The sequence below is a fragment of the Lynx canadensis genome, chromosome B3 (assembly GCF_007474595.2).
Source record: "Lynx canadensis isolate LIC74 chromosome B3, mLynCan4.pri.v2, whole genome shotgun sequence".
Lineage (NCBI taxonomy): Eukaryota > Metazoa > Chordata > Mammalia > Carnivora > Felidae > Lynx > Lynx canadensis.
In genome coordinates, this window is record NC_044308.2 from 40,830,618 (window position 1) to 41,321,822 (window position 491,205).

The window sequence follows — 491,205 nt, forward strand, 5'->3', positions numbered from 1 at the left end:
GAAAGGCAGTCCAGTTTCAGAAAAGCTTCCAGAGAGAAAGGGAGTGGACCTGCCGGCATGTTGAGGAAGTCCTGCAGCTGACCTGTAGTTCCTGGGTGTCCCCAGTTCTCGGGCAGGACCAGCTCTGTGCCTCGCAACAGCCTCTGGAGGATGGCTGCTGCTGGGAGCCACGTTCAAGGCCCCTGGGCCTGTGAGGGGCTCTTGGCTGTGGCTGGGGGGAACAGGGGCTCAGTGGGAGCTCCTGGGAAGTAAAGTGTGGTAGTGGGGGGACTTTGAGGATGCCTCCAGGGGCCAGCAGCCAGAAAAAGCCAGGCGCCCATACCACTCCCATAGAGAGTCTCAGTCCCTGTGACCTCTCTGCTGGCAGATGGCGGGTACCCTCCAGGTGTGAAGATGAGGGGAGCAGCTGGCCCATGGGAACCAGGTATGTTGGGTTAGCTCTGAAGAAGGATGTGTTGGCCAGCTGACACTTCAAGGCCGAAAGAGACCACAGTGTGCTCTGAGGCGGATGGAATTTTCCAGTGACGAAAGCTGTGCTCGGTTAAAAGGCAAGTCTTCAAAGAGATCTGAGGGAGCCCTGCCCCAGAGTGTTTGCCTGTGTGTTTGCAGGATGCCACATTAATATTTCACAAATGCACACATAAATATTTTAGCGCACTGTGTTTTAATGTCAATCTCACCAGCTTTCCTGACTCCAGATCTTAGAGTGCACTTGCCTTTTCCAGTCACATACTTATTTGCTGAAAACCTTACTTTGGAAGCAAATAAAGGCCCTATCATAAGAGGTGAACCACAAAATTTCTATGAAAGAAAAGTCAAGCCCTATGATGTGTGGACATGTAGGTACATGTGAAAAGAGCTGAATTGAGGAATCACAAGGAATTTTATTGGGCAGAGGCTTGTACAACTTTCTTTCCATCTGGTTCCCAGCTTGTTGTCATCCCGACATTGTTCTGTTCACTGTAGCTGGACCCCAAAGAATAATGTCTTCTTTGGTGGTCTGTTGAGAGGATCCCATTCTAAGCAAACCTTAATGGGCTGAGGGATGGGAGCAGTTGAAGAGTCGTGAACAATGGGTAATTGACATTTCAAAAAGCAGAAACACAGTTGGTGACCTTCCACTAATAGTTTCTTCCTGTTTTTCCCTTTCCCCCACCAGTTCTGTCTCCCCCTCCTTCCATTAGCAAGTCATAATATATAGCTGAAGTACATACTTTAGTAATGTCTTCACTTACTGAATAAAATTCATGTTCCCAGTTCTTAATCTAAAAAACAGTTGATTATATTATCTAGGGAGAAGTAATTTTGTAAGGATTCCCCACCCCCTCCCTCCCACCCCCGGACCAGTGATCTCCACCCCTGAGCTAGAAGAAAAATAAGAGGAAAAAAAAAACAGCAGAGCTCACAGTAATTTTTAAAAACCTGTTCCGCAGGAGGAACACTTGACATACAGGCTTTCACTAAACCCTCTGCATAACCTTGTCAGGGGAACAAGAACCCCATTTATACAGATGAGGAAGCTGAGACTCAGCAGAGTTAAGAAATTTGCATGCAATCACACAGCTTGAGTACTTGGGATCTAGATTTCAGCCCAGTTTTGCCTACCCTGCAATCCACATTCTTCTCTACTGTTCCTGGAGAAACAGTGTTGAGTTAAAAAAGCATCCCGGAAAACCACATACAGTATGATACTATTTTTATAAAGCTCAAAAACTATACCATATGTTGTTTAGGGATACATGCAAGTATTATAAAACTGTATTTTAAAAGCAAGACAATGACATCATTCAAAATTCAAGGTGAAGCTTACCTCTGGGCAGCTGAGATGGGGAGGAGCTCAAGGGTGGGTACTAGGCTGTTGGCAGTGTTCTAGCCAACACCAAGTTCACCGAGGCTCTCAGAGTTCATTTCACTATTGGGCTTTCTTACTTACATATTATCAACCCTTGCAAGTATAAAGTATTACCTTAAAATAATGAAGAGAGGAAGTGAGGTGAAAAAAATAGATCCTAATGGTCATCGGGTCATCAGATGCCACAGTGTACAGGACACGAAGCTGTGTGGTGACTACCCTTGCGTGTGCCTTGCCCCTCGAAACTCGATGGCGGGCTGCCCTCCGTCGTTTTACTGGCACCTTGATCAGAGCTCATCCTGCCACCCTATGAGAGTACCTGGCTTGGATTAATATTCCTTGTTTATTTATTTTTGAGAGAGAGGGAGAGAGAGACAGAGTGCAAGTGGGCTAAGGGCAGAGAGAGAGGGAGACACAATCTGAAGCAGCCTCCAGGCTCCGAGCTGTCAGCACAGAGCCTGCTGCGGGACTCAAACTCACAAGCCGTGAGATCATGACCTGAGTCAAAGTCGGATGCTTAACCGAATGAGCCACCCGGGTGACCCCTTAATACTCCCATTTTATTTATTTATTTATTATTATTTTTTTTTAACGTTTATTTATTTTTGAGACAGGGAGAGACAACACGAACGGGGGAGGGTCAGAGCAAGAGGGAGACACAGAATCTGAAACAGGCTCCACGCTCTGAGCTGTCAGCACAGAACCTGACGCAGGGCTCGAACTCACGGACCGTGAGATCATGACCTGAGCCGAAGTCGGATGCTTAACCGACTGAGCCACCCAGGCGCCCCAATACTCCCATTTTATTTTTTATTTTATTTTATTTTTTTATATATATGAAATTTATTGACAAATTGGTTTCCATACAACACCCAGTGCTCATCCCAAAAGGTGCCCTCCTCAATACCCATCACCCACCCTCCCCTCCCTCCCACCCCCCGTCAACCCTCAGTTTGTTCTCAGTTTTTAACAGTCTCTTATGCTTTGGCTCTCTCCCACTCTAACCTCTTTTTTTTTTTTTTTTCCTTCCCCTCCCCCATGGGTTCCTGTTAAGTTTCTCAGGATCCACATAAGAGTGAAACCATATGGTATCTGTCTTTCTCTGTATGGCTTATTTCACTTAGCATCACACTCTCCAGTTCCATCCACGTTGCTACAAAAGGCCATATTTCATTTTTTCTCATTGCCACATAGTATTCCATTGTGTATATATACCACAATTTCTTTATCCATTCATCAGTTGATGGACATTTAGGCTCTTTCCATAATTTGGCTATTGTTGAGAGTGCTGCTATGAACATTGGGGTACAAGTGCCCCTATGCATCAGCACTCCTGTATCCCTTGGATAAATTCCTAGCAGTGCTATTGCTGGGTCATAGGGTAGGTCTATTTTTAATTTTCTGAGGAACCTCCACACTGCTTTCCAGAGCGGCTGCACCAATTTGCATTCCCACCAACAGTGCAAGAGGGTTCCCGTTTCTCCACATCCTCTCCAGCATCTATAGTCTCCTGATTTGTTTATTTTGGCCACTCTGACTGGCGTGAGGTGATACCTGAGTGTGGTTTTGATTTGTATTTCCCTGATAAGGAGCGACGCTGAACATCTTTTCATGTGCCTGTTGGCCATCTGGATGTCTTCTTTAGAGAAGTGTCTATTCATGTTTTCTGCCCATTTCTTCACTGGGTTATTTGTCTTTCGGGTGTGGAGTTTGGTGAGCTCTTTATAGATTTTAGATACTAGCCCTTTGTCCGATATGTCATTTGCAAATATCTTTTCCCATTCCGTTGGTTGCCTTTTAGTTTTGTTGGTTGTTTCCTTTGCTGTGCAGAAGCTTTTTATCTTCATAAGGTCCCAGTAATTCACTTTTGCTTTTAATTCCCTTGCCTTTGGGGATGTGTCGAGTAAGAGATTGCTACGGCTGAGGTCAGAGAGGTCTTTTCCTGCTTTCTCCTCTAAGGTTGTGATGGTTTCCTGTCTCACATACAGGTCCTTTATCCATTTTGAGTTTATTTTTGTGAATGGTGTGAGAAAGTGGTCTAGTTTCAACCTTCTGCATGTTGCTGTCCAGTTCTCCCAGTACCATTTGTTAAAGAGGCTGTCTTTTTTCCATTGGATGTTCTTTCCTGCTTTGTCAAAGATGAGTTGGCCATACGTTTGTGGGTCTAGTTCTGGGGTTTCTATTTTATTCCATTGGTCTGTGTGTCTGTTTTTGTGCCAATACCATGCTGTCTTGATGATTACAGCTTTGTAGTAGAGGCTAAAGTCTGGGATTGTGATGCCTCCCGCTTTGGTCTTCTTCTTCAAAATTCCTTTGGCTATTCGGGGCCTTTTGTGGTTCCATATGAATTTTCGGATTGCTTGTTCTAGTTTTCGAGAAGAATGCTGGTACAATTTTGATTGGGATTGCATTGAATGTGTAGATAGCTTTGGGTAGTATTGACATTTTGACAATATTTATTTTTCCAATCCATGAGCAGGGAATGTCTTTCCATTTCTTTAAATCTTCTTCAATTACCTTCATAAGCTTTCTATAGTTTTCAGCATACAGATCCTTTACATCTTTGGTTAGATTTATTCCTAGGTATTTTATGCTTCTTGGTGCAATTGTGAATGGGATCAGTTTCTTTATTTGTCTTTCTGTTGCTTCATTGTTAGTGTATAAGAATGCAACTGATTTCTGTACATTGATTTTGTATCCTGCAACTTTGCTGAATTCATGTATCAGTTCTAGCAGACTTTTGGTGGAGTCTGTCGGATTTTCTATGTATAATATCATGTCATCTGCAAAAAGCGAAAGCTTGACTTCATCTTTGCCAATTTTGATGCCTTTGATTTCCTTTTGTTGTCTGATTGCTGATGCTAGAACTTCCAGCACTATGTTAAACAACAGCGGTGAGAGTGGGCATCCCTGTCGTGTTCCTGATCTCAGGGAAAAAGCTCTCAGTTTTTCCCCGTTGAGGATGATGTTAGCTGTGGGCTTTTCATAAATGGCTTTTATGATCTTTAAGTATGTTCCTTCTATCCCGACTTTCTCAAGGGTTTTTATTAAGAAAGGGTGCTGGATTTTGTCAAAGGCCTTTTCTGCATCGATTGACAGGATCATATGGTTCTTCTCTTTTTTTTTGTTAATGTGATGTATCACGTTGATTGATTTGCGAATGTTGAACCAGCCCTGCATCCCAGGAATGAATCCCACTTGATCATAGTGAATAATTCTTTTTATATGCTGTTGAATTCGATTTGCTAGTATCTTATTGAGAATTTTTGCATCCATATTCATCAGGGATATTGGCCTGTAGTTCTCTTTTTTTACTGGGTCTCTGTCTGGTTTAGGAATCAAAGTAATACTGGCACATGGAACATTCTCCAAGATAGATCATATACTGGGTCACAAAACAGCCCTTCATAAGTTTACAAGAATTGAAATTATACCATGCATACTTTCAGACCACAATGCTATGAAGCTTGAAATCAACCACAGGAAAAAGTCTGGAAAACCTCCAAAAGCATGGAGGTTAAAGAACACCCTACTAACGAATGAGTGGGTCAACCAGGCAATTAGAGAAGAAATCAAAAAATATATGGAAACAAACGAAAATGAAAATACAACAATCCAAACGCTTTGGGACGCAGCGAAGGCAGTCCTGAGAGGAAAATACATTGCAATCCAGGCCTATCTCAAGAAACAAGAAAAATCCCAAATACAAAATCTAACAGCACACCTAAAGGAAATAGAAGCAGAACAGCAAAGACACCCCAAACCCAGCAGAAGAAGAGAAATAATAAAGATCAGAGCAGAAATAAACAATATAGAATCTAAAAAAACTGTAGAGCAGATCAACGAAACCAAGAGTTGGTTTTTTGAAAAAATAAACAAAATTGACAAACCTCTAGCCAGGCTTCTCAAAAAGAAAAGGGAGATGACCCAAATAGATAAAATCATGAATGAAAATGGAATGATTACAACCAATCCCTCAGAGATACAAACAATTATCAGGGAATACTATGAAAAATTATATGCCAACAAATTGGACAACCTGGAAGAAATGGACAAATTCCTGAACACCCACACTCTTCCAAAACTCAATCAGGAGGAAATAGAAAGCTTGAACAGACCCATAACCAGCGAAGAAATTGAATCGGTTATCAAAAATCTCCCAACAAATAAGAGTCCAGGACCAGATGGCTTCCCAGGGGAGTTCTACCAGACGTTTAAAGCAGAGATAATACCTATCCTTCTCAAGCTATTCCAAGAAATAGAAAGGGAAGGAAAACTTCCAGAATCATTCTATGAAGCCAATACTCCCATTTTAAAGAGAAAGGGCAGAAAATATTCCCTGCCCGTCCCATCTCTGCCTTCCCAGTCATAACCTCCCCATGGAATTTGTGTAAGGACTCTGGTCTGAGGATGTCTTCTGAGGCCAAGCAGATTGAGCTTGCCAACCCTTGCTCTGGGTGTCTCTTTGAGTTTAAACCCAGAAGCTGGGTGGGATTTGAACTGCCATCTGGGCCATTCCCCTGTTCTTGGGTAGGATGGCCCTTGGGTTTCTTCATCTCATTTTGAATTGAGAGAAGGCGATCCTGTGTCTTTTGTCAATTCCCTTTTCTGGTTCTTATTGGTCCTGATTATATCGCACCACTCCGAGCCAAAAAGTTTGGGCTAAATCCTGCCACTTTTCAGCAGTTGCATCTTGATCTTGTAATTCAACTTTTGCAGACCTTGATTTGTTTGCTTGTTTATTTAAGTAATCTTTACACCCATCGTAGGGCTTGAACTCATGACCCCGAGATCAAGAGCTGCATGTTCTACTGACTGAGCCAGCCAGGCGCCCTGGACCTCAATTAAAAAAAAAATTTTTTTTTTAATGTTTATTTATTATTGAGAGACAGAGAGAGACAGAGTATGAGCAGGGGAGGGGCAGAGAGAGAGGGAGACACAGAATCCGGAGCAGGCTCCACGCTCAACGCGGGGCTTGAACTCACAAACCACGAGATCGTGACCTGAGCTGAAGTCAGATGCTTAACCAACTGAGCCACCCAGGTGCCCCTGGACCTTAGTTTTTTAATCTGTGAAATGGTGATAATAATATTGTTACTTGTCATGAGTGCCTTATCGAGACCTACTTTGCAAAGGAGATTTGTTGACTTCGAAGAACTTGGCAAACATAAGGGATTTTTTATTTACATAATGTAACTGCACTCTGGGGCCACAGGCAACTTTGAGAAGTGCTAAAAGAGAATGACCATGGCCAATAGTGACACTCAACACTGGTGGCCTAGATTCCTGGTACAGGGCTCCTGGGGCCTGGATGCACCTCTTGCTCAGCTCTCCTTCTCCTACACGCCTGTGTGATGTCTGATTCTGCCCAGACACTCAGCAAAGATTTATTAAATATAGGAGAGAGCAGGAAGGGCTTTCCCCCCACACTGGTGCCAGAGGCTGTCAGCTGGCCATCTGATTCTCCCCTCTCTGGAGGGGGCCTGCTGGAAGGCCAGAAGCAGAAACAGAGTCAGGTATTGAGCGGCACTTACTGCTTCTTTGTCTTTTCATTCAGGCCCTGTGGTATGATTACTAAAGATCTAAGGAGAGAAGGCACAGTGAAAGGAGTGATGGGAGGAACGAGGGGAGAAAGGAAAGGAGAGAAGTGTTGCAGCCACCAAGTCAGCCACTAGGCTCTCCTTCTGGGGGTGGGGATCCTGCAGTAAGGGGCACTCGTAACAGCTGCCCCAGCCACCAGCACATTCTCCCCAGGCTAGTCTCTCCCCAGGCTGATGACTGAGCCAACGATTGAGCATGGCAGGGTGGGGGCTGGGTGGGAGGAATGGCAGGTTCTAGAACCAGGCCACTCCTGTCCAGTGTGGGATGCCCTAATCCTTGTTCTGGGGCTCCCCAGCCCCCTGGCTGAAACTCTCTCAAAGCTGCACTGTGGTCTGAGCCCCTTCCTATCCAGCCCTCCTTCCTTCCCTCTCTCCTGTGTTCTGTGTCAGACCTCCTTGTGTCTGAAACACCCCCTTGCCCACTCCTGCTCCCTTGCCCTTTATCTTTCCTAGGTAACCGTTCACCCATATCTCCTGCATTTCTGATTCTATTCCATCCTGACATCTGCTTCCCAGGGCACCTGCACTAACAAAGGGGGAGAGGGAGATGGCGGGGAAATTTGAACTTGTGCCTCCTTTCCGTCTCCGCTGATCTCCTTTGGCAGGCGTGAACTGATAGAGCCAACTTGCTCCCTCGATGACTGGGGGCAGAGCAGCCAGTGCTGAGTTCACGTCTTTTGAAAAAGTGATGGTGGTTGTGTCTTTGGCTAAAAAGCATTTTTCTTTCTTTCTTTCTTTCTTTCTTTCTTTCTTTCTTTCTTTCTTTCTTTCGAATTTAATTTTTTTTTAGTAATCTCTCTCTCTCTCTCTCTCTCTCTCTTTTTTAAGTAGGCTTCACACCTAGCACAGAGACCAGTACAGGACTTGAACTCACCACCCTGAGATCAAGACCTGAGCTGAGATCAAGAGTTAGCTGCTTAACCAACTGAGACACCCAGGCACCCCATATTTTTTTAAGTAATTTCTACACCCAGTGTGGGGCTTGAACTCACAACCCCGAGATCAAGGATCACATGCTCCACCGACTGGGCCAGGCAGGTGCCCCCAAAAGCATTTAAGTAAAAGCTAATCCCCTCTTTCTGTTCTTTCTCCTGTCTCTTATCTTGAATCCCCAAATCCTGAACGTGGCCAAAGATGCACCTCATGACCTGGCCCCTGACTGTTGCTCTAGCCCTCGAGCCCTTTGCTCACTGTGCCCCAGCCACAGGTCAAGAGCACCCTGTGTTCCTCTCAGGTGTTCCTTCCTGCTTGCTTCAGGACCAGGCACATGCCCGTGGTCCACAGGGTCCCCTCTCCCACCCCAAACCCCATCTAGTTTCTACCTTTTGGGAGCTAACTCCTAATTCTTTAAGTCTCAACTTAAATGACCTTCCCCCACTTCCAGAAGAAGTTAGGTCCCCCTTCTATAACCTCTCATTGCGCCTTTATGAAACTCCTTAATTTTAATTAAGGCTGGGGGGCTTAGACAACTCAACTTTATTTACTCACAATTCTAGCAGCTGGAAGTCTAAGATCAAGGTGTCAGGAAGGTTGGTTTCTTCTGAGGCCTTTCTCATTGGCCCTCCTTCTGCATGTCTGTGTCCTAATCTCTTAACATTAGTCATACTGGATTAGGACCGCCCCCCCCCCATGACCTTATTTTAAGAGATAATTTACCTCCAAATCAGGCACAGTCTAAGGTATTGGAGGTTAGGACTTCAACATACGAATTTCAGGAGGAAAAGAGGGAGATAATTCAGCACACAACAAATGCTTACTTTAAGAATTACTTAGGGGGCCCCTGGGTGGCTCAGTTGGTTAAGCGTTTGACTCTTGATTTCAGCTCAGATCATGATCTCATGGTTGGTGGGATTGAGCCCCACCTGGGGCTCTATACTGAACACTCAGAGACCACAAGCTCCACGGGAGCAGCACTGGGTCTCCCCATTTGCTGTTTTCTGTACAGTACCTGTGGGTGCTCAGCAAGTATTTATGGAAGGAATTAATGAATGAGTTTTCTTTCCTGGGTAGATCCAAAATGGCAAGGGTAGCTGCAGGATCTCAGAGTTGTAAGAAGCCACAACAGAGCCCTCCGAACCAGACAACGGGCAGCCACACTCTCCTGGCATGCCCATCCCTCATGGATGTACCCAGTTCACACACTGATGTTGAAGGCTTACTGTGCATCAGACTTTTGTCTGACCTTAAAGGACGGATAATCTTCTGATAAGAGAAGGGGAAAAAAAAGATATGGGTTGGTGTTCTGATTTCTTGTCCTTGTGCCTTTTCATGATTGGACTTTGGAAAGTTACCAAATAAATGGAAGAGCAAAACTTCTTTTCTGGGCACTGAATCAGTAGTGTGATGAATTAAAAATTCTATGCTTTTCCCCTCCTCTAGTCATTGTGTCCCTGTTTCTAGGTCTGAGACCCAGAGGGCCCTGCCAAAGAGCTGGGAGCCACTTGTTGGGGTCTGAACAGGGGTTCAAGGTTAAGTAAGCATGGAGGACAGATCTGACTCTGACCAAGTCCTTTAGAAGAGCCTATGTGTGTGTTTCTGGGTGTTCCCAGGTATCCGTGTGTGTGCATGTCTCCGTGTGGGTATATTTGGATGTGTCTATGTGTATATGGATCACTGGATGTGTCTGAGTTTTCTGTGTGTCTGTCTTTGTTTCTGTGTGTGTTCGTCTGTGTGTCTAGGTGTGTCTGGATGTGTGTATCCGTCTCTATGTGGGTATATCAGGATGTCTGGGTCTTGTCCAAAAGGACTCATGGGGAAAGGGCCTCTGGGGCCACACTTTGCAGCACCTGGTTCTAATGCTGTCATACCTCTGAGGCTGCTCTATTTGACATTCCAGGGGACAGGGTTGAGGACAGCCACCTCTGCTGAGTCATAAGGATGTGGGCTATATGTGTTCACAGTTGGACATATCTCCTTTCACACACACGGGGAGGGGAGATTTCAGACCGGTTGGCTGGCCCTGCATTCTTTCAGAAGGTGATGACCTCAGCCAGCCCCAGGAAGGGACAGAAATGAGAATGTTCATGAGACCCGCAGGTTGACAGAAGGTGAACTGAGACCCTGGTGTTCTCCAGCTGGGTTCCCTGGGTCATGGCTTACTCAGGCCATCCCAATAACCAAGCTGCCAGCTTTGAAACTGACTGATGGGCACTCCCTGATGAGGGAGGAAGCCAGGGTGGATTGTCTTGAAAGGTACAAACAGCAGACCTCACCAAACTCTTACAACCAGTGCTGACCCTGGAAGGCCCTGCCAAGCCATGAGTCTAGACCCTGGAAAACCCTTCCTTTCCCTCTTTAAGCCAACCAACCAACCAACCAACCAACCAACAAATAAACAGAAAGCCCCGCAACGGTATGCTTAGCCAAAATGCGATCAAGTGAGTCTTCCAAGCTTGTCTGATTCAAACAGTAAAATTTCCCCCCAGGGAGGGCAGGGGCAGAAAGCCCCAATCACATGCCCCTTGACTGGAATGGGTTTCCTAGGCTCTTTCCCAAGAGCAGATGGGAAAGGGCAAGAGGACATTTGCCCATGGGTGTGTACTTGGTAGGGCATCATGGATGGGAAAGGGTTTGAGCTGGGCAGGGGATGTAAACATACACCTTCTGAGCATTCATGTGTGCCTGGCATGGTGCTAGGCATGGTTCTCAAGGAGCCCAGGTGGGGGCAAACCTGTAGATATTCAGCTTACCTGTAGATAAGCTGCTTCCCCTCGCCCGTGAAGCTGGAGGCACAGGTGTAGATAAGGTGAGGGAAGTGGGTGTGGGTGGGTCAAGGACGGGTTAATCCTTCTAAGGAGGCCATAATCAGAGGAGGGAGATCGCTGGCCTGGTACAGGGGACCCTCACCACGGTCCTGGGTTGTATTTGCACAGTGAAGACCACGGACAAAAACTCATGTTTGTCTACCATCGCTCTCCTCCGGTAAGGTCCAGCCAGCCTGTGGAGCCCTGGGGGTCCGGAATGCAGGGCAGTGGGCTTGGCGGGGGTCAGGTTTGCCTGGGGAGAGAGCGGCCTGGGAAGGAGGTTGGGTGGTCAGTACCTGCCTAAGCAGGGACGTCAGTGACTTTGTAGATGCTCCTCTAACCTCACTGAGGGTGCCCAGAGGTAACAGGGAGCTCATGCTCTCCTGGAAGGACCCTCCAGAGCTGATGTCAAACTGTTCACTTTGTTACAAGTTCTTTCTCTGGTTGAGAACAAATCGGTCTCCCTGAAGATCCATCCATTGCCCTCGTTCTGTCTTCCGGGGTCACATGCATTTAACAAATATATGGAGGTAAAGTTGAAAAAAACATTCTGTGTCCTCAAGTGACAAGCACAGCTGTTATGCAGAGCAGGATGAAATAGAGGCTAAGCTGTGAGCTGAGGGGTGAGACTTGTTTCCTGACTGATGGGAGCCCTGGGGGCATCCAGAGGAAGTGAGGTTACAGACAGGCCTCTTTTTTTTAATATTAAAGATAATTTATTGTCAAATTGGTTTCCATACAACACCCAGCGTTCATCCCAACAGGTGCCCTCCTCAATGCCCATCACCCACTTTCCCCTCTCCCCCACCTACCCTCAGTTTGTTTTCAGTATTTAAGAGTCTCTTATGGTTTGTCTCCCTCCCTCTCTGTAACTTTTTTTTTCCCCCTTTCCCTCCCCCATGGTCTTCTGTTAAGTTTCTCAGGATCCACATATGAATGAAAACATACGGTATCTGTCTTTCTCTGCAGACAGGCTTCTCTAAGAGTATTTGCGTTTATGGAGGGGCTGTGGGGGCCAGGCCAAGCCACAGCTTGAGCCAGGAGAGGGCAGAGAAGCTGCTGGGGCCATAGAGTAGCCTGGCAGGATGAGGGCCTGGTGTGGAGGGCAGCTGTGCTGGCCATGGCGGCTGGATCACAGAGGCCTTGAACCGAGGCCTGAGGAGGTCCAGAAGTTTTGTGAGACTTTATCAGAACTGTGGTTTACATCAGGTATTCTCAAAGTGTGGTCCCTGACCAGCAGCATTAACATCACCTGGGACCCTATTAGAAATGCATATTCTCAGGCTCTACCACAGACCTGCTGCATTACAAACTCTGGGGGTGGGACCTAACTGTCTGCTTTATTAAGACTTCGGGTGATTCTGATGCAGTCTTTTGAAAGCTAAAATAACTGAGGGCTGAGGGAGGACTGAGGTGGGAGGGGTCTGGAGGAGGAAGAACAGCTGGGGCCCCTGGAATCACCCGCATTGGCAGGAAGCAGGCCTGGCCTGGGTAGGGGCCAGGAAGCATTAGACAGATCTGGGTTCTGGTGTCGGCTCCTCACCTGGCTGCATGAACCTGGGCGAGGAAGGTGCCTCTCCTGGGCCTCAATTTCTGCACCTTCAAAAAGGAGTCCCAGCTGGGGGATGGTAGGAGATCTCGCCAACAACTGTCCCAGGTTGCCCAGGACCGAGGGCAGTCAGGGACACAGGACTTTCCCTGCTAAACCCACGAGTGTCCAGGGCAAACCGGGATGGTTGGTCCCCCTACCCCCTGTGCAGTACCCAGAGAGCGACACTACTCAGAAGGTTTATGGAGGGAGGGCATGGGTGGATAGCGGGGTTGCTGAGGTGCCCAAGCCCATTCTCGAGTTGCCAGCCCCTCTTGCCACCTGTTTCTTGGGCCCAGTGGACCTGGCAGGAACCTCTCTCACCTGCCTCTTCACTGGTCTAGCTCTGGACACCAGCAGAAAGGGAGACGGGGCCCAGGCCTGAGGCAAGGACGAAAGGTTGGCTCCCCATGGCCGCGTCGCTGGCCCAGTGCCTAGGTCACATGAAATACAATATGGCTGATGCCTCTCAGACCCTGCTGATGCTGCTGGAGGCTGAAAATACCCAGTGCCCTGGCCTGGGCGCCTGCCTGACTCTTCCAGGCCAGGAGTCAGAAGAGTGGCTGTGGTGTCTGTTTACCATACTGCTTGGGTCTCAACTGGGTCTTCGCCACTTTAGCTGGGGCCCAGGGGCCCGTGTGGTGCTATTGCAGGGCCCCGTGGCCTCCCACCTTTCCTTCGGGTTGAGTTTTTTTTAACAGACACCTGAGGTGTAAACACCAATAGAAAAGTTACCGATGGAAGCTTTCTCAGCAAAGTGGGGCGGCTTCTTTCTGAAGACCCCAAGGAACCTCTCCATGTGTTTTGCTGGGGACTGGGGGTGGATTAGGTAATTTGTTTAGGCCTGAGACCCAGAGCCATGGAACCTGCTTCCTCCCAAACTAACGGGGGGATCTGAGGTCACTGCCAAGAGAAACGGAACAGATGTCAGGAGAGATCTAATGTCTCCCTCATTTTCTTCCCCTTTCCTGCTGGGCAGTGCTGTTCACCACGTTCTCCCTCTGGGATGCCCTCTACTCCTTCAGGGTTTCCTCATGAGCAAACTCTCTAGAGTTCGAATGAGACTTCCCACTCCCAGCACGGCCCCACCCCTGCCCAAGAGTCAGGCCGGCTGCAGCCTCCAAAGCCAGGCCAGGCCTCTGGCACCCAGTTCTGACACCTTCGTGGCCAGGTGACTTTCGGCAAGGAGCTGAGCCTCAGTTCTCCCTTTTAAAACTGGGATGACAATATGTTCATTGCAGGGCCGCGGTGAGGAAGTTAGAATGAACTAACGCGCATAAGCTGAATATCATAGGTGCCTAGCACATTGCACTCAGAGAGTGGTTGCTGCATAACACGGATGCTTCTTAGTTACATCATACAGTAAAAGAACAAGAATAAATACATAAATGAGAAACTGGAGCAGGAGGGAGGGGAGGATAGAGTCTCCGTGTAGTATTTCTGCCCCTGGCCACTGCTTTGGTAACTACAAAGCATGGGGTTGGCAAGTGCCTTAACATGATAAAGGGGTCACAGGCAGACAGAGGGAGACAGAGAATCCCAAGCAGGCTCCATGCTGTCAGTGCAGAGGCTGATGTGGGGCTTGAATCCAAGAACCATGAGATCATGACCTGAGCTGAAATCAAGTGTTGGATGCTTAAACCGACTGAGCCACCGGGCACCCCCGCACCTCTTAATCCTAAGAGGCCACGCCTCCTTGCCTCCTCAGCTTCCCCACACTGTGGGCTGGGGTGTGGCCCCCTGGCCTGCATGCAAGGCAGGGTTAGTTAGGAAGTCTCACTGCCCAGCCAGGAGACACGTCCTGCTTTCCATGCATCTGCTCTCCTCCCCCCACCCCCGCCACCCCTCCCCCCCCGCCACCCCTCCCCCCCCCCCCCCCCCCCCCCCCCCCCGGGCTGGAACTCCGTGCTCCTACCAGGACCACCAGTAAGTGCAAAGCAGTCTTGCTGCCGCAGCCGGCCCTCTTCCTACCTGTCTGTGCCAGGGACAGCCTGGGTAGGAGAAGCGATAGCAACAGTGGTCCCACCTGTGTGCCTGCCATGTGCCAGGTGATTTGCATGTGTCATCTTTAGTCTTTACAACAATCCCAAGAAAGAGCTATCTATTGTCTCTGTTTTAAAGGTGAGGGGTACTGAGGCTTAGAGACATGAATGACCTTCCAAAGACAGCATAGGCAACAAACAAACAGGAGAGTTCAGGTTCAAATCTAGGTCTAGCTGGCTCCAAAGCACGAGTGATTTCCACCACATCATGGGGGAGAAGCCTCAAAGTGCACGTTAAGGTCATCCGCTGGGACTGGGGGGAGCACCTCCCCTCACCGGACCTTAGATTCCTCATCTGTGAATCAGGTGATGCCTAAGGTCAGGGTTCTTTTCTCCTGACATCTGACTTCTCGAAGGTCCTTTGCCACCATGGTACCGAAAACAGCCAGGGCCGAATTGTGACACAAGTGACCTGGGTATTTCCTAATTTCCTCTTGTGAGGTCCTTCCTCTGGCCAGGCTGGTGTCTTCCCACTGCCAGACAGCTTGTAACGGGTGGTCACCCCTCCCAGGCTGCTTTGCCCTATTCTCTGAACACTCTTGCCCACGGCCTCAAATAAACCTTTTTTCAGTCTAGTGTCTCATCTCCTTTGCTTTCTGCCATCTCTGAGAGGACCTAGAAGGGAGGCTAAAATGCTAATCTGAAATAAGGAGTGAGGGGCTACTGGACTTTGTAGTTGGATTTTATCAGGAGCCTCTAGAAACAGTGTCTTAACCCAGAAGAGCAAGTGGCCAACTTAGTAATTTCATCAGTGCTTCTCTGGTGCCCTCACCGTCTTGTGCATTCATTGTGATTTTTGCTTTATTTGGTTCTCTCTCCTCAGATTATATGCTCCCTGAGGGCCAGGATTGGACCTTGCTCTCTGGCCAGAGGAAGTGCTTAATGGAGCACCCAGGCCTCCTGGGGGACTGCCTGTGGGATTTGAAGCCACCTCCTGGGTCCCCCCTCCCCATCATCAGCCAGACCAGAATTTATTCCTTTGGTAGCTAAAGCCAGAAGGTGGAAGGAAGAAGGGAGAGTGTTTAGCAATACCAGAAGCATACAGATTTCTTTTTCCTCAGTCTTTGCAATGCTGAGTCCTCCTGGCACTCTAGCCACAGCAAGCTCCCAGAAGCCACGCTACCCTCTTTTGGGCAGAGGAATAATTTTTTTTTTTAATTTTTAACATTTATTTATTTTTGAGAGACAGGGAGAGATAGAGCACAAGCAGGGGAGGGGCAGAGAGAGAGCAAGGCACAGAATCTGAAGCAGGCTCTGAGCTGTCAGCACAGACCCCGATGCGGGGCTCGAACCCACAGACCGTGAGATCATGACCTGAGCCGAAGTCGGCCACTTAACCAACTGAGCCACCCAGGAACCCCGGGCAGAGGAATAAATTCATCAAGAAGTAACTAAAGGAAAGAGAATTTAACATTTATCAAATTCCTGCTATATGCAGGCATTTTTCTAGGTTTGCCTACAAACTATCTGACGTTTACCTGTACCTATTTGGTGATGAGAAAACTGAGGACATAGGAGACTAAGCTATATGAGATAACAAGGCTAGTAGATGGTGGTGCCAGAGCTTGAACTCAGGTCTTACTTTAAAGCCCATGTGCTGCGTGCTCTTTGTAGGTTGCCTCTGGGTGGCTCCTTGGGACGCAGGGGTTGTGGAACTTCTGGAGCTGTGCTTCATTCCAATCAAGACCCAGACATGCCGCCCTAGAGGCTGTGTGCCCACTGGAGCCATCCACCGAGCCTGTGGGCACAGTGCCATGTTACCCTCTCCTTCATCTGTATCTGCTGAACATCCTCAGATTTTTCACAGGGATGCTTGGAATCTTGTCTAAGACCACCAGGTGGCGCAGCATACGCCACGGGGCCTTAACTCCTGGATCTGAGGCTCTGCAGGTTCTTCGGGATCTTCCACCACAGGCCAAGATTCCTCTAAAAGAATCCCAGTTAGCCAAAAACTACAGGTCCCATCCCTGAGAGTCTGGTTTGATATTATGAATTGGGTTCCGAGAATCTGCCATTATTTTTATGTTGCATTTTTAAATTTCTGAATTGGTGAAGTATCATTCACATGGTTCAAAAATTTTCAAGTATGACAAGAGATACACAGAAAAATCTCCATTCACTCCCTAGCAGGTATTTACTACTACTTGTGAATCCTTCTAGAGATTATATATATGTACGTAATATATAATCATCTTTATATAAACTTTATCAACTTTATATAACTAAATCAATTTTATATAAGTTTTATATTGTTTTATTTATTATATAATAATACAGAAGGATATTCTTTCCCCTTTTTTATACAAATGGCTACATATCTTTTTGCTAACTGATTATTATTTTGTTTTATTCAATTTATTCAATTTCAGGCTGAGAACCTGCGTGGCTCAGTCGGCTAAGCGTCCGACTTTGGTTCAGGTCATGATCTTGAGGTCTGTGGGTTCGAGCCCCACATTGGGCTCTGTGCTGACAGCTTGGAGCCTGGAGCCTGTTTCATTCTGTGTCTGCTTCTTTCTCTGCCCCTCCCCTACTCATGCACACTCTCTCTCAAAAATAAATAAACATTAAAAAAAAATTTTAAATATATATCTAATCACAAGTTTTGTGAAGAAGGAAAAGATATATTACAGTCCTTCATTACATCAGACCAGTTACCACTTAAAGCAATAAAGTGACTGATCCGAGCCATATTGTATGTGATCACATACAAATATGAAATGGTTTTGTTTTTTTGTATCTAACAAAAGAAGCAAAATGAATAGATTTAATTAAACTAACAAAATAATGTATTGTTATGCTCTCTAGCAAAACAGGTTATCCCCAAAAAAAATATTAACAAGCAGCAGCTATCGATGTGGCAGGAATAGGACCATGTCAGCCGTGATCCTTACTATAAACATTCACTTGATTTTTTAGTGGCTAATCTCAAATTGTGGTTTTAGGACCTTTCGGGGTCACCAGGTTTGTGATGCTTACTTACTTTGTCTCTCTTTCGGCGATACTTGATTCCCACTTACACAGGCTGTCCAGAAACTTTTGGTCATCATGCTTCTTCCACTCAACTTTCAAGTGATGCCACTCGTTTCCTTAATGGAAGCCAAAGTAACATGATGCCTCCGGTGGCTATGTCTGGTTCTTTCCAGATGTCAGCCAGCCTCTTAGTTGTGGGGAGTCTTGGTTCTCATGATCACCACTTTGGGAGCTGGATCCTTAACCTCTTGTTGTATGATAATGCCAAACACCTGGCTGTACGTTTTCCAAGCACCCTCACGATAGGGTAGCACTCACTGGGTCCCCAACCACAGTTCCCTGTGGAATCTGCTTCCATTGTATGGAGGTCTGTTTTCCTCTTGGGGTCAGAATGTTGCATATTATGTATACTGTTCCACACTTTTTTTACTTAATATAAATAGAGGGATTTTTTTTCCATATCAGCTCATAAAAAAAAGCTTCCTTCTTCTTTGATGCAATTGTATACTAGTCCTCTGAATGGATGAAGCATATTTTTACCAGTTACCTAATGATGGATATTTAGGTTGTTTCCTTTGCTATTACAAATCAGGCTATAATGAATAACCTTGAACATATGTCATTTCATACATGTGTAATTCTGAGGGTAAATTCCTAGAAGTAGAATTGGTAGATCAAATGGTATGTGCATTTAAAATTTTTACAAGTACAACTGAGAACAAACTGAGGGTTGATGGGGGGGTGGGAGGGAGGCAAGGGTGAGTGATGGGTATTGAAGAGGGCATCTTTTGGGATGAACACTGGGCGTTGTATGGAAACCAATTTGACAATAAATTTCATATATTTAAAAAAATAAATAAAAAATAAAAATATTTAATTTTGTATCTAAAAAAATAAAATAAAATAAAATAAAATTTTTACAAGTACAGCAAAATTGCACCTGATAAAGGTTGTACCAATTTATACGTCTACCAGAAAAGTATGAGCGTGTTTGTATCCTATCAACTTCAATGTGATATGTTACCAACTTTAGGATTTTTGCTAATTTGATAATGTAAAAACTGATACCTTAGCACGTCGTATTTTATTATGAGAGGATTTGTGGGATATTTTTGTATTTTTAAGATCTATTTGTGTTCTCTTTTCTGTGCTTTGGGGAGTCTGTCATTTATAAAATTTTCATCACAGCATTAGGCAGCACACAAAAGCACAAAGATGGATATATTTAACTACATTTAAATCACAAACTTCTTTATATTAACCGAGCATTAAAAAGCTTAAAAACCTAAGAGGGAAAAAAAATGTCCAGCATGTATTCCCAATATAACTTGCAGAAGAACTTTGAAAAAGAACGGAAAAGGCCAGAATTTGGACTTTGTACCACCCCTCACCATTTTTAGAGCTTGCAAGGAAAGTGTGCTCATACCGTATGACTCCTCAAAAAAGCCCATTGAAGTGGGTGTTATCATTTCATAAAGACTGTAAGCTCAGAGAGGTTAATTGACCTGCCCAAGGTCACACAGCTGGGGAGAGGAAATGAGGTGTAGTGGCTCTACCACATACAGTTCCTTGAACTATGTAGAGACCTGGGCTCCTGCTCAAGCTTGGCCACAACCTCTAGGCAACCCTGGAGAGGTCTTTCCTTCCTCCACCTCAGTCTTCTTGCCTACAAAACGGCTGGATTTTTAAGGTCCTTGCTAGCTCTAGACTTCTTTGTGGTGGGGATGGTGGAGGAGGGTAGGAGTAAAGTGGGGGATGGGATTTGTGAGGGTGAACTGTGGGGGTGTGTCCATGATGGGGAGGTGGTGAGTATAAGTGTGTTCATGGTGTGTGTACAGCAAGGGCATTTCTGCAGCCAGAGAGGCCCTTCCAGGGAGTTCCTGGGCTCTTACAAGAAGGAACTTCCATCCAGAGCTTCCTCTGACCCCATTCCTGTCAGCAGGCCAGGCCCCTGAGCCATGGGGGACATTGTTTTGTCTCCAGGGCCCACTTGCTAGCCTTTTCCCATTTTCCAGAACTTACTGTATTCAAGTTCTTCCTCGGGCTCTTCTTTCCTGAGTTTCAAGGAAAAGGAATGCCATAAGCTCACCACTTTGAGACAGGTGCAGTTTAAGAGACCCTATAAGGAAAGGCCTCAACCCTGAAGGAAGACAGCCATTGGCAGCAGCTATGGACGAGGCTGATCTTTTCATAGGTACCCAAGTGGGGACTCCTATCCCATAGATGCTGATCCAAGAAGCCTGCCCTGTTAGGAGTCACCTTTCTACCCAGTCCTGGCCCTGGCCCTGGGGACAATCTGGAAAATTGACCTAAGCACAGAGCGGAGGGCAGTAAACTATGATAGGAGCCATGAGATCCAGCCACACAGCCTGCTGGACAGATGACCCCAGGGCCAGGCTGCAGCAGGAGTGGGGCTAGGGAAAATGCTAACCCTACCCCCACTCTCCCCACATGGCACTATAACAGGGGCCTAGTTTGCCCCGCATGGGTACATAACTTGACTAAATGGTCAACGAATATTCTCTTTAAGAAAGAGAATGGACAGAAGGAAGGAGAGAAGGAAGAGAGGAAAGCACTGGATAAAGAAACTTTGAACGTTAAAATATAAAAACAAAACATGATAAAATAAAGGCGTTATCTATAAATACAACATTCTAGAATTCTAAGCAGGCCTCAAACGTCTCTGTTGTTGGCATTGGTCGTGGGTTCTGTTTGTGTATGTGTGTGCATGGGGCTCCCTGGGGGGGTCTGCATCTCCTGGGGCATCATGTGGACAGGGGGTGGGTCAGAGGAAGTCCAGTAGGGGCCCTTCCCAGGCTCTGTGGCTTTCTGGATGACAAGAGCTGACCCTGAACAGGACCTGGCCCTGCATCTGCCTGGAGATCTTATCCTCCCCCCTCCCGAGCTCACATTGACCTCAAAGCAGAATGCCCCAGGCTTGGCCCAGTGTCACGGAAAAGCAGCTGGGGGCAGCTTTCCCAGGCTTCCCGCCCAGGGCTTGGCCCTCAGAGGAGGTGCTGACAGAAGGTCACTGAGGCCTGGCCCAAGGGGGAGGAAATCCTCCAAAGGAAGGAAGTGGAGCAGGGGTCAAAAAGAGAGAGAGAAAGGGGAATGCATCCTTTGGGAAACCAAGCAGCCAGGGTGGGTGAGCTCCCCTCACCACTGAATAAAGACTTGTTTTTCTCAGCATGGGATCGAGGCTCAGAAAATTGACAAACAATCTTAGGACCCTTTGCCGCCTTGGTCCACTTGAATCCTATGAGGGTCATGAAGAAAATACGGCTCTGCTTCTGCCTTCTGGAAGCCCACAGGACAGGCTGTGTCCAACCGAGGTTTAGTAACAGTGCTAGGGGACTGTGGAGATGGGAGTCACTCCTTAAAAATGAGGGGTAACATAGTATAAGATCCCATTTGCACAAAGGACAGGACAGTCAGCCCTCGTCTGTGGGGTCAGATTAGGAGTCACCTCTGGTCAGAGGTCGGAGAGGTGCTGGTGGTGACTGGCAGCGACACGAGGGGACTTTGGGGGCTTGACTGGGATTGATTACACAAGTGTGTTCTGAAAATTAATTGAGGCTATACCAAAGGATTTCAAAATGTGTGACTCTGGCATGTGAGTTCTTTGAGCCGAAGGTAATCAAGGCCCAAAAGACTCAGGAAGAACTTTTTGCCTTCCCCTTATCTGCCCCTAAGAATTTAGATAGGAGGCCTTGTCCAGGAAGAGCACTCCCACCACCGGGAGCAGGGCCTATTTATTCAAATTCCTGTCTGTGTCCCTTTGCCTCTGTGTAGCATGAAAAACATGTATTTACCATTTCATACATGTGGCTCTAGTTCATTGATTTTTTTAAATGTTTGTTATTTTGGGGGTGCCTGGGTGGCTCAGTCAGTTAAGCGTCCAATTTGACTCAGGTCCTGATCTCATGGCTTATGGGTTTGAGCCCTGCTCTGATGGCTTTGACAGCTCAGAGCCTGGAGCCTGCTTCGGATTCTGTGTCTCCCTCTTTCTCTGTCCCTCCCCCGCTTGCACTCTGTCTCAAAATTAATAAACATTTTTTTTATGTTTGATTTTGGGAGAGTGGGTGCACAAGTTGAGGAGGGGCGCGGGGGATGGGGTGGACAGAGGATCCTCGAACTCACGAACTGTGAGCTCATGATCTGAGCCAAGGTTGGACATTCAACCCATTGAGCCGCTCCCCACCCACTTCATTGATCTTAATTGCTATATAGTATTCCTTTATCTGATCTTAACCACAATTCAGCCCTTCTTCTGTTGGTGAATCTTTTTTTAGTTTTGCAAACATCACCACACTGTGCATTCTGGTTCATGTCTCTCTGTGCCCATCTGTGAAAGTTTCTCTGATATATACACTCAGAACTGGAATCCATAGCTCAGGGGCATGAATATCTACAACTCACTAGATACTGCTAAATTGCTCTCCCAACCAGCTCTATCCATTAAGCTCACATCAAGCAGTGTTGAACACGTCATTAACACCCTCCTGAAAATGAGTGCAATCAGGAAGTGTAAATCACTTTCCTTTGGTCTTCCTGTTGGGAACTGAGCAATTTTATTTGACCCTGAAGTACTTTATTCCTGTAGCATTTCCAGGGACCAAGTTGTGCGTGACACGCAGGAGACCTTACTGCCCATTTTTTCCCTACCCTATCACACGATGAGCCAGTAGCAGCTTAATAGCCCTTCATTCCCATTGTATTTTATTTTTTAATTCTAATTTTAGAGAGCATGAGTGGGGGAGAGGGAGAGAGAGAGAATTTCAAGCAGGATCCATGCTTACCACCAAGCATGATGCAGGGCTCAATCCCATGACCCCTGGATCCTTTTTTTTTGTTTTTTGTTGTTGTTTTTTTTTACTTTGGACTTTTATTCTTTAAACAAATTATACAGAATGGAAGGAAAATAGGTTATTTACAGAAAATATCTAATATGTACAGAGAGGAACAAATTTGGTGACAGAAGAGACTTAAGTACATGCTGGCATCTCAGAAGCATTTCTCAAGAGCTTAATTTTATTTTCTTGGATTTTAAGAATGTCTAAGATCCTTCTTCATCCTTGATCTTGGGAGCCAAATAGTACTTTAAATGTCTCCTATCAGCAATTTTATACTCTACAACAAAGGGTACCTCTGCAGACATACTGAGTGTTACTGTAGGAGAGAGTGGAGTGGCTTTTGGAAAGAAGTTCAAGTATCCCAAGTGCAAAAGTTAGCTGAACTGCCTCATTCATGTCGATGGTAACAGCTTCCTCCTCTTTATTGACATTTTCGACCTGAGTAGAAATCAAGGGTCGGATGTTAAACCATTTGAGCCACCCGGGCACCAGTCATTTTCCATTTTAATTCAACAAACATTTATTAAGCATCTGCTGCGAGCAGGCACCAGGAAAACTCAGTGCAGAACAAGACTCCTTTCTGGCCCTCGAGGGGATTACAGTCTGGTGGGCCAGACAGACCCAAGTATGCAAACCATTATCCAAACCACATGAAATCATCCATGAGTTACAAACAAGACTCTGTGGTGCTTCATAGCAGATGTAAGTCTTCATTTTCGTTTAAGTGAGGATTTTTGTTTGGATTCTGTCATCATAGAGTCCTTTTGGAAAGAGAAAATTGGCCACCCAGAGACAGTACCTTTATTTACTGTTAATGCTTGGGTGACTCATTCTGAATGGGGTTGTGGGCAAGAGGTGGTACATGAAGTGTGAGGAAGAGGAGGGTGCAGGTCCTCGTTACCTGAAGTCTGACACCTTTAGGATAACAGCCCCTCCCTTCCTGGATGGAAATTACGATACACAAGGAGCAGAGACACCTATATTAAAGTCCTGGTTCATCAAGTCGGGCCAGTCCTGTCATGTCTGTGGGCCTCAGTTTCTCCATGTTTAGACAGATGAACTCAAGGTTTTTTCTAGGTTTCACACGTGGGCAGTCTGGCCTGCAGCTGGCGTACTGTATTTGTTAGTTTAAAGTCAGATTATTTTCTTTTCTTTAGTAACAAATGAAGGGAAGCAAAGCTAAACCCCTGTCCCTCTCAGACAACAGCTCCTATTCTCCCTGCGTTCCTGTCCCCACCACCTCTGTTGCAGCCCTGAGCAGTGGGAAGTTCCAGGCCGGAGCCATCTCCCACTATCCTGGTCCTGATGGCTCTGAAGCTGGAGGTCTGTCTGCTTCTGAGGACCCACGGAAAATGCCAGGCAAGTGCTGGGTGGGCCTGGCATACAACCTGTGCTCAGCAGCGGTTATGATTTCCTGGCCTTTGAAGGAAATTCCCCACATGATAGGCTGCCTTCTGGAGGCGTAGGGGCTCTGACCATTACTGCCCTTTCCTCACTCTCAGGGACCCTCCCAAAAGGGGCCTATGTAGTAGCCCCAGAGGGGAGTAATGTATCCAGGGGATAAAATTTGGGCAAGCCCCTGGGATTCCAGATCCCTGGGTGTACCTGGATGGTATGCAAGGCCTGTCCCTTCAGCCCCGCCCTGCCCTGCCCTGCCCTCACCCCACTTGGTCAAGATGATTCTGCCGATGTCAATGTTTGCATCAGATCCAGGTGCTCAGAGAGTGTCCACCCACAGGCCACTCTGCAGCACAGTCAAGGCCAGTCCCAGATAATCCACTTGGAGCTGGCTCCGGTATCAGCTCCAGCTTCAGGATCAGCCAGGTCACTCAGAACCCTGCCTGAGACTCTCCGTGCATTGGGGCTGGGCTCTGGCTTTGTCCTGGAACAGCTATGAAGTAGGCAGCCTTCCCCACTTGAGGCCCTGCAAGGAAGACAGGAAGTCAGGCAGGTAGGCAAAAACAATGACTAAGCACATCTTCACCCAGGTGTCTCTATCCATCGTTTGGACAACCTCGGACTTACTAGTCCCCCATTTTGGGGATGAAGAAACTGAGGCTCAGAGAGAGAGGTTATTAGTCCTAGTTCAGTCAGCTAGCCAGTAGAAGAACCTGGTTTGAACCTACATTCTGTCTGAATCTCCCAGATTGGGACCTACTTACCCTAAGACCTTAGGGCTTAAGCTCTCTGTCTAGCTTCTGGGAAAATGCATAGAACTAATTCATATGAGAATGAAAATGACTGAAGTAGGGTAAGAGTGAGTATCCTCTTTCCCAGGGGGCTCCAAGGTACAGGCCCAGGTGTGACCTCCCTTGTTCCCCTTGCAGCAGTTCATGGGGGTGGTCCTGGGCCACACAAAGTTGATTTAATTGAACTATTTCTTTTGGGAATTTCCCCTAAAGCTAAGGCATTTCCCTCTCGGTGTCACTGGAAAGGTTAGCTAGGGGAGGAACCTACCAGAGCCTACCTCCCTACCCTCTCTGCCTGGTTGGCCCTAGGCCAGACAAGAGGTCGAGACAAGGATGTGGCAGTTGTGGGGCTTGTTCTGTCTTGCCCATTCGCAGCATGTCTATAGCCCCTACATGGGTTCCTGATCCTTCAGGGTAGGGGGAGGGCAGAGGGTGGGGGTGGGGATGGCAGATGGGGAGACTTGCCAGCTTCACTGTACGGAGCATGGCTTAAAGGCACCTCTGATTCAAATGGGTAAGGGGCGTTAAGGAGGACACTTGTTGGAATGAGCACAGGGTGTTATACATAGGGGACGAATCACTGGAATCTGTTCCTGAGGTCATTATAGCACCATATGCTAACTAACTTGGATATGAATTAAAAAAAAAAAAAACAAAAAAAAGGTACCTCTGATTCCCAGGCCCAGGCCCAGCCAGGAGTCCTGCAAAAGCACAGCTCCCAGGGGCTTGCTGCCATGTCCCTCTTGAAGTCTCTGGGCTTGAGGAGAGAGGGGGAATTCGGGCGACAGATTCTGACAGAGTGGATTTGAATCCTGGCTCTGACACTTCCCACTGAATGCTTACAGGGAATTAACTTCATCATTCTGAGCCTTGAATTCCTCATCAGAAGATGGGGACACTACCTTAATAATAGGCTGCTGTGAGGACTGAAGAGGCGATGCATTGACAGTCTAGCAACTCAAGTGGCGACTCAACTTCAGTAAGTGGCAGTGTCTGCCCTGGGGGCTATGTGGACAGTCAAGAGTGCAGGGATTAACCAGTTGTGCCTGCACCAGGTGTGACCTGCTAGCCATCTCCAGCGTGGTACGTGGTGTTGAATGACTAGGAACTCCATTTTCCCCTTCAGGAATTCACCTGTCCCACTTGTCACTCCCTTGCCTGCATGTGCTTGGATGTCACCTGCCCTTTTCCTCCCCTAGCTAACAAACCCACTGAGCCTCTTAGGGTCTGAGGTTAGCATCTCAAAAGAGCCTGGATTCCTAATTGCAGAAATCTCTCTCCCTCCTGTTTTTGCCTCAGGAGGCACATCACTAAGAGCCTCCCTCGGATGACTGACAGAGAATTCACTTCAGATTTGGGAGTGTGTATAAATGTACGATTTTGAAAAAAGCCTATACTTAGCAAATGACTCCAAGTCTACATGCCGAAATATTAACAGTGGCATTATATACATATGCACATTATATATTATACTGAACTTCATTTCCTTCTTATACATGAACATATTTTTCAGTGAACATGCATTATATTTATAATGAGAACAAAGTCATGTTGAACAATACATTTTCCTTTGTGTAATGGTATCTATGTTGCTTTTTCTTCGAAGTACTGAAATCTGTATTGGCAGGTGAATCAAGTTTAGATTGAATCGCTCAAACGTCTTCCAACCTCCTAACCTCTCCTTTCTCATTTCGGTCTTGTGAATTCTGAAGTACCTTTGAAACCCCCAGTTTCTCTCCCCTTGACTCAACATCCATTTGCTGAACACCGTGCATCTGGCTCTGTGCCAGGGGCTGGGGGATTATGCTGAAGATGGGGTGGTCTCCATCCCCACATGGCTGGGCAAATGAAGGAAGGAAATACACATCTTTCCATGACTGGCGTTTAAAGAGGAAAGAATTATATGCAGGAAGGAAAGAGATAGAAGGAGCCTTCCCAGCTGGGCAGAGGGCCTCAAGTACGCTGTGGAGCTCTCTGAGGAAGACCCCTCTTCCATGATAACTCAGAGCAGAGCCATCCAGATCTGGGTTCCTGGGGCATGTGTTCTGGGGAGCAGCCACTAGACCAGGCTCCTGTTGGCATCTCCTGGGGCCTGGAGGGAGTGCTGACTCCAGGGAGCCCACTCCTGCCTTCAGAGAGCTGCCTCCTGGCCCAGAGGAAGAATGAATCCTCTGTCCTCAGGTCTCAGAGAGAGGTGGCCTTGGTGACCTGAATCCTTAGGGAGGGAAGGTGTGCCCAGCAGTTCCCCAGTGGGCTCCACCTGCAGCTGTCCTCACTGCCAGGGGTTAGAGCACCAGCTGCTTCCTGCTACCAGTGAGATCAGAGAAGCGGGGCCAGGGTATGGGGTTCACAGACCTGGGACCTTGTCCTCGCTGTGCCACTAATTCTCTGGGCACATTCGGTGATACTTGTTACCTAGGAGGTGCCAGACACTATGTGAGATACTTTACATTTTTAGCAATGTGTTTTCTCTCTTTTTCAGGTGAGGAAACCAAGTCTTGGGGAGGCTCTGTAAATTGCACAAAGTCACACACACAACTGGAGTTTCAATCCCATTCTCTCTGGCTCCAGAGCTGGTGTTATCTTTCCCCAGCAGGGCCGGTCCCTGGACCTCCCATCTCTTCCTCACCCTATAAAGAGGTTGGACTTACTTGATGAAAGGAGAAGGCAGGAAGGAAGCCCTTCAGCTAAACAAGCCTCCCAAGGGCTTACTGTCATTGCCATCAGAGCCACTGGGCCTTGGGGCGGTCCCCACCATTGCTTGGGGTTGCACCAACTTTTCTGGTTTCTCAGGGGCTGGGTACAGAATGTCCCTATCTGTTGTGTCTCCCATTCACCTGCATTGGCTCAAATCTACCCAATAGGTTGTTTTATTCTCCCTTCCCTTCCCTTCCCTTCCCTTCCCTTCCCTTCCCTTCCTTTCCCTTCCCTTCCCTTCCCTTCCCTTCCCTTCCCTTCCCTTCCCTTCCCTTCCCTTCCCTTCCCTTCCCTTCCCTTCCCTTCCCTTTCACCAGCTAGGGTCAGAAAATCAGCTTAAGAAGGAAAATACAAATAAAAAGGCTTTCTGCAGAGAAAACCCTGATCACAGGAGAAGCTGTGACTGGAGACTACTTTCTGCAAACTTTTGAGGATTCTGTAGGCTGTACCTTTCTCGACCTGAAGGTCCCCAAATCCAGGGTCTTTCTTTCTCTTCCACCCTCAGGAGCTCTATCTCCTCTGCCTCTCAGGGTTCTGGGAGCAAATTTCCAGCTGTGATTCCACAGCCCTCTTGTTACTATACCACCATCACAGCCAGCCCTGCTTTGTTGTGGTAGAAGAAAGGGGCCACTGGGCACAGGGTTCTGTGACCATTTGACAGATGAAGAAACTGAGGCCATACAGCTAGGAGGTAGATCCTCTGAGTCCTGGCCCCTTGCTTGGGTGAGTAACTACAGCTTCTGATCTTGGCATTCTGTGGTCCTTTTTCCACCCTCCATGGAGTTTTCTTGCTGAAGTTGTCCGGAGTCTGGAATGCAGCCTGTCTCCCTAGGTTTCCCAGATTTGTGCCAGCAGCTCCTAGGCTGGCTCTTCTACAGGAATTGGAGCTGCCCTCTGCTCCATTCCTGCTGACTGGAACACCCGAGAGCTTTGTTTCTCCCCAACTCGAAATTGGAAACCTGTTGGTCTGCCAAAGGCTCCATCAAAAAATACTTCCCGACCACTTGCCCTTGTCTCCTTCCACCCCAGGGAGGAAACAACAATCTCCCAGGACACACGCAATGGGAAGCTGGCAGCAGGGTTTTGTCACAGCCTTTGGGGTCATGTGAATCAGGGGAACCAAACACTCATGCTCTCCTTCCAGATAAGATAAAAGTTTCATTTTATTCTTATTGGGGAAGGAGTGACCTTGCCAGGTGCCAAAAATGTTAATGAGGCCCCAAGAGGGAACCTGCCTGGTAGAAAGAGCTCTGAACTGAAAGCCACATGGGGCTCCGATAATTCCCGGAGGTGTGACTTTGGGCAAATCAGGTTGCCTTTCTGAGCCTGCCTTGCAGGGTGTTGGAAAGACAATGAGGCAATACTGCAATGTTTATGGCCTTGGAAAGATGCTCATGATATATGGGTATGAAAAAAGCAGGTTACAAAAAGTTGTGTAGAGTAGGTCCCCATTAATGAGAAATATAGACAAATAGCTGAGAGCGTATACCACCATGTTAAAAGTGTTTATTGTGGACGATGGAACCATAGATTCTGATAGTTTTCCCTTCTTTCTTATCTGTATTTTCTAATTTTTTTCTACAGTGAGTATGCATTATATATTTGTCAGCTATTCCCACAATAATGCTGCATAATAGACTAGCCCAAAAAACAGTGGCTTGTATCACAAGGATTTATTCTCATTCTCATGGTCTGTCGGTCAACTGCAATTTGACTAATGTTGGTCAAGGCTGCTATGTCTCAGGCTGCAGGTCAGCTGGGCCTAGCTCCTTGCTGCTGGTTTGGGTTCAGGTCTGTTCCATGTGTCTTCGTTTTGGGGTTCTGAGTAAAGGGATAGCAGCTATCTAGGACTTGCTTCTCTTTCCAGAGCCCAGGACACAAGCCGAAGTGTACAAGTACATGGAAAGCCTCTGCTAACATCATTTCAATAACATATCATTGGCTAAAGCCAGTCACATGTTGGCTAAACCCAACATCAATGTCACCACAGTAGGAATGGGAGGGAAGTAAGTATATGCTGAATAATAACCCAAATTCATTGGTTATTACTTGCATAAAAAACGAGCATGATATGCTTCATTCGTATTGTCCACTAGAGAGAATCCTATACAACTCTCCAAGAATAAGATGTGGAGCTGCTGTATAGTCTCATTAAAGAATAGAACAAATGTTAAAGGGATAAGCTGACCCTCTCTTCCTTTATCCTATATGGTTGTCCCTTTAAGACAACCAGACACTGCCATTTATGGCATCCACAGTCCCACAAAGGAATGTGGAAAACACAGGTTTATGGGCATTTATAGCCAAAGGCCAGACCTATGCTAATTCCCATCCAAATCTATCTGAATCCACTTGCTGATGATTTCCTCTCTTTTGGCTTCTCTCAGTTGATTCAGCCATTCACTCAAGATATATTTATTGAGAACCTGCTATGTGCTAGAACTCTTCTAGCCATGAATAGGGTTATATTGGTAAATAAGGCAAGTACCAATAAATAAGAAAATCTCCCTAGGGTTTACATTTTAGCAGAGAGATGAGGTGGGTGCTGGGTGTGGTGGGAAATGCTAGTGATATTGGTAATGCCAAGTAGTATGGATGCTAAGAATTAAATAAAATAGGGTAGTGCTCTAAAGATTGATAGGGCAGGGCAGGGCTACTTTGGGTGGGTGACGCAAGGGAAGACATCCCTGAGCAAGTGTTGCTGAAAGTTATTGGAAGTACCTCTTGGGACCTGATATTTGTATCTGGACTCTCCAGACTGGACACTGAGTCGCACTCAAGAACTTGGCTTGGGGGCATCTATGTGGCTCAGTTGGTTAAGCATCTGACTCCAGCTCAGGTCATGATCTCACAGTTCATAAGTTCGAGCCCCATGTCAGGGTTCTGTGCTGACAGCTTTGAGCCTGGAGCCTGCTTTGGATCTGTGTCTCCCTCTCTCTCTGTCCCTCCCCCTCTCACGCTGTCTCTCTCTCTCAAATAAATAAATATTTTTTTAATTAAAAAAAAAAAGAACTTGGCTTGGACTTTTCCCACCAGTTCACTCCCTACTTTGTCCTGCTTTGGGGAGCTTTCCTGTCCTAGCTGCATTTCAGAATCCAACCCAGCTTCCCATCCGCTGGCTGGTGCCCCCATCAGCTTAGCTAGTTTTCATCAAAGATGGGACCCAGGGTGCCTGGCTAGCTCAGTCTGTAGAGCACGTGACTCTCAATCTCAGTGTTGGTGAGTTCAAGCTCCCCATTGAGTATAGAGCTTACTTAGAGACAGAGAGAGAGAGAGAGAAAGAAAATTATTAGGTCAGGCCAATCATTTATTGAACTCCTATTGTATACCAAACGAGCAGGCATTTATTGAGTACCTTCTGTAAACCAAACCAATAGATGTTTATTAAACATCCATTGGATACCAAATCTACATTTATTTATTGTTTACCGTGTATGCAAGTCAGTAAGTGTTTGCAGATGGTCCGCAACTTACAATGGTTCAACTCAGTTTTTCAGCTTTATGATGGTACAAAAGTGATACACATTCAGTATAAAACTATACTTCAAATTATAAATTTTGATCTTTTTCCCACGCTAGCTATATGTGTACAATTCTCTATCGTGATGCTGGGTATTGGTAGCACGCTGCAGCTCCCAGGCAGCCGTGTGATCACGAGGGCAAACAACTGATACATTCTGGTTTTCACTTTCAGCATAGTATTCAACAAGTTCTACGACATATTTAATACCTTGTTATAAAATAAGCTTTGTGTCTGATGACTTTGCCCAACTGTGGGTTAATGGGAGTGTTCTGAACACGTTTCACGTAGGCGCGGCTAAGCTATCATGTTCAGTAGGTTAAGTGTATTAAACTCACTTTCAACTTAAAATATTTTCAACTTATGAAAATGGGTTTGTTGGGATGCAAGCTTATTGTAAGTCAAGGAAAATCTGTACTTTATGCCTGGAATTGAGGAGAACACACAAGTTGTAGCTATTTCTAAAAACTTGCAACTGAGTTGTGGAGCCAAAATATTATACAACTATGGCTATAAAAGGCAGGGCTTACTACAATAAGTGCTATGTTGTACAGAACAGCCTCTAAGCCCCTTGAGAATCTAGAGATCGGCCTAGAGATCTGCATAGAAAGGGGTGGCCATAGAAGGCTTCATGGAGGAGTTGAAACTTGAGCTGGGTTTTAAAGGATAGACAGGACTTAGATAGACAAGGGGAGTAGGGACTGAGGTAGCATGGCTGGCCAGGACTGGATGTATTTTGAACCCTAGGATATAATTCTCAGCATCCATTATTTGAACCTGGTGTCCTTTCCTTTCTAATTTTCCAGAATTCTTGTAACATCCAGATCCTCCATGATCCCTGTTTCTCCTAGGCCACAGCTGATTCCTTGCCAGTCTATAATAATTTGTCCGGTGATCAAGGGCTGATGTCATCTGGCTAACACCAGAATGGGCAGCCTCGGGGAAAGGTGTTTATGATACTTTCAGCAGAAAAGGGCATAGAACCCATAAAAGTTGGTTTAATCACATCTAACTATGGTGGATTTCTAGTTCAGGTGTCCTCCTACCTTCTAACCCAGAAGTCTTTAAAACAATCATGTTTATTTCCTCTGCCTGGAGCCTTGAGACAGCAACAAGGCTGTTGAGAATTTACTAGATTGAGAATTTATTAGATGGTCTCAGTGACCTCTTCCCATATTTCTGAAAGCAGGAAGAATGACATTTTACTATTTTATTACTCTAATGGCCAATAATATAGTCTACTTTCTAGAAATCAGTCATAAGAATCATCTGACCTCTCTGAGTCTCAGTTTCCTCAACTGCAAAGCGAAGGTTATTTAGAGGATTAACTAAAACAACACACTTGCAGTGTTGTGAATGGAGTCAAATGCCCAATACATGTTCAGTGAACACAGATTCCCTTCATTCCCTTGTTATACCCCATCTGGTGGAAAGTTCAACACAGCAACATGACCTCTCCACTCAGTGCATCATCAACCGTCCTTCCTCCTTCTCCCCTCCCAGCCATCCACATGAGAAGGCCAGGCCTGAGGCCTTGTGCTTTGGCATCCAGGCCCTTGAGCCTCTATCACAGACAATATGGGGCTGCAGCCCATGACTTGGCCCTGGGGTGGGGAAGAGGAAGACCCAGGCAGGATCAATGTCATTCTTACTTAGGGGAATTTACAGCATAGTGAGCCATGCCCTCTGTGGGACACCCTCAGGGAAGACTCTCAGGCCAGCTCTGTCACCAAGTACTTTGGGCTGGGGCACAGACCATCTGCTGCCCCTGGACTACTGCATTTCTTCCTTCAGAGGGAGACTTTGGGGACGGCTGTGTAAGACAGTCCTCCACCTCTATTTTCCCACAACTTTGACCTTACCCTTATGCTTGTGCCATGCTCTTCTCTGTCTTTGTCTGTGTCCTCCACTTCTCCTCCCCCCCCCACCCAATAAGTCCAGATCTTTGTGCCTGCTGGTCCATCTTCCTAAAGTGTCCTTCCCCTCCCTGCATCCTCCTAGATGATATTTTCTTCACCAGTCCAGCTCAGATGTTTCCTCTTCTGAGGAGACAGACTCCTCAGACTCCCTGACTCACCCAACTTACTATATCCAGTCCCCTAGGTATGTCTCTGTGCCTTGGTTTCTACATCTGGAAAATGGGGCTGATGATGCCAGTATTACCATAGCTAATCACAGTGTAGTGGTAAAAATGGAATGAGATAATAGTAAAAACACCTTGTAAAGGACTGTATAAGTAAGCACCATTGTTAATGGTAGGTTTGTGTCCAACAGAAACTGGTCTGTGAGTGTGTAATATTGTATAGTGGGGGATGAGATCCCATAGTGTAGCAGCGTGGAAGGAATGCTGGACTCAGAGGCAGAAGACCTGCTTCTCTCTACTGCTGGACTAGGTGTTCCTGAGCCAACCCCCCACCCTCTGTGGGCCTCAGTTTCCTCCTCTGCATGTGAGTGTGGCCTCCAAGGGCCCTCCTAGTTATGCTCCCTTGGCTCAGACACTCTGGGTACTGGGCTGTGCAGGTATTGCCTGAGCTCTGAGACCCTGCCCAGCTCCCAGGCTGGACAGCTCCCTTGGAATTTCAGAAGGAAGCGGAGGCTCCCAACTCTCAGCATCTGGACAGCACCTCAGGTTGGGAGGCTGGAGAGCCCAGGCTGTCAGGCCTGGGGTGGGGTGTGGGAGAGTGGGAAGCTCACTTCCAGAGGAAAAGAGTAAAGATTAGCAGTGGTAACGAGCTCCAAGTCCTCAGAGAGCAGGCGGGAGGGGTCTGGGCCAACTCTAGCGCCTTAATGAAGAAACTAAAAGACGGTAGCCTTTGGGATTTGGCTACAATATTTAGGGCCAAGATCACCAGAATCATTTAGACCCTGATGTCCTGATTGGCCCTAATCCAGATATAAGACATAGGATTCTCACCTGATGCTATGGAGAAGAAAAATTTTCCACTGTGATTGTTCAGCATCTTATTAGCAATCAAGGGCACTATCTCACACACAGCAACTATGGGAATTTTTTTTTTTTTTTGAAGTCCTTTGGTGTGTCTTTGATGCTGGATCCAGTAATTGGCTGTTAGGTTTTAAAGGCTTGGCATTTCCACTGTGAGTCATAACTGTTCATTGACATACCTCATTTATTTCTTAATTCCTTTTAAATCCCCAAAAGATAAAACACATTGCATGAAAAATATTTAAAACTGCACTTCTTTAAACAGATTCTATGTTGTATACTTTTCCTAGGTCTTTCAGCCATTTATTTACCCATCAGGTGATCATCTAGTGTCTCTTGTGTACTGACAACTTCTCTTACTTTCTTACCCTCACACCCATCCTGTCACTTAATAATCACAACCACCCTATGAGCCAGGGATAGTTAGTCTCTTTTCACAAGTAAGGAAAATGCAGCCCAGAGAGGTTAAGTGACTTGCCCAAGGCCACACAGTAAATGACTGAAGCAGGATTTTGACTTAGGACATTGAACTTCTAATTGTGTCATTTTGGCCTCCTCTCACCTTCTTTGCTCTTCACCCCCATAGTCCTCATGCCCTGCCTCCTACTGTTTTGAAGCAGAGAACACTGAGGACAATGATAGTTGGGTAGATAGAACACAAACCAAGTGGAGGAACACTTGGTCTTACCCCAGAGACCTAAAGGTCATGGTCACCCATTACATGCCAGGACCCATGGGGGCTCAATAGCATGTGACTAATACTCTGGATGAGAAGGGGAAATTAAACAGGGGCACAAATAACTAGGCTTCAGACAAGATAGCTGGTCCTGTAGAAGAGCATCTAAGGAAAGAAGGAGAAAATTCTACCAATTAGAAATCAAGTCTGAACTTGATGCAGGCAAGTAGGGAAAAAGTCAGCAATTCAAAAAACCTTCTGTTCTCATTAATCTCATGATGTTAGATTAAGATGTTTTACATAGTGGGGCACTGGGGTGGCTCAGTTAGTTGAGTTTGACTCGTTATTGTGGCTCAGGTCATGATCTCACAGTTTGTGAGTTCGAGCTCTGCATGGGACTCTGAGCTGACAGTGCAGTGCCTGGTTGGGATTCTCTCTCTCTCTCTGTGCCTCCCCCCCCCTCTCAAAATAAATAAACTAAAAAAAAAGATTTTTATGTAGTGGCAGGATAGGATATGAAACTACATCCTTTGGCAGGAGGTGTTGTGAGGTGGGGAAATGGCAGCACTCTGTTGGCACCATCAGATCCTTGGTATTCTCTCAGGCAAGTAGCCTGATCTCTTCTGGTCTTATTTCTTTATCTGGAAAAGGGAGATCTTTCCCATCTCTTGGGATATAACCAGTAGATTAAACAAGATAACATGTGCAAAGCCCTCAGTGCAATTCCTGGCATGTGGCAGCTGCTTGAACATTGTTATTTAAATTCCATGAGTTATGTTGAGTTAGTTGGTCCAGAGTAGAGGTAACTCAAAATTGGGGCCAAAAGAGGGCCCCTGGGACTTAAGGGTTAACATAGCATAGACATGATTCTTTGTAAAAACATACTCTTTTTTCCAATGTGCCGATGAGACTCCTACAGCCCACCATGGAGTTGGTCAAAATGGAAGTGAAGTGAGCTCCAATTTGAGAATCGTAATGGACTGTTGATGTGCCAATGGCAAATGCTAATGATGATTGCAAACAAAGGGTGGTGGCCTGTAGAAATGAAAATCTTCTACGTTCTCTGGAAGAAAAGAAATATTTATTTGAGACCACTGGTTGGGTGCTTTAGGCTGAAAAAGGCAATACGATATGGGAGACAACATGGTAGAGGGAAGCCTGGACTTACAGCAAGAGGATCAAATCCCAGCTTCATCCTCCAACAAGCTTTGCCACTGTGGGAAAGTCGCCAAGTGTCCTGCCTTGTTTATGAGAACCGTTGTCTTAGTACCTGCCTTATCTCTGTCATAGAATTATTGTCAAAACATGGGGCACCTGGGTGATTCAGTCGGTTAAGCATCCGACTTCAGCTCAGGTCATGATCTCCCAGTCCGTGAGTTCGAGCCCCGCGTCGGGCTCTGTGCTGGCAGCTCAGAGCCTGGAGCCTGTTTCAGATTCTGTGTCTCCCTCTCTCTCTGACCCTCCCCCATTCATGCTGTCTCTCCCTGTCTCCAAAATAAATAAACTTTAAAAAAATTAGAATTATTGTCAAAACAAAGAGGTAGCTTCCTCAAAAAATTAAACATAGAATTACCATATATCTAGCAGTTCCACTTCTATGTATATACTTAAAAGAATTGAAAGCAGGGACTCAAACAGATGTTTGTACACCCACATTCATAGCATTATTATTCAGAATAGCTCAAAGATTGAAATTAACCAAATGTCCAACAAAGGTTGAATGAATAAGAAAATGTATACATATACAATGGAATATTATTTAGCCTAAAAAAGATGTCAAATTCTAATGCATGCTGTAACCTTGATGAACCTTGAAAACGTTATGCTCAATGAGATAAGCCAGACACAAAGGTGCAAGTATTGTATGATTCCACCTACATGAGGTACCTACAATAGTCAAATTCATAGAGGAAAAAAAGTAGGATGGTGGTTACCAAGAACTGGGTGGGGAGAGGAATGGGGAGTTATTGTTTAATAGGTACAGAGTTTCAGTATGAAATGATAAGATTTGAAGGTAAATGGTAGGGATTCTTGCACAATATGAATGTACTTAATGCCAACGAACTGTGCTTTCAAAAATGCTTAAAATGATTAAGTTTACATTATGTATATTTTACCACAATTAAAAAATGATAATTTTTTTAAAGAAATGGCATAATGTAGAAGAACGTGCTTTGCTCTCTGTAGAGCTATAGGAACCAATTAGCTGTGGTAAAGAGGTTAGAATGTAGCATTTACATTTCTATTAGAGCAACCACCAAAATTGCCGCCCGGCCTAGAACTTTCACAGCTGTTTTCTCATCTGTACAATATCAGGAAGATGTAGATATGAAAAAGAAATAGCACCCACTAAGAGTTGAAAGTAGGGCTTCCTCTGAAAAATCAAAAACAGGAGTGGAGGACTGCTGTTTTTCCTAATACACTTTGTAGAACAATTGGACTCTAAACTGTGCAGATATAGGGATGCCTGGCAGGTTCAGTCGGTGGAGCATGCACTCTGGATCTCAGGGTTGTGAGTTCGAGCCCCATGTGGGGATGATTACTTAAAAAATAAAATCTTTAAAAGAATAATAAAACAATAAATTGTGCATATACATGTTTCACAAAAATAAACATAACTTAGGCATTATTGGGGGCCAAATCAGAAAAAATACCAAATGTTTCTAATTCATTACTTTTTTAAATGCTTCTCATTTACTATCTGTTCTGTTACTGACTTTCATTACACAATAAAATGAACTAGGCCAATGAAACCTGGGTGTTATTGTCAGAAAGAGGTATCTGACGAACACTGAGCACCCTGAGTTCTTCCACTCTGCTTACTAGGCACCCTGAGAGGGGAGGGCCCTGTCCCAGGACCCTCGGTGTGAGCCCATTGGTAAATGAAACAGTTGGCTTTCCTGTTTATTAATCAGTCTCCCAGGAATTTGGTGCCAAAGCCTGGATTCTTGAGAGCTTGGTTTCCTCACGTGAACTTTGCGGATGGAGTTTGACAACCTCTAAAACCAGGACAAAACCCAGGATCTGTGAGGGACCCGTCAAAGTGTTCTTTGAAGTTCCTCCTTCCTTCAGGTCTTAGCCCCTTTAATTATAAAACTTAGAGCAAAAATCTAATGATAAACTCTGTGCATAAAGGTCAGTATATACCAATAAGTAAATATTAACTTTGGCGGTAGGTTGGCACAATTTCTAAATTGCACTTCACAGGTACTAACCTAATCTGCCCATTAGCAGTTTTTAACATCATTATTGAGATGTCATTCACATACCATACAATAAACCCATTTATAGTGCAAACATTAATGCTTTTTGGTATATTACATTACTAATTTTTTTAAATTCTAGGTAATATATATAACATAACATTTTTTTAAAAGTTTGTTTTGAGAGACAGCATGTGTGCATGCCAGCGGGAGAGGGACAGAGAGAATCCCAAAGAGGCTCTGCACTGATGTCTGCATGGAGCCCAACGCAGAGGGGCTCAATCTCATGAACCATGAGATCATGACTTGAGCCAAAATCAAGTGTTGGACATGCATTGCTGGTTTTACTGCATGAATATATAAGTAGCATTTCAGTAGTCTCCTTTTGCTATGCTTTTCTCCCATTCTTGACTTAGTGTCATCACTCAAGGGTCTGAAACACATGGTCAGTCTTTTGTCACATTTAATCTAATTTTGGTTATTCCCATGATGACACCTATTGCAAATCATCAACCCATAGCAAACATGTTAAAGAAAATAAAGAACTATTAGGATTGAGAACAACCACAAAAAAATCAAGAGTTGGACATGTAACCAACTGAGCTACCCAGGCACTCTTTAACCAATTTTAAGTGTGAAATTCAAGCATTCATTACAGTCTCAAGTGTTTCATTGTTTCATTTCATACCTGTGAAGACACCATTTTATAGATGGGAAAACTGGGTCTGAGTGAAGTTAACAAATTTACCCAGAGTTACTCGGTGAGGAAGTGACAAGGTAGAGCCGCAAGCCCTGCCAACCCTGAAAGCTGAGCTCTTCCCAGTGTGTCGTGTTGCCTTCTACTGAGGCAGAAAGGTTTCTCGGAGGTAAGCAATCCAGAGTGGCCAGAAGGTGGGCTTGTAGGTGCCTAAAGGAGCTAGGCAGGGGCAACTGTGGAGTATGTTCTGCTTCCCTGTGCCTCCTGGCCCACCCTCCCCATTCAACTTTGAACCAATTACTTGTGCTCTCCTTTGTGCCTGTCACGCGTTCTCATCTGAGGACTTGAATAGGCCACCCTTCTGGCCAAGCTTTGCAAAAGAAGGACCCACAACTGTCTCTGCTTCCTCATTCCTTATTATTCCTCAACCTGCCGAGATACAGTCCCATGGCTCCTCTGATGTGACCCTCACCTCATTGGTGTCACTGAGTGGCCTCAGTGACCCAACGCAATGGCTGACTCTCTTGGAAGCTATGCTGGCTTTTCCCATGGCTCCCATGGCATCCTTCCTGCTCTCATGATCCTCCAAGTTCTAACCACTCCTCTACCTCCCTCAGTCTGCCCTTAGATGCTAGGTCGCCTCAGAGTTCAGTCCCCAGTCCTCTGCTCACTGTTCCTGCTTGCCCTGGACAGCCTTCTGTGTGACCACAGACAAACCTACAAGTCCCACCAGACAAACCTACAAGTCCCACCAGACCAGACCTCTCATCTGAGCTCCAGCCTCAATCCATGCCTGGCCGTCCTCGCTGGTCGTCCCACCAGGACCTTACATGAACCATGTCTAACATGGAACTCAGCATCCTCTCCAGCTCCAAACCAGCTCCTCTCCCCTTGTCCCAAACTCAGTAAGTCACAGCCCCATCATCCACCCAGGCACCAAGGGCAGAACCTGGAGTCATTCCCTTGAATGTGAACTCTAGTGACACAGAGACCTTGTTCCCTTACTTTTTTTTTAACCCTATACTTTAAGCACCTGGGACTGTGCCTGGCTATAGGAGGTACCTAATAAGTATTTGTTGAATAAACTTTTTCCCTCTTCCTACATACACAAACTATCCCCAGGACCTGTCTATTCTGCCTCCTAACACATCCTTCCATATACCTCTGCTTCGTCCAGGGGCTCTACTGCTACTCTAGCCTAATCCTCCCTCAACACCTGCCTGGGCAAGTACAACAACCTCTTCACTGTTACTTGTGCTCTCTACTTCTGATCTTCCCACTCAAGACCATTCCCCAGGTCACCAGCCAGCAAATTCTCACAAAAACCCAAATGTGTTCTTGCCCTTACCTGCTAACAAATCCTTTATCCTGCTGTGATCAGGATAAATTACCTGGCATTAAGGGGGTCAGCTATGGTTTTGAATAAGTATTTCTGTCCTCTCTGTAGCAGATTTAAGGCCAGAGAGTCTTTGGCCTTCAGCTCAAAACTCTGTTCCTAGGGGAGTAGTGTTGTAGATCTCTCTAACATCAGAGACCTCTGGTAGCTCCCAGCAAAAGTGCTGGCCTGGGTTAGGGCCATGTCGGGCTCCTGCTCCATATCCTCTCCCTGTTTGTCCTCCCCACTCTCGAGTCCATGCAGGGGTCATGACTTGGAAGTTGTGCCCAGTCATTCTGCAGAGTGGGGGAAAGAAGAGAGAGGGACAGAGGCAGAGCTGCCAGGGTGATTCATCTCTCTCCTTGCCTAGGATCCCCCTTTCCTGCCATCATGCGTCTGCATCCTGATCTGCCTGCAGCCACCCCTGAAGATCTAGTGGGGACCCTAGCCTGCCATCAAGGGGCAGAGGCCTTTGTCAGGGTAAGCAGAAGGGAGACAGACCCAGCTACCTCCATTGAAGGAAAGGATTTCTGGCTTCAGCTGCCTTAATGGGCTTGGGTCTTGGTAACTTAGAGCCTGGAGTAATGGAGATTGGGGGTACAGTGAACTCTGGAATCAGGCCAGGGAGTGGGGTGTTGCTGGGCATAAGAGATAGAGGGATTCAGGCTGTAAGGAACTTCTGGAATGCTTTGGACTCAGGCTGCAGGAACACTTGAGAAATTTTGAGTATCCAGGCTCAGAGGACATCCTATTGAAGTGGCTCAACTGAGGTTGTGGGACCTTTTTGGGAAATGTACTACATCTAGGCTGTAAAGGCCGTCTGGGGACTCACAGATTTAGGCAGGAGGCTTCTTGGAAAATGTGCTGACCCTGGCTGTGAGGATGCCCAGGAAAGGCTACTGGACTCAGGGCCAATAGGTCGCTTTGGGGGACTACATAAAACTCAAGTTATGGGGGCTTCTTGGAGAGATCAATGAACGGAGTTTATGAACGCTTCTTGGGAAGTTTACTGAACTCACACTGCAAGTCTGGAACTTTGCTTACAGATTCAAAGTCCATGCAGCTTCCCTTTGCCACACAAACCCAGAGTTACCCAACCTACAGACAGGCAGGACACAGACTGAAGTCACCCACAGGGTCATTCAGTCTCTCTCTCTCAAGTACACACACACACACACACACACACACACAACACACACACACATTTCACACCACCTTCCCAGACCCTTCTTCTGGTTCTTCCACATTTTCCTGACCTCTAAACACAGGAGTGCTCAGCCCTCAGTCCTCAGACCTCTCCTCATCTTATTAGCTCTTACTCCACAGGGATCCCACCCAGTCTAGTGACATTACACACCATTTATTCTCCGTCGACTCTCCATTTTTCCTCTCCAACCTAGACCTCTCTGTCAGTTCCAGACTCATTCATATCCAACTGTCTGCTTGACACATCCACCTGGTTGGCTGACAGACATCTCAAATTCAACATGTCCCAAAACAGACAGATTTACTTCTGACCTTTCCTCCCATACTCCTTCCTCCCATAGTCTTCCCCATCTTAATAAGTGGCAACTGCATTCTCTCAGTTTTCCGTGTCCAAAAACAGAGTCACCTGGGATCCTGTCTTTCATATTCTGTATCAGCAAATCCTGTTGACACTACCTGTAAAATACATTCAGAATCTAACCTCATATGACCACCTCCACCACATCCACTCTGGCTCAGGCCATCAGCAACTCTCCCTAGCCTCCCAGTTCTCTACATAGTCTCCTTGCCTCAATCCCTGCCCTCCTCTAGTCTACTTGCAATGCTGCAGTCTTTCAAGAATGTAAGCCAGAGGGGTACCTGTGTGGCTCAGTTGGTTAAGCATCTGACTCTCGATTTCAGCTCAGGTCATGATCTCATGGTTTGTGAGATCGAACCCAGCATCAGGATTTGTGCTGACAGCATGGAGCCTGCTTGGGATTCTCTCTCTCTCTCTCTCTCTCTCTCAAAATAAACAAAATAAACAAAAAAAATGTAAGCTAGAGCACACCACTCATTTCTTTACAACCTGCCAGTGGTCTCCATCTCAGAGTAAAAGCCAACATTCTTACCTTGACCTCTATTGTTTTACGGTATTCTTCCTCCCCACTCCTCTCTCTCTTCCTTCATTCCTATCACCCTTTCTTACATTCACTCCATTCCAGTCATCCCTGTTTTGCTGCTGTTATTAGGACATGTCAAGGCTACTCTATCTTGGGATTTTTTTTTTTTTTTAGTTTTAAATTTTTTTTTTTTTTTTTTTTTTTTTTTAGTCTTTATTTTTAAGAGAGAGAGAGAGAGACAGAATGGGAGGGAGGGGAACAGAGAGAGAGGGAGACACAGAATCTGAAGCAGGCTCCAAGCTCCAAGCTGTCAGCACAGAGCCTGATGTGGGGCTCGAACCCACTAACCATGAGATCATGACTGGAGCTGAAGTTGGATGCTGAAACAATTGAGCCACCCAGGCGCCACTGTTTTAAAGGTTTTTATTTAAGTAATCTCTACCCCCAACATAGGCTCAAACTCATGATCCGAGATCAAGAGTCACATACTCTTCTGATTAAGTAAGTCAGCTGCCCCAGGATTTACTTTTGTACTTGCTTTTCCCTCTACCTGTGATACTCCTCTCTCAGATAATCACACAGCCCACCCACCAGTGCTGTCAGGTCTCTCCTCAAATGTCACCTCACCAGAGGGATCCTCTTTTTACCTGTGTAAAAAGGCAATGTTCTCTTAGCCACTCCCCACCCCTTTTCTCAGCTTTTTATTTTCTCTGTAGCTCTTATCAGCATCTGATAGGCTTATTTGTTCATTGTCTCCCTTCACTAGAATATAGACTCCAGGAAAGCGAAGATTTTGTCTTGTTCTCTGCTGTATCCCCAGGTCCTACAACAGTACCTGGAAAATAGTAGGTTCTCAATAACTATTTGATGAATGAATGAATGAATGAATGCTGGGAACCAAGTAAATATTTATTGGAATGAATGAAACTTTGTTGGTCTCACAGACCTCTATCTTCATTTTCAGAGGCTTTAGGAAACAAAAAGGAATTTTCTAAATCAGTTACCAAGTTTGTTACACGGGAAAATCAATACTTAGACTAAAGGGAAGGTGTTTAGGATTTGTAGAACAGTATGGGATTGTCACAGACTATGAATCTGGAGTGCTCTCTTGTCCAGCAAGAGAGCTGATACAGAATTGAATTTGAGAGAGGCTAATGTCCAGAAGGAGACAAGAGCCCAAACAGGGGTTTTGTCTCCGTATTCATTGAGCTCACAAGATATTACCCTCATGGTGAAACATGAAGGAAACAAGATCTTACACATGTGAACATGGAGAAAACAATCATACAGTAATCATTAACTTGTGTGAGTAAGAAGCAAAGAGTCTGGGGGGGCAAGTAGTTTGTCTTCAAGGTACATTGGCGCCAGATGGAAAGTAATTTCATGCAGGTGATATAACAAGTTTCTCATGATCCCGTTACAATATCTCGCTAACTAACCTCGGGGTTTTTGCCCCGTGGTGGCCCCTTTCCGCCCTAAGCTTTTTTCTAAACCATTTATGTAAGTAGAACCTATTTCCCCACATGGGATGCTTGAAGCATAACAGCTAAAAGGGTTACAGAACAGATATTGGTAATGTCTAGTCTGGAAACAATAATCACTTTGAGTATATAAAACAGAGATGTTCATAAAGAGAACTGGCTACAAAAGGGATGGAAGGACGAGAAACCACTGGGGAACATAATGCCACTCAGAGGTTAGCAGCAGCAAGAAGCCAGTTCTACCCTTAGGTTGGAAGGTCCCTGGGAGGAGGTTGCTAGGGCGCAGGATCCAGGGACACCAACAGAAGCTGGAACTACAAAACAAAAGCAGAGATGCAGTCAGAGGTGTGTGTTGGGGAGAAATAGTCTGGCCTCTCCCCAGTATATCTCCCTCCCAGTGCCTCCCATTGGTCAAATATGCCAGAAGCTGGGAAATGCAGCCTGCAGGGGTCGCCTCCTATAATACAGACCAGAGCAGGGAGAAAGGACTGGTGTGGAGGGCAAATGGCCTAGGCCCAGGAGAGGGACAGAGGCACTTCAAAAGGTAGAAGAGGAGAGAGAGAGACACGGGGAGGGAGGCAGAGGCAGCAGCAGAGCCCACGAGTGAGCAGAAAGGAAAAATCAGACCTGAATTATACTTTGAGTTTGGACTAAAGCTGTGGGAGGTGCTGCCCCGCACTACCATATATAATTTTTATCACTTGCTTCTAGTCTCTCACTTCTGGCAGTCGCTTTAAAGAGAGGAATCTGGGGCTCCTGGCTGGGCTTCCAAATCTGCTTCTGCCCTTCTCTTGCAAGGTTGACCTATTGTTGTTATTCAACACCTGTCTAGAGCACTGCCTTTAAGAGTCCTTTATTACATGGCAGGCACCAGACTGGTATTGTCCGTGGGCCCATGGGACTCTGATGGCTCCCAGAGCATCCACTGTTACTGTGGCAGTGGAAGATGGCAGAATGCACCCCAGGTACAACTGGTGCCTTCAATTTAGCAGAAGCACCCTTCAAACTCTTTACTGCTCTTAGAGGCCTCACCTCCAGAAGGGAGAGAGGGTTTGTTCAGTCTCAGTAGAGCCAGGACCAAGGGGGGCACATTTCTGAGGAGGAAGGCTTAAGTTAGGGAAGAAGTTTTAACTTCTGGCTGTCTTGTAAAGGAGTAAGGTTCCTGTTCCAGGAGGCATTCTAGGAAAGGTCTGTCCAAAATGTTGTGGAGGGGAAGCCTGCTCTGGTAAACTGAAGGGAATGCATTCTCCATGTCTCTAACTCTGCCCAGCTCTGAATTCTGTGGGTGACCAGCCCTCTCCTTTCATTCTGATCCTGTTCTCAACACATCCTTCTGCAAACCAAGGCCAAGTTCAAATTCCACGACCCTGGTGAGGGAGCATCTGAGGGAAGGGCTGGTGTGTGCCACTCACTCAATGGGCCTTTCTCTTCCTGCCTGGCTTTGGGTTGTGGAAACGAGCCCTCGGTGGGTGTGGTAGACAGAATAATGGTGCCCTAATCCCTGAACCTGTGAATAGGTTACTTTATGCAGCAAAAGGGACCTTGCAGGTGTGATTAAGTTAAGGATCTTGAAACAGGAAAACAATCCTACATCGCTTATGTGCAGGTGCCTCTGGAATCTGGAAAGGCAAAGGATTCTCCTCAAAGCTTTCAGGAAGAATGCAGCACGGCGGACACCCTCAATGTCAGCTCCATGAGACAAGTTAGGCTTCCGACCTCCAAAACTCTTAAGATGATAAATTCTTGTTTTAGGCCATTCAATTTGTGGTAATTTATCTAAATAGAAAACTAACACAGAGTATTTGTGACCAAGTCCTGCTCTTGGTCACAGCCTGGTAGTCGGTGGAAAACTCCTCTCTCATCAAAAGAGAGTGAACATGGCATTTAAGAGCCTGGGCCTTAGAGGCAGATAGACCTGGATTCGAACACCAGCTCTGCTACATTACATGATATCTCAGAGCTCTACTTCCTCATCCATGAAATGGAAGTACTAATACCTACTTTGCCCAGGGGGGTTGAGAAGATGAAATAAAATAATGCAAGTAAGGTACTCAGCATAGCGCCTGGGACATAGGAAGTCCTGGATACACAACAGCAGAAGTTATTCTTACTACCATTTCCGCCACCAACACTGTTATTATTACTACTACCACGGCTATTATTGCTACTGCCGTTGCTACAACTACCACTGCCAGCAACAACAAGAGCAGTCATTGGCTGAAGAGCAGTGCAGGTGTCACGAAAAGGATGACTAGAGACAGCAGCGGGAAGGGAGGGATCAGGGAGCAGCAGCAGGGAGGGTGGGATTAGGAAGAGTCAAAGGGTGGAAGTCACAACTTCAAACTGCTGTGTGACATTGACTTTGGCCTGAGCGCTCTTGAGGCCGAGGAGCATAACATCTGCACCAGCCTGCCCCAGATGTGTGCTAGATGTTTCCGGGGGTGCGGCCTCCTGGCTCAGAGACCTTGACTCAGAATCACCCGCCAAGGCCTTCCGTGTGTGCTTCTGTCTGGCCCAGTACCCTCCGTCCAGGCCTGGAGCAAGGGGAACACCAGAGAAATGCAGAAACATGAAAGAGCCCGAACTCAAGGCCTGGTCCTCTGCTCTGGAAGACAAACCAGGATCCTGAACCCAAGTACACATTCATTTCCTCCTGGTGTTTTCCAGCTGAGAGAACAGGTCAGATAGAAAAAGAATGCGCGGGCAAGGTACGAAAGCCTCCTCATTATCTCTGTAATTCTTTCCCAAGGCCCTATCGTGGAGCTCTCCCTGCTTTTCTTTGAATGTACACAGAGGCACCAGGGGGCTTTTCCTGAAGACACTGGGTTTGATGAGCAACTCACTAAGATAGTATGTTGTAGATATTTTTGGCATGCTTTACCACCTAACGTAGTGGTTAAGAATCTTCCTCTGGAGTCAGATAAAATCTAGCCTCACACTCTGGCCTTGTCACTTTTTAACTGTTTGGCCTTGGACAAGTTCCATAACTTCCCCAAGCCTCAATTTCCTTATCTTAATAATTGTTGTAATAGCAGATACCTTCTAGAGTTCTTGTAAGGAGAAATTAGATGGTCCATATATGGTACTCAGCATACTGCCTGGACTTTAGCAATTACTGAGGAAATACGATATTGGTGACTGTTGTTGATAGTATCACTGTCATGTTATTATCATTTATGGAAAAAGCTTCAGCTCAGGACCAGAGGCAGCCACACGTCTAGATGCCAACTTGGCTTTATGTCTCCATTTTGTCACAGCAGCCTGAGACCACATGCTTGGCAAGGTCCGGGAGCTCAGGCAGCCTGTGGATCTCCCTGGTGGGTTCAGCTAGGCACAGCTCTAAGAGACCAAGAAGAGATGTTGACATGTTCCAGATATGTTTCACAGCTGTTGTAGTGGGGATTGGTGCTGTCTCTCCTACTAAACCATAAAAAAAAAAAAAAAAATTGTTGCTGAGAAACTGGTTTTTAAGTTCATGTGTCTCTGGACAAAAGGGTTGAATTGGTGGACAGGCTAATTCAGTCATGACTGATGAGAATACACCTGAGAAACCATGACACCTCAGGTTTATCTCCAACGTGGTGACCAGGAGCATATTTCCCCAGGGTACAACCTGGATATAGAGAATGAGTCAAATGACATTTGGCAACAGCTTTGAACTCATACTCCCGGAGTGACAACAATTGATGGGATGCAGTGAGACAAACAATCTCCTTCGTCACTGGTGCTAGTGCAATCACTATGACCTTTGGGAACGTCATTTGGCTATTGGTGTCAAAGTGTTTCCTTAGGCTTGGAAAAGCTATCTCTGAGGATCTATCCTAAACAAATCATCCACAAACTTAAAAAGAGCTGTATGCATGAGTCTGTTCATTGCCTCTTTGCATATAAGAGTCAAGAGATGGAAACATCCTGAATATCAATCTAATGGTCTAACAGGAGAGAGTTGGTTAAATAAACCACAGCATATCCATTCAGTGGAATGTTATACGGCCATTACTAATGAGTATCATAAAGGCCAATGCCACTGTACAGGAAAAAGTTTATGGTATACATCAAGTGAAAAAGTCAGGCACAAAAAGTCACACACAAAACTGTGTGGAGGACTAAATGGAAAAGTAGATGGGAAAGAGTTACAGAAATATTATTGGTGATGGGGTGCCTGGGTGGCTTAGTCAGTTAAGCCTCTGACTTCGGCTCAGGTCATGATCTCGCGGTTTGTGAATTCGAGCCCCGCATGGGGCTCTGTGCTGACAGCTCGGAGCCTTATGCCTGCTTCAGATTCTGTGTCTCCCTCTCTCTCTGCCCCTCCCCTGCTCATGCTCTGTCTCTCAATAATAAATAAACATTTAAAAATTTTTTAAAAAAAGAAATATTATTGGTGATGATATTAAGATGATGGAGGAATTGTGGGTGGCTTTTTGGTACATCCTCCAGGTTTTAAATTTTGTAGTTATATAACTTGTCATGGTAAGTACAATAACCACCCCCTCAAAATCTCCCCCAGAACCTCCAGAAGGAACAGAGCCCTGCCAACACCTTAATTTTAACCCTGTGAGACCTATTTTGGACTTCTGACCCCCAGAATTATGAGATAATGAGTCTCTTGTTTTAGGCCACCATATTTGTGGTAACAGGAAATGAATACAATATATACAATAAAATTGAAATGACTAATATATATAATAAAATTAATTTCCTAAACTGTAAGTTATTATACTTTGTCATCAAATACAGTGGAGTAATTATATATTTTCTTTACACTTATGACATTCCTTTGAATAAGGAAGAGGATTGATTTGGAGCATGCAGACCAGAGTTTGCATCTCAGTCCCTCAGCTGTGTGACTTTGAGTCATAAGTTCCCAGAAAACTCTCATCTCCTAACCTACATATGTGTGGACCCTGAAATATGATCATTTTCAACTGCAGTGGGCCCTGAGAGGGTAGACTGCTTTTCTTTAATCATTTTTTTGAAATTATAAAAATAATATAAGATCACAAACAAAATTGAAAATATAGAGGAAAAACTCCCATAATTCCTTTACCTTAACACCATAATTTTTCCATGCATTTTCTTCATAGATACATCGTGTTAGTCAAGACTCACTTTCAAGTAACCAAAACCCAACTCAAAGTCGCCTAAGTTAAAAAGGAAATTCATTGTTTCGATAACTGGGATAGCTTTTGGGATAGCTAGATTCATGTGCCAAAATGATGTTAAGGTCCTGTGTCTCTCCACGCGCTGGCTCTCCTATTTTCTGTGTACCTTTAATAATTCTGGGGGCTCTCTTTGTGTGATGGGGAAGAATGGTCAATAGCATGAGGAGGCTTCTGTGGTCCTTACAGCTCTTGACCCCAGAGGAAGATAAAGTATCCACATACTAAATATCATGCTGAGACTCTGATTGGCCTGCCATGGGTCTCATGCCCAACTCTTGGACAAACTAGTGTAGGTAATGGAAAGGGGTGTCATGATTGTCTGAGCCTGCGTCACTTGCCCACTCCTGAAGGCAGGGATTGGAAGGAACAAGGTGATTGCCATACAACGAGGGGGAAAGGCAGTTCCAGAAGGTGTTGGGCATGCAAAAACAGGAGCTGTCCTCTATCCACATTTTATAACATGAGTAATTTGTTGTTTCATTCCAAAGTCTTTAGAACTATCATTAAATTTTTTTAATTAAAAAATGTTTTTTAAAAAATGTTTATTTTTGAGAGAGAGAGAGAGAGACAGACAGACAGACAGAATGTGAGCAGGGGAGGGGCAGAGAGAGAGAGAGAGAGACAGAATCTGAAGCAGGCTTCAGGCTCTGAGCTATCAGCGCGGAGACCGACGTGGAGCTGGAAATCAGGAACCCCAAGATCATGACCTGAGCCAAAGTTGAATGCTTAACCAACTGAGACACCCAGGTGCCCCCTTTAAAACTATCATTTTAATGAATTTTGGTTTGCAACCTACATATTTTGCCTAACCCTCATTAAATATTGTTGGCTACTTGGATTGTTATAAAAATTCTTCCACTATAAATAACGCTGCAATGAACATTTTTGTGCAATAGTTTTCTCCGAAGTTTAGATTATTTCTTTTTTTTTTTAATGTTTATTTTTGAGAGAGAGAGAGAGAGAGAGAGGAAAAAGAGAGAGCGCACACACATGGGAGGGAGGAGCCGGGAGAGAAGGAGACAGTGAATCTGAAGCAGGCCCCACCATAACAGGCAAATCCAGACATGGGGCTCAAACTCACAAACCATGAGATCATGACCTGAGCCAAAGTCGGACACTCAGCTGACTGAGCCACTCAGGTGCCGCTAGATTATTTCTGAAGACAGATTCCCAAAAGAGGGTTTACTGGGTTACAGGTGGCAAATTGGTTTCCAGGAAGGTTGCACAAATGTACAGGAAATGGTGCAGCTGCTTTGAGTAAGTTGTAGAGCAGGGCCCTCTCCCAGGTCTTGCAAACTGGGGTGGGTTGAAAGGATACCACAGATTGCTGTGCCCTGAGGCCATGACCAAAGCAACAAACAGGAAGTCTACTTACCCTGCCTAAAACCAAGAAAAAAATGCAAACTCACTTGTGGTTAGGGAAATGCATATTAGAACTATCTCTCATCCATTAGGTTGGTGAAACTTGAAGACACTGATAACATACAGTGCTTCTGAGACTGGGGGAAGAGGCACCCTCAAAATCAGCCGATAGAGATGGCAATTAGGACAGTCTTTTGGGAAAGTAATCTGGCCACGTGGATTAAAACTGATTTGAGAATACCTCCATTGTATCACATAATTACCATTTCTTTTGTGGCGAGAACGTTTAAGATCTACTCTCTCAGCAACTTTCAAGAATATAGTACAATATTATTAACCACAGTCACCACACTGTCCATTATATTTCCAGAATTTATCTATTTTCTAACTGTAAATTTGTACTCTTTGCCCAACATTTCTCCATATTCCCCACCACCACCCCCTGGTAACCATTTCACTTTGTTTCTAAGAGGCTTTTTTAGATTCCACATATAAGTGGTATACAATATTTGTCTTCCTTCCTTCCTTCTTTCCTTACTTTTTTTTTCTTTCTCTTTTTAAGTAAGCTCTACACACAACATGGGGCTTGAACTCACAACCTTGAGATAAAGAATCTCATGCTCTACTGACTGAGCCAACCAAGCGCCCCCAGTATTTGTCTTTCTATGTTTGACTTATTTCACTTAGCATAATGCCATCAAGTGCATCTAATATTGCAAATGGCAGCATTTTCTTGTTTCTCATAGCTGAATAGTATTATAATATTTAAATATATCAAATCAACATATTGTACACCTTAAACTTATACAACATTACATGTCAATTATATTTCAACAAAGCTAAAAAAATTGATTTGAGACTCTCATGTTTGTGAATCTTTAATTAATTAATTGATTGATTTAGAGAGACAGTGCTTGCAAGTAGGGGAGAGGAGCAAAGGGAGAGAGAGAGAGGGAGAATATCTACGCTCAGCATGGAGCCCAACGTGGGACTTGATCCCACGACTCTGGGATCATGACTTGAGCTGAAATCAGGGGTTGGATGCTCAACCAAAGGAGCCACCCAGGCTTCCCTCAGGTTTGTGAACCTATTCAACAAAAACAAAGTACCGGGTCTGTTTCCTGGTGGTGTCACTTCCTTTTTCTTCACAGGTTATGGCTCCCTGCATGAGCTAGATCTATCATGTGCCTCTGGCCTTAGGAGGTGCCATACCCATCTCAGTCTTAAAGAACTAAGCATTTGATGTGGACTGTGGCAGAGGCAGCTAACTACCTCCAGTGGCTATTTCCCCTTCCTCCTTTCAGTAATAGATCCCACAGAACCTATGACCATCCAGTGAGAGACCACATAACCCTGCCTCCCTTACAGCTAGGTGTGGCCCATAAGATCTGGCCAAGAGGAGATGATTGGAAGTGATGTCTGCAAACTCCAAAGGTGGAACAGTTTGTTTGTCTAGAGACTCTGGCCTCTGAGAGATATCAGTGAATATTTGCTGATCTCTTGAACTGAGAAGAAAGAGAATTGGGAGCCACAGGGTGGCTGCTTTCTGCCATGAGAACAGAGAAACAAGGAGAAGCAGTTTGCCAAGAAAGGAGAATGGAGTAAATGCAAAACAGGAGGCAGGATGGGGGTATGGTGAGGTGTGAGGGGGTTCAGAGCCACTGTCCCAGCCCTGGCTCTCATTCCTTACGAATGAGGCCACACCACTCCTTTGCTTGGGTCCTTTTAATAGATCCCCCATTTTCCTTCACCTAATTTGAATAATTTTTCTGTTACTTGCAAAAAAAAGGGGGGGGACTTCACATAGATAGAGCCCTCCAGAATAACCCTTTCTTTGGCATATGATAACCAGTAAGGAAAACTTATTGAGATGATATATTTTGCTTTTGCTGTTGTGGAAAAATTAGAAAGACTAGCAGTCATTTGTTTATTTATTCTTGGGATTTTCCCTTCCTGTTCTGAGAAGGTAGACAGGCTTTGGGTTTCCTGCCTCAGAGGAATTTCAAGCTATAGGGCCGTGAGAAGACGTTACCTAAGACAGCCTGCTGTCCTAGGTTTTGTTTCCAAAAGTTTGAGTTCCCATGGAAGACCATCCTGGAGGAAGGGAGAGAGATTCTAGGTGGGGGAGGTAGAAGCAGTGACAGTGAAGGGAGAATTCTTGAGATAAGAGACGGATAAAAGTCTGTAGATTCGGTGATTTTGGGGAACTTGTAACCTAACCTGGCTAGTCCCAGGGAGATTCCAGGACCCTAGAGGGGACCAGAAGCCTAGTGCATCAAGAGAGATTGGATCCTGGTTTTCTGTGTCTGGCTGTCACTTCCTGACCATAAAACTTTACTTATAAAAACAGAAGTTTGGGCAGACTTAGCCCATAGAACATAGTTTGCTGATCCTTGAATCAGAATATGTTCATTTCACAACCCTCAGTGCATTAAAAGATATGGGCCTCGTGCATCAGTGGATGTCAACATCATTTTTAAAAAGTGAGATGACCAGGCATTGTGTGCCTCCTATGGTCTTGTCAAAGGACACAACCAGAGTCTAATTCAGTCTCTGGATGCATCTACATATACGCAGGAAATATAGGACACAGAGAAATATGTTGAAATGCACCAAGAGTATGCAATCAGCAAAATCTGGACTGTGGGAAACTGCACAAGTCAAAAGGATTCTTGGACAGATTGGATAAAGTAAAAGGATAGAGGGATGAGGAGATACAAGTTGAAAGAGATTTAGGGTTGTATTGTTTTGGAGAAGGATGGGCAGGACTAAACTCCAGTTTAGGGATGTATGTACTATAGGGTGAGCGTTATAAAAATCAGCCCTGGAGAGGTTTGTGATTGGAAAGGGGCCCCTGGATGGTGCTTTTGGGGTGGGTGGCAAGATTCTATTTCTTGATCTGGTGGTATTGACAAGAATGTTCACCCTAAATTGAGCTATGCATTTGCTTTGGGTTTTGTTTGTTGTATTTATGTTTTATTTTGTAATTAAAAAAATATTTCTTATTTATTTATTTAAATTTATTTATTTAAATTTAAGTTAGTTAACATACAGTGTAGTATTGGTTTCAGGAGCAGAACACAGTGATTCATCACTTACATATAATGCCTAGTGCTCATCCCAACAAGTGCCCTCCTTAAAGCCCATCACCCATTTAGCCCATCCCTCCACTCACCTCTCTCCATCTACCCTCAGTTTGTTCACTACAGTTAAAGAATCTCAGGACACCTGGGTGACTCAGGGGGTTAAGTTCTGACTTCGGCTCAGGTCATGATCTCAGGGTTCCTGAGTTCAAGCCCCACATCAGGCTCTATGCTAACAGCTCAGAGCTAGGAGCCTGCTTTGGATTCTCTCCCTCTGCCCCTCCCCAACTAGTGCTCTGTCTCTTTCTCTCTCAAAAATAAATAAACATTAAAAAAAAATTTAAAGAGTCTCTTTGCTTTGTCTCCCCCCGAAAAGAGTTCTAAGGACGACATAAATTTGGAGCTGCTAGGTGTCATCGCTCCTGTATGCAGAAAGCTGCTTTGGGAACGAAGTCCTGCCCAGAGTAACACAGGGTCTAGAGACAGAATGTGAGACATTAAGTTGTTAAAAAACAAATTTCAACTGAACAAATTTGAAGATCTAATTGGCTTTATTCAGATATTATGATTTGGGCAGCATCGCATCTAATAAGTAGAGAGATGCTCCATGGAGTTGTACAAATGGAAGGTTTTCATAGGCAGTAGGGTGGGACAAGAAGGTATTAGTAAAAGAAATGATTGATTCGGGCCTGAACATTTGGTGGGGGGAGGGGATGGCAGGTTTTGTTTATTTATCATGCTGGTCACTTCACTAGTGCTGACCAGGAAATTTCAGATTGGCCTTTAAAGGATCACATTCCTGGGACTGTCATTAAATCTTGGTTTGCTGTAATGGGTGGACAAATGACTCCATTTGGGGCTTAAAAAATTTTTTTTATGCTTTTATTTTATTTTTGAGAGAGAGAGAAAGAGTGTGAGCAGAGGAGGGGCAGAGAGAGAAGGGGGAGACAGAATCTGAAGCAGGTTCTGGGCTCTGAGCTGTCAGTGCAGAGCCTTTTTAAAAAAAAAAAACAAACAAAAAAACAAAAAACAAAGTCCATGATAATCTTGTTTGATTACCTGCATCCAGGCATTTCTGAAGCTTGATGTATCCATGGAATTTTCATTTATATGAACCAAGAAAGTCCCTTTTTATTTATACTGCTTTGGTTTGTAACCAAAGGAGTTAATCCACGTATCTGTAGATCCTCAAAAGGCTGGTAAATGTTCCTCAAGAAACTGCTGGTTTTGTTGGATTTTTGGTGATTACTTTAACTATCTGTGGTAACTCACATTCTCTGCCACACACAGGCAAATCTGTTCTTCATTCTCCTGACAGTCTTGAAAGCTTTATTCCATATTTCAGAATGATGGGGTCCATTGTCATTCACTAAGGTATGGTTCATTCTGACCTTGTTTGAAAGTTGGGAGAGCTCACTGAAGGACAGGATGGGAAGGAATGTTCTATCAAAAGAGAATAGGTGCCTGGGTGCCTCAGTGGGTTAAGCGTCTTACTCTTGATTGTGGCTCAGGTTATGATCTCATGGTCACGGGACTGAGCCCCTTGTCGGGCTCTGCGCTGAAAGTGGAGGCTGTTTGCGATTCTCTCTCTCTCTCAAAATAAATATATAAACATTTTTTTAAAAAAGGGAATAGGGATGCCTGGGTGGCTCAGTTGCATAAGCGTCTGACTTCGGCTCAGGTCATGATCTCATGGTTCGTGGGTTCGAGCCCCACGTCGGTTCTGTGCGGACAGCTCAGAGCCTGGATCCTGCTTCCGATTCTGTGTATCGCTCTCTCTCTCTCTCTCTCTCTCTCTCTCTCTCTCTGCCCCTCTCCCACTCATACTCTGCCTCTCTCTCAAAAATAAATAAACATTAAAAAAAAATTTTTTTTAAAGGGAATAAAAATCCCATCAGCTGGAACGGTTGACACATTGGTGGGATAATCTGAGGCCTCGGGGAAGTAGTGAGAAGTCATGTGTTTCAGGTATCATTCATTCATTCGTTCATCGCATATTTATTTATTTCCAGGCACTAAACATGACAGCCCCAGGCTCAGCTTTCAGGAAACTCATAGCCGGGGTTGGCAGGGTGGGGTGAAGAGCTATGTGGTACAACCTGGGGAACTCTTGAAGGCTTATTTGTCTCTATGTATGATTCGTTTTCTGTTCTAACTTCTGAAATTTCCATCATATGAATTATTTCTTAATGTTGTTGTAATACTCCCAGGAGGTCCCATTTAGAATGCAAAAATGTATTTAAAATGTGTTAACTAAACGAGTGAGCACACTCTAGGACACAATATCACTATGGTGAAGAGTAGGAGAGGACAGATACTTCTTAATTTTTTTTAATAAGGCCCACACCCAACATGGGGTTTAAACTTCCCTCCCCAAGATCAAGAGTTGGATGCTCCACCCAGGACAGATGCATTTTGATGAGAAGACAGTCTCTGGAAAGAATCTACAGCCCTGGGCAGCCAGGTGGTATTGTCTAAGGTAAGGGAGGGGGTAGGGAAAAGGAATGGTTGAGAAATGCCTACTATTTCACCAGCTTTCTTGGGTTTAGGTGATACCCATGCCTTGAATATCTCTCCCTGGTAAGGAAGTGGACTTATTTTGTATTCTAGGCTTTGAGGTCAGACAGATCTGTGTTTGAATCCCAGCCTTGCTACTTACTAGAAAGCACCAAATTACTTCTAAACTCAGCCTCAGTTTCCTTATCTGTATAATACAGAGAAAATCTTCACCTTACTGGATGGTGGGGGGTAGTAAAAGATATTAATGTATATAAAGAGCTCAGCCCACAGCCCAAGCGCATTGGTTTTTCTCAGTGAATGTTAGTTTCCCTTCTTGGTTGAATAATCTTATTCATTTAATGGCATTTAGCTCAAAAAGACAAGAAATTTCAAATGGCTCTTTAGATCAGCTTTACAGATGGGGGGGAAGGGGGAAGAAAGAGATAGAGAAAGAAAAGACTGACCTAGCCCAATCTCATTCAGTTGACATTCCACAATCACATTTCTCAATATTCTAGAATCTTTCTATTTATTTTGTAGTATTTCTCTTCCTGGCCTATGTTAGCCCCTAAGTCAGACCCTAACTAATCCCCTCTATATCAGAGACAAGGGGTCATAGAGTTCTTCCCATTCATTGTTTTTGTGTTCTCAAAGTATCACCTCCGGGTGCCTGAGACAATCAGGAAATGAGAGGAATTTCCTTTTTTTGGCAACAAGTAATTAAAAATAATGATTTATTGAAGGTTGGCTATGAACCAGGCAATTGGGCTCTGCATCTTACATGTTTCTTTAATGTTTCTTTAATGTTTACAACAACCAGGTGAGTGGGGGTTATTATCTCAGACTTACAGAGACCTGTAGGGTTGTTTTGAAGATTAAATGAAATCATGTTGGAAAGGTGCTTAGAACATCTAGATTCAATAGAAGTTAGCTGTCATCATTACTATTACTTTTCAGTGAGGAAATTGAGGGTCCAATTAGTTACAATACCCACCTAAAGTCAACCAGCTAGAAGGTTGAAGAAGGATCCCAGGTCTTGCTGTCCTTAAAGTCAATGTGAGAGTTCCACCATGTTTCATAACATCCTGACTGAAATGACAAAACATTAATCAATTTGAATAATAACAAAAGTTTCAACCCTATCTTAACTCATAGTCTAGAAAATGTTAACCGTGATTTTGGGCCAACACATTCCCGCCACTCTCCCACAACCCCTTGGTTAAAAAACTCGTTTTACAGATGCCAGGTTCAGTCCTTACCAACTTCCAGAGCACAGTCTTACAATTCTCAACTGCCTTTCCAGATCCATCTCTCACTTTTTCTCATATGATTAGTGAGTACTATGGTATACATCTATGGTGTACCCTAAATTTTCTCTTGGCCCTGGGATTGTTCTAGGGATGAGCACTGATCCAAGCCTGGACGATCAGCACTTTTTTCCCCCAGGATTTCTCAAACTTGAATTAAGGGTATTAGTTCTTTTCTAATGGTAGAAATAGCCAGATGCAAAACTTGGGAATGCCGTATTTCCAGATATACAAAGAAAGTCAGTCTTGGGAACTTGGCTGATTTAGTTGGAAGAGCATGTGACTCCTGATCTTGGGGTTGTGAGTTTGAGCACCATGTTGGGTGTAGAGATTATTTAAAAAAATAAATTAAATTAAATTAAAAAAAAAAAAGCCAGTCTAGGGGTGCCTGGGTGGCTCAGTCGGTTGAGCGTCCGACTTCTGCTTAGGTCATGATCTCACAGTCTGTGAGTTCAAGCCCCGCGTTGGGCTCTGTGCTGACAGCTCAGAGCCTGGAGCCTGTTTCAGATTCTGTGTCTCCCTCTCTCTCTGCCCCTTCCCCACTCATGCTCTGTCTCTCTCTGTCTCTCAAAAATGAATAAATGTTAAAAAAAAAATTAAAAATAAAGTCAGTCTTGAGCGAAACTGAAGCCAATGCAGCAAGGGAAGCAAGGAGAGAGCAAGAAAGATCTGGTAATGCTGAAGTTACTGGTTCCAAAATTTCCTGAAGCCTCAGTTCATCTTTCCCCCCATCTCCCACTTTCAGTTTGATTATTCAGCCATTTTTCTTGATTCCTTGAACTAATTCTTCTCCTTTATTTTTGCCCAAGCAAGTTCAGGTTGGGTTTCTGTCACTTGGAACCAACAAATCTGGATAACATAAATATCACATAGTCACAACTAAACTGGACTGCCTGCTGATCCTGAGCACACTTTTGCTTATGCTGTTCTTTGTGCCTAGAATGTTTCCTATTCCCACATGTCTAAACTAACCACTCAGTCTTCAAGGCCTCATCCCTCATGCACTATCTCTGATCCAACTGTAAAAATTAAACTATCCCCCTTCTAAGCTCCCCAGTCCTTTAAAAGGGGAGAAAAGTTCTCTCATTATACTCAGAACTCTCTAACTTGTGTTATAATTATTTATATATACACCCTCTCTACTATTTTCTTTCCAGAACAAAGATTTGCCTTGTTCATCTTGTTCCCACTGTGCTACCACAATGTCTGGCACGGATACCACTGTATAAATGTTAGTTCTTTTCTTCTTCCCCTTCTCGTGGTAGGCACACTGCTTTCCTGTAGCTTCATTATCTTTCCCGGCATCAACATTCCATTGCCTGCTGCTGAGTGAGAAAACGTTCATCTGCGTCTGCCCCAGGCAGTTGTGTTTTGATGAAATAACACTAACAAACTGTTGTGAAAAGAATTTAATTTATCTGAAAATGGTTATTGCATTGTAGGCTTAAGGAACTAGTGAGAGAATTGGTTAGTGCCGCTTAGATGGTGGGTTGCCCTGGTATATGTGATATTTCATCTAGAATGTGGATTTCGAGTGGGAACCCTAGAAGGCTTGTATTCAGCAAGAAGGGACTCCATTTCCCAAAGGACTACCTGTTTTTAGTTTCTCTGCTTCCTTTCAAACCTCTTTGCCAGATCAAGTATTTGTTAGTGTTAGTGAGGAAAGAGGTAATGAAGGTGTTCTCATATGCAGATATGTTTAAAAAAATTCCAGGCAACTTTTGAGGCTTGGAGGTTGGTGTTTTGAGAATACATTATTATCAAAATACGTAACTTTTTATATTTAGCTCTCAGCTTCCCTCTCAGATTCTACCACCTGGATGAAGTTCTCTCTCTTCTGCAATCTATATTCTCTTTTCTGAGTTCTCAGAATATTTATTTCTCTGCACTTTCTTTTAGTTTGCATCACACTGCTTTTTAGTAATGGCTGTGTGTGTGTGTGTGTGTGTGTGTGTGTGTGTGTGTGCAAGTCTTTAAATAAATTTAACTGGTTTTGAGTTTGGCCTATTTCAAATCTTACCTGTACCCAGAGAAAATTATAATGCTTACACACTGGTTAAAGGATGATGTATTCCAGGGGACCTATTAAAATACCTATCACACATTTACAAATATCAAGTTACAATAAACATCTTGTCCTTCCTTTGTATCCTGCCTCTTTGGAGGAGCAACGGGATACACAAGTTTCAGAAGTTGGGCACCTGACTTTACAGTTTTGCTCATTCAACCAATGAAAAATATATAGGAATAGAATCCACATTGTTGGTTATTTAGCTATCTTTTTATGGATATGTATCTCCATCTTTCTTTTTGTTTTATTTTTTAATGTTTATTTTTGAGAGAGAGAGAGCGAGAGCAGGGGAAGGGCAGAGAGAGAGACACACAGAATCTGAAGCAGGCTCCAGGCTCTGAGCTGTCAGCACAGAGCCTGACATGGGGCTTGAACCCACGAACTGTGTGTATCTCCATCTTTCATTTTCAGAACCGTAGAGGGCATGGACCTACTTTGTATAGCCTATAGTTCTAGCGTGATGTATTATACACGGTAGGCACCGATAAATGTGAGAAATGATTGAATGATACATACACTCTCTTACAGTTTCTTTGCAGGATAACATGACAAAGAATAAAGTGCTATTAGTCATCTGAAAGTCTTTTTTGTAAGGAAGTGGAGTATAAATAAGCACATAAATAAGAATAAGGTATTATTATCACATTTTGGAAAAGCCTCTTGGCCTCTGATCTGCAATATTACCAGGATCAGAAAGACTGGCTGAGGGAACAATTGGGGACCAAGAATGTGAGGTAGAATTCATTCTCTTTTTCTGGTATTTAAACACAAGCTGTAAGAACAAAATGTTTCTAATTAAGATACCACTGATTTTTCCCTCCATTAATTCCATTTTTCTTCCAAGCTAATGGGTGTATATAATGACTCCACATCAAAGACTCTTTTCTAATGGTTTAAGAGATGTGAGTTTTATTAGAACAAAGCAGAATTCACAAGCCACAACAGAGCAACTTGTCAAAGTTATTTCGGAGTTGATTTACAAATCATTCTTCATTGTGTGTGCTGTGCTTCTAAACCTCCTTCTCCAAGATTGCTTCAGCTCTTTGCACTTCCTCTTGCTAAGTCCTTCCCCTCCATACTCTTCTCACCTTGCACTCTCCTCACATAATATTATAATGATCTATTTTCTTCCCTATCACCTTCTATTAGACCAGAAACCCCTTGAGGGCAGGTATTAAATCTTGCTCAACTTAGTACATTTGGTGCCTTGCAAAAGTCTCTGATCTCTTAAAAGAATGAATGATAACAGTGCCTCACATTTATATGGCACTTTAGACTTAGAAAGCAGTTTCCTATGTTATTTAACTTCCATGATATTCTGAGGCAGGCAAAAAACCCATTATCATCCATTTTTACAGATCTGAGAAGTTCAGAGAGGCTGTGTAACGTAAGGGAAAATAGGCTGCAATTTCAGGAGACACCAGAACTAATGACTATGGATTCCAGCTCTAGAGTCCTTTTCTGAACATTGGAGCTGCTCGTTTTCTGAGCCATGTGGCAAAGGCAAAGCAGACTTATTCCTTGAATGCTTTTAACTTTCTGCCTCCACACTTTGCTCCTCTCTTGGGCCTCTTTTACTTCTGACTTAGCCTTCCTGATAGGGAAGTTGAAAGATTCCATAAAAATCTACTTTTTGTTCCGTTTCCTACTTCTATTCTTGCTGGGACCTGCACCCCCACTTCATACATGCCTCATAAAGCAAATAGTGTATGTTCTCCTTGTAAGGGATGAGGAGTTAATTTCTTTAGAATATATTACATCTAAGGAAGGACCAGGTGAGAAAGACCAGAGGAAGCCATCATCTGTGTATTCCAGACCACCAGCGCTAGACATCTCGAAGCCAAGAACCCCTAGCTCCAAGAAATAAGATGTAGGCCCTTGTCTTTGTTCCAGTGGGTTCCTGGATGCCTGAGAGGACATGCACACTGGACCATAATCCTTAATAAAAACCCCAGATCCTGAGCAAAGATGAGACTCTCTCTCCTTCCCTTTCTGTACTCTACGCCTTCAATAAACTGCGTTCATCTCCTGCTGACTCCTATTTGATTTCTATCTTGTGAATAGCCAGGGACCATCTTGGCTGCTCCTGTGAAACCCCCTGTGGGTCCTCAGTCCATCACTACTTTTTATTTAGGAGCCACATATTTCCTATGTGCAGTTGAAAAATGAAAAATATATACTCTTCTGTTGATTCTCCAGTTCCTCTGCCTGGGACCTCTTCGTTGAGGTGTAGGATTGTGGAATATGTGGCATGAGATGGGTATGATGTGTATTTGTGGGGAAAAATGTAGCCGACTGGTGTGGCACTGAGCAGTGCACGGCTCAGAGGACTTTCAGGGCAAGGGCCAGCAATGCTGAGGCCTTGGCTTTGAGTTCCCTCTAACAGCCCCTCCCATCTCCAACATTTTTCTCTAGTGGAAATCTGGATAAATTGAACTGGTAGAGTTGGGAGAATGATACAATAAGACTCCAGAAGATGTTGATATAAATATTAAAGAGTGTTTAGGGGCGCCTGGGTGGCGCAGTCGGTTAAGCGTCTGACTTCAGCCAGGTCACGATCTCGCGGTCCGTGAGTTCGAGCCCCGCGTCAGGCTCTGGGCTGATGGCTCAGAGTCTGGAGCCTGTTTCCGATTCTGTGTCTCCCTCTCTCTCTGCCCCTCCCCCGTTCATGCTCTTTCTCTGTCCCAAAAATAAATAAACGTTGAAAAAAAAATTAAAAAAAAATAAATATTAAAGAGTGTTTAGAAAAGAAGTGCAGTGGTCAAGGTGAGGGTGGAAAGCCAGGGTTTACTTGCTGACATTAACTATATTTGATAATTGTCTGCAGTTGAACTCAATTGTCTAATTGTTCAATTCTCCTTTGCACATAGCTCTGAGGGTGGAAGCTAAGAAGGAAGGAGGGACTCTCTTAAATGGCCTTTAAAATAAGCAGAGTCCTTTTCTTTTCTTTTTAAAATTTTAACATTTATTTATTATTGAGAGACAGAGAGAGACAGAGTATGAGCAGGTGAGGGGCAGAGAGGAGGAGACACAGAATCTGAAGCAGGCTCCAGGCTCTGAGCTGTCTGCACAGAGCCCGACGCGGGGCTCAAACTCACAAACCGCAAGATCATGACCTGAGCCAAAGTCAGACACCCAACCAACTGAGCTACCCAGGTGCTTTTTCTTGAAAAAGAATGAGTAAAAGCAATAGTTTTACAATCCAGGAAAAATGAAATGTCATGGGATACTTGAGTGGCACAGATGCCTACATCATCAGCAAGTTAAAATGAGAATGATAAGGGACTTGTTGGCCTTATCTCAGTTTCACATGCAATATCCCCATCATAAAGCACTAGCAATATCACTCCATGTATACCCACTCCCTCACATCTAGTTTACCAGAAATACACAGCATATTTTATATATAGAAACTTAAAAGTTATACACATAATGAGGCCTACCATTTAAAGAGTAATTAATATGTGCCAGGAGCTTTACGTACATTTACATCCTCACAGGAACCCTGTGATAATAAGAACCAACATTATAAGTTGATAGATAAGGAACCGAGGTTTAGGGAGGTCAAACAACTTGCCCAAGGTCATATACCAGGTAAGTAGAACTCCAGAATTCTCACCTACGTCTGATAGTGGACTTGGGCCACACTGCCTCATATATATCCAATTTAACCACTGGCAAGCACTCTGTCTTCTGCCTGTATCATAATTTTTTACATGAGTAACACATACATGGCTTGTATGTTATGAACTCCTCTTATGTCCCCAATTAGATTGTGAGCTTCTGGAGGGAAGAGAAAGGCTTCAGATCCTCACTCAGTTAAGTAGTAACTAAGTAGAATATGTTTAACAAAGGACACCAGGAAGATGGCTAGAAATGTGGAAGTCTAGTAGTAAGAAAAGATAACAGAAGGGAGGAGACAGGAATATATACTTTCAATAATTTAATGAGCACCTGGACTGCTGTTAGGTGCTGGGTGTACGGTGATGACCAAAGCCTGTTAGCGTTCCCACCCTTCACGGGACTTCTTTGTGAAGGTCTGGGTCATGATCAAGGATGTAAGTCACCCAAGGGACAATTTAACTCGGTGTTCCTCAGCAGAAAAGAAAACTAAGGAGTGGCAGGCCCCAGCATCTGCAGGGTTCTAGCAGTCCTGCAGCGCAGACATAAATAAGATAGAAGTATGCCAAGTGAAACACTTTTATATGATTGAACTTGACCGGCCAGAGGTTTAGGGCCATGTGTGAGGGGAGATAAAGAGCTCAGAGAACCAGGCGCGCTTCCGAGATAAAGGGGTGTGGTCGCCCCGCCCCTGCTACCAGCTTCCCCAAGCGTCGCTTCTTTCGCCCAGGACTCTGGGCGGTGAGGTCTTCTCCGCCCACCACGGGGAAAACGGGGACTGCTGGATGGCCCCCAACTCCTCACCCGCCCTTGTGAAACGTCTCCAATTGTGCCTCATAAGCAGAGTCCAGTCCCCGCGGGTGGACGGGGTTGTCTAGACTCCGCGAAGGCTCAAAAGGGAGGTCAGGGCGGTGCCGAAGTCCCCAGAACATAAGCCAAACCCCCGCCCCCGCCATTAAGTCTCCTTCCCTTTTCCCCTCCTCCCGCAATCCCGCGGTGGTGCTCCTCCTCCAACCCCTCTAGCCTCCCGCGCTGGGCCTTGGCGGGGGGAGGGGGGGCGGGACGAGCGGTCAAGACTGCGCGAGAGTACCGCCCAAATCCCGCGAGACTTGCCTGCTGCCGCCGCCGCTGCCGCCGCCGCCGCCGCCGCCGGCGTCGCTGCCTCCGCCTCTTACGTCTTTCCCTTTGACAAGTCGCCGCTGCTGCAGCAAAAATAAAGGACGCGGCCGCCGCAGCCGCTGCCGAGCCGAGCTCGGGTCGCCGGAGCCGCGCCCCACGCCAGCCAGCTCCGGAGCCGCGTACGGTAACGCCTCTTCTTCTGCCCTCCTGGCTGCCTGTGCGTGCGCCCCGCCGGCCCGGCAAGGCCGGCCGGGGCCGTTCCCGGGCCGCGGCCGAGCGGGGCCGCCGGGGTCCTGGGTGGGCGGCAGGCGGAGGTCTGGGGGAACCCTCCCGGCGTTGTGCGCGTCCCCGGCTTCAGAGGCCTCCCGCCGCCTGGGCGCCTACAGAGCCGTCTTAGAAACCCAGCCGCTCGCACAGGGACCCGCCCCTCCAGCGGCTTTTTGTACCTGTCCCTGGGCCCTCGGGGGTCGCGTCTCTGACCTTCTCCTTCACCCCTGTATCCTCTGACGAGGGCCTTCCCCCGGCCGGGGCCGGGGTCGTGGGGGCAGCGGCCCGACCCTGTTTCGGGAAAGCCTCGACCCCAGTGCCCCCAGTCACCGGCCGCCTTTTGAGGTGGAGATTGGGACGACGTGTCTTTCTGCTTTGCTCTGCCTTTGGGTGGGGGCAGCTCATCTGGTACACCTTTCTCCATATCTCCTGCCTCGGTAGAATAACAATTTATAATGCCTGTGCTACCAAAAGAGGAGACGAGATGCATTGTTTAGTCTCTGGGTGAGATGAGGATGATGAGGAAAAGAGTTGTCCCAGGGAACATGTTGAAACCTTTTCTGTGATGAGTGGCAGGTTCTTGGGAGACACGAGGACAGGAACTGGTACCACCTTTCCCAAGAGATTATGTAAAAGACCTGCTCTCCGGCCCAGAGAGCTGTGTGCAGGGACAGAATTTGCCTTAATTTTAAAATAATGTCTATAGTACTGTAGAAAATATGGATAATCAGAGTTATAGGAATACCAAATCTTAACTAACTCGTCCTTGTAATTCCATTTCCAGAGATAGCATTTCATGGTTAGCATTTTGGTGTATTTCCTAACAGACGCTTAATTTTTTCGAATAATACGTGGCTCATCATTGATTGGGACTTCCCCATTCTGTATATGTTTCAAAATGATTTGTTTTATTTGAGTTACTTGGGTCCACTTGATTAAGACTGGTTACTTGTTCATTATCACTGGTTGTACTCTGTCATCACTGTCTCTTTCATTGGACCCTCTTCCAAAATGATTGTTAGTTAAATGGTTTTAAAAATCGAAAGTTAAACAAGTGTTAACTGCTTGGATCTAGTACATATATGTTTTTACAGTTCTTTCTTTGGTGGGTGCTGAAAAGGAGCAGTGTTTGGGGGAAGCAAACTATGATTATTCACGGTGGGGAGAAACCTCTTTTCCTCAAGGTTTTATAACATTGATTTTCATTGGTTATTTTTAGACCCAAATCATTATGTGACATTGTTTGTCATAGTGCCTTTGTGATTGGGATAGGATGGATACCTGCCTTTGATTATGCAGGTTTCTATGGTGTGAGTTTATACAAGCAAAATTGAGTGTCCTAGGTGTCTGTATGCATGTACACACACGTATAATGCATCTACACATGGGTATATCTTGGAAGTGAGTTAAAATGTATTATTTGAGAAAAGAAAGCATTAAGTAGGGAAAATAGTAGTCTTGTAATATTTCTTTCAAATTATATGACAGTATTATATAGCAGAATGAAACATCTAGGGAGGTTGAAAATCTAGTGGTTTTAAAAAACATGATAGATTGTCATTTGTCTGCAGTTGTTATTGGAATGGATTAAATGGCCTATTAAGGCCTTTTGTAATTCTAAACTTATATGAATTTTGTTTTTCCTGAGGTTCTCTTATCACTTTGCTTCTTAAATTTCTAGTCATGCTGTTTTGCATGTGACACTTAGCCATTCATTTGCTGGTCATGTATTCCACTCCCTATGCAGGCGTCCTGGTGGTGCATGGAGGAGAAAGCAAATGTGTCACTTAGTCTGTTTATTAATATAAACATCTTCTGGGGCGCCTGGGTGGCTTGGTTGGTTGAGCGTCTGACTTTGGCTTGGGTCATGATCTCACGGTTTGTGGGTTCCAACCTTGTGTGGGGCTCTGCACTGATAGCTCAGAGGCTGGAGCCTGCTTCAGATTCTGTGTCTCCTCCCCTCTGTCTTTGCCTGTGCTGTCTCTCAAAAATAAATAAACATTTAATATATATATATATATAAACATCGTCTGCAAATCCTATTTGATTAAAGGAATTTCAAAGACTTTGTTGTTGGTTGGTCTGGATTGGTTAGTAGAAGATGTAAATAATAAATAGCAGTAGAATTCTAAGGTTTCAAGCATTTTTTTTCCTAAAAGACATTTTTTCCCCCAAATACTCCTTAGTATTTAAATTAAAAAGAATGACTCGATATATTGAACAGTTGCAGTGTTAAAATTTAGATTTCCAGTAAGATAATAGTAATAAAGACTTTGTGATTTGGGGTGTGGAGAGAAGTTTGTGTTAAGATAAAAGCATATTGACTTGTGAAACATTTTGAATTTTATAGTTGGGCAACTATGTAATAATAAGTAAAAAACTTACTATAACCTATTAACTTTTTTTAATGTAAGTAAAACTTTGGCTTAATAGACAAATGAAATGCGTTGCTACAGGCACATACTGCAGATTATCATGATGTTGAAAACAACCAGTTGGCCACATCATTTAAAAATAAGTTTGCAAAGCCAGTGAAGTCACATCAGCTAGCAATTTTTTTTTTTTTCGACTAAGGTCTAAGGGAACATAAAGTAGATAATTAATTTTTAGATACCAGATCTCATTTTTATGGTTTTAGTTTTTTCTATTGTCACTTACTGGGCCCTCTAAATTAATCAGAATATTAAATTACAGATGAGATCCCTGAGCAAGGAAATATGACAGTTGCATAAGATGATCAATTGATGGATTTTATTTATTTTTAACTGTTTATTTTGAAATAATGTTAGACTTACAGAAATGTTGCAAAGATAGTACAGAGAGTTCCTATATAATACTCTTCATACATCATCTCCTGATGTTGACACTTTATATAACCAAAGTACAATGATCAAAGCCAGGAAATTAGTTTTGGTATAATACTGTTAACTAAACTACGGACTTTATTTGAATTTCACTAGTTTTCCCCCAATGCCTTTTTTTCTGTTGCAGGATCTAATTAATTGCATTTAGTTGTTATATCTTTCTTGTCTCTTCCAGTCCGTGACAGTTCCTCAGTTTTTCCTTGTGTTTCATGATCTTGACACTTTTGATGAGTACTGTTAGTTAATTTGTAGAATTTTTCCCATTTTGGATTTGTCTGATGTTTTCTATGATTCGATTGAAATTACGTATGTTTACAAGAAAACCACAGAAATGATGTGTCCTAGGTGCATCATTTTAGAGGATGCATGTTGACAGATCTTATTGCTAGTGATATTTTCACCTTGATTACTTTGTTAAGGTGGCCTCTGCTGTGTTTCCCTTATAAAGTTACTATTCATCCTTTTGGTACACGTCTTGGGAGGGGGGAGGGGGACTATGCAGATAAACTCTTTTTCCTCAAACTTTCTTCCACTGAGTTTACCATGCCTTGGTAGATCTTGTCCTCAACAGTTATTGTGTTGCCTACCTAATGGTGATTTTGTATTTTCTTCATTTTAAAAATATGTATTATTAGAATTCTTCTAGTAGGAAGTGGTATCTCTTCCTCATTTATTCGGTTATTTATTTATATAAGTATACTGTCATTGGTTATTTGTTTTATTCTACATGTTATAGCCCAATACTATTTTTTTTTGTTACTCAAATTTCCCCAGTTTTGGCCATTAGGAGCCATTTCATGTTGGCCTTCATCCTTATTCAAGAACTTCCTTATATTCTGGCACCATAGGCTATTTCTTGCTCATCTTGTACCTTTCCTTTTATCAGTCCTGGAATCAAGAACTTGTCTAAGGAAATCTGTTTCCTTTGATCAGAGAATAGAATTTAAATTAAGACCTGGATGCTAGGTGTAGTTAACGGGAGTGTCACTAATTCTAGGCCCTCAGAGGGCAGGGTTTGGAAATACAGGTATATATACTAACCCTCCCACACGTACAAATGAGTCAGGCGCACACACACGTGCATGCTTGTTTATTTCTATATTTATCTTTCTATATATATTAAAAACCATGAGTTTGTATTGATAGCTTCTACTCCAACACCACAGGTTCATTTTAACCTTTACTTGTTTCTTTCTTTTTTTTTTAAGTTTATTTTTTTTTTGAGAGACTGAGATAGTGCAAGCAGGGGAGGGGTAGAGAGGGGGAGAGAGAGAATCCCAATCGGGCCCCGCACCTTCAGCGTGGAGCCCGATGCTGGGCTTGAACCCACAAACTGTGAAGTCATGACCTGAGCCAAAACCAGGAGTTGGCCGCTTAATCGACTGACCCACCTCGGCCCCCAATCTTTGATTGTTTCTTATTTGTAACTTTTTTCTGATAGTGAAAAATCTGGCTTTTGTTTTCTACAGAAAATGAGATAATAGATCATATCCAAATTACTTGCTGACTTTTATAATGCATATCAAGTAGTTACTGATTGCTAACAGTACCCTTATGAGATGCCTATTTGCTAATTAGAGTTCAGTGTTTGTGTCCAGTGTTTTTTTTTTTTTTTTTTTTGTCTTGTCTTTAGCCTTACAGTATCTAGTCAAAATATTATTTTTTCCAAAGTTGTTTAGGTTAGTTCTTTATTTCCCCACTCCCTTTAGGGTGGTTCTGTTTTTCATCTGTAATGCAGTTAGATTCTTTTCTTTGTATTCCATTTTGGATTACCCCTCAATCCTGGTTGATTTTGATTATTGATTTATTTATTTTGGTATATGAAACATTGTAGTTACTAAACATTACTACATAAAAAGATACAGAGAAATATCACTTCTTATTCCTACTACCCCATTTCCACCTCCACTTCCACCTCCTTTTGCCCATCTGTTTTCCTTGCCTTGTAGGTAACCAGTCTCTTCAGTTTTTTTTTGTTTATTCTTCTGTTATTTCTTTTACAGAAATGAACAGCCTGTGGGTTTTTTTTTTTTATATTCCTTTCTTCTTTCTTTCTCATACAGTTAAAAAAAATTTTTTTTTTGAACATGTGTTTATTTTTGAGAGGCAGAGCATGAGCATGGGAGGGCAGAGAGAGGAGGAGACACAGAATCTGAAGGAGGCTCCAGGCTCTGAGCTGTCAGCACAGAGTCCGATGCGGGGCTTGAACCCACAAATGACAAGATCATGACCTGAGCTGAAGTCAGATGCTCAACCGACTGAGCCACCCAGGCGCCCCTTTCTCATATAGTTTTAATTGAGATACATTTCACCCAACATAGAACTTACCTTTTTAAAGTATACAATTTAGTGGTGTTTTGTGTATTCAAAGGTTGTGCGGCCGTTACAACTATCTAATTCAAGAATATTTTCACCACTTCAAAAAGAAACCCTGTATCCATTAGCAGTCATTTCCCCTATCATCTTCCTTAGCCCCAGTTAACACTAATTTAGTTTCTGTTTGTATAACTTTGTCTATTCTGGACATTTCATGTAAATGGAATCATATAGTATTTGGACTTTTATGCCTGGCTTCGTTTACTTAGCATAATTTTTTTCAGGGTTCTACCATGTAGCATGTATTAGTACTCCATTCCTTTTTATGGCTGAATAATACTCCATTATATGGATATATCACATCTATGCATCCAGTGATGGACATTGGTTTTCTATTTTTTGGCTATTGTGAATAATACTGCAAATGAGCATTCATATACAAGTTTTTGTGTGGACATATATTTTCAGTTCCTTTGGGTATATACCTAGAAGTGGAATTACTGGGTTGTATGATAACTCTATGTTTAACTTTCTGAGTAACTGCCCAACTGTTTTCTTTTCCCTTCTTTCTTATATGAAGAGTAACATGTTATAGATACTCTTTTGCAGTTTATTTTTTTTACTTATTGGAAATCGCCGGATATCCTGGAAATCACTCCAAATTAGTTCATTCTGTCTCTTTTTTAAATGTCTATTTATTTATTTTTAAGAGAGAGAGGGAGGGAGCAGGGGAAGGGCAAAGAGAGAGGAAGATAGAATCCCAAGCAGGCTCCGTGCTTTTAGCGCAGAGCCTGATGTGGGGCTTGAGTCCACAAACCGTGAGATCGTGACTTGAGCCGAAATCAAGGGTCAGATACTTAACTGACTGAGCCACCCAAGGGCCCCAAATTACTTCATTCGTTTTAATAACTAGTCTTCATTCTTTTTTACAGCTGTATAGCACTCCGGTCAGTAGATTTATCTAATTTATTCAGCCATTCTATGTACATTTGAGTTGTTTCCTATATTTTGCAGTTATAAACAGTATCGCAGTTAACTGACCTGTGCCTTTGCAGTTTTGTACTGTTAGAGGTGTATCTTCAAAGAAGATTTCTATGAGTAGGGTTGCTGGGTCAAAAGTTAAGTACATATGGTAGTCCTCCCCCATGTCTACAGTTTATCTTTCCATGATTTCACTTACTGGTGGTCACCAGTGGTTGAGAAGCAGATGATCCTTCTCCTGATGTATAGTCAGAAAGAAGGTTAGTAGTAGCCTAACACTATATCACAATGCCTGTCATTTACCTCACTTCATCATATGTACCTCACTACATGTAGGCATTTTATCATTTCACATCATCATAAGATTGAGTATGGTACAATAAAATATTTTGGGAGAGACCACATTCACATAACTTTTTTTTTTTTAAGTAAGTTCCACACCCAAAGTGGGGTTTGAACTTATGACCTTGAGATCAAGAGTCGCATGCTCTACCAACTGAGCCACCCAGGCACCCCTCATAACTTTTTTTATAGTATGCAGTTGACCTTTGAACAATTTGGGTTTGAACTACCTGGGTGCACACAGTACTATAAATGTATTTTCTCTTATGATTTACTTAGTAATATTTTCTTTTCTCTAGCTTACTTTATTGTAAGAATACAGTATATAATACATATAATGTCCAAAATATGTGTTAATTGATTGTTATTGGTAATGCTTCCAGTCAGCAATAGGCTATTAGTAGTAAAGTTTTCAGAGAGTCAGTAGTTGTATGCAGATTTTCTTTTTTTTTTTTGAAAAAATTTTTTAACGTTTATTTATTTTTGAGACAGAGAGAGACAGAGCATGAATGGGGGAGGGTCACAGAGAGAGGGAGACACAGAATCTGAAACAGGCTCCAGGCTCTGAGCTGTCAGCACAGAGCCTGACGCGGGGCTCGAACCCACGGACCGTGAGATCATGACCTGAGCCGAAGTCGGACGCTTAACCGACTGAGCCACCCAGGCACCCCTGTACGCGGATTTTCAACTGCATGGGGTGTCGGTGCCCCCAGTCCCTGTGTTGTTCAAGGATTAGCTGTATTGTTATAATTGTTCTATTTTATTATTGTTGTTAATCTCTTACTTTACTTAGTTTATAAATTAAACTTTATCATGGGTATGTATGTGTAGGAAAAAACATACCAGATATAGGGTTTGGTACTATCTGCGATTTCAAGTATCCACTGGGGGGTCTTGAACTGCTGTTTCAGGTATCTGCTGGGGGTTTCCCCCTTTGGGTAAGAGTAGATGACTGTATGTAGTTTTGTTAGATATTACAGAAGTGTTGTACTTGTTTGCATTCCCACCAGTAATGTATGAGAACGCCTATTTTCCTTATAACATTACCAACAGAGAATGTGTTGTGCTATTTTTTTTCCAGAGATGACTGATTTTTAAAAATGCCCTGTAGTAATTTCAGTGACCTGAACCTATTGTGTAGGGGCACTTAATGCCTGTGGTTGGTAGGTTCTTATAGTTTGAAAATGAAATACATTGTCCACTAATATAGTGCTGATACATGTATGTTATTATGTGCAGGTGAAATCAATTTGAATGCAATTTCTGGTCTAGCTGGGTTTGCTCATTGAAACTTTCTGCATTTAATGGAGTTGCTGCATTGATTCATAATACCTGTACTCTGAAATACTTCTGGAGTTTAACAAAAGATAGCTGAGATTGTAAGAAGAGTATTCTTTCTTCCATAGTATGTATGATTTAGTAGTTTTGGTTAACACTGTGTGCTAGTTATTTTGAACACTGTACACAGTACATAGTGAAATCATGGTATGGTAGTTATTTGACCGGTAATGGCCATATCTGGAAGCTATTATATTTCCATAAGAAAGAAGGTTAATCTTAAGGAGGATGCAATCGAGAGTTTACAGTTCTAGATTTGGATAATACCAGATGTTAGTGTGACCAAGGTACTAAGACAACATGAAAAACATCCCCATCTTATAAAGTAACAAGTTCTGCCCAGCTGGAAATTTAGGTTCTTTCCCAGAAAGAACACTTTTCCAAGTGCTTGGGACACATTAATGAAAAAAAAAAAAGAGGATTCTTTTTTAAAAAAAATTTATTAACTCTAATTGGCATACAATGTTACATTAGTTTCGGGTGTACAGCATAGTGATTTGACAAGTCCATACAAAAAACAAAAAATCTCTCACTGGAGGAGCTTACGTTGTAGTAGTTTTCAGATGAACTGGTGTTCTCAGGAAAAGAGATGCTCAGTGCTGATTGTGAATGGAACCAATAGAGGTCTGCGTAGTCTTTTAGTAAAATTACCTTTGGTCCTATAAAAACCCCAAATGACACTTGATTTTACTAATTACAAGGAGAAGGCCATGAAAAGTCATAGTATGGTAACATTATTCACCAATCTCTTTCTCTCTTAATTTAAAGGATTCCAAGTACTAGTGGTGCCAGTAGAGGTAGTAGTAATAGAATGATAATAATTGAATAATAGTATAGGTGAGTTTTTTTCCCTCAGCTGGGATTCCAGGAGATAACTAAACACTAATGTTTTAGGACATTTGGACATGCACTGTATGTAAAGAATTAAGTCTTTCTCGCTGGTGCATCTAGAATGCCACTAGGTATCTACCATTCTTGGGAGAATTGAGAAAATATTTACTCCAGTATTCAGTTCAGGTTCTCTGGTTCAGATGACTAACTTCAGTTGAAAAAGGTCAGGGTCATTGTAGTCCAGATCTGTTTTTTTCTTTTTTTTTTGAACTCTGCCACTTGCTAGCTGAGTGATGTTGGACAAGTCTTAGTCTCTTAGTGTCAGTTTCCTAGTCTATAAAAGTGAGAGTAGTGGTAATTGCTACGTCATAAGGGTGATGTGAGGATTAAACAATGAAGTCTTTCCGGTTACATTTATCCATTTCTATAGCTTTAAAAACTCTCTATGCTGATTGACTTCCACATTTATGTCTTGTAGCGCAGACCCTTTCCCTGAAGTCCAGGTTAGAGTTCATCTGCTCATTTCACCATTTCATTTGACTAAGAGGCATCTCAAATTAAATTTATACAATAAAGAAGGTGTGATTTCTGTCCTCTTCATTTTCTCTGAATCAGCTCTTAGTAAATGGCAGAACTAATCAACTAGTCACTTGGGCCAAAAGCCTAGGTGTCATCTGTGATTTTTCTCTTTTCTTCAAACCCTATAATAAGCCCATCAACAAAACCTCTTGACTCTATTTTTTAAATATATTTCTAATCTGATCACATGTCATCATGTCTGCCTTATTACTTTGGTCTAAACCACCATTAACTCCTGCTTAAATAATTACAGTAGTCTCTTAACCCTGCTTTCTCACTTGATTTCTGACAGTCTATTTCTACTTGTAGCTAGATTGACCTTTTTAATGGTCAGATAGGCCACTCCTCTACTTAATACTTTACAATGACTTCCTTTTACAATTAAAGTAACAGCCCAATTCCTTGTGTTGACTTACAAGGTACCACATGGTATAGTTCATCCCTGCCTGTCTCTCTGTTCATTCCACCTGTGCTATACTGAACTCTTTATATTCTTTGATTGTGACAGGTACATTTCCAGGGCTTAATATTTATTTGTTCTTGCTCTGTTGGGAGTGTTCTTTCTTGAGATCTTTGTTTCCTCCCTCACATCATTCAAGTGTTTGTTTAAAAAGGAGTTCTCAGAGGTTTTTACCTGTTTAGAGAAATTGTTAGCCATCACACTGTAGAAAATAGTAATCATCTTTCCTCCACTCTCCTTTTCTCTTTTGTTTTTTTTTTTATAGCACTTGTGCTTCCTGAAATTTAGTGACTTGTCTACTTGTTTGTCTTCCTCACTAGAATGTAAACTCCATGACACCATAAACCTATATAATTTACTCATTCTGGTGCCTCTAAAGTCCCTGATACATAGAAAGCCAAGAATACAGCTCTAGGAACTTGAGTGTGAAGTAAAATTGTCTCTAAATTGGATTCAATAATTGTACGCCTTTAATGTTTTATGACGAAGGGGAACTATTAAATCAGTTACACAGTGTGAATTTTTTTGCATTGTGTTATCACATGTGAAACGTTAAGATTTAGAATTTATGGGGCACCTGGGTGGCTCAGTCGGTTGACTGTCCAACTCTGGCTCAGGTCATGATCTCCCGGATTGTGAGTTTGAGCCTGGCGTTGGGCTCTGCGCTGGCAGCTCAGAGCCTGGAGCTGGCTTTGGATCCCCTGTCTCCCTCTCTCTCTGCCCTTCCCCTGCTCATGTTCTGTTTCTCTCTCTCAAAAATAAATAAACAGTAAAAGATTTAGAATTTATACCATTATCAAGAGCAAATAATTGTGCATAGGTTATGCTAAGTAATATGCAAAAAAAAATAAGCTTGCCGTTCAGCTCTTTGCTTATTGCAGTGTTTGGTTATTCTCATTATAATGGTAGTGATGTTAATGAAATAGTAGTATTTCCTCTTGCTCTGGCAAGCTATTTGTCCTCATTCTAAACTCTTAATTTAAAGTCTGTTGATTTTCATTTTGGGGGGGGTACATATTGTTGTCCAAGCATTTTTTTTTTTTTTTAACTTAATACAGGTCATGGGCAGTGGGGAGTTTTATGTTATATAATTCAAGTAAGTAGCTTTGCTAACTTGATAGTATTAGAAATATAGGATAATCTATTCTAGAACTAGAAAGATTATATTATCTATGTGTTAATATTTAAAAAAGCAAAAGTTTTTTTTTAGAAGATATCATTGATCTTTCTTATACAACCAAGTATTCATTTACATATAATGAATTTTGTCAGTAATATGGCCAGATTCTGTTTTCTCAAAATTGTTCATTCTTTTAAAAAGAAGGAATGATGGGGTGCCTTTGTGGCTCAGTTGGTTAGGTCTTCGATTCTTGACCTTGGCTCAGGCCATGGTCTCATAGTTTGTGGGTTTGAGCCCTGTGTCGACAGCAGAGCCTGCCTGGGATTCTCTCTCCCTCTCTCTCTGCCCCTTCCTTGCTCACACTTTCTCTCAAAACAGATAAATAAACTTTAAAAAAAATAAAAAGAGAATGATGGAGAGATTTGTGTAATTCACTGAAGGTGGTGTGGTAGAGTAGACAGATGCACATTTAAAGGAATAATGCTGGGTAACACTTACTGAGCATTTACTGTGCACCAGGCATTATTTTAAGTGCTTTTATCTATTGTTTAAACCATGGTTAAATCTGATTGAATACAACATTCAACTTGTTTATTTTGCAGATAAGGAAATTGAAGCACAGAGAGGTTAAGTAACTTGTTCAAGCTAACACAGCTATTAAGTGGTGGGAGTGTGGATTAGAATTCTGTAACAAAGGGGGCTGTTGGCAGAAACTCTTGGGGGCAGAGTTTGGAAATGGCCAACCTCAGTGTGATGGTTTTGGCTGATCTAAGATCCTATCCAACTAATGTTTGAGCAAGACCATTCTACATACATGTTTATGCACTCATAGTGACAGTGAGACAAAATTTTTGGTGCCACATGTTGCTTTGAATTCTTAAAGAATGTTTCTAGTTCTCTTCTTCCAAATGGGGGAATAGATGTGAGAAGAGAACAGCAATTGGTATATGGATTGGATATCACTACAGAACGGTTAAATTTTCATATAGAAAGATGAAATTCTTCTTGGTAGATGTTGAAACCTAATGATAGTAGGGAGCAAGTTTAGCCTGCAAACTGTCTAGAGCACAATCAAGTAGTGAAGTAATAATGACTTACATTTGTGTGTGTGCATTTACATACATATGCACACACATATATATTTGTATAGTGTATATGGCTTCTAGTTTGTAAAGTACTTTGGTAACCATATTCTCAGTTGATCTTCTTAACACCTCTGTGAGATAGACAGGATAGAGACTCTGGTATTTGACAAGCTTCCATAGAGGAGAGAGGTAGCTTTGAGGAATGAGCCCTTGGATAACCTCTAGTTGCTAGACCCTCTTTTTTTTTTTTTTTTTTTAATTTTTTTAATGTTTATTTATTTTTGAAAGTGAGAGACAGAGTGTTAGCAGGGGAGGGGCAGACAGAGAGGGAGACACAGAATCTGAAGCAGGCTTCAGGCTCTGAGCTGTCAGCATAGAGCCTGATGTGGGGCTTGAACCCATGAACCTGAGCCGAAGTTGGACGCTTAACCGACTGAGCCACTCAGGTGCCTCTGGACCCTCTTTTAATAGGTTCTGATCATAAAGGAAGTTGCTCTTTCTTTGTAAAACTGCAAGAGCGTGAGTGGTGGACTTCTGTATTATGTGGTATTATGGGCTTGATTAAGTGATTATAAATTGCTTAATCTGGAAGCAGGAGGTAACTTGGCATGATGAATGGACAAAGATGGCCTGCTGTAATTGGCATGTTCTCAATGTTATACTGAAAGCCTAGCAATTTTTAAGAAATATAATTTAGATTAAAACTATACTTCTAATAGCAACACTGTTGTAATGTTTCTTAAACTAATATTTTAATTAAAACCTTCTACCAGTTAGGCTGCATTAATATTGATGCTTTTTTATTATTATTATTATATTGGAGATTGGGATAGAAGAGGAGGATAGCTTTACTTTTTTGAAGTAAAAAAAAAAAAAATTGGTAGCTTCCGAAAAGGCTGATGTGAATGTAAAGCCATAGTGAAATGCTGATAAAAGCTTAGTAAGTCCCCTGTTCCCCTTGTTCATTTTGGAAATAGTTTGAATTGCTTTGGTTAATTTAAATTGATTTGAGATATATTAAGAGGGACTTCTCAAAAGTCTTAAAGGTACACTGCATAAGAGAGTAAAGTAAGATGTAAATTCATAGAGTCCCTTCACTTTAAAGTAGTTGATGATTGACAAAATGTGACTTTGCTTTGCAAAAATCTACAGAATTGCTGAATATTTTGTATTCTTAAATTCTTACATCTTTCAGTTCTCAGTGTTATTTTCTTTTTCCCTGGTTCTCTCTTGTAACTGGCTCCTTATCACCACCCCCTCCCTCTTGGTCTGCCATCTGTTGGTTTGGCTCTTTATTTCAGAGTAGGAAGGCAGGAAAGGGTTTTCATATACAAGATAAAGCTAATTCTTTTGGAGCTCAGTGCGCTGGAGCACTTATGCAATGAGTCTGCTAATGGTGAATTCCAGAAGTAGGATAGGCCCATAGGACTAGAAAGATAGTGATGACTCTGCAGTATTGTCTGCAAGTTTTTTCTGTGATTGTTGCTTTATTTAATAAATAAAAATTAAAAAATTATACTGAAACACTGTAGTTTTTTCATAGAAAGCCATAAATTGGTTAGATTGTAGTAGGCTTGCAAATAACAGTAATTATGTGAGAGTTTAGCATGTTGGGTGTTAGTGAAATTCATGTCAAATTGTTTCCGATAGTACTTTATAAATATAATTTGATCATGGTAAATTTACATTCTCTTATGCCTGACTGTGCATTAATCTATTGTGGGAATTTGTGTAGAGACTATTTGTAGTCCTAGGGAAGTAATTCAATTCCCAGACAACATTTAAAAAAAAATCTTTTTAGGAGTGTCTGCTTGGCACAGTCAGTTAAGTGCTGGGTCTCTTGATTTTGACTCAGGTCATGATCTCATGGTTGTGAGATCGAACCCCCTGTCTGGCTCTTTGCTGAGTGTGGAGCCTGCTTCAGATTCTCTCTCTCTCTGCCCCTCCCCTGTTCTCTGTCTTTCTCTCAAATAAACGTTAAAAAATTTTTATTATAAAATATTTTAAACATATGTTAATATAAAATAGAATAGTATAAAGAGCTCCCATGTACTCATAATTGAGCTTGAAGAATTATGGGCAGTCTTGTTTTTTCTATAGTTCTATCAACTACCACACCACCAAATCCTTGGACTCTTTTGAACCAAATCCCAGGCATATTTAATTTGTAAATTTCACATATTTCAGTTTAGATTTCTAAAAGAGTCTCTCTTTTTATACAATAAGCAAAACACCATTATCATACCAAAATAAATTTATAGCAAGTTCTTAATATCACCAAGTATATAATCAAGTTTCATATTTTTCTGATTGTTTTACTTACATGTATGTATGTATATATGTGTATATGTATACATATATAATTTTTTTGCATATATATACATATATAATTTTTTGCCTGAAATGGGGTCAAAGTAAGGTCTGTACTTTACAGTTTATTGGCATGTTTATTAAATCAATTTTAATCTTTTAGACTCTCCCTCCATCTCTTTTTTCACTTCCTTAAAAAGAAACTAGGTTGTTTGCTCTGAGAAATTTCACATGGTCTCATTTTGCTGAATGCATTTCTGTGATGTCATTTAACATATTCTGTCTCCTAAATTTCCTATAATTTGATAATTTGTCAGAATTTTGTTGTTGTAAGAGTACTACTTCATGGGAGTGGTTTGTTTACATAGGAGGTACATAAGGTCTTGTTATGGCTTGGGATGTTAGCAGTTATTGACAATCATTGTTTAGATTTATTAATTCATCAAGAATTGCAAAATAGTGCAATTCTGTTGTTCTTCATTTATTTTATTTATTTATTTATTTATTTATTTTTTAACATTTTTATTTATTTTTGGGACAGAGAGAGACAGAGCGTGAATGGGGGAGGGGCAGAGAGAGAGGGAGACACAGAATCGGAAACAGGCTCCAGGCTCTGAGCCATCAGCCCAGAGCCTGACGCGGGGCTCGAACTCACGGACCGCGAGATCGTGACCTGGCTGAAGTCGGACGCTTAACCGACTGCGCCACCCAGGCGCCCCTGTTCTTCATTTATTAAGTGGTGTTCTTTTGGATACCTCTTTAGCAATGTAGATTGTATATTTAGGGCATTGTATTTATGCCCGAACTGGTTCTGGGATGATTGACAAGGTTCTGTGGTGGAATTCCTTTAAGGGAAGAGTACAAGTACTTATTATTTGAACATTCAGAGAATACTTAGAAATATTGAATAATTAGACTTTGTTTAAAGGATGTTTGGCCAATAAATAGGTTAACATGCCATCATGAGATAACAGCTGTGACCTAGCATGTTTAGCTAGCTGGCTATTGGTGGTGGTTCTTTTTTAGAGGTCAGTGTTCATATTCAGAAATTTAAGAAGTGATTTGTGCAGGGCAGCAGTTACTGATTTCTTGAGCAAATTTCTCAGCATGATTTTGAGAACAGGCCTTGTGTTTGAATCAGGTTTTTAAAATGTTGAGTTTACATAACATACAATATTTTGGTTTTGTTGTTTTTTTAGTACCTCATTTCTTTCTTTCTTTCTTTTTTTTTTAATGTTTATTTGTTTTTGAGGGAGAAAGTACTAGTGAACATGAGCAGGGGAGGGGCAGAGAGAGGAGAAAGAGAATCCCAAACAGGCACTGTCAGTGCAGAGCCTCATGCAGGACTCCAGGCCTCGAACTCAGGAACTGTGAGATCATGACCTCAGCTGAAATCAAGAGTGGGACACTTAACAGACTGAAACATCCAGGTGCCCCTAACATAGAATATTTTGTATTAAAGGTTGTAAAGAACTGGAGCAGCAGCATTTTCCTAATGTGGCTCCTTGACTAAAAGGTTTTGGGGTCAAATAAACTTCGTGAATATTGTGCAGTTTATGGTTTCTTGGAATGTAATGGTGCATTTAATATGTAAAAGAAGTCTGTTTAACATTAAAACAGCCTTTTCCAAATTTATTTGATCACTGAACCTTTTTTCCCCCTCTCATAACATCTTGAAGAACTAGTGAAACAAATTTTCTAAAGGAAACAGATTTTGGGAAATGTTGGCTTAGAGGATTTAAACAAAGAATAAAGAAAAACATCTGATGATGAGTGTGTATGACTTCACTACAGTTAGTGGAGAAATTTTGATAGGTAAATGAGAATACATTTTTCAGTGAGAAAAAAAAAACAAGAAAGGTTGTTGCTTGTTTTATCTGAACCTATAAGCATTATACTTTTAGAGAGAAGGAGTTTTAAAAAGGACTTAATCACATATAACATTTACTGTATGTCAGGCACTGTTTTTACAATTGTTTAACAACTTTATGCAGTAGGTGTACTGTTTTTATCTCAGTTTTACAGAGAGATTAAGTAAATTGTTAATGGTTAAATTGCAGAGTTGGTGACATAGCAGAGCCAGGTTCTGAACCTTGGCAGCCTGGCTCCAAAGTCCATCTGCTTATTAGCCCCTATTCCACATTGCGGGGTATAGCAGATGGAGATCATAAAATATAAATCAGATTAAAGGAGATTTTAACGTCTGTTTGGAGGAAGCAGACATATTTTCTTTCACTTTCAGACAGGGCCATAAGAGAAGAATGTAGAGATCTGGCTCTGTCCTAGTGAAGGTAGAAAACATGGAGACCTGGGAACTATTGTAGAAAAGGTATACCTCCTGAAGAGAGAGCTTAGATGCAGGTAGAAGGCTGAGTTAAGAGGACACTGTTAATACCAGAAGGGAATTGGAGCTCACTTAATAGGCACCTTCATTTTATACATGAAGTCTGAGTTTCCATAGTTTGTTCATGTGCTTGTAGTAATAATCATAGCTTATATTAGTGTATTGTATTAAAATGCTTTCACATGGATTCTCCTTTGATGCTTTGAACAACTCTGAAAGGTAGGTAGGTACTATATTTTCCACAGCAAGACTGGTTCTTGAATTTAGATTTCTGCATCTTAAAAGCTAAAGTTTTCTACTCTCTCTGTCTCTTTATGTATCTGTCTCACATTGCCTCAGTTCTTGATGAATAAAATATATTAATGAATAGTGTGTGCTTTTGAAATGAGATGAGGATTTTGGTCAGAAAGAAAGCTACATTTTAACAAATGGAAATAATTCCCTTCAAAGTGTGAAAGATAATACATGCTATTGTAAAAAAATACTTTTTTTAGACAGTATAGGGAAATACAAAGCAAAAGGCAAAAACTGTTCAACTCCGCAGAGTAACCACTATTAAATTCTAATGTGTAGTTCTCCAGATTTTTTTTTCTAGATCATTTATATGAAACTTTTTCAAAATTCTATACATATTGTTTTATAACCTGAAATACTGTATTAAAAGAGAATATCCATCGGTGCTTGGTCTTTTGCCTCTACCATCATAAAAGGGTATATGCAGGACTATTGGCATAAAATGGTAATATCTTGGGCAAACTGGGATGTATAGTCACACCCCACACATACTTTAATAGCTGACCTGTTAGTAAAGGCTGGGTGAATAGGTAAAAAAAAAACCTGTTTGGGATTATGTTAATTTAGGGAGGCAATGCGTAGGACAAAGCTTCATTTTATTATAGAATTTGGGGGAAAAATGTGTTTTCACAATATACTGGATCAAAAGGTAAGTAACTCAGACCTTAATGTTTAGGTAAACATTAAGGATAAAGCATGGCTCTTTTTTTTCTTTTAAGTTTAAATATTTTTATTTATTTTGAGAGAGATAGAGAGCAAACACGGGAGGGACAGAGAAGAAGAGACTGAATCCCAAGCAGGCTCTGTGCCCTCAGTGCAGAGTCTGGTGTGGGTCTTGAACTCATGAACCGTGAGATCATGACCTGTGCCGTAGTCAAGAGTCCGATGGTTAACCAACTGAGCAACCCAGGTGCCCCTGATTATCAGTACTTTTGGAGTGGTGAGGAGAGGAAAGGAGCCTGTTGTGTTGCGGATAGATTTTTGTACTTGAAGTCAGGGCTTTAGCAAATCTTGCTTATTGACTGCATCTAGTAATTTCCCTTGTTAATCAGTCTGTTTGCCCAAGCAGATTTTTGGGATGGTCTTAATTTTAAAAAAATTTTTCTTTGTGAGGATTGGGTTATATTTTATTTATATCTTTCAGTATTTTCTTGTTGGTACTAAGTTGATGGTAAGGCTTACAATTTTAGCTTTCTATGTAAATTTTTTTCTTCCAAGATTTTATTAAAATCTAGTTAACATATAGTATAGTATTGGTTTTAGTAGTAGAATTTAGTGATTTATCACTTACATATATGATACCCAGTGCTCATCACAAGTGCCCTCTTTAAAGCCCATCACCCATTTAGCCCATCCCTCCACCCACCTCCCTTCATCAACCTTCAGTTTGTTCTCTATAGTTAAGAGTCTCTTAGGGTTTGCCTTCTCCTTTCTGTATAAATTTTAAAATAAGCTTGTTTAAGGGTGGCTGGGTGACTCCGTTGGTAGAGCATGTGACTCTTGATCTCTGGGTTCTGAGTTCGAGCCCCACGTTGGGAGTAGAGTTTACATAAAAAAATTAAAAAATAAAATCTTAATAAAATAAACTTGTCTATAGTATTACATTAAATCTATAGATCACTTTGGAGGAGAATTGATATTTTTATATTTAGTCTTCAAATCTAGGAAGATGGCATGTCTCTCCATTTATTTAGATCTCCTTTGGTTTCCTTAATTTGTCTCTTGTAATTTTCAGCATATAGGTCCTTTACATGTTTTTGTAGACTTGAGCCTAGGCATTTCATTAAAAAATGTTTTAAAAACTTTTAATCAAACTATAATATAAATTCATAGAAATATACATATAGTAAGTGTACAACTTGATTAGTTCCACAGGGATGGACTTATTTTCAAATTCTGTTTTCCATCAACCTGAGAGATTTGCAGGAGGGAGGTAGTCAAGGAGGGAACAAGAAAAGCTTCCCATTCCCTTCTGAGTCAGGTCTTCATAGTATGACTTCATTGTTTTATTTATAAGTGAATTCTCAAGACTGAACACATATTCGGATAGCTAAGCTCATTTCCAAATCAGTTTTATTTGGATTTTCCCTGCTGTAATTTGCATCCAATCATGTTATAATAGAGATTTGCCTGGATGTTTTCTGATACAGGAATTCATACTGTTTTAAAACAGTGAAGATGTGAGTTGAAGATTTAAGTGATGGAAAGCTCTGCCTTCTCTTTTTTCTTGAACCCAAGCTATTCTCCGCCTTTTAGCTTCCTTCTATGCAGTTTGTATAAAGCAGACGCTGAAGTAAACTTGCCATCTTGCTGCTTGGTTTTTATCTTCCTTCTAGGAAAAATAGGCAACTTAGTGTTGATATTTATGGGAGCTTTCTGTCTGCTCCTTTTTGAGTAAGACTTATAAATCGAACTCTTGTATTTAAAGAGATAATATCGGGGCGCCTGGGTGGCGCAGTCGGTTAAGCGTCCGACTTCAGCCAGGTCACGATCTCGCGGTCCGTGAGTTCGAGCCCCGCGTCGGGCTCTGGGCTGATGGCTCAGAGCCTGGAGCCTGTTTCCGATTCTGTGTCTCCCTCTCTCTCTGCCCCTCCCCCGTTCATGCTCTGTCTCTCTCTGTCCCAAAAATAAATAAACGTTGAAAAAAAAAATTTAAAGAGATAATATCATTGTAATTACTTAAAGGAAAATGATTATGTAGCAAGGAAACTAAACATGAGATTTGCTTAGAACAGATATTCCTGGGAATAAATGAGTTTATCACATATGCTCCATCAGGAAGGACATGGTTAATTATGGAATATTAATGCTTATTATTTAACTCTTATGTATACTTTTAAAAATATTAAACAGGTTTTTTGTTTTTTGTTTTTTTTGTTTTTTTTGTTTTTTTTTTTTAGAGCACGTGTGAGTGGGGGAGAGGGGCAGAGGAAGAGAGAGAGAGAGAGAGAGAGAGAGAGAGAGAGGGAAAATCTCAAGCAGGCTCCATGCTCAACATGGAGCCTGATGTGGGGCTCACTCCCATGACCCAGTAATCATGACCTGAATGGACTAAATCAGGAGTCAGATGCTCAACTGACTGAGCCACCCAGGCACCCCTCTTATGAACACTTTTATTGTAAAAGATAATCTTTTTTTCTCTCTCTCTTTTTTTTTTTTTCACATTTATTTATTTTTGAGAGACAGAGACAGAGCACAAGTGGGAGAGGGGCAGAGAGAGAAGGAGACACAGAATCTGAAGCAGGCTCCAGACTCTGAGCTGTCAGCACAGAGCCCAACGCGGGGCTTGAACTCACCAATCGTGAGATTGTGACCTGAGCCAAAGTCGGACGCCCAGCCGACTGAGCCACCCAGGCACCCCTCTTTTTCTCTTTATATCACTGTTCCTGTTCAGCTGTTCCTGCCCTCCTCCCCAAACTTTTATTTTGAAAATTTCTTAAATCTGTTGAAAAGTTGAGGAATATTATACGAAAACATCCATATACCACTTTTCACCGAGTTTCAAAAATTGTAATGTTTTGCTGAAGTTGCTTTTTTCCTTTTCTGTAAACACACACACACACACACACACACACACACACACACACACACACTACACACTTTGCTTTAAGTGAAAGTAAGTTGTAGTCACCGAGATACTTCCCCTGCACGCTTTGAGTATATGTCTCCTAAATAGAAGGACATTCTTCAACATAACTGCATACCTTTGTCACACCTAAGGAAAATAACACGAGCTCATTATCATCTAATATGCAGTGTCTGTATTTAAATTTTTCTAGTTTCCCTCATATCTTTTCTATTTTTTTTTTTTTTCCCTGATCTTGGATCCAGTCACATTGACCTATTGCTTTTGAGTTTTACCTCTCTTTAGTCTCTTTTAATTTAGAACAGTCCTCTGCCTTTTCAAAAACGGTGTTAACTTTATTGAAGAATCTAGGCCATTTGTCTTATATAATGTCCTACAATCTGAATTTGCTGATTGTTTCTTTATTATTATATATTCAGGTTAAACATTAATTGCATGAACACTGCATAGGTGCTGTGTACTTCTTACATCACCTCAGGAGGCACTTGATGCCCCCTTTTTCCATTATAAGTGATGCTGAGTTTGATCACTTGTTTAAGATGGTGACTACTACTAGATCACTTATAAATGAACATTTTTTTCCCTTGTGCAACTAGTAAACAATCTAGGGGGTGGTATTTTGATATTGTGTGAAAATCATTTCTCCCACGTTTCCCAATGGATTTAACATCCGTGGGAAGATTATCCTTGCATGGATAATAATTTTTTTAATAAAAAAATTCTTAATATATGCACATAGTAAGAAACTTCATGTGGTACAGAGGAGATCACAGGAAAATGCATGTCTACCATTCATTCTCTATTTACACTTTCCAGTTTTTTCCAGAATTAACTGTTGCCAGTTTCTTTATGTATCTTGTCAGAAATTCTAAACCCCTCCAGTCATGCATTCATATATATCTTCTCATTTTTATTTCTTTTTACAAAAATGACAGGCATTGCAGAGTGTTCTACATCTTTTTTATTGTGGTATATGTAGCATATTTATCATTTAAACCATTTGTGAAGTATACAATTAAGTGGCATTAAATGTGTTTACAATGTTACGTAACCATCACTGCTGTCTATATCGAAAACTTTTTCATCATCCCCAACAAAAACTGTGTACCCATTAAGTAATAATTCCTTCTTTCTCTCCCCCACAGCCTCTGTAACTTCTGTGGTACTTTCTCTGTGAATTTTCCTATTCTTGGTGCCTCATAAAAGGGGAATCATATTTGTCCTTCTATGTCTAGCTTATTTCACTAAACATAATACTTTCAAGGTCCGTTCATGTGGTAACATATATCAGAATTTCCTTTTTTTTTTATGGCTGGGTAATATTCCGTTGCATATATGTAACACATTTTGTTTATCCATTCATCTGTTGATGGACACTGAGATTGTTTTCGCCTTTGGGCTGTTGTGAATAATGCTGCTGTGAACTTGGGTATACAAATATCTGTTTGAGTCCCTGCTTTCAGTTTCTTTGGATAAGTACCTAGGAGTGGAATTGCTTGGTCTACATCTTAATGTATTTTTAAACTTAATATGTCATGGTTTATCATTCCAATTTAATATATTCCAGGTAATTGTAGATCTTCCTCATTCATTTTTATGATTACCTTGAATCCCAGTGTATGTATATAATTCATTTAACTAGATTCTTATTGGTGGACTTTAAATTGTATCCCTTTTCATTTTTTACCGTTTTTTTTTTCTTTTGCTATTTCTTATTTTAAGCAGTGCCTTTTTTAAAATTAAAACTGCAGTGTGAAAATGTTGATTGAACCTAGTCTCATTAAGCATACCTTCTCAATATGCTTAAAATTCATCTTCTCACAAGCCAAATACCTTACTGATCTTTTATTTTAGGCCCTCATATTTCAACTTTTGGGGTGTTTGTTGTGTCCTCACTATTCTGCCCTTCTCTTCATTCCCTTAGTATTCTCCATAGCTCCTGCTGGGTAACGTTGTTATTCAGGGTTAGCATGTTGTATTGTAGTTCTTTACATATACTTATTCTCTTCTGGGTTCTGAGTTCTGCAGGAGCCCTGGGCTGTGTATGTAGTAGACCTTCCTACTGTGTATAAATTTGCACATTCTTTTCAAGTTCTTAGTAGTAATAAATTGGAATGCCTTTGTTAAAATTAACATAGTTACAGAGATTTTTAAAAAAGTGTGCATATAGGACTGACTTTAGTTCATTAGTGAATATGCTAGGAGTACATCCCTCTGTTTGTTTTCTTTTTGGATGAAGAGATAAAGAAGTTACTTTGGGACCCCTAGGTGGCTCACTCTGTTGAGTGTCCGAGTCTTGGTTTCAACTCAGGTCATGGTCCCAGGGTCTTGGGATTGAGCCCTCCATCGGGTTCTGTACTGAGCCTGGAGCCTGTTGGGATTCTCTTTCTTCTCTGCCCCTCTCCCCTGCTGGTGTGCACTCTCTCTCTCTTAAAAAAAAAAAAAAAAAAGTTACTTTGAAGCCAGTTAGCATTTGGTACTATTAAGGCCACCCCCTTCAGTGTCTTTTGATACCAGTAGAACTTTCATATAATCTTCAAAATTTTTTTTCTCCTCAAAATCACATTCACATATTCTGAGATTGTGTTCGGAACTAGCCATAGTACCTTTTTCTTGCATTTTAGCCATGTCTCTATTTTTTATTTTAGGGAACCTCATAAGAATAAGTTCTTGAAGTGTAAATTGGATATGTCATTGGGAATTCAGTCAGGATAAATTTACCAAAAGATATTATGATTGATGTGACTTGGCTTTAGATGCCAGCAAATTGATGGTCCAAAGATGGGGGGAGGAGATTTTTTCTACAAACAGTATATGATGAAGACCACTAGTCTCTTCATGTGTCTTGAAAATCTATTATTGTTGAAGGGTATTGTCTGGTTCACTGGCCAACTACAAATTAAGGTATCCTGCATGTGCATTTCTCTTCGTATTTCTGGACTAATTGTATCTATTTGCATAACAGGTTGTTGAACTTGACAAATTCATAACTTGCTTTACTCTTTTGTTCTCAAAGATTCTTTCATTAGATAGTGTGTTGATCTTCTAAAAACCCCGAGGTTGATAGCAGCCATAGTTTGAAAATAGAATCATTAAAAACATAGTTAATTTGTTTCTGGCTTGGTATCACAAACTTTTTATACTAGAATGTTATGGTGAATGTATTTTTGTAAATTACATTTCGTCAACAAGAGTTACTGTATTTCTAAATTTTTTTTTTTTCAACGTTTATTTATTTTTGGGACAGAGAGAGACAGAGCATGAACGGGGGAGGGGCAGAGAGAGAGGGAGACACAGAATCGGAAACAGGCTCCAGGCTCTGAGCCATCAGCCCAGAGCCCGACGCGGGGCTCGAACTCACGGACCGCGAGATCGTGACCTGGCTGAAGTCGGACGCTTAACCGACTGCGCCACCCAGGCGCCCCGAGTTACTGTATTTCTAATGTTATTCTAATTTCCATGGTGGAATATAAAAGAAGGACTTAAAATAGCTCAAATTATTTCCCTTTGAAGGATATGTGGTTAACAATTAGAGACTATACAGTGCAATATCTAGCATTTGTTTTTAGTTTTCAAAGCTCTTCTATGTAAGAGACATGGAAATTCCAACATGCAAAAGATAATCTTGGGTTAAGGTTGTTAGAACAGGTTTAATTATGGGGCACCTGGGTGGTTCAGTCGGTTTAGCACACGACTCTTGATATTGGCTTAGGTTGTGATCTCTCTGTCATAGGACTAAGCCTCGAGTCAGGCTCTGTGCCGAGCAGAGCCTGCTTGAGATTCTCTCCCTCTCTCTCTGCCCCTTCCCCATGCACTCTCTCTTTCTCTAAAAATAAATAAACTTAAAGAAAAGAATAGGTTTAATTGTGTGTGTGTTGGGGGGGCGGGAGGTGGAGGGGATGGTAGGATCTGAATTACCTGAAGAAGTACAGGATTTGTTAAGTAGAGAGGACAGGTGGCCATCTATCAGGCAACAGCATGACTGAGGGTATGGAGGTAGGGGTCAATACATTCCAGATGGTAAGGATTGGGAGGGATGCCTGCCTGACTAGAACAGGAGACTGCTAAGGAGCATGCGATGGTTAAGATTTGATAGGTTGGAGGGAACACTGGATTGTAAACCTTGAAAGGCAGAGTGAGGAATTTTAAGTCCAGGGAGCTATATCACTCAGGGCCCTGGCAGGAAATAAATAGACTAGTTATAGAGGTTTGGGTGGGTAAGTTTAAGGAAAGCAACAAGGGATTGTGAAGTTCTCAAGGCTCAATAATATCTGAAAGTTGTTGATACTTTTAAGCCAGAGGTCAAGAAGAGGAGGAAGACTGAAGCCCTGATGAGAGTTGAAACAGTGAACGCCAAGCTAGTGGATAGCACCTGTGGCCATAAAGGAACGGGTTCTGAGGTGGGGAGAGAGCCAGGGAAATAAGGACTGCCATTTCTTTTTCTTCTCATTTTCTGATTTCCTTCTAGTGCCTCTCATTGGCTTAACCCACCTGGAAGCCAGGGGAGCTTGGACAGTATAATCCTAGAGGTCAGCCTCAAAAGGTACAAAGCAGATCATGGAAGAATAGAGATTAAGTTTGTTTGGGGAGACTGAGGTCAAACAGAGAATGCCTAGTCCAGGACCCATTTTAAATTACGGTATATGTGTAAGCAGAGGAATGTTACGCAGGAAGATCTGGTTTGGTGGATTTTGAGGGCCTCCTTAAAAAAATCTCTTTCCAGGGGCACCAGGGTAGCGCTCAGTCAGTTGAGTCTCCAACTTTGGGTCAGGTTATGATCTCGAGTTTGGTGGGTTCAAGCCCTGCGTCGGGCTCTGTGCTGACATCTCAGAGCTTTCGGATTCTGTGTCTCCCTCTCTCTCTGTTCCTCCCCTGCTCACGCTCTGTCCGTCTCTCTCTCTCTCTCTCTCTCTCTCTCAAAAATAAACATTAAAAAAAAGATCTCTCTCCAGGCAGAGTTTCCACTTACAACAAAAAAGGCAGAATGCAATCTCTTACTTGATTTCTCTCTGTAGCCCCTCATGGGCTATATACTTTTTAAATTTCTTTGTAGACTCATTAGCTCACAATAAATTCTTCTACTACCGAGAGTTCTGAGCCTCTGCAACAAGAAAGGTAGGATGCCACTGGCTTAAAGGGACAAAGAGGGTGCAGTACAGAGTACCAGTTTTGAAAGGCTTAAGTCTGGTTGGTTCTAGAGTGAATGGGTTAGTGGTAATGAAGACAAATATACAAATAATAATACATCAGGCAGAGTGTGACAAGTGTTATAATATGTGTAAGCAAAGTGTTACAAGAGTCTAGAAGGGGAAGTGATGAGTTCTGTATTGTTAAATAGAGTGAATAAAACATGAAAGTCTTCATGGAGGAGGTGACCTTTGAGATTGGCCTTTGAAAGAGAACTGGATCATGACAGGTAAAGGTTAGATAGATGAGGACAGTCGGTTACAAGAAATAGCATGAACAAAAGCACAGAGGTGGGTAGTGTTTGGCTTTTTCAAGATTAGGATGTGTATAGGGGAGTTGTGGAAGATGAAATTGGAAGGCAGACTTGGCTCCCTCTAGATGGTTTGTATTCAGTTTCATAGGAAATGGTAGAGCCATTGACCTCTTTATGGGCAGTGATTAATTGGTTAGAACTGAGCTTTAATCTAGCAGAAGTAGGTAGATGCAGTGGAATGCAGAGATTCCTTAGGAGCTCATTGCAGTTATAAAGGGCAGGTTATAAAGGTGGTGGTGGGAGGGGTGTGGGGAGAAGGGAAAGTTAGGCTAGAGCATAAAAGACAGAGTGGGGTCAAAGATTACACTACAGTTTTTGACTGTGATACCTGAGTGATGTATCAGAAGGAGCTGGTTCTGTAAAGTTTTATAGGGGAGGGGAAAGGGAGCATGAGGAGATGGGGAAGCGGGAAGAGGTGGTGAAGTTAATTTTGGATATGATGAATTGAGGGTGGGAAGCATTGACGTTTTAATGTGCACCAGACATTTGGAAACAAAAGACTGGAGTTCTGCAGAGATGCTAGCCAGAGGCATGGATTTGGGAGGTATCTGTATAGTGACGATGAGTTAAGCTTTAGTAATGAACAGAAATGGTTGATGTTAAAAAAAAAAAAAGAGGAAAGAAAACGAATATTGCAAAGAAAAAGAGGACTTTAGGGCATTAAGCGGACAAAAGGTGGTAAGAGGCATGTAAATTACTGGTTTTTTCTTTGTTGTTGTTTGTGTGTTTTAGGTCAGCTTTAAAATTAGGCTTAATTAGGGGCGCCTGGGTGGTGCAGTCGGTTAAGCGTCCGACTTCAGCCAGGTCACGATCTCGCGGTCCGTGAGTTCGAGCCCCGCGTCAGGCTCTGGGCTGATGGCTCGGAGCCTGGAGCCTGTTTCCGATTCTGTGTCTCCCTCTCTCTCTGCCCCTCGCCCGTTCATGCTCTGTCTCTCTCTGTCCCAAAAATAAATAAATGTTGAAAAAAAATTAAAAAAAAAATAAAATTAGGCTTAATTAGTATACAATAAAACTCACCATTTTAAGTGAATAATTTGATACATTTTGACAAATGTATGTCATTTTGTTGCTGCCATAATCACAATATAGTCCATTTTCATCATCCCCAGAAAGTCCATTTCCAGTCATCCCCTGTACCTCTTAGCAGTTAATCTGCTCTTATTCCTTTAGTCACTGACAACCACTGATCTGCTTTTTATCATTATACTTTTACTTCTTCTAGATTTTACACATATGGTGGCATAGTTATGTGGTCTTTGGTATCTGGCTTCTTTCATTTAGCATAGTGGTTTTGAGATTCATCCATGTTCTTGCTTGTATCAGTACATTACTTTTTATTTTTGAGTAGTATGCTGTTGTATTGGTAGACTATTAATTTTCTGTCAGTTGATGAACACTTGAATTTCTAGTTTTTGGCAGTTATGAATAAAGCTGCTTTGGACTTTTAGGTGTAGGTTTTTATGTAGTCATGTGTTTTAATTTTTCCGGGCAAATCCTTAAGGAGTAGAATTTCTGCATATATGGTAAGTACAGTATATGTTTAGTTTTATAATAAATTGCCAAACACTTTTCCCTTTGCATACCACCAGCAGTTTATGAGATTTTTAGTTGTTCCACATCCTCACCCATACTTGGTATTATCTGTTTGAATAAATTTAGCCATTTTAGTGGGTTTGTAATAGAATCATCATGTAATTTGCATTTCTCTAATGATAATGTTGAGCATCTTCTTTATGCTTATTTGGCCGTTTATAGATCTTTGGTGAAATGTCTGTTCAAATATTTTGTCTACTTAAAAATTTTCATACTATTGAATTGCAAGGGTTCATTTTATGTATTCTTGCTACAAGTCCTTTGTTAGGTATATGTTTTGCAAATAGTTTCTTTCAGTGTGGGGCCTGCCTTTTGATTTTCTTAACAGTGCTTTTTGAAGAGAAAAACTTTTTAATTTTGATGGAGTCTAATGTATCAATTTTTTGAGTCCTATTTAACAAATATTTGCCTAACCCAGGGTTGCTAAGAATTTTTCCTATGTTTTCCTCTAGAAATTTTTATAGTTTTAGCTCTTACATTTAGGTCTATGAACCAGTTTGAGTTGATTTTCGTAGATGGTATGAAATTAGGGTTGAAGTTCATTTTTTTCCCGTATGTATATCCAGTTGTTCCAGCACCCTTTGTTGAAGATTTTTCTTTCCCGTTAAACTGCCTTGGCACTTTAGTTAAATATTAATTGGCCATGTATGTGTGGGTCTGCTTCTGGACTTGCAGTTCTGTTCTGTTGATCTATCTTGATGCCAATACACATGTCTGGATTACTGTATTATAATAAGCCTTAAAGACACATAATGGAAATTCCTCAATTTTGTTTTCTGTCAAAATTGTCTTGCTATTTTCAGTCCTTTGCATTTTTTTAAAAAATGAAATTTATTGTCAAATTGGTTTCCATACAACACCCATTGCTCATCCCAACAGGTGCTCTCCTCAGTGCCCATCACCCACTTTCCCCTCCCTCCCACCCCCCCATCAACCCTCAGTTTATTCTCAGTTTTTAAGAATCTCTTCTGGTTTGGCTCCCTCCCTCTCTAACCTTTTTTTTTTTTTCTCCCTTCCCTTCCCCCATGGTCTTCTGTTAAGTTTCTCAGGATCCACATAAGAGTGAAAACATATGGTATCTGTCTTTCTCTGTGTGACTTATTTCACTTAGCATAACACTCTCCAGTTCCATCCACGTTGCTACAAAAGGCCATATTTCATTCTTTCTCCTTGCCAAGTAGTATTCCATTGTGTATTCCACAATTTCATTATTCATTCATTAGTTGATGGACATTTAGGCTCTTTCCATAATTTGGCTATTGTTGAAAGTGCTGCTATATACATTGGGGTACAAGTGCCCCTCTGCATCAGCACCTCTTATTCCTTGGGTAAATTCCTAGCAGTGCTGTTGCTGGGTCATAGGATAGATCTATTTTTAATTTTTTGAGGAACCTCCACACTGTTTTCCAGAGTGGCTGCCTCAGTTTGCATTCCCACCAACAGTGAGAGAGGGTTCCCGTTTCTCCACATCCTCTCCAGCATCTAATAGTCTCCTTATTTGTTCATTTTAGCCACACTGACTGGCGTGAGGTGATATCTCAGTGTGGTAGTCCTTTGCATTTCTATCCTGCAAATTTCTGATAAGGACTGAAAATTATTTTGTTGTTGTTGTTACCTGATTGGGATGATTTAATGATCTTGAGAGAGTGCTAGGAAGAACAGGTATTATCATTGCAATAGGACTCTGAGAATGAACTGTTGATTCATTGAAACCTTCTGAAGTTTTTAATTTTTTAAATTTAAAGTGATATAGGACATGTGAAACCACCAGGATAGTGATAAGAAGCAGCATGATTTAGTGGTTTAGTGGTTGAGTGTCAGACCGCTCTGGTTTGCATGTTTACTCTATCATTTCCTGGCACTGTGACGTTGGGCAAACTGTATTTAGCCTCTCTGTGCCTCCATTTCCTTTCTTGGCAAATGGGAATAACAAGAGTATTTTATAGAGTTGTTCTGAGATTAAATAAGATAATACATGTAAAGGGTTTCGCACTGTGCCTGTCACATAGAAAGTGCTCAGTGAATGTTAGCTACTGTTACTGCTCTGTTCACCTAGAGAGTAGAGCATTAGAAAACTTCACAATTTGGGGAGACTGGGTGGCTCATTTGGGTAAGTGTCGGACTCTTGATCTCCGCTCAGGTCATGGTCTAACAGTTCCGTGGGATCTTGCCCTCGTTGGGCTCTGCACCAACGCGGAGGAGGCTGCTTGGGATTCTTTCTCTCTCCCTGCTCCTCCCCGCTTGTGTGTGCATGCATGCTCTCTCTCTCAATAAATAAATAAATAAATAAACAAACAAACAAACTAAAAAAAAAAAAGCTTCACTATTTGATAAATTCACTTATAAGAACTATTTAGTCTACCCGTGTGCTCAAATCCTTCAGCTTGTTTCATTTATTTCAGTTTTACAAAGATAGTAGTAGTGCTATTTGGTTTATTTTCCAGTCCTTTGGTAGTTTTTCCAGCCCCACTTTTCACTGGTGAATTTGGTAATTTATGTACATAATTAAATTTGGATTTGTGCATTGGACCATGAATAGAAAAAAGAACAATTGTCTTTCAGTGGTATAAATCATTACTGTAAATTAAACAAAATAAAACAAGACAACAGCAGTTTTTTTCTTTGCCAGCATTTCGCTGGTTCATCAGGATTGTGAATTGGTGGTTTTTGAATACAAGCGAAAACCCATTAGTTTGATTTGATTTTGCCTATAGTTCTTTACTCGCTGCATAAGCAGGTCTGCTTCCTGGTTTATTTGACTAGTTCTCATTATTGATGTAGCAAAACAATTTGCTAGCGAACTCAGCAAGTCTCTTCCTTTTCTAAGTGTACTCACTTTCTAAATAGGGATAATAACAAAAAAAGAAGTTTTTTCCTTTTTATCAGCTGTTCAATTTTGTGTAGCTAAACACTGAAAATTTGTATGGTTTAATGAGAGCCAAAATAAGTCAGCCTAGTAAAATCCTCTAGAAGGGAACTACTTGGGGCAGGGGTAGGTAGAGCTGGATCACAATGTGCACTTAATTTTCAGTTGCAGAACTTTGCAGATGGGCTGTCCCTTCTGCACTTCCTTGATAATGCCGTTAATAAGTATTCTCATTGATGTTTTTCTTTTATGAATCTCTAAATTCATAAATTTAGAGTTTCATAAATTTATTGATGAGTGTGAGTGTGGCAGGGGGTGGTGGTGAATGACAGGTTCAGTTTTCAACGAATTTAAGATTCGTTTGGGACATTTTAGTGGGTATATTATGTTAGCAGTGGATATTCATAAATTTATTGATGAGTGTGAGTGTGGCAGGGGGTGGTGGTGAATGACAGGTTCAGTTTTCAACGAATTTAAGATTCGTTTGTGACATTTTAGTGGGTATATTATGTTAGCAGTGGATATTCAGGTCTGGAGCTCAGGAGAGAAAAATTTGGACTAGATTTCATTAGCATATGAGAGGCACGTGAAAGCCTTGGGAGTAGCTGGAATTATTCCAAAAATTATGTACAGTGAGAAGAGGAGACAGAAATGGACTGAAGACAGAATTCATGTGGTCTGTGCATGTGGTACCTCCATCCTTGGAATCAGTTTGTTTGTTTGTTTGTTTATTTATAAATTTTTTTTTATTTGAGAGAGAGTGCACTAACGGGAGGGGGCAAAGGGAGAGAGAATCTTAAGTAGACTCCTCGCTCAGTGCAGAGCCCCACTTGGGGCTTGATCCCATGACCCTGGGATCATGATCTGAGCTGAAATTAAGAGTAGGATGCTCAACTGAGTGGGCCACCCAGGAGCCCCTGGAATCCGTTCTTTTAAAGTACTTCTGTTATATATCAGCTCAGAGTAAAATAATATCTGGGTTTAAATTAGATTGTAAATAATGAATTACATAGACACATACTGCTCAGCACAGTTTAGCAAATATTTACTGAGGTCCCTTTATGTGCTTTACCTTTGCTAAGCACTGGAGATATAAGCATGTTTGCCCTCATGACTTTGTAGACTAGTATGAGAGAACAGTAAACACATACTCACACAAATAGTACATAATTGCAAATTGAAAATTCTGAGAAAGTAAGTACTAGGTACTATGTGAGCATTTTAAAAGAAGGACTTGATCTCTTATGGGTGGAGTCAGGGGTAGCTTCCCTGAGGAAGTGACATTTAATTCAACTAGCAATTATGGAGTACCCAGTATGTCCCTGTACTATTTAAACTGATATCTTATGACTAGACAGTAACTGGGTGAAAGAGTGTGGGATGGAGAAGGCAGGCTGTAAGTAGGGAGAACTTCATGTGCAAGTGTCCTGCGGTAGAAAGGGAGGAGCATGACTCCTTCCAGGAATTAAATATCTCAGAGATAACTTGTAGAAGGGAGAGCAGGGGAGAGAGGTCATTTCTTGGCTTTTTTTAACAACTATGGACAGATTTTGTTTTTTAGAGTAAAACTATTGAAAAGCTTCTGAGAAAATTTTAATGTTTTTTTCCCCCCCTTTTAAATTGATTAACTTTTTATTTAAAAAAAACAAACGGGCACCTCGATGGCTCATTCGGTTAAGGTTCCAAATGTTGGTATCAGCTCAGGTCATGATCTCCTGGTTTTGTGGGTTTGAGCCTCAGGTCAGGCTCTGTGCTGACAGTGTTGTGGAGCCAGCTTGAGATTCTCATTCTCTTTCTCTGCATCCGCCTTCCCATGCCCCCTCCATGCTGTTTCTGTCTCTCTCAAAATAAATAAATAAACTAAAAAATAAATAAATAAAACATATACTTTAGTGGAGAGAATATTTCTCAACATCTATTTTTTTCAGCAGTGTTTTATAGTTTTCATTGTATAAGTTTTTCACCTTCTTGGTTAAGTTAGTTCCTCAGTATTCTCTTTGATGCTATTATAATTGGGATTGTTTTCATAATTTTGTTTTTAGATTGTTCATCATTAGTTACAGAAATGCAACTGATTTTGTGTGTGTGTGTTGGCTTTGTGTCCTGCTACTTTGCTGAATTCCTTTATGAGTTCTAACAGTTTGTGTGTGTGTGTGTGTGTGTGTGTGTGTGTGTGTGTGTGTGGACTTAGTAGGGTTTTCTACATGTAAGATATCTGTGAACAGAGCTCATTTTACTTATAGTTTGGATTCCTTTTATTTATTTTTCTTGCCTAATTGCTCTCATTAGAATGTGTACTATGTTGAATGGAAGTGGTGAAAGTAGACATCCTTGCTGTAAGTAAAGCTTTTATCATTGAGTATGATGTTTGCCATGGGTTTTCATATAATGCTTTTATTACGTTGAGGTAGTTTCCTTCTGTTCTTAGTTTGATTGTTTTTCCCATGAAATGTGTTTTCTGAGTCAATTGAGATGAGCCTCTGGTTTGTTTTCCCTTCATTTGGTTTCACAGAATCTTGAGCCAGACTTAGGAATAGCTCCTGAAATTTGCTCACAGAAATTCTCTGATCTTGCTTCTCTGCATTTTTAGTCTTGCTTGCAGCTATCTTTGTTAATTAAATACTGTCATTTTGTAGTATTTTACTGTTTCATTACCTTCCATCTTATCTTTGCTCAAATTCTATTTTCTTTGCTTTCAAAGTCCCCAGTTTCTCATAACTCTGACCTCCACTGCTCCCCGAGGATACGTAATAACTTCCGGGGCTTTCTGATCATTGCCTCCTTTGGATACTTGGGGCAAGGAACGATATTATACTTATAATTCAGACACACTTGAATACTTCTACATTTTTAAAAGTTCTATACTTCTAGACTTGAGTTGTTTTAGACTTTTACACTTGAGGTTAGGGGTTGGGTATAGATAATATATGAATAGTAACTATAACTATGGTTGGGGATGATAATGATAATAGCAACCATTTCTTGAAGACTTGTCATGTATCAGCCCTGAACTGAGGAAAAAGGTAGGTAAAAGAGGTTGTCTCTGTTGAATTACAGTTTGTAATTTAGTTGTACAACTCCCTAAATTGGCCTTTAGTCAATCATTAACTGACTGATTTAAAGTTAACTTGTCTGAAAGTTACTCTTTTGGTAGCTAATATTATTTAAATGTAGACATTAGTTGTAATTAATCTGTTAATTTAACAAACACTGTAGTTTTTTAGGTTGCATGCTAGGGAATTAAAATTGAGTAAGATGGAGTCCCCATCCAAGGGAGTGTATTATCTATTAGGGTTAGAGTGAAAAAACTCTAATTACAGTTCAAAGTGAGAGGTATCCTGTGAGAGAATTAGCCTAGTTTTCAAGTTCTGAAACGTCTTGCATGGGAGAGGGTAGAAGAATATAAACTGAGGAAGTACCTAAATTCCTAATTGTAAGGAGGTAAAGCAGTTGGCCTTTACCTGGTAAACCAATGGCTGTTTGAGGCTTGAAACAAGAGCATAAGAGTTGTAGAAAGATGGAGGATGAACAGAGTGAGGGAGAACCTGTTACCAGGGAGCGGAGTAAGGATGCTACCATAATGGGTCAGCACAGAGAGAATTTTCAGTTAGATGTATAGTTCTGATCCCAGTTACAGTTTTGATGTGTGGGTTTTATCCACAAAACCAAGCAGTTTTTGGACACCAGCTTGTCGTCTTGCCATTCAACTCACTATGACACTATCTACCTGGAGATGGTGTCAGGTCCTACAGGTTAAGGGTTCAGTCCTTCAAGGCTGCCACCACCCCCCTCATGCCAATCACAAGTACATGTTGTCACCTGTATTTCTGGCCAATTGGCTATAGCTTGGAGGTTCCAACGACCCCTCTTTGGGTTTGATTAATTTGCTAGAGTGACTTACTGAACTCAGAAACATTTTACCTACTAGATTACCAGTTTATTCATAAAAGGATATAACTTAGGAACAGCCAGATGGAAGAGATGCATGGGGCAAGGTATGGGGAAGGAGAGTGCAGAGCTTCCATGCCCTCTTGGAGCATGACACTCTCCCTGACTCTCCATGTGTTCACCAACCTGGAAGCTCTCTATACCTCCCCCCGCCCCGCCCCTGCTTTTTAAGATTTTATTTGTAAGTAATCCCTATATACCCAGCATGGGGCTCAAACTCAAAATCCCAAGATCAAGAGTTGCACACTTTACTGACCGAGCCAGCCAAGTGCCTCCCTCTTTTTGAGAGGTTTGATTACAGAGGCATGATTGATTAAATATTTGGCCAGTGATGATTGAAGTCGATCTTTAGTTAACTCTCCCCTCCCCAGAGGTTAGAGTGTGGGACTGAAAGTTCCTACCCTCTAGTCACATGGTTGGCTCCACTGGCAGCTAGCCCCTATCCTCAGGTACTTTCCAAAAGTTACTTCTCTATTTTTAAAAACTTTTTCAGTTTATTTATTTTGAGAGAGAGCGGGAGCATAAGCGAGGGAGGGGCAGAGAGAGAGAGAGAGAAAGAGAATCTCAAGCAGGCTCTGCACAGTCAACACAGAGCTCAGTGAGGGGCTCAAACCCACGAACCATGAGATTATGACCTGAGCGGAAATCAAGAGTGGGATGCTCAACTGACTGAGCCACTCAGGCACCCAAGTCACTTCATTAATGTGACAAAAGACATCACAGCAAATTCCAAGGGTTTTAGGAGCTTTCTGCTAGGATTGGGGACAAAATCAGGACAAAAACCAAGTATAAATGTATTTCTTATTGTAAATCACAATGTCACAGCTATCATCCTTAGGCACTGAGGTCAAAGGTGAAGATGGGGGGGTTGCAGTATCACACTTCTTCAAAAGAAATTCTTTGGTGGGGTAGGTTATGGTTGGGGAGCTGCACATGTGTATTTTGTCAAGCTCTCACTCTTGATTCTTAAAGCTAGCCTGCATTTAGAATTAATTTTTCCAGGGAATGATACTATGGGACTGTGGAAATTGCATTCAGCTTCAGACTCTGGGGACTTGTGTTTAAATCCTTATTCTGACATTTACCTTATATGTGATCTTATCAAATTATGTAAGTCCCTCCCCCCCACCCTGCTTTTCAAGATCCAATTGACATTAACATGTGGATAAGGGCACTGAAATATGACTAAAGCCAGTAGTTTCTAATGTAAATTTTTTTAATTTAAAAAATTTGATTAAAATTTAAAATTAACAAGTCTTTAGAGTTTAAGCATTTATTAGATTTCAGATATTTTAATTATCATAAAAAACCATAAGACAGGAGCAATATGGAATAAATTTTTAAATTTTTAAAAATTAAATGATTTGGGGAGCACCTGGCTGGCTCAGTAGGAAGAGCCTGCGACTCTTGATGTTGTGGTCGTGAGTTCAAGCCCCATATGGGGTGTAGAGATAACTTAAATAAATAAAACTTTTAAAAAATTAAATAATTTGGTGTATACTGTAACCTAGTGCAGTGTTTTTGTATTCTTTCCAGAAGTGGGTAGAATGTAGTAGGATCCAAATTTGAATGTTATTAAACATTTGGGTTTTATTTTATTTTGAGGGGATTATTTTAAATATAAAGGTCCATAGTATTTTAAAACTGGAAGGAACTTTGGAGATTATTTCATTCGATTCTCTTATTTTTTCATATGTGCTCTGGGGAGTAAGCATTTTTGCCCAAGGCCGTTTCTTGGCTAGTAGCATCTTAATTTCCTAATTCCATTCTAATATATATTGAATCATGCGTGTCTTGTTTGTAGCTAAGGTAGGAGGTTGATAAACTGGCTTGTGACTTTCTAAGATTTGAAAATGTTGGTTGATTGAATACAAAGATATAAACTTTGTGAACCTACTATATACTTTCTTGGAGTTTCAGGGAAAATGAAAAAATTAAATCAGTTATCACTTACTGCACCTTGCCCCAATTGGACAGTTTTTTGTAATAAAACTACATCAGAAAGTTGATTAAATAAACAATTTTGCTTTGTTTTTGAACAATTGTAGGACATCAACACTGGAGATTCTATAGCTAAGTAGGTAATATGGTTTCAAAACAGATGATTGGAAACTAGCTTTTATAGTTTTTGAAGTTTTATAGTTTTCAAATACTATAGTTAGTATTTGAAGAAATGCTAACTTTATATTTTGTGTAAGTGAAGGAGAAATTTAATGTATTCTAATTTTTCACGTTTAGAGAGGATCTTTGGGTTGTAGCTGATGTGAATGGCTTGAATAGCTTGAAAAATGGAGACATCCCAGTGGATATTAGTTTATTATTAGTGGTTTAGCACTGAAGGAACCAGAATTTGTAATTTGAACACCCTTGATGAATTGTTTTTTTATCTTTTTATTTGCCTACAACATAATGTATTAAAAAACGAACTAGGTAGAATTTATCCAGTACTTCAAAAGTTTTATTGAAAGTGTTTAGTCTGCTGCAGTATTTTGTTGTTTAAACCTTTCTCCATTGATCAGAATTGTTCATAAGGCATCATCCCCTTGTCTTTGTCAAATCTTGCTCTGATGATTCATTTTTCTGTTTTACAGAATACATCATCAGAATATACCCGGAAGTTATGTTTCTCTTATTTATGTGTAATACATATGCAGAATGACAAATTGTAAGTAAAACTATCACAGTGTCTGAGGTAGCATGCTGATGAATATATCAGCTTTACGGTATTTGTCCTATAACTGCAGATTTCTGTATGCATGAGAAAGGATAAACGCTATTAAACCTATGTTATTTGATTTTTGTTTTCCAAACCTGTGTTACTGTTAGAACAAGATAGATAAAATCAATCCTTAAAAAAAAAAAGAAATTTTTAGGATTTTTTTTGTTAAAATGCTTTTTGTGAAAACAAGCCTATTAAAAATTAAAACAGTAATGGGACAGTGATGATAAATTTTGATTATATTATAATTGAAAACAGTATGATCATACAAGCTTTTTTGTTTTTCCTTTTTTTGAGAAAAATTTAAGACTGAAGAGAAGTACAAGAATAAAAAAGGACTCTTCTTTGTTTTCTGCCATCATTTAACAATGTTAAAATTTTGTCATGTTTATGTGATCAATTTAAAAATAAGAGAATGGAAACATAAATAAAGTTAATGTCCTGTTGGACACCTGCCATCCCCCCTAGGCAATCGCTGTCATGAGTTTGGGGGGGGGGGTCTGTCCTTCTAATCTTTAAAAAAAAAACTTTTATATACATCTCCACATATATCTATAACCAATATTTGGTAGAGATAGCAATAAGGAACAAAATAATAATGATTATAATAGCAGTTTACATTTATTGAGTGTATACTATGTTTCAGGCAGTGATTCTAAGAACTCTGTATGCGTGATAACCATAGAGGGTTCTCTTTATTATCCTATAATTTACAGAAAGCACTTGGAGCTTTGGAGAAATTAAGGAACTTGGCCTTGGTCAATAGCCAGTAAATGATAACAGCCTAGATTCAAACCTAGAACTTGGCGTTGGTTAATAGCCAGTAAGTAATGTAGACTAGATTCAAACTTAGCCAGCCTGGCTGACTTTGATGCTTTTACTTTCCAATTTTTTTTTAACGTTTACTTACTTATTTTGGGAGAGAGCGAGAGCATGTGTGAGTAAGCAGGGAAGGGGCAGAGACAGAGGGAGAGAGAGAATCTCAAGCAGGTTCCATGCTATCAGCACAAGCCCAGTGCAGGGCTCGATTTCACGAACCAAACCATGAGATCATGACCTGAGCCAATATCAAGAGTCAGATGCTTAACCAACTGAGCCACCCAGGTGCCCCCCTTTTTAATTAATTCATTTTATTTTTTAAGTAATCTCTACACCTGACATGGGGCTTGAATTTAACAACCCCGAGTTTAAGAGTCTCACATTCTACATACTGAGCAGCCAGTGCCCCTGATGCTTTACTGTTAACTTATGCAGTACAGCTCCTCTAGTGTTGTTTTTTGTGTTCCTTAAACACTAAGTCTTGTTTTGATAATTAGAAAATTATGTTATTTTTGTTGAATTGCATGTGTTAACTTTTTTATGGTATAAAGTTTATACTTTGGCATCATTTGAATATACAACATTTTAGTTATCTCTTCCCTATTGATGAATGTTTTGGTTTTTCCCTATTATAATGAGAGTGTATTGAAAATCCTTAAACATGGGGCCTTGTACACATTGGGATGTAGTGTATGTGCATTCATTAGGATTAAAACCTTTATCATATGCCAACATTTATCATGTACTAATTTTTTGTATATACTTGGATCTCCTGGACTCTCAGTTCTTTTCTTTTGATATTTTCTAATGTAATATGTCTGTTCATGTGTAAGAACTACATTTGGTTATTCTAGCATTATAATTTTTTAATTTATTTTTAATGTTGGTTTATTTTGAGAGAGAGAACGTGAGCAAGGAGGGGAGCGGGGAGTGACACAGAGAATCCCAAGCAGGCTTCATGCTGTCAGTGCAGAACATGATGCAGGGCTTGAACTCACAAACTGAGGTCGTGACCTGAGCTGAAATCAAGAGTTGAATGCTTAACTGATTGAGCCACTCAGGTGCTCCCGAAATGTCTATTTTCTGAAAATTAATATATAAATTCAGTGTAATTCAAATGAGAACATTAGTAATGTGTTGAGGGAGGTAGCATGTGACTGAATATAATTTTAAAGGTTAGGGACTTGTCTTACCATCCATCAAAACAGTTACAAAGCCACTGTAATAAAGTCGCTGTTGGCCTAAGAATGAACAAGTGGACCAGAGTAGAGAATCCAGAAATAGATTGTATTAATGGGAAAAGAGTGAATTATTTTGTTGTTTAGATCTTCTGTTTCTTTATTTTTGTCCACTTGATCCATCTGTACTGAGAGTGGTATATTAAAGTCTCCCATCATTAGTGTGGTTCTGTTTCATTGCATTTCCTGTTTTTGTTTTTGCTTTACAAAAGCTGTTGCTGTGCTATTTGGTTGGTTTCAAAATATGTGATGTCAGTCTAATTCTTCTGCCTTTTACTGTATTTACTTTTTAAAGTAATCTCTACATCCAACATGGGGCTTACCCTGACATCAAGAGTCACATGCTCTACCGCCTGAGTCAGCCAGACACCCCTAATTCTTTTGCCTTTTAAAGTTATTGAATCTTTTTGCCTGGAGATCTTGAGGATTATTTATCTTTATCTTTGAAATCTAATAGTTTAACTAGGTTAATGTCCTAAAACTGATTGTTCTGGGATAATTTTCCCAGGTAATTGTGAGCCCTTATTGTGTTGATTGAAATTCTTTGTTTCTGGTGAGATTTCTTGGCTTGTAGCTTTAAAACCAGCTTGCACACACTCTCTTTTTTAAACTTCTTCAGGTAGTTAATAGTACAGCTGTCCTCCTTTGCCTGTCTTCTGTTTCTGCTAATTTCTCTCTGACTCTTTATTTTCTTTTATGTCATTTTATTTATTTATTTGTTTATTTTGAGAGAGCACAAGTCGGGGAGGGGCAGAGAGAGAGAGGGAAAGAGAGAATCCCAAGCAGGCTTCAGGCTGTCAGTGCAGAGCCTAATGCAGGGCTTGAACTCACAAACTTGAGATCATGACCTGAGATGAAATCAAGAGTTAGATGCTCAACCAGTTGAGCCACCCAGGTGCCCCTCTTTTATGATTTCCTTTCTTTCCCTTCCTTCCCTTGTGTTCTCTTTTCTTTCCTTTTTTTTAAACCTTTTTTTGTTAGTCTGTTCTTGCTTTGTTTTTAAATTTCCAATTCAGTTTTTTTTGTACCTTCGTATGTTTCAGTGTGTTTAATTTTGTTTAGATTATTAACTTGTATTTTTTTTGTTTGTTTTTTTGTTGTCTGAAAGATTTCTATCAGTTATATGTGAAATTTTCTTTCTTGATTTTCTACAGTAGCTTTGTATGGACTTTTCTCTTGTTCATTTTTATGGTATTGGGTATTTTATAATATTCTTAATTTAATGTCACCCTCTTCTGTTAATATAGCAAAGTCCAAGTACTTTAGAGGGGTTTTTTGGTTGGTTTGTTTGAGTGAAGTTTTGTTATGTTGACAATTTTATGGTTGTCCTCTCTCTCAGAACCGTAAACATTTCCTCCTTTTTTCTTTTACCCTTCACCCAGTTGCCAAAAAGATGATTCTCTTCTTCCTGTTTGTCTTTTTTTCCCTCCCCTCTGCTTTTCCAGGAATGCTCGTTTAAATTACCCGTCTTTTTAAAATTGTACCTGCTCATTTAAATCCCGTCTCTTTAAATTAAATCAGTTCCTGTAGTCTGTGATTTGTCTGGACACATTTGTAGTGTTTTCAGATTTAGTGTGGATATAACTTCTTTGGCGGTCATTCCAAATCACCTGTGGGCCCTTTACTGTACTTCCTTTTTTGTCTTTTGTACAGTTTTTCTTAGTCTGCTTTTGCTTCCACAAAACCTAAAAGTAACAGTGTGTACACTGAGATTGGTGATTTTTCTGTTTTATTCACAGTTACTTTGCAGTTTGCTTCTTCAAATTCTGTATCTTCAAATTATGCTGTGTATGTGGTTTTGTGTAGAATAGAATTTTTCCTTCTTATTGTTATGGAAAGAAATTTGGGGAAATACTCATTCAGCTTGCATTGGCCTCAGCCATCTTGGAAGTCCTGGATTACTTAAATTGTGGTGGTATAACTGGCCATACACCTGGAAACAGTAAACTTGGAACCACTTTAACATGTAGAGCTTGTTACAGTTCCAAATGAATGCAGAGTTTATTTAAATTCCATGTGGATTAAAGACCGGTGTAAAAACAACAAAAATACCTCAAGAAAGTCCAGGTGAATACATAATCCAGAATTCATGTGTAATCTGGGTATGAGTGTGTGTGGGTACTCTTTTAACTGAAGATGGAAAGCAAGAGCTATAAAAGAGATGTATGTGTATGTAAAAAGATTTAGAAGAAATACTTGTATTTTGAGGACATTGATAGAATACAGAAACCTTTTACAAGTTGACAAGATAACCCGATAGAAAAATACGTGACTAGAAGGACACGAACAAACATTTCCCAGAAGAGTGTAGTGAAATGATCAATAAACATAAGCTGTTCAGATTTATTAGTAATCAGGGAAATTGAAGTTAGAGCAACAACATATCCCTTTATAGCTATCAAACTAGCAAAATTAAAAAGAACAGAATTACCTATGGGTTGCAGGGATGAAGGTAAATAAGGTGCTTTTATATCCTCTGCACAATGTTTAATAAATAATTACCAAATGAAGTGGGAGGAGGCTTATGTTCCCCCCCCCCCCCTTCCTAAGTACATACTTTGAGTATATAATGAAGATAATTAAGCATAGTAATCATAAGCTTGAGAAGGGAAGTATCATCAGATTTTATATTTAGAATTTAACAGGGCATACTGAGAAATAAGAAACTCCTTTAGATGGCCTAGGATCTCTATAACATGAGCTTTTTCTTGAAGATTTACCTATATCATGAAAATGAAATGCCCTTCAGTATTTGAGGATGTTCTACCAACTTGCCCTTCAGTATTTGAGGATGTTCTTCTACTACCAACTGTAATGACTTCCTTTTTGCAGACTTAGTCTCCACCTTCCCTGCAGTAATTTATGATGAAAATTGCAAACATAAGTAATCTCTACACGCAATGTGGGATTAGAACCCACAACCCTAAGAATGAGAGTCCTGTGTTCCACCGACTGAGCCAGCCAGTGTCCCTAAAGATTTTTTAAAGTAATCTCTAAACCCAAGGTAGAATGTGAATTTACAACCCTGAGATCAAGAGTCGCATGCTGTACCAACTGAGCCAGCCAGGTGCTCCCCACAGTTGAAAGATTTTGAAATGAACAGACATATACTTGCCACTGAGATTCTGCCATTACTAATTTACTATTTTTGTTTTATCACATACCTATCATATATATATAGATATGTATAAAGATATATATATATAAAGATATACATCAGTGCATCTCAATTTTTGATGCATTTCAAAATAAATTATATCAGTATACTTGCCCCCTAAATATACTTCAGTATGCATATCAACTAGAATTCATTGTTTATTGAGATAAAATTCACATTCAGTGAAATGTAAAAATCTTAAATGTATGTTTACTGAGCTTTGATAAATGGATATGCTTGGGTAATCCAATATTCACCTCAGGAAGCTCCTTCATGCTCCTTCCTAGTTTATTCATGTCTTTACCTTCTAGGGGTAACCATATTTTTATTTAAGTCTGTTTTACGGACATATGTTTTCTTTTAGGTAAATCCCTAGGAAAGAAATTGTTGGGTCATCGAGTAGGGATATTTTTAGTTTTATAAGAAACTATCAGTGGTTGTCTGAAGTGGTTGTTCCATTTTACACTCCTGCAAACGATTTGTGAGAGTTTTGGTTACTCTACATCCATGCTAACGGTTAGTCTTATGAATTTCAGCCATGCTTAAGGATGTGTAATAGTATCTCCTTTGGATGTGTTTTTAACTTGCATTTTTCTGATAATGATTTTGAGCACTTCTCTCGTGCTTATCAGCCATTCATAAATCTTCTATGAAGTTGTGTTCAGTCTTTTGGCCTTTTTAAAAATTAAATTGTCTTTTTATTTTTGAGTTGTAGGAGTTCTTTATGTATCTTGGATGCCCGTCCTTTGTGGGATGTATGTTTTGTGAATACTTTATCTCATAGGACTTAGTTTTTAAGTACTTTTTTTCCCTACAAATACTCACGGAGCACTTACTATGTGTTGGAATATGGTAGTAAACAAAATACACAAAAAACATTTTTACCCTTTTGGAGTCACTGTGGTTCCTCTGTACAGTGAGAGAGACTGGTAAGAAGGCTCCTTCAATGATCCAAGAGATGATAGCTTGGGGCAGGTTTTAGTAAGGGAGTGGCTGTTTGGATTCTTGGAGGTACTCGTAAGTAGTGCTGACTGATTTGTTGTGTAAGAGAGGGAGGAATCAGTGGTGACTCCCAAGATTTTTGGCCAGAGGAGCAGAAGGATAGAGTTGCCATTTATGAGATAAGGAAGTTTATAGGAGGAATGGGTTTGGGTGGGCATGGCGGTAGTGGTGGATTAGGAATTCGGTTTTAAATATGTTGAGATGCCTATAGATATCTATATGGAGTGATGATGTGAGGAATTGTATATATGAATTTGGAGTTCAGGGGAGAGTTCTGGGTTGGAGATAGGAATTTGGGGGTCATGAGCATGTAGAACCCACTGTTATACTGACAGTGGGGCCAGAACTTGAAGAGAAGAGGCACACAAATCACTAATTTTTAATAATAAACTTTATTTTGGGGTAATTTTAGGTTTACACAAAAGTTGCAAAGATTGTGCAGGGTTCTCCTATGCCCTTTACCCATTTTCCCTTAATATCAGCATCTTAGATAACTATAGTACACTTATCAAAGCTAAAATACTAACATTGGTACATTGCTATTAATTCCAGTTCAGACTTTGTCTCACCAGTTTGAAATCACTAATTGTAATGTAAGATGGAAGTTCAGAAACATTTTATGAATCAATTGTGTAAGTTTTTGACTGCTTTTTCATCTCCCTTTATAGAACTAATGGCTGAAGAGTAAACCAACATGGCAACTATGGTTCCACCAGTGAAACTGAAATGGCTTGAACACCTGAACAGCTCCTGGATTACAGAGGATAGTGAATCTATTGCTACAAGAGAGGGAGTTGCTGTTCTGTATTCTAAACTGGTCAGCAATAAAGAAGTAGTACCTTTGCCCCAACAAGTTTTGTGCCTCAAAGGACCACAGTTGCCAGACTTTGAACGTGAGTCTCTTTCAAGTGATGAGCAGGACCACTATTTGGATGCCCTTCTTAGCAGCCAGCTAGCACTAGCGAAGATGGTATGTTCAGATTCCCCATTTGCTGGGGCACTTCGAAAACGACTGCTTGTACTCCAGCGTGTCTTTTATGCACTTTCTAATAAATACCATGACAAAGGCAAAGTGAAACAGCAGCAGCATTCTCCGGAGAGCAGCTCTGGTTCAGCAGATGTCCATTCTGTTAGTGAACGTCCCCGGTCAAGCACTGATGCACTTATAGAAATGGGTGTCCGAACTGGTCTAAGTTTATTATTTGCACTTCTAAGACAAAGTTGGATGATGCCTGTGTCAGGACCTGGTCTTAGTCTTTGCAACGACGTTATTCATACTGCAATTGAAGTTGTCAGCTCTTTGCCACCATTATCTTTAGCAAATGAAAGCAAGATTCCTCCAATGGGTTTGGACTGCTTATCACAAGTGACAACATTTCTTAAAGGAGTAACTATTCCCAATTCTGGGGCAGACACTTTAGGTCGCAGATTAGCTTCTGAGTTGCTACTTGGTTTAGCAGCTCAGCGAGGCTCTTTGCGGTACCTTCTTGAATGGATAGAAATGGCTTTGGGGGCTTCAGCGGTTGTAAATTCCATGGAGAAAAGCAAACTACTATCAAGCCAGGAAGGAATGATCAGCTTTGACTGCTTTATGACTATATTAATGCAGATGAGGCGTTCTTTGGTATGTACTATAAATCTGCCTTCAATTTAATCTGTAATAAACCATCTCATTCCTTTTTTGACTTCTTTTATTTACTGCTCCCCAATACCTGCAATTAAGGAAGAAGAGTTAGCCTTTGTTGAGTACCTGCTAACAACAGGGTGCTTTGGATGCATCCTGTGATTCAATTATCATGATAATCATGAGGTAGATATAATTTATCCTTATTTTAAGGAAGAAGAAACTGTGACAGTTACCTAAATTTACACGTTTGGCAAAAAGAACTAGAAGTGAAACATATACTGATTAAGTACTTACGGGGCAGACACTTCATTATTTCTTACTCTAAGTCTGTCTTTGCAGACCATGTATTGTATTTATGTTAAGTTTATTCATTTTTTTTTTCCTGTGAAGGCCTACCTTAAAGTAGATATAAAATAGAATAAGTTTACATTATTGTTGGATTTCCAGTTTTCTCTTCACTTTACCTCTTTCATTCCTGGATAAAATGTCAAATACACCTAGTCAGAAGGGGCCTCCCTCCATAACTTCCAAGTTTATACCCTATGATATAGCTCCTTATTGTAATGAGGGCACCTTGGAAAACTAGATTGCTTTTGACAGAAATCTGGATCTGTTCTGGGGAAGAATCTTGTATATTTGATTTAGTTTGGCTCTCCTAACATCACCAGAGACCTATATTAGATTGAATTTAATTTAATTTCAGATTGGCTTTAGAGGGAAGGAAGGGTTATTTAGTTGAATTTTATGTTTATTATTCCTTCCTGCACAGTAAGTGATAAGAGTCTGATGCTCTTGGTCTTCAGAACTCACGTTTCTTACACTTTACAGTGTTGTCTGAGAATTTGGAAAATTGGTATATCCACTCCTTGTACACTGGACCCCAACTTGACCTGATCCTCCCTGCCTTAAGTTTCTCTACCCCTGAACAACTGGGACAAAAGTCACCACCCAAGTTAGAAGTGAAAGAGAGAGACACATAACCATTAACTGAGTATCTGATGTAAGGCCTAACAAAAATAAGTTCAATCCATAAATTTTATTTACTTGTGTGATTCTTAACCTTCAGTGATAACACATGTGTAGTAATTGTTTGAATGGGAGTCCACAAGATATTCATGACCTTATATTTAAATAGAGAGTAGGGAAAAAATGTCATTGTATATCTCTGAATTCTAAAAGAATAAACAACAGTTAAAACACCATTGGCCTTTGATGCCACTTCGTGTTTATTTAACACTGTGTGCCAGATGCTGTCAGGCACTGAGTTAAAAAGATAAACGAGCTTTGTAGCGTCCATGCCCTCAGCCAACTCACAGTTTAAGGAAAGAGAGATGCACAAACATTTCAAATTAAAGATAATGAGCTGTAGTAGAAGTCTGCACAGAGAGGAGGTGATGGGACACAGGAAGAGAGCTGGAGGGAAGGGACGGAAAATGCCTTGTGGAGGAAGGATCCCTGAGCTTAGTTGGAAAGTAGAGTTTGCCTGCAAACGTGAAATGTGTAAGTGGAGGTAGCTGGAGAAGTTTTCAGATGAAAGGACCAGAATTCACAAAGTGACCAAGGTGTAGGAGAGCAAGCCCCTGCTTGTACGGGGTGGAATGGGATGAGATAAAGCTGCTAAGTAGGCAGGGCCTTGTATCTCATGCTATGCAGTGAAAATTGGTGCTATAGGCAGTGGGGAGTCATTGCAGCAATTTTAAGTGGAGTCAAACCAGATAGCAAGAATATGTGGAAAGGTACTCTATCCAGTACCTGGATATTATGTTCTTGTCAGAATATCTTAAAAGACAAATGTGGAAAAAAAAGGTATAACATTATTTTTGATAGTAGGTGCTTAAGAGGTAGGTAATTAAATGAAGACCTATGAAATCATGAATTTATGTTATTTTAATTTCCACTTATCTTTATACCATTGAAATTCCTGTGGTATGTTAACAGTGTATAAAGTTACACATTTCATGTGCTATATTTTCCAAAATTTAGTTGTTTAAAAAATACTTAGGGATAGTATTGTTTTCTTATTTACATTAAGAATTCTGTACAGAATGGGTTTTAGAGATGTCTTTAATCCTTACTGACTGACTGGAGCTGGAGTAGTCTCAGTCTTAACTACATTATCCCCCCCTTATCCCTGGGGGCTATGTTCCAAGACCCCCCCAGTAGAAGCCTGAAACTGCAGATAGTGCTGCGAACCTTATGTGTACTGCGGTTTTTCCTGTACATGCATACATATGATATAATTTATAAATTAGGCACAGTAAGAGACTAACAACAATAATAGTGATATTATAACAATACACTGTAATAAAAGTTATGTGAATCTGGTTTCTCTTTCAAAATATCTTAATGTACTGCACTCACCCTTCTTGTGATGATGTGAGATGATACAATGCCGATGAGAGAAAGTGAGGGGAATGAGCAGGCAGTGTGACCTAGCATTAAGCTACTGTTGACCTTCTGACTGTGTCAGAAAGAGGAGCATCTGCTTCTGGACTGCTGTTGACCTTGGGTAACTGAAACTGCAGAAAGTCAAACTGTGGATTGGGGAGAGGGGAGAGTACTGTATTGACTGTATTGGGAAGGACAGAAATCAGTGACAGTGTTTGAAGGATGTTTTGTTGGTTTGGTATTTTCAAATTTAGAAAGAATTTATTAAAGATTTCTTGTATTTTCTTTCTCAGTGTACATGATGCAAATTAATTACTGCTACCAGTTTTGAGTTGTTATTATATACTAGGAGCTGTGCTAAGCATGTTTTATACATAAGTCTATTTAATCTTCCCAACAAACCTAAATAATATCTGCATTATTCTTGTCTAAGGATAGGGAAGCTTATCCTTCACATTAACACGTCCAATAGGTGATGGAGCCTGGATTTAAACCCAGATCTGTTACTGAAAACTTCATGTGGTTTTCAGCATTTTCCTCCATGTTGTAGAAAGGCATAAAAAAGAGGATTATGATGGCTCTGGTACCAGCTCCTAGGAAGGTGCAGCAGTCTACTTCTTCATCTGCTTTTGATTTGATGATCACTTGAGATGGCCTTTAAATAACGGAACCATAGATTACACTTGTGTTTTCCTCAGAAGTTCTGCACAGCTAATGATGGAATTCGTTGAATCTGTGCCCCAAAGTATTTGCTGAGATCGCAACACCTTGTATATCTAGGTGCTAGTTAATTTTGAACACTCACTTTCTGGTATGATTCCAGACCTACAAGTGGCTGGCTCTCTTTAGCTTTACTACTCAAAGAGTAAGCCTCAGGTAGCAGCATTGGCATAACCCGGGAGCTTGTTAGAAATGCAGAACCTTAGACCCTATCTATAGTTACTGAATTGGAATCTGTGCTTTAACACAATCTCCAGATAATTCATGTCCCTATTAAAATTTGAGAAGCACCATCTTAAATAGATAAAAATTGATTTGGTAGCAGCAGGTTAGTACCTAATAAACTAGCCATAACTTAAATAGCCAACATATTCATTTGTTTAATTACTTAGGAATCATGTTGATTAAAATAGCTTGAATTAATAAAATTGATATTGATAAATGGGATCTTATAGGGCCAGCCTCCCTTCCGTAATAAAAGACACACTTTCCTGTCATATATCTGCCAGTTTATCATCTAGAATATAAATATTTTTACAGTACAGAATCCTTTGAAATAAAGCTACTTATGAAAATTTCATGATTAAAGAATTGTTAAACCAGAGAAAGAACTTGACATTTGTAGTCTAAAGATTTAAGTATTTGAGAATTTGAGGGAGCAGTGAGATCAAGTTCACTTTCTGGTTTGTCCTTTTTTAATGATGGAATGATTTCTTGTCACAGCCATTGGGCCCTTCTGTAGAGTCCCAGAGAGGTCTACAATTCCTCAGCTGTGATAGGAGAAAGATGCTTTGTTGCTAGTGTAGTCAGCACTGATTTGTGAGACTGATGAACTGATTTGTGAGACTTTAGTTTTGCTGAAACTAAGAAGGGAGGAACAGACTTTCTGCTGCTCTGGTCAAGGTCATCACTCAAGCTCGCTATGTTCTACTTGCCGTATCCTTGGAGACAGGTGGGCAAGGCAGCCCCAGGAGAGTAGAATATTTCCTGGGGCCTCATCTACTGGATATTGGCCACTCAAAGAATATGTGATTAGTAAAATTCTGCCTCCTTGACTATTTTCTGGGTCAAGCCCTATGATTATTGAATAGGGTAATCATCGAGGAATTGGCACTTAATTTAGTGTTTCACTCTATAGCTCTTTCTTTTATAACACTTCTATATAAAAGTTGGTTTCATGACCTAGTGTTAGGATTTGATCTTAATATGCATAATCATATAAACAATTCCTCAGATATTTTTGTGGAATATTTAAGTGATTTTAATACATATGTCTCCTGAAACTGTAGGGTTCATCTGCTGATCGAAGTCAGTGGAGGGAACCAACCAGAACATCTGATGGCTTGTGCTCACTCTATGAGGCAGCTTTATGTCTCTTTGAAGAGGTATGTAATAATCATATCTTCTACATTAAAACTACTTTGTCTTAAAATGCTGTAGCATTTGTTTATCCCTTAAAAATAATTATTCAATCTTTGGAAAGGATGCAAAAGGAAGTAGCATCAGTAGTTGCCTCTAGAAAGTAGAGCTAGGGTGTCTAGCCTCAGGAGTGGAAAGGAGACATACTTTTCAATTTATATATACCCTTTTATTCGTTTTGAACTTTGTGTCATGTGCAGGTAACTTTAATTTAAAACATTTATTATTAAATAGATACAGAAAGACATATAAACAAATGTCAGGCTTAATAAATTATTATAAAATAAATTTTCTTCTCATCTTACCCAGGTAAAGAAGTAAAACTACCAGCCACTCAGAATGGCCCTTTCATGTTTTGGTCATTACCCCTGTCCTCCTCTCCTATTTAACCACTAAGCTGACTTTCAGAGTAATCACTTCCTTGCATTTCTTTGTTGTTGTGTCACCCAGGTGTGTATCTCTAGACACTGTAGACACTGTCTTGCCTATTTAAAAAAAAACAAAGATGTCTTTGGGGTGCCTGGTGGCTCATTTGGTTAAACGTCTGACTGTTGATTTCGGCTTAGGTCATGATCTCACTGTGTCATGAGATCAGGCTCTGCTCTGTGTGTGGAGGTTGCTTACGATTCTTCTTCTCCTTCCCTTTGTTCCTTCCTCCCTCTCCCTCTCCCCCCCTCTCTAAACACACACACACACACACACACACACACACACACACACGATGTCTTTTAAATCAATCTATGGGTTCCCCTCCATTTATTTCTTTTCCTTCAATGTTTTTGCTCAGGAACCTGGGCTTTTTGCTGATTGATTACTCATAATGTGGTTCACCATGTTCTATTTATTTCCTGCAAATTGTCAGGTGGATCCAGAGGCTTGACCTGAGGATTAATCCTTTTGGCAAGGTTTGATCTTAGGTTTGATCCCTTTGGCAAGACTGTATGGCGTTGTGATCTTCCATCAGCTTCCTTCTAATTGTCTCTCTTTTTGTGGTATTAGCAAATGTTGATGCTACATTTATATGACTACATTTATTAATTCATTGATGGTTGAGTGCAAAACGGTGATATTTTAACTGTATCATTCCTCTTCCATTTATTCTTTGGAATGTTTTTATAAAGGTGATTCCCTTATCAATTATTTGGTTACTCTGCTTCAGTTCATTTAAGAAAGGCAGAAGAAGTGCTTGATTCTGTTTATCCAATTTTTTAAAATTTTGGCACTGATTTTTATTTACTAGTGTTCAGTTTATTGAATTAGTCTGTTATCCTCCAAACTTGACCAGTTGATTTCTTTTGAAAAATATTATTATGAACCCATAGTAGTGGGCCAATAGTCTTTTGGGGTAGTAGTCTCTTCAGGGTGGTTCCTAAATTCTTTTGACATGGACCTAATAATCTTTGATAGCTTTCTTGCTGTCTGACACATTAAATTACTCTAGGTTCATCTTGTACATTTCTTGCCCCAGATCTAGAATCAGATAGCTATTTCTTCAAAAAGCCCTAGTTTCTTTTAGTGGGAAATAGTATTTCAGAACCACAATCAGAGTGTTAAAAATGTTCATCACTACTGAGTATTTTGTTTCTAGGCTTTTATAGTGGCCAGAGCTAGAGTGTGTGTATTTAAAGCTAATATACCTCATGATTTGATGCTGATACTTTCAAATTCAGAGCCAAAGAATTTTTACTTAATCTTTTCTATATTACATTTATATCTCCTTTCTTCTAAACTAAGAATACTCATTCTCAAGGGTATAGGGTTGGTAGAATTAGAATACCCCAAAATTACTTACTTGTTTTAATCACTTATTGCACACAGTCACAAACAGCCACCCTAAAATAAGACAAATACTACCACCATATGACTACTGAAAACATTACATTTTTTTAATTTTAATTTTATTTTTAAAATTTACATCCAAATTAGTTAGCATACAGTGCAACAGTGATTTCAGGAGTAGATTCCTTAGTGCCCCTTACCCATTTAGCCCATCCCCCCTCCCACATCTCCTCCAGTAACCCTCTGTTTGGTCTCCATATTTATGAGTCTCTTATGTTTTATCTCCCTCCCTGTTTTTGTATTATTTTTGTTTCCCTTATGTTCATCTGTTTTGTCTCTTAAAGTTCTCATATGAGTAAAGTCATATGATATTTGTCTTTCTTTGACTAATTTTCGCTTAGCATAATACTTTCTAGTTCCATCCATGTAGTTGCAAATGGCAAGATTTCATTCTTTTTGATTGCTGAGTAGTACTCACCACATCTTCTTTATCCATTCATCCATCGATGGACATTTGGGCTCTTTCCATACTTTGGCTATTGTCGATAGTGCTGCTATAAACATGGGGGTGCATGTGTCTCTTTAAAACAGCACACCTGTATCCCTTGGATAAATGCCTAGTTGTGCAATTGCTGGGTTGTAGGGTATTCTATTTTTAGTTTTTGAGGAACCTCCATACTGTTTTCCAGAGTGGCTGCACCAGCTTGCATTCCCACCAACAATGCAAAAGAGATCCTCTGAAAACATTACATTTTTATATATGTTCTTTTTTTTTTATAGTTAACATTAAATGTACATAGAGCATCATGTTCTCTTCCTTTTAACCCTCATTTAGTTTTAGTTTTAGTTTTATAAGTAACTATATATTTAATGCTCACAGTCAGCTTCTCTGTTAATGTCTTTTTCTTCTTTTGGGTTATCTGAATCTCATTCTCTAGTACATTCCTCAGTAAAGTCCATTAGAACAATATTGTCTTCTGATGTGTTAATAATTGCTGTCCACTTTGTACTTTAAAGTCAGTTTTGAGAATATAAAATCTTTGGCTCACATTTTCTTTTCTTCTGCACCTTAGTTATGTTCATCCGTTTTCTTCTGGCATGAACCTTTGCTGTCAAAGTCTGAAGATAATCTGATTTTCTTTCCCATGAGTTAGGTGATCTTTAAAGATCAGTATTTCACTTGAATACATGTAGATGTCATACATTCTGGATTGATATTATCAGAGATATGAGAATTTCAATATGTTGTTTAAAATCTTTTTTATTTCAGAAAAATTTCCCTAAATTCTGGTTTTTAGTATTTAAAAAATTTTTTAAATTTGGTTTTCTTCTTTAAGGACCACCATTATCTGTATGTTGGATCTTTGCCTAACTTTAGTATTTGTCACTTTTTCTTGAATACTTTTTATATCTTTTTCATTTACTTATTTCTAAACATTTTTTCCTTTTTTATTTTTTGTTGCTCTTAAGGTATTGTCGACTGTATATATTTACACTTGGATTCCTTCTAGTTTAGTCTTCATTTCTGAAATTTTTTTTTCTTTTCTGATTTTTTCTTGAGTTCTGTCATCTCATTTTTGAGTGTTTCTATTTCAGATTTTTGTTTTTCTTTCATGTCTTGTTTCATTTTCTTAATCCCTTTAAGCTTGTTTCGAAATAGGTTACAGTTTGATCTGTTTTGTCAGAAGTTCCCTTCTGGCATGCTTTTATTGTAGGAATGTTCTTCTGCCTCTTTTCCCCTTTTTTTCTAGTAATAACTTCATGTGGAATTTGACCTGGATATTTTTGTTGCTGATTTTTGTGGACAGTTTGGTTTTCTGAACTTTTAAAATGGAGATGAGATTCAAGATAGCTTTTCAAACACCAAAGACTCCTATTATTTTTTTGTAAAAAAAAAAAAACAAAACAAAACAAAAAAACAAGATGGTTTTGCAGCATGGTCCCCTCCACCACTTTTATTTTGACATTCTGTCTTTCCTCTTTATTGTCCCTATCCTGCTCAATTTATATTCCTCTCCCAGTAGTTTCTCTTTAGTGTGGTGACTGTGTCCTGGAAGGGAATTCTTGCTTGTCAACTTGAAGAGTTCACAAGAAGTAGATTACTATAGCTTCTTTCAAACTTCTCATGGACTCTTTGTACTTACCTGCTGTGAGACCAGGCAAAGCCCTTCCTACTTGCAACTGCTGTTCTTAGATTGGCTTACTGTTCTGTCCATTGAGTACCTAATTGGTTGTTTGAGGTTTTTCCTGTTCTGAGGTCTGTCGGATACTTTATTGCTTCCTCTTGCACAGATGTCATTTGTGCTGGGTGGTGGTTCGTCTGCATCTGCTTATATTTTTGAAAGGAGTTACTGGAGGTACCCTTATCACCTAGTTTTATTGTGAATGTTAAGTGTGAACTTGAAGTTTGGCCTTGTAGCTGTTCTGTTCAGGGAGTTTAGAAAACTGTGTTGCTGCTGCTGTCATCTTCCTAGGTTCCTATCCCACCCCTGACTCTGTTTTTTTTTTTTTTTTTTTAGTGTGTATTTTTGAGAGAGAGAGACAGCATGAGTGGGGGAGGGGCTGAGAGAGAGGGAGCACAGAGCCTGATGTGGGGCTCGAACCCACGGACTGTGAGATCATGGCCTGAGCCAAAGTTGGACACTTAAATGACTGAGCCACCCAGCCACCCCTCAGTTGTTTTTAAACACACATTTCTAAGCCCTATAAGTAAATTTTTTTCTATCTCGCTCTTTTTGGGGGTTGTGTGGGGAGGAGAGCTGTGACTTTTTTTATAAAACCTATTAATAGCAATAGATTTTTATATTAAAAATTCTAACACACGGGGTGCCTGGGTGGCTTAGTCAGTTAAGCATCTGACTCTTGATTTCAGCTCAGGTCATGATCTCACAGGTTCACTGACAGTGTAGAGCCTGCTTGGGATTTTCTCTCTCCCTCTATCCCTGCCCCTCCCTCACTTGTGCTTTCTTTCCCTCTCCCCGCCACCCCCCCCCCCCAAAAAAAATTAAATAAATAAACTTAAAAAAAAATTCTAACACTCTTGACCCCACCATTCTCCATTTGTCTCCAGCAAAATTTCAGATTTTTATTAGGGACTGGCAGCCTTCACTTACCCATATTTTGTATGTTCTCAAAACTGTCCTTTTGTTCATTGGAAAATGTTTATTTAACACACATATCATTCTCTTGTTTTGGATACTATTTAATGATTCTGACTAAAATTACTCTATCCCCTTCCATCTAATGGGCTTCTGAAGATTGACTTTTGGAGGTTTCCTTCTTTTGTTAGAGCAAAAAACTACTAGAGAGAACAATTGGAAACAGCTACAGTCAGAATTAATACACCTTTTGAAAGTAATTTCTTTGCCCAGTGTGAGGCAGAGTCGCATGCTCTAAAGACTGAGCTAGCCAGCTGCCCCCAGAGTTAGTATTTTTATTGTATAGAATTCATATAAGCCAATTGAAAGTCCGTTAAGCTCTAAAAAATAAATGGACAGAAGTTAGTGGTAAACAAATAGATGAAAAAAACTTTAGTTCTATTGATAATAATGAAATGTGTAGTTAAAATAAGGCATCCTCCTTTATCCCACTTAAGTTTGCAAAAAAATTAGAATCATACATATTGGTATCAATTCAGTGAGACTGGTACTCTCATAAAGATGTATTCCGTGGTTAGGGCAACTGAAATGGCCACACTGGGTCCAGTCCTTTTGGTGGGTTGTGGGGGGCGGCAGGTGAAGAAGTCTAGATTTTTAAAAAGCATTATGAATGACAGCAGACTTTACCATTGTATTCAACACAGATTGTAAATAAGCGATGATTTTTATTATACATAGAATATATTGCTGGTGATAAAATAATAAAGTAGCACCATTTTGGAAAGCAATTTGTTACCTAGTATATTTCAAGATTTGTAAGGTTGTTATCCTTTTGGGATATAGTAGCCCCATTTCTGAGGTTCTCTATTTAAGAAGTAATAAAAAAAAATGTATTAAAAACTACATTCCCTAAAATGTTCTATATAACAAAAAGAATCTAAATGTCCTGTTTAAAAGAAAGGGTTAAGGGGCACCTGGGTGGCTCAGTCGGTTACGCGTCCGACTTCGGCTCAGGTCATGATCTCACGGTCCGTGAGTTCGAGCCCCGCGTCGGACTCTGTGCTGACTGCTCAGAGCCTGGAGCCTGTTTCGGATTCTGTGTCTCCCTCTCTGTCTGACCCTCCCCCGTTCATGCTCTGTCTCTCTCTGTCTCAAAAATAAATAAACGTTAAAAAAATTTTTTTAAAGAAAGGGTTAAGTAAATTGTGTTTTTATGTTAGGTGGGAAATTATCAGTTCAATCATGAAGATTAGGTAGACATGGAAAATTTTGCATGACTTTTGTATCATTACTTTTATATATGCTCTGTGATAACAATGTTAAAGAACACGTATATGGGGGCGCCTGGGTGGCGCAGTCGGTTAAGCGTCCGACTTCAGCCAGGTCACGATCTCGCGGTCCGTGAGTCCGAGCCCCGCGTCGGGCTCTGGGCTGATGGCTCAGAGCCTGGAGCCTGTTTCCGATTCTGTGTCTCCCTCTCTCTCTGCCCCTCCCCCGTTCATGCTCTGTCTCTCTCTGTCCCAAAAATAAATAAAAGTTGAAAAAAAAAAAAAAAAAAAAAAAGAACACGTATATGCAAAAATCTGGGAAAACATACCTAAAATAGATAGCATTCATTGTTTTAAGGTGATAAGATTATCAATTGTGTTTTCTTTCTTCTTTCTTTCTTTCTTTCTTTCTTTCTTTCTTTCTTTCTTTCTTTCTTTCTTTCTTTCTTTCTTTCTTTCTAAAGTAAGCTCTGTGTTCAACATGGGGTTTGAACTCACAACCCTGAGATCAAGAGTTGCATGCTCTACCAACTGAGCCAGCCACTTCTTTGTTTTTTAAGCTTTGATTTTCTGTAATGTGTGTACAATAATATAATTTTTAGCTAAAAAAGTCTTGATTGTATGTCTCTTCCTCCACTTTTGCCACCGTTATTAGTATCTTTTTCAGGAGTGAGTAGTCTGGCCATCTGTATTTAAAATTGGATGTGTTGTTCTTAAGTTATTTGAACAGTTGAGAGTTTTAGAAGAAAGTAAACAGTAATTTCAGGTGACAGTTATAAAAATGTTTCCATTAAAAATATCTTGCCTATGTATTGCATGTTTTTAATTTTAATAGGTTTGCAGAATGGCTTCTGATTACTCAAGAACGTGTGCTAGCCCAGATAGCATTCAGACTGGTGACACTCCCATTGTCTCAGAAACCTGTGAGGTCTATGTTTGGGGGAGCAATAGCAGCCATCAGTTGGTGGAAGGCACACAGGAGAAAATATTACAGCCCAAACTGGCTCCCAGTTTCTCTGATGCTCAAACTGTGAGTTCTCTGCATACTTTACAGATTGGTAGATGACAGGGTTCTCTTTAAATAGTGTTCAGGGCTTTTTTTAAGTGGATGAAGATTCTTGTTTCTTATCTATATCATTTCTACACTGTATTGCATCACTTTTTTCATTTTACTAGAAAAAAACTTTTAGTCCATTTCCCTAACTTTGTTTCTAAGTTTCAAAAAATTAAATTGGGAGCTGGATTTTTAAAAAGAATTACGAATGACAACAGACTTACCATTATATTCAATGCAAATAATAAATAGGACTAAATAAAAACTGGAATTTTCCCTTTGCCAAATCAGCATTTTATTTTCTTATTATCACTTTTTTTCATTTGTAGCTACCTTTAAGCTAAGTTAGAACCTTCCATTTTATTATTATTTTCATTAAAATTTATGTGTTTTTTTTTGAATGAATGTAAAATACTGTGTATGGTCTTTCACCATAATGGACTCTAAGGGATTTATAGGATAATTTTATTTCTTGCCCTTTACCCAGCCTTTATAAGATGAGGCTAAAACATTTTACTGTGTTGTTTTAGTGAACCATGACTGGGTAGATACCCTGAAAAGATAACATATACATTAATTTGAGCTCAACAATAAAGTCAACATAAAAAGGCCATTAATAGTTTTCTTAATTTTCTGTTTAATCTCTCTGGAGATTCATGTCAAGTTCTGATTTTAAAGACTTCCTTTGAACCTCTTTGATAAAACTAACGTCAAATATTATACTTTGATTCTCACAGAAGCATTTTGTTTTATTATTCTCTTTGTTTGTTTATAGATTGAAGCTGGGCAATACTGCACTTTTGTTATTTCTACGGATGGCTCTGTCAGAGCTTGTGGTAAAGGCAGCTATGGAAGACTAGGCCTTGGAGATTCTAATAATCAGTCCACTTTAAAGAAGTTAACATTTGAACCTCACAGGTCCATTAAAAAGGTTTCATCTTCTAAAGGATCTGATGGTCACACTTTAGCTTTTACAACAGAAGGAGAAGTCTTCAGTTGGGGAGATGGTGATTATGGGAAACTGGGACATGGAAATAGTTCAACACAGAAATATCCCAAGCTTATTCAGGGCCCTCTGCAGGGAAAGGTATGTGCTTTCTTTTTGTATTTAAAAATTATTAGATGCACTGTGCTATAAGGATGGTATCTTTCAGATTTTGATGTATTCTTTCCGAAGTGGCACTCTACCCGCAAATCCTTTGGCTTATCTTTTGTATGTTTGCTTTATGGTTTACAAAACACTTTCACATACAGTATTTAATTTTAATTCTTACAACAACTTTGTTAAGGTAGTTATTATTCTCATTTCACATGAGGAAACTGAGACTCCTCCATTCAGCAAATATTTGTTTAGTACCTTCCAAGAGCCACGCAGTGTTTTAGGTAGTTGACACAACAGCAGTGAACAAAACAGACAAGATCCTTGCTCTCATGGAGCTTTAATCTGTGGATAGAGATAAAAAATAAGTAAGCACATAAAATAATTTCAAATAATAGTAGGGAAAAAAATGAGTAATGTAGTAGATACTAACTTGGGTGGGGTGTGATATTAGATAATGAGGTTGTAAGGTTAGAGGAGGTGGCATTTTAATAGAAACCTAAATGAGGCTTTTAGAGTGGTTAACTAACTTGCCTAAGGTCACACACAAATAATTAGCACCATTACAAACTGAACTTAGATCTCCTCTTCTTTTCTTTTTTTTTTTTTTTTAATGTTTACTTACTTTTGAGATAGCGTGGGAGCAAGCTAGTGGGAGACGGGCAGAGAGAGGGGAGACAAAGAAAATGTGCTATCAGCACAGACTGTGAGGTCATGACCTGAGCCGAGGTCAGACTGAGCCGCCCAGGCACCCCTAGACTTCCTCTTCTTATTTCTGTTTTACCTTTCCTTAAAGGTATTTTCCTTAAAGGTATTCCTTAAAGGTATTTTCCTAAACTTATATGCAATTATATGGATTCCTCCATTTTAAGATTGCATTCTTTCTACAAAAGTTTTTTTTATATAAAATCCTTTTAAAGTTTCAATTTTTATTTTATACCAGAATTACAAGTGGGCACTTTTACTTCATAGGAGATTGTCTGACAAGGTTGGCTATCAAATGAATTTTACTTTATTATAACTTTCAGTATTTTAACTTAGACATCAACCCCAAAGCAATGAGCCTTGGAATGTTCTACTTGACAACATAATGGGATACTTGATAAGATATTGAATGTGGAGCTCTAAGGAGATTTTCAGACAAATACTACTTGAAGTTGCATTTTTCTGGTCTTTCCAGCATCTTCTTTCTTCCTTAATTCTAATGCTCTAAAATTTTTTTTACTTCTATTCCTTTTAATGTCCCATTTTGCAGTGGAAACATTGCCAATTAAATATAACTTAGTATGGACATCATAAAGGAAAAATGTTCCAGAAAGTAAATTACTTTTACAGATAAAAATTTCAAAAGTTTTAGCATATTGTCTAGAATATATTAGGTGCTCAGTATTTTTAATTGAATCTAAACTTTAAATTTTCTAAAGTGAGTTCAAATTTTTGAATATTGAAAAGATGCAAATAATTAGTGTATTTTTTCTGTTAAATTACTATTTGACTAGTGTTAAAAGGTATGATAGTGATCCCCCAATTATGTTGCTTATAATCTTATTCCCCTGATTCTACTCATCAACTATATAGCTAATTGAGGGTAAAGAGATAGTGTTAGGAGTTTAGTTAATGTAAGCTTATATACTGCTTAGATCTTTCTGCATTGGTAATAGTCACTGTGTTTTTGAGTTATCCCTATTATGTAATGAATTTTTCTTGATTAGCCAGGATTGGAGGTTTTATGTTAACATTATATTTAAAATTTTTTCATTGTACATGAGCATTCAGCCCCAGCCAACTCTTTGAGTAAAAACTTGGTTGGTGTGATATCATATCCTTGCAAGTGATTAGATTAATATGTTCAGGGCTCCTGCTAGCCTTTACAGCGCCTTTGCATGAATTAAGGAAAGTTACCTTCTCTGAGTGGAACGCAAGTTTCATGGGCTGGGAAACAGCAGAGGCTGTATTTCACCACTTTCTTGACCCCAGGTACTTTTGTCCTGAGCACAGCCTCTACAGCTGTACATGGCAGCTTCTGGGTAAGTTGTGAATATCAGTATCTCTGAAGTCTCTGTGCGTAAGATCAAGTATGAACTATATATTTTAGCATATTCATGTTCTTCATCTTGGTGTGCTTTGTGTGCTGTGTAGGTAGTTGTTTGTGTGTCTGCTGGATACAGACATAGTGCTGCTGTCACAGAGGATGGTGAATTATACACATGGGGTGAAGGAGACTTTGGAAGATTAGGTAAGATTTTTTAAAATTGCAGTTACTCTCACAGAAAAATAGAAATGATGGTTCCTAAGAAGTAGTGAGACTAGATTTAATAGGCAAAAAAATTGTTATTTATTTTGTTAGTTTTAGCTCAGAGGAAGATAGTTTTTATATAGTGAATACCTGGATTCTAGTGCTGAAATTTAAGCTGTAATTAAATCCACCAGGCATTTACTGCGTACCTATAATGAGCAGACACTGAAGGATTAAGGGGTGAGACACTTTCAGGGGTAAGAAAGATACCATCATGATCCTGAAGTGTGTAATCTAGTTAGTAGTGAAAACTAGTTGACATGAGCATGATCCTAAATAACTTTAGACAAGTGTTGGGAGAGGAGCACATATAGCATATTTTAATTATTCACTGAAGGGACTGGGTCTCTCAGTGTGAGAGCAGCCTAGATGAGATGAGATGAGAAGATACTAGAAATGATTCTTATTTAATTTTACTTTGAAAATACCTCATTTCTGTCATTAACTTAAAATGTTTATTCTACCTGTGAAGTAATGGCCTAAAGAAAAAGAGTTAACAACATTATTTTCTTTGTTGTATATGTTTTATCCAAGGTCACGGTGACAGTAATAGCCGTAACATTCCAACATTAGTGAAAGACATTAGCAACGTAGGAGAGGTTTCTTGTGGCAGTTCACATACTATTGCTTTGTCTAAAGATGGGAGAACTGTATGGTCTTTTGGAGGAGGAGACAATGGTATGTAAAAATTTATTTATTGATAACTTTGGGCTTGTTTTCTTGAGATTTCAAAAAATTTACTTTTCTGTTGTACATGCCTATTGTAGAAAAACTCAATATTAAGATGAGCAGAAATTTAAATGAACTGTTTCAAGAAATGTTGCTATAGCCGTTGTTAAAACTGTCATAGCTGGACCTCTAAATGATATATATTTAAATATGTACATATATTTCCATATGGATGTCTTTTTTGAAAACCAAAGCAGACTCATATATACCTTAGGTATTTTATAACCTGTTGGTTTTTATCTAACAGTATTTTTTAAAAATGTTTATTTATTTTTGAGTGAGAGACAGGGTGTAAGCGGAGGAGGGGCAGAGAGAGGGAGACACAGACGGGGGAGGGGCAGAGAGAGGGAGACACAGAATCTGAAGCTGTCAGCAGAGAGTCTGATGCAGGGCTTGAATTCACAAACCGTGAGATCATGACCTGAGCTGAAGTCAGATGCTTAACCGACTAAGCCACCCAGGTGCCCCAAAATAGCTCAATGTATTCTTTTATGTGATTGTAACACAACTTAAAAAAAAAAAATCAGTTTATTATTGTTGAGTATCTGGGTGGTTTCCAAATATTTTCCTGGATCAAAACTACACAACAATAACTAAATCTTTGTCCACTTTTTCACAACTACCAGCAGTGTGAGATTGCTTATTTCCCCGTATCTTTCAACAACAAACCATGGGGTATTAAGACTATTTAAAAAATAATTTCAATAGTGAAAATGGTATCATTTAATTAGTATTTCCTTGATTCTTAGGTTGAATTTGTTGTTGGCCATTTGTTTTTCTTCTTTAGTGATTTGCCAAGTCTTATATTTCAGTAATTATTGGATCTGTTCAAAATTAATAATAGATACATACACAGTCTTGTGTAGAATGTATTTATTACATCAGCAAATTTGAAGTTAGAAATATGACCATCATAGTGGAGAAAGAAAAACAGTTTTCCATGTCTCTCAAAGTTGTTTTAATTACTTGAAATTAAGATTCAGAAGCCTGTTGGTTGTTGGTTTCTATCTTGTAACAAAAACATTCATTTGTTCACATATTCTGCTGTCAGAAACTTAAGAGTTTTGCACATCTGTCAGGTACATGATGTAAAGATGAGCAATATTTGTCAAAATAAATACTTAGGTAAAGAATAGAGGTTCTTTAAAACAAGTAAATTTTTTAATTTGAATGTGTGTGTGTGTGTGTGTGTTTTTTTTAAATAGGCAAACTTGGCCATGGCGATACTAACAGAGTGTATAAACCTAAAGTTGTTGAAGCTTTACAAGGAATGTTCATTCGCAAAGTTTGTGCTGGGAGCCAGTCTTCACTTGCTTTAACATCAACAGGGCAGGTAGGACTAAGGGATGAGCATAAAAAGCTTAAATTATTTCAGAGGAGTAAGTAACTAAAAAGTAATAATCATAATTAAACTTTAAAGTTAAAAAATACATTTTAAAGGCAGTCTACTGAAATGAAATATTTTCTCCTGTTTGAAGAGGTGGAATATTTGCAAAGGAATCAGATTTTCTCACCTGTCCCGTATGATCCAGATAAACCTGCCCTCAGCCTCCTGTTCTTTGTATAAAACCTTTTTAGCACTCAGCACCCCTTAAACGTTTTCCTAAAAATTATGGTTAATGGGAGAAAGTGTGAATAGATCTTGTTGGAACCAGTGATAGGAACTAAGAAGGCAAGAAGGTGATCAGTAGAGAGGGTAAGGAGAAATTTCCAAGTGGAAAATAATCTGAGGGGATAGGTATTTGTAAGAAAGGGTGTGTCAGGCTTAAGGTGGTCAGAGCTTTAGAATACTTTTATATAAACTTTTGAACTTCTGTATGCATATTTTGATTTCTGTTTTTGTTGGTGTTAGAGAGGGTCCAGGTATGGTGATAGATTGATGATAATTTCCTTCTTACTCCATCAGCAGTGACAGTGAAAAAGTGAGCTGACCACTCATTTTCTCTCATGTCAGAATCCATTATGTGCCAGGTAGTGGTATAAAAATGTTTTGTGACTAATTCACAAGACAGATGAATAGCAAAGTTGAAATTAGCATATAGTTTAATTATTTTTTGAGGGTCTAGAATGCCTGTGTCCTAAAAAATCGAATTACCCTGTATTTCATTACATTAGTCATTTGTTACAATGCTGGATGCTGCCTTAAAATCTGAAATTTCTCTTGCACATCTTTGTCACTACGGGTTTTGTGGTAAGAATCTGTGAATTGAAGACAGCAGATGCTCACTTGTTTGGTGTATAGCCATAGTCAAATCACAGACCTCCCTTGATCATCATGTGGTTCTTTTGTATGAAACGATTAATGATTTCCATTTTGCTTACAAATGATCAGGTAAGGTAATTATGTTTATTGAAAGTTTGTATAAATTATCAAGTACTATTCAGCTATTAGTTGATAATACATTTTATTACCTTGAAATCCAAAGGAACTTGTAAGTTAGTTGTGAGATAGAATAGTTGTATCATGAATACACGAAGTTATGTGAAATCAAATATATATACTTAGGAAAAAATAAAATAAGAGAGAAATACTTTTAAATGGCAAGGATACTTCTGTTTACTGTTACAGTTGCTAAGCCTGAGGTGATATCTGCTTTTCCCTCAGTCCTCTTAGGCCACTTCACTGCTGACTTCCCATCATATTAAGTGTGATTCTTATGTTGAAAAATACAGTATGTATTTTTTAGACAACAGAGTCCCTAAATACAGGCCAAGTGTTTCTTTATCTGGTGTTCAGCCAAAGTAACTTGGCAAGAGCAAACTCTAGCTATATGTGTCTTATTGACAGTACTGTATTGTACTTGAGTGATTTAGGAGATTTAGAATGACTTTGACTACATATTTTTTCATCTTACTTGTGTTTAGTTCTTAACCCCTCCGAAGATATACCTTTAATTGTACTGGAATTTTGTTCTGTCTATCTTTGTCTTAAGTAGTTTTCTAGCAACTGGTACAAGTATTTGCTGCTCATTTTTTGTTTAAGAGGTTTAATCTCTCAGTAGTCTTTACTGAAAGAATTGCAAGACAAAAAAAGTCCCAAACCTGGTAGCATAAGGGTTAAAGTCTCGAAGGGAAAAGAAGGTCATTTAGTTTGCTAATTGTTTTGATTTGGGGTTGCCAAACAGGCAGTCATTCACCCTTTTATCTTCCTTGTCACCTCACCTTTCCCCCAAGCTTCTTAAATCAGTCAGTGGTTGTTGTAGTAATTAGCCAAAAAAAAAAAAAAAAAAAAAATGCAGATGTTCAAAGAGAACTGTGTGGACTCCTGCTTCACATGGCCATCTTTGTAAGTGATCATTAAAATTCTTGTAACAATGAGGTGTGGTGGTTTTTAACTAAATTATAAACATCAGTCTTGTGATTTATATCATTCATTTTATATGTTTATACCTTGGTCTAGTCAACCAAGAAATATTTGTTGAGACCTGCAGAGTGAGAAACATATGAAGAAGTTGTAAGATAGCAACAGTACTTCTAAGCTAAGATTCTTCTAAGATCCTTCCATTTTTTTCTGTGACCAGTTATTTTTCTTTTCAGTTTGGCTGCTTGTCTGTGTATATAGTAAACACTTAAAAACAGCACAATAAGTGACTGAAAATCCTTAACAAGTCAGTAAATATTATTTTTAACAACATAAAGTTATTATTTAGTATCAAACCACACTCTTGTTTAATAGATGATATTTATTTTTAAACAGTGTAAGTCTTTGACCTAGTAACACAGGATGTAACATGTAGTGCTGTTCTGTTTGTTTCAGGTCTATGCTTGGGGCTGTGGAGCTTGTCTGGGTTGTGGTTCTTCAGAAGCTACTGCTTTGAGACCCAAGCTTATTGAAGAACTGGCTGCCACAAGAATAGTTGATATTTCTATTGGAGACAGTCATTGTTTGGCTCTTTCTCATGGTAATGTTACTTGTTTTTAAAAGAAATAGTATTAGGGGTGCCTGGGTGGCGCAGTCGGTTAAGCGTCCGACTTCAGCCAGGTCACGATCTCGCGGTCCATGAGTTCGAGCCCCGCGTCAGGCTCTGGGCTGATGGCTCAGAGCCTGGAGCCTGCTTCCGATTCTGTGTCTCCCTCTCTCTCTGCCCCTCCCCCGTTCATGCTCTGTCTCTCTCTGTCCCAAAAATAAATAAACGTTGAAAAAGAAATAGTATTAACTATTACCTTCTATAAATGTAATACATTTAAATTTGGCTTTTCTTGTGTTCTCCATTTTGTTTTTAGATAATGAAGTTTATGCCTGGGGCAATAATTCGATGGGGCAGTGTGGCCAAGGAAATTCCACAGGTCCTATTACTAAACCAAAGAAAGTGAGTGGCTTAGATGGCATAGCTATTCAGCAGATTTCTGCTGGAACTTCACATAGTCTGGCATGGACTGCTCTTCCTAGGGATAGGTAAGAATGCCCACGTTTAAAAATGCTTGTGTTCTAATAACGACTGAAACACCAATAAAAGCAAAAATAATTATACTCTGTTCATAAAAATGACCTTCTGAACATTTCTAGTATTGGTATTTTTACTATCAAAGCAATGACATCTAGAGTTCTTTTGATTTGAATGTTGAGGTTAGATATGTAAGCAAGAAGTTTATACCCTGTATTTAAGATATTTTCTTAATTTAAGTGTCTTCTAAACATTTTGAATTCCTTCTCTGTCTCTAGATAATGATTTTAAAAATTAAACACGTATTAAGAGGAAGTTCCATTAAAATAATTTAAATTAGAACTAGGCTTTATTCAACAGTTGATTAGCCTCAGTGGCCTTTATGTGGCTGGTTTTTGAAAAGAAACTGGCTGTACTTCTAAATAAAGGAACTTACTTTTGTAGGAATTTAGCTTTTTCCTGAAGTGGTAACAGTATCTTATTAGATAATCAGGTAGGTGAGTTTTAGACAGTATTAGTGTGAATTTTAAGGAATTTTAGGGTTATTTGAGATACATATTTTCTTATGCATGTGGGCTAATTTAAACTTGACATGTATTATATTTTCACTCTAGACCTTTGATTCAGATGGGTTTATTAGGACATTCTAACCAATTAAAAACATTTATAGATAATTACCTTCCAAAACAAAAGCTAAAGATATAATAAATTGATTATAAATAATTTGCTATTAACATTAAATTTGCAACTTTCCACTTCATATGTAGGTAATTGGTTCTCAAGATCCTGACAATCTTCACAAGAGTCATTAGGTGTTGTTCTTTTAATAGATTTCAATTTATCATTATATAGAGTTAGGCTGTTTTTCTTAATATGAAATATACATTGTATAGACCCTTAGAACTGGAAGCCTATAGTAGGTCATGTGACTCAGCCCTCTGCCTTTAAGTGAGTGAATACCCAACCTTCCAAAGCAGGTTGTGGTTATATGTTTTCTTCTTGAAGAACTCTAGGGATGGCAAGTGCTTGGTTTTCCTTGGTTGCTAAAGTGAAGGGTTTTAACTTTCATAATCAAGAAGATCTTCTGTATATCTTATTGAAATCTTTCAGCTTTAGTAATGGTTTAAATTTTGTTTTTGATCATGTGTGAAAATTCCCCTGTCAAGTCTGTTACATGATTTTCTTCTTCCTTCTAGACAAGTTGTTGCGTGGCACCGACCTTATTGTGTAGATCTTGAAGAGAGTACCTTCTCACACCTGCGTTCTTTTCTTGAGAGATACTGTGATAAAATAAACAGTGAGATTCCCCCACTCCCTTTCCCTTCATCAAGGTATGTTATATATATGTATATAAGGTGTGTGTGTGTGTGTGTGTGTGTGTGTATGCGTGCGCCCACACGCGTGCGCATGCCTACACCTATTACTCATTTTGAGTTTTGACTTATTGTTCTTTTTGTCCTATTTTGCCCTCATTTATATTAAACTCCTTTAAAATCTAAAAAAGAGCTAAACTTCGGGTACTTACTGATAATAACCTTTAAGAAAAATTACCCATAATTTCACGAATCATGTTTTAAAAATCACTATTGCTCATAATTTGACAAAATTTTTAAAGAGAAAAAAAATGTTACCCAAACTGGATAGAACATGTTCTTTCGTAGGTCAGAAGTTCATAGTAGTTTATTTGGTTTCAGGGAACACCACAGTTTCCTCAAGCTGTGCCTGAAGCTGCTTTCAAATCACCTTGCTCTTGCGCTTGCGGGAGGGGTAGCTACCAGCATTCTTGGGAGACAGGCAGGTCCACTTCGAAATTTGCTCTTCAGACTGATGGATTCAACTGTCCCAGATGAAATTCAAGAGGTAAGCATATAGGACTTGGAATCTGTATCTCCAGACACATCTTTCCCTGAACTTGTTGCTCATAAATTCAGTCATATATTGGAAAAATTCAATTGGATGTTCTTTCCCTTACTCCTATTTTCTTGGTGGGAGTAAATGTTTTTGGTTAACTCATCCTTTAGACAAAAGTCAGATGTTACCTTTGGGAAACCTTTCATTCCCTGCTCTCCTGCCAGGTTAGGTTTCTCCTGTATATGTTTTTATTGCATCACAATGTTTTGGAATTGTCTGTTCACATACAGCTCCTTTTCTACCAGAGGATGAATTTCTGAGGGCAAGGACCCAGTTTTATTTTTTTATTATGGTAGAATACATACAACTTAAACTTTACTATCTTAACCATTTATTTTTTTATTTGAGAGAGAAGGAGCATGTGAGTGGGGGAAAGGGGCGGAGGTAGGGGAGGGGGAGAAAGGGAGAGTGAGAGAGATTGAATCCTAAGTAGGTTCTCTGCTCAGTTCAGAGTCCAATGTGGAGCTTGATCCCATGACCCTGAGAAACATGACCTGAGCCCAAATCAAGAGTCAGATGCTTAACCTACTGAGCCACCCTAGTGCTCATAAACCATCTTTCAGTATATAGTTCAGTGGTGTTAAATACCTTCATAATATACAACCATCATCACCATTCATTTTCGTAATTTTTTTCATCTTATAAAATTGAAATTCTACACCCACCAAACAATAAATCTTCATTCCACCCTCTCTCCAGCTTCTGGCAACCACCATTCTACTTTCTTTCTCTTTGATTTTTGACACTCTAAATATATAATGTAAGTGGAATCATTTACTCTTTGTCTTTTTGTGACTGCTTATTTCACTTAGTGTAATGTCCTCAGAGTTCATCCATGTTGTAGCCTGTGTCAGAATTTCCTTCCTTTCTAAGGCTTAATAATCTTTTGTACGTAAATATCATATTTTGCTTATCAACTCATCCATCATCTTTATGACCTTGGATTAGCCAATAGTTTCCTAGATATGACACTGAAAGTACAAGCAACCAAAAAAAAAAGAGAGAAGTTGGACTTCATCAAAATGAAAAACATTTATGCCTCAAAGGAATATTATCAAGAAAACAGACATACAACTCATAGAATGGGAGAAATATTTGTAAATCATATGTCTGATAATACTCTAGTTTCCAGAACATATAAAGGATCCTTACAACTCAACAGTAAAAAGGATGAATAACACAACTTTTAAAAAAAATTTTTTTTAGTAACCCAACTTTAAAAATGAGCAAAGAATCTTGAGTAGACACATTTTCAAAGAAAATATGCATATAGCCAATAAGCACATGAAAAAAAAATGCTCACCAGTGTTAGTGATTAGGGGAATGCAAATCAAAATCACAATGAAATACTGCTTCAAACCCACTCAGTGGCTACAATCAGAAAGACTGACAATAGCAAGTAAGTATTGGTGAGGATGTGGAGAAATTGAAACTCTCTAATTGCTGGTGGAAATGTAAATTGGGACAGCTGCTTTCGGAAGATAGTTCCTTAAATAAACCTTAAATTACCATATAATGTAGCATTTCCACATCTAGGTCTATACCCAAAAGAATTTTCACTCAAAAATCTTTTATAGGAATGTTCATAGCAATATTACTCATAATAACCAAAAAGTGGGAATAAACAAATGTCTGTCAACTCATGAATGGATGAGCTAAATGTGGTATGTCCATGGAGGGTAATATTATTCAGCCATAAAAAAGAGGTACTGATACATGCTACAACATGATTGAACTTTGTGAACATTGTGCTAAGCGAAAGAAGCCAGTCACAAAAGGCCACATATTACATGATTCCATAAATATGAAATGTACAGAGTAGGCAAATCCGTAGAGAAAGAAAACAAATCAGTTGGTTGTTAAGGGTTTGGGGGAGGGAGAGATGGGGAGTGACTGCTAACAGACACAGAATTTCTTTTGGGGGTGATGAAAATGTCCTAAAATTAGAAGAGGGGTGATGGTTGTACAACTCTGTGAATATACTAAAAACCACTGAATTTTATACTGAAAAAAAGGTGAATTTTATGACATGTGAATCAGATGTCAATTTAAAAAAAAAACAAAAAAGATAACCGATTTTTCAACTTGAGAGACATATCCCTGGCATGCAGGTAGAAGAAATACTAACCTGGTGGTGAATAGGAACTTTGAGTTTTTAATATTTATCAGAAATGAGGTAGTGTATTTTTAAAAGGTCAGAAATCACTGGAAGAAAATAAGGAAAATAAACGTTAAAAAATTATCTTTAGAATTGTTTATTTATTCCTTGAATGTCCTTGATATCTACTCTGTTAGGAGAGTCCTTAGGAGATGAATTCTCTCAGAATGTGTACAGGCCTGTTTCTGTTCCTTATCTCTGAAACTTCTAGTAACTTAATCCATTTGTAGCAATAATCACTGTTGCTGCTCTTTTTTGTTTCTTTTTAAATGCTTTATTTTGAGCCATTTGTGGACTTCAGGAAAAGTTGCATAAAATATAGTTTTCTCACTTAGCTTCATGCTAATATCATACATAACCACAATACAATTATCAAAACCAAGAAAATAACGTTGGTTTAATACTATTCATTACCCTAAACAGCTTATTAGAAATTTTATCATTTTCCCACCAATGACCTTATTCTTTTGCAGGAATCACATTCAGTATCCCATATTAGAGTTGATGTTTCTCCTTAGTCTTCTGCACTGTTTTTTCCTCATTTTTTCCTTGTCTTTCATGACCTAGACAATTTTTGAATATTGGTCAGTTATTTTATTGAATATCTATCTCTTATGTTTTCTTATGATTGGACTGAGGTTATACATTTTTGACAAGAATGCCACAGAAATGATGATGTGTCCTTAGTACATCGCATCATGGGGTTCATGGTACTGATGTATCTTACTACTGGAGATTTTGACCTTGGTCAGTTGGTTAGGGCGTTGTCTGCTGGGTTTCTATATCCGTCAGTAGCTTCTGAGAGAGGGTAGATAGGAAAAATATTCTTTGAAAATGTCCTCAAAATGAAGTAGTTTGTGAGTTGAATATTTTCACGAATAGTTGAGAGTGTAGTATTCTGATCTAAATCATTTTCCTGTAAGAATTCATTCTCTTGTAGAAGTCATTGTCTTCTAGTTTTTAGTGTTACTGTTCAGAAAACAAATGCATTCAAATTTTTATCCTTTGTATAGAAATCTGTTTTTTCTATGGGTTTTATAGCAAATTCTGTTTGTCCTTTGTGTTCTCACATTTCAGTTGATGTGGATCGGTTTATACTTGGGTGGACCTTTTTAATTTTGAAACTCATCGCCTTCAGTTTTAAGAAATTATCTTGAAGTATATTGTGTATTGATTTCCTCTTCACTGTTTTCTGTCTCTCTGGAACCCCTTGTTATTTAGGTTACTAGACATCCTGGACAAGTCCTCATAATTTTTCTTTGGTTTTCTTTCCTGTTTTCCATTTTTTCCCCCTCTACTTTATGAGAAATTTAATTTTATATTCTAACTCTTCTAGTCAGGTTTTTTAAATTTCTTTTGTATTTTAAATTTATAAGAGCCCTTAATCTTCAAGTGTTTATTTTTTCTTGTCCAACACCCTCATTTTACTGATAAAGAAGCTATAGCCCTGAGAAATTGTGAGGCCTAAGATAATGTAGCTATTCTTTTTTTAAAAAAAAAATTTTTTTTTTAACCTTTATTTTTGAGACAGAGAGAGACAGAGCACGAACGGGGGAGGGTCAGAGAGAGGGAGACACAGAATCTGAAACAGGCTCCAGGCTCTGAGCTGTCAGCACAGAGCCCGACGCGGGGCTCGAACTCATGGACCACGAGATCACGACCTGAGCTGAAGTCGGACGCTTAACCGACTGAACCACCCAGGCGCCCCTGTAGCTATTCTTTATAGCTACCTGAACATTTGTTGGGTTAAGTTCTTCTCATTTTAAAATTCTTAACCTCAGGGTGCCTGGGTGGCTCAGTCAATTAAGCGTCCAACTTTAGCTCAGGTTATGATCTCACAGCTCACGGGTTCGAGCCTTGAGTCAGGCTCTGTGCTGACAGCTCAGAGCCTGGAGCCTACTTTGGATTCTGTCTCCCTCTCTCTGCCTCTCTCCCACTCACATGTGCATGCGTTTTCTCTCTCTCTCTCTCTCTCTCTCTCTCTCTCTCTCTCTCTCTCAAAAATAAATAAACATTAAGAAAAAATTAAAAAAAAAATCTTAACCTAAATGGCTAATCCTCAGGGAGACCTTCCATGAGCCCATCGGCCATGTTAATTACGTGTGTGTGTGATTCAAGTTTGTACTTTCCCTATGTGACTCCTTTCACACTTGTAAAAACTTGCTCAGGATCTCTTTCCCATTAGACTGTATGCTTATGAAAGCAAGGCTTTTGTGTGTCTTGTTCACTTGTGTCTACAGCACTTTGCAAAGAGCCTTACCAGGACCTGAACTAAAAAGTCAATACTAAATATTTGTTGGATGATGATTAGCTCTTAGTGGCAAATTCAAAATATGTATCCTAGTTTACTTAAAGACCTCTAAAGGACTTGCATGCTTTCTTTTTTCATGTCACTTTTTCAGACTTCTGTGATCTACTTTCTTTAGACTTCTGTGATCCTAATAATCAGTACATTTTATTTTTCATGTATTTCTTTTAAAAAGATAAGGACTAGGTCAATAAATACACTTTTCTTTTTTGATACTAGGTGGTAATTGAAACTCTGTCAGTGGGAGCAACCATGCTATTACCGCCATTACGAGAACGTATGGAGTTACTTCATTCTCTTTTGCCCCAAGGACCTGATAGATGGGAAAGCTTATCTAAAGGACAGGTGAGCCTTTACCCTGTATCTGAGTAAACCAGTAATATCACACGCACAAAAATAGAGGGAAATAAAGCTAATCAATTGCCATGTGTTCATGGAATAATTCTTGATGGGTCTAGTAAATCCTAATATTTAATGTTTTGTGCTGGAAGAGTTCCCAGAATTCTAATGAAGGTGAAGCAAATGATAATTTATTAAATGATTTGGGGCTAGTTATTAAAATTTCAAAATTTGTTACTTATATTGTCAAGCCAGAGACATTTTATAATGTGTTGAGTTGAAATCAAGGTCATGTGCTACTGTTGGTTCCATGCCCAGAATGTTATGTGAAATTGCTTATATAAAAAGTAAAAGATGACTGTGAAAATATATTTGAGGATATAAATATGCTTATTCTTTCCATTTTTAATATTACATTATTAATATTATGTACATTAAAATAAGTACATTTTGCTCAACCCAAGTATAACAATCAATTGTAGAGTTGTAGATTTCAGGGAAAAAGTGGTTCTTACTGGCAATATAATCCACCGATGACTCCAGTGAGTATTTTTTACTAGTTTAGATTTCAGTTGATTCATTTGAAATATTAGAATAAATAGTTACATTGATAATTCTGTAGAACAATGTGTAGTATAATTTATCTGGTAACATTTCTTATTCTTAAAGTGCTAACTACAATCATTATGCAGAGAATATCATTTTGCTTAGAGTTTGGGTATTATGTATTATTGTAAAAAGGAATAAAATATTATTAGTTACACTTTAAAAAAATTTTTTTTTTCCAACGTTTATTTATTTTTGGGACAGAGAGAGACAGAGCATGAACGGGGGAGGGGCGGAGAGAGAGGGAGACACAGAATCGGAAACAGGCTCCAGGCTCCGAGCCATCAGCCCAGAGCCCGACGCGGGGCTCGAACTCACGGACCGCGAGATCGTGACCTGGCTGAAGTCGGACGCCCAACCGACTGCGCCACCCAGGCGCCCCTTAGTTACACTTTTTAAATGGTATTAATGGGATAGCTTTTCTTTTTAAAAATTTTTTTAAGTTTTATTTTATTTTTGAATAAGAGAGTATGAGTAGGGAAAGGGCAGGGAGAAAGAGAGGGGATCCCAGATATGCTCCATACTGCCAGAACAGAACCCGAACAGTGGATCATGGCCTGAACTGAAATCAAGAGTCGGACACGTAACTGGCTGAGTCATCTGGACACCGGCATAGCTTTTCTTTTAAATACATGCTTCCTAAAATATCAGGATATTAAGTGGAATTTTTTTTTCTTTTTAAATGCATTTTAAACTATTTGTACCTACTTCATGGATGAAAATATTTTTCTTTAGAGAATGCAACTGGATATCATTCTGACAAGTTTACAAGATCATACCCATGTAGCTTCCTTACTTGGCTATAGCTCACCTTCTGATGCTGCTGACCTCTCTTCTGTTTGTACTGGCTATGGAAACCTGTCAGATCAACCTTATGGCACTCAGAGCTGCCATCCAGACACTCATCTGGCTGAAATTTTGATGAAAACTCTCTTAAGAAATTTAGGATTTTATACAGTAAGTTGCTCTTTTTCTTTGTAGTAAAAAAAGAATAAAGCTTGGGGTTTTTTGGTTGTTTTTTGTTTGTTGTTTTTTTGGAGGCGATAGGGATGGCTTCAGGTTAAGGTATTTTGACATTTAAATATGTATGAAATGAATAAAACTCTGGACTTCACTCCCCCAAAGGGGGAAAACATGTGTCAGATCTTCTGAAGTACTGTAGAAGCCAAATGACTTGTAATTGAGAATTCCAAAAAGATTTATTTTAGAATTTTACCAATTTTTTCTGATGTCAGTGTACAAGAATAAACAGATAAAAATAGTCAAAAGCATTTTGCAAAAGAAAATAGTGAGGAAGGGAATAATATATACTCCTATAGTTACAATGTGGTTGGTACTTACTAAGAATAGCTGGTCAGTAGAAGACAGTAGATGCTATAGTTTTCCCTGTGTTAGGATGTAGTTAATTCTTAAGTATTTCTTAGATCCATCTCCCCCCGCCCCCCGCCATTTCTGTTGGTTCTGACCCACACTATCATGACCTAATGTTAATACCAGTGTTGTAGTTATTGTCACTGTTGCTGGTCTCTGCATCTTACTGCTGGAATAACCTAGTTGTATTAAATAACCTCATTGTTTTAAATTAAAACCCCTTCAGACACTTCATCATTTGGCTTACACACCACTCCTCTGAGCTCATGGACATGACATGTCTGTCTCCAGCTTCCTCTACTAATCTGTGATTTCTTCAAGGAAGCCTTACCAAATAACCCTATTTAACCATGTAATTATAACTGCATATCCTTAGATCTTAGAGTTACGTGTACTGTATGACTTAACTTTGAATAGTTCATATATTGTTTCATATTGTCTCCTATGCCCCTGAAGGGTTGGGTCTATATATTCTTCTGTGCAAGTCTTAGTGTTCTATTCTGTCCACATTAAAAGGTGGCTAAGTCAGAGTGACAATTGAGCTTATATAATTTTCTTTCAGATTTAAGAATGTAAATTTGATCTGATGTTTGGCTGCATGTGGAATGGGAACAGTGTCATGGTATATCCATTTGTTATTGACAGTACATTTTTTCCAAAGTTGTAAGGGATATTTATGCTGCATTAAAGTAGTGCCTTTCTCTTAAAGTCGACTGGCTGTCACTGTCAAGTGTGAAGCCCATGGGATTCTTAACACCAGAAATATAGTTTGGTGTGCTTGTCCTTTGGAAGAAAACACCCTCCAGTTACTGTGGTTTAATAGTTTTGCCTTCAGCTGTAGAAGCTGCTGCCAGGTAATTAGTCATATATCCTTAGGGCAGTTCCTGTATAGCTGTTACATGTACTTTAGGCAAGAATCTACCCTCTTTGACTAGAGATTTCTTAATGCTTTTATTTGTTCTTTTTTTTTATGTTTATTTATTTATGAGAGAGAGCATGTGGGGGAGGGGCAGAGGGGGGGGGAAGAGACAGGAGGAGAGAGAGAGACAGAGTCCTTGGCAGTGCATGGAGCCTACTTGGGTCTGTCTCTCTCTCTCTCTCTCTCTCTCTCTCTCTCTCTCTCTCTCTCTCTCAAAGAACTGTGAGATCATGACCCGAGCTGAAATCAAGAGTTGGATGCTTAACCAACTGAGCCACCCAGGTGTCCCTTATTTGGTCTTTTTACAAAGGAAAATACAATCTTGCATTTATATAATTAAACGTGGCACATGCCACAATGATGTGAACGCATTGGACACTACTGAACTGCACATTCAAAAATGGTTAAGATGATAAATTTGATGTTGTATGTATTTTACTATAATTAAAAATAAAATTAACAAGTGAAAATAAATTAAGTAGTGCCTTTCTAATTTCATTAGGGGTGGGGTTGATATGTATGTTATATGGAAATGGAAATAAAATATTAAGTGATTTTGGGCTACAATCCTAAATTATTTGTCCAAATTTGTCATGTTCCCCAGATTTTAAAATGGTGGTGCTTGTCTCTTTGGGCTGCTGTAACAGAATACCGTAGTCATCCATAGACTGGGTGACTTTTAAACAACATATTTATTTCTCACTGTTACAGAGGTGCTGGCAAATTTGAAGCTTCTTGGTTCATAGATAGCCATCTTCTTGCTGTGTCCTCACACAACGGAGCTCTCTGGGGTCTTTTTCATATGGGCACTAATCCCTTCCCAAAGGCCCCATCTCCAAATACCACCACACTGAGGATTGGGTTTCAATGTATGAATTTTGAGGGGATACAAACATTCAGTCTATAGCAGTGCTTATTTGGCAGCTTATAATGGTGCTTATATAGCAAGGGCCTTAAAATGTTCTGAGACTCTGTCTTGGATATTGTACACATCGACCATACTTCATGCATAAAGATGTTCATCACATGATTATAAGAAATAAAACTTGGAAACAACTTAAATATCTAAAATGGGTGGTAAGTTACGGTATATATGCTCAAGGGAATATTATGACTTTTAAAATTTATATAACCATGGCTTCTGAAAACAAAATATTTGTGAATCTGCTGGAAAAGAGAAGTCTAAACATAGAATATGCAGTATTGTGAAAAAAATGAAATAGTCACAAAAATCAGGAAAGAAATACACTAAAAAATATTAATAGTGAGTTTTCTTTGGGTGTTGGCTAAATGGTAATTATAACTTATTTTTTAAAATACAGTTTTGGTATTTTCTAAATTTTTTACAAGAACAGTTAATTATTTATCTATTTATTTATTTATTTTTTAATATTTATTTTTGAGAGAGAGACGGAGACAGTGTGAGCAGGGGAGGAGCAGAGAGAGGGAGACAGAACCCGAAGCAGGCTCTAGGCTCTGAGCTGTCAGCGCAGAGCCTGATGTGGGGTTTGAACCCATGGACCATGAACCAAAGTCAGACGCTTAACTGACTGAGCCACCCTTGCGCCTCTACAGGAACAATTTTTAAAAAAATATTTTTAGCTTGAACTAATTTAAAACTTATATAAGACTTTCAAGAATCAAAGAATCCCTTCTACCCTTTAGCTAAATTAGCTTCATCTATCTATCTATCTATCTATCTATCTATCTATCTATCTATCTTTCTAAATAGTTTGAGAGTAAGTTATAAATGCCCTCCTGGCTATTCTTAAGCACATAAGCATGTATTTTTTAAGAAGGGTATTCTTTTGCATAACAGCAGAACAATTACTGAATTCAGAAAATTTAACATTGATACAGAACTATTATCTAATATACAATCCATATTCAGATTTGTATAAGTGTCGCAATAATGTGTTTATAGCAACCCCTTCTCCCAATCCAGGATCACACTGTATTTAGTTGTTATGTCTCTTTAGTCCATTTCTTTTTTTTTCTGCCTATTTTTTCAGTATAGTTGAAATCATTTATTTTTTTATAATCATAACCTAATTTAATTTTGAATAGTGTTCAATTGTTCATTTGTGTCATTTCACAGTATGTGGAAACAAAACTTTTACACAAGAGGTATGGAAAGCAACAGCATTAAAATGTTGAAATATGTTTGTGGATCTTATATGGTTTTCTCAATTTTCAAAGTTTCTGTGGTGAAATGCGCATTACTTTTGTTTAAACAGTAAAACAAATTGAAATTGCTTGACAAATCTTGCTATCTAATAGCTAAGAACAATAGCGCAAAGATTTAAAGATTGATAACGGGAGAAAGGAGACAGTGGCTTCTTAAGTCAATCATTTATGGTAGGACATTACTTTTATTTTTAAGTACTTCGGATTTAATCTTCTTTTATGTATCATCTTAGGATCAAGCATTTGGAGAGCTAGAAAAGAATAGTGATAAATTTCTACTTGGAACATCATCTTCGGAAAACAGTCAGCCTGCTCATCTTCATGAACTCCTGTGTTCACTGCAGAAACAACTGCTGGCATTTTGCCATATCAATAACATTAGTGAGGTATGTGATTCTTTGCCTATTATGATGATCTCTCAGGGACCTTGAAACTCAGATATTTGGGTAAACTATGATATTTCTGTACCTTGAATGTTTTACAGTAGTAATATAAGAACTTTTCTCCCCTAGAACTCAAGCAGCGTGGCATTGCTTCATAAACACCTTCAGCTCTTGTTGCCTCATGCCACAGATATTTATTCACGTTCGGCAAATTTGCTCAAGGAAAGTCCTTGGAATGGCAGTGTTGGAGAAAAATTAAGAGGTGTGTTTGGTACTAGATTTGACATTTAATCAGTGATTGTAAAGCAAGAATTCTTAGCCTTTCCAAAGCATTAAGGGAGCCTGAAACCTCTGAATGGAATAGGAATGATCTTGAATCTCCTTCCTATTGAAGATCTTTTGATTTTGGTTTGGAGGTGATGGTAATAGTGATTGATATGACTGATCTTAAAAGATGCTATTTGGCATGAAAGAGCCCTAATTTATTGTTTTTAAATTTTTTAATTTTTTTGAGAAAGAGTGCATGTGAATGAGAGCATGCAAGAGCAAGTGGGGGAGAGGCAGAAGGAAAGGGAGAGAGAAAATCTTAAGCAGGCTCCATGCCCAGCATGGCGGCTGACTTGGGGCTTGATCTCAAAACTATGAGATCATGACCTGAACCAAAATCAAGCGTCAGACACTTAACCCACTGAGCCACCCAGGCACCCCCGGAAGAGCCCTAATTTAAAGGCGTTGGATGATACATGCTCAAAAAGATTAATTTTAAATGGCATAAAGTGAATTTTTATTTGCTGTTTCTTTACCTTTCTTCAGCATATGCCAAGTGTTTCACTTTCCTCCTGGCAATGCTTTCTTTTTTCTTGGTTTCTGTGTAGTCACAATCATCTTTTTACTCTGTCACTCTGTTTGCTTTTTTCCACTTGGTTCCTATAAGTTCCTCTCTCTTGGACATGCCCTTTAATGTTTAAGACTCTCTGAATTTTGCCTTCAACCCTCTTTTCTCCCTAACTGATCTTATCTGGTCCCATTTTCTTTGACTATATGTTGATTCCTGTATCTGCATCTGGCTGAGAATTCCTTTTTCACACTATTAAAGCCTTTTGTAGTTATCTACTGGGTGTCTCTTCTTGGTTGTCTCAAAGGCAACTAAAATTCAGTATGTCTCTTCAAAACCACCTTATTTCTGAATTTCCCCAACTGAAAAAAGAAAGAAAGAAACTGAAACCATTGTTTTCTGGACACCTCCATTTTGTTGTTCCATAGGTATTTAAAATTCGTTCAAACAGAGCTCATCTTTGAAGATCCTCCCTGCCCCCAAATACGATGAAATATTGAAATAAAATTAATTTAAAACCAATACAGATGAAAAGACAGATGCTTTGAAGTGACCTTGATTTTTTTAAGAAAAGTAAATTCGTGGGGAGCCTGGGTGGCGCAGTCGGTTAAGCGTCCGGCTTCAGCCAGGTCACGATCTCGCGGTCCGTGAGTTCGAGCCCCGCGTCGGGCTCTGGGCTGATGGCTCAGAGCCTGGAGCCTGTTTCCGATTCTGTGTCTCCCTCTCTCCCTGACCCTCCCCCGTTCATGCTGTCTCTCTCTGTCCCAAAAATAAATAAACATTGAAAAAAAAAATTAAAAAAAAAGAAAAGTAAATTCGTTTTAAAAAACATAGAGGGGCACCTGGGTGGCTCAGTCGGTTGAGCATCTCCAACTCTTAATTTTGGCTTAGGTCATGATCCCAGGGTTGTGGGATCGAGCCCCGCATTGGGTTCTGCACTGCTTAAGATTCTGTCTCACTCTCTCTTCCCCTCCCCCACTCTTGCACAAGCCCTCTCTCTTTCTCTCTCTCAAAACATAACATAAATAAAATAAAAAACAAAACACATAGAATGTAAGTATCATGAGGGTAGGAGTTTTTAGTTCTTTGTTCACAGCTGTCTCCTTTTCACCTAGAACAGTGCCTTGTGTGTTGTAGTCCATGAATATTTCTTCAGTAAATCTGAAAATGAGGATAAACTTGTGAATGAGAAATTCATAATGCATTTTAAGGGAAGCAGCTTTAATCTTTTGAATGTGTTGGCACAAGGATATGTGTGTTTTCCCACAAAGTTTCTGCTGGTGGTACTTTCTGGAAGTGAGTAAATACTAATACCATATCAGCTGCCACATAGATGTTTGACAAAGAATTACTGAATTAGTGTGCTCTAGTTTTAAGCTAAAATAGTATTTCTTAGGTTTTTTCTTTTTAAAGTTTGTTTGAAACAATTGATCCATGTTGAATTTCTTACCTTTCATAGATGTGATATACGTCTCAGCTGCAGGGAGTATGCTCTGCCAGATTGTTAACTCCCTACTGTTACTCCCTGTGTCGGTGGCACGGCCTCTCTTGAGTTACCTCCTCGACTTGTTGCCACCTCTTGATTGCCTTAACAGACTCCTGCCAGCTGCCGCTCTTTTAGAAGACCAAGAGTTACAGTGGCCTCTTCATGGTAAGTAAGGAGAGTAAAACAATAAATAATGCTTTTGAGAAAAGTTCTTCTTCTTGCACGCATCAGGTAAATCATATCTGTCACTTGGGTGTTTTATGTAATCAAAGGGTAAGGTTGTTATGGTGTAGGAACTTGCAGTCTAAAGGGCAGCTGAAATGGGAAAACTTAAGAAAGGTGGTCATATGTAACAGTGCATAAATAGGGTCTTTACATGGTCATCAGGTTTCAATAGTATATTTCATTGATTCTGAGACACGTTTTTTTCAAATTTTGACATGGTTGAAATTAGGACATATTTTACATCGGATAATAAGCAAGCATTCTTTCATAGTTCAGTCAGCAGCGTGATGACACATTTTAAAATCAATGGATTGATTTGACTAGAAAATTTTATTTCTTAAATGAAGAGAATCTTTAGTTTTAAATCTCTTTGACAGTAAAATATTTTATATTTTGGTTGGATATATAGATAACTGAATGTAAAAAATGAGAATCTATCTTTATTGTGCGTGGGTTTTTTTTTAAGGCGCTTGAGAGAATATATATATACGTATATATACATACGTTCATACATGTACATACATACATATACATATATACATGCATATATATACGTATACATATACGTATATATATTTATACGTGTGTGTATACGTACGTATATATATACATATATAGTGTGTGTGCATGCCTATGTATATATACATATACATACATACAGCATTCTGATTTTAGGCATGGCACGTGAATTCACTCCAATTTATAAAATATTGATGATCTCATTCAGTTGGATATAGCTTAAAGTACCATATCTAGAAAACATTAACGCCATTTTTCCATTAAAGTCTATCATAAGGTCATCAAAGGAGTTTGATTATTGAAGTCTTAAAAACCTTTCAAGTTTAAGTGAGGCCACATGTTTTATTAGAAAGAATCCTGGACTAAGGCATAAAACTAGTGACTTGGTTGTATGATCTTGGGCAAGTTGCTTATAATTTCTTAAACCTTGGTTTCTTCTGGAAGGATTGGGATTGGACAAGATGACACTGAGGGCCTGTCTTACTTTAGCATTGTACGGTTCTGTACCAACTAGAGTTAGGTGAAGTTGAGTATCAAGGTTACAACTGTAGCACAGTGTTGATTAGGCTTTATATGGAACTATTCCAGGTTTACTCTTGTTTTCCTAAAGCATATCAGAACTTGTTAAGATTCATCTGTTTGTATTAGGTGAGTTAGGTATCATTTATTTTAGATTTCTGCATCTGTATTGTCATAACTGATGTTTTTCTATGATTTCCCATTCTTTGTGTCATTTACTACCACAGTTATACTAATCTCATAGCATCTGTTGGGAGTCTTCCCTTTTTTCTCTTTTCTCTGAGATAATTTGTATAAAATAGAATTTTTTTGAATTCTTTTTGAAGCTTTAGAAGACTTTATCTATAAAACTACCTGGCTCTGGCATATGGATAGACTTTGACTATTAATTTTCTTTCCTTAGTGGTTATTGTTGTCATCTAGCTTTTTGTTTCTTCTAAAATTGTGAGTTGATATTTTTCTGGAAAATATAATTTTGTTGTGTTTCAGATTTATTGGCTTAAAATTGTTCATAATACTCATTAATGGCTTCTTTCTTGCTTTCTTTGTTTGTTTCTTTATTATTCCCCACATTTAGATATATTGTGGCTTTGGCAAATAATCTGCTAAATAATGCCAAATAACAAATTTACAGTAGTGGGAATTAATGGTTTCTTTAAAGTATTTTAAATTTATTTTGAGAGAGAGAGAGAGAGAGACCAAGCGGGGGAGGGGTAGAGAGAGGGGAACAGAATCCCAATCAGGCTCCGCACTGTCAGCGCAGAGCCTGATGCAGGGCTCAAACTCAAATTTGTGAGATCATGACCTGAGCCAAAGTCAAGAGTCGGACACTTAACTGACCAAGCCACCCATGTGCCCCACTCATTGATGGTTTTTAAAAAATCTCTATTGTGTCTGTGGTTACATCCTATTTTTTATTTCTAATTTTTAAATTTATGCCATCTTTTATTTCTGGATTATGTTAGAGGTTTGTCCATTTTATCAGTCTTTTCAAATAACAAGCTTTTGGATTTGTTGATCTTCTTTGTTTTTCTTTAAGGATTTCATTGACATCTTTTTTTTTTTTTTTTTTTTTTTTTTTTTTAATTTTTTTTCAACGTTTATTTATTTTGGGGACAGAGAGAGACAGAGCATGAACGGGGGAGGGGCAGAGAGGGAGGGAGACACAGAATCGGAAACAGGCTCCAGGCTCTGAGCCATCAGCCCAGAGCCCGACGCGGGGCTCGAACTCACGGACCGCAAGATCGTGACCTGGCTGAAGTCGGACGCTTAACCGACTGCGCCACCCAGGCGCCCCTGACATCTGTTCTTAATGGCTAAGTGTAGTTTTTCTTTTTTAAGTGAAGAGCTTTTAAAAACAGATGATAGTAAGGAAGCATGGGTGTGGATTTCAGTACCAGACAGTTCTCAATTCGGGCCTTTAAAACTTAGGAGTCTCTCCCTCCTTCTCCCTCTTCCCTTTCCCTGCTTGTGTGCATACACTCACTCTCTCTCTCTCTCTCTCTCTCTCAAAAAAAAAAAAATTTTTAATAAGTCATTTTACTAAAACAACTCTTTTTTTTAATGTGATTTTTTATTTTATTTTATTTTTTTTAATATATGAAATTTATTGTCAAATTGGTTTCCATACAACACCCAGTGCTCATCCCAAAAGGTGCCCTCCTCAATACCCATCACCCACCCTCCCCTCCCTCCCACCCCCCATCAACCCTCAGTTTGTTCTCAGTTTTTAACAGTCTCTTATGCTTTGGCTCTCTCCCACTCTAACCTCTTTTTTTTTTTTTTTTTCTTCCTTCCCCTCCCCCATGGGTTTCTCTTAAGTTTCTCAGGATCCACATAAGAGTGAAACCATATGGTATCTGTCTTTCTCTGTATGGCTTATTTCACTTAGCATTACACTCTCCAGTTCCATCCACGTTGCTACAAAAGGCCATATTTCATTTTTTCTCATTGCCACATAGTATTCCATTGTGTATGTAAACCACAATTTCTTTATCCATTCATCAGTTGATGGACATTTAGGCTCTTTACATAATTTGGCTATTGTTGAGAGTGCTGCTATAAACATTGGGGTACAAGTGCCCCTATGCATCAGTACTCCTGTATCCCTTGGATAAATTCCTAGCAGTGCTATTGCTGGGTCATAGGGTAGGTCTATTTTTAATTTTCTGAGGAACCTCCACACTGCTTTCCAGAGCGGCTGCACCAATTTGCATTCCCGCCAACAGTGCAAGAGGGTTCCCGTTTCTCCACATCCTCTCCAGCATCTATAGTCTCCTGATTTGTTCATTTTGGCCATTCTGACTGGCGTGAGGTGATATCTGAGTGTGGTTTTGATTTGTATTTCCCTGATAAGGAGCGACGTTGAACATCTTTTCATGTGCCTGTTGGCCATCCGGATGTCTTCTTTAGAGAAGTGTCTATTCATGTTTTCTGCCCATTTCTTCACTGGGTTATTTGTTTTTCGGGTGTGGAGTTTGGTGAGCTCTTTATAGATTTTGGATACTAGCCCTTTGTCCGATATGTCATTTGCAAATATCTTTTCCCATTCCGTTGGTTGCCTTTTAGTTTTGTTGGTTGTTTCCTTTGCTGTGCAGAAGCTTTTTATCTTCATAAGGTCCCAGTAATTCACTTTTGCTTTTAATTCCCTTGCCTTTGGGATGTGTCGAGTAAGAGATTGTTACGGCTGAGGTCAGAGAGGTCTTTTCCTGCTTTCTCCTCTAAGGTTGTGATGGTTTCCTGTCTCACATTCAGGTCCTTTATCCATTTTGAGTTTATTTTTGTGAATGGTGTGAGAAAGTGGTCTAGTTTCAACCTTCTGCATGTTGCTGTCCAGTTCTCCCAGCACCATTTGTTAAAGAGACTGTCTTTTTTCCATTGGATGTTCTTTCCTGCTTTGTCAAAGATGAGTTGGCCATACGTTTGTGGGTCTAGTTCTGGGGTTTCTATTCTATTCCATTGGTCTGTGTGTCTGTTTTTGTGCCAATACCATGCTGTCTTGATGATTACAGCTTTGTAGTAGAGGCTAAAGTCTGGGATTGTGATGCCTCCCGCTTTGGTCTTCTTCTTCAAAATTCCTTTGGCTATTCGGGGCCTTTTGTGGTTCCATATGAATTTTCGGATTGCTTGTTCTAGTTTTCGAGAAGAATGCTGGTGCAATTTTGATTGGGATTGCATTGAATGTGTAGATAGCTTTGGGTAGTATTGACATTTTGACAATATTTATTCTTCCAATCCATGAGCAGGGAATGTCTTTCCATTTCTTTAAATCTTCTTCAATTACCTTCATAAGCTTTCTATAGTTTTCAGCATACAGATCTTTTACATCTTTGGTTAGATTTATTCCTAGGTATTTTATGCTTCTTGGTGCAATTGTGAATGGGGTCAGTTTCTTTATTTGTCTTTCTGTTGCTTCATTGTTAGTGTATAAGAATGCAACTGATTTCTGTACATTGATTTTGTATCCTGCAACTTTGCTGAATTCATGTATCAGTTCTAGCAGACTTTTGGTGGAGTCTTATCGGATTTTCCATGTATAATATCATGTCATCTGCAAAAAGCGAAAGCTTGACTTCATCTTTGCCAATTTTGATGCCTTTGATTTCCTTTTGTTGTCTGATTGCTGATGCTAGAACTTCCAGCACTATGTTAAACAACAGCGGTGAGAGTGGGCATCCCTGTCGTGTTCCTGATCTCAGGGAAAAAGCTCTCAGTTTTTCCCCGTTGAGGATGATGTTAGCTGTGGGCTTTTCATAAATGGCTTTGATGATCTTTAAGTATGTTCCTTCTATCCCGACTTTCGCAAGGGTTTTTATTAAGAAAGGGTGCTGGATTTTGTCAAAGGCCTTTTCTGCATCGATTGACAGGATCATATGGTTCTTCTCTTTTTTTTTGTTAATGTGATGTATCACGTTGATTGATTTGCGAATGTTGAACCAGCCCTGCATCCCAGGAATGAATCCCACTTGATCATGGTGAATAATTCTTTTTATATGCTGTTGAATTCGATTTGCTAGTATCTTATTGAGAATTTTTGCATCCATATTCATCAGGGATATTGGCCTGTAGTTCTCTTTTTTTACTGGGTCTCTGTCTGGTTTAGGAATCAAAGTAATACTGGCTTCATAGAATGAGTCTGGAAGTTTTCCTTCCCTTTCTATTTCTTGGAATAGCTTGAGAAAGATAGGTATTATCTCTGCTTTAAACGTCTGGTAGAACTCCCCTGGGAAGCCATCTGGTCCTGGACTCTTCTTTGTTGGGAGATTTTTGATAACCGATTCAATTTCTTCGCTGGTTATGGGTCTGTTCAAGCTTTCTATTTCCTCCTGATTGAGTTTTGGAAGAGTGTGGGTGTTCAGGAATTTGTCCATTTCTTCCAGGTTGTCCAATTTGTTGGCATATAATTTTTCATAGTATTCCCTGATAATTGTTTGTATCTCTGAGGGATTGGTTGTAATCATTCCATTTTCATTCATGATTTTATCTATTTGGGTCATCTCCCTTTTCTTTTTGAGAAGCCTGGCTAGAGGTTTGTCAATTTTGTTTATTTTTTCAAAAAACCAACTCTTGGTTTCGTTGATCTGCTCTACAGTTTTTTTAGATTCTATATTGTTTATTTCTGCTCTGATCTTTATTATTTCTCTTCTTCTGCTGGGTTTGGGGTGTCTTTGCTGTTCTGCTTCTATTTCCTTTAGGTGTGCTGTTAGATTTTGTATTTGGGATTTTTCTTGTTTCTTGAGATAGGCCTGGATTGCAATGTATTTTCCTCTCAGGACTGCCTTCGCTGCGTCCCAAAGCGTTTGGATTGTTGTATTTTCATTTTCGTTTGTTTCCATATATTTTTTGATTTCTTCTCTAATTGCCTGGTTGACCCACTCATTCGTTAGTAGGGTGTTCTTTAACCTCCATGCTTTTGGAGGTTTTCCAGACTTTTTCCTGTGGTTGATTTCAAGCTTCATAGCATTGTGGTCTGAAAGTATGCATGGTATAATTTCAATTCTTGTAAACTTATGAAGGGCTGTTTTGTGACCCAGTATATGATCTATCTTGGAGAATGTTCCATGTGCACTCGAGAAGAAAGTATATTCTGTTGCTTTGGGATGCAGAGTTCTAAATATATCTGTCAAGTCCATCTGATCCAGTGTCTCATTCAGGGCCCTTGTTTCTTTACTGACCGTGTGTCTAGATGATCTATCCATTTCTGTAAGTGGGGTGTTAAAGTCCCCTGCAATTACCACATTCTTATCAATAAGGTTGCTTATGTTTATGAGTAATTGTTTTATATATTTGGGGGCTCCTGTATTCGGTGCATAGACATTTATAACTGTTATCTCTTCCTGATGGATAGACCCTGTAATTATTATATAATGCCCTTCTTCATCTCTTGTTACAGCCTTTAATTTAAAGTCTAGTTGGTCTGATATAAGTATGGCTACTCCAGCTTTCTTTTGGCTTCTAGTAGCATGATAAATAGTTCTCCATCCCCTCACTCTCAATCTAAAGGTGTCCTCAGGTCTAAAATGAGTCTCTTGTAGACAGCAAATAGATGGGTCTTGTTTTTTTATCCATTCTGATACCCTATGTCTTTTGGTTGGTGCATTTAATCCATTTACATTCAGTGTTATTATAGAATGATATGAATTTAGAGTCACTGTGATGTCTGTAGGTTTCATGCTTGTAGTGATGTCTCTGGTACTTTGTCTCACAGGGTCCCCCTCAGGATCTCTTGTAGGGCTGGTTTAGTGGTGACAGATTCCTTCAGTTTTTGTTTGTTTGGGAAGACCTTTATCTCTCCTTCTATTCTAAATGACAGACTTGCTGGATATAGGATTCTCGGCTACATATTTTTTCTGTCTAGCACACTGAAGATATCGTGCCAATTCTTTCTGGCCTGCCAAGTTTCAAAAGAGAGATCAGTCATGAGTCTTATAGGTCTCCCTTTATATGTGAGGGCACGTTTACCCCTTGCTGCTTTCAGAATTTTCTCTTTATCCTTGTATTTTGCCAGTTTCACTATGATATGTCGTGCAGAAGTTCGATTCAAGTTACGTCTGAGGGGAGTTCTCTGTGCCTCTTGGATTTCAATGCCTTTTTCCTTCCCCAGTTCAGGGAAGTTCTCAGCTATAATTTCTTCAAGTACCCCTTCAGCACCTTTCCCTCTCTCTTCCTCCTCTGGGATACCAATTATGCGTATATTATTTCTTTTTAGTGTATCACTTAGTTCTCTAATTTTCCCCTCATACTCCTGGATTTTTTAATCTCTCTTTCTCTCAGCTTCCTCTTTTTCCATAACTTTATCTTCTAGTTCACCTATTCTCTCCTCTGCCTCTTCAATCCGAGCTGTCGTCGTTTCCATTTTGTTTTGCATTTCGTTTAAAGCGCTTTTCAGCTCCTCGTGACTGTTCCTTAGTCCCTTGATCTCTGTAGCAAGAGATTCTCTGCTGTCCTCTATACTGTTTTCAAGCCCAGCGATTAATTTTATGACTATTATTCTAAATTCACTCTCTGTTATATTATTTAAATCCTTTTTGATCAGTTCATTAGCTGTTGTTATTTCCTGGAGATTCTTCTGAGGGGAATTCTTCCGCTTGGTCATTTTGGATAGTTCCTGGAGTGGTGAGGACCTGCAGGGCACTTCCCCTGTGCTGTGGTGTATAACTGGAGTTGGTGGATGGGGCCGCAGTCCGACCTGTTGTCTGCCCCCAGCCCACCGCTGGGGCCACAGTCAGACTGGTGTGTGCCTTCACTTCCCCTCTCCTAGGGGCGGGATTCACTGTGGGGTGGCGTGGCCCGTCTGGGCTACTTGCACACTGCCAGGCTTGTGATGCTGGGGATCTGGCGTATTAGCTGGGGTGGGTAGGCAAGGTGCACGGGGGCAGGAGGGGCAGGCTTAGCTTGCTTCTCCTTAGGTGATCCAGTTCAGGATGGGCCCTGTGGCAGCCGGAGGGAGTCAGATCCGCTGCCGGAGGTTTGGCTCCGCAGAAGCACAGAGTTGGGTGTTTGCCCGGAGCGAGCAAGTTCCCTGGCAGGAACTGGTTCCCTTTGGGATTTTGGCTGGGGGATCGGCGGGGGAGATGGCGCTGGTGAGCGCCTTTGTTCCCCACCAAACTGAGCTCTGTGGTCCGGGGTCTCAGCAGCTCTCCCTCCCTTTGTCCTCCAGCCTTCCCGCTTTCCAAGCAGAGCTGTTAACTTATGACCTCCCAGACGCTAGCTAAGTCGCGCTTGCTGTCGGAACTCAGTCCTTCAGGCCCCTCCGCTTTTGCCAGCCCAACTCGGGGGCTCTGCTTGGCCAGGGAGCCGCCCCTCCGCCCCCGCTCCCTCCCGCCAGTCCGTGGAGCGCGCACCGCCTCGCCGCCCTTCCTACCCTCTTCCGTGGGCCTCTCGTCTGCGCTTGGCTCCGGAGACCCCGTTCTGCTTATCCTCTGGCGGTTTTCTGGGTTATTTAGGCGGGTGTAGGTGGAATCTAAGTGATCAGCAGGACGCGCGGTGAGCCCAGCGTCCTCCTACGCCGCCATCTTCCCTCCTGTCACTAAAACAACTCTTGTATCGATTTTGGAGGGATGAGCTGCCTCAGGTACTCACTGTTATGGTGAAATTTGATATGGATAATTAAAAGTAGGAAAACAATCCCTTGGGATATTTTTGTCTTACACTGTTTTAATATTTATCTTAAAATTAGTAACTTTACAAAGGAAGTTTTTATTTGATGGCAAACTTATTAGAATATATTTAAATTAGCCTAGTGAAGAGAATAAATACAGAAAGTGTTATAATTTATATTTTCAATGTAAAATTAATTTGCTTCAATATCTTACTGCAGTGCAATAGAAATGAGAAAGATTGAGACTCTTGAATACCAGATAAGACACAGTTATTAATGATTTTGTCTTCAGGAGGACCAGAACTGATTGATCCTGCCGGCATGCCGTTACCTCAGCCAGCTCAGTCCTGGGTGTGGCTTGTGGATCTGGAAAGAACGATTGCTCTCCTTATTGGGCGGTGTCTTGGTGGTATGCTTCAGGGCTCCCCTGTGTCTCCAGAGGAACAGGACACCGCATATTGGATGAAAACACCACTTTTTAGTGATGGTGTAGAAATGGACACCCCTCAGTTAGGTAATGTGCTTCTCTATAACGTTTAAAATACATGCTTGTGTTTGTACCTCCATTGGAGCTTTCTCTTATTCTGGGTTTGCTGAATAAAGAACTGATAGCAAACAAATGAAACATTAGCTGGGTGGGGGATCTGAGATTTGTAATTTGGAGCCTTCAGAAAAAGTAAAATCCTGCAGCATTGTATAGTGAAAGCCTCCAAACTAGGACAATGTAGGTCTGGTTCCACTCTGTTATTACTTATCACTCATTTTGAGCAAAGTCATTTAATTCATAAAAATGGGAAAATGCTTTGATTATTGTGTTCAGGGGGTTGGAGGTTATGAAACTGTTTCATAGAATGTAAAGCTCTGTAAAGTTTCCATGACTCCGTTTTCAAACACCTCCCAGATGTGAGTGGCAGTCCCTTCTCTCCACCTCCCCCCCACTGCAACCTGTCTACTTTGATGCTGATGCTACTTGTGTAATTCCTCATTTTTTCCTCCCCATTTATGGACCTTTTGGGGTTTCTGTTTCCTGCCTCATCTCCCATTTGTCTACTTTGCTGGTAGGGTAGCTCTCAGACTATCAGAACATGATGATCTCTCCAGTTCCTGAACAGATGATCTAGTTGTTTTATTTAGGATTGATCCTTTAGTCTCTCTGGGTCTCTAACTTTGATCCATAAAAGGAGTTGATTAGACAGCTTATGTGGTCTTACTGACCTCAAATTCATTATTCCTCTGATGAGAGAAAGAGACTCAGTGTCCAAGAAGGAAAGTCTAAGAGAAATCTCCATCTAAGAGGATCTCAACCGAGAGGGAAAACAATAGATAGAAATCAAGTCAAAATTCCCATATTCTGCTTTGGATTTTGGAGGGTTGGGGAGTGGGATTGAGAAGAGCAGTTTAAGATTTTCTCCCTTTTCCAAATAGAGTATCTATTCATCATATCATTTATGAACCAGATAGTGATTCTAGCCATGGCTGATGCTGCTAGACTGGTACTTAGGATACAGTTGTACCAAGAAAAGTAAAATCATGGTTTTTCAAGGAATGTTTAACATTGTAAATATGTTTCCAGTGCTGTTAGTGTTTAGTTCTATGGTAGTTGCAAATGTCCTCCTGAGGACAAAAATATCTTTATCTCTACCTTCCTCATATTTCTGTTACATTTACTTTAGTCAGTTGGTTACATTTTATGTTTAAATACTTGCAGGGATGACTGGGTGGCTCACTCAGTTAAGCATCTGACTTTGGCTCAGGTCGTGATCTCACAGTTTGTGAACTCAAGGCCTGCATCGAGCTCTACGTTGACAGTGCGGAGCCTACTTGGGATTCATTCTTTCATTCTCTCTCTCTCTCTCTCTCTCTCTCTCTCTCTCTCTCTCTCTCTGCCCCTCCCCCACTCACACTTTCTCTCTAAATACACTTTAAAAAAAATACTTCCATGTATTAGGAAAAGGTTACTGTCCTTTGTAAAATTGTAAATATATGGTAATTCAGTTCTATTGTGGGTTACATTGACTTTTGGTATTAGTCCCAAACCTATCATTTTAGCTATTTTTTAAAATGGGAAATGAATTCTGAATGCCAAAATGTCTCATTAAAAGGTTAGGAACCACTTGAACAAATGTAAATATCAGTAGAGAAATTGTTCATGGTATCTTTGCTCTCTCTTGAATGGTACTTAACTGATTATTTTCCCTTAATTCTAGAAAAAAAGATTAAGTTATTGTCTAGTCCCTTTCCCTGTGTTCCCATATTTCTCAGTGAGGATATCCTTCCATTTTGAACAAGAGTTCTACAGGACCTGCACATGTAGGACATTTAGCCTCCCTGACCCCTGCCTACCAAAATGCCACAACTCCTCCCTGGATGTTGTGGTCACACATCCTTCTGGCTGTGATTAGAAGGTGATACTACCTCCCATTGAGAAATGTTAAAGGACTTTACCTTTGTAGCATCTACTTAAAATGGTTTGAAAGGTATTATTTCATATGGATTAAATAAAAGTGCTGAGATTTTATTTGTAGCACCATAATTATTCAGGTTTAAAATTGATAATTTGAATAATTCTTTTTAGATAAATGTATGAGTTGCCTGCTAGAAGTAGCTCTTTCGGGAAATGAAGAACAGAAGCCTTTTGATTATAAACTGCGGCCTGAAATTGCTGTCTATGTAGACTTGGCATTGGGTTGTTCAAAAGAGCCTGCTCGAAGTCTTTGGATAAGCATGCAGGATTATGCTGTTAGTAAAGGTAAGATGAAGGGGATGAAGTTGGTAAATATGGAGATAGCTTGTGATACTAAAATATTTGTGATATGTATCAATAGAAAATCACAGGAATCACCTTATTTTTTATAGAAAAAAGTATTTTACAAATAACATTAAACATAAGTTTCTTTTTCTTCTTTGTGGAAAATATTCTAGGCATGCAATTTAGCAAACCTACTATGGGAAAATTGAGATTTACATAAAAGATAAATGCAGAGGCAAACATTTTACTGCAGGATCCCTGCAGTGTAAATAGACCTAGTTTAAGAGCCTGTTAATGAATCTCTTCCCTTTGTAAGCCCTAGGGTAAGAACTAAAAAGCTGTATATGTAGAAGTCTAAGCCTGGTCATTTTCCTTCCCTGTAAAACATTGCCCACTACAGAGTGCTAGTGAAGATACCGATTTGAAATAAGATGGACTATTGAGTACAGTAGTAAAGTGCCATGCAAGTATGTAGTGTTACTTCAATTTCTAATGTTATTTGATAAATAAAATTAACCTTATATACAAGTATTAAAAAGGTATACCTGATTTCTTTTTAGTTCCCATGCTTTCTTTTTTAATAATGACCTTGATTGTTCAGAATCCCATATCCATAAGTTGTCTTTCTCTGGGTGTTTTTTCTCATCATATCTTTAGTTTCCCCCTATTCTTTGAATTGTCTTCCTTCTGTGATAAAAATGGTAAAAGTAAATACATTTTTTACCTTTTATTGTCTTTCATTTTGTGTAATAAACATGAAATGAGGTGCATATTGTTTGCATCTTTAAAACACCATTAGCTATGATACCTTTGAAAGTTTAATTTCATCCAGTTTATTCATTTTATTTATTCATTCTGTATTGTGTTGACTCCAAGCAGAAGTGGAAAAGTATGGTAATGGAGGAGGAAAAAAATTTACTTTCTAAGTTGTGTTTTCTGATATTCTCTCATATTTGCATTATTTGCTTGGAATGTTCAGTTAGGGTTTTTTTTTTTTTTTATCATATCACTTGTTAATTGCAGTTAGGAATTTTTTTTTTTTTTTTAACGTTTATTATTGAGAGACAGAGAGAGACAGAGCGTGAGTAGGGGAGGGGCAGAGAGAGAGAGGGAGACACAGAATCGGAAGCAGGCTCCAGGCTCTGAGCTGTCAGCACAGAGCCTGACTCGGGGCTTGAACTCACAAACCGCGAGATCATGACCTGGGCTGAAGTCAGACGCTCAACCAGCTGAGCCACCCAGGCACCCCTGCAGCTAGAACAAGATATAAACATAAGATGAATAAAAACTCATTGTATGGCTCCCTTTGTGGAATTGCTTGTACACTGTAGCTTAGACTTTATACCTGAATAGTGGAAGCGTTCTGTAGTGTTTGATATGAAATGACCATAACTTTAATGAAGAAAAGAACCCATTACTTTACAAATTGTTATAGGAGGATAATCTCTTGCTAAATTGGAAACACAGCAGAGGGTCTATAGTTTGCATTTTAAGTTGAGCATTAGAGTCCTTGATATGGGTCATTGTTTGATTTTAAGTCATAGCAGCTGTCAGAATAGCAAGCATTCCCTTGGAACAGATGATTTCTCAAGAACTTAATGTGGAAAATTTTTTATGTAATAGAGTCTATCGTTTAAGATTTGCTGTGGCCTATAAGATTTTTTTAAAATCATGCATGTTTATATTGTCAGGGTTTTTTTTTTTTTTTTTTTTTTTTTTTTTTTTTTTTTTTTTTTAACCTGTAAAATAGGTAAGTCTGAACTTAGTTTTTACCTAAGCCTACAGAAATGACTGGAAAACCAAGATATAAAATTTTATCTCTTGAGATAGGAGTTTTAAGAAGGGATTAAGAACAAATAATGTTGACTTGGGGCTTGATATTTTCCATGGGTGTTTTTTGTTTGGTTTTATTTTTAAGTAGCTTGGTAAATCTGTCACATTAAAAGTCTAGTGGACAGTAAACCTCCCACCCCTATTTGGAATCTACTGCATGTACTACATTTTTAAAGTACAGCATTAGTATGCTAACGTGGAATTAAAGAAAGCACCTGCCTAGTTCTCATCATCTGATGCTGTGATTTTGGTTTTCTATTGCACGTACTCATCTGTGTCCATTGTTGTTTTGTTTTTTACCCACTTCATTTCATTTCATTTTTGTATTCACAGTATCTACTTAATGGCTTCAAATACCACATATATTCACACTTGACTAGTTTACACAATATCTCTACTAGGATGCTTAATAGACAGTATTCAAAACCATACTCCTGATTCCAGCTCCTTATTTCCCCAAAGCGTTCTTCCTGTGGTCTGGCTGTCTGAGTAAATCAGCCACAGTCTAAGTACATTTCTAGTCAACTTTGACTTCTCGTATTCGCACATCTGATCCATCAACAAATCCTGTCAACTCTGCCTTCAAAACGCTTTTGGAATCTGACCACTTCTTCCTACCTCCACTGCTACTGCTCTGGTCTGAGTCACCATCATTCCTCACTTGAGTTACTGCAGTACTGCTGTTGCAGTCCATATCTGGTTCACCACTCAGCAGTTATAGTTGGCCTTTTAAAACACAAATCAGATCATATTGTATTTCCACCCAAAACCTTCTAATGGTGCTTCCTGTTTCCCTTATAGTAAAATCTAAAGGACTTGCAGTGGCCTGCAGGCCCTGTGTGATCTAGTCTCCAGCCAACTTTCTAACGTCTCCTACAACTTATGTGTGCACACTTTGTTCTGGCCACACTGGCCTCCTTGAACCCACCTCAGGGCCTCTACACTAGTTTTTTTCTGAGGAGACACTATTTCTCTGTGGTACCTTTCCCGATTTTGTCTACATCTCTACTCACCTGTATCTTATCAGAGATCTTTGCAAACTAGCCTGTATGAAATAGTATGGTACTCCCTGTTCTCTTTGCCCTGCTTTATTTTTCTCCATAGCACTTTCCTGTCATATTAATGTTTATATTTATTGGTGTCTCCCACCCCCCAACTAGAATATAAATTATGTGAGATCAGGGACTTAGTTTTGTTGACTGCTATATCCCTAGCACACAGAACAGTATATAGGACCTAGTAGGTGCATTTGTTAACGTTTAGGAAATGATAACATTCACCTGTTGGATTACTAAAGCTATTAAAATTATCTCTGAACTGTTTTCTGAGCCCTTTTAAATGTTAATGAATCATTTTTGTTTTCAGATTGGGACAGTGCAACTTTAAGTAACGAGTCACTCTTGGACACTGTGTCTAGATTTGTTCTTGCAGCCCTTCTGAAACATACAAATTTACTTAGCCAAGCATGTGGAGAAAGCCGGCAAGTAACTTAAAACTATCCTCAGACAAATATTTGCTCTCATGATGTTAGAAATTAGGTAACTTTTCTATTTTGGTTCTTTATTTAGATATCAGCCTGGTAAAAGCTTGTCAGAAGTGTACCGTTGTGTGTACAAAGTTCGAAGTCGTTTACTTGCTTGCAAGAACCTTGAACTTATTCAGACCAGGTCATCATCACGAGACAGATGGGTAAAGTTGGAAATCAGTCAATTTCTGTTTTTCTGCAAGCTATGAGAGATAGCTTCTTATTGGTTTATGTGAGGGGAAAAAATGTGCCTTGATCATTGCAGATATTCAATAAATACCGAGTACATACTTCTTTTTATAGTGAAGAAATTGGATGAGTAAAAAATTTGGGGTTTATTTAACACCACATTTATCAAGTGATATGGCTGCTAAGAAAGTTTGTATATTCATAGGCTGTATAAGTAAGAATAAATTGAGTTGTCCAAACCATATGAAATATTATTCCTTTATTTTGTGCTGATCAGACCACATTTGAATTATCCTTTTAATTTGGGGTGCCATAATTTATGAGGGACATTAACAAAAGCTACCTTGGATTGGTGAAAGGTCTGAAAGTCATCTTATATAAAAACTGAAAGTGTCAAAAACATTTAGCCTAGGGAAATGAAAACAGAAGTCGCATGATAGCTGCCTTAACAATACTTAAAAAGCTTCCATGTAGAAGAGGAAGTAAGGGTGTTTCTTTTTCTAGAGGGCATAGGCAGCACCAAAAGGTAACAACTGAATGGAAAATCACTGTTAGCTGAACATAAGGAAGAAAGCCTTATCATGATTAGAATTGTCCACCACTGGTGGTAAAGATTGAAACCTTTTCTTAAAGATTACTCCAGAAGTTATTCTTGCAGCAAAAATAGGCAATTTTTAAAGTGCTGGGTAATCCTGATAACATGATCCTATAAATTATAAGCCTGGATAGTACATCAGCTTCAGAAATGCTTACTTTGAAACTTTATACATTAGATGATTTGCACCCTGTTACTGAGGTCTTAGATTTTAAAAACCAAACTTTGTCTCTGCATTTGTATTATAGAATTCTTTTGGCATGCACTGATTTAACATTTGTGAATCTAACTATTAGTGACCTTGAAAGTCCAGTATTAATATGCTGTTTTGTTGAGGCTCAGATTTGAAACTTACATATTATGGGGATAAATGACTTTTTAATGTATTATATGAGTCTGACTGACTGCTCAGTATCCCCATCTCTGTGAAATTCTTGAATTATTTACTGGCTATCAATCACAAAATAACTTTTATTATGCATCTGAGAAGATCATTAAATTTTTTCACTTGTACTTTATACTAAAGTCTGTGGGATAAATGTTGCATACTGTTATGGCATTTGTGACACTCTTAACTTTTGTTGTAAGGACTCTGTCCTCTAGATGACTGCTAGTTAGCTTAACCACTGGGAAATAAAATTAACATTGTTTTTATCAGATTTCTAATTTGATTTCTTCAGGGGAAAGTAAAGAAATTTAAAAAAATTAAAAACAGTACTGTTTATAAATTGAAATTTGCTAAGAGTAGAGCATAGGTGTCCCTCTCTGAAAAAAGTCTGGAAAATACAATTTTAAATTAGAATTATTAAACATTTATACAGAGTAGTAATAGTATACACAGCTTGAAGGAAACTGAATGGTATATAAATTCATGTTCTTAAATTACCTTTTATGCTTGGTTTTATACTCAGCTCATTTTAAGTTGCAGTTCTGTAGGAGTTTATTGCTGAGTAGCAGTATCAATTCAAATCCACTTAATAGCATGACATTCTAATCAAAATACTGAGGGAAAGAGCATATAGGTGTCTCTGTACATATTTTGTGTACATACATTGTTTCTGATCTTTTCAGATTTATTCAGTGTATGTTTTGGATTTTTGTAGTAAAATTCATGTGTTGTTGGTTTTAGCAATATTTTCCATGATCAAAAAGTCAAAGTTTTGATGAAGTTTTTCAGAGTTTTGAAAACTGTATTCAGTGTAGCTTTGATGGTTTCTTTCAGATCTCGGAAAACCAGGACTCTGCAGATGTTGATCCTCAGGAGCATTCGTTTACCCGGACCATTGATGAAGAAGCTGAAATGGAAGAACAGGCTGAGCGAGACAGGGAAGAGGGGCATCCCGAGCCAGAGGATGAAGAAGAAGAACGGGAACATGAAGTGATGACAGCTGGCAGTGAGTACACCCTTCTTAATTAACAGATCCACATCATGGCATTCTTCATGGTAGGGGAACTGACTGGAGAAGAGAAGGGCAAACATTTCTCTGTAGTTTTTCTGTAAGGATCTGATATTCTCCTGGTGATCTGAATTTACATTAGCTAATGTTTCAGCTCTTAAAAACTGTGCTAGTTCCATTTTGAAGCTATTGGATTGCATGTTTGGGGCTGAAAAGCTCTGAAAGCAGGCTTTTAGAACCAGTAACTGTTCCACTGAGTCTTATGCATGCAATAATGCCCATGAGTGATTGGATAAGGTCATACAGAGTTCGTTTTGGAGGGTACCAGTTTGTCCATTGGCCTGGCCCCTCTGTGTGGTGAGGAAGAGAGCCTCTTCCAGCACTTACTAGGAGAGCCTAGTTACTTTTTATATGTCACACTTTTAAAATTATAAATTTCACCCACTGACTACACTGCCATTGTCAGTAGAGAGCAAGAGTATGCATGAGAATTCTGTTGGCTGGGTGATTATAACACTTTCCATACTTGTATATTTCAAGGCTACGATAGAAAACTATTGTAATCATTTAGATGTTTAAAAGGAAATACCAAAGCTTTTAAACATGTGTTAGTATCTTTTGAGTGATTTGGCTATTTCAAGTTAAAATGTATATTCACTTTATAGATTGAAACATTATGGCTAGCTATGCATTTGGTGTTGGGATTATCTTTGTGTATTAATCAATTTGACATTTTATTATCAATTTATTTGTGTTTTGCATACTTGTAAAAATGATATATGGAGGTGGCTCAAAACCAGAAACTACTTAAAAAAACGAGGAGAAAAGGGATTGGAGATGGGGAGGGAGAATAATTATATTTTAAAAACCTAGGCTGAAGGGACTTTTGCAGTTGAACTTAAAACTTAGTTTAAAAATTCTGGAAAACAAAGGCCAAAGGGGAAAACATGGTAACAAACTGTAACCTTCAATTATAGTAAAAGAAAGCATAATAGTCACTGGGGAGTAAGAATTTTAAATCAGCTACGGTTTTTGAGCACCTGTGTTACATGCTGGGCACTGGGTCATATGCTTCACGTAGATGGATAATCCTTACAATAGTCTAATGAGATACATTCTGGTATTTATCTTAAAGATGGGCAAACTGAGATTTAAGGAGGCAAAATTTATGCCTTAGGGCCAGATTAGTAGCAGCTGGAAATCGAATGAGATCTGCCCAAAGTTCCAGTGACCCTTCTCTTAATTACTTTAACTGATTTCAAGCTTTGTACTGAGTTTGTTGCTTTGGTTTTTACAGAAATGAGACTTCAAACAGCATAATGAAAATATTATGTAATAATTCTATAAAATACACATATGAAAGCCATTTTTAAAGTTTATACTTCTGTAGGAACAGATGAATCTAGTATTTATCCAAATCTTCTGCTTGGGTGCCCCATAAAGAATACTGTCTTCTCTCCAAATTTGAACAAAAAATTATTTTCCTGTTGTGAAGTATCTGCCACTGCATCAGAACCTTACTAAACTCACTATTTTTTTATACTTGTGAATTGGGAAGGGCTGGTATTAGATGGACATTCTTGGTGATGCCACTTGATTTTCTGAAGCAGTCTTGGCTGTATATTGTTATCATATTCAGTTTCAGCAAAGACCTTTAGTGGTTTTACTTTTTTAATGTGTTTGAGATACAGCGGAGTATAGATGTCAGGAATTACACAGACTTTAGAGAGGGAAGGGGGGCTATTCTTAACTCATGCAACTTAAATTTTGTTTCTTTTGTAACCTGACATTTTTCATACGAAGGTCATAAACATTTCAGAAATAGTTATTTTAATCTAACTCAGTCATTTTGAAACTTCAGCAGAGCTCAAAATCAGCTGGATGGCTTGTTAAAACACATATTGCTGGCCCCATGCCTAGAATTTCTGATTCAGAAGGTCTGGGATTGGCCTGATAATTTGCATCTGTAACAAGTTCCCAGAAAATGTTGATGCCCTGGTCTGGGGCCACTTGGAAAGCATTGATCTAACTCATGAGTAAGAGTAGAAATAGAATAAACCAAATGTGAATTCTATAACGGCATAATTATTTCCTATTTTAATTTTTGTGAAAAGTTTAATGTTTTACATGTATTTAATATAATCTTAACTTAGTTACTATGCTGTATTTAATGTCTAAAAAATAACTTTTCCCTCTTTCAGTAAGTTTTTGATCCAAACTTTATGACTATTTTTATTGTTATTTTCTTTGCTCTTCTCTCCCCATGTGTTAAGACCTTGTTTTTGTGTTGCATGTTACAGAAATCTTTCAGTGTTTCCTCTCAGCCCGTGAAGTAGCTCGTAGCCGAGATCGAGATAGAATGAACAGTGGGGCAGGGTCTGGGGCTCGAGCTGATGATCCACCTCCCCAGTCTCAGCAAGAGCGAAGGGTCAGCACAGACCTTCCTGAGGGTCAGGATGTGTACACCGCTGCCTGCAACTCTGTGATCCATCGGTGTGCCCTGTTAATATTAGGAGTAAGTCCTGTGATTGAGGAGCTTCAGAAGCGGAAGGAAGAAGGACAGTTGCAGCAGCCTTCAACAAGTGCCTCTGAAGGGGGTGGACTTATGACCAGGTGGGACTGACTAGAAACTTGAAACATTTGTGACTTTATGCAGTGCAACACTTTGTTCTCGAAGTTATAGTGGTCTTCTGAAATGAACACACATGTGGAGGAGGAAATCCAAATTGACTAGGGTGAAGTAGTCTCTTCACCCTAGTCTATTAACGTATTAAAGTAATGTAAAGAGTGATACTGATTCAGCCTGGAATAGAAATTTCTGATTAGATGAGGAGGCACAATTTTTCATACATATAAACAACCGTAGACAAACATATGAAGTTTCTTGCATCTCTCTGTAATGTAGTGGCATGTAAGTTGGTTTGATGTCATCGTAAAGGGCTTTGTGCTTACACAAGAGTCAGGATTTCCCTTTGACAGATATAATTACTCCTCACTGTGTATGTATTAGGTCTGTGCTGCTAGTTCCATTCAATTTTATGTTTACTAACAATCCCAAATTGAAAAACTTTTCTTTGTGCGTGTGAGACAGGAGTGAAAGTCTTACTGCAGAGAGCCGGCTAGTCCATGCAAGTCCAAATTATAGACTGATCAAATCGAGGAGTGAATCTGATTTGTCTCAGCCTGAATCAGATGAAGAGGGTTACGCGCTGGTAGGTATACCTGGATTCAGTAAAGAGGGCTTTTTGTTTTCAGCGTATAGATTTATAGGAGTTTGGTTACAGTAAGTACTATATGTTTGTTTTAGACATATAAAAACTTTTTAAAAAGAACTTTTAAGAAAAATGGGATAACTATATTGCATAGATATTTACCACCTATATGTTAATGTGATTCTCAGATTTCTATCTTTATTTTTTTTTAAGTTTTATTTTATTTCTTTATATTTGAGAGAGAGCACACAAATGGGGGTGGGGCGAGGTGGAGAGAGAGAGAGAGAGGATCTGAAGCAGGCTCAAGGGTCTGAGCTGTCAGTGCAGAGCTTGACATAGGGCTCAAACCCACAAACCGTGAGATTATGACCTGAGCAGAAGTCAGGCACTCAACCAACTGATCCCCCCAGATGCCCCTCAGATTTCTGTCTTTAGCTCTGACTTCTTCCTAAACTTCAAATTCATATATCTGACTCATTGGTGGACAGTCCTCCTGAACAAGTGAGGTTACCCCTATCTTAACCTATCCAAAAATAAATTCATCTTTCTCTCAAACTTTCTTTTCTTACATTCACTATCTTAGTAGGTGGTATTATTAACTACTCAGGATTCATCCTTTTCTTTTCCTTATTTTCTTGTTTTTGCAAACCCCCACACTCCCTACCATCTAGTTAGTCAAGTCTTGCAAATTTTAACCTTGGTATGTTTCTGATATGTCCTTTCCATCCCTTTTGCCACTGTTCTGTTCAAACTTTCCTTCTCTTTTGCTTGGACTAGTCCAGAAGCCTCCAAACTTGTTGTCCTACTGCTTGTTTTGTGCCCATCTTCCACATTTCACAAGTCTGTTTATATTTCCTCTACTTAAAATCTGTCAGTAATTCTCAGTTACCTACCAAAAAAGCCTCAGGACCTGGGCTGCAGGCATATACAGTCAAAATCAAACAGATGAGATGCTGATTTACCTAAGAAGCAGGGAGCAAAGTATGCTGTAGTGTGATAGGTAAATTATGGTGTGCAAATTGTCTAAGAGATTACTACTTTTGAGTAGTTTTGGACTTGGAGTTCATAGCTGGATTTGCATTTTGGCTCTCCCTCTGTCTTGTATGTGAATAATCTATACGTGTTACTTGACTTATCTGGGCCTTAGTGTCCCGCTGTGATAGGAGGACATTAGTGCCTCTTGTGTTTATGACAATGTGTGAGACTTTGGTCATGTCACATGGCAGCCCAAACAGAAACTCTGGTTTTTTGGACTGAGTGAGTGGTTTATAAGCTCCATTTTTAGCTCTGAAATTCCTCTATTGTGTAAATTGAGATGATGGATATGAAAATACTTTTGAAAAGTATAAAGTACTACATAAACAGAAAGGTATTGTTTCAGAGAAACTTCTAAGCAAAGAAGATTCCTCCTCTAAGGAAAGTTCAGCAGTGTTCCTAAGCAGATTTTATTGTACCATGGTGTTTTGTTTGTTTTTTCCTTCTTTTAGTCATTACCATTAGTATCTCTGTGCTCCCAGTTCATGTTTCCTCTCTTATAGTCTCTGAGATTCCTCTCAGTCTGATCAGTCTCATTATCTAGTCTCCTAACCCTGTGATAGTTTTTATTACATAGATCATGTTACTTCTCTACTCAAAACCTCCAGTGACTGCTTTTTAGAAGCATTAAGTCCTTACAGGGGCCTACAAGACCCTACATATGCTGGCTCCACTGTCACTCTGATCTCTTACTGTCCTCCTTAATTGAGGACTCTCCTTCTATCACACTAGCCTCTTGCCTTTTCCATGAACATACCACACAACCTCCTTTTAGGGCTTTTACCTATTTCCCTCCCCCACCCCCACTAGAATACTGTTGTCTGCCTGGCTAATTCCCTCACTTCAGTGTTTCCTTCTGTTTTTACTTTTCAGTGAGGCCTAGTCTGACCCCTCTGTCTAAAATTGTAGTTTGCCCTCCTTTCCACATATTCAATCCCTGTCTACCTTGCCTTGCTAGGTTCCCCCCCCCCCATCCCCCAGCACCAAACATAATTTTGTTTATCACTTTCTGTTGGCCTATACTACACTATAAGCTCCTTGAGGACAGGAGTTTTTGCTGTTTCGTTTACTGCTGTATTGCAAGTACCTGCAGTATAGTGCCTGGTATGTAGTAGGAGGCAATCACTAAGTTTTTTTTTTGGAATGGATGAATTATTTTGTTACCGGTTTTGGTAAAATATTTGTGCCCATTCTGTCCTTTCTACTCTTAAAACATTTTTTTTTAATGTTTATTCATATTGGAGAGAGAGAGAGTGCACAAGCAGGTGAGGGGCAGAGAGAGAGATGGAGACAGAATCTGAAGCAAGCTCCAGGCTCAGAGCTGTCAGTACAGAGTCTATGTGGGGCTTGAACTGAAAGAGCTGTGAGATCATGACCTGAGCTGAGTCAGACGCTCAACTGACTGAGCCACCCAGGTGCCCTTTTTTTATTTTTTAGTGTTTCTACTCTTTAATTCAGGCCTTTGTTACCTTTGCTTGGACTGGTAGTTTTAAACTGATCTCCCTACTTTTTTCAGTTCCTCTCCTTAGATCCTGTTCCCAAAGTTAGAGGTTTTTTGTTTTTTTGTTTTTTTTTTAAATGCTTCTTTATTTTTTTGACAGCTCAGAGCCTGGAGCCTACTTTGGATTGTGTGTTTCTGTCTTTCTCTTCCCTCTTTGTGCTCTGTCTCTCTCTCTTTTTCTAAAACATTAATAAGCATTAAAAAAAATTAAAAAGAAAACACAACAAAAATAATACCAGCTGGTCATGCTCCCTTCCTACTTAGAAAACTTTGTGATTCTGCACTACCTACCAAGAAATCAAAGATTCTGGAAAATGTTTCCTGCCTGCCTTTGGAACCAGTTATCCCCTGCAGTAATCTGTATTTTTGGCATGATAGTCCACCCACCAGACCCCAAACATACCTCTTGAGCCTCTCCTCAAGCACTCTTTGCCTTCAATGTCTTTCTCCTGGATTTTATTGATGGGGGTCTTATCTTTTCTTAAGAACTGGCTAAAGTGTCATCTCTTCCAGAAAGCTTTCCAAGATCACGTTACTCCCAGGAGTCTTCATGTTATTTCTGTGACATTTTGGTAGTATCTCTAATGAACCACTAATGGTTTGTCTCACATCATACTTATTTATGTATTATTAGTATTTCTTTCCAGCAGACCTCTTAGAAGGCAGGTTTATTGTAATGCCCCTGATGTCTTTTACAGTATGTTTTGTAGATTGATAATTCATTTCCACTGAAATGAAAAGATAAAAAATGAGGATAGATGTAGTTAAAGCAACATACTTTGAGAAAACAAATAGTGAAATCTCACTTAGTCATAGTAGGCTTAAGATTTACTATTGATTTTTACCTGGGGCAAGATTTTTACCTTTCTGAACCCCAGCTTCTTTATTTTGAAATGGGGAATAAAACTGCCTGTCATGCAGGGCACCTTGGTGGCTCAGTCAGTTAAGCATCTGACTCTTGATTTTGGCTCAGGTCATGATCTCACGGTTTTTGAGTTCAACCCCTGCATTGGGCTTCCTGCTTACAGCACAGAGCCTGCTTGGGATTCTCTCTCCCTCTCTCTGCCCCTCCCCTGCTTGCATATGTGTATACTCTCTCTCTTTCTCAAAATAAATAAACTTAAAAAAAAAAAAGAAAAGAAAACTACCTGTTATACTTGCCTCAACTGGGTTGTTGTGAAGAACAAGTTTGGTAATATTTAAAACGTTTTGAAAAATATATTTTCAGAACAGAATGGAAAGAGAGATCAGTGGAGGTAGATTGAGCCTAGATTTAGTTGCCAAGATTGTTAACATTGAGTTTCCTACAGTTTATAAAAGATTAATAAACACATTTTTGAAAAAGATTTGCTCTTGATCATCTTTCTTTACAGAATGTTTAGAAAGATAGTCTTGTACGAGATAGGAAAGTCTAGAACCAGAGCAGATTCTTTTGCAGATGAAGGGAGAGTCTTGTAAGAGATAGGAAAGTCTAGAACCAGAGCAGATTCTTTTGCAGATGAAGGGAGATGTGGGCTGAGCCTTCAGCCTGGTATAGATGAAGAGGGGCAAACAGTGGGGGCAGTTTGGGTTTTTCCAGCTAAAATACATTATCCTTCTGTCAGGTTTTTTAGGATTTCCATTCATATCCCATTCATATCCTTAATATCTAGTGGTACTTCATTTCTGATTTGTGAATGAATGAAATGCTTTCTTAACATAACTGAAGTTAATCAGTTTAATGCTCAGTCTTTGCTTTATCCTTCTTTTATAAAGAGTGTTACATGATGTATTATCTACTTCTCTGTCTTAGTAAACCTCAACAGTTAATTAAGCGTAAGTTCAACTGTGTGAATGACAGTTGTCATACCTATCCAGCATTTCATACTACACTCTCTTAATCTATTCCCTTTCTTCCTTATTCCACAAAGGAGTTGATTTAGTGTATAAAAATAAATACTTTATAAAAGGATGAATTAGGTGAATGAATTAGGACTCAAAGAAACTGAAAGATAAAGCCCTGGGTGAGATTTTGTACACCTCAGACCATATCCTGTGATGTTTGGCTAAAGGTGGGCCACCAAAGAGGAACAGCATAATGATTTCCAAGATTCAGTGTCTAAAAGATATAACAAACCAGTTGTTCAAGGGAAACAGATAATTCTAGTTCTGAGACCTGAGATAAAATTATTCTGTGACCCCTCATGACCAAGGTACTGTGTGATAAAAATGTTTTCTTGCATGATCCACTGATATCTTCAGGAGCGGTTGTAACATTTCGTATTTTGTCTAGCACCAAATGGCCTGACAACATACTTATTTTTGGTGTGTGTGTGTATGTAAGACGAAATGTGTTTATCTATAATGTAGGTACATGTGTCTGTGTGTAACCAGGTAATGGTTTTCTACAATGGCAGTTCCTAAATGAATCTGTTTTATCACTTCTACAACCTTTCTTCTTTGCCACCATTTTTTAAAATTATGTGATAGAGTAAAAATGAAATGCCTAGTAAGACCATAATGTCAAGTCTTTGCATAACTGAGTCAGTCACCTATGGTTTGTACTTGGTTGGCTGTACATATGAGCAGAGCAGATAGTTGTCTGCACCCCTCCCCAACAGAAATATACTTCTGTTCTTCCTGAAAACCTTCACTATTTTATTGAGCTGTCTGCAGTTTCAGCAATTTGAGATTTCTAGATTTAATAGGCTTTTTTTTTTTTTTTTTGAGAGAGAGAGAGAGAGAGGGAGTGCATGCCTGCTTGAGAGGCAGAGGGAGGGAGAAAGAATCTTAAGCAGGCTTCATGCCCAGTGCAGAGACCAATGTGGGGCTTGATGCTATGACTGTGAGATCATAACCTGAGCTGAAGTCAAGAATTGGACACTTAACCCAGGCACTCCTTAAAAACATTTAAAAATCCTTTAAAATACTGCCAGTAGTCTTAGGACTATGTTACTTTTCTGTTAGGGTGGATTCATCAGATTCTCTTCCTCTAAAATGCCTAGCCAAGACTAGTGGGGCTTTTGAAAAGAGTGTAAAATAAGAATAGAGAAAGCAATTTTTGAAAATGAGACTTTGCTACAGGAGGCTTTAGACCTATGGAAGGTATTAATAAGATTATAGTGTATTTGGAAGATAAAAGACAAAGATACCTGGGGCACCTGGGTGGCTTAGTTGGTTGAACGTCCGACTCTTGATTTTGGCTCAGGTCATGATTTCACAGTTTGTGAGTTCAGAGCCCAGCCTTGGACCCTATGCCGACTGTGTACAGCCTGCTTGGGATTCTCTCTCTCCCTCTCTCCCTGCCCTTCCCCCACTTGTGCATGTGCTTGCTCTCTCTCTCAAAATACATAGATGAACTTAAAAAAAAAAAAAGGCAATAATTCCAAAAAAGAAAAGGTGACAACAAAGAAAAACTTATGCTACTCTACAATGTTAATTAGCATACACCTTGACTTTGTGTTTTAGTATCTCAGAGTTATGTACCTGGGCTTTCTTAAAGCTGTTTTCAGTGGGTTTTTTTGAGACGTTTTATTAGACTTTAGTCTGACTTGACTGGTATACAGGTAGCACATTGTTATAATTTTATGTATTTTTATTCTAATGTTGTGTTAAATCTAATCTTAAAACACTTTTCACAACTAAATTTTTCATTTTTATCTTAATAGAGTGGAAGACGAAATGTTGATTTGGATTTGGCATCATCTCATAGAAAGAGAGGTAAGTATTAAGAAATTAAAAATCTGGTTAAATGATGTAGCTGTTTTTATATCTGATGTATTTAGATATGATTGTCTTTGAAACATTATTGCAAAAACAAATTTAGAAACATTTTATTGGAAGAGTTAAAAGGAAATCATTTTCTTTAACATACACCCTTTTAAAACAGAAATGTCTAGGAGTTAATAACCAGTCTGTTTCTCATTTGTCATGTGTTTTGACTTTTTAAAAAGTTGTGTGGAACTCCAAAAGTAATGCTTTACATTATGGGGGCTTATGTACATCATTCGCTGTGTTTTAGTTCACTGGTACAGTTGCCATAGTTTAATGGTATTACATGAGAACTCTCCTCCACTCACCTCCTGTCTCTGCATGCACACTTTCAGAAAGTTTCCACTTTTGTTGCCATAGTTTAATGGTATTACATGAGAACTCTCCTCCACTCACCTCCTGTCTCTGCATGCACACTTTCAGAAAGTTTCCACTTTTTTTTTTTACTCTTTGCCTCTTAAGATACAGCATGTAAGACATAAGCTTATGATTTCTAGACAAATTTTCCCATGAGGAACAATTTTACGAGTGTTATCAAGAGTTTAGCTTGTTTGTTAGAAGCTCTTTCTTAGTAAATAATACAGTTAACTCTTGGTTGTATATAAAAATGTATGGAAAGGACAGCTGTTTCAGAGACTCTAAATTCAAGGATACCTAAAAACTCCCCAAGTATTGCTCTCTATTAACTGGCACTTTTATTAAACCCATTTATACGGTGGTTGTGAAAATGTGAAATGTTCAACGTTTGTGCTAGTGGCAATTTTTAAGAGCCTGTGGGAAAAATTATTTTCTGTGATAGTAAGTCTTCTGTACTTCAAAACTAAACCCTTCTCTTGATAGCTTCCTTGGCAGAATGTTCAGTTCCCCCACAGGAAGCAAACTGAGAGATGAGGGAAAACTGAGGAATGAAGGGAAGAAATAAATGCATGCACAGGTTTTTCATTTGTGTGTTTATAACTTAGAGGAAGAAATGTTGGCATTCTGTCAAATAAAATATGATACTTTGTCCTTTCATTAGAATACAGAGAATGATTTTTCTGAAATACTAAGAATAATGACTAGAACTGGTACTTTGTTTATTTGAAAAGTCTTTGGAAGCTATAACATAGCTGTTGGGTTTTTTAAAAAAATCATAAGGTTATTTGTGATATAAAAATAATTAAATGATGTTTAGTGTAATGTGCGATATGTATTTTATTATTTTATAATTCTTTGAAAATTGGGAGTTCATGTGTCATAATTATCCAGAAAATCCTTTTTGCATAACCACTTGACATAAAAATTAAAATTTTGGTTAGCTCAGGTGAGCACTGTTGCTAAAATTTCTGTTATATGTGTATCATTTGGTGCTAGAGAGACAATGGCTCCAAACTTAATGAGTAGCATAAGGGATCCAGTCTTTAGTAAGAGCCTCCTGCTGTACTGATTATATTTATGCATGATAGTCCATTAGCTAAAATTATTTTCTCTTAAACCTTTATCCTGTGAGATTTAGTCTATATTAGCCATGTCAGTATGTGCAAAGTAATGTTTAGAATAAAACAGAAAGTGGTATCTTTTCTCTGAATTACAAATGACCTAGAATTTCATTGTAAGTTACTTAGGAAAAATAGAACAACACTTCACAGTTACTGTCCTAGAGTTGGTTTCTGCTCAAGTTTTTAAACTGTTATCCTATGAGTAGATGTGGAGTTTCTATAGTTGTAGGTATAAGGAGATACAAATGAATGAAGCCATTAATCCAAATATTGTTTGTGGATAAACTACGTTCTCCAAAAAGCTCAAGGCAGTACCAAAACCTATTAACTTTTTGGAATTTAACTTTACTTTGTTGAAAACAGAAAAGCAAATATAGGACCTCATGGGAAAAGTTTTTTTTTTTTTTTTAATTATTCACTTAGGAAATTATAATAGGGAGGGAAACTAGTTATATAAATCTTCATGATATCACTTAATATGGTACCAATTTATCCTAATAATCATTGCATTTTAATGTTCCCAGAGAAAAATCTGCTGATGGCTTTGTTCTTAGGAATAGGTGATTAGAAAGTAGAAGAATTACTCTTTTAGGAAGGCAGCAAAAATAGTTTTCAATCTAATGAATACTAGAGCTTACAGATTAAACAATCAAAATGTACACTTAATAGTTTTCTTATAGATTTCCTTCTTTAAAATAAAAGAACATTGAAAATACATTAAGGGGAATATATTTTGAAAGGAATTTTTAAAAATTATTTGTATTTAGTGACTACCTTCGGACCGCAGTGGTTTGTTTTGTTTTGTTTTGTTCTTAAATAATGGTAGAATAAACAATCCTATTTTTTCCTTATTTATTGCCAATTTGGACTAGATGCCTATCTTCATTTGGGCAAACGAATCAAGTCAGAACTGTTTGGGGCCATTTAGGTGTTCTGATTATAACTTGAGCTGTGAAGGACAAACAGATGCCCTGCCAAGTGACAATTCTCCTATGCTCTTGTTTACCCCTTTCCAGTATTTTGAAGAGGAAATGACAATTTTTTCCCTTGCATAGCTTTTGTACTTACTAGTCTCAGTGGCCCTGAGTTATTAAAAACCTAGTAAAAGAAATTAGAGATAAGTTACTATGTCACATTCACTGAAATTAAATGGATGTATCAATAACAATTAATGGTTTTATACTCGTTTCAGCTGCTCTTCTTTTCCTTCCAAAGGCTCCTCCTTAGGAATGCTAGTGCCTATAATTTCAGTGTTTGGCATTGGGGATACTAGGATTCATGCTTTTGAACCATGATTGCTGCTTCTTCCCTCATTCAAGTTAATCTTTCACAATTGGTCCAAGCAAGCAAATATGGTAGGAATGGGTAGAGCAAATAGAGCACATAAATGTAGCTGTTTGCTCATCTGTTCAGAGGCATTAAAGCTAAATTCTAAAACCAAAAAAATGTCTTAAATTACTTTAAAAAGAGATAGGTGAAACATTTCTGCTTAGTGCCTCAGAGATAATAGGACATTTTGTATTCATTAAACACCTGTAAACTACTTCCATATGCCAGTCATTGTTCTGATGCTTAAAACATATTAACTCATTTAATTCTTACAACAGCTCGTCAAAATTTTATACAAAACCTGTTAAATGTGTTGGTATTTTGGTACTTTGATAAATACTTAAAAGATTTGCTGTAGTTGTGTAGAACCGAGCTCATCCATCGCTGAAAGAAGATACCTAACTTTGCAGATACTTAACTTTAGTTTTCATACTTAAGCTGAACCTGGTACAGTGAAAAATGGTAGGGATACCAAAGCAGCAATTTAAGAAGCAACATCAGGAATCTTATTAGTTAAAATACTGTATGACTTGATTTTTTTCACTCCTTAGGCCTTATAAATAAAGTGTTAGGGTTTTACAGCTAAAAATAATACTGGAAACATTTATCAGCATGTGTGTTTCATGGTGTAACATGTATGGGTGAAATGCTGTTTTTATCTATGCATTTCAAATTAGATTATATAAAGAAGAGCAAATGTAAATGTTGTCTCCTGTATCAAATTTCTCCTTTTGTCTTCTGATTTTTGTGTGGTAGTGTATTTACTCCTTTTTGGCCAGTTGAGCCCCAGAAAAAAGAAGAGCTTCAAGCAAGTACATGATGGCATGTTTAATTTTTTTCCCCTTTTAGCTTGCCTACATATTTTATGGTTTATAAAGTATGTATTGCAGCTCTGCCATGTTCATTTTGAAAATTCCATTTAAGAACCAAAATTGTAAGGACAAGTAAACCATCTCAAAAAAAGTCTTGTTGAACTTTGTATTTCCTTTTTATAGTAGATGACTCTGAAATAATACTAAGTAAGAACTGGACTTAGTCACAATTACTCTATAGAAGCTTTTATTGTAGTTTTCAGACACAGTATTTCCTATATTCCAGTGAAACAATATTGAACAAACCAAAGTTAATCAGGTTGTTACAATTTTTTTTTAAAGACTTAAGAATTCTTTCATCTCTCATTTCCATAATATAAGTTTTTGTTTTAAAGTATTTTTGATGTCAGCCTAAATATTTGGCTTACGGTTATTTTATTTATTTATCCTAATGTTTTCATATGCTGCTTTTCCTGTTCTTTTTTTTTAGTCATACAGAATTTTGTTTGGGTCATATACCTAATAAGTTGCATGTTTTACATTGGGGTCAGCAAAGTATGCCTGGTGAACCAAGTCTGGCCTGCTACCTCTTTTTGTAGATAAGGCTTCCTTGGAATGCAGCCACACTCATTTGTTTATATATTGTCTGTGACAGCCTTCCTATTACAACAGCAGAGTTGAGTGGTTGCAGCACAGACCTTTAAGACCCACAAAAACCTGAAATATTTCCTGTCTGACTCTTTATACAAAAAGTTTGACTCTTGCTTTAATTTGCCAAGAGGATTTTAATGGGTTGGCCACCCATTTCTACAACATTTTGGGTTATATCAAAGCAATTCACTCTTTGTATATTCTTCATAGTCAAACCTTTGTGTAGGCAGGCAGTTGACATTTCCGTGTATTGGTGACTCATGAAGTTGATTAATAACAGGAATTTGTAAGATCACCTCCCTCCCATAAAATTAAGGAATTAGCATTATTAATTTTACAGATCAAATTTTTGACCTCCATTTCTTCATTTGGAATTTGAGGACTGGATAATCTTCAAGGTCTCTTTTACATCTGTGGTTCTAACACTAGCTCATTGCACATTTTATTTTCATTTTGAAAAGTAATTTGTAAGTATTGGAAAACAGAACATTTTATTCTGAAATTTTATTATTGAACAAACAAGCTCAGTGCAAAGAGCCAAAAACTATTATTTGTAAGTTAAGGCTAAATCCACATTCTGGATTTGGGGTGCTTACGGAAATGGAAAATGATTATTTCTTTTTTTTTTTAATTAGCTTCTGCTTTATTCTTTATAATTTTTAATTTAATCCATTATGCATACTTGGCATTATTCTTTGGGTTGTTTTACTCTTTTCTGTTTTATGTGAAAAAAATAATCAGCTATGCAGTTTGGAGAATTTTTCAGATTGGTTATTTTTCATGCTCAGTAAAACTGAAAATTCAGCATTTTTTAATCTTAAGAATTCTTGCTAAAACATGGAAGGCAGAGTAACCATGTCTTCTTTGCTATTCTAAATTATTCTAGTAGAAGCATATAAATTAATTCAGTTACTTTATAATATTAGCTAAATTTCTACATCTGATTTTGAAGTCCTGGGGTTTTATTGACACCAGTGTAGTAATTCAGAAATAAGTCAGGCAATCGTTATTTATTAATTTTTTTTCTCTGTGGGCATTAGTGTTTAAATAGTTCTCTTTCCATATCTTTTCCATCTAGTTATACAACAAAACAATTTTTGGAATGCATATTTTATTGACTACCTTAAGATGCATTCCTAATAGAGAAAGTTGGTATATTCATGTGATAGGACATTATACAGTACTCACACAAATGAATTATGGCTACATGTAATAATGTGAATGAATATTGGCACTATACTGATGGAAGAGAGTATGCCCACAAAGATTACATAAAATGATACTTCTTTATAAAGTAAAAACTCACTAAAACTAAACATTATTTGTCTTGGCAATACATATAAGATAAAACAATATTTAACATTAATAAAAGCAAAGGAATGATAAACCCAGGCTTAGGGATAATATAGCCTTAGGTAGGAAGAGATACGGAGAGATGGATTAGAGGAGGAACAGATAGGTAGATACAAGTTACTATCAGTTTTCTAGTTCTTGTGTTCACATTTATTATAAATAAATATAAATACAAAAGCAGGCCATGTGTGGACCAGTGATAAGAGATTATCATGAGCCAAGGATTATGGTTAATCTAATTCATGTACCTGACATCAATTAAATTAAAAAAAACAAAGCTTGTAAGAATTGGACATTTATATATTTATTTAAAGCTAATATTGGCATATGACTTGTTGTGTTCAAACATACTAACGTATTTGTTGTCTAATGTTTTAGTCTGTTTAGTCTAGAAAATGTCCACTGGCAAAACTAATGATATTATATTTAGCAACTATTGTGACATCACTTGGTAATTTTAAATAGATATCATTTTACTTCAAATCTCTTATATTCTTGTCTGTGAAACTTTGCTTCCTCTATATAGGAGTTTCACAACATGCAGTAAATATGCATATGACACAGTGAAAGTGTTCCTTATATTAATGAAACCCAAAGGGTGATGTTTGTGTCTCCTTTTTGTATAAGTTTACTTGCCCTTCTATATCCATTTTTTGGTAATGTTTCATTGCAGATATGTAGACAGTTTGCTCAGTCTTAACTTACTCTTTGCAATGATAATGTTAAATTGGATGAAATTCTAGTACTTGTAGGTCTTACGAGCAGTGTTCCAAGTGCCTAGTTCTTTTGTGTTCGTAAATGATGGTCTAGTTTAATATCGCAGAGCATTTTAAGCTAAGCATTTTGAGAGCAGCTTCTGCCTTTCTTTTTCTTGTGGCAGTGTGTTGCTAAAGCGCTTTCAGAGACACTGATATATCAAACAGGGCTTTCCCTTTATTTTCTTACATTGCTCTGGTTTTTGTTTGTTTTTTGTTTTTACCAAAGCATTTTGCTCAGATTCACTTAATGCATGCATGTAATTCAAACGTGAGTGTCCATTTCTCACCAGTTGGTATGGTAGCAGCACTCAGCCCTCCCCTAGTTTCAGAATGTATGCTCTACTTGGTTGTTATTGATACATGTTTGTTCTGTTTGTATGTAGGTCCTATGCACAGTCAATTGGAATCCTTGAGTGACTCTTGGGCTCGCCTGAAACATAGCAGAGACTGGTTATGCAACTCCTCTTACTCCTTTGAGTCTGATTTTGATCTTACCAAGTCTTTGGGAGTTCACACTTTGATCGAAAATGTTGTAAGCTTTGTGAGTGGAGATGTGGGGAATGCTCCAGGTTTTAAAGAGCCAGAGGAAAGTATGTCTACGAGTCCCCAGGCCTCTATCATTGCAATGGAACAGCAGCAGTTAAGGGCAGAAGTAAGTCTTTGATACTTACTCCTCAAGAGGCACTGTGGAAACTTAAATGGAATCACTGTACAATAGTAGAAAAAATTTTTCCTTTTCATCTACTCTTTGCCTCTCCCTCTCCTCCACCTGAACTTTTTGATGTCACTATCATATAATGGCATAATATATTGTTTGAAATGGACAAAGTGCATTTTTAATTGCCATCTCTTAGAGCAAGATACTGTAATCTTAAGTCTTGCCTTGTCTCCTAGAAACTAAAATGAGACTGGCTGGTGAGCATATACATCTGCTTCTTAGAGCCTCTGGTTTTGACCCATTTGTCTCCACTTAAAAAAGGCTAGATTAGGACACCACAGTAGTAATCATGAATGTTGAAGTTAGTGAACAGAACTTTAAGGGGACCTAAGATGCCTGTGTAGCCTCATAGTATTTCCCTCAAAATATTTATTATTCTGGTTTTAACATGTACACAAATTCTTTAATACTCTTCCTTTAGGATGTGGAGGTTAATTCCCGTTCTCTTAAAGTAAGCAGGACTTAGTGTCTCGGAGCTAGCAGAGTATGAAAAGGGAAAAACATGAATAATTTTACATTGCAGAAACCTGACACACATCACCTTAGCCAAGTGATCAAGATTAACATTATCAACAATAAGTTATAGTGACATCATACATCCCTGAAAATAATGTGTTGCGAAGAGGACTTTATAGTATTTTCCCCTAAATCCATAACTCTAGTCCAGTCATGAAAAAATATCAGGCAAGCCCAAATTGTGGGACATTCTGTAAAATACATGAACAGCTCTTTCGAAGGAAAGATGGCAACTGGGACAGACTAAAAGAGACTAAGGAGACATGACAACTGAATGCAAAATGGTATCTGGGATTGGATCCTGGAACAGAAAAGGAACATTTTGGGAAAACTGGTAAAATCCAAATAAAGTCTGTAGTTTAGTTATAGGGATGTACCAGTGTTCTTTTCTTAGTTTTGATAAATGTACCATAGTCACCTAAGATGGTAACATTAGTGGAAAGTAGGAGGAAGGCATACAGGAAGAATCTATACCATGTTTTCAACCCTTCTGTACTATTGTTAAATGTACAGTTATTTCAAAATAAAAAGTTATTGAAAAAAAAAAAAGAGGGATAGGCTGATGGACTACAGTGGTAGGTTTTGCCCTCCTAGCTAGGGACGAGAGAGCCAGATGTTCAAGAGACCCACAGAAAAACCTTCCAGAAATTCTTGTTCTAATTCTTGAACGAAACACTATTCATTCTATTTAACTTCCCTGTAAGTGAAGGAAGCAGTAATCATAACACTTTATGGTTTTGAACCCTTCATATATATATATATCCTCATGAGCATCACAGTAGCTATGTGAGTAGGTTAGAAAAAGTACTATAGGATTAGCCTTATTTGACACATGAAGAAACTGAAACTGAGATTCAGAAAGTTAAGTGAGTTTCCCAAGGCCACAAAGTACATGGAAGAGTCTGGCCTTGAAATTAGGTCTCATACATCCAGATCTGCTTTCCTCATTGTCCTGTGTAGCCTCTTAATTACTGAAGTATGCTAGTAGAGTTTTTAGAAATATTTTGATTTTAATGATAAAATAAATGTCTACTTTAATAGAATAGAGCCCTAAGAAACGTCAGGATTTTCTGTGCTAAGTATATTATCTGTGTTGGAATTCCTTTGTGTCTCAGTTCAGTGAAGAACTCTAAAATATATTTATTTTGCTTTTCTCAAGCTACGTTTAGAAGCACTTCACCAGATTCTCGTTCTTTTGTCTGGGATGGAGGAAAAAGGAAGCATCTCTCTGACAGGAAGCAGATCAAACTTGGGCTTCCAGTCATCCACACTGCTCACGTCTGTGAGGCTGCAGTTTCTAGCAGGGTGTTTTGGTTTAGGCACTGTGGGACATGCAGGAGCCAAAGGAGAGAGTGGCCGATTGCATCACTATCAGGTAGGTGACAGATCTGGCGTGTGAGGATGCACCTTGCAGTATATTCAGATTCTGGCCATTTTTTTTTAAACATCAGTTTAATAATGCTAAGGTTTCTGGTGTTTAACATTGAGATTTAAAAATATAAAGACTTTTAAATGACTCTTAAAGCTATCTAAGTCGTTTAGTTTCCTGAGTAATAGTAGTATAGTGGAGATTAGGTGAACTATGGTACTGTTGTTTTTTTGGATCCTCTGCTGGCTCAGTTGTCATAACCCTTAGCCAAATTGGATAGAGATAGATCTAATTTGGGATAGGGATTGGTGTTTGGGAGGATGGGTTTCCAGAATTTACATTTATACTTTTATCATTTTACCCAGTTTCTCTGATGACTTGAAAAAAAATTTTTTGAGTGTTATCTTTATGTCTTCCATATTTAGAGAAGAAAAATTGCTTTGTGGGAAAGGAGAAAGAATATATAGAATCAGGAATTGTCAAGCATTTAAATATAAATTTATTATAAAGCTTTTATATATTGAACCATACTGAATAATTAAAAACTGCCGCAGGACTCTAGCATAGAGTAGGATAAAATGCTATTACTTTTATTTGGGTAGGAGATGTCATTGTCACTAATAGAAAAAGTAAATCTTTATTCAGGATGGGATCAGAGCAGCTAAAAGAAATATTCAGATTGAAATCCAGGTGGCTGTGCATAAGATTTATCAACAGTTGTCTGCTACCCTAGAGAGAGCTCTACAGGCAAATAAGCATCACATTGGTGAGTAACTGCCCCCACAAATATAAGATGCAGGTTACATTTTATGCTAGATACTTAATGTTCTATATCTTGTTTTAACATTAATAGGTCAATTTACATGTAAAAGAATACATATTTGAAAATGTAGTGGTGTTCCACATTACTATTTATATTTTTGAATATGCTTTGTTTTAGTGTGTTGTTTACTTCAAAGAAAATTCTCAATTGTCTGTCTTTCTTTTTTTTCTAGAAGCCCAGCAACGTCTCCTTTTGGTTACAGTTTTTGCTCTGAGCGTTCACTATCAACCAGTGGATGTTTCTTTGGCAATTTCCACTGGTCTGCTAAACGTATTGTCGCAGTTATGTGGTACAGACACCATGCTGGGACAGCCTCTGCAGTTACTGCCAAAGACGGGTGTTTCTCAGCTTAGTACAGCTTTAAAAGTGGCTAGTACAAGATTGCTCCAAATTCTAGCTATCACTACAGGGTGAGCATTATAGATGTCTTGATGGAACTGTATGGCACCTGGTCTTTTCTCATTTGAGTAATTTCCACTTCCCCCTAATGTCCTTTATGTGTTTAAGTACATTTACCCTACTATGTTATTACCCTTTTTTTTCCCTGTTACTTCATGTAGGACTTACGCTGATAAACTGAGCCCCAAAGTAGTTCAGTCCTTGTTGGATCTACTCTGTAGTCAGTTGAAGAATTTGTTGTCCCAAGCTGGTGTACTACTTATGGCCTCTTTTGGAGAAGGGGAAGGAGAAGAGGGTGAAGAAGAAGAAAGAAAAGTTGACTCCAGTGGAGAAACTGAGAAGAGAGATTTCAGAGGTAGCATAAACCTTTTTTTGTCATTATTTACAAGCATTTATTGAGTCCTCATGTGAATATTAGAATGTAGACTTCTTTCTGTTGTGAGGCGTGAAAGAATTTTTTTAGAAAGAATTTTCATTTACTTATTTATAAACTCTTTTGCTCTCCAAATAAGTGTGATTTCGATGAGCTCCTGACTGAACCTCTTCTCTTTAAAGTCTGTTAACCCTGATATAGCAACCATACTGTTCCCTAAGTTCAGCTTCTCCTTGGCTGTCCTGGTTCTAGAATCTAGAGGTTCTAGGTGACTGATACCCCCAGGTTCTGTTTTCTTAGCATTTGATCCTGACAACCCATCTTTAACCATAGTCTTGACTTAAGTGTTCCCTCAGGAACACAGGTTTTCATATATGGAAACTAGGTTAAAATTAAAGGACCTGAACAGTAGAAGTACTTCCTATATCTGCTACATAATTAAGGAATAAAGATTTAAGATTGGCCATTTCTTAAAGAGATTTTTATGAAACTGCCATGTCTTATTACTGTAATAAACTCTGGGAGACCTTAAATCCTCTCTGGACCAAGATGGCTGGCTGGCTGGCTAGCTAACTAGCTAGGCAGCCAGATGAATGAATGGATGGAGAGAGAGCAAGTTACTTAACCTTTCTGTGCCCCCAATTCCCTCATCTGTAAATAAGGATAATAGAACCAACCTCCTTAGAGTGTTTGAAGACTAATTAAATACATGCAAAGCACTTAGAGCAGTGTCTGGCACATAGTGAGAGCTATGAATGTGGATGTTAATATTAATACTGGAATACTGTACTAAATATTAAAATTAAAGTAATATTTAAATAATATTGTGTAGATAGGTGGGTTGGTAGAGGAAATACCTGTGGATACAAAAATGATAAAACATGGTCTCTACCCGTAGAGACCTTCTAAGGTAACCAGAGAGGCAGACATGTCAACAAATAATTACACTGTAATACAAGAAGCTCAGAAGAAATAGCTAAATCTCTTAAGTCAGAATCTAGGAGGATATATGAATCTAAGGACTAGCTTTTGGTTTGAGGGGCTACCCCTGTGTCACATTCCTTCTTCCTGTTTATATAAAGAGTGTGGTACTTTTACAAAGACCATGCCAGACTCACAAGGCATGGTAAAATAAACAAGCTTTTAATGCCTCCTCCTGTTTTTCTGAGATCCAGTGAGGGATACAGGGTGATTAAGGTAATAGTTTCTCACCACTCTGTGCTGAGTACTGCACATATGGACAGCAGGGAAGACCTAATAGAGTTACTTCTCAACTTATAGGCCCCTAGGAAAACTGGGCCCTTCCATATCTAGTAAAGAAAGAAGCACTTCTTCCGTAAGTGCATCTCAGCAGGTGTAAGAGCAGATGGGATTCACATCCATTCCCCTCAGGTCGTCCTAGAGAGAGGGCTGTTGCACCATCTCTATTCATGGGGATGGCTGGGAGTGAGACTGATGCAAGTCAACGGTGGCCAGCTATTAAAAACCCCACAGACACTCTAAAATACTTAACTGAAAGTAAGGTGTACCTTTGATTTCAAACTGGTATTGGTACTGAAACACATACCATCTCCAAGTTGTATTAACCATCTTTCTATTTAAGGTCTCCAAACTTAATTAATTTAACTAATTAACTAATTTAGTATCATGTTACAGAGATACTTGCTGGGAGTAAGGATGGGGAGTAGGATAGAGCCCTCATAACAGATTTTCCCAAGGATCTCTACCAAGAGAGAAGGCTTCATAGAAGAGGTAGCTCTTGAACTGGATTTTGAAGAATGTGTAGGAACAGGGTTGGAGTAGTATGTGGGTATCCATCTCAGGCTAATAACTTTATATTCTTCAAACTGATATTATAAAAATATTTGCTTATTAGCATTTAAGTAAAGAAGAGGTAGAGGACCATGTAGAAGAATTGTAGCAGAGGAGTACAATTGTCTCTCATTGTCACCAGCGTTCTAATTCTGTCGTAGACATGCACACCCATCTCAGCAGAACAGATGTCCTCTAGTTATGACAAGATGTCTGTGAAAGTAGATTGCTGGCCATTTAAGTGTGGTGACCGTGGTGCGGGGGTCTCCTAAGTGACTCGTCTGTGTATTCCTTAATTTGACATGCCAGGATCTCCCTGAAAGGAATGCTGTGTATAATACTTGCCTCCAAATCATTATGATTTTGTATGTTTTAGTGCCCTGTAGAGATTGATATTCTGGGCAACTGCCTCACTGGCATACTTCTTCCTCTTGGCTCTGAGTAGGATTTGCCAGGCTGAGAGGGTATGAAAGGTGGTGGATGATGATAGAACGTGGTGTGTTACAGGAAGAGCAGATAGTCCTTTGGCCTAAAAATGCACAGGGTGGAGGGAAACTATGAGAGGGGCGACAGGAGAGAAGCCGGTACTGATACTGGTGGAAAAACCGAGAAGATTGCTTAGAGCAAGTTTATATAAGAGATATACATGGAGTTGGTGCTCAGGCAAACCAGACACAGCCTTAGAAATGTGTTTCTTTGTAGAATCTGAAAACACAAAGTCTTCTTTAGGGATGTGATTCTTAATTTGATGGGGCTGGGGGAGGTCACAGACGTTTTGAAAATGTGAATCAAGTTGTGAACTCTTTTACTAGTCAAATGCACACATAGTTTTCATACAACTTTAGGGGGTTCACAGACCATTTCTCTCAGATTCTACCTCATAGAACTCTAGACTTGGATAGAGAACTGTTGCATTTTAAAATAGCAGTAAAAAAAAAATGCACAAAACCAAGTACACATACTTTGTTCTAGCAACCTCACTATTATTGTACACAGATGTAAAAAATGTTTTTAAGTTCGGCTTTGTTTTCTGACCTTTCCCCATGGTGTTCTTTAAGTTTTTTTTTTTTTTTTTTAATTTTTTTCAATGTTTTTATTTATTTTTGGGACAGAGAAAGAGCATGAACGGGGGAGGGGCAGAGAGAGAGGGAGACACAGAATCGGAAACAGGCTCCAGGCTCTGAGCCATCAGCCCAGAGCCTGACACGGGGCTCGAACTCACGGACCGCGAGATCGTGACCTGGCTGAAGTCGGATGCCCAACCGACTGCGCCACCCAGGCGCCCCAATGTTCTTTAAGTTTTAAAAATTCAGCAGCCAACTGACAACTTAGATTTTGAATTAGGTTTGGGCTAACTACAATCTAAATGCAAGTTACTTGGTATGACTTTTTCCTGTTGATTTTTGGTTGTAATGTAAACTTTTCTCTTTCCTCTTCAGCTGCTCTTAGGAAACAACATGCAGCAGAACTGCATCTGGGGGATTTTTTAGTTTTTCTTCGCAGAGTTGTATCTTCAAAAGCAATTCAATCAAAAATGGCTTCCCCAAAATGGACAGAGGTGCTTCTAAACATAGCATCTCAGAAGTGTTCTTCAGGTATATGACTTTTGCCTTATTTTAGAGTGTTTTTATACATTACGTGTATTTTATTCAGATAATACCACACTTTAACAACATTGAATATTTGACCTTGATTTCAAGACTTTTGTTTTCTGAGTACTTACTCGGTCAAAAGAAAAGTCCAATTTCAGGAGTAAAATTTGATAGGAATTAATAGAAAGTAGCACCAGGCTAGATTATGGATTTAATCTAAAGAGAACTTGGCTCTATTTGTTTGGATTACCATAATAAAAATAAGCAGAGAACATCCTGTTTAATAATTGGTGCAGATTTTGATGTCACTTGTTGGATTATCAAAATGCAGGTCTGATTGTCCGTTCTCTATAATCATAACATGATTTCTGTTGTCTTGATTGTAACTTCTGATTGTATGCTGTCTATGTGAGCTCTATGTAATAAGCTTAACTCCAGGTTCTTAGTCTAAAAGTCTGGTCAGCCTTCATAGATTACTGTCCTTTCCTAATTTTTTTTTTTTTTAAGTTTATTCATTTATTTTGAGAGAGAGCACAAGCGGAGGAGGGGCAGAGAACTGAGAGAGAGAAAGAGAGAGAGAGAGAGAGGCATGTGAAGCTCAAATTCATGAACCATGAGATCATGACCTGAGCCCAAGTCGGACACTTAAATGACTGAGCCACCTAGGTGCCCCACCCTACAGTTTTTTTTTTAATTGTGGTAAAATATATATAAAATTTGCAGTGGTGTAAAATATAAAATGTACAGCTTTTAATTATTTAAGTGTATAATTCAGTGATATTCACTATATTCACAGTGTTACTCAACCATTACTACTCTCCATTCTGGAACTTTTTTATCATCCCTAGTCTTTCTTAAATAGGCTAAAACAAATTTAATTTTCCATGGTACATGTTGTTTTATATGTATACGTTGTCAATATACTTTGCTAGTTTTTCTTAACTTGTATAACTTATAACAGGCTTTTTTCTCATTTAATAAGGTGAAGCTTATATAATATTAAAGTCTTGGAGCATAAAGAAAAAAACAGATATTCATTTATTTTTAACTGGTTTTGTTGTAGTAGTAGGTATAAAAAAGAGCATCATTATTCTGACTCTGCTTTTGCTTAGTTCAGAAAAGTACAAACTGCTTACTCCCCATTAATCCGAACAGTCTCTGTGAGGCAGTCAAGGCATGGATGGAGAAGCAATGAAAGGATATGAAAACCTGAGCTTTAGAGATTAACAGACCTGTTTAAAATTCTCCTTCTGCCTCTGCTGAGCTATGGTCACATTACTTAGCTTCTCTCAGCCTCACTTTCCTCATCAGTAAAACAGGGATGTGATGTAGGATTTATAAAGATCAATAGAGTTAATGTGTGTGAAATGCATAGCATAGTACCTGGCACAGGTAGTTATTATAGTGCTGTTCCCTTTTATATACAGAAAAACTGAGACGTAAACATGAATATTCATGTACATTAGTGGGTCTGGGCTGAGTCCAGAATTCTTGTGATAATAGGTTGAAGTGTTGTCCATTCCACCCATAAATGCTTAGGAGCCTCAAATATGTTTATTCAAGAAGTTCATTTACACTTTTAAAAAAATTTTAATGTTTATTTTTGAGAGAGAAAGTGAGAGTGGGGGAAGGACAGAGAGAAAGGGAGACAGAATCCAAAGCAGGCTCCAGGCTCTGAGCTGTCAGCACAGAGCCTGATGCAGGGCTCCAACTCAAAAAGGTCACAACCTGAGCCAAAGTCAGACGCTTAACCAACTGAACCCCTAGGTGCCCCATTTACACTTTTTAAAAAATGTTTGTTTATTTTTGAGAAAGAGAGAATGAGAGAGAGAGAGAGAGAGAGAGACCTAGAGACCTAGCACAAGTAGGGGAGGGGCAGAGAATGAGGGAGACACAGAATCTGAAGCAGGTTCCAGGCTCCAAGCTGGAGTACAGAGCCCTACATGGGGTTCGAACTCACGAACCATCAGATCATGACCTGAGTCAAAGTCAGACACTTAACCAACTAAGTCACCCAGGTGCCCCTCAGTTACACTTTAAATTTAAGTCACACTGATAATAAGAAAATGTCTTTTCCCTCCCCAGGTATTCCTCTCGTTGGTAACCTAAGAACAAGGCTCCTTGCACTTCATGTCCTTGAGGCTGTGCTACCAGCTTGTGAATCTGGCGTAGAAGATGATCAAATGGCTCAGGTTTCTATTTTTAAAGCTATTAGAAGATACTTTTCACATCTGTAACATTATTTTTCCAAAATCTAAATTATAGTCTCTTCAGTTGTAAATGTATCATTTATTTAATAGCTAGACTTCTCCTTCTGAAATTGCTTTATTATTTAATTTCCAAGCAAGGAGAAAGAGAAATTAAGTTATGGGTGTGAGGAGTAGGGAGATAGTGAATACTTAAAAGGTCAGAAGGAAAGGAAGATCTGTGGAATTTCTTCCTAGGTTTGGGCCTTTAGAGAGAGAAGTGTGTGAGGTTGTGTGTCTTCCTCAGATGTCCATGTAGCGAAGAAACATGAGGGTAGTGGGACCCACTTTCTAGTGGATTAATGATCTTTCTAGAAACAAGATATTTAAATTACAGCCAACCACTGAAAGTAGTTGTTGACTTTGGTATGATGAAATTTTACATGTGGCTTAGTATTACTTACATGATTTATCTTTTCTAATATTACTTAAAATCACCTTTACAAATTTCATCATTCTTTTTCCTTCAATAAATAGGTTGTTGAACGCCTCTTTTCCCTTCTGTCGGACTGTATGTGGGAGACACCCATTGCTCAGGCCAAACATGCTATTCAGATAAAGGAAAAAGAACAAGAAATAAAGTTACAGGTAAGCGATTCTTCCAAAAAGGTATTTTTAGACCACACAAGTAAATACCCTGTCTCCTGTCTCTGGATCCCTTCTTCTCTGAGGGACTTGGTTCTACCAGTTACTCCATATTCTCTCTGCACTTTCTTCTTCTCCACTGGTTCTTTCTTCTCAGCTTATAAACATCTCTAATTCCCACCCTCCCAAACTCCTTTTTACCAAGAAGCCTCCCGTGTTCCTGTCTTTTCTTTCATTGCTAAGCTTCTCAAAAAAGTAATTTTATACATGTTGGGGCCACTCCTTAGTTCTCATTTTCTCTTCAACTCAATTGTTGATCTTCCATCAGAGCACCGAAATTAAATGACAAAGTTAAGTGCCAATTGCTAAATATAGGATACACTTTTTTGTCCACATCTTACTCCATCTCTGGAAACTCTAGCCTTCTATTGTTTTCAAAACTACCTTATTCTACATCGCTAGTCCTCTGCCCATCCTTGGTTCCCTCTAGAGGCATCTCTTCTTTGGTGCCACGTTCTCCTAGCCTCCATCCCAAACACTGCTGGCCCTCAGAGTTCCAGTCTTAGCTTTTCCAACAGCCTCAGTATATCCGGGACCACTTTCACCTGTATGCAGTGCCTTCCAAACTTAAATGCTAGCTCGGGTGTCTCCCCATCAAATCTTTATACTTTTCTCCCTGTTCCATTTTCTAATTGATGGCACCATCATTCACATAGCATTTCAAACCTGAATTCTTGGGAATTCTGGATTTTCCTGATGTCTCCTGATCCACATAGTCATTGGGCCCCATTAATTTTACTTCCTATATAGCTCTTAAATCCATTCATTTAGCTACCTTAATCTTTCTCTTGGTTTTTTGAGTCCACACTTTTTCTGGTTTTCCTTCTATCTCAGTACAGTGACCTCTTCTCATTCTTTTATATTGGTTCTTCCCTCTTCTGTTTAAGTGTTAGATTATCCCTAGGCCTCCCAAGACCCCTTCTTTTTCTCACCATCATCCCCATTCCCTTTCCTTCACCCAACAAAACCTTATTCAGACACATATGCTGTTGCTTCCCAAATTTTTAATTCCAGTTCTAACATTTTCCCTGAATTCTGGGCTACCATATCCATCTTCTACTTGCCTTACCACTTGAATGATAGTCTAGTAGGCATCTCATACTTCATAGCATTTTTAGTTCTATCAGATCCTGTTCCTTCCTCAGCTTTCCTATCTTCCTAGTTAGTGACTTGACGAAAAAAACCTAGGTGTTATCCTCTTTCTGTCACCACTACCCTCCCGCCCCCCATTTTCTCCTGCTATACAATCTCCAAGTCCTATTGTTTCCTTTGTAAAATATAACTTGAATTTGCCCACCTCCTCATTTCTCTGCCATCACCCTGTTCCAAGCCACTATCATCTCTGACTTGGACTATGTGGTAGTCTCCTAAATGGCCTTTTTGTTTTCATTTTTAATTCCCTATAGTCCTTTCTCTGCATGGGATTTAGAATGATCTTTTAAATTGTAAGTCATGTTGGTACTGTGCTTAAAACCTTCCATTGGTTTCTCATCATTCTTGGGATAAAATCTAGAACTATTCGTTCTCCCCCCTTTGCTCACTACACTCAGAACAACTTGCCTTCTTCCTGTTTCTTGAACACACTAAGTTTGTTCCTTCGTTTATGCTTTGCATGGCTATTCTTTCTACCTAGAGTACTTCCCCCATAGGTTTTTCAGATGTCAAGTCCTTCTTACTATTCAGGTCTCAATTATCACTTCAGAGAGTCCTTTCCTTATCCTCAATCTAGAGTTAGTTGTCACATACTCTGTTACATGATTTGCTTTAATTTTGACATAGCACTTATTACCTGATATTTTTTATTTATCTTCTATCTCTACCTTCTAAAATGTAAGTTCTAATATATATATAAGATATAATATATTATAGTTAATAAATATAATATATATCATATTTTTAAATTAATATATAATATATAATATGTAACATATATAAGTTCTGTGAGATCAGAGATCTTATCTCTATCTATCTAATATACTGCTGAATATATAGGACCTGGTATAGTAGTAGATACTTAATACTCATTGAATGAATTAATAAGTTCAAGTTCTCAGTATTTTTTACTTGAACTCTTGTGATAATCTTCTGATTGATCTCTCTGCCTTCATCCTATATACACCTGGTAGAACAATGTTTCTAAAGCACAGATCTGATTAGAGATTCTCTATGTAAATTTGTGTAGGCACTCCCTGTTATCTGTTAGGTTCAAACTTAAAATGGCGTTCAAGACATTCCATGATGTTCTCTTTTCTCTTTCTAGCCTCCTTTTTTGCTGTCTCATCCTCTAGACATTCCACACTGCTTACAATTACCATAGATCACTGAACTCTTTTGTACCTCCATGCCTTGGCACCATGGTTTATATACTGCCTAAATGTCTTCCTCTTTGACCATCTGCTGAATGCCTCATCATTTAGGACTCACCTCAGAAGTCCTCCTCTTTTGAATGCTTTCCTTCTCTTTCCCGAGCATGTTTAGACACTTAAACCTTTTTGTTTCTGCAATACTTGCATGTAACTCTTGTTATTCTCCACAGTACTGGTGGTACTTATTTCTTTGACCCTAATTGGACCGTAAGCTTTATGCATGGACCCCGCTGTATTTATCATTGAGTTTCCTTGCTTACATTGTACCTGGTACATAGTAGATACTTAATAAATATTTGTGAAATAAAACCAAAGAGTCTTAGAATATATATTAACTGAGATCTGAATTATTCCAAAATACTGACCCAGCTTCCTTTTTGGTAGAAGCAGGGAGAGTTAGAGGAAGAAGATGAGAATCTTCCTATACAAGAAGTATCCTTTGATCCAGAGAAAGCTCAGTGTTGTCTAGTGGAGAATGGACAGATTTTAACTCATGGCAGTGGAGGAAAAGGATATGGATTGGCATCAACTGGAGTAACTTCTGGATGCTATCAGTGGAAGGTATGTAGAATTCCAAGTAGTTTTTAGCATTTTGTGTTTTAGTCCTTACCAAAAAATGTTCTTACCAAAAATGTGTATCAAAAACTTTTTAAAAGTCATATGTAGGGGGGCGCCTGGGTGGCGCAGTCGGTTAAGCGTCCGACTTCAGCCAGGTCACGATCTCGCGGTCTGTGAGTTCGAGCCCCGCGTCAGGCTCTGGGCTGATGGCTCAGAGCCTGGAGCCTGTTTCCGATTCTGTGTCTCCCTCTCTCTCTGCCCCTCCCCCGTTCATGCTCTGTCTCTCTCTGTCCCAAAAATAAATAAACGTTGGAAAAAAAAAAAAAATTAAAAAAAAAAATCATATGTAGGGACGCCTGGCTGGCTCAGTCAGTAGAGCTTGCAACTCCTGATCTCAGGGTTGTGAGTTCAAGCCCTATGTTGGGCATGGAGCCTACTTAAAAAAAAAATCATATGTAAATGTTTTATCATTATGTAAGATGTTAACATAAATGGAAACTGAATGAAGGTATACAGGAACTCTATTATTTTTGTAACTTCTATAATGTCTTCTAAAGTTACCTGAAATTTTTTTTTTATTATTATTTTTTTTTTTAATTTTTTTTTTTTCAACGTTTATTTATTTTTGGGACAGAGAGAGACAGAGCATGAACGGGCTAGGGGCAGAGAGAGAGGGAGACACAGAATCGGAAACAGGCTCCAGGCTCTGAGCCATCAACCCAGAGCCCGACGCGGGGCTCGAACTCACGGACCGCGAGATCGTGACCTGGCTGAAGTCGGACGCTTAACCGACTGCGCCACCCAGGCGCCCCTGAAATTTTTTTTTTAATGAACAGTTAAAAAATTATGATAATCCCTCTCATGAGGGATCACAGAGATCATACTCAGCCATGAAAATACAATAATGATGTGATGTTTCTGCCTGGGAAAGCCCATTAGAGATTCCATGCCCAAGATTTTTATTGGGTGCTGGTCACCCTCTGACGTACACTAAAATTTTAGATTCCCAGAAGGAAAGCAGGTGTTTATGTTAAACTATAACGTTGTACAAAACAGCCTAGGCACAATGAGCTACCCTTCTTGTAAAGTTTTTATCACTGAAGGGAACTGGTTATCATTCTAGTTCCAGATGCCAGCCAAGGACCAACATTGCAAGCAGGCCTTTCTATGGATGGCAGTCTCTGCTATATTAATTCCTTTTTGTCACAGTTGACCCCCTTGGCTCTTGGCCATAGTCTCTTTATAGTAAAATTATATAGTGTGTGTGTGTGTGTGTGTGTGTGTGTGTGTATGTGTATGTGTGTGTGTGTGTGTGTGTGTGTATATATATATATATACACACACACACATATATATATATATATGTGTGTAGTATATACTATAAATAATATAGTATATTATTATCAGTAGGGCGCCAGGCAACAGGGTGAGACCAGCCTGTACTATTGACTTCAGTTATGCTTCCTTGGTGGTTTTAGACTTAGCTAGTTAAAAACAAATCTCATTAACCATAAATGTCTGTCATAGAAAGTCATGTGGATTTGTCTTTAAGTTTTTTATATTAACTCACTTAGGCATCAGTTCAGCACAGCACACCTCTGGCCAGTCCAGGGCTCAGGTAGTGTCATGATAGGGTGTATACACAAGAAATACAATTCTAGAAGGCATACATGCTATCCCTGGAAACAAAGAGTTTATAATTGTTAGGATACCCCTAATCAGGTTAAGCAGAACATGTTAACAGGGCCCCATTGTGACATTCCACCAGAGGGCCCCCCACTCTCTATTCCCAGTGCAGTTTGAATAATCTAGAGTCAGTGGGACTCAGATACTGCCTAAAGGCAATCATTTAAATGGTTTTGTTTTTCTCTGACTTCACTTTATCTGCCTGAAGAGCATGATGACATCTAGAGGTGTGCTGGAAATGTGCAGGTGCTGGGGCCAGCCACCCCCTGTTTCTTACAGCCTGTCATTTGTAATGGGAGGCTCAGCAGTCAGGTTGAATATGAAGTACTCTCAGTAGCCTTCAAGACAATATGGATTTTTTTCTCCTCTAAAGAGAAGCAGTTCTCAAAAACAAAGATCATTAATGCCTTCCCCACTCCTCCACACTTCCCAAGGGTCTGGGTTTTTGTTTTTTTTCCCCCCTTATTCTAAAATCAGTATGTCTCATTTAGTAATTATAACTTCAGATTTTTTCCATCATTTTTTTTTGTCTTCATTTAGACCTTTTGTCCAGAAGGGTTGGGTGCAAGGACAAAAGAATTTTCACACAAAAACATTTTCATACAACTTAACCAGAAGAGTTAGTTGGGAGATTGGTCAGGACAAAAGCCCAGTTAAAAATTTTTTTTATTTCAAAATAGAAAGTTTAAAAACCTCCTCTTTTATCCTAATCATTTATCTAGTTAGCAGCCTAGAAAGATAAATCTCTTTCTGCGAGAGCTTCTTTTAATAAAAGGCCTTAGTAAAATAAGTGTATCAGAAGAAAGATGTGACATGTAGTCAAGCTATCAGTCTGTTGTTGCAAACTGCAACTAATCCAAAAACCTGAGCATAAGTCAACAGCAGTGGGATGTCCCCAAGAAGAGGTTGACAGTCCAGTTAATTAAGAGTGGATGGCAGGGTTATACTCCCTGGGGTATGCCTTCCTCCAACTTTCTATTTTGAGCAGGAATTGCAAGTTAGGAGTATAATCGTTTTCTTTGTCAGAAATATGGAGCCAATTAGTTCAAATTTAGATGGTTCCATAAAAGAAAAAGCCCTTACCCAGGGGTATCTGCAAGTGATCTGGACAGTCCAGCAGAATCGATGATATTTTCATAGTTTTTGGCCCCACAGAGGAGTCCTAAATCCACAACAGTCCCAGAATTTAGGTTTTGTTCATTGGGCCAGTTTCTGCTTTTAAGTTGAGCATAGCTCATGTTAGGTTGAAACAGCCCAAGGCAGATAATTTCAGGTTTTAGATTAGAGTCAGGTCCAGGTAATTAGGATCTATAAATTCAGGATTCTAAAAAGCTAAGCAACTTTTTTGGCAGCAATGAAGCATAGATGCCTGTAAGACCAAACTGCTGTGTTTTAAGTCAAAGTGACAACTAATACTTTTGTAGGTGGTTTTGTTTGTTTGTTTTGTTTTTGTTTTTTTGCCTTGTCAGTCTTTAGAGTCCAAATTTCGCCAGTCAAAATTTAGGTTGGAAAATCATTAGCCTCTAAGAGTCAGATATCAGATTTTACAAGAACTCAATGGCAAGTAAAACTGCTTTTTAAAACTCTGAAAGTGTATCTGTGTATCTCTCTCTGGAGATTACCACTCTTTTTATTTGGTCTCTCTTTTTCCAGAGGCAAAAATCATCAGTTATGGAAACTTATTTTTGTCTCCAATACTCAAAAGAGTTTAAATTTACCCACTGGTGGTAGAAAACATGGAAGTTGGATCTCCCTAACAATTTTTCTTTTGCAGCTTTCACTGATCAGGATGATCCCTTAGGATTTATTAATTTTACATCAATTTTCATCATACATCCAGATGCAGTAGCCACAGAACACTTGCAAATGCTTTTTTTAAAAATTTACTTTTACCCTCAGATTTCAGGTTTACTCAAAGCCCTAGCAGTAAATTTAGGGTAATTCATTGGGTCAGGACCACTGCTACAGCAGTGGAAGCATCTAGGCTAAAGAAAATATCTAGAGAGGTGTTTGTATTTTCATTTCTTTTTTCTTTTTTGTTTATTTAAAGCTTTGCTCCAGCTTTGGGAACTGATTGATCTTTTTTTCCTCTTGGAGGAAAAAGCAACACAAACTTCTAATATTTTTGATCTACCCAGAACTCTCCTTCAGGGAAATTTGAACTCTTCCCCCTCCTGCCCAGAGGAGAGGCAATTGCAAGTTAATTTTTATTATTTGGCCCATCCAAAGCCTTTTTATAAGGATGTTTGGGCCCCTTTCTCTTCCCGCCTACAAGAGAGCACACTACAAACTTTATCCTCTTTTTGACTCACTTTAGCTAACAGGGCTTAAAGCAGTCACTGGAGTCAGTGAACTAACTCTCCTATGGTTGGATCTATTACTTTTGAATTCCATAGGTAACTTTTATCTCTCTCAACAGATAGCAGTTTACCTGCTGTTTCATAACACCTGTAACTCTGTAGCCCACCAGGCACCAGAGCACCATCTTTTCCCACTTGTCTCTCTCTCTTTTCTCCAGATAATACTGTAACTATGTTTTAATGAGTTAGAATTGTTCTAGTCTAGTGAATTTTCATTTATTTTATAAAATGATGAAATTGTTTCATTTATATGTTATTTTCACTTGGGCTGAAAATGAACTTATCGTATTCCCATAAATGCATCAATGTTACTTGTGAGCATATTCCCCAGTATTGGTTTATACAGTTAATTATACATAAACAAGTTTTTTGGATATTAGTGAACATTACCATTTTCATTTTAGTTTTACATTGTGAAGGAAAACAGAGGTAATGAAGGCACATGTGTTGGAGTTTCTCGCTGGCCAGTACATGACTTTAACCACCGTACTACCTCCGATATGTGGCTGTACCGGGCCTACAGTGGTAACCTCTATCACAATGGAGAACAGACTCTGACGTTGTCCAGTTTTACTCAAGGAGATTTCATTACCTGTGTGTTAGACATGGAAGCCAGAACCATTTCCTTTGGGAAAAATGGAGAGGTACTGAAACTCATTGACAAGCATTGCATGTTTTCTTTTTTATTTACACTCAACTCAGTTATTTAAGTGCTGATTACTCAATTAATACGTTATCCACCCTTTGCTTTTTCTCTAATACCTTTTGGTTCTTTTAGTATTTACCAGGACCACAGAAACAACAGAAAGATAGTAAATTCCCAGTAAGATTTTTGAAGCAGATGAACAAATCAGCATCATTAGTTATATGTGGAATTTTCTTGGTTAGCAGGGTTGAGATTTGATCTTATAAATTGTGTTCTGTCTCATAAGAGCTTTGAGTCTTAATGTAATTAGATATTCCATATTTTTTAAAAAAATGTGTTTTCGTCTCCTCTGCCACACTATAGGAACCCAAATTGGCTTTTGAAGATGTGGATGCAGCAGAGTTATACCCGTGTGTAATGTTCTATAGTAGCAACCCAGGGGAGAAGGTAATGAAACTTCAAACATTTATACTTAAGTGTAAAGATATTTTGTCTTCTTTTAAATTAATATTTGTTAGGATCAGATAGAGTTTATAAATGGAATAAACTATTTCTACCATTAAAAGTACCTGTTCAGGTAATTTATTCTCCTAGAAAGTTAGATTACTTTTAGAAATTGCCTTTCCTCTTCATTAAGGCACTATTTGATATTCTGGCAATTTGAATGTAATGAGTCAACTTTCAATTATAGGAATCATAGGCGATAGTTTAGGAGTAATCTGGTTCATTGGCAGTTGTTCATTCGAGAAAGAGATCTAGAAATAATCTTAAATGTAATCAGATACCCTTAGCTGAATAATGACAGATCCAGTTGTGATATGGAACCTGAGGTTCATTCAGCTGAGGGGGTTCTTACACCTTATAGATGGTGTTAATTTGAACCCCAAACCTTCAGGAGGACAGTATTAAAGGGCTATACTCTCGCTAAAAACTTTTTTTTTCTTCATCTAAAAGCCAAGAAGAGACAAACGTCTTTGTGGTCTCCCTGTTGCTTTCTTTTCTACCACATCCTTTCACTTGAGGATGAAGTGTGGCCTAGCTCTCGTCTCCAGAATTTCTAGTTCTTTTGTAATAGAAAGTTTTCACACTGTCATATATCTATAATGGAAGTGCTGAACTTGATCGGTCCTACCTATGAAAGTTACCTTTTATTCTGTGCTTTTAAATGTGTTTTTAAAATTTTCAAGGTCATGTAATTTTAAGCTAGCATTTTATAAGTGAAGGGAGCTGCCTCCTGAGTAGGTAGTCAGCAAAACTGGGGATGAAGTTCAGAGACAGCCCAGTACCTGCAGTCATCCCTTTTCTTGATGATATTCTTGCAGCCCAAAATAGTCTCTGCTATCACCTGGTTAGAGTGATGGCCTATTGCTCCCCAACATCTATGAACCTTGAAGGAATTAATTCACCTGTACACTGTGTCGCAATCAATTTATTCTGTCCAGAAGCCTTTTCTGATAAGTTTCACAGTCTCTGATGAAAACAATATTAATGGTAGTTAACCTCTTTTTGAACATTTACTATGTATCTGGCACTGTAGTAATAAGCAGTTTAAGTACATCGTCTCAATCTTTAACCATAAGAGACAGTTACTATTATTAGTGCAATTTTTTTCAGATGAAAAAACTGAGGTTTAGTGAGATTAAATAATTTCCTAAGATTGTGCAGAATTAAGATCTGGATCCAAATCTTGCTCTTCTTTTAATTTAACCTCAGTGTCTTATTTGAAATGTGTGTAGGTTGGGAATATCCCAGATATCTAGACTTAACAATTTTATCTTTGTAGCCATTGAACAGTGTAAGATGCTCTGAGGACTTGTCTTGAGGATAAGAATGACTAGATTCTCAAGGCTTTTTTGTTGTTGGGGGGGGGGGGCAGGGTAGGAAGTAAATTGAGCCAGTCACGTACACCTTAGTCTATATCCACCTTTTGGGTGGCTGCAACAGCTCTAATACTCACAGGCTGCAGGAGGAAGTTTAAATAATGGGGCACCTTGTTTCAGAGGACCATACTGCTCCTAACTTTAGTAAATTTGTAATATTTGCTCACTCTTTACCAGCAGCCAGTGGTATAAATACGCATATATATTAGGAGACCAAACACTAGTTCAACATAGGATTACATGTACTGGAATGTATAGTGACTAATGGTTTATAAGAACTATTAATCACACATTTGCCGCCTTCTTTTTTTCTTATAGGTGAAAATTTGTGATATGCAAATGCGTGGGACACCACGAGACTTACTTCCAGGAGACCCTATTTGTAGTCCAGTAGCAGCAGTGCTGGCGGAGGCCACTATTCAGCTTATCCGTATCCTTCACAGAACAGACCGTTGGACTTACTGCATTAACAAAAAAATGATGGAAAGGCTGCATAAAATTAAGATATGTATTAAAGAGTCAGGTCAGAAGCTAAAGAAAAGCCGCTCGGTTCAAAGCCGAGAGGAGAATGAAATGAGAGAGGAGAAGGAAAGCAAAGAGGAAGAGAAAGGTAAACATAATAGACATGGCCTTGCTGACCTCTCAGAGCCGCAGCTGAGGACCCTTTGCATAGAGGTGTGGCCTGTGCTGGCAGTGATAGGAGGAGTTGATGCTGGTCTTAGAGTTGGAGGTCGGTGTGTTCACAAGCAAACTGGGCGCCATGCCACGCTGCTGGGAGTGGTCAAAGAGGGCAGCACGTCTGCTAAGGTCCAATGGGATGAAGCAGAAATTACCATCAGGTATGATCTGTTGAGTTACACTTTTAGCAAACGAGTATTTAATGGTGAAATGGGCCATTGCCTATGGACAGTGAGTAACTGTGTTTTAGGTGAGCCAGTTTTTAAAATAAGTTTTTTTCATACAGTTGGGTATGAGTAATTTGATTTCATAAAGGAATATATCTCAAACCCATGTTCCCTGGAATACTAGTAGTTAATAAAATATATGGTGTTTTGTTTTGTTTTGTTTGTTTTGTTTTGTGAAGAAATGGTAAGCTCACTAATTTAGGTTTAACTGGGATCCGTCTTTATTTTTCATTTGGCTACTTGCTTTTTGATCATTTCCATTACATACCAGGATAGAAAAAAGCCAGCCAGCAGATTTGTCAGTTACATTTTGTGTAGGTGGGCTTTGAGTGTAGGCAGAAACATTTGAGTGACTAAAATTAAGTTTGGAATTAACTGTGATATAAGTACTCTTACTTTTTTTTTTTTTTAAGCACATACTTCTGTCCCTTCAGTGTGCACTATTTTGGATAGATAATGGAAATTACGTTTATTTAACACAAATGATATACTTAAACGCATTTAGACATGTTTGCAGTCAGATAGGATTTGTGAGAAAAAGAAACTTCGTACGTTTCAAAGGAAATACGTCATGTATCTTCTTTGAAAATGTGGATTTATTAATTATAATATGTAACTGTTCATTATATTGCCTAAAGTGATTGCTTAATAGTGTTAATATGACATGGGACAATATCTAAAACAGCGGTTCATAAGATTTCTTTGGAGGCAGTGCTGTTTTAGAATGTAACAATAGCTATAGATTCTCTCAGCTGAAAATAACACATGTGTAACCTTTATACACAATTTTAGGAGTTAATGGACCCTACTTTACCCCATTCCACCAAGCTAAGAAACCAATGAAAATTTTACAGTGTTACATGAAAGTATTTACCTTTTCTTTTATTCTTTGCCTTGTTTCAGAAAGGATTTATGATTCCTTATTAAAATACAAATGTAACATAGCAGAATAATCAAAACAAATAAGGAAATAAGACAAAGGGAAAATAAAGATTAAGGTTAAGCTAAAATTAAGATTTAGGTTAATATAACAAATTTATGCCACCAAACTTTAGATGCTTGCTAAAGCTGTTACATTTTTTGTGTACTTACATTTTTAAACTTCAGTAAATTTTTGCCAAATATCAGGAAGTGTGTGATCCTATTTTTGCTTAAACTACAAATTAGAGGCATTAATTGAAGACTACAGAGTTATGTTTTAAATGGAAATAAAGTCTTCTCTGAAATAGGTTATAGTCATTACGCACATAATAAGTAAAATTTATTATACAAACTTTCCACATAGCTTATATCAGGAATAGACAGACTACATCTGGCCCACCTCTTATGTTTGTAAATAATGTTACACAGCCACACACATTCATTTAGGTATTCAGTGACTGCTTTCATACTATGATGGCAGGGTTGAAAGCTATATTTACTATTTGGCTCTCTTACAGAAATTTTGCTAATTCCTGGCTTGCATTGTAGTAACAATATTCTGATTTGAAAGTACATGCACATCTCATTGCTTTTGCATTTAGCATCACATCTCCCCATTTTCTCGTAATAGATTTATTTTTCTCTTTGTAATGATTTCTCTAGTTTGTGTAAATTATGCTTTGTACTGTGTACATGATACATCTTATTTGTTTACATTATTTTCTGTACCTTCCTCCCGTCTATCCCTCACTTGCTTCTTCCTGTGTCATTCTGATCTTTATTAAAGCTTCCCAACTTTTTGGTCGCCTAGTGATACTCCATTGTATAATCTGGAGCCCTGTGAACCATTGCCTTTTGATGTGGCGCGATTCCGAGGCCTGACGGCTTCTGTGTTGCTGGACCTCACATATCTGACTGGTATTCATGAAGACATGGGCAAACAGAGCACCAAGCGACATGAAAAGAAACACCGACATGAGTCTGAGGAGAAAGGAGATGTTGAGCAGAAAACCGAGAGTGAATCTGCTTTAGATACGCGAACAGGCTTAACATCCGATGATGTCAAAAATCAGGGTACCACAGCCTCCAAATCCGAAAACGAAATAGCTTCATTTTCTTTAGACCCAACACTGCCAAGTGTGGAATCCCAACATCAGATAACAGAAGGAAAAAGAAAAAATCACGAACACATATCCAAAAACCATGACATAGCCCAATCAGAAATCAGAGCAGTCCAACTGTCCTATCTCTACCTCGGTGCTATGAAATCACTTAGTGCTCTTCTTGGCTGTAGTAAATATGCTGAGCTGTTGCTGATACCAAAAGTTCTGGCTGAAAATGGCCATAACTCAGACTGTGCAAGCTCTCCAGTTGTTCATGAAGATGTGGAGATGCGAGCAGCCTTGCAGTTCCTGATGCGACACATGGTGAAGCGAGCCGTCATGCGGTCGCCCATAAAGAGAGCGTTGGGATTAGCTGATCTGGAACGAGCTCAAGCCATGATCTACAAATTGGTGGTCCATGGGCTCCTGGAAGACCAGTTTGGGGGCAAAATTAAGCAAGGTATGTTATCTGCTTTTTCTTTTCCTTATGTGTTGTTGAAATTATTCATGTCAGATGTGATATATTCCATAAGTTATTCATCAAAAATTTTTTTGGCCACAGCAGTTTTTCACATTGTTTTTCCTTTGCAAGGTAAACAGGTTTTTTTGTTTGTTTCTTTTATATTAATAATTATCTGTTTACCTATAATTTTCTATTTAAAACGTATACATGCACAGAACTTAATAATTATTACTACGTTTTGTAAAACTTAACTCATGCCACAAAAGATACTCAATAATTTATTGATCTGATTCAAAACACATATAGTATATATACTGGTATCTTCTCAGAGACATTTAAAGTATTACTTTTATAGATTCTGTATTGTAGGGAAAAAAAGCCCTTATTTTATCTTTATCTTCACCTTTTGGAATATGAATTCTGAGATAAAAATGAAGTTTATTCAGTAAATATTTACTGAGTCCCTGTTATATGCCAGGTACTCTTCTTGGTTCTTGGAAAGTCAGGAGTGAACAGAGTCCCTTGCCTTCATGGAACTTCTTTTCCTTTTTTCTTTTTTCCCTTCCTCTTCCTCCTACCTTCCCTTTTTCCTCACTCCCTTTCTTCCTTTCATAGATTAAATGGTAGATAGGCAGAAGGAAGTACATGTTGCATATAAATAGTATTAAGATCATGATTATGTAGGTATGTGGCCATTTAGCAACCCCAATAGAATTAGCTGTCTTTGTGGTAACTGCTATCTTGATATTCTCTTTATTTGTAAGCTCCCTCACCAGATAAGAAAAAAAATTATAAATACTTTGTAAGCTCTTAGACATTTTAATTAATTTTTTAGTTCTTGGGAGTAGTTTATTTTGTGAGACATTGTCCTTTTTAGAGCATGGGGTTTCTATCTAGATTTGTATTATATTTACATGTATTACTTGTATTTACATGTCTTCATCTTTGCCTATGTAAAGTCTAAAGATAGGCACATCAAAATCAAAGTGCTAAGAAAATACAGTTTTTTAAAAAATTTATTGTTTTTTTACTTGAGAGCAAGAGAGAGCACATAGGGATAGAGAGAGAGAGAGAAACTCAGGCAGGCTCCATACTCAGTGCAGAGCCTGATGTGGGGCTCGATCCCACAACTCTGTGATTGTGACCTGAGCTGAAATCAAGAGTCGAACACTCAACTGACTTTGCCACCCAGACGCCCAGGAAACACAGCCGTTTTTTTAGTTTGTTTGTTTGTTTGTTTGTTTGTTTAGAGAGAGAGAGAGGGAGAGAGAGAGAGAGAAAGAAAGAAAGTCGGGGAGGGGCGGGGAGAGAGAATCCCAAGCAGGCTCTGTGCTGGCAGGATGGAGCCTGATTGCAGGGCTCAATTCCCTGAACTGTGAGATCCTGTCCTGAGCTGAAATCAAGAGTGGATACTTTAACTGAGCCACTCAGGTGCAACCAGGAAATAGAATTTTAATGATTAGATAGATAACCTTTAGAGAACCTCTAGTCAAATCATAAAAACAAAAGTGAGACTATTTTTGTTTTTATTTTATTTTTTTTAAGTTTATTTTGAGAGAGCACGCACGTGCAAGCCGGGGAGGGGCAGAGACAGAGAGAGAGAGAGAGAGAGAGAGAGAGAGAGGAAATCCCAAGCAAGCTCCAAGCAATGAGCACAGAGCCCAATGCATGTCTTGATCTCAGGAATTGTGAGATCATGACTTGAGCAGAAATCAGGAGGTGGTCTCTTGACTGACTGAGCCACCCAGGTGACTTCTTTTTTGTTTTTAAGAGAACCTTCTTCTCTAAAAAAGAAAATTTATTACAAAAGTGTATTTATTAGTAGAGTCTGTAGTAAGGCTCTACAGTAGTGAATACAGGGTGTATATATGCAAGAACATTAAAAAAATATGTCATAGAAATTGGCACTTGGGAAATATATTTAGAAACTTTTCATATTGTAAGTTTTTCATTTATATGTCACTTGTGATAAAACAAATCCTTACTACTTTCTTAATATTTACCTTGGTTTATAGAGATTGATCAACAAGCTGAAGAAAGTGACCAAGCCCAGCAGGCACAAACACCAGTTACCACTAGCCCATCAGCCTCGAGCACAACTTCCTTTATGAGCAGCTCGCTGGAAGACACCACGACTGCCACCACTCCAGTCACTGACACAGAAACAGTACCTGCATCTGAATCCCCAGGAGTGATGCCACTTAGTCTTCTCAGGTAGGGAAGTTGACCTTTAACATCTGCTGTATTGATGCCTATGATTCTGAACACGTGATTGTTCTGTCAGTGAAGAATGTGCCCAACTAAAGGCATTCTAGAGCTAGGAGGAACCTAAGAGATCATAAAGTCAAACCCATTTTGCTAAAGTTGGGAATGCCCCTCAGAAGTTAAATAACTTGCACAAGTCTCATAGCCAGTCGAGGGGTGGTCTGGATTTATCACCCATGCCGCCGACAGTCAGATAGTGTAGGAGTCTATCTCCTTATAATGATCTTTTCTTTTCTTTCAGCTAGGCTTTTGGATATTTTTTTCCTCAAAAAGTAAATGCTTGTATTGAATATTAGAGCCTCAAGATGGAGGTCACTTCCATGAAAATAATTTTCTCTAGTTATTTCCCTTTTAAGCATAATTTCTTAATTATACTTTCATTCTTACTGTAAGATCAAACAAGTCTACTTTTCAAATGAAAGAGCCTGTCTTACAATAGATACTTCTTCAGCCAACCGTATTTTAGTAGGTTTGTAAATTCCAAATAATGTGTGAGTTTTCTTTTTGTTTCACTTTACCAGTTATATACACAAAATGAAAACTTCTAAGAGAAAATCATTAGGGAGCGACTATTTTGTGAGCTCCCTTAAGTAGGGCCTAAGTGAAATAAAGAGCAGTAGAATGGTTGGTCTCCCTTTTTCTTCTTTCTTTCCCCCCTTCCCATAATTGACAGGTTATTATCATTCCCATTGTGTAGACTGACATCTTAGAGAGTAGGAGAGGGGCTATTACTGTAATGCTTTTCAATTTTTGGTGTCCACAGGAGCCACCTGGGAGGCTTTTTAAGGCTCTGGGACTGTAAAGTATCCCCCTGTCTCATTCAGTAGGTCTGGTGGGGCACAGTTTGCGTTCTAATTAAGGTTCCCCAGTGATTTTTTTTTTTTTTTAATGTTTTTGAGAGAGAGTGCGCATGTGCGCATAAGCCAGAGGGGAGCCAAGAGAGAAGGTTGTCACAGACGATCTGATCCGAGGGTGGGCTCTGCGCTGAAAGCAGAGAGCCTGATGCGGGGCTTGAACTCATGAACTGAGAGATTATGACCTGAGTCATAAGGGACCTGACCGGACCCTTAATGCAGTAGTCTTTAGCTCACACAACTGAGTTACTGCTCTGGTCTTGGGCAGGAGGAGTAATAATCCTAGCAGCTACCATTGCCCAGTCCTCACATATCCTAACTCTCTCACTTGATAACAGTTCCACGGGGGTGCTTCTCTTCAAGAAAGGAGGAAAAGAAGAATGATAGGATATTCTAATATGGTTTTTAATCCTTGTTGCCTTCCAAGCTGTGCAGTGTAGACATGGCATTCACTGGTAGAATAATATTCCCTTGCTCTCACAGGCATTCATAGACCTTGTGACTCCTCCTTTCTTCTCAGTCTTTGCCTGCTGTTGGCTGGGACTATATTAGAGCTGCTGTTGTCTCTGCCTGACTAAGCATCATTTAACACTAGAAAGATCAGGGAACAACTGCTGCCTGTGTGAATATCATGTATCAGTTATTTGACTGGGTAAACAGTATTTTTTGATGCTTAAAAGGTTATTTTGTTGGACAAATCTAAAGAGTAGATAGTCAATGAGGACCTTCCTGGATTTTATTCTTAAGCCAGTGTGTGCCTTCTCAGCCTGAGGGGGCTGCCTCTCTTGTACCTTTCCCCCTCTACATGGCTGGCATACCATTCATATGCTGTTTTTCAGTTGTGTTAAGTGACTGGGCAGTTCTCTTTTCTTTCCATAACTTACCTATAGTCTGTTACTTTGAATACCTGTGAATAATTTCATGGCTAGCTAGTAAATTTATATTTGAAGTAACTGTAATTTAGCTATCTTTAAAATCCCTTATTCTTTAACTACTGTATACCTATCAAAATAACCCTGTCATCTTCTTATAGTAGAAGGAAAGCTCCATGAAAGCAGGGATATTTTAAAAATCTATTTTATTAATTGCTGCCTTCCCCTCACCTGCTATGTTGCTAGCATTTTGCCAAACAAATGGTAACATATTACTTTTATAGTAAATGTATCCTATGTGATAATGATTATTAAAATTGTTGGGAGTCTTTCTCCCCTCCTCCATTAAACCATAGCTAACTTAAAGTTTTCCAGGTTGAATATTCTTCTATAAGAAGACTGTGATGTATGTATTATTTTCTAATTGGATTTTTATGCTAACCATTATTGTTTTCTTAAAGGCAAATGTTCTCTAGTTACCCAACTACCACTGTACTTCCCACACGTCGTGCACAGACTCCTCCAATATCATCGTTACCAACCTCTCCTTCTGATGAAGTAGGAAGAAGGCAAAGCTTAACTTCTCCTGATTCCCAGTCAGCAAGGCCAGCTAACCGCACAGGTGCGTGTGCTGTCATGCACTATGACACCCAAACCTCTTGGCATTCCTGATGTGTGGGACTTCATAACGTGGGCATTGTGTTTTTTCTCATTGAAGGTAAAACAGTGATTTTGATTAAGGGTGATCTGTCCTATCAAACTAAATTGTCTTCTCTATTTTGAAGCTGTAGATTCATTTATGGCTAGTTGGGAGAGAAAAGGTATGCTATACATCAGTCATACTAGACCCTTCTTATTTTCTGTTATAGGCATTTTTAGTGTTATGAATTTCCCTTCACCATTGCTTTTGCTGTAACCTCCACATTGTGAAATGCTGTGTTTCCATTTTCATTCAGTTTAAAGTACTAATTTACCATGGATATCTTCTTTGACAATTTTGGTCATTTAGAAGTATGTTATTTTGTTTCCAGATCTTTAGGAATTTTCCAGATGTCTTTCTCTTACTAATTTCTAATTTCATTGTTATCAGAGAATGCATCTTGTATAATATGAATTTTTTAAAATTTACTGAGACTTATTTTATGGCCCAGAATATGGTCTGTTTTGGTTAATATTCCATGTGACTTGGAAAAAATGTGTATTATGCTATTGTTGAGTGGAGTGTTCTGTAAATGTTTGGTCAGTCAAGGTAGTTGATTGTTTTTTCAAGTCTTCTTTATCTCTACTGATAAAGAAGTATCAGTAAATATCAGTATTTGGTCTACTTACTGTATCAATTATTGATAGAGTAGTGTTGAAATCTCTGCCTGAAATTGTGGATTTGTTTATTTCTCCTTTCATTTATCAGTTTTTGTTTCATGTCTTTTAAAACTCTCTTTGGGTCCATAAATATTTAAGATTCTTATGTTTTCATAATGAATTGACCTCTTTGTCATTACCAAGTGACTCTCTTTACTCCTGGTAATATTCTTTGTCCTTAAATCTGCTTTATCTGATACAAATATATTAGCGTTAGGATGGTATGTTGTCTCCCATCATTTTTGCCTTTTACTTTTTTGTGTCTTTATATTTAAAAGGGGCTTTGTGGGGCGCCTGGGTGGCGCAGTCGGTTAAGCGTCCGACTTCAGCCAGGTCACGATCTCGCGGTCCGTGAGTTCGAGCCCCGCGTCGGGCTCTGGGCTGATGGCTCAGAGCCTAGAGCCTGTTTCCGATTCTGTGTCTCCCTCTCTCTCTGCCCCTCCCCCGTTCATGCTCTGTCTCTCTCTGTCCCAAAAATAAGTAAACGTTGAAAAAAATAAATAAATAAAAAAAAAAAATAAAAGGGGCTTTGTAAAGGCAGCCTATCATTGGGTCTTGCTTTTTTCATCCAACCTGGTATTCTCTATCTTTTAATTGGTGTGTGTAGACTGTTTACATTTAATGTGATAATTGGTAGGGTTGTGTTTAAAGTTACCATCTTTCTGTTCACGTTGTCTGTTCTTTCTCTTTTCCTTCTGTTTGTCTTTTTGTTAAATTCATATTTTATATTATTTCATTTTACCTCCTTTGTTGGCTTATCAGCTATATGTGTATTTTTAGAGATTATTTTCAGGTCTATAGTATACATTTTTAATTATTACAGGCTACTTTCAAGTACCACTTCATATATATTAAAAATTCTAACAATGGTATACTTTTATTTCCCCTTTCTTTCTTAGTCTTTGTACTTTTATCATACATTTAATATACACATAGGTTATAAAGCCCATAACACATTGTTATTATTTTTGTTGTAAACAGCTAGTTGTCTTTGCAAGAAATTTGAAATCTAAAGTATGTATTTTATATTTACCCACATATTTATCAGGTCTTAGATTCTTTATTTCTTTATGTAGTTCCCAATTTCCATATGGTATAATTTCCTTCTGCTTGCCCTTTAACATGTCTTGTAATGATCTGCTAGTGATGAATTCTTTTGGCTCTTGTATATCTAAAAGAGTGTATTTCACCTTCATTTTTGAAAAATATTTTCTCTGGGTATAGAATTCTAGATTCACGATTTTTTTTCTTTCAGTGCTTTAAGATCCTCTGCTGTCTTCTGGCTTGCATGATATCTTTTCTTTCATTCTAATCTTGATATAATATGCCTTTTTCTCTGGCTGCTTTTAAGATTTTTCTGTTTTATCACTAGGTTTAAGCAATTTTATTATGATCTGCCCTGATTTAGTTTTCTTGTGCTTGGGATTTATTGAGCTTGTTGGATCTGTGGATTTATAGTTTCATTAAATTTGGAAATTTTTAATTCATTATTTTTCAGATGTATTTCTGTTGTATAACTCCATTTCAGTGTCTATGGTTATGTGTATACAAGGCCACTTGAAGTCGTCCCACAGATCACTAATGCTTTGATTTTTTTTAATATCTTTTTATTTATTTTTTATTGTTTATTTATTTAATGTCTGTTTCCATTTTGGATAGTTTTTATTGTTGTGTTTTCTGGTCATTAATCTTTTCTCCTGCAGAATCAGATTTGCTCTTAATCCCATCTAGTACTTTTCCATTCATACATTGTAAAGACAGTCTTCCATGTCTTTAACATGCTTATTAATCTTTTCTCTGCCTTATCAAATACATGGAATAACAGTCAGTTCTCACTATTAGGATAGTTATGTTCTTCTATAAAGTCACTGTGAACACTGAATTAGTGAAAAATGAACCATTACTCCTAAGGGAGAGATAAGGGTAGGTTTTTGTGAACTTCTGGTCACATTTTGTCAAGTATATAACCTTGTTTTATGTATGTTTCTATATAAATACATTATATTTAATATATATTATTGATTCATTAGCATTGAACTCATGGCCAAGAGCACCATAACTCATGCCTGAATGAAATTTATGTGACACATACATTTTCTCCATAAGGCATATCGTAGCCTTCTTGGACTTTGAAACACTAGACAGGGGCTCCTGGTGGCTCAGTTGGTTAAGCCTCTGACTCTTGATTTCGGCTCAGGTCATGATCTCACAGTTCGTGAGATTGAGCCCCCAGCATTGGGCTCTGTACTGACACTGTGGAGCCTGCTTGTGGATTCTCTCCCCCTCTCTCTGCCTCTTCCCAGCTTGTATGCACACACTCTGTCTCTCTCTCAAAATAAATAAATAAACTTAAAAAAAAAATAAACTAGCAGCATTTCAGCACTATGCTTCATGGCCATTTTAAATAGTGAAGTCACCAACAAAAAGCACAAAACTGCAAAACGCATGACACTAAATAGACCATGAAAAGGAGACTTGTTTACAGTCTCGGAGCTCAAACAAGAATGTAAGCATCACCTGTTATACCTCAGCTAGGAACCAGTGTGTCAGGAGATTGAAATGTTTTTGTCACTGTGTGCATGTAAATTACTGTGAAAGCACCACAAGTATTGATTTGGGAGTTACAAATTAACTTTAATGAGTAGATGAATTTGCAAATATGGAATGCACAAATAATGAACATCACCTTTATACCTGTTTAAATATCATTCTCTTCTTAGCACATATCTAATTTCTAGGTCTGTTTCTGTTGACTAATTTTTCTACTTATTTTGAATTATATTTTCTCGGGGGTTTTTTTTGGGGGGGATGTTTGGTAATTATATATTGGTTACTAGAGATTGTGAATTTTACCTTTTTGGGTGCTTGATAGTTTGTATTTATTTAAATATACTTTAACTTTGTTATAGGATACAGTTAAATTACTTGGAAATGATTTGATTCTTTCAAACCTTCCTTTTAAGCTTTGTTAGGGAGGGACCAGAACAGCCTTTAGCTTGGCTAAATTTTTCCCCACCACTGAACTAATACCTTTCTTAGTATTCTATCCAGTGCCTTGTGTATTGTAGTTCTTTCCTTCTGGTAACACAAATTCTTCCCAACCCTGTATGAGCCTCAAGGATTGTTCTGCCTGCTACTTTTTGGTAATTCCTTCCCTAGTTCTGGGTAGTTGCTGCATTAACATCAGCTGAAGACTTGAGGGAAAAAGAAGTACCTTCTGTACATTTCTGAATTTTGCTTTTTGTGCAGCTCTCTTCTTTCTGTACAGTTTTCTCCTTTCTGGTGTTCTACCCTGTGAATGCTAGCCATCTTGAGTTCTTTACTTTCTTGTCCTCAATTCAGAGAGGCCGCTGAGTTTAGCTTGAATTTGCCCTCCCTGAACTGCAGCTTGGAAATTCTCTCCAGCAAATATGCTGAGGCAATTGTATGCCTCGCCTGATTTGATTTCCTTCTCTCAGAGATCACTGTCCTACGTTGCCTGCCATCCAGTGTCTGCAGACCATCATTTGATATATTCCATCTGTTCTTTTAGTTGTTAAGGTGAGGGTAAATCCAGTCTCTGTTATTCTATCATGGCTAGAAGCAGAAGTCCAACAAATGTGTCAGGACTATTACCCCTGTAGGAGTAGTGACATTTTTGAAGCAAAAATGAAAGTTGTCATTCTCCCTGCTTCCTTCTTCTTTCCTTCCTAATTGAATTCAAAAACCATTAAATGAGGCACAGGGCTTCTATCAGCACTGTCCACTGAAAGGACCTAGGAGCAGTGATGCCTTAGTAGCAATAAACACACCTAGTGCCAAGATCCTGTCTTCTAAATACCATTCTCTACTAAAAGAGAACCCTATCTCCTGGTAGAAATGGCTGATTTCAGGGTTAAGTATGAGATGAGCCTAGAATATCTTGTGCCAGAAAGTGATAAACTGCTCAGAGAATTATGGGCACATGCCTCCAGGATATAGAAACTAGATTGAAGGGACATTTACTAGCCAAATCTGGAATGTTTGGGGCATCAAAATAAATCATCATTGTTATAATAACATATAATAACCCACAAATACAATGAAAATCTCTACTGATGGAGAAAGGAGACTGATAAATCTGAAAGCAATGATGGAATTAGAAAATCCTGGGGCGCCTGGGTGGCGCAGTCGGTTAAGCGTCCGACTTCAGCCAGGTCACGATCTCGCGGTCCATGAGTTCGAGCCCCGCGTCAGGCTCTGGGCTGATGGCTCGGAGCCTGGAGCCTGTTTCCGATTCTGTGTCTCCCTCTCTCTCTGCCCCTCCCCCGTTCATGCTCTGTCTCTCTCTGTCCCAAAAATAAACGTTGAAAAAAAAATTTAAAAAAAGAAAATCCTCATTTGTCAACCATCATCATCATCATCATAATAAATAATTCAGCCAGTAAACATTAATGGATGTTAGTGAGTCTCACTTTGATGAGGAATGGGCTATTTACACATAATTCCTCCCAACAAATATTTATTACAAAGGGAGAAAAAAAAAAGAGTACCTTTTTTAGTTAATCAGGAGATAAACTAGCAGATACCAGCTTAACTCAGGTGATCAAAGTTAGCATCACCAGCAATGGGACAAGTTGAAATCATGTACCATCTAGTAGAATGTAATGAGAAGAAGGCAGAATCAGTTTTGTATTCCTGCCAAAAAGCACGTGAAGAAACATCAGACAAACCCAAATTGAGGGACTTCCTATCATATAGCTGGCCTGTAATCTTAAAAGTATCAAAGTGATTGAAGGAGACTGAAAAGAGATCTGAAAACTAAATGGAAGGATGATAATCCTGGATTGGATCTTTTGCTGTAAAGAACATTATCAGGAGTTCTGGTGAAACTAGAATGAGATCTGGATTAGATAGATATTAACATTGTTAATTTCCAGACTTTGATACTATGTTATGCAAGACAGTGTCCTTATTTGTAGGAGTTAATTAACTGTTAGAGTATTCAAGGGAGTTGAAGCATCATGTCTGCTACTTACTCTCCAGTGGTTCATGGGTAAAAGAATTCTTTTGTACTATGCTTGCAAATTTCTGTTAAGTCTGAAATTTTTTGTAAGTTAGAAACTATTTCAAAGTAAGAAAACATTTAATATTTTTTTCAGCAGCTTTGTTTTATGTTAGCTTTATGAAAAACCTTAAAAAGCTGTAACAAAATCCCATTTAGTTCCACATTTAGTGAATTCTGAATAGAATAAAATTTCAATAAATGTAGACAGTATTAGGAAATTGGGGACTTAACAGTTACTATAAGGACACTTTTTACTCATAGTATGTGCTGATATTTAGGACTTTACTCTCTTTCTTTTGTTTCAGCCTTGTCAGACCCAAGCAGCAGACTCTCAACTTCTCCTCCTCCTCCAGCAATTGCAGTACCCTTGCTGGAGATGGGGTTCTCTCTCCGGCAGATTGCCAAAGCCATGGAAGCCACAGGTAGGATAAATTTTTATATATCAGTATATACATATAGGAGAAGCCCGATATTATAGAGGGTGACACATTGTTTTAAGAGACCGTAAAACTTTTTAATAGCAGATTTAGTTATAATGGTGTCATAGCAGACACTCTTAAATTGGTGCCATGAATAATTATGTTGCCCAAAATCAGTATCATACTTTTTTTTCACCTGTTCAGGTGCTCGAGGAGAGGCTGATGCCCAGAACATCACTGTCCTTGCCATGTGGATGATAGAGCACCCTGGGCATGAGGATGAGGAGGAACCCCAGCCAGGCAGCACAGCTGACTCAAGACACGGAGCAGCTGTCCTAGGCAGTGGTGGGAAGTCAAATGATCCCTGTTATTTGCAGTCACCAGGAGACATACCATCAGCTGATGCTGCTGAAATGGAAGAAGGCTTTAGTGAAAGGTGAGAGTCCGGTTTCCGTACTTGTTTTATGCGTTATAAATGGTGCTTCCAAGTGTCCCATTTATTTCCCTTCATAGATGCTTTTAATGGTTTGTAAAGCTGATAACTAGAGGTATATGAAAAGATGGACGTTTCGCTTACAAGTTTATGTTTCTGTGAAGCGTAAAAATGATATGACAAGTCTTGAATGGATGTTTTTGTAGAAAATAGGTAATAATTTTTACATGAAATAAAACTGAAAAGAAACAATTAAAACAAGTTTATTCTGAAATAAAATAAACATTCTGATAAAATAATTCTCCTTTATAAATGATATAGAATGTTCATTTTAATATTAGAAATTGATTTAATGGATTTGGTTACCAAGGCTTGTGTCTTATATGCAGACTTGTTTCTGACAATCTCAGTGGATATTTTCATAACTTTGAAATATGTTTCTTGTAGGCAGGGATTGTCATTTCATTTCAAATTTTAAGTGTTGAATCATTTAGAATTTAGTTAAGACCATTGATCTCTTTTGGATCTGAACATGCATTAAGCATCATTCCCTTGTTGGCATAATTCAAAATCAGGTAAGGGCACTTGACTAGCTTAGTTGGTAGAGTGTGTGACTCTTGATCTCAGGACCATGAGTTCAGGTTCTATGTTAGGTGTAGAGCCTACTTAAAAAAATAAATAAAAGTAAAAAAAAAAATAGGTAAAATTACTGCTTAGGGCAATATGACGTATTTATAATTTAGGAGCTTTACCAAAAAGACAAGCTGTGTTTCAGTTTTATCATAAATATATTTCATTCTTGGTAATATTTGGAGGAAAAAGCAAGACCATAAGTAAGCTTGTGCCTGTGCCTTCCATTTATGATGGTTCTTAAAAATCTGTGTTGCTTTTAAATTTGCACTTGTAGCGCTGATAATCTGGACCATGCAGAGAATGCAGCTTCTGGAAGTGGACCACCAGCTAGGGGTCGCTCAGCAGTAACAAGAAGGCACAAGTTTGATTTAGCTGCTCGCACATTGCTAGCAAGAGCAGGTAATTATATGTTTCACATCCTTCTATTGGTGAAAGTCGTATAGTTTATATTTTAAAGTCAGTGTGAAAGCAGCATTAAAGAAGATGAACTAATGATACCAAGTACTCAGTTCCTCCACATTAACAGAGCAGCTATTTGCATTTTTCTTCCTGTTTACATAATTTTGCATTGAAATCACAGCATACTTTCATAAATTTATTTTTAAGCTCCCTCTGGGTACAGAAGTCTATACTGGTTACTTGTAGATACTGAGGTATTTCATAAATGCTGTCTCTGCCCTCGAGCTGTTGATACTTTAAGAAGTGAAGATGAATGTTTAAAATGTCACATTAATATTAAGAAGGAGCTAAAAAGAGCACTGTGCTAAAGTGGTCACTGGCTTTTCTGATGTACTCTGTGGACCTTAGGACAAAACTACTAGGTAGGGCCCTAGAAAAGCAAAAGTAAATTTCATTGTTACATTAGTAAATACTTCTGGGATTATGCTCTAGACATGTGAAGTGTAATTTATAGGGAACATATTTTCTAAACTAAAAACTAGGATGTGTGACTTGTCAAAATGGTGTTTGATTTTTGAACTATTAAAACATAATTTTTCAGTAATTTATAGTAATAGTGAGAAGTTAAGACTGAACTAGAAAATACAGGATGTGTACTTAATATATAATGACTGATTTTTTTAAGTAACCCTAAAAGAATAATAACGGCTCACATTTACTGAGTGTTTTCCATATTACATTATGAAGTATTTTACATGGATTATCTTACTTAAACCTGTTAACAGCCCTGTGAAGTATGAGTGCCATTACCCCATTTTATAGAAGAAGAATCACACATGATAGGTCAAATTTTATGTTTATGGTCTGGAATCCAGGCAGTTAAGAACTGGTGAAATATTCAGAATTACTTTATGCATGTAAATAAAATGCCTTTTTTGTTTTGTTCTGAGCGGGGTTATACCGCTCTGTGCAGGCCCACAGGAATCAAAGTCGGAGAGAAGGAATATCTTTGCAACAAGACCCAGGGGCGTTGTATGACTTTAATTTAGATGAGGAATTGGAAATTGATCTTGATGATGAAGCAATGGAAGCTATGTTTGGACAAGACCTGACCAGTGACAATGATATTCTGGGAATGTGGATCCCAGAGGTACTGGATTGGCCTACCTGGGTGTGTGTGATTGCAGCGGGGGCTGCTCTGACTTATTTTCCTGCCCTCCTGTTCATAGAGCTTACTAATAACAGCCTTGCCTAGAGTTGTAACACTCTGAAAAGTCTTAGATCTCATCCTAAAGTTTGGGGCTCTAATGCTTAAGGTTACTTTGATACCTACAAACCAAAAAGAAAAAGCGTCTCTTGCTTTCTCTGTACGATTTTATCGTTTCCCTCCCCAGACTAGATGAATAGAGCCATATTTTGTTAATATTTGATTGTAATGTCAAAGATAGATTACAAAACCGGCATCAATTCTTAGCTCTTCTGGGTGTATAACATGGCTGCTGTGCTCACCTTTCTATCTGAATGCATGCTCTTCTCCTTCATAGGTTCCATTTAATCACTGTAGTGCCTCATTCTAAGAACCAGTGCCACCTAGGTCTTGTAACTACCTCCATCCAGGGGCAGGGTACATGGTGGGTTTGTATGTTTTCATTGTTTAGCATTATGCTTTTGTAGCGGGGAGCGTGAAAACTTCACAGGTCTGAATCCTATAGAAAAGAGCATCTACTATATTAAGTTAATAAGATAAATGAATCCTAATGACTTCTTAGAAATTCAGATAATAGATATGCATGTTATGACCAGATGTAAAGTAGGTTTATTAGAGGAATTTTTAAAAAGCCATTTGAGATAGCGCTAATTGTCATTTTTATGAACTCTTCTCAGTAGGAGAGTGAGTTAATTTTATTATAACTTATTAGATTGAGAAAGAGCAAGGAACACCTTGAGATCATGTGATCTAAATTCTGATTTGAAAGAAATTTGTTACGTAACATCAATGAAAATCCTGCAAGTGTTCCAACATGTGTAAACAAAGTTATTAATTTAACATATAAATATCTATTTACCTCTTCTTAATTTTATGTTAAATTGACTAATGATTTGATATAAAATTTTGTGCAGCATGTTTGTGAGTCTGAAGACAGGGAAGAAGTGGTGGTGTGTGAACTGTGTGAGTGCAGTGTCGTCAGCTTCAACCAGCACATGAAGAGAAATCACCCAGGCTGTGGGCGCAGTGCAAACCGCCAGGGCTATCGCAGCAACGGCTCCTATGTGGATGGCTGGTTCGGTGGTGAATGTGGGAGTGGAAATCCATACTACCTGCTCTGCGGCAGCTGCAGGGAAAAGTACTTAGCCCTGAAGACCAAATCCAAGACAACAAGTTCTGAAAGGTACCTTGAAATTGCGAAGATATCCAAACCCCCTCTGAATGAAGAGTATAAAGTATCTCTCATCAAGACCTGGGAATTAAAGCTTATTTTAATGTGAAGAGTTACACTTAACCTTTCCCTAAGTCCTATGACTGCTGAATTGGGGGCAGGAAGGATGAAGGTGGTTGAGGAATTCATGTTTTGCCAGAGCTGGGATCCTGCAGTCCATGGCAGCAGGTTTTTGACTGGAGTTTGACTCTGTTAACCTTCAACTTGTTGGCAGGTTCTGGGCAGGACCCTTGCCTTAACCTTCAGGAGGCTTATGGTCAATTTTTTTCATTGTGTTTTTCACTCTGTTTTTGTTTGACATCTTAATTAAGATCTTTTTGTTGATTAAAAAAAAAATAGACTGTTTAGATTAAATTGAGCTTCCGTGAAAATATTACTTCTTTATATCCTTGAATAGCAATTAATCTGTAGTGAGCAGGGCTTTTGCCCTTACTGTCAACTATTAAAATCTTTAAGGTGGTCTGGATGAGTGTTGTAGGTGACCTAGAAACCTCCCCAGTAACTTGGTAAAATGATCATTGATTTTGTAAGCATGTGTGTACCTACATACCAGGAGTTTTTCTTAGCCCGTAACCTGAAACACTTTATTTTGTGTTGCTTTATTAATGACCTTTTAAAATGTTCTAATGACTTAATTTGCATTTTTGGGTACTAACTGTTTTGTATAAAAATACAATGTTCTTCATGTTTGGTGCAGGTACAAGGGACAAGCTCCAGATCTAATTGGCAAGCAGGACAGTGTGTATGAAGGTAGTTGTTTTGAGAGCTTCTTTATTTTACGTGTATTTTTGTATATACCTTCTGCTTAACATCTGTTACTAAAATTTAGTTTATGTGTATGTGTTGGTATTTAAGTACATAGTAACTTAAAACTTTCTCTAAAAAGCTAAAGGTAGTTTGAAAGCAACAGCCCTAGTTTTAAAAATCAAAGGGAAAGGACCTGGGTTCAAATACTAGCTTTACCACAGAATGTTAATTTCTGTGTGGCATATATTTTTTTCAAAGTAGGGAAAGTATGGAGTACATTTTGAATTTCCATCCTGATTGAGGAAAGTAAAAAGTACAAAACTGATGACAGCGTGAATTTATATGGAGCATTCATTTACTTCAAATAACTGATTCTCTAATGATTATGGATAGCATTAAGAACTCTTTGTTGGCCCCGTAACAATAGCTTTTATTAGCTGAAACCTTCATTACCAGCTGTAACATTTGCTGTTGCTTTAGGTGGGTTTGACTCAGACTCCCTTTCCCTTAGACTCTATGCTTCAGGGAGTGCAGTTTGGTTGGGTCACCAGGAGATGGTGCCATAGCATATTTTGTGGGCACTGGGCTTTCAGTCCATCTGCATTTTAGACATATCTCACAGTAACCGTTGCCAGCAGAGTTACTTCATGTTTATATTCACATACCATAAATTCATTTATTTAAATTCCAGAAGACTGGGACATGTTAGATGTTGATGAAGATGAAAAGCTAACAGGTGAAGAAGAATTTGAATTACTTGCTGGACCACTTGGTTTAAATGACCGACGCATTGTACCAGAACCAGTTCAGTTCCCTGACAGTGATCCCTTGGGAGCATCAGTAGCAATGGTAACAGCTACCAACAGTATGGAAGAGACTCTAATGCAAATAGGTAAATGATAATTGGTATTGATTTTATAGAGTCTGTATTAATTTGTTTCTTAGATTAGATAAATAGTAATACAACATTGTTCCACCCCATCAAGTATCCTTAGCTAGTTGTTTGAACATTTTCAAGGTACAAGGTAATATTTTTCATTTTTTGCTTTTATGAAATGCCGAAGTAATAAAAAGAAAATTTATAAAATATGAGTATGATTTTTTTTAAAGAAAATAGGGAAATCCTGGAACTGACTAAAACCAATTTTGGGGGTGCCTGGGTGGCACAGTCGGTTAAGCGTCCGACTTCAGCCAGGTCACGATCTCGCGGTCCGTGAGTTCGAGCCCCGAGTCAGGCTCTGGGCGGATGGCTCAGAGCCTGGAGCCTGTTTCCGATTCTGTGTCTCCCTCTCTCTCTGCCCCTCCCCCGTTCATGCTCTGTCTCTCTCTGTCCCAAAAATAAATAAACGTTGAAAAAAAAAAAACAACAAAAAAAACCAATTTTGCAGTCTTTTTTTTTTTTTATGTGCATGAAAGGGTATGGGTAACTTTTGCTCTCGGGAATACAAAATAAAGAATTAGTATTGGTGACTCAGCCCTTTCTGTATACTTAAAGCATATTTTAAAAACTGTATCTTTTCTGTGTCTGTTATATATAATATGATATATGAACAAAATAAAACCAAAAAAATTTAAGGAACATATATAACAGGTTATTGCCTTAGAACTGTCTCTTTCTCCCAAGGAATTTTCTGTGTAACAAAGTCCAAATGAACAAAACACATTGGTTTGCTGTGTTTCCTTGCAGCCCAGAACATAGAATGGGAAAATTTTTCAGTGCTCTGGATATGTTTTTCAGGTTGCCATGGCTCTGTAGAAAAGAGTTCCTCTGGAAGAATAACACTAGGTGAGCAGGCCGCTGCCTTAGCAAACCCTCATGACCGGGTGGTGGCTTTAAGGAGAGTGACTGCTGCTGCTCAGGTTCTTCTGGCAAGAACCATGGTAATGAGAGCTCTGTCTCTTCTCTCGGTCAGGTAAGAATTATTGTGTCAGGTGATGCTAAGTTAGTTCCTAGTATATATTAGACAGGAGTTTAGTATTGTTTGGGAGGATGAGATAGAATTTTTAGAGCCTTGAGTATCTAGGCTGTCAAATGAAAGAAGTTGGAGATAGTCATCATTGTTATTCATTCATCCAGTTGGTAAATACTTAGCTCTTTTTAGGTAGAAAATAAGAGTATTATAGTAGCTGAGTAAACTGCAAACATTTTTAATTTTATTATCTGAAATGAGAAACTAAAGCTTTCAATCCATTTGATGCAGGATAAAATCAAAAGGTTGAATGAATTTTCTGCAAAATTGACCCAACTGTGTAGCTATTTCAACCTGCAGATTCCATCATGGAGACTCCTGCCATGTTCATACTGTAGAATGTAATATTAAAAGAGGAAGAGAGCCAAGAATACCTAAAAGACATCCATTTAAGAAATGGTTAAGCAGGGGCGCCTGGGTGGCTCAGTCACTTAAGCGTCTGATTCTTGGTTTCGCCTCAGGTCATGATCTCACGGTTTCGTGTGAGTTCGAGCCCCACGTTGGGCTCCATGCTGACAGTGCGGAGCCTGCTTGGGATTCTCTGTCTCCCTCTCTGTGCCCCTCCCCCACTTGCACTATCTCTGTCTCTCTCAAAAATAAATAAATAAATAAACTTAAAAAAAAAAGAATTGTTGAGCAGAGGTATATAAAAGTAAATCAGTGAAGACAGAAGGACCCTGAAATAAAAATTCAAAAATAGATGAGACTCTGGTATTGGATAGTGGAGAATAAAATTTAGAAACTGATCCACACATATAGATAAACACTTGGTGTATGGTTTGATTTATGATAATGTTTATATGGCAGAACAATGAGGAAAGCATGTCCCCTCAATAACTTGGGCTTAGGTCACATGGTTTATTCAACAGGAAAAAGTGAGTCTTGACCCCAACCTCACACTATATAAGACAAATATTTCCAAGTGGCTCTTAGATCTAAATGTGAAAGATAAATCAATAATGTTTCTCTAAGGTAGGAAGAATTTATTCTCTTGGGATAGGTACAGTTTTCTTAAGTGAGTCACAAAAAGCATTCATCATCAAGAAAAAGATTGATAAATTGAACTACATTAAAAAAGAACTTCTCTTCAGCAAAAGTCATTAAGAAATTAAAAAGTCAGAAAGTAAAAAAAATGAGCCACTTAATGGGAGAAGATATGAACAATGCATATAACCAACAGAACATGTAAAGAATTTCTACAAATCCATGAGAAGAAGAGACAACTCATAGAAGAAGTGAGCAAAATGCAAAATAATACAAGAGGATCTCCAAATGGCCAGTAAACATGGAAAATGAGGTCTTCAGCCTCACTAGTCTTCAGAGAAATGAAAATGGAAAACCAGTGAGATATAAATACACCTATTAGAAAGGCTAAAATCGAAAAGACTGTTGGGAAAATGTGAGCACCTAGAAAATGTGGAACACCCAGAACACACTGCCAGTAAGGGAGTGAATTGGTACAGCTACTTTGGAAAACCATTCAATAGTACCAACCAAAGGTGAATATGAACATACTCTATCACCTAGAAAGCTACTCCTGGGTATATATTCGGCAGAAGTGCTTCTATATGTGCACCAGAAGACATAAGCAAGAACTTCATGGCACTGCTATTTATAATAGCCCCATGCTAGAAACCACCTAATTGTCATCTGTATGGAGAAATGAATTATGGTAGATTTTATTAATATGTCAATGAAAATGAGTATCTACTGCTATAATGCAACAACGTGGATGAGTCTTAAAAGAAGCCAGACACAAAAGATTACAGACTTTATCTTATTTATATAAAGTTCAAAACAGGCAAAACTGATACATAACTTAAAAAGTCATTGGTATTCGTTATTTTTAGGGGTCTAGTGACTGAGAAGAACCCAAGCAGGCTTCTGAGGTGTTGGTAATGTTGGTTCTGTTTGTGAAAACTCACAGTTTGTGAACTTTCTTGTGTATTATACTTAGTTATACTTCCAAGTTCATGAAATTAAAATAAAATAATTAAAATCTTAACAGTTTCCAGCTTAATATTTTTTGACTTATCTTAAGATACATATGGCTAGTAATATTGCAGGTTGACTTTTATTTTAGTTATTGGTACTTTGGCTGATAGGTGGGGCTCCCAGTGGTCCCTTCAGAAATCTGTTTTCTTTATCCATCTGAAATGTTTTTTCTTTCTTGGCAGTGGTTCCAGCTGTAGCCTGGCTGCTGGCCTGGAGTCTCTGGGGCTTACAGATATCCGAACACTGGTTCGGTTAATGTGCTTGGCCGCAGCAGGGAGAGCTGGCCTTTCTACCAGCCCTTCTGCCATGGCAAGCACCTCAGAACGCTCACGAGGCGGGCACAGCAAGGCCAGTAAGCCCATCTCTTGCCTGGCCTATCTGAGCACAGCAGTGGGATGTCTGGCATCAAACACTCCTAGTGCTGCCAAACTCCTGGTGCAGTTGTGTACACAGGTAAGCTGGTTTTCAGTGCTTTTCGTGTTGCGTTATTTCTGACCAATTCTTAAAGAGCCTTTTGAGGTGAAATCTTTTTGTTCCAAAATTATATGTAAAAATTAAACCTGTTTGTTCCAATTGCCTCTTCAGAACTTGATTTCTGCTGCAACAGGTGTAAATCTAACCACGGTCGATGATCCAATTCAGCGAAAGTTTCTACCCAGCTTTCTCCGAGGAATTGCTGAAGAGAATAAGCTTGTAACCTCCCCAAACTTTGTTGTAACTCAGGCCCTTGTGGCATTACTAGCAGACAAGGGGGCCAAACTGAGACCTAACTATGATAAATCTGAAGTTGAAAAGAAAGGTAAGTTTCATACCATTTACCGTTTTAAATATACAGTCTTGTAATCAATTTGATGTGTGCTTTTTAAAACATGTTTTAGAGTTGTTGTAAGTGATAAATTACATAGCGTTATGTATACTTCTTAAGTTCAGATCATAAAAAACTACATGGATCCTTTTTCATGGTGCATGGAAACAGATATTAGAAAATGTACCAAATTAATCTTGGTTTGATTATTCTATTAGATTAGGGTTTGAATCACAATAGATAATAATCTTGGTTAGGTGTCCTTAATAAAATTTATGTAAAGATACGGCTATTTTTCTCTTTGTCATAAGATAATAACAGTTTGAAGGGACTCCTTAATCACTATTGTCTCTACCCTTCTCTTCATCAGGACCATTCGGCCAAGATAGATGGGCTTTGGGATCTATCAGCCCAGCCCCTTGACTGGCTGTTATGATCACTTTTGAGCAGCAAAAGCCAAACTCTTACTTTTTAGGGCATGCTGTGTCTGCCCTGGCTTTGAAATTATTTCTGATGCATTCTGAATCTGTGTGTACTTAGAGGAAAGACTCTTGATGTACATAAATGTATATTTGCAATGAATCAGATTTATTAGAGAATGTGATAGGAGATAAATGCTTTATACCTTGTATGCATATCTTAGTGAATTGATTGCTTGCAAAAGTGCTAATTTTTAAAAGATATGGGTTAACCCATTTTTTTTGTTTACCACCACCAGCTCTTACCTGGGCATCATTTCATTGTTTTGTTTAAGCAGGTTTAACTGCCCAATTGTATGCCCATCCTTCCTATGATCCTTCTGCTGTAGGCCCTCTGGAGCTGGCTAATGCCCTGGCAGCCTGCTGCCTCTCCTCCAGGCTGTCCTCACAGCATAGGCAATGGGCTGCTCAACAGCTTGTGCGCACTCTTGCTGCACATGACCGCGACAACCAAACTACTCCCCAAACACTCGCTGATATGGGAGGAGATCTCAGGAAATGCTCCTTTATCAAGTTGGAGGCTCATCAAAACAGAGTATGTATTTTGAGCCCTAAGTATGTTAATCCCCTTATGTAAGATGAAATAGTTTCTGCCCTTCTCTGAGAGCTTAGATCTTAAGTGTCTCTCTCTCTGCCTCGTGCACACACACGCACAATTACCAGTATTTGTCTAGTAGTTACCAGCTTTCCTTTCTCTGTATGTTGGGTTGACATAGTAGTGTACAAATAGAAAAATCAGATGGGGGATGAGAAGAAAACCAAGGGAATTACCTCACAAAAGATGAGGGCTTATATGTGCAAGAGGAGAAGAAATTGTTAACCGCTGTGTTAATCTAACTTACCAGACCCTTGAGCATTGACAAGGGCAGTTTAGGAAATGAAGACTGACTTCCGTTATTACCACTTTAAAAGTCACTTCTTAGTCTGTGTTGTTTATTTTGTACAACATATGTTGGAATATTTATACTTTATTGAATTAAATAAACATGTTTAGTAAAGATTCTCATAGGTCTGCAATAACTCAAATGAGTTTAGGCATAGTACTTTAAAGCCATACAAATAGATGTATGTTTACAAGCCAATTAGGAAAGAGTGAAACCATGTATATTATGCTATAACATGAATATTTTTCTTTTACAACTTTCTGGTAGATTATTTTTTAATTTGATAGATATAGAATGACAAAATCATTTGAATCAAAACTTGCTCAAAAATGTTGGACTTTGTCAGAATGAAATCTTGCCATTTGCGACAACATGGCTGAAGCTGGAGAGTATAATGCTAAACAAAATAAATTAATCAGAGAAAGATAATACCACGGTTACACTCATATGTGGAATTTAAGAAACAAAACAAATGAATAAAGGAATAAAAAAGAGACAAGCCAAAGAGTGGACCCTTAACTCTAACAGAACTCTGTAGAGAAGGTTACCAGAAGGGAGGTGGGTGGGAGTGGGAGTGAAATAGGTGAAGGGGTTAAAAGTACACTAATCATGATGAGCACTGAGTAATGTATAGGATTGTTGAATCACTATATTGTGCACCTGCAATTAATATAACACGGTATGTTAACTATACTAGAATTAAAATAAAAAACTTAATTAAAAATCGTTGGACTTTTTCAACCTTTCTAGGTGATGACTTGTGTTTGGTGTAATAAAAAAGGACTTTTGGCTACAAGTGGCAATGATGGTACCATCCGGGTATGGAATGTTACTAAGAAGCAATATTCACTGCAACAAACCTGTGTGTTCAACAGATTGTGAGTGCTAACATCAGCTCTCATGTGTAACATTTAAAATAAGAGAATCCTAAACATGCTTCATCTTGGTTGTGTTAATGTAATCACAGTGTCATTAAAAGTTATTACAATTTTTCTTTTATTTTTTTCTTAATTTTAATTTGTTTTATTTTTTAGAGAGCAAGAACCAGGGAGGGGGCAGAGGGAGAGAAAGGGAAAATTAAAAAAAAATTTTTTTTAATGTTTATATTTGAGAAAGAGAGGGAGACAGAGAACAGGTGAGGGAGGGGTGGGCGGGGGGGAAGACACAGAATCCGAAACAAACTCCAGGCTCTGAGCTGTCAGCACAGAGCCTGATGTGGGGCTTGAACCCACAAACTGGGAGATCATGATCTGAGCCGAAGTCAGATGCTCAACCAACTGAGCCATCCAGGTGCCCTGATTAAGTTTATTTATTTTGAGAGCAGGGGAGAGGCAGAGAGAGAGAGAGAGAATCCCAAGTAAGCTTTGCACTATCAGCGCAGAGCCCAACATGGAGCTCAATCCCACAAACTGTGAAATCATGACCTGAGCTGAAATCAAGAGTCAGATGCATAACTGTTTGAGCCCACCAGGTGCTCTGAGAGAGAGGATCTTAAGCAGACTCCACACTTAGCATGGACTCCAGTGCGGGGTTCGATCCCACAACCATGGGATCATGACCTGAGCTGAAATCAAGAGTCGGATGCTCAACCATCTGAGCCACCCAGGCCCCCTACAGTTTTTCTTTTAGAATAGTCTTAGTATATCTCTGGTGTGTGTTTTTAAATTTCCAGGATAGTAATTAAGAAAATAAAAATTTTAACAATCAGTGTCTTAGAATTAAATCAAGGTCTACTATGCTAGCATTATAAATATTAAATTCTGTAAAACAGTAGGCTAATATTCCTTCACTCTTTAAGGATTATTTAGGAATTAATGATATTTCTTACAGAATGTTAACAGCCTTTATAGTTTTATGGCTGGCATAGGTATTTCCTTTCTGAGAGCTTCCCTAGAGATTAGGCAAACAAGAATCATTGTGCTCTGAATAATAACCAGGTTTACAACCCATAAAGAATCAGAATGTCTTTGTTGAGAAATTATCTACTATGGTAATTGGGTAATCTAAGCATCACTCTTCTTTAATTCTACATTTTTCACACCATGACAAATGCTAGCAAATATGTGATTGTCAAATACTGCTAGCCAAGCTTCTGAAATGAAGAGTCTCTATTATTTACTTCAGTCCATATGAAACCTTTATTTTAAGATTTGAGGTTTTATATATTTTTGGATGATGGGGATTAGAATCCCATATGTGTCTTTTATATTTTAGAGAAGGAGATGCTGAGGAGAGCCTGGGGTCACCCAGTGATCCAAGTTTCTCACCTGTTTCCTGGAGTATCAGTGGCAAATATCTAGCTGGGGCCTTGGAAAAGATGGTGAATATTTGGCAAGTTAATGGTAAGAGTCATGCCAATACTAGCAAATTACTGAAGGTACTTTTTAAGCCTTTTTTTTTTTTAGTTTTCTGAGTCCAAACAGTGGCTTCCTTTCACCTTGAAACTCACAGTCTGTTCATCAGCTGTGTAGATGTGTGCATATTATAGTTTAAATTAAAGAGGAAATGATCATTTCCTGACTTCTCTTTCTAAGAGTTTTGACTAACCTGGTAATTGTAAGCTAAAAATTCTTTTCATATACTACTCTAAGTGTTCAGAATAGGTTTTGAGCTATGAGTTTTCAGTGATGCATTCTTTTGAATCACTTGAAATATTTCTACTAATTTTGTCTAATTCACAGGTACAAACTCATTTCGATTTTTAATGATATGTCTCTGGAAAGTAAAAATTATTATAATCTTAGGCTTATTGCAGAATTTTGTTTGTTTTTGCATATTTGAAGAAAGGCTTTTCTATGTTTCACAGATTTGAAGGAAAAGCTAGCCTTAACTCTAGGGAAATTTCTTTTTTTTTTTTTTTAATTTTTTTTTTCAACGTTTATTTATTTTTGGGACAGAGAGAGACAGAGCATGAATGGGGGAGGGGCAGAGAGAGAGGGAGACACAGAATCGGAAACAGGCTCCAGGCTCTGAGCAGTCAGCACAGAGCCCGACGCGGGGCTCGAACTCACGGACCGCGAGATCGTGACCTGGCTGAAGTCGGACGCTTAACCGACTGCGCCACCCAGGCGCCCCTAAGGAAATTTCTTACGTTAATTTGATTTTCAGTAATTATTAGGAAAGGATGTAAGTGTTTGACATTTCTGCACTGAATATTTTCCTTTACTCCTTTTTATTTTTTTAAAAGTTTGTATTTATTTTTGAGAGAGAGAACGTGAGCAGGGGAAGGGAACAGAGGATCAGAAGCAGGCTCCCCACTGACAGCAGTGAGCCTGATGTGGAGCTCATGAACCATGACATCATGACCTAAGCCAAAGTCCGATGCTCAACCGACTGAGCTACCTAGGCGCCCCTCCTTTACTCCTTCTTTAATAAAGCTATCACTTTGAAGCATCTGAGTGGCTCAGTCGGTTAAGCATCCGACTTCATCTCAGGTCATGATCACACAGTTTGTGGTTTGAGCCTCATATTGGGCTCTGTGCTGACAGCTCAGAGTCTGGAGCCTACTTTGGATTCTGTGTCTCCCTGTTTCTCTGCCCCTCCTCCACTCACACTCTGTCACAATTCTCTCTTTCAAAAATAAATAAACTTTAAAATAAATAAAGCTATCATTTTTGTCCCATTAGTACTTATAGGAAAGCCTGTGAATTTGATAATCATATATAGTATATAAATGAAGGATCCTCCCTTATAATTGTATTTATTAATAGACTATTATGAAATTGAGGACTGCCTTGAGTGAATATTAGAATTAATATTTTTGTATTATTGTTTTTAAGGATTAAGTAACTAGTTAACATTTTCTCCCTCTTTAGGAGGTAAAGGATTAGTAGATATTCAGCCTCATTGGGTATCTGCCCTGGCTTGGCCAGAAGAGGGTCCAGCTACAGCCTGGTCAGGAGAGTCTCCAGAATTATTGTTGGTGGGACGGATGGATGGCTCTCTAGGACTGATAGAAGTTGTTGATGTATCCACCATGCACCGTCGAGAATTGGAACATTGCTATCGAAAAGATGGTAAATGACTTGTGTCTCATTAAGAAAGTATTTCCCCCAACCAAAAAACTTATTTTTTTTGGCACTTGCTTTTAAAAATGCAGAGTTAATATTACTTTTGGCTTTGTTTTCTAAATTTTCCAGTTGGTATTTCGTTTTAGTTAGTTACTACGTTGAAAGATAATTCCCTCCCAACATCTCCCACATACCTCTGCCAAAATGAGATCTAATAGTATTGTATTAGTCTTTCATCCTTTGTGTGAGTGTCTGAAACTTAAGTGGGGCTGCCAATTTCCCTTGAAAGTTAGGAATGTCCAAGAGAAAAGAATTATAATCATTGGTAGAGATGAAATTGTTAACAAATGAAATTGAGGAAATGGAAGGAGGAGGAGGGACGTTCCTGGTATGACAAGAGATAGTAGGAAGTCTCCTTTCATTTATTTTCTGTGTTCCCTTTGGATGCATAGACATCTTACTACATGGTTTTTTTAATTGTTTGGGGGGAGTGGAGTATTTCACAGATCACGGTCCCAGCTTACATGGCACAGAATAGAACAAGTATTTTTTAAATTTAGGGTTTTTTTTTTTTAAATAGGTAATGCCTTCATGGGGTTCAAAAATCTTAAAGTTTAAAAAGATAGGCAGTGAAAAGTCTTTTTCCCATCCACTCATTCCACATGTCCCCATTCTACTCCCACAGATAAATACTGTTTCTTACTTCTCTTGTAGTTTTCCAGAGTTATGTGTACTTGAAGAAGCAAATATGAATGTAGATTGTTAGAACATGTTTGGTAAAATATGGAAACACATAGAGTAAGGAATATTAAGCAAAAGAAGGGACAGATAATTTTCTTTCTATGATGGATTATTTCATTTCTCAGTTTCATAGTAGATTCTGGTCCAAAAGGAAGGAACCTGGTACATGGACTTGGAATCAGCAAGGAATTTAACTTTTCAGTAATCATCTGAAAAGAAAAAAAGGTTAAAAATGAGGTAGTCCTTGTCACTTATTATAATACTTTTAAAGTAAGTTACACAGAATCCCTGCTCTCAGCCTACCTTTTATCTAATAAATGCATCAAAGAGATGTTTGGAAATTTACTTGGAGTGGTTGTGGTAGCATATGTTTGTTGCAAAAATATGTCTTTTAAGTTAGACAGTGACATATGAGTGTCATATTTTTTTCTTAAAAAAATTTTTTTTTTAATCATGTTAGTGTCTGTAACTTGCATTGCTTGGTTCAGTGAAGACAGACCATTTGCAGTAGGATTTTTTGATGGAAAATTGTTACTGGGAATGAAGGAACCACTTGAGAAAGGAGGCATTGTTCTAATTGATGCACATAAGGTAAAAACATCTTTCCCAGATGGTTACTTTTTCTTGTTTTTTTACTATAGTATTGCTTGATACTAGTTTTCTTTAAACTTTCTTAACATAGTTCACTTATGATTTCATATTCTATTGTTACACAAAATCTTTTGACCATGTATATACATGGAAAGGTCTGTGTAAGAAAGCCATCAAGCCAAGAAAGAAGTAAAACCAAAACAGTAAAATAGGAGCACCCTTGGAACACCCCCTGTCATGCTAGAAATTCCATTTATGAAGAATGATTCCTTTACCTTAAAAAGGGTTGCTGGTTCTAATGCTTACAGGGCCATCTAGGCAAAACATAAGTGCACGAAGGCAGGGGTTGAAAGTGTGAAGGAGGGTAAAAATAAAAAAATGTCACAAGAACACGACGGCAACCATGTAAACGTACAGTATGTCTTAGATTCTCATAATTTTTGCTATTTTGGTATGAAGGATGCTTTTTTTTAAGTTTCTTTTTCATTATTCTAATGATTACAAGTCAGTAATTCTTAAAAATGCTAATGAAAGATAAATATTCCTTCTGAATCAGAATTTCCTAGTTCATTCATTCAACTAACATTTACTGAGCTTTGACTGTAGCAAGTGTATATAATGCAGATTATATTAAAGGGTGAGTTGTCTTGTGATTGGGAATGATATGACGGTATCTTATTTGCATAAAATGTTGATTTCAAAATAATTGAGTAATGGAAGTATAGGTCATAAATTACTGAGTTTATGTATCTGTGAAGGACGGTTACTATGATTTTTTTTTCTCTCCCTGTCATTTTAAGGATACTCTTGTTAGTATGAAGTGGGACCCAACAGGTCATATTCTTATGACATGTGCCAAAGAAGAAAATGTGAAACTCTGGGGGCCTATTTCAGGATGCTGGCGCTGTCTACATTCACTCTGCCATCCATCTATTGTAAATGGCATTGCTTGGTGCAGCCTCCCAGGGAAAGGATCCAAATTGCATTTACTGATGGCTACGTATGTTATAAATTTGTGTGTGTGTGTGTGTGTGTGTGTGTGTGTGTGTCTTAATTTTTATATTATTATGGACTGTTACTTGCGTTAAATATGGCTTTTCAGTGGTCTTAAACAGTTTGCCTGTTACTGTTCTTATAATGTATAATTCCATAAGATTACCTTAGAGAAATAAGGCAAAATATGGAAGTTGGAATGCAGTCTCCTTATCTGGGTGTGATGTTGCTAGAATATCGATTCTTCTTGTAATTCTTGTAAAAGATTATAGCATATACCTATTGCAAATAATTTTTAAAATAATATTGTAACAGTTTTATCAGGTCTTTAATTGATTGCTCTTTGAAAGTATATTTACTTCTGCATATTGACATGTTTTGGTTTTACGTGATTAATTTTTAAGTGGCTGTCAGAGTGGCTTGGTATGTGTTTGGCGTATTCCACAAGATACCACACAGACCAGTGTGACTAATTCAGAAGGATGGTGGGACCAGGAGTCAAATTGCCAGGTAAATGTTCTGGTGCTTTTGAAGACCTTATCTGAAACCAAAGATGGTTTGTGTTATCAAAGTAATCCTCCTTTGATTACTGAGATACTCACTACTCAGTATCTTAAAGGGCAAGATCCATTAGGGAAACATGAATAATTGTCATACTTTGTGTGTTTTCTGAATTGGCCTTATTTTTTATAAGTCAGGACGGCATGATTGCTTGTTAAAGTGAGACATTCAAGATACACTGAGTGGTGATCATTTATAGTAATGGATATTATTTGGTACTACAGATAGAGAAGTCCTAAATCTTTGGTACAGTGAAATGGGAACACCACAGGAACACCCCTGTCCAAAGTATCTGCTGCTGATACCACATTCCACCTATGAAGAGCAATTCCTTTAACTTCAAAGGAGGTTACAGGGGGTGCCTGGGTGGCTCAGTCTGTTAAGTATCCCACTCTTGATTTCGGCTTAGGTCATGATTTCACAGTTTGTGAGTTCAAGCCCTGCACTGGGCTCTGTGCAGACAGCACAGAGCCTGCTTAGGATTCTCTGTCTTCCTTTCTTTCTGCCCCTCCCCTGATCGCATTCTCTCTCTCTCTCTCTCTCTCTCTCTCTCTCTCTCTCTCTCAAAAATAAACATTTTTTAAAAAATGATTTAAAAAAAGGAGTTTACAGATTCAGATAGATGCTTATAAGGCCATCTAAACAAGCAACATAAACTCAAAAAGCTGGGAGTTGGTGTGGAGAGGGTAAAAACAAAAAACCTAGAAACACACATGCTTTCTATAAAGGACACGGCTGCCAGAGAGCTGATTGCCGCCATCCAGAAATGAGGCTATTGTTACCAGATTGTCTCTTTTTTTCCTGATAGAAGCCAGAAGCCCAGCATTTTAAGTAAAATCTCCCAATATTAAACATTGGCACCTGACTTAAAATTCTTTAAAATACTTGGTGGCCAATCATATGGCATCCCTGAGCTAACGGTTTGTACCTTCTGTTGCTCTTTCTTTTTGCTCATGATACAAATACCCCTGGAAGAAATATACATTATGTTATATCTGGATAAATAAGTATATCTGGTAATATACACTGTCATAACTAGAAGGAAGAGGAAGCTTAAGGACAGGAACAAAGAGGTTAAGAGGGAGAGGTAAATAGCTCACTAATGAGAGGAAAATATAGAAGTAGAATTGGGAGGGACATCTGGGTGGCTCAGTTAAGCATCTGACTTCAGCTCAGGTCATGATCTTGCACTTGGTAAGTTCGAGCCCCACACTGGGCTCTGTGCTGACAGGTGCTCACAGCTCACTGCCTGGAGCCTGCTTCATTCTGTGTCTCCCTCTCTCTCTGCCCTTCCCCTGCTCTCAAAAATAATAATAAACATTAAAATTTTTTTTTCTTAATGAAAAAGAAGTGGAAGTGGAGGCACTAAAGATAAATCTGATTTTCTGTTTGTACTAGAGAGTAGCCCTTTGGACCTATCTCACTTCTAAAACGTGCAAGGCAGGGGCACCTGGGTGGTTCAGTTGGTTAAGCTTCCAACTCTTGATTTCAGCTCAGGTGATAATCTCATGGTTTGTGGGTTCAAGCCCTGCTTTGGGCTCTATGCTGACAGTGCAGAGCGTGCTTGGGATCCTCTTTCTGTGCCCCTCCACCTCTTGTGTTCTCTGTCTCTGTCTCTCTCTCTCCCTCCCTCACCAAATAAATTAACTTAAAAAAATTAAAACGTGCAAGATGCAACAATGCAAACATGAAATTAGACACCACGTAACAGACAGAACCATTGGCCATCAAAAAGAAGAGCCTGTTTATATAGAACCAACATGTGCAATTCATGAATTTTAGGAGCTAAAAATGAAAATTACATAAAGCTAAATTTAAAAATTAAAACACTCATTAAAAAGCAGAAGTTAGGATTTTTCTATCTCTGAGGGATAATTGGAACTTACAATTGTAATTTCTGCTGGTTTGAAGAATAGGAAATTCACTTAGAAGGGTGTCAAAAAATATGAACTCAGTTTCAGAGGAGCCAAGGAGAACCACATTGTTATTTTATTATTTTCTCAAGGTAAACCTATGAGAGAGTTGTCCTTCCCTCTTGCCCAGTTTTTTACTGAAATATAAAATTTCCAAGAATGAATTATAAATCTTGAATCTATAAGTTTGTTTTAATTTCAATATATGCTAAAAATCAAAATGAATTGCAGGATGGATATAGGAAATCAGCCGGAGCCAAATGTGTTTATCAGCTGCGGGGACACATCACCCCTGTCCGGACTGTTGCCTTTAGTTCTGATGGGTTGGCCCTCGTGTCTGGTGGACTAGGTGGGCTCATGAACATTTGGTCTTTAAGGGTAAGAGTACAGATGTTATTTTTATCTTAAGAAATGTTTATGCATTAACTTAGATATGGTAAAAATTAACCCAACCATCCCTAGGAGTATTTTGTGTACTAATACTTTGGGTACTGAAGAAACTCCTTTCAGAATTCTCCACTCTTTAATTTTTCTTATTGATATATTTTTAAAGTCATCTAGAAAAGGCCCCAGAAAATTGGGTAGTACCTATATAATTAGACGTTGCTAAATTTCACTGGAGTATATAGATTTTTTTCTAAAATGTTTTTGTGAATGTGAAGTGTGTAAATTTAAAATGTCTGGCACAAAAACAGACACTCAGATCATTGGAACAGAATAGAGAACCCAGAAGTGGACCCACAAATGTATGGGTCTTTGACATACATTTTTGACAATCTTTGACAAAGCGGGAAAGAATATCCAATAGAATAAAGACAGTCTCTTCAGCAAGTGGTGCTGGGAAAACTGGACAGCGACATGCAGAAAAATGAACCTGGACCACTTTCTTATAACATACACAAAAATAAACTCAAAATGGATGAAAGACCTAAATGTAAGATGGGAAGCCATCAAAATCTTCGAGGAGAAAGTAGGCAAAAACCTCTTTGACCTCAGCTGCAGCAACTTCTTACTCAACACATCTCCAGAGGCAAGGGAAACAAAAGCAAAAATGAACTTTTTGGAACCTCATCAAAATAAAAAGCTGCTGGACAGCGAAGGAAACAATCCGCAAAACTAAAAGGCAACCGACGGAATGGGAGAAGATATTTGCAAATGACGTATCAGATAAAGGGTTGGTATCCAAAATCTTTAAAGAACTTACCAAACTCAACACCCAAGAAATAAATATTCCAGTGAAGAAATAGGCAAAAGTCATGAATAATCACTTCTCCAAAGAAGACATCCAGGGGCGCCTAGGTAGCTCAGTTGGTTGGGGGATCGACTTTGGCTCAGATCATGATCTCATGGTTTGTGAGTTCGAGCCCTGCATCGGACTCTGTGCTGACAGCTCAGAGCCTGGAGCCTGTTTCAGATTCTGTGTCTTCCCCTCTCTCTGCCCCTCTCCTGTTCATTCTGTGTGTCTCTCTGTCTCTCAATAATAAATAAACGTTAAAAAAAAAAATTCAAAGAAGACATCCAGATGGCCAACCAACATATGAAAAAATGTTCCACATCAGTCATCATCAGGGAAATACAAATCAAAACCACAAGGAGATACCACCTCACACCTGTCAGAATGGCTAACATTAACAACTCAGGCAACAACAGATGTTGGCGAGGATGCGGAGAAAGAGGATCTCTTTTGTATTGCTAGTGGGAATGCAAGCTGGTGCAGTCACTCTGGAAAACAATATGGAGGTTCCTCAAAAAACTAAACATAGAACTACCCTACAAGCCAGCAATTACACTAGTAGGTATTTATCTAAGGGATACAGGTGTGCTGTTTCGAAGGGACACATGCACCCCCATGTTTATAGCAGCACTATCGACAATAGCCAAAGTATGGAAAGAGCCCAAATGTCCATCGATGGATGAATGGATAAAGAGGATGTGGTGTATATATATACAATGGAGTATTACTCGGTAATCAAAAAAAGTGAAATCTTGCCATTTGCAACTATGTGGATACAACTAGAAGGTATTAAGCTAAGTGAAATTAGAGAAAGACAAATATCATGTGACTTCACTCATATGAAGACTTTAAGACACAGAACAAATGAACACAATGGAAGAGAAGCAAAAATAACATAAAAACAGGGAGGGGGAGAAAACATAAGAGACTCTTAAATACGGAGAACAAACAGAGGGTTACTAGAGGGGTTGTTGGAGGGGGGATGGGCTAAATGGGTAAGGGGCATTAAGGAATCCTGAACTCCTGAAATCATTGTTGCACTATATGCTAACTTGGATGTAAATTTAAAAAATAAAATAAAATGGAAAAAAAATGTAAATAATGACTAAGGTTAAGTAATGTGTACTGATATAACTACTTCTCATTTTAGGATGGCTCTGTCTTGCAAACTGTAGTGATAGGCTCTGGAGCTATTCAGACCACAGTATGGATTCCAGATGTCGGGGTAGCTGCTTGCTCAAATAGATCGAAGGTACTTTTACAATTCTCTAAAATCGTAGGGGCTAAGTCTATAAGGTACCTTAGAAATCATAGTCTAAGTAGCCTGCTTTACAGGGGAGAAAACTCATATCCAGAGGGATTATTATTTGCCTAAGATAATACAACTATTTTGTGACAGAAGGAAAACTAGAACCCAGGCCTCCTGATTTATAATCTAGTACTCTTCTTACCATACCCTAGATTTTGGCGAAATGCCTAATCATCAAACGACTTAAGTTCCATTGGAAGTTATAAAGTGGATTTTTACTTTCTGCCATGACTTTTGAGATAACAGTAAATTGTCTCAAAAGAATTTTCTTTAAAAAGTAGGACCACAGGACCACCCCAAAGACCTTTAACTCGAGTATACAAAATGTATCTTGACTTTCAAATTTAATATTCTAGTTAAAAAAATACTTACTGCATACACACACGCACACACACAAGTATGTATACGTGTATACATACTAGCCCCCTTCTGCGAAGTAAGTCAGAGATGACATTATCTCCTGCAGTCTTGCTCTTCATACCCTTAATGAATAGAGCCAATGTGCTGCTTCGGTTTATATTTTATGTAGGTAAAAGATACTAAAATTGAGCTCTAAACCTGTATAAACAGTAAAATACAGACTCAGAGCCAAGGCAGTAGTGGCCTTTATAGATAAATCATAGAGCCACAGTTAGAGCCGAGCTGCTTGTCCTGTAGATGTGTCCCTCAGCAGACAGAGTACTCCTTCCTATAATACCCCTGTGGTCATGTCAGACTTTGGAAGTATACTGGGTACCTTTTCCTGCAAGTCCTATGAAACAGCAAAGAATTAATGTTGTCTCTTTAAGGAGCATCAGCAAAGCCAAGGTAGCTCACAAATTTTATAGTTCCTATTCACTAGTTTTTACTTAGCAAAATTTAGGATGTTTTGAAGTCGATAAGCATTAAAGGTACAGCATAAAATGTCCAAAAAGCAAACGTGTTTAATGGAATAACTGGAAGGATTTCAGATATGAATGGTAATAGAATGATCTCTCTTTTATCTTTTATTTAAATAACTATGTGGCATGATTTGTTTTCCAACAGGATGTTTTGGTCGTGAATTGTACAGCAGAATGGGCTGCCGCCAATCATGTTTTAGCAACCTGTAGGACAGCACTGAAACAGCAGGGTGTTCTGGGATTAAATATGGCTCCCTGCATGAGAGCATTTCTGGAGCGGCTACCCATGATGCTTCAGGAGCAGTATGCCTATGAAAAGGTAACCGATTACACTCACTGCTACATATCTGCACATGACTGCTGCTCCAGCATTTGAATTGCATAGCAATTAAGAGCATAAGGTCTAAGGAAAATAAGTGGGGCTGTTTGGTAGAATCAAATAAAGTTAAGTCATGTCTAGAACAGTTGTTGAGTAATCCTCAGCCTGCTTTTACTTTTAGTGGGAGTAAAATTTTAAAATAACCCTCAAGTTTGTATAGTGTTGGTATAATTTCTTTTCAGATTACTTATTCACTCCAAAACTTCTTAAAATACCTGTACCTTCAGAGTATCATCTTTTGTGACCCATAAATCTATTTTTGTGTGGTTTTGCCATCCTGAAGTTGAGAGATGGGGGTGGATATGGATGTTGGAGTAAACGTTCTGTGTATCAGATGAATCCATGTGGAAAGTTAAGTAGAAGAGCTAAGGCTGAAGTGAGTAGGGTCCTTAAAATACTAGAATGAGGAATAATGGAATTTGGAGCTGTAGCCCAGGCTGTGATACTGTGTAGTCTGTCCTCCAGACCTCAGTAGTCACTGTGTGCTGCCCCTGGGCAGAGCTGTTTGGTGTTATTTCCTTCTTTTTCAGCCAAGCTATATTAATACAGTCAACTGTTACTGTGCCCGGTTAACTTCACTGATGCATTTGCCTAGGTTCTCTTTTCTGAATTACTCAGAGTCTCACAGAATTGCTCTGCCACAGTTAGGGAGGGCCACAGAAGAGCGATCTCCTTTGATGGCTACCAGGATTCTCTTGTAAAGGAGGAAATGTGAGAAGGGAGGAGGTTGCCTTGGTTGAGTTGCTTGCTTTTTTACCTTTATTATCATTATTATTCATGAAAAACTATAGAGTGACAATATACTACTAAATGCAGTGTGATGTGCTGGATTAGATCCTGAAGCAGAAAAGGGCATTAGTAGAAAAACCAAATAAAGTTCTGTGGTTTAGTTAATATAGTAGCCAATATTAATTTCTTAGTTTTGATTAATGCACCATGCTTATGTGTTAACGTTAGGAGAAGTTAAGTGAAGGATTTACAAGAATTCTTGTTCTATCTCTTGTAACTCTCTGTATATCTAAAATTATTTCAAAGTAAAAATCTTAAAGAACTGAACTTTTTCTTGTTTTGTTTTTATTTTTTAAAGTTTTATTTATAGTTGAATATACAGAGTAATATTAGTTTCAGGTGCAAAAGAATAGTAAACTTAAAAAATACAATTACAGATTTTCAGAATACAGCAGGTTAATTCTTTTGAAAGAGGACATGTGTGAGCGGGGGAGGGGCAGAGGGAGAGAGAAAAATCTTAAGCAGGCTCCACGGCCAGTGTGGAGCCTAATGCTGGGCTCAATCTCACCACCATGAGATCATCACCTGCGCCAAAATCAAGAATCAGACACTTAACGAACGGGCTGAGCCATCCAGGTGCCTGGTAGGTTAATTTATAATGTTTGGTACAGACTCTTCAACTTAACATTCTTGTATTTCCTCTTAGCCTCATGTGGTTTGTGGCGATCAGCTTGTTCATAGCCCCTACATGCAATGTCTGGCTTCCCTCGCTGTGGGACTGCATTTGGATCAGCTGTTATGTAACCCTCCAGTGCCACCACACCACCAGAACTGCCTCCCTGACCCAGCATCCTGGAATCCAAATGAGTGGGCCTGGTTGGAATGTTTCTCAACCACCATAAAAGCTGCTGAAGCCCTGACCAACGGAGCACAATTTCCAGAATCTTTTACTGTTCCTGATCTAGAGCCTGTTCCAGAGGATGAGCTTACATTCCTAATGGTAAGCCTAAAATTAGCTGCTGTTACATGCAGCTGAGATTGTATCATGGCTGTTTAGCAAGTAGCAGACCTTCAGGATTTCCTAGCTTGGATAGCTAGAAGCATGCTCTTAGATAAACTTAAAATGTTTTGCTTTCAGATAGTCATTTTCAGTCTTATGGCAGGCCTCTATGGTGACAAAGATTGTTTATAGGAGAACTGTGAAGCACCTGTAAACTTGTTGGTTTTCAACGACATAGTCCCATATTTTCTCACTTTTTCTCCATAGGTGCCACGTTTAGTACCTCATTTATACATATTTTAGCATCTTTTCCTGGGTCATCTTGTGATATTTATTCCACATAAAGACTCTGAATTATTTGACACTGTAATCATGTTTTAATCTCCATAAAGTAAGAATATAGAAGAGCATTCCAGTTGTTATTTCTTATTCTAATTGAGAGTGTCTAGATATAGAAACTGTGATGTAGATAAAATGCCTATGTAGATAGTGCAGGCCAGCGCTTGATCTAACAATATATTTGCTTAATTAAGATTTGTACATACAGGGGGCACCTGGGTCAGTTAAGTCAGTTAAGCATCCGACTTTGGCTCAGGTCTTGAACTAGTGGTTTGTGAGTTCGAGCCCTGCATCAGGCTCTGTGCTGATAGCTCACAGCCTGGAGCCTGCTTCGGATTCTGTGTCTCCCTCTCTCTCTCTGCCCCTCCCCTGCTCATGCTCTGTTTCTCTCTGTCGCTCGAAAATAAATAAATGTTAAAAAATGTATATATATTTGTACATACAAACATTTGAATACATAAATATACAGTATAAAACAGAAATACGAATTGAGGGAAATTATTGAAGTATAGGTCATTTATTTATAGATATAAAATATAATTTTAATTTAAGAAGAGTCCTTCTGAGCCCATTTGCCCCAAATTTGTCATTTTGTAGATGAGGAAATTGAAGCCTGGAAAGATGAAGTGACCTGCTACTGCTGTACAGCTAGTTCGTGGGGGTGGTAACTCTTGTACCTGTTGGTGCTCAGAAAACATAAATGGTTAACTTCGAATCACCATTGTATTAGTGATAGTGATAGTAGATAGTAAAATTGTTTATGATAAAGGAGAATATTAACATGCATAGTCAAATTTGGTGTGATTGTAAAACTCCTCTTAATTTCTTACAGTATTACTAAGTTCTTTTATGGAAAGAAGACTTAGTTAAGCAAAGATACATTTTGATTAAGCAAGATTCATCTTGGTGTTTATTGTGTCTTACAGGATAACAGTAAATGGATTAATGGCATGGATGAACAAATTATGTCTTGGGCAACATCCAGACCTGAGGTCAGTAAAGATAACTAAATGGTGGTTCTCAGTAAATCTTCTGATTTTAAGTGTGTGTTTGTCACCTGATGTCTCTCTTAGAGGCTGGCACATACTTGAATGAATGAATGAATGAATGAATGAATCTAATTTTGAGATGATTGTGGTTTTCCAGGACTGGCACTTGGGAGGTAAATGTGATGTCTACCTGTGGGGTGCTGGCAGGCATGGACAGCTTGCAGAAGCTGGAAGAAATGTTATGGTACCTGCAGCAGCTCCCTCATTCTCACAGGCCCAACAGGTAACTACTGGGTAAAGAAATGGAGAAGAAACTTGGGAACTAACAATTCTGATTCCCTTGCCGTTAAAAAAAATTTTTCCATTGTGTAATCTGTGGTGAGGAATAACTGAACAAAGTCATGTATAGCCTCCAAATAAAAGATTTCTAGGGTTTTTGTTAATTTTCTAAGTTTTTCTTGCTTTCAAGTGCATCAGCATTAGACCTGCCTAGTACATATTTACAGAAGTTAACATGCTCCTAATTATTGATTCTGTTTGAGGGCCGTTAACTTACAGGGATTTTTAGCTAGATTTCTTTAACACCCCTCTCCTCTTCTAATAATTGTGGTACTATATTCCCAAACCCTTTCTCAAGCCACTGCTTTCTTACCCATTCTTCTCTACCTTAGTGAGTCCCAGGATGCGTTACTCTTTCTTGTGTATATCTCCTCAGGCTTCTGCTTCTTGATGATCTCTAGCCAGTCTTTAATATTTCCCCATCATCCTTTCCGCTGTCTGTTTTGTTAACATTATTATTTTAACACCGCACAGCTGGCTGAAATTCCTGTAGATCACATAGTTCTAAATGATTTTAAATAGTCCGATGAGCCTCCTACATCTCCTTAAGTAAGCAGTTTTATAACAATCAAGGGCTTGTAGGAACCCCATACTTATTTCAACTCATCCCCTTTAGTGAAAGGATAAAATAATTAATACAGGCATCCTAAGTATATGTAGAATCATTTTAAGTGTTAAGGCTGTATAATGAAGGATAATATAGTTCTGTGTTTCTTTACTAGGTCATATGTGGTCAGAATTGTACTTTTGTCATCCAGGCCAATGGCACAGTGTTGGCTTGTGGGGAAGGAAGTTATGGCAGATTGGGGCAAGGAAATTCAGATGACCTTCATGTGCTGACAGTTATTTCAGCCTTACAAGGTAAAATTATTCTCAATTAAAAAGCTGGTCAGAAAATATGGACTAACCATAGGAATGTTTGCTTATGTTGGAACTCATCTCAAACCTTTGCTGGATAAAGTCGTAATAGGATTTTCACTTATTTAGATTCTCATTTAGGATGTACAGCCTGATTTCCATATTTTAAGCTGTTATTTTGCAAGCTGTTTTTCATGGCAGTGCTAGAATTCAATGATATAAATAACTATTTTAAGACCCATAAAGATTGTTGTAAACAAATTCTTATAAAATTACAAAACTGAAATTAGGCAACTATTAATAGCAATAATCATGCATGTGTTTCCTTAAGAGTAAAAATCAGTTTCTATGGATATGTGCAAATGTACGAAAGACTTTTACAGAGTTCTCAGAGTGCTGTCAAAGACTGTCAGAGTTCTCTGACTTGGAAAAAGTATATCCCTGGAGAAACCACTGCAGGAGCCCCTGGCTTGTTCCTTAAGTCAACTTTTACTGACTCCAAAGCCTACAAGAGAGCAAAGAGGGTTTTTGTATTAAAAGCATACAAGTAATAATGAGTTGAGAACCAATTCCGAAACAGTTCTAAGTTCTCTTCCTTGAGATCTAAGTGTGAAGAGCACAGCAGTGGGGACGGGAAGGTGGGACTCCTGGCCGGAACTACCACGTCCTGCCTCTAGGACCTTGCACAAGCTATACTAGACCTCTTTGTGACTTGGTTTACCCATTTGTAAAAGTGGTGATGATAATATTTGCCTTGTAGGTTTTATGTGAAAATAGAGAGGAGATAATCCAGGTAAAGCATTTATAGGAGTGGCTAGAACATGGTCCTTAATGATTAACTGTTTCCATCACCCTCCTTTCCTTCCTGGTCATCATTATTTTATGGGACTGCTCTCAATTTACTAAGTTATGGCTACAAATGTGATTTAAAATTAAAGACATTGTTTTTATTACTGTAGTGCAGTTTTGGTGTTTTTCCATTCTAAGAGTATTCTGTAGCAACTGTAACTAAAGAATTTTAACATCCAGTGATTCTTGTTGGGTTTCTTTCTGCTCTGTTCCAGGATTTGTGGTGACCCAGCTGGTGACATCTTGTGGTTCTGATGGTCACTCAATGGCCCTGACTGAAAGTGGTGAGGTCTTTAGCTGGGGAGATGGCGATTATGGCAAACTTGGCCACGGGAACAGCGACAGGCAGCGGCGCCCCAGGCAGATCGAGGCCTTACAAGGAGAAGAAGTGGTGCAGGTCAGGCAGGACATGGATAAGTTTGCCTTTGAATGAAAATATACTAGCTGTTGAATAGGGTTCTCAAATTCATGTAACAGGAGATAATGGTAAAAATACATTATACAATCATTACAAGAGATCCACTGTTTCTGGTTGTTCATTCTTGACTTTGTCAGAAGTTTGAATGGGCTTTGGTGTTAGAATGGAGTCCTTTTTCCTGAACCAGCTGGTTGGCCCAGGCTGGGGTACTCCAGGTCCTTGGAAGAAAAACAGTGGGGTTTAGCTTCTGCCCCATAGTTCTGGACACAGTATTAGTCTGAATGAAAAGCTTTCCATTTACCATTATTGTTACCAAGGCTGAGTTGTACACATATTCTGGAAAGTCAGTTAGTGATTAATGTAAAATTGCCTAGCACTTTAGCGTTCACAAAGCATTTCCACATTTACTATTACACGTGGTCTAGGTCATCTGTACACAGCTACAGGATAGCAACAGTTCTTCCAATGCAGGCTCTTCAGCTTGGTCTTCCTGAGGATGATGAGGCGATAAGATTTGAAGGAGCAGGAGGGCCACTTGGGCAGGTCGGACATACTGGTCTTGAAGACCCAGAGTTGTCAGTGAAGTTTATTACTATATTATTACCCGAAAATGACGGAGTTCTTTATTTCTTAGTATACTCTCTTCTTAATTTTTTTTTTCTTCTTGGTTCTGTCTGTAGATGTCTTGTGGCTTCAAGCACTCAGCAGTGGTAACTTCAGACGGCAAACTGTTCACTTTTGGGAATGGTGACTACGGTCGTCTGGGTCTTGGAAACACCTCTAACAAAAAACTACCAGAGAGAGTGACTGCACTGGAGGGATATCAGATTGGACAGGCAAGGAATAAATCCATAATATGTTTCATGGTCATAGATTCGTATTTCCTCTGTGTGCACTGAGACTCTGTTCTTTCAGGAAGACTAGAATCACCAGTTCTACTTAACCTCATGTACATTTTGTTTGCCATACTTGGATCATTTGTCATGATTTTTTTTCCCAATGTGAAAATTAACATTTTAAGGCAAACAATGTGACCAACATATAGAAGCCTTAATTCAGGATATGAATGTTTTAAAAACCCCTCTGTAGTACAACTTGATATAAAACCTTTAAACAATACAGATTTTTGTCATTGCTGTCTGCTAGTTTTGAAGTAGATGGCTGAAGTGCAGCATCATGGGTAGCTACTGCTCTTAAGCAATATTGTCCCTGTCCTGTATACATTGAGACTATCTCTGAACAAGGAGATATTTTTATCTTTTCCTGTATCATTCCTCAGACGTATAAATGTTTTTAGTCATATGTACTTTTTCCTCTTTTATGCTCTCTGATTCTGAGTTAGCCACAGGTATTGAAAGGATTTTGCCTTGAAAGAAAAAGTTATTTTTTTCTTTGTGGACATTAGGAATTTTTTCTTACACATTTTGGTTAACATATGCAGAAAGTCCTGAAATTAATAAAAATACAAATATATATAGCCGAAGTCTCGGAAGCGGGTATGTGGTTTAGGTGCTATGCGTTTGTCTTACTGAGTACCCTGTTATTTCTCCAGGTGGCCTGTGGTTTAAACCACACTTTGGCAGTATCAGCAGACGGCTCCATGGTGTGGGCTTTTGGAGATGGGGACTATGGAAAACTAGGCTTAGGAAATTCCACTGCAAAATCTTCCCCTCAGGTCAGTATTGTCTTTGTGTCAGTGCCTCTTTTTACTTGGAAAATCATTTACCTTTAACATTTTAGTAAATTCTTAATGAAATTTGGGAACTTCTATTACTTACTCTTAAATGGCCAGCATTTTGGATCTTGGTTTTAAATAAGCCATTAATTGCTAAAATGAATGTAAAAATTCTGCATTTAAATAATAAATTAGAAGCTAGTATGTTACAGGTTTCTTGGCCCTGCAGAAGACCTTCTGTGCAATTCTTTTAGTGGGTTTTCCTAACACGTTTAACAAGCAGCATGATTTACGAATATTTAATATGTATCTTCAACTCCAGATGCCCTATCATATATAGTCTGTAACATCTTGATATCTAGACTGCTGAATATTCCGCTAGGGATGTGGAAAGCCAGGAAACCATCTCTGGAGTACATATAAAGCAGTTATTATCACCTTTGAAAGTAGAAAAAGCCTAACTGGGAGCAGCCCGTGGACATGGTCTTGCAGTATTATTTAAAAGGCCACAGGATTCTCTTTGGTCTCTGTTGCCTAGAGAAATGCTTTCACTCACCTGGGGTCCTAGGGATTTTAGTCAAATGCCCCTGTCCCCAACACTCCCTCCCACAGATTCAATTTAGGAGTGTGAATTTGGGTGGAGACAGGTAGGTGACAATTAGTATTTGTATTAGTAGACAATGCTTGTTTATACAGGCCAGTAGGCAAATTCAAAAGTGTTCTTATTTTCTTTTTAAAGTATGTGCTTTACGCTTATATTTTTCAGAAAGTTGATGTCCTTTGTGGAATTGGAATAAAAAAGGTTGCTTGTGGAACTCAGTTTTCTGTTGCATTAACCAAAGATGGTCATGTGTATACCTTTGGTCAAGGTGAGGCATTTTCCAGGCAATACTTTACTTGTCTTGTGTACACATGTATTACAGAAACATTTGCCTTCCAGTTTTACGGAAAGTGCTCTAAATTGAGTTGTGTTTTGTTCTGGGTGATGAATGGCCACTGTGACCTTCACTCACTAGCTACTTTTCTGCTCCTTTTTCATGAAATTTGTCATAAGGACAAACTCTTCTCCCCATTGATAGTCTGTCATACCAGAGCCTTTGATCCTGCTAGAAGAGTTCCTGCCAAAGCCCTTCCCATCCTCCTTTCTTCTCCCTCCACTGTTCTGCCATAAACACTTCTTGACCAACAGAGCTCCTCTGGATCCTGTCTGATTCCCCAGCCCTCTCAGGGACTGGGGATTCAGGTCTTGGGAATTCACAGGCATTCAGGGTTCAGATCTTGAGTGGTTCGTAGTCGAGTCATCCACTGTGGGATTCCCTGGCAGTATATTCACCTTCTTAAATCGAACTTCTTAGCAAGTTGTAGTGACTGAGGAAGGTGTAAGGCAAATGTGAGGAAGAGGAAGGAATAAGTCGTGAATGAGGTTTCTAATCTTGGAAGAACTCTGATGCCACTAACTGAGGACAGGAAGCTGGTTTGGAAGTAGGTAAGAACTTAGTTAAGGTCATACTGAATTGGAGCCATATACTCTAGGTGTATGTATGGAGATGTCTAGCAAGTTATTGGGGATTTGGATCTGGAACTCCAGAGAAATTGGATATGGAGATGTAGGTTTGCATAATGCACAATAATAGTACTTAGAACCATGTTAACAGGCTCAGGAAGCCCACGGAGAGTATAGAATAAAAAGACTTGGATGGAACTCTAGGGCAGGTGAGCACAGAAAGAGGACTGGGGAGAGTTGGCTTTGAAAGGGGTGAAAGAGAGGTTGCCAGTGAGCCAGGGTAGTGAGAAGTCTCTGCAGGGTGGGAGAGGGCTGAGGCCAGGTCATCAGAAGGTTATGTGGAGCTCCAGGGGCTGGAGCCTGAGAAGAGGCTGCTGAGAAGAGGCAGTTAGGAGCTGCTCATGGCTTTTGACAGTACAGTCTCAGTGTAGTGGTGAGAGTGGAAGGTAGGCTGCAGGAGGTGGCCAAACCAAACAGTTCTAGAGGCCATGGGGTAACAGGGGCTGGCCTGCACTTTCTAGAAGTTTGGCAGCAGAGGGAAAGGGAGAAGTTGGCTGGCAGTTTGAGGACAAGGCAAGTTGAGCAACGTCTTTTCTTAGAGTACAAGAACTGTAGGGCCTTTCTTAACTACCTGCCAATCCTCTCAAATAGGAGGATACTGGAGGTGCCTCTTGGTTTGAAATAAGCTGCTAATTTTAGATTTATTTATTTTATGAATAAGGAGTCTGTGACATTTTGCAAAGAAACAGTTTCAAACTTCATCCGCTCAGAATCCAGTATACCTTACCAGAATAGCAGCTTTGGCTCTAAAGAGTTCTATATGTCATCGCCATTCCACCAGAAAAGTTAGAGAACTCATTAGAAAACATAAAGGACTGTTGTATGCCATCCATAAATTTCCTCTATTTCTTCAGATCGCTTGATAGGCTTGCCAGAGGGGCGTGCTCGCAATCATAACCGACCACAGCAGATCCCTGTGCTGGCTGGAGTGGTCATCGAAGATGTGGCGGTTGGAGCTGAGCACACTCTTGCTTTGGCATCAACTGGAGATGTGTATGCCTGGGGGAGCAATTCAGAAGGGCAGGTAAATATTTATCTTGCTTGCCTCATATTCTAGAAATCTGACAGTGTTCCTCGTTTGGTAAAGGGATAAGCTAGGAAACTCATAAGATCTACCACGATGCCTCACACATATCACTTTGACACGGACTGAATTATTTGTGAGTCCAGTTGTGTATGTGTCTCTCTTGATTGTGGCCAAGTAGGCATTACACCATGGTTTTAAAAAAAATCTGATGGTATAGCAAAGCAGGTAAGGGAATTAACTGAGTATGTGTGTGTATCTACACTCATTAAGTACCTGGCACATAGTAAGCAGCACTTTAGGGGTATTTGCTATTGGCATCATCATGATTTTTACTATGGTAATGGGTGAGATTAGGTCCTAGGAGCATCACTTAATCTGGAAAATGGAAAGAATGAACCCATACTTTCATGTTTAATAATATGACATAGTACTGTACATAGTATGGTGTCCATAGTATATTTGTGTTTCTGCAGGAAGTCTTGTCATTCTTGTTCTACAGAGGAATAAACTGAGCCTCTAAGAGCTTGAGAAAAGATTCAAGAAGTTGATGTATTCAGCCTACCTTATATATGGAGGAGACACAGATTTGGGTGGAAGATGTCTAGGATGCCTGCTGCTACAGTGGCTTTCAGCCCTGCGTGCAGAGCCACATTCCCTTCCTCCGTAAATCCTCTCTGGGTCTGTCTGCCCATAGAGCCAGAGGCCCTCAAGTTCAAGGTCTCCATTGTTCATCGGTGACTCTGTGGTCACCTCATCACTATGTTAACAGATGAGGAAGCTGCTCATCATTGTGGTTTGCATGCACAGTGTCTTAATGAGAAGAGAGTTGATGCTGAAGACATCTTAGGGAGGTCACTGGCAGGGTCTTGACATGATTCTCTCTAATGATGTCAAGGTGCTTAGCTGCTGAAACACTGGGTGTCCAGTCACACCCTAGGAACAGAGACCTAGAGATGAGAATCTGCTTCTGTGTACGTTTTTATAGCTGTTTATTTATTGTTACCCAGGCATCCCATCTTAAAAGGAAATCCGTGTGTTTTAAATAAAAGCTGTGTAGATCATTCTGTTATTTTTTTAAACTATTCATGAATTAATTTCCTCTCTAGAAGTGGAATCCAAGGATGTGTTCAGTCATTAAGACTCACTGCTAGATTTGGAATAGCCTTGTTGCAGCTTGGTTTTTAGGAGACAGTCTGAGCTGTGAGGACTATTCTGATAGAGACAATCAGAATTAACTTCATTTTTTTGATGTTGGTTAGTACAGATATTTATTTGTATCTGCTACCACCTAAGGCAGATTTCATCATCTTGACCTCCTCTCTTCCTCTTTGTAATTGGCTCTGTATTTTTGTAATTTATTTCCAGCTTGGCTTAGGCCACACCAACCATGTTCGAGAACCAACCCTGGTAACAGTCCTGCAAGGGAAAAATGTCCGGCAGATCTCAGCTGGCCGCTGCCACAGTGCTGCATGGACAGCGCCACCTGTCCCACCAAGAGCACCCGGTGAGGGATGAACTACCCTTCTCCTGCAGCTTCTCTTTGAGCAGTGCCCAGCTGCTCTGTCTGCTTGCCATTTTCAGACTGCATCGAGGCATCATTCTGAAACCGCCAGGCCTCCCCACCCAGCCAAAGCAGTCTTTGTGCTGCCAGCACTGTAAATACTTTGATAGCAGGTGATTCTCCTGCAGACCTCACACAAAGCACTCCCTCTCTGCACCCCGCCAAAGAAAAAAACCTGTCACTTAGGCAAAAATGTACAATTTTAGAGCAGCAACTAAGTGTTTTTTCATATTTATATGAAAGAAGTGATGAACCATAGCTTTCTAAGGCTTGCTGTTAGGAATAAAGATTAAAAGGTCTGAGACCATCTGTCAAATTCTTCACACCCCCCCCCCCCAAGTTAACCATTTGAAACATGATGTCTGTGCACTGACACAGAAAAAAAAAATGTTGCCATTTTACTCCAGCATGTAGTAGGACCGATAGGCAGTTTTCTACCTTTTTGTTTATTATTAAATCCTTATAAAGCTACAAAAACATATTAAGAAAATGTGTATTTGTGTACTTAACATCCTAGCAAGTACTGTCCAGATTGGGTCCATCTTCCATTCCCTGCAAATGTGGGGCATTTATCATTCTTAAGCATTTTTTTGATATTGGGGCTGTTTCTCTTCCAGGCCCTTAAGCCCATTATTTCTACCATTCTCTGGTGTCTAAGAGACTAGAGTTTCCCTAAAGCAACCTTGTGCCTGGGAACTCAGTATCCTCTTCCCTTTTTGCTGACCTCTACTTCTAAGCCAGAGGTCCCTGGGAAAGACTCACCATAGAGAATTTTTTCTTCTAGATAGGTATCCTTAGAGAGCAAATGAGGACTGCCAAGTAGAAGCCAAACAAGCAGGAGATGGTTTCTGATTAACAGAATCTGGAATGAGCAGTGCTATGCACACACTGATAATTCCACGTATTCAGGGTCCTCTTCATCTTCCAGAGAGATTTCACTTGCACTTCAGGAGAGAGGCTATGCAGTGTGGTGGTTAAAAGTCCAGATTCTGGAGCCACATTGCCTGGGTTGAATCCTAGCTTCTCCACTTATAAGCTGAATGAATGATCTTCAGACCCAGTTTCCTTGTCTGTAAAATGAGGATAAAAATAGCCCCTATTGTAAAGGGCTATAGGATTAAACAATTTGTGTGAAACTCTTAGAATAGTGCCCAGCACATAGAAGTACTCAATGTTAGCTTTTACTAATAATATTAATAAAATTAACTAGAATAAAAATAAGCTGGGAACTGAGCTGTACAAATCTTTATTTACACAAAACTCAAATAAGTAGGGTGTTGTATGTTTACTCTTTTATGCATTTTTAATAAGAGGTTCACCATGAATGTGGTCCTTACAGTCCTTGCTTCTGCAGAGCTCTTATTCCTCAGTACAAAGCCTTCATAAACCATGCACCCATAGCTTTCCTTCTGTCATGGTCACTTTCTCTCAGATCCCTATTGAGTGTGGGAAGTGACTGCTGAGTTGCCCATTTCCGTTTTCCAGAATTGCCTACCTAGTCCTGGCTTACATCTTGTGTTTTATGAAGATGGCAGTTACTGAATATGAAAGGAAGAATTTGGGGTGTTTTTGTTTTCTTGTGAAGGAACTGTTTAGGCCCCATAGTTAAATGGAAAACTAAATTAAATTAAAAGTTTCCATAATGATAAATAAAAAAGATGCTTTAAAAACCAACACGCATGCATCAAGAAATAAAGGTGAATTGATGGAGAGAGGAACTGATAAATATGTGATATGGCAAATATAGACAAATAATAATTAGGGAACTTAGGTGGTAGGAATGGGTGTTCATTGTACACTTATCTCACCTTCTCTCTGTGTTTGAAAATTTTCCAAATACTCAAAATGAAAGCAGTGCATTTTCCTTTGTAAGTGTCCATTTGCTCTCTGGGCAGGTGTGTCGGTACCTCTGCAGCTGGGCCTGCCCGATGCGGTCCCCCCCCAGTATGGGGCGCTGAGGGAGGTGAGCATTCACACTGCGAGGGCCAGGCTCCGGCTGCTCTACCATTTCTCTGACCTCATGTACTCATCCTGGAGGCTGCTGAACCTCAGCCCCAACAACCAGGTAACATGTTGGCTTGGGAAGCACTGCTCTCCAGGTCCCAGGAAAACACTTTTTACTCTCAGCTCCCAAAAGATGTAGAAAAGGCAATAGTTCTGTTTCCATTTTGTTGCTGGTTTAGCGATAGTCCGGATTCTGATAACTGTGCTGCTGGACACAATGCTTTGGTTTGTCCATAGCTCAAGGAAGTATGAATGGCTAAGCATGTATTTTCTGTAAAGTTCAATATGTGATGTGATTTTTAAAACTTAAGCACACACAGATGTTAGCACCACAGTCTAAGTGGTTCTGTAATGAATCTGAGACACTGGGGAGACTTCCTTATCTCCTTACAAATGAGCATTCTGGGTCCTGTGGGGGAGATAAAGTAAATCTGGCTGGTTTGACTGCCTTTGTAGGACAGTCTGTAATTTAGGAAGAAAGCAAGCTGGTTATGTTTGTTTGTTTGCGTAATGTGTAGACATGCCTGCCAAAATGTGTCACAGTTTGTAAAACTGTTAGTCAGAAATCTTTGGGTAGCCAGTCATGGGGCATATGAGAGATTTGACAGATCATTGTTAGAAATAGGTGATCAGCCAGGCAACAGAATACTGGGCAGCACTAAAGAAAATGTTAGAAAACTGTTTGTAATTCATGGGAGAAATGTTGATGATAAAAAGTTAAGTGAGAAAAACAAAAAATTGTATAAACAGTATGTTCTCAACAATGCAAAAAATGCACACACGGAAACTAGAAGGAAATAGATGAGAGCGATAATGTAGATTATGGATGACTCATTTGTGTGCGTGTGTGTGTGTGTGTCCTTTTCTGTATTTTCCAAGTTTTAAAAAATGATAATCATGTATTTTATCAGAAAAAAGTATTTGTAAAAAGTTAATACTACTATCCAGGTTTATACTTTTTTTTAATGTTTGTTTTTTTTGAGAGAGAGTGCGTGCGTGCGTGCGTGTGTGCGTGCTCAAGCCGGGGAGGGGCAGAGAGAGTGGGGACAGAGGATCCGAAGTGGGCTCTGCGCTGACAGCAGCAAGCCTGATTTGGGGCGTGAACTCACAAACCATGAGATCGTGACCTGAGCAGAAGTCGGATGCTTAGCTGACTGAGCCACCCAGATGCCCCCAGGTTTATGCTTTTAATTCATGAAGAATTATGTTCTAAAAGTGAGAGGTGTTATTTCTTTTGAGCCTTAGAGTGTTCCATTTCTGAGTAGCTTACTTTCTGTTACAGAACAGTACATCCCATTATAATGCTGGAACATGGGGCATTGTACAGGGACAGCTTCGGCCTTTGTTAGCTCCAAGGGTCTACACCCTGCCAATGGTGCGCTCCATAGGGAAAACCATGGTTCAAGGCAAAAACTATGGACCTCAAATTACTGTGAAGAGGATATCAACCAGGTTAGCATATGTGTGTATGTTTCACTGTCTAGCATTTTTTTAGATGAACCGTATTACTAACTAATCTCTGTGACCTTCAGCTTCTTCACTTGTAAACCAGGATAGTGGCAGTGCTTCCCTTAGTGCCCAGTGTGGTTATGGTGGGCCTAGCACACTGTTTGACTGTTGTTAGGCTGGATTGTTCATTCACTGATGGGAAGATACCTTCAAGGGACCTTTGTGGTGGTTTGGGAAAATTAGTGAGAGTTGTTTTTCATTCTGTTTTCCCTTTCTTTTAAAGAGGACGGAAGTGTAAGCCCATCTTTGTCCAGATAGCAAGACAAGTAGTTAAGCTGAATGCATCAGACCTCCGTCTGCCCTCACGAGCGTGGAAGGTTAAGCTGGTTGGTGAAGGGGCGGATGATGCTGGGGGAGTGTTTGATGACACGATCACAGAGATGTGCCAGGTATATTCATGCAGTGTCCCTTGCTGAGTCATGTGCTCAAGTGGTGGCTGTTTTTTACTGTTTCCAGTGACTGCTCTGACATGTTTTTATAAATGTAGCAAGGATGCATTTGTGAGCCTTATAAAAATCACGCTGTTAATGATGTATAGGTGAATTATAGCTACGGTTTGTGAAATGATGTGTGAAGGTACCTGTCAGTGATTAACCATCTACCAGTGACTCACAGTCTGTGGTGCTCTAATACTGGCAGAGGAAACAATGATGACACATACTTATACATTTATGTAATAGACAAATCCAGGACCACCCGTGTGCTCCGATTAATTCTGGTGCTTTTAGAAGGAAGTGAACTGCCAGGTTCTAGCGGAATTAGAAAAACAAATACTAAGAGTTTGGACTGGTTCTTATTTTGAGATCTGCAGTGACAACTTTGCTTCCAGATCCACTCGACCCTTCCTGCTTTGCTTAGTAGCAGGATTTTTCTAATCAATCCTATGACTGAAATAACTTCTGGCTCTCCTTTGTTGGTTATGTTCGAATAGACCTATACCCTGCTCACAGATACCCCAACTCCTTCCCTGGATTGACTTTGTTACTTCGCATACTACAGGATATTTTCCACATGGGGAAGGTTTCTAGTTTCATTTTAAATTAAAGCCACAAAAATTAATAGAGTTGCCTGGTTGTCACATAACTATAAATTCCTCAAAATATTCTCTTTTCAGTATGATCTTTAGTTTGTTCTCTTGATGCATTTGATTGTCATTTTTCAAAAACCTGTTCTTTCTTATACAGGAACTTGAAACTGGTATTGTTGACCTTCTTATACCCTCTCCCAATGCTACTGCAGAAGTGGGCTACAATAGGGATAGGTAAGGCAGTCAGCAAGTGTTTGTTGACTATCTACAGTAATAATGATAATAATAATGATAGTTCATTTATTGAGTGCTGACTGTGTGCCAGGCACTGTTCTCAGTGCTTTACATATGTTATCCCACTGAATCCTCATTAGAACCCAAAGGAGTAGGAACTGTTATTATTACCATTTTACAGGTCAGGAAACTGGGGCACTTCCGTCATGACTTTGTTATAGGACCAATTCAAATATCATACAGAGGGGAGAGGAAACTCAGACTTGATAATGAAACCTGACTTATTTTGTGTTTCTGAAGGCCCGCATGGCCTCCCCTCAAGGAATTTGCTGCATCACAATTCATCAGAAAGATTAGCTATGCTATTAAGTCACAGCACTTAGTCTTAGCAATTATCTGTATTGCCAAATTTTGAATTTTGAATCCTGCTGCATGGACTCATAAATGATAAATGATTTTAGGAAACAGAGCATCCTGGAGCAGGTAGCTTAGGGGCTAATAGACCATTCAGTTGCTATTTTATGGTTCTTCTAAAAATAATTCAAAATATGGTCCCTGGGCTATCCAGAACACTAGCCCCATGGCACATGTGGCTGTCGGGCACTCAAAATGTGGTTAGAGTCACTGAAGAACTGCATTTTACATTTTATTTAATTAATTTGAATAGCCACATGTGGCAGATGACTACCAACCGTATTGAACAGCACAGGTCTGGATTATGCTATAGCTGTCGGATAACTTATTTCTAATAGAAATGAAGGCAGTTTATTTGAAATATTTCCTTTAATTTTGCAGGTTCCTTTTTAACCCCTCTGCCTGCCTTGACGAACACTTAATGCAGTTTAAGTTCTTGGGGATCTTGATGGGGGTTGCCATTCGCACAAAGAAGCCTCTGGACCTCCACTTGGCCCCTTTGGTGTGGAAGCAGCTGTGCTGTGTCCCACTCACCCTAGAAGACCTGGAGGAGGTGGATCTGCTCTACGTGCAGACCCTCAACAGCATTCTTCACATTGAAGACAGTGGGATTACTGAGGAAAGTTTCCATGAGGTGAGTCTTGGCCAGTCTGCCTTCTGCTGGTTTTAACTAGAATTTTTCTGTGTAAAACTCAGGTACAGTCTTCCACTTGCTGTCTGATTAACTCACGCCATATCCCGTTGCTGCCTGAGCAGCTCAGCCCCAGCAACTGACATAGCTGCCGATGGGTGGAGTTGACACCAGCACCCCAGCTTCTGCTCCTTCCTCCTGTCAGCTCTCTGCCTGCCAGGATGGGCGAGCGAAGGGGCCCAGTTGGAGAGAGGGAGGCCTGGGGTGAGCAGAGTTCATCAAGCCTCGTTTGAGAACAGAGGAATTTTTAACTACAGCCTCATAAGTCAGTACATTCCCTTCTGATCAAGTGGCATGATTAGCTACCTGGATTCCTTGTTTTTATCCTTAAAATATTTTTGATGTTATTACTGTTTTTGCTATATTTGTGTGTAATCTACTTTTATTTGTTACATAAAAAAAAAAAAAGCGGGTTCTTTTTGTAAAAATTTTTTTTCTCTTTTTAGATGATTCCTCTTGATTCTTTTGTTGGCCAAAGTGCTGATGGCAAAATGGTTCCCATAATCCCTGGTGGAAATAGTATCCCACTGACATTTTCCAACAGGAAGGAGTATGTGGAGAGGGCCATTGAATATCGACTTCATGAGATGGACCGACAGGTGAGATGACATTTGGAACGTGCTTGTGAGTGTTTGCAGTTGTCTTCAAAGAAGAGCTAACTGGTTACTACTGAATTTTAATGTATGAACTTACCATGTCAGTTAACTTGTATCAGAATTTCAGCTGCTCTTCAGAGACTTTACAGGCCTTATCTATGAATTTCCTGTCATCTTACTCAGGGCCTTAGGACAGCTCTGAATTGGTCACTGGTTGGATTGAAGGACCAAGCTCTCACCCAGGCTTTTAGACCCCAACATCTTACTCTTCCCCTGTCTTGTTTGTCTCTATCTCTTACTGTCCCCAGCCCAGTGTCCCCACTCCAGCTGGGTCAGTCAGGGCCCATGCAAGTGAACCCCTAAACACTGGTCTTGCAATCCCACACGAATCCCTCTTTCCCCCTCCTGCTGCAGTCCTGCAAGCTCCAGTTGAAAATTCATCTCTACCGACCAGCTTTCCTCCAGGTCCATAGTCTGTAGAATTCTTTTTTGTTACTTAGAAATTTCTCAAGATATCACAGTATTTCTATATTGTGGTCTAAGAACTAGGCCACAAAGTTTAGATTTTGTTTCTTTAATTAGCCTGTCAGACTTTGAGTGAAGCGTGTGCGTATGTATGTATGTGTGTGTGTGTGTGTGTGTGTATACATGTATAAATACACACATACATACATACACACACACATCCATACACACACACATATCATATATATATGGTGTATCCTCGATATTCTTGTTCTGTGCTGACATGTAGTAAGCATTTAATAAATAATGAGAATGTGATGAGTGACCAGAGAAATGAATATTTTGTCCAAAAATGGGTTTTTTTGGTTACACAGTCCTTAATAGCCATTTTAGTAATACTTTATTTGCAGAATATGTTAGGGTCTTCTTGAGAGCTATACTGAGACTCTAAGGCTATGTACTGATTTGAAGTGTATATATATTCTGCACCCTTCACTCCTGCTTCCTTCTTTGACTCTGGCTTTGGGCCAAGTCCGGTCAGAAAACTGTTATCCCTTAGCTTAGTGAAAGCAAATCCTGTGAGTGACGCTGTTAACAACAGCCAGGGCCTAGGGTTTGTCTCCAGTTCTTCAGAATTTTAATCCTTAGAATACATAATTGACTAAAAATGTATTGGTCACCCCTGCAGGCCAGGTTGGGACCAGGCACCCTCAGGTGCAGTTTTTCCTATAGTTACCCTGTAACATAAGGGTTACTGTCACCATTTCACAGATGAAAGCACAGAGTCCAGAGAAATGAAGTGATGTGCCCAAGGCAAAGCCAGGATCCCAAACCAGGTTTAACAGTGGGGTCTAGGCTCTTCTGCTGGCCCTTCGTTTGAGGGTCGGATTGACCCTCCACTCTCAGCTGAGCTCTTCTCTGCCCTGGCTTTGTTCCTTTTTCAGAAATGAGGCCTTCTTCCGCTCTCACTTCCTCCATGTCTCTTAGAACCCAGTGTTTTTCCCACAGCTGTCCCCGTTTGTTCCCTGCCAAGCAGCCAGCCCCATACCCCAGCCTCATTTTTTTCCAGACAGCTTGGTTTGTATTCTGCCAGGCATGATAGCTTGTGTTGGGACAAACTTTGGCTAGGGTATTCCCTTTAATAACAGTGCAAACTGCCCTCACTGCCACTCCTGTTTCTTAGCCCTGGGCAGGACAGCCTTATACCAGTCACAACCCCAGGGCCTTCCCCAAGGTGTGGCTCCTGTTGAGGTCCTCAGATTTTGTTTTGCTTTTTATCATTGTTGCTTCTGAGTTGGCCAAGAGTGAAGAAGTATTTGTGAACAAGTCTTGAATGGTGATGAGTCTGTGTGTAGGGTGTGTGCATTGCTGTGCAACCTTGGGTTTTTTCTTTTCTTTTTAAGTTTATTTATTTTGAGAGAGAGAGAGGGTACAAATGGGAAAGGGGCAGAGAGAGGAGAGAGAATCCCAGGCAGGCTCCACACCACCAGCACAGAGCCCGACGCAGGGCTCACGAACTCACGAACTACAAGATCATGATCTGAGCTGAAGCCAGACGATAACTGACTGAGCCACCCAGGCGCCCTCCTTGGGGGGGATTTTTTTAAACAGACTCGGGCAGCCCCTGGCAGCTCCCGCTCCACATTCCCCAGCTGACCTGTTGTGAGCACCCCACTAGGAGAAAAGAAGCAATGTAACTGGTCACACAGACTTGCATTAAAAATTCTCGTCATAGTCACATGAGCAGCAATCATTTGCCTTGCTTCTCAGATGAGAAAATTGAAGTAAAAGAAGAGGTGGAGCTTGGATTCAGACCCCAAGTCTCCTGATTAAATCTTCTGTCCTTTCTACCCCCTTCCCACAGAAAGACTTGCCAGTTTTACTTTCTTCTTTGTACATTTCTTTTTTCTTTTTTTTTTTACAATGAGCACAAATAAATTTTACGAAAGGATAGAATTATTTTCAAAAGAAAAATATGAATGACGAAAACAGTAGAAGCTAGACACATCCTCCAGGAGCTTCTTACCCTAATGAGGAGACCAAGTAGCCTACAGAGCCCAGTGTAACAGTGCGCGGCCACATGTGTTTAGGGGTGTGAGCGGGCATGGCACTGGGGGGCCCAGCGGGCTGAGTTTTGTGGAGGCGGAAGGCGGGCTCCTAAATGGACTTGATCTGGGACCAGAAGGGGTGTACAAGTCCCACAGGCAGGGAGAAGCTGTAACAAAGGGGCAGGGGCAGGTGGGCCATGTGCACCTGCACCTGAGTTGTGGGGAAAAGTGGGGGTCTGGGGAATGAGCAAGCGGGAGTTTCCCGGTCTCCGTGCACACGTGCAACAAACAACTTGTCCTGGGAGCAGGTGGCTGCAGTCCGAGAAGGGATGTCCTGGATCGTCCCTGTGCCGCTGCTGTCCCTCCTCACGGCAAAGCAGCTGGAGCAGATGGTGTGTGGGATGCCCGAGATCTCCGTGGAAGTTCTGAAGAAAGTGGTGCGGTACCGGGAGGTGGACGAGCAGCACCAGCTGGTGCAGTGGTTCTGGCACACGCTGGAGGAGTTCTCAAACGAGGAGCGGGTGCTTTTCATGAGGTTTGTGTCTGGAAGATCTCGACTACCAGCCAACACTGCTGACATATCTCAGAGATTTCAAATCATGAAGGTTGATAGGGTAAGTAAGCACGCCTGCCTTCCTGGCTAATGTCCGCCCCGCCGCCTCCTTGGTGCTTGCATTTTGGGAAAACTGAACTGGTGACCCTCAAGTAGGCCTGCCAATTCAGGCTTAATGTTTGGAATTTCCAGATTTAAAAAAAAATCCAGCAGAAAAACTTGTTAAGAAGCATAACTTGACTGAAAACAGCCCTAAATGGATATAGAAATCACACTACAGCCAGCAACATTTGATAAATCCTCCAGTATCTTCCTGAGTAGAAGCTAAGCTTGCCACGGGGGCCATCGTGTTGCCTCTGCCCTTATTTCCTGCGCCTTTTCATCATGTGACTTGTGCGCTCAGACGTGGTCTTGTCTGTTTTCACAAGACACTAACCAGTAACTGGCGCACGTACTGCAGAAGGAACATGAAGACGGGAACAGCAATACGTGCTCTGTGGCTGCTGTGTGGTGCGTGCCGTGGAGCAGGTGTTGTGGCTTCTCTGCAGCACAGCCCCAGCCCAGCTGCCATTTTGACAGATGGCTTAGAAATAAAAGGGCTCAGAGCCTTAAATGCACGCTGCTGCCGGAGTCATCTTTCTCACACCCATCTGACCTTGTCACTCTCCTCCTTTCAGACCATTCAGGAGCCCCCTGACTCGAGGATAAATGCCAGCTGCCTTAGTGGCCTTAAATACCTCCACAGTATGGCCTCTGTCCCTGCCTTCTGATATCACCTCGTAACACATAGTGCCTTCTGACCGTAACAGACTGCTTATCTTTTTTCCTGACAGACCACGCTGTTTCTACACTCATGTGCCTTTGTGTAGGCTCTTCCCTCTGCTTTAGGAAGTTCTTCACACCCCTTTCCATCTATGCCTGGCAAGCACTTACTTATCCTTTAGTCCCGATACCAATGTCATCTCCTCCAGGAAGCCCTCTCGGATGCTTTCCTGCTGCCCCTGACCCTTCCTGAGGCCAGACTTGGATCTCCCTCTGTCTACCTCCTGGACACTTGGTACATACCTTGAACTCAGCATTAAATTAGAATGCGTTTCCTCTATCTCTTTACCTCCCAACTCCTCAAGAGCTGGGCAGTCTTCCGAGCAGGGCCCATCATGTTTATTCTGGAAACAGTAAGGAAAGTAGGGCCTCTTCACACAAGGACCCTTCCTGCCAGTTTCAGCGTCTGCCTTTCTGGTGTTTTTCCAGTAACTATTCCTGGAGGTTGCTGTAGCCAAAGCTGTCCCTCCCCCACTGCCTCCTGAAGCTGCCGGCCTAGGCTAGGCTTGCTGGAGAGGCCGTGCACAGGAAGGGCTATGAAAAGAACCTTTCCATAAATTTTCTACATGACTTGCCAGAAACTATAAGTTGTAAATCTGTTTTGTTGCTTCAGAGAGAGGTGGGTGGAAGAAATGGTTTGCTTCTATTCAGCTCTGGAAAAAACCCTTGCCTTGTGTCCATCCCAAGCTACCCCTGCCATCCCGGGAGTTAATCCATCACTAATCCCCTGCCTGAGACTTTTCAGCCTCAGAAAACTGTCCACTACAGGTCCTTCCTTTGTGACTTTCAGACCATCGCTCCACCTTCCCGATCAGATGCACCTGTTGACGTTCCCCTTCAGTGTCTTTGCTGGTTGTTGTTTTTCTGCGATCGAGGTTTCTGTGTCCTCACTGACTCAGGCCCAGTTAGGCTTGTAGGCCCTCCATCTCCCACGTCTTTGAGGTGTATTCACCAGGTGTAGGGCTCCGGGGAGGAGGAGGAGAGCCAGTTTCAAGGAGGTGAGCGAGAAAGAGAGGCCAAATGCTTTTTTAAAAACTTTTTTTTTTAATGTTATAAGAATGTAGAATCATTACCATCAGTACAGATAGTTGGGCAGCCAGTTGTGTTTGCAGGGAGGGCCAGAGAGCGTATGTCGCTTCCCTAGTAGCGGCCTTTTCCACCTTTCACGTATGTGGCGCGCCTCCCAGTCAGCCTCCAGCATAGGTGGTTCTGTGTGCTGTATTTAGCGCAGCCTGCCCCAGGCACTTTTCGGCTTTGCTGCTGGTCATCGTAATGATCATTTTAAATGTCTGTGTCACTGTCAGTTAGATGGATGGACTGGGATTTAATTCACTGCTCCCTCCTCGTGCGAGCTGTGTGCTGGCAGCCATCGCAGACCAGGGACACGGAATGCACACTGGGAGGGATGGGCGGGGGTGGGGTGGGCGTGGAGGAGGGCGGTGACTCCCTCCCAGTTCCTTCCATTTCACCGGCTGGCAGGGGATCCCTGCAGCCGCTTCAGGCGATAGGGAACGAGCTCTGCTGCGCCGACACTCCGTGGCAGGCACCGCGAGAAGTGTGTTCTCTCACATGATCCTGCCGGTCAGGGCTTGCTCTCACCTTCCACACGGGGCCACTGGGGGAGTGAGGACAGGAAGGAACCCTCTTCACCAAAAACCTTGGTGGCCGTGGGACACCAGAGCCCGCCTTCCTTCCAACACAGCACAGTCTGTCCTTCCCCTCTAGTCGGCCCTGCAGTCCTGTCTGTGGAGCCCATCTTAAAGGCCGGGAGAAGTGCTTTCCTGATTTTGGGGTGGGGGGGCAGCAGTCACAGGTACCCCGTGACACCCTGATGCTGCAGTCACGGCTCCGGGTCTCTCTCTCCACAGCCTTATGACAGTCTGCCTACCTCACAGACCTGCTTCTTCCAGCTGCGGCTGCCCCCCTACTCCAGCCAGCTGGTCATGGCCGAGCGCCTGCGCTATGCCATCAACAACTGCCGCTCCATCGACATGGACAACTACATGCTCTCGCGGAACGTGGACAACGCCGAGGGCTCCGACACCGACTACTGACCGCGCGGGGGGGCCACCAGCCCCTTTTCTCAGTGATGCTCACTTCCAGTTTCATGTGGATATACTTTTATGGTAACTACATAGATGTTTTAGGAACATAAACCGACATTACAAACAGTGGCCACATTTAGTTACTCTAAATGTAACAAAGAAATTAGATGTTTTTATTTTTCTGTGATTGTACAAAAAAAAAAAAAAAAAGACAAAGTGCTCTCAGTCAGGTTTTTCCCTCCACATTTTTGGTCACTTTTGATAAGTTTGCATGGAACCATTTTGGTGCATTTTTAGTTGGGAATGGTACATTTTTGTAAACCCACCCAGTGAACATGAAATTGTACATTGTGTATAATTGTTCATTAGAAAGGACAGTTTTACATGAATATTCATATATTTATTTTGTTTTAATTTGAATTGCCTGTGCAGGGTTCCTTATGCAGAGAAATAAAGCCGATGCAGGAACCAGAGCGTGGGCTGCTTTTGTTACCTCCAGTGGAGCCTCTGACTGAGAAAGGACAAGCTCTGGGGCTAGTCTCACTGTGACGGCGTTTTGACCCGTCAGAAACACTCCTTCACACCGAGTGAGCTTGGCTTGGAGATGACAGAGCAGCCTCTGGGAGTGGGAAGCCCCTACTTTCATTTATTCTATCATCCTGGCTGCCTTACTTCGTCCCCTCACCCATCACCCGGGGCCCTTGGGTCAGCCCGTTGGCCTGTCCTCTCAGCAACCCCCTTCCTCCTCCTCTGAAGCTGGTTTGAGTGTAACATGCTAACAAGAGCCTTTCCGGAATAGCCCCAGTGGGGAGTGGCTCTCCTAAGCAAGGAGGAAGCTAACGAGAGTAACACGATTTAACCTTGCTTGTGAGGAGTACGTGGGGGTTAGAGAGCCTGGCGGTTTACAGTCGTGCAGTCGGACCGCCATTGCTAGTAGGCACTCCGCACGCACGAATGAGTGACCACGAGAATGAGTGGGTGAATGTGCGAATAATATGAGAACCAGTGAGTGGCTTTCGTATCCTTGAATGGTGGATGGTGGGAAGTTGTGCATGGGCTGGGGAAGGGGTTACACTCGTGGGCATGTCAGAATGAGCGGGTGGTTCTGGGAGAGGGGGCCACCTCAAGAGCAGCTATGAAGGTTCTGGCTGCCGGGAGTGGGAACAGGAAGAGGGCAAGGCCTTTGGGTGGTTTGTCTTCATCTACAGCCAGTTCGTGCCACAAGTTGCTGCAGTACTTCATGGACCGAGGACAGTTCAGTCAAATGAGGTGCCAGATGGAGAGCTTTGCAGGCACTTGTTTTCCAGAAGGAAGGTAGAAAATAAGTATTTTCAAAGAGAAATTGGAACAAAGATACGGTTTTGTGTTATATAGATATTTCCCAGTGACCGTGCCTAATAATACGTGTCACAACGACACGTTAGTTTTGTCGAAGAGAAGCCTTCAATTGGAATTGGGTCTCGGAGAAACTACAGCTTCTGGGAAGCCACAGGGGTTCTGGGCAAAGACGAACCTTTAATACTTGTTGTGAGAGCTCAGTCAGCAGGAACAGAAGTGGTGAAGGGCTCTGGGCCTAAAGCATTCAGCCTGGGGTGGAAACACACTGCCTAGGCCTCTGGGCTAGGAGGGAACTGAGAGGAGAGAGGCCTCTGTGTGCTCCTGAGGTCTTGGACAATGCCAGAAGACGGGTCTCTCAGAGCCTCCTGGGCTGGTTCCTGGTAACAAGTGGCTCTTCCCTCTTTCTGAGCTGGGCTGAGAGTGTGCCCAGCTGAAGGCTACATCTGTAGTCTCGGGGTTTATTTTATTTTATTTTATTTTATTTTATTTTATTTTATTTTATTTTATTTTAATTTTTTTTAAATGTTATTTTTGAGACAGAGAGAGATAGAGCATGAGCAGGAGAAGGGCAGAGAGGGAGACACAGAATCTGAAGCAGGCCTCAGGCTCTGAGCTGTCAGCACAGAGCCTGATGTGGGGCTCGAACTCACAGACTGTGAGATCATGACCTGAGCTGAAGTTGGACACTTAACCGACTGAGCCACCTAGGCGCCCCTCAGGGTTTATTTTAAATAAAAATAATGCCTCAACCTTTGAAAGGCTCTGACCTTTGCTGCCACATTTGATTCTTGATTGTAGGGCAAAGGTGCCCTCAGCAGGCTTGATGCTCATGTTTCCAGGCGCCACCTGTCAGGCTTCCTGGATGGCTTTTCAGGAGGTCTGACCCTGCAAGGAAAATCTGCATAGACACCTTGATTTTATAACAGATGCCATTTCTTTGCTGGAAACCTGTCTTTTTTTTTTTCCTTTTGTAATTTGCTGATTTTTAGAAGCCCTGACAGAGAGAGGAAGGTTGAAGTCCCTGGTCTGAGGGGTTGAAGTGGGCCCAGCACAGGTGTTTATCCCCTAGTTCACTTTCAGCCTCTCTCTAGAGGCTTGGGCAGTTTTTTATTTGCTGGATTCATTCAGTTAAATACTTGCAGTTTTTTTTTTGACCCTGACATAGTCTCCAGAGAATTTGGACCCCCAGCTTTTAAAATTTAAGATTTTCCCCTGGGGTGCCTGGGTGGCTCAGTCGTTTAAGCAACCGACTTCGGCTCAGGTCATGATCTCACGGTTTGTGGGTTCGAGCCCTGTGTTCACTCTGCGCTGACAGCTTGGAGCCTGGAGCCTGCTTCGGATTCTGTGTCTCTCGCTGTCTCTGCCCCTCCCTTGCTCACACTCTGTCTCCCTCTCAAGAATAAATAAACGTTAAAAAAAATTTTTAAAAATTAAGATTTCCCCAGAGGCCTTTCAAAGGGCAGCTTTGTTCTGGGCCTCCCAGCTCTGTGGCCCTTGCCCAGCCCTGCTAGTCAGATGTGTTGAACTTGGTTTTTAGCCGAAAAAACGTCTTGGGCATTGTATCCTACAGCTGGAGGAATCCTAGAGCTAAGGGGTCAGGGGACCTCTCCTTTTACAGACCATAACCTGAGGTCTGGAGAGGGAAAGTGCCGGATCACAAGTGTGTACAGGCTACAGCTGGGAGCCCTGGCTTCCTGTGAGCGCGCCCACCGATGATAGTAGAACCCAGAGAGCTTAGTTCCCGCCAGTCATCCCACCTGTGCAGAAATGGGCCCGTGTGTCCCTGTAACACAAACCTCATGGCACCCCCCCCCCCCCCCGCCCCACCGGGAGCCTCCACCTGCCAAGGAGCATCCTGGAGCCCCTGACCTAAGAGCGTGCGGCTCCAGGTTCTGCTAGTACTGAGGTTCCCGTGCAGACCAGCTGGCACCGTGTGGTGACTGGCATCAGCCTTCCACCGGGGAGCACCGTCCTGCCCGGGTGCCCGTGCCAAGGCTGTGCGCCCTCCCCCTAGCTTTTCCTCTGTGTAGCCGTTGGCTGCCTTGGCCAAAACTGAGTGAAGAGTGCGTTCAGGAGCTGGAGAGTTTGTAGTCTGCTCTAATGGAAGCCGTGAGGACACTCGTAACATCCAAGCCATTTTCAAGTGGCTTTGGAACACAGGCTCCCGTCTCCCCTGGCATCTGTGGGGATGCCTTGGGCTTTCTGGCTGCACCCTTGCTGAACTGTGCCTGCTGATGGAACACAGACCCCATGGGAGCTGGGGTCAATCTTCCAGCGTGGCTCAAATCAAGTGATGTCCTCCATCAAGTGTTCCTGGATCACCCCTATATAGACCCTGCTTGCTTCTTCCTGGTGCCCAGGCCTTGTGGGTTCTGCCAGGCACTTGGCTTTTCCAGGCCCCCACAGATGTGGATGTGAGGACGCCTCTCCCTACCCCAGCCCTCCAGGCAACTGCACATTTAGACCTGATCTCATCAGAGCGTCACAGAGAGGGTACTGGTCCTATTGTAGAGATAAACAGGCTCAGAGAGGTCATAACTTGTCAGAAGTGATGGATGGCAGAGCTGCAGATCACTCAACACTCCCCGCAACCCCAGATGATTGAGTCCGTGGGTTAATTAGGCATGTGAAGTCCCTTGTTCTATGCAAATCTGAGAGAAGACCTGGAACATTGTTACTGATCAAGCAGGGGAATGACTGTTCTGTCAAGGGCTTCTTGCTCAGTGCCCACTGATGTGAACAGCACCTGTTAGAAGGCAGATCGGAGAGCCATCTCATCAGTGTCTGCCTTCTGGCTGTTCCTCAGGTGGCCCTCGCCCCAGGGAGGGGACAGGGCCCGATTCAAGCTGGAGAAACAGTGTTGGATGCAGCTGTCAGCACGGCTTCAGTTCTGTGGTCACTACAGCCTCAGTATGTGGGGGATTACTGGGCACCACAAGCTTAGCCAGGGGATTTAACCCTCATTTGTAAAAGAGCTTCCATAGGGAGAGGGAAAGGGGGCCTCAGGTTACCCTATTCCAGCTGAACTTGCAATGACTTCTGCTTTACACACATAATGTCTTAATCCTTAGAAGAGCCCTGCAAGCAAGATTCTCTAGCAATCCCAATCCACAGATTAAAAAGCTGAGGGCCAGGGGCACCCGCCTGGCTCAGTCAGTTAAGCGTCCAACTCTTGATTTCGGCTCAGGTCATGGTCTCACAGTTCATGAGATCAAGCCCGAGTAGGACTCTGTGCCAACATCTCAGAGCCTGCTTGGGATTGTCTCTCCCACCCCCCACCCCCCGCCCCTCCCTCGCTCATGCAAGCTGTCTCTCTCTCTCTCTCTCTCTCTCTCAAAATAAATAAACTTAAAAAAAAAAAAAGTGAGGTCTGGAGAAGGCTGACTGCTCTCAGTCAGAGGAGAGCCAGAAACTAGGATTCTGTTGTTCCCCAGACTAAACCCCCCAACTCAGGGCAAACAGAACCTGCTGAGAATTCAGGCTTATCAGAAATAATAAAAGCAAAGCCCAGGGTTTAAGTGGTGCTATTTTAAACATTTAACCCCATGGAAGCCTGAGCTTTCTTTAAACATTGTTTGCAGGAGTGGGGGAAAGGCCGGCAAGGCCTCCTTCTAGAGTCCGGAGCTATGGTGGGTAAACTGGAAAATTACCCACCCGGAGGAGGGCCCTCCCATTCCAGAGTAGCTGGCGGCCTGAGGCAGCGGGCTCTCCCTACACAAGGGTGTGAAGGAACTATGCCAGGCGTGGCCTCAGTGCAATTACCCACCTGTTTCTGGGCTAAGCGCTGGCGAGACAGGGGCCTGGGCGCAGCTGAGGCCTTTTTGGCAGTCCCTGGAGGGGTTGGGATGGGCTGGGTTGCTGCTTGCCTGCCCACAGGTTCTGCCTGGAGAAATTTCAGCTCCTGGGAGTCACCTACATGTATATCATCTCTGCTTGGGGCCCTGGCTCCTGCGGGTAGGTTGGGTGGGGGACCTCCAGCTCTCATTTCCTGCTCACAATAACCTCTGAGGCCCCAACGGCCGCCCACATCCCTATTTCTCTGATCTCCTTTTCTGCTCACCTTTCCTCCTCACTCACTCTGCTCCGGCCACGCTAATCACCGGGCCTCCCCTAACTCACGGGCTCTGCTCTTGGTCTGGAGCCTTGCACCGGCTATTCCCTCCACCTGGAATATTTTCCTGCCAGATGCTGCTTGGCCCCCTCCCTCACTTCTTGTTTCAGATGCTGCCACTCAGGCTTATATTGATCAACCCCTTTTAAGTAGCTTCCCTCTCCCCAAACCTTCGCCAGCAGTTGCCAGACATCCCCTTCCCTGGTGCTTCCTCCCCACCTTCCGCCACCGTAGCTTTACTGTCTTTTTATATACCAATTACTGTCCCTTCTACTAGATGGTAAGCTCCGTGAGAATGGAATTTCGTCGCTGGTTCCCCAATATTGGGCAACCTTGAGTAGGAATGGAGAGCCTCTTTCCCAGAAAAGAAACACCTGGCCTCAAGTGCTTAAAGGCCCTAGGTAACCGCTGGTGGTGGGCGGAGCCAGAGCGTGAGCGTCGCCTGCCCACCGGCCCATGGCTCCCTGCCTTCCTCTCTTAACCCAAGTTTTCACCGTGTACCTGGGACTCGGAGGCTGCTGCCTGGACGAGAGCCTATACTTTGTGGCTAAAGGTGAGACATCAGTGACTAAAGCCCTGAAATTGTTAAGTCAAGGCGTGTGCCCATGTTGAGCAAGTCCAGCATGTAAAAATCTAACTTTGTATCAGCTTCTAATTGGTTTCATTATCAAGAGACTTAACCGGGGCTGCTGCTCTTGTTTTCAAATCTTTACTTAGGGTTTTTCAAACGATTTCTTCTGCCTTTGTGATAAGATAACCATAGAAAATAAGGATATGCTATTTAGGAAAGAATCACATCTACCAGCGCATTTTCTAGAATTATGTGTGCGGTCTCTGCTGGGGAAAGGCAAGCGGGCTCGCCCGGCCACCGAGCAAAGGTGCGGGCGACAGGGCCGCGGTGGCGGGTTCGGTGGCTCTCTCCGACTGTGAGTCCCGGGTCCCCCGCTTCTCCCGCCCGCTCGCGCTGCAAGGAGGCCACGCTCCTGGGAAGCCGGAGCCGCAGACGCAGTGCCGGCTGCGGAGGTCGCCCCACCCCCGTTCCCAGGGCGCTTGCGCGATGCCGGCGAGCTCCCGGTGGCCACGCCTCCCCGTGCGGGTATTTCGGCCCCCGACGGGGATTGTAGTCCATGCGTGGTGCAGGCCTGTCCCGCTGCTGCAGGCAGTGTGTGGTTGAGGACCTGGGGCAGAAGGGCGTCGGGAAATGTGCTGGTGTTTAGTGAGAACTATCCGAGTGTTTTCCCAGCATCCGGTTAATCTTGCACTCCTGTGCGTAAAACCGTCATTAATGTGAGGTAGGCATTAGTGTCCCAATTTTGCAGACAGGGAAACTGAGCTTCAGAGGTTTGACAACGCTCTGGGAGGTGGAGGGGCTGTGGTTGGAAACCAGGTTGCTCCTTCCGCCCGGCGGCCCTTGGCCGCGTGTCGTGCCTCGGCGCCGTCTGCCTAGCGCGGCAGTAGCTTACGAAGGGCAGTGCCGGGCGCCCTGGGGAGCTGGTCGGGGATCATCGTCGCGCTGTGCTCGGCTCGCAGCGCCAGGCGCGGGCACGCGGCGCTCAGGCGGCGCAGGCCGGCCGCGCTCACGTTGCGGCAAAAGTCCACGTGCAGGGTCTGCAGCGCGCGCCCGTGCGTCGCCACAGCAGCAAGCGTGCGGTTGGTGACGCGCGCGCAGTTCTCCAGGCGCAGCGCACGCAAGTGCTGGCAGCAGCGCAGTAGGCGCACGAGGCAGTCGTCGGTGACATGGCCGCATCCTGAAAGCGTGACGGACTCGAGGTTGGGGCACCTGCGGAGAGATCGTATGACCCCGGGAGGGGCCCGCGGGGTCGCGATTTGCGTCTGCCCTGGGCCGCGCCCGGTCCTGGAGCTCCCAGGCCAGGTTGCCCCCTAACAACGCTGGGACTCTCTGCATATTGTGGGCACGGAAACAGGGAAAGGGACTCAGCAAGTTTAAGGAACTTGGCCTGCGATGACGCGGCCAGGATCAAAACCAAGGCTTCTGTCCCATTTCCCCTACTTTCTGCCTCTCCATTCCACCAAACTTTAATCTGTGTGGCTTTCAGCCTCGTGAGCCGCCCCTGGTCCTGCTGTAGGTGGACAACTCTGTATGTTCTTGGGTTCTCTCCGGACTTGTTTGCTTTGGGGTGAGAGAAGAGATGCTGGGTGACCAATCGAGTCTAGCTTCAAACTTAGGCCTTGATGCTCCTGGGAGGATGGTCAGGTGGGAACAAGGGTTTCCTGTAGGGTGGCTTAGAGACAGGCACGTTCAACCCGTGAATCTGGGGTTGGGACGTTTCTTCCAGTATGCCTGGCTCTGGGTTCTAGAGCCCGGGTTTCAGCTCAGTTAACTGAGACAGTTATTGCATGCCCACTGGGATGCCAGCCTAGAAAAGGTCAGGAACCAGAGTGAAGTGGGTATAGTCAGGGCCACTTCTACACAGTTTGGAGGCTCCTCTGCCCCAACCTAACCAGCACCTGCTGCTGAGAAGAATCTTGAGCATAAGTTAGATTTGGCTTATTTGCGGTGTGACCTTTGCTAAACCACTCACTGAGCTTTAGTTTCTTGGGGGAAGTGGGGCAGGCACAGCAGGGAGGGAATAATGCCTACCGGTGGGGTTGTAGTGAAGATTGAGATGGGGGGTGTAAAGAGCCTTAGGGCCTTTTGTAGGCAATTGTAACTCACTTTTTCTGGGAGCACACAGAACCAGACAGCTTTGCAGTCAAGAAGGACCGGTCTCGTGGGCAGGGGCCTTGGCTCCCTGTAGCCAGAAGGAGCTGGCGTCTAGACTGGGGCTTTCCCTTTCCCGATAAGCTTCTCCCTTAACCTCCTGACTGTACCAGACTGGGCACCACCTCATTTCAGGCGCTGAGCCCATTCCACCTCCCCAAGTTCACATGGCTTCTTTAGTCTTCATATCCAATCCTCTGTCTACACCCTGTTGTGTGAATGAGGGCTCAGGTAACTTGCCTGTAACTTATTTGCGCTCTGACCAAGGACAAATGCCTGAGCTGTGCTAGTCCTCCTTATCTGTCAAGCGGGAGAAATTATTCCCTTCAGGGTGGTTATGATGATTAGGTGTTTAAGCCACAAAGATGGTGAGTGGTCCCTTTTGTTGTAAGAACCTTTAGAATAATCTTGCTTGTAGGAACAAAACAGAGAAAGCAGACTCCTTCCCTGCCATCCTTCCCTGTTTTCCCGTCTCTCCCTGCCAAGAGCCGATTGCTTAAAGAACCAGATTTGGTGGATATTAGTATCCACTGTGTGCCAGTGCTACTGTGTCATTTAATCCTCTCAGACTGTGAGAAAGGTGACTTATCCCATTTTAAAGATCAAGAAAGTAGGTTGAAAGAGTGTAAATGTTTGGGCTGGGCTCCCATGGTTGGACAGGAGCAGAGCTGGGAGACTCCGCACGGAACCCTGACCACCAAGCCCTTTGTTCTTTTTGTGTCACTGGGGCCCCTTGCTGCACCCACATGGTGCCACGAGGGGCCTAATCCGTACCTTGTCAGCTCTCTTACAGCAAGAATGGAACAACTTGAGAGCAGGCGTGACCCTCCCGTATATGTCACTCCAGTCTGATTTCCGGGCCTTGTTAAACCCATCAAGATGGCCTCATCCCGGCAGGGCCTAGCCAAGATGGGCTTTTCTTCCTGCTGCCTTAAAAAAAAGGCAGGGCGGGGCCACCACACTGTTTGCTTTCATTCCTGTCATGCTGCCAGTAAACAGCAGCTTTTAAACCTGGGTGGCAGCAAACTGGCGGAGCCTAGTGTGTTACCAACCAAGAGTGCTCTTCCTCAAAGTCAGGACAGGACTGGTGAATACAGGCTGAGAGAGAGGCTGGCAGCGGAAGTCTGCTTGTGTGGGCTACCTTAGGCAGGAGGGTGAGACCATGGAGGGCTGCCTGTGGCTCAGCCTCTACCCATGGTAGGCTTGACGGATGAGTACAGGATGTATTTGGGCATACTTACATCAGAAAATTAGGGGCAGCCTGGGTGGCTCAGTCAGCTGAGCTTCCGACTGGCTCGGGTCATGATCTCGTGGTTCCTGAGTTCCAGCCCCGCGTCGGGCTCTGTGCTCACAGCTCAGAGCCTGGAGCCTGCTTCGCATTCTGTGTCTCCCTGTCTCTCTGCCCGTCCCCCATTCATGCTCGCTAGCTCGCTCTCTCAAAAAATGAATAAACATTTAAATTAATTTCGTCTAAAATTCAAATTTAACTGGATGTCTTGCATTTTTTTTTTTTTTTCCTAAAATCCAGTAATCCTAGGCTATGGGCAAATCACATGATCTCTCAGGCTTTGATTTGCTCATTTGTAAAAATAGGCCAAAACACCCTTCCCTAGGGGTACAGTGAGATTAGTAAATTTCTAATGAGGAAACCATTCTTCAATACCACCACCCCTCCTCCCCCTGCAGTCTGGTTTGGTTCGACTAACCCAGAGCACCCTTGCTCTCCTTCCTTAGTTGCATGTCACAAACCTTGGAGTTTGTTTGCTAGGGGAAGAGTGGAGGCGGAAGCTAATAGCTGAGTCTAAGAACCTTTCCCAGGGCCTGACCTTGAAAATAGAGGCCCAGCCAGACCCCCTGAGGTCTTAATGGCTGCCAGGGCGGACAGCTGCCCGAATGCTTCCTCCTTGTGGCAGAAGCAGCTCCAGGACCTGTGAGGCTAAGAGGAGGAGAATCCCCACGACTGTACTCCTCATCCTCTGGGGACTGTGCTGTGGACAGGCCGGGACATTCTGCCTTGGGCCTAGTTAGATTCTCCCCCAAATGGAGCTATCTTGGTCTTGTGGTTTCTGCTTCCCTGTCCCCCAGAAGTCTCCTAGAGCTCTAGAATCCAGACCCCACCAAAGCCAGCTCTGCTCAGGAGGTGGCCTACCTGTCGCACACCTGGAAGAGGAAATCATTGACCAGACTCTCATGCCGGCTGCAGATGGTCCTCTGGAAGGCGCTCTTGAGCCAGTCCTCAATACTGCACACCTGCACGCGACTAGAGTACCAGCAGATGGAGAGGCTCCTGAGGGCTGGGCTCAGCAGGAAGTTGTCCTTCTTGAGTTCTACGAGGGAGTGAAAGTGCAGCAGGGGCCAGAGTGTGGGGTCCTCAAACACGTCCTGGAGCTGGGGGCAGGTCCTGGCAAGGTTCTTCCTGCTGTCCTTGTCCAGGAAGGAGAAGAGGTGCAGCAGGCACTCCCGGTTGAGCTGGGTGAGATGCATGGCGTGCAGCAGCCACAGTGTGTGGCCGGAGCCCGGGGACCTGCCCTACCTCCTGCTCCTCCTCCCCCGCTCTGGGCTGGTGGACATATATGGTTGAGGAATGGTGTTTATTTTTGGCTAACAACTGGTGCTGAAGCTCTGAGAACGGGGCGGGGGGGAAGCCAAGATCCAGACATACGTGTAGCAGTCTGTGGTTCGGCTTATGTTCAGAGGAATTGAAAATCCTGGCAGAAAAGCAGGCTATTGAAGTTAAATAGCTTCCTTAAAAGGGATTTCTTTCCCTTTTAGCTGACAGTGGTGCTTAGCAGAGAGCTCTCTTGGCTCTTCGCAAGGCACTTTCATTGGAGGGTGGACGGCCAGACCACCTGTCTAGGCCTGCAGTCTCCGCTCACTGGGAGAGACCCTAATTATAAATTGTATGTTTTCATTTTCTAGTGTATCAATAGGAGTCTTCTGTTTGACTTAGTAGGAAGCAGCCTGTTGTCTAGAGAGCTAAGGGTGACAGTTCTGTGTGCAGAGGGGGAAGGTGAAGCCATGGGTAATGCCCCCTTTCCTGTGAGTTTTGCAGGCCAGGCTGGACCACCTTCAAATCCTGCTACCCTCCACCAGGTGACTGGACTGCCTTGGCCTCCCAGCTGGCTGTTTTTACCTTGAGTTGTTTCGCAAAGCTTCCCCTCAAGTAGCTTAGCTGTCAAGGTTCTTCTGTGTGTATTTGTGGAACCTTTTAAGCTTCAGTTTACTTGGCTTTACATCTTACTATTTTTCCGGCTAAGAGCCCTGCTGTATCTCGTCTGTATTTCCCAAAATGTCAGGATGGATGAGGTAGCTCTTAGTACAAAACTGCCTGAAACAATTCTAAGTATTTTAGCCTAAGCTTGCCCTTTAAGCCAGCCACACACCATCCTCTTTGTGAATGCCTTCATAACCGGGCCCCTGAGCCTAGGCAGGCTGCCTGGAGGCATCATCCCTTAAGTTCTCCTTTCCTGACGTAATTTAGATTTCTCAGTACGTGGATCTATTTTCTAATACTCCACTCCCACTCCCATCCCGGATTCTACCATCCCGGATCCTACTGTATTCTGCTATTGTGAATTACCGGCATTGTATGCCCCTCTGTTAGTTTGTTTGAGGGAAGAGGCCAAAGGCTGCATGCTGCCTCATGAGGCATGGACCAGATATTTCTCTGCTCCAGGGAACACCATCTAAGTAAGTTAGCTTTGTTCATTCTCCCATTTGATTGGAATTGGACATAAGGGGATACTAGGTGTCCAGTTGTGTGGCTATAATGCAGATGAATGCAGACTAAGGCTTAGTCATTCCTGGTGCAGCTTTGCCTTTGAAATAAGCATGATGCAGGGGCGCCTGGGTGGCTCAGTCAGTTGACTGTCTGACTTCGGCTCAGGTCATGATCTCACAGTTTATGAGTTCGAACCCTGCACTAGGCTCGCTGCTGTTGGCACAGAGCCCACTTCGGATCCTCTGTCCCCTTCTCTCTGCCCCCCCTGGAGCCCACCACTCTCTCTGGGAAATAAACCCCAAACAAAACAAACCATAATTCAGCTAAGGAAACCTCTGAGACACCAGACTTAGCGGTCCCGTGTGCTTGGTTACCCCAGCAGGGCCAAGGCGAAGTGGAAGGGGTGACTTTTCTTAAAAACATACACCAAGAGACAGCTAAAAGAAGCATTTCTCAAGGGAAGGGTCACTAGTCACAGCTAATGTTCCAGACTAACCATTTTAATGGTTCACAAGTACAGCTGACAGCCACAGCCCCTCTTTGGCTCTGGTTGCACTTAGCCAGTCTAACGGTATGCTTGGCTGGGTTTTAATAGAAAGCCTTACGATCTCCACTTTCCCTCCCAGTTCCTTTCCAAACCAGTACTTTTCAGAGGGCTGACCTCTTAGAAATAGGTGGTTCTTTGAACTTTTTAAAAGGTTGGCCACTGGCAAGTACTTGTGGTCTGTTGTGGCGTCCACAGAGTCCTGAGGCCCTGCTGGAACAGTTCCAGGCTGGCAGGACCAACGTTCAGAGCCTGGGGGAGGGGAGGAATATCCCAGAACAGGGGGTGGGCCCATGGAGGCAAGCGCGCCTGCAGGGAGGGTCTGGACCGCCAGGGTGCTGTTGACAACTGCTGCTCCCAGTTGGCCTGTAAGCCTCTGACCAGCACAGCTGCCTATGGGAGCTGGAGGCAAAACCATGTGCGCTTCCGGCACCTCTGTCTCCAAAGGTGGAAGACTGACAGGAGCAGACCAATAAGTAAGAGGGAAAAAGGAGGGATGTGGACGGGGGAGAGGGGGATGGTTCTTGTGTTTTCATTCTCCAGGGACCATGGGGGCAGAGGGGTCGTGTATATATATATATATATATATATATATATATATATATAGGAGCTTACTGAAAACCAGAATGTTTATTTCTTAACAGTGGCACTTTATTTGCCTGTCTTACTTTATTTAAAAGGTGACCAAGAAACATCCTTTGCTCAGAGCCCAAAAGCCAGTTCCTCAGGGTGGGGTCTAGCTCTGAAGGAGACAAGCAGACAGCACTTGATAAGACGAGCTGTGCCAGGAGAGGCAGGGTGATCTCACTTGGCTCTGATGCACACGGGTGCTCCTCCAGCACCTGACTGCAGGTGCCAGGGTGTCCCTTCCCGCCATTACCCGTCCCTGCAGGTCACTCCATCCCGGCCTCTGTACTCTGGCGGCCCCAGATAGGGAGGGTTGAGAAGCAAACTGCTGACTGACTGACAAGGCCCATGGCTGGAGCAAATGCACCATTACGTCATTGGCTCCCCTGAAAGGAGCTCAGAAATAATAGCCAAGAGGAAAGAGACCAGAAATTTAATGATACGTTCATCCATAAAACAGTTCAGGTTGGTGAAGCAGAAAAGGGATGTGATTACAACATAAATGAAATTAGTCACTTGCACAGTTAATCCTCTCGCATCACACAAACGAGGCTTTCGCGGCAAACGGTCACATCAGACACAACCAGCACCGGCGGAGGGCAGGGCGCTCTGGAGTCCATCATGCTCAGGCCTGCGAGGCGATGCGGAGACCTTGCCCTCCAGCATGACCCACCACGTGGCTGCCTCTTCCTGCACCGCAGCCCGTTCCTGTGGCTACACCCCAGTCCCCTGGGACCGGTGCCCTGGCCGCAGAAACAGACTGCTCACGAGCCTTTTCAGGGCCTGAGTGAAGAGGCCACTTGAGCCACAGGGTACATGAGGCAGTTTAGGGGACGCTGGGGGCCGAAGTGGGAGAAGCGTATCTAAATAGACTTATGTACACTAAACCAATGAAAGAGGTTTGGCTGTTAAGAAATAAAGATGTCCCCAACTGCAGAACCAAGCTGCTGAGTAGGTTCCCCAGGTGAGATACACATTTAACACTTGACCGGGGCCTGTACACTTCACTGGTTTAATTCTATTACATTTGTCATCACTAGACACTGAGTAGAATACAGTGGATAAGCAAAGGTTTCTCCACCATGGAGAGAGATTTGTGTTGCCACAAACTGTTTCTATCACCCACCTGTGTGGGAGGACTTCTGAGGAAGTTTTCTTGTTCCAGGGGAGAGGTGTGACAGCATGAGGCACCGCCTCAGCATAAGCTCTCTGCGCGAGAAGCCACACACACACACAGACGACATGGCACAAGGGGAAAGCCCTGAAGAGCACACAAAGATCAGCTTTTAAAATAGGTGTGATAAGGCTACACAGTTAAATTTTGTAAATACGAATAGGCACATTTACATCACTGGTGTTCAAATGCACAGTTCAAATGGATCCAATCACTTTTCCAAACAGCCTTCCTTCATAACACCATTCAAACATTCTGCTTAAGTAAAATCAAGCACTAAAAATACTCTAAAAATTCAAAGAGGAAATGTGTCCATCTCTTAAGCCAATGATGTTACCTGTCTAAGGACCACCTTCCCCCAGCAAAGCAGTCTGGCTGTCACTAAGTTCCTTTTGGTACGAAAAGACAGTTTTTCTCCACCAACATCAACACTGCCCAAGGCTTTATTGTTGAAGTCATAACAGCTGCCCATTAAGAGGGAATAATCTAAGTGCAAATGTTAGAAGTCACAGCTATATACCATCTCAGTAAAAGAGCCTGAATTCATAGGAGATACTGAACAAAAATCAAAGAAGATGCACATTCCAAGTTCAATTACATGTGGTGTTAATATATTAATATATTAGGTCAAATTATGTGAAACTTTCACTTTTGTAGATCAAAAAGGCAAATACCACAAACTTCCTATGGTTCAACCTAATGTAATTTAGAAGTGTAAACTATTTAAAATATATGTTGCCCTCTTAATTATCTTCTAGACTCTGTTTCTAAGGTGTCAGACCTAAACATAAAGGCAAAGCTTTTTTCTCTGGAGTGAAAATTTAGACCACTGCTATCTAAGAGAACTGCCCTAGACCTAAGCAGTCCTATGCCACACGTGGCTGCTGAGCACTTGGAATGTGGTTTGTGTGACCAAAGAAGTGAGTTTGAAATTTAATTGAAAAAAATATATAATGTTTATTTTTCGGGGGGGGGGGGGTGGGAGGGGCAGAGAGAGAGGAGATACAGAATCCGAAGCAGGCTCCAGGCTCTGAGCTGTCAGCACAGAATCTAATGTGGGGCTCGAACTCAGGAACCAAGAGATCATGACCTGAGCCAAAGTTGAACATTTAACCTTCTGAGCCACCCACGCGCCCCTAAATTTAATTTTAATTAAAATTTAACCACATATAACTGGTGACCACCATAGTGGATAGTACAAGTTTAGACACAATTGCAGTTTTCTCCTGGCCATGTTAAAGTGTTGAGCAGCTGATTTTTGCTCTGAGAGAATAGGAGATACACCTAGCTAATACTGAAATGGAGCCACATCTTCTCTTGCAACTTCAAATATCCACCCTGAGGACAGCTGTTAGACTTTATTTTACATTCATGCACTTAAAACTTGACAGTTTTTTCTTTTAATAGAAAAAAACAAGATTACCAAAAAGTCTGGTAGGTTGGCTTAATATGAAATACATTCTGCCCCTTGTGACTTGTAGACACTTGAGAAGAAAATAAAGGCTGGAATGAGAGATGAACCTGAAAACAGTGCCTAGTCCTAAGGTGCAACCCTCTCTGGGAGTCCCTTTCTCTGATTCCTTCATCAGTGCTGCCACTGCCCCCCACCCCACCCCCAAATCAACAAACTAACCTGGAACACTTGCAGAAATCACAAATACCTTTCTTAGATGGAATTCTGGTTCCAAATTTCAATTTGAGTTAAATCTTAATGGAGCCTGTACCTATGTTTCTTGAACACAGTTTTAAAACCAAGACTGCTAAACTCAAGAATAGAAACTCTGTTCACAGTGAGAATATTTTCAGCTTGCTCTGCTATCAGGATAGGCCAGTGGGAGTTGTTAAAACCCAAAGTAGCAAAGACTCAAATTTCCTTCTGGGAAGTGTAGGTGATGGTCAAATCAGCTCTGGAGGTCAGCATCTCAACTTGAGATGGCCAAGCAAGAAATAAGGCAAAAGTGGACAGGTAGTTCCTTCCATCCAGCACCACAGACAGTGGGGGAACTAGAGTTTGGTTCTAAAGGCAAACAAGCTGTGGTCTCCTCACCTGACAGTATCTATACCGTGTAGCTGAGTCACAGACATTTTTAAACACTAAATGTATCTGGACTTTTCTGTACTCTTCTCTCCATGAAAACACACGCAAGCAAAAAATAACCCCGAAACAAAATAAAACTTCAAAGGACTAATTCTTGAATTTGCAGTACAGGTACAAGTGATCCAACAAATTTATTTAATCAGTGCTGATAAGCAGCAGCCTTGAGAGATACCAAGAGCAGCAATCACCTGGTCTACTTAATGATGCTCTCCCAGTTACCTCTTACAATCGAAAAGAACGATTACTGACAGTCACTGAAATCTTGTGGGCCACAAATGATGTGCGCACATGATCCTGGATTTCGAGTCCACCTGATCTCCCATTACAGCTGTGAAAGGCAGCAGGCAGTTCTGCTCTTCGCAATCAGGAACATATCTTGCTTTCAGCATGTGACAGTAACAAAGCATTGATGTAAATGTGCCTCAAAGTGAGAATTGAAAACATTAATATAAAAAAAGTCAAATAGAACTAAGTTCTTGAAACTACATACAAAAACAATTATTACAACTAAAGCAGCAAATCAAAGTATCTGCTGAGGTTTTCTGGTAGAACTAAAAAAAAAAATTAGTTGGTGCCCATGTTTAATATGTCACTACCATTGACAAAACTAAACCAAAAATAGGAAATTGAAAAGTGCATAATGAAATTAAATCTCGGATCAAGTATTTACGGAAAACTGGAAATGTTTGTCCGGTATAGTTGACAAATAATGATTTAAAGGAGGTATTAAAGTTTATCTGATCCAGCTTTGGCCTGACGTTCCACATAAAAAAGGATGTAGGCCTTTGCCTTCACAACGGTGTCTTCATCAGTCAGCGTTACAGTACTGTCATTGAAATGGAACCAGCGACCTTCATGAGTTGCATATGCTGTATAATGTCCAGAACCGACCCTATAAGGAAACGTAAAAAAAAATGAAAGAAAAGGACTACAGAAATAACAGAAGGATCTGCGCAATCATATAATCTGTTAGATATGCAATAAATTATAAATACTGTAATAAAGAATAAGCCCTAGGGACTTGTGGTTTAAGATGGCGGACTAAACTCGTGTGTATGTTCCTCAAAACTCAAGGAAGTAACAATGAATGTGCAGGCATTGGAAATAGAGGGAAGAGGGCCATTGAATGAGCAGGAACTGAAGATGTTCTACATCACCTAAAAGCAGTGTTCACATAGCACTGGGTTAATGGAAACACCAAAGGGGTCAAGGAGCTCAACCTAACAAGCATGCGTCTAGGCTTATGGACACATGGAAAAGTGAGGAACAGATTTCCATCACAACCTTGGAAAAAACCTGAGCTTAAGAAAGTAATCTGCCTCCAGGAAAGGGCTTTTCTCTTTCAGCATGACCCACCCACTCAGCCATACAGTCAGCCCTATAGTCAGCCCTCCCAGGTGAGAGAAAAGCCTCAGGTAGAACAGACACTTTTCGTAAATGCTAGAGAAACCCTTACCATTTATCAATAATAATCTCATCATCTATTAGGATTCTAAATAGCCCCAAATCATCAAACCCTTGGGGGGGCAGCGGTGGGGACATAGTATGAAAGAAAAGTACTGGGAAGAACAAGCACTTAACCACTAACAAATTTAATGCAGAAAACCAAAGAGCTTTAAAAATTCTTATTAATACCAATGGTTTAAAAAAGACAGCGCAACCATAAAACAAAAATGTTTGTTAGGAAAAGGAGTTACCAGAAAAATGGATTGCCATGGTATTAAAAATGTCATCTTCAATTTGGGTACAGATAAAATCCAAATTGGTGATTTGGAAAAATAGGCCATGGCAGTCTTAAAAAACAGAGATGGAAATCATTAAACAACGGTTAAAATGTGGAAAAGGACCAGAAAATTCACTATATAATAGTCACCCCTTGTCCTCAGTTTCCCTTTCCATGGTTCAGTTTACCACAGTCAGCTGCGGTCCAAGAGATGATGCTTTCTAATATATTGTCCAAAGGTCAAGAGAAGCCTAACACTGTCACAATTATAATTAATATTATAATTGTTTATAAATTAAGCTATCTAGGTATGTCTGTATGTACATGAAAAAATAAAGTGTATATATAGGATTTGTTACTATGATTGTAAGCATCCACTTGGGAGTCTTGGAACGTATCTTTGCAGATATGGAGGGATTGCCACACATATAACAGGGAGAGAATGGGGTGGAACAAACAATATTTCCATGAGCTGAGGACACCAAAGAGTGTCCCTATCAACTACTAAGCCAGGAATACATCTACTATAATTTCTTAAATCCGAAGAGAGAGGATCCTACAACCTTCCAGTAAGTAAAAAAAGGTTGCCTATAAAGAGATGAGAATCAGACCTGTAGTGGACTTGGCCCTGGAATGATGAAGTCAAGGGAGCAATGTCTACAAAGTTCTGAGGGAAAAGGGTTCTCAACACGGATAGGGGTTTGTCCATGTTTAAAAGTAAAATAGCCATTCTCAAGGAATCAAAGCATAAACTAATAACAAAATTACCAGAAAAAAATTATTCAATAAAATAAAAAAATCTTTAAACAGATGATATGAAGTAAGTTACTCCAAATAATTTCCCATTTTCCCCCAATTTAAAAGTCAAATGGCAAAGGAAATAAACAACTTTGGAGTAAAGCCTACTGAGGATTTTGTGGACAAATAGGTTCTCAATGCTGAGCTCAAATGAACCCTTCTCCATTTTGCTTTCATGTGCCTTTTCTTCTAACTTCACAACATCCTCTCCAGAACATTCTTTGACACCACGACTGAAAGAAAGTTCTACCTCACCTGTGTTATGTATCTGAAACCATTTTTTTTTAATTTTTTTTTTTCAACGTTTATTTATTTTTGGGAGAGAGAGAGACAGAGCATGAATGGGGGAGGGGCAAAGAGAGAGGGAGACACAGAATCGGAAACAGGCTCCAGGCTCTGAGCCATCAGCCCAGAGCCTGACGCGGGGCTCGAACTCACGGACCGCGAGATGGTGACCTGGCTTAAGTCGGACGCTTAACCGACTGCGCCACCCAGGCGCCCCTCTGAAACCATTTTTAAGGAGTTGACGGAGAATAATCAAGAGTGGTGCAAAATTGCAGGTCTTCGCTGTGCTTTTTATTTATTTATTTTTTTTAGCGTTTACTTATTTTTTGAGACAGAGACAGAGTGTGAGTGGGGAAGGGGCAGAGAGAAAGGGAGACACAGAATCAGAAGCAGGCTCCAGGCTCTGAGCTGTCAGCATACACCCTGACGTGGGGCTCGAACCCACAAACTGTGAGATTATGACCTGAGCTGAGGCTGGAAGCTTAACTGACTGAGCCACCAAGGTGCCCCTTTGCTGTGCTTTTCGAAAACCAACCATAAGAAAAGCCACTGACACACTTACCCAGAACCATGGTGCACCACCACAGCAGCAAGGTCATACAGGCAGCTCTCTGGGCCACTGTTCTCAGGCTATAGAACAAGGGAGAAGACATCCAGGACTGAGTTAGGAGCAGGGGTCAGTGACACCCTAGCTCCTATCAATGTGAAGACTTAATTTTAATGAAAAGCCATCTTAGCACCTCCTAGCAAAGGTAATTAATTTACCATACCTCTAGTAAGTAGCATTTCATGTCTAGGCCTCTCAATGGAAATTCTACATAGGTATCAACTTTGTTTCTTAAATATGCAGTCCAGTGAAATCGTTTCAGATGTAAGCATAGTACCTGGATGAGAGATAAGGACAAAGATTGTAAAAAAAAACAAAACAAAACAAAAACACCTAATTTCCCTTTCAGTAAAATTAGCTACTTGGTACTAATACCTCTCAGTAATATTTTAGGTGGCCTATCAGTTCTTTTTTTTTTTTTTTTTTTTTTGAACCTTGATAGTACTTTCTTCCACATACCTTATTATGATATTGTGATTTATAATAAATATAACACCTGAAATTAATACAACACTGTAGTTAACTGACTGGAAATAAAAACTAGAAAATATATATGCTAAGGGTTTAGGAGCTGTATGGAAAGGGGGTTAAGACCTAATATACACATATATATATGTTATATACATATATATATATTATATACATATATATATTATATACACTATGTATTTTCTAAAATAATTATATATACTTTATATAATGTTATATATTTAATTAGACTTATATAGTGTATATATATTATATATGTATTTCCACACAGCTCCTAAACTGTTAGAATTTCCAAAGGGATGGCCATATAGGTGTCTTTGTTATGCCAATAAGGTAACTTGTTGACTGCCTCAAAGGATCAGGCGTGATTGCCAGGGGTCCAATCATGTAATTACAGAATTGGAACTTTCAGTCTCCCCAACCCAACTCTCCAGGTAGGGCAGAGGGGCTGAAAGTTGAACAACTGCCAACAGCCAATGACTTAATCAGCCATGCCTATGTAATGAAGGCTCCATAAAAATCCTAAAGGAGAGGTTTGGAGAGCTTCCAGATGGGGAACCAGAACACTTCAAAGTGCTACTGTGCCAGGCCCAAACTCCACAAGGACAGAAGCTCCTCTGTTCAGGACCCTGCCCTATGCATCTCCTCATATACATGTCTAGCCTGTTGGGCAGAAGCATAAAGTAACAAGCTGCATTTGCTGGACTTCTGAAGCAGAGGTAGTCTTATGGGACTGAGCCCTGAACCTGTGGAATCTGATCACTATCACCGGCTTTGACAGTGTCAGAGTTGCACTGAATTGTAGGACACCCAGCTGGCTGCTTAGCAATGGTGTGATAGGAAACCATCCTCTCCACATACTGGAAATTGTGATCAGGACACATTAATTATACATTCTCAAAGGGTTTATTTACCTCTTGGTGAAAACTCTAGAGACCAATATAGAATAGATCACATAGGCTAAAGTTAGAAAAATAATTTGTCTTCTCATCAATCATAAACATTTTTCCCCTCAAAATTGCATAATTTGAAACTCCATGCTTACCTTGGGTAGTTTCTGAATCCAAAACTTTTTAGTGGATTTTTGTTTCTTTTTGCATTTGTGGCACATATATAACTCTGTCTCATCGAGTTCTTCTAAGTCAGTAAAACTGCGAAGACAATCTAAAACCAAATTGATTTTGGCGACATTAAAACAGAAAGCCTTCTATAGAGACAGTGTGCTATAGAAAACAGACTGAACTTTGAAGCTGGACAACTATGGCTCAAATCTCAGCTTTATTAGCTTTGTGACCTTGGAAAAGTCAGCCTTTCTTGGTTGCAAAATGGATACCAAAAAACCCCAAACAAACCCACTCTGAAGAACTGCTGTGAGGAAAATAACGTGTGAAGTTTCTGGCCATCATGTCTGACATCTGGTAGTGATCAGCTAACAACAGGTGATACGGTTATTGGGTTTGTTGCTTTTAATGAAGAATTAGTCTGGATCATTTTGATGAAAATGGTTTCCTTAAATCCAAGTTTGAGCAGCAACTTTCTCTCAATGTCTTACGTTATAGTTGGACAAAGTCAGATCCAACATTTTCAGTCATAACTTACTTAAAAAAACATGGATTGCAGGAAACGACATTAATGACCTTCCTACTATACCTCCAGTGAATCCTTTGTTCCAGGCTCTACTCTGAATCCACTAGACAAACCACAGATAGTTGTTTTTTTTTTCTTTTAAAGGTTTAACTGTGTAATCTGGGGTTCGGCGTACTGCAGCCCCAAGCCAAATCCAGCTAGTTGGTTTTGTAAATAGTTTTCTTGGAACACAGACACACCCACTCATTTATATATCATCTGTAACTGCTTGTACACTTAACAGCAGAGTTAAGTAGTTGGGATGCAGAACTTCTGTGCAATAATGCCTAACATATTTATATCTGGCCTTTTATAGGAAAAGTTTGCCAACTCCTATTGTAATCAGTAAGGTATGTATTGTTCTGTAGAGAAATAATATTCTTTTTAGAGAAGAATATGAATGCCTGTACCCAGCCCTCAGGTAAAAAAATGGATTCTCTCTAGTACTGGAGGAGCCAGACTTTATGTATATATACGGCTTCCCCTAGAGTTCTGCAGTGAACGACCTAAACGGCCATGTGTGGGAGCCCTGCTAGGAGTTTCCTGTATCTTCCCACTCACAAACCCCGTATTTCCCCCTAGAAATAGCCATTATCCTGAATTCTGTACTGTCTTTTTGCTTGCCTCTCTAGACCACATATATGCACATATGCATCTTTAAACAATATAATGTTTGAAAAGTTGGGAAGCAAGCACAAACCTATCTATATAAGGAAAAGGGACACTGGTCTCTGTACTCAAGAGTTTTCAGGTCATAGTCCATGCTGGCTTCCATGAGACAGTATAAGGAAGAGCCTGGGAGTGCATGGGCCAATGTGTGGAAAAGGGGACCATGCATTCTTTGTGGGATTTTTTTGAGGTATAACTGGCACATATTATTTTCAGCTGCACAACATAATTCAATATTCGTACTGTGAAATGATCACCACAATAAGTCTAATTAATATCCATCACCATACGTAACATAGTTTAATTTTTTTTCCTGTGGTGAGAACTTCTGATTTCTCTTAGCAACTTTTAAACATACAATACAGTATTATTAACTGTAGTCAACATGCTCAAATTGTATCCCAATGACTTACTAACTGCAAGTTTCTACTTTTTGATCCCCTTCACCCATTTTGCCCACCCCCCATCCCTCACCTCTGGTAACTATCAATTTCTTTTCTGTTATCTATGAGCTTGGATTTTTTGTTGTTGGTTTGGTTTGTTGTTTTTTTTGTTGTTTTTTTTGTTTTTTGTTTTTAGATTTCACATAGAAGTGAGATCATAAGGTATTTGTCTTTCTCTGACTTGTTTAACTTAGCATAATGCCCTTGAGTTCCATCCATGTTGTAAATGGCAAGCAAGATTTCATTCTTTATGGCTGAAATATTCCATTGTATAAATATGTTGTCTTTATCCATTCATGTAACAGTTGCTTCTATATCTTGATTATTGTAAATAATGCTGCAATGAACATGGGGATCATTTATATCTTTTCAAGTTAGTATATTCATTTTCTTTGGGAAAATACCCAGAAGTGGAATTGCTGCGTCATCTGGTAGTTCTACTTTAATTTTTTGAGGAACCTCCATACTGTTTTCCATAGTGGCTACACCAATACACATTTTGACCAGAGTGTACTCCACATCTCTGCCGACACGTTATTTCTTATATTTTTGATAACAGCCATTCTGACAGTTGTGAGGTGATACTTCATTGTGGTTTTCATCTGCATTTCTCTGATTATTAGTGACGTAGAGCATCTTTTCATATACCTGTTGGCCATCTGTATGTTATCTTTGGAAAAATGTCTATTAGGATCTTCTGCCCATTTTTTAAATGGAACTGGTTGTTGTTTTGCTATTGAATTATCTGAGTTCTTTATATATTCTGGATATTAACCCCTTAGCAAATATTATTTGCAAACATTTTCTCCCATTCAGTAAGTTGCCTTCTTATCTTATTTCCTTTACTGTCCAGAAGCTTTTTGGTTTGAAGTTATTCCTCTTCTTCTAAGTAGGCTTCAAGCCCAGTGTGGAGCCCAATGCAGGGCTTGAACTCATGACCCTGAGATGAAGACCTAAGATAAGATCGAGACTCAAATGCTTAACCATCTGAGCCACCCGGGCACCTCTGAAGTAATCCCTCTTACTTATTTTTCCTTTTGTTGCCTTTGTTTATGGAGACAGATTCAAAAAGTCACTGCCAAGACCTATGTCAAGGAACTTACCTCCTATGTTTTCTTCTAGGATCTTCATGGTTTCAGGTCCTAGGCTCCAGTCTTCAAACCATTTTGAGTTAAAAAAAGTAGTCCACTTTCACTCTTTTGCATGTGACTGTCCAGTTTTCCCAACATCATTTATTGAAGAGACCATCCTTTCCCTTGTATATTCTTGGCTCCTTTGTTGTAAACTGACCATGTATGTATGGACTTATTTTTGGATTCTCTATTCTGTCCCACTGATAAATATGTCTGTTTCTATGCCAAAACCATACTGTTTTGATCTGCTATAGTTTTGTAATTTAGTTTAAAAGCAAGGAGTGTGGGGCACCTGGGTGGCTCAGTTGCTTGAGCATATGACTCTTGGTTTCAGCTCAAGTCATGATATCATAGTTTGTGAGTCTGAGCCCCGCATCGGGCTCCATGATGGCACTGTGGAGCCTGCTTGGGATTCTCCTGCTCTCCCACTCTCTGTCTGTCAAAACAAATGACTAAACCTAAAAAAAAAAAAAAGTGTGATGCCTCCTGCCTTCTTCTTCTTTCTCAGGATTTCTTTGGCTATCTGGGGTCTTTTGTGGTTCCACACAAATCTTAGGATTATTTATTCTACTGTGAAAAATACCATTGGAATTTTTATGGGGGTTGCAGTGAATCTGGGGATTGCTTAGGGTAATATGAACACTTTAACAACATTAATTATCCCAATCCATGGGCATGGTATATCTTTCCATTTATTTGTATCCTTTAATTTCTTTCTTCATTCTTACAGTTTTCATTGTACAGGTCTTCTACCTCAGTTAAATTTATTCTTAGGTATTCTTTCTGATGCAACTGTAAAGGGACTATTTTATCTTTCTGACAGTTCATTATTAGTGTATAAAGTGCAATAGTTTTTTGCTATAATGATTTTGATGCTAAAACTTGAATATGCTTTTTGGTGGAATCTTAAGGGTTTTTCTATATATAATTCTGTGTCATCTTTGAAATAGGATGCCTTTTTTTTTCCCTTGCCTAATTGCTCTGGTGAGGATTTTCAATACTATATTGAATAGAAGTGGTGAAAATGGACATCCCTGTTTTATTCTCTGCTCTGGGGAAAGGCTTGCAGCTTTCACCATTCAGTATTATGTTAGGCTGTGGGCTTGTCCTATATGGCCTTTACTATGTTGAGGAAAGTACCCTCTATATCCACTTTAAGAATTTTTATCATAAATGGGTGTTGAATTTTGCCAAATGCTTTTTATGCATCTACTGAGATAACCATAGAATTGTTATCCTTCATTTTGTAATGTGTTGTACAACACTGACTACCTTGCAGATGTTAAACCTTCCCTGCATCCCTGGAACAAATCCTACCTGATTATAGTATATGAACCTTTAGTGTACAGTTGACCCTTGAACAACACAGAGATTCAGGGCATTGATCCCCTGGGCAGCTGAAAATCCATGTATTAAAAAAAATCCATATATGGCTTTTGACTCCCTCAAAACTTAACTACTGATAGGCTATTGTTAACCAGAATCCTAATAACACAATTGACATATATTTTGTATGTTATATATATTATATACGATACTCTTACAGTAAAGTAAGAAAAAGGAAAATGTTATTTTAAAAAATCACAAGGAAGGGGCTCCTGGGCTTATTAAGTGTCCAACTTTTGATTTCAGCTCAGGTCATGATCTTAGGGTTTGTGGGATCAAGCCCCATGATGGGCTCTGTGCTAACAGGAAGGAGCCTGCTTGGAATTCTCTCTCTCCCTCTCTCTGCCCCTCCCCCAATTGGACACACATGCTTGGTCTCTCAAAATAAATAAGCTTTAAAAATAATCACAAGGAAGAGAAAATACGTTTATAGTACTATACTGTATTAATTGAAACAATTCGCATATAAGCGGACCTGTGTAGTTCAAACCCATGTTATTCCAGGGTCAACAGTATTGTTGAATTCACTTTTTTAATGATTTGTTGAAGATTTCTGCACCTATGTTTATCAGGAACATCAGCTTTTCTTATGGTGCCCTTGTCTTTGGTATCAAGGCCATTGTAACATGGCCTTGTAAAATGAATTTAAAAGTGTTCTCTCCTTGGGGCGACAGGGCAGCTCAATCACTTAAGCATCTGACTTTGGGTTTCAGCTCAGGTCATGATCTCATGATTCGAATATTCAAGCCCCGCACTGGGCTCTGTGCTGAAGGCATGGAGACTGCTTAGGATTCTGTCTCCCTCTCTCTGCTCCTCTCCTGCTTGCTCTATTGCTCTGTCTCAAAAACAAATAAACATTAAAAAAAAAGTGTTCTTTCATTTTCTATTGTTTGGAAAAGTTGGAGAAGGATTGGTATGAATTCTCTAAATGTTCAAAAGAATTCATCACTGAAGTTGTATATAGTCCCTGGCTTCTGTCTGTTGGGAGTTTCTCAATTACTGATTCAATCTCCTTACTAGTAATGTCTGTTCACATTTTCTGTTTCTTCATAGTTCAGTCTTGGTAGGTTGTGGGTTTCTAGGAATTCTTCCAGTTCTTCTAGGTTGTCCAGTGTGTGTAACTGTTCGTAATAGTCTCTTAGGATCCTTTGCATTTCTGTGGTATCAGTTGTAATGTCTCCTCTTTCCTTTCAGATTTTGAGTCCTGTCTTTGTCTCCATGAGTCTGGCAAAAGGTCAGTCAATTTTATATTTTCAAAGAACCAGCTATTTCATTGATTTTTTTTCTATTGTCTAAAGTCTCATCTATTTCCACTCCAATCTCTTCCTTCTACTAACTTGGGGCTTTGTTCTTTTTCTCATTCCTTTAAGTGTAAAGTTATTTTGTTTATTCGAGATTTTTCTTGTTTCTCGAGGTAGGTATTTATCACTATGAACTTCCCTCCTAGAAGTGCTTTTGCCCTTAAGTTTTAGTATGTTTTGTTTCCAGTTTCATTTGTCATAAGGCATTTTTTAAATTTCTCTTTTAATTTCTTCTTTGACCTATTGGTTGTTCAGTAGCATGTCATTCAATCTCCAAATATTTGTGGATTTTCCAGTTTTCTTCTCATAATTGATGTCCAGTTTCATACTCCTATGGTGAGAAAAGATGTTTGACACAATTTTAATCCTCTTAAATTTATTAAGACTTCTTTTGTGGCCTAACAGATGATCTATCTTGGAGAATGTTCCATGTGCACTTGAGAAGAATGTACATCCTTTTGCTTTTGGATGAAATGTTCTGTACATATCTGTTAAGTCCATCTGGTCTAATGTGTCATTTAAGGCCAATGTTTCCTTATTGAGTCCATCTATGTTGTCCCAAATGGCAAGATCTCATTCTTTTTTATGACTAATATACATCATGTATATCTATCCCACGTTCTTTATCCATTCATCTACTGATGGATACTTGGGTTGCTTCTACATCTTGGCTATTGTAAATAATGCTGCAGTAAACACAGGGGTGGATATATCTTTTGGAATTAGTGTTTTCATTTTCTTTGGATAAATACCCAGCAGTGGAACTACTGGATCATATGGTATTTCTATTTTTAATTTTTTTTTGAGGAATTTCCATGCTGCTTACCCCAGTAGGTTGCACCAACTTACATTCCTGCCTACAGTGCACTAGGATTCCCTTTTCTCCACATCTTTGCCAACACTTGATATTTCTTTTCTGTTTGCTACTAGCCATTCTGACAGGTATAAAGTAATACCGCATTGTGGTTTTGATTAGCATTTCCTTGATTAGTGACGTTGAGCATCTTTTCATGTCTAGCCATCTGTATGTCTTCTTTGAAAAAATGTCTATTCAAGTTTGTGTGTGTGTGTGTGTATGTGTATTGGCTATTAACCACTTAGGGGATTTATCATTTGCAAATATCTCCTCCCATTCAGTAGGCTGCCTTCTTGTTCTGTTGGTTCCTTTGCTGTACAGAACCTTTTTATCTTGGTGTAGTCCTATTAGTATATTTTTGCTTTAGTTTCCCTTGCCTGAGGAGACCTATCCATAAATATGTTGCTAAGGGTGATGTCTAAGAGATAACTGCCTGTATTTTCTTTCAGGAGTTTTATGGTTTCAGGTCTTACATTTAGGTCTTTAATCCATTTAGAGTTTATTTTTGTGTATAGTGTTAAGAAAGTGGTCCAGTTTCACTTTTTTGCAAGTAGCTGTCCAATTTTCCCAACACTATTTATGGAAAAGACTGTCTTTTCCTCAGTGTATATTCTTGCCTCCTTTGTTGTTGATTACCTGACCATATAGTTGTGAATTTATTTCTGGGCTCTTGAGTCTGTTCCATTATCTCCAAGTCTATTTGTGCTAGTTCCACACTGTTTTGATTAGTGTAGCTTCGTAGTATATTTTGAAGTGTGGGATTGTGATACCTCCAGTTTTATTCTTTATCATGATGGCTTTGGCAATCTTTTGTGCTTTCATACAAATTTTAGGATTGTTCTACTTCTATAAAAAATACCAGTGGTATTTTGATAGGATTTACATTCAATCTGTAGATTGCTTTGGGTGGTATGGACATTTTAAAAATACTCTTCCAACCCATGAGCATGGTATATCATTCCATTTCTTTGTATCATGTTTCATCTCTTTCATCAATGTCTTACAGTTTTCAGAGTATGTATCTTTCACTTGGTTAAATTTATTCCTAGGTATGTATCTTTTTGCTGCAGGATTTTCTTTCTGCTTCTTCATTACGAGTTTTTTGGTGGAGTCGTTAGGGTTTTCTATATATGCTATCATGTCATCTACAAATAATGACAATTTTACTTCTTCCTTACCAATTTGAATGCCTTTTCTTTTTCTTGTCCAACTGCTACAGTTAGGACTTCAAGTACTATATTGAATAAAAATGGTGAGTGGATATCCTTGTCCTGTTCGTGATATTAGAGGAAAGGTACTCACTTTTTCACTATTGAGTACTATGTTAGCTGTGGGTTTGTATATGTGACCTTTATTATGTTGAGGTATATTCCCTCTAAACCTACTTAGTTGAAAGTTTTTATCATGAATGGATGTTGTATTTGGTTAAATGCGTTTTCTGCATCTTTTGAGATAATCATATGGTTTTTGTCCTTTCTCTTGTTAATGTGACCTATCACACTGATTGACTTGCGAGTAGTAAACCACCCTTGCATCCCTGGAATAAATCCTACTTAATTATGTTGAGTGTTTTTTTTTTTTTTTAATGTATTGTTGAATTTGGTTTGCTACTACTTTATTATTTTTGGATCTATGTTCATCAGAGATACTGGCCTATAGTTGGTGTTTTGTTTTTGTTTTTTGTATCTTTGTTTTTGTATCTTTGTCTGGTTTTGTTATCAGGTTAATGCTGGCCTTGTAGAATGAATTTGGAAGTTTTCCTCCCTATTCTATTTTTGGGGATAGTTTGAGAAAAACAGGTATTAACTCTTCTTTAAATGCTTGATAGAATTCATATGTTAAGTCATCTAGTCATGGACTTGTGTTAGTTTTTCTTTTTAATTGTTGATTCAATTATATTACTAGTAATTGATCTGTTCAAATTTTCTATTTCTTCCTGGTTCAGTTTGAAAGATTGTAAGTTTCCAGGAATTTACCCCTTTCTTCTAGGTTTTTCAATTTGTTGCATATAACTTTGCATAATATTCTCTTATATCCTTTGTATTTGTTGTGTCTCCTTCATTTCTGATTTTATTTACTGGGAGTCCTCTCTTCTTCTTGATAAGTCTGGCTAAAGGTTTATCAATTACCTTTTCAAAGAACCTGCTCTTAGTTTGAGCGATCTACTTTTTTTTTTATTTCCTTAGTTCTAGTTTTGGGCTTCATTTATTCTTTTCGGGCCCCTTTAAGTGTAAGTTAGGTTGAGAATTTTGTTTCTTGAGGTATGCCTGTATCAGTATTACCTTCCCTCTTAAAGCTGCTTTTGCTACGTCCTGAAGATTTTGGATCTTAATGTCATTTTCACTTGTGTCTATGTATTTTTTTATTTCTGCTTTGATTTCTTCACTGACCCAATGGTTGTTTAGTAGACTGTTGTTTCTCCATCTGTTTTGTGTTTTTTCAAGATTTTTTTTTGTAATGAATTTGTAGTTTCATTATGTTTGGAAAAGATACTTAATATGATTTTAATATACTTGTTTTGTGGCCTACCATGATCTATCCTGGAGAATGTTCCATGTGCACTTGAAAATAATGCGTATTTTACTGGTTTTTGAGTATAATGCTCTGAATATACCTGTTAGGCCAATCTGGTCCAATGTATCATTCAAAAGCATTGTTTCTTTATTGACTTGCTGTCTAGATAACCTATCCATTCATTGATGTAAGTAGGGTATTAAAGTCCCCTGATATTACTATTGTCAATTACTCCCTTTAGGTCTGTGAATATTTGCTTTATGTGTTGAGATGCTATTTGGGGCACACAGATATTTACAATTGTATTTTCATGTAGGATCAATCCCTTTATGTAGTCCCCTTCTTTGTCTCATGCTACAGTCTTTGTTTTAAAGTCTATTTTGTCTGATATAACTGTGGCTACCTCGGGTGTGTGTGTGTGTGTGTGCGTGTGTGTGTGTGTGTGTGTGTGTGTTGTGTTTTGTTTGCTTTGGTATATGTGTTTGCATCCCTTCAGTTTCAGTCTGTATGTTTCTTTAGGTCTGAAGTGAGTCTCTTGGAAGCATACAGTTGGATTTTTTAAAATCCATTTCATCACCCTATATCTTTTGACTGGAGCATTTAGTCCATTTACATTTAAAGTAAGCATGATTCTTTGAACTGTTTTCTGGTTGTTTTGTAGTTTTTCTGTTCCTTTCTTGTTCTCTTGCTCTCTTCCTTGGTAGTTTGATGGCTTTATTTAGTGTTATGCTTGGATTCCTTTATTTTTTGTGTATCTGTATCTACTGTAGGTTTTTTATTTATGGTAACACTTGGGTTCATATATAACATCTTATGTGTTTAGCAGTCTGTATTAAGTTGATGGTCCCTTAAGTTCTAAAAGGACTACATTTTTACTCCCCCTCCATATTATGTATATGATAGATTTTGCATCTTTTTTTATTGATCGCTAGACTGATTTTTGTAGATATAATCTATTTTGCTACTTTTGTGTGTTAACCTCCATTAAGTGATTAATCTACTACATTTACTATATATTTGTTTTTACCTGTCAAATTTTTTCCATTTGTAATTTCCTTTTAGTTATGGCTTCTTCTTTCCACTTAAAAAATTCCTTAAACATTTCTTAAAAGTCTTGTTTCATGGTGATGAATTCCTTTAACTTTTGTCTGGGAAACTCTTTATCTCTTCTCCTATTCTGAATGACTACCTTGCTGGATTGAGTATTCTTGGTTTGCAGGGTTTTTTCCTTTCAGTACTTTGAATACATCTTGCCATTTCCTTCTGCCCTAGAGTAAGTTTTCTGTTTCCTTCTCTCTTTGCTCCCTCTGAGATCTCTATAAAGTGAATGTCACTATGCTTGATGATGTCACTGAGGTCCCTTAACCTATTCTCATTTTTTTTTCTTCCCCATTTAGATTGGTTGCTTTTGATTACCCTCTCTTCCAGATGACTATATTCTTTTGAATCCTCTAATCTGCTGTTGATGGCCTCTAATGTATTTTTTATTTCAGTTATTGAATTCTTTACCTCTGACTGGTTTTTATATTTTTAAGTTCTGAGTTCATCCACTCTTAAGTCCAGTGAGTATATTTATGCCACTGCTTTCAATTTTTTATTAGGCATATTGCCTATTACCATTTCATTTAGCTGTGATTTTGTCTTGCTTTTTCATTTGGGACATATTCCTCTCTCTACTCATGTTTTATAACTCTGTGTTTTTGTTTCTATGTATTAGGTAGGTCAGCTACATCTCCTGGTCTTTAAAGTGGTGGCCTTGTGTAGGAGAGAACACCCCCCTCAGGTCACCAAAACCAGGTCCTCCAGGGGTGCCCTTTGTGTGGGTTACATGTGACCTACTATTGTGGGTAAGCCACATATGCCTTCAGCACAGGGAGCTGCAATGACCTACTTTGCCTGCTGTGGGTATGCTGCACAGTTTGGTCCCATGCCCTTTATATGCCTCAGGCCACCTTGGTTGGGCTCGTTGTTGGGTGAAGTCCACATTCAGCCTAGCTGCTTGCAATTAGCCTCTGTGCCACAGCTACAGGGGCACAGAAGACCAGGTTTTGCTCCATTGCTTTTGAGAGGCTTAAACTTAAAGGGTGACCTAAGTAAGTGGTCCCATAACTGATTTATGCATAACTGGTTTATGATAAACCAAAATACAACAGAAGACAGAAAAGGCTCATTAAACAATTCATTAGTAAGCCATACAAGCTGAATCTGGTTTTTCAAACATTCGGTTTTTAAAATGGTAGCCCCAACTGTCTCTCAAAGCCATCTTGTGTTCTCACACCCCTTTCTTGCTACAAGCTCAACAGCCCACACCTGCTGCTATACCCCTCAGACATTGAGGCAGCTTTACTGTCACAGCTGCATCACAAAGTCAGAAGACTGTCGTGTCCGTGGGCAGCCTCCAGTTTTAATAAAGAAGGAACATTATAAACCCTCGTTGGATTAGTAAAGAACTACCCACATAGTCCTCTCCCATATGGGTTTTAAAAGCTTGTTTTTAGCTCTCCTTAAAACTAATGCCTATTTGTAACGGCTTCTATGGGTTAAAACAGTAACAATCCACAATAATTCTAAATTTCCAACTGCTGCCTTTTTATAAAACAGCTTTTATATCAGTTTTTAAATAAAAATTCTCTTAACCATGGTACTGCTGGACAGAATTATAAGGGTCGCTTATTTTCCCCTTTGTATTCTTTTGAATCTTTGCTAAATTCTACAATGAGTATGACGCTTTTCTTAACGTCCTTCAACTTTTATTGAAACATACATGCATACAGTCATTATTTCTCAAAGAAAAAGACTGCTTAGGCACAGCCTACCCCTGACATTCACAGATTTGATGCCTGCCGTTTTAATTATCTGGAAAGTCTGAATGACCCTGAAATGAGTACAGTTTACTATTTTGCAGCAGCATGAATACAAATTTCACTTCTCAAAGCTTGTATGTGGAAGTGAATCACATGGCCAGTGAACAGTCTACTAGCTACCCAGCATTCACATCTCAGCAAAGCTTTGTTCTCTACTTACCTTCACACCTCCCATCTGAGGAAGCTGCTTAAACTTTTTTCATTTGTACATTACTGCATTTCATGAGCAAAAAAAAATATATGCCATGGTGGTTTTTGAAACTCCTAAGATTCTCAAAGGTTTCAGGGCATATATTTCACAAGTGTCAGTCTTCCACATTATTTAAACTGTTAAATACATCCCTATGGAGAGCAGGGAATAAAACTGATTTGTTGACGTTATTAGATCCCCTTTATCCACTATATAAATTTAATTTAGCAAAACAGTAATTGGGAAGTATGTTTAAATTAATCCACATTTTTTTTTTACTCCCCGAAAGCAAATATATAATTATGAAGGTGACAGAATAGGTTAAAAAAATTCAAACAACATAAAAGAGCATGAAAAAGGAAGTCCTAGTTCACTTTCTTCTGGAATGCCTGTCCCTAAGAAATCACTGTGAACAGATGGATATGCTGCTCAAGAATTTTAATGCACACCTGAATGTTTTTTATTTTATACAAATGGAATCATTCTATAAACATACTTCCATAGATAGTATTCCACAGTACTTTGTAGCTATCTTTCTGTGGCCTGGCTACTGATCAACTTTATATCTTTTCTTAATTACTACATAGCATTATTTATTAAATTTACAATTTATTAAACTAGTGGGCACATAAAACTGTTTCTGATCTCTGCAATAACAAAGAATGCTTCAAGGACATCTTTTTACAGGTTTCATTGTCCACATTCACAAGTAAAATTACTTTTTAAGGAAATGCTCACTGAAAATGATCACTGTCCTCCCAAACCAGCAATTTACATTGACCCCAATATGTGAGAGTGTCCACTCTCCAAAACCTTTACTAACAATGAATATTACCTATCTTTGTCATTTTGAACAATTCTGCTTTATGTACACTTTCTTGAATATGTGAGACAATGCATTTTCATATGTTAAATCAACTGTTTGCAATTCTCTTCCTATTCGTATACTTTACTCAAGTACTCTTTCTCACAGGTCATCTCCTTTTCCACTTTGTTTATGGTGTCTTTCACCATTACGCAGTTAAATTTATGAATATTTTCCTTTATGGGTTCTGGCCTTGGTGAAAGCTCTCCCTTACAACAAGATCCAAAAAAAGCTTGCCGATAGAGTCCTGTGGTTTTATTTTTCATATTAAATTTTTTAAGTTTTTTTATTATTTGAGAGAGAGACCAGGGGAGGGGCAGAGAGAAGGAGAGAAAGAAAGCCCAAGCATGCTTCGCGGTGTCAGTACAGAGCCGAATGGATTCAAACTCAACCATGAAATCATGACCTGAACTGAAATCATGTGTTGGACACTTAACCAACAGAGCCACCCAGGTGCCCCTCATACTAAATCTTGAAACCTTGTATTAATTTGAGAAAACACAGGAATTAGGGATGAAATTAATGTTTTAATTTTCATTTTCACTCACACTATCTATTGACTAATTTCTTTTCTGCACTGATTTGAAATTTTTTCTTTGCTATATAATAAATTCCCATATATAAGCATTTCTGCACTAGTACCTGCTAAATTAGTACATCTAGGACATTTTCTACCTCATCTCTAACCTGTTTCCTCATCTTCACTTAAAAAACTTTTTAAGCACCTCTTAAGAATTTTTCTGCTTACAGGAGAACTTTTGAGCAAATTAGAATAAATTTAGGGAATAATTTGGGGGATAACTGACATCTCTACCATTTCATATTGGGTCTTCCCATCCAAGAATAGGACATGGCTCTGTTTATTAAGACTTTTAATCTGTTCTTGTATAAAGTTTTATAATGTTCTTCACCTAGGTCTTAAATATTTTTCGATCAAGATTTTACTCCTACTGTGAATAGGATCTTCTGCTATGTATAGTAAAGCAATTGCTTTTTTGCCTACTTTTTAAATATTTATTTTGAGCACAAACTCATTCTTGAGTGGGGGAATGGGAGAGAGAGAATCCCAAATAGTCTCTGTGCCTGACATGGGCGGAGCTCAATCTCCATTATCTGAATCGTGAGAACATGATTTGAGCCGAAATCCAACTGAAACACCCAGGGACCCCTTGCCTATTTATTATTTGGCTGCCTTATTAAACTTTTTAGCTCCATGTTTAGAACTTATCAAAATAATACCTGTTTTTTAAAATATGGACAGTTTTAGAAAAACAAGTCTCCTACCCAGGGCTGCTCTTCAGGGATAGCTATTAAACATTCTCTCATAATTTCCAACTAATTTTCTTGAAATGTTCGCAGCGTCTAACCAGTTCATCTGCAAATGTTGACAATTTGGTCTTTCCTCGTCCTTATTTTTATTTTCCTTGTCTAATGCCTTGTCCCTCAGTGGCAGGACTCCTGGCTGCTTCCACAGTGTAATGGAAAATCCTTAGTGCTTCACTGTTAACTATGAAGATCACTGACAGCTTTTGATAATCTCCATCAAATTAACATTTTTATTCCTAGCTTACTAAGAGTCAGTAAAAGGTTTTTTTCCTTCTTTAATCAGCGATGTATTTGGAATTGTATCAAAACCTATTTGGGCGTTTTTATCTTCTCCCATTAAATTATATTTTCCAATATTTCATCTGCAGGGGCATAAGGCAGGCTGGCCAGAGCAGGCTGCCCCAAGATAGGCCACTTTGAATTTTTTTTTTTTTTTTTTTTTGAGAGCGCAAGTGGAGGGGAAGGGCAGAAGGGAAGAGAGAGAGAGAGGGAGAGAATCTTAAGCAGGCTCCACACTCAGTGCAGAGTCCAACATGGGGCTTGATTCCCATGACCCTGGGATCATGACCTGAGCCAAAATCAAGAGTCTGACACAAATGACTGAGCCACCCAGGTGCCCCAATTTTTTTTTTTTTTTTTTAAGATGGGCCACTTTAACATGAACATTATTTTGAGTTAAAGCAAACAAAACCCAGCAGGTTCAGCAGGCTCAGGAAAAGCTCTTTACCTCCCCCTCAACTGCCAGCTCACCAGGAAGAGATTCCTCTTTAAGAAACTTATGTGCCTAAATAACAGGACAATCTTTGTTTTACAAACATCTCTTCTCCCCTTTGATCCTCAGACCCCCACCCCTCTTCTTAGCTCGTGGAAGCCTCATGTTGGTCCTCAGGATTTCAAGTCTGTGTGGATTCCCTGTACATACTAAATTTGATTTTCCCCAGTTAATCTATCTTGAGTCAATTTGGTTCTTTGCCCAGAGAGAAGGACTTTGAAGGGCAGAGGAAATTCTTCTTCAACAGTTGACATAGTCAGTAGGATACTTTAACTCACTAGACACCACTGCAACGGAGATCCTTGGGACATCTGACATACACCCGGCAGAAGGTAAGATTTCTTACCCTGTCAACCTCCCAAAATCTCTATCTGCAGAGTCCAGTACACCAAGAGTGGTGAGAGTCCTCCTCACTCTTGCTAAGTTAAATTAGCAGTAGAAAATATTAGTGGAACCTAGTTCCTTAGGCTAAGCAACTCTGGTTAAATTTGGTAGAGTCCTCTTTTGGTTACAGATCCATTTCCTCCAAAAAAAAGTTGTTGGGATTTTCTGTTTGTGTTTTAAGTCATTTGTCATATGAACTTTGAATATGCACATAAGGTAAAGACTGTTGCTAAGGGACATCTTGGAAGCTAAAGCTCCAAAACTGGTGGGCACAGATCAAGCACTTAAAAGCTATTAATTAAAGTGCTGTCTCAAGAAGACTCTTGTGATAGGTAAGTTGATCACAGAACAGGTTAGATTGACACTAGGTTTACCCACTAGCCTCAAGCAAACTTCCTTGCAACAAGGTACATTGCAATACAACACACAGTCCCCAAACCTACAGCACATCCCTTCTAGGTATTCATGTGGCTCCAAGAAACCCAAGGTTTAGCCAAAGCTGTTAACATGTATACAAGATATTTTTTCTTTCATCTCATTCTATATCCTAAAAGGGTAGCCTCATGGCCAGTGGAATAGACTGGGGATTGGACTCTCCCTCTGGCCAAGCCAGCTCTCAGGGGTGTTTGTCATGGGAGGTCCCACCCCCTTATAATCTTTGTCATCTCGGGCACCTGGGTGGCTCAGTCATTAAGCATCTGACTTTGGCTCAGGTTATGATCTCACAGTTCACGACTTTGAGTTGTGCTTTGGGTAAGCTCTGCTTCAGGTGAGGCCCACTTCTCTCTCTCTCTCTCTCTGTCTCTGCCCCTCCTGGGATTCTCTCTCTCTCTCTCAAAAAAAAAAAAAAAAAAAAGTGATTGTCATCTCAGTCACCATTGTCTGTTCATGCTGGCAAGTCCCAGTCCATCAGCACCTGCCCAGTGTCACAGATTAGCAGGCTGTGACTGGAGGAATCTTGTGTTTTCCTGGGAGACTAGAGAACCTGTTTTTACTATCCTTACCACCTGTGAAATGAATGTCTTTGCTTTCTTAGGCTAATTTTGGGAGCAGATTGTTAGATCATGGGGGCTGTATCATCTATGCCCTTTTTGGATGCTTCTTGCTTCTTTGGTTCAGCCATTAAAAGGTTAATTGGAGTCACTGTTAATAGATCCTACTCATAGATGGTCTTTAAACTGGTTATATTTAAAGGAAAGACACTCTGTATAGAGAGATCTCAATGGTCTTATTAGAGAACAGTGAGGCTTAGGGACTCCCTTGACAAGCTGAACAGAAATCAGGCCTAAGACTTAAAAATAAATGTCCACATCCAATGTAAAATCCCCTTAAAATCTGGCCTCATCTACCTGTTTTAACCTCCTTTTCCTACCAAGAATTACAGGCAGCTAAATTTCTGGGTTCAAAGAATACATGTTGCTAATGTAGAGGCTGAAAGCCAGGTAATAAATTTGACAAAAGCACTTGAGACTGGCAATGCTCCTACCTTCCAGGGCTCTGTAAGCACGCTCTGTTAGCTTGAGACATTCCTTTGCAATACTTTGCAGATGTATCCTAGACGCCCTTCACAAAGAAAAGAAGACCAAACTTTCTCCCAGGCCCTCACACAAATGATCTGCGCAAGACCAGCATTCAGGGGCTAACAGAAGCCAAGACTGAATTATGTATGCTGCAAGAAGGCTTTTGTTAAATTGCTTGATATGGACTTTACTACATCTGTCGATTCCCATTTTAGTTAAAAAAATAAAAAAAAAGGGAGAGGGGGGTTAATTTAAAAAGGCAAGCCAATCCCTTGATATTCTGACTGTAATCCACTCCTTTGGGAATTAGAAACAGTTGGCTTACAAACCTCTACAAAACCAGAAATGCAACTCTAGTATCAAGTCAAATCCCAGCAATTTTTCCAATCCCTAAAGCTCACCTATTCCCCTCAAAATGTTGGTAGCTATTTATTATAAAAGATCAGGATACTGGAACAAAATTGTCCTATACTTAAAACAATAATAGTAAGTTTTAAATCACAACTGCCCTGAAACTCTAAACAAATTTTTTTCTTTATATTATTATTTTTTTTTTTTTTTTTTTTTTAAATTTTTTTTTCAACGTTTATTTAGTTTTTTTGGGACAGAGAGAGACAGAGCATGAATGGGGGAGGGGCAGAGAGAGAGGGAGACACAGAATCGGAAACAGGCTCCAGGCTCCGAGCCATCAGCCCAGAGCCCGACGCGGGGCTCGAACTCACGGACCGCGAGATCGTGACCTGGCTGAAGTCGGACGCTCAACCGACTGCGCCACCCAGGCGCCCCTTTATATTATTTTTTTTAATGTTTATTTATTTACTTTGAGAGAACATGAGCAGGAGAGGGGGAGAGAGAAACCCAAGCAGGCTCCTCGCTGTCAGCACAGAGCCCAGTGCGGGGCTCTATCTCACAAACTGTGATATCATGACCTGAGCCAAAATCAAGAGTTGGACACTTAGCCAGCTACCCAGGCACCCCTAAAATTATAAATTTCATCATGTCTTTAAACACAGTTCACAGTCACCTGAGACTGAAGAAAAAATAAAAGACCTTTTTAAAATGCATACTGCTAAAATGTCTTGTGCCCAGATTCCAGCACCTCTGGTAATAGGCAGATATGCCCCAGATTTCCATTTTGGAGAAAACTTGGGATTCTTTGTGATCTAAGTTTTCTGTCCGCATCTTCTCTAGGACCTAAAAGCCATTCCTTTGAAATACAAACTTTAGGGAAGTTTGTAAATAAAGGGCAATTGGGCCTTAAATGTCCTCTCAACAAATTATTAGTAAAAACAAAAGCTATAATATTTTGTCTCGACTGTGTATGTTCATATATGTTATAAATGTAAGATATTTTCTCTATCTCCAGAAGGTATCACCAAAATTAATTTGTAAAAGAGTTCTTTTTAGTTGGTTTGAAGCCAAGCACTTGTAAGTACTGGGAATTCCAAAACTCAGAAAGACAGAAACTAACCCAAATGTTTTCCAAATTCGCATGATCTGGGAAATTTTCAGTACGAAAGCTAATTTAAAGTTGGTTTAACTAAAAAACATGTCTTTAGAGTTAGCATGAAATGTAAGACTGTCATCCTACCTGTGTTTACTGAAAGTCAAGTAAGTTCACCTCTGAAAATTTATCAGGAAAAAAAAAATATTGATTTTTGTCTAATGCTTCATGAAGTTTTCTGGGAATTGTTAAGAACAAGCAAACAGATGTAAATAAGATAAAAAGATTCGTAGGTAAACTTTTAGTTTCCCAAATCCGTGAAACTAAGTTAAATGATCGGTTAAGTGAAATTTATTGAATATCTAGGTCATTTCCAAATAAAGTAAAATAAAACCATAAGTACTGAACATAGGTTAATTTATTTTTGTCTTCTTTTTTTTTTTTTTCAACGTTTATTTATTTTTGGGACAGAGAGAGACAGAGCATGAACGGGGGAGGAGCAGAGAGAGAGGGAGACACAGAATCGGAAACAGGCTCCAGGCTCCGAGCCATCAGCCCAGAGCCCGACGTGGGGCTCGAACTCACGGACCGCGAGATCGTGACCTGGCTGAAGTCGGACGCTTAACCGACTGCGCCACCCAGGCGCCCCTATTTTTGTCTTCTTATAGAGAAACTAAAACAGAAGTCTGTTAGCAAACCTGGTTTTTTACTGAAAAACTGTTTTCAGAAATTATGAAATGTATTCACAAATTCGCCATTCTAAAAAATACTGTATAACTTCATAGTTGCTTACCACTTAGTTTTCACTAGGAAGTAATAAATGTAATTAAGACTACTAGAAACAATAAGAGAAACAATTCCATATGGAAGGAAAGAAAGATATGTAGTTTTGGTAGAAAAAAGTATGAGGGATAGGAATACATTTTTTTGTTTAGGGTAAAGAAAATTTTGTCGTAAAAGGAGACTGGTTTTTTAAAGAGGGGAAAACTGGGGCGCCTGGGTGGCGCAGTCGGTTAAGCGTCCGACTTCAGCCAGGTCACGATCTCGCGGTCCGTGAGTTCGAGCCCCGCGTCGGGCTCTGGGCTGATGGCTCGGAGCCTGGGGCCTGTTTCAGATTCTGTGGCTCCCTCTCTCTCTGCCCCTCCCCCGTTCATGCTCTGTCTCTCTCTGTCCCAAAAATAAAAAATAAAACGTTGAAAAAAAAAATTTTAAAGAGGGGAAAACTTAAGAAGTGAATATAAAAGAGGTTTCAGAAGGTTTATGGGAAAGGAATTTTATATATGATCGGTACTGGCTAAGATTAGGATAAACTTAAGTTTTAGTTTTTCTCTTTGCTAAAAGACCAAGGTTTTCTTAAACATAAACTATAAACAAATGTTTTTGTTTTTAATCTTTAAAGGTAATCTGCCTAGAAAAGAGGAAATGATCACAGAATGCTCATTTATCAAGTCTTTGATTATTTAAGAAAACGGGAGTCTAGTTAGTGTTAAAAAAGCTAAATTTTGCTCACAACTATGTGAGGTTCTATATTTGCCTTTGAAATCTTTTACTGTCACTTTGGGTAAATAGATAATTATTGTTTCATAACGATCTGTGATCCTAATATGAAGTCTTTTGACCACAATGTAAGGTGTTCGAGAGTGGTCCTAGAATATTTCAAAGCTTTTGTGAGAAATTAATTAGGTATGTTAAATTATGTGGGAAATGTTGTCAAATATCTTACATAAAACCCGTAGCACTCTGATGTCCTAGTATGTTATTATGTGTTGTGTGTCACAGAAATAACCAAATTTCCTTGTCCTCTACAGTGTAATGAACTCTGATACAGTCACTGTTTTACTCTGATGGTACTGTAGATGTGCCTTATCTTCAGTGAGACTCACATAAAGAACTCTAAGTATAGGTTTCTGATAAGCTTAAGATCATAAAACTGAATTCTTACCATGAAACTGGTAAGAATTTCTGAACTAGGAGAAAAACTGGATTCAACCCAAAACAAGAATTAATGACATGGAAATGAAAGAACTGAAAAGGGTAATTTGAAATTTTATGACTTTTTATTTACCACATTGCTGACTTTCTAAAATGCTTTGTTTTTCTAGATTAAAAAAAAACAAACTTTTTCTCTTAAATGACTTAGAGCAATTTGATAGAATACTACCACTGGAACAAATTGAAACTTGCATCTTTTTCTCTACCTGAACCCTCCAGAATTCAGAAACTCTCAGTAAGTATTCTTATAATTATTTGCACAAGTTCAATTCTGTTCTCCTTGTAACAGGACACAATTGGAAACACTGGTTATATAACCAAGGCTTTGACTGGAATGTCACATTTGATACATGCATAAATTCAGATATGACCAGACAGCTTTAAGGAGCCAATAAAGCCCCTCAGAGATATCAATTTAGTACCTTGCTTACAGAGTTCCCGGCAGCCTTACCAGGTGAGTAAATGTTGTTAATTCCTGACAAGTACAGGAACCTAAGGATATTTTGGGGACCTTGGGGAGAGAGGAATTCACCCAAATCTATAGGTATTGCAGAAGTTGTGATGATGTTTTGTTGGGGATCTGGTCTCAAGAGGCTGTTAAAGCTTCAACCTAGAAAAAGCTCCAGGCAAAGCAGGTTTTATTGCTATTCCTGCTGCACTTATATAAGTGATCAGGCCACGTTTTTTTGAAACTAGATTTTACAAACAAATGAGTTATTAATTTGGCTCTCTACGAAAGGTGATTATAGAGTAAATAGGTTTCAGTAACATACCTATTAGATTCTAATACTGTTCATTATAATCTAGACGAGATCCTGATTTCTTCTAGTTTCCTACGATGCCTAGCTATAACTCTCCACAAACATTTTTTATTTTTGTCCCAACCTTCTACATTGAGTTCATCTGAGAACTAAAACTGCCCTTTCCCCTGAAGCCCTCCAAATTAAATATGAATAAATTTATGTAAACCTCAGAGAAATAAACACATCAGCATATACAGGCACTCTTCATGCCTTTTGCTCTGTGGGCCATTCAAAAAGATCACCAGAGACATTCAAACTACAAACCAGAGAAAATCTGTCAGACTGCCACTGCACTGAAGACGCTTTAAGCTTGACATCTAGAAATCTTCTCAACTGGCTACCCTCAAAACTCAGACACCAGCTTAAAATTTGATCTAATCACTAACTGCTCTGTGTGTTTCCACAGAAATGCCTCTTATTTAATACCTGATTGCTTGAACTATAGTTCAAGGCCTAACTCTGAGAACACACTTGCATCATGCCCCCCAAAATGAGTTTAACTGAACTGATCTACTGCCCAGGACTGGTTCAACCAGACAGAACAATCAACCGGCTCAATTTTAATGTGTGAAACTTGAGGGAAGTTTCAGAGGAGGAAACTGCAGGGGCCCAGGGCAGGCAGCCCCAAAGACAGGCCACTTTGGCATGAACATTCGTTGTTTAAGTTAAAATTCAGGAAAAGCTCTTAACCTTTCCCTCAACTGCCTAAATTTACATTGGAAAGGTGAGCCTGTACCATGAACAAGAGATACATCTTTACTGAAGAAACTTCCCTATGTAACAGGACCACCTTTATTTTCCAAACATTTCCTCTCACCTTCCTGCTAATATTCCTTACCCTCCTACCCCTCTCCTTACCTCATGTTGCTTGTCTTCAGAATTTCATGGCTGTGTGCATTCCCCATACATAAGATATTAATCTGTCTCATGTCAATTTGGTTTTTAGTCCACCTAGGACTTTGATGGCCAGAAGAAATGCTTCCTTCCCAATATATCAGTCCTGCACTGCTGGAAAAATCCTACTTGATCTCTTTATGTTATTGTACTACACTACTAAATTCTATTAGCTAATATTTTATGTAGGATTCTTTGGTCTATAATAATATCTTTCCTTTTTGATGCCATCTTTGTGAGATTTTAGAACTGGGGTTATTTTAGCTTCTCATAATATGCATGCTTTCAGTTACATAATTTCAAATTCCAGGGATCTTTCTCACCATATTTTTCCTTTCTATGAAAACTAATCTTATCAATTAACATTCCAGAAACCACACAAGGAATCCTTGCATAAAGCATGTAAAAGCATGTGAAAGGTAATCACATCTCCATCTGTTTAATAAAGAAATGCATATCGACTAAAATTCATCACATTCTGGATGTCCCAAGAAAAGTAGTACCTTTAATTGATAACAGTGGTAAACAGAAAGAATGAGGAGATACCCAACTCTACCATCTAGTTTTTTAAGTCAACAGTAAGCTCTTTAATAAAATAAAAATCAAGTCTGAAAATTCAAAGGAAAACCAGCTGAGAATACAGGAAACCTATTTCCAGCCAAACCCTAAACCCCTCAGGATGGTCTGGGCCCCCTGAAGCTAAATCCCAATCAAATCAGATTTCAGGGAGTCTATGCCAAGAAAAATACCACTTGGGAAGCAAGGCAGATGCCATTTGCCACTTGTTTATAGTACCAATCAACCACTTAAGCTATGTCATATACTCTCCCCTCCTGGACAGTCTCCAGAGAGTAAGGTCTTTGAGTATTACAGCATTCTGGAATAGGTAGTAAGTGAAATGCCAGAGGGAACTATAATAACCATGTATACAACCAATTCAGGATAGGGGCACAAAGTGCAGAAGGAAGGTAAGAAGCCTGAACAAACCAGGGTCTCTGGGTTTCCAAGATCATCTGGACTTACTGGGTTTTGTTAAACATTAGGAAATACTGTTCAAATATATATTCACATATTTGTACTAAAGAACATTTGTGGGTTTTTCTTAACTAATGTCAGCATTATTACTGTTCTCACTGAAGGAGTTATAAAATGAAGCCATGTCCAGTTTAGATAACCAGACTTTGACAATAACTAATAATTTCTCACTGCTTTCCTCGCTAAATGATCAAATGTTTGTCTTATGATTAAGTTAGCTTGTGCTCACATGCCATCAATATAAAGAGAAAATAATCTGACATTTGATACCAAGTACATTGTGGTATTTCTGAAACCTGTAACCATGTCTTTTAGAGGGAAGAGGAGCAGATGGGATTTGCTTAAATTTCTTCTGTTCAAAAGAGACCATCACTACTGTTGCAAAGGTGAGGAACTGAAAGCACCTACAAAATGTTTTCATACCCAGTTTCTTCCCTGTCTTACAGGAGTCCAGTGTCTTGGACAGCCACCCCGAGAGATTTCAACATACTACCTGAGGAACAGCGCTACAAGCACCTATGCTGCTCCTTTTTTAACAAAACTAGATGCTGCCCAATGTACCTGACACAGACAAGCCTGCCCCTCCCCCAACAGTTATTTTTACTAGGTGATGGTGGTGATGGTTCTACTCTTTTCTACTTGGATAATTTGATTCTAGAGCAGTACTGCCCAGTAGAACTTCACACAATAATGGAAATATTCTCCATCTGTGCTAATACAGTAGCCACTAGTCACATGTGGTTATTGATCACCTAAGCAAATGAATTTTTAATTTTAATTTACATTTTTACCAACCACCTATGTGGTATGACTTCACCACAGTGGACATTGTAGTTATAGACCAATTAGAATTTTCTGTAGGAAAACTGTGTGTGTGTGTATATGTGTGTGTATATATATAAATGGATATATATAATATATAAAATACTAAACATATAAAATATATAAAAATCCTTATGACAACGCTCCCTAGAACAGCTGAAAGAAAAAAGAATTACTTTCAGTGAACAGACAATTCAGGGTATAAATTGTTATTTGCCTTCAGTGTAGAGTTACTTAATCAAAGAACACACACCAGGCCCTCTTTCTCCTATCTTAGTTTCTTTTTATGATCAGTGAGAACAACTAGTCACTTTAGTAACTGGTCCGAAATCAGTCTTTGGCCTTGACTAAAGTAGTTAACACTCATCAAAGAAAAAATCTGTTCCAAATCTCATAGTCCTGCTTTTAAAATCAAGGCCTCAGGCTTAACCAACAGATGTAGCATCAATAGATTTCTAAAACTTAGTCACAGAAAAGAATAACACCCTAACTTAAAAAAATTTAGCTGAGTGTTCTTTCCTTCTATGGATACTAGTGGTATATCCACAAAATGAATTCTATTTCATTAGGTCAGAAACTGTTACAGACTCTCAATTTTAAATCAGTATTAAAGAAAAAGGTGAGAAATACCTTATGTCTGATTTAGTATCTCTGGCACACATTCTTTTGTTTGATAGAAAAAGACATTCAGGTTTGACTTTTGTTATAACACAAGTTCATTAAGGCAATTAACATCATAGCACATGTAGATGGAGTTTATGAGTCTATTCAGGTGGAAAAACAATTCTACAACATTAAAGTATCTTTACCTCGTAATGAACAAACTGGTCCATTTTCTTGATTCTTAGAGCGCTTATTTCTGAACTGACTTGGAATATCTAATGAAAGGTCTTAAAAGGAAATAGGAAAACAGCTGTTAAAGGTACATACCACACTCAAAAAAGAATTTCAAAAACTGGCATATTTGTACATTTATCTCTTTACGGTCATTTTAATACATTATTTTATCTCTACATGCCAAGTATGTCTTACCTAGGAATGGATCAAACTTTCTAGATTCTGTCCCACATATGAGGCAGTTAACCTCATTCTGGAGAATACCTCCGAATATAGCTGTGACAACCGTAGATGCTCCATTTCTAAAGAAAATCACCACAGAGGAAAATGCCTCAGTAAAAAATGGAAAATATGTACAAAGCTCCCCTTTGGGGAAATATGTCATTTATTTAACAGATATTAAATATTTTATTTAAATTATGAAATACAAAAACTTTAACGCTATAGAGATATCTACCAAATAAAAGGTTTAAGCCACTGCCCCCCCTTCCCCCACTATCACTTCCAATTCCACTGATTTCTCCAAAAGTCACTAACCCTGGACATTTGTCATTACTAACAGATCACGCACATGCCTATACTCAGGACAAGAGGACCCCTTTACCCACAAATATATCCCTCAGAAAAAAGGGAAACCACCTTATATTCAAATTTTTGCAAAGTCTCTCATATGGAGCTCTCTCAATTACTTTGAATAACTTCACTCAGGGATAGTTTTAGATTTTTTACATGGTCAACTGTCAGGCTGAGGAAAAAAAGGTAAAGAAATTTAATACATAGTAATTACTGATGGAGGTATGACTTCACAGTTGAAGGCTAGATGTTACCGTCAACAAGCCTTTTAAAAAGCTCACTTAAAATAATACTGTAATTTCCTTACTGAGATCAAGAATATAGGTTGAGAATGATTAAACAAAAAACCAAAACCAATAGCCCTAAAGTACTTAACTTTTTGTGCTTCAGCTTCATCACATGTCCCACAGGAATAACATCTACCTACCTCAGAGGCCTGGTGTGAAGATGAAATGGGAGTCTACACAGTGCTTTCAGACAAGTGCTTACCAAAAAGAAAGCCTTCAAATTATTTCAAGGCTTTTCTACTAGCATAATAATTAGGCTCACACCTGCATTTTGCTTTTTTTTTCAAAATGTATGTCTTGAACACGTACCTCACTCTCTTTGACAGCAGTATGGCATGCCACAGTACGAACACGTAATAGACGCAAGAACCACCAAGAAAGTACACCATGAAAAGCAGGATTAGCAAACACTTAGAGAGCACTTAATCTATGCTGAACTACATTCAAAGTACTTTCCATGTATTAAATCAATTCATCTGCAAAACAACTCTATGAAGTAGATACAATTATTCCCACTTCAGAGACCAGGAAGCTGAGGTCCAACTTGGCCCAGGGTCACACAGCTGATCTGGTGTGAGCAGATGCTCTTAACACTATGCTCCTTTTCTTAATTTAACCAATATAATGTAATGGCTTTTCAGGTGGTTTCAACTATTTGCTATCATTGGTAGTACCTACCACAAACACTTGTGTATTATTAACCTTTGTGCACTTACGTATGCAGTTAAGTCAGTAAATGCTCCTTTTCTGCTGATAGCAATTTTAGGTGGTTTCTGTCACTTGCAAGCAGTAATACTTCTAACATACGTAACCGTACTTTCTGATTTGCTCCAAAATTAAACCCACTGCAACGATGAGACAGACAAAACCTACTTGAGCAATTATATTATTTTAAATGTTGGCTTCCTTTTCCACAGAAAGGCTTCTGTTCCTTACTGGCAAAGAAATACACTGTTGCTTCACCTTTTTTAAAGTTTTTCATAAGATATCTAGATTTAGTAAATTAAAAAAGGGAAGATAATTGGAACTATGTGACATAAAGCCACTTCAGGTTTCAGGTGGAATATTATGTCATAAATAAAGGACTATGACCTTTTCATACTGATGTTCTCATACAATGACACCCTTAGTTAAAATGGAAACTGCTTTATTTCTTCCACTGAGAAAAGGATACTAATCAAGTCTTGACTATGCGATGTGTATGGCATTAAATGATTTAAAACGAGATTCATAAATAATTTCAAAACTGCTTTCTCATTTATTATAACTGTGTTATAAGAGTGTTTAAATATTAGCTATTTGGACAGCCTCACGCCGCTAGGGTCCTTTATATTGGCAGTAATGATTTTCTGTGTACTAAAAAGAACACGTCTGTCATTTATTTCTACCATCCCCACCTTCAGCAGGGCTGGATGTGTTTACACAAGTAAACAGTGCAGAGGAGACCTTTTTTGCAGTTTTAGCAAATATGATGTTTAGATCCTGAAATGATAATTTTCTTCTTTTTGTTCCTAACTCACTAATGGAACTTACAATTACTACTCTTTAAAATATCAAGAAAAGATTGAGCTAATGCTGAAAACTCATCAGTTACTAGAAGATCATCCTAGGACTATTACACATTGTGACTCCCATGAGGGTGCCTTGGGCATCAAATAAAATAAAAACATATACCCTCTCACCTCACACAGACTATCCTTGATAAAGGCCCAGTTCAATATTCTTAGTGTATGAAATTCCATCATAAAATACAAAGCAGAAGTTTTCACTTAATACTTCTGTCAACTTGGTGCTAGCATCAAGAAGAGTTCTACCAGGTCACAGATCCCTCCCTTTCTGTACTGGATTCTAACTGGAATCATAGCCAGTAGGACCCAGAGAGCCAAACATTTTGAAAAGCATGGCAATTCAAATGGTTGCCCTTCTCTGATACAGCCAGATTAGCTATGAGGCTGCTCTGTCATTGTAAGGACCCTAACTCCAAATTAAATCAGATTTGTGAACTGCAAGGCAATACTATAGTGACCCCCATATATTACTTACTCTTTTCCTTCTGTCTCTAGGGAGTTTGTCTTGTAAATCCCTTTCCTGCACAGGTCAATACAAAAAATTTGTCTTGTAAATCCCTTTCTGACACAGGTGAATTCAAAAAAATTTGAACAAAAGGAGACTACACTTAAACAAAGTCAGCCTGAAATAACAGCAAATCATCCCAACCTCAAGCAAAATAAACTTTCTAATCTCAATGTATATTTTGGGGTTTTAGTACCCGGGAAAACAATCTAAAAGGTTTGTTTTATTCCTACTGACAGGCAAGAAAAATTCTGAGAACTTACAAAGGCCTCAATTTCATTCAAGAACAAATGTAAGGAAAATTTACATTCAAAATATTTTAAGCCTTTGTTTCTACTGAATAAATATAATTATTTTAGTAAAGAAAATTAAGTTTCCCAAACATTATTCAATACATTTGGCAAGGAATTTTTAAATGCTAAATTGTACAAAATATTTTCTGTTCTTTTTCATATTTTAAAATATACCAAAAACAATCGGTACTACACCAAGAAGCAAGTACAGAATGCCTCTGGTATGGAAGCAGGAGGCACATGCTCACCCACTTGTTACTAAATTCAAGTGCCCAAAAATTTCACCAAAGATCCAGGAAAACTCTCCACCTTCCATTACAAAGCTAATAAATAGTAACACCAACAGAAATGTCTGAGGTCCTCCTAAAAACAAAAGAAGAAAACTACGTCTTACATGCAACATTTGTTACTTCCAGACAGAGCAGAATTCTCCTGCAGAATTGCTGAGCGGGAAACGCCATTGAAACCGCCCTGGAGTTCCAGGTGCAGGTGGTCCAAAAGGTATCGCATGAATTCATGGGCATCCTGTTGCTGATAGCCCCTAAAGCAAAAAGAAACAACCGTCACTGGGGAGGCTCCACCTGCCCAGCCAAACATTCAGGAAGGCAAAGCGTTGTGAAGGGCTGCAGTCCCACCTCAGAGCACAGTCCCCCCACTTGCCCCAGGTTTTACTTCTCTTCAGGGAGAATTTCTAAAATTTCTCTATGAGGAACAATTCTCCTAAAACAAGTGTGAAAACACAGAACATTAGAGCTAACTGGGCTTGCAGTGATCTCAACTGAACTCACTTTAGAGATGAAAACTGAGGGGGCAAGAAAAGGGGTATATGACGTGCCTAAGTTCTATAACAAAGGACTTACAGAGATGGGACGAACTCTAACCCATGTCTCCTAGATGGACTCCGAGCTTTCCCACTATCACACATGGCTTCTCTAGAAGATGCTCAAATGTTAAAAGTGTCACATGTTGCCCTCACCAGAAAACTAGGTCTAAACTACCGTTATAAGAGATAAGGAATTTAAAACTATTTTTTTAGATTGAAAGATACTAATTTTTTAACTTTCTAAAGAGTCTATACTTGGTTCCTAATCTCTGACTCAAAAGACATTTTTTAAATAAATACTCTAAAAAATGCATTGACTCATATACAATTATGCTCTAGCCTAAAACTTGAATATAAGCAGCAACATATTCTTAACTTATTTCTTGTACTATATTCAGACAGGAAATTGTATGGAATTCTGATACTAATATAGACCATGACAAGTGAACAGTAATGAAGGCAGACAGAAAATGAAGCTGGTACAGTTGAAGATTATAGAGGTTAACGTACATAAAATAATCAAGCAATGATACACGTACAAAGTACTTTAAAACACTATGGGTAGAAAACATTTCTGACTACAGTTTGCTAGCATGGAGGTTCTTTTTATCTTTTAAATCACAAGTTTTTCTGGCTTGGTCTTGAGTCAAAACTTCCACCACTCTTCTAGGCAGTGGTTCCACAAACAAATTTCTTTCAAGCAGAGTTTCCCTCAATATATATTTTCCTCCTTTCCCTAAAATTTCTCCTGGAAATCATAAATTATTGAAAACATCTACCCAACCAGTGCAACGTAAGTCAGAAGTCACTTGACCACTATAGCTTTAACTGATCTGTTCAGCAACTAAGTATCAATATATGTTCAAGGATTTCTTCTAAGACTTCTATAAACAAAAATGTTAAAATTCAGTCAAAAGTATTCCAAGTTGGTAGTTCTTTTACATATCTATGGAGGTGCTTTAAACTTTTTCATCATAACATCCAATTTTTTTTATGACTCAAAGTTAAGATTAGTATCTCAGATCATATGTGAAATTCTATCACATATAAAACAGTTTTATTCTCTCACCAAAATAAACTAATCTCTAATCATTTTTCTCAAATGGGTCATGAAAACCAGTACTTTGTAGTTATGTTGATTTGTTCTTTCATCAAACACATATCCATTCCTTTTTAAAAAACAATCTTCCTAATGTACATTCATGAATGCTTCCCAACACACCATGATTCTCTTTTCTTATATAAAAGCACATTATTTTCAAACACTTCCCTTACCATTAGGAACATTTTTTTTAACCTTCATGTGATCATGGAACACTCAGCTGTTCTATAAAGGTATAACTTATATTTTTGTTCCAATTTGTGATCTTTACCAAAAAAAAAAAAAGAAAAAAAACAAAAAACACCGGCTCTGCTTCTTTTCTTCTAAGACTAGGAAATTTTGGGGCCCCTGGGTGGCTCAGTCGGTTGAGTGTCCGGCTTTGGCTCAGGTCATGATCTCGAAGTTTGTGAGTTCAAGCCCTGCATCGGGCTCTGCGCTGGAAGCTTGGAGCCTGGAGCCTGCTTCGGATTCTGTGTCCCTCTCTCTCTGCCCCTCCCTGGCTCACACCATGTCTCTCTCTCCCTCTCTCTCAAAAATAAACATTAAAAAAAAAATTAAGACTAGGAAATTTTTCTGACTAAACAGACATTTACAACTCCATTTTTAAACACTTTCACTGACTTATCTGAAAGTCTTAAAAAATACTATTTAGTAAGTTACAACCAACAAACTTCAGTTAGCTTTTCAATTATTTCCCAATTATACAATCTGGAGCTTCAAAATTTCCTTTGCATTCAACTTAGATCTCTCTTGGTTGGTAATCATGTTTAAAGGAAACACTCCTCACATTGGATGCAATGTTTGTTTTGTATACAAATCATTTCAGTGACGTCACCCAAACAAGTGCTTGTGAATTAGTGAGGAAATAGATTTATAAAAAAACTGGGTGGCTCAGTCAGTTAAGTGTCTGACTTTGGCTCGGGTCAGGATCCCACAGTTCATGAGTTCGAGCCCCGCTGTCAACTGTGCTGACAGCTCAGAGCCTGAAGCCTGCTTCAGATTCTGTGTCTCCCTCTCTCTATGCCCCTCCCCCGCTCATTCTCTGTCTCTCTCTCAAAAATAAATAAACATTAAAAAAAAAAAAAAAAGCCAACTGGTATCTCTCTGACAGACCAGAATTAAGAAAGTAAAGACCGAGGGGAAAAAACAGTGGCTCCAGTTTTAATACTGTTCCTTATCTCCATTTGTTTGTAACCTTAGATAAAGATTACCTCCTTAATGCTTACAGAAAATCTGTGTCATAAAGATGCTGTGAGAAATAATGGTTGGCGACCACAATGCAAATATAAAAAGCCCAAAAGATCATGAAGCATCCCTTCTGAGTGAAGGAGATGAGAAAGAGGGGCACTGCTGAAGCACCATGTATAAGAATACAGGGGCAACTGTTTCTTCACAACAATTTTTGGCACGATAAGACAAGCTATGTTTTTTAAAATTTTTTTAAAAGTTTATTTTGAGAGAGAGTGCAAGCAAGGGGCAGAGAGAGAGGGAGAGAGAGAGAATCCTAAGCAAGCAACGCACTGTCAACATGGAGCCCAACGTGGGGCTCGAACCCACGACCCGCGAGACCAAAATCAAGAGTCAGGAGTATAACTGACTGAGCCATCCAGGTGCCCCAAGACAAGCTATATTTACTCACATTGTACAAATAAAGAAAAGTTCCAATAAAGAATAGTAAAAGAAAATGCTACTTTGTACCTGGGCTTAAGTGTGAAAAGCAGACATTCCAAGTAATGAAACAGATACCACAGAATACAAATAGATGCAAGTACTTCCTGTATGAAGCCAAAACACACACAGTCATGACATACACCTGTACATTATTGACTATGCTCTGTTTTGGCAGTACCAGTACGTAATGCATAAAATGCAAAGTCCAATAGGGAACAGAATATGCCTATACAGAATCAAATTTTATCATTCCAGAGAAAACTTCTTCTAAAATACCTAGGACATACTCTAATTTTAGGTCGTGTTCTTATTTTTTAAATAACTTTAACATTCATAAAATAATTGTTACTATTTTTTCTAAATTATCTGAAATACCAAAATCAATTACATTTATCTATTCCTATCCATTTTGTGGAATCAACCGTGGCTGAGTTTCTCGGAGATAAAAATACCAAAAAGTGAAAATAACAAACATGATTGTTTTTATTTACAAAACACACAAAAACATACAAAAGCAAAACTCCTACTCAGAAGAAATAGTACTACTTAATTATAAATTGCTAACAGCATACCTAGAAAGATTACCATTAAATTAAGATCTCACATGCAGAGACTTATTTGTTATCCACAAAGATATTTTTTATATTCTCTACAAAGCCAAGTTAGCTAGCAAATATAAAAATAATGTTTCGGTACTTTATTCACCCATCATTTTTAAACATTAATTACAACAAGAACTGATAAAAACAAAACTACAAAAAACTCGATTTTGAGAAGTCAAGGCCAATACATATTAAGTCAAGTTTATCTGAAATCAGAGACAGCACAAAAATGATATAAGAAGCAAGGGAATAAATACCAGGACCTGATCTGAATTATCAAGAGGCTCTCCTGGAGAGGTAGCATTAAACTTGACCTTAAAGAAGAAACTGGGCATCATAAAGCAAATCCCATAGGACAAACATAACAAAGATACAGAGGCAATGAGATAACAAACATCATGTTAAGGAAAGCAAGGAGTTAAAAAAAAAAAAAAGGCCTATCGAAATTAAAAGCAAGTATCTTTCTTTTAAGTAATTTCTATGCCCAATGTGGGGCTCAAACTCACAAGCCTGAGATCAAGAGTCAAATCAAGAGTCACATGCTCTACCAACTGAGCCAGCCAAGCACCCCAAAGCCAGTATCTTTTGACCCAGCAATTGTCTCTTGAACCAGCAACTGCTCTCTTAGAACCTTGCACATACACGTATGAGACTATCCACTGCAGCACTGTCTTCAACAGCAAAAGAAATGGTCTATATAACCACTGGTAGGGGACTGTATATAAATTATGATACGACCATAAAGTAGAACACTATGTGGCCATAAAATGAACAGAGAAAGAAAGTTATTGATACTAGTATGAATCACTTAAAAGTAGGAAAAAAATTTTGTTACCACTTGTTAAAAATTATACACACACACCCCACACTTGTATATACACAGAGTATCACCAAAAGGATACAAAAAAATCTAGTAACTATGCCTGCTTCCAGAAAACAAAATGAATGGCTGGTAAATAGAGTAAAAGAAAAAACTTTCATTGTATATTCCTTTTTTCATCTTTGGAAATTTGGAGCCATTTGTATTTTATCTATTTAAAAAACATAAACTTAAAGGTACTTTTATGAAAAGGAAAAGGGCAGGAAAAGCAGGACATACTAGGTAGCAGTAAGAAGTGTGGTAAGTAGATATGCATGTTGAGAAGGTCAAACTTTGGCAATTGTTTACCTGCTGCCTTTTGGTCTGAGTAGGGAAAAAGAAAGAATAGCTTTGGTGGTTTCTATACCCAAAGGTGCTGATTACATTTACAGTGTATTTTTTTCTGCATTTATTTAATGAATGAAAGCTGTTCCTACTTCCAGATGCATGTTTTTATTTCATTCCAAGGGATCAAATTCCCGAGACACTGTCATAGGTTTTAATCAGGAAAATGGGCTTCCTAACATTTTTTTTTAATGTTTTATTATTTATTTTTGAGCGAGCACACACAAGTGATGGAGGGGCAGGGGAAGAGGGGGACAGAGGATCTGAAACAGGCTCTGTGCTGACAGCAGAGAACCTGATGCAGGGCTCAAACTCAGGAACCATGAGATCATGACCTGAGCCGAAGCCAGACACTTAACAGACTGAGCCACCTAGGCGCCCCACTTCATAACATTTTTAAAACATTTATTTGGGGACCATAAATATAACAAAAACATAGTTCAAGACTCCCTACACTTCTACATAGGCACACTATAGGAACTTTACCCTGCATACCTAATAGGAGTAACAGCTTTAAGAAGAAAGCCCCACACCTCCCTCACACCTGGGTGTTGTACAGTAACCTTACACTTAAGCTTTATCCTGGATATAATCTCAAGATCTAGATCTAACCAAGAGAAAATTATTCTTTGATTAAAATACAATGGGGAACAATCTCAATTACTGCAGAACTAAATGAAAGCCCTGCGAACAACACACAGTTATTCTACTCTCATCAGTCAGTAAGGAAATCTAAGAGTTCATGTATATTAGGAATCACTCCATTTCTCAACTTTTTTTTTTTTTAAGAAAATAATCCAATTTATTCTCTAGGGAATGGGGCCACCCCTCTCAGATCTAGGGTGCCGTCCATCCTTAAATAAACAGAAACTTGGTTACCTTTTCCAAGAGTCCTTCCCTTTCATCGGTAAGGGAACAGGATGTGCAAAATTAAGCAGCTAAAAATAAAATCATGCTCACAGGCTACAGAAACTTTATACAAAGGGCAGAGATGTGGGCAGACTTAGAAGAAAAGTACAATTCTATTGAATACAAGTTTCATACTGTTTCTAAACTGATTAAGAATAAAGGACCTGAGGGGCACCTGGGTGGCTCAGTCGGTTAAGCATCCAACCCTTGATTTTGGCCCCTCCCCTACTCGTGCTCTTTTTCTCTCCCAAAATAAAAAAATAAGCTTAAAAAAAAAAAAAAGAAAGAAAAATAAAGGACCTGAGTCACCATGGGGACCAAGCAGAATAGTATAAAGTTAGTTGGTGAGCTTTATTCAGGCATGTAGACAAATTACTGCTCACACATCTATCATTTACCAACTCCACAAAGACCTGGGTTCTAATTCTGGTCCTACACTTACTAGATGCTTAAGACTGAACAAGTTTACCTCCTCTCAGTTTTATCTTTTTTAAAATGGGGCTAACCCTTCCTACCTTGACAAATTTTACTGTTGGGTTTTTTAATTAAAGTCAGACATAAAAGACGTAAAGTACTGGGCACATAGCATTCAATAAATAGAAACCATTTTTATGTAGTTTATAAAACATATAAGCTATATAAAAACATATAAAAATATGTATGTATTTATAAATATATAGTTTACAAAACACAAAGACTAAGTCCCTACCAAGAGTCTAACTAGGAGACTGTGTTAGAAATGTTAATATTAAGTCCAAACTTGGTTAGTGGTAAATGAAACCGTCATTTCCACCTTTCCTACTTAGAGTCAAGAAACTTTAAAATCCTGGGGCACCTGGGTGGCTCAGTCGGTTGAGCATCCGACTTCAGCTCAGGTCATGATCTCGCAGTTTGTGAGACCCACACTGGTCTCACTTCTATTAGTGTGGAGCCTGCTTCGGATCCTCTGTCCCCCGTCCCTCTCCCCCTCCCCCACTTATGCTCTCTCAAAAAATAAACATTAAAGATTTTTTAAAATTAAAAAAAAACAAAAGAAACTTTAAAATCCTTACAAAATTTATCTCCTCTGGAAGGGGATTTAAGTGGCATGATATATAAAAGAAACTTCCTTCAAAACAAAGACCAGGGGGAACAACAGTCCATCACCTCAGATCCTCAAGGCTAGACTTTTCAAGTTAAGGTAACAAATGACAGTTCTGTTTATTACGTTTTAAACATTTCTTTATATTACCAATATATGTAAACTACTATTAGGCAATAGAACAAGAAAAATAGCTAACTTTTACTAAAGCAGGCTGTTGTGTTTTTTGTTTGTTTGTTTGTTTGTTTTTAAAAGAGAGGAATATACATTAGATGCCCACATCCTGACTAGCAAGAGCACGGACACGCTTCCGGAGGATAAAATCAGCAGAAGGTAGCAAAGACTGTTGTCAAACACCTGCAGTGCCTCAAATCTGCTACTACCTGAATCCCTACAGAGATGACTAACCAAGGAGAAGAGGCAGATTCCTCTGACAGCAAGGCTGTTTCCCTTCTCAAGTGAGGCCAGAGACAGCAAGGAAAACACAGTGACTCCACAGGCACATTAGGATGTGGCCCAGTTACCTTCTGAAAACTGAATCCCGATGGACTAGCCTTGACTAGTCTTCTAACACCTTTAGAACCCAGCCCAAACAGTGAAATGTAAGACACATATTTCTGCAGTTGCATTTGAATTTTTTTTTAGTTGAAATAACAAGATGGTGTATATGGTAATTATTCTTCATAAAAGTTTGAAAGTATCTAATATCTAAAAGCTATAAAGAACTTATCAAGTTCAACACCCAAAAAACAAATAGTTAAGAAACGTAAAGAAGATATGAACACTTTTCCAAAGAAGACATCCAGATGACAAACAGACACATGAAAAGATGCTCAACATCACTCATCATCAGGGAAATATAAATCAAAACCACAATAAGATACCACCTCACACCTGTCAGAATGGCTAAAATTAGCACAAGAAACAAAAGCTACTAGCAAGGATGCAGAGAAAGGGGAACAGTCTTACACTGTTAGTGGGAATGCAAACTGGTGCAGCCATTCTAGAAAACAGTATGAAGGCTCCTCAACAAACTAAAAACAGAACCCTACAACCTAGCAATCACACTACTAGGCATTTATCCCCAGGATACAGATGTACTGTTTCGAAGGGACACATGAACCCCCATGTTTATAGCAGCACTATCAACAATAGCCGAAGTATGGAAAGAGCCTAAATGTCCATCGACAGATGAATGGATAAAGAAGATGTGGTGTGTGTGTGTGTGTATATATATATATATATATATATATATATATATATACAATGGAGTATTACTTGGCAATGAAAAAGAATGAAATCTTGCCATTTGCAAGTATGTGGATGGAACTGGAGGGTATTAGGCTAAGTGAAATTACTCAGAGACAGACAAAAATCATATGACTTCACTCATATGAGGACTTTAAGAGACAAAACAGATGAACATAAGAGAAGGGAAACAAAAATAATATAAAAACAGGGAGGAGGGCAAAACAGAAGAGACTCATAAATATGGAGAACACACTGAGAGTTACTGGAGGGGTTGTGGGAAGGGGGAGGGGCTAAATGGGTAAGGGGCACTGAGGAATCTACTCCTGAAATCATTGTTGCACTATATGCTAATTTGGATGTAAATTTTAAAAAATAAAAAAATTAAATAAATAAATAACATTAAAAAAAAGAAACTAAAAATAGAACTTCCATGTGATTCAGTAATTGCATTACTAGGTATTTACTCAAAGGATACAAAAACACAGATTCAAAGGGGTACATGCACCCCAATGTTTATACAGCATTATCAATAATAGTCAAATTACGGAGAGAGCCCAAATGTCCACTGACTGATGAATGGATAAAGAAGGGTCCAACTTCAGCTCAGGTCATGATCTCATGGTTACTAAAGCTGAGCCCCGCATCAGGCTCTGTGCTGTCAGCTTGGAGCCTGGAGCCTGCTTCGGATTCTGTGTCTCCCTCTCTCTGCCCCTCCCCTACTTGAGCACTCTCGCTCTCTCTTTCTCTCTCTCTCTCAAAAACAAACATTTAAAAAATTTTCTTAAAAGAAGATGTGGTATATATATATTATATTATAATATATATATAATATATATATATACACACAATGTATTGTACGTATACAATATATACAATGGATTCAGCCACCAAAAAGAATGAAATCTTACCATTTGCAATGATGTGGATGAAGAATGTGTTATGCTAAGTGAAATAAATTAATCAAAGAAAGACAAGTACCATATGATTTCACTCATATTTGGAATTTAAGAAACAAAGCAGATGAACATATGGGAGGGAGGCAGTAAGAGAAGAGAGGGAAACAAACCACAAAAGACTCTTAATGATAGCGAACAAACTATGGGTTGATGGAGGAGGGTGGGACACAGGCTAGATGGGTGATGGGTACTAAGGAGGGCACCTGCTGTGAGGAATACTGAGTGCTGTAAGTGATGAATCACTGACTTCTACTCCAAAGCCAATACTTCACTGTATGTTGGTTAACAAAAATTTAAATTAAAAAACATTTTTTTTTTGAAAGAATCAAGGAAATTTTGTCCAGTATGTTTTCCTAGAGCACCTAAGTTATTTATAAGGGCTTTGTTTTCAGAACAAAATATCCTACTCCCTGTGTTTGTGTGTGTGTGTGTGTGTGTGTGTGTGTGTGTGTGTGTGAAAAAGAGTGCATGAGAACATGTGTGCACCAGCAGGGGAGGGGCAGAGAGAGAGAGGGAGAAAGAGAATCCCAAGCAGGCTCTGTGGTGTCAATGTCATGTTACTGCAGAGCCCGACCCAGGGCTTGATCTAGTGAACCGTGAGATCATGACTTGAGCCAAAACCAAGAGTCAGACACTTAACGGAATTAGCCACCCAGGCACTGCCCCTACCCTTTGTTAAAGTCATTTTTAATGTCTATATATTATTTAAACATACACATTTGTCTAGTCAAATGATCCAACTCTTGTTCTCATTTTAATAACAAAACAAAATAAAGCCAGTCTTTATTATTTAGATACCACCGCTTCATAGGAAATTGTTCCAGGAATAGTATGAAGACTAATACTGATTTTTAAAATATGCTTCATTAAGTAATACTTACCTAAAATTTGGCATGATCTTCCAAACAACATAAAATAAGGACTCTGGGCTAAATGCAGTCTGGCTACCTTGCCATAAAGCACAGAGTGTCTTTCTAAACTCTTCGACCAAAGACCTGGAAAAGAAGAAAGTGAGAGGCTACTATTTCAATGCATAATGTCCAACTGGCTACAACTCATAATAAAAGTGAAAACATATATGCTTAACTTGGATGTAAATTTAAAAAAATAAATATATTTAAAAAAATGAAAACATAAAAAGGGTTTGGTTTCTTCTAACCTAATTCTGACAGTTAAGTAAGAGCATCTCAAAAACCCACATAAAGAGCAGCAATTATAGACAAAACTAGGTTTTTTTAACCCCACAACGAACATTGAGTGTGCCAGAGTAATGGCATACTTGTACAATAAAGCAATAGAGAAGTTACAAATTACTTCAAAATGTACATTTTAAAAAAAACTTTTTAAGTTTTTAAGTAACAGAATCTCTTTCTCCATTTCCTGTAGTTTTCCTTCTTACCACTTACAAGGAGCACTTCCCAGACCTCAGTGTGTGAGAATCGGCTCATTTCTGTCTGAGACAATTCATCTGACCACAAAGCTTCAACACTCAGCTCTACACCATGACTCCCAAATCCAAATCTAAAAGCCAGATTCTCTCATGACCACATTTCAGTCAGGTTTTTCCAGTTTCCAAGGGGAATTTTCTTCTGAATGTCCTTTGTCACTTCAAACCCAATATACACTAAAGCTGCTCTCTATACTCTCCCTACTACCGCCCAATAACCATTGTCTTCTCTCATAGGAACAGAACTTCCATTTTTTGTTTGGTGTAAGAACTCCTGGAATAAAAAACTTTGAGTGTGTTCAACTTCTGAGAAATTTCCTTAAAGAGAAAGAGTAGTCATCATTAATCCCTTCCTTCTTCCTTCTAGCTGGAAGCACAAAATGGTGGCGATCCAGCACCACTCTGAACTATGTAGATGACAGCCCTACCCTAGGGTTGGTGGAACAGAAAGCCAGAAGGAGCATGATGATGGTGTCAAACAGCCCTAGAGGGATAATCTCTAACTTTTACACGAGAAAATAAACGGTTGTTTAAGTCACTATTAATTTTGTTTTCCTATGCAGGTAGCTAGAATGAAACACCTCCAATAACCAGTTAAACTGAAACATCACCAAACAACTTCAATACCTGTGTCTGTCAATACACCTACCATCCTCACAGATACCTGACTGGTTTCTCAGAGAATCTCACTAATAGCTCAACCTTTGTCATCCAGTAGTGTGCTCACAAATCAAATTTTTTGCTTCCTAGTACCTGAACCTTCTTCCTGTATTTGAGGAATTCCCCACGTTAAGAGTCTGGGTAAGAGTCAGAGCCTGCTTCCCACTATGGAAGTTGGAAAGCCCAGAAACTTGCTTTCTCAAACCACCTTGCAGCCAGCACTCAGGTACATGGCCTGGGTCCTGCCTATTTGAAGCAGAAGTTAGTGAGGCGAAGAAGCTGGGGCAGTGGCAAATTCCTTCTGATGACAAAGAACGTCGTCACCTGGAGTACAGAAGCAGCAATAATAGCAGAAACCGCAGCATTCACCCAGCACTCAACTCCAGCAGTGCTGGCAACAGGAACTCTGGTGTCACAATGGGAAGTGTGTTAGAGGACAGTAATATCCTTATGGGATAGTTCCATGGGGTGATTGTGGCTATGATTCTGGATGTCTAGATGCCAGACCTGATTTTCCACCCATCCAGTAATAGCTTACCAACAGACTTTTAATAAATTCTTTTTCTGCCTAAGATGGCTAGAGATAATTTCTGCAATTTATAACTAAACCCTAAATGACACTAATGCATCAAGTACTACTCATACATCCCTTAATTTTTCTAAAAATGTATTTTTTCCTCCTTATTTCACTGCTATCCCCTCCAACCCAAATACTATAAAGTGTGAAGTCTCCTTGAATGCAGGCGTTTTTCCAGTTCATTCTATATGCTGCTAGCAAAGTAAACTCTTAAGACATCACTTATAGTGGTATGACTACTCCCTACTCCAATGCCTGGCTCTAAAGTTCCCTGGTATTTTGGCTCTATGCAAACTGTACACTATTCTAACATGTTCTATCGTAATTTCCCTGAGCGTCTTAAGCAGAATAATGTCAGATCGTAAAATGGTTTTTCAGAATGTGTGGGGATGGGGTGTGTGGGAGCAGGAATGGGCAGGCAGAAAGAATATTACATTAAAATATATACCAATTATAAAACATAGCCTTATTTCAGTAATGTTAAAATATGAAAAAATGTGCCCACTGACAATAGATAATAGAGATTATCTGAACCCCAAATAGAGCACAGCTGCACTGAATTTGCATACATATCGGTTCTCAATAATCATTTGTCAATTTTCCCTTCTCCGTGTCAACTAAAAATTGATTGCATTGCCCCATAATTAATGTGAGGACTACAAATTAATTTTATTAGCCAAAAGAGGTTTATCTACTATTATAAGACAAATCAACTCACAAAAGCTAATGATATTCATGCTGGTCTAAACCTAGAACTGTGTTTCATATACAGATGTCAATTTGAGAGCTCAAATCCACAAAGACTTAATAAGTAGAGAGCTAAATTTATCCTCCCATTAGGTAAACAGAAATAAAAAAAATCCAACAATTATTAAGATTACCAGCTACATACTTAAACACAATTTTTAGAAGAGTGTTTTAAAATGTATGTGCCTATTAACTCACATAATGAAATGGAAATCACCAGTAAGAGTCACTTGTTTTGTAGCTCAAAGCCAGAAAGGACATATTCTTAGAACTCACACATTGTTATCCCCTTGGCTCCTGGTGTGGTATGTTCGCCTTCCTGCTGTTTTCCCATTCCTTAACTCCACAGCGGGCAGTTCTTTGAAATAACAGCAAAACTGCTCAATGTTACTATTTTAAAAGGAAGGGAAAAAAATTATTTAAAAAAAAAAAAAAAGAAAAGAAAAAAAAGAATTTACTAGGACTGTAAAGAAAGTTGTATAAAACCCACATGTGAATTTTGAAAATGTGATTTCACTTTCTCAAGAAATTGCTTTGAGTTTCCTCATTAAGTTTCTTCATTTACTCTAAGAAAACAGTATTAACAGATGACTTTGTAGAAATGAACAAAGAGCTTAAAGCAAAATCTCTTTAAAAAAAAATTCCTCACTTCTGGGGTGCCTGGCTGGCTCAGTTGGAACAGCATGTGACTCTTAATCTCAGGGCTGTGAGTTCAAGCCCACATTGGGTGCAGACATTACTCATATAAATAAAACTTTAAAAAATGTTTCATTATATTCCTCAATTCCCCTCCCCCACAGGTTGTCACCATTTTTTTTGGGGGGGGGGGTGCCTGTTTCCAGGTATTCAATAATTTCCTCAAATAAAAACAAACCATGAAACCAACCATATTGTTTAGATATACAGTACAGAGTAATAAGGAGAATTCTGCAGTGACTTGAGTTTCTTGTTTGAAAAAAACTAGATAAGTCAAGAGATAGTATCTTTAAGGTGGGACCAAGTATGATTTCTGTTACTTATTAGCAAGGTGGCCTTAGGACGATAATTTATTCTGGCCTTTGATGGCGCATTAAAATCTACAAGTATATGGCTTTCAAAATAATTTCTTCTATATAACTGAGGTCAACCTTGTTGGGTATTTTATTTTTACTACTTATCTTACATTTTAAAGATCTTCTAAACATCTGATCTTATGATCATATTTAAGACTCAACTAATGGGGGGGCAGGGTACCTGGATGGCTCAGTCAGTTAGGCATCTGACTTTGGCTCAGGGCATGATCTTGTGGTCCGTGAGTTCAAGCCCTGCGTTGGGCTCTGTGCTGACAGCTCAGAGCCTGTTTCAGATTCTCTGTCTCCTTCTCTCTCTGCCCCTCCCCTGCTCGTGCTCGGTCTCCTTTTTTCTCAAAAATAAATAAACAGGGGCATCTGGGTGGCTCAGTTGGTTAAGCGTCCAACTTCAGCTCAGATCATGATCACACAGCTGGTGAGTTCAAGCCCCACGTCCAACTCTGTGCTAACAAGCTCAGAGCCTGGAGCCTGCTAGTGATTCTGTCTCTCTCTCTCTCTCTCTCTGTCTCTCTCTCTCTGCCCCTCCTCCGCTCACACTGTCTCTCAAAAAATGAATAAATGTAAAAAAAAAAAAAAAAGTTAAATAAATAATTAAATAAATAAATAACATAAGACTCCCCTAGGTGGCTCAGCTGGTTGAGCCTCCAACTCTTGATTTTAGTTCAGGTGATCCCAGGGTCATGGGATTGAGCTTAGGATTCTGTCTCTTTCCCTCTGCCCCTCTCTCCTGCTCATGCACTCTCTCTAAAAAAAAAAAAAAAAAAAAAAGACTCAACTATAATCAGATTCAACTCTGAACAAGGTTCCCTATAATCCTGGGGTCTGCATATTACAGCCCACAGGCCAAATCTGATCCTGGGCCAGTGACCTTTTACATTTAAAAAAATTTTCTTTAACGTTTATTTATTTTTGAGAGAGAGAGAGAGAGAGGGAGGGAGGGAGGGAGGGAGGGAAAAGGAGGCAGCCAGGGAGGAAGGGAGGAAATGGCGGGGAGGAGCAGAGAGAGAGGGAGACACAAATCTGAAACAGGCTCCAGGCTCTGAGCCATCAGCATAGAGCCTGATGCAGGGCTTGAACTCATGAACTGTGAGATCATGACTTCAGCTGAAGTCTGATGGTTAACAGACTGAACCATCCAGGCTCCCCACCAAGCTTTTACATTTTTAAAGAGATGTTTATAAAGGGTTGGGGTAGAAGAGAGGGGGAAGAGAAGAAGATATGAGACACTGTGTGTGGGATGCAAAGACTAAAGTATTTACTATCTGGCCATTTACTGAGAAAGTTTTCTGACCTCTGCTCTAGTTCATTCAAGAAGCAACAGGATATAAATAATGACAACTAACAGTTACTTACTGCTAGACACTGTTCTAAACACTTTATATAAATTATATTATTTAATCTTCCCAACCATCCTATGAGCAGAACTATTAACCTCAATTTTACTGATGAGGAAACTAAGGCACAGGGAAATGAGATAACATGCCACATGACTAGAGTTAGTGGCAGAGATAAAATCTGAAGCCTGAGCCTTTGCTCCTAACCGTTTTGCTAGAAACTAACTCTGATCTGAACATTACCTGAGTGACTGAAGGATGGCATTCATGAAACATGTGTTCCCCAAATTCCGAAGGCCTGTGGCACAAATGCCAGTGGTGCTTCCCTGTAAAATGGGATAAGAAAAGGCCATCAGCAATACCAAGAGAAGGCTGTGTCAGACATCAAAGCAAAGGCCTGTATTTGAAACTCTAGCATCAAACCAATTTGGAATTGGTCCTTTTTTGTCCAATGAATATTTCAAACTCTCGTTCTACTCTCTAAGTATCCAGATATTTTTAAAAGCCTACTTTTGATCCTGGGATTGTTCTCAATGGAAGTACCCCGTGGAAGCTTATATGGAAATCAGCATTAATAAATACCATGGAGTACACGATATAAAAACCAGGAAGATCCTTAAATGAAATAAAGTTTTAAGACTGAATGCTTTTACAAGATTTTATTAAAACTACTACAAATTGAAAAATATAAACATATACACCTCAAATAAATCTGTCCCCAAACTTTTAACTCTAAGCCATGCATAAAAGACCAATACATGTATTCCTAGCAACAGGATATCAGTCTTTAAAACGCTACCTGAATTTCCCTTAAAGACCAAGGCTTTGTTTTCTGATTAACTCTACAAATGCACCATGACATCTAAATATTACACCTTAGAAGTGAATCTACCAATCCAACACAAAACCTCTCTGCCCATAACTCAGATGGCCAGGGAACACTTTAAGCTCTTTATCGCACAAAATCATAACACTTCAATTAAGTGCATGTCTAAACATAACTAGCATGACAGCAGAGAGGCAGGTGTAGGGCAAAATTACTGATGTATTTATAAGTATTTAGCGACCGTTAAATTTTTTTAATTTATTCATGGCTCATACATCTGGTAACAGATGGTTACCAGAATGAGGAAGCATATTCTTTCATGATAGACTTTTATTAATGAAGTCCTAAGAAACAAAACTTACCAAAACCTCAGACCCATAGAATTTGCACTTAGGACCTTTAACAGAAGGAAGCAAAGAACTTTGGGATCTTCAGGAACAGAGTAATAAGATACATGACTAGGCTTTCAGAATGAACACTTGCTAAGGGAGAGGAACACAGTAGTAATCCTGATGGAAGGAAGGCACTGACAGATGGACTCACTGGGGTATTTAGTCACATCAAGAATCATTAGTACAAGTGGCAAACATTTCGTAAAATATTCCAAATCCAAGGCATGCATTTATGAAAGTTCATAAGGACCAACATTAGTGTTAGAGATGTAACAAAAACAGCGACTAGGTCTAAACCAATTCCTACATTTGCATAAATCTTAATTACTTACATTTACTTTTAATAACTTGGTGTTTAGTGATGAATTTTCCAAAAGTTTTCTTTTCCTATGCCTGTCAGCCGTGAAAGTGGAGCTATTAAAACAAAAACAGATAGTAAAAAAGACATTGACGCACACATACTACACAGCCTGTACTTCTGCCTCTAATCCTAGACAGGGCTTCTGTTGCTCTATTCAGATTACAAGAAGGGAGGAAGCCCTTGAAATGAGAGGGGCCAAAGAGTACTTAAAGTCCAAGTATTTTAACTAGTTGAGATTTTAAAGAAATCAATTCTTCCCTTATCAGCTTTATAATCTATTTAGTCAGTAAGACATGCATAAAAACTTCAGTTAATGAAAACTATACCGTGTTTTACTCAGAGACCTCAGGCTATTTTCTCTCATTATATGATTTTAAAATACTGTATTGCCTTTACATTTAAGTTTCCTAAGGGACACCTAGTTTTGGTATGTTCATACAACAGCTTTTAATATCAACTGCCAAAATAAAATAAATGGTACCTGATGACTAGGGGTGATTTGTACAAATTTCACTAGCATCAGCAGCCATTCCAGAGCCATTTCTATTCGTACAGCTTCAAAGCCATCACTGTTTAGATTTCTGTTTATTGCTTCAATTTTGGATTCAGGAAGTTTTATCTGAATAACAACCTACCTTGCTAGAGCTAAAAAATTCTATTCACATAAGTACTGTAATTTCTTTATGATGGCAAAGCATTTCACAAGTTACTGTAATTTCAAGTGACACAGCCCCTCACAAAAGAGGAAAAGAAGAGGGGCGCCTGGGTGGCTCAGCTGGTTGAGCATCTGACTTCGGCTCAGGTCATGGTCTCACTGTCCGTGAGTTTGAGCCCCGCATCAGGCTCTGTGCTGACCGTTCAGAGCCTGGAGCTTGCTTCGGATTCTGTGTCTCCCTCTCTCTCTGTCCTTCACCTGCTCGTGCTCTGTCCCTCTCTTTGTCTCTCAAAAATAAATAAACATTAAAAAAAATTTTAAAAAAAAGAGGAAAAGAAGAAAATAAGATCTTGTGCTATCATACAGGTGCAAAGGGACAATAATATAACAAACCTAATTTCCCTTAAAAATAATGCATAAATTTTAGTGCTTCTAAGAAGACCTCATAAAACATTTGACAAGGATTTTCGAATATCAAAGGTAATTCTATAATGATTTTCTACCATTTTATGTCCTTTCCTTACACCTCCAAAATTCCCCTTGCAAATAAATTGAGTAGCTTATAAATTGATGGGTAATAACTTTTTTTTTAATTTTATTTTTAAAAATTTACATCCAAATTAGTTAGCATATAGTGCAACAATGATTTCAGGAGTAGATTCCTTGATGCCCCTTACCCATTTAGCCCATCCTCCCTCCCACAATCCCTCCAGTAACCCTGTTTGTTCTCCACATTTATGAGTCTCTTCTGTTTTGTCCCCCTCCCTGTTTTTATATTATTTTTGCTTCCCTTCCCTTATGTTCAACTATTCTGTGTCTTAAAGTCCTCATATGAGTGAAGTCATATGATATTTGCCTTTCTCTGACTAATTTTGCTTAGCATAATACCCTCCAGTTCCATCCATGTAGTTGTAAATGGCAAGATTTCATTCTTTTTGACTGCCGAGTAATACTCCATTGTGTGTATGTATATATGTATATATGTGTGTGTGGACATACACTGATGGGTAATAACTTAAAAAAAAGGCTCATGGACTCTTGGCTATAACTTATGATAAATATTAAATGAAATAAATGCTCAGTTATGACCATTAACTATGGGCACAGTTTCAGATATCCAAAGTAAACCCAAAGTTTACTTCACTAACATTTCAATCACACTAAAAACATGATGGAAGTTATGGAACTCATTAAGAAAAATCCCACTCAAAAATTCTAAACAACCCCTCAACCCCATTCTATCTCCCTTCCTTTCCCAAAGCCTATTACTTACTTTTCCAAGTTCTGTAAGTGTTCTCTGACTTTCTGTACCAGTCCCAGCTTGGTGTCATTAACCACAAAATCATCACAGCGATAACTGCAAGAAAAATATTAATCAGTGTGTGTAAAGAGCTTGAGGAAACCACAGTAATGAAATCACTAAAAGGCCTGGCTGCTGCCAAGATGATCACATGGCTCTGCAGGCAGTTACTGTCAGTGGTAAGTTTAAAGAGAACTTGGAATCCACAATGGAATGTTTTTTAAAAGCCTTTTAAAAAAAGCCATGCAGGCAATGATCACTAGCTTCTTTTCACATTTTTACTCAAAAGCTCTTCAATTTCTCCTTCAAAAACAAAATAAGCTGCTACAGGTGTTACATTCTTTTTAGTGGTGCATAATACACAGAAAATAAAAAGCACCAAGTCGATTCACATAGCCTCAAGCCTAAAGCTTTCAGGTGATATTTCCCAACTCAAAATAATGGGAATTTGCAGGGAGGAAAGATTTAAGTGAAGAATAGGGAAAAGGCAGGGATAAATTAAAAACAAAAAAACTAAACTAAAAGATATACATTTAAAACAATTTAACTAAAATAAACTGAATTCAGATGGTTGAGAAGAATCTTCATTCTGAGGTGCTAGAAAACAAAAATAAACAGCAGCTACACCTTTCAGGAAACTGATAACTGCTTTGAAGAAAGATGTTAAGGTGTTCTTTAAAACTGATACTGTGAGGGGCACCTGGGTGGCTTAACTAGTTGAACATCCAACTCCCTATTTCAGCTCAGGTCATGATCTCATAGTCATGAGTTCGAGCCCCACGTTGGGCTCCACACTGAGTATGGAACCTGCTTGGGATTTTCTCCTTCCCTCTCTTCTGCCCCTCCCCCACATGCACTTTCTCTCTCAAAAAAAAATCAACACTATTAAAAATTAAGAAACAAAACAGATATTGTGTGTGTTTTTAGCAAGTCAGTAAGCAATTACAAGGACTCATATGTAATAGACATTACCTTGTACATTAGCATTCAATTTCTTTCCTGGAATAAAGCCAATTTTAACAACAACAACAAAAAACCTTACAAGCTAGTACCAATATGTTCTTTTGAATAGCAGCTTTGTATAAAACCACTATTTTAACTACCAAAGAATAATGACAATAATGCTGCCATTCTGAGCAAATTAAACTTTGAATGCATAGCAACTAGTAAAAATTAGGTCATTTCAGCAGAATCCAAAAAATATTTCTTACATGTCTGTAATCAGTCTATAAAAAAATGAGAAAAAAGGGGGAGAGTAATGAAAAAAAAAAAGATTACACACACAAAAGCATGGCTTGTGTCTCTTATTTACAGAAGTTAAAATTTCAAGTGATGCTTTTGAAAACTCTAAAATAATAATATATATGTAATTATTTAACACCCCTTCCCCCATTAACTGACTACCTATGCTGTCAATCATGAGTCTCTAATGTATTCTCCAAGTTTCCTAACATGTACACAAACAGCAAAAGCTACCTTTTACATCCCGGAGTGTTTTTCTATGGCCAAAGAACCAGCAATGGCAGGAGAATAATTCTTTAGCAGTTTTATGATAAAAACATACAAAGTTAAATTAGTGAAAAGGTTTAATTCCTTGCTTCTTCTCAGCATAAAGGTTAAGAGGGTTAAGGTCTACTCTATGAATCTGGGCTTAAATCACTTGGTTCCTCCATGAAGCTTAAGCATTGACTGAAGAATAAATTGCACTGCTACATTCTTCCTTACATTTTCATTTTATGTTTACATAAATTTATGCATGTATTACAAATAAAATACTCAGTATTCAGAACAAAAACAATATTAAATGCTAGTGTTCAACTGGGGAGCAACGTCTAAGAGTAAATTTAGATCACTTTTCATATATTTACCCTAAGCCATAATATCTAATAATATCTAACTGGAAACTCTAACCTCTACAAAAAAGTCGTTGTTCTGTTTAAACAAACTATGTCCAGTTAAACTAAATAACTGGGTTTTTTTTTCTTATTAAAGTAATTCTTTTTGGTGTAATATGGATTTAGCCTAGAATGTAAAATAACATTTGTTAAAGTAACACTTTCATATACTGAAATATAGATTTACTTATGCTTTTGCTCCATTCTAAATAAATCTGGCTTAACTGGATATAGTTGCTTCATCTCTCTGAACTTTCATCATTAAAGTAAGTAAGGTGCCAGGTGCCTGGGTGGCTCAGTCCGTTAAGCATCCGACTTCAGCTCAGGTCATGATCTCCTAGTTGGTGAGTTCGAGCCCCATGTCGGGTTCTATGCTAATGGCTCAGAACCTGGAGCCTTCTTCAGATTTTGTCTCCCCTTTTCTGCCCCCCCCCCTTACTGTCTCTCTTTCTCTCAAAAATAAACATTAAAAAAAATTAAATAAGTTGCTCAAGACTCTACAGCTGTGCTAATGTGACTGATGCAACTGAATAATTGAATTTTAATTTTTAAAAAATTCTAACTGATACAAAATTTCACTTAACATCTAAAGTATTTTTACAAAATACTTTTCCACTAAACACAATTTTATGGTTTTGGTAAAACTATGTTTCATTTTTATTATTACATCACATGATGGGTGCATGTGTCATTTCTAGTATTACACATTAGCATATTACCAATCTGGTTTATGTCAACAGAATGGTTGAGTTCATTATTTTTCTATGCAACAATGCAGCACTGCAATGTTTATGTGAATATTTTATACAGACAGCAGAGTTACTGTTATGTAAACAGTAATTGATAGTTAAGTTGAAATACTTATTTTAACTATAATAAAAATTTTTTTCTAGCTTAAAAATTATGAAAAAAATTTTAACTTTCACATGAAGGCACACTAATGAGGCAGTATCAAGTAGAGAAGTTATGCCACAAATTTTACAAAGGATGGCAATTACAATTTGTTACAGCAGAGCAAAATGAATGTTATATTAAAAAGGTTTCAAGATAATGGAGTAGACAATATTAAGAGTCACCTTCAGCAAATGCATATTCATTTAATAAGAAGTTGCCTCTCAACAGACAAAACTTAAAGCAGTTCATGAAATCAGAATTAAACATACAACAAAAAAATGTCTCAATGATTAGTAAAGGATCTGAGCTTATAATTTTGGCCAACTATAAAATGGCCTAGATTCTTGCTCAAGAAAGAAAACCATTTTTAGAAGAAGAGATAAAAAAAATTATCATTTCATTAAGGGAATTAGGATTTAAAATTTGAGGAAAAGATTAAAAAGAGATTTTACAAAATGTGAATTTTTTTTTTTTTTCCTAAAAGAGAAATAATCTTAAGCAGCCTCCACGCGTGGCACAGAACCTGATGTAGGGCTCAATTCCACAATCCTGGGATCATGACCTGAGCCAAAATCAAGAGTTGGACACTTAATCAATTGAGCCACCCAGGCACCCCCAAAATGTAAAAGATCTTAAATTGACCCACCAAGCAAGTGTCAGTGAATAAAGGACTTTTCTAACAATTAAACTCAATCAATTCAACATTTGAAAAATTGCAAGTACTTTTATTTTTAGCTTTACATGAGTTTCACAAGAGATACTGACCAATTAATACTGTGGGTATGTTTTGTCTCAAACGACTGTAGATAGGAAAAAGTTTCTATCAAGACAGACAATGGGCCAGCTATGTGAGATCAAAAATCTGAATTTATGGAGCACCTGGGTGGCTCGGTTGGTTAAGCGTCCTTTTCTTGATCTTGGCTCAGGTCATGATCTCATGGTTCGTGGGTTTGAGCCTCACATCAGGCTCTGCAGTGATGGTGCAGAGCCTGCTTGGGATTCTCTCTCCCCTCTCTATCTGCCCCTACCCCACTCACACTCTGTCTCTCTCAAAACAGTAAACTTAAAAAAATTCTTTTTACTATAAAAAATTTACTAAAATTCCCTTGTATTTATTCCACTGTATGATACATATTGAAAATATTTGTGTTCTGAAGGAGACTGTATCATGGATGTGGTTATTAAAATTGTTCAGTATATATGTGCAAATGCTATGAATCATCACCAATTTATGAAATTGGTTTTTAAAAAATTTTTTTAATGTTTATTTTTGAGAGAGAAAGAGACAGAGCACAAGTGGGGGAGGGGCAGAGAGAGAGGGAGACAGAATCCGAAGCAGGCTCCAGGTTCTGAGCTGTCTGCACAGAGTCGGATGCAGGCTCGAACTCATGAACTGTGAGATTATAACCTGAGCTGAAGATGGACACTCAACCAACTGAGCCACAGGCACCCCTAGAATCTACTTTTTTTAACTGCGATTTTTATAGAAGTCAAGCATTTCTAATGAAAATTTAGCATCTGAATGGAGATGTGCTGTAAGTGTAAGATATACACTGGATTTGGAAGGTTTCATGTAAAAATAAGAATACAAACAATCTCTAATTTTATGGTGATTACATGTTGACACATTATTTGAACAAGTGGGTTACATAAAATATACAATTAAAATCAATTCACCTATTTCTTCTGCTTTAATGTGACTATCAGGAAAGTTTAAATTACATGTATGACTTGTATTATTTCTGGTGGTAGCACTGCTAATCTAAAGGGTATCTAGGACATTACCCGCTCTAATACTCTATATTACTACCCAATATCATAAAGGGGTAACAAATTTAACTTTATTGAACTGTAAGAAATCATTTTTGTTTTGTCTGGTGTTGTTTTCACTGGTTTGAAACTTTTTTTAATGTTTTCACAACTGCCCCTATTTCTCAAGAGCCAATTTTAGGTTTTCTTACAGTCACTAAGGACACTTACCTTTAAGATTATAATTTTTATACTCTCTGAATTTACCACATGATTTGATAACTGAAATAATTTACCACTATTATTTGATGATGATGACGATGATGACATTTTGAAAGGAAAGCACCTACTTCTATAGGTCAAAATTTCTAAGAGTGCCTGGCATGTGGCAGAGATCAAGAACTGATAGTTTCCTTCCTCTGTGTAACCAAGAGCTGCCTCACAGCACAGGCTTCTCTACCTGCCCCAACTCCTTTTGATTTCTTCTTCCTCCCTGGCCCAGAGGTCAAAAGATAATAAGTAGCAAAAGTAGGATATAAATGAGAATTTAAATGTTGTCTGGTTGCCTTAGTCCTAGCTGAAGACACTGATTTCAAACTGGAAACTATCCCACTAATATTGGTATTAAAAAGTCTCAAGGCAAACAGAAGGATTTAAAAAGTAAACAAGTTCTGGGGTGCCTGGGTGGTTCAGTCAGTTAAGCATCCAACTCTTGATCTTGGTTCAGGTCATGACCTCATGGTTTGTGAGTTCCAGCCCTGTGTTGGGCTCTGAGCTGACAGTGCGGAGCCTGCTTGGGATTCTTCTCTCCCTCTCTCTACTCCTCTCCCCCCAAATAAATAAGCTTAAAACAAAAAAAAGTAAACAAGTTCTAAACATCTCTTCTGGAGGCGCCTGGGCAGCTCAGTCTGTTAAGCAGTCAGGTCATGATCTCAAAGTTTGTGGGTTCAAGCCCTGCATCAGGCTCTACAGTGTCAGCGCAGAGCCCACTTTGGATCCTCTCTCCGCCATCCCCCACCCCTGCTCCTTCCCTGCCTGCGTGCTCTCTCTCTCTCAAAAATAAACAAACATGAAAAAATATATTAAAAAAAATAAAATTTAAACATCTCTTCTGGTTTACAACTGTGTTGAAGCCAATCGGTCAGAATTATACTTACCTCAAACACCTAAAAAAAACAAAAACAAAAACAAAAACAAAAAAAACCAGCCACTCTCCTTGGTTTTTCCTTCAAGAAGATTATGTCAGAAAAAGAAGTACAAAAAAGTACTTAACTTGTAGGATGGGTTTCAAAAGCTTGTAGATTGGTCCTCTGAAACTCGGAATGCTTTTCCCATTTTGAAATAAATGTTATAAAATATGGTTAAATGTCATAAGGTGAACATACACCTGGCTCACAAAATGTAGTTGAAATAATACTATAAAGAGTTGTATTCCTCTTTTTCTTCTTTCTATACTGCTGTCACTGAGAAACTGTGAAAGGAGAAAGCTGGTCAGAGTTCAGGTAACTAACTTGATTAGTACTTCTCTCGAAGAGGGCCTGGGTTCAGCATCTCCTCATACACATAGGACTTCAAGTATGTAACAAACACAAGCCAAGAACCACCAATATTACACGACCAATTTTTAGGTTATTAAATTTACAATTAAGAAAGTTCTTATTTAGTAATTTTAGGTGATTTTTCAAGTAAAGATAAGCTCTACTTTTTTTTTTTGATTCATCAAAGCATCACATGACTATTTCAGGCTTAGAGAAGAACTTCCAAGAAAGTACAAAGATGGCTATGAGTTCTACTTCTAACAGACTATTTGTCAGATAAGGAAAAGGTCCACTTTTGTATTTAGAAAAAGGAACTTTTTAAGAAAATGTAAGTAACTTGAGCATTAAAGATAAAAAATAACACTTAGAAATCATATCAGGCAACATATTAGTGATGTTAGATAAAGAAATAGGATATAAAAAAACAAGGCAGGAAGGGGATTGGTATCTTTCTTTATTTCTAACACCTTGAGACAAACCACACTATCATCTTGGCTATGTAAAGACTCTTCTCAAATCCAAATTCCCTCAGCCAAAAATGATCTCTAAATAGTTTCAAATTACTTTAAGCCAATAGTTAATAAAGAAATTAAGCATATAGTATGGAATTACATGTACACTGATGTTAAGATAATAATTAACTTTACTACCTTGCACTGAAAGAATATACAAGTAGCAGCTAAATTTTCATAAAAAAATATGTTACTTATACTACTATATAATTAGGGAGGTAAAAAATGGATAAAATCAGAGGTTTATTTCACATTCTGCTTACTCTAATAAAGAGCAAAATAAAACTGTCCAACTTCTTGATTACATTGATTCCTTATGTGTATACTTTTAGATTTTCATTTATTTCTAATTTCTAACATCTAATCATATCTAATCCTTTCTACTTTTCTGTTTATAAAATCTCCCCCAAATCGATCTTTTTTCTCCTCTATTTCAACTAACATTCTATTCTCTACTTTGGTTATTTCCTCTGGTATGATCTTTCCCACCCCACCCACCCCCTTATACAGTGACTTTCAAATCCACAGATAACTACAGCCAAATTAAGCTATAGTATTTGGTGGTCCCACAATGTTAGCCTTACCTTCATTCTCTTCTCTCTCACCTTTCCCTCCCAATCTTCCCTTTCACTTCAGTATTACATGCTTTGCATTTAGATTTAAGCTTTCATCCCATATATATCAACTCCCTTACCTTTCTTTAGTATCTTCCATGTAGCACCATTCACTTGTTTAATGACAAAAATATTCCTCACTTTTGGTCATCTCCGTATGTGCTTTCTTTCCCCGGCTTTTTTTTTTTTAATTCTAGCTTAAAAATTTTTTTTTTTTTTTATTTTAACGTTTATTTATTTTTGAGACAGAGAGAGACAGAGCCATGAACGGGGGAGGGTCAGAGAGAGAGAGGGAGACACAGAATCTGAAACAGGCTGCAGGCTCTGAGCTGTCAGCACAGAGCCCGACGCGGGGCTTGAACTCACGAACTGCGAGATCATGACCTGAGCCGAAGTCGGATGCTTAACCGACTGAGCCACCCAGGCGCCCCAATTCTAACTTTAGAAACACTTCTTTCTTCACTATTTTCACTCCTGCATTACATGCCCCCTCTAATTCTAAAAGGCAAAACCCTCATCTATTAAGAAGAAATCTCCAAATTAGTTTCATCAGGCACCTAATCAAGTTAAAAAGTAAACCACAAAACTACCCCCAATATATTTATATGTTTGTATTAAGAAATCACATATATGTAAGTAAATCTAAATTAATGTGCATAATATAAAAAAGAAACATCTTAAAATAAGCTGGAGGTAAAATAAACTATTTGAAAATGTCTTGTTATTCATGATATCTTCACACTATGATTAAACTAATATCTCAAAGTATAATATACACAGGGTGAAATTTGCCATTAATGATAATAGATACAAATTCATACTTCTTATAGCTTAAGCTTTCTGTCCAAACTTATTGGATCTGATTAGTCTGTGTTTTTATTAGATAGCCAATATTTTTATCTTCTCCTGTGTTTGATGAGCTCAGAGTGGGAAAGTCTGTTAGCTTTCCCTTTTCTTGTTCACTAGTATTTGCATTATTATCTTGCAGGGCTTATTTGGTAAAAATCTCTTGTATTGTTTTTTTATTGTAAGTAGCCTCCACACCCAATGTGGGGCTGGAACTCACAATCCTGAGATCAAGAGTTGCATGCTCTACCAACTGAGCCAGCCAGGTGCCCCATTTGGTAAAAATCATTTAAACAGTGTATCATGTGATGAGGGTTGACTTGGAAAAACTAAGTAAATCCATGTAACTAAGCAGACTGCAATAAACTGCAAAATGCTAAAGGTGAACAAGGGTGAGGACTCCACACACGAAGCTCTGATTCAAGACATTCTGTGTACAGTTCATGACACATGACCACTTAATCTAAAGACTACCAGCAGCAGGTATATGAAATGCTGGCCAGAGCTTTTTTTTTTTTAATAAACTTTTTTTTTAAATTTTTTTTTTAACGTTTATTTATTTTTGAGACAGAGAGAGACAGAGCATGAACAGGGGAGGGGCAGAGAGAGAGGGAGACACAGAATCTGAAACAGGCTCCAGGCTCTGAGCTGTCAGCACAGAGCCCGACGCGGGGCTCAAACTCACGGACCGTGAGATCATGACCTGAGCCGAAGTCGGACGCCTAACCGACCAAGCCACCCAGGCACCCCTAATAAACTTTTTTTAAAAAGTTTATTTATTTTTGAGAGAGAAAGAGAGAACATGCAAATGAATGAGGAAGGGGCAGAGAGAGAGGGAGAGAGCCCATCAACACGGAGCCCAACTCAGGGCTCAAATCCACAAACTGTGAGATCATGACCTGAGCCAAAATCAAGAGTCCGATGATCAACTGAGCCACCCAGGAACCCCAATAAAAACATTTAATAGAAGTCCTATATTTTCTTTTATCCCCTCAAGGGCATTATTTTGGTGACTGCTGGCACTAAAAAAACTAGGTTCCTAACACAGAGTAGGTTCTCAATGGATATTTACTGAATAAGAGCAACACATCTGCTCTTGTGATTTTTTCTGGATGCTGTTCACATTATGTTTTTATTTTTTAATGTTTATTTATTTTTGAGAAAGAGAGAGACAGAGAGCGTGAGCAAGGGAAGGGGGGGAGGGGGTGTGGGGGTGTGGAGACAGAGGATCTGAGATCTGAAGCAGGCTCCAGGCTCTCAGCTGTCAGCACAGAGCCCAATGCAGGGCTCAAACTCACGTGAGATCATGACCTGAGCCAAAGTCAGACACTCAAACAACTGAGGCACCCAGACACTCCTGTTCACATTATGTTTGAAAATCATTATGCAAATTAGACTCTCAAGTAAAAATTTTCAAGGTAAAAATTTGGGGAGGAAAGGACTGCTTTTAACACTGAATTTTATTCACAAAGGATCTATGTCTTTGCTTTGTGTCTTTAATACGTTTATTCCTACATATAGTTTATAGTTTTTGCCATTACGCTGGGGTTTTGTTTGTTTCTTTGATTATTTCCTTTTTTTTTTTTAAAGTTTATTTATTTATTTTGAGAGAGACAGAGACAGCACAAATGGGGGAGGGACAGAGAGAGAAGGAGAGACAATAAGGCTCCACACTGCCAGTGCAGAGCCGGCTGCGGGGCTTGAACCTACGAACCATGAGATCATGACCTGTGCCAAAACTAACTGAGTCACCCAGCTGTCCCTGGGTATTTCCATTTTTGATTGATAACTGCTAACGAAGCTATTATTATTTGTATATGATATATCACCATTTCAAAATTTCTTAACTAATTCTAGTTGTTTTCTACTAAAGTTTCTGTGAATTTTCTGGGCATTCTATTATGTAATTTGAAAACAAAAAAATTTTTCCCGTTTTCCAATATTAATACTAATTATCTCATTTACTTACTGTCTTACTTCAAAGGCTAGAACTGCCAAAACAATGCTAAATGATACTGACAATCATGTAAGTGATTTTTAAATATTTACTTATTTTTGAGAGAGAGAGAGAGAGAGAGAGAACGCACACACAGGCAGTGGGGGATGGGGGGGTACAGTGCAGAGAGAGAGGGAGACACAGAATCCGAAGCAGGCTCCAGGCTCTGAGCCATCAGCACAGAGTCCAACATGGGGCTTGAACTCAGGAATCTTAAGATCATGACCTGAGCTGAAGTTGGATGATAAACCGACTGAGGCACTCAGGTGCCCTGATCTTTTTTTTTTTTTTTCATTTTTTAACGGTTTTTAAAATTTGTGTGTGTGTGTGTGTGTGTGTGTGTGTGTGTGTGTGAGAGAGAGAGAGAGAAAGAATGAGAGGGGGAGGGGCAGAGAGAGACAAGGACAGAGCTCTGAGGTGACAGCAGGTGAGTCCAAGTGGGGTTTGAACTCACAGAACTGCGAGATCATGACCTGAGCTGAAGTCAGATGTTCAAAGGACTGAGCTATCCTGGCACCCCGCATGTAAATGATTATAAAAGGTATTTCTGTCTTGTTTCTGATTTAATGGAAATGGCTTTAGTACATGATGCTTCCTTTTTTTCTTTAGTTTTTAGAAGACTGTGATATTTTAATAATTTCCTTTTGTTTCAATGTTATTAGGATTTTTAAATTCAGAAATGGCTATTTATAAACGTATTTTTGCTTGTAATGATATAATAACTGGGGGTTCTTTATGAAATATGTTGATACAAATAATGAATACGTCCACAGACTTCACATGAAATTAACTAATTATATAATTTTTCTTTTTGGTACATCTTGCTGGGTTATATTTGCTTTAAGTTTTAATCATCTGCAACTATTTTAATCTGTGAAACTGACTTATTTTCTTTTTGGAGTTTCTATCAGATTTTTATCTAAATGCTTTGAAAGATTTATAACATTAAAATATATCAATGTTAAATTGTAATAGTTTGAGGCTGAACTGTCCAAGATAATAGCTGCCAGCCACATGTGGTGATTTAAAATTATATTAATTAAAATAAAACAAAACAAAACATTCCTCAGTCCCACTGGCTACTTTTTTTTAAGTTTATTTATTTAAAAAAAAAATTTTTTTTTTAACGTTTATTTATTTTTGAGACAGAGCATGAACGGGGGAGGGTCAGAGAGAGGGAGACACAGAATCTGAAACAGGCTCCAGGCTCTGAGCGGTCAGCAGAGCCTGACGCGGGGCTCGAACTCACGGACCGCGAGATCATGACCTGAGCCGAAGTCGGCCGCTTAACCGACTGAGCCACCCAGGTGCCCCAAGTTTATTTATTTTTGAGAGAGAGAATGCACACATGCGTGAGAGCAGGGGAGGAGCAGAAGGAAAGCGAGAGAATCCTAAGCAGGCTCTGCACTGTCAGCATAAAGCTTGATGTGGGGCTCTATCTCACAAAATGTGAGATCAAGACCTGAGTCAAAATCAAAAGTTGGACGCTTAACCCACTGAGCCACCCAGGTGCCCTGTACTAGCCACTTTTAATTTTTATATATTTTTTAATGTTTATTTATTCTTGAGACAGAGACACAGAGAGAGAGAGAGACAGAGCAGGAGAGGGGCAGAGAGAGAGGGAGACACAGAATCTGAAGCAGGCTCCAGGCTCTGAGCTGTCCACACAGAGCCCAATGCGGGGCTCAAACTCATGAGCCATGAGATCGCGACCTGAGCTGAAGTTGGACGCTTAACGTACTGAGCCATCCAGGTGCCCCTGTACTAGCCACTTTTAATTGCTCAAATGCTACCATATTTTATGGCACATATATCACACCCAAAACAGAGAAAACTTTCTCTTTCTTAACTTTGAAACTCTAAGGTTGTTTTTCCATTCCTATTAAGTGCTATTAAAGTTACAAAGATCCGTATGGCATCCTTGAAGAACTTAGAAAATACTCCCAGGCCAAACGACTCTCCACCAATCGGAAACAAGAAGCAACCATCATACAAATGAACCTGATTTTTTATACAACAGTAAAGAAACAATCTTTTAACCTACAGCTACAAAGTGATTTTTTTTATCGCTATTTATTTTTAGAGAAAGAGAGCCCGCGCACACACGCACATGTACGAGCAGGGGAGGGGGCAGAGAGAGAGGGAGAGAGAATCTCAAGCAGGCAACCGTCAATGCAGAGCCTGCTATGGAGCTCAGACTCATGAAGTGTGAGATCATGAACTGAGCTGAAATCAAGAGTTGGATGGTTAATCGACTGAGCCACCCAGGTGTCCCTACAAAGTGATCTTTAAATGGTAAGTTGTGTATAATACTAATACCAAAAAATCCCCTCAAAATAAAACAAAAACTTCTATACAAAAAGTACCCCTCAAAAAGGGCAGCAGGGGATCCAGCAATAAATTTTAAATTCCTTTTCATTCCCTTGTATAGTATTGTGATATTTGGAGGCAAATTTGATCTCTGGTTTTATTATAAATACTAGATATGGATACAGAAGATTCATCTTTTCAAACCAAGGAAAGTTAAAACTCAAAAGAACTCATTTACATAGCAAGCTTATTTTTAAATTCTTTTATTAAATTCTAATGTATTGCCATCAAATAGGCCAATTTTGGAAAATTAGAACAATACCTGCAGAGAAAATCTATATCCTTTGTTAAAAGCAAACAAGTACTAGCTTATTAGGAAAGAGCCCTTTATGTTTTCAGAACACCTCTATTAAAAAAGCTCTTTTTGAACTTCAAAATGATTATATACACAATGGAATACTACACGGCAATGAGAAAGAATGAAATACGGCCTTTTGTAGCAACATGGATGGAATTGGAGAGTGTTATGCTAACTGAAATAAGCCATAAAGAGAAAGACAGATACCGTATGTTTTCACTCCTATGTGGATCCTGAGAAACTTAACAGAAGACCATGGGGGAGGGGAAGGGAAAAAAAAAAAAAAAGGTTAGAGAGGGAGGGAGCCAAAACATCAGAGACTCTTAAAAACTGAGAACAATCTGAGGGTTGATGGGGGGTGGGAGGGAGGGGAGGGTGAGTGAGGGGTACTGAGGAGGGCACCTGTTGGGATGAGCATTGGGTGTTGTATGGAAACCAATTTGACAATGTATTTCATATTAAAATAAATAAATAAATAAACTTCAAAATGCTGTTTTTAAATAAACAAAACTCTTCCTGTTCTCTAATCTTTACATCACTGAAAATCTGTACTAAAATTGTTTATAAAGATAGTCAAAAGATGTTCCCCTTTTTAATAGTCAATCACAATTTTCTTTGAGAACAATTCGGTATCAATTTAAGTCCACAAATAAGAGTTTTATTTTTACCAGTTTTAGTTAAAACTATTTGTTACAGGTGTTTAAAATCTGAAATACAAGTCTTTTTTCTAAACAAATGAATTGCTTAACATTTCATAATATTTCCTTGTGTGAAAGAGTGCCTTAAAACATTACCTGCCAGAAAAGAAAAATTCTAGTAACTTAGTTTTAATATTCCTTTTACATTTTTGTATCCTCAGAAATTCAGTTACTGTTGATAAGGATCGGAATCGGCAAGACTATGTCAGATGTCAAAAGCTATTTGTTCAGTATTTAAAAACTATTAACTCCAAATATCTACATAAGAAATCAAAGTTCCTAATTTTAATCTTAGTTTCTTTGTGATAAAAGAACGTATACCACATACAATTCCATTTTTACTGACTGGAGAGAGAAGATGGGGTGTGAGGAAAAAATAAATTACTTAAATAATAAAAGTGAACACTAGCCCTTGTGGGAGTGATTTTCATTTTGGGGGAGATTTTCATTTTTATAGAAATCTTCACTTGACTTCAAAGCTTAGTTTAGCTGACTGATTTCCTAAATGAGTAGGTCTGTGTCAAATCAAAATTACTCCTTTTGGTGTCGCTTTCCCTCTTTGGAAACAGTGACCCATTTTATGTTGTTCTGTTTGGATGATATGAACTTCTTCCGGATGTCCTGTTTATGTGAGAAGTGAAGGGAGCTGTAGCAAGGTGTCCCTCTTGGGAGGTAAATAAAATAGCTCACACTTGCCATGATTTAGGTCTTCTTGGAGAAAGATTTTCCATGGCTATTCAGTCCTCCAAAATGACCAAAGGACACGATATTATAGATGTGATGTAACCTTCCCCATTTTTGGAAGATACGTAACAAAATACAAACCTTCAAACATATACTGCCCTCTCTGCACCGGACACTGAGTAGCGTGGAAGAGATTATCTGACATATGGTTCCTGCAGTCACCAAGGACATTTACAAATAACCTAATGCACAGCAGGAAATTACAAGTATCCCAAGAACTATGAGTTTAAGAGCGATTACATCTAGCTACAATAGAAGCTGGGAGGAGGGACTGGGGAGAGTTCAGTGGTTAACTTCACTGAAGGATATGCAAAGATAAGGCAGGGCAGGGACTCTTGGAAAGGGGAAATAAAGATATGGCATGTTTCTCAAGAGCATGTTTCAACTTCTTTAGAGTACAGAGCACATGGAAAAGGAGCTTTAACATTAACTAAAGTAAAAAGATTTTGACCACGGTAATAATAATAAAGTTAAAACTAATGCACCAATATTTTACCAACGAAGCAAATCATTGAGTCTAACCACAAGAAACTTATGGGCAAGGAAAATTTATAAACTGAAGTGAAATTACTGAAGTGTACTAGAAAATAACACACACACATTCATACAGAAAGAAGAAATCCTTTTTCATTTCTTTCTTAATCACACTGAGGTATGAGGAAACTTAATTTAGAGTACAGCTTTCTCAGTTTGCAACTATCACAGATTTCTTTTAAGGCATCAATGTAATCCTGCTGCAGGGTGAGTCCCTGGCATTTTGTTTTTAAACCCCCAAATGATACAGTAATGTGACCAGATGCAGTTCCCTTCCTACATTTCAGAAGCTCTGAGCGTCCATACACTTGCAGCTCTGTATAACTTCACAAAAAAGACTGGCAATTGGCCAAGAAGGCTCTGCCATGGTGTATATTCCCCAAGAACTGCCATTTAAGGGGCACCTGGGTGGCTCAGTCAGTTAAGTGTCCGACTTCAGCTCAGGTCATGATCTCATGGTTCGTGAGTTCAAGCCCTGTGTTGGGCTCTGTGCTGACAGTTCAGAGCCTGGAGCCTGCTTCAGATTCTGTGTCTCCCTCTCTCTCTCTGCCCCTCCTCAACTCACGCTCCTGTGTCTCTCTCTCTCTCAAAAGTAAAAAACATTAAAAAAAATTTAAACATCTGCCATTTAATTCCAATTCAGCCATGAAACCACACGTACTTTAGCATATTATACCAACATGAAACAAATCAAATTGCAATTCTGGTTAATAAAGGCATTCCTTCAAAATTCATAAAGTCTCAAATGTATTTTTACAAATAAAGACACTGAAGTATACAACATATTTTTAAATAGACCTATGAATATTAATTCCACTCCATTATGATGATTTTTTTAAATTTCCTCAAAGAGTTACTGTTTCCTGATAATCTTACCAGCTGCAAGAAAACCCACTGCAAACTTTTCACATAGCACACAGAGATTGAATTGTATTTCCAAACTTCCCCATTTAACATTTCATGCACACTGCTAAATGAAAATGAAGAAAAATGTGTGTTTTCAATATCTGGTATGTATAGATTGATCTGACTCACAACAATGATTATGAGATTATACCTAAAGAATGATCTTAATTTCCACTCACTAAAAGAAATAGTCTTAAAGAAACATGGTTCTGTCAATTAGGTAGCTACCTCATTCTAGTATGTAAGTGTCCTGAAGGAAAAGAGGAAAAACTAAAGAGAACACTTTAAAAGCCTGGCTAATGCGTAACTTTCATAGGAAGCAGTGTTTTACAACAGCAAATAACAATAAACTGAGCACTAGCCCATGTGTCAAAATCTCGGCAAGATTTTCATTTTTCTTGAAACTTTTTATTTTTATCTACCTCCAGCTTCTCTCTCTTCCAGGTCTGGACATCTTCCACCGAAACAGTAGTAGTCTAAATGACTAAATCTTAAGATATTTATTCAGTAGCCACAATTTAATAATGTTCAACCTGTAAAAATTTTAAAGATGGGAAGCCATTCTTTCCTCCTTTTAATGGACATTTTTCTACAATACAATAACCAACTAAGGATGATATAGAAAAGATTAGCACAAAACTTCAGTAGAGTGTGAATCAAAAGTGGTATTTAGACTTTAAATCCCCATCCGCGCCCAGTACCGCTTTCATGTGACATTCAAGGGCTGTATGGCCAAAAAAAAAAAATCTCCAAAGGGATCCTTCAAATGGCTTTTTCCCCCCTTCAATGTCAAAAACCTTTTGAATTGAGAGTAAACTGATAAAACAAGTAAAGAATTATTCATCATAATTTACTAGTCAACGACAAACATTTGCTTAACACTGAAGTTAAAACTGCAAAAACAGTGACCTTCTGAGTATAACAAATGGATATGAATTGTTAAACGTTACTGTAAACTAAATAACCTAGTTCTAAGTAGTCACAAAAATCGATACTTCTTTCATTGCCATTTATATGAAACATATATGTATACTATATTACAAAGAGAGAACAGGGACTCTAATATTTTAAAGGATGTGATATTTACAAAACAAAACAAAACAAAACAAAACAAAACAAAACAAAAAACAGCCTGAAAGGCTACACATGAAATCCTTAACATTTATCTACAGAGGAGGAGAAGAGAATGGATCTGTGCTGGGAGAAGAGAGAGTGTCAGAACAGTTTTTTTAAAAAGAAGTTACATTTTTAAGATTACATAACAAAATGTTACCCAGATAGTAAAAGGATACACTTGGTTTTTTTTTTGTTTTTGGTTTTTTTTTTTTGGTTTGTTTGTTTTTAACAGAAGTTTGTATCATAATATTCTTCAATTAAAAACAAAACAAGAAAAAGAATATAAAGAACCACAAACAAATGCTTTTCATTGCCCTGCAGTTTACTGAGATGAACAAGGAACAGAGGGGGTGGGAAAGAGAAGGAGGCCCAGAAGTTGAAGGGAACAATGCAGAGTAAAAACTGAATGAATAAGGACAGGCATTCCTAATGGCTCCAATCCCCTATGAGTCCTAACAGAACAAAAAGGAGGTAATGGCAGCAGCACTGGTTTAGAGATCGACGGGGAAGAGGTGAGAGCAAGGAAAATGAGACAACATTTGCACACTGAGTAAGGAATATCATTTCCAGAAAATACTAATACTTACCAGTATGTACTGTAGCTACTGCAATCCATACACACTGTGTGCTGAGGTTTATCTTGCTTTTCTGATTTCTTATGATTAGCTAAGGGTACTTGTGCATCTTCATAATGTTTTTTTGCATGGCCATTCACATACCTTATAAAAACCAAATAAAAATTCATTTTAACCCAAATATTACTTTGGAAGTTAAAATAGTAGCAGATGACAATAAAATCAGATGATAATCAAACTAGAATGAGAAAGAATTCCTCCTTTTAAGAGTACTCAGTCCTATAAAAGCATTCAATTGGATAGTGATTTATTAAGCTGAGTGCTTAAAATATGCTTTTTTACAATCAAACATGACAGTCAACTTTTAATTATACACAGATTAGGGTGAGGCAAGGAAAAGCATCATCTATGCAAATCAGTTTCAATACCATTGACATTATCACTTATCAACCCCTTTGCTAATGCTTTTGCTGTAGCTTTTTTCTTTTTTTAAGCTTTTCTCAGACTGCTAACCCCCAACTCAGGTTGTTCTCAAAGGTGAACTCTGTAAACTAAATCACTCAACCACTTCCCAAAGGACCACAGGTTATGCCTGGACTGCTGCTTAATATAAAAGGTGAAAGTTAGATATGGAAACAAGATCATCTTCTGTCTCTTTCTCATCAATATGGCTTCAGATCTTGTATTCGAACGCCTAAATAATTAGTTCCACTCATATGGAAACACGTTTGTTTGGAAACAACAGAAAGTACAAATCATCTTAAACCTACATAAACTTATTTCTTTACATGGACAAAGACAATCAAAGGTCAACTACATTCACAGAAATCTCCTAATACTTTCCAACTCAGATTTAATAAATCAGTGTATTACAGAAGGCAGAATGAAACTGAAATAATGCGTATGGTGTACACCCAAATTCCTCTCAACCTCCACCTAAATATTGTACTATGTTGTAACTGACCAGTACTGTGAAGACCTTATAAAACAAAATTTCCCAGTCCCTAGACAGTAGTCGATTTATAGAAGGCAAGGCTTAATTGAAAACTCAGTCAAAACAAATGTTGTTTAAATGGTACCAAAATAAACATACTCAGAGAATTAAAGTAACATTTTGTCATGAGGCATCTCAATTATAGTAGGAGCAACACTCACCTTGGGGAAAGTAGGACAGTTGGGGTAAATAAGGAGGATGAACTTCAGGTCCAGCCTCTACCCTAGGAAAGCTGGAAGCATCAGAGGCACTACAACCTCACCTTAAACTTTAATGTTTTTTTTCCCCTGTTTTTTCATCATAGTAAACATAACCAAAACTTGTGTGTATATGAGTCCTCTGTCCACAAAGGTATAAAGCAATTTTAAAATAAAATAATGATTAAGAGTATAAGCTCAAAAACTAGACTTCCTGGCTTCAAAAGTAACCTTGTCACATGCTAGACATCGTGAACTTAGACGAGTTACTTAACCTCTGTGCTTAGAAAGTGGTCATATTACGCACATACGTTGCATAGGTCAAGAAACACCCAATATTTAAATTCCAAGGCATCATATAGGTTCAACATCTAATTACCTCAATTTCCTATGCTTATATAATTTATACTGTCGAGAAACACAACTACTATTTATAATGAGCACCTTCCAAATCAAAGAAAAAGCAGTACTGAATGATGATAATAAGGCATTACTTTAAGTCTTTGAAAATTGGTCATCTGTACATAGTACGTATACTTCACTTAGCCACCACACTATAGTCTTTCAATGTACTAGAGGTTTCAATGGTTACTGTAAAACATCACTGAAAAGTAGGAAGTGTATTACTGCTGACATTAAGATTAGCTATGTTTTGGGTAATATTCAAATATATCACTCAGAAGTTAACAGTTACGTATAAGATGAATAACATACAAACAAGTATTTCCCTCATTTAGATTAGATTTTAACTGGACAATTTGGTCTAAGAAGGAAAAGCATCAATGTATATATCACAGACCTCTAACAATCACAAAAATTTGAAAAATAAACAGGATGATGTCGTGAAGGCCAACTAAATTACATAAATCAAATATGCTACTGACAAACTATGTTTTCTAGTTGAAGGAATATTCAATTTAAGACTTTCTGCAGACAACTGGCCTAAAATTACTGGAAATCAGAACCCTTGGCAATCAATACCCAGGATTACATAAAAGAAAATTAACCAATCAGCTATGTAAAATGAAGAACCAAACACAAGCTACTCTCATTATCTGTTTAATCTATTTAATCATATTTCTCTGAAACTATGTAAAATTTCTAAATTTAAGACTGCTTGCAATTAGAAACAGACTACCTGCAGAGTCTAGAAATTTTTCATTTTGTTTTTCCAAAACCTACTTAAGAGAATTGTTTGTTGCTTGCTATTAAGAATATTAATCTCTCCAATTTTTGCGAGTTTGTTAGGTCTTTTTGCTGACATATGACCTTCAAGATTTAGGTCGTAGAGCACTATGAGACAACTGGAGAACAGAACTACATAAATTTTAGTGCATTATAATTCTCACCTCTCAAAATCTAGGAGAGGAATCTGTCTCTTCAAGTGCAGAATTTAAGTGCTTGTACTTTTCTTCTTTTTTTAAAAAAAATGTTATCTGTACAAAGTATTTTCAGGTTCCCCAAATCCTAGAGATTTCAAAACCACAACAGCCACAATTAAGATATGCAGTTAACATTTTCCAAACGTACTTTTAAGTGTACATGGAAAAAATACTCAATTCCACGACTCAAAATGTAAAAAATCAAAAGTGAACTGAACATAGATGCTTTCTTCATGCAATGAAGATTTAAAAATAACAATGGGGAAATAGTCCTAATAAATACAAAGTATATTTCGACCTGTGTGACAGTATGATTTCCCGTTCTAAGTAAATTCAAAGTGGATTTTCTAAGTTAAAAGAGCAATAGGAATAAATGTGCTACTGCCAAGGTAAAAGAACACAAAGGTTGGTATTTATTTGAGTTTGAAGAAAAGAGTTATCAAAGTATTTAAGTAACATCATTTTGAAGCCAAGAATGGGAACGAAAAGCTAGGCTTGAACCAGAATTGGGGGGTGGGGGTGGGAGTTTTTCGTAAAACAAAAAACGTATTAATGGAACAATGAAACAGTTGGTACATCTTAGACACGAATTAATAATGAACTCCACAGTGAGATCATTTTCAAGGGGATTCCTTTATCTGTAATAAAGGGAGCTCTTTATCTGTAAACATTTTGTTATTTTGTTTTCAGAAGAATGATGTGATAACTGGAATTTGATTCAAAAGTTAGTAAAGCCGGGCATGGTAAAGGGAATAGAAGAAATAAGACAGGAAACGTATTGACAGCTGTTGAAATTGGGTGATGAAAGTAATGGGGTTCAATTATATTATCTCTCTACTTTTGTGTATGCTTGAATTTACCCTATTAAAAGGTTTAAGAAACAACCATAAGGTAAACTTTTATTTAAAGATTTCGAAGTTCTCTCATTTCATCTTTTTAATCAAATATTACTAGATTATCTGATCATCAAATTAATTCTTCTGAGTATCAATACAAAGGTTTTTCCCCCTAGATTTTCCTCAGTTTTATCACTGAGCAAATAGACTGTATTAGGAGAGGGAAGCCATACAGAGAAATTACAGACTATGATTAAGCAATGGTGTTGATAATCCAAATCAATAAAACTTTGGCATAAAGCTTAAAGGCAAATTGAAAAAAATCAAGTAGGGTAGTGAGGTAATAAGTATGTCACCTACCTTCCACAGTGGACACTTGAACAAGTCAAACAGACCCAGGGGCTTTTGTTGGACCGGCACACTAATAAAAAGAAAAATACACAATATACCAATTGTATCATGTTATTTCCCAGTTTCTCCCCTAATCTGTAATATCATATCCTGTGATTAAGTTATAAATTCCATGGCTGCTTAGGTGTACTGAAATCCTAAATCCTTGCTTTGTGAGTGCATGTACACAGAATGGCTGCCTAATTAAAGTTACACTGAAAAGAACTGAAATGCATGTCCACAGCAGCTGCTCATTTTAATTGTTGACTCAAACAGTTCAATCACAAGTTAAGAACATATACATTTTTCCTTTATTACGTATTCACTTTTACCAGTCTCCAACAAGCTAATGACAGTCTATTTTCTCTTAAAAACATTTTTTAAGTCTAATTTTTTAATCACATGTCTTTGCCAGGCAGATTATATACTAATATAAATGACAATTCTTTCAGTTTACTTAGTTAGAGACAAAGCCTAAAGATACAATTTGGAAGACTACACCCAGCTCTTCCCAGATGAATGTCTTGGTTGCATGAAATTCAATTCTAAATAGGACAACTGCATATAATTCCTGCTGAGGGTAAATCAGGACATTATTTTAGTTTAAGTATTATAAGGATGGGACAGGCAAGAAAAGCATGAAAACTTTTAAAATACTGCTTATAATTTTGCCTACTGTTTACCTATTCAATTAAAAAAAAAAGCCCAATAAACATAACAATGATTTTCAAATGAAGAGACACAAAAATCACGTGCAAAGCTATTTCAAAACTCCTATGTTTTACTCAGGCAAAGATATCTACATTGGGGTGGGGAAAGAGGACAAAGAACATGTGTATTCTGAGAAAAGTAGCTTCTCAGGTGACTCCGTAATACAACCCCTTGAGAACCATAAGTCCACCTCCTAGGGGTATGGGAGGGGCACCATGGCACAACCACACACTCAGGAGTATAATAAATCCATTGCCTGGCACACAGTGTGTACTCAATAAACATCTGTTGAAAGTTCAAATTTCCTAGTTTAAGCTCCTCCAAATCCTGGTCCTTACTGTACTATTCTTGCCTTACACATTACAACAGGCCTTTCTGGCTGGTAAGAAAAACTGACCAAAACTTGAAATGAGGTTAATCAAGAACCATTGGCCTTTTCAACATGTAATGAAGCATTAAGAGGTCCTCCCAAAGATTTTAATTATAGTACTACTGTTTGACTACTGTTTATTGTTGATTAGGACCCAAATTCTATGAAGTTAGAGGTAAACAGGTAGATTTTTGAGATGTATCTGTCCAGCACACTCCAAAAGTAATGGTTTTACTACTATATAGGACATTAACCAATTTTACATCAAGTTTAACAATTTATTTCAATGTTCTTTCTTCAATATCTACATGCACTCAATTCCTCAAATGCTCTTAAAATCAGCTTTATCATCCTGCTGTTTCCTTCATTAATGAGTTAAATAAATCTCTGACATACCTTCATTCTATATTTGTATGGGAGGGAAGAGGTAGGCAAGGAATAGGAAAGTACAGTGATACACTGCCCAAGGGATTCTGCTTGTCTGGCCAGCACAAGGCTCTAACCTTTCTTGAATATGAAAGCTTTGTGTGGTAAAATTTCCTTCCAGCAGGCAAGGTTCCTACCTTTCCTTAATGCATTCACACCTTTACAGTAACTGCCAGGGCCATCCTGAAGGCATTTGAGGTTTTTACTTGATTGGGTCCAATTTTATTATACGTGGCATGTAAGCCACATGACCAAAAGGCCATGAAGAATTCTAGCCAAACTACTAACAGCAATTATTATAGGCAGGTACGTGAGAAGACTATATTTGAGGGGAGACTGTTAGCTTTTCATTTGTACACCCCCATGATATTTGATTTATATCAACAGGAATATGATGTTTTTATAGTTTGAAAAGAAAGTTCTAAAGTATATATTTTTTAAAGGAAAATAAATTAGAACACAGCTTACTCAAAACAGGTATTCACGGTTTGAGATATAACTGGAGGACTGAAAAACCATGAGTACTATAACTTTGTTCCTCCAGCAAATCTTTTTCTCTTATTAAATACTAAGAAACACATAACTCAATCGGGGGTGGGGGGAGCTGTTGAAGTTTAGTATTAACCTGAAATATGTAATTATGTTACAACAGTAAGTTTAGGCCCAAGTTTTTAACTATCTAGAGTTTGTTTTCATTTTAATTATGGAAACTTTTTTTCCTCTTTTAAATGAGAAAAAAATCTAGAGTAATATCACTATCACTTTGGTGTGTTTTCTACAAAGTATTCCTTTTTCCTCCTTATAGTTGGAAATATACACACAGCACATACAACTTTATAAACTAATTTCTCCACTGCCAGCATATTAAATGCATTTCTGCATGCTGTTGAATTTAGAACAACATATTCTACATCTTGTGTTATAACATCTCAATTAACTCAAAAAGTTTTATTAGCTTTCTAATTTCTCAATATCAAATTTTAAAATAGCAAATTTTGCCCTGAGGCTAGGGCAAAAAGAAATGGGAGTAACTACTTAATGGGTATAGAGTTTATTTTGAGATGATGAAAATGTCTCAGAACTAGATAGAGGTCATGGCTGTAGATGTACTAAATGCCACTGAATTTTTCACTTTAAAATGGTTACTTTTGTTATGTGAATTGTACCTCAATAAAATAAATAAGTAGGTAAATAAACAGGGATGTTACACAGGGATGAAGAAAGAGAATAAAAGAAAATAAAGTATTGACTTTCAGAAATACTGCAAAAAGTGACTGTGCCTTTTAATAAAACTCAAAAAAGACTTCACTTCCTAAGTTAAGAAACCTGACTTCTTCTAACATGAATCTTTACAGTAAGAAAGTTGGTCTTGGCTATTTAAATGACAGTGCTTTCTGAGGGCTTAATACTTTAACACCAAAAAAAACATCTGAAAGCTAAAAAACTATAGAGAATAGGGTATGATGAGACATTCTGAAGCCACTTATTGCACTGTGTTAGGGAACAGTCACCATTTATACATACCTTATCCAAATTAAAAACCTTTTTTAAAAAAAATTTTATGTTCATTTCTTTTTGATAGAGACAAAGACAAAGAGAAAGAGAGAGAGAGCATGAGCAGGGGAGGAGCAGAGAGAGGAGACACAGAATCCAAAGCAGGCTCCAGGCTCTGAGCTGTCAGCAGAGCTCAACACGGGGTTCAAACTCACGAGCCATGAGATCATAGCGTGAGCCGAAGTCGGACATTTAACTGACTGAGTCACCCAGGCACTCCCAAACAAGGAAACTTTAATGTACCCCATTGTAGGGGTACATTAAACTAACTTTCAATTGTTGTTGAGAACAAGACGTAGCATGAATAAAAGAACACTACAAATAATTTTGAAATTATTTATTTTATCACCTTAAGGGGCACTATCTTATTATAAAAGGTAGTCTCAATTTATAGGCAGATGAGTTTCAAAAGTTTATCTGTAGGATGAACATATTTTCCATGGAAACAGTATTAGAAGTTTCCCAGGCTCTTCTATAAAATGCTAGATGAACCATAATGTAACTGGAATAATATACAGTTGACCCTTGAACAATGCAGGGAGGGTTTAGGGTCCCAACCCCACACAGTCAAAAATCCATATATAACTTTTGACTCCCCAAAAACTTAACTACTAATAGCCTATAGTTGACTGTAAGTGTTAGTGATAACATAAACAGTCCATTAACATATATTCTGTATGTTATATAAGAGTAAGCTAAAGAAAATATTAAGAAAATCATAAGAGAAAGCACATTTACAGTACTACACTATATTTACTGAAAAAATCCACATATAAGTAGACCCACATAGTTCAAACCTGTGTTGATCAAGGGTCGACCATATATATACATATATATATGTTTTTTTTAAAAAACACAACCCCACAGAGTCAATAAAAATGTTTTTAAGCTATGAATATTCATACTATCTATTCAGTGAAAAATAAAAATATTAAACTGAAGAGGTTTTATTTTTTTAAATCTTAAATGCTAGAACTTGACAGAAACAGTTATAAGGATAGAAACTTGTAGAAGTTTAAAAAGATAAATCTAAGAACTTATTAGAGCTCTTTTTATTACACCTAATTATACTTAAAGGTGATATCAAGGCAAGGAAGTCAGGTGGTGTATTTCTCAGTTACACTTGGCCACGACAGAGTCACTGGATCTCATAAATGGAGTTTTGCCTTTACTCAGATTATAAAATGTCCTCAAAGTTACTCTTTCTTTCACCAATCTCTCCAATTTATTTGGATTCTTCCAACTGTAAGCTAAGCTTGGGCATCTTAGTTCAGAGGTTGGTACTAACTAGGCTCCCTCTACTCTCCTCCTTCAACTATGGCATCACAACCTTCCTCTGGCCCTGTTCTCACCTCAGCCACAAACTCTACAGTTTGGCAAAAGGGCCTTTTTGGAGGTAGAGAGTCTTGATCTTCTCCTGGCTAGAGCCAGTCTCCAGAAGGTAGAAGCTATAACACATATGCTGAGAGGGGTGAAGGAGCACCAGCCTCTAAAACATGCTCATGCCAGATCTTCTTCCTAAAAGCCCCAAAGTTTTAACTCTCCTGGAAACGAGGAGGTGAGAACTAATAGGGCACACAGGCAGAGGGAAGGCATCCAAGTGATCTATGACCAAAATGATTTTATTTCTTAACTACTTTTGCAAAAGGAATGGTAGTGTGCTCCTTTATCAAGAGATAAAGAAAGGCAGAAAACTAGGGGCCCATTTTGTGCTTAAAGGGTCATTTACACACAAATGTTTTCAGCTTGTGTTCTGAAGACAAGGAGTTCGTTCACAAGACAAGATGGCATCCACATTGAATACAACGTTCTTTCCACATAACCACTGATCTCCAATATCCTTAGTATTCACTACCTAGAACCTAATAATATACAGTACATTTGATATTCAAAGCCTATCAACAACTCTCATGAAATTCTAAAAATGTTTTTAATAAAACATCATGCACCAATGCTTATGATACAACTTAGTCACTGTTTCTACCCACAAAATAGTTCAAGCATACAGCACTGACAGGCAAGCCACCTATAGTGCATCCATTACTCACTAGTTGCTTCAACTCAAAGTGAGGCTCTTTACCTTCTTAAGAATTCAGAAAGGTGAGGATCCAATGACCACGATTCTAGTCCTGGTTCTACCATTACTAGAACCAGAGAACTCCTGAGAATATCAGGAGTGTCTGGGTGGCTCAATCGGTTATGTGTCTGACTCTTGATCTCAGGGTCATAAATTCAAGACCCTCATTGGGCTCAGTGCTGGGAATGGAGCCTACTTAAAAAATTTTTTTTGAGACCATCACTACTATTCTGGGTCTATTTCTTCATTGTAAAATGAAGACGAGGCGACAGGCATGTCCTCTCTAATCATAAAATTAGTCAAAGAATATAAGGAAAAAAATGAAACAATGTCATCTTCCCATATAGGCAGAAGTCTCCCAACTCTACTCTCCACCTAATCTGAAGGCCTAACACAAGGATTAATTGCTAATGTAGTATAAAATTCTAAACCAATGGTTTTCAGCTTTTTTTCCTGCCTCCCACCACTTGAGAGGCGAACACATTCCCACCACATCGCCCATCAGTAACAGCAACTCACTTCAACAGTAAGGGGTAGGAAGTTTAAGCGTATGGAATCACTGTATAAAACTGTTATAGACAAACACGCTGCTATGACAGTAAAACTCAGAACACTACTCCCCCCAAACACACACAAAATTTTTTAAGTGTAGCACTCTAAAAATATTACCAGGCCATAAGAAAACATCCACAATACGGGTTTTTTAAAAAGCAAGTTCAGGGGCGTGTGGGTGGCTCAGTCGGTTAGGCGTCCGACTTCGGCTCAGGTCATGATCTCTCCGTCTGTGGGTTCGAGCCCCGCGTCAGGCTCTGTGCTGACAGCTCAGAGCCTGGAGCCTGTTTCAGATTCTGTGTCTCCCTCTTTCTCTGACCCTCCCCTGTTCATGCTCTCTCTCTGACTCAAAAATAAATAAATGTTAAAAAAAAAAAAAAGCAAGTTCACTTTTATCTAATTCATATTTATCTAGGACATACTATGTATCAGGCACCATGGCAACCACTTTATGAATATTACTTAATCTAATCCTCTAAAATCCAATAAGGAATATATTATTCTTTGTACAGATAAGCAAACTAAGGCATAGACAAGTTATGTAACTTGCTAAGTTAGTAAGTGACAGAACTGGAAATCAAACTCTGTTTGAAGGCATGGATGGCTATAAAGCAGTAAGTCCAGAAGGTTGTCATATTTTTGGAAAGATTTTATACTATGTGTTTCCGTGTGTATATTATATACCTGTTTATGGAATTTTTAAAGTCTGAAAAGATATATAGTATATAACTGTTAGTGGTTATGTAAAACAAATGGGATGGGGGATTGGAGCCACATGGGCCTATTTTCTACTACAGTGTTTGAAGTTTTTCAGAAACCATTACTACTTGTATAGTAAAATTTTTAAATGGCTTAAATTTAAAGATGCTGATAATATAAAGTTGTCCTAATGAAAGAGACTTAATTCTAAATTATTAAGCATGAGTGGTAAGTTAAATCAAAATCCAAGACTACAACTTACGGGTTTGTAAAAATATAATCAGTGAAAACAAAATTTTTGCAGCTGTTATTCAAAACACACACATATACACATTACACAAAAGTGTCAATAGTAAAAGTGTTATTCCCTGTGAAACTGAAGAACAGAGCAGTATTATCATAAAAATTCTATGAGTATTCCAGTAAATATAAGTAGAACAATATTCTAGGACTAAACCAGCTTACCCTCTAACTAATGTATTTTTAGATATTTAAGAGCAAGGCATATAATCTTCTTTATACCATAAATATTATTTGAACCATATGTTCACAAGCCTATTCTATGCTACAAGTTCTGAAGTCTCTCCTATCTTCAACTCGAATCCTCTGAAATCACTGGGGGAAAAGAGTTGGTAAAGTCACATAAAGACAGCAGGAACTGGGCCACAATGTAGTCCAGAAAAGAAGAAATCCAGCTATACTAATCAAATGCCAAAGGTGCCAGAGCAGTCTGAACACAGCCAAAATCATGGTCTGTCACACCCCATCACCCAATGCTGCTCATTCTGGGAGTGGGCATCGGGTTCCCAAGGAACAGAGAAATAGGAGAGTTCTCCTAAAAAGCAATGGGAGGTGCCAAGGGCCAAAGGAGTAAGCCAATGCAGAGTCTGGGAGACTAGGCAGAGGTCCAAATACTAGAGGGAGAGGAGGAGGAGGGAGGAAGGAGGGTGCAGAGGAGGAGGAGAAGATGATGATGGTGACGACGATGACCACCAAGCATGAGCATCAAATCCAAAGGGGAAAGAAGTGGCAGGGAGGGACTCAAGGCCAAGATCACAGAACAAAGAGTTCAGGGCCAAGGCAGGGAAAGCAATTATGAAGCAAAGCGTACCTTGGTCGCCTTTCCACTTTGCCCCATAAGAACCTTTTCTACCTTCCTCCTTCTGGCAGCTCTCTCCTGCTCACTCCCATTCTTATTCAAGACTAGCAATCCATTAATCTCTCCTGAATCATTAAATAAGTAAATTGTTTTCTGGTAAGTCACGGTTCAGTATTTCTCATAATCCTTCTCTCCTGTTTAATGGCCCTGTGATAGATTAAAGATAGCCACAAATACTTTCACATTCCTTCCATCGAGAGGTAGGTCTATGTCCTCATTCTTTGAATTTGGCAGGCTCTGTAACTGCCCTGATCAACTGAATATAAGAGAAGAGACTCTGTATCCATTTACAAGTCCAGACCTTAAGAAACTGACAGCTTACTCTTGATATTACTTGGAATGCTTACTCTTAGAAAAGCCAGCCACCATCTAAGGAGTCTGATCATCCTGAGACCAACGTACTATGAGAAACCCACACCACATGGAGAGATATTGGAGAATATGATACCATGGGATCAGGGGTTGGGAAAGGGAGAGAGACTATGGAGCACAGAAGCACCAGACATGTGAATTAAGAAGCCATCTTGGAAGAAGACGGCTCCAGCCCTAGGTACTCCATAAGATGCAACACAAGCCAAGTTCCTCCTGAATTCCTGATTCACAAAATCATAAGCAACATAAAATGGTTGCTTTAAGCTATTAACATGTAGCTTTGTTATGCAGCAGTAGATAACCAGAAAACCACATCTAGAAAGAGAGCTATCAGTGATATAGCATCCATCACTCACACCTACCAAACTCACTGGAATGATTGACATTGTTTAAGAGAAGCGAGGATGGGAACCTTCAAAAGGTTCTACCCATAGGAATCAAAATTATATAAAGGCTAGACTATCCTCTCTGCAATAGAGGTAGTAAGAGAGTAAAGACATGGTGGTCTATCATCAACTAAACTGCCATCATCTCTGGGACTGGCTCTTTCTATATCCTCTCAATATTTTAATAACTCAAATCCAGATGTGCTGTCACTACCATAAGACAACCTAATTCTTATTTGAGCACAAAAATCACTTCTAATGTTGCCCTATATTATAAAAACAAACTTCAAATTTCAAAAACACTATTCCCATAGCAACCCCAAATTCTGAATAAAGATTCTTATGGAAGTGTTATGGACACTTGCAAGAATTCCTTTTCTCTCCTTTAAAACTACAAAGCCTCGGGGCACCTGGGTAGCTTGGTCAGTTAAGGGTCCAACTTTCTTTTTTTTTTTTTTGTTCTTTTTAAATGTTTACTTATTTTTGAGAGAGAGCGAGACAGAGCATGAGCAGGGGAGGGGCAGAGAGATAGGCAGATACAGAATCTGAACCAGGGCACAGGCTCCAGCTGCCAGCACAGAACCCGACGCAGGGCTCGAAGCCACGAACTGTGAGATCATGACACGAGCCGAAGTTGGAGGCTTAGCTGATTGAGCCGCCCAGGCGCCCCAAGAGCTTATCCTTCTTTTTTTTTTTTGGTCTCTGTGGATTATTTTTTTTAAGTTTATCTATTTATTTTGAGAGAGAGAGAGTGAGCAAGCAAGCAGGGGAGGGCAGACAGAGAGGGAAAGAGAAGGTCCCAAACAGGTTCTGTGCTGGGACCAAAGCGGGGCTCAAACTCATGAACCATGAGATCATGACCTGAGCTGAAGCCAAGATGGGAAGCTTAACCAACTGAGCCAGCTGGGCATCCCCAAGAATATGTTCTTTAATAAGCATTCTGGGTAACCTCAGATTTTACTGAAGGTTCGATTGGAAAAACTGAATAGTTATGAATGAATACTCTATCTCTGTTTCCAATTCTATCTTTGCTCTAAGAGTTCTAACATACTCCTCAGCCAGCCTGACTTGACCCCTATCTTACTCAGCAATGTCTGATCCCAGGCCTTTCTAGCTGGGATCAAGAGTCCCCCCCATCCTATCTAGAATGCCAAGATTTCTGAGGAAGTACTCACACTTTTCTCTTGGATTTCTGAGAAAATTGCTGCATGGCCAGCCTAGAAGAAGGAGGAGGAAAAGGATGGGCACAATGGCCAGAACTCTTTTCTATATCATTTGGGTTGAACTAGGCAGAGGCCTTGATCATCTGCCCTTGACTCAACCCTGCCAAAAGAAATCTTCCTTCTTTAACACAAAAAATACACCAAATGATTAGGTTAACCCTTATAGGAATGTAGCTGTTATTCTAAAGACTCAAAATAAACATGTTAAGAGGTCATGTGACATAATGAAGCAAGCATGGGCTTCATAACCAGCAGTTTTACGTTTACCTTCTAGCTTTACCATTGTTTTATTCTGTGACCTTAAGAGGCTGGTTCCAGAGCTAGCTTCTTCATCTGGAATAAAGGACAAACACCACCTCAACCTCACATGGCTATGGTAAAGATTTCCTAAGACAAAAGATACAAAGTGCACAGCAAAGGACCTAACAAAGAGACAGCACCAGTGACTGTCAGTTTTATTTCCCTCAAAAATGTATTAAAAAGAATAAAATGGCTGCCAGGGGTTAATTCTGGTGGCTGCTATTATATATAATACAGTTAACATATGTCCACATATACCATGAGTACCAATTCTCAGAATTTTTTCCCTTAGTTTACACTCACTAAAAGGAATTGCAGCTGACAATTCTTTTTCATAAAAAAATTCAAATACGTAAGTCACATTAAAGTCAGCAAAAATCCCTCAGAAACCCCTCCTATATCTGACCTAAAATTATAATATTCAAAACATCAAATGAAAGAGGTAAAATAGTCAATTTTAAGAAGTTTATTTCAAAATTGATTGAAGTACGATAACCACCTTAATGTCAGAATCATTAAATTTTATATATCCAATGTAAAAGAAATATACTGTATTTAGAAAGCAAATGCATTTTAGATGTACATTTTGAGAGACGTGCAAAGAGGTTTAAATAACTTAATGACACAAATAAAATATTTAAGTACAGAAACAACTTAAGTGTCAAAACCACACTGAAATACACTCAACTCAAAGGTATTTAGAACAGAGATTATATGATGGCTCACCAATCTAATCAAGCAAAATATACCTTGGGTATTCCAATATCCAGTACAATGCACTAAGCCAAGTCATTTAAAAATTTTTTTAATTTATTTATTTTTAATGAAGTATAGTTGACACACATTGTTACATTAGTTTAAGGTATACAACAGTGATTTGACAACTCTATACTATATCACCACAAGTATAGCTACCATCTGTCATCATACAACACTATTACAATACCATTGTACCTGCCCTATGCTTTACCTTTCATCCCCATGACTTAAACATTCCGTAACTAGAAACCTGTACCTCCCACTCCCTTTCACCCATTTCCCTGTCTCTCCACCCCTCCCCTCTGGCAACCACTAATCTGTTCTCTGTTTATGGGGTCTGTTTCTGCTTTGTTTGTTTTGCTTTTTAGATTCCATGTATAAGTGAAATCATATGGTACTTGTCTTTCTGACTTATTTCACTTAGCATTATGCCTTCTAGGTCCATCATGTTGCTGCAAAAGCCAAGATCTCATTATTTTTGATGGCTGAGTAATATTCCAGAGAGAGACAGAGAGAGACAGAGAGAGAGAGAGAGAGAGAGAGAGAGAGAGAGAGAGAGAGAGTGTATAAAACATCTTTTTTATCCATTCATCTATCAGTCCACACTTGAGTTGCTTCCTTATTTTGGCTACTCTAAGTAACACTGCAATAAACACGGGGGTATATATATCTTTTTTGAATTAGTGTTTTCATTTTCTTCGGATAAACAAAAATATTTTTTAAGTTTCCAATTCTTTTTTAGCAAATTTCTTTTTAGCAAAGAAAAAAATAGGAATGATTTTAAATCACACCAAATTAAATATATGGTGTTCAGCCTATTTTTATGAACCAGTAGGCTAAAATTTAATTCCTCTTTATCCACCTTATTACCAGATTCTCTTTAAGAAGCAGTGTCCCTGGGGCGCCTGGGTGGCTCAGTCAGTTAAGCGTCCAACTCTTGGTTTCAGTTCAGTTCATGATCTCACGGTTCATGAGTTTGAGCACTGCATCAGGCTCTCTGCTGTCAACACAGAGCCCGCTTCGGATCCTCTGTCCCCCTCTCTTTGCCCTTCCCCAGCTCAAGTTCTCTCTCCCTCTCTCTCTGTCTCAAAACTAAACAAACATTAAAAAAAAAAAAAAAAAAGCCAAGTCTTTGGCTCTTTGACGCTAATTTTGAGACTGTGCTCTAACCTACTTTTCCAACCTTTTCCATGTCAGGACATGCACAGAAAATGATCAACATCTGTATGGCACATGCACATAAACTCAAAAGGCTTCTCTTAACCAAAAGTGATCTATTGGGAGGCTACAGCCACCCTTAGGCTGAGGGAATCATTACCTCAACACATGTATAATTCATTCATGGTCCCTATGATGGGAAACTGTACTAGCCAATGTTTTACATGGTTATCTACTAATTAGGAAGAAGTCTTCCTCCTGCTGCAATGCCCACGTATTGGAACAAAAGACTAGAAGTCCTCAGCCACCTGAGAGGGCCAGCAGCATTAACTGGGAATCCAAGAAGCCATTCCTTTGAAAATCTGCAGTTTATAATGTTGACTAATGCTCTGAGACCATCAGAGAAAACAGATGCCCAAATATCCACTTCTGTCTCATCCAATGCAATTCTATAACCCCAGGGAGTGGCCAGTCAGCAGTACAACTTGAAGGAACCTACCACGAATTAAAAGAAAGAAAGAAGTCCCAGAAACAGTTCAGTCTGCGTACTCAGGTGGTAAAATAGCATTGATTAGCATGCACAAGGAGCAGTCAATTGCTTAAAATGAAACTGGGCCCAGAACACATACGATTAGCTATTATGTACTGACTAAAAATGTTTCCAAGGCCACTTAGAGCTCTCTGATTTCAAGGTTTCTCAAACAGAAAAATAATTACAACACAGTATTTCCCTTCAACAGCCTTAAATACACCTGTAAGGCCAAAGCAGATGGGAAGACATGAGCAGGCAGGCAAATAGGTTGAGATATAATTATAAAATGACTTACACATTACTGCTCACACAACTAAAAAGTTAAAATTTCCAACACGCTTGATACAAAAGCATATTTGTACAAGGTTATTAATTGAAACATTATTTGTAATTGTAAAACATTGGAAACAACCTAAATATAGGAGCCAAAACACAGGAGAATTGCTGAATTCACTGTGACCCATCCAAAGATGGAGTACTATGAAGCTGTTAAAAAATAATACAGAGGGGCGCCTGGGTGGCTCAGTCTGTTGAGCATCCGACTTCAGCTCAGGTCATGATCTCACAGCTCATGAGTCTGAGGGCCATATCAGGTTCTGTGTTGACAGCTCAGAGCCTGAAGCCTGCTTCAGATTCTGTGTCTCCTTCTCTCTCTCTGCCCTTCCCAGCTTGTGCTCGCTCACTCTCTCTATCAAAAATAAACAAACATTAAACAAAATTCTTACAAACATAAAATGAAATACAGGGTATACTGTTAAATAAAAGAGGCAAAGTCCAGCGCAGTCTGTGCTGCCAGTGCAGAGTCCTACATGGGGCTTGAACCCATGAACTGCGAGATCATGACCTGAGCCAAAACCAAGAGTCCCACTTACCCAACTGAGCTACCCAGGCACCCCCGCCCCCCAACCAGTATAGCTTTAACTTTTGGAACCATGCTAATGTTTTATACATTCAAAAAGTAAAATAAAAATCAGCCTTGAAAGAAAAGTGAAAAAAATCCAAAATGGGAATCAAATGCAAATGAACCCAAATGTAAATCAAATAAATAAGTTTATTAAAAGACAGAAAGTAACCTAAGTGGCTTTTGAGCATAATACTTTATATATTGTCAGTATACAGATAAACATAACTATAAACAAATATTGAACTCTAGTTAAAAGGGGTTTTCTTTACAATGGTATGGGTTAGCAGTTTTGGAATTACTTTCTCTGATTACGGCACACAGAACAAATAAGTACATATACTCAGGAAAATGAGAACCAGATTTTCAATGTCAGAGAAGAGCATTGCAAATATGAAAAGGCTGTTGAAGGGAAATACTGGGCAAGACCAGACCTGTGTTGTTGAATTGGAATTATAAGGATTAATATGAACTCACACACACATACACACACACACACATATAGACACGTGCATTTATTTATATTTCTTAGCTCTTATCTGCTGAGAGATCCTAGTTTACAAACATCACTCCCACTAAACAGAATAAGGAATACTTGGAAAAATGGCTGACTCCAAGGCTGGGGAAGGCTGAGTATAAGACAAGACTGGAGTATTCTGCTGTATCAGAAAGTAAGAAAGAGCTCAAAGAACAATTAGGGACATGTCAAAACTATAGCTTAAGTTGCCCCCACTAGTCATATATGCTAATATGAGCCTCAAATTATAACAGTATCACAGAATAAAATTAAAAAAATCTATGAGTCCATACTAATACAATAAATGAATAAATAAATAGGTGGGAGAGAAAGGAAAGCTCTTCTTTACAGAATACAAATATATTTAGAAGAAATACAAATTAAAAATTCAACATCGGGGGCGCCTGGGTGGCTCAGTCGGTTAAGCGGCCGACTTCGGCTCAGGTCATGATCTCACGGTACGTGAGTTCAAGCCCCGCGTCGGGCTCTGTGCTGCCAGCTCAGAGCCTGGAGCCTGTTTCAGATTCTGTGTTTCCCTCTCTCTGACCCTCCCCTGTTCATGCTCTGTCTCTCCCTGTCTCAAAAATAAATAAAATGTTAAAAAAAAAAATTTAATAAAAAAAAATTCAACATCGTAAAAAAAAAATTCAACATCTCGCAACCATCCTACTAATAAGTGATTCAGTCAAGAATCATCAATGGATGCTAAATTATTGGGTGAAAGCTTGGAACAGCATATACACACAAATTCTAAAGGACCTCCGAAAAAGATACTAATAGCAAAAGGAAAAATAGTAACTTTACAGTGGAATAACGTTGTAAATATTACCTTAATACTGGAAGTTAACATTACCAAAAATGAGACAAACCAACATCATATACCTCTTGATAGGATGTCCTGAGAAGACACATTACTTTTGTAGTAGTCCTATGAAAAAAGTGCATGACCTGAATCTAATCATGAGAAAATATCAGAAAAACTCAAATTGAAGTATATTTTATAAAATAATTGGCCTGTATTCTTTAAAAATACCATGATCTGAAAGATAAAAGCCAAGAAATGGTTCCAGATTAAAGAAAACTAAAGAGTTATGACAACAAAATGAAATGCATGATCCTGGATTAGATCTGAGGTAGCTAGGTAGGTGTAACACAAAGGAAAAGTGCTGTAAAGGACATACATAAGGGACATTATTGGGACAACTGGAGAAATCCGAATATGGAATGTGCATACCATTAATATTCTATCAGTAGATCTGAGGTAGCTAGGTAGGTGTAACACAAAGGAAAAGTGCTGTAAAGGACATACATAAGGGACATTATTGGGACAACTGGAGAAATCCGAATATGGAATGTGCATACCATTAATATTCTATCAGTATTAATGTCCTGTTTTCACCAATATCCTACACTTACTGAAAAGAAACTCCTTGTTCTTAGAAAAAACACAAACTAAAGTATTTATTGACAAAGAAGCATTTTATCTGCAAATTACTCAGGGGGGAAATACACAAACAGAGGGTGCATACATAAATGATAACACAAATGGGGTAAAATGTTAATGATTGGTGACTCTAGGCAAAGACTCTTAACCATAGAGAACTGATGGTTATCAAAGAGGGGAGGGAATGGGTTAAATAAGTGATGGGGATTAAGGAGGGCACTTGTTGTAATGAGCACTGGGTGTTGTTTGAAAGTGTGGAATCATTAAATTCTAAACCTGAAACCAGTATTACACTGTATGTTAACTAACTGGAATTTAAATAAAACCTTGGGGGAAAAAAGTACATGGGAGTTCTTTGTACTATTCTTAGCAATGTGTCTTTAAGTGTGGAATTATATCAAAATACAAGTTTTGAGAGATTAAAAAAATTTTATTCTTTACTTCCAATTCAGGACACACTTTTTGGGGCACCTAGATGGTTCAGTCAGTTAAGCATCCGACTTCGGCTTAGGTCATGATCTCATGGTTTGTGGGTTCGAGCCCCATATTGTGCTCTCTGCTGTCAGCAAGGAGTCCGCTGGCTTCAGATCCTCTGTCCTCCCCCCTCTCTCTCTGCTGCTCCCTCTCTCTCTCTCTCTCAAAATAAATAAATAAACTTTTAAAAAGTTAATTAATTTATAATTTTTTTTTTTCAACGTTTATTTATTTTTGGGACAGAGAGAGACAGAGCATGAACGGGGGAGGGGCAGAGAGAGAGGGAGACACAGAATCGGAAACAGGCTCCAGGCTCTGAGCCATCAGCCCAGAGCCCGATGCGGGGCTCGAACTCACGGACTGTGAGATCGTGACCTGGCTGAAGTCGGACGCTTAACCGACTGCGCCACCCAGGCGCCCCAAAAAGTTAATTAATTTAAAAAGAACACACTTTTTTTAAAATACCAAAACACAAGGAACAAGGCTAAATTACCAATGCGCAGAGCCAAAGAGTTTTATGAACCCAGCATTAACTCCACTATATTGATGATGAACTAATCCAGTAAAAATATTACAACATATTAAATGTAGTAGTCCAAAGGACCTTACAACTTTCTTTTTTACATATTCAAAGTCTGGCGTGCGATTTGGTTTCCTAAGCAGAGTCAAAAAACCCCTCTGGTCTACCTAGTTTTTCTGCTGACTCTAATAGAAACAATATCTTGCTCTGTCCATCAGAGAAGGTAAATCTGAGTTTGAATTTTTACTCAAATAGAGTAAGGCAAAAGTTCAGTCTCAGTGATTTAACTATCTGAATGATAATTAGTAAGATCCATTTTTGATAGGACAAAGATCTTGCCCTAAAAACAGATTTAAAATATTTCATTTAAAAATAGACACCAAATTAAACATGGCAGACCAACTTCTCTCTCATCTCCTGTTCCTAACATCCCACTAAAATGACAAAAAAGGAATTAAACTGATAATAATTCACAAGGATAAAGAGAACATGTGAGGCAACCAAAGCACACAAAAGATTTCAACATGTTTTTGGAAGTCAGGAAGAAGTTAGAGGAGCTTTAAGAATCTTAGTAGTGCAAAGGAAGCTACAACCTAACTGCCAGCAGAAAAGAATGCAGACAGGAGGTGGCCCTGGGCTCAGGGACACTAGGCACAGCAGACAGCAGGAGAAGGACAGGATTGAAAACAATGGATCTAAGGGCTGTAAGGGACAACTGAATCATGAAACTTCCTACACCCTGATGTCAGAACATTCATGGCCAGGTGTATAGCCTGGGAAAACTGGAAAACTGAAAAACTGAGTAGAGCTAAAAAAAAGTTATCATACAGACATCTTCAGTGTCACCTCCAATGAAAAAAGTTCCCCTTACCTCATAGCAAAGCCAAATATAAACAAGCCCCATCAACTCACGAAGCTTTTTAGTGCCTCACTCTTGTATGAAGACAGACAGACAAAGATTAAACAAATCCTTGAAAAAACCCCTAGTCTGAATCGTTTTAAAAGAAAGGGACACCTGGCTGGCTCAGGCGGTAGAGCATGCAATTCTGGACCTCAGGGTCATGAGTTCAAGCCCCATGTTAGGCACAGAAATTACTGAAAAGAAAAGAAAAGAAAAGAAAAGAAAAGAAAAGAAAAGAAAAGAAAAGAAAAGAAAAGAAAAGAAAAGAAAAAAAAGAAGAAAGAAAGAGAAGGAAGGAAGAACGAACGAACAAGAGGAATCCAGAGGAAACAAATAATGTTGTAGCACAGAAGCATAGAAAAACTTTAAAACAAATTCTAAAACTCTGGAGTAATAGAAGATACTGCAGAAAAGCAAAAGGATATATGAAGAGGCAATGGTCAGAAAAACGAGAAAAAGCTCTTGAAAATTAAAAATATGATTATCAAAATTCAATAAAAAGGATAGAAGAAAAAATTAAGGAAATATTTCAGGAACTGGAGCCAAAGGACAAAGAAATAAAAAGATAAGAAAATTGCAAGTTCTATCCAGGACAACCAACATTCAATTAATAGGAGTTCCAGAAAGAAAAAAGAACAAATTGAGAGATATGAGTATGGGAAGATAAGTATGCTATCAAACACGGACACTGAAAGGCCCCTTCAGTACCCATCACAATAAAAGAAAAACTACCCATACCAACACATATCACTCTGAGATTTCAGAACACTAAGGATAAAAAGAATATCCTAAAAGCATCCAGAAAAAGAATAAAAGGATATACACTATGTGAAGTCTTAATAATCAGAAAGGCATCAGGTTTCTCAACAGCAACACTGGAAGCCTAAAAACAAAGAAACAACACTTTCCTATTTCTCAGAGAAAAATCTTTTCTAACTAATAGTCTATAGTCAGTCAAGCAATCAAGTATGAAGGTGGAATAAAAGTGTCAGGCTTGCATGGGGTCAAAAATCTGCCTTCTATGAGGAGGGGGCTGTATGACATACTCCAACAAAAGTCTAATAAACCAAGAAAGAAAAAGAAATGGGATCCAGGAAATGGGAGATCTCAGTGACAAGAGAACAGCAAGGGAATAATAGGATAAAATAGGATAAAAAGTGCACAGTAGGCCTAGAGAACAATCTGTTCAAATAGGAGCAAGGTGGCCCTGGTAAAGAGGTCTTCAGAAAAAAAAATAATACTAAGAGATTGTCTGCTTAAGTGCTTGAAAAACAATATTCATAGACATTTGACAAATTTAGAAGTAAATCTGGGAGAAATTTTGTAGAAGGCAATTTTTTTAAGAAGGGCAATTATTAACTCAAGGAAAAATAAAATTCTGGACAAGAAAGAAAAAGTACTCTCCATATTAACCAAAATTTGTACTCTAACTATATTGAGAAGTGCAAAAATGGGCAGAAAGGAGGGTGGAACAAACACTAGTGTCCCCATTTACCAGAGCAAGATGTCAAGAGATAAAGCCTAAAAGCAATAAATTAAGAAATAACAATGTATTACTTAGAAGTATACAGGTATTTACCTGCATGAGAGAGAAAACTAAATGGACCTTAAAGTGGTCGTCTATGGCAGTAAAATTGAGGGCAGAGGGGAGGGAAATTGCTGCTGTGTTTTAAACCTTTGGCTACTATGACTTAATTATGTACATGTATTACTTTTTGAAAACATGAATTAATCTTTAAAAGGTAAATTGATAAAGTCCTATCAATTCATGTAACTGCCCAAACCATTTTTTCATCTTTAAGAAAAAGCATGTCTAAAAGTTATTACATGGCACTTAGTGATGTATGGAATTGCTGAATCACTATACTGTACACTTGAAACTAATATAAAACTGTATGTTAACTATACTGGAATTAAAAATTTTTTTAAATCTCTTACATGACATAAAATTTACAATAGCAACTTATCATATGAGGTGTGTTAGGCACACAGTGAATTCCCTATATACTACAAGTAGAATTTGCAGAGCTAATTGTATGTGTTTTTTTACTAGAGAATATAATTTCAAAACTGGCCAAAACGTGTCATCTATATGTTAGCAGATCCAGTTACCTACAGAGCTAGAAAAGAGAGGGCATCTGGTCTTGCTGACTTCCCACATAGAGGCAAATTTTGATCCATAAGGCTGGTCCCCTCACCTGAGATTAAATGCTCAAGCATTTTAATCTATTTTGAAATTTCTGTAATCAGTTTTCAACATCAAATGCAAACAACATATGGAAATAATGTATGTGAAACTATATAAGCCCCCAAACAGTAATGCATTAAATAAAATTGTTATTAGTCATTCTATCACAAACTCTGACTTCTTCAGACCTATTTTGGTGAAAAACCTAATGAAGCTATTATGTATGCTACATCTACCCTACCAGCCTTCAGCTAACTGCTGGAACTGTGCCCCTAACTCCAAATGAGGGGAAAGGGTAGTGGGGAGGAGGATTAAAACTACTAAAGCCAAAGCAGATTACCAAATCTAGAGTCAAAATGGGCCACTTTTGCCTTTGGAAGACCAGACACAAATAACTACAGAAAAATTGCCAAGAGTTTATATTTATATCGTTTCAAAAATAACTTCCCCTATGAAGCAGATTATGCAGAATGAAAACAAAAGCCATGCATCACTTAAGAATAATTCTGATGGGGCACCTGGGTGGCTCAGTCGGTTAAGTGTCTGACTTCGGCTCAGGTCATGATCTCACAGTTTGTGAGTTTGAGCCCTGCGTTGGGCTCTGTGCTGACAGCTCAGAGCCTGGACCCTGCTTCAGTTTCCATGTCTCCCTCTCTCTCTGCCCTCCCCCGCTTGTGCTTTGTCTCTCTCTCTCAAAAATAAATAAACATTTAAAAAAAAAGAATAATTATGACATCCAATTTTTCCATTTATTTCACATAGCAAGATCTAATCTATTCCATGCTTTTGCCAATAAACTGAGTAAGCAAATCCAATGGTAGTGAGATCTTCAAAAGAAAACAATCAGGTCATAAATATAAACACCACACAACTATTATTTCAAGAGAGCAAGTATATGCAATACAAGACTCATATATATATATATATATATACATATATATGTGTGTGTGTGTGTACATATGAGTATTTATAATTTATATTTATAAATAAATAAAATAAGTAAGAAGTTTAAGAACCTCCCATTGTCAAAGACTTTACTCAGAGAACAGGTTTAATATCTGCATTGTATAATTCTCTTCCTAGTTTTCTGTGGTTACATAATAAAGGAAAGCAGTAAAGCACAAAAGGGTGGGGGTGGGGAACACCACACTTGTATTTACTGGTATGCTGGGAATCTCTTCATTCTCCAAAAATCAGTGTGACTATTTATGGAAAAAATGGAAAGAAAAACTATAAAATGGGCACATACTTATATTCTGCCTAAGGGGCTAGATACCAAATATTACAGAAAATAGGCACCTGCAAACTCCAACAGCTGTTCTAATTGTTTAACAAAAAACAAGAGTTGGAATTTTTTAAAAAATAGTAGACACAAATCTAAAATCTGACCCACATTTCCCCAAAATATCTATTAGTTGTTCAAAGAAGAAAAACCCACAAAAGCCTAAAAAATGTTTTTAAATGAGGCTCTAAAAAGACTACAAACAAACAAAACACTTAAAATAACTGACTGTAACTGATGTAGTAAAGCTCTCAAGTTAAACTCTCATGTCATGAATGTTGACGTCTGGCAACTACTGCACACCCATAAGGTAAAACTTGAGTCCTTAGTCGGTGCAGAGCAATTTCTCCAACGTTAACACATCTCACAATTAACATTCAAAATAACTTTAAAATTTTTGAATATTTATTTATTATTTTTGAGAGAGACAGAGCACGAGTTGGAGGGGGAAGAGAGAGAGGGAGGCACAGAGTCTGAAGCAGGCTCCAGTCTCTGAGCTGTCAGCACAGACTCCCAAGACGGGGCTCAAACTCTCAAACCATGAGATCATGACCTGAGCAGAAGTCGGAGGCTCAACCAACTGAGCCACCCATGCTCCCCTAACATTCAAAATAATTTAAGTGCAAGCTAGAGTTAATCTCAAATAAATCAAAGGACGTTTAACAGTGTGGCATTAAAATTAAAAGATTATCAATCAATAACCTAAGTACTGGACCCAAGAACTCTAAGAATGACTGACAGATTGATTGATGGATGTTTATTTATTTTTGAGAGAGAAACAGACAGACTGTGAGGGGGGTAGGGGCAGAGAGTAGAAAACACAGAATCCAAAGCAGGCTCCAGGCTCTGAGCTGTTAGCACAGAGCCTGACACAGGGCTCAAACCCATGAACTGTGAGATCATGACCTGAGCCAGTCAGACACTCAACCGACTGAGCCACCCAGCCACGCCAGCAACTAACTCTAAGTTTTAAATAGAAGTTCTTTTTTTAAAAAATTTTACATTAAAGCATTTCTCTAACATGTTATCTATCAATTTTTCCAAAACATTCTAGAGCAAAAACTGTTTCCTTGAAATTTCAGTATGATCTTCAAAAACTTTGACCAAAACATTACCATCCCAATATTGTGCAACAAATGTTCAAAACAAAGGAATGAACAATAATCTATTATTATACAATAAGTGTAGTATCTTACAAGCAGTTAAATTAAACCTGTAGGAATATGACAGTTAATCACCAGCCTGCTCTTTCTGATGATGAGATAGTACAAGAACAGTCTATAAAATGAAGAGTCTTCAGGGTAGGTCAAGGATAAACAGGCAAACATGTTTACAAAGCTGTCTTAAACCTAACTAGAAAAAATATCAGGACTGAATGCCTACTCAAGATGGAAAACGGCCCACTGATAGAACTATTCAATCCTAAAGCACAGTACAAAGTCTTCACATAAAAACCAGTTGGTTATATCTTTTCAAAGATACAAGCTAGTTCATATTGTAAAAATAAACTTTGAATTCCCACCTTGTATTTATTAATCATGAAGCATTTAGCTAACACAAACACTAAGACAACTATAAACTTCAATGTCTAAGTTTAATTTCAACAATAGTTTTCAAAATCTGAAATGGCCTAAGTTCATCTGCATTTTACACATCTGTAAATAACACACATACATACTTCTCAATATTTAAGAGAGGGAAATCTGTTTTAATCTTTGTAGTCTAAAAACTATAATTAACCTTTATAAGAAATACAACTGGAAAATCTTAGACCATAACCAAGTGGAATCTACAAAGTACACTGGCCTAAAAGCAAAAATTCAAAAAACCTCTGAGGTACCAGAAGCAAAAGCAAAATTTCATCTCTTAAGAATTCCCTATCTCCCCTACCCCATATGAAAACCACCTCCAAGAAGAATCTCCTCTACCAGAAACAAAATTTAAAAATGAGAAGGGACTTGGAGCACCTGGGTGGCTCAGGTGGTTAACCGCCGACTTCAGCTCAGGTCACGCTCTTGCAGTTCATGAGTTCGAGCCCCATGTCAGGCTCTGCACTGACAGCTCAGAGCCTGGAGCCTGCTGTGGATTCTGTCTCCCTCTCTCTCCGCTCCTTCCCCACTTGTGCTCTCTCTCTGTCTCTTAAAAATAAACATTAAAAAAAAATTAAAAATGAGAAGGACAACTTCAAGAGCAGAAGCACATTTATTTTTTCTTAATGTTTTATTTTTATTTTTGAGACAGCACAAGCAGAGGAGGGGCAAAGAAAGAGAGACCAGGATTTGAAGTGGGCTCTGAGCTGACAGCAGTGAGCCAATGAGCCCAATGTGGGGCTCAAATTCACGAACACAATGTGAGATCATGATCTGAGCTGAAGTCAGATGCTCACCCAGCCACCTAGGTGCCGGAAGAACAGAAGCGCATTTTAAAAATAACCAAAGGCTAACTGCATTTTATCCATTGCTATGTTGAGAAGGCTGATTTATTATATCTGAACTAAAGTAATATGAATTTCAGACAACAAAAAAAAAATTAGATCTGAACTGTAATGAAGTTAAGACATTAAAAAACAGCAGTTTCTTCCAACCACATTACCAATCTTGTTCCAACTTGTCTGCACTTTAATCAATAAACAGGGAGAGGAAAGGCTAATCAAATACAGAATTTTAAAATAAATTATTTTCAAAATGTGGAATTTAAAACATATTTCTGCCAAAAATCTTCAAAGGAATTATTTCCAGTATGTTTCCAAACACTTTAAATCCTTTAAATTATTAAGCACTAAGTTACTGGATGACAAAATAAAGACCCTGCTTTTTAAAAGGCAAGCTGAAAGTATGGTTTGAATGGTATTTGAATCTAAGCTTTGGGCTATCTCTAATACCCCCAAGCATCTTAAGCAACTCTCTTAATCTTTGTCTCAGTTTCACAATCCATAAAACAGGAAAAACTACAAGGATGGGCAGTTAATTAAATTAGTCAGGATTAAACGCTAGCAATCTTCTTTGAAGTTACTTTATGTTGTTCTCCATTCTCCTCCTACTCAGTAAAACTAATAGATGAGAAAACATCTGGAATTACTATAGATACTAACATCTGCAGAATCACAGCAGCTAAAAGATGATCTCTACATACAAGTTTCTAAATTAAAAAGCATTCAAACCCCAAAAGATTCCAGGATACAACTGCAATGAACAAGTTTTAGGTAAATTTTCTTTCAATCTAAAAGACACCTACTCTTACCTACATTCTCAATTTAGACTTACTATGAATCACAGAGCATCTTGAGAGGTCTTGGCACAAAATAATTCTAGGTAAGATGAACAAGCTGTTACTAATATCAATGCTATTCTCACCATTCTAAACTGTCAATCAAGGTAAGCTTCATCACAAATATACCATCCAAAAAGTACTAGCCCCTGCTGAGAATCTAAGTACTTCCTTCTAAGCCATCTGTCCAGGAAAGCTCTATTAAAACACCCAGAATGCAATCGCTCTCATGTCTAAAGGAGCTATGAATAAACATGAAACACTAAAATATATTAAACCGTATATATTTTCCACTTCAAGCACTGATAAACTACCTACCCAACTCTATTCCAATGCCTAGGCTGAACACCAAACCCATAAGGAGGGAGGTGGGAAACTGCAGTTAATCGAAGGATAATATTTTTTTTTTAAAGGAGAAAAACAGGGGTGCCTGGGTGGCTCAGTCGGTTAAGCATCAGACTTCAGCTCAGGTCATAATCTCGTCATTTGTGGGGTCAAGCCACCATGTGGGGTTCTGTGCTGAGAACTTGGAGCCTGGAGCCTGCTTCAGATTATGGGTCTGTCTGTCTGTCTGTCTGTCTGTCTCTCTCTCTCTCTCTGCCCCTCCCCTGCTCACGCTCTGTCCCTGTCTCTCAAAAATATTAAAAAAAAAAAAAAGAAGAAGAAGAAGAAATATATAAAATAGCTCAAGAAAGAGAGAAAAACTCTAAAAGAAAGAAAAAAAACAAAGTTGGGGGAAATGTACATGTAAATTACTCCCTGATAGAAGAGAGACTCAATTAAATTTTTAAAACAGGAATTTAAATTACTCACTGAGCTCAAACTAAACTACTTACTCTCCTGCTTACTGAGCTACAAATACTACAAACCTAAGTATTTCTAAATCTAGTTTCAACAATCCAAAAATGAATCTATTAAATTCCAGTAAAGAAGGAAATTGCATATATTAAAATGATTTAAAAAGTAGGATGTTATAAAGGCCTAAGGCTAATGCTGTAAAAGCAAATAATGATGAGAAGGAATTATTTTGAGAATAAATGAATAACGGGAAACCGAAACAAAGAGTTCACATTCTCCTCTTAACCCTATCCTTTCTTCTGCTTTGGACATGAAGGATATTCTTTGTATACTACTAAGAATACTATTTAGAAAATAACTTCTGATCAGTGTGTCAAAACTTCACAAAAGCAAAACGTTAGGCTCAATGCCCAGACTGCAGCCTCTCCAAGCAAATACACAAAGCACACTCTAGATTCTAGGTATTTCACATCTACTACCAATTATTTAGAGACTTTGCTAAGGCTGGTTTAAGGTTCTGGGGGTGAGGGGCAATCCTGCTAGAAAAACTCGAAAGACAATTACATTTGACTTAAGCTTACAAATATTACCCACAAAGTTTAAGTTCTTCAGAGAAGTATATAAAATTCAAATGTTAGCCTCTAGAATTAATGTGAAAAGCATCACCTGTCCACTGATTTTGAACTGCCCCAACCACACTGACACTAAAATGTCCACCTGCCCATCTATAAACACAGAATGCCAAAAGAATACAAATTCATTGTGGCAACAACATTGCAGAAGGCCATTTGCTCATAATCCAGACAAAGTATACCTTACAAACTAAAATATTGGGAGTGAGGTCTGGTGAAAGCATTCTGGGGAGAAGTTCACTCTGCATTTATTTTCAACATAAAGTTTAAGGCCATTCCAGCCATGATCTTAAGTTGAAGAAATTCCTTCATTCATTAAGCAAATATTTACTGAGTGTCTTATATACATGCTAAGCACCTAATAAGTACTTCAAACAGTGTTACCAAAAGCAGAAAATACATTCGACTCAAGGATGAACAAATGACTGATCCTATCTAGAAAATTTAGTCTACTGGGCATCCAAGAGTCTTCTTTAGATGAAGGTTGTAAGAGAAATATGACACAAGATAACCCATCACCAGATCAAGGTAATTTCTCACATTTATCACAAGCTTTACTAAAAATCACAAATTTATTACCACTGTCAAGGACTCAATAATTAGTGCCTATTCTTACTAAACGGATCTTCAAAACGGGTGGGGGTATCTCTAATGTCCACCCCCAATTGGAGAACACTCACTTCACTTACACTTAGTTTTCTTGGGTAGAATAATGTGAGGGCAACTGTGTACTGGAAACTTAAAGAGGTATTCTCAGCTCTTTGAAGAATTAATCAGGGAAAATTCTCATGACTATGCTATTAAAATATCTCCAATTTAACTGGCTATTTTATTTAATCCAAACGCCTGAGGTCCAAATGCTTATTCTTTGGCTTTAGTTATTAAAACAGTTGTGTTTAGGGCACCTTTTTAAACAATTTGTGTTTTCTCTCCTGTATTTTACCACTTGTTCAGTCATTTTACCCACAAAAGTAAGAAATGCCCAAGCCTCCAGCTTCTGAAAATAACATCTGGTATGTGCACGTAACAAAGATCTTGAGAGAATGTCCTAGTTTTTATTTAAAACTTTTTCACTTAAAATGAAATGCCCTTAGCAAAGATTAGACATAAATCAGCCTTTACCTTATTAGGAAATTGCTATTTTCAACATTTACCTTAAACCACAACATGGATTTATCTTCTAACCTGTTAGCTTCCTGTCTCTCACCAACTAGATTAGACTGTAACTTTTTTGAGAGGACAGGACAACTGGACCCCAACAGAACTGGATCTGTTCCCAGCAAATATATTTGAAAAACCCTGTAAGTCTCCACAAAGACATAAATGTGGCTAGCCTTAAGGATTTATCTAATATTTTAAAGCTTTTTATTAGAGCAATTGTCCTTCACGGTTAGTATAGTTATATTACTAGTGCATTCTCAAAGTGTGGTCCTGGACCCCTGAGAGTTTCCAAAACCCTGTCAGGGGTATAGTGAAGTCAAACCATTTTCATAAATAATAATAAGATGTTACTTTTATTGTTTACCCTCATTCTCTCACAAGCATACAGTGGAGTTTTCCAGAGGCTACATGATGTGTGGTATCTCAAGAGACTGAATGCAGAAGCAGATACGAAAATGCAGCTGTCTCCTATTAAGCTAGACAATAATAAGAGCTGCAGAAATGTAAATGCCACTCTCCTTATTAAATCTTTGTTTTGAAAAGTACAGTTATTTTATGTACACTATTGTTTCTATTAACAGGTAATGGATTTATTACTGTTATTTGTAAATGACTTACTAAAATATATTTAAATTTTGTTTTAATATCTAGTACAGCAAATATCAATAGATACAAGCCATACAAAAGCTGAGGTTTCAGTAGTTTTTAAGTATATAGGGGTCCCAAGAAGAAAAAGTTTGAGAACCACTGTAGTATACAACTATATAACCTAACATACAGTGCCTTATTCCATAAATAAGAAGCTCAAGTTAATGCTGAAATATAATTACTTCTTACACACCCTAATCTTGTTGAGTAAGATATCTCCTTGCAAAGCATAATTCAGCATAAAGCCAGTCTGTCCTAGGCCCTATTTAAGGGGCTTTAGATATTTAAGTATGCAGACTCCTATTTATAAAGATGTTCTGGCTGTAATACCACCTATTACTTGCCTAGTGTACAGGAGTTTCCCAACACTTTCACGAAAAATTATCTTGTTCATCCTAGCAGCAACCTGTGAAGTAGATGTGAAGTATTACCCCCCCCCTTTTTTTTTTTTACAGATGAAATAATCAAAGTGATGCTCAAAAGAAAAAGAACTACTTGTCCAAGGATGTACTGCTAGCTAACAGAGCCTAGGACGTTGGCCTTTTGCAATTTGCTTGGCTGCCTTAAGGCTGTTTCACTGTGGTGTAATTGCAAGCTCCCAAAGAAAACAAGGCGAGGGCATTACTTTTATTGTCCCAGTGCCAAAACAGGGATTTTTTTTCCCTCCTTAATAAGAATGTAATCGGACTCAATACTCAGTCACAGCATTATTCAACACACTGGCTACCCTTTTGGTCCCCTACCAAAAAAAAAAAAAAAAAAAAGAAAGAAAGAAAATAAATTCAAGAGTTAGAGAATAAATACCAGAATACATAACACTCCAAGATGATGAATTAGTTAAGGACTCACAGATTTACTAATCATTTAATCACTGAAACAGGCAGGCAAGAACAAGATCAAGCTCAATACAGTAACAGAAGATTATATCAACAAATGGATGACAACAGGTTAAAATGGGAGGCCCATACGAAACGGGTCAATTCACAAAACATGAACAGAAGGAAAAAAAAACATAAAGTTGTGAATCTAGCTTTATTGATTCTAGAAATCCAAGCATGTGACTAGAACCACCCTTGTGAAGCAATGTCAGAGACAAATTTTGTTTCAAGATGCAAAGACCGCCATCCTCCTCCTGGGAGAGAAATCACCCCATCTTTAAGGCTACACATAATATTTTGTTCTTGTTATCAGCACAAGTCTGTTAGTTATGCTCCATTTTAACTTCAGTTCCTCAAGAGATACTCATTTTTCTGCACTTATTTCCACAGTCAAGTGGACTCCCTGACTGACAAAGACCAAGACTGACTCATAACAGGCTATCTGCCACTTGCATAAGCTCTTTCCCCTTTATAATTTTTTTAATGTTTATTTATTTTGAGATATAGAGAGCACGCCCACAAGCACAGGGGAGGAGGGGGGCAGGGATGGGTGACTGGAGCAGAGAGAGTGAGAGAGTGAAAGAGTGAGAGTGAGAATCCCAAGCAGGCTTCGTGCTGTCAGCACAGAGGCCAACACAGGGCTTGATCCCATGAACCGTTCATGACCTGAGCTGGAACCAAGAGTCAGACACTTCAACAACTGAGCCACCCAGGCATCCCTCTTTTTTAGATGCATATGCTCAGCGAGGCCATCTTTAAATTCGATGTGATTTTACCTAGAAAAAACCAGAAGTGTGCTGTCCACTTTGTACCCCTGAAGTTTACTACAGATGAGCAAGAGCTCATCACTATAGCTATCACTATTCCTCAAGTGATAAGCTTTTCCTAGTGTTTACTTTGGTCCTTTGTTTTTCAAATCTCTGGGGCGGGTGGGGGGAGGATTAAAAGTTAGGTTATAGCACGACAGCTATAGCTACAATTATAGCTAATGCACCCCCAACCAATTTGTAAAACGATTTGCTACACCGTACTTATTTTTCCATACTCAACATTCACTGTGGAAGAGAAATTTGTAGGTGAAAGCTAATTTGTACAAGTTTCTGCACCTTCATAAAAAAACTGCAATACTGCACTGTAAAACCAATTTAACCTGTTAATCTTTAAAGGCATCATGCAGAAAAAGATCATCTGACTTTACAAAGGCACGAAAAAGCATCAAACCTCTGAAAGCTCCAAGAAACCGCAGTTATTTCTAGTCCTTACCCTAGAGTACCTTTTTCTTTGTGGCGTTGCCTATGTTTTTCTCCAAGGACATAATCACCATTTAAGAAGTAACCTGTCAAAAGTGTTAAAGCGTTCTCTCAACTACCTTCCCAGCTCCAAACCACAATGATAAATGTCACACATCCAAACTGTACCATTGCCATTTTCCTATATTTCTTCAAATGAACTTAAGGGTTTTGAAATGCACAATTCAAATTTTACACTACACCTCAAGCTACCATTGATCATCTCAAAGCTAATAAACAAAGACTCTAGCGGCGGCACCAGGGCCCTACCAGGAAGTAATCAAAGCAGTGTGGCTGGTGCGATCCTAAGTCGCTAGGGCAGACAATAAGAGGGCACTGGGGCTTCCAAAGAGCCCAACAGAAGGAGTTAAGATGCTTAACTAACGCAAAAGCAGTACATAAACCTAATAACGGTCCTACAGCACATGAATTCGGGAATCTTAACGCAATTTCAGACAACCAAAAGATATGAAAGGCAACTCGAGCCGCCCTTCCAAACCAGCTGCTGGCTCAGCCTCCGGAGCTTTTTAGCCCGCAGCCTGTCTTCAAACTTCACCCTTCACGTTTGATGGAAGACTCCAACCTCCGCCGCCCGAGTTCCGAGCGCCTCTCGGGGCTGAGGGCTCCCACCTGGCGTGGATCGAGTTGCCCGAGCCTGCCGGGAAGCGAAAGGAAGCCGGGCGGAGGAAGCGGCGAAGGGCCCCTGCGCGCCCCGCAGCCCAAACAAAGCTGCGCCCGGTGAGCGGCGCTTTTCTCGTGCGGTTGAGGAGGGACGCAACCCGGGCCCCACCACACGTGCGGCCGCCGCGTGGGGGCCGGACACCCGCCCCCACAGCCCCGGACCCGGCGACACGGGTGAGTACAGCCCCCCGGCAGGGCGGGGCGGGGGGCGAGCCGCGCGGGCCCGGGCCCCCGCCCGCCGCTGCCCCCACGCGCTCGTGGCCCCCGCGGGCTCCCGCCCCTCTCGGGCCTCTCCTCAGCGGGCCGGGCCGTCGGGCCGCGGGAAACAAAGGAGCCGCCGCCGCTCCACCCGCGGCGCCCGCCCGAGCCCGCCTCACCGAGTACCCCTCCCCAGCCGCCGGGCCCGGCTCGCCCTCACCCCACCCTGGGTCCGCGCGCCGGCCGCCCGCGGCCCCTAGACGGCAGGCCGGGCGAGACCGGGGCCTCGGGTGCGCGGCAGGGCCGCCCCGGGGCCGCACTCACCGCTGCAACACCAAGACGACGGGGAGCCGTTGGGGAACTTGGCTGAGTCCGGAGTGATGCAGACGCTTGAGCTGAGGTGTGGACACTCCATTGCCACGAGGAGGGCGGCGAGGAAGACTAAGGCTCGGAGACTGGGAGACGGGGCGGGGGGCGGCGCGGCTGCGAAGGCTCCGTCTGGGGTCGCTCCTCGCCGGGCGCTCGGCCGACGGCGGCTGCGTCCCGAGCCCTTGCGTCAAAGAAAGCAAAGGCTTCCGGGCGCCGGGTTTTCCCACCCGCCGTCTCCAGAAGCCCCGCTCCCAAGAACGTGGAATTCCGCGATCCGGGTTCTACCGCCACCCATAGGCTCAGGGCTTCCGTCTTCCCAGGCCGGCCCCGCCCCCAGACCCGGCCCCGCCCCCGTCCTCTCGCTCCGGGTGGGGTTCCAAAGCGCGCGGGCGGGTGGCGCTGAGAATCCCGCTGCGTTCGCGAGTGACTTCCCAACTTTGCAGCGCGGAGCGGCTGTGGCTTCCCCCTCTTACCGGTAAGGGTGGGGCGCCAAGCCCCCACACACCCGGCAGGTCCGCTGCGTTTACCGCGGAGGAGCGAGTGCTCACAGAGAAGACTGATCCGGCGTGTTGTGTGGTGGTCTGACTACTCTGTGGTAGAACATCTGGCCACTCAGAAAAGTGTGAAGCAAATAAAAACCACCTGGGCAGACGGGAACTGGAGCTCCCATTTTACACACGAAGACACAAGCGCAGAGAGGTTTAGGTACTGGCTCCCGGTGGCCCAGCGGGCTGCATACATCCCAGAACAGTCCCGATTTAGTGTTATACTCCCTGCGACAGTTTCGATATTGACCTGGTTCTAGGTTCTGAACACGTGGCCTTTAGCCAGTCACCTGGGTGCTGTATGGCTGGGACCGTGGGGGCGCCCACGAACCTGGCTTCAGATCTTGTCACTGTGACTCACCATCTGCTTTGCCTGGAACACGTGGTTGGACTTTCATCCCTAACCCCCCAGTGTGGGTTTAAGCGAGATGTAACCTGGGTTTGCTGCGTACGAGGTCTCAATTACTAAGTGATAAAAAGGGAAGGGATCTAACATTTGTTAGATCCTACTTTTTTCGTTAGACACCTACTAGCCAGGCACTTGACACACAATATCTCATTTAAACCTCGCACCGCTCTGCTAGCTGCCGTTACCCTACCCTTTTTGGCCTGGGGGAATTGGTTAATCCACGCGAGGACTGGATCCCTAGCTCTCAGACCGCTCTGTAGAAAAGGGGCCAGGGCAATCCTCAACCGGCCGCTTGGGCAGTCATTACACCCGAGCTAGCCCGCGATCTCTCTGGGGAATGGCCTTGAGGACGTCCGGGGCTATTACAAATATTACCTCAAAGTTGGAGCTTCTTGTAAAACCCGGCGAAGGAGCTGCAGGGCCAGGAGGCGAGCGGGGGCGGGGTGGGGGTGGGGGTTGATGTGGCAATCCTGCGGGCAGGGCGAAAGGGGGAAGGAAGGTCAGGAAATGATTAACCGGGCAGGGCCGGGTAGTGGTTAGAGCTGGGCAACTCCCCGCAGCAGCGCAGTCCTGAAGCAGCCCAGGATGCCCTCCCGGTCACTTGTCACGCCTTCCCATTCCTACCCCTCCTACGCCCCGCTCCCTCCCCCGCCCCCCCCCCCCACACCCTCCACCAGGACTCGGTTTCTTCCTCTCATTCTTCTGCCTCATGATGTTTAGTCAGTCACCTGGGGCATCTCTGCCGACCCTTTTCTCCCAGCAATACTTTGGAATTAAAGCTCTTCTGTTGCTTTCCAAGTTTTATTTGATTGCTTTTAGAGCATGCCCCGGTCTGGGGATTTTATGGCAGTGAGGAGTGTGGAAAGTGTAGCTGCTCAAATACTAGCTCTGTTGCCTACTTGATGGCCAACTTTAGCAAGCAAATGTCTCTCTAGTCCTCCCAACCCTTTTTTTTCTAATCTGTAAAAGTGGAAAAATAATACTTATCTCACAAGGAAGATGAAGACTTCATAAGAATTGCCACTACTTAGTAGATAGCCCATAATTTATAGCTTTTTTTTTAATAGCCCGTGAGGACATAATTCCCCAGGAAGGGGGTGGATAAACAATAAATCGGACCTTTGCTCAATCTGACCTTCCAGTCCTCTCCAGTCCTTCTTCCAATGCCTGGCTAGAGCAACCTCTGTTTCTCTCTAAACAACTACCCCCCATTTAGTATCCATACCCTCTCATTTAGCCATGGAGCAGGCGCTGACCCATGTCCTCTTCATTTCAGTATGTACGCTTTTTTCACCCTCCAAGAGACTCAGTTTCCTCATCCTCTAGACCTCAGCTTAAACATTACTTCCTCAGAAAGGCCCTTCCTGACCCCTCTCCACCCCTAGGTTATTTCCAGGTGATGCCTATGTGATGCCCTTGTCTGCCCCCATACTCTGCCTATTCGAAACACTCTTCATGCGTGTAATTATTTATTTAATGTCTGTCTCCCCCTTGGAGGTCCATAAGAGTAGCAAGCAAGTCTGTCTGGTTTCCTTCTGTATTCCTAACATATGGAACATGGACGATGTCCAATAAGTAAGTGTTCAATAATGAATGAATGAATGAATGAATGAGTGATCGATTAGCAATGTCTACTAGGGGCAGGAGCTGAGGAAGTGGCTGGTATTAGGGCAGGTATTTGCCACTCCCCTGCCCCTCCCAGTTGATCTCTAAATTTCCTTTGGACTCTGAGTTTATCATTTTAATGACATTAGGAATGCTCAAGCACCTAAAGTGTAAACTGCTAAAAACAAAAAAAAAAAAACAAAAAAAAAAAAAAAGAAGAAGAAGAAGAAAGAAAAGGAAAAGAAGGTTTTTATTAGCGTCTTCTTCCTCCCAAGTAGAATTAAAAACTCCTGTGAGTAGGGGCCCTAATTTAGTCATCACTGACTGCTAAAGTTCCCAAAGGGCAAACTATGACTTTCCAACAGTCAAACAGTCCAGAGAAGCTGGGCAAAATCAGAAAGGCCCTCCTGGGGCTTTCACTAAATTTCCCTAAAACACAGAGAACTTTCCTGTGTCTCAGCTTTCATTTTATATATATATATATATATATATATATATATATATATATATATATACACACACACACACACACATATATATGCACATATATACATACATATGTATACATGTACATACATACATATGCATGTGTATACACACATACACATACACACATTTTTGGGGGGGGAACCTTCACGGTGAGTAAATGTGTCAAAAGGGGGAAGACCATGGCCATGCACGCTGAGAAATCAACTTTCTCAGTTCCTGATCTCTCCCGGCTACCTATAACGATGTTTGCTTTTTTGTTCTTAGCCCACATCCCTTTGGCTCCTGGGAGCCCTGACATACATAGAGCCCTGGTGGTGACAAGCCAACCTCCAGCTCGGGCAGTAAGGAAGGCAGCGGTGGGGATTCCCCGACCAGCCCTCTAGAGACCAGGGAACTGGGGCGGGGCAGGGACGTGGGGGGAGCTCCTGCCAGGAGCAGCGGGAGTATTTTAAAAGTTTGCACTTTTCAGAGGCAGGAATACACAATTTCAGCCATGCTATCAAACGGTTTCTCTTATAAAGGATATATATATATATATATATATATATATATATATATATATACATACACACACACACACACACACCCATACACACATATACATATACATATATATGTATATATATATAAAGGAGGGGGCCTGCTGAGAGGGGACGTCATACGTTGCCATAGGAACAATGATCAGGAGAGGTCTCAAGGTTGCTGTGACCTTCCCCTAGCCTTACACTTGAGATTTGTACCAGAAGTGGGTGGCCCCGAAGCAAGGATTACAAACTGACCAGGCCCTGGAGAAGACTAGCTATCTCCACGCAGGCTTATTGGAAGCGCACAGAGAGCTGAGTTAATTATTTACCGTAGAGATTTTTTTTTTTTCTAAGAGCAAAGCCTCCTTGGGAAACCAAACTTAGATCTAGAGAAGGCTTGGCGAAGATTCAGAAGTGAGGGGGCAGGTAGGAACAGCCCCTCGGGACTCTTTTATCACCTGGTTTGATTTTCCAAGAGGCTCTTATCTGATACTTCCTTGCTTGTTTACTTGTTTATCTAGTATCAGTCTCTTCCATGAGAACAGAGACCTTTCCAGTACTGTTCACTGCCTGATTTCCAACTCCTGGAATTGAGCCTAGTTCTCTGCAGGTCCTGGGTAACTATTTGAAAAACTGAAGGAAGGTGGGTGTGGCCTTGAGCCAGCCAGCGTTCTCTTTCGTAGTCATGAATACTTACCTGTGGTGTAATTTTCCCACTTCTTCCATTTACCCCTTTCGCATTATCTCCCTGCCCCCAATTCTCCAGTGGCTCCCCATCTCCGGCAAGATAAAATCAATCAGAAACCCACTGCTGTCAATCACCTGTCCCTTCTCTTTTGCTAAAGCTTTTTATTTATTTATTTTACTGTTCCAGCAGTACTGAAATAGCTCCCTCATTTTAGAAAATGTGCTTCCTTACACGTCTGTGTCCTCCCCTACCTGTTTCCCTTCTATCTGACAGCTCCTACTCCTTCCCCATGAAGCATATAACCTCCTCAAGAAAGTCCTCCATCACTCAGGTAAGCAGACTTCCTAGCCCCCCCCCTGCCCCCCCCCACCCATTCTGTCCCCTAAGCTTGTCATATAGTGCTGTTACTTTCTGTTTAGGGTTCAGTCTCCCTCGGGTAGAGTTGCTTATCTTTTTCTCAATGGATATTAGGTACCTAGTTCAGCGATTGCAGATATTAAGAAAACATCCTATTAGTTGATTAAATGTTGAAAGTGCCCCTTTCGAGAGTGATTATATCAATCATTATGTAATGGTCCCCTAGGTATTCACAGAAAGACTTGCAGTTATATAACAACAGAAACAACGTTTATTGGGTACCAACTAGGTGCCAAATATTACATCAAGTGGTTTTCATTTCTTGTTTAATCCCCACAACAAACCTGAGAGGTAGATATTATCATTTCCATTTTATTGGTGAAAGAACTAAAGCTCAAAGGTGAAATAATTGCACAAATTTACACAATTAGTACTTTAAACTAAAGTTTAAACTAAACTATTTTAAACTATTTTAAACTAAAATTTAAAAAGATCCCCTTTGCAGATAAAGCACTGACTGATTAAGCAAAACAGCATGACCCTAGCACCAAACAACTCTGACAGTGAAGGAAATACTTCTCTCACTAGGCCTTAGTGTTCCATTTGTAAAATTAGGGGGTGGAATTAAATTATCCCCAAGGGACTTTCCAGAGTGAGCATCCAGTGATCCTGTGATAACTCATGGCCAGCCAGTGACACTGGCAGAGCCAGGATGATCCTTCTGTCCTGTGGCAGGGACTGCTAGCTGTTTACCCCAAATCTGTCTCTTTTCCTCCTGGGTTCGCAACCAGCAATCTCTCAGCTTCCCTTGTGACTAGGTGTAGCCATTTTTAGTCAATGGAGACTGAGCAGAAATCGCAAGGATCAGCCTTGGCCGGCACTGTGGACAGCCGCCCAAGACAAAAATACTTCAGCGTCCAGTTTTGTGTATCAACACATGGAGGAAGTGGGGGGAATATTTTAGGTCAGATCTGGAAAGAAAGATGGGTTTCCTAGGCTTCCAATCTGCTCTTTCTGCGTTCTCTCTTCAACCGTTCATTCATTTGTTTGACAAATCTTGTCTGTGCTGCTGCCATATGCGAGGCACTGAAGATTCAGGGACTCAGAGCCTGGTGCTATGTGGGGGTCCCCTTCTACTAACATCTCTTTGCCACTAACAAGATGGAAAGTGTTGTGGTATCACTCCTTTCTCCTTGTTCGTCGCATGACTGCACATCAGAGCCTTTGAGTTTCAAAGTGCTATCTAGACGTGGAGCTTCCAGCCTTCTAATTGTGAAAATGCCTTTACATGTAAAGGGCCTGTCTTGGTGCTTGGCATACAGTAGATCCTCAAGAAGTGTTCGTTTTCTCGATACCTTGTCAAACAGGAGGATTGATGTGGGAAATGGAGGATGATGGCTCGAAATCCTTGATTCTAGTATAGCTGGCCCAGAAGGTTAGATTTTTGTTCGTTTAAAGGCATCTGGGCCAGACCATTCAATAAATAAAACAGATGCTCAAGGCTCATGGGATACAAAAAGTCTCATCTCAAAGGGATGAGGAAGGGGCAAGAGAAGCAGACCAGCAAGCAGGCAATTGCAACACAGTGTGATAAGTGCTAGGAGGGGAAGTACAGGATGTTGCTTAGCCACAAATAAGGGGCAACTAACCCAAACTGGTGGGTGGGGGTGAGGGAAAGCATCATGCAGGGCTTCCCGGAGGAAGTGAGATATGATGTGGGACTTGATTGACACCTAAGAGTCAGCCAGGTAAAGTATGATGGTGGGAAGGGAACATAGTGTCCAAGGCAGAGGGCAATTGTATCTGCAAATGCTCAGAGGCTTGGAGAGGATCTGAACCTGCCAGTCTGGCTGGAGAGTCATGTAGAAGGAGATGGAAAGCTGAAAGATGAGCTGGGAGGTAGGCAGAAGACAGACAACGTAGGGCTACTGACTCCCCAAAGCAGAGAACTGCCAACACAGAGAAACCTGGGGCCCCAAGACTCTGTCATCTTTCGGGGTTGCACTTTGCCAGGTCCTGGGAAAGGGGATAAGGGTGCAAAGATAGAGAAGAATAAGAGATATGACAGAGTAAAGAAAGGCAGTAACAATTATTAAACACCTATATGATGTTGAATTGCCTTAGCCACCTGGAAAATGCAAACTAAAACCACAGTGTATACCTACCTAGAAACAAAGAGGCAGGGATTAGAATGCAGATGTGACTCCCCTTTACCCCTAATCGTGATGGGAGATTGTGTCCTGACTGTGTCATGATGGGAGGAGCTTACAACCCACTGAAAAGGAGAGGCTCATGGAATTTTGATGGGGAAAGAATCCTAGGCTTGGAGAACCTCCGTCTCTACCTTCCCCTGTCCTTTCCTAACCTTAACCTGACCTGACAATTCAGCTCTCTGGAATATTCAGCTCACCAGAAAATGAATTTCTCAAAATGCAGAACATAGTCCCAGGCCTTTCTGTGAGGTGCGTGGTGCATTGGAAAGAAATAGAGCTTTGGTGCCAATCAGACTAGGATCCTGCTTCTGCCACTGGCCTGCTGTGTGACCTTAGGCCAGCATCCTGACCTCTCTGAGCCTCTGTCTATGAAATGGGAATAATAATAGTTGCTTCCAAAATGGTGACTTCCCTACTTAATGCTCACTCTCCCTTAGCCATATACTTACTATTTGGAAAGAGAGAACAGGGATTCACATGTCATGATTGGAACCATTTTCTGAAGTCACCAACACCCATAACTTCTGCATTTATGTAATTATACCTTAAAGGTTATAAGCATATATATTTTTTAATTTTTAAATTTATTTTTAATGTTTTATTATTGAAAGACAGAGTCAGAGTGTGAGCAGGGGAGGGGCAGAGAGGGACACACACAAACAGAATCCGAAGCAGGTTCCAGGCTCCGAGCTGTCAGCACAGAGCCCGACGCGGGGCTGGAACTCACAAACCGCGAGATCATGACCTGAGCCCAAGTCAGACGCTTAAATGACTGAGCCACCCAGGCGCATCTATAAACATATTTTATAATTACATTATAGAAAGCAGTGATGTGGCTGACCCGGTTATAAACTGGCAGAAGCATGGGGAAAAAAGGTATTTGACATTATCATCTACAGAACAATGGTGGGAAAGTAGGGAAAAGGCATTCCAGCCCTCTTGGCCATTCTCAGTCACCAGTGGAGTAGCTGGCCCTTTTGGGCTGGAAGTGAGACCAGAAGCAACAAGGCTTCACAGAAAATGACCCTTCTCAAGAGTCCTTCGGGCAAAACGATTAACGAGCTGGAAGGGTCAGGAGTTTCACAGAGGAGGAAGCTGGTCCCAGAGAGATGTCACATTTGTCCAGCACCCCCCCAGAGTCCTCTGGTTGGCTTCTGACACCAGAGTGCTCCTCGCTTGCCAGAGTCTGTGCAAAGCCAAGTTAGAGAAGAGTTTTTTTGTGCACTTCTTTCGGCCTTTTCCTGTGCGCAGGATGTTGGTTGTACTGGGGGAAAAGATGGCCAGAGAGGGAAAAATACTGGGTGCAGCACTCAGTACAGCAAGTTCCTCCATAAATAACTTCTAGACTCAAGCCAGTGAGCCCTCTGAAGGCAGCAGTAGCCCAGAAAAAAGTCCCTGGTGCATATGAGGCACTCAGGGAATTACATTACTCTGGTAAATAAGTGTGTGTTAAGCAGTGAGCAGCTCAGTCTAAAGCTTACTCTGGAAAGACATACAAGAAATTGGTAACAGCTATTGGCTCTGGAGAGGAAGGCTGAGTGAAGAGGAGGGAGAAAGGGAAATTTCTTTTTCACTGTACACCCTTTTATTTCTTTTGAGTTGTGTACTACTGGTTATCAAAAAGGTAACTTACATTTAAAGAAAAAAAACGTAAGGCTAAGGCAATTCCCCACTCAGAGAACCGTGCACCACAATAAGAGGGAGAGCTGGGTCTTTGGAGTCAAATCACCTTGGCTTTGACTTTCAGCTAATCCTGCTACTTCTGAGCTGTGTATCCTAAAGCAGGTTATCTACCCTCTCTGAGCCTCACTCTGGGCCTCATCTAACCACAACGAGGACAATGATCCTCGACTGGACTGTTGTGAAGGTAAATGAGATAACCTATCAACACTTCTAGAGCCTCACCATGGACCAGATACCCTTCTGAAGCTACTGTCTGTGTATTGATTCATTTCACCCTCAGGACAACCCTGAGGGATACTACTATTCTTTGGTTCCTCCTTATATATTTTTTTAAATTTTTTTTAACATTTATTCAATTTTGAGAGACAGAGAGAGACAGAGTATGAGCAGGGGAGGGGCAGAGAGAGAGGGAGACACTCCGAAGCAGGCTCCAGGCTCTGAGCTGTCAGCACAGAGCCTGACGTGGGGCTCGAACTCACAGACCGTGAGATCATGAGCTGAGCCGAAGTCGGATGCTTAACCAACTGAGCCACCCAGGCACCCCCATCCTTATCTTATAGATGAAGAAACTGAGGCCCAGAGGGACTGAGAAAATTGTTCAGAGTCTCGCAGCCAGGCAGGCTACCTCCCCAGCCTGGCTCTTCCCACCTCCACTCTGCTGCCTTGTAATGTTCCATCTTCTCCTTTTCAATAGGGAACGCTTAAAATATAAACATTTTCAAGAGCCCCCCCAAATGTCTTTATAATGGTAGGCTGTTGGATATGGTGACAGGGTAGTAAGGGCGGTCCTGGTTAAGGAATCAGCAAAGCAGGTAAAAAGAAAAGTGCACGCATGCACACACACGTACACACACAAAATCAGTTCCAATGAAGTAAAAAATTTGCAATCAGAGAATGAAGTTAAATTGTAGCATATGTGTAATTTTTCTCTTTTATACATTATAGAGGAGGACACCAGAAGTTCTTCAGAACTTAAGGACTCTAAAAACATTAATAGGGTGGAGCAAACTTTTAGGTGGGGTTGCTTCTCCCACACCCTTCAAATGGGCCCCAGGCTGAGTCATCTGCTTGCGGCATCCATAGTAGGTGTTTTTATGACTAATATTCTGATATTAACTTGTCTGTGGTCATTTACCTCTTTTTCTTATAATTCAATCAAATAATAATTCTCTCTCAGTGGATTGAACACCCAGGCAATTGTGTTCTTAATTTCACGGAGTTTTTATTGCACTTAGAAGAAAAATTCATCTGCACTTCCTTAAAAAAGATTTTCAGGGTCGCCTGGGTGGCTCAGTCCATTGAACACCTGACTTCGGCGCAGGTCATAATCTCGAGGTTCGAGGGTTCCAGCCCCATATCAGGTTCTTTGCTGACAGTGCGGATCCTGCTTGGGATTCTCTCCTTCTCCTCTCTCTGCCCCTCTCCCACTTGTGATTGTTCTCTCTCTCTCAAAATAAATAAATAAACTTTTAAAAAAGCAAGATTTTCAAAGCCAGAAATGGGCCTGATTTTGTAGGGGGTGAAGGCTATTATTTTGCTTTGGCTGAGTTGAAAAGACTTCTTCACCATGTTCCAGAATGTGTTTCCTTTCCATTCCCCCTGCCCATGTCCACCACCTCCTCCTGCCTCGGGACCTTCTGAGTTTCCCACAGCCATCCCACACCCCCAAATCAGGCCACTTCCTCCTCTGAATCTCTCCCACAGGCCTTTAGGGGCCTTATGCTCAGCCTGTGCTAAGATAGGGAGCTCCCACTGCTGGAAGCAATCCTCCTCTTTCTATCCCGCACTGAGTGCCCGGCCTAACAGCAGGCGGTGGCCAAAGAAGGGAGGAACCACAATGGCCTCATCTCTACCTCCCACGGCCAGTTCTCACTGCAAACTTTGGTCATCTCTTCCTGCCTGTGCTCTGTCAGAAGCTTCCAGCAGCTCCCCCACTGCTCCCAGAAGCAAGCTAGACCCTCCCCTGGCATCAAGGTCCTGATTCACCTGCCTGGCTTCTCTCTACACCCCCACACTGGCCTGATTGCTAATGAGATTCTGAGCACTCTCGCCCTGGCTTCTCACTCAAGCTGCCTCCTCTGCCTATGTTACTGCAGCCTGTGGGAGATCTAAGACACAACACAAAGCCCATCTTCTAGAAAAATTCTTCCCAGTACCCATCTTAGTCATATTTTTTCTCTTTCATCCCTTCTCTTCTTCCTTTCTCCCTTTTCCCCTCCCCCACCCCTCCCTCTCTCACACACACAGTGTGAATTGATCTCTCTCCATCCAGTTCCCATGGACACTGCTTGTACTTTAGAGATCTCACTTATTTCAGTCTGCTTTGGAATAGAATCCTTTATGTTCGCCCCATATCACAATTAGAAACTGCATTCCTGGGATGCAAGAACTACCCCTTCCTCATTCATCTGCACATTTATCATGGCCCCGGGGGGTGCATATAGTAGGTTCTCAATAAATGTTTAGCCCTTGAGTACAGCGACTTGATGGATAGAGCCTTGGCTTTGACATGAGTCACCAACTTCATCCTCTGCACATTTTTTCAAGCCCTAACTTTTGCCAAGGACCCCCTGGAGTGGCTATCTGGGAAGGAGGCTACTAGAATATTTGCACTGGAAGATAAAGATAAGTTGGTTGCAAACTAGGTCTGGTTACAGAGGGGATGGCAAAGACCAAATGATTCTAAAGAAAGGCCTGTGGCCTGAAGCTGACTCCAGGCCTTGGAGGAGGTGTGCCACTCCCTTCCCAACCCAAGAGGTCATACACTGCCCAGGAAATCAGCCCCTCCAGTCTCATTTATGATACATGAGCACCTACAAGAGACCCTTCCCAAAGCCATCTCCATACCTTCATGTGAGCCTGGGTAACTGGAGAATAGGAATGACAGCTTGGAGCATGGAGAAAGAGCATTTTCAAAGGATCTTGGCCAGTGTGTCCCTGGCACTGGGAACAGAGGCCCAGGAGGGCAAGACTCTGGAGTACCAGAGAGCCTATGCTATCATGGAGACATTCACCTTGCCCAACAGCCTTCTGATCTTACCCTGGTTCCTAAGAGCAGCATCCTGGAAAGGGTGATGGGGGGACAGGGTTTAGTGTAGGGTGGAAAGGGTAGAGTGGGAACAGAGCAATATTCTCTGCTTGGCAGCTGTGGTTCTCAGTACACATTAAGTGGGCGTTCTGATGCATTTCAGTCTCCTGAGAATTTGGGCAGGGCCATCAGCTTTTCCCAGGGCTGAGCTCCCTTGAATGAGGTGATCTGTTTCCTTCCAGGCACCACCTCCACCAGCCTGTATAAAATCTAGGTCCCTGTGACAGAGCAGTGTTGTGGGATTGGGGGTGGTGGTGACACTAGTTTGCAAAACACTCATTGTTGGAGGAATTGAATGTCACGTGGCAGCCTTTCCCTTGGAGTTACAATCTTGGACTGGGATTTGGCACCTGAATGACTTTTGGAGATCATCTAATCCAACCCACCCTTTTACAGATGAGGAAATAAGACCTAAAGAGTCCAAGAGTGTGTACAATGTGTAGGATATCAAATCATCAGAAGGAGAGCCCAGGTCTCTTCACCCCTAGTTCAGGGTTTTTATCCTGTTTCTCTATAACAGCCTCATAAAGGCATTTTGGTGTGGTATGATGAAGGTGTCACCACCAAATCTGGATTTGACTAGAAAGTACGAATCTTGCTTGTTCTATTCTCAGATTGGAACCCTTATTTACTTCTTGCTTGACTTGCAGCTTCTCATTCCTATTGGTGACATGCAAATGGTATCTAGATTCATCCTCAGATGGAATCTTGGGGTGAAGTTGGGGAAGGTCTAAGGCATGAGAGTTTTGGCTGGATCAGCTTGCTTTTTTGAGTGGTAGGTAGGCAGGCAGTCATTCTCTCCCTCCTTCCCTAAAAGATCTCCAGCCTCTTAAAGTCCAAAGGAGGCTGGTGTGTAATGAGACACCCCTGGGAGGTAGCACCTGGCACCTCTCCCAGGGAAAGGAACAGAGTAAATGAAAAACTGACAGTAACTCATGTGGGTTAACACACACACACACACACACACACACCCCACACACACACAAGTAAATGAAACTGGAGGTGCCTGGGTGGCTCAGTCAGTTAAGCGTCCAACTCTTGGTTTCAGCTCAGGTCATGAGCTCACGGGTTCACCTGCTCCAGCCCCACATCAGGCTCTGCGCTAACAGCAGGGAGTCTGCTTGGGATTTTCTCTCTCCCTTTCTCTCTGTCCCTCCCCCGCTTACATTCTGTCTCTGTCTCTCTCAAAAATAAATAAAATTTTAAAAAACAAGTAAATAAAACTGGCATAGGTATGACAGATGGAAAGGCTAAAGGAAGGGGGGGATGTCAAAAGGATTGATGAAACTCACAAAGGGACATTCATTCAGTCATTCAAGAGCTTTTGATTGAACACTGAATTAAACCAGGTACAATTCTAGGCACTGGGGAAATCAGACCAAGAAGAGACCCATGTAAGTGACCCAGAAGAGGAAAACTCAAGGTCACAGACAGGTTCTCAGTGAAATGGAAAGCAAGCATAGAGGACGGTGGGAGGAATGAGTTCTTAAAAAACTGGTTTTATTTTGAAGAGGATAACATCTGCACAGATAACATTTTTTAAAACCTGGAATAAAGGAGGCAGAAGGAGCTGTGATTTGAGAGCCACTCTGAACTCCAAGGACTAAACTTAAGTGTGTGCACTGCATGCTGGGATAAGTCCTTCACTTAGCAAGTGCTGACCGGAGCACCTATTTCTCTGGCCACACCAGGCTCTTTGCTGTTCCTTGCTATTACCACATACATTCCCCTACCTGCCTTTAATCCATCAGTGTGCTCTCCTTCCCAGAGTCCCCACCCTCTATGAATAGGACCATTTAGCAGATACATTAACAAGCTGAAGATACTGTGAGAGGAGATGGAACAATATCCTAGCAAGGACCCTGTGTAATTCATTTTTGTGCCCCACTGCCAGGCACATAGTAGGCATTTGGGAAATGTTTGATGAGTGAATATCACTGCTAGGCACTGAGGAGGCCAAATTTTTATTTATTTTGAGAGAGACGCAGGACTTGAACCCACAAGCCATGAGATCATGACCAGAGCCGAGATCAAGAGTTGGCAGCTTAACTGACTGAGCCACTCAGGCACCCCCTTTTTTTTCTGGAGGAGGCCAAATTTTTAAAATCAGAAATGTTACCATGACTACAACGTTGTAAAAAGTACATTGAGGGGTTCCTGAGTGGCTCAGTCAGTTAGGCATGCAACTTTGGCTCAGGTCATGACCTCATGGTTCTTGAGTTCGAGCCCCAGCTTAGGGCTCTGTGCTAACAGCTCAGAGCCTAGAGCCTGCTTGGAATTCTGTGTCTCCCTCTCACTGCCCCTCCCCGGCTTGCGCTCTGTCTCTGTCTCACTCTCTCTCTCTCTCAAAAATAAATAAATGTTGAAAAAATTAAAGAAAAAATTTTTAAAAAGCTCATTTTAAAAGTGTTTTAAAAACCCACTGAAACATATTAACAGCAACTGAATGATGTAAGTATGGGAGTTTTCTTTATTTTCCATATTTTGTGTATTGTAGCAATATTTTTTAATGAAAAAAGCATATTTTAACCCCATCCCTGCCTTGCTTCTCCCCCAAGGAAAGAATTGTGAGAATAACCTACCACCTAATTTTTTAAACAAATTTGTGCCATATACATTATAAAGACTGAGAAAACACGACCTCAGTTTCTTAATGCAACCAAAATAAGCTTTATCACCATGTTACTCTGGTGTGTTTGATGATATGCATAATCATTGTGTAGCTGGGCATAAACAGCACTTCTCATAAAATGCTTTGATCAGTATTACTTGAAACAACCAGACAGGGCCGTTTGTCAGAGCACCGGGGGAGAGGAGGCAGGAACTGGGCCAAGGGGAATGGGACTGTCCCTCACGAGGGCCCCCGCTTTTCCAGCAAAGAATGTCAGGACCTGGGAGCTCTGAAGACCTCTGGCTGACAGATATGCAGGCGCCCAGATGTTGGCAGGGGAGCAAGGTGGTCACCGGGGCTGCTCCTGCTTCACAGAGGAGCTTTTCACTCCAACTGGAATGGGGCTACCACCCCAAACTCTCCTTTCCTTCCCCTCCCACAGTCTGCTTTCCCAGTATGAGAAAGCCCTTAAGATACTGCCTAAAATGTCATCAGTAAAGACTTATTCCAGCAGCACAACCATTGCCTTTTAGAGGGCTACAGGAAGGACCTATTCATTCAGGCTACAGAAACTTACTGAGAACCAACAATGCACGAGACGTGAGGAAGGTCCTAAAGGTACATGATAGCGTTTCTTCCGTTCATTAAACAGATAATGAAAAGGGCTCAGGAAGCTTAAGTAACTGGCCCAAGGTCACACATTTAAGTAAGTGGTGAAAACTGGGTGGCAGGGGGCCGACAGGGACGCAAGGGGGAAGGAAGAGGGATCCGAACTCAGCTAGATGGGGCTTGAAAAGTCACTCTCCACACACCTCGCACTGCAGCAAGGCGGCATTTTCCAGACTTGATGTTTAAAGTCTGTGTGACCATCAGCAACCACTCCGGGTTTCATCCTCCTTTATAAAAATAAAGGACTTGAGAAATATGTTTTCGAAGTGTCCTTCCCACACTGGATTCTTTGTACAATGTTTCTTCTCGCCGTTGTAAAAGCTCTGCTAGACGAATTCTCCCTGGCCGCCTGTGCAGAGCAACTCAGGGGCTCTTGCGTGCCTCCTGGGATCGCCCCCTAGAGGACATCCGTGGTGTTGAGGGAGCCAGGGCTCCCGCTGAGAGTACACGCAACTGACAAACCAACGTAATCACGCGGCCCAAGTCAACTTTAATTACCGCTTTAACTTTTTTTAAAAAATGGATTTAGAAAACATTCTCACAGCCCTTCCCACGCTCACCAGGGCAATGCTACTGGAACATTTAATGATGGGGAGCATTTGTAGCCTGAAGACCTACTGGTTCTATGAGTCATGTTTTAAAATTGGATATTTTACTTCCTACACCTCAGTTTCTTTTAGTTTCTTTCTTTCACAAGGCCAGTTATTGATCCAATGCTGATTTTGCAGCGCTGCCCAACAGTGATTGTAAAACAAAATATCTGTCTCTCGTTATTTTTATTACACTAGTCCATTTTTAGTTCGGTAATATATGCACATGGGATAACATTCCGAAGTCACTACAGAGTTTTCAGTAATTATCCTATGACCTAGCAATTCCACTCCTGGGTATATATTCACCTAAATGGAAAACAGGTGTTCAAACAAAAACTTGCATGCAAATGTTTAGAGCAGCACTATTTACAATAGCCAAAAAGTGTAAACAACCCAAATGTCGTCAACTGACAAAAGATAAACACAACATGGTGTATCTGTACAATGGAATATTATTCAGCCATAAAAGGAAATGAAGTACTGATACATGCCACTGCTTGGATGACCTTGAAAACATTACGCTAACTGAAAGAAGCCAGATACAAATGGCCACATATTATATCATTCCATTTGTATGAAATATCCAGAAGGGGCAAATCCATAGAGATTTTCTTCTCTGCAAGTTAGTGGATGCCAGGGTCTGGGGGAACGTTGGAATGGCAAGTGACTCCTAATGGTATGGGGTCTCTTTTTGGGCAATGAAAAGGTTCTGGAACTAGATAGTGGTGATAGTTGCACAACATCGTGAGTGTACTAAATGCCACTGAATTGTACACTTTAAAATAAAGTGATGACTTTATTTTACCATAATACAAATACACAAGGTTTATTTAGGTTCCATTCCTGAAGACAAAAACAACTGTTAGAACTCTTCTCTTTCCAGAAATTATTATTGTATGTATGTATGTGCATGTGGATATATATTTATATAATATTAATATTACTGTATATGCTTATATATATATTATTCTCATTTTTTGAACAGCAAATGGTCATACTATTCTGCAGCATTGTTTTTCTGCTTAAATTGTTTTGGATGGTTCTAAGTCTGTACTTTTTCTTTTTTTTAATGGCTTTTGATCTTTCTAAAATGATAAATGAAAAATATCTCATTTATAATTTTTATTTATTTTCTTATGAATGAGATTGAGCATCTTTTCATGCATTTCAGACTCATTTTTAGGAGTGTCTGGGTGGCTCAGTCAGTGAAGTGTCCGACTTGATTTTGGCTGGGGTCATGATCTCACAGTCGTGGCATCAAACCCCACATCGGGCTCTGTGCCATCAGCTTGGAGACTGCTTGGGATTCTCTCTCTGCCCCCTCCTGCTTGTGCACTCTCTCTCTCTCTCAAAATAAATAAATAAATAAACAAACATCTTTTTAAAAAAGACCCGTTTTTATTTTCTTTTATGTGAATTTTCATGTATTTAGCCTGATGTGGAGTTGTTGGTTTTTCTTTTTGGTCTCAGGCACTTTTTTAAATTAACACTATTAGCTCTCTATGTATGATATGCATTCTAAATGTGTTACTCCGTTGTCTTTTAACTCTCCAGCATCTGTGTAATCAGATGCATTAATTATCCCTGCTGGAATTAACTAGCATGGTTTCTGTCTTCCTGACTGGATCTTGACTGATACACTTGGGTGATTTTTTTCCTTATTCATTTGTAAGAACTCTTTGTATAAGGAAATTAGCCAATTATCATATATGTAATGATTTTATTTGTTTTTGCCTTTGTTTCTATGTTTATTCTTGTTCAGAAATTTAAAAACTTTATATACTCAAACTTATCAACATTTGCCTTTAGAGCTTCTATATTTCATGGCATCCTTTCTTAATTTCAAGATTATAAACATATTCCTTTTTTTTAATATTTTATTTTTTAAGTAATCTCTACACTCAATGTGGGGCTTGAACTCACAGCCTCAAAATGAAGAGTTGCATGCTTTACCCACTAAGTCAGCCAGGTGCCCCTTTCTTCTTTTTTTTTTTTTTTTTTTTCAACGTTTATTTATTTTTGGGACAGAGAGAGACAGAGCATGAACGGGCAAGGGGCAGAGAGAGAGGGAGACACAGAATCGGAAACAGGCTCCAGGCTCTGAGCCATCAGCCCAGAGCCTGACGCGGGGCTCGAACTCCCGGACCGCGAGATCGTGACCTGGCTGAAGTCGGACGCTTAACCGACTGCGCCACCCAGGCGCCCCTCTTCTTATACTTTTATGGCTTCATGGTTTACACTGAGTTTTTTATTCATCTGGAATTTATTTTGGAGTAAGGAGTGAAGTAACAATATAATTTAAACAGTTTTCCCAAATGGAAAATGGTGTTTAGTCAATTGTCTCAATACCCACACACTTGAATAGTACTTCCTTTCTCCTTTAAAATGCTAGTTTTATTAAGTGTTATGTTCATATATATACTTGGGTCTATTTCTGGACAGTTTTTTTTTTTATTGGTTTGTCTATTTCTCAGTCGGTAACACTTTATTTGTTAACCAGAAATCAGCATTTGGTTTTATGGAATCATCCATACAAATACCTCTACATTTGAAGTAAGTAACTCTTGGAAGTCAAAACACAAGATAAAGAGGGTGGGATCCAATCATGTCTAAGAAGCCAGATGTTGACGCAACAGGAAATATAGAAAAGTTGATTTCCTAAACCAAGGCTTCTTGAATACTTTTTGGTTGATAAAGCAAATGCATCTTAAGTTTCTGGTTTCAACAAAAAGTTATGCAGGGTTTTTTTGTTTACTTTCTGGTCTGGGAGATTTTTTAAATTCTATCTTGTGACTCTTTTACTGAGCTGTCGTTTCTGTTCTCATATTTAAAAAAATTTTTTTAATGTTTATTTTGAGAGACAGAGAGAGTGAGAAAAAGAGAGAGGAGAGGGGAAGAGAGAAAGGAGAGAGAGACTCCCAAGCAGGCCCTGCACTATCAGCACAGAGTGGGACGCAGGGCTCCATCCTATGAACCAGGAGATCATGACCTGAGCCGAAACCAAGAGTCAGAAGCTTAACTGACTGAGCCACCCAGACCCCGCTCTGCTATCGTATTTTCAAGTCCAAGAGTGTTTTATTGTTTTCCAAGTGCTCCTTTTTTGTTTCATGGATACATTATTTTCTCTTCCCTTCCTGAAGATTAAATATAGAATTTTTTCCCTCCTCTTTTCTGTATATCTCTCTTTTCTCTGAGTTCATTGTTTTGTTTTAGCTGCTTTTAAATTAGAGACTTTGCCTTAATTATATGATTTTTGCTTATTTATCCTTATTTAAGAGCGGAGCATCAGAAAAACTGACTGGAAAATGTATGTGTGTGTGTGTGTGTGTGTGTGTGTGTGTGTGTGTCTAAGAGGGAGAATAAGGTTGTTTGATAAAAAGGCTTCAGGCAGGACAACTAGGCAGAGAGCCCACTGTTTATTTAGGTGACCTTCAACTGTCAATCTCTTAAGCCTTTTTCCCTTGGGGCCTCCAGTCTCCTGCTTAGTGGGTGTATATCTGGCTGCCTGCTCTTTGGGAGTTAAGCTAGGGAAGTGTGTGTGTGTGGGGGGGGGGTGTTGGGGGGTGTGGGGGAGGTGGCATTGGCAACATAGGGACAGCACAGAATGGAAAAATCTTTTGGGAAAAAATTTGATATTTGGTATCTCAAAACAATATTAAAATACTAATATGTGGAGAATCTATGTTGGAAACCAGTAAGTTTGCTGGGTAAGAGCCTCTGGGTAAGTGTCACCGTATTCATAACTACTAATATAAGTGCGTTTGAAGGACAGATGTAACACGTATCCTTTACTACTTCCTTAGTCTGTGGCCACTGTAATGCTACCACCTGCACCTGTAGTTGAAAGAATGTACCATACACTGCCCATGGTGGGGGGGTGGGGAGGAGCAGGAGTGATGGGGATGGTGGAGAAGGGAGCCCCTTGGGAAACAATTCCATTCATAGGAATCTTGGGTCTACTTCCCTACAACCTTTAGGAGTTTGTGCTGATGGGGATTATTTCAGTGGCCTGTTTGGCCTCTATAAAGCTCTCAATTGTTCCTTCTTCCCTTTTAACTGGGGATCAGATGTGTGGGAAGATTTTGCTTTGAAATGTTTTTATTCCAGCAAGAAGACTCAGTTTTAAACACAGAATGTACTTGTTTTAGCTCTGGGCTCTCCAACTTCCAGAGGGAAGATCTTTTATAAATGTGCTGAATTCTCTGTGAGCTCACAGTTTATCAAGTCCCACTGTTTGCAAAGTATTTTGCAGCGACATAAACATCATTTTAAAACAGGAAGTTAGCTTTTAATCATCTGTCTGAAATCAAGTGCTTCAGAAAATAAGAAGGCTTCAGCCTGAGAATTTAACATGACAAAAGTCACGGCAGGAAGTTAGGTGACTCTGGCTTTGCTTCTTCAGTCACAGCCTTTGGGCATGTTCTTTCATTTGTCCATTTCTTAAATACCTACTCTGTGCAAGGCCTCATTTAACACTCTAGTCTACCTATCAGTTGAGCTACTCAATCAAAATGCAAGAACTCTGCTAATACATAGACTTCCCATATACAAAGATGGGGGAAAGAGGCTTTATTTTTACTGTTATAAAATATTCCATTGTGTGAATGAACTACAATTCATTTATTCATTCTCCTGCTGATGGGTGATACTTGGAATGTTTCCAGTGTTTTCTATTACAAACAATACTGCAATGGACAATCTAGCACATTCCTCCCAGCACACATGTTTAAGTTTCACTGAGACCACATTTCTCAAAGGGTGATCCAAGGACCCTAGGGGTCCCTATGTCCTTTTTGGGGGACCATGAGGTCAAAACTATTTTCACAATAATTTTTCCCTCTTATTCTGTCAGGCATATGCAGTGCAGTTTTCCAGAGGTTGTAGGATATATGCATCGTGATCAGAAAAGGCTATTTAAAATACTCCTGTCTTGGGGCGCCTGGGTGGCTCAGTCGGTTAGGTGTCTGACTTCCGCTCCGGTCACGATCTCGCGGTCCGTGAGTTCGAGCCCTGCGTCGGGCTCTGTGCTGACAGCTCAGAGCCTGGAGCCTGCTTTGGATTCTGTGTCTCCCTCTCTCTCTGACCCTCCCCTGTTCATGCTCTGTCTCTCTCTGTCTCAAAAATAAATAAACATTAAAAAAAAAATTAAAATACTCCTGTCTTTTCCAACTATGTATCTGTGTGAGTTTGTCTTTTATTAAGCCAGACAATAGAGAGATTGGTAAAATGTAAAAATATGCCACTCATCTCCCCAAATTTTAAAGTATATATAATTCTTTCTCATAAAATATGTTGTGTTAACATGTAATGAGTTTATTTTAAAATTAATAAATTAATTTAGGGGTGCCTGGGTGGCTCAGTCGGTTAAGTGTCCAACCTGGGCTCAGGTCATAATCTCGCAATTCGTGAGTTTGAGCCCTGCTTCAGATTCTGTGTCTCCCTCTCTCTCTGCCCCTCCCCTGCTCACACTCTCTGTCTCTCTTTCAATAATAATAAACATTAAAAAATAAAATTAATAAATTAAATTTTCAGTTTTAATTTTTTAAATATCTATTTATTTTTGAGAGAGAGAGAGTGTGCATGCAAGCAAGGGAGGGGCTGAGAGAGGGAAATAGAGGATCCGAAGCAGGCTCTGTGCTGAGATCAGAGCCTGATATGAGGCTCAAATTCACAAACTAGGAGATCATGGCCTGAGCCCACGTTGAATGCTTAACCAGCTGAGCCACCCAGGCGTCCCAGTTTTAATTTCTCATATAGTAAATATCAATAAACACAACCCCACATAAACAAAAATTCTTTGGGATGGGATCTTTTAATAATTGTTAAGAGCACAGAAGAATCCTAAAACCAAAAAATTTAAGAAGCTCTGCATTAGGGTACATACTGAGGAGTGGAATTGCTGAGTGACAGGGTAGGTACATATCCATCCTTAAATGGTAAATCTCATGACCACTGGAGTTTAAATTCAGTTTGAGATTGTTTATAGAGAACCGCATCCTCAAAACCCAGCACAGGCAAAGTATATAGAGCTCAGAAGTGCATACATATTGGCTAAAACTGAAAACAAAAAAATGGAAGGCAATTTTAAGCTCAAAATACAGGACAGTGGTTACCTTTTGAGAAGAGACAGGATATATGGGAGGAGACCGTTTGGATTAGTTTTTAAGTGGAGTGTTTATTATTGTGCTTTATAATTTACAGATATGCTGTATTTTTCTTTTATATGTAGTAGGGTTGTTTTGTTTTTTTTTTTTTTTAACTTACTGAAAACAAGAAAGAGTTTCTGACCCCACAGGGGTCCCAGTCTGCCACTGAGGTCTGAGCAGAAATCCTGCTCCTCCTTCCATGTGGGTTTCAACCAGCTGAGAAACTGACCCAGGGCTAAGGGTCTTAATGGTTGGCAAAACTGAATTAGAGAAAGTGGATGGCACATGGTTTCCTCTTTCTCACCTGATTCAGCTGGTCAGTGCAAACTGAAAGTTCCCCTGCTGACCTCTCCTCAAGTGGCAGGGCCTCCCTGGGGGAGGAGGCAGGACAGAAACCACTGAAGGGAAAAAGAGACAGGGGCCCTCCTTCCTGGGGAGTGGAGTTGTAGTTTTCCGGATGAGTCTCAAGCTAACTACTGGGACGCAGAGCAGTAGGTGACAATTGTTTGGTCAAGAGTAAGTGAGCAGAGCAAGACAGAGTTATTTGCAGCTAAGAGTGTGATGGGAGGCTTCCCAGCAGAGGCCACAAACATTGTGCCTCCACGTGAAAGAAAGATGGTGGGCCCTGAGGGGGGAAGGGGGGAAATAGGGGGTATTAATACAGAGGTTGAAGGGACCAGAATGGTCAGTGGGTCGAGGTCTGAGTTGGGGCTACTATGAGCTCCACATGGCAGAACTGGCTCTTCTGTGGACATTAAGGGATGTCACTTGAAAGCAAGCAAGTCCAGCACCAGGTTGGGCAACGAAGTGGGCTGGAGGAGGGACAAGTGTGAGGAAGAGCTGACTGGGTGCTTGGAGAACCCCCTCTCTCTCTCCTTTCAGCTGCCGATTCCTGAGCACACACAGGGAGACCAGAGGAGGCATGGAGATCCTGCACTAAAGTGAGGTCCCCGACTTACCCCCCAGGGGGATGGGTGACCTTGACTTTGGGCAAGGAGCAAGAGGAGCCACGTTCCCTGAAAACCTACCTCCGGTGTGTCAGGGCCTTGTTTTCTGTGCATTATTGTCCTTAATTGGACGGAATCCTCACAACTCTGGGAGGCGGGCATTAATATCTCCCATTCACAGATGAGGAGTTTGAGGGTCAGGGAGGTGAAGCAGTGATATTAGATACCCAGTTCGTCTCTAAAGGTGATGACCTGCCCATTATACAGCTTAAGCTTTCTGGGCTAGATTCCCCTTCTGTAAAATGGGAATGAGATCTACGTCCCAGATTTGTCATGAAAACTAACTGCTTAACCTAGCACAGTGGTTGACCTTTCTTCTTTCCCTTCAAGTTCCGGGTGCAGGATCAGGCTACAGCCTGAAGTTGCCCCTGTGTACCTCTCCTGGCTTGGCTGTTCTCAGATACCTTCATGGCTGGGACCTATCCAGAGAGGGCGGGACCATTTCACCTCATAATTCTCTTATGTTTCTGAGTTACATTTTCCCCTCACTGACTGTAGGTGGGGCCTCTCTTCCTCCCCCACCCCGTTTATGCTCATTCACACCCTGGCTGAGCTCATACCCGGATTCTCTCAGAGACTTCACGCTCTTGACTTGATTCAAAGCCAGTCGTTTACCACAGGCAGTAACTGAGAAACCAGAGTTGAACCACAGAGCAATGAGCTAAGAAGAGAACCTTCCCAAACTACCAGAATGGGTGCTAGGAGTGTGCGTGCCTCCTCTTAGACACTGTGGTTTCAGCTGAGCTACATTTAAGGGGCCAGTGGCCCTTATGGGCAAGGCTAGGTTTTGGCCTATCAGTTCGATCTGGTTTGATTCTATTTAATTAGGTTTAACTCCTTTTAACAATCAAACTTCAGGTGGTGGGCAAGCCTAGTGTGTTTAGATGACTGAAGCTCAACTCTCCAGAAAACGACTTTGTTTGGGACACAATTCCAGGAATGGAGTCTACTTCACAAATAATTTAACTGGGACAAGAGATGGAATGAGAGGGAAATGGAGGGCACATGAGTTTCATTATTACTGGAGTCTAGTTCTCAGCCTGTCATGCTGAGACCTCTGATTTTACCAGGGAGAGGCAGAATCATGGCTCACCCTAATCAGGCCATGCCACAGAGAGCTGCTTCTCCAATGTAGTTTAGAAACATGCGTGTTTGTGCTACTATGGAGCTGGAGAAGGAAAACCAAGCGGGGGGGGGGGGGGATGCAAATCAAGGGGGGAAAAACATAGTTAAAAGCTGTTTTCTCTAGCATTCTCTCCACTGGAAGTTTCCAATTCTGATATTCTTGTTAGTTTTTAATATATTGAAAATATATTTTATATATTTATATATATATATATATATAGTCATCTATTTTGAGTGAGCAATACTGATCACAACACAGTAGGGGAGGAGTGAAAGATATCAAAGTGAGCTGGTAAAAATAAAATGAGTTTCGTAGGTCATTTGTAGAAGAAATAATACATGTCAGGCAGACCTTATAAAGAGAGACAAGACAAGATGAAGACTGCCTCGCCCCCCCGCAACTACCACCCAACCAGGAGAAATGAAGAATGTTTACATTATTGCAACCACAAGTGTGAAGTGAGCTCAAAACCCAGTGGGAGTTTAACAAAATAGAATTAAGGTTGAGGTGGAGGCTGCTCTGTGCATACTCCCCGGTCTGGTTGCCCTGGCAATGGAACATCTGCCTTACAGTAATGAAAGCATATGGAGAAGAAACCCACACGCACAAGAGTTTGCTGGGTCTACAGTCTTGCTGTTTCTCCCTCTGATGTTCGTCTAGTGAATACAGGACACAGATGAGGTAGTTGTGTATGCCTGTGGCTGCCCCTTTGCCCCTTTTTCTCATTGGCACCCCTGCCTGGCAGGAAACTTCAGGTACTCAAGACTGGGAAGTGTCAGGAGCTTTATCTCCTGGTGGCCTGCCCGAGGGGCTAGGATCAGAGGGGTTAGAGAGAGGAGAGCCTGAGTCCACTCGTTAGCCAGCTAATTCATTCTTGAGCAGGTCATGGGGTTGTCATGGAGAAGATAAAATGAGTAAGAGGAGACCCGTGTCCCCAAGGTAAAGGGAAAGCAGGCGCATATATGAATGAGCTGTGAGATAAACCACACTGAGGTGGGCAACCAACGTATTACAGGAACGCTTTTCCCCTTCGGTATTCTTTTTCTTTTTTTTTTTTTTTTTAAATTTTTTTTTTCAACGTTTATTTATTTTTGGGACAGAGAGAGACAGAGCATGAACGGGCAAGGGGCAGAGAGAGAGGGAGACACAGAATCGGAAACAGGCTCCAGGCTCTGAGCCATCAGCCCAGAGCCTGACGCGGGGCTCGAACTCACGGACCGCGAGATCGTGACCTGGCTGAAGTCGGACGCTTAACCGACTGCGCCACCCAGGCGCCCCCGGTATTCTTTTTCTTACGCAAGCCATGTTTTTCTAGGAAAAAATCTTACTAAATGTGAAAATAAGCAAAAGGAAAAAATTAAAATCACTCCATATTACACCACCCAGAGAGAAGCATCATTCATATTTTGGAGTATATCTTTTCACACTTTTTTCTCATGCAAATATGTGCATCAGTTCAAGACATATATATGCACTCTTTCTATAGATTGATATTTTTTGGAACAATTATATATATATGATTTTACCCTTTGGCATCTTACAATACACCACGAACATCTTTTCAACTAACACATATATGCTGCCATCAACATATTTAATATCTACCTTGCATCCATTATTTGACCTTAAAATAATTTAGCCAGCCAAAGTGGAGGGAGAGGAGGTTCCTGTCCTTCCCCTCAAGTCAAGGCAAGGGGCTCTGATGGGAACACTCAAAGAACTTGATAAGTGTTTCTTACTGTTCTCAGAGCCAACGCTGGTGTCCAAAACTAAGAAATCTAAAGGGCAAATGCAGGCTGGCTGGCAGCTGATGGACAGGATCAAGGAAGGGGCAGGGCCGGGATCAGCCCCCAGTCCCAGAGTTCCCACCAACAATGAGTGAGCATTTGCAAGGTGCGGGGTGATTTCATCACATACAGGTTAAAGCCGTAAAGGAGCTCAGACATTATTTCGATGTAAAGGAGCTCAGATATTATTTCGATGCTAAGAAGCCTCTTTGGAAGGCTGAGGAGGGGAATGATGCTGTTGGAGCCTTGCTGTAGGAGATCAATCTACTAATTGTGTCTAAGAGAACTGGAGGGAGGGGAAACAAGAGGACAGGAAGTGGGTTCAGAGGCTGTTACTGAAGTCTGAAGACAAACGCTCCCTCCTTTCAGGGGAGCGAGAGGATCTGGGTTCAAGTGTGGCCTCTACCACTGATGAACTTGAATCAGTCACTTTTCTTTCCTGAGCCTTAGTATCTCACCCATAAAAAGGGCATAAAAACAACCCCAAGGAGTGATGAAAATGCTTTGGAACTTGCTAAAGGTGGTGGTCGCACAACACTGTGAATCTACTAATGCCAGTTGAATCGTACACATTATAATAGTTAATTTTATGTTATGTGAATTTCACCTCAATCAGAAAACAAACAGGCACCTGGGTGGCTCAGCCAGTTGAGCATCCGATTTCAGCTCAGGTCATGATCTCATGGCTCATGAGTTTAAGCCCCACGCTGGGCTCTGTGCTGACAGCTCGGAGCCTGGAGCCTGCTTTGGAGTCCGTGTCTCCCTCTCTCTCTGTCCCTCCCCCACTTGCTCACTTCTGTCAAAAACAACTAAACAAACACTCAAAATAAAACAAAACAAAAAAACACAAACAAAATATCCCCAAGGGTTGTTGTGGGGGGATTGAGTCTGGTGGATTTGTTTTTATCATCACTTTTACATGGGCAAACATGAAACTAGCTTTATTCCCATAATGGCATTAACCCTTCTTGGCCTGGATCCCTCCCTAGGCTTAGAGCAAGCAATTTATTTAGGTCCCTCTAAGGTTTTACAGGCTTGTAGTTCCAACTAGTTATTAAAATCTCAGTCACTGTGCAGTTTACGATTTCAATATCCTTCCTCCTCCTGGTCCTGAGGAAGGGGGTGGTGTTGAAAGGAGACAAATGAGGGCCTGTTGATGGCAGTAGGAGTTCACTGTGATTCACAGTGATTTTCCTGGGACTTCCCTTGTCTGAGTCATACTATCTGGCTCCTGGCCACGGCCTCATCCAGGTGCTGCTGGGGTTGGCAGGGCCAGGTTCTCCACCTGCTCGGTCCAGGGTCCACTGAAGAGACAGTCTCAGTGTGAGTGCTGTACAAGGTTCCCTTGGGGAGTATTCAGTCTGGCCCCACCAAAGAGCACCCCAGAGGGGTGGCCACATCTGTTTGGGGTGGAGGAATGGTCTTTCCTCTTGGTGCTAGCTGGGCTGGGCGACCACTCAGGCTGCCTGACGGTTCTCCCCATTCCTCCCTCAATCTCACTAATGTCTGTGCTTCCTTGTGAGAGTCCTTTCCCAGGTCCTCCCGGCCCCCGGTTCCCCAGCTGCTAAGGTGAAGCCATTCTGCTAAATTCCAGTCCAAGACTTGCTTTCTTACTTGCCCTGGTTCAGAGACACATTTAAATCTCCTCCCATTCTGGCTTCATGCTCAACTTTTCATTGATTCCAGGCTGACATTTTTTTTTTTTTTCTGATTTTTTAATGTTTACTTATTTTTGAGAGAGAGAGAAAGAGAGAGCATGCACACGCGAGCATGAGCGGGGAGGGGCGGAGAGAAAGGGAGACACAGATCTGAAGCAGGCTCCGGACTCTGACCTGTCAGTACAGAGCCCAACACGGGGCTCGAACTCACAAGCTGTGAGATCATGATCTGAGCCGAAGTCAGGTGCTTCACCGACTGAGCCATCCAGGCACCCCTGGGCTAACATTTTCTTTCAGTGACTCAACAAGGACAGATGACACCCATGGTTGATGGCTCCTCCCTCATTTGTTCCTGGTCTGTCACGATCACTACACGATGGACTCTAGGAAAACAGTCATCGGGGCGCCTGGGTGGCGCAGTCGGTTAAGCGTCCGACTTCAGCCAGGTCACGATCTCGCGGTCCGTGGGTTCGAGCCCCGCGTCGGGCTCTGGGCTGATGGCTCAGAGCCTGGAGCCTGTTTCCGATTCTGTGTCTCCCTCTCTCTCTGCCCCTCCCCCGTTCATGCTCTGTCTCTCTCTGTCCCAAAAATAAATAAACGTTGGAAAAAAAAAATTAAAAGAAAACAGTCATTGAGGAAAAATGGATGGCAGAGAGAGAAAATAATAGATCTTAACTTTTATCCCCAAGCCAGCCCTTGTCAGCTGAAAGCACATGTCCCCAGCCCCTGAGATGCCTATTTGCCAGCATTTGAGACATACTGGCTCTTCCGGAGGGAGCTGTCACAGGAGGGCAGATGTAAAAAAGCTACAGCCTTTCAACTGGGAAGGGAAGAGGCCCAGAGGCTGTCTCAAGCCTCCCTCCCCTCAGCTAAGGCTACAGTGCCTACAACCCCGAAGTCACAGTGAAACAAATGGCAGCGTTCCCTCCACCTGCAGGAACCTCCTTTTCCTCTTTTCTGCACGTAGAACTCCTAACCTGTCCTTCCAAGCCCAACTCAACTGCTACACTTCCAGGAAGGCTCACCCACCCCTCCGCTGTGAGTCCCCTGGGGTGTGCCAAGTGTCCGTGAGACATCAGGTGTGGAAGGACAGAATGCCTAGCACAGCAACCTTCCTCTTCGCCCCTGTGGGAGGGTCCTCGTGAGGGTCACTGGACACTGTGTGTGTATGTGAACAGGCTTTCCAAACTATAAGGCACTATATTCAAATTAATTTATCTGCCTGGGTTTAGTTAGTTGCTTGTACCTGCTCCTAAACAGGTACTCTTTGATGACTTTTTTTTTTCTTTAAAGGTGTAGCCTCATCATTTTGCACAATGCTGGGGCACAAAGGTAGGCACTTGACAGACATGCCTCTGGGCATGGGAGCTGCCTTCACAAAGGCCCGCAGCCTGGCCAGGAAGGCTGGCACCTGACTCTTTGGAGGAGCACAGCAGTTAGTTCTAACTTAAGGCCCCAGACTGGCTGTCACATCTTCCCCTGAGACCCGTGTGACCCTGTTTGTCTTTGCCTGCCCCGAGCAGCTCTTGCAACCCACTCTTCTAGAATCCTAGGACCTCCCACTTGCTCCCCCAGCACTTGACCATGGCCTCTTTCCTGCCCACCACGGCTGCATCTCAAACTGGACCTGTTATTGCTTCCCTAGCACTGACTACTACGTGACTGACTCAGGTTTTGTCTTATTAAGACAGGCTTTGGACCTCGTGGGTGGCCCAAAGCTCAATAACTTTATGCTGAAAGTGGAGAGGATATCAGTGTTGTGAACTGACGGGCCAGCATTAGTGGAGAGAGCAGGGGCAGACCTGGGGGCAGATCGTGGAGGAGTTCTTTACTAGCTGTGTCAGAGTGGCCGGTTGCTGAACTTCTTATAATCTGAGTTTTCTCATCTGTACACGGGATCAAAAGACACACACACACACCCTAACGCATAGAGTCGCTCTGAAGAGTAAATACGATGACACATACTAAGCCTCTGGCCTTGTGCCTGATACGTGGCATATTCTAAGTATGAGTTTCCTTCCTTTCCTCTTCGGCTAAGATCTCTTCCAAGTCTAAAAGTTCATGAGCCTTTGAAACACATATTCCCATATTAACCTGTAAGTCGGGAAGGTCACCCAGCTGCCAGAAAGTTTATCTTTCCAGAGGAACAAGGATCTCAGGTGGCAGATAACCTACGGCCCATGTCACCTGAATCAGATCTCTTACTCCCAGTCTAAAGTCCCGCGGATGGGAAGAGGGTGTTGGAGGCAGGCAGAGTTCGCAAACCATACTCGACCGAGTAGGTGAAAGCGGATTCGGTCCACCAAGCAGCAGCAAGTGAGCGAAAGTCCAGGGGGGCCTGGGATTGACGCCGGGGTGCAGGGGGAGGGCGGCCCCGCTCTGTCGGCACAGAGCCTGCGGTCTCTAACGGGCTCCCATGAAAACAGAGGGGAAGATCTGGGGCAGCACTTGCCCTCCCTCTTCTCTTCAGGCGGGTAAAGTGGGTGGACTTTGGAGGGGCCAAACTGACCTGGAGGTGGGAAAGTTGATGGAGTCTGTCTCTCAGAGCGGTGGTTCTGAGGAGCAGCACCAGGAGCACCTGGGTTTGTCAGGCCCCACTCCAGACCTACTGAATCGGAAGCTCTAGGGGTGGCCCTCAACTATCTGTACTATATATCTACATATATAATGTTAATTTATTTGGGAGACACAGAATGAGAGCGGGGGAGGGGCAGAGAACTACAGGAACAGAGCCTCCAAGGCAGGCTTTGTGCTGAGAGCAGGGAGCCTGGTGTGGGGGCTTGAACTCACACACCAAATGGTGAGATCAGGACCTGGGCCGAAGTCAGACACTTAACCGACTGAGCCACCCAGGCGCCCCCCTCCCCCCCAACTACCTGATTGTAATAAGCCCTCCCAGTGACTCTGGTGCATGCGAAAGTTTGAGGACCCCTGACTTAGCACACACTTTTGTTAATTTACCTGAAAGTCCCCTCCCATTCTGAAGTGGAGGGACATGGCATGAGGGTGAATGGTCGTAATTTTTGGAGACAAGAAGACCTCAATTCAGATCCTGGCTCTGCCCCTACATGCCCCTACGTGGCCTGGGACAAGTGCATCAGCCTCTCTGAAGCTTGACCTCCTCAAGTGTACAATACCTGGTTTGTAGGATTAGGTGGTTAGGTGTGGAGAGAATATGCAGAAAGCATTTAGCAGAGTGCCTGGCACAGAGAAGGTGCTCATCGTCATCATCCTACCCACCATGACTACGAACAACTCCCTGGTCGAGTAAGAATTCTAGATGCATCTAAGGAAAATCCTCAGGTTGAATATGGATCATCTTGTTCCATGAGCATTTAACATGCTGCTCAGAATGCCACTTCTCATTCAGCCAGCAACGACAATTCCTTTCAAGTTTGAAACCCAAATTCCAAATCCCTATCTCACTTGGGTATACCAAGTGAAAACCCGACAGGAAAAACCACTCTTATCCTAATATAACCTAGTCATTTTCTCACCCTGCCCGCTTTCCCTTTTCCTTTTAGTTAAGTCCCTTAAGCAAACAGTAGCACTGGGCAAATATTTGCTGAGTGTTAAGTGAATGGATTGACTCTATTTGATTTGAAAATGCCCAACTGTTGTGCAACAAAAGGAGTCACGTCTGTGGCCAGGTCTTTAGGATCCTGGGTGGAAATGTGGCAGGAGTGGCCGTAGCACCCACGTGGGGAGCACAGTGAAATCTTGGCAAATCAGGCAGGCACTGTGGGGTTTATCAGAGACTGAGCTGACTAGGACAGGGAATGTAGGTGGTTTTCTGCATTTAGCAAAGGCTTTTTTTTTTTTTTTTTTGCAAAGGCTTTTTATGATGCGATGGCTAGTGGCCCTCTATCCCTGGCTGTCCACGTACGTGTCCATGTCTGCTCCACCCTCTAAGCCTGGAGAGGAACTCGCCTTGCCAGCAAAGCAGTTGCACCATGGCCTCTGCAAATTAGAGCACCAAAATGGGATTCCAGTTTTCCCCCTGGAGACATAAATGTAAATATTACCATTCTAGTTCTGGCTGAAAGGCATTACAGGTATCCCCTAATTATCAAAAGTTCATGTTATATCACTTTGCTTTTCAGAAAGGCCTACAGGGGCACCTGGGTAGCTCAGTTGAGCGTCCGACTTCAGCTCAGGTCATGATCTCGTGGTTCGTGAGTTTGAGCCCCACATAGGGCTCTGTGCTGACAGCTCAGAGCCTGGAACCTGCTTTGGATTCTGTGTCTCCCTCTCGCTTTGTCCCCCTCCCCCACTCTCACTCTGCCTGTCTCTCTCTCAAAAAATATAAACATAAAAAAATGTAAAAAAACAAAACAAAACAAAAAAACCCTACATCAGTATCTATTTTCACTAGCCAAAAGAGATCTAAAGAGGATTTTCACTTTTATGATTGAAAAAACAATGCACAAATTGGGGCCCCTGGGTGGCTCAGTTAGTTAGGCGGCTGACTTCCGCTCAGGTCATGATCTCGTGGTTGGTGGGTTCAAGCTTGGCATCGGGCTTTGTGCTGACAGCTCAGAATCTGGAGCCTGCTTCGGATTCTGTGTGTGTGTGTGTGTGTGTGTGTGTGTGTGTGTGTGTCTCTGCCCCTCCCCCGCTCATGCTCGGTCTCTCAAAAATAAACATTAAAAAAAGAATTTTTTTTTAAATGTGAAAATTGAGAATAGCATTTAGTGTTTGTTTTACAGTCAGCCACTATCAAGCACACACCCCAGCCGCAACAGCGGCGCCACCAAGCTCCTTCTGCATGAACTACACTCAGCGTGGAAGCATCTAGCCCTCACAGCCCTGAAAAGTGTCTGTGAGCATCCCAGCCTTTTCTTGATTTATGGTGTGCTTCTGTTAGCAAGATGTGTCCTAAGAAAGGCCTAAGAGAGGCAATTTTTTTTGGCTCTGGGAATGCTCAAAAAATGTTTCCACATAAATTAACGGGGATTCCTGCTTCACTTTATACTATTGTGGCTTACAAAAGTTTTCATAGTAACACTCTACTTTTGGGTAGCCGGGGAAACCAACATTCAAGCCCTCAACGTCTTTAGCCTCCAAATGCTGCAGTAGTCCTGGGTCTCCCTAGCTCCTGTCCTGCTCTCCTACGTTCATCCCCCCACCGTGTATGACATATATCTTATTATTCCCTGCCCACTCCCTGCTTACAGGATAAAGTCCCGTCACCTGTGAAGGGCGTTCGTTCCTTTACAGTTCAACCCCAACCTACAGTCTGGCTTTCCTGCCCACAGCCAGTGCCTGCCCACATGTGACTCCTGCCTGCCAGTGCCCTATTCTTTCATACTTCCTGGCCACTTCCTGAAAGGCCCTTCCTCCTGTTGTCTGGTTGGAGCGCCCTGACTCCTCTTTCCAGAACCTGCTCAAATGTAGCTTTCTGTGAAATGGGCCCACCAGTATCCAGTGGGTTCTTGAATGCTTTCCTCAGTCTTTACTTGGCCCCGGGGTTCCCTTTTCCTCCTTCCCAACCTCAGAATGCCTAGTTTCCTTCCAGATGTGGCTCTGCTATTGCTTAAAAATGTTTTCTTAAAATGTTATTTGACATAATTTAAGACTTAAAGGGAGATTGCAGGAATAGTATACAAAGAATTCATGTACATTGTTCACCCAGATTCCCTAAATGTTAATGTTTTGCCACATTTGCCTTCATCTCTCTAGATCTATCCATCTATTTATCTGGATGTATAATTTTATTTTTTCCCAACTGTTGGTGAGTTGCTTGCAGACTTTATACCCCTCTATTCCTGCAACGTGTATGTTTTCTCATCCTCTTAGCTAATCATAGAACAATTATCAAAATTAGGCAATTAACTTTGATATTGATTATTATCTAACATACAGACTTTCCTCAGATGTCACAAAGTACCCCAATGCAGTCCTTTATCACAAAGGAAAGTCCAGATCATGATTCATACATTGCGTTTAGTTATGTCTCTTTTGTATTCTTTAATCTAGAAGAGTTACCTTTTTTTTTTTTTTTTTTGGTCTTTCATGACATTTTTGAAGTGTCTAGGCCAGTGATTTTATACAAAGCATCTCATTTTAGGTTGGCCGGTTGTTTCCTCGTGATGGGTTCATGGTGTACAGATTTGGCTGGAGTATCCCATGGGCTATGCTGTGTTCACCTGTGTTCACCCTGAGGTGTCACTATCAAGGTGTCCATGAGGTCACTGTCTCATTTCTGGTCATGTTAACATTGATCATTTGGTTGATTTGTTGATGTGTCTGATTCTTCCCCTGGCCAGTGAGGCCCTTTGCAAGGTTAAGGAGGGAATTGGCCTGATTCATCCTGGTGTCCTGGTACCTGAGGATGTGGAAATCCAGAGAAGTGAGGAACAAACACCAGCTGAGCCCCTCCCGTGTGTCTGATTCTGTGGCTGTTTTTCATCTAAGCCTCATAACCCCCCTATAATTTAGTCGTTTGTGCTCATTTTGCATGTGTGCTCAGTGAAGATGAGCAATTTGCCTAAGGGTACTTGAGTGGTAAGTACCAGGGCCAGATTCAAATCTGGTTCTGTCTGCCACTTTCTATAACACTAATGCCTTAGACACAATAGACGGTCAATGACATTCATTAAATGGAAAACTCTAACACCAAGACTGTCAAAAAACTTAACACCCTCCTACATCAATGAGGGTGCTTTCTATCATTTATCCTTTCAACAAATATTGATGGTGGGTCTACTGTGTACCAGACAGTATTATAGATAATGGAGATATAGCAGTGAATAAATAGCTTATGTGCTAGTGGGACTCTGCAAATACCAACAAATCCAACTAAAGTGGCTTGAACAATAACAAGAAGGTTTGCTGTAGAGCAGTTCCAGGGTTGATTAATTTAGCAGCTCAAAGATGTCATGACTAAGACTCCTGTTCTCTGGAATTCTCTTAGCTCTCCCTTTAGGGATACAAGATATTTGGGAAACAAAGGGGGCATTCCTGCCATGAACCCTTTATACGGGCAAAGAAAGTCTTGCTAGAATCTCCCACCTACCTTCCCTTCTACCTCACTGGCCAGAACGGCATGACCAGCCCACGTCTAAATTAACCTCTTGGCAAGAGAAATGGGCTGCCACGTGGGCCTTGGGCAATTTAGATTTGTACCCCCCTCCTTTTCCAGACCTCCAGGCTCAACCTTCCCCAAAGCACTTGGTTGTCAGAAGAGTAGGAGGAAAATGAACAAAATTGCAATTTTCTTTTAAGAAGGAATGAGGGGGAAAGGCTGTTGAGTAGGCAACTGACAGTATTTGCCACTTTTCCCATTCATGAAATTACCAAATATTTACAAACTCTGTGGCTTCTTAGAAACTCTTCTTTATGTAAATAAAATTTTGCCTCATTGCTATCCCTTATATTCATTACATCAAAATCTTCCTCTTTTGACTAAGTCATATGATGTCTCTGCCTTATCGATCTCCGTATCTCTGGTCTCCTTCTAAAACAAGGTCCCCTTTACGTGACTGTAGGGAATCTTAGCCAGAGGAGGTTTAGAAAATATTTAAGAACTGTTCCTAGGATATGCATTGACCACTGACAGGGGAGGGTCCTGGAGCATCCTCCTGGGCCAGGCATTCACCTTTTAATGGCTGGATGGGGAGATCCAGGAGGATCCTAGGGGAGGAGCCAGGGAGGTTGGCAAGTGGGGGTGGGGGACACTCAGGTCATACTAGTTACCGACTGGCATGGGAATATTTATTTCAGTAATGGAACAACCAGTATGACAGTACCCACGTGACAAGCTGGACATCAGCTCTGATCTCCCCAGTGTCAGTATAGTGACCATAGTACAGTATCCCCAGCTCCTACCAGGGTCAGGCATTCAGGCTGCCTCCAGTTTTAACTGTAATATTAAGAGTATGATCAAAGGGTATGATCTAAGTTGATGTAAAAAGCATTTAAATCATGGTTTAGAAATATCCTTGCCCACTTTTTCACAGACTGCTGCTGCTGCTGCTGGGGAGCTGGGAGTCACAGGATGTGGTAGAGGAGGGTAGGGATGGGAGTAAGGAGAGCTGAGCTCAGGTCTGGCCAATACTCATCTACTAGAGACTGGGGACTTGGCAGTCTCTTGGCCTCTACAAAGTTTGGTTTCCCCAACTGTAAAACGAAGGAGATGCCATCTCTCCTAGTATCAGGCACAGTAGGCATCGATTGCCTCCATCGACTGCCTCCTCGATTGACTTTGGCCTGAGGCCCTGGTGACCCTTGTCACATGCTCACTATGGTCCACCACTGAGTGATCTGATGATCAAAAAGGTCGTGGAAGGTGTTGGTTCTGTGCCCTAACAAAGTGTATATAGACTGCCACCTTCTGGTGTAAAGAATTAGTATCCAGATCCAGTGCTCCCCCTTGTGTCCTTGTCAAGATCTGCCCTTTGGGTGAAGCTGCAGGAGGAAGCCGAGGTGACCCCGGGGCCGGTGGTGGCTTTAGGGTGATGTCTTCCTTCTGCCAGTGAAACTCTGAGAAAGAGAAGATACTGAGTTTTGAAAAGCTGTCTCTAAGTGACAGTGCTCTTGTTTTTAGAGACTGGGAAGGTGCTGGCAAGGGCGTCTTTGCACAGACAGGAGGTCTTTGTCCAGGATTTATTAGACCCTGTTTAGAGACAGCAGTGGTCAGTCCGTCCACAAATATTTACAGAGTACTTCATACGTACCAGACAAGTGCTTTGGCAAATAAGTTTGAACAAAACAAGCCAAGTTCCTGGTCTCATTGTCTAGTGGGAAAGTTTGGTGATAAGATGAATTCTTTTTTAACTGATATACCTTAACTGAAGACAAGATGTCATCTGAACAGAAAAACAACGCTACAGCGACTTGTATTTCAACACCTTCCAGCTGTTTTACACGTGTATGCACATTTTAAAAAGCTATAATCAAAATGCATGTTACCCTGAAGTTTGTTATAGTTCAATCATAATGAACACTCCTCTCTATGTTGCTACTTAATCTGCATAATTATCCTTATAGCTACGTAGGAGGTAAATGTGTGGCCCATCAAAATCCATGTAGCAATTCCCTTAAGCTTAGACACATTTTTTTCCCTTTTCTTTTTCTATAAGAGAAGTTGCTGATGTTGACTTCTTCATGCGGACTTTTTATTGCATTACTGTTTAGTAATCATGAATATGGTTCTAGGATCCCATGTGTTGCCACATTGCTTCCCCAAAGAGCTATTACTATTTATAATGGCATAGTTTATATTATATAAGTGAGTTGATTTTGCTGCAACATCGGGTACGTTGAATGTTGTGACTTTAACACATTTTTGAGAATTAATATTTTAAAAGAGGGTCCCAAATTTGCTTTAATCTGCATTTCTGTGGATATCATTGCACAGGTTCTTTTTTTGCCTGTATAATTGCTCCTTTGTGAAACGGCTGTTCTCATTGCAGTTAAACATTTGAGTCTTTCCTGTGAAGACAGAAAAGCACCAGAAGACTGCAGTATTGCAGCCCAGGGAGTCAGAATGGCACTTACTGCATTATTCACTGGGTTAATAAGTCCTTCTGGAATCTTCCTAAGAAAGCTCAGCTGTTTCAAAATCTAGAGTGCAACTCTGTTCTGCTGCCCAGAACTACTAAGTGAGGAAAGGGATGCTGTGACACCCTTGGCTGGGCTTGACTCACTAATGGAAGGGACATAATTGCCCACTGTTTATTAAAGAGTTGGACATCAGCCCAGGTTACAATAACGCAAATGAAAATTATGTGATTGGAGAGTTAATTCGTTTCCTAGTGACTCTGAGGGATACAAAGCATCGTTGAATGTCTCTGTTGGAAAGGTCTTTTTGCTATGGCCCAGAGCCCTGGCCCAGAGCAGTCAAGTGACTTGCCCAAGCTTACAGAGAGAGCTAGAACCTCTAGCTCCTGGTTCTCATCTGTCCTAGATTTGAATCTAAATGAACCTGTGATTCTCTCCTTCCAGGCCCCTGCCCCCAATTGTCCACCTCTTCCCTGCCTGGATGACTTCCAGAACACGGTTCTGGGAACACTTTCTGTGTTGTGGGAGTTGGTTTCCTTTTCCTACCTAGCCTCCAACAAGAACTCTGGGCCTTTCCTCTCTGGGAACTCCAAGTGCCCCACCACCCAGGGATCCAAGCAGGAGCTCAAATACTTGGCTTAAGCACAAATTCTTTTCCTGAAAGAAGACTGGAAATGTTAGAAACTGGGCCTGTGTGAGGGTGAGCGATTTTGACTCTGTCAGAAAGGCTTTGGGTTTAATAACCCACCCCACTACTATTTTCTGGGATGATTGGATAAAGAAGGAACAAATGTTTGATTAACACATACTATGCATTAGGCACCGCCTCATTTAGTTTCTTAAAAACACCTATAGAGTAACAGATTTGGAAATGGAGGCTCAGAGAGGTCAGGTAACTCCATCAGCTCCCACAGCTAAGATGTGTTACTCACTGATCCTCAAATGGGGGTATGGTGGGGGACCTGGAATGGCCAATCAGAGTCTCCGGGGAGCTTTTCCAAACCATCTTGCTATGTTTTCCATTGACAATGACTGCACTGTACAGAGCCATCTATAAGATTTGTGTGCCAGGGTGCCACCCCTGGGATATTCTAGTCTGGACAGGTGTCAGTAAACTGGTGATGTATATAGTAAGAGGCAGATTGAAATCTATGTAGAGGGGCTATAATGACGGGAAGGAAAAGAAGCATCTGAAGAAATTCCTCAGGGAAAAAGAAATAGAAGACTCCTAAGGATTGGGACACAGGGAAATATAACTCAAGACCAGAGAAGAGAAGTAGTCCCAGTGGGTGGGAGGGTGCGGGGGGGGGGGGGTGGGGGGTGGGGTGGGGAGCAGGCTGACCCATTCCCAGGAAGGATGTGGCTGGAGGGAAGAGGGGCATGGTGCAGGCTTGGCAGGGGTGGGTGGGTGGAAGATTTGTGGTAGAATCTCTCTCTACCACACTTAGAACAGAGAGGCAGCAGCTATTACCATAGAGCACTTGACCAGAGGTTCTAAGACCTAGTGCTGGCTGTGTGGCCTCAATCAAGTCACATCACCTCTCTTGGACTTGACTTCTTCTCCTTTACAAGAGGCCTAAAAATAACCTTCTCTGGCTACTTCTCAGAGAGATCATGGGAACCAACCGGGTTAACTCATATGAAAGGGTTTTGTAAATTGTGAAACACTGTGCAAATGTTCCACACGGACTACTGGGTACGGCAGTAAGTTCTAATTCGCTGTCATTCAGAATTTCAGCCCCTCAGTTTGTTTGTGGTTTGCTTTATTGGCAAGGTAGCATTTGATGCCCACTGAGAGTGTGCATGCCTACTAGACCCTGGCATAGGGTAAGCCCCCTGTGAGTGTGAATGCCCTCCCTTCCCCCAGCCCTGATGTTCTGTCCTGAGCCCATCCAGATGGATCAGCTACATAGAAAGTACCCTCTGAGACTTACCTGACTGACCTTTTTTTTTTTTAATTTTTTTTAACGTTTATTTATTTTTGAGACAGAGAGAGACAGAGCATGAACGGGGGAGGGGCAGAGAGAGAGGGAGACACAGAACCGGAAGCAGGCTCCAGGCTCTGAGCGGTCCGCACAGAGCCCGACGCGGGGCTCGAACTCCCGGACCGCGAGATCGTGACCTGAGCTGAAGTCGGACGCCTAACCGACTGAGCCACCCAGGCGCCCCTTATCTGACTGACCTTTAAAAAAATCCAGCTCCTTGAACATCACCCATCGTCAGGGAAATACAAATCAAAACCAGAATGAGATACCTCCTCACACCTGTCAGAATGGCTAACATGAACAACTCAGGCAACAACAGATGTTGGAGAGGATGCGGAGAAAGAGGATCTCTTTTGCACTGTTGGTGAGAATGCAAGCTGATGCAGCCACTCTGGAAATCAGTGTGGAGGTTCCTCAAAGAATTAAAAATAGAACTACCCTACGATCCAGCAATTGTACTACTAGGTGTTTATCCAAGGAATACAGGTGTGCTGTTTCAAAGGGACACATGCACCCCAGTGTTTATAGCAGCACTATAGACAATAGCCAAAGTATGGAAAGAGCTCACATGTGCATTGACAGATGAATGGATAAAGAAGATGTGGTGGGTGTGTATACACACACACACACACACACACATATGTGTATATACACACACATATATATGTATACATATATACATATACATACATACATACAAACAATGGAATATTACTTGACAATCAAAAAGAATGAAATCTTGCCATTTGCAACTACGTGGATGGAACTAGAGGGTAGAGGGTATTATGCTAAGTGATATAATCCAGAGAAAGACAAATGTCATATGACTTCACTCATATGAGGAATTTAAGATACAAAACAGATGAACATAAGGGAAGGGAAGCAAAACTAATATAAAAACAAGGAAGGGAACAAAACATAAGAGACTCTTAAATACAGAGAATAAACTGAGGGTTGCTGGAGGGGTTATGGGTGGGGGGGATGGGCTAAGTGGGTAAGGGACATTAACGAAGACATTTGTTGGGATGGGCACTGGGTGTTATACATAGGGGATGAGTCACTGGAATCTACTCCTGACATCATTATAGCACTCTATGCTAACTAACTTGGATGTAAAATACATACATACATACATACATACATACATACATACATACGTAAAACTTAAAAAAACAGCTCTTCATCTTTAAAGAGTTTTTAGTGAAAAGTTCATTCATACAACAAAACACATACTGACCTTAAGAAAAAATATCCCCCAAATCTCCTGTGAAGCCCTTACTTGTCCTTCCCAGATGCTGCCCCTTCACTCTGCTATCCTCACTCTGTGTTGATCTTTCTTGTCCTTTTGAAAAATAACTTCATTACATATTTGATATCCCTAAGAAATGTATTAGTTTTTTTCCATTTCTGAACTTCTTTTTTCAAAGCTTTAATTTTTTTAAACGTTTATTTTTATTTTTGAGAATAAAATAAAGGAAGAGAGGGACAGAGGGACAGAGTGTGAATGGGGGAGGGGCAGAGAGAGGCAGACACAGAATCCTAAACACGCTCCAGGCTCTGAGTTGTCAGCACAGAGCCCGACACAGGGCTCCAACCCACGAACCATGAGATCATGACCTGAGCTGAAGTTGGATGCTTAACTGACTGAGCCACTCAGGCACCCCTAATGTTTACTTAATTTTGAGAGACAGAGAGAGACAGAACACAAGCAGGGGAGGGGCAGAGAGAAAGGGAGACATAGACTCTGAAGCAGGCTCCAGGCTCTGAGCTGTTAGCACAGAGCCCGATGTGGGGCTCAAACCTATGAACCGTGAATTCATGACCTGAGTCAAAGTCAGATGCTTAAAAGACTAAGCCACCCAGGCGCCTGTATCTGAACTTTTAAAGTTAATTTATTTTGAGGGGGGGGGGCAAAGGGACAGAGAAAGAGAAGGGGTGGGGAGAGAGAGAGAGAGGGAGAGAGAATATCCCAAGCAGGATCTCCAGTGTCAGTGTAGAGCCCAATGCAAGGCTTGAACTCACAAACCAGGATTAGGACCTGAGCCGAAATCAAGAGTTGGATGCTTAACTGACTGAACCACCCAGGCACCCCGTGTCTCTGAACTTTTATAAAGAGGATTGTACTATAAGTATGTTTCTATAACTTACTTCTTGCATCTGTGATGTCCCTGTGGTGATAGATACAGCTGCAGCTCGTTCATTTTTCACTGGTATATAGTATTCCATGATGGGGATGTGCTATCATTCACTTACCTGTCCTACAGCAAATGGACATTGGGTTGTTTCCAGTTTGAGAATATTATAAACAATACTTTTCTAGGTCTCCTGTAGCGTATGGGTAAGAGCTTGTATGTATCTACAAGTGGAAGTGCTGGGTCATTTAGCATGTAGGTCTTTAATTTTTAAGATAAGGCCAAACTCTTCCAACAGGTTATACAACTTAACACTCACGCCAACAGTATATGAGAATTCGTACTGTTCTGCATTCCTGTTCATGCTTGATTGCTTCTAAATTTCTGGTTACTGTGAACAAGACAAATCTTGATTAACAACAGATAGGAAGTAGGAAGGCACTTGTCTGTCAGCCAGGGCTCGAGACTGACTCACCAGAGAAGAAATCCCACCTGATCCTGTGACTAGCTACAGCCAGCTCCGTAGCACCATCCAGTATTTGCTCACTTTGGTTTTAGTTTGCATTTCTTTATTAATAAGGACGTTGAGCATCTTTTCATGTACTTGTGGCCTTTTGGTCTTCATGTCTGAAATGCCTGTTCATGTCTTTTGCCCATTTAAAAAATTAAGTTTTTTCCTATTGAGTTGTAGCTGCCTTTTATAGATTCTGGACACGAATTCTTTGCCAGTTGTATGTGTGATAGTGATCTTCTCCTAGTCTCTGGCTTGTCTTGTCACGCTCTGTGATTTTTTTTCCCCAATGAATAGAAGTTCTTATTTTAATGCACAGTCCATCTTTCCCTTCATCATTTCCTTCACTTTTGGCATCTTGTTTAGGAAATTATTTTTCACCTGAGATCACACAGATAATCTCCCACATTTCCTGCTGTAAGTTACAAAATTCCAAATGCCTTTCTTAGGACTGTTCTGTCTTCTGAGCTCCTGCATCTTTCCATAAAATGTAAGCCAGAGGTTATTTCTATTCTAGTATGTCTCCTCTCAGCACAGAGGGCTTTGAGTTCTGACAGGTGCCAAGAGAAAGACTTCATTGGCGGCTGCAGGCTTGGCTCTCAAAGGCCCTGTGTCCTGCATCCTTCAGCTGCTCCAAAGCCCCTAGGAGGCGCCTCCACACCAGATATGGAGCTCCCTACCCTACAATCTGCTCGGCTCAGAGGCAGTGAAGCCCGTCCCTCGGCCCTGCTCAGCTGTGCCCAGCTCCTGCCCCCATGCTCTCACCTCCCAGCAGCCCACAAGGGTAGCACCTTTGCATCAGCTAACATCCTCCTGCTGTCACCCAGCTTCACACTGGGCCTGAGCCTCTGGGGCTCAGGCCTCTCCTTGGTTTGGAAAGAACCACATGAAAGCTTCCTCGCCAGTCTTTCAAACCCGTCCTCCTCCCTCTTGCTCTGTCTCCTTTCCTGGAATTCCTCCTGATTCTGTATGGTCTTTTGGAGGACCCCTCACAACAGTTTGTTATTAGGTCAGATGCTGCTATCTATGGTTTAATTCTGCCCCAAACCTCTTTGGCATGTAACTGAATGAACTAAAGGCTCCTCAAAGGACCAAAACTCTTAGGAGATCACAAAAAGTGTAACATACTGAGGGTGAGGCATGGTGCCCTTTGCCTGTCTGAATACTCCATTTCATTTTCACCAGTTAATAGCTGCCCATTTCCTCTTACCTCGGTTTCTTATCTGGAAGACCCAGTTAATAATCACAGTATTATAGGGGTGCCTGGGTGGCTTAGTCGGTTAAGTGTCTGACTTCGGCTCAGATCATGATCTCACCATTCATGGGTTCGAGCCCCGCGTTGGGATCTGTGCTGAACTCTTGCTCAGAGCCTGGAGCCTGCTTCGGATTCTGTGTCTCCTTCTCTTTCTGCCCCTCCCCATCTCGTGCTCTGTCTCACTCTGTCTCTCAAAAATAAATAAATGTAATAAAAAAATTTTTTAAATAAAGAAATAATCGTAGTATTACAGATGAAATGAGACAACACAGGGAAGGCTCACTGGGCTTGGCACTTAATAGGAATCCGTAAGTCTTTGTTTCCTGTTGTCTTAGCTTGAGTTCCCCAGAAAACAGAGCCTGCAGCCGGGCTTATGCACTGATGCTTTATTGGCTGGCTTCACCCAGGGCAACAAGAGTGAGGGGGGAAAAGAGAAGAGAGGGAGGAAGGAAGAGCAAATACTGGATGGTGGTACTGAGCTGGCATGGCGGGTTATGGGGTCATGTGGGATTTCTCTGAAGAGACCGTCTGGAGCCTTGGAGGAGAGAAGAACACCTTACTTGCCAGCGCCTTCCTATTTCCGGTCTCTGGCTAATCAAAGTTTGTCCTACCGGGTACTTAGCCCTTGCATTTCTGCACGCCCCTACAAGCCCACCCCCCTGAGACTTCGGGCAACCTCTGGAGAAGCCAAGGCCTCTATGAGTCAGGTGAGCTCAGGTCTGGGGGTCTGAGCTACTGTGATTCTTGCTGTGGTGGGCAGGATGGAAGCACCTAGTACTCTGGCCCTTGTCCTTAGAGGACGTGGAGGCAACCAGTGGCACTGGGAGAGGGGGTGATGGTGGTAGCTGCTAGGACCTTATGAGCTCACAAATAGTATGAGCTCTGCCAGGACCCCTTGGGCCAAGAATTAAGGAGAGGGGTCAAGGCCTGGGAGAAGGAATGTTTGAGGGCCAAGGAGACATAATAGGGAGCATATAAACTGGATCTGGTACATCTTTCACTCTTAGGTTTATGTGACCTCTGCTTCCTAGAACAGCGCATCCACATAGATGTAGGTATGTCCATATTCCTTAACTCATTCGACATTTATTTGCACAGTACCCATAAGGGTGCAGAGATGAATGAAGCATGCATCAAGCACATGACTTCATGCACTGTGCAGATAGTCTATTGCGGAAGGACCAGGGGAGTGAACTTCGTATGGCCACTGAATGCTATGCAGAGTTATGTTAGCATCATCGGTTATTCCAGGGCTCAGCAAGAATTTTCTGTAGAAGGCTAGAGAGCAAATAGTTCAGGATTGGCAGGCCACATACAGCTCTTGCATTCTGTTTATATCCCTTTGAAAACACAAACACCTTTCTTAGCTTGTATTCCCAATAAAAACAGACTGGGGGCACTAACAATCTCCCGACCTAAGTGGCTTAGCACGTTGAAGGTTTAGACTTGCTCACTTACTGTCCCAGGCAGCCTCAGTGATCTCCTGAGCAGCTAGGCTCCGTGTGGTACTTCAGGGACCCAGGCCACCTCCGTCTTGTGAGGCCACCATCTCTGCCATCCTGCAAAAGGAGAAAAGAGGGTTGAAGGCTTGCATGAGATCTTTGAAGAGGCACATTACTTCTGCACACATGTTCTTGGTTAGAATTCAAACGGTCCCAACAGAACCGCAAGGGATATGAGGAAATCACTTTCCAGTATGTCTAGGAAGAGGCAACAGCTTGATAAATAAATTATAGCACTGTCTGTGGCAGAGAGTAAAGAGGACTTTAAGACACGTGCCTGTGTCAGAGGAGCCCAGGATCTGGCTGGGGAGAAAAGTGAGCATGTATGAAAATGTGAGTAACAGTACAATTGCAAACACCGTGTCAACCATGGCATTCGCAGTATAGGTGCTGACTATATCAGTAACTATACGATAACAAAAGACTGTAAGAGTTCGAACTGATCTGGAGTAGTTGGATAAAGTTTCATGGAGAAGGCGACTTGAATTAGGTCTTGAAGGACTGGTGAAATGTAGCCAGAGGCAGAGGAAGGGGGAAGCAGCATCAACAAAAGGGTCACCCTGGAGAAGGTGGCAAAGTCCCGAGTTAACACTCGGTAAAGTGCACGCGCTAACCAGTCCTGATGATTACTGGCCAGGTGAGTCTCAGTTGTTGGGTCTGGGAGAGGTTCCTAGGGCCGGGACCCCGAGATGTGTGTGTGCGTGGGTGCTCAGGACAGCAGTTAGAGATGACTTCCGATTGATTTAACCACCCTGCTGAAGGATGTTATTCGTCTTTGAACACCCAGGATGGCTCTATCAGTGCCTGCTGGCTAAACATCTGCCCTGCATTGGAGACTAATGGCAGCTGAGGCTGTAAAGTCACGTTGGAGTTAAGTTGTGAAGGGCTTTAACATTTTTTTCATTTTATTTATTTTAGAGACAGAGAGAGCACAATCAGGGGAAAGGGGCAGTGGAGGGAGAGGGGGAGAGAGAGAATCTTTAACATTTTTTTTTAATTTTTAATGTTTTTATTTATTTTTGAACGAGAGAGAGCGAATGGGGGAGGGGCAGAAAGAGAGGGAGACACAGAATCCAAAGCAGGTTCCAGGCTCCGAGCTGTCAGCACAGAGCTGGACGCAGGGCTCGAACTCACAGACCGCGAGATCATGACCTGAGCTGAAGTTGGACGCTCAACCGACTGAGCCACCCAGGCGCCCCCCCCCACCAAAAAAATTTCTTTTAACATTTATTCAGTTTTTGAGAGACAGAGAGCATGAGCAGGGGAGGGGAAGACAGAGAGGGAGACACAGAATCCAAAGCAGGCTCCAGGCTCTGAGCTGTCAGCACAAAGCCCAATGCCGGACTTGAACTCAGGAACCATGAGACCACAACCTGAGCTGAAGTCAGATGCTTAACCAACTGAGCCACCAAGGCACCACAAATTGTGAAGGGCTTTAAACACCCAGGTGCTTGGGATTCCCAAAGATGAACATCGTTTATTTTCAGAGACAAAACTTAGGACCCCCCCCCCAATAAACATCTAATAATGAATGAATGGTTAAAAAAACAATAGTCTATCTATACAATGGAATAGCCTGTAATCATTGAAAATCAAGTTCCTGATGACTCATTGATGACATGGAATAAGAAAAAAATAGGAAACTATCAAGTAGAATACCAGTAATTAAAACTATAAAGATATTGGGGCGCCTGGGTGGCGCAGTCGGTTGAGCGTCCGACTTCAGCCAGGTCACGATCTCGCGGTCCGTGAGTTCGAGCCCCGCGTCGGGCTCTGGGCTGATGGCTCAGAGCCTGGAGCCTGGTTTCCGATTCTGTGTCTCCCTCTCTCTCTGCCCCTCCCCCGTTCATGATCTGTCTCTCTCTGTCCCAAAAATAAATAAACGTTGAAAAAAAAATTTTTTTAAATAAAACTATAAAGATATTAAGAATAAACATTAAACTGTAAATTATGGTTATTTTTGATGGTAGTAGGATGCTTGATTTTTCTTTTCATAATTTTTTGTGTTTTAACTTTCTGTAATGAGTACATAGAATTTTTAGAGTGACTAACATGTAATAAATATTCTTTTTCAAATGCCAAGCTTAAACACGTGGAGTTGGTCAGGTGGTTGCTGTTTCTGTTTTATTCTTTCAGTGCAGGTGGATCCTATCTTCATATCCACAGCATGCAGGATCTGTTCACCCACATCGTTCAGTTCACAGTGGCTGAGTGCCATCTGTGCCTGTGGTATGAGACTTCGCTTGCCACTGTGCAATGACTGGAAAACCCTTCTGACTTGTCATCATTCTTCAAAGGTCTTCCAGGGCACCTGTAATTTCAGCCATTTCCTGAGGCTTCTGGAGCTCCAGGGTGAATATCTTTATCAGGAAAGCACCTGATCACTGGGAGTAGGAGCTCCGAGATGTGGGAAGGCGGAAGATGGCCACAGAACTACAGGGAGTGAGATCCCATTCAGACAGAACTTCTCAATGTCTAGATGACAAAAATGAGGCCAGCAAGAGGAAGGCTCCTGCTCAAGATTACACAGTCAGTTAGTGGCAAGTGGGGACTTGGGCCCAGGTCTCCAGCATCCTGTGCTGTCATTAATAGTCACGGGCCTGTAGGGGCACCTGGGTGGCTAGATTGGTTAAGGGTCTGACTTTGGCTCAGGCCATGATATGGTGGTTTCTGGGTTCAAGCCCCTTGTTGGGCTCTGTGCTGACAGCTCGGAGCCTGGAGCCTGCTTTGGGTTCTGTGTGTCCTCCTCTCTCTCTCTGCCCCTCCCCTGCTCAAGATCTGTCTCTCTCAAAAGTAAATAAACATTAAAAAACAATTAAAAAAATTTTTTTAACAAAACAAATGAGTCACAGGCCTGTAGACAACTGGCTTTTCTAGGTTCTGGTCAAATTCATTTTTTTTTGCCCGCTTTTCAGATGTAGTGTAGGTTGAAGTTCACTGAATCGTTTCTATTTCTTGTCTATTCAGTTTATTCAAGTCTCTTTAACTGCATGCTGATCTTGTTTAATTCCAATATAGTACCAAAATAGTGAAAAGATTCTCTGAAAACAGTTTGGCAGTTTCTGAAAAATGTTTGTAAACACGGAGTTACTGTAAGACCCAGCAAAAGCCATTCCTACATATATACCCAAGAGACTGTAAGCACAGGTCCACTTAAAATCACACACCCATGTTCATAGCAGCATTATCCATGATAGCCAAAAAGTGGAAACCTCCATGCCCACCAACTGATGAATGGATAAGCAAACCATCCTATAACCATACAATGGCACCTTATCTGGCAATTAAGAAGGAATGAAGTGCTGATACATGCTCAAGCATGGATGCACCTTGAGAACGTTTGCTAAGTGAAAGAAGCCAGTCACCAAAGACATGTTGGATGGTTCCATTTGTATGCAATTTCCAGAATGGGCATCTCCATAGAGACAGCATAGATTCGTGGTTTCCAGAAGCTGGGGGAAGATGAATGGTAGTAAATGCTAACGGATATGGCATTTCTTTATCAAATGATAAATATGTTCTGGAAGGAGATAGTGGAGGAAAACCACAATGAGAGTTTTGTAATACAACGATCTACATTTAGAAGCTAGATGCGTGAGCCTAACAGAGCATTTATATGCAGGTCTTCTGCTCCAAGTGGAGTGGTGGAATGCATTCTGCCTTATGAGGTAGCTAATGAGATACTAATTAGAATCCTAGTTCCTCCACTAGTCAGATGCAAGGCCTTAGTCAAGTTGCTCACTCTTGATCAACCTGTTTCTTCATCTGTGAAATGGGGCAATGAAGTCTGTCTAGCAGGTAGTTGCACGTACAGAGCCTCACACTCATCACTTGGTTGCCTTTGGCTTCCCTTTCTCACCTCTTCTCCTGTCTCAGGAGCTGTGTAATATTGGGGGTGTTTGCCCTCCTTAGCAGGTGCAAGACGACCTCCTGACACAGGGGTCTGGAAGCTTTTCTGAGTGGGGGCTTCTCAAGTATCACAGGCACAGGCATCGTTTCTTTCCCATAGCTTTTCTCTAACTCTGTAGTTGGTGACTAGAACGAGGCTTCTCACACCAAAATGTACATTGAATCGCTTGGGGATCTTAAAATGTAGATTCTGAATTTCTGAGTCACAAGTCTGGGGTGGAACCCGAGAGTCTGCATTTCTAAACATCTCCCAGGTTGTGCTATTGTTTCTCATCCTTGCAAACACCTGCGAAGTATGGTACGAAGTCCCTGGAAATGTTAAGTTAGAATAGCTGATGGACCCTTGAGCATGTAGCAAACTTTGAGTGTCAGTATAAGGTCCATAGAGATAAAATAAATTAATATGGGTTCTATAAGAGGCTTACAGAGATAGCGTCAGAAATACTATCAAGATTTTTTGAAAGTCCTTTCACGTATTCACAGAAATATCTAGAGCCTTCCACGAGAGCCCAGAGACGACATACGAAATTCTAATTAGAACCATAAATATTCAGAGTTGCATGAAGTGTCCACGCTTTCCAAGCACAGCTTTAAACTAGTATCTCCTTCAATCTGCTTAGACCAAGTCTAGGAAGTAGGTAGAAGAGGAACAATTGTCCTTATTTTGTAGATGACAAAGTTGAGGTTCAAGCAGGTTAAGGGGCCTGTGAAGGGCACCTGGACCGTCAGTGGCTGAGCCAGGCATATGGAAGGCCCCTCCTCCCAGCACCTGGGTCCCCTCCCCTCCCCTTCTGAGAACATGACACAGGATTCTGTGCAACTCCACATCTTCCCTCTGGTGGGTGGACAAACTAGGCAGCTTCAGGGATAAAGAGGCAAGAGAGAGAACCTCTAGCAAAGAGTATCAGCAGAGGTCTAAGATAATAGAGCTAGCAATAGTCCTGCCCTTCTCTTTGCCCCCCGACCCCTATCAGAACTAAAAAATGTCACAGTCTTGCCTACACTAAAACAAGCCTGTTTGGGATCGAAACACCCACGTTGCTATCTTCTTGCTCTCATTGTTTATAGGACACAGGAAGGCCAAAGGTCCCCAGCCTTCAGCGTGTCCCCAGACTCCCTTTCACACAGCCTACCATGGCCTATCCGACTTGGCCCCTGAAACCTCTCAGGCCTTTGGCGAGGGGCCCAGTGGGAAGGCAGAAACAATCTCTCTTCAGAGTTGGAGTTTATGTCTGATAATTCATCAGCCAGGCATTCGCAAGTCTTAAGGGTAGGTGTGATTTTCAACCTTAATGTTTTAATTTCCATGCTGGGGCTCCACCCCTGGAGATCTGTGGTGGGGCTCGCATTTCTTCAAGTTTTCCAGGCATGCTAATGGGTAGCCAGAGTGGTGAGGATTTGTGGATCCCCCAACCCCAAAGACAGGTTACTTCTCTCCATTCTGTCCCACGTAGAGAGACTTTGCTCACCCTAGATTAAACATGTTACATGAATTTCATTCCACACAAATTAAGTTGTGTGTAGGAAGTGCAGGCTGGAAGGGAGACTGGTTCATTTCGTGGTTCTACCACTTGCCCCTCTCAGACAGCCCATGAGTGTGTTATGGGCACAGACCTTTGGGTTTGCCTCCCGACTCCACTGCTGATGAATTCAACACACTGCTAAATCCTTCCCAAGCCTCAGCTTTCTTATCTGTGACATGGGGCTGTGTTTTGTAGAAGGGATGCAGGGCTGGGAAGAGGGCATACTTGTCTGGCCCTGAGCATGGGGGTCCCTGTAAGGTTTGCATCCTAGGCACCTCACTTGCCTCACCTCGGTCCTTGCTCTGAGTGGGTGCAAGGAGATAGCGCATGCTCAGTGCTTAGCATCGTGTCAGGTGTAAGCCAAGCACTCAATAAATGGTGAGCAGGAGCCAAGAGGTGGGTCTACTAGTGCCTCTCAACTCAGCCGATTCCATTGTGTTTTATTCCATCCTAACAAGTGAAATTCCATTCCTTTCTATTTAACTCAGGTCAACAACCCAATTCCATCCCTCCTCTCCACCGCCCCCCCCAACTCCTGCCGCTTTCCGAACTGGCCACAGCAACTTCATTTCACTCAGTTCAATTCTTCTAACATCCCCCGACTCCCAGAATTGTCAGATTCAATGACCACAAACACGCAGGGGGCCCAGTTTAGATAATCAGGGAGCAATTATTTTAGCATCAGTATGTCCATGCTATGTTCAAGTTTAAACTGGAAATAAATCAGATCAGGCGTAGTGTTATTTGGCCGCGCCACCACCTGCCCTTCACCGCTCAGCAGAGTTGGGCTCTTTGCTCGCTGGGGCTTTTTCTGCCCGCCTTACGGCATTTACAGTGTAAGACAAGTTGTAAGGGCTCCCTGGCAGACTGGGAGCACCTGGAAGACGACACTAATTCATATCTCTGTTTCTATCACTTAGCATAGCTCCCGGGACTGTTTGAGGAAGATAGAAAGGAAGGAAGGGAGTGAGGGAGCGAAGGAGAAAGAAAAGGAAACAAGGAAGGAAGGAAAGTTCGGTTGTCCGCTCATCTGATTTCGCATATGAAAACGGAGAAGCAAAAATTACTCCCTCCTTTGTGCTCAACACTTTGTAATTTCAGTAATTAACACATGCCCAGTGTTTTAACATTTACAAATAGATTACACATGTTTATCTTATTTTATCTTCATATTAAGGCTTTTTTCTAATGTTTATTTATTTTTGAGAGAGAGAGACAGCGCGAGCAGGGAAGGGGCAGAGAAAGACGGAAACCCAGAATCCCAGGCAGGCTCCAGGCTCTGAGCTGTCAACACAGAGCCCAACACGGGGCTCGAACCCAGAAACCTCGAGATCATGACCTGAGCTGAAGTCAGACGCTTAACCAACTGAGCTACTCAGGCGCCTCTGGTTTTTTCAATGTTTATTTATTTTTGAGAGAGAGAGAATGCAGGAGCAGGGGAGGGGCAAAGAGAGAGGAAGAGAGAATCCCAAGCAGGTCCCACACCCCACACTGTCAGTGCAGAGCCCGACACAAGGCTTGAACCCACGAACCACGATATCATGACCTGAGCTGAAATCAAGAGTCTGACACTTAACCGACTGAGCCACCCAGGTGCCCCTTCATATCAAGACTTTAGAATAGGTCTTATTTTTAACCATAGGCGGCAGAGTTGGTTGCCCACTCACCAGTTATTCCAGGGGTCCCCATCTGTCTCCTTTTCCGTGTGAATATTGGGCCTCGGCTTTGTTCCTCCTTCCTGGGCCTCAGAGGGGGTGGGCGCTGCTCCCCAATTCCCAGATCTCGGAGCAGCACAGGGCAGGGTGGGGGGCACTCCCTTTGCTAGTCGCCAATTAGGCACCTGGCACAGTTCTAGAGGGATGCAGGAGCAAGTCTGGTGAAGGGCTTCGAGGAATGATTCTCCTCGCTCTTCACATAGCTGATGTTCTGCTCCTTGGCTGCTGGACGGTGTTGCGTCTGAGCTTGAGGCCTGGAGGAGGAGCAGTTATCCTGAGCAGACATGGGCAGAGCAGGGAGACGGAAGGAACCTGGGGGCTGGAGAACAGCCTGGAGCTGAGAGAGCCCACCCTGACCCTCCTCCCTCCCACTTCTCCCTGCGAGACTCTTGATTGTCTCAGCTGTTGTGAGTTGGGTTTTCTGTTCTTTGCAGCTGAAAGCATTCCACTCAATACGCTCCTTCTCATGGGTGAGAACAAATTGAGGCATCAGAAGGGAAATGACTTGCCCGGGCCGAGCAGCTGGTAAACCGCAGGAAAGGGTCCCAGTCCCAGCTGTACCTGAGTTCAGGTCCAAGGCTGCCTCCACTCTGCCTCATGCCCCTCGCTCACCATCGTTCCCTCCTTGGGGTTTGCCACCTTAACTCAGATTCCCACTGTTCATCTGTCTCTTTGGGTTGAGTAAGATATTGAGGACCTTTATAAAAATGCAACTACATTTGTATTTCACTTCTGAACGTGTATGTCTGTGCAGTGTGACAGATTGTTCTTTTCTCCCCTGAGAAGTAACAATTAATCCACTTTATTATATCAGCAGATTATCTTTTTTTTTTTTTAATCTAATTTCTTGTCAAACAGGCTAACATAGGGGCGCCTGGGTGGCTCAGTCGGTTGAGCGTCCGACTTCAGCTCAGGTCACAATCTTGCGGTCTGTGGGTTCGAGCCCCGCGTCGGGCTCTGGGCTGACAGCTCGGAGCCTGGAGCCTGTTTCCGATTCTGTGTCTCCCTCTCTCTGACCCTCCCCCGTTCATGCTCTGTCTCTCTCTGTCTCAGAAATAAAAATAAAAACTTAAAAAAAAATTAAAAAAAACAGGCTAACATAACAGTGTATACAGTGTGCTCTTGGTTTTGGGGGTAGATTCCCGTGGTTCATCGCTTACACACAACACCCAGTGCTCATCCCAGGTTACCATGTGGATACACTTGCTCACACAGGTGACTTTTCTTGTAGCCCAAAGAGGGATTTTTCTCCTTTTGAAAACACATTTTCCCCAGAAGGATGAAACATTTTAAAAGCATGTATTTTCGTAGTATGTAGGAATTACAAATAATCATTTTATTTTATTTTTTTTTAAGTCGCAAGGCACAGGGCTGGTCAGCAGATGTGAGGGCTTTAAATTTGCTTTCAGGTCTCCCTTCTAATTTATTCTTCATCTTTCACAAGTGGTATCAGAATATAAAGATTTCATCCTCCCTGCAGAGAATTAAAAGCACTTCACATGAAAAATCAACTTTTTTTTTCCTAGTAAGAAAAATAGTGTGATATCAGGGATTGTGAATATAATTAATGCCGCTGAATTATACACTTAAAAATGGGTACAATGGCACATTTTATGTTATATATTTTTTACCACGATTTAAAATTTAATAATATATCAAAAGCCTTAAGTTATATACTTTAAATGGGTGAATTGTATGGTAAGTGAATTATATCTCAATAAAGCTGTTAAAAAAAGTAGAAAGGGCTATTATTTCCATTAAGAAAATGTTGTTTTCCATTGGCATTTACGTTTCTTAAAAAGTGACCTGATGTCTAAATCATTTCAACTTCATTAATAAAAGGGACCCATGTGTGATCACCCGTGTATAAACATCAGTGGTAGTTATCACAACCTTTATAATAACTTCTTTGGGGTAATGTTTTATTTATTTTGTTTGTTTATTTTTAATTTTTTAATGGTTGTTTATTTTTGAGAGACAGAGAGAGAGAGAGACCTCACAAGCAGGGGAGGGGCAGAGAGAGAGGGAGACACAGAATCGGAAGCAGGCACCAGGCTCTGAGCGGTTAGCACAGAGCCTGACGTGGGGCCCGAACTCGTGAGCTGTAAGATCATGACCTGAGCCCAAGTCAGTCACTTAACTGACTGAGCCACCCAGGCGCCCCTATTTTTATATCATTTGAAACTTTCAGAAAAGTTGTTAGCATTTTACATGTTCTTAAAATACCATAGGACACATAGACACGCAAAGAGGGGAAATTTGGACAATCTAAATAAAGTATTATGCCATGCCATCAGGAGAAAATCCCATCATGCAAAATAAACACAACTTTGAAATAACTAAAGAAATGCCACCACTTTCATACAATTGAAGTTCAGCATACAGCGGTTTCACTACCCAATGATAAAGCGCCTGGGCTCCTCACGGGTACAGTTATGTGCTCCACATTTTTACACAAGGAGGCCATTCAAGTGCATACTTTATTTATTTATTATTTTTTGAAAGAGAGAGAACATGTGAGTGGGAGAGGAGTAGAGAGAGAGAAAATTTTTTTTTTTTTTTTAATTTTGAGAGAGAGAAACTCTTAAGCAGGCTCCACACTCAGCACAGAGTCTGAGTTGGGGCTTGATCCCAAGACCCTGGATCATGACCTGAGCCGACATCAAGAGTCTGACGCTCAATGGACTGAGCCACCCGGGCTCCCCCAAATACGTACTTTAAAATGGGAATACACTTAATACATGGCCTTTAAATTGTTTGTTTTTTTAATTTTTTTTTCAACGTTTTTTTAATTTATTTTTGGGACAGAGAGAGACAGAGCATGAACGGGGGAGGGGCAGAGAGAGAGGGAGACACAGAATCGGAAACAGGCTCCAGGCTCTGAGCCATCAGCCCAGAGCCTGACGCGGGGCTCGAACCCACGGACCGCGAGATCGTGACCTGGCTGAAGTCGGACGCCCAACCGACTGCGCCACCCAGGCGCCCCGGCCTTTAAATTGTTTTAAAATTTTTCAGTGCAAGGGTGCCTGGGTGGCTCAGTCGGTTGAGCGTCTGACTTCGGCTCAGGTCATGATCTCACAGTCTGTGGGTTCGAGCCCCACGTCCGGCTCTGTGCTGACAGGTCAGAGCCCGGAGCCTGCTTCAGATTCTGTGTCTCCCTCTCTCTCTGCTCCTCCCCAGCTCGTGCTCTGTCTCTCTCAAAAATAAATAAACATTAAAAAAAATCAGTGCCAACATCTACAAATATGCACTTCTTGCAGCAAACTCCCATTTTCTCTTTCATAGGGTTCTGGGTCCCCTCCCCAGCTTCACAGCTCCCGCAGTGTATCCCTGGGGGAATGTCCTTTTCCAGCCCCTCTTCTCTCCCTGTTCCTGCCCTTCCAGGCTTGGAAACCCGAGAGGGAAACCAGTCTTCTCCCACAACTGACTGACTGTGATGGGGAGGGGGTCCCCCTGGTTGCTCTAATTGCTGATCTTTGGGATGGCCAGGGGACCTTGGTCCCTGAGCTACCTCATTGTCAAGAGGTTCCGTGTGGATGGGTAGAAGCTCCATCCAGCCCCAGTGTGACAGGACTCAAGCTCACGCAATCCCTTTGACATTGGTCGGCACAGAATTGATCAGGCTCCCAACTTCCGGCTGCCTCACTCCGCCCCACCTCGTGTGCATCCCCCACTGGCGGTACCACGCTGCAGCTTGCTCTCCCTGTCTCTTTACTTTCCAGCTCTGGAGCCCCCAGCCATACCTTTCCAGAAATGGGATTAGAAGATGTTGGTTTGAAACCCTCTTAGGAACTCCCCTGGTGTAACCTGAGAAGGGTCGGTGCACAAAGAGTTCAGAGAGACTGAAGAAAGAGGCAGCCACTCCAGGTTGGTCCTGGCAATTTTAATAAGCAAAGGGAACTTACATATGAGGCTCGTCTGGCTGCAGCAAGACCAATAGGTCCCTGCAGCCACCCTCCAAACCCTTAAAAGTTTACAAAGAGGATTTAATTGGGTTTAGTCACGCCTACAAAGTAGATGTCCTCAACGCATCACTGTCTCAAGGCCAGGTCCTTGGTGCTGCCTCTGGGAGCAGGAAAAGCCAGCTGAACTCACTTTCCCAGGACAGGGGAGGAGTGAGGAGCCTCCCAGTGCCTGGGTCTGGCTTATAAATCAATCTGAGGTCATGTCTTTGCGATGATATTCCCCAGCAGAGGAAGTGGCCCTGGTCCCTTCTAGCTAACTCACCCTAGTGAGCCTCCTCTTCACCTCCCCCAGCTCTGCTCAGGCCAGCAAGCTCTGAGGCCCTACAAAAGATTGTCTCAGGGTCATTATCTTGGTACTTCTACTGTTGGCCTTTATGCATGGGACCAATCAGGGGACCCTCTCACAATGGCAGGAGATGGCAAAAAAGTCATCTCAATTTACAAACGTGCTCACCCCTCAAAGTTAATCATCAATCCCCCTCCCCCAGTGCATCTTGCAGGGACCCAGGGTGGAATCATGGGGCTCGGGTGGGAGAAATGGGGTGCTGATTCTCTAGAAATGATGTTTTGCATGTTAGAAAATTTGTACAGGGGTAGCTGGTGGAGTTGTTCTAAAAATGTGAGGTTTCCAGCTATGGGTTCTCATAGGCAATTCTGGAAAAGAGGAAAGATCCCACCGTCATGATATGTTGTTCAAATATAGTGAGGCAGTGCTACCCCGGGGACATTTATGAGCAGAAAGAGGGGCAGGGGTTAGGGTGGGGTGGGGCTGACGTAGAGCTGCTATTTGAAGGAGACACCTGCTGGGGAGCAGGAAGGAGCCTTCCAGCCAGGGAAGAATGTTTGCTAAGACTCTGTCTTGAAAGGATAGGGCCTGTTCAGGAAAGAGCCTGGGAGTGCCTGGGCAGGGAAGAGAGATGATTCTAGCAAGTGGGTTGCAGCCAGTTATGAAGGCTATGGGGGTTCACATAAGGAGCATGGGCTTCTGTTGGCTTAATGGGACACTCCAAGAATCTTCAAGTAGGAGAGTAACACCATGGTATTTTTTTGTGTACTGTCTCCTTATGATAAAGACTATTACAACGAACTATATATTTATAAAGTTTCTACTTCTAACATGTTTCTAAAGTCATAGGATATACATCAATATCCCAGAATGAAAATTCCCATAGGATTTTATTTATATAAAATTTATTTCATTTATATAAAACTGTTATTTATTTATAACCAATAATTAAAAGTAAATACATTCTTTGTGTAGCTATTTTAATATAGCAACATAGTATATATTTTCATTTCTACTGAATTATAAGCCCTGCTAAGTAACTATGAAGTCTGAGCAAAACTGCCAAGTCTATAAAAAAAATAAAATTCTATAGAAAACCATTTTTTATTTTATTTTTTTAAAGTGTATTTATTTATTCGGAGAGAGAAGACAGTGTGAGTGAGGGAGAGGCAGAGAGAGAGGGAGAGAGAGAATCCCAAGCAGGCTCTGCACTGTCCACACAGAGCCCTACGTAAGGCTCGAACTCACAAACTCATGAACCATGAGATCATGACCTGAGCCGAAATCAAGAGGTGGACGCTTAACCGACTGAGCCACCCAGGCGCCCCTAGAAAAACATTTTTTAAAATTTCATTTTCCTTGGGGCGCCTGGGTGGCGCAGTCGGTTAAGTGTCCGACTTCAGCCAGGTCACGATCTCGCAGTCCGGGAGTTCGAGCCCCGCGTCGGGCTCTGGGCTGATGGCTCGGAGCCTGGAGTCTGTTTCCGATTCTGTGTCTCCCTCTCTCTCTGCCCCTCCCCCGTTCATGCTCTGTCTCTCTCTGTCCCAAAAATAAATAAAAACGTTGGAAAAAAATTAAAAAAAATAAATAAATAAAATTTCATTTTCCATTAAAAAAATAACTTTGTTTTGAAGAGCTTCACCTAGAAACTACTGACAGAGAGCTGTGCTTATACGGCATACAGGATTTTCCCACCTTGCAGTGACACAGGTAAATGATTCAGTATTTTTTTGCTGTTAGAAACAGTAACCGAGTTTCAGAATAAAAGTATTTTCCCTGGTTCTTCACAACTCACTTTGAATATTGTGTGGCTATTTCTAAAGCTACCTGTACTTCCTGTTCTTATTTTTAAAAAATTCAATCTATGGAAGAGTGGCAAATAATACAACACTTGCTTACTCTTCAATGAGATCCACTAGCTTTAACATTTTAGTGCATTATATATATTCTATATATTGACATTTTGGAAGATCATGGGCACAGGTTTTGTAGCATGTCCCTTAATTTGGATTTGTCTGGCTGTTTTGTCATGATTAGGTCCAGCTTACGAGTTTTTGTCAGAAACAGTGTGTCCTCCTCAGTGCATCATACTAGGAGGCACATGATGTTGGTTGTCTCATTAATGGTGATGTTAACTTTGATCAGTTGGTTAAGGTTGTGTTTCTAGATCTTTCAACTGTAAAGGGACTCTTTTCACTTTGTAATTAAAAATACACAAACCAGGGGTGCCTGGGTGGCTCAGTAGGTTGAGTGACCAACTTCGTCTCAGGTCATGATCTCATGGTCTGTGAGTTCAAGTCCCGTGTCGGGCTCTGTGCTGATGGCTTGGAGCCTGGAGCCTGCTTCAGATCCCATGTCTCCTCTCTCTGCCCCTCACCCCCTCATGCTCTGTCTCTCTCTCTCTCAAAAATAAATAAACATTAAGAAATACTAAATACACAATAATAAAAAAATACACAAATCATTGGGGTGCCTGGCTGCCTAGGGTCATTAGAGCATGTGATTTTTTTTTCTTTTTTTTTTGAGCATGCAACTCTTGATCTCAGGGTGGTGAGGTCCAGCCCAGGTGTAGAGATTACTTAAAAACAAAATACTAAAAAAAATTTTTTAAATACACAATCATTTATTAGTATAATAGTTAGAAAATGATGATTTTCTTACTCATTTCTTCTACATTATTTGACAGGAAGAGCTTTCTTTCTCCTTACTGTTTCCTATCCCTTAATTAATTATTTATCTATTTGTATATCTGTTTGTGTTTATAAGTATCAATATGGGCTAATAGAGTCTTTGGATGGATAACATCTTATAATCTTTTACAGTTATTATTTATTTTGATGCCCAAATTGTCTCTGGTTTGTCCAGTAGGTAACCTTTTCCCGCTGTTTTTTTTTTTTTTAATGTCCCTATCAGCTTTTTAAAATTAATTGGGGTATTTCCCATCTACTAAAAAATTTCAAAACCCCCTCATTTTCTGGTCCTGCAAGATGTTCCAGACTCACCTTCTACTTCCCTGCCCAAGTCCTGGAATCAACTATTTCTCTAAGGAGCCCTTGGTGCTTTTACTGGACAATGGTGTTTGGAAACCAATATTTGGGTGCTGAATGTGATATAGAATGCATTTTAGAAAAATAAAACAGAACTCAGCACGTTATGCAGGGGCAGTTGCACAGGGAACCAGACAAAAGGCCTTCTCCTTTCTTGTCTTTCCTGGGAGGGCACTTGGGCATTAGTGGCCTTACACTTAGCAACACGTGCTTCTCTGAGCTGGGCTGGCTGCCAGAAACCCAATTGCAGAAAGGATGGAGCCTTCTTTATGGCCTCCTGCCCTCTTTTGCCTTCTCCTGGGTATTGAAGTCCCTCAGGTTCCTGCCTTTAGTGAACCCGAGAGCTTGTCCTGCTCTGAAACTTTCCAGTTCCCTAGATCCAAAAAGGTACCGCCCCCACCCCCCTCTCCCAAGTGCTCCAGGCTTTGGAAATAGGAATATGAAGATTTGCACTCAAATTGTGGTTCCTCTACCTGTGTAGAGGAATGTTCCTGGGCCTCAGTTTTCTTATCTTTAAACTTTCTTACCTTTCTTATCCTTACTATCAAAAAACAAATTACCGTGAAAGTGCTTTGTGAACCATAACACCTCCATAAAAATGTAAGAGGTCATTACTACTATAAATTAAATCTTCTGATGTATTAATAGCTTAAGTAGTTAATGCTCCTGGGTTATCAAGGCAGCCTGATGAGCCAGGAATCTCTTTGAAGCCAGAGAAATCCAGTCTGCCATTAATTACTTGGGTGCCCTTGGGGAAAAATCACTTAAACTCTCTGGGCCTCAATTTCTTCATCTATAAAATGGGAACACAATACCTACCTGTAGTTTGTTACTGGGTGTCTGCTGAGCCCCAGGCTTTCTAGACTGACCAGGACTGGAGTGGGAAGGGGAGGGGAGGAGAGGCTTGAGGGTTGGGGTGACATCACTACTTTAAACTCTCCAGGTGACTCCAATGTTAAGTGAGTTAATAAACCTAACTCCTGTTGACCTTTCTCCTCTCTCCCTTTGGGACAAAGACCCAGACTAATGGTGGCACCCCTAGGCCTGGGGGCAAGGTGATGAGGAGGGCACTTCTATATGGGCAAGCCTTTCAGAGACTGCCTCTTTGCTGAGTGTATTTAGGTTGAAGGTTTTTTTTTTTTTTTTAAAGTTTATTTATTTATTTTGAGAGAGAGAGAGAAGGAATGTCAGCAGGGGAGGAGCAGAGAGAGGGGGAGAAAGAGAATTCCAGGCAGGCTCTGGGCTGTCAGCACAGAGCCCTACCCAGGCTCGATCTCACTACTGTGAGAACCTGACCTGAGCCAGTATCAAGAGTTAGACGCTTAACCGACTGAGCCACCCAGGCTCCCTGAGGTTGAAGTTAAGTGACATCATGCTGATGCCTCTATCTCTCATCACCCCCACCCCAGGTACATAGGATCTTATTTTTAAAACTCTCCTTAATGATAGGTATATACTGAAATGTTGAAGCTGCCTGTTCAAAACATCAACAACATACTTAAATGTGTAATAAGCACATTATGCATTTAACCCGGGGTTACACAGAGGCTTGTCATCTTGACCATATGTTGTGCTGTCGGGGAGAGGTTTCCAGGAAACCACGTGGGTGCCCTCCAGCCAGACCCTTCAATGTCGGGCTGGTCCCCGGCCCAGGTTTGAATAATTTTGGCTTGGGAATTACAATGAAGCTTTGTGTTTATATTATGTTTTTGCTAGCACGGTTTTGGAGCTGCTATAATTTAGTGCCTCTACTGCCAAAGATGGAGGGCGGTGTCCCCTTGCACTGTCAGAGGGGTGACGGAGAGAAAGGGAAATACCCAGGAGTCTTGGCTGCTAAGGTCCAACCTTCCTCCCTTGAGCAGAGGTCTTTGCTTCCTTGAGATCTTTCCCTTACTGCGCAGATCTTGCAATAAATAGTGCAGGTGGTTCTCAAAGTGTTTAGGTGGTAAACACCCAGAGGTTACGGGGAGGTTTCAGCTACTGAGCATTGACCTTCTATTGCCAGTTGCTTCATGTGCATTATTGTGTCTAATCGGACCTATACCCTGCAAGCTGGATATATCCCTACGTATTTTCCAGTGATAAAAACCAATGCTCAGAGAGGTGACAAAAGTTGTCCAAAGTCACACAGCTAGTAGGTGGAAAGACCAAGCTTGGAAACCAAGTCTGATTGGCAGACTCCAGGGGGGAGGAGCCAACATGGCAGAGAAATAAGGGGATCTGAAGTTTCCTAGTCTCACAAACAAAGCAGTGTCGAAGCTAAAGGACTTTGAACTCCGAGAGTCCGGGAGGAAAAGAGACAGTCGCGCTTCCAGGGACCCACCGGGACAACCTGACGGGCCATAGGACTACTTCAAGGAACAAATCAAAGCACACCTAGTGGAGGGTTCAAAACATCACCACGAGTAGGGAGATAAAGTAACCAAACTCACAACAACAGAGAGCAAGTAACACTCTCCAAAAAACACCTCCTGAAGGGCCAGGCCCTGGACAGTGCATGACCCCTCTTTAATATAGTAGTGCTCACAGGTGCAGGACACATAACAAGCTTTTGAAACACATATGGGACAGAAAACTAACCAAAATGATGAAATGGAAGAATTCACCTCAAAAGAAATTCCAGGAAGAAATGACAGCTAAAGAATTGCTCAAAACAGTTATAAACAATATAACTAGACAAGAGTTTAGAATAATAGTCATAAGATTAATTGCTGGACTTGAAAAAAGCACGGAAGACAGCAGAGAATCTATTGCTGCAGAGATCAAGGAACTAAAAAATAGTCATGAGGAATTAAAAAATGTTGTAAATGAGGCGCAAAATAAACTAGAGGCAGTGACAGCCAGAATTGAAGAGGCAGAGGGGAGAATAGGTGAATTAGAAGATAAAATTATGGAAAAAGATGAAGCTGAGAAAAAGAGAGATAAAAACATTCTGGATCACGAGGGGAGAATTAGAGAACTAAGTGACTCAATGAAACAGAACAATATCTGTATCATAGGAGTTCCAGAAGAAGAAGAAGAGAGAGAAAGGGGCTGAAGGTTGTGCTTGAACAAATCACAGCTGAGAACTTCCTCAATTTGGAGAAGGAAACAGACATTGAAATCCAGGAGGCACAGAGAGAACTCCCTTCAGACGTAACTTGAATCGATCTTCTGCACAACGAATCATAGTGAAACTGGCAAAATACAAGGATAAAGAGAGAATTCTGAAAGCGGCCAGGGATAAACGGGCCTTAACCTACAAGGGTGATTGGCAGACTCCACTTTCAATGTTCAGCTACGTGAGTCCACGAAGCCCAAATGATCCAGCTCCACCAGCTCCTCTGGTTTACAGAAATACGAGGGTTCATAAGCAAGGCTTGCCCCTCCACAAAATAATCAAGCCAACAAGCAGTACTTGCAGAAGTCCTGCTCTCCTTCCAGAATGATTTTGTCTTGCCTCTATGACCACCACCACGCAGACGTGACAATAATTGTGTTAAGAGGCAGCAAGGAAAGGCATTTCTCTCACTCTGGCACCAGGGGACTGTTCCCAACCTTATCTGGAAAGCTCATTGTATGGACACATCTAGAATACACCACAAGCCATCAAGACTTGTCTCCGGATTTCACGCCCAAAGTGTCCACTCTGCTTTTGTGCCCATCCTCTCCTAGTCCCTCTGGGCAGCAAAGCAGAGTTGTAATGAATTTGTCTTAAAATCCAGTCTTGATTTAAAAAATTCAGGTCCATAGGGGCATCTGGGTGGCTCAGTAGGTTGAGTGTCTGACTCATGATCTTGGCTTGGGTCATGATCTCAGAGTTAGTGAGTTTGAGCCCCTCACCAGGTTTCTTGATGACACCACGGAGCCTGATTGGGCTTCTGTGTGTGTGTCTCTCTCAAAATAAATAAGTAAACTTAAAAAAAAAAATCAGGCCCATAGAGTTTTAGATTCACAGCATTTTAAAGCTGGAAAGGATCTTAAAGATTAATGATTTAAATCTCCTTTATGTTGGGATGAGCACTGGGTGTTGTATGGAAACCAATTTGACAATAAATTTCATATATTGAAAAAAATAAAAAATAAAATAAATAAATAAAAAAGAGCAAACAACAAAAAAAATAAATCTCCTTTATGTACAGTTGGGGAAACTGGGATCTCAAGCTGTGTAGACACTGCTGAGGTTACACTGTGAAATTACTGTCCAGAACACGGCATTACTGGGGTGCCTGGGTGGCTCAGTCAGTTAAGCATCCGACTTCGGCTCAGGTCATGATCTCATGGTTTGTGGGTTCGAGCCCTGCGTCGCGCTCTATGCTGACAACTCGGAGCCTGGAGCCTGCTTTGGATTCTGTACCCCCCCCCCCTCTGCCCCTCCCCTGCTTGTGCTCTATCTCTCTCAAAAATAAATAAACATTAAAACAAACAAACAAACAAACAAACAAAACACACAATTCTTTAAAAAAAAAAAAAAGACCACGGCATTACTAAGAAAGGCTAAGTCAGGTCCTCCCTTTCCCCTTGTCATTGTGTCCCAGAGTTTTATTCCTGACACCTTGATTCCCATTCTGGAACCTACTTCTGGGAAGACTCCATCAAGGGATGAGGCAAGATGGGCAGGGCCTGTGGCATCTATGGGTGGGCACAGAGGAAGGGATGGGAAGTCACCCACCCTCAACCTCAGGCCACAGCTCAGGATCAAATGTAGCTTGGTGAGATGTTGGTTGCAGAGCATCTTTGCCCCAGAAACCAGGAGCGTTTAGATGCCACAACTCCATGTGGCAGGAGAGGGATGGGGCATTTGGCAAAGTCCCTCAAAGGGAGGCCAGTGTGAGCAAGCCCTAGTGACAGGGAATCCAAGGCCTGGGTCCTGGTTCCCACTCGCCCGGAGGACCAGCTCTGATCTTGACAGCTTTGGCCCCAGCCCCGCCCCTGGCGTATGGCAGGTGCTTAGTGCATTATTGCCTTTGAAACCCCCTGCAGAGCCACACATGGGATCCAGGTGCATTTTTGAGGTTTCTCATCTTATTTGGGACAAAGAAGAGTATCTCGTTCTTACTCCACAGGTTCAGCTCTGAATGACTTCGCCTGTTTTTCAAAAACCCCAATCTATCTTTAAAGGAAGAAGATTGGTTACTATTGATAAGATTCAAAGGAAGTGCCACAGACTTTGAAGGCATTTCTACAGGAAGAGTTCCCAAAAGGCTCGGCCCAGGGTGGTGATTCTCAACCCTCTGCATGTTAGAACCGCCCGGTGAGATGTGAAAAATCCCCATGCCTCGGCCCTGCCTGCCCAACTCAATTGAATCTTGGCAGGTCGGGCCCGGCATCAGTGTATTAAAGCTTCCCAGTGGTTCCGATGTGCCAGGTTGCGACGCCCAGTGCAGGAAGTGGAGTCCTCCAAGGTGCTTCCTTTGAAAAGAACAGCAGTGGTTTGGAGGGCTTAGCTCCCGTGTGATTGCTGCAAACTAACCTTAACCACTTGGTCATTCCGGTTTATCCCTGGCAGTGGGCACACCTCGGTTCCTTTCATTGATCTCATTTACTTCAGGTGCAGCCGGATGTCCCGGACAGCAGCTTATAGATGGCTCCAGCCTGTTACACACTTTGAAGTGGAAAAGGAAAAAATGGTCTGTAACAAACCGGAAGGATCTTGCTGTCATTTGTCACTCCACTGGTTGGTCCAAAACCATTACTCTCTTTGCTTCTTCCTCTTTGCTGCTGGAAAAATCCCTGGTGTCTGCTGGTGATCTTGGGAAAGTTACTTAAAGTCTCTGGGCTTGGATTTCTTCATCCATAAAATGGGAATAATACTGGCCTCAGAGCATCGAAGGAAGAAGTAAAAGGAAATTGTGTTAGTTAAACACCTGGCCCAGGTGAAGGCACTCACTGAATAGTAGCTAATGTTTACATTCACTGAGTTGCCCGGATCTTCATTCTAACACAAAACACCCAAAGAGTTTATTTATTTATCTATTTTTTAAATTTTTATTTATTATTTTTGAGAGAGAGAGGGAGGGAGGGAGGAAGAGGGAGACAGAGGATCCGAAGTAGGCTCTGCAGTGACAGCAGAGCGCCTGATGCGGGGCTCAAACTCACGAACCACAAAATCATGATCTGAGCCGAAGTCAGACACTCAGCTGACTGAACCACCCAGGTGCCCCTCCGGAGAACTGATTTTTAAAGAGGATACTGTGTTGGTCAGGTCTATTTTAATGTGCCTAAGAAAGGTGAAGAATTCCCACTTCTTTACTCTTCACCGCTCAGATGTGAATGCTGAGTTCACAGTTAGCCACTTACAATGGTGGTTGGTTGTCCCTCTGGTGGATGTGAATCCAACATTGTCATCACAGGGGTGGCCACACTGCAGTGCTATAATGGAAACCCGAAGGTGAGAAAGTCCTTTAGTATACCATCTTTCACAATCGAAAGGGCATCTCGAATCTCTGACATGCTTTCAGGTTCTGACTGCTTTCAAGGTCGGGGACAACAGATCTGAGCAGAGATTCCCTCATCGGCAACGGTCCTAACCCCTTACGCTTATAAGATGCTTTCAGACTTCAAATATTTCCCGCATTCATTGCAGCAACCATGGGAAAAAGGCAGGGGAGCCTTACGCCCATTTTACAGATAGAGAAACTAAAGAACTAACGTTTCTCCACAGAACAGGGGCTGACATGTCCAGTATTTCCAAGAAAGTACTCTGACGCCAATAGCCCCACAAGGGGAGGTTGAGTCCACTCAGTAACGATTTGCTATTTCTACCCTGGGCTGGGCACTGTTTGAGTGTCGGGAAGGACAGTGAAGGGGACAGACTTAGTGCTGTCCTCACGGAGCTGAATCAGGAGAGCCACTCTCGGTCTCCAATTTGTTCCTCTGCTCAGGATGGTTCCTCTGTCCAACCTGACCTTAGCAAGGAGCCTCTAATGTAAATCTCTACCAGGCAGGTGCTCCAGAAAAGGCAGCTACTGTTGTTCACCAGCCAGACCCAGGCCTCCCCCACGCCCACGGCTCATGGCACGCCATCCCGTTTGGTCAGCGAGTGCCCTCCGAGGCTGGTGATCAGAGCCCCACACATGTCATCGTTCCCGTCTCAGACATTTGAGGTCTGTGGGCCAAACCAGAGTCCGGCGGCCAGAGGCCCGTCCTCACTTGGCGATCCAAAGCTAACAGAGGAGCCTCCTTGGTGGTTATTCCCCTTCACCACAGTTTGGATTACAGATCTCTGGCCACAGGCCTGGTGACTTCTGTGTCAGGTGCTGAGGTGGAAAAGCAGACTCCAGGGAGGCTGGGGAGCTATTTTCGTCTGTCCTCACAGCTTAAAACACCAGCTTCTCTTGTGCCTTATTTAGATGAATAGTCTTGACCTAAAAGAAGTCAAAGCTGTGACTCAGTTGAGCTCCCAAGTTGCCCAAAATGCTCTGGGCTCCCGTCTGGGGCTATTCTGAACATCTTTAGATGGTTTAAGGTGGACGCCATGTTTGGGCAACTGAAAGAGGTTTTGGAAATCATTCCCCTGGATTCGGGGGCCAGAATGAAAACCACTGGGGTTTGGGATCCCAGCGTGCTGTTTTGGCCCACTCTGATTTTAAATAGCATGGGTGGGGTGTGGACCTGTCCATTCAAAGAAAAACGTGTTTCCATCCTTCTGAGCCACAGCGTATGGGACTTGTAGACATACCGAGGTGAGCCCAGAGACCAGATCCCATCTGAGGAGCCACACTGCTATGTTCACCAGGGCCACGCTGCCTTGCAGGAAGGGCCGTGGCAAGGTAAACACACTCATTTCAAACCTCTTCTCAACACCAGGCTGGCCTGAGGAATAGGCCAAGTTCGCCTCCCGTGTCCTCTGATGCCCTCTGATCACTGCACGCCCCCTTGACCCGGCCCCCACTGTTGAGTCCTGTCTGCGTCTTCCTTTTCAGGACAGTAACCTGTCCTCCAAAATGGTCTGTTTGCCTTGCCGTAGCCATATCATTCAACTACTACTTTTGGGGCGCCCGGGGGGCTCAGTCGGTTGAGCGTCTGACTCTCGATTTCGGCTCAGGTCGTGATCTCGCGGTTTGTGAGTTCGAGCGCCACATCAGGCTCTGTGCTGTCAGCACTGGTGTTTGGAATTCTGTCTCTTCCTCTCTCTCTGCCCTTCCCCCACTTACTCTCTATCTCTCTCTCAGAGTAAATAAAAACAAAACAAAAATGATTGCTTTTTCTTCATGTGGAACCTCGAGTGGCAAGAGAAAAATATGTTCTTCACGTTGTCCCAGTGTCCAGCCTGCCCTGTCCCAGGATCTAAGCAGGATGCACAGACAAGAAGAGGTGGCCTGCTGTGAGGGCAAATACGTGGGTTCTGGGGACTTGGTTCAAATCCCACTCATGCTACTTTACTTCCTAGCTAGGTGACCACGGTCTAAGGCTCTTCACCTCTCAGCCTTAGTTTCCCCTTCTGTGACAGCGTCATGGGTCACAAATCTGAAGAAACATTCCTACCAATGGCTTCAGACAAACATAAGCAATAATCGCGGGCCTGGTACAAGTTTTGAAATCAGCCTTTGGTCTGACGTCAATGCCAATAGCACCCCACAGTCCACTCCAACACCGACAGGCTTGAGTACGTTGCATTTAGTGGTACGACAGCGACGCTCGGGAGCACATGGGCAGTCGCTGCAGTGTAGGCTCGGCATTAGCCAGACTGGCTTGTATCTGAGGGTTTCCGGTTCCTGGCTGAGTGGTCTTGGGCTGGTATCTTGGTTGCCTCATCTAGAAGTGAGGGTACTAACAGTGCCACAGGTATCTCACAGTATCTCACAGTGTTGTGATAAAGATGAAATGAGTTGATTCATGTGAAGTTCTTAGAACTAACGCCTCGCATCAAGAAGGCACTCGATAACTATTATAACTAGCAGTTTCCATGTGTGGAGAATGTTCAGAGGCATCATCTCATTTGCGTTTGATTCCTACAATATCCTATGACGGGCAGAGAATCCTATCCATTTACAAATAAGGAAACTCAGATTCACATGATGACACATCTTATCTGAGGACAGAGGCCAGTTTTCTGACTCCAACACCAGTGCTCTTTCTACTGTTTTCTGCCACATGGATAAAAGTACTCTTTTTTTTTTTTTTTTTTTTTTTTTTTTTTAGTGTGGATTCATTTTTGAGAGAGAGAGAGAGAGAGAACATGAGCTGGGGAGGGACAGAGAGAGAGGGAGACCCAGAATCTGAAGCAGGTTCCAGGCTCTGAGCTGTCAGCACAGAGCCCAATGCAGAGCTTGAGCTCATGAACCACGAGATCGTGACCTGAGCTGAAGTAGGCCGATCAACTGACTGAGCCACCCAGGCGCCCCCAAAAGTATTCTTAAAACTAAACAACAAAATCCCATTAGAGTCAAGTCATAGGTCAATGTTTTTGGAAATTCTTGGCAAGGGCTAGACAAAATCAAGCCAAGTTTTAGATGTGACTTTTGAGTGATGGGTTCCCCACTCCAATGTCTGCAGCTTTGTGGAGTGGCCAAGTCACTCTGAAAATTTAAAAATTTGGTTAAAGGCAGAATCCAATATTCCAACCTGAAAAACAGCTCCAGAAATACAGAGCAGTAAATGTAACCTGAACCCTGTGCCCACGGAAACTTTGATAGCAAGGCACTGATTACTCATTCTGTTCCTCCATCCATCCTTCAGTCTGTCCACACAGTCATTCTTTCATCCCACGTGTATTTATTAAGCTCTGACTCTTAGGGCCACCTCTTGAGTTACTTATGGCTCGCCCAGTGGTCACAGTTAGCTGTAGCCAGGAACAGTGGCCCTGGCACCTCTCTTCAAGGGGCAAACTTGGCTCAAAGCCGCAGCTTGGCCTCCCTGGTTTGCCCCTTCCCTCCCTCCTTCCCTTTTAATCTGGGCCAGTGTCCTCAGACGTGGCAAGGATGGTGATTTCCCAAAGCACGTCTATTATTTTGTTTCTATATTTGGCCCACCTGGATGTCATGCATTTAATTTCAAGGCACCATTAGACCCTGTTTTTTCTTGGCTTCTTAGAAACAAGGCACCCTAGAGCTGCCTCTTGGGTCCTCCCCTACCACATACAGCTGGTTACACCTACAACCTCTCATCAGCAGAGCCCAGAATGATGCCTCCCTGCTGCCATTGTCAGGCATCCGTGCCTGAGTCACCTGGCTGTTGGGAACATGGATGTCCCAAGCTCTTCTCCACTAAGTGGGTGGGGAAGGTGGGGGAGGGGAGGCTGAGTGTCAGCAAAATGGCGAGCACTTAGCACTAGAAGGCGGGAGACCTAGGTGCTTGCTCATTCTTGCCCTAGATCTCTTAGTAACTCACTTGCTTTCAAACCCTAGGCAAGCGCTTTCCCCTTTCTCCAGTTTCTTTATCTGTATCTCAAGGATAGGCACCCACCCGTGGCTATAGTGGGACCACTAGAGGCAATATGACGTCACAGGCTAAAAGGTACCAGTCCTATCTAAAAATTAGTTATTATGGATGACTGGTTGCTATAGGGACAAAAGAGAGTCCTGCTGATTCAGATATCTGACACCTGCCACTTGCTTAATGCTTTTAAGATAAACCGCCCTCTGTGATTCATGCCCAGACAGTTTTTAGAAAAAGTTGAGAAACCAGAAGTCTGTCACACAAGTTCATACAACTCATATGGCAAGTACTTAGAGATGATATTGCTGTTGGTGCCTATGGTTGTAAAAATGCCACATGGTTTCAAAATACTTAGTGTCTTAAAAGGCACCAGTATAAGAATATTCATCAGTGTGGGTAGGTCTTTTATGCTTCTTTTTCTCATTGTGCACACATTTCTGTTTCTTCCTATACCTATTCCACTTCATTTATTTTATTTTAATTTGAGAGAGAGAGAAAGAGAGCACGAGTTGGGGGTGAAGGGCAGATGGAGAGAGAGAGAATCCCAAGTAGGCTCGATGTTCAGCACGGAGCTGGACGTGGGGCTTGAGCCTATGACTGTGAGATCATGACCTGAGCTGAAATTAAGAGTCTAACACTTAACAGACTGAGCTGCCCAGGTGCCCCCCAACTTCGTTTATTTTTTAAAAATTACTTTCCCTTATTGAGGGGGACACCTGTTGGGATGAGAACTGGGTGTTGCATGTAAGCGATGAATCACGGGAATCTACCCCCAAAGCCAAGAGCACACTGTATACACTGTATGTTAGTCAACTTGACAATAAATTACATTAAAAAAATTACTTTACCTTTTTATTCCCATTTCCCCTGGTATTTCTCCCCTAAACTGGTCATGACTAAAAAACAAGGTTAAAAACCACAATTCAAGGTTCATTGTCCTTACCTATATTTATTGAAAGTTTAAATATCCTGTTCCAATTTTTGAATTGGATGGATCGAATATTTTATGAATGGTGAAGCCATCAAGCAGAAAAGCTTATTTTTTGCCAACATGCTAGAATTTTTACAACAGAATGTTTTGGAACTATTTGTAGGGGATTCTTTTTTAAATCCTCAATGAGAACAAAATTGTCCTTTAAGGGAAGATTTTTAGAAACAGCCGAAGATGGGTTTGGATTTGCCTCTGATGCTATAACGGGTCTATCCTTAGCACCCTCTAAACAGAGTTTTACTCCTTTTTCCCACCTCAGGCAAGTGCTCTACGCTCCATTCCCCAGTACCCTCCCATGTCCCATATCACAACCAGCTCAGCTGTGAGGTCTGGGGAGGTAGCACCCTTAGACCTGGGGGAAGGGGGACTCTTGCCCTGGGCCTCACACTTTATAGGGCCTGCTCTGGCCCTTCTCTAGCCCTGGACTTCCCCATGGGGTCAGGAGTTCATGGTGCCAAGTGGCTGTGCCCTCACTACTGGACCATCCTTAGGGTACCAGGAACTCCCACATTCCCCACCCAAGAGCCTCTAAGCTGCATGACCTCCCTCTTAGATTACACTGCTGCTGTGCTTATCCTTGGCTGAGGAGATAGCAAGGGCAGCTGTTTGTGAGTATGAAGTTTGTGTGGGGAGTTGGGGTGCTGAGATGCATTCACCTAAGTCCCCTCGTGGTATGACATAGAGTTGGCAATGGAAAGAAAACTGGGCAGGGGGACCGACAGGTTGGGGGTTGGGGGCTTTCCTCTGCTATCGTATTTGGGCTTGGAACTTTGAGGAATGTGAAAATTCTACATCTGAACCTGGGATTCCATCCTGTGGAATGAAGGTATGTTATAAAGGTGTATTTGCCAAGGTAGGAGGATAGAACATATTTATTTCATGCTGTTGTTAGCTTGATTTGTAATTTTATTTTATTTGTTTATTTTTAATGTTTATTTCTCTTGAGAGCGAGAGAGAGAGAGAGAGAGACAGACAGACAGACAGACAGGGTAGGGACAGAGAGAGAGAGGGAGAGAGAGAATCCCAAGCAGGCTCTGCACTGTCAGCACAGAGCCAGACACAGGGCTCGATCCCATGACTTGAGCCAAGATCAAGAGTCGGAGGCTTACCAACTGAGCCACCCAGGTGCCCCTTGATTTGTAATTTTAAAATACTGATGTATATGGTCTGTGACCTCTGAACACTTAGCCTGTATATGTTAAGGAGACCCAAGCTGGCAGGCCTGTTGCTCTGGGCTGGTGTCGGCCTCTCGGCATGGCTCCATTGGAAGGCCCCAACTTCACCCAACATCCTGATTTATAGCTCCCCCGTGGTGTCATGCCACGTGGCCCAGGGGCCAGCTCAACCCAGCTCCTCTGCCCAGCCTTGGGTCCTGAGAGGCCTGGGAAGGAAATTTCAACGACTGGGAATCAAATCTGGTGAATCGGGCTGGGACTTAAGCTAGATTATTGCTTTTGTTTGCTTCAAGATGTGACAGGCCATTAAAGGGGAGGGCAGCCCCTTTCTTCTGTGGCCGACGGGCTGACTCTTCAGGCAGGTCCACCATAGATCTGGGGCACAGGCAGCATGACGGTTGGAGGGAGCTGAAGGTTATTGGGGCTCTGCCAAAACCTGAAATTGAGAGATCAGGTAGGCCAGGCCAGGAGAGAGGGAAGTCCAGATCCTTGTCCTTGTCCGGGTCCCAGTACTTGTCCAGGACAAGACCGTGAGGCTGAAAAGCCCACTACAGTCGATTATAGGGGCATCGGCCGAGCACTGACCAATAAAGGACAGTAGTACCTGCTATAGTCTGAATGCCTGTGTCCCCCTGAAATTTATATGTTGAAATCCTAACCCCCAAGCCTATGGCATTAAGAAGTAGGCCTTTGGGATTGTGATTAGGTCACGGTGGGTGGAGCCTTCATGAATGGGATCAGCGCCTTATAAAAGAAACCCAGGGAGTTTGCTTGTCCTTCTGCCATAGGAAGACACAGTGAGAAGGCACTGGTTATGAACCAGGAGGAGGGGCTTCACCAGAACATGCTGGCATGTTGATCTTGAGCTTCCAGCCTTCTGAACTGTTTGAAATAAACTTCTGCTGTTTATAAGGCACGAAGCCTATAGCATTTTGAGACAGCCGCCCAGATGGACTAAGACGGTTCCCCTCCGGAATTGTGTTTCTCAACACGCCTCATGGAGAGCACGATGAGGTTGGGGAAGGGGACCTCAGCCTGGGGCAGGGGCTGAGAGCCTCGGGGCTGCACTGGTAACATCAAGAGCTCACTCAGTGCCCTCCCAGGCTGGGCTCGGCTACTGCAGGACTTCCTTCTGCCTGGTGCCCCGCTCTCCTCTGGGCTCTCTGTAGGTTCTGAGATGGGCTGTCCGCTGGCAACATGAGTGACGTGGGGACCGGAGCATATGAAGTGAGGCACTGAAGCAGAGGACAACTTCAACTGGCAGGGGCCCTGCTCGCCTTCCAGTTTCTCCAGGAACTACCCTGACTGGCCTCTCCTGGCCGGTGCTCTCAAGACTGAGGAGTCTGAAGCTTACATTTCTCCATTCATTCCGTCTAGAGTTCTCTCTATAGGGCCGGCATTGTTTTCCCCAAGAACAGTGAATAAAGCCTTACACTCTAGTGGGGAAGACAGGCAAGAAAAAACCAGACACATATAACACGTTTCAGGTAGGAATACACACTAGAAAGGACATACAGTGGAGCATGAGGATAGAAGGTGACTGAGAAGAGGGGCTGGTCTTTTTGAGACAGGGTAGGTGGGGAGGGGACCGCGGGAAGTGTCTTGAGGAGGCACCGTGTGAGCAGAAGCCCCCAGGAAGTGAGGGAGCCGTGTGGGTACTGGGGAAAGGAGTGTCACTGGGCCAAGACCCTGTGGGCCCACCAGGTGTAACGAGTGAGGGAAAAGTGGTAGGATGAGGGCAGGGAGGCAGGCAGAGCCCGGATCAGGTGGGGCCCTGTTGTTGTGGTCCCTTGGCATTTTATTTTTGGCGATGGGACACTGTTGGAGGGTTTGAAGCAGGGCAGTGATATGATAGGACATACATAGGAAGCAGTCAGGGGGACTGTGGTGTGGAAAATGGACGGAGGGAGGCCGGGTTGCAAGCCTGGAGGCTTCCTGTAAAACTCCAGGTGTTCGCCTGCAGAATTCGGGGAGTTCATGCCCTTAGATGGGGCTTCGCTTTATTTTTATTAACCTCTAACTAAACGTTAGCATTGCCCGCGATGATAAATGTAGGCAACGATCACAGTATGGGCAGTGCCTGTGACTTTGTCACCGCTAGAAATCACAGATGGTTTTACATCACGTTACATACAGTTTCTGCAGGTGTCTAGAAATACTGCTTATCCTCGTCACTACTTTGTAATTATAATAATTATTAGACTTGCCACTAGGTCTTTTCACTTAACCAGTGAAGCACATATATTAATATACCACAAGTCTCTTATTTAAAATGTTTTGGTAGCTATATTTCAGTATGATTGGTTTTCTTTGTAATCCCCAGCGTTTTATGTACTGAAAAAACACTATTCTGATACAGGGATCCTTCAGTTCCTGGCAAGAAAATGAAGAAAATGCCGGCACTAGTGGAAATAGGGTATGTGGTAACAAATAGGTTCTGGATGCATCCTGTGGGTGAAGCTGGCAGAGCCAGCTGGTGGATTAAGTATGGGGAGGGGAGGAAGAGGAGTTGGGGCCCCGGGGTCTTTGGCCTGAGCAGGTGGATGAAGACTGATGGGTTATAGAGAAGAGGCGTGTTGATTATTGGATGACAAAGCAGAGGTACAGGGGACAGTCACATGCATGAATCTAGAGCTCAGGAGAGCCACTGGGGACGGAGATTCGAATGTGGGAGGCATCGGTCTACCGACGGTATTGCCGGTCATGCATAGGACTGGATGCGGGAAAGGTTACCGTCCCCACCTTCTGATAAGGAAACCGAGGCTAAGAACAGCAAAACGCGTACCCGCTGTGGGCAGAGTGCGTTCTTAGCTCTTTCCTCTATGAAGCAGCCCCTGCTTGCTCCCGCTGAAAATAAGCGAGCATGGTGGCTCCACCCCGTCACGTGAGGATGGCTGCAGAGAGGGACTGTTTGACAGAAGCAGGCCCTGTGTGGAGTCTGGCACCAGCAAGTTGAAACACGTGAGGTTTCCTCCCATCTTGCCAAGGGGGTCACCCTTCTCCTGATTCAGACCTCTGCATGCCCACGGGGCCCGCGGTCATTTCACGCGCAAGAGGCCATTCCAGCCGCAGCGTATTTCGGGCAGAGATTACTCTAGAAAGGTGGTAATTTAACAGCACAGCCAGAGACGCTCTCATATATGATCGCTCGTATTGATGTGAAACCTCAAACACTGTTTACCAGAAGCACAGGGTGGTTAGTAATTTTGTTTCAGACACGAAAGCGTGGAGCAGTTGTGACCAACGTGACTGACTGGGCCTCAGTTTCCTTACCTGTTAACCAAACAGGTTCAACAAGGTGTGGTAAATATCCCCAAGGCTTTAAAACGCGGGTTTGCTTTTCTCTGAGCTTGCTTCCCCTTGTGTGAACGAATGAATGTCCAGTTATTCTAGGGAAAGCCATCATCCAAGAAGAGGCAGGGACTGCTCTACACGAGGGTATCAGGGCTTCTGTTCCCAGTGGCTGTTCTGATCTGGGGAAAATCTACATTTCGGTGTCTCCATCCCTTTTGAGGTCCTGAATAAGAAGGGAAACTTTCAGAAGTGAGTGGAGAGATGAATTTCATGAATATAGAATGTTCTGAACATAGACGCCCAGAAGAATCCTTTCCTTGAATCAACATGAAAGTATTCCTTCAGTGTTCTGTGTCACACAGACCATGGTATGCGCATAGAGAGGAAGAATGGTGGTGGAAAGAATGTGGATTTTGGAGGCAGGAGACCCCACCCCAGGCTCAGCGCTGGGGCAAGTTTCCATTACAGCTGCCACTGGGTGCCTACTATGTACCAGGCGCTTTAGAGGCGTGGTTTCTTCCCACGAGGTTGGTTGATCACCCCCATTTTACACACAAGGAAACATTACATACAGTTGTGCAGTTCCCCAGCTGTGGGGGGTCAGGGTGCAAACATGGGTTACCTAGACGACTCCAAGTTTTCCTCACACTGCACAGAGACCGTGGGGCAACAAGTGCCCGGGAAACACCTAGGACATCATAGTTGTCCAAGGAACACCAGTCTCCTCTCATTTCTGGGCTAATATGGAAAGTACAGGTTCCCAAGTTCAGAGAAGATTCTTTCCCTCCCCTTCTTTCAATCATTTAACTATCACCAGCATCAGAACCCTTGAGAAATACCAGCCTTTCACGTAGGAAGCGACTTTGCGGCCAGGCAGTTTTGTGGGTCCAGCTTCTGCACCCTTTCCATCAGCAGGGCTGGGCTCTGCCTTTGATGCACTGGTCTGTGGGGGAGTATTTCTGCTGATCGTAGTATCAGTCCGCATCTGGGGAGCACCTGCTACGGGCCAAGCTCCACATCCGGCATTTCAGTGCGTTTTCTCACTTCATCCTCAGAACACACCCGTGAGGTAGACATAGTTGATATCTATTTCACAGATGAGGAAACTGAGTCTTAGAGGGGACCACTTTCTTAAGGCTGCACAACTCAGCAGTAGTAGTCAGGATTAGAAGTGAGGACTGCCTTCCCCCTAAATTCTTCATGCCCCTTAGAAAATAGACATTTCTGGGGTGCCTGGGTGGCTCAGTCGGTTAAGCATCTGACTCTTGGTTTCAGCTCAGGTCATGATCTCACAGTTTCTTGCGTTCGAGCCCCGCATCAGGCTCTGTGCTGGCAGTGCGAAGCCTGCTTAGGATGCTCTCTCTCCCTCTCTCCCTGCACCTCTCCCCCACTACTTGTGCTGTCTCTGTCTCTCTCAAAATAAACTTAAAAAAAAAAAAAAGAAAATAGACATTTCTTTGGGCAAACTGGGGTTTGCCCATCTCCTCCCAGCTGTCTTCTTTAGCCTCCCCACAAACTAGTAAAACAAAAACAAGCCCAAAATAGATTATTTCTAAAATGAAGATTCCTAGGCATTTGGGAGGGCCAGGGCTTTAAGTAAACAGCCATTGTCAGAGGGAAAGCTTTATGTGTGTCGTGGCAAAATTCCACACAGACAGTCACACCCCCTGACTTAGTAATTGTACCCCTGGGATTCTGCTAAGGTTATATTTAACATAAACAAAAACCTCTATGAGTATATTTATCATAAAGTTATTTCAATATCTAAAATTGAGAAGCAATATAAATGTCCAAAATAGAGGACTGGATGAATGCATCAACACAACGGAACATCGTGCAGCCATTTAAAAGGATGATTCTTTAGACTATATAGAAATGGAGAAACATTTATGGACATACCATGTATGATCAGGTGAGAAAAGTAGAGTATAGAATACATGTGCAATATGATTGCAGTTCAGCACTATGTATGTGTGTGGGCAAACCTGGAAAAGGATTAATGGAAATTAAAATAGTGGTGTTAGAGCTTTAGCACAGTGAAGGAAACCATCAACAACATAAAAAGGCAATCTACTGAATGGGAAAAGGTATTTGCATATAACATATCTGATAAGGGTTTACTATCCAAAATCTATAAAGAACTTTTACAACTCAACACCAACAAAACAAAATAAAACAAAACAAAACCCAAATAATCTGATTAAAAAATGGACAGAGGACCTGAATAGACATTTTCCCAAAGAAGACATCCAGATGGCCAACAGACACATGAAAAGATGTTCAGCCTCACTAACCATCAGCGAAATGCAAATCAACACCACAATGACATATCACCTCACACCTGTCAGAATGGCTAGTATCAAAAAGACAAAAAGTAACGAGTGTTGACAAGGATGTGGGATAAAAGGAACCCTCATGCACTGTTGCTGGGAAAGCAAACTGGTGCAGCTCTTGGGGAAAACAGTATGGCGTTTCCTCAAAAACTTAAAAATAGAAATACCATATGATCCAGTTAATTCCACTATTGGGTTATTTACCCCCCCCCAAAAATGAAAACACTAATTAAAAAAGATGTGTGCGTCTCTATGTTTATTGCAACCCTATTTATAATAGCCAAGATATGGAAGCAGCCCAAATGTCCATTACTTGATGAATGGATACAGATGATATGACACAGATAAAGAGATAGGTAGGTAGGTAGATAGATACACACAATGAAATATTTCTCAGCCATAAAAAAAAAAAAAAGAATGATCTTGCCACTTGGGGCAATATGGATGGACCTGGAGGGTATAATGCAAAGTGAAATAAGTGAGAGAAAGACAGATACCATTATGACTTAACTTAGATGTGGAATCTAAGAAAAAGAAAAAAAGCAGAACAGACCTACAAATACAAAGAACAAACTGGTTGCCCAAGGGGAAGGGGGTGAGGGCCTAGGCAAAATGGGTGAAGGGGAGCAGGCAGGGAGAGGGTGATACAGGTGTCCAGTTTGGGAATGAATAAGTCAGGGAAATGAAGGTGCAACGGAGGGAATCCCGGCAATGGTATGGTAATAGGGTTGTATCCCCATACACCACACACCCCAGTGTGTGCCTCCGTCTCAGTGCCTTCGTCTCCCTCTGTCTCGGGCCCTACCCCACTTATGCTCTCTCTCTCAAAAATAAATATTAAAAAAAAATAAAACTTTTAAAAGGCAGTTTCTGCTCATGTTAAAAAAAGTTCAGACAGGGAAAGTATGAAGTTGGAAGTATTTCTACTTTCCAATGGCGATTGCTATTACATTCTCTGGTGCTCTTCTCACAGATGCATTTTTCAACTTAAAAAGATCCTTAATCCTTAAAACCATTTGGATTCTTTCAATAAGATTTTACTTTGGTTAATACTACTTTTTCGTTTAAAAAATTTCAGACCTGGAAAAACTTTAGACTATAATGCCATGGTCATAGGTATACCTACTGCCCAGCATAAAAAACAAAACACTTAAAATACACTTTTATTTTAAGGCCTCCTGTGTGCGCCCTCTAATCCCATCCCTCCCTCCCTGTCTGTGGTCATGACTCACCTGAATTCGCTGTTCATCACATTTTCTACTTTTACTATGAATACCTACGTCGCAAAAATATTTGCTCTTGTTTTGCATGTTTGAAACATTTCCATAAATTATAATCTATTACATATCTCCTCCTGCAACCTGCTGGTTTCACTCAATATTATTTTTGTGAGATTTATTCATATCGATACAAATATTTCGTTCATTTTTCCTGCTATTTACTCTTCCTTTGTATGAATGTAGCGGTCCCTGTACCAACCAGGAATCTCGCCTGCCTGGATCCAGCACTTAGGCCTGGCCCCGCTCCAGCATCCCACATTATTGCCGGAGGGCTTTCTCTGGCTGCTGGAGCCTGCTGTACTGCCCGCGGCGCAGACCAGAGGGTCAGGATTTAACAGCTCCCAGAACAGCCCTCAGTCCATGCTTGAGGGGAGTTGGTAGATACATTCTCCAGCTCCCTCGATCCTCAGACAGAATAACTCTGAGGCACACGCCCTGCACTGTCTCCTAGAGGTCCCTGGAGGTTAAGCTCCACTTAATTGCCCACAGGAGTCACTGGCTTGATAATCATCTCAAGCGGGCTTCTCCAGAAGCAGATGTTGAGCCAGAGCCTGGGCACAAGGCATTTGTTAGGAATTAGTGCCTGCAAAAGGCAGGCAGAGAAACCAGGATTGGGCATCGGGAGAAGAAGAACTGCTATGCAGGACTGACAAAGCTTCAGTCAACCCACAGGGAGCTCAGGGATGAGTAGTGGCCTTCAGAGTGTCCCACAGTGATGCAAAACGTCTGCCTCTCTAAGTCTCCAGATGTGAGCTGCCCTGGGGAGGGCCTGATCTCAGGTGAGGCTTCTCTCAGAAGGAGAGATTCTCTGAGTTGAATAAACAGAGGTGGGGTCCAGGGAAGCCATGGCAGCTAGAGCTCACAGGGCAGAGTAGCAGAGAGGAGAGAGCTGCACAGAGAGAGAATACTGAAGATCTGCAAAGGAGGCCCCCTGAGTACACATTTGGATACTGGTCAGCCCATGCATGTGAAGAATCTTGCTGAGACAAGGAAAAGAGCCACCTAAAAGGATTTGAGGGAACAGTACTCAGAGCTCACACTGGGCCAAAAGTAATTCCTTTTCCCAACAGCCAGAGTGGAAACATCACAATCCAGGAGGCACTGACTAGAGTATTAAGGAAGGTCTTGTCTTCGGGGAAAAAATAACTGTAAATGAAATGCAGCTCTGATCTAGTCTCACAAAATTTTAAAATAAGACCCGAAATGATCAAACTATTGCCAAGTAACTTAACTTCATTCAAGAACAAAGCTAAAGAATATTTATATAAATACAAAAGTATTCACATCCATCAAAGTAAAATTCACGATGTTTGGCATCCAAACAAAATGTACCAGGCAGGCATAAATTCAGGAAAATATAATCCAGAATGAAGACAAATGTCAGTGAGTTAAAACTGACCCAGAAAGAATACAGATGCTATAATTCATGTACAACAATGTATTTTTCAAGTTATTAGGACCGTATTCAGTATCTTGAGAAACTAGAAGAATGGCCATAATAAGTGGAGACATGGAAGATATAAAATAGGCCCAAAGTGAACTTTGAGAGATGAGAACTATGATGTCCAAGATGAAAAATGCACGAGCTAGGATAGATTGTACATTATAGAAAAAAAGAAGAGTGAACTTGAAGACATAGCAATAGAAACTATCCCAAATGAAACTTAGAAAAAAGACTGAAGAAAAGTTACAGCATCAGTAAAATGAAGAATAACTTTAAGTGGCCTAACATACGTGTAATTTAGAAATTAGAGTCCCAGAAATGGGGGTCCAGGGGTCAAAAAGAATATTTGAGGGAATAATGGCCAAAAATATTCTAAACTTGACAAAAACTACAGACCCACAGATCCAAGACACTCAACAAACCCTAAGCACAAAAACATGAAGAAGAAAACTTCGAGGCACATCATAATCAAATTGCTTAAAACGAGTAATAAAGAGAGAATAAAAAGCAGTGGAGGAAAAAAGACATATTACAGAGAAACAAAAATAAAGATGACAGACTATTTTGGTCAGAAATGAAGCAAGTTGGAAGATAGTAGAATGACATCTTTTTTTTTTCTTTTTATATATATATATATATATGAAATTTATTGACAAATTGGTTTCCATTAAACACCCAGTGCTCATCCCAAAAGGTGCCCTCCTCAATACCCATCACCCACCCTCCCCTCCCTCCCACCCCCCATCAACCCTCAGTTTGTTCTCAGTTTTTAACAGAATGACATCTTTATAGTACTAAAAAGAGGGGCGCCCGGGTGGCTCCATCAGTTGAGCATCTGACTCTTGACTTCAGCTCAGGTCATGATGTCACAGTTTGTGGGATCGAGCCCTGCACTGGGCTCTGCACTGACAGCACAGAGCCTGCTTGGGATTCCCTCTCTCCCTCTCTCTGCCCCTCCCCTGCTTGTGCTTGCTCACACTCTAGCTCAAAATAAATAAACTTTACCAAAAAATTAAATGAAGTGCTAAAAAGAAAAAAAAATCTGTCAAACTAGAATTCTGTACTCAATGAAAATATCTTTAAAAAATAAAGATGATCAAGAGAATGAGAAGTCAAGCCACAGACAGGGAGAAAATATTTGCAAAAGACACACCTGATAAAGGATTGTTATCCGAAACATACACAAAACTCTTAAAACTCAACAGTAAGATAGCAATAAGAAAAAAAAGAGAGATGTAATTAAACAAACAAACAACTAGGGGCACCTGGGTAGCTAGGACGATTGAACATCTGACTTCAGCTCAGGTCATGATCTCATGGTTCATGAGATCAAGGCCCTTACTGGGCTCTGTGCTGGCAGCTCAGAGCCCGGAGCCTGCTTCGGATTCTGTGTCTCCCTCTCTCTCTGGCCCTCCCCTGCTCACACTCTGTCTGTCTCTCACTCAAAAATAAATAAACATTAAAAAAAAATTTTTTTTAAACCCACAAACAAAAGACCCAAATAAAGAGTGGGCCAAACTTTAACAGACATGTCACTAAAGAAGATATGCAGATGGTGTATAAGCATATGAAAGGGTAATCCACACTCTATGTCATCAGGGAAATGCCAGTTAAAACAATGAGGTATCACTACATACCTATTAGAACGGCCGAATCTGGTACACTGTCAACTATGACAACTGCTGGTGAGGACTCAGAGTAACAGGAACTCTCACTCACCACTAGTGAGAGTGCAAAATCGCATGAGCATTTTGGAAGACATTTTGAGGTTTCTTATTAAACTAAACATATTCGTGGGGCGCCTGGGTGTCCGTCGGTTAAGCGTCCGGCTTCAACTGAGGTCATGGTCTTGTGGTTTGTGGGTTCAAGTCCTGTGTTCAGCTCTGTGCTGACAGGCAGCTCAGAGCCTGGAGCCTGCTTCAGATTCTGTGTCTCCTCTCTGTGCCACTCCCCTGCTCACACTCTGTCTCTCTCTCTCTCTCTCTCTCTCTCTCTCTCTCTCTCCTTCTCTTTCTCTCAAAAATAAATAAACATTAAAAAAAAAAAACCCTAAATATATTCTTACCGTATGATCCAGAAATTGCACTCCTTAGTTTTTAGCAGCTTTATTCATAATTACCAGAACTTCTAAGCAACCAAGATGTCCTCTAATGGATGTATGGAAACCAATTTGACAATAAATTTCATATGTTAAAAAAAAAAAAGAGGAAAAGGAAAAAAAAATAGATGAATGGCTAAATAAACTGTGGTACATCCACACGATGGAATATTATTCTATGCTAAAAAGAAATGACCTATCAAGGCATGAAAAGACATGCGTATTACTAAGTTAAAGAAGTCAATCTGAAAAGGCTATATACTGTATGATTTCAACTGTATGACATTCCGGAAAAGGCAAAACTGTGGAGACAGTAAAAAGATCAGTAGTTGCCAGGAGTTGGAGTGCGAGGAATGAACAGGCAGAGCAGGGAGGATTGTTTGGGCAGTAAAAACACTCTGTATGATACTACAATAGTGAATACATGTTACTACACATTTGCCTCAAACCCACAGAATGTATGATACAAAGAATGAACCCTAAGATAAACTGGGCTTTGGATGACTGTGATGTGTCAATGTAGGTTCATCAATTGCAACAAACGTACCATTCTGGTGGAGGATGTTTATAAGGGGAGAGGCTATGCATGTATGTGGGTAGGTGATATATGAGAAATCTGTATACTTCCTTCTCAATTTTGCTGTGAACCTAAAACTGCTCTAAAAAAATAAAATCTTTAAAAAAAAGTTTTGTAAGAAGGAAAAAGAAAGATAGGTAAAATACTTTTTCAGAAACACAAAAGCTGGAAAAATTCATCAGTAGCAGACATATTCTACAAGAAATGTTATTGAAAGTCTAATAAGCAGAAGGAAAATGATACCAAAGGGAAACCTAGATCCACATAAAAGAATAAAGAGCATCAGAAATGACAATTGCATCAGCAATTTAAAGGCTTTTTTCTTCTTAGCTAAACCCCCTTATAAGATAATTGACTATTTATAGGGCGGCTGGGTGGCTCAGTTGTTTGGGCGTCTGACTTTGGCTCAGGTCACGATGTCATGGTTTGTGAGTTCGAGCCCCACATCAGCCTCCATGAACTGATAGTGTGGAGGCGGCTTGGGATTCTCTCTCTCCCTCTCTCTCTGCCTCTCCCCAGCTCATGCTTGTGCGCTCTCTCTCTCAAAATAAATAAATAAACACTTAAAAAATAAGATAATTGACAGAGAGAGAGGGAGACACAGAATCGGAAATAGGCTCCAGGCTCCGAGCTGTCAGCACAGAGCCCGACGCGGGGCTCGAACTCACGGACTGTGAGATCATGACCTGAGCCGAAGTCAGACACTCAACGGACCAAGCCACCCAGGCGCCCCAAGAAACTCACTTTAAATATAAAAACACAGGGGCGCCTGGGTGGCGCAGTCGGTTAAGCGTCCGACTTCAGCCAGGTCACGATCTCGCGGCCCGTGAGTTCGAGCCCCGCGTCGGGCTCTGGGCTGATGGCTCAGAGCCTGGAGTCTGTTTCCGGTTCTGTGTCTCCCTCTCTCTCTCTGCCCCTCCCCCGTTCATGCTCTGTCTCTCTCTGTCCCAAAAATAAATAAACGTTGAAAAAAAAAATTAAAAAAAAAAAAATAAATAAATATAAAAACACAAATAGGTTAAAAGTAAAAGGATAGAAAAAATATACCATGCTAACACTAGTCAAAGGAAAACTGGAGTGGTTATACAAATATCAGACAATGTAGATTTCAGACAAAGAATATTACCAGGAATAAAGAGAGTAATGAAATAATGACAAAGAAGTCAATTCAATTCAATAATCTTAACCACTTGTATAACTTATAATAGAGCTTCATGAAATACATGAAGGAAAAACTGATAGAACTACAAGGAGTTATAAACAAAACCACAATTACTGTTTGAGATTTTTTTTTTTCTTAAATAGGTTTCATGCCCAGTGTGGAGCCCAACACAGGGCTGGAACTTACAACCCTGAGACCAAAACCTGAGTTGAGATCAAGAGTCAGATGCTTAACCAGCTGAGCCATCCAGGTGCCCAACTGTTTGAGATTTTAAAACCTCTCTCCCAATAATTGTTAGAATAAGTAGATTGATAAAAGATGAACTCAGTAACTCTGGGGCCCAAAGGAAAGGAAGTGTTTGGTAAACATGAAGCTCTCCTATTGCTAACCATAGTTAGGTCAGAAGATTCCAGTTTCCATAGTTTCAGGCATTCTTCTTATTTTTATATAAATAATCTATAAGTTTTGCCACAGGAATATTGTTGCTCTTTAATCACAAGAACCAGTTGGGAGCAGAATCCTTCGAATTTTATAAAGTCAGACCAAGAGAACAGTCTATGACTGACCCAGATTATCATTGTCCCTTGGGGAACACTCTGGCAATAACAGACATCCTATGACATGACACCATAGCTTGTCAACTCAAACCTTCTCAAATCAGCCCCCCAAAACACCAGGTCACCAAGAATTCAGACCAAGTGGGAGCTACACCTGGATCAGACTGTATTGAAGAAGTAACCTGTTGGACAGGATGTACCTTCTCCAGAAAGAGAAACAAAGATGAGTGGGAGTGGGGCTTCACTTCTTTCCCTCTATTTTTTCCATTCCTCTCCAGTTTCAGTCTTTCCTACTCCTGACCCCAAAGCATCATTTGGTTAAGAGCCAATTGGCCACTTAATTGGCAGATGTGCGGACCTCTCTTAGAAAAGTGACCAAATAAACCCCACTTAACATGCAATGTGGAGTCCTGAAGAAAGCATCAGCTTCGGGGGCTAGAAGCACCTAGGTTTGACACTAACACCCAGCTCTAACAAGTAGATGTTGCATAACCGTGATTAAGTCTTGGTTTTCCCATCTGTAACATGGGGGAAATACCAATTAAAATACCAAATTTTTCTGAAATTTAGCTTTAAATACTATCACAAGCTCCCATCCTGCCTTCTGGTTAAATGCAGACACAGTAACAGTCAGACGATAGTCAATTCCAGGAAAATTCAGACACTTGAGGGTTTTCTTGGTCATTGTAGTTTTAAGCTCAGTGGAGTCTGTATTTGTTCCTCTCTTTTCTTTTCCCTAGGGTGACTGTCCTCCTTCATCCTGGGGGCTTACGTGTCATCACCATAGTGGAGGAAGACACCTGCCCATGTTTACTCCCTGAACTGTGATTCATCTTGACTAGGCTTTGGCGCAGAATGTGCTGGCTTCTGGGACATCACGTACCTCATCTGTTATCTGGTCATCAAGGCCATTCTACATTCTACATCAAGGCCATTCTACTCTGTACTCTCTGTGTCCTTTTCAGGGCCTCTGGCCTTCTTAGGCTCACTGTCTTTGAACCATTTTAAATTTACCTTAAAAAAACCAAAACACAATAAATCCGCATTGTTCGACATGCAAAGGGTACAAAAAGAAAACCAGAAAATTCTCTCTTCATCCCTGTCCCGAGACACTCCTCCTCTGTAGAGGCAATGATTTTTACCAGTTTCTTATGTGTTCTCTCAAAAATAATAGTTCATGCCTTTATAAACATAACCCTCCTAAAATCATCTCCTATAATCATATAATGTATGTATATATATATATATATATATATATATATATATATATATATATATATAATCATCTCCTATCTATCATGGGTCGAATTCCACCTCAGGTATACATAATACACACAAATATATATTTATATACGCAAATGTGTATATACATAATACGCAATATTACCATCATTTTTATATACACATAATAAATATATACATAATACTTAAAATTTTATAGATATTATATATTACATTATAAATTATATTTTATTATAAAATACATATTATATATTTTTTACAATATACACATATTATATAATTATATTATATATTGTAAAATATATTAATATATAATAAAATAATATATATAATATAATAATATGTAAAATATAAAAATTATATGTATATTACATATACATATATATATATAATATTTTTAACTGCCTTTGACAACAGAGCCTAAGGCAAACACTTTATGGAAGGACATAATCCCACGGCACAGCAAAAGTGAAGGAAAAATGGAAGTGAGGTGAGACAGTGTACTGATTTCTTCAGGCTTCTGTAACAGAGTCCCACAAACTGGGAAGGCGGAGTTAAAAGCAAGAGCCTGCATGTGATGGTCTCTGGGCCCCAAATCCTCTTTCTTCAAAAAGCCTGGACTCTTATTTTCCCTTAATTTCTCTGTCAGAAACTGCAGGGAATCATCAGGTACCCCTCCTGCTCTTAGAGACAGTCTCTGAAAAATTTAACTACCTTTGAGTGAATGGAAATATTAACCCCAAGAATCGAGTTGTTGGGTTTTTTTTAATGTTTATTTATTTTGAGGGCGTGAGCAGGAGAGGGGCAGAGAGAGAGGGAGAGAGAGAATCCCAAACAGGCTCCTCACTGTCCGCACAGAGCCTGACGCGGGACTCGATTCCACAAATCGTGAGATCATGACCTGAGCAGCAATCCGGCGTTGGATGCTTAACCGACTGAGCCACCCAGGTGCCCCCTCCTCAAAGTATTGAGCTGTTCAATCAGATTTCCAATATCTTTCACAATCTTCAGCAGATTCTTATTGAGCACCTACTATTTGGCAGCCACTGGGCAAGGCAGCAGGAATATACCAGACAAAGACAGCCCCCCACCCCCCTTCCCTCCCACCCCCCAAAGCTTGTGCCCCAGCAGGAGGGAGGGAGACAATAATCAAGCTGTTAAGTGCAGTTTTTATAGGGCTCTGAGCAGGGAAGGACAAGGGGCTACAGAATCCAGTTTTGCCTCTGTTGTTATCTTTATTTTCTTTTTAATTTTAAACTGTTAGACAAGAAAACTTGGAAAATACAGAAACATGCAGGGGCAGTGCTGGATGCTCTTTTATTATCTAGCAGAAAAGAGCTACACTGAGGGAAGGGAATTTATTAACTGGAGGGGAGATAGGTAATCGATACTTTGTGGCTAGCCTAGGCCTGAATGGCTTAGGACACCCTAAAATTCAGGGACAGCCAGTCCAGCATAGAAGAGGCACACTGTCTTGTGCATTCTGATCTCTTGGAGAGCTTGTGAAATACGATAGATTCTTGCGGTCCACTCCCAGATATCTGTTTCCAAATATGGGATAGGGGAATTGATGAATAGTTCATAGAGCTCTTGAAATGCTTCTGTTGAATGAATGAATGAATGAATTTTTTAAAATAAGATTTTTATTTCTCTTTGAGAGAGAAAGTGAAAGTGTGGGAGGGGCAGAGAGAGGTGGGGGGGGACAGAGGATCCCAAGCAGGCTCTGCACTGACAGCAGTGAGCCCGATGCAGGGCTTGAACTCATGAACCATGAGATCATACCTGAGCCAAAGTCGGAGGCTCAACTGATTGAGCCACCCAGGTGCCCCAATGAATGAATTCTAATGCGGGTAATCCAAGGATCCCATTTTGATCTAGAGAGAGGTGCAGTAGGAAGTTTTGCCCACCCCAAGGATATTACTAGGAGCACCCTGTATAAGGGAAAGCAGGAGAAAACCTATGTCCCTTCTGTATCCCGTGGCCCCCTCCTCTCAGGACTCAAAGCTCAGGCTGGAAGTGTTTATACTCTAGTTCGTCTCTGTTCGGGGTTAAGTAGGCATTGGGAGTTGGCCTGGGAACTTAACCATGACTTACAACAGTATTTCTTTGGGGAAGCATAAGTGAGGTTTAAAGACCAGTGCAAGACATAAAGTTTTAGAATAAAATCGTCTGGTGAGTTGGGAATTACAGAGCGAAAAAGGAAAAGACAACATATATAATGTTGTAAAAAGCAACTTGAATGTAAATGACTATGTATTGTATGACTCTATTTATGTGAAATGTCCAGAAAGGACATATCCAAAGGTACAGAAACCAGATCAATGGTTGCCTCAGACTGGGGGGTGGTGCGAATGGAACTCTACAGCACATGGGCATCAGGGGTCCCTTTGGGGCGATGGAAATGTTCTAAAACTGGATCGGGGCGAGGGTTGCACGACTCTGTTACTGTGCAAAAATAAATCACTGCGTTGTACACTTAAAATGGGTGAATTTCATGGTACACAAAGTATACCTCATCAAAACTATTTTTTCCAAGTGACTTGAAAAGACCTCCAAGATTACCCAGTAGCATGCCCTTACATACGTGAAGCACTCGATAGCATAAAACACTTCATTTGCATTATCTCCACATATGCATCACGATATCCCTGCAAGGAGGTAGATTTTTGTTTTGTAGTGAAGAAACTGAGGCTCAGAGCTCTTATTGCCTTAAGTGGAAGGTTTCAAGTCCTGCTTCTGCATGATGCATTTACCCACTAAATCCTGGGTCTGTAAACCCCTTTCTCCAGGTACTATACTCAGGAATAGAAGCAGGACTCATTTTTCTCATCTGTTCTTCTGTCTAGCCTTTGAGTCAATCTTCTCTCTGGTTACTTCACCTAGTCAGTTCTGCGTGCTTGGGGGGGCCTCATGGCTTAAGCCTCCTGAAGTAGCTGCTTTAGGCTTAGATCCTTTCTTTTACTGGGGGGAGGAGGTTAACCTTTAATTGGAAACATGCTGGGACTAAGTTGGGAGGAATGGGTTGAGGCCAGGCTAAGGAGACTTTTGACATAGGGGCACCTGGGTGGCTCAGTTGGTTAAGTGTCTGACTCTTGACTGTGGCTCAGGTCATGATCTCACGGATTTCATGAGTTCAAGCTCTGTGTTAAGCTCTGCACTGACAGTGCGGAGCCTGCTTGGAATTCTCTCTCTGCCCCAACCCTGCATGCACATGTGCTAACTCTTTCTCTCTCTCTGAAAATAAATAAATAAACTTAAAAAAAAAAAAACCCACATGATATCTAGGTGGAGAGGGCATCCAGTCCTTGTGAGCTCCACTCTGGGGACCTCCACTGGGTCCAGGGATATGCTTATTGGCCCTGTGGGGCCAGAATAGCCAATGCTTCTCCACTTGGTTTCCCATCTGGGTTGGCATTGGCACACACCATTAAATGTCACCCTTGGATCAGGCAGTCAGGGTTCCTGCCCTATACACTCAGCTCTACAGGGCCACATGCTTAGGCCTTCCTATCCCTGGGCTCTTCCCCCACGGAGCAAGATGGAGCCAAGGGGGCCGGGGACAAGAAGCACCTTCCAGATCAGGCTGTGGTGCCTGGGGCCCTGGAATTCTCTGTTGAAATGAGCCCCAGACCCTTTGATGAACTTTTCCCCAGATCCGTCCTCCCCAAGGCGGGTAGTGTTTCTGACGTGCACACCAAGGGGCCCAAGAGGTAGCCAAGGGCGCTCTGGTGGGAGCATGAGGACGAAGTTGGCCTACGTGCATGCAGGGCCCTCTGCAGTGAGGAACAGAACAGCGTGTGCACAGAGCAGCAACATGAGCTGTGGCCAGGGAGCCTCCCTTTAAATGCATGCTTTAGCCTCTGCAAATATAAGTAGTGAGCTTACCCCAGGAAGAACAGATGGAATTAGTCAAAGAACGTACAAAGTCATGCAACCAACACATTTACCACAACTTGTGTTTTGGTGTAGGGAGAAAAGCATCCCCATTGCTGTACTACATGTGGACATAAAGCTCAATTTATTTTTCATTGTAAAAACCAATATTGATTATTCCAATAGCTGAGATCCATTTGTTTGGCAAATGGCGACAATAGATTCCCACATCATTGTCAAGATAAAGGGAGAACGCAGGCAGGATTTAGCGGAGGGCAGCACTGAATACATGCTAATATGATTGTTCTTTTTTAAATTTTCCTCCAGCTGGTCTCTAAGATAACGTTCAAAGCTTTACCTTTTCCTTCACTTGCCTTAGGCTGTCTGGTGGGATATAGTTAATAAAAAACAGACACTGAGATGGTTTTGAATGTCAAGTTAAGACAAGTTAATAATTGCTCTCCCACAATATGAGAGCAGAGTGTAGTCCAGGATCAAAAGCAACTGTTTTTCTACTTTTTGGAGCTGCCAGAATTCCCTTTGGGGTGTGCACCAGGTAAGTGTGGGGACAAGCTTGGAATCTGGATGATATCATCAACACAGCTTACGCCAGACCCCAGCTGGGGGCGTCTATCCAGTTTGACCAGGGTGTGATTTCATCTGCCTTGTCTGAAAAACCATGCAATCTGCTCAAATATCACAACACGCTACCTGCAGTTGGTCTCCAGGGGTCAGTAAATCATAGGGGCGGGGCTCACGCCAAAACTCACAGTTGGGAGCCTGACACTGTGTAGCTCTTTGTTGTTTCCACGGGGCTGCCACAGACATGATTTCACACCTTCCTCCTGTGGAGACAGAGTAGTGCTTGTCCACACAGAGAACCCAGGGACAGAACCCTCAGCGTTCTCCCCCTCCTATTTGGAGAGCACTGGGAGAGAATGACATTGGCTTTGTGGATTGAGCAGAGCACCGGGAGCTCAGTAGGTGGCCTACCAGTGGCCCCTGAGATTGGGCGGTGCCACGTGCTGCAAGGCCCCTAACCAGCGTGGAAGCCACGATGCCTTGAGGGAACCCGCCCACCTCAGGCCCCTGGGTGCAGCCCCTCCCATCAAGGTCCAGCATGGATTTGGTTTTGGCTCTCCCCTCCCTGCCCTGGAGGAACAGTCGTTACTAACATGGGTGGGCATCGGGAGACCCGCATTTGGACCCACCACAGATGTCTGAAAGGAAGCTCTGGTCTACAGATCTGGTTGGAGGGAATGGCCCCGGCCTGTGGTATACCTGAGGGCTTGGGGCCAGATGCTCAATAATCTCATCGTGGGTGTTCAGGCTGGTGCACTCAGAAGAGGCACAGAGGCAGGCAGCTGACCAAATCAACCCAAATTATCGTGACCACCATTTATGGAGTGTCTCCAGGCACTGAGTCCTCTGTATACATTATTTCGTTTAATCCTCACAACACCTTGCATGGGTTTTATTCTTCCCACTTCACAGATAAGGAGACTGAGGCTTAGTGGGGGGATGAAATTTCCCACAGGCATGTTTTGGGAATCAAGGGCCTTCTATCAGAAGGTCTGCTTATAGAAAGTCACAAGGGCAACCCTTGGGTCAGAGAGTGCTCCCAGGCCATTGTCTTGGGAGCCTTATTTCACATCTGAGATTCTCATACTTGCAAACACTATTGTGTAAGATTCCACCAAGCTTAGGAACCAAGGCCTAGGTGCTTTCTCAAAGGACAACACACTCCTCTACAGCTCTGTTTCAGGGTGCCCGGTTTTCCCAGTAGGTGAGGAAAGACACTGTGGATGCCTCCTTCCCAGTCTGGTGGTTTTTAACCCTCTTGCAGGACAGAGAGAACACATCCCCAAGGGGGCCAGGTGGGCGCAGGAGGAGTGCAGGACTGGGGATCCAATGCTCAGGACTGATGCTGGGTCCTGGGCTGGGTCAGGTGGAGACAACCCACGTAGCATGACCCATGCCACATGCTGAGGGTGAGTGCGGGACACCGCTCAGGAGGCGGGCCAGGGTTCCCTGAGTGTGTGACTGGAGGTGAGGCAGGTGGGCAGGAGTCAGGGAATCAGCAGGCCCCGGGTGCAAAAGAAGGGAGCAGCAGGAGCTTGTTTGGGCAGAAGCAATAGGGGGTTGTGAAGCTGGCTGTTCTGGGTGTTGGTCACATAGATCCATCAAGGTAAAGAGACTCAGGCCATCTCACTGTTCGCTCCTATGAGGCATTTTGTACCAGTTACACTAAAAACCCATAGGATTCAAAGCAAACTTTTGCACAAGCTGGTCTCCACTTCCCTTTCTAGCCTGACTGTCTCCATTTCTCTTTTTGGTATACCCTATCCCCCAACCAAAAAGTCTGCATTTCCCTTCCATCCCGACACCTGCTTGAGCCATTTGTTCTCCCCAAAGGGCCTGTTCACCGGCTCTCTGCCTGTAGAATTCTGCCCCCTTGACCTGCAGAGGAACTCACTAAGAGGTACAACCAGGAAGGATATGGAAAAAGTTATCGCAGAAATGTCAATTAAGATAGCAGTGAGGCATCATGGCATAGCTATGACATCAGATTAAAAAAACAAAAAGCCAAAAAAAAAAAAAAAATCACCCAATGCTGACATTGTTTTGAAGAAACAGGTTGCTGGTGACATCGTAAATGGGTCCAAGTTTTGAGGGAGGGTGTTGGAAACAACAGAGCAATATATTTCAAGAGATACAGAAATGTTCATGCCCTTCGACCCCTATCCATCCTACTTTGCAGACCTAACCTAAATAAGATTATACTAAAGAAGAAAAAAAGCTACATGTGTAAAGATACCCTTTACATCATAAATTGTCACTATGAAAAAACTGGAAATAGCCCAACCATCCTACAATGGGGGACCGTAAAGGCAATTACATTCACCAACAGAGGGAAATTATGATGGAAAGTATTTAGCAAAAGGAAATGCTTATAACTTGATGCTTAGGAGAGCACAAAACTGTACTGTGAACATACTATAAAAATCACATAGATGCTTGAATAAGATTGTGTAAGGGAGCACAGAGAACGGAAAATCACTATTTATTAGGGCATTATTTTTATTAGAATGTTGTTGATGTGATAAAAATCTAGAGAAAATGCTACCCTTCCCTCAAAACCCCCCGGTTTACCTTGTTCCTACCTGATTGGGGGTCCCTGAGTGTGTATTCGGTTTAGCTCCCTCTGGACCAGAAACTGTTCACGGGCAAGAACTATGTTTCACTTTTCTTTGTTTCACCTGAGCTCCTCTATTTGCCTGGCACATAGTAAATGTTCAATAAGTATTTTTTAAAGTGAATTCAGCTAATGCAAAGGATTACATTATGCTTAGAAGTAAAACTCAACAGAGGCATGTTCTCTACTCTCTTGTCTCTTGGCAAAAGGTACTCAGAGAAATAGATCTTTTTTAAAGGCTTCGGGAGAAGGAAAATCCACATTAAAAATGTTAAGCATTTTACCTCTGGGGTGATGCAGATGCCACAACACAGGCAACGCTTGGAAATCTACTGAGGCTCTTGGGAAGTATTTACATTGGCCTCTTAAGGCAACAAAATGTTTAAAAATTAGAGCCGTGCTGAGGTTTGCCCCTTTGGGCCCCACTAGATCCCAACCAGAAGGAAAACTATTCACCGCTTCTGCTGGGACCCCCAAAGCCGCGGTGCCTGAGTCGGGGCCTGTCTTGAATGAGCTTAAATGTCAGGGCTGAGGAGGAGACAGGAAGCGTGACAAAATGGCAGGAGCTTAGCTCGCCCCGAGAGAATAATAGGAATTTACTGCGTGCCTGGCATGCTATGTGCATCACTTTCGGCTCCCATTTTACAGACTAAGAACTTGAAGTTCAAAGATATCATATTACTCACCCAAGGTCAAATGGCTGGCGAGGGGTGGGTCAGGACCCCACAGCTGCCACAGGCCTTGCAACTCTCTCTAAACGCCCCATTTTCGCTTTTGGTCCAGGCTGGTGATGTCTCGGGGTCTTCCTTTTCGTTTTGTTTCTCTTTCTCCTTTTTCTCATTTTTAAAAGGCCAGTTAATGCTTTTGCAGGACCCCGGTAGGGAGGAAGCGAGCCGATTCTTGCCCAGTTATCTCCCTTTCTCGTAGCCTGCAATTCTCGTATCCAGATCATTCTCACCTGGCTTACATTTTCTCTCTTGTTTTCAGCCTGGCTCCCCCAGCCCTTGATTCCACTCCATACTCTCTGAATCCCTGTGGTCATTGGTCATTTCTCCCCAAGAAAATTGCACATTCGCTTTTATCAGTGACTTTTCCTGATGCCTGAGTGTGTAAATCATTTCCAGAACCTGTTTTCTTTAACTGAACGCAATCTCACATATGGTGGATTGGGTTTGGAGATGAAAACGGCAGTTGTTTGAGAAAGAGTTTCTTCCAAAATTAAATGAATTTTCTTTTCTTTTGGAAGTAAAGCTTTTTCACAAATTGCACTTTTTAACATTTAAGATTCTCCTCTCGCTGTTTCCCCTTTCCTTTTTTCTCTTCCATGCATTTTGTCTGAGTGCAAAACTGATACTTAATGTAACAATCACATCTAATGAATACCCAGCTACACTCCTGCTAACCCCCTTCACCTGCTGTCCCACGGGGCTCCCCCCACTTTTGCTCACTTATATTCATTTTAGCTTTATTTTGTGCCCTTCAAATTGTCTTCCTAAAATACAGAATTCCACATCAACTAAAAATTAGTGTAGCAAATAGATGGTGCTTAGTAAGTTCCAAACACTAAAATCCCACCCATTCTCATCGTCTGGGGCTCACACAGTTAAATATTAAGTGGTAGCAGATGTTCCTGCTGGGGACTCCATTTCCAGGCCTGCATTTCATCATTCTCTTTAAAAGTCCATTCCCCGCCCCCCTTTTATTCTTCCATTAAAAAAAACCCCACACATTTATCTAAGTTTAAATAGAATTAAACCTTCTGCGTTTGGATAGTTTCGCGATAGTTGCTTTTCCTTTTAACCAGTTAAGGGAGATGGTGGAAATTGAGACAATGCTTTCTAGGTTTGCCGTGTATTATGTAGATTTCAAAAGACTAAATGAATATTTTAGTACATGTGTGTGGTGAATGAAATCCAGCCATCGATTCTTTGCAGCTCCTCCCACCAAGAGGCAGAGTTTATTTTCCTACTCTTTCAAGTGGGGCTGGCTTTGTGACTTGCCTTGACCGATATTAGATGGCTAAGCGGGCATCCCGTGAGTTCAGGGCCTAGAACCCAAAAGGGCTTGCAGCTTCTGCCCTTATCACTCAGAATGCCCTGAGACTGTCATAAAAAGAAGCCCGTCTGGGGCGCCTGGGAGGCTCAGTCAGTTAAGCGTCTGACTTCGGCTCAAGTCATGATCTCATAGTTTGTGAGTTCGAGCCTAGCTGCGGGCTCTGCTGACAGCTCAGAGCCTGGAGGCTGCTTCGGATTCTGTGTCTCCCTCTCTCTCTCCCCCTCCCCCACTCATGCTCTCTCCCTCCCTCTCTCTCTCTCTCTCTCTTCTCACTCAAAAATAAATAAACATTAAAAAATTTTTTAATGTAAAAAGAAATACACCCATATTTTAATAATACGTTAAATAATACCTAATATACCTAAAATATTATTTCAATATTTACTCAGTATGAAAATGATTAAAGTTTGTTTTTCTCATAACAACTATTCAAACTCTGATGTGTATTTTACAGTTATAGCATGTTTATAGTGGTTGCATTTCAAGAGCTCAGTAGCCACATGTGGCTAGTAGCTAATTTATTAGCACAGATCTACACTTAAAATCTGACCTGAGGGGTGCCTGGGTGGCTCCATCAGTTATAGGCCCGATTCTTGGTTTCGGCTCAGGTCATGATCTCATGGGTTTCTGGGTTCGAGCCCCGCCATCAGCCCAGAGCCTGCTTGGGATTCTCTCTCCCTATCTCTCTCTGCTCCTCCCTTGCTCGCACGCACTCTCTTTCAAAATTAATAAATAAAAGAAATCTGACCTGAAAACACTCACCGAGTAATCCTCAGTATGTGAATCTTCATATTAACGAATGGACACTATGAAGGTGTTTGCATCTTTCCACGAGGCTAGAGGAAGTCTTTGCACGGGGGGCTTCGGGGCCGCTGGGATGGTGCAGACAAGGCAGCACCAAATGGTTTGGGAGGCCTGGCAGGGGCCGGGGCTGTGCTGCAGCCCTGTACTCCCTTTATATAATCTTAGGAAGGTCGCTTGACCCCCTAACCTTTTGGGGCCTCAGTTTCCCTCTCCATAAAATTGGGGATGGACTAGGAGTGTTTCATGGGCCTTCGTCGCACTGATGATCCTGAGTTTTCCATTTCCCATGGCCAGTCTGCCTTGGGATAAGGACCATGCTGGTGCTCTGCGGAAGGGATGGGATGTTATTTGTCTTCCCATCACAGAGCACCATTAGAAACGGACTCCTGCATGTCCCACGGAGCTGACACATAAACGCCTGTTCTTTCAGAAGGACCATGATCCTGCCCGAGCCAGGCTGGCACCACAGGCGTCCACGGTCAGAAGGAACCACAAACCAACTCCCCTGGGTGGCATGGTCCGGGCGGCACTTTATTTAGAGGAATCCACACAGAGATGCTACAGTTTGGTCTGGGCATATGATTATATGGTTTTGATGCAAACTGGCTTACAGGAAGTCAAAAGTAGTGGCTGCAAATCCCAGCACACACCACAGTTACTGTGCCCTGCCTCAGTTTCCCTTTTTCTCATACTGGCAGTAGAGCCGTTATTTATCATGGAAGTATGGTGATTCTGTCCTGGTCCCCAAATCTCTTTTCAAAGAGATACATGTCTTTACATAAATGCTGCATAAATCCAAGTTCTGAAGTAACTTTGAGCTGAAACCAGATTTGAAGTCAGGAGAGATCTCAGGGTTTATCCGGTTTTCTTCTTTGAAAGCCGGTGGTTCGGGGCGCCTGGGTGGCGCAGTCAGTTAAGCGTCCGACTTCAGCCAGGTCACGATCTCACGGTCCGTGGGTTCGAGCCCCGCATCGGGCTCTGGGCTGATGGCCCAGAGCCTGGAGCCTGTTTCCGATTCTGTGTCTCCCTCTCTCTCTGCCCCTCCCCCGTTCATGCTCTGTCTCGCTCTGTCCCCCCCCCCAAAAAAAAAAAAAAAAAACGTTTTAAAAAAAAATAATAAAATAAAAAAGAAAGCCGGTGGCTCTACGGAGGGTAGGTGGCCATGACTAGCCGAGGGATCAGAGGATAAGGAAGAAAGATGGTAACCTTTGTTCTTTTTTTGTTTAAAAGAATTTTTTTAATATTTATTTATTTTTGAAGGAGAGAGAGAGAGACAGAGCGTGAGAGGGGGAGGGGCAGAGAGAGGGGAAGAGACACAGAATCCGAAGCAGGCTCCAGGCTCTGAGCTGTCAGCACAGAGCCGGACATGGGGTTTGAACTCACAAGCCGTGAGATCATGCCCTGAGTCCATGTTCTTTTTTTTTTTTTTTTAATGTTCATTTATTTATTTTGAGGGGGTGGGGAGGGAGAGAGAGAGGGAGAGAGAGAGGATCTCAGGCAGGCTCTGCACTGTCAGCACAGAGGGGCTCAAACCCACGAACAGTGAGACCATGACCTGAGCCGAAACCAAGAGTCATAGTCTTAACCGTCAGAGACACCCAAGTGCCCCAAGAGATGGTAACTTTCACCCTGTTCATCAAGCCCTTACAGAGACGTGGGGGGGGGGGGGTCAGTGTGCCCCTGAAAGGGAGGATCCAAGCTGTTAGCACCTTCCAAGGTCCCTTTCGAGATGGGCACCAAGGGGACAAGCTCTCAGTCACTCTTCTCTAATCATGGGTGGGAAGGAAAAGGAAGACTCTCCAGCTAATGTAACTTCCTATCGACAGTCAAGAGGACCACTTGTCAGTGCATTCCGATTCTTGGCAAATTGTCGTTAGACATAAATCTGAAGTTCATGCAGTGCCACATCCACCCCCACCGCTTCCCGTCCCACCTGATCTCTTTAAAGAGATGGGTCACCACCCAAACTTTGCAGGCTCATTCAGAAATTACTCTCCCTCGGGGAGCTCATGTATCCTGCAAAGCCTCTGGCTGGATCCTCTCAGGGTTGCAACATTTATTTTCAGAAAGGATTTAAGTTGCAAAAGTGATTTAGAATTCAATTTAATTTAAAAAGTTATACATACAGGGGCGCCTGAGTGGCTCAGTTGGTTAAGCATCTGACTCTTGGTTTCAGCTCAGGTCATGAGCTCACAGTTTCGTGGGTTCGAGGCCCACGTCGGGCTCCGTGCTGACAGTGAGGAGCCTGTCTGGGATTCTCTCCCTCTCTCTCTGCCCCTCTTGAACAGGCACTGTCTGTCTCTCTCAAAATAAATAAACTTTAAAAAAGTCTAAAAAGTAATAAAAAGTTATACATAGAGATAAGTACATACACAGATACAAATATACACATGCATAAAAATCTGGTAAAAACTAAAATATTATAAAAGAGTATTCAACCAAAAGTTTCTGGTATATTACTTCAAAGCTATTCTATGCATAAAAAATATTTTTTCTGGAGCACCTGGCTGGCTCAGTCAGTAGAGCATGCGACTCCCGATCTATCTTGGGGTTGTAAGTCTGAGCCCCACTTTGGGTGTAGAGATTACTTAAAAATAAAACCTTAAAAAATATTTTTTCAGACATTAAAAAAGATATACTGTTTAATTTTAAAGCCACTTTAACTCAAGACAAAGTAGAAGGGCAGAAACCTGTGGATTTAAAAAGCAGGAGAGAGAGAGAGAGAGAGAGAGAGAGAGAGAGAGAGAGAGAAAGCCTGAGCTATAATTGTTTTAAATGATGTGTTGATGTGTTGAGTTTAAAAATATTTTGATGGGTTCCAATGCATGGAAAACAAGATGCTATGAATCATTGACTGTCCTGAATACACTGTCCAATATGATTATATATTTTTGTGTTCACTTGGTAAGGTCACCTCAACGAGTTTACATAATAATATACAGAACACGGAAAGCCACCAAATAAACTGGAGTGAGCAGGGAGGGAGGGAGGGGTCAGAATCACCCCTTAGAGAAGAGGTGTTGAGAAGGAAAAGAGAGGGAAGGTTGGAGAGGTAGGTAACCAAACTCCAGGCTGGCGCTTTCCTGGAGGGTTTTCTGCAGTGATGGAAATGATCGTGTTCTGCACTGACTTCAGTGGCCACCAGTGCTGTAGAGCACTTGAAACGTGAGGAGCTGAATTTTTCAGTTCATTTAGTTTTAATTCATTTCATTCTAAAAATTTTTTTAAACATTTATTCATTTTTGAGACAGAGAGAGACAGAGCATGAACAGGGGAGGGTCAGAGAGAGAGGAAGACACAGAATCTGAAACAGGCTCCAGGCTCTGAGCTGTCAGCACAGAGCCCAACGTGGGACTCGAACTCACGGACCGCGAGATCGTGACCTGAGCCAAAGTCGGACACCCAACCGACTGAGCCACCCAGGTGCCCCTAATTCATTTCATTCTAAATGGCCACATGGGTTGGCTATTTTGACAATGGACAAATAGAAGAAGCAAAGGAAGGAGAGGGAAAAAGATTAAGACATACGTGGAAAAGCTGAGGACAGTTGTCTTAAGTGACAGTGAGTGACCCTGTGCCACTGGAAGGAAGGGAGTTTCCTACCACCTCTGGCATTTATTCCGAGGTCTCTGTGGCAGCAGCAAGGGAATGCCCTCTCCAGTGCTAAACTCCAGAACAACAAATGTCCCAGCTGTGCTGACCGTGGGAAGCCTATCGGCCTTAACTGCCCAATCTGTTAGGGGAGCAGGAATCGACCTTCCCAAGGACTCCACTACCCTAACATGTAAAATAAAATCGTTTATTACTCCAAGGAAAACCCACACCTTGGATACCACCACTAGGTGTCACCATTAACCAAACATTTGGTGAAAGTTTTTTCTTTGAATCTATAGCTGCTTTGGCTATTTTCTCACTTTTCCACACCAAAAGCAAAGTGGTTTGCGCTCTGGGAGCCCACTAAACAGGGATACTCCTTCTAATTTGGCTTATTTCTCTTTCCAGTTAAAACTCTGCTAAATGCCACAAACATGATGTATAGGCACGCACACACGCTCACTCACTCATTTGCTCATTCATTCATTCAACATTTACTAGGTGCCAGGCAGGGGCCTCGTGTACAGTTGTGTACATTGTGCACTGCACAACTGGGTGGGGGGACGATTAGTATAGACCTCAATGTGAATGGTTGCTCCCTGAAGTTGTTCAGGCCAGTGACTCTGCAAGACTCTCTTCTGTATCATGGGGACAAAAACATGGCCCTTGCTTTTTCCTTCCTTTCTGTTTTCTCTCTTAGGATAGATTGCTATATATATATATATATATATATATATATATATATATATATATATATATATACATACATATATATGCTATATATATATATATACATATATATATATATGTATATATATATAAAATACCTTCTTTACTTACTGCCTAGACAGGCAAAAAGCAAAAAGAATAAACGCACAGAAGAAACCATCATTCAAAGAAAAGCAACAATACAAACGGGATTAACTTTACTTCAGTTTGTTCATTTACTTTTTCCACGTTTCCTCTACCACATGAGCAATCTCTCCCACTTATTGAAAATTCCTATCAAAAGTAAAGGTGCTTAAAAATGTTTCTATTTATTTTTGAGAGAGAGAGAGAGACAGAGTGCAAGCAGGAAGGGGCAGAGAGACGGGGTGAGGGGTACAGAGAATCTGAAGCGGGCTCCGTGCTGAGAGCACAGAGGCTGACGTGGGGCTCAAACTCGAGAACCGTGAGATCGTGACCTGAACCAGCCAGGTGCTCCAAAGGTAATATTTCAAAAGCCCTTTCCAGGTATCTTATAATCTTGACCTGTAAAGTGGCACAGTTCAAGGGCCTTTGTAGCATACAGCATAAGTAAAAGTATCGTTCAGAAGGACAGACCCAGGGATGTCTGCCCACACGCTAACTTCCACAATTGCCCCCAGGGTTGCTCCGCACTGCACAGGTTGAACACCTGTCACTATAGCACCCGCAAGGTTTATCACAGAATAACGAGAATGACTAGGCACGTATGGGGTCTGTTCTCGCTCCTATCTGCGTGTTGCTGACTATTACTGCAGGTAACAACACCTCTGCAAATACACATTCGATCGGCATTACTTCATCTTTATTCATGACTTCTTTTTTGAGTAATTTGTGATCTCTACCCTTTCATTTGATGAACAAGCATTTATTGAGCATTTGTTGTGTGCGAGGAATTGTTGCAGAGACAGAGATGAATAGAACACAGTCCTTGACCTTCTGGACGTCGCTATCTAATGGAACAGTTAGATAAGTAACAACAAACTGTAAGGCAAATCTGATAGCCAAGTGCTCTGGAGAGCACGGTGGAAGGAATGGTTTATACCAATGAGATAAACTTGGGAAGACAGCATAAGACTGATGACTTTTGTTTTGAGCCTTGATGAATGATTAGGCTTTCTCAGTGTGGAGAAACGGCGAGAGAATCCCTTGCAGAGGGAACTGAATGGTAAGCAGATAAGGTTGAATGGACACACATTCAGGAAAAGGAGATCACCCAGGATGGTGTGAGTGTGGGGTATGCTATGGTAAGCAGAAAAGGAGGTGAGGCCACCTTGTCAAGTCCTTGAATGCTCTTATTAATTTACAGTGAGGGCCTTCAATGGTCTATGATTAAAGCACTCTCATGATGGGAATTATTTTAGAAATGTCACTCTGGCTTCTGGATCTTGACAAAATGGCAACCCATTTTAGGCTACTGGCTACCTTCCTCAACACAGTGCTGGGAATGAACGCCTCAGAAATGGAGCAGTGGTGAATCTGAGTATCTAATGTAATAACTGTGAGAAGCTTCTAGAGAGACAGCAAATAGTTGGGTCCCAGGGTATATGTGTATGTGACTACAGTCTATAGGGGAAGAGGAAAGGTGCCACAGGTGGGGGAACTTACATCTCCCCCATATTTCCATGGACAGATTAGGGTTTATCCCAACTCTACTACATGGCAAAACAGAATCACCAGTCTTGCACGAGTAGGAAATAGAGCTTGTGGCTACATGAAGGCAGGCTTAGCCCCTGGGGATAGGAAGGAGATAAGAGGTTCAGGTAGATCCACATTCCCTCTAAGAACAGGAACTGCTACCTCTCAACAGAGTACTGGAGGTCTTGGCCAACATGTTAAGACATGAAAAAGAAGTAAGAGGTATAAGGATTTGAAATGAAGTGATGGGTGCCTGGCTGGCTCAGTTGGTAGAGCATGTGACCCTTGATCTTATTAGGGTCGTGAGTTCAAGCCCCACGTTGGGTATAGAGCCTACTTAAAAAAAAAAAAAGAAAGAAAGGGACACCTGGACAACAACAGATGTAGGCAAGGATGTGGAGAAAGAGGAACCCTTCTGCACTGCTGGTGGGAATGCAAACTGGTGCAGCCACTCTGGAAAAGAGTATGGAGGTTCCTCAAAAAACTAAAAATAGAACTACCCTACGACCCAGCAATTGCACTACTAGGCATTTATCCAAGGGATACAGGTGTGCTGTTTCGAAGGGGCACATGCACCCTCATCTTTATAGCAGCACTATCAACAATAGTCAAAGTATGGAAAGAGTCCAAATGTCCATTGGCAGATGAATAGATAAAGAAGATGTGGTATGTATGTGTGTGTATATATATATATATATATATATATATATAATGGAATATTACTCAGCAGTCAAAAAGAATAAAATCTTGCCATTTGCAACTCCGTGGATGGAACTAGAGGGTATTATGCTAAGCAAAATTAGTCAAAGAAAGACAAACATCATATGACTTCACTCATATGTGGAATTTAAGATACAAAGCAGATGAACATAAAGGAAGGGAAGCAAAAATAATATAAAAACAGAGAGGGAGACAAACCCCAAGAGACTCTTAAATACAGAGAACAATCTGAGGGTTGCTGTAGGGGTGTTGGGTGGGGGGGATGGGCTAAATGGGCAAGGGGCATTAAGGAGGACACTTGTTGGGATGAACACTGGGTGTTTTAAGTGATGAATCACTAAATTCTATTCCTGAAATCATTATTACATCATATGTTAACTAACATGGATTTAAATTTAAAAAACGGGGGGGGGGTGCCTGGATGGCTCAGTTGGTTAAGCATCTGACTCGATTTTGACTCAGGTCTTGATCCCAGGGTCAGGGGATTGAGCCCCACTTCAGGCTCCACACTGCCACACTGAGCACGGAGCCTGCTTAAGATTCTCTCTCTCTCTCTCTCTCTCTCTCTCTCTCTCTCTCTCTCTCTCTCTGGGGTGCCTGGGTGGCTTAGTCCGTTAAGCGTCGACTTTGGCTCAGGTCATGATCTCATGGTCTGTGGGTTCGAGCCCTGTGTCAGGTTCTGTGCTGACAACTCAGAGCTTGGAGCCTGCTTGGGATTCTGTGTCTCCCTCTCTCTCTGCCCCTACCCTGTTCTGTCTCTCTCTGTCTTTCAAAAATAAATAAAACATAAAAAAAATTTTTTTAATTAATAAAGAAAAGATTCTCTCTCTCTCCCTCTGCCCCCTCCCATGCTTGCATGCTTGCTCTCTCTCTCTCTCTAATTTAAAAAAAAAGGAAAGGAAGTGACAAAACTGTCACTATTGACAGGTGACTTGATTATCCATATAGAAAATCACCCCAGAATTAATAGAATCCTGGCAAGGATGTCAGGAACAAGGTCTGCTTTCAGAAATCAGTAGCATTCTTCTGTATTAGCAATATTTTACCAGAAAATATAATAGAAAATAAGATACCTTTTATGAGAGCAACAAAATTATAAAGTACCTAAAAATTAATGAAAAGTTCAAAATCATTTTTGGAAGCCAAATGTAAAACTATTAAAGGGCACAATACAAGACTTGAATGAGCAGAGACATATGCCACGTTGGTAGACAAGACTCCCTAACATGTAAAGATCCCAATTCTCCCAAAGTGAATCTAAAAATGTAATGCAATTTCAATAGACATCTAATAATTTTTTGAGTGGAAAGGAAAAGCATATTCAGAAATTTATCTAGAAGAAAAAAATCAAAATCCATAATTCTGAGAAAAGAGCAAAAAGGAGGGACCTACCTCACGATACTCCAGGGTCATGGAATAAAACACTATGGTGCAGAAACGTGTGAGGAGACCAAGGGCCATAAAGTGCCCAGAAACGTATATGCTTTTGGGTGTGAGTGTACCTGATGTACAGGAAAAAAGTACCACAATCAATGGGGACAGGGTAAGTTGCTGAGTTGATAGGACAGGGAAACTGACTCACTACATGGGGAAAAGTTAAGTTGAAGCCTCAACACACATAAACAAAGGTGAATTTCAGATACACTAAAGATTGACTGTGAAAACCATCCCTACAAAAAAAGACACAGAAATATATATAGGAGAATAGAGTTATGATTTTAAAGTGGGGAAGGATTCTTTTAAAACCAAGACCTAAAAAGTACAGTCATAGGCCAAAAAAATGGAGAGATCTATGTCAAAATTAATGATAATGATGGATATTGTTACCAAAATTAACTGACAGGTGATAGACTGAGAAAAAACATTTGAGACTTCAAAAACCAACAGGGATTATTACCTAGAATGTATAAGAGAGTCCTACAAATCAATCAGAAAAAGATGGAGAACCCAGTAGGAAAATGGACAAAGAATACGAATATGTGACTCACATAAGAAAGTCCAGTAGTTCTGCTCAATCCCACCCGTTACAGGTAAATGAAAATCCGAACAATAGCAAAAGAGATCTCTTTTTACCCAGGAGGCTGGCAAGAATTAGGGGACTGGGTAATATGAAATTCTCGCAAGGTCTGAAACTCTTCTGGTCGCCTGCTGGGAAGAAAGTACACTGCTAGGATTTTTCTAGCGCGTGTCACAAATAAAGCTGGACACGAGTTTAAGCAACGAGGACAAGTTTTATTCAGTAACTATGTTGCAACAGGGAAAATGAGTCCAGAGGGAATGGGACTCAACGTCCTCAAAACAAAAGGCTGGAAACGTTTCAACAAGGTTGTGCAAGGGGAAAGATACTGAGATGGGGGTTAAGAGGGCTCAGCCTATGTGACGAGGCTACCTGGATTCGTTAATTGGTGCTTATTTGAGGAGAAACAAATTCTCCCATCTTTATGAAGGAGGCAGTGGTGTGAGATGCAATGAGGCGCCTGCTCAAGTTAGGTCTTTGTCCTCCCACAGGGATAGGCGGGAGAGAAGGGTTATCTCCCTGAATGTTTCCTCTTAGGTCTTTTAGGAAACAGTTTGAGGTGGTAGATTTGCGTTTCAAAGGGCAGAGAAAGAATTCATAATTGCAAGCTTTCTAAAGTAACTGCCCTTTGAGGGGTTCGGGGGCCCATCTGCGGGACGAACAGCAAATTCTCCTGGCAGCACTGAACTTTCATCCCGGGTGGGCCCTTCCAGGGGGCTAGGATCATGCCAGGGATGACCTTAAGCGACTGAAGCCATGCTAGACTTTCATCAAGTCTGTTAGTGGAAGGGTTTGGACAACGGAGTCTTCAGACGCCGAGAGTTCTGTAGTTCTCAGGGACAACCCGGCAGTACTTTGTCAAAGGAAATTGGCATAGATATTATGATTCAGTGATTCCCCTCCTGGCATATGCTTCAGAGAAACTCTTGCTCAGGTCCTAAAGGATCATCAACAAAGACATTCGTCTCACTGTAGTACTGGCCGCGGGGAGTTGAGGGTATTTGCCAGGGGACCGGATAAGTAGATGTGGTAGGTGGGTTTAAGAACAGAATGTACACAAAAAAACATAATATATTTTTTAAGTTCACATACGTTATCAAAAACATGCCGGGCACCTGGGTGGCTCAGTCGGTTAAGGGTCCAACTCTTGACATCGGCTCAGGTCATGATCTCAGGGTTCACGAGACTGAGCCCCACCTCGGGCTCCCTGCTGACAGCGCAGGGTCTGCTTGCTATTCTCTCTCTCTCTCTCTCTCTCTCTCTCTCTCTGCCCTTCCCCTGCTTGTGCATGCTCTCTCTCTCTCTCAAAATAAATAAACATTTAAAAAAACCCACGAGAGTGAAGGCCTATGGGAAGGAGGCAGCCGGAAGTATCAGGGACAAAGGGAGAGAAGCACAACAAAAGGAAAGTGGCTCCTTACACAGCTGGAGAATGAGGGAGACTGCACTGCAGACAGGGTGGGGGAGGGGGAGAAACAGGGAGAAAGGCTGTCATCTGAAGAATGAGAGGCTGGCGGGGGAGGGGCAAGGGAGGTTGGGGAGGGGAGTTGCTGGGCAGTGTGGGTGGGGGGAGGGTGGTGGTCAGAAGGAGAGCAGAGGCAATGGAAGTAAAAATAAACCACCAGTGTTGATTAAGGACCTGCTGTGTACCGGGCGCTATTAGGTTCTTTCATTCAGTTTGGGATCCCAGCGGCAACCTGAAGGGGGAAACCCTTACAATGGATGATGCACTTGAATGTGGCGTGGAGTCGAGGCGACCCCCAGTTTCTAACTCAGGCACCCGGGAGGATGGTGGTGCCATTAACCAAACTAAGAAATAAGTGAGATGGGGAACATGAACATTCACGGCCTGGGATCTCCCAGCCCATCACTCTGAAAACCAAGATTCTAAGAAGGCGTTCCTACTCAGGTGAAAGTGACATTCGTTGTGCTCCTAATAATAACTGGTATTTTCCTAAGAGCAACAACAAATCTGAGAGCTTACTGCACATTAGATGCCATGCTTCAGCTGTTTGTGCCCATTAGCTCGTTCACACCCCACGAAAGTACTATTATTATCATCTCCATTTTATTGATTAGGAAGCTGGAGCTTAGGGAAGCACCTGCCTGAGGTCCCAAGGTCACAGACCTGCTACCGACCATCTCTTCTGGTTCCTTAGCCCAGCAGGTGACCAGACACAATGCCACAGGCTTGATGTTCCCTGCTGTTCTCGCAAGTCTTCCATGAGATAGGCTTATTCTCTTCATTTCAGAGTTGACGCAAATGAGCCTCAGAGCACTTCAGTGGCGTGGCGGGTCCGACCTCTGTCAGTCGCAAGTGGCAGAGTGCGATTCAGACCCAAAGGCTGTGCTCTATTCACAATACACAGCGGCACATCTCTCAACGCTACTGCCCAAACGACCCTCACGCTACTCATTCAAACCCCACCCCTTAGACCAGAGAGAGGAGTAGAAAATAGACTAACCAACGGCAAGGCCCCGACCTTGTCCGGAGCACAGATCAACAAGTGGTTGGTAAGACCACCGAGAGGACAACTGGGAAAACATGATAGTAAGGAATTACGACAGATTTTTGTGAGTGGTGGCAACATTGTGATTATGTTTTAGATAAGGGGGTCGTTTTTAAAAGAGAAATATGTACAGATGAAATAATACAGCGGTTGTCGAAGTGTGGCCCCTGGATCCGCAGCACTGGTATTATCTGGGAACTTGTCAGAAATGCAAATTCTCGGGGCACCTGGGCGGCTCAGTCAGTGAAGCGTCCGACTTCGGTTCAGGTCATGATCTTGAGGTCTGTGAGTTTGAGCCCCATGTCGGGCTCTGTGCTGACAGCTCAGAGCCTGGAGCCTGATTCAGATTCTGTGTCTCCTTCTCTCTCTGTTCCTCCCCTGCTTGCGCTCTGTCTGTCGTCTCTCTCTCAAAAATAAATAAACATTAAAAAAAGCAAATAAATAGAAATGCAAATTCTCAGTCCCCCTCCAGCCAGACCTGCAGAATCAGAAACCCAGGGTGGGGTCCAGCAATCCATGTTTGAACAAGCCCTCTAGGGGGTTCTGATGCTCAGTCGAGTCTGAGAACCACTGAAAGGATGTTGAATCTTGAATTTGTTTCAAGCCAGCCCAGGGAAGGGGTAATGAGTTGGTGAGCGTATAGAGGAGGCAAGGTTGGTCATGAGCTGCCAATTGTTGAAGCTGGGTGATGGGTACGCAGGGATTCATTATAACTACCCTGTTTTTTTTTTTAAGATTTTTTTTTAAATTTTTTTTTTCAACGTTTATTTATTTATTTTTGGGACAGAGAGAGACAGAGCATGAACGGGGGAGGGACAGAGAGAGAGGGAGACACAGAATCGGAAACAGGCTCCAGGCTCTGAGCCATCAGCCCAGAGCCCGACGCGGGGCTCGAACTCACGGACCGAGAGATCGTGACCTGGCTGAAGTCGGACGCTTAACCGACTGCGCCACCCAGGCGCCCCTAAGATTTTTTTAAAGTTTATTTATTTTGAGAGAGAGGGACACACACATGGTGGGGGGAGGGGCAGGCAGAGAGAGAGAGAGAGAGAGAGAGAGAGAGAGAGAGAGAGAATCCCAAGCAGACCCACACTCAGCACAGAGCCTGACTCGGGGCTCAATCCCAGGAACCACAAGATCATGTCATGAGCCGAAACCAAGAGTCGGACACCCAGGTGCCCCAGGATTTTGTTTTTAAGTAATCTCTACATTCAGTGTGGGGCCTGAATCCACAACCCCGAGATCAAGAGTCACATACTCCACCAACTGAACCGGCCAGGTGCCCCTTTACCCTGTTTTTATATGTGTTTGGAAGCTTTCCCTAGTACAACGTTTTAAAAAATCGGAACCATTTTTTTTTCCTGCAGTGCAAGCCCTAACTGCTCTCTCCTTGCTCCTCTTGGTCCCTTTTTCTCCAGCTCACCTCTGTCTGGAATGTTCCCTCCTGGCTTCGGATATGGCAGCTCCTTTTATTCTCTGTGTTTGCCTCAAGCTTTCCAAATCTTTGAGACTCCTGCTGCTTTTGCCTTGTCTCCTTGTCCTCCCTGCTGACATTTTTAAATGACCCATCTCTTATCAGTTGCCATTTCCCTCCTATCAGGGTTCTTTCTCCAGGCTCACTCTGTGTTTGCAGAACGGGATTTCTCGGAGGCACTGACTGCCTGTCATCTGAGACCTTTCCTCTGCATTTGCTATTTGGGATCTTGCCCCTGCTTTTATTGGCACTGTAGACTCTCCTTAGGTAGTGTGAAAAAGAACCAGCAGCTCAACACGGCGTTACTGAGGCCAAGTCTTGAAACAGGGGCTTTATACCTAACCTAACTGTAGTTTCAACCTTCCCTACAAATGCAGGCCAGCCAGCACCAATGAGGCAACCTGTCCTGAGGGTCCTCTCCACCCCACCCAAGGGGAGATGAAGTAATCTGCATGATGAGACCCCCCCCCCTCCCCCGCCCTTTTCCCAAAGAGAAAGCTCCCTCTCCTGGAACAATCATTTCTTTTGCTAATGACGTCTTTGTCCCACTGTCTTTCCTATAAAAACCTTCCATGTGGTCGAATTCCTCTCCCGGAAGCTCACTTCCACTTGCGAGATTCTTGAATCGCTTCATAAAGCCAATCAGAGCTTCAAATGTACTCAGTTGCACTTTTGTTCTTTAACAGTTGTCTGTTGCTTCTTTTTACTTCAAAAAAGAAAACATTTGCCTCTTTCAATGGTTTTAAAATTTGACTTGTGTGACTGTTTCAATGTGTAACAGATTTGCTTAAAACAAACAACAACAACAACAACCCCAAAACTTCAAACAATACAGAAGTGTAACAAGTAAAACTGTCACTTTGTTTCCTGGGACAGGGTCTTCGGAGTTTACTTCCTACTGCCCTAGCTAATCCCTCTTCACAGAGACATCAATTCAAAGTAGGCTCCAGGCTCCGTCCAAGCTGTCAGCACAGAGCCCGATGCAGGGCTTGGACTCACACACCACGAGATCATGACCTGGGCTGAAGTCGGACACTCACTGACTGAGACACCCATGCGCCCTAGCCCATTGATTCTTCAGACTGAAAGATGAAGAACGTTCACGGGGGAGGAATAAATGAAATAGAGAAGAAGAAAGGAAAAGCACGACAAGCGAGTGGGAGGAGGGCGGCTGGCAACCTAGAAGTGGGACAAGGAATAAAATGCCCAGCTCTGGATGTCCTGGATGTGTGGTTCTGATGATTCCCCAAACTTTTCCTTTCATTGAGTGTCCTTGGTTCTTGGTCTTGGTCTTGGGCTCTTTTAGGAGCTCTGAAGCCTAGAAGCTTCTTTAGAGTGCCTACTGGTGAAACACTGTGCAGCATGTGAACTTTGAAAGAAGACTCACTGTCATACACTATGGCTGCTCCTGCTCTGGGCTGTGAACTTGGACCCATCCTTGTGGGCTCACTTCCCCTGTGCAGCCAGTGCTGTATATGCAATCACTTCCCCTTGTTCCCAAAGCCATCAAGCCACTGACTTACAATCTACCCAGTGTCATATTTATCTAAATCCGTCAAATTGTATCTTTCATTGTTCTTCTAGGAGTTTCCTGACCTTCTTGAGGAACTCCCTCAAGAAATTTGATTCCCTGTTTTAAATTTTTTTTTTTCAACGTTTATTTATTTTTGGGACAGAGAGAGACAGAGCATGAACAGGGGAGGGGCAGAGAGAGAGGGAGACACAGAATCGGAAACAGGCTCCAGGCTCCGAGCCATCAGCCCAGAGCCTGACGCGGGGCTCGAACTCCCGGACCGCGAGGTCGTGACCTGGCTGAAGTCGGACGCTTAAGCGACTGCGCCACCCAGGCGCCCCTGATTCCCTGTTTTAAATCGCTACTCTTCCCAGGTTTCATGACTTCTTGAAACTTAAGATTTGTCAATGTAAAAATTATTAAGATTACGTAGAAAAGTACAAAAGTGCTTATGATCCACTGTCATTTTTTTTTAATTAAAAGTTGTATGCACATTATGGTATATTTACTTGATAGTAACTGGATAAATATTTTTTGTTCACATGAACAAGAATAAGAATGGAACATGCAAGAAGTTATTGTCAACTAGGATGCATTCGTATGCGATTTCTTTTCCTTTTATGAATTCCCTCTAAATAACTTTGTTTATAAAAATCATTTGAGATGTTTCCCTGTTATAGTTGAGCATTTAAAGTTCTGTTTCCAGGGGCGCCTGGGAGGCTCAGTAGGTTGAGCGTCCCACTCTTGATCTCAGCTCAGGTCATGATCTCATGGTTCATGAGATCGAGCCCCATGTCGGGCTCTGTGCTCACAGCACAGAGTCTACTTAGGATTGTCTCTCTTCCTCTCTCTCTGCCCCTCCCCTGCTCACACTCTCTCTCAAAATAAATAAATAAACATTAAAAAAAAAAAGAAACAAACAAAAAAGTTGTGTTTCCAGTCTTGGCCAGGAATGCTTGGTCCAGCATCAGACTCCTGAATTTTCACAAAATCACATGTTGTTCATCCCTCAGGTGGAAGACCATGGAATTATCCTTGACTTCCCCAGGCTTCTTCCTCTTTAGTCTGTACAATGGCTACAAGTTAGCACTGTTCCTTCCATAACTTTTCTCTGCCTTCTTCCCTAGTTTTTACCATCTCCCTTCTGCTGGCAGCTCGTTATATAGGAACTATTACGATGAGATTTCTCTTTTTTATTTTTTCAAAGATTTTATTTTTTCAGTAACCTCTACATCCGACATGGGGCTTGAACTCACAACCTCGAGATCAAGAGTTGCATGCTCTACTGACTGAGCCAGGCAGGCACCCCATGACGGGATTTCTCTTATTCACTAGCTCTGAAGTGATTTCTTTACTATGAACTGGGCCTGTGTTAACATGTTTTTGGTCTCAGAGGGGTAATGACTCTGAGATCCTTCTTATCACAGGGGGATCAGATGCCTTCACTAAAGATGAACAACTCAATAGTAACAAGCATCAGTATACTTTGTAATTATGGAGTAAGGAATCCTTCCTAAATGTTTCAAAAGAATTTTACAAATTCTCACTGGAATTAATTGGCACAGTTTCTGTTACAAAAATGGAATGACTGAGGTATCTGAGGCATTTCTCCTTCCCATCCTCCCCAAGAGAAACAGAATTCGAAGATGTAAGTAACCTAGTTATAATTTATTCCACTGTAAAGTGAGCCTCAAACTCTTTTTTTTTTTTTTTCTGGATCACCAGTTTATAATCAAAGGATATAACTCGGGGTGCCTGGGTGGCTCAGTCAGTTAAGCATCAGATTCTTATCTCGGCTCATATCATGATCTCGTGGTTGTGAGACTGAGCCCTGTGTTGGGCCCTGCACTGGGCCTGGAGCCCACTTGAGATTCTCTGTCTCTCTCCCTGTGCCCACTCTCCACTCTCTCTCAAAACAACAACAACAACAACAACAGCAACAAACAGGGGTACTTGGGTGGCTCAGTTGGTTAAGTGTCTAACTCTTGATCTTGTCAGTCTCACGGTTCATGGGATCGAGTCCTGCGTCGGGCTCTGTGCTGACAGCGTGGAGCCCACTTGGGATTCTCTCTCTCCCTCTCTCTCTTCCCCGACCCTTTGTGTGCATGCACACATATATTTCTCTCTCTCAAAATAAATAAATAAACATTAAAAAGAAAACCCCACACATTTAAAGCGTGCAGCTCAGGAACAGATGGCAGAGCTGCAGGGGATGAGGTCTGGGGAAGGGGTATGGAGTTTCCATGCCTCTTCAGGGCCCACCCTCCCCACATCTCCATGTGCTCACCAACCCAGAAGTTCTTTTGGTTTTTTCTGGAGGCTTCATTACATCAGCATGACTGAGGAAATCATTGGCCGTTGGTGACTGATTCAACCTCCGGCCCCTCTCCTCTTCCCTGAGCCTCAGACTCTTGATTTCAAGGATTGGGGGATGGGGTGGACATAAAGAAGTTAGTTCCATAGGTAAGATTTCTTTACTCATCTCAGTGAGCTCACCGTGCAGCCTTTCCTCAGGGAGGTATCTCTAGTTCACTGGCCATACTCTCTTGGGTGAGAGAACAATGAAGCCTTGGCTGCCTATCTGCTGTCCTTGGCCACCGGGTACACCTGAGCCCTTTCTCAGGGCTTGAGATGGAGCTGGGTCCTTGCCAGGGGCGGGCACCTGACCCGAGAGCCAGCTCAACTTGGATGGTCTGTTGAGATGCTCAGTGGCCCTCACCTGTCCATGCCATGAAACCAGCAATGTTAACTGCACCAGGCTTCCAGCCTACTGAGTCTCTGCCTGGCACTGGGGCCGAAGGAAGGTGGGAGTTGCTTGCCAGTTTTCTTTGAAAGGAAAGGAAATGAGGGATCAGATTATAAATTCCTGCAATTGTAAAAAACAAGGGTATCGAAGCAAGAGGAAATTACTAGCTTATTCTAATAGCATGTGGCATCTCTGAGCTCAGGAGTACCTCCCAGCTCCGAGATTCTAGTGATCAGGCATTTCCCGTGATAAAGTAGTTCTGAGTCTCCTTGATTAAAAGGTATCATTGCTTCTATAGGAAGGCTGGTGTGTTATGACAAAAGTGACATTCTTTGAGAGGCCAATGTGTAAAATTAGGGGAAAAGAGATGTCTTGAGATCTTCACTCATTCTTCTCTTAGGGTTCATGAAAGTTGGTATGGTTGCCCGAACCAGGGAAGTTGGTGGGGTTGCCTAAACCAGGAACAATGGGTGAAATAGTCCCCCATCAGCCATTCAAGGCCTTTCTATAGCAGAGAACTACCATTATATGGTGCTCATTATATGCCACTGGGCTAAGTTCTTTACAGGCCTAGCTTATTTTGTTTATTCCTCCTTATTGCTCTTTGGGGTATTCTTACTCTATGGCCCTCATCTCTTTAAAAAGGAAAACAGGAGGGGTGCCTGGGTATCTCAGTCAGTTAAGCATCTGACTCTTGATTTTGGCTCAGGTCATGATCTCACAGTTGTGAGATTGAGCCCTATGTTGAGCTCCGTGCTGAGCATGGAGCCTGTTTGAGACTCTCTCTTTCTCTCTCTCTCTCTCTCCCTTTGCCCCTCTTCCCTTCTCACTCCCTCTATCTCTCAAAAAAAAAAAAAAGAAAAAGAAAGAAAAGAAAAGAAAAGAAAAGAAAAAAAAAGAAAAAAGAAAAGAAAGGCAACTGAAACTCAGAGAGGCTAAGTGACTTGCCCAAGTTCCCATGGGTAGTGAGTGGTGTTGCTGACTTTCAAAACCCAGGTTCATGTGATGCCAAACTCTTTCCCTTATACCATTCGGCCTTCCTAACCCTGGGCGGAAGTTGTCAGAATTGATATGAGGACTATTCACTTTCGGTGAATAGTCCAGGATCTGGACCAAACCCCCGAGGTTAGAGAAGAGTGGATCCAACCAGCAGGGGTGAAAGGAGATGGATGTGAGAAACCTTAAGCTATTGTAGTCTAATTATATCTCTTAAGCAGTCTCTTGTCAGCTAACCATGGTTTTCAGAATCGTTTGCCTGGAAAGAGGAAACATATTGCACCAAGGTTTATTTTCACTGACAATGCGTACTTTCCTTGTGCATAGAATTTTAAATTACTGTCATTTTGTTATTAATCATGCAGAGTGCTTTATAAAAGTCCTGATGACAAGCCATTATTTCCCACTTGACAGAAGCAACAGCTGAAGGATTCAGCGGACAAGTAGCTGGACCAGAGTCACAAGTTGCCATGGTAACTGGTGGCAGGGGCTGAATGAGAACTTATGGTCCCTTGTTGGAATCCAGTTTTCATTTTCTTTGGTAAACTAAGGCCGAGATCAAAACAATATCTTTTGTTTCAAGCCCTCTCTTAGGAATATCGTGTTTGTCGAGTACTTTCACTTGGTTTTCCGATGTACTGT

The 491,205-nt window shown here is 40.7% G+C and overlaps 3 protein-coding genes and 2 long non-coding RNA genes across 23 annotated transcripts; 2 read left to right on the forward strand and 3 right to left on the reverse strand.

Annotated features, from left to right (window-relative positions):
* Positions 1–22,715: 22,715 nt before the first annotated feature.
* Positions 22,716–56,693, reverse strand: LOC115515826. Its single transcript, XR_003969419.1, has 3 exons — positions 56,618–56,693; positions 35,560–35,737; positions 22,716–24,572 (listed from the first exon to the last, which is right to left on the reverse strand). It is a non-coding gene; the product is annotated as an uncharacterized LOC115515826 (long non-coding RNA).
* A 7,112-nt stretch (positions 56,694–63,805) lies between these two features.
* Positions 63,806–258,495, forward strand: HERC1 (HECT and RLD domain containing E3 ubiquitin protein ligase family member 1). 11 transcript variants are annotated; one of them, XM_030317961.1, is made up of 78 exons: positions 63,806–63,925; positions 107,969–108,924; positions 113,325–113,420; positions 120,435–120,629; positions 121,429–121,740; positions 123,892–123,988; positions 124,583–124,726; positions 125,983–126,110; positions 128,535–128,679; positions 129,002–129,173; positions 130,359–130,493; positions 130,857–131,022; positions 135,759–135,884; positions 137,220–137,441; positions 141,195–141,347; positions 141,474–141,606; positions 143,639–143,830; positions 152,821–153,042; positions 155,104–155,277; positions 158,476–158,590; positions 158,679–158,799; positions 160,642–160,813; positions 163,090–163,429; positions 163,908–164,028; positions 170,212–170,263; positions 177,079–177,347; positions 179,089–179,304; positions 179,944–180,064; positions 180,294–180,531; positions 180,682–180,875; positions 184,145–184,300; positions 186,383–186,489; positions 187,021–187,131; positions 189,939–190,115; positions 194,563–194,802; positions 195,168–195,251; positions 197,003–197,523; positions 199,298–200,073; positions 202,092–202,290; positions 204,529–204,689; positions 210,758–210,874; positions 211,076–211,307; positions 212,212–212,336; positions 213,287–213,507; positions 214,458–214,726; positions 215,472–215,524; positions 216,213–216,413; positions 217,260–217,434; positions 219,669–219,939; positions 220,072–220,285; positions 221,046–221,305; positions 222,405–222,532; positions 223,869–223,996; positions 225,470–225,670; positions 226,866–226,996; positions 227,797–227,996; positions 228,394–228,499; positions 230,695–230,841; positions 232,848–232,949; positions 234,033–234,206; positions 235,702–235,995; positions 237,261–237,326; positions 237,481–237,606; positions 238,385–238,523; positions 239,585–239,766; positions 240,468–240,623; positions 241,340–241,462; positions 242,229–242,331; positions 243,881–244,050; positions 245,419–245,557; positions 247,510–247,679; positions 248,901–249,070; positions 249,351–249,516; positions 250,312–250,388; positions 251,184–251,436; positions 251,940–252,092; positions 254,911–255,216; positions 257,846–258,495. In XM_030317961.1, the coding sequence occupies exons 2-78, from the start codon at positions 107,995–107,997 to the stop codon at positions 258,029–258,031; spliced, it is 14,667 nt and encodes a 4,888-aa protein (XP_030173821.1). In that variant the 5' UTR covers positions 63,806–63,925; positions 107,969–107,994; the 3' UTR covers positions 258,032–258,495. The 11 variants fall into 11 exon arrangements, with proteins under 11 accessions (XP_030173821.1, XP_030173826.1, XP_030173825.1 ...); XM_030317966.1 differs by having other exon boundaries at positions 216,216–216,413; XM_030317965.1 differs by having other exon boundaries at positions 189,942–190,115.
* Positions 258,496–262,697: 4,202 nt separating this feature from the next.
* LOC115515832 lies at positions 262,698–315,376 on the forward strand. 5 transcript variants are annotated; one of them, XR_004343783.1, is made up of 4 exons: positions 262,698–264,024; positions 299,655–299,779; positions 302,592–302,662; positions 314,809–315,376. It is a non-coding gene; the product is annotated as an uncharacterized LOC115515832 (long non-coding RNA). The 5 variants fall into 5 exon arrangements; XR_003969421.1 differs by lacking the exon at positions 262,698–264,024 and adding an exon at positions 294,285–294,536 and having other exon boundaries at positions 299,361–299,779; XR_003969423.2 differs by lacking the exon at positions 262,698–264,024 and adding an exon at positions 307,108–307,160 and having other exon boundaries at positions 298,765–299,779.
* Positions 264,915–270,078, reverse strand: FBXL22 (F-box and leucine rich repeat protein 22). The gene is made up of 2 exons (XM_030317979.1): positions 268,343–270,078; positions 264,915–265,251 (listed from the first exon to the last, which is right to left on the reverse strand). Exons 1-2 carry the CDS (start codon positions 268,675–268,677, stop codon positions 264,915–264,917), a joined length of 672 nt encoding a protein of 223 aa, XP_030173839.1. The 5' UTR covers positions 268,678–270,078.
* Positions 273,602–377,893, reverse strand: USP3 (ubiquitin specific peptidase 3). Of its 5 annotated transcripts, XM_030317974.2 has the most exons (16): positions 377,595–377,889; positions 347,184–347,244; positions 343,427–343,558; positions 326,103–326,186; positions 324,146–324,227; positions 322,839–322,921; positions 320,468–320,581; positions 317,642–317,755; positions 307,556–307,702; positions 306,839–306,883; positions 304,131–304,237; positions 303,908–303,988; positions 279,305–279,423; positions 277,934–278,047; positions 277,726–277,793; positions 273,602–275,249 (listed from the first exon to the last, which is right to left on the reverse strand). In XM_030317974.2, the coding sequence occupies exons 1-16, from the start codon at positions 377,683–377,685 to the stop codon at positions 275,084–275,086; spliced, it is 1,608 nt and encodes a 535-aa protein (XP_030173834.1). In that variant the 5' UTR covers positions 377,686–377,889; the 3' UTR covers positions 273,602–275,083. The 5 variants fall into 5 exon arrangements, with proteins under 5 accessions (XP_030173834.1, XP_030173836.1, XP_030173835.1 ...); XM_030317976.2 differs by lacking the exon at positions 320,468–320,581 and having other exon boundaries at positions 377,595–377,893; XM_030317975.2 differs by lacking the exon at positions 306,839–306,883 and having other exon boundaries at positions 377,595–377,883.
* Between the last annotated feature and the right edge of the window lie 113,312 nt (positions 377,894–491,205).

Bases quoted from the DNA above. Each gene is read 5' to 3' on its own strand.
- HERC1 (XM_030317961.1), top strand. From the start codon at position 107,995: ATGGCAACTATGGTTCCACCAGTGAAACTGAAATGGCTTGAACACCTG. The intron at 113,421-120,434 runs GTATGTAATAAT...TAATTTTAATAG, and splicing joins CTTTATGTCTCTTTGAAGAG to GTTTGCAGAATGGCTTCTGA. The intron at 180,532-180,681 runs GTGAGCATTATA...TACTTCATGTAG, and splicing joins ATTCTAGCTATCACTACAGG to GACTTACGCTGATAAACTGA.
- FBXL22 (XM_030317979.1), bottom strand. From the start codon at position 268,677: ATGCATCTCACCCAGCTCAACCGGGAGTGCCTGCTGCACCTCTTCTCC. The intron at 265,252-268,342 runs GTAGGCCACCTC...ATCTCTCCGCAG, and splicing joins CTCTTCCAGGTGTGCGACAG to GTGCCCCAACCTCGAGTCCG.
- USP3 (XM_030317974.2), bottom strand. From the start codon at position 377,685: ATGGAGTGTCCACACCTCAGCTCAAGCGTCTGCATCACTCCGGACTCA. The intron at 307,703-317,641 runs GTAAGTATTACT...TTTTTGCTTTAG, and splicing joins AAGATCATGCCAAATTTTAG to GGGCTATCAGCAACAGGATG. The intron at 306,884-307,555 runs GTAAGACGTAGT...TGACCTGTGCAG, and splicing joins GGAAGTAACAAATGTTGCAT to GAAAGGGATTTACAAGACAA.